Source organism: Aethalodelphis obliquidens, unplaced genomic scaffold (genome assembly GCF_003676395.1).
Source record: "Aethalodelphis obliquidens isolate GAN/ISIS:26980383/991018 unplaced genomic scaffold, ASM367639v1 scaffold41, whole genome shotgun sequence".
Classification (NCBI taxonomy): domain Eukaryota; kingdom Metazoa; phylum Chordata; class Mammalia; order Artiodactyla; family Delphinidae; genus Aethalodelphis; species Aethalodelphis obliquidens.
In genome coordinates, this window is record NW_020837985.1 from 9,227,653 (window position 1) to 9,804,368 (window position 576,716).

The following is a 576,716-nucleotide window of genomic DNA, read 5'->3' on the forward strand; positions in this document are numbered from 1 at the left end:
CCTTAAACTTCCTTAACCTTAGTTTCCACCTGTTAGATGAGTGCTAATAGTAACTTCCAAGGATCATTGTGAAGCTTTTTTTTTTTTTTATTTGGCGGTACGCGGGCCTCTCACTGCTGGGGCCTCTCCTGCTGCGGAGCACAGGCTCCGGACGCGCAGGCTCAGCGGCCATGGCTCACGGGCCCAGCCGCTCCGCGGCATGTAGGGATCTTCCCGGACCGGGGCAGGAACCCGTGTCCCCTGCATCGGCAGGCGGACTCCCAACCACTGCGCCACCAGGGAAGCCCCATTGTGAAGCTTTAATGAGATAATCTGAGTGAATGAAAGACACTTTTTTAAAACAGCAGACTCAGTATTTAGGGGATGGAGCAGGCTACCCAGGAAAGGTGCCCCATTCTTTTGGACATTGGACACTTCTTCATTTTGGGATCTTTTCACTAAAATCTAGGATAAGAGCTCCTTCTGGGAGCAGGGTCTTGACAGATTGTTTGACACTCTGGTGGAATAGAGAAGAGATGTGGGTGCTAAAACAGGGAAACCAGGAATATTTACTTCGTAACTTGTCATGAGCTAGGCTGGGCTGGTTATGCTGTGTCCTTCCTCAACTCAACCTCACAGACACCGTTTCTTAGAATCAGAGGACCCATGGGCCACAGAGGACAGGTGTACAGTGTCCTATGATTGTTACAGTCCACTGACAGGAAGGGAAACTGGGAAATAAATCACAATATGACAGCTCCTGGTAAAGTCAAGTTCATTTCATTCAAACTGAATGTGGTAGTTTAAAGAGCCATGGTGTGTGTCTGCTTATGCAAATCATTATTCAAAATAGACTTATTTCTTTGGCTCTTGGAAATGTAACAAGATGAGTGGGGCTTCCTGAGAAAACTGCTGCAACATATTCTATATATAAGTAGAAATAAATTTTAAAGACGGTTTTTAAAAATTCCAGGAACAGCAAAATAGGTCTCCTTCTTCTTTTGTGCTGGATAAATTCCAGGGACATTGACCTAGAAAGCTATTGGGTTCTTATTATTTTTACTATTATTATATAATTCAGTATTTTTATGATGTGTAACTAATACTGTGGTTACAATTTCGTTGTACTTTGCATTAATTTTCCTTCAGAAGAATTTCCTCATTGCAACTCTATAACAAGTAAACCAAGCTCCCAAGCTTACCAGCACTTCTACAGTTTCAAGTTCTTCCTTCCCTCCTTCTTTCATCCAGAATTTCCAGTGGTGGATGGAAAGATTTTAAACCTGCCTGGATACAAATTATTTTACATTCCTTCCATTGAAAGGCAGTGTCAATGCCCTTTACCTTGAATCTGGGCATGCTTCTGACCACTTGGACCAATAGGGTACAAAGAAAGAGATGCTCTGTAATTTGCAGAGTTAGTTCATAAAAATCTGCTTTGCTAAACACTGACTTGTGGAGTCCTGAGCTGCCTTATTAGAAGTCTGTCTACCTTAAAGCCACCATGCTGGAGAAGCCAAGTGTAGGTGGCCCCTCCAGCCAAGCCCCAGCCTTTCAGCCCTCCCTGTCCACATGGCAGATGTTGAGTGATGCTGTCTTGGACCCCGTAAACTAGACCATCCATCTCTGAATGTCAGTGTGTCAATGCCACATAGTACAGGAGAATCACCCAGCTGATCCCTGCCGGAATTCCTGACCCACAAAATCATGAGATAAGTTTGGGAGTAGTTTAATACAGCAGGAGAGAACCGAAACGGTGGACTTGACTGCTACGAGAAATGGTCAAGTCTTTTCCTTTGTAGTCTATTGGTTGAAGTGGCTGGAAGTACACCAGGATTCAAAGGGTGGACAAGTCCCTTCCACTGCATGTTTATGGGATGGTTTAATGCTGTTCAATTAAATACAGTTTGTTAGTTGCATTTACTTAATTAAAATGTGTTTGATCGGTGCAGGATTTTGTAGAAGGAGATGCCTCATTGAGGTAGGAATCTGGACTCAGTTGTTTCTAAGCATTGTGTGAGCAGTCTCAGTCCTCTGTTCAAATCCTAATACATAAGACACATAAAAGAGGCTCTTCTCTGGTTTGAAGCAGATGGCAGTGTTCCTGAGCACGAATCTGATATGAACTGAGACAATTCAATCGGCTATTTGTCTGTGTAGACCTAGGAAAAGAACAGTGTTTGATTTTGTTTGCTTTCAGAGGCCTTTAGAGGCTCATGGGAAATTCCTAGAAGTAGGGTTTGAAAAACGCAGAGATAAAGTCTCCCCCTGAATCCTCCAAGGCTACTGAGACCCAACTTCCAGGTGCCTAGATCAACCCACCAGCCCCACTTGGTGTTCTCCAGTGTCCTTCCTTGGTCTAAACTTTCATACCTATGGTTGCTCTTCTTGCTTAACTAGACCAATAATTCTCATCTGAAAAGGGAAACAGTATAAAATACTGGTGTGTGTATTAAAACCCATTAATTAAACTTAAGCCCTTTACTTCCAGAGCAAATGAATATACATCTGTTTGGGTAACCCTCCTCTTACATCCCTACGACATCCATGGGAAAGTGTTCAGACCCAGTTAGTCATTGCCGTGAAGAACACAGTCTTACCAGTGACAGGTCACAATTTCTCTCAGAGTCTAAAATATAGAATAAAGTATTTCCTTCATTTCCCATGAGGTCAGCCCCTCTCAGATGGGCACCGGCATGCCCTCTCCCTTTCTGGTTTCCTGAACTGTTTCCTTATTTGCCTCTCAGCCCACCCTTCCCCACTGCCTCCCAGCTCCATCCTGTCATGTCCCTTGGACATCTGTTGTTTCTGGACCTTCCCCAGCTTCAGTGGGAAGAGACTAAGTCTTCCAGATTCTTCTGAGTAAAGCAACTCTAACACAGAGTAGAATCTTGCTCGCACTGACTGTCTCTCATAACCTTAAGTTTGAAGTGGACATTTGTTTTGTCCCAGTATTTACTCCTCTGGGTCTTGTTGGAGGGCGATTCCAGGTACGAGTTTCCTGCTGTAGAAGACAAAGTTACCCCTACTACCCTTTTGGTTCTATTGCCAGGGTCCGTTTTCATTACTAGCAACAAAGAACCCTAAGTGATATGACTTGGATGCCTTATGGTGCTAAAAGATACCGTTCCCATTTGTTAGGACAATAAGCAGAAATCAAAAGGTAAAAGAGGTATAGAGTTCAGTCCTGCCTCGGTTACCATCCAAAAAGTCCAGCCCATCAGCACACATGTCCAGAGAAGGAAGATGCATTGATCTTAGAAGGCTGGTGACCAAGGTTTCCCCTTGATTAGTTTATTTATTTGCTTCAGGCTCAGGAGTTCTGTCATTTTCTAGTACTTCCTGGAAGACATGTGCTAGCAGGCGGTGAAGGCCTAAAAAAATTGCATAAAAGAGGAAACTAAAAAATCGTATCCACTCATTTAGTTTTCTCTGAGAATTGGGTAAACAAGAGCTTTGTTCAGTTTTGGAGTTACAACACCTGGGTCCAGCTCATAGAAAACCTGAGATCCACAAGACTATTATTTGAGAACCACTGAGCTCTACAGGGATATGAAAAAATGAAATCCACAGAAATTAAAGCTGTATCTCCAGAAACATTAATCCTGCCTTAATATAATCTACAAGGATAAACTTGATATGAGGCCCCTGGGGAAATTGCAAGTAACTGCCAATTTTGCTAATGATAATAAGTTTATTTTAATTGCTAATATATTCCTAATTACTCTAGTTCTAAAATGTTTACTTCACTGTCAGTCATCTTCTTTGATTTATGTTCTTTGTGAAAAGACTTTGTCATATCGATCAACCCTTTCCAAGTTGGGTGGCAGCTGCCGAACATGATCTCACCTTCCTTGTCACACAGCCCTGCTGTGCACCATTTGTCCAAAGGCAGAGAGTGGCCTTTTACCCACAAAATCTTCTAGAACTCATAGCTTCCCATTTCAGCTTAGAGAAAAGTAATGTTTTCAAGGTTTTGCTTACATGAACAGAGGACTGACGCTGTCTTTTCCAAACTCTGATTTTAATATAATCTTTTACTTCACCTGTCTCCTCTTACAAACCTGAATGTGTGTACGTGTTTGTGTGTGTGCACACATGTGCAAGTGCGTGTGTACCCAAATAATTGTTTCAAGAGCATGATGTAGTTGGTATAAAGATTCCTCATCTGGATGGGCATTAGAGGGTCCCATTAACTCATTATATTTTTGTTGCTGTTAACAAACATGTATTGAGCCCCTAGGGCTGGGCATAGAGTGATGACCGAGACTGAAAGGTTTTGACCATCCAGGAACTTATATACACATGGGGGGGATAGACAATAAACAAGTAAACAAATAAAGACTACATAAGACAATTGCAGGTGATGATACAGGTTATGAAAGAAAAATGGGAGATGGAGTAAATTCAGAGGAAGGCTACCTGGGTAGTCAAACAGGTCACATTTGGGATGAGCCCTGACCATGAGGAGGAGCCAGTTATGTGAAGAACTAAAGGGAAGATTTTCCCCGGGAGAGAGAAGAGTAAAAGCTCTCAGATGGAGGAAAACCTGCCCTGCTAAAGGCACGGAGAAAGGTGCCTGATATGAAGGGGCAGACGATCAAAGAACAAATGTTACGGGGTAGGTGGGAGGCTAATAATCAGTAAGACCTTGTAAGGAGACAGTGTTATTCCAAACATGACGGACACAGATGCATACAGAGGGAAGACCATGTGAAGACACAGGGAAGAGACAGACGTTTACAAGCCTGGACCAGATCCTTCCCTCATGGCCCTCAGAAGGAACCAAACCTGCTGACACCTTGATTTTGGACTTGTAGCTTCCAGAACAATGAGAAGATACATTTCTGTCATTTAAGCCACCCAGTTTGTGGCACTGTGTTATAGCAGTCCCAGCAAACTAATATAGGAATCAAGGAGGACCCCTGAATTTTTTATTAGGAAAACTGAAAAAATGGCATTTCCGTGAACTGACATGGTGAAGAAATGGAGGGGCAGATTTGGAGGAGGTGGGAATTAAGAGGTCTGTTTTGCACATGTTAAACTTGAGATGTGTTTTAGACATCCAGGTGGAAATCGTGAGAGGGCAATTGGGTACGTGCACGTGGAGCAGAGGTCCAGGCTGGGGATAGAATCGGAGAGGTCGTGGTTTGCAGAGGGGTTTACACTCACGTGTACGGATGAGACCACTCTTGGAGTGAATTTTGACAGAGAAGAGGTCCAAAGACAAAGCCAAGAATAACTAAAATTTGAAAGTTGGCCTATGTGGAAGAATTCGCAAATGAGACACAAAGCCAGTGAGGTAGGAGGTAAAGGCAAGTAAGAAAAGTGCTTCAAGAAGGCAGGAGTGACTATGTGAAATGCTGCTATAGGTCAAGTCAAATGAGACCCAAGAATGGACCATTGGATTTAGCAACATTGAAGGTCATTGTAGCTTTGACAGGGGCTGCTGTGATGAATGGGCAGAGTGAAATCCTGATTGGGGTGAGTTCAAGAAAGACTTGGAGGAGATGAACTGGAGATAAATAAGTACGGAAGACAAATCCACCAAGGAATTTTCTACTACTAGGAGCAGAGAAATGGAGGAAGAGAGTAGTTGTAAAGGGTGTGGAATCAAAAGAAGGCTTAATTAAGACAGGAGTTATGACAGCATAACAGAGGCTGCTGCTGCAGAAGAGAGAACGATTCCTGGAGCAATTTCTATGAATACATCAGAGGGGGTGGGTTTCAGTGCATGAGCAGTGAGATGGCCTTAAATAGCAACAAGGACTTTCCATCCATAGAACAGGAAGGAAGAGAGTAGGAACAGATGCTGGTAGGTGGATAGATATGGTTAGCTGTGTCTTCATACTTGTTTCTATTTTCTCCACAAAATAGGAAGCAACGATGTCAGCTAAGAATGAGACTCAGAGAGGATTTCTTGAAGGTTTGAGAAAAAAAGGACAAGGTATGAAATAGTCACCTGGGGAATAGGATAGTCAGTACACAGGGTGGGATAGGATGATTGCCAGACATGACCAAACACGCTTCGAGGGTTGTGATCATGAATTTAAAGAAGGGCCTGGTTGAGTGGTTTTTCTTGAGCCATGTTCAGTTTGTGAGCACACATGCATAACAGATGACTCACTGGCTGCAACCAGTGCTGTAGTTTTACCAGGAGAACACAATAAACAGAGGGAGGTGCAAAGGAATGACTTTAATGATAGCTCATGGAATCTCAAGTGGAGAAGAACAAAAATGAAGACATGGCAGAGGATGAGAGACAGTGAAACACTGTCAGGATCAATATAATTTGATCCTGTTAGCACCGCAAAAATTGTTGGAGGCGGAAAGATAGTGAGCTGGAAAGATGTTGATAGTTAAGAGTGGAATGTTCAAATTTGAGACTATGAGGGAGGTAATGACAAGGTCCAGGGTTTGACTGTGGAGGGTGTGACTGATTTAAGGTGAAAGATGAGACTGTGAGCACAGAGGCAGTAAAGAAAATGAGTGGTAAGACAAGAAGCACATGAAAGATGCTCAACATCATTGGCTACCACGGAATGCAAATCCACTTCATGGATTTCACTAGGGCATGCCTTTCACCTTCATGCCTTCACTAGGGATTGGCTATAATCAGAAAGACAGATATCACCAAGTGTCAGCGAGGCTGTGGAGAAACTCTCACCCTCACATGTGGCTAGTGGGGATAGAAAATGACGAAGCTACTTTGGAAATGATTTGTAGTTTCTTAAAATGTTAAACATAAATTTACCATATCACCTAGCAATTTCGTTCCTGGGTATCTACCGAGGAGAAATCAAAACACGTCTCCCCACAAAGGCTTGTATGTGAATTTCACGCAACCTTATTCATAATAGTTAGAGTGGAAATCACCCAAATGTCCATCAGTTGGTGAATAATAAACAAAATGCAGTATATCCATATAATAGAATATTATTCTCAAAGATGCCATTTTTGCTGATGAGAAACCTGAACTTCAGAGAGGTTAGGTGATTTGTCAGAAGCCACACAGCGCTGAAAGAGAACATAAGTGTGCTCTGCCTTCTCCCATTGTTCATTCTGCCTCCCCTTTGCAAAGTCACTTCTCAGGATCAACTCTCTTCTAGGGTTTTTATGCTGACTCTGAAACAGAAGTAATAGATAAGAATTCCATCCCCTCAGTAGTATGAAATAATCAAATCAGAGAAGTTCTAAAGCTAAAGTAGAATAAGGCTGGCATAAAGAGGCATCTTGGGAAATCTAGACACAGTCAATGTTTTTGCCACAATCCACGGACCTCTGGCTTGCTTTCTTTGCACCAGCCCCACCATATTCCTTGCCAGTTCTCCAGTGGGTCACGCCCAGCCAACTGCTCATTAAACAATTATTTATTGAGCACTTTCTATATGCCAGGCACTCTTCTATACACCGGGGATTCAATGAATCCCTGGCCCTCTTGGAGATTCTGTTTTGATGAAGGAAAAGAGCACAGAACAGGGGGAGACCAAAGACAAAAGCCAAAACCAAACCAAAAAACCAAAAACCACACACCACAAATGAACAAAAAAGTCGTTTGTCATTCTTCAGAAAATGAGAGAGTCGAGTGACCTGGGGTGGTGGGTGTGGATGAGGAGAACATTCCGGGGTGGCTGGGAAGTTCTCGCTGCAGAGGTGGTATCTGCACGATGAGGAGAAGCTGGCCTTAAGAAGTTCGGGGAGAAGGGCGTTTCTGCCGGTCTCGTGCAGGTGCAAAGGCCCTGAGGTGGAGCTGAGCTTGTGTGTTGTAGGAACAGACATGAGAGCAGTGTTGTGGCCACGGCAGAGCGAGCGGGAGGAAATGTAATATGGAATGGAGTGTTTTCGACAGGAAAGTGAGGCCATCTGATGTACATTTTGGAAAGATCCCTGTAGCTGCTGTGTGGAGACTCAACTGTAGCCTGAAAAAGCACAAAGAGGAGAGACCGTGTAGGAACATTTCTCTGCTCTGGAATTTGTTGTCCCCTTTTCTTTAAATTTCCTCTCCCGTTTTCTTCACCTGCCAAACTCATAGTCATTCTTCAAGAATATTTCAGAATTATTCACAATAACCGAAAGATGGAAACAAGCCAAATGTTCATTAGTGAATGAAGGGATAAACAAATGTGGTCCATCCAATAAGGTTCAATGGAATATTATTCAGCCATGAAAAGGAATGAAGTGCTGATACATGCTACAATGTGGGTGAACCTCAAAAACACTATGCTAAGTGAAAGCGGCCAGACCCAGAAGGTCACATATTGTGTGATTCCACTTATACAAAACCTCCAGGATAGGTAAAGCCATAGAGAGCGAAAGCAGATTAGTGGTTGCCAGGGGCTCAGGGAGGGGTCGTGGGGCGTGACTGCCTAATGGGTGCAGAGTTTTGTTTTGGGGGTAATGAAAATGCTTTTGAACTTGATAGAGGTGATGGTTGCACAACACTGTGACTGCGCTGAATGCCCTTGAATTGTACACTTTAACGTGGTTGATTTTCTGTTTGTGAATTTCATCTCAATTAAAACTTTTAAAGAAAGAAAAGAGCATGTTAGTTTCTTTTTTCTATCAAGCAAGATAAATGTATTCGGACCAACTTCAATTCAAAGGAAAGCTCTATTGGAAAGACACCAAGGTTCCTCTGAGATTCTAGGAAAGAACTGGGCAGCCAAGTTGGGGAGAGCCAGCAGCAGAATGAATTCAGTCCTCTTTCCGGGCTCAATCACATCCTTCCTCTAATCACGTCTGTCCCTGGGAGAAAGAGAATCTGATCGGCCAAGCTGTGTCCTGTGCCTCTGTGTCCTCCAGGGTTTGGGACCAGCAGCCCCACTAAACCTATGGATCGGGGAAGGGGTGATTGAGAAAGATGCTATGGGAACCAGACAAAGGGAAGAAGGGATACTGGACAGAACAAGACAGTTGGTATCCACCACAAACACCTCTCAACTCACACTTTCTTTCAACAGCATCTATCTGGTCAGTACTCACTGAGCATCTCCCCAGCTGGCACTGGCTAGGCACTGGGGATAGAAATGCCCTCCTCGAGCTTATACTCATGAGGAAAGATAGACACTGGATTTATGCCAGTGGGCTGAGAGCTGTGCAGGGGAGTACAGGGGACGCCTGGGAGGCTTTACAATCCAGACAGAGGTGGGAGCATCCCACGCTCGTTAGGGCTCCGTGGCACCTGGAGTCCCCTCTGTCCTACTGCCCATCTCACTGCCTCTTTGTCTACCTTGATCATTGAACCGTGAGCCCTGAGCTGTGTGGAGCTCAGAACTGACACCGGGGCTAAGACTTGAAAAAAGGAGGGAAGGAGAGACTGAGGACACAATGATGTACTGGATACACTAGATTTTAATTTATGTCCTGCTTCCCGTTTGATAAAGGGTCTTTAAAACTAACTTTTTTTGTGGCCACCTTGGCCCCCACGTTGGCGTACGGAGTAAGATAACTTTCTTGCAGGGTGACAGCTGATGACACTGCCCTTATACTAAATCATAGCAGGGGGCTGGGCCTGTCATCTGCCGGAGCCCTCTGCTTCCAACAGGGCAACGGCCGCACGATTGACCCCAGATGGTGGCTGCTTCCATGTCCAAAGTCCTTCTCTCTGGGAGGTCTGTTTTCATATCTTATCACCCTGGCCACCAAGACATTTTTCTTGGCTCAAAACCAAGATGTTGGCAGTGGCTGTCTTTGGGTTGAGGGATCCTGGGTAGCTTTTTCTCTTTTGCTTATTTGAATTTTCTCTTTTTTTATTTAAATGAAATGAGGGTGAAGCACTTACAGAATGAAGAAAAGTTAACTGGTTATTTTCAAAGTGAATCCTTTCTCATTCCTGTATATAAGCTCATCTTCTCTTCTTTGATCTCCTCTATGTCAGAAAAGTCATACCACCCCCACCTACCCCCAGACTGTGGAACCACAAGGCATGAACGTATCTGTTTTACAGATGGAGTTCAGAGAAGCTGAGTGACAGGCCCAACATCACAAGGTCATAAATGACAGAGCGGCCAAGTCCAACCTATGTCTGTCTGACTTCAAAACCCACATTGTCTTTATATCACTGCACTTTGTGTTAAACACGGGAAGAAGTATTTATTCAGCTAGATTGACGTGCCCTTGGCCAAGCCTCAGCCCACTTCTCGCCCCTTTCTTCTACCGTTTCACCTACCAACTGAAAAATTCACATGGTCCCATAAGTCAGGAAAACTCCTACCCCTACTACTAATGTTACTACTTCTGTTGGTAACAGCAGCTCCCACTTTGGAAGAGCTTAGTATGTATCTAACACTGTGTTAAGCCTTAAGTACTTTGCCTGCATGGACTCATTTAATTCTCGTAAAAATGCTATGAATTAGGTGATATTTTATCCCATTTTATAGATGAGGAAATTAAGGCTTAGAAAGATGAAATACCGGGCTCCCTTGGTGGCTCAGTGGTTAAGAATCCACCTTCCAATGCAGGGGACACAGTCTCGAGCCCTGGTCCGGGAAGATCCCACATGCCGCGGAGCAACTAAGCCCGTGCACTACAACTACTGAGCCTGCGCTCTAGAGCCCGCGAGCCACAACTACTGAGCCCGCGTGCCACAACTACTGAAGCCCACACGCCTAGAGCCCGTGCTCTGCAGCAAGAGAAGTCACCGCAATGAGAAGCCCGTGCACCGCAACGAAGAGTAGATCCAGGTCACTGCGACCAGAGAAAGCCCGCGTGCAGCAGCAAAGACCCAACGCGGCCAAAAATAAAATAAACAAATAAATTAAAAAAAAAAAGGCTCAAGGCCAGGGAAATTCCCTGGCTGCCCAGTGGTTAGAACTCTGAGGTTTCACTGCCAAGGGCACGAGTTCAATCCCTGTTCAGGGAACTAACAACAACAACAAGAAAAAAAAACAAAAAGAAAGGAAGAAATATGAAATACCTTGTGCAAATGTCCAAAGTGACAGAGCAGGTAAGTAGCCAGGTCAGAACTTAGCCCCGGGTCCAGTCTCACTCCAGGGCAGGAACATCGAGTTGTTAACTACAGTGCTAGTGTTCAAAGGATGTGATTCAGCAGAGGAAGAACCAAGTAAATGGGGAAGGTGGAAAGGTCTGGAATGTGGTCCTCGATTCTTCCTTTCACTGAAAAAAACAAGAAGAAAAATGGAGCTCCTGGCACTGAGCTTCTGCTACCTCCCCAGCAGATCAGTTGCAGCCTGAACTCAAGTTTCACCCACACAAGAGTATGCCGCTGCAATCTGGGTTAGGATGGAGGGTGGGTCGCCCTCCCTCTCCACCAGGCAAATATGAAATGATAGATTTGCATTGAAAATAAAAGTCCTGATATACAATACCAGCCTTTGTCCCCCACCTTGCCTTTCATTTTCTTTGTTTTTATTTCCTTTAAGGCTACAAAAGGATAAGAAAATTGTGGCCAAGTGGTTGCCAGCTTTTAGCATCCACCTGCTAAGTTGCCCCACACCCCCGAGGTACCTCGTCTGGTTCTCTAGCAGGTGTCACTTGCAGCTGTAGCAGATTTCGCCCAGCAAGGGACAGATGGAGGGGATACAGCCACCACAGCGGGATAGATAATTTTTTTAATACATGATCAGACCTTCCTCAAGGCTTGGTAGGGAAATGTGGCATTGGTGCAAAGTATGCCAACTTAGCAGGTGTCTGCTCTGCTGTATTGTATGCGCAATAGTGGGATTCCTTTTGGTGGGGAGGGGAATGGTTGGCATCCATCCAAGGGTAGCACAGGCAGATCATTTTGAGTCATTTTGAAGTAACTCCAGTAGAGTTTACTTGTGGGAAATGACATAGGAGCCTTAAGACCTGGGGTGCACAAGTCACATGTTCTCTCTGAGATTCACCTTCCTCGTCGTTAAAATGAGGGTCTGGTAGGGTCCACTAGAGCTCACCAAAGATTCACAGGCTTCCCTACATTTCCCAGCCACCCCCCACCCCACCCCATTGGTGGGGTCGTGTGACTACCTCTCACTCCTGGCACAAAAGGGAAGGCATGTGTCACTCTCTTGCCTGAGACAGGTAAGCAGACAAGGTTGGAGGCCATAAATGGCCAATGGCATCATTACAAGATCTGCCTGGACCACATCAGGTGTTACATGGGTTTGTCTGTTGTTACAGCAAAAACCAAACTATGGGCTACCGTAAGGATTACAGGTAAGGTAGAGAAAGCATCTAGCACATGCTCCATAACGAGCTGGCTGCAGCCATAGGAGCCTCTACAAGCAGAGGTCCTAAAGCAAGCCAGACAGCATTAGATGGTTTTTCTCTCCTACAGCATCGTATTCCAAATAAGATGGAATAAGCTTTTGGCATCTTAATGCCAAATCTTTCAGGAACTCGATTTGAGAATCTTGAGATACAAGATCCAAGGTAAAGGTCACAGCTGTCCCTGAAAAATGACTCTTTTCATTTAATCTTCTGCTTCATGGAAAGCTTTTTCCTGGGTTAGTATTTCCGGAGAGAGTGACTCAGGCAATATTTGATCTTCAAGGTGCCACGCTCCTCCCCTCTACCCCTTCTCAGCAGTGGGAAGAGTAAGGGCTGTTGGGTCACACAGACTTGGGTTTGAAACCTAGATCCCCTACGTGCCCCTTGTGTCCTTGGGAAAGTTTTCAAACTTTTCCAAGGTTATCTATCAAAAGGTGATTATAACACCTGCTGTATTAGGCAAGATTTTCCAGGGAAACAGAACCAATGGTATATTCCAAGAAGATAAGACATATATGATATACTTATGATAATTATAGATATATTTATAGGTATCTATATCAATCTACCTATGTAGAGAGATGTTAAGGAATTGTCTTATGAAATTGTGGGGACTGACATGTCCAAAATTTATGCGGCAAGCCAGCAAACTGGAGATTCAGGTAAGAGTTGATATCGTGGTCCTGAGTCCACAGCCTGGAAACTCACGCAGCATTTGGCTGTTGCGATCTGTAGACAGAATTCCTTTTTCCTCAGGAAACCGCAGTCTTTTCTCTTAAAGCCTTCAACTGATTGGATGAGGACCACCCACATCATGGAGGGTCATCTGCTTTACCTAAAGTCCATTGATTGTAGATGTTAATTACATCCAAAAAAATACCTTCACAGCAACATGTCGACTAGTATTTGACCAAACCAAGTCATTGATGACTCCATTTATTACTATAAAACTTTTTCAACCAAAAAGGCACTAAGTACAATTGATATAAAAAGTGATATTTTGACATTACCGTTTTAAGCAAAGACAATTTTCTCCACACAATTCTCCAGCCACAGAATATCATGCAAAACAAATTTGAACCGCAGGCCACATTTGGGAACATATACCAAGCAGGAGGGATGGAGAGGAACATCTCCTGTAATCCCTCAGTGCAACTGTGCAATTTTTGTGTATTTCAAAGCACTGCGGCGTTTTGCCTTTATTTTGCCCCTGAGGTATTTTTTGTGTGTTATAGCTTTATTTGAATTGAAGTTTGAGTGAAAGGTAATCATGAGTGCCAAGATGATTGAAAACTTGGTAAAGAAACTGGTTAGAAAGAAGAACTTTCTGAAAAATGGCTCTCTCCTGCCCGTTTTCCATCCACCATTATCTACTGTCACCACCTTCTATTAGGCCATCCCTTGGGAAGAACTGAAAACGTTTTCTACATTATATTTTATGTACAAACCACATTTATTTACTTTCAAGTTGGTGCTGATTATGTGAATTCCCTTTCTTTGTTCAACTGCAGCGGTTCAGCAAGGGATAGGTACAGGCAGGCCAGCCCAGGAATCTGCATTGTTATAAGCTCCTCATAGAATTCTCTAAAGAAAATTAATGTTTGAGAACCACTGCCTTAAGGTATAATAAGAGAACACGCATCCAGGTGGTTTGTTCTCTGTCACATTTCCCAGTCCTTTCCTTTTCAACTGCTTGTGTTTGCAGAGGAAAGACAAATTAATATTATTTTCATGAGCATATTATCATTGTGAGGCCAAAACTGAGATTTTTTTTTAAACCAAATAACCAAATTAAAAAATTTTTTTCTCAATTATCCACTTGTTTATTCTTTCCAATAAAACAGTTGATTCCAAGCAGACTACAAATGGGACAATTTCTGGATATTCAGATTGAAGACATTCATCAGAGGCTCTCCTGAATGGTTGTCAAATTTTGGCAAAACCTAGGTCAGAGAAAGGAGGAAAGAAATGCATAATCCATCCACATACCTGATAAAATGCAGTATCTGCTTGAATTACTGCATGACCACATGCACACACACACACAAGCACAACTATCTTGAATAATCAAAACTAGGACAGTGGTGCCCCAGCTCTTTTTCCTCCTACTAGTTCTCAGTTCTCTCCCCTTCCTGGGACAGCGTACAGAGGTTTTTGTCCCTAATCCCAGCTTTGTACTTAGTTAACTACTATTTTATATTGTCTTTCTTCTCTCCCCAGAAAACAAGTGTGTTTTCCCCGTATTTCTACTCTCTAAAGTTGATTCGTTCATTCACGAACTGTATAAATATATATTTCTTCATGGAGAAGTAGAGAAAAGAGATGTTGCCCATTTTGCTACTATGATGTCATGAATGTAAAATGGACACTTCTTATGCTAACACGTTATTGGCGACATGGGGTACCTCTGATGACATTCATTTGAAACGAACCTTCAAACCAATGGTGAGCAGTATAGACAGTCCCCAAACTTGAAGACTTTATATTTAACCAAGAAGGTGGTTGAGTAAGAATTGCACGATGGTATGAAAAGGGATGTGATTTGAGAACTATAAAGTGCTAAAGAGTAGGTATCTTATCTAATCTAACTATGTGCAGCACCGGACCAGTGTGGGAGGGCTGCTCCGTAATGTTTGTTGAACTGAATTCAGTGCTTGTCTGCAATTCCCGTGGTTTCCGCTCCTTGATTATTGGAGGAGACCTATGAGTTGTTCTTGTTAGTAACCATGTCTTTGGCTTATTGGTTTCTGGATATGTTTATATATGAGGAAGAGGGTTGCAAAATCTTTAATGTACAGGAGCAGAGCTCTTGGCTCTAAAGGAAGTACTTTAAGAAAAGAGACAGCAAATACATTCAATTCAATGAATATTTATGGAGTACCTACTATTTTCAAGGCATTGGATACAGAAATGAAGTCAATAGTCCTTGTTTTCACAGATCCTGAATGCAAGAGTGTGTGTATATGAGGTCGGTGGGCAGGAAATGGGAAAAAATGGAGAGGAAACGAGAGGAAAACAAGTTGAAGTATGTACACAAGTAATCAAAGAAGTAATCTTTTTCCATAAATGAGGCTGTAGCTGAGAGCGTTTAAGATGGAAATATCATCCTGGTCTTGATCTAATTTCTTTTAAGAGGAGTACAGAACAGTGGGAGATGCCCTTAAAGCAACAGGTGACACAACACCTGCAGGTCAGATACTGGCTTATCCAGACTGCCTTCCCTGCCCACCCTCCTTACCTCTCCTGGTCTAGCCAAACATCATTCCTGGTGATCCCATAGCCTCTGTGCTAACTCTGTACTTGCACTTGTCGCATTCAAAATGTAACTTCACCTTGCCCGTTACATGTCCCTCTAATTAGACTCTGAAATCTCGAGGCCTTGGCATTGTAACCCTGGCACTTAATGACAGTGTCTGACCTTTAGCAGAGACTCCATAAATGTCTGCTGAGCATTACTGGACACCCAGTGCAGCACAGAACACATCGTAAACTCTCAATAAAGATTTAGTAGGCTAAGCGATGCCACTTTAGAGATCAAGGGGTAAAGGCTCTACAAACCATCGTTCCAAGACTTTCATAGTTAATGTGCAAAGAATTTCCTGGGGAGGTTATTAATAATAAAGACCTCCTCAGAAATTTGGATTCAGAAGGTCTGGAATCAGGATCCATTCCTCTGCTTTTCAAACAAGCTCCCCAGTTGATTCTAGAGCAAATGTCCCCATGCCGTGCTTTGAGAAACTCCGCCCTCATTAAGCTTCCTAAAAAGATGATACTTGTCGCTCTGATTAATTGTACATATTCATCTTAAAACCCAAAGAAAACGGGTTTCTACTATTCTCACCATCTGACACTTCTGAAAGTTGGGTTACAAACTGACTCTTTGGATGAAAGTCTTTTGTTCAGACATTATAGGTTAGTCCAGTCCTGACCGGTGCAACATCTCAGCCCAAAAAGCTAAGCACACGTGCGAATCTGTGGTTAACCTCGTGTGAGATGCGCCTGTGCACAGCCCCGTAGCTAGAGGGAGAGAAGTGGGTATCTTAGAAAAGTTTTAGACAAATATCATTAATTTATAAGAACTAAAGAATAAGGATTTCTCGGGTGACCTCAGGACCCAATTTTCTAACTATCAGGTTAAATAAAACTTAGCTATACCAGATGCTCGCCCCTAGAAACCTGGAAGGCCAGGAAAGGAAGGGAAACATCGCTCAGCGTGACAGTAAATCAATGTTGGCTGGAGTCCAAAACAGAATAAGTCTTCACTAAGCCGCACTATGATTTCAGAATTAACAGAAAAATTTCATAAATAGGGCAACAGGGTGTCAAGAGAGAAGGCCAGTAAACTAATTTGAATTACAGACCTCAGCCTCCAAACTCTGGGAGTCGACCTCTGGCAGCCATATTAAAGTGAGGGTAATTAACACCATCCATCTTGCAAGGGGATGGAGATTTGCAGGCTGTTTGAGATTCTGTGAGCACCTCACCCAGACCCCAGTCACCCTTTGAAATATGCTGAACTATGGCAGTCAGCATATAGGGGGATCGTTAAGTGGGTGGGTGAGAGATGGTGGAGAAATCACAGTTTGTAACTGAGATCATTTCACGGGCAGTTTGCCAGCTCTTTCGGAAACTCTAAGATAAAAGCCTTTTAATATGGGCTATTTATGAAGTACAGTGCTATGAATCTATAAGAGCCCTTTAAAAACTACTTAAAAATTGAAAATTCATATTATTTCCTATGTCTTGCTGCCTTAAAAACTAATTCTATCTATTTTGGTGTAGGAATTTAGGAGACAGGTTAATACTACTAACAGATCTTAGCAGGAATAGAAAGTATTCTTCAGGACAAATAATCAGGACCTTTCTTGTACATAGTCACTGCCATCCATTACTCAGCAGAAAGCATTCTCAGATATCAGACTGTGGTCGTCTTTGTACAGATGATGCTAACACAGGCAACACTTACCAAGTGCAGGTGGTGGCTTTGAAAGAGTTGGCAAGGCTGAGAAGAAATGACTTGACGACATCTTGGAGGAAAAAGAGAAAGTATTTTTAAATGCCCAAAACTGGAATGAAATACAGGAATCAGAGCAGTAATTTGGGAAACGGTTACTTACAAGCAATGGTTATCACCAAGGAGCATGTGAAGACACTGGCTATGATTCCTCCCAGAAACCATCTGAAAGAGCAGGATTGCTCAGGCTTAGCAAACTAATTGTATATTTCCAACACATAAGATGTTCTTTTAGATTTACCATAGATGGATGATTTTAGGATTTACTATAAAACTACAGTAATAGAGATAGTGCAGTATTGGCAAAAGGATAGAGATATAGATCAACGGAAAAGAATAGAAGTTCCAGAAATAGACCCATACAGATACAAGTTAAGTGATTTTTTTAACAGAGGTGCAAAAGCAATGCAATGGAAAAAGGAGAGTCTTTTCAACAAATGGTGTCAAAATAATCGTTTAGACACATGCAGAAAAACGAACCTATACAAAGACTTCACACCTTAACACAAAATTTAACTCAAAATGAGTCATAGACTGAAATGTAAACCACAAAAGTACAAAACTTCTAGGAAAAAAAAAAGGAGAAACTTTGTATGCCTACTGCTTCATAACCTTGACAAAAGAGGGTGTTAAACTTTTGGGTTTTTGTCAATCTGATGGATGATTGTATCACACAGTGGATTTTCTTCTTTTTGAAGAATAATATTTTTATAGCTTTTGTGCTCAAAATATGAATATGGAAAGAGATTGCAAATAAATACAAAGACAAGAGGAAAATGTCACCAAAAAACTCCCACCGCCCTGAAGCATTCACTATTAAATTCTGACAAATATCTTCTCAGACATCTCTTCATAGGCATTTTAAAAACTTTTAAAAATTGAGCTTTAGCAAATGTACACTAAAGCATATAAAGTGCACATTTTGGGGTTTTTAAAAATATAAACCCTTGTAATCACCCAAAGCAGGAAATAAAATATTTCCAGCAACCCATAAGGTTTCCTTTGTTGATCTTTCCCACTTTATCCCCCCAAATTAACCACTATTCTTACATCTATAGAAACTGATTGGTCTTGCCTTTTCTTGACAATCATATAGACTCTGTTGTCATCTTTCACTTATATAATATCCGTGAGGTTCATCCATGCTGTTGCCCATAGGAATAGTTCTTTTTTAAAAAAACAGTTATTTACTTAACTACACTTTTTACTTTAGAACAACTTTAGATATACAGAGAAATTGCAAAAAAGAATACAAAGGGTTCTCACATACCCCACATCCACTTCCTCTGTTATTAGCATCTTACAGTACATGGTACCTTTGCTATAATTATAAGAAGCCAACATCGGCGCATCACTAATAACTCAACTCCACACTTCATTTGAACTTTACAGTTTTTCCCTAATTGATACATTTTCCAGCATCCCACATAGGATATCACATGACATTTAGTCATTATGTCTCCTTAGGTTCCTTTGGGCTGTGATGATCTCTCAGACTCTCCTTGGTTTTGATGACCTTGATGGTTTTGAGGAGTACTGGTCAGATAATGTGGAGAGTGTCCCTCAAGTTGGGTTTTTCTCATGGTTAGACTGGGGTTCAGAAGACCCTAGAGGTGGAGTGCCATTCTCATCATATGAAGGGTACATGCCATCAACACTACTCATACCTTTTGATGTTGACCTTCATCATCTGAGGTACCATGTGTCAGTTTTCTCAACTGAAAAGTTTCCTTTTCCCCCTCTTTCCAAACACTACTGCTTGGAAGCAAGTTTCCAAAGGTAGCTCAAACTCAAGTGATGGGGAGGCAATTTCTCCTCTTAAGGGAGGAGTTTCTACAGAAATTAACCTAAGAGGAACACTTTATTAATAGTCCTATGAAATAAAGAAAAGTTTCCATGATCAGCAAAGTCTGGGAAAAGCTAAGTTAAATAAAGCTAAACAGGTTTCTTCACCACATTATTTCACTGAGACTTTATTATGCTAATACACATTGTGATCCTCCAACTTGGGATATATAATGCAGAATTTTGCAAATGTATTTTTAACTACAGGACTCCCCCCAACCCCTTTGTGTTCTTCTGGTTCCATTATGATCTAAAAATACTTCTCAAACCTCATAATTATCTGGGAAGCTGTTTTAAAGTATGGATTCTCACTCGATCTAAATTGGTATCTCAAGGGATGGGATCCAGGGCTTCGTATTTAAAAATACAACTCCCCCAAGTGGACTGTGGGATGTGAGATACTTGATCATCAACAGGAGGGACTTGAGAGGAAGCAGCACTTAGTGACTGGAGTTCAAGGACCACAAAGACCCCAGGAGGTACCATTCATCCCTGTTTCATTGTTTCAACAAATATCGATGAGGCCCTAGCACAGTGTCTCTGTCCTCAAGGAGCTTGCAATCTTATAGGGAAAGACGGATCATTAGCATTTAAACAAGTGAACACATAATAGGTCAGGTGGTGATAAAGGCTCCGAAGAAAAGCCAAGTGAGATGTGTGTGATAGAGAATGGTATTCTATTTATACAGGGTTGTCAGGGAAGGGCTTTCTGACAATGTTTGTGACATTTGGACAGATTTCAGAAAGAATTAAGGGCACAAGTTATTGTTTCTCCAGAAGAAAAAGACTGTAGTAGGCAGAATAAATAGCAAGCACAAAGGCTCTGAGGCACAGGTGGGATTAGCTCAGATGGGACTTGACCACCGCCCTGGAGACTTGGGCAAGAAAAGAATAGGAAGGACACGCTGGACAGAGGGTAGAACAGAAACGTGCCTATAACCAGGCAAGAGCGTTATGTCCTCTGAGATGCTGAGGAGACATTTCATGTGAGGATATAAAAATATAATGGGAAAGATGGAGTCCCAATGGGACTCCATTGTGGGGACTTCACATGCCCTTGAACTCCAAGTAGGGTTACTTAGACTGTATCTGTAATAGGGAGTCACTGAGGATTTAAACGAAGGATAATGCATGGTAAAAATCCAATTTCTAGCAAGATCCACTGCCTTTGGTATGTCTTGTGAGATAATGGGAGGAGGGAGGTGATAGATAAAAGGGCAATGGACAGACAAATGAACAGATCTTAACCACAGAGCTACCTAAAATGCTTTGCGGAACAAGGTAAGGAAATCATCAATCAATTACAGCTTCATTAAGTATGAAACACAACCGCATAAACATAAAATCTGAATTACCTTGCACAGGCAGAGATAATTAAGCATGCAGCAAACAGAGTTGCTTGAAAGGAGACCTCTCCTAACAAACTGGTTTCTAATAGGAAAAATAAAAAGAAATGAATTAGAACTCAAAAACATGGTTTTCAAATGTATGTCAGCTCAAGTAATTTGTCATAAGTAATAAGATAAAATTATCAAATGTTGTACAGGGCCATTCATTACAAATTTCCTGAAAATGATCAGTTTTGTCCTATCACTAAAAAAATAAATGATTACATTACATAAACAGTTTGGGGCTTGCCTTTTACTTTAATGTTGGGGAAAGGCTTTTTAGAATGTATGCTAATGTCAGAAATCTAACTGGGATGATATTGATAATAATATTAATGCCTCAAATTTGTGGAGTGACTTATGATTCACAAAGAGCTTTCCTACATCAGTTCATTTCATCAACACGACAAAAGCGTGAGGCGGGAACCATTATCACAGTTCTGCAAATGAGAAGACCAAATTTCAAATGATGAAATTCGTCCAAGGTCACACAGCTATGAGGTGCTAGAGCCAAGACTGAAAAACCACATCTAGCCAGAACACCATGTTTTGCCTAAAATGGGGCGGGGAAAGAGAATGGCAACGTGGCATGCTGGGAGTCTCTAAAGGGCAAAAAAAGAGAATAAATATTCGGAACTATCTGTCCTTCTGAAACTCTTTGCTATCGTAAAATATTTCAGTGCTACTAAGCCACAGTGGAAATGACTGCAAATCCTCCAGAAGTTATAAATGGAAGAGTTAAACCAGTTGTGACCCTGAGTATTATTCTAATCACCTAAAAGAAATCAGAGCTAGTTTAAGGATCGCCACATAAAGATCTAAAGGAAAATAGAACAAACCTCAGCTTAATCTTTGCCAAATGCTTCAAAAGCTCAATTTTTGTTTAAATAGTTGTTTAAAACTTGGAATGACTTTGAGCTATGAACGCGTTTATTTTTGCCATTTGTGCTCTGAATGGAGGTCGAGTCAGCTAACAGAAACCTACTTAGTCCATAATGCAGGCAGAACACTGGAGACCGGCAATGCAAAATATAGCAGTTGTGAATGACATCACTGCAAATGTACAGTATTTCATGTATACTGTGATTTAGATAAGTTATTGTGGGTTCAGTTGAACACTCAACCATCCTTCTAAAGTATGTTTCTATTCTTAGCTTCCTCTGATTTCAAGCAGAATTTGAAACCCATTTTCTCACAGAAATAAGTCTAGCTTGACTGCAAAGGTCACTAGACTTGAATATTGAAGGAAAATTGGGTTTAAATTCAAGTTCTATAAAGATATGCATTGTGTGATTGTGGACAAGGTGTTCATTGATTCATTCCATCAGTAGCCGCTCACGTAGCATTGATTTTGGCTTAGTTCACGTGTAACCTCCTTGAAGAAGCCTTCCTGGATGCCTTCAACTCCCTCTTGGCCCTTAGCTTCTCCCTCTTTATAATCCCATTATACCTTATGCCTGTCTCCATCAACAACCTTTTCACACTGAATTAAAATTGCTGTTTTCTTTCTCTACGATTCCCCACCAGACTATTGAGAATAGCCAGCATCTATTGGCTGCTCTTTGGTGGCAGTGCCCATATTTTCCTTGGGAAGCCCCCTCTCCCCTTCTCCTAGTACATGGTGCCCATGGACAGACTGATTTCCCTCCCAGTCTTTGATCCACTCCAAGCCATTTGGAGCTTTACATATTTATTGACAAAGGGATTGGTTTTGCCATGTAAAGGGGACCCTTCCTGAACCAAGAAAGCCTGCCCTTTGGTCCTAACTTGAGAAGCCAATAATCTCCTTCTGCTGGCCTTGAACATGGAAAGTTGTAGGTACAGAGCCAGCAGGAACTACCATGGAGTAGTGAGTAGCATTTTAAAGAGTGAAGCTGACACAGAAGAAAAGAGACTTGTAGAGACTGACAGAAACCTGAAATGTTTGCCTGGAATTTTTAATAATATGAAGCAATACATTCAATGATTGATCAATCCATTTTGAGTTGGATTGCCATCTGCTGGAACTCAAAAAGCCCTGAGTGATAAAGATGATGCCATGCATGCCTATATCCCCAGCATATGAACCATCACCTGAAACAGCCTGCACACTCAAGACCTACATGTGAAGGAGATAAAATAGAATCAAACGGAGACCTTGTCCACTCAGGGCTTCATAGACGGGTGAGGCAAAGGAAGATGGCGTCAACAGAGAGATAGATACCCGGTGCTGGGTGCTATGGCGTCTCAGGGAAGCCAAGTGTTACCTCAAGGCCCCAGCAGGGGGCAGAGAAGGCCCCACAGAAGCGGTCTCCTCTGAACTGTACCTTGAAGAAAGAGCAGGGGTCTTCCAGGTATAGCCCGTGGGAGACATTCTAGATACAACACAGAACATGTACAGAGGCTTACTTGGCCTGTCAGAACTTGAGTATTCTTATCTGTAAAATGGAGATAGCACACTTAACTGGTCCACCACAGTCATGGAGCCCGTGCTCTGTGCCAAGCACTACCTGGGTAAGTTTAAAATCTACAAATGCCTAAGATATGGTGCCCATCCTGAAGGAGCTCACAGCATGATGGGTGAGATACAAAAGTAAACATGCAAGAGCAGTGCAGGAAATGGGTATGGAGGAACACAAAAAGGGGTCACTTAACACCTCTTCCTCAGAAAACAGGGTGGACTCCCTGGAGGAGGTGGCTGTGAAGCCTTAGTAGGTGTTGATCACCGAGGAACTGTCTAAAAAATAAACACTGCTTTCTCTGTCATCCCAACACCTTGAAAGGGAACTAAAAAACCCTCAACACTTATCTAATAGCTGCACTGGGACAAAATAAAGCAGAGCATATTGGTCTTTGGGAGTAGAAGTGGTCAGTGAAATAAATATTCATGACTTGGGGAAGGCAAACAAAGAGAAGATATTATTTTTCCACTTAACCTCAATCTTATGTAATCATAACGTCACATTTTTGAAGTGCTTAGTATACACGATGCTAAGTGCTCAACACGGATTATTTTAGTCATTTACAAGGTAAGCACTATGGTTATCTCCATTTACAGATGAAAACGTGAAATTTTGCAGGGTTGGGTAAACAGCTTCTGAGTTCCAGCCAACAAATGGGCACTGGGCTTTGAACCTTGGCAAGCTGAAGATAGAGCCTGGAGGCGACACTGTGTGCAAACATGATTAATCTGATATTAGCAAGCTAGAGATTAAGGGAGATGCCTGCTGAATTTATTTCAGATTTACTACTGACAGGAAATAACAATGCCTGGATATCTTTTGACTTTCCTTGCTGGGGGCATAGCATGAAAGGACGTTCTTTTCTTTCTTCCCTTCATTTTCTTCTTATAGTGTATGTCAAATGCACAGCTAAGTATAAAGATGATAACAGTGTACACCTGTGTACGCACGACTCCGCTTTAGCCAAGCTTAACATCTTGCCAAATGTCTTCAGGGTTTTTAAAAAATAAATAACACTGCAAATCCAGTCCTTCTGGTGCCTCAAAGATGACACCTCCAAATCAATCACCTTCTCTGCGAATGCATCACATGGGCACAGGCTGATACCAGCGCCTAAGGGGATATAGTCATCTCTGGGCCCTGAAAGGAAGAATTATTTGGGTGTGGCAAAGATTTAAAAAAAAAAAAAACTCACTTGGATGATCCAAAATGTTTTCCTGGAAAGGTTCAGAAGCTGTGAACTGGGACCGAGGAGGCAGGTTGTGGGAGTTTTCTCCGGGACTCCGAGAGGTGACATGGCTGGAAAAGGAGGTTTTCACAGACTCTGCATTTAGCTTCTCCGACTTCCAGTTATCCATCAGTGAACAGTCCAAACCACCTCCTGGAAGAGCAGAAGGGATCAGTGCTTGTGTGTGTTTGTGTGTGTGTGTGTTTTCGGTGACTAATGATCATAACAATAGTCTCAAGAAGGGCAGAGAATTGGAACTGAACGAGCAGAGATATTTTTTTCCTAACCTCTATTTTCATGGCATGTCTGGATCATAAAGTGACTAAGGCAGCCCACAGGTGACAGCCCCAGAGAAGATGCCAAGCCAGAGTTTCGGAAGGGGAGCCAGGGTAGAGGGGAAGGCAAAAGCTTCATGAGCCCCAGGGCGGGCGGATCTGTTGATTCATTCAATGCAGAATTATTGTATAACTGCACACAGGACACAGCTCAAGAGGCTGAGAGTCGGAAGCCAAAGTAGATACTGCTGTGCCCCACTCACAGTTGGAGAGGGACAGGCACACAAGCCCACAGCTAAGAGGCAACGAGGTCATTGCTATGTGGAAGCCTGGCAGAAGGTGTCCAGATGGAGCCTAGGAGGGAGTGTGTGAGTGCTGAAGTGGAAACTTGAAGGATGAGTAGGAGTGCTTCCAGAGAGACAGCAGGAGGAGGGCAGGCCAGGCAGAGAGGAGAAGGAGGGAGAGGGGGAGGGGAGAGGGGGAAGGGGGAGGGGGGGGGGGTGGGGGGGGGGGGGGGGGGAGGGGGGGGGGAGGGGGCGGGGGGTGGGAGGGAGAGGGAGGGGGAGGAGGAGGGGGAGAAGGAAAGACATCAGCCTGGGAGAGAACGTGGCAGGTTCCCAGAAGAGGGAGGCCTCCTATGTGGTCAGGCAGGAAGTCCTGGAAGATGGTTCTGGCTGGACTGCTAAGAGGGGGTCAAATCACGAAGGGCCTCATGGGTCACACTCACTCAGGAGCTAAGATTTATCCTGAGGGCAACTTGGAGCATGAGTGTAACAGGAGGTACCTGGTGTGTTGAAGTGCTCACTCAGCAGTGAGAGATGGGAGAGAGGCCCCTCCCCGTTTTGGAAGCTGGGAATGACTGTGGAACTCCAAGAGACACTTGGGGTCCTCATATAACAGTGCTTCTTAACCAGAAGTAATTTCTCTCCCCAGGGGACATTTCACAATGTCTGGAGTCATTTTGGGTTGTCACAACTTGAGCAGAGGAGAAGGGATGGGGTGTCACTGGTATCTAAGGAAATAAAACCCAGGGATGTTGTGAAACATCCTATAATGCACAAGACAGGCCTGGATACTGAGCTAATGAACTGATGCTTCTGGACACGGGAATTCCTGCCAACCCTGCAGGTTGCCTCCCACCCTCCCACCCACAACTTGCTGCCTCTTAACAAAGCAATCTGCAGAAGCATCCCTGCTGGTTGCCATAGAAAAAGGAAACAGTAGAAAGTGAAACATGCAGAGCGTCCAGTAATGATCAAGTTTCAGAGGAGGTCCTGGACCTTGTTCATTGCAGCGCTATTCACAACAGCCAAGTTATGGAAACAACCCGAGTATTCACCAATAGGCAAATGAGTAAAGAAAATCCTGTCATTTGTAACATTGTGGATGAACCAGGAGGATATTATGCTAAGTGAAATAAGCCAGTCATAGAGAGACAAATACCACGTGATTCCACTTACACACGTGGTATCTAAAATAGTCAAAATCAGAAAAGCAGAGAATAAAATGGTGGTTGCCAGGAGCTGGGGGGAGGGGGCTATGGGGAGTTGTTCAACAGTTATAAGGTTTCAGTGATGCTAGATGAATAAGTTCTAGAGATCTGCTGAACATAGTGGCTATAGGTGTCAATGAGGTATTTTATGCACTTCAAAATGTGTTGAGAAGGGTGATCTCGCTTTTTGTTCTTAGTACAAAAAACAGACTCCCCCCAAAACCCCCGCAGAAACAAAAGACTCCACAAAGGGACACAAGAAAACTCTGGGAGGTGTTGGATGTCTGTTGCCTTGACTCTGGTGATGGTATCAGGGGGTTTGCAACTGTCCAAACTCATCAAAGTGTACACATTAAATAAGTACATCTGCATGTATCAATTATACCTCAATAAAGCTGTTTTAAAAAAAGAGAGGAAGCTATGTGGTCAAATTAACATGGAAGTGAGAAGGAACTGGTAACTTTCATGGCTGATTATATATTCATGAATGGCACTGAACTAAGATCTGGGGAGATATGGTTGAGGATGTGAGAAGAGTAAAAATATTCCTGTGCTGTCGTCCAAGGCTGCTCTGTTGAACTTATGCTTTGCCACTGAGAGTGAGATGAAAGAAAAATGTATCTCGTGTAGCATACTGGAAATATTACACAGAATTTTCTGCAAGAAGAGCTGACATTAAAAAGAGAAACCACAAAAGAATCTTAACAAAAAATGATCAAGGAATTTTCATCTCTGAAAGGACAAGGTTTGCCCCCAATTCACGCTTCCCCTCACTGACATTTTTTTCCCTCTAACCTTAATAATAAATGAAAGAATCATAATGCAGAAAACATTTCAGTAAATAGTTCTTTGGTATTATATTTGAAGATATTAATTTCATTCTGTTCCTCCTGATTTATTTAAATGCAGGGTAGTTGACTCCTGTTTTAAAAGGAGGAATCCATTTCTCCCGAGCACATTCTCTATCCTTGCAATGTAGAATGGGCATTTGTTTGCTATAGAGGGAAACACAAAGTGACATACAGATGTTGCCATTAAAGATGTTTACGGAAAGGCGCTGGATCAAGAGAAAATCGCAGACCTCAGGCAAGGGTGCCTTGTCTGAGGTCATCTTGTCTTTCTTTCTTGGGACTGGCAGAAATAGACCGGGAAGTCCTGATTCGTCCTCCCTGCACAAATCCTAGATCCTCTATCAGTATGACTCACGGGCTCTGGGGATGCATCCCAAATTGCAGTATTGGGTCTGGGGAGCCACAGAATGCCATGGCTAAAGAATGAATTGCAGCTAATGAGGAAAGGTATCTCGACACAGCTGTGGAAGGGGTGAGCCAAGGATAAACAAAATAGGCAACAACAACAAGAAAAACATTTTTAGCCTGAAAAATGAAGCAAAAGGAAATCAGAGGAAGTAAGTTTTGATTGCATCCATGGCCCAGAGAGAAAACAGCAAAACAATTTAATTTTGAATTCTTCTCTAGTCTTCTAACTCGGCGATGTTTCCAGAGAAAAATAAATTGCTGATAAAAGTCACGGGGCTTTGGGTAAATCCGGAAAATAAGAAGTCTGGGGAAGATTTGATTACAATTGACAGCAGAAATGAGAGCTTTCAAAATCCTGTGTGTGCGCACCCGGGGTTGACTAATTACTGATTTGGAGGGGGGTGGTTTGATTTGTTATATTTAGAAGATATTTGGAAACCATGAGAATTTTAACAAGATACCTCATGCACGTGCGGTGCTGCTGTGGTCCAATTGCTTTAAGGTTGTTTGGACATATTTTGAAGAGGCAACTATGGGAAAACAAGATGTTGATTTACAAATATGTGAAACTCTGCCTTTAGAACAGTGATTCCCAAACTTCAGGCATCCAAGCATCATTTTCCTGATTTTTGCCACATCCCGGAGCCTTCTTAACTCCTAGCCATTTCATATTTTCTTAAATTGTTTCACTTTAGTCTTTTACTTTAAAGGAAACTTTATATCAATCATTTAAATGTCCTAAAGAAAAAGTAAATATAAAAACAAATACAGGGCTTCCCTGGTGGTGCAGCGGTTGAGAGTCCACCTGCCGATGCAGGGGACATGGGTTCGTGACCCGGTCCGGGAAGATCCCACATGCCGCAGAGCAGCTGGGCCCGTGAGCCGTGGCCGCTGAGCCTGCGCGTCCGGAGCCTGTGCTCCGCAACGGGAGAGGCCACAACAGTGAGAGGCCCGCGTACCGCAAAAAACAAAAAACAAAACCAAATACAGTGAAAATGAGACCTTATTTAATTTGCACTAAATACTTTTGTAGGGGAGAGCTCTGAGTCTGTTCTTTGTTAAAAGAGAGAGTAGTGAGTGTTCAAGAGTCTTAAAGCAACTGAGGCTCTCATCTGAGCCCTTCTCCTTGGTTTTATGAGAAAGATGGTGAGATCTGGAAGAGTCAGAGCTTCTGTCTCAGTGAGAGATTCAGCATTCACTACTGTCGTGTCCTAGAGGCGTCTGCTGCCTCACCCACACTTTGGGAAAACGTTGCTTTAGAACCAAGAAGAGACTTGCCCCATGTGTTCCAGAAAGTCAGCCTAGGACCAAGAGATGGATGGTCCAAGTGCATAAGATAGGTCAGCAGAAGCCAGCCACTACTGCAGCAGTGCTACCAATGAGAGGAAGATGCAGCCCACCCTTAAAAGTCAAGGGGGTTTTCATTGTGTTGTATACTAGTATAGAGGAAAGAATGGTGAAATTAGGAGAGTCATGAAGTACTGGATTTGGAAAAACCTGGTTTTTATAAAACAGAATGGAATGAAAGCCTAAGCCCCAATATTGCTGACTTTGCCCCCTGAAATAACAGAACTCTATTGAGACAATCCGTTGGCAACACGAAGGTCATGGAAGAAAAAGTAAGCAACTCAGGGCTGAGCTGTGATTCCTTTAGGGCAGAAGATGGGCAGGCCCCCAACCATTACCAAACACCACTTTTGTCAGGACTGTTGCAACACGCAGTGTTCCTGCCCCTGCTCTGGCACCTTACTGTTTTGCTTAGGACCTTGTTGTCTTTTTACCAACTTAATTACTTGAAATGCTAATATAGCCTGTCTCTTTGCTGTTTCAAGGCTGTGATATATTTTCCTAGTGTTTCTGGTTTTTAAAAATAAATAAGGTTTAATTTTTCCTCCAGAAAAAGAAAAAGTCATGAGTCCAAATTAGGCAAATCCATGCAGACAGGAAGTAGGCTAATGGTCTGCTAATGGGTAGGGGGACAGGAAATGGGGCATGCCTGATAACGAGTACGGTGTTTCTCTTTGGTGTGATGCAAATGTTCTGGAATTAGAAAGTGGTCATGGTTTCATAACCTACTTTGTGAATATACTAAAACAATCACTGAATTGTACATGTTAATATGGTAAACTTTATGGTATGAATTATATCTCAATTAAAAAGTAAGGAGGGCTCCTTCTCACTGTAGGTATCCGTGCCACAATCTGTCCGGGATGCCAAGAGTTGGCAGGATCACCTCTAGTTGCCTTCTTCTTTTTTTTAACATCTTCATTGGAATATGATTTCTTTACATTGTTGTGTTATTTTCTGCTGCATTCTAGTTGCCTTCTGATGGAAGATGCCGTGCATAACTTTTTTTACCAGAGACGTCTTTAAGGCTGCAGGACACTTGACCTCTTTCGCAAGCGGCACACCCTTAGTCATTTCTTTATATGCTCTTCTTTCATGGCATCATGCTGTTCTGGTCCTCTGCCTGAGAAACTTTCCCCACCGTGTCTGTCCTGGGTGTAGCATGGTGAGCACATACTCAAGATTCCTCGGTTTGAGGCCAGCCTATGCTACTTACTAGTTGCACGGCCCCATGAAAAGGATCTAATCTGCCTTAGCGTTCCCCTCGGTAAAATGGGGATAATCATAATACTCTCTCCATGTTGTTGCAAATGGCAGGATTTCCTTCTTTTATAAGGCTGAATAACATTCCACTGTATGTATATGCCACATTTTCTTTGCCCATTTATCTGCTGATGGACATTTAGATTGTTTCCATATCTTTGCTATTGTGAGTAACGCTGCAATGAATATGGAATGCTGATAACTCTTTGAGATCCTGATTTCAATTCCTGTGAATATATATCCAGAAGTGGGATTGCTGGATCACATGGCATGGTAGTTCTATTTTTAATTTTTTTAGGAGCCTCCCTACTGTTTTCCATAGCGACTGTACTAATTTACATTCCCTCCAGCAGTGCACAAGGGTTCCCTTTTTTCCACATCCTCACCAACATGGATGAACCTGAAGCACATTGTGCTATGTGAAATAAGCCAGACACAGCGGGAGAAATGCTGCATGATTTCCGTAGTCCAAATTTCAGTTCCACAAGATGAATGAATCCTAGAGGTCTGTACAGCACAGTGGCTATAGGTAACGATTCTGTGTTGTATACTTAGAACTTTGCTAAGAGGGTAAATCTTACATTATGTTCCTAACACACACACACGCACACAACTAATACTCGCGCATAGACTTTGGAGAGAAGTGATGACATAACATAATGGATTTGTTGCAATGATGCTGGTCCATAGCCCTCATTACTATCAGGGATAATTATTACTAGAGCTGCTGTTTAACCTCCTAAATCCCTTTCTTAACTCTCCTTTCTGCTCATCCACTTGTTTTCCTCCTTTATTCCAAAGACCTCTACTACTTCTCACACTGGCTTCCAAATCGATATCCAGATCCTTCCTCACTCCTGACCTCTTTTCTTACACTTCCAAACCCCTACTGGCTATCTGTCCACTTCCCATAAGTACAACAAATTAAACTCACAAGAAACAGAATTCAGGGTCTCTTTTCCTGACCCCAATCTGTTCCTTTTTGCCTTTTTATAGCTAATTCATATTGAGCAGGACACCAGACCCTGTACTAATATGTCCTTTCCATGAATTATTGCATCTCATCCTCACAGCAATTCCACGTTACTATTTTTCTTATTTTATATACATAGAAATAGAAGACCAGGATTGTTAACTAACTTCCCCGAGAACACTCAGGTTGGAGAAGGTGATTCAAGGACTTGCATTTAGGTCCGTTCAGCTCAAAAGCTCATCTTCCTCAAACTCGGCCCGACTGTCTTCCAGGCCTTGGTGACAGGCAGAACTTTTCATGCAGTTCCCCGAATTAAACACATCCGTTTTCTTTGATTCCTCCCACTTTCTCATCACTACATTCGATCTGTCACCAGCGTGTCAATTCTACCTTGAAAAAGATTCCTTCAATCTCTTCCCTCTATTTCCAGAGCCACGGTCCCTGGTGTGCCAGCTGGTTTTAATTGCCTCTGAGTTCCCACTAGGTACCTCCATCCAATCTTCACTTCATGGCGCTGTAAAGGCAATCTTTAAACATCTAAATCTGATTGTGTCATTGCCCTGCTTAAGAGCCTTCTACCAGCAGATGTAAGCTATTAGATATGGATAAACAACAAGGTCCTACTGTGTAGCACAGAGAACTATATTCAGTATCCTATGATAAACCACGATGGAAAAGAATATCAAAAAGAGTGTATATGCAAAGCAGAAATAGAGACACAGGTGTAGAGAACAAACTTAGGGACGTCAAGGGGGGAAGGGGGTGGGATGAACTGGGAGATTAGGATTGACATATATACACTACTATGTATAAAATAGATAACTAAGGAGAACTTACAGTGAACTCTACTCAGTGATCTATGGTGACCTAATTGGGAAGGAAATCTAAAAAAGAGGAGATATATAAGTATACGTATATATGATATATACGTATAAATGATTCACTTCGCTGTACAGCAGAAACTAACACTATATTGTAAAGCAACTATACTTCAATAAAAAATAATAAAATAAAATAGGCTTCTAAAATATCCTTGATTGATTAGACAAAACCCAAAGTCCTCAACACGGCACAGAAGTTTCTTCAGATATCTTCAGTCTATCATTCCAGGCTCACCCGCCACATCCCTGCCTCTTTCTTTTATCTTTGTCCTGTTTATCATCCTTGTTATTGTGGGGAACGAGGATACACTCAGTTTAATTACTAGTTTGTTAACATAAGGAATTGTTTCTTCATTTAACAAGCACTCTATTTTTTTAACTGAATCTAGTGTAACACACACACACACATTCACAGACAAAAACTGGTGGAATCTTCATGGTCTGGCATCAATGTCAATTTCCTGGTTTTGATAATGCACTACTGAGTAAGTTTTTCCAGCAGGGGAAGTTGGGTGAAGGGTACACAGGTGCTTTCTGTATTATTTATTTTTCAACTTCTTATGAATCTGTAATTACTACAAATCCAAAAGCTTTCACAAAAATAATATAGTATTTGAGCTGTCTGCCCAGGAAGCAGGTTGAGAAAAATAGTGGACACGTAAGGACCATATCTTTAAATACTTATGTGGTTGTGTTATGTGAGTCCTCTTGCTTTGCTCTTTGGGCCTGGGCTATGAGGTATATGCTGGAAAGGAGAGGAAAACCCTTACTGGCAACAGAGCAAAGGCTGGGCTTTCAAACTAGACAGACCTAGGTTGAATTCCAACTCTGCTGTTTATAAACTAAAGGAACATGGGCAAGTTACTTAACCCTGAACTTCAATTTTATCATAATGATAATAAATATGATAATATGACCTAATTCCTAGAGGACTTTGAGGTATTTAAACATGATAATGTATATAAACAAGGTAATATATAAATAATAATATAATACATAAATAACATAAACAAGACAGGATGTAAAGTGCTTAGCATATAATAAGCACCCTTGACTGCTCTCTTTCTTTCTCTCAGCCCACGACAGCAAAATCCTGTTGGCTCTACCGTCAAAGTGTATCCAGAATCCTTCCCATTCTCACCGCCACCCTGCTATCATCTTAGTTCAAGCTGCCATTCTCTCCCACCTGAGTCACTCTAACACCTCTTCACTGGTTTCTTTGTTTCTGCCCTCTATACCTACCTTACCTCTAACCTGAACACAGCAGCCAGAGCTATGTTGTCAAAATGTAAGGTGAATCACGTTATTCTTCTGCTCAAAATCCTCCAGCGGTTTCTCCTCTCACTCGGAGCAGAGAGCAAAGCCTTTGAAATAGTCTCACAGGTCTCATCGTCCTTCCGCAGCTGCTCCACCCATACACCTCTGAGATCCTGACCTCTCTTCTCCCCTTACTCACTCAGCCCCTCGCAGGCTTCTAGGCCAGAACCTTTGAACTTGCATTTCCTTTGCCCGATTGTTTCTCTCCAGATGCTTCACTCCCACGTTTAAGTCAGTGCTCAAAAGTCACTTTCAGGAAGGCCATGCCAGTCACCCCACCGAAACTTGAAATGCCCATCACTTCCTCCTTTGCTGCCCCACACTGCTTACCACTTTCCAGCATGCTTCGTAATTTACGTCATTGCATTCCTTGTCAGGAATGCAAGTTGCGTGCGAACAAATAGTTTTGTCTGTTTTGTTCACCGATACGTCCCAGTGTGTAGAACGATGCCTGATACCTAGTTGGCCCTCAATAAAATCTTCCAAGTGAACAAATGAATGAATGAACGAATCCCAGTATATGAACAACAGGAGCGAAGCGGCAGAACTGAGGAAGAGCACGGTGTTCAGGAAACAGCGCAGATCAGTGTGATCAGAGTCCAATGCGTGTATGTAAGGGACCTGGTCTCCCTCCTCCCCTTCCCGGAAGACATCCTGAAGAGCCCTCAATACCCCAGGCCTCCACTGCGTTGCCCCCATACTCTCCTCACCATTGGTCCAGGACCACATGATTGCTACTTCCCTTTTGGAAATTTCACCATGGAAAAAGAGGTTCAGACTCACCATTTTCATTGCAATGGTTTGTTTCCAGCCTCCTGACCCCCTCCAACCAGACGTCCTCATTGGGGGAAGAGTCAGCATTAACAAAGGTGTTTCCATGCAGCCAAGATTCAGAGGCACTGAGGTTGAAGAGAGAAGAAAAAGAACGGCGGATTCTCTTTTTCTTTCTAAATATTCTGGAGAGAAATGAAAGTACCAAGTGAATAATGAGTAGGAGTCAACTCAGGGTCAAAGCGGAGAATTTAGTGAAAATGGACGCACAGGGCACATCTCTAACACTCAGGTCCGTGAAGCTCATTTCATTTGTTTCCTCCATTAATTCCAGAGAAGTTTCTTAAATTTCTGTGTGTGCCAGGTGCTTGGATCAATGTCAAGTATATTGAGATAAAAGACAAAACCTTGGGTCAAAAAAGTTCATAATCTAGTATGGGAGAAAGGCAAAAATAATGCAGATACGGCTAATGCTTTCACTGACCTCATCATGTGCCTGGTGTCTTTCTTAGTGATTTACATATAGTAACTCACATTATCCTCAGAACAGCCCTGTGAGGTAGGTGCTACTGTTACCTCATTTCTCAGATCAGGAAACTGAGGCACAAAGAGTTAAAGAACTTGTCTGAGGTCATACAGCTAGTAAGTGACACAACAGGGGTGCAAACCCAGGCAGTCTGGCTCCATCCTCTCTGCCCTGGATTACTGTGCTCTGTGGATGTGTGTTCTAACCGCATTAACCGAGGCTGCTTTGAGAGTACCAGGAGGGGTATTGCTAATCTGGAGTCAAGGGAGCCTTTCTGGGGTATATGAACAAGAAGTCTCATATTGAGTCATGCTAGGAAATGAGTCAGGAAAGGTAAAAAGAAGGTGGATAATGAATAACCTTGACTGTTATGTGAAGGAGTTGGAATTTAACATAAGAGCACAGGGAGATCACTGAAGTATGTCAAGGGGAAGGGAGTGGGTGGTGATGTGATTTGGTAATTGCATTTCCAAAAGATTTTGATTCCCCACACATCCACACTCCCAACAATCCATCTTCTACCTTGTAATCAGTGTTATCTTGCTAAGGATCAGTCTGATAGTTTGTCAATAGCTCCTCTTTTATCTACAGAATAAAGCCCAACCTTCTTAGGCTGGAATGTAACCTCTTCAATCCAGCCCTGCTTCTGGGCTTGGTCTCCTCTCTTGGGAGAGCAGCCCTTTCCACCCTAAGTGGTAGCCCTCCCAAACTACGTGCCATTCCTCTCACTTTGTATCAGGGTATCTTAGAACTCCATGCCTGTTACCTCCTTTGGAAGTCCTCTTTCCTACATCTATCTTAACTAACAGCCTGTGCCTCTCAAGACTCAAATCAATCATCCTCATCTCTAAGAAGCTTGTATTAACCCGTCGCTCCAAATAAAATGGGCCTCCTTTCCTTCTCCCCTCTGCTAACCTCTATCAGGCTTCACTCCCAGCACCTGTATGGCTTCATTACTTTCTTTTTTTTAATTTAATTTAATTTTTTTTAATTTTTAATTTTTTTTTGGCTGCACTGGGTCTTCGTTGTGGTGCGTGGGCTTCTCATTGCGGTGGCTTCTCTTGTTGCGGAGCATGGGCTCTAGGCGCGTGGGCTTCAGTAGTGTGGCTCGCGGGCTCTAGAGTTCAGGCTCAGTAGTTATGGCGCGTGGGCTTAGTTGCTCTGCGGCATGTGGGATCTTCCTGGACCAGGGATCGAACCCGTGTCCCCTGCATTGGCAGGCAGATTCCTATCCACTGCGCCACCAGGGAAGCCCAGCTTCATTACTTTCCTTTGTTTTCATGTCGACCACCCCTGCCCCTTATGAGCCTGTGTGTTTCCACCAACTGGAGCAGTAATGGGCTCCTTATAAACGATGTTGAATGAACAAATGAATGAATGAATAATTAACGTTTGGGTTGGACTTCAGATCCTTGTACCTAACCTCCTCTACTTACTTGACTAAGTTCTCCTTGTACAGGACACTGGTCTGGGAGGGGCTCAGAGTTGTGTTGCCATCTTTGTCGCAGAGAAAACTGTCTTCGGTCCAGATGTAGTAGCCATTGGTGAGGAGTCTGGGACTTCGACGACAGGTAAGGTGGGAGCCTGTCAGGGGATCTATGGGGCAGCAGTCAAAGGGACTGTTGCCATCCAGGAAATCACAGACAAAACCAAGGAGGGGATGAGAGAAGACCTTTCAATCTCTGTCCGGTTCATCCAGGCGCACAAAAACCACATTTCTAGTCACTGTGAAGGAAAACCAGCTCTTTGCGTTCCCGGCTACCAACTACTCCTGCACCTCTGAGACTGCCTCTCTTAAACTTCTCACTTTCATCTCTTTACCTGCGAGACAACTGAGCTACAGCACATTTAGTGTTTCTTTCTGTTTCAAACACTTTGATGAAAACTTAGGGCTAATCAGTTTCTTCACCATATGATACCCCTCACCCTTGGAAGGAAAAAAATTGCAAAACAGCCTACCTGGGATGTTGGAAGCTCAGAGCCTGCTCCAGCCCACCCTTACTTCAAATAACCCTCTGAATGCTATATCCTTACTCTTGTCACTCTAATAGATAAATCACAGCTACACAACGACCAGATGTATATGAATTATAGGAGAACATGCAGTCAAAGAGATCTTTTTGGCTTTTGCCAATTTCCCTCAGGTCAACCACACAAATGATTGCATAGTTACCCTCCCTGATTTGCTATCCAGGGAAGTCTTCTACTTAGTTGGGTGAGTCTGTATATGTCTTAGGTTTGAAAAACAATCACATGTCTGTCTGGTTGAAAGGCAACCTCATGCCTCATGCTTCACTGAAATTCTGAAAAATTTTTTTAAGTTTAAAGCTTATTCATGCAGTATATAAAATAGATAACCAACAAGGACCTACTGTATAACACAGGGAGCAATATCAATATTTTGTAATAACCTATAAGGGAAAAGAATCTGCAAAAATATATATATTCTGAATACATACAACTGAATCACTTTCTGTACACCTGAAACTAACACAACATTGTAAATCAACGATACTTCAATAAAATATTTAAAAAATAAACTGGTGCTGTCAAAGAAAAAAGCCTATTCACAACTATTACATGCACTGAAGTTAGCAAAATACTATTTTAAATAGATATTATTTATGGAAAACTCACTACGAGCCTGGCCCATACTTCACACTTTATCTGCTTTTCACAAACCTCCCTAAAAGCTAAGTATTATTATCTTTATAGTACAGCAGGAAAAAAAAAATGAGATGCAGAAGGGCAGATAAATTGGGTATTTTATACAGCTAGTAAGTGGCAGAGTTAAGATTTGAACTCTGGTCTTTCTGACTCTAAAGCATGTGCTCTTTCCATGTGACCTGCCTGTTCATCTTTGACTGATGCATTTGCTAGTGGTAGGAGGCCTAGAATTTACAAAAGGGGACAGGTTCTAATATCAAAGCATGATCCCTTTATACCACTGGCATGTTTCACAAAATGCTAGAGGAAACATTGGCTGATGCCTGTGTGAGGAATAAAAGACAGACAGAGAAACAGAAAAAAAGAAAAGAAAAAAAAAGTAAGGAATGAAAAGAAAAGAGACTTCACTGCAGAACGTGAACAGAATGGTAGATTCTACAGGTTTTAGTGGAGCATGACATTTGGCTGGCTTGTGCACTGGTATAGGCCCTTGTGGCCCTTGTAAAGTGAGACAGTAAAAGCATATTTAAGAGAACATCAATTTGAGAAAAAGTAACCACGCATCGGTATTCGGTAGTTTCTCCACTCACCAAACAAACAAACCATTCACGTTTGCCCACACACTCACCTCCCTCCCTCCCAAACTCCATTTATTAGGTTAGGCAAGTTTGCAATTTGTATGTGCATGGGACTGGAAATATATCTCCATACCAAAGCTGGATGAAACCTAAAACTAATATATATACCCCGCACTACGTGGCTTGCGGGATCTTAGTTCCCTGACCAGGAACTGAATCTCAGGCCACAGCAGTGAAAGAGCCGAGTACTAACCACTGGACCGCCAAGGATTTTCCAATATTTTTAAGCCAAGAATACAACAAAATAACGCATACAGAAAGAATTTGATTGATTTTTCTTGCGAAAAGCGCCATGGAATACCTTGGGAAAATGCATGGGGGAGACAGCTCTACAGCGTATTCTTTCTCAGACGGGGAAGAATCTGCATAAGTAAATGAGAGAGAAGTACACATTTATCACACTGCATCAACATGCATGATTGCAAACTGTGGACGGTGTGAATAGCTGATGTTCCAGCCTCAGCAGAGATTCCAAATGGTGCAGCCATCCAATGAATCAGGACGAGCACAACTTGTCACCAGGTCTCTACAGGCAGCAAGACATAATCTAGGGGCTTCTATCTACTGTCTCTTCTCTCACTCAACTCTCCTTGAGAGGTTCCTTAGTTCGGATGAGGCAATGATATGCCATTAGCATCAAACTGACTCATGAAAAGGAAGAAGAAAACATCTTACGTGAAGCTGTCCCAAACCCGAATCAATTACCCAACGTTCTGGTTATTTTAGCTTACTCAGTCATTTGAGGAATTCAATCATCTGCCTAGATTCTCTCTCGTTAGTGCATTTGAAGGCATTTCTATTACAAAATAATGAGCAGAAGACGAGTGGTGGAAAAAAATAAAGTTTTGTTTTATATAAATGATTTTCCAATGTATGACGCCTGTGAGTATTCTTAATTAAAAAATAGATCATGCATTCATTCATGTTCCAATTTAACCAAAGGCATGACAACAGATTTCAACTGGGGAGAGTCGTAGTTGATTAATATTCTAAACTTTAAAGCAGCATTTTATATTGCATAGTAATGGTGTGAATACTTCTAATAGACAGGTTCAGTGAAACTTGGTTCCATTACTGACAATAAATATCTAAGACAAAGAAAGGAGTTTAGACTTTCAGATTGGGTTGGTGGATTTGAAGGAGAAAATTGTAGGAGTGTGAGGGAGGGTAGAAGCAGGGTTTGGGGAGAAAATAACAAGAGGAAGGAAGAAATTTGAAACCACTACCGTTTGAACAACGCCCACATTTTCTCCAAGTAGCTATCAAAATCATTCGGTATTTTTTTACAGACCAACCGTTTTGCATCTTAATAGTAACTGATAAACAATCCCCTTTCACATTTATGCACAGGCATCAAAAAATGGTGATTTTTTTTTTTCCTACTAAAAGGAAAAATACCACATTTCTCTCAAGGAAAGAAATGAAGTCAAAATCATTGCCAAAGTGAACACTGGCATTTAAGAAGCACGAGCTACTGACAGATGGTTAATGGTATGAGTATCAGCAAAATCAAAGCAAGGAAATTGCTAAAAGAAGTCTAATCGTTCAAAAGATAATTGCGTAGAGCAGTTCTACATTTACTTGCTACTGGTGTTGACATCAGTTGAGATATTCGGTTCATCTTGGGAAGGCTGCTTGTTCAAACTTCACAGATTTTCTGCAGAAGACATTAAAAAAAGGTGGATTACGTATTAAAAATAGAAAGATGAAGTCAAAACAGATGGCATCTACTAATTGCACTAGTCAGATTTGTTTACTGAAAGAGTACAGAGATCAATGGGATTGAAGGCAGGGTTGAAGGGCCACTGAGGTTGTGTCTGCCTCTATGATTTTAGATTACATTTTCCATTGTGTTGCTCAGTGCATCTAAATAATCTTTTTCTCTAAATAAGCACAACGTTTTATTCAGGAAGGCTAGACTTACAAAGGTTGACTTGTAATCAAAATAAAATAATAAAAATTAATTATTTGATTAAGAAATCAGAAAAAAAAGATTGGTTCTAGAACCCTCTAAATAGATGTATTTGTATTTTCATCATCCAACACACATCAACTTCATTATCAAGTTCAAACAATGCTAGGGGGTTGGTGTCCAACACCCAACACTTCAAACCATTGACAGGTAGTTACAGAGAGGGCTGGTGGTCTTTTCTAGTTACTACTACCCTGGACATTTCTAAGTAGCATTGCACTAAAAATAGTATGTCACTGGGCAGATTTCAAAACTCAGTGCTCCTGAACATATAATTTACTTTCTCAGTTACAAATTAAACACATATCCAAGTGTGTAGATTAGGTAAACTTTGATCACTTACCACTCATGACATAGATCTACTTTCCAATGACTATTAAACTTTGTGTATATCACTATCCTAGTAGCATAGTAAGGTAAGACTAAATTCTTTTCTGATTCATCACCTCTATCCACATTTTTCAAATGTGATAACTAGTAATAGGTTGTTTTCGTAGCTGTCGCACATTAAAACAAACCCAAATAATTCTATAAGTTCAAATTGATTCTTTCAATAAACTATACACAAAACCTGTTAGACAATATAGATCCTACCTTACAGAGACCTTAAGAGAAATCAGGAGAACTTTCTGGCATTCCTTGGAAGATCTCTAAGTCAAAGCAGACATTCATAGATTTTAATGGCTTGGAATATAAAATAATATTTTTTGCTCTATAACATAATAGTATGTCACTTGTCCTTTCACTTTTTGTCCAGCCCAAATTACCCTATGTTAGTTACTCCCAATCATCAAGTTTAATTTTAAGCCAACAAATTGCATAGCAGAAAGCAAGGTCTTACTGCTACATCTTACAAATAGTTATAACAGGCTACAGTCAACTAATAGTTAATCAAGTATTAGTAACACTGAAAAAGACTTCAGTTGCAGCTCTAAGACTTTTCAAGAAACAGATCGCATCTACCAGTTCCATCAAAACAACTCATCTGTACTGAAAAATAATCTGCCCATACATATTCCTTCCAAAGAAAGTTCCCAGTCCCTTCTTCCTATTGATAAATAACAAAAAAAATTACTGAAATATGAAGTTTCCTGTGGTTGAGAGAGGAGAAATCCAGGACTTAGCAGTTCTTCGGCTGAAAATAGCGTCAGCGTATCAACAGGTGCAGAAGTCTGTTAAGAAAGGAAAATCCCACCTTGTCCTCCTCCTAAAAGATGGCTGCACACATTGCCCTGTGCAGGCCGTTGCAGAGAAATTTTGTCTTCGGCAGCCTCTTGTTCTTTTGGCTGTTTCCTAGAATAGAAGAGCTCGTAGTTCTTGGGAAAGGCAGCCTACAACTGCTCTTGTTTTCTTTTAAAAAACAGCCTGAGTAACCGTTCTGCTGAGAGGCAGAATGAGGTCATACTTCCTGTGGGGCTCATGTCAGTGGCATTCATGCTGAGGAACATGGTGAAGATGAAAGCTGTCTCCTGGACCAGCAGTGGGGGGTGAATCAGACCCGCTGGATACATCACAGTCACTCGAGGGTTGCTCTTCTGAGCTAACTCGTCATCCCAGCTGTGAGAACATAAGGAAAACTTTCAGAGAAGCAGCACCTTGCTTATCATCTTCTGGCTATTTTCAGTATGAGTGTAGTACATAGTGCTTTGTCCAAATCATTACTGGTGACCATGCACTGATGCTATTAAACTGAGAATACTATCAAGTACCAGAGCTTGATCTTCTGAAAATGTCCACAGTGCCAGTAGGTTGATCCACCAAAGGTTGGACTTTCCAAGAAGCTCTGTGAGTGGCATTCAAAATTTTATATTTATATGTTTGTAGAGCTAAAGAGCTGGATGCTACTGTTGGGTCCCTACAAATCTCTGCTATTGTCAGTGATAAAAGAAATAGACATTCCAGCAACACTGAGATGCATTGGGTAATGGAGAGTCACACAGACTGAGATTCAAACCCTGTCTGCCATAGTAGCTGTGACCTCAGATTTATGACTTAATCTCTTTGAGTTGTAACTTTCTCAATTATAAATTTAATGGCTTGGCGCAATAATGAGATAAAAATAATGAGAATTGAGTCCTTAGCTCAGATGTGCAAGATGGATTCCTTGTTTTCTGTAAATCAACTTCCCTTCTGAGGCACCAGTCGTCAGGCTGGCAGAAAAGTTAATCTCATTCTTTCTTGGGGTTTCCTTTCCCCCTGAGGTTATGGCCAAAGGCAGGGAGGGTCCTCTGTAGAACACCCCCAGGCAAGGGAAGCTGTTAGGAGGCGAGCCCATCTAGTCTGTGGTAGGCAGTTTTTAAAGATGGCCCTCAAAGATCCTTACGGAATTCCCTCCCCTCGAGTGTGGGCTGAAGCTAATAATTTGCTTCTCCTAAACAGAATAAGACAAAAAGGTGATGGGTTGCCACTACTATGATTAGGTCACAAAAGATGGCAGCATCTGTCTTGCTGGGTTCTCTGTAACCTTCTGGGCTTACACACTTGGATGGAGCAAGCTGCCATGTTGGAGAAGCACATGTGGCAAGGATCTGAAAGTTGTCTCAAAATCCAGTGAGGAACTGTGGTCCTGAGTCCATAAGCCAAGAATGCAGCCAACAACCACTGTGAGCTTGAAAGTAGGTTGGTGGTTGCCAGGGGCTGGGAGGAGGGGGAAACCGGGGAGTGTTGGTCAAAGGATACAAGGTTTCAGTTATGAAAGATGAATAAGTCCTAGAGATCTACTGAACAGCATAATACCTGAGGTAGCAATAGAGACTGCATTTTTAACCAGCTCCAGGTGAAAACGCTGCTGGTTCATGGACTGTTTTTTGATGGGCAGGATGCTAGTGAATGCATTTTGGGCAATGCTAATATAACTTGGTGTGTGTGATGAATTAATTTAAAAATACTATAAACAATAAATAAACACACCTGCATCCTTATTTAAATCCTTCAAGTACTCATGATCTCCCTTCCTACCTAAGCTTCACCTGCCTCTGGTATTCTGTGTTCCATTAAATGACATCAACTTCCATTCTACTGCTCGGGTCAGGAAACTAGGAGGACTCAACACTATCCCCTCTGTAGCCTCTGAATAAGACACTCTCTCCATCTCCACTGTCAGCTCTGGAGCTCCAGAGGCCACCTTCTCTTGTCTGGACTTTGGTACCAACTTTCTGTCACCGGCGTCTCTCCAATATATTCTCCAAGCCACAGCCAGAATGATCTCTCTGTGTAAATATCTGATTATTTTGCTCCTCTGATTAAATCCTTCAGCGGCTTGCCTTCGCTCCTCTCTCAGATCAAGTTCAAAATCTCTTGTAATACTACAAGGTCCTGTGGGGTCCAGTCCTACCTATTTTCCAGCCTTTCCATTTCCTCACCACACCCCATCTTTGTAGAATTCAACCACTGTGACTGTTTTTTCAGGTTCTCGAGCTTGGTTCTACCTCAAGCTTTTTGAACACACTATTTCCTTTGCCCCTTGCCATCTCCTTCCCCAGCCTCTGTCTCTCCCGTTCATCTTTTAGGTGCAAATAGTTCTTTCTCTGAGCAGCCTCTCTGACCTCCCAGATCAGGTTCTAGGTCTCACAGCTGACTGTGCTTTTCCTTTGGAACGTGTATCACAATTGCGGCAACTGGACCAGGTTTTTACTGACATTTATCTCTCATGCTATACTGTGAGCTTTGGGAAAATAGGAACCATGATTTTCTACTTTGGTATTGTGGTTTCTATGTTTGGCATCATGTCTGGTGCACAGTAGGCACTTAATAATGAATGAATAGGATTTGACACCTTCTAAGTCTGGCTGGGCTCTTTGCCACATAGCACAGAACTTTATGGGGGCCAGAAGATGGGCCAACACCTGGAAAGACTAATGATCTTAGTCCTAGAAGGAGACAGAGGCCAGCCATTGTATCACAATTATGCTATAGTAAAAGTCAAAGCCCAAATCTTTGTGGCTTGTAGCAATAATCAGGTACCGTCCCACGTGGTGGCTTTATGTGTCAATGTGGGTAAGCCGACCATATGTCCCGGAATTCCCTGGTTAGGATGGGCCACAAGTGCAGTTAGTGCAAGAGTTGGAAAGTGAGAATGCATCAGGAGCCATGGTGGTCCTTGGAAGGTTCATGTGGCTCAGGCTTCGTTGCTACTCCTACAAATTTTCACAGGTCTGCTGGCTCACTGCATGGACTGGGCCCAAAGCTCCAGTCCCTGTGGGACTGCTTTGTTCAGCTTCCCAAATCCTGGTCCAGAAGTGAGTGTGTCTCCACAGCAGGGCATCCACGGCCATGAAGTTGGAGATTTAGAGATGGGAAGAGGCCAACGTGGGTTTCAGTGATAGACAGAGTCATGTTCCAGCTGGTTCTTCAGGGATTCCAGTGGTCCCTACTCACCCCGCTTCCCTTGATCCTGAGCAACAGTCCTACAATGTCAGGTTCAGCACCCCTGGAACAGCCAAATAGACTGAAACTCTCTTGCCAGTGTCTAAAATTGTCTAAGACTCTCCTCTCCCTCAAAAACCTAACACAGAGCAACTATAAAAAATACAATATGTATATCTAACATAATTTCAGAGGGCCTGGAACACTCTTGGTTCACAACGTGGCCCCCATACACAGAGGGCAAGGAGACACCAAAGGAAGAGGCAGAGAACTCCAGCTTGGTATGTGGCAGGTTAAACAAACAAGGGAACTTACCTGCGAGGCTTGTCTTGGGCGCTGCAAGATGAGTAGATCTCTGCACGCACCTGCCTGAATCTCCAAAGTTTATATAGAGGTTTTAAGGGGGTTCAGTCACGTATTCAGTCCAGATGGTCCCAACAACATCTTACTCTCTCAAGGCTTCATCCTTGAAAATGGCTCCCACTGCCTGCACAGCAGGCAGAACAAACATTCCCAAGACAGGGGAGAGGTTGAGGAGCCTCCCATTAGCCAGGTCCAGCCCACGGGTCACCCTTTGGTCACGTCCTCTCCATGACCTCCTCCAGCAACCACGCATTCCCTGTAGCATCTTTATAAGCAAACAGTAAGTTGCATGATTTTTCTTCCTATTGTGAGTATGATCAGTTGCGTATGTTTACACTGTTCATTTCGGTAACTCACATCCTTCTGCTAGCCAACGGCCGGATCAGTGGTAAACAACTGGCAATAGGGTTTCCTTTTTCAACATATATTCAATCACACTGCATTTTCACAGACTTTGTGTTGTCACCAAAAGAAGATTCTTTCCCTTCTAAGAGCAATTCTCTTAAATAGCAATAATAATTATATCTGAAAAAGTAAAATAAAGTCATCTAAGATTCAATGCTTACTTCGAACAGTTACGTATTCTACATCATTCCTGGTGGTTCTGCTTCTTTGCTTGAATCTGACCAACACATTTTGCCCTATGTTGCCTGCAAGTTGGCTATAGCTCTGTCCCTCATGACTTTATTCCAGAAGCCAGGCTGGAGGATCAGCCCCTACGAGGAACATGTTTTTCTCAACGCAGAGAGGGAACAAAAGAGCTGGCAGAAGTACGTAAAGCCTCTAAAAACTTCTCTTCAGGGCTGGCATCTGAAATTTCCACTCATACTTTATTGGTCAAAGCGGATCGTGTGGCCAAGCTCAAAGTCAGTGGGGTAAGTACACACCTCCATGGGGAGGCACTGCAAGTCACAGGGCAATGAGTGGAGACGGGAGCAGACGTATGTAGAGAGGCAAGGGAATAACTTGAAATAATTATGTGATTTGCAGTCCTCCATCTCTGTCCTAAATATTTACCTCCCTCTCTCACTTTCAAAAATGCTGAGAGGATGTATTTCCAAAGAGGATACCCCCCAGTGCCATTCAATCATGGCAACAGATTTCAAATCTAGAGTCTTCTAATATTTCTATATTGATTCCTTTTGATATGGAGATTTCTGAACCACCTTGCCCCCTACACCCAACATTCAATACTGGAAGAGGGACAGAATAATTTCCACCCAAACTTTCCTGTTTAGAAAGGGGCATAATGGCAGACACACAGCAGTGGCTGTTGCATGGAAATTCTGTAACTGAATGGTCAGACATTGCAAGAGTCCTACACACTGTGGATGGAAAATGCTCCTGATAAGGCCCTGATTCTGCTCCCCGGGTAGGGCAACCCAAGCAACTGTTTTGTGGCTCCTGCTTCACCCTCTGGAAAGTAAAATTCACTCCTTTTCCTTACTCTCCTTGGCTACCTCTGGAGATAAGAGAATATGCTTTCCTCGGCAGCTGAGCAACTTTCTCAGCCTACTTTCGTTCCTGGAAGTTGGAAGGTGGAAGAGGTCCTTTGAAGCTTTAAATTGTCATCATCTCTTTGATACCAAGCTAGTACCTCTTTGGCTGGACAGTCTATCAAAAACGTAGTCAACTGTTTCTTATTTACTTGATTCCTGTCAACTCCCTGTGCCAATATCCTTACCTATAATTCTTTTGAGACATATGCATCTCTCTTTTTAATTGCTGTCACCTTGAACTTGTCAGATTACCCGTTTCTTGGGTATTTGTCATGTGTTGTATGCATAATTTATGGACACTGTCTTGGAAGAACTTTCAAATTGTTTGGTTTTGTGAGTAATAGATGCTGTCATCAATATGAATTGTGATCAGATTGTAAGACCAGAATGCCAATAGGGGGTTATTTTGCCTGTAGGTACTATGTGGGTAGGGATGGGGATTTACATATAAATATTTGGAGAGCATGATAATTCAGTTGTGAGTGATACACTAAGAAAAGACAAAGAAATCAGAAAAATGGCCAGCCAGGATAGATCTGGATTTAATTAAACTGGTTCACTTTAATTCCCTTGTAATAATACTAGAGTATCACATGTTCAGATGGTGATAGAAGAATGAAATCTCTAATGATTTCTTCTGATTTTCAGAGCTTACAATTCAACACAGATTCATCACAATACTTTTATTATTTGCCTTTACATTCGTTCATTTCTTAAAAAGTTTTTATTGAAGTATATTTGGTTTATGATGTTGTGTTAGTTTCAGCTATACAGCAAAGTGAATCAGTTATACATATACATATAGCAACTCTTTTTTTAGATTCATTCTCCATATAGGTCATTACAGAGTATTGAGTAGGGTTCCCTGTGCTATATAGTAGGTCCTTATTAGTTATTTATTTTTTATATATAGTAGTGTGTATATGCCAATCCCAATCTCCCAATTTATCCCTCCCCCCTTCCCCCATGGTAACCATAAGTTTGTTTTCTGCATCTGTGACTCTATTTCTGTTTTGTAGATAAATTCACTTGTACCCTTTTTTTGGTTCTACATATAAGCGACATCATATGATATTTGTCTTTAACTGATGTTCTCAAACTTCCTTTGTTGTTACTGTGTCTTTTTAGGATTTGTACAATAATTCTTGCAAGTAGTCTCTTAAAAATGCTCTAGGTATGTCCTTACTGTGTGCTCAGAGTTCATATTCTAATTACAGTGGTAATACCTTTTTTAAAGAGAGAGAGAGATGGAGAGAGACAAGAGATAGACTGAGAAAGGGGGGGGGGGGGGGGCAGTTTTTAGAGGAGGAGGATCGAGAGAGACTGATTATTGAAAACCCAGTAATAAAGTCTTAATAAAAGCTTGCATTCTTGGCAGCAAGAACAGCGTCTTACTCATCTCTGTGAGCCCCAGCAGCAAACACAGGACTTGAAGCAAAGTAAGTCTTCAGAAAAATGTGTGTTTTCATGGAATCACAGTGAGTGAAACTGGGAGTACCCTCAGAGATTACAGCAACTAGATATAAGGGTCCCTGGGAAAGGTGAAAGAGGAACATTTGGAAACACCTGGCATTTGTACATCAATTATCATTTGCAAAACACATACAGCTGGTTCTTTCTAATTTAATCCTCATTACAGCTCTGTGAAGTAGATTTAAGATTCTCACTTACATGTGAGGAAAGGAAAATCAGAAAAGTGTCTAGACCTCAACCACTCTGGTGATGGTGTCAGGTCTAACATCCAATTCCTGGTCTTTTTCCAAATCCCTGGCTCTCGTACGCTTTCTATTTTAAGTTGTCATTAAAAAACAACAGCAAGAAATAAGGTAATGGATTTGATTTCCTTCAAATTTATAGCCTCCTATGATCTGCATGATACCCATAGTTCTGAAAATAAATAAATAAAAAGGAAAGAAAATAAAGAAAATCAAAGGATGTTTACCCTTGTCTTGGGGAAACTGGCTCTGTTGAATGTTTTGCAAACTACAAATGAGGAAGTAATCTAATACCTGACCACGAAGTTGGATTGCCTCAGTATTTTTTTACTAAGGCAGAACTGTGGCAATGCATGTGCTAACAAGTTCTCTGCCCCAGTCCAGCCCTCTCCCCTCCCCCATGGGGAGAACTCTCTTTCATCTCGAGTGTCTGGCAGTTACCTTGGAGATGTTGGTATTGTTTTCTGGTCCTGACCAAAAGGACAGACACTTAGTTAAATTGCAAGTGACCAGTTAGAGCGCATATCCTAACCCTGCATATTCCTGCATGCTTACACTGTATAAGGATGACCTATTAGTGTGTTGGTCTGCTTGACTACACTGTTAAGTGCCTTATGATCAGGAAATAAGATTTTTCCTCCTTATGCTCCTTGGGCCTAGCACTGAACTTGGCACATTGCAGATGCTCAATAAACGCTGTGGGAAAGAATTGGAAGTAGAATGCTGTTTTTTATTTGTCAGAGCTTCAATCAAAACTATAAAAAGTATGCATCAACAGATGAGTGGATAAAGAAGATGCGGTACATATGGAATGGAATATAATGGACTACCACTCAGCCATAAAAAAGAATGAAATGTTGCCATTTGCAGCAACGTGGATGGACTTGGCATTACGCTAAGTGAAATAAGTCAGACAGAGGTACACAAATACTGTATGATATCACTTATATGTGGAATCCAAAAAATACAAGAACTAGTGAATATAACAAAAAAGAAGCAGACTCAGAGGTGTAGAGAAAAAACCAGTGGTTACCAGTAGGGAGAGACAAAGGGGAGGAGCAATATAAGGGTAAGGATTAAGAGTTATAAACAGGTGTAAAATAAGCTACAAGACTATAATGTGCAACATGGGGAATATAGCCAATATTTTATGCTTACTATAAATGGAGTATAACCTTTAAAAATTGTGAATCACTATATTGTACCCCTGTAACTTAGTTAATATTGTACATCAACTATACGTCAATTAAAAAAAACTGTAAAGAACCATAGGGCAATAATAATTTTGGAGTCTGTATAGAATCTTATTTGAAGCTTACTCATCCTTCAAAGTGTATTTCAAATGTCACTTCCTCTATGCAGTCTTCCTTGATTTTCTGAGTCAGAATGAGCACAGTCCTACAGTATCTCTATTTCAAAATGATTCATATTTACCTTCATACTGTACTTTGTTGTTTCTGTATCCACCTCTCCATCACGGCAAGTTCCCTTAGCTTTGGATGCCTCATTTTGTTTTTCTTCCTGTTCTCTCACTCTGCATCACCCAGTTTCTAGTATTAAGCAGAAATCACTCAACATTTGTTGAGTGATTAAGCAAGTACCTGAAAGATAAAAGAATGAGTGCACGCAGGCATGCGGTCTGCCATGTTTGAGAATGCCACTGAATTGTGGCTAGCTCCATTCACAAGGAAAATAATGGTCACCAAGAGGTTAAAAGTGTTCACTATTTGGTTAACTGTCAATTTGTATGCTTGCTATGTTCTGTTGCCTACCTTCTCTTCCCCCAGTTTTAACAATCCCCAGCAGAGTGTTCTACATTGCAGAGATTTGCCTGTGAAAGCAAATACCTAAGTAATTAGGAATATGAATGTTAGGTCAAACTCTTACTAGATTTGCCTCTCATTCGGCTTGGTTTTCTATCTTTGCAAACCAAGAAGAGTAAACTCAATTTTGTTGAATAGCTATAAATTGTCATTTGGAGTTACAGTCAGTATAAGCCAGTTGCAATGAATATTAGTTGTTTTTGTTGTCTGGCTCCCATTTTCTTTCAAGTAACAGCACCTCAATTTTCTTTAAAAGACCCACTTATTCCCATCTCTCAGTCCCTGAGGTTGGGGCCAGTCTCCACTTCCACCTGCCTGATTGGGGATTGGACCCAGGTTCAAGAAAAATCAGTATAAGTCATTCCCACAGCCACCATGCTTGGTTCAGAATTGGGCACCTGACAATCTAGGCCAATGAGAGAATGACTTCTAGGACTTGTTTTTATGTTCATTAGGATGTTGCAGTGATGGGTCTGAAGTTGTTGGGGGCCTGGATGTGGATCCCAAGAATCAAGCCAACCCACAGGAAGCAGAGTGAAAGATGTTATCATTTGATCCCTGAATCAGAAGGCAAAACATACCGCATCCGTTTTTAATTCCACAAACATAAATTCCATTTATGCTTAAGCCTGTTTGCCTTGAATTTCAGTCCCATGCAACCACAAGACTCCTAACACACTGCAGGTCTGAAACTTCCGTGTACATAGGAATGATTTAGGATGGCTTTTAAAATACAGGTTTCCGGTCTCTAAGACCAAGATACAGGTTAGGGCCCATGAACTTGCATTTTAACAAACAGCCTGGGTGCATCTAATGCAGATGATTGATGGACCAATGTTGAGAAACACTGAGAGAGTTCATGGAAGTGATAACAGTAAACAACAATGACCAGAATCAGAGGAGTTTCGAAGTATCAACATAGTAGCTGAAAGTGAAGAGCCCATCCTTTGTTCCAGTATCACAAACGGGAAAATCCATTGAGGAATTAAGAGTTGATTTCATATTCAATGGGAAATATAATACTTTAGGAATGTGAGCAGAATGCTGTGTGTGAACATATGAGAGAGATGATATCTCTTTGTCATGTTCATACCTGGTCTAGGAGCTCAACTGCCAGAGATTAATTCTGGAACAACTATCACTTCTGGTCAGTTGGTAAAAGGATATGGTGCTAGAGAGACAAGACAACTAAGGTCTTTGGCAGGTGAAGGATGTGCTATTAGTGCCATTCTCAAAGATTTTACAATGGAATAGGTAGATATGCCAAAGGTGTCTGTTGCAGCAGGTTAGGTTTCTACTAAACTAGTCTATTTAAAAGAATCTTTAAATTGCTTTGATTTTCTTCACTGATTATACATATTAAAGCAAACACACAAAATAGATTTCTGTGTTTTGCATGTAATGAAGGAATATCTGGTATTTAGTAACGACTTCTCCCCTTAAAATAGGTATATACAGTTGTTAAATATTCCAGGGAGTATTATGGTTCCATATTCATATTTTTAATGTTGGAGAAATTTAGTTCAGTGATTTCTGCCCAAGGACCCTTGTTTCAAGATAATTTGCCCACTGCTTGTTTGGTTCCACTCAAACACAGCTGTAAGTTCTTTCTTTCTAAATTTGGAGATGAAGTGTCTGATGGCTAACATTTACCATCTGGACAAGGGGTGTGTTGGGTACTAGAGAAGAGGGGACATAGTGATGCATAGCTTCACTGTATGGCTGGGGAGTCATCTCCAGACTTTTCTATACAGTATGTTGTATCTCTTCCCTGGTTCTGACCGTTGACTTTGTAGGGTCAAAAGCAGCGATGATAGCCTATATGAGTTTTCTATCAGTCTTATCAGACGTAATGTCCCCTTTTTAGAGTTAATACTATGTCACATCTTCTGCACTCTTCTGAAATTAAATCCATAAATGAAATAATCAAGCTCCACATATTTAAAAAAATCAATACAATGCCATAACAATAATGTAAGAATACATTTATGAAAGTAATTCACAATAAAAATAATATCTATCTCAGTACGTAAGTGGTCAGCCATGACTCACGAAGAGTCACAATGAAGCAGTCAAGTGCTAATATGGAAATTTAGATTTATCCTGAATGTAACATAAAATGCAGAGTGATATAGGTGTGTTCTATCAGTGCCTCAAATAGTATGAGTAGCTTTGCCATTGGTGGCATGATTTTTAAAAATGCAATAAAATCTTGGTAATATTCATACAAAGAGGACAGCCTTCCCTCATGTTATATAGTGGCCTCATTCCTCGAAACTGAGTGCATATTAAAACCTTGCAAAAATACTTTGTGCTTATGCGTAAAACTGAGTTCTAGGCTCCAAAAATGATCAACAGTTCTTTTTTTAACCTACGTGAAAGTTCGGAGGGCCATTCAAAAGTCATGTACGACCTGCGGCAATTCTTCAAGGTATGGGGCTGCATTGTGCATTTCAGGATGTCTAGTAGCCCTGGTCCCTCCCCATTAAGTTGCAGCAATGCCTTCCTCCAATCATGTGACAACTAAAAATATGCCTCCTCCGCCCATTCCCAAGGTGCCTTCTAAAGGACGGTATTGACTGCATTGAGGACACTCACCTATACAATCCATTCAAGCCAAGAATCATTTATTGATACATTAGACCCAATTTCCATTTATTTTCTTTCAAGTTACATTATTGGAGGGATCTCTTGTTAAGTCCCAATTAAAATGGAAGAATCATCTGTTCAGGATAGATTGTCAGCAAACTGTGGAAATTGGATAGAATCTGTGCTAGCCTTTACATTATGTATTTTAATTAAATCGCAAACAACCTCAAATTTTCAGTGATGTAAAACAACAAATATTTATTTTTTTCTCACCTATTGGTTTGTGGGTCAGCAGGGGTTTTGCCAGGGTTCAGTTAGTTAGCTCTGGGCTGAAGGTTAGAAATTTGATAACTGGTATTCCCACTGCTGCTGGAGAAAATTTCCCTTATTTTGAACATCACCAGCAGCTTCTGATATATAGTTCTCAGTGAGAGAGTCTAATTGGTATAGCCAAGAATAGAACTTTAGCCGCAAGGGAAACAGGGAACATGAGTTTCTTATACTTTCATCTTATTTAGTGTGAGGTTGACTTTGCCCTAAGGCTCATAAGGTGGGTGTATATGTCAGTTTGCATTAGGTTATGCTGTTAACAAACAACCTCAACATTTCAATAGCTTAAACCAACAAATATTTATTTTTTTCCTTATACTACATATCACTTGTGGATTAGCATCATCATAATCTCTTTAGAATATGGGTTGTTAGAGCAGCCACCATCTCAAAAATTGCATTTTGCTGTGCCAGAGACAAAAAACTTGGTGAACTGGATTTTTTAAATTACCAACTGGCTGTGACAAAACTCAATTCCAATTTCCTTTTATTAGCCAAAGCAAATCAAATGGTCACATATAATTCTAAGGAGGGTGCAAAGTATAATCCTGTCATGTGGAATCTATAAATATATGGTATACTGTACTAATGACAACCATGATGGGAAATTTCCCAAACATTGAAAGGGATTTCGGATGCTGGTCAACTGAAAACCAAGAAGACAAATGTCCACTAGAGACTGTCTTATTTATATCTTTTCCGTCTATTGCCATTCTCAGTGTAATTCAGTAGTTATTAGTAACATAGTAAGTGCTGATGGAACGTCTGTTGAATAAGAGGATATGGATGTGGTTGTTTAAATTACTCAATCTCAGTATAATTGAAGCTTAAAGAGTGATATTTTGCTATTTTAACTGCACTCTGTAAAGCATGATAAATGTATTATTTGCATGCAGTGTTGCATTTAGAAAGCTTGAGAATCAGAGTAGCACACTGGAAAGAGAAAAAAGATGTTTATCTCAATATTGCTTTGAATGTGTTTACTTGTTGGTTTCCCCAAAGTTGGGACACTTTCTTCTGTGCGTAGTACAGAGTTTGGGATATGGTAAGTATTCAAGAAAAGTAGTTCTGCTGTCATTAGTTGTGTATTCTTAGGAAAGTCATGTCGATTTAGCCATAGGTTCTTGAGCTGCACACACACACACACACACACACACACACACACACACACATGCAACACACACAGAATGTCTTAGTAATATTTGCCTTTTGTGTGGTAAGGATCTCCTAGACTATAAAGGAATACAATTGTGCGATTGTGGTTGTCATGTGGTGTACTTACAGCACAGTTCCTGCCACTAGGCATTCATTCAATAGACGTTTATTTAGTTTATAACAGTAACCATTTGCTCTATTCTTAATGTGGAATGGGGTGGATATCTAAGAAAGCGTGTAGTGTGCCTTTACAAAAGTTTGCCCAGGGTGCTGGGATTGAGGAATTTTGAGAACCTGGTTCCCAACAAATCAAGAACAGTGACATTCAATGGGTTTCGTCCTCACCTCTCAAAGGTCAAACACTTCACAACTGCCAATGGGGTCCCGGGGCCCGCGTTCCTTTCTTCGGTAACCAGGGCCCCTCCCGCCAGCTGTCAGCCAACTGCCGCAAAGCCCCGCCTCCCAGGGCGGCCCTCCAATCGGCCGCACGGCCCGGGCCAAACCCTCTTGCGTCACGTGACGCGACCAGACCAGCTTCCGGTTCGTCGCGGGCGGCTGACGTCGTCTGGGCCGGCGTCGCGTCAGGGCTGGCCGGCGGCGGAGGAGGCGATGGCAGCGGACACTGAGCGGGCTTGAGGGCTCGGACCTGCTCCCTCCCGCGCGACCTCGAGCCCGACCCCGCGCTGCGGCCCCAGCTCTCTCCGCTCCGCTCCTGCTCCGTCCCCGACCGCTGCCTGGGAGGAGGCGGAGGCGGAGTCCCGGGCTGGCCGTCCTGTTCGCGCCCCGGCTCGGCCCCGGATAGCCCGGCAACTGTGCAAAGAGGAGGCCGAGTCGGTAAGAGGCGGCGGCGCCTGCAGGGCCTGGAGGCCGCCTGGCCCCCGCCTGGCCGCCCGGGACACCCCAGCGCTGGTGTCTGTCTCTGGCCCGCTCCCCTCCCGCGTCCCTCTCCGTAACTTGCCGCCCCTATTGTCTGGGCGCCGCCGCTCCCTCTACCCCTCCCTTCCTTCCCCCCCTGCCGAGGGCCGGACGGCTGTCAAACCTGGAGGCGTCTCCTGCACCCTGGCCGCCCGGTCTGAGCCTTTCCTGTTTGTCTCTGGTCAGCCCCCTCCCGCCCCGCATCCCCTCCCCCCCACCGTTTTTTTGGCCCCGCGGCCATTCTCTGACCATTGCTTCATTTTCCCAGGGTTGTATCTTCTAGTTGATTTACTCTTCCTTCCCGTTTGTCAGGTCCTCAGGTTTCACCACCCTTATATATTTTTGCTTTCTTGTTCGTTTTCCTTCCCGATTTTTATTCCTCTCCGTTCTCTCCATCCCCCTTTCTCTTTCTGCTTCAGGTTTTACCCCCCTCCCCCAATAGACTGTTTATTTGTCTTACTTTTCCTTAATTCAGATCCCTCCCCATCTGCCCCTCTCCGCCCAAGAAGAAGGAAATCTTTCCTTTTCTGGCACCTCATCCCGCAGTGTCACTGGGGGGGAATTATATGTATTAACTTTGTCACTTCTTGTGGATTCTAAGTTTGATCCTAGAGAATGTTAGTGTAACTTCTCAATTACCCCTTACTAAGTTCTCCCTGTGAAGAGCAGCAGAAAAGGTGAATTACGTTTCTACAAGTAACTGCCTTGTGTGTTGCACACTGACCAGACCGCTATTAAAAATATTCATACTACTGTTTCTTTTGCACCAAACGCCCTCTGGCTGAGCCTACTGTTAACTTTAATGCATTAATCTTTGCTGCTGCCCTGGCAGGCAGGAGGATATCCCCCCCCCCCGCCCACCCCCATGAGTAGTTAAGTTTGATTTTACGTATTTTTATGACATGTATTGCTGTCTTTGGCATATGTGGCATGTATTTTCCCTTAGCAGATTCTTTCTAAGACGAAAGGGCAGTTGGTTTTTATGCTTGCTGTTTTGTCCCTTTAGAATTGTGACAAAACCATTGAAAAAACATGAGACAGTTGTGTGTTTTCTTTTTTAAATTGGGAGGGAGCATAGTCATATTAGTAATTCTAAATTTCAAAACGGTTTTAGAGATTTCTCCTCTCCCCCAGTAGGTTTCCATTCCTGATTAAATATTATATTTTGATTGGGCTGTTGGAAAATGTATTCATATTCCTCTGGTGCTAGTTAGTGAAAAAGAGGCTACCTCAAGTGTGCTAGCTCGCCACTGGCCAAGAGGATTGTGAATATTCCACATGTTCGTGGTCTAGAGAGGAATAGGTATTCCTTTGTAGTTTTTTGTTTGAACGTACAACCATTTTTATTGTCAGTGTGGGTACTGTCTATGTTGAAATATAGTAGAAATAAATTCTCAGAGTTAAGAAATGTCTGTATCATTGTTGCTTGTTGAATGTGAAGAAAAAGAAAGAAATTTCCTCTGCAAGTTTATATGTTAAATTAAAATTATTGAATCATGTGCTACCAAGGTGGGAGATTATAGGTAATGAAAAATCCTAATCACAATAGGAATTACTAAATCTGCACTGGAAGAGTGTGTCTGCTGTTTCTTCCATAATTGTGTTCTTTAGTGTGTTATCAAGTGTTTTATGTTACAAGGCACTCAATAAATATCTGTTGAAAAACTTGGTTAATTTGTTCTCTTAAGAATTTCAACAGTCATATGCCAGAATACTCAATTGTCCTGAGTTTTCAAAGACAGAAAAACATTTTCAGCTGTTATCCTGAAGAATTTTCTTGGGTATTTTCGAGTTAAAATTTAAAGCATTTTAGCCATTAGTTAGTTTTAATCCCCATCTATTCATTTTTTTAAAGTAGTTAGCTTTTTAATCTCCCTTTTCTTAATTCATTGTTAAGATTGCCTGCAAGTTGTACGGTACTTTACCTAGAGATATTGGTAATCATCATTCAAATTTCTTAAAAATTTGGCAGTTATTTTAACTTCTCATGTAATGTTTAAAAAATTCTGTTTAATCCCTTGTGCCTTTTATGCATCAGAATCTAATTTTTTTTTTTTTCTCTTGAGGTAGTGAAAAGAGAATTCCGAAGAACAGGATCTCAAGATGAGTAAAAAGCCCCCAAATCGTCCTGGAATCACTTTTGAGATTGGTGCTCGTTTGGAGGCACTGGACTACTTACAAAAATGGTATGGAAAATATGGAGCCCTTGACCTAAAGCATGATATCTGTAGTTTTACATGGGCTGGTTAATTGCTCTTCTTCTGACAGTGGCAGAAACATTAACTTGTTCACATTGTGAATAAACATATACATTGTTCATTTAGTTTTCCTACTCTTCAGATTTTGCAGTTACCAGTACTCTTTTGTACTTAATATGAGCTCTGTGGGTGGTAGGAGGGAGAAGATTAACAGATAACCAGATTCCCAAGTTTCAGATAAAACTTGATGCAAATCTGCTTTTTTTGGCCTTTGTCAGAGGTGGTCTTTCAAACTGCAGAATATGTTGATGGTTAGCAGAGTTGTCATTCACTGTTCCACCTAAAACCAAAACCCAGTTTACCTCCTCCTTCCCCAGAGTGCACTGACCTAAAGGCAGGTTGTTACTGTTTCCAGTTTTAAATGAGTAATCCTTTCAGGCCTTCTCTTATTTCTTCTCCTATACCAGCCATCTGTGATAAGGGGTGAATTCAGACACCTCCAACATACCCCTACATACAATGGTGTAGGAGAAATTGGTTACCTAGGATAAAATCACCACCTGGAAAGGAGAGAAGGGGAAATAGCACACACCAGGATCACTGGACTGCTGTAGGAATGAGAATTCCCTCTTTCTCCTAGGGAATGCCTTCCTCATTCCTGTTAGCTGGCCTCCAGTTCTGTTCTCTGGGTGGCTGTCTCTTGGTTCAGCCTCAGTTCCTCTTGAAGCCCATTTATTTTGATGAGGGGTCTAGCAATTCAACAACTTTACCAGCCTTTTTGACATTTTCTTTTCACTACAACTCCCTTTAAAATGTAGTGGGCATTTTGTAGATTTGTCTTTGATGGATTTGTATTAAGTCAACTTCCTGAGTTGGCAATGGCAGGCAGAGAAATCTTGATTAGTCATGATACTTGACTTTAGACCAGGCTGGGGTTTTTTTCTCTTAGCAAAAACGAAGGTGTTGGAACTTTGCAAACGTCCGTGACCCCCAGCTTAATGGGCTCTGCTTGGGACAGTTTGAATCTATAGTTTGAGATGGGAAGGCACGGTTATTTGGCCTCATGCCTCCAAGCTGCATCTCAGTGAGTGCTTCTTTTTAGGGGGCTTAATTACTCTCATCAGCTGGAGAATGTACACAGCGTTCTCAGGAGGGGCTTGGAAAGCACCTGAGAACCAGGCAGTAGCATCTCTCCTAGTCACGATGGTAAACAGTGTCTCCAGATGTTGCCGAATGTTTTTTTGGGGGGGGGGGGGAGGGCTTATGTGCTCCTGATAGAGAGCCACTGCATTAGACCATACGCTGAAAGATGCTATTTTAGTCAGTAATTGGCTCTCTTTGGTTCTGATTTTGACCAAAAGAAGCTTTTTGCTCTGAAGGGACACACTATTGAACCTCTCTGTGATGCAAGAGTATGAGAAATGCTACTTCTTTGATGTTAATCTTAAATTATTTTTTTTCTTTTTTTAAAGTTACTGGCTTTTTGAATTATTAGTTAATTCATATTACTCTTTTCTTAGGCTTCCAAACTGACAAAGTTGCAATTAAACTAGCTTCCAGTTTTGGAAAAGCATATAGTTTATTAGTTCTCCCAATGGCCTTAAGGGATATTGACATAATTAACTGGTATTAGTAAGAAACTCACTTTTAGTGGTGAAATGTTTCCTAATTCATCAGCTGTTGAATCGGTGATTCAGTAGTTAAAAAGATTATGAAAAAGAACTACTTTAAAAATTAAGTCTGAGTTTGCTTTTAGAGTATTTGGAATGTCAGAAAACAAATAAAAGTTGTAGCTTAATTTTTTCATTATCTTATGCTTCTCATCAAAAAATTCCCAAGTGCTTAGATAGAGTGATATCATGCAGATGTACTCATTGATGAAGGTTAGATTTAATTTTAATGACCCCAGTAATAACGGTCTCTTTAAAGTGAGTAAACATTAGCCAGAATAATCACATACGATAATCACGGCAACTTGCTGTCAGTTTGATTTTTGTGAGCTCATTTATATGACGATTTTAGCATTCTGCTCTAGTGGGGCTTTAATTACAAAAGCATTAAGAGTATTGTATATACATATTCTAGGTAATTGAAAGAAATAATTTTCTCGTGACTTTGTTACTGTCAGTCTCAAGCAGTGTTTCGGCTTGGGTGGCCCTTTAATTTAGTATTAAAGTACTTTACTGTAGGACAAGTAATTAACTGCTAAGATTTATTGAATTTTATATGGGGCACAAAAGAAGTTCTGTGAGACGTGGTGCTCTTAACAGATTTTATTTTTAAATGAGATAAACTTTATTCTTTATATTGTTTCTTTTGTTATGGGCCATTCTGTATCCCCTATAAATTCCACACATTTTTGCTTTAATATCATGTAAAAATATAGAAGGATTATTTAAGTGTTGAGAAACTTTGATATCCTTATGAGGGCAAAACAGTTAATCACTGAAAATATACTGAACTAATTTCCTTCCGTCTTTCATCCCTCCCTCTCTACTTTCTTTCATATTCTCTTTGGGTTGCATCCATATTGAGTGCTTAGTCTTCCACATTTATTCATGCAGTTGGAATAGTATTGAGGCCCTACTCAATACTATTCCATAAATGTCTTTTGAATTATAGGCATTGGACAGGGAGGGACAGGCAGAAATGCAAGTATTACTTACTCTCTTTGTACGTAAGACATTTACAATAAGCAGTATAGCTATTACTAGGAAAATGACTTATATGTTGATACATTAGCTTTTAAAGAGAAGTACGGAGGGAAAGTTGTGATAGTAGGGCACCTGAATGCCCATTTGTCTTATATGTAGAAGGTTTGTCCTATGTTAAAAAAAGGAAAATATTTTTCAGTATGTACTCTAGAAATAAAAGGATAAACTCTAAATTTAGTGGGCAGAAATTAAAGTTAAGCTCCCACATTTAGGTTTGGGGTAGATTTGATTTAAGAGGAAGACTCAACCTATTTTTTGGGGGGAAAGTACATTATTATTCCTTGAGCAAACCATATCACATATTCTTTAAAGTTCAGAAAGATACTTCGTCCTCGAAAATACACTCCACATTTTAAGTAGCAGTTTATCACTTTTTGCTTTCAAAGTAATTTTCCAGTTACATCGGAAAACCCTGGTGGTTTGATTATTTACCAATACTAATGAATGCAGGCCCTGAGAAGCCAGTGAGAGGCCAGTCGCCTTCTGTTCCAGTGTGTGGTTTTTGATACCTGGATCTCTTCTCTTTTTTTAACATCTTTATTGGGGTATAATTGCTTTACAATGGTGTGTTAGTTTCTGCTTTATAAGAAAGTGAATCAGTTATACATATACATATGTTCCCATATCTCTTCCTGGATCTCTTCTATATGGACTAAATCTAACTCCTACTGATAAGTGTGGGTTGCTTTAATTTTTTAAAAATTTGTAGTTTTACTCAAAACATTTTAATGTCTTTCTCAACAGTCTTTTAATTTAAAAGTCTTTGAAAAGGCTTTTAATGTGTTAATGTTCACAGCTAACACAGTCAACCATTTTCTGTCTTATCTCCCTCATATATGCCACTGCAGCCTCTGTATATCCAAACCTGAACATATTAGCTTTATAATTTCTTTATAATTTCTTGAGTGCAGTCACATCATAAGAATGAAGATAAATACAGGTCGTTGATACAGGAGTGTGTTTGGGGAAAGAGAAAGTTCAGAGTTGAAGTTATATTTGAGACACTATCAGTGGATTCTAAAGAGGAAAGAGGCAGGTTCAAATTCAGACTGCCACTTTCTGATCCTGTAAATATGAGTTAAGTCCTTGAACTTGGTTGGCTTAGCAGTAAAATGCAAGCAGTGTTACTGACTTTTACTTACAGAATTATTTTACGGATCAAATAAAATAATGTATTTAAACTTGCTTCAGATTATATAAAATAATACATAATTATAAAGCACTGAGGTAAATGCAAGGGAAGCGGGAGAGTTGAAAAACTTATCTTTGGGGATCTGAAGACTCAATTTGTAAGTTTTTAAGTGTAGCCTTAGTGTTGACATGAGAATGGCCTGGAATACAGAAGGAATATCATGTCATTGCAACATGCTATAAAACCTTTTTGAGGTGATGATAAAATCTTTGTTTTTGCAGAGTTTTATAATTTAGAAAGCACCCTTAAAAATGTTAAAGTATCTAATCATTCTGAACGTTGTTCAGTAAAAAATGTGATAAACCAGTTTTGACTACTGATTTAACTTTTTGACTGAAATTAGAATACTCTATAGCAAGTTTTAGTTGTGAAAACAAAACAAAGTAATATGCTCTGGTGTTACTCTTCAACTTGAAATTATAAAGTCATTTTAAAATATTCAGATGAGTTACGCTCGTCCAACCTTTATTGGAATATTTCTATGTAATTCTCTTCTAGATCTAAAGGAAAGGAAAATGAAAGATAAAAAAAATGTGGAGATGTCTGCAAGTACAGAGTTTGATAGAACAGTATAAATTTGAATTGACAAATGCTGTTTCCACACATTTGGAGTTTTTTGAACTGTATGGAACATTTGCAAATGTGAGTTTTTAAACTGTTCATGAACAGAATTTTAGTAGAGTGGGAAAATCAAAGAAATTTAGATTGTAGGAAGTACAAATACTTTCTAATTTAAATAAAATTACGTATTGTCTGAATTAAAAGAGATTGTCTTTTACTGATTGGATTTGCTATTCAAAGGAAAACACTAGTAGAGATAAGTTGTGTGATCTATATTTGGAACAGAAGTGTGCTCCTGAAAAGTAGTATGTAGATGAAATTTAAAAACTGAAAACACATTTAAATTACATTAGGTGAGTTTGGAATTTGTAGAAACCATAGGTGAATACTTTTAAAATATTATTTTGCTAATATAAATAAAATTTGTCCTTTTGTATGTTGACCTTTCCTAAATCTCTTTGTACTTGGAAAGTATTGATTCTAATTTTGAGTCACCACCTTTGACAACCTAATTTCAGCTGTAGACTCAGAAAAATGTACAATCGTGTTTATATACCAAAATAACTGAGTAATATATATTATGGGTGGTGGTAGAAAACTTACCCGTGGACTCCAGATTAAGGACCCTGCCTGTAGAGAATTTCAAACTGAAATTCATAAGACTTGTTTTTAAATTCTGAGATTCTTTACATTCAGAAAGTCACAAGTTTTGAATCCTAAGATCTAAGTGAACCCTCAGTTTAATAATCATCAAACAGGTCTGCACCAGTGTACAAACATTTTAGTAGTTTAAGTTTTAAATTTTCCACAAAAGAAAACCCCATGAACTTTTAAAGATAAAGTTCTCCCTTCCCCTCCCCTTCCCCCCGCCACAAAAGAATGTTGAAAGCAAGATTAGAAATAGGAGTAGACATATTTATTTTGAAACACACCTGCTTTGTTCTTATTGTTCTTTCTCTAATAGTCTTCCTTTCATTATGTTGATTCATGTTTTTTTTTAATTGAGCTTTTTCTTTTCTGCTCAAATTTTTTGCTTATCCTAGATTTCTTGAAAGGCAAGAGAAAAGGAATATTGAAAAAAGTAAATTTAACTAAAGTCAGAAAATGTGGGTTCTAGGTGCTGTTCTGCCATGGACTGTGGGACTTTGGAGACTTACTTTTCTGCTTTAATGTCCTTAAAGTGAAGGTGTGACATATTCAGTGATCTCTCAGATTGCTTGAACTGGAAACTCAAGCTCTTTTATCTACTTTTCACCTATTCAGGGGTGACAGGTTTTTTAATCTCACTTTTAGATAGGTAAGTAATGGCTTGAGGCAGAAGTAAAGTAGGCAAGGACTATAAGTCCAATGTAGTTTGCCCAAAACTGCTGGTCTCTAGAAGAAGAGAAAATGTATTGAAAAAGGTGGAGAAAGGTGAATATAATTGGGAACAAAAATATAGAGGTTTGAAGTGTTTGTAGAATAGTGGTGTTGGGCCGGTAGTTACTCTTTCTACATCCTGCTCTCCCATCATTTAAATGCTTTCTCATTAACTGTTTAATTTTGAAATTACTTAGAATCATAACTCTTGGCTTTAGTACTTTAACTCACTAACTTTTTGTGTAGTACCCATTCACTAACACATTGGTTCTCTTACAAAGTTCGTTGATCCTACAGTTTTGAAAGTGATTCAGGTGAAGTCTGAAAGAGTAGTTCTTAAACATGAGCCTGCGTAAGAATCACCTGAAGGGTTTGTCAGGCACAGATTCGTGGGCCCAACAGCCACAAGCTTCTAATTTAGTAGATCTGAGGTGGGGGCGATAATGTGCATCCTCACAGGTCTCCACATGATGCCGATGCTGCTGGTCTAGGGACCACATACGAGAACCACCGGTCTAGACCATACAGAATTGTTAACCTGAAGATATAGTTTTTGAGGCGGACAGCCGTGGAAATATCCTGGATTATTTTTTGAATTTATAGTCTGTTTTAACTGTTTATGTTAGTTGGAGGAAGTTAAAATGTAAGTATGGACAAAGTGATGCATGATCCAGAAATCCTTTTTTGTTATTTTTCAGTACAACAGAATATATTGAGCTGCGCGTACTCTGGTGTGCGTCAGTTTTCTTGCTCCTCTTTCTGTGGTCCCAAGCGCTATCTGGCTGGATAGTTGTTAGGGTTTAGGCCCTTGTTGCTTTATTAAAAAAAAAAAAAAAAAAAGGCTCCCTGTGGTTACGGTTAATCATGGATTGACTTTTATTGTTCTGTGCCTTGTGTGCGTTCATGTAATGGCAAGGGTTGGATCACGAGAGAAGACAGTTTTATTTGCTTATCTGATATTTGGTTGAAGTTCGGTCATCATCTATCACACGCATCCAGTTCCCTATTTGTTACATTTTTCCTGCTGAATATTATTATTATGTGTTGCGAGATTTAACACTTGTCTTACCACATTATGTAATGCTTTGTTTTGTGGTGAGTAATTGATTAAAGTCAGTAATTAGGAAATAATTTATCTGTGGTGGTAATCAATTTTACAAAAAAGAATGTTTTGCAATTCTAGTTTCGCTAAGTAGACAGAACTGTATCTGCAGATGCTTAAGGGTTTTAAATTTTATTTTTAAATTATTTTTTTAACTGAGGGAGAGAATACTAGCTTTAAAAATTGGTAGTATAATTTCTTAAAAGAAATTAACATGGTATTGAAAAGGCAGCTTAGTTTTGTTATTCTTCATAAGGGTTTCAGTGTTTTAGTATTTTATATGACATTGTATTGAAGAACTATTGACTGTTCCTCCTACCATCTCCTACAGATCATTGATCAGCAGATAAATTTTTTCTTCTTATTAAATTAGAAACTAGTATGTAAATATTACGTTATTTCAGTCATTAAAGTTAACACAACTTGGAGAGAATTGTTGCAATAAAATTGAAGAAAGAATGTGGATATTTAATATTCATTGTGTCTTAAAAGTCTGTTTTCTCATTGCCAAAAAACCAACCCTCTTCAATTAAAAATGAATACGTTTCTACCACATCATGGGTAGGTAAAGTACTGAAGAATAAGCTACTGATGTGAAATGAATTATATACAAGGCCTAGCCCCTTTTACTCATAAAAGGTGCCCAGCAAAGTTCATTGAATTTTGGTGAGTTGGTAAAGAATGAGCCCAAAAGTTTCGGGGATATTCTGAAATCTGGTTACCATTGCAGAACACTACTGCAAATGGATTGTGACTTACTGGCTGAAAACTAAGCATAAAATGATATTTGTCAAACTATTATGAATTACACAAGGGAGGGGGGATGTTTATTTTGTACAGTATAATAAAAGCTGTTTTCCATACTCTCTGGGCTAACGAAAAGCTTTACACATTTTATTTTGTATCAGAAGCAGAAGAGTAAATTTGCAAGAAAAAATAAACAGATAACTTGATTTTATATTTTTTTTGTTTTCAGGACCTCTTGATAAAGAGCCCCCTATATTTGAAATACTGCAGTAAGTTTTACAAGAGCTGAAAATGATCAGTTGTAAGATGCAGAATATATAATGATCAAAAGCAAATTCTTTAAGAGATAGACAAACCTCCATTCAGGGATCCACCACTGTTTCGACTTGAGAAAATTACTTGACTTTCAGAGCCTCTATGACCTCCTTAAATAACTGGGAACAGTAGTAGTACCTAACTCAAATGGTTCTTTGAGGATAAGCAAGACAGTGCACATTTAGAGCACTTCATGTTTTCTGCCACATGGTAGGCACTTAATAAATGTTAGCTTTATTAATAATAATAGCATGAATATTAGTTATTCTAAGAAAGTAGAATCTAACAGGAGAGGAGTCAGTGTAAATTCTTAAAACTTTAACATAGGTGTGTAAGCATATATGATTATCTGTAGTATTATAATAATTTTTAAATGCTAAATATTAAGAAATAGAAATTGGGTGGACTGCAACCTGCTAGAGTTTGGAGTTTTGTAACAGAATTAAATAACAAAGAATGGTCATGTTGGCCTGAACAAATTATATGAAGTACATAAACTTTGAGTAGAATACCGGTGGCGTTTTTGGTGGAGTGGGAAAGGAATTTTTGATAGTCTAATTGATTCTTACAGCAGGAGACGGTCATGAGCATAAAGGCTATGGGGTGGGCACTTTGATTTGGTCAGCACGGTTGGTATGAACGAATGTAGGCATGGCAAGGAGGTAGAGAAGAACAGGAGTTTAAATAAATCCAGTGATTTGAAATGAAACCTTAATTTGAAAGGTGGCTGCTCCGAGTTACTGAAGCAAAATACCTGGCTAACTCTGATCTTACCCATTCTTTGCTGCAAAGATTATGGACAGGTAGGAAGCAGGGTGGTCTGGCTGCTTGTGTTGAACATGTGTCCTGGGGATGAATGAGTCTGAAAAGAGGGCCTGAGGGATAATGCACTGAGATCCTTAGAATTCAGTGTTGTAAAAGATGTGATTTTGACATATATAACCATCCTCTGAATGTTCTTGAAATTCTATTAATAGACTCTTTGGATTTATACTTTATTTTGGAATATCAGGTTTGAATTAATCAAAAGGGTTTTGTTTTCAGTCTGTTCCTCAAGTGTGAAACAAATTAACATGCAATACCTAGAAGCACATCATCTAAAAGTACTGTAATAATGGGTGACATTGTTGTAGAGAGTGAATGGTGAGAAAACACTAGAAAATTACAAAGCATAATGTAAATGTAAAGTATTTCCAGGAAGCTAAAATTTTAGAAGGTTAGCAGGTTATAGGAATATTATGTTTGCTTTGGACTTCATTCTACATTAATTTTTATTATTTGGCAAATAATCCTCTTCCTGACAATTGTATGTAAGGAAGGTCTCTATTTCTATCTCTTGCAATATGTTTTAGTCATTTTTTATGATGCCATGTTAGAGTTTCTTGCTTATGCAATTCTTATCAACAAGACTGTTCTGAATTGTGAATTCTAACTCCCAAAGATTCTGCTAACATTTAAATTATGTTTAAGTCGTATTTTAAGTGTATTTTATCCTTTAAAAATCGAAGAACTACTTTATCCAAGAGAACATCTAATTTAGGTACTCCTTCTATGTGCTATATTGTAATTGTATTAGCTTATTGATTCCCTTTTTCTCTCCCCTCCCTGCTGAATCTGAGTTTGTTGATTGTTATTTGTATTTGTAGCTTTATTCCTAGTTTAGTGTCTGACATACAGTGAATTAGAGACTCAGTGTTGAGTTAAATGAAATGAATGAGGAACTGTCAGTTTTTAAATTTATATAAATTAGAAATTTTATTGTCTTACCAATATAAACAAGAACAGGACTATTATTTAAAATACATAATTTGAATAATTTATTGGGTTAATTGCCGTTTTGATTTATACAGCACTTATTCAAATGATTAGTTAAATCTCAGAGTGAATTCTGATGGCTTTTGGGACGTTTGATAAAGTCTGGCCTTGCTCAGGGGGTTGTAACCTATCAATGAGTAGTTAACAGCCATGTCCTTTGGCTTAAGTGTAGGAGATTGTAGGCCATCAGTGTATCAAGGAATTTCCCTTATCATTTCCTCATGGTTGATGTTCTTTATCAATACAGGTAAAAATCTGGATGTATCAAACTAGGTGATAAATCAGATTGAGTTCTCTAAATTCAAATCATGTTTAATTGTTTTACTGTTACTGCATTGAATATAAAAGTATTTTTTTTAATCTATCAGACTGTAGTTCTGGCATAGCTGCATGCCCATCATTTCTTTCTTCCTTCCAAGGAGAGTGGGGCACCTATAGTTTTCAGTGTTAATAGATGATCTTGCCTTCCAGAGAATTATTTTTTTTATCATGGACCCCTTTGAAATCTGATTAAAGTTGGGAACCCCTCTCTCAAGAGAATACTCATACACATCTACACCAAAGTGTTTTTTTCATATAGCCTCAGGGGATCATGGTTTCCTGATCTAGCTGTCAGTCAGGATCTGCCCATGTAAAACAGTTAACACCATGAGCCAGTATAGTAATTCATCTGTAATGGTAATTCCCATTTTAGGTTTCTCACTTCTCTTTGTGTTTTGACAACACACAAGAGTTGATGTTACAGGAAACCAATACAGTATATTCAGTGTGTAGCTAACCTCTTTGGTCAGTATCTGGTTCTTATTGGGTTACAGGTTTAGTTCAGAATCCATAAGTCTTTTTTTTTTAATTAATTAATTTATTTTTGGTTGTGTTGGGTCTTTGTTGCTGTGCAAGGGCTTTCTCTAGTTGTGGCGAGCGGGAGCTACTTTTCATCGCAGCGCATGGGCCTCTCACTATCGCGGCCTCTCTTGTTGCGGAGCACGGACTCCAGACGCGCAGGCTCAGTAGTTGTGGCGCACGGGCTTAGTTGCTCCGCGGCATGTGGGATCTTCCCAGACCAGGGCTCGAACCCGTGTCCCCTGCATTGGCAGGCAGACTCTCAACCACTGCGCCACTAGGGAAGCCCCAGAATCCATAAATCTTGATTCTCTGAACGATCTTGTGTAAATGGGAGGCACCAGTGACAGTGTTAAAATGCTGGTATTAGATGAGGCAATAAAGAGTTACAAGAGTTCAGAGAAGGTGAAAATTATTTTCGTTTTTGTTAATGGTCTTGCTGTATTCTGTTGTTACAGTTGAACTTGACCATTGGAGGGTTTTGACCACACTGATTTAGAAAGAGTCCTAAGAAATCAATTGAGAGATTACAGTAGTAGAATTGCATGTATGAGAATTCTGTTAAATTCAGCAAGAATCATTGTAAAGACTTCTCAGTGTTTCTGAATGCTATTTGTTTCCATTAAACCTAATAAACAATTTAGGGTGGATTATATTTCTTGCTAAGTTTGCTCAGAGTAAACTGTTCTCTAAGATTCAAGTGCAAAAGATATATGAGGGCAAGGTAGGCCCAGAGCAATGGAGGCAGTCTCTTAATTTCTATACAAGTAAATATCATTTAAACAGTGCAAGCATTTCAAAGTGGGATTATAATAGGGAAGACAGTGGCAATTTTATGGTATTTTGCAGTGACACGATAAGGAGTAATAGAGCTCTATGTAGAATTTTGGCATTGAGGGATCATAGTCCTAGTGAGGTTGCCTTCTCTCCATCTCTTTCTTTGAGCCCTGGAGAGATGCCAACTATGTTTTTTTTTTTCTTTCTTTCTTCTTATCTCTAATTGTTTTAACTCTGAAACCCCAGTCTCCTACTTTTCAAATCTTTTCCCGCATCATTTATAAATGTTTGGGACTCAGTGTAATCACTATTCTTTACTCTTAACAGCTTTCCATGATTCATTCTTTAAAAAAAAAAGAAACAAAATATCATGATATCTACCAAATTCAGTAAGAAAAATCTTACATTCCATTCACACTCAGTTATGATAAAACATAAATTATGCATCAAAATAATATTGCTGTCGTTCAAGATCTAGAGGCATTTGTGAATGCATTTGTTTGGAAGTATTTTTTATTCACTGTGTGTATCAAGGCATTATTACTATGGGCCATCTTGAACAAGGAAATCATTTCACTGTATAGAACTATATGTTAAATCGCCATTTTGTGCATTTTACGTGTATAGCAAAGATGTTGATGTTAGGATTTTTTTCTAAGGTGTAACTGATAACCAAATTAAGTACAGACTTTATGGGATTCCCTATTTGAATGTAATGAATGAAGGGTCATTTCAGTAGTTCACTGTTTCAGAGCACTTTAGTTTGAACCTAGCTAACCAGTCCAGTCTGATGTCCCACTATTCTCCTTTACTCACCTTAACTGCTTACCATGTAGCCTAGCCAAAGGGAACTGTTTCCTTGAAGTGCCCCTCCAATCTCTGATCCTGAGGTCCATGAGGACAGAAACGACAGTCTACTTGTCTGAATCTTCCTTGTCTGGTCGATTGCTTAACTCTGAGTCACATGATGGTTTTAAGTAAATGAACATTGATTGAATAAATGAGCAATGCTTTATGTATAAACTTTACCTTCGTACCATGTTCATTAGGTCTAAATCCTTAAAGTTCCCCACCAAGACCAACATAATGTCTCCCAAGAACCTTCAGTGAATGCTCCAATTTTCTCTGAACAATTAATTATAGCATCTTATGTTGAATTTTTGAAAAGTCAACTATACATCAATGAAAAAAATAAAGTATATTCAAATTACAAAAAAAAATATAGTGGCAGAGAGAAATCATAGTCAAAATTAGCATGAAGTTAGTATCCCACTGCTCACTATCTTCAGGAAGAACTAACTAAATTTGTTAGGAAATCTGTTAATGAGAGAATCAACTCTGGCAAGAATTTTTGTTTTCTTTTTAGATACCTTTGCTGTAATGTTGTCATTAACCTCATGCTATGTCAAAAGCATAACATCTGGGCCCCTACCAAATAATTGTTATTATATGTCCACCTCAATATTCATGGTTTTTCAGAAATAAAAGCTTGATATACAAAGGAGAAAAAAAATGTTATATATACTTACCAGTTTACCATGTATGGTATAATTACTTTGATACAGGCCTTATCCCATTTATCCTGTAGGCTTTTTGTGCCAGTTAGCTTTGACTTTGAATACTCTTACCATGTGTATCCTTGGACAGTCTTCATCTGTTAAATGGTGACTGTGTTATCTGTACCTTGGATGGTTACCAGGATCTAATGAGATAAGGCATATAAAAATCAGCTGATGCTCAGTAAAGAAAGAACATAGGGCCTGACTGATTTATGACTCTGTCAATATTCTGCTGCTCTCTCTTCATCTAACACTAAGCTAAGTTCCTTGAAGAGAAGAGTTAATTATGTTTCCTTTTAACCTACCATTTAATTGTGTACATTTAGAATTTGAAGGAACTTATGGAATAAACCTTCAATTTTTTTTCAAAATCAGAAAGATGTGATAATAAACACATAAATTAGAAACTTAGAACTGATAGAACATCTGTTTATAGTAGTTAAGTGGCTAGTGAATGTTGAAAAATAAACTAAAGGGCAGCCGTATCTCTAAGCTTCCCTTAATGCTCCTGACATTTTTTATGTTTTAAAAACCAAAGCAGCAAAAACAAAGCAACACTGCAAAAGACAAGCATTACAGCACTGATTCTAAGTGAGTGGAATCGGCATATCCACCTCAGGGAGTATATTAATCCCCTAGGTTTTCTTGTTTTCATGCTTTTCTTGGACAGAACGTTTCCTTACCCACACCTATTCCCTCAAAAAGTCTTAAGATCTAACATAAGGTTATAATTGGGTCGACAGCCTTCTTAGTTCTGAAGAAATGTGCAGATTTTCTTTCTTTAACGTCACTTCTTATTCATGCCGAGCATTCCCTGAGTAGCCAGTGTGTGTCTGTCACTGTGAAGATGCTGGGGGTACAAAGGTGGCCATGACTCAGTCCCCGAAACTCACAGGCCAGAGTAGTTGCTAACATCATGTTCCTTAGACCTCTACTCTCTCAGGAAATGTTCATAAATACTTTGTGATGAAAGGGTGACATGGTTTGATAATAGTGCATGCTTTATTTCTGTCTTATTGGCAGGACCAAGAAGTCTTTCAGTAAAGAAAACGGTTTATTTAATCCAGTATTTTCCTAGCTTATTTGACCATGGGACCCTTTTTTTGTGTCACACGTATTAATGTCTCAAGGGCTGTAAATGCTCCGCAGCACACAGTTTAGGAACGTGCACAGAGATGATTATGATGAGACGGGTGCAAGTGAGAGCACCAGGGGGCGGGGAGCTGGGGAAATCTTCACACAAGTGACTACATGTTAAACCAAGTCTTGAATGATGAGCGTACAGAGGAAGGGAAGGGCAGCTTAGGTCCAGGCAGAAAGAACAGAAGGTACAAAAGCACAGACGTTTGACAGTGCATTGTTGTGTTTGAGGAAACTCCAAACAGTTCAGTTCCTTAGACTGAAGTAAGGAAAGAAGCTATACCAGGAACAATTCAGGGCTCTGGAGACGCATAAAAGGCCTTGAACAGCATGAGGGATATGTGAAGCAGGTAGTAGTCGGTGCCTAGATTTCAAAGTTATGTGAGGTCTGTTGTGCTTTATATTTAAATTTATGTTAACAATATAAATTTACATTTATTCCACAGGGAAAATAAAAAACTGAGATTTATCAAAACCCAGCAAAAGTATGAGATAAACTCTATGGCTGAATCACCTACCATGTGCTGCTGTTGAATTCTGATGAGTCACTGTGAACATTTAATACAGTACATTAGGAATGAATAGGCCTATATATATATTTTTTTTTTTGAAGAGGGCTTGTTTGTGTTAAAAGTTTCAAGTTAACTAATTTTTATTTTGGAATTCATCATAAGAGAATCAGCACACATGAAGACAGAACAATGTGATGTTATTTTTATATTTTTAAATTGAAGGTTTGAGCTTTCCCTACCGTCATTGATGCTCATTATAAAATATTGGAAAGTGTAGAAAAACAGAAAAGGGAAAGTACTTTTTTTTGCCGTATAGAGATAAATGTACATGTTGATATTTTTTGCTAGACAAATTTATTTTCTATACTTATAATTCTAGTGAACATAGTACTACTTTTTTACATTTTCCTACATTATAAATCGTTTGTAAGCATTACATTTAAAGTCTATATAATATTCCATTCAGTGGATATACCATTGTTTGTATAGTTATAGACAGTCTTCAGTTTTCTTAATCATATGATTTCTGCTTTCTGTTATTATAAATGTTTTGTGTATATAGTTCCAGAATTGGAATTATTTGGTCAAAAAGGAGGGATATGTTTAAGGCACTTGATACATGTTATCAAATTATTTCCCAAGACAGCACAATTTATATTCTAAATTATATAATTTATATTTCCACTGGGAGTGTATCAGACTATTTCATTAGGTCTTAAGAACAGTCATTAAAAAGAAAAGACAAAGAATAAAGCAAACTTTGTTGATCAGTAGTTTAAAAATATGGATCCATATTGTTTTGTTTATGGTTGTAATAGTAAGCAGTATTTCAGTTAATACTTTGTATAAACAAATGTAAGAATTTTCTTTTGATATGAAGGCTCTTTTTATTTTTGAGGTATCCATCACGAATTGAAAAAATCGACTATGAGGAGGGCAAGATGTTGGTCCATTTTGAGCGCTGGAGTCATCGTTATGATGAGTGGATTTACTGGGATAGCAATAGGTTGAGACCCCTTGAGAGACCTGCATTAAGAAAAGAAGGGCTAAAAGACGAGGAAGACTTCTTTGTAAGTAGCAAGCTTTTCTGTTTGCCAGATGTGTAATGATGTATTTTTAAAAGGAATTCTGTTAAATTTTACAAAAGCTTGTTTTTTATTAAGGAAGTGCTTATTTATTATACATGGTATTGATCTTGAAAGTTGTTTAAAATAGGATTTTAAAGCCGGAGAAGAAGTTCTGGCTCGTTGGACAGACTGTCGCTATTACCCTGCCAAGATTGAGGCGATTAACAAAGAAGGTATGTGTTTGGAATGATCTGAGAATTAAAATGGGATTTATAGTAAAATTTAACTATAGTTCTAATTTTAATTAATGTATGAAATTGTTACATATAGCTGTTGCTTCTCTTTGTTTTATACTTTACCTAATGAATCTTCTAATAATACTCTTTTTTAGGGGCATCCAGTATGTTATATATTGTATACAATAAGATGATACATAATATACTGCCTAAATAGACTGTTTAAATTAATAGAGGTAAATAGTTGCTTAAAATCTTTCAGCTTTCAGTTGACAGGCTTATATTATATGCATTTTATTTCTACTTCTCTGTTTCCAGTTTGTTGGCTAAGTTATTTTATGAAGATCTCAACCTGAGTGCTAAAGATATAGGAAAATTCAAATCAGTTCAACTTGGAAGTGAAACAGTACAGTTTTCTGAGGAAAGAGTATAGAACTTATCAATTGAGGATTTCCTTTATTGCATTTTTCTCCCTGCTCTTTTTTTCTTGATTTCTGTAGATAATTGAGAATTAAATAGCCTTTTGTGGTATCTAATATTACTACTGAGCAAAAGTTACTGAACTTATCAGAAATGTTGAAAGTACCACAGAAATCAGGTGTGTTAGTGTGGCATAAAATGAGAGAACCTGTTGGACAGGTAATGAATTTTAAAAATTGTAGATTAATTTAGAAAGGCATTAATTTAGAAAGGCATTAAATTATTATTGGAAATATACTTAAATATTTTATTTTTTAAATTGTTTAAAATCTCATTTAAAACAGTCGTGAAATACTTCTAAGCATATTTTCCAAAATACATTAGTTTTCTATTAGTTATTTCTTAAACTCGACCACTCATTCATTCTTTTTACTAAAGAAACACATTGAGGGAATTCCCAGGTAGTCCAGTGGTTAGGACTCAGCACTTTCACTGCCGAGGGCCTGGGTTCAATCCCTGGTCGGGGAACTAAGATCCCACAAGCCACATGGCATGGCCGAAAAAAAAAAAAAGAAAAAAACACATTGAGTGACAACTTCTTTGCAAGAAGGGCATTTAACCTAAGTAAGGGGATACGTACTTTAAACTGTATCTTGAAAGCCACACAAGTTATCTAGAAAAGGACGGATGAAAAGGTTTTTCTGTCAGAAGAAATGGTGTATGCAAAAGAATAGTAGAAAGGCATGCCATTTTTAAGGAACTGCAAATCTTTGATGTGACTGGAATGAAGGATTCCTTTAAAGGTTGTAGAATAGCAGAAGAGGTGGGAGAGAGAAGCAAGGATCGGCATGTGAAGTATCCTGTAGTCTTCCTAAAGAATTTGAATTTTACTTGGAGGTGATGGGAAGCATGGAAGGGATTTAAGCTGAGAATTTAAACTAACAAAAAATGAGAAAAATTGAGGTAAGAGAAGATAGAAGAGGAAAACATTTAAAAAGACATATATTTAAAAATGTTAGGTGTAAAAAAGTAAATCATAGTTGTCTAGCTAGAAATGATAATGTAACTTTACAAAAGCCAAGGTCCAATTTATTGGTTTACCTAATTGAAATAACAAATATGGCTATGAGTTTATTACTGGTCACCTGAGGGACATCTCAGTTATTAAGTTTGCAGGTTACTTCTTTTCTAGTGGGGCCTTTAAATCACTATTCACTTAATACTTCTGGAGAGCTGTGTTATGGAGCTCTTATTCCCGTGTCTTAACTCACACTGGCTCCCCAGGTGTCTAGTCCAGAGCCCAGCACAGAGTAGGCAGTCAGTAACAATTTTTGGAAGGAAAAGAAGTATTGAATCAGTTTCGTAGGTTAATAGGATCTACCCAAAATGGAACAAAGCGAAGCAAAATTAAACAATGCTCTCTCATCATTAGGAGAGATTTCTTTAAATGTGTGAGCTTTGGGACCTTTCTTCCATGCTTAAAGCTTCTTTTACCAGTATATGCATACACACATACAACATGCACAAAAACAAACCACCTTCATTTTTTATTCTATTCTGTTTGTTCATGGGCATGTTATATAGAAATTTAAGCTTACATCAGTGGAAGAGTGATGTTACTGATTGCAGCCTCTGCCATTTCAGCAGTAGTTTTGAGTAAGCCCTTAGTGAAATATTGGCAGATATAACTTGTTTTTAAAAAATTTCCATGGGAAGTATTAATTTGGTCATTTTTCTGTATGTCCCACATGGTGGATGAGCCTCCCCCGCCGCCTGCCACTATCCCCCCCCCCCCCCGAAAAAAAAAGAAAGAAAAAGGAAACCCTCAAAGAGTTTTCTGTTCACTACAAAAGCTAAACAAAACTAACAAATGTGAACATTTAGGTATATGTAGTATGTCTTAGAGAAGTTGAAGAGAAGGGGCAAATCAGTGTAGATTGGAGTGGTCAGGGAAGTTTTCATATTATGGGTGGGATTTGAAGAGCTGATCCTTGAAGAGTGGGCTGGAGTTAGGAAGGAGGACGGCATCACAGCAGCTGAAGCAGTGTGAGCAATGGCAGGGAGGGATGAATGCACGGTCTGCGTAGTGAAGAGCCTGCTGCTGTCGGCAGTGCCCTGTGAAGAAGGAGAGGAGGACAGGGGCAAGCATGTTGGGGTGTAAGGGGTTCGTGTGGTTTGGCATTCTCACAGTCTTCACAGATTCTTCACATTCTTGCTATTTAGTTCATCAGTTGTTTTCATAACTTGGGTTTAGATCTTTATATCTGTGATTTGTACATTATGCTAATTATAGAAAGATATGAAATCAATGGTGTTATTCAAATTACAAAGAAAAGAAAAATCCTTGTGCGTAGATTTATTGGCTTTGGCGCCAATTGTTTATACCTCTTTCGTAAAGGTCAAGTATCTGTTTACTTGAAGTGGCACTCTGCCCTCATTTGTATAGGAAATGATAGAAAAACATTGGAATTTCCATAAGTATAAAATCTACGTAACTGATATATTTTCTGATAGTACTGTAAAAGACTTGAAAGCATGGAGTCTGTAACAAAAAGTGAATATGCTTTGAAATAGCCATGTAAACAGAATATTGAGTCCTAAAAGCAGAATCGTTCAGTGGGAAAGACAGGGGAATCAGGGTTTTTAGTTAATGGCTGGGCTGCTGCTTAGCTGTCATTGGATGCAGCATTTCGCCTCCCTGGAAGTCAGTGTTCTTATCTGCACAGGAAGACTGGTATGCAGATGATATGTATATTTTCTAGCTGAAAAGCCTGTGAATCTATAATTCTTCTTTGCCAGTTAATTAATCTTGCAAAGGAATAATCCTTTCCTGAGAAAATGATTTTTTCCCTATAGCAGATCTTTCTCTCCATTATTTAGAAGCTTTCAAAGAGAACAAATGATGATTCTTAGAAATATTATACATTTTTATAATTAATGATTTTATTTTCTTCAGGTATAACATACCTGATATGTTATTTAAACATATACCTAAATTGTTATAAAATCCTCCAGTTTAAAATTGTTTAAAATCCTCCAGTAAAAATCAAAATTACATGCAACTAACTTATCAAGATTTAATTCGTGTACTTTATAAGGGAAGTCAAAGTTATTTTTACAGGGGAAGAGACAATAAACTCAGTAAACTTGGTGGGGTCCTTAGCAGGGGTGTGTCTTTGCAGTTACTGCAATCATAGGGTGTTTATTTCTGTCAGGGCATTACTTGTTCTATATCATGTGTTGCTGTAAGGTTGAATTGTATTTTCTAATGATGCTGACTCACTCCCATTTCAGGAACTTTCACAGTTCAGTTTTATGATGGAGTTATTCGTTGTTTAAAGAGAATGCACATTAAAGCCATGCCCGAGGATGCTAAGGGGCAGGTAAGAGTGTTCAGCATTCCTAGCTACCCACAGGGATGTTTTCTTGAATGGTGACTGATCAAAATATATATATACAGACATATATATATTTTAAAGTGAACTAATTGTAGGATTATGTGCTGATAGCCCCAAATAGCAGCAAGAAAGAGAAGCTTAGAATGTAAAATAAACTATACACTTGATTTTTGCTTCTTTGGTTTTAGACCTGCTAAAGTTATAGGTCACTAGTTTCTGTTCCAGGTGAAATCCCAGCATCCACTAAGCTGGTGTTGTCCTATCGACCCAGCTGGATCGTGTAACCAGTCTATGGGAAGTGAGGTAAGTGCCTTTTTTTAATTTTGTTTTGTTTTTCCTGGTATATAGTATCATTTAGAAAGTTAATTTTTAATATAAAATTTTATATTGAGTTTCTTATCTTCTTCTTTTCTTCTATAAATCATAGTCGTTAATCTTCTTTCAAAAGGCGCTTACCTGACACTCTGTAGGCTGTTTCAGGTAGGGCTTTCTGAGTTATATGTTGTAAGCAGTGTATTACATGCTTTGTCACTGCTCAAAGCAAGAATGAACGGTAAGCATTTGAAGGAGAATCTGGGATGAAGTTAAAACCATAATTCCATTATGGTTGATTATGTTTCCTGAAATACTGGAAAGAAAAGGTGCCGGTAGAAATTTAAAATATTTTCTTTTATGTTCTGCTGTTATTTGGGATTTTCAGCACCTGGACCTACAATTAATTTTAAGAAATTGAAAGTGATCTATAAAAATGTCTAATATGGAAATATGCTACATATTTATTGCATAACATGCAGTAAAAAATATCATCCTGAACTGTGTTGAAATCACATGGTCAGTTCCAGTCAAGTGTATATATTTAGTAGTCTAGAACGTAGACTATCACAGTTAAAAAAATTATTTTTGATGTTTTCTGAGAAGTGCGTGAGTGTTTTAAGTGATGTGGTTTTCAAAAATATAATTTTGAAATCATCAGCTAGCAGAGTTTTTTTTTCCCCCAATTAATGTGGAAATGCCATTTAAAATGGAAATGCTTTTGATTGTGAAATTGCTTTGTGTCTTCCTACTTGTATGTATAAATAAAATGTTCTCTTAAGCATTCAGTGGTGTGATTCCTTGGTTACTGCATGGAAAGATTGATTTAAACATTGGGAAGTTAGTACCTGTTTAATTAAAATTCTCATTTTTTTTTTTTTTTTTGCTTTAAAAATATTATTTTGTCATTCTAGTCATTCGAATGTTTATGAGATGGCACTAACCTTGAAACTTTATTTTTTCCAAAGAGACATTGAGCCAGTTTGGTTCATGGTAAAATAATAAGTTGTAAAAATTAATTTTTTGGATGTATTGGATGTTTATTTTTAATTAGTATTCTAGTCACACCATGATGTATTTAACATTAAAATCAATGTCAAGTACAAACTTGAGAAGAAAATAGTAGTAGTATATTTCCTTTAATTTTACATTTTCTTCATAATTTTTAATTACGAGCATATTCAAAACATTTGTAGAATTGTTTTTTATAAAATGTTCTTATTTTTTGAATGTCTTAATAAACCAGGTGTTTGGGCCGTGCTAAGAGAATCCCACTTTGCATATTATCATCTAAATTTTGAGTCCTTTGAGAATTCCTTTATAAAACTATACAGTAAAATTTCTTTTATTAAACCAGCAAAGGATAAGGAATCAAATAAATGCAGTGTGGAAATGTTCTTCTTTAAACTTTCTGTAGCTTCTTCTCACCTATTTTTCTTCTTGAGAGTGAGCTGATATAAAATTTACACTGTAACTCACTAGTGTTAAAGATTGGCTCATAAGATCCTTTACCATTTTTAGAACATTTTTTGTATGCATTGTTTTATTGGATTCTTATAGCAAATCCTTTGACATAGGTATAGCTGATATTTCTGTTTCACAGTTGAGGAATTCAGAATTTAGAGAATGACTTACCGAAAATTTCACTCAACCATAGTGTGCAGAGTGACTGAACTCATACCCGATTTCATTATAGTGTTCATTATAGTGCAGTGCTCTGTGTTATCTACAGGAAACTTTGAAACATCTTTAGTTCTCATTCATGGAAGGATCACACCAGTTATTTATTTATTTCAAAGATTTTTTTGGATGTGGACCATTTTAAAGTCTTTATTGAATTTGTTACAATAGTGCCTCTGTTTTATGTTTTGGTTTTTTGGCCCCGAGGCATGTGGGATCTTAGCTCCCGACCAGGAATCAAACCCACACCCCCTGCATTGGAAGGCAAAGGCTTAACCACTGGACCGCCAGAGTCCCTACACGAGTTCTTTTTGATAGTGAATCTTTCCAATTAAAAAATGGAAGAACAAAATAATGGGAGAATTCTTTAATCACGCAACTGCAGCAATTCCCATGATTAACAAGTCATGTGATCAAGAACTGTTTTATCTAATTTCACTTTCAAAGAGTACAGCATGAATCTCTTTCTTCTAGTTTTCTCTTTATTGGAGAGAGAAAACAACTGGGCATGGAATTTATCCCCGGCATCTTTTAGCATTTCTCTTAACAACTTAAAATTTTCCTTGCAATGTGGAACCCAGAATTAAATGCCCTGTTCTTAATAAGACTGCAAACATATGATCTCTGCTGAATTATCACTTGCCTTTGCTTGCCTGTTGTACTTACTCCTGTTTTTCTTTCTGCTTTGTTGATGGCACTCTATAAGTTGTTTTCATTGGTGTTGCTTTTTTCCTTGTACTTAAATGTTAGTCTCAAGGCTCAACTTAGCCATGATACTTAAGTCACCCAGATTGCTCCTTGACCTTAAACCCCTCTTTCCTATTAGCGTACACTTTGCCACCCCTTTGTTTAATGGTTTTCCTTTTGCTTGGAGTGTCCATTTCTTGTTCTTTGCCTTTTTCCCTAGCAAATTCCTACTTTAGGGTTCAAATCATTTATCATTTTCCCTGAAGCCTTCCACTAGTGTTTCTCTTCAGGCAAAATTTTGTTGTTCTCCTGTAATATTTTGTTTATTCTCTACTGTCTCTCCTGTCACATTGTCTTATAGTTAATTTTATTTGCCTGTCAGTTCGTTATGGGCAGGACTAAAAAAGGAGGTGGTTCTAAGTAAAACTTGGATTGGACAATACTGGTGCATCTGCTGTTCTTTGGTTTTACAAACTAGAGATATAAAATTTTATTTCACGGGGCTTCCCTGGTGGCGCAGTGGTTGAGAGTCCGCCTGCCGATGCAGGGGACACGGGTTCGTGCCCCAGTCCGGGAAGATTCCACATGCCCTGGAGCGGCTGGGCCTGTGAGCCATGGCTGCTGAGCCTGCGCGTCCAGAGCCTGTGCTCCGCGGCGGGAGAGGCCACAACAGTGAGAGGCCCGCGTACCTCAAAAAAAAAAAAAAAATTATTTCACAACTTTGTCATAATTCATTTTCTAATAAGACATGCATTGGGGATGTAGTTTAAAATACGGGGAAATCTGGATATTGAGTGTCTTCCAGGCAGGAGCAAAGATGTGGTCACTCCAGGCCAGTGGGTTCCTGGGGTTTTCATCTAGCATCTTTTATTAGCTTAGCATGTTTCCTGGTATATGTAATAGGGTATCCAATAGAAAATTGGTGAATGAATGTGTTAGGTAGAACATCGCATGATGTTTTCAGTTCATTTCAGTCATGGGGGAGAGAGAGACAGATTTTGTATGTTTGCTTTTAATGGCTTATTGTCTCTGCCATATATTTTCAAGACTGAGGAGTCATCAACTTGAATTGCTTAATGGCCTATGTTTGTTAATGTAACCCATGAATTAAATGCATTTGATGTTGTGAAATTGTTTTTAGTTGCTTGGACTAAGAATTTAACGTATTACACATTTTGGTTGAGTCTGAATCAATGGTCTGTTTGATAGCTTAGTGGCATCAGTCATCAGTTGAAGATTAACTCTGTAGAGATATTACAAATATTTGTTATAAAAGAGCCTTTGTGAAAATTTACATGTTAGTACCACTTCTTTACATCTTTCCATAATACAATAAGTGTTTTTAGTTAAAAGTAAAACAGTAAAAATTATTTAGCCACAAACTAAAAAAATTATCACAGGAAATATAAATATTTGCATCTCAGAAGAATGGTAACTAATACAGATTCAGGAAATTGTAGAGGGAGGGAAATTAAACTGGAGTCTGATAGTGTGTACTTTACCTTGGTCAAGTCAAGTAGCTCTTTTTTTTTTTTTTACTAGTAATATTAAGCTGTTGTGATAAATAGGTATCCAAACTTTAAAAGCTTTAAAAAATAATAAAATCATACTTTGATTTCTATGAAATTGACCTTACCTTGGGTGATACATTCTTCCTAATAAGCAATAGTAATTTGCTCAGTGGTAATACAGTCGTCCCTCATTATCTGCAGGAGATTGGTTCCAGGACCCTCATGGATACCAAAGTCTGTAGATGCTCAAGTCCGTTTTATAAAATGGCACAATATTGCATATAACCTATTCACATGCTCCCAAATCATCTCTAGATTACTTATAATACCTAATACAAGGTAAAAGCTATGTAAATTGTTGTAAATACAGTGTAAATGCTATGTAAATAGTTGCCAGAGCATGGCAAATTCAAGTTTTGCTTTTTGGAACTTTCTGGAATTCTTTTTCCCAACTATTTTTGATCCGCAGTTGGTTGAATACACGCCTGCAGAACCCAAGGATAGGGCGGGCTGACTATATGTTTCTTTTAATCTTTGCAGAATTACAACATAAGCTTTTTTTTCTTATTACTTTTATGATCTGTTGCATTATAGAGAAGAAACATAATTCAACGTTTAAACCCTAAGGTAGACTGTCATGTAATATTCCACATTTGTCATAGGTTTTCTTATATTTTAGATTTTATTCCATCAAAAGAGTATTTGATATTGAATATTTTCCCATTTTCTGTAAGATCATATAACCGATTAGATTGTTAAATTTGATAATCTACCATGTTGATGATCTACCTTGTAAATGTAGTTAATTTGATTTTTATATTTGTGTGCATGTGAGTGAAAATAGCTTTGAAAATGTGATACATGTTTTTATTCATTAGTATAATTAAATTTTAATTAATTTTTAATGCTTCACATGTTTTGTGTTTTTCCTTTGGAGGATTGGATAGCTTTAGTCAAAGCAGCTGCTGCAGCTGCAGCCAAGAATAAAACAGGGAACAAACCTCGGACTAGCGCTAACAGCAATAAAGATAAAGAGAAAGATGAGAGAAAATGGTTTAAAGTACCTTCAAAAAAGGAAGAAACTTCAGCTTCTCTAGCCACACCAGAAGTTGAGAAGAAGGAAGATCTGCCCACATCTAGTGAAACATTTGGTACAAAATATGTTCTTACATTCATTCCCTATGGCAGTGGTAAACTCACATAGTGAATAAGTCAAATCCTTTGGCTGCCTGTAATTTGAACATGTGTTGAAATTATTAGGATTTTTTTCCTAGCATAATATGATGGTTAAGTTTTTTAGCGTCTTACAGATCTGAAGATTAATGGCCTAATATGGGTGCTTGATAATGGTTACCCTCAGTATTCTTGAATAGAAATGCATTGAGAATTTGATTTGTAACTTCTACCAAGTAGGTTTTGGGATTTCTTTTGTGTGGGTTTTTTTGTTTGTTTGTTTTGTTTTCTTTAGCCTTTAAAATGTTTCTGCATGCATTTCAATATATAATACAGAAAAAGCAGTAAGTCACTCCTTTCCTAAAGCATAACTGCTTAGTAGTTTTTTTATTTCTAATATGTTGGTCTAGAGAGATTTGTGTTTTTTAAAGTTGTGTCAAGCACTAGATTGAAAAAATTAAGTGCAGATCTTTTGTATTTATTTTGCTATTTTAAAAATATTCATGTGTTTTAACTTTGGATTCTAGATAAACTCTCATATATATATTCTATTAAAAGTAGGACTTCATGTAGAGAACGTTCCAAAGATGGTCTTTCCACAGCCAGAGAGCACATTATCAAACAAGAGGAAAAATAATCAAGGCAACTCATTTCAGGCAAAGAGAGCTCGACTTAACAAGATTACTGGTAAACTACAATGATTCTTTTTGGGGGGAAATGGAGGGTTTGATTTTATAGTAGTTTGTTTTTAATAAAGGAAAATGTATCTATTGGTTTAGTGAAGCTAACTGGTTAATGAGAAAGACAGTTGCTTTGTTTCTTCAAGGTCATCCCTTTCAACACCAGGGGCTTTTTCTGTTGGAAATGTGAAAAGTATCACATATTTTCTACCTACCTCACAGGGATGTTGTGAGGATCCATAGGATCAAATGTTACAAAATTCCGTAGTTTTAAAATCACCTGGGTGGCAGGAGTAGTTTCTCTAAGAATTGAATTATATGCTTTTGTCAACTTGTGGTGACATAATGTCTGAGGTTCTAAATATTACACATTCTTACGCTTGACTGGTCTCATTAAAGATGGTACCATATATGGTTGGGAAGATGAATACTGAATTAAATTCAGCTCCCAAATTTGTTATGCCCAATGTAAAAGTACTTCTATACATTTTAAAAATTTCTATTCTTATCTTCAGGTTGGTCTCTAGAATTTGGACTTATTTCTCTATGCCTTGTTGTAATTAGGAAGTAGAATACTAGAATGATGAAAAGCACTGGAAATTCTAGCCTGGTTAGTGTTTACAGAAGAAGGGGCCAGTCATACTAAGACCCACAGTTCCATTCAGCCTAATGATTTTAATCTTTAAAAGAAGTTGTGAATATATTTAATTTTTCTGAGTATATGTTATAAAAGGGGAGGTAAAATATTTTAATTAATATTCAGTCATATGCTCTTATTTTAAGGACAAATGATTTTTTTGTGCCTTTGGCCTAATAAAGCTATGTAAATCTTTGTTGACATTCTTTTAAATAACTTGAAAAAGCTTGGTTTCATTGTCAGACCCAAGAATAAATGTAAATTAAACATTTTGACCATTTTCTAAAGAGTGTAAGTCCACTGAAAGATGACTTTGCAGCTGAGGGTTCTTTAGAGCCACTGTTTTATTACAGTATTCATCTAAGTAATTATAATTGGTTTCAACAAGTGAGAGTATTTAGTCTTTCCATTGTTAATATTATTTTTGTGCCTTTCTCTGATAAAGGATATATTTGGCCCCAGGACAGGAAATATTTCAAATCAATTTACCCATCCCCATTCCACCTTTTCCTTAGAAACTATTAGCTTTGGAGAAAGCCAAAATGTTATCTTAGTGATTATTATGATGGCAACTTGAGACTTCCGTTTTGACTTGGAATAATGGAACTCCGAGCTCTGTACTGTGGAATAGTACTTCTAGCTGCTGTGATACCAAGATTGAAACAGCCTTATTGGGGGAGCCAAGATCAAGGAAGATGGAAGTGACACTGACGCTACAACTGCCAGTTTCCCAGCATCATGGTTTTTCCTACAATCTGGATAATCTGATTTTAGTTTCAGTCAGTATACTCTTACATGTGTCTTACTGAGAAGTTCAAGCTCACCATTTAAAGAAGTAAGAAAACAGCTCAATCCACAATGATGCAGTATTTCCGCTTGGCTTTGAAAAGACAGTAGTGGGGGGAAAACCATTTTACCATGTACCTCAAGGAAGTTCTAATACTGGTTGCTTTAGTAACACCCTGTGCCTTCTGTGGAGGGACTTTGTCTTCACTTCCTCTTGGGAATCGCAAATCAACAAGTAATAGTTTGGGCAACAGTAGAAAGGCATAAGATTTTATGAATGTGAAACTGTTATGATCTTTTCCCTTTATTTACTCAGAAGATGTATGTTAGTTTTTTTAATAGTTCATCTCTGCATCTATTTCTGATTTCATGTCACAACTATACCATGCAAAAAGATAATAGATATTTTAAGATTGTCTTTTATGATTGAAACTCCGGCTTGCCTCTGTACAGTAAATTTCATCTGTGGACCATAAAAAGAGATGAGAACTAATATGAAATAGCAATTTTGTTATGGAATTATGGTATATTTTAAATTTCTCAAGCTCACTTATATCTGTCTTTTTGTCCCTTTACTACTGAGAGGAATAGACTGGTAACATGGCAGCATCTCAGCCTGCTCTGATGTATTACCCCCCCCCCACGCACACCATTTTATTTATTTTTTAAATAGTTCTAACAGGAAATAAGTGGACCAGCAGCTGGATAAATTTAATTCATGTATTTATTCACTCTCTTTCTGTTTCTTCCTCATATATACACCCTACAGAGATTCCAAACATGATTTCTCTACAGAGAATGGAATAGGATGGCTTTCTTCAAAATTTTCAAATAAGTAGACACTGAAATTATTGTTGCATAGTATATATATGTTCTTCCAGAATCTTATTTTTCATTGTCATGTACCTTATTGATAATTATTGATAACTTTATGCATACTGATTTAGAACAAACTATTTTACAAAGATAATAAAGTTTATACTTTGGGACAAAGTTGCAAGCAAACTGTAAGCAAATTTGAGTAGATTTTAAAGTACGGGTTGTCAGAGAGTAAAAGAAGAAACAGCAGTTAGTGCATGGTCTGTTTGTAATAGTTCTAGGAGTTCCTAGACATTCAGCCAGTTTAGATATGTTTGTACAGCTTAAGGAATTTAAAAAATAATTAAAAAACCCCAGAGATTTGAATTGGCCAGTAATAAGTTATTGATAATAATATCCAGGATATTTGGTTCTTAATCTAAGCAAGAATATTGTGTTTTGGAATCGCTGGATGAAAAGTAGACCATGAATTTAACCACTTTGCTCTTTCTGTCTTCCCCATTACCAGATGCTCTGGCCTCTGTTGTGTTTATTCCTATCAGCAGTGAGAGACTAACTCTACTTTATAGCTGAAGTAGAGTATTGAGAAATTATCACTTTGTGGGTGGGACTTACAAAAATTTATATTCTACTTCTACCTGATATTTAAATAATTTCTTAAAACTGCATAACACATTCTGTTAAAATGTTTGTAGATATCTTATTTGGATGAGGACTTGTTAGTAATATATTGATAAGTAATATATTGATAATTAATACATATTTGCAAATAACAAAAATTAATTTCATTTGTATTTATTTTCCTCCAATTAATTCTTGAAGGTTGTGATCTGTTTCATCTATTGATATGATTTAAAAGTATTTCCACCACCTATATGAAAGGAAACGAAAAACGTAAAGTGTATTTAGTAGATTGAATAGCAAATATTTGTCCTCTTTGAGTACCCCTTCGAAGTAGGGCCTCTACTCAGTTCCCTACAAAAGAAGAACCTAATTTCCTAATTATTTTTCTTTTTATTTTTAGTAGTATTTAACCTCAGAAATATTAGCTAGAGAAGAAAAACCTAGTGAATGCAGCTTTAAATGTTAAAGAAATATTCTGTGCTACATCTTTTTTAGTCATCTAAAAATGTGTTCAAAAGTTATATTATTATAGTTAGGATTGAATTTATGATTTATAAACTATTTTTGTAAAATTACTTATACATTGGGTCTTTTTTCCTCCATTTAAACCTACACTTAATACTGTGTGGGACTTGAGCAATATGAATTATGTCAAACTGCACCAAATAGCAGTTTTAATACCAATCATTGCTGTATCAAAATCATTGTTTTATTCTCAGCCTTTGCTGTTTTGAATTACAATTCTGAGTGATAGATATTCAACTTTATTATCTAATAATGGAAAGGTGCCTTTTGCCTGATTTAACACTTGGCTCTAGTACTATTTTGAGAATACAATTTTAATATTTGAATTTCCACTTAGATTACTTAACATCTTTGAGATTGTTACCTGAAAAAGTCAAGCGATGTTGCCACAGGGTAGCTCGAAGTTAGGTGGCATTTTGGGGCACCTTTTTTCTCCTATTAAATATGATGTAGAGAGCGTTAATAATATAATGGTACAATTGCTGAAGTAAGTTTACTGTTATTTTGTCAGTTATTAAACATGCTTCCTTTGAGGCCAAGGTTTTGTGTGCCTGACTTTGAAATGACACAAAAATGATTTTTGGTGACTTTTTATGTGCTTGGTGGCCATAAGAAGCAGCAAATAAATTTGATTCCATTGAGGGTACCTATCTGGTGCTTAGCAAAGAATCTTGACTAAGTAAATGCCTGTAATTTCTAAATTAAAGCAGAGTTTTAATGTCTTGTAAAGTTAATTATATATACTCCAGATAAAATATTCTGTCTTCTAAAATTCAGGATTAATGGTATATATTGGTGAAAACTGGAACTCCCAGTGTATTTCATTGATTGTAGAATGAGGCTATAATATTAAGTAAGTTCAAATGTTGTAGGAAGGATCTGTACTCTTTTACATTAACATAAAATGGATGCATCCATGTTTTCACCACTTTTGTAAGAAGGTAAGCTACAGCTGGGTATAGAAACAAACTTGTAAAGCTTAGGTTAAAGGATCCAGGTGAAATAAAAAATTGGAAGTATTTTTTTAACTAATAATCCAACAACAACAACAATCTTATTTTATATTCTGGTTGTTTGGAAGGATTCCTTATATCTTAATATTAATTCCATATTTTATTTCAGTTATAGACAAAGCCTAAGTATTAACAATTTAAGCCATCTTAGGTTTTGGGACATTAAACCATAGAAATTTAAATTTGTACAGAATAAATGTGTATATGTGTGATTTTTTTAAAAGGGTATTTTTAGTTAATTTTTTTATTTTAAAAACTAATTGTGTAAGCAACTCTCAAGTTCTAATTCAGCCCCTTGAGCCATTATTAAGGGTGTTTGTATTTTTGACAAGTAAATTTCTGAGAGTGTTGTATTTACTTTCTATAAAAAAGTATAGGGGATTTCAACTGCTAAAATTTTTGAGAAGTTAATTAGTGTGAAAGTCGATATTTTTTCTAATAAGCAATTTCTGTACAATTTTTCTCAAGGTTTGTTGGCATCCAAAGCTGTTGGGGTGGATGGTGCTGAAAAAAAGGAAGACAACAGTGAAACGGCTCCAATGCTGGAGCAGGTATGAAATGGTAGCATTTGATTTTTTTCAAGGTTCCCAACTGGAATGATCAAGGAGCTATAGTATCCACATAATTGAAATTGCCCTTTTGATCAGATATGGGAATAGGAAGGTAATTAATTGATGCTATATTTTTAACTCTGCCTTCTCCAAGGTATACAGATAAACTACAGACTTCATTAGTGTTTATTTTCAGTAGGCTGGCATTAAAGCCTTTGTCCCCCAACAGTTGAAGGCCTGGAGGCAGGCATCCCAGGGTATAGGCTTCCAGCTGGATCACATTTAACTAGCTTACAAAAAGACCCTTACACAAATACTTTTCATTTGTGAGTTAAAACAGGGTTTTTTGACATCTAATAAAGCTTCTTTTGTAAGAAGTTTCTTTTATATTGTAACAATTGGTGTTGTTAGACTGACTATGTGTTTTATGAATTGATCAATGAGCCATACATTTTTGCTAGGATGTATATTTTAATAACTACAAAAAAAATTTTTTTAAACTATTAAGGGTCTGTCTTTAAACCACCTAATAGAGGAATTTAAAAGTGAAGGTTGCAGTTGCTAGATTTTGCCTTGGCTACCTTCAGATTCCCACAATACCTGTATATAGTGGACTGTGCATGCTTTTCCATTTTCTAAGGGCTTACCTTCTTGGGCACTGTAAGACTATAAGAACACAGTAATAGCCATAACTGGATTTCCTTGGTTCTCCTGTTTTAAAATCTGAGCCTTAATGTAGTTTTAATATACCCTTTTTGTATTATTTTAATTTTCTTTATTAGTAGCCTAATAAAGAAGACTTTAAAATGAGTACCTGTTGCTCTTCTCTATATGCGTTTTAAAAAACAGTCCAAATTTAATTGATATTGTATTGAGTTTTTCAGGGTTATTTTAGGCCTGATATGATAACAGTGCATTGTTTTGGTGCCTCCATTAATGTTGTATTGAATCAGTGATCTTTTAAATTGATTAATATGTCAGCGAATCATACCTTCTGATTTTCTGTGGTCATCAAACGGTTAAGTCTTTGCCGTTATTGTCAGTATATCAACCAAATTTTAAGTGACTTTTTTACTGTGTATTACTATATTCAACGTCCCAGATATAACAATATTTTGTATTTTCACCACTGTTTATGGTATTCTCAGAATGCAATAAATCAGGGACTTGGGTAATAAAATGTTTCTGGAAAATTCATTACAATGTCAATCTTTTATTATGCACAATCCTGCTGAGATGAATGTGATTGTGAAAATTATTTATTATATGTGAAAGTTAGTGTAGAGGGCAGTGCCCATTTCAGAGAGAAGTACAACATTTTGAAACTGAGCTTAAAAAACAAAGAAAAAAATTGAGTAACTCGGCTGTTTTTATTTACATAATTAAAAAAATTTTGAGAGTCCTTCCCAGTTTTGTAACAAAGAGACCAATGATCATTAATGAAAACTTTGTAAATTATTTTATATTTTTAAGGAACAGGATGCTGTTCCCCCCCTTTTTTTCATTCAGGTTGATTTCAATGTGAAATGTTTTGTAACCATACTCTTAATTTTTGTGCTAAGTGTTTGCCCTTCTTCAAAGTTAAAAAGCCGAGTTATAAAATTCTTAATTACATCTCGGTATCAACAATAGACTTGAAGGAGAGAGATTGTCACTAACCTCTGTTGCCCTAATGAGTAAAATAATGCCACTCATGACGTAGATTTATAACAGGCCTAAGGCCAAAACTTACTGTCCTGAGGGATTTATTTATTTACATTAAAAAAAACCTCAAACTCTGTGGTCTTGAACCCCAGTTCTCAGATTATTAATTACAGATTATTTAATTGTATTAGGGAATTGTCATGTTATATTTACTTTTGGATAAAACCTGCATTAGATGCATAATTCAGTAAGTTTTAAAAAATGTTAATTTGTCCTTGTTTAGCGGTTAAGCACCTTATCCAGATATTAATTTAAGTATTAAAATCTTGTTTTATAACTTTGTAACTTGAGAGTAATGGATGCTGTAGTGATGTCTCTCACATATGTGAAGATGAACAATAAAATTGTTTATTTACAAGTAATGGCTCTAATTACTTTTCTGGCAACACCTTTTATGATAAGCTTAGGAATCCTTTCTGCATATGGAGTTTTTTTTTTCAAATGATTAATCTGCACTTATACACATGTGTAATGAGTAAATTCAAGAATAGAAATGACAACTCAATGAATGAGACACTTGACACCAGCCCTTTATGTGGTATGTCCAACATGCCATCTGTAGCACAAAGGTGCCATACTTAATACCAAATATTCACTTTTTTTCCACCAAAATTTGAGCGCTTTATAAATATTTTTAGTGGGAACAGAAAGCTGTTTGGTCCCCAGACAATGATCTTCCATATTCCAGAGAACTGCAGACTGCAGACCTGATGGTCATCCCTCACAAAAGATATGGAAGTAAAAAGGTATCTTGGGGACAAGCATGTTGTTCATAGAGCTAGTAGTTTGGTTCTTTATAAAAACCTATTCTAGTATAGGTTTTTTTTAAAAAAGTGTATCTCATACTTTGCTCTCAGATAACATATATCAAAAAGAGATACAGTATAGGCATTCCAACACCGTAGATTGCAAATCCATCTAATGTGGCTGTTCTCTGATGTCTTAGGACACATTCACATATAGTTTTACATATGTAGGACATTTTACTGCCAAATGAATGAAGATATTCTTTATGAAAGAACTGACAAAGTTCTAATTTTTTTTTAAAAGTATCAGTTGGCAGGAAGAAGGTAAAAACTCTCATCTAAGAATGCGACGTATTTTGTTTTTAAATCCAATGTTTTTAACTTACACTTGGTTTTACTCCTTGTTTTTTTTTTTTTGTTCTTGTTGTTGTTGCTTGTTTTGTATTGTTTTTTAGTCTTTTAACTCTGTATTGCTGGTGGCTTTGATTTCATGATGCATTATGCTTATGAAACTCTAGCTTTCAGCATTAAAATGAGTTAAAGATAATGTTTCGTTAATTTGATCATTGTTTTCCTGTTGAGATCTTTCTTTAAAGGGAAATTGTCTACTTAAACCTCTGCATTGAACTCGATAAAGGAAATTATTTTATAAAAAAAAATCTGAAAGTCAGAAGCTTAGATGTATTCCTCCAATGCTCTAAAACTTGAAAATGCTGTTTATTTACCTAATTATTATCAATGTCATTGGTAATTATGGTGTCAAAAGAGTTATATTTTAACTCAATACAGAACATATTTGTCCAGTAAGATAACATTTTATTTCTGAGAATATTATAAATAATACATTTTAAAAAACCTAAATTTAGACTACAAGTTGACAGCATCCCTTTAAAGACAGCCTATTCAACTTTTAGTTAATAATTTGTGGGGTTCTTTTTGGTTTTTCATTTGTAATAGAAATGTTATATGTTGCTTAACAATGTTTTTGGATACTAAAGATGCTTAACAGTCAAAATAGAAAACAACAAAAATGAAGAAACCAAAATAAAAATATCAATTTTTTATTATTTATTCAGGCGATTTCACCTAAACCTCAAAGTCAGAAAAAAAATGAAGCTGACATTAGCAGTTCTGCCAACACTCAGAAACCTGCACTGTTATCCTCAACTTTGTCTTCAGGGAAGGCTCGCAGCAAGAAATGCAAACATGAATCTGGAGATTCTTCTGGGTGTATAAAACCCCCTAAATCACCACTTTCCCCAGAATTAATACAAGTCGAGGATTTGACGCTTGTATCTCAGCTTTCTTCTTCAATGATAAATAAAACTAGTGAGCACAGATTTTTAAAAAATAGTTACTTATCCTATAAGATACATTAAAAACAGTTTGGTTGTAGTTATATTGTATTTTTATGAAGTTGCATTTTAAAAATTCAAACTTAAGTGGATATGATAGGGAAGACTTGAAACTATTTTAGGGGCAAAACCCATTTACATTTCTGACTGATGTATTGTACAGAGGTACAGTGACTATACTGCTGGTTAAGAAACCTTAGCATTTAATAACCAAATTCCACTGTAGTTTGACTCTCCTCAACTAATAATCCAAGCACAATGAGAGGCCTGATTCATTACAAAAAAACAGAACAAAACCATTATGAGATACAAAAAGACCCATAGTGGATGTTTTCCTGAACTCCTAAGACTATTCTTATGGATAGATTTAGTTACTGTCCCCAGTTGTCTGTACCCTCTTCGGCAATACATTTTATTCAGTTCTTATTGTAGGATTTAGAGTGCAAACTTCAGTTTAATCTTACTGATGAAAGAAGAAGATTGCTTCCTTGATCTTATATTTAAAGATTTTACTGTTTCAATACCACTAATTTTTCAAGAGTTAACTTGGTCTTTTTTAAATAGCCTATTGACATGGGTTTGGATATATATAAGACAAGATTTGTGTTGACTGTGTGTTTCTCATGTTTTAGTATTCTAAGTTAGAGACATATGAAAAATAATTACCTGAAAAGTCACCGGGTAAAAGATAATTTTGCTGTTTATACAGTGAATGAATTAGTAACCTGATTATTAAATGAATATGACACATTTCCTCATGAACTTCTCCATATCATATCTTCCACAACAATTAAAAATGGTGACATTGAGAAGACGTCTATCAATCAAATATATTAACTTCCTCTTGCATTCCATTGCTATATTCTTTTTGCCAAACCATGTTTTTCAATTTTTGATCAGGTTTTGGTACTTCTTTGTTTTGTTTTGGTTCTTTTTAATAAATGAGTAGAAATGATGGAAACAGAAAAACTCAACTGTTTCTTTATAAGCTTCATTTCATTATGGCATTTATCATGAAATAATATCATTAGTAGTCACTACAATGTCACATGACATTGATACGTATTTTATTTTGCAATTGTTTTGTATTTTGGTATTATGACCAGTGTTACAGCAATTGAATTTTATTCTTTTTTTTTTTTCAATTATCACCATGTCTTTTCCATTTTGACTTTTGTAAAATTATTTTTAAATACCCAAAGCATCAACCTTTTTAAACTACTCATTTCCTCCTGCTAAATTAACATGCATATATTGGCTTATGTAGTCCTGCCTGTTCTAAATCATCAAACATATTTACATGCCGTGTAGAAAGAAGAAAATGAAAGGTTAAAAAAAAAAATTTCCAAACTTCTGTTAATACATAGCTAGAAGATGCTCAAATGGCTCACCAAGTTAGTTTTTTAAAACAAAATAAAAAACACACGAGGGCAAGAACAGTGTCATATTCTTTAAAAATCCTCGGGTTTTGCCCATAATGAGTCCTTAAAGTTGTTTGTGTTCAATTTTTTTTAATGAATCAGGCCCAAATATATGTTTATAAAAATCCATTTGCGGGAATGAGGGTGGGATAAAATTACTTACATTAGTTTTACTTTGGCAAGTAAAGCACTAACTCTACAATGCATGTCAGATTTTTGTCACCTATGCCCCTGCCTTTTTTTTTCTTAGAGTTTCTAGATTTGTAATGTAGCAAAAGGGACATATATATATATATATATATATATACACACACATATATATATATATGTATTTTTTTTAATCTTTGGCTATACAGAGATTATTTTCCCAAAGGAAAAATGGCAACTAACAAGGATCTGCAATTAGAGAATTAACTGTAGTCTGTTACTTGGGAAACTACCTGAAATTAATGTTCCATGTTATTTTCTTTTGGTTCTAGTAGGCTTTAGATTTTAGAAGTTTTGATTAACCCTTGTGAATGGGGGCAGTTTTTGCCTTTGATTACTTTTGGAACATGCCGTTCCTTGTGGATACCTTACAACATCAGAGGGCAGAATTTGAATCATTTTTCCCATTTTTCTCCTTAAGTATTATAAGATGATCCTGGCATGTATCTGCTTCGTGAACATTGAAGATCTTTTTCTAGGTCCTCCACAGCCTGTGAACCCCCCTAGACCTTTCAAGCATAGTGAGCGGAGAAGAAGATCTCAGCGTTTAGCCACCTTGCCCATGCCTGATGATTCTGTAGAAAAGGTTTCTCCTCCCTCTCCAGCCACTGATGGGAAAGTATTCTCCATCAGTTCTCAAAATCAGCAAGAGTCTTCAGTACCAGAGGGTAATGTATATTGCTTTTCTATAGAACCAAACATAAAAGAAGACAAAACACTGAGATAAAGATTATTAAAATATTAAGAAATTTCTGCTTTTTCCTTAACAGCTTTTGGACTTATAAGCACTTCATTTAATTCTACAAGTATTTATTTAGTGCCTTCTTTATTTCCAGGCACTGTTTAATTTATATAACATTTTAATCCACATGGATATTAACCGAGACAGTGTATTTATATTAACATATTACATTCTTTATTTTGTGTAGTGCCTGATGTTGCACATTTGTCACTTGAGAAACTGGGACCCTGTCTCCCTCTTGACTTAAGTCGTGGTTCGGAAGTTACAGCACCGCTAGCCCCAGATCCCTCTTACCATAATGAATGCCCCAGGGCAGAAAAGGAAGATACACAGATGCTTACAAATCTTTCTTCCAAAGCAGTAACTGATGGAAGAGGCGCTCCAACAGCATCAGGTAAAAAAGATTCATTTTACAAGTTAGCTAGGCTTGCATTTATACAGTAAAAACAGTTTGATGTATAATTACATTATTTTAATATGTAGTTCCTCTTTATAAATACTTCTCCATAACATCTGTGGAAGATAGGGTTTCTCAGTCTGTTTAACGTCCTTTTGTGTGACCATTTACTATCATATTCTCTGGATATACTTCTTATTTTGTCACTTTAATCTACTTCCTTCTCCCTACTTCTTTCTTATATCCTGTTTCCACTAAATAGGAATTATTAGAGCTAAATATAATTACAGAAGTTTCTTGGTTTTGAAGCCAGAAAATAACTTAATGGGCTCAATACTTAGGTTTAAGGATTTAATAGAATTTAATATTTAAGAAACACTTAGCTTAAATTAATTTATATACCTGTATCTTACATATAATCCCATATTTTGGAGCAGAATCTCCAAAATTTAAATGTAATTTGTTGTAATGTTATTTTGGGAGTCTAATGTGTAAAATCAGCCCTACTCAGTAAGACATTTTTTGATGATTTTATGACACTTATTGTAATCTGAAATCGTGCGGAGGTATTTTATCAAGTTGATGTTTTAATCTAACAGAATATTAGATTTATATTTATTTATATTTCCCTTATATGGTTACATTGTTTTACTTGGAAGTTTTATAGAATTTTAACCTCAACCAAAGAGCCCCTAGAGTAAAAGAAAAAAAAAGGCAAATACTAATTTCAAATGCTTTTCCAGTAAATTACTAATTTGGAATTATCAGTAGATGGATAAATAAGGTGAATTGAGTCAGTTCAGAAGTAGGGAAAAACATAAAACTGTTTTTTGATTAGCAGCCAGAGAGTATTGGGATAATCGATTTTAGTAGTATCTTCTCTGAAACCACTTTATCAAATCCTTGGGTGAAGTATAAAATAGAGCTTGCTCTTTTCTGGTGGTGGTGTATATTAAAATAAAATGACTGAAGTAACTTAAGCATACTTCTTATATTACTGCTGTTACCTTCTTGTTCCTTCTTTCAAAGTGAAAGTGTAACTAATATTAAACATACAGTGTTCTACAATTCCATTAATCAATAAAAGATTGAAGTTATTTTGTACATGATAGTGTTTCCATATCTTGTTTTAAAAAAATCAGAGCCCAAATTTGAAGATTTGTAGGCTTTGAAACATTTCTTGTCATTTCCCAAAACTGCCCATTGTCTTTGGACAATTTCTAAGCCCCTTCTATCTGTAGGGTGATTAATTTTTCTTTTCCCAGTTTTCACAAGATTTCTGAATTACCTTTAACCCTTTGAGATACTTTTCCTGGTGAAGTTCTTACGAGTCCTTTAACAATCTGGAATTTGTTGCTGTACTGAATATATGAAAAATATGTTCAAGTTAAAATGATATATATTGGGCTTCCCTGGTGGTGCAGTGGTTGAGAGTCCGCCTGCTGATGCGGGGGACGCAGGTTTGTGCCCCGGTTCAGGAGGATCCCACATGCCGCGGAGCGGCTGGGCCCGTGAACCATGGCCGCTGAGCCTGCATGTCCGGAGACTGTGCTCCGCGACGGGAGAGGCCACAGCAGTGAGAGGCCCGCATACCGCAAAAAAAAAAAAAGATATATTCATTCGGGAATTTATTTTTATTTATTTATTTTTTTAAATGATAAAGTCATTAGTTTTTAAAATGTGTGTGTGTATATATATATATATATACGTATATATATTTTTTTAATGTATTTTTTGTTGTGTTGGGTCTTTGTTTCTGTGCGAGGGCTTTCTCTAGTTGCGGTGAGCGGGGGCCACTCTTCATTGCGGTGCGCGGGCCTCTCACTATCATGGCCTCTCGTTGCAGAGCACAGACTCCAGACGCGCAGGCTCAGTAGTTGTGGCTCACGGGCCCAGTTGCTCTATGGCATGTGGGATCTTCCCAGACCAGGGCTCGAACCCATGTCCCCTGCATTGGCAGGCAGATTCTCAACCACTGGGCCACCAAGGAAGCCCCCAATGTGTATATTTTTAATTTATGTATTTAATTTATTTATTTTTGGCTGCTTCGGGTCTTCCTTGCTGCAAGTGGGCTTCTCATCGCGGTGGCTTCTTTTGTTGCGGAGCATGGGCACTAGGCACGTGGGCTCAGTAGTTGTGGCTCATGGGCTCTAGAGTGCAGGCTCGGTAGTTGTGGCACACGGGCTTAGTTGCTCTGCGGCACGTGGGATCTTCCCAGACCAGGGCTTGAACCTGTGTACCCAGCATTGGCAGGCAGATACTTAACCACTGCACCACCAGGGAAGCCCGGGGAATTTATTTTTAGATGTGCATTTGAAAACGTTTGTATTTTCTTTTATATAGCAATAGTAACAAGCCTGAAAGATAGATGAATGTAAATAGCTGTATAATAACTAAGTTATCTTAGTTGAATGATGTATCCTAAAATGTCAAAGTAGTGATTATACATGGAAATCTTTAATTCCAGTGATTTTGTGTCTAATCAGAGTACTAGCCTAGTGGTTTTTCGTTTTTCCCCCAGAATTTCTAGTATATTTGTGGAGATGTAGCTAATTATCATTGGGGTGTGGTTCTTGTTTCTCATAATGGTTAAAAAATGTACTGAGGTAGAGGGAAGGCACGATATTTTTTTCCTTTTTAAGTATTCGAAAACTATTTGAGAAAGTCAAAGTTGTAAGATAGTTTGCTGGAAAAGTGAAAGGTAGAGAGGAGTTTGGATTTATAATGTGATGTATTTGTAAGTTTGTTGAAAAATGAGGATCATCTTAAGTATGGTGATAACTGGCAACTTTAATTGCTTAAATCAAGGAAATGCATGGATTTAAATGTTAATTACTGGAAGTCCATTTGTTAGAGGGTTGAACACAGTCACAGCATTTGAATGCGGGGTTTGGGGGGGATTCTGATTTATTTCTATTACCCCTTTTCATTTTTTGTTTTTTGAGGGAAGTAATGGAATTCAGGTCATGTTCTAATTGGACATCTTTTGATTAAAACCTTGTGAACCTGTCTGACTTGCACTGAAATTCTCAGTGGTCTGCGTGCTTTTTTCTCTCAACACTTTTGTTAGCTACCCTCTCGAAACTGTTTCGTAGTATTTGTTGGCCTTCTGTCTGCTTCCCAAGTTGTCTTCCATCTGCAGTCAAAGTACCAGGAGTTTTGTTTTTGTTTCTTCTTTCTTTTTAATTTTTTAATCTGTTTGCTTGGTTTGTTTCATGTTAATTATAAAAGTAAATTTTGTTACTGTTGAATTTTAAAACTTCTGTAGAAAGCATTATTTACCAGAACTTGTATCAAAGACATTTTCTGGGGGTATTTTTTTCAAATTGGAATTTTGGGGGTATTAAGAATGATGAGGATGTTAGTCATTAACTGTGAAATAGTTTAACAGACTTAGAGTTTTACTTTTTCGTGTGAGTGGTATGTGCATGCTCATATCACAGTCATGGTGAAGAATTAATGAGATTATGCAAATTATCCAATTATTATATACATGTGTTCTTAATAGGTTAACACTTGTTTTTCCAGTATAGATAATGAACTTGCCCTAATCCTCTGCATTCTTCCACTGGGAAGCATGCATAGAATATGACTAATCAAGGTTAAGAATACTACTGCCCTGCCGCCCTCATTACCAAAAACAGTCATTGGTGCCCTTGTAAAAATCGATGCCTTTGTTTTTATTTTATTATCAGAATACTTTCTCTAACAGAGCCAACCAGTTTTAGGTAAGGATAGAGTGTTAGTTCTGTTGCTAACTGGGATGTTAACTAGTTTTCTTATTTATCTACTGGATATATGTACTGATATAACAAATACTGAATTACTCTGAGCCCTTCAAGGAGTTAAAATATGGAAGCTTAGTGTATGGACGGGTGAGACAATAACAGTCACATTCTGACTTGTGGGGACACCAATTTCACATTTACTTTCTAAAAAGCCTTTTTGTTTTAAAGTGTTTTTCAGTTTTTTTCCAGAATTGTACAAAACAGAACTACAACCAGAGACTCCGTAATCTCCCTCCACCCCACAGCAGATGTTCATGGCTTGTACAGAGCCTGGGGTTTCCATGGAGAGTCTCAGGGATAGCCGCCTTTTTTGCCAGGAGAATCAGATATTTCGCACACTGCCAAAACCTCTCCACATTACTGCGCCTTGCAGGATGTGAAAGCAGGCGTGGCTCAGAGATCTGTCACTCTTGCTTTAATCTAAAGCGCTCCATTCGTTTTTTTATTGTGTTTTTCATTTGGCGGGGGGTGGTTGTATTATGTATTGGAATATTACATAACATTTTGTTTGACGAAAATGTTCTGTTGATAAAATTTAGTGTAAAAACCAGTATTCTGTAAACTAATATCCACGTACTTTGGTTCCCAAATTCTAGTGCCTGGTGAAATAAGGACAATGTAGAGAACTTCTCATAAAATGAAATTGATTCTTTTGTAGAATTCTTGAATAGATCTATTTTTTTTTCTATTTGGGCATGGGTGTTTTTTAAAGTCCTGCCATTATTGCATATAGGAATATTTAATATCCTTAATTGTGTAAAATGTTGACAAGCCTTTCTCAGTTCCCCAATTTTACTTGCAAAATTTTATCAGTTAAGAAATATAAAGGTTTGGGACCCACCAGAACATGTGAAAACAATCTAGAACTGGTCCTCCTGAAAGCACTCTGCTAGTTACTGAATCTGTTCTGCTGTGCTGACCTGTTTTCTGGAGCTGAGGTTCAGGACCATTTTTCTTGTCTTCCAAGTACCTGAGGGATCCCACACATTCTAGTCAGGAAAGGCAGCCCTGTAAGGCAGTTCCTTCCATTTGAATCACCCCAGGGGATTCTGGCCTTGCTCCACCTTTCACTCTGGAGATTCAGTGCTCCTGGGGATTAGGGAGGGACCTACAAGGCAATAATCATGATCAAGGGCTGCTTCTGGTATAGCTCTACTATCACAGAGGATTTAGAAAGCGAATCTCTTACTGTTTCCGTTGTAAATGCCTTGTCATTTTCAAGAAAATTGTGTCAAATTTGTGGAATTTTCATGGCATTAATTGTAGTAAACAGTAATTAGTAAATTAACAGTTTAAGTGTGGCATTTGTTCAACAGTTTTGATAATAAGGAAGTTTAATTGTATTTCTCTTTGCTCTGATGTCCTTTTCATTTTTTTGTCATAAGAAATCTTTTTGTCATGGAGATTATCAATATATTTACTTAATTTGAAACTTAATTATTAGAGCCTTATTAGCATTTAATTCAAGTTGAGTGGTATTTTTACATTTTTATTGTGTTTTATTTAAATTATGTAAATTATTTGCAGTAAGATGAATAAAGTGCTAGCTTTTTTGATACTGTAGTGCAGTGATTTAAAAATCAAAGAACTCATAACTGTGATATTAAAGCATAATTTAATAGACTGAAAGTGTATTTTAAATGCACTAGAGTGTTTTTCTTAGATTAACCCTATACACACATAAGATATTAGCATTGGCAGTGGTTGAATATGAGTTGAGAAGCTTGGTTAAGTGTGTCTGTGTCAGCAGCACAGTTCATGAGGTACACTATTGGTTTAAAAATGTATTTTGGACTATTAGGTAATAAAACCTAAGTGCCACTAAGGTTGAATATTTTGTATGTGATAATAAGCCTTTATATCTTACATTTGGATAAAGACCAAAATAATTTATAGAATAATTCTGTTTTGGCTTTTATCGTTGCCTAATAACACATTCATGATGAAGTTCAAAGGTACAAGTTTGTTCTAGGCAACAGAGGTTAAATATTAGTTTAAAAATTTTATGCAGATTGTTGAAAACCAGCATAATTTAATGTGAAATTTAATATTTCATTTGTATGACTGGAATAGCATTTTGTCATAATTGTCACAGGAGCAGAAATGTTACGTGGACCTACCACTGGAGTGCATTTCAACATGGACTGCCAAAGGCTGTGATGCCAGAGTTGATCTTAACTGATTGCCTAGTGCATTTATCCTAACATTTTTTTATGTTCAGACCCATATTTATGCTATTTCTAGAACTGATGTAGTCTCAAATTATTACCCCACCATAAAGGAGAAAGTGAGAAAAAAACACTTAGTAGTTATCAGACACTAAGCATTTCATCAATACACATTTTGACTCACCTTATACTGATAACAACAGGAGGTAGATGATGCTCTTAGTCCTATTTAGCAGATAAGGAAACTGAAGCACTGAGAGATTAAATGATTTACTCGAGGCTGTGAGCTAATAAATGGTGGAACTAGGAATCTAATCTGAGTAGTCTGAGGGAACAAAAATCATTCTTAATTTATTATTCCTTTGAAGTAAGAAATCCCACTTCTTTGTTACTAGTTCAGGCAATAAAATAATGTAGACCTTTAGGGGAAAAGAGTCTTAGGTAGAGTTTCGTGAGCAATTGTAATTTAAAACATTGTCCCATACTTTTAATCCTTTCTGACTAAACTTACATATTTTTCCCCTAAACCTGCAGGAATATCGAAAACAGAAAAAAAAGTGAAATTGGAAGAAAAAAGCTCAACTACATTTGGTATGAACAGAAAGTAATCTTTAAGCAAAAGGCTATAGATGGCTTGGCAGTGGGAGGACATAGTCTGTCCCTTACTTTTTACCTGTTAGTGCTCCTTTAGGTGTAAGTGATCATCTGTTTTAGTGTTTATTAGTATTATTCGGCTCCAAATATGTGATTTCTTAAATACATATCTTGCAGTAGTATGGGTATTTTTTGTCAAGGGAGCCTAAGGCTTTCTCTGAGAACTTGATGTTTTTGAACATCTTTAAAACTATGACTGTTTAAAAATAAGCTACCATTTAATATTATTGAAACTTAGAGAATGGATGGTAAATTAAAATAGCCTTTTTTTTCAGCCTTTTTTTTTTACTTTATAAAAAGTTACTAAGTTTTCTGCTGTATTTTCTGTCTTCTGTGCTATAATGACTGAAAGTTTTTCTGCTATCTTTTCTGTCTTCTGTGCTATAATGACTAAAAGTTTTGGAATAATGGATAATAGTCTTAAATATTCTACAGGTTAGCTACCTGGAGCTTGAGTTACTGAAAGTTGGTTTAATATGGTTGATAAGTTATGGGCTAAACCTTTCTGAGTTGGAACAATAGTTGAATATATGTGATGAATTAATTTTAAATAAAATACTCTAGGAAACTGTTTTAACATCTGCTCATTTTCTTTAAAGTGCATATGATTGGGAAAAAGGAATATTTTAAAATTTGGGGACAAAATTTAGTTTAATGAAATAAGTTTTTTTTCTTTGTGCTTTTTATTTTCATTCTTGTATACACTGGGAAAGTATTGAAAGACTGAAGGAATTATTTGTGGAAATGATCTAGTTTTTTTGTTTTTCCAAAGGAAAAAAATTCAAGTTTTTTTTTTTTATTTTTTAAGCTTCTAGTATATTTTCTCATTAAATTTTGTGTGGAAATGCTGAGTCTCCTCAGTCAGGTCTTTCTTAAGTTATGGAGTTTATTTCTTGCCACATCAGGAAACTGAGTTATATTACTCATTTAAAGATTTTAACTACTGTCTGTGTTAACTTTAAGGTGTCAGGAGTTGGGATTTCTCAACACTGCTAATGAAGATCCCCTCTTATAGCCCAATAAGCTAATCAGGAGTTCCAGACTCATGACAGGAACAGTTTAATTGAATCCATCCACTCTGGGCAGGTGACTGGAATAGCTGATTAAAACATAAATGCTGCTTTTAGGTTAACCACAGAGGAACAAATCAGGATCAGTCATGATTACTAACTTACTCACTTTGGTCATTTAGGTAAGAGAAAAGAAAAGGATAAAGAAAGAAAAGAGAAGAGGGACAAAGATCACTACAAACCAAAGCAGAAGAAGAAGAAGAAAAAGAAAAAGAAATCTAAGCAGCATGGTAAGTCCAGTCCTCCCTCAGTATCCGGTTGGTGGGGAGGGGGATTGGTTCCAGGACCCCCAGCGGATACCAAAATCCACTGATGCTCAAGTTTCTTATATCAAATGGCATGGTATATTCAGCCCTTCATACCTGTGGTTCCATATCCTTGGAAATTGAAAATTGATCCGCAGTTGGTTAAATCCCCAGTCGCAGAACTTGTGGATACAGAGGGCTGACTGTATGCTAAAATGGTGATTCCCGTTTTTTTTTTTTGTTTTTTTGCGGTATGCAGGCCTCTCACTGTTGTGGCCTCTCCCGTTGTGGAGCACAGGCTCCGGACGCACAGGCTCAGCGGCCATGGCTCACAGGCCTAGCCGCTCCGCGGCATGTGGGATCTTCCCAGACTGGGGCACGAACCCGTGTCCCCTGCATCGGCAGGCGGACTCTCTACCACTGCGCCACCAGGGAAGCCCGTTGATTCCCATTTTTAAAAATTCTAAGATGCTTTCAACTGTCCTTTTCTACCAAAATTGTGGTAGGACAATATTCCCATGTTCTTCAGAGCTGAGAAGTTCCTGTAGTAGCTTTCCCTTGTCTTGCTAATTTTGAAAATACGCAGCTCTGTTTTACTACAGTCTGTAAGTTAAGTGGTTTGTAAATTAATCACTGCAACTGTTAGAGTGTTTCATTGCCAGCGTTGTGGTGGACTGGATACCCTGACCAAGTACCCTTCTGTGTACTGAAGGAATTATTCTCAATCTGGAATCTTACAGTCCCTTGAATTAGCTTTCAAAAATGAGGGAAAATATTTTTAGAAAAACCTGGAAAAAACCAAATTATTTTTCTATCAATAGCCTGTCTCTAAAGGATGTCCTTTTAGATAGTCATTAAAGCAAAAATCATTCCTGGAGATAGGAGGTTACCATATAATGATAAAGGTTCAGTTCACTTTATATCTTTCTAGACATACAATTTCTGAATTTCATCACAAGAGTAACATCCTCATATCTTTCTTAGTAATTAATAAATTAACAAAACTCAAAAGTATCTGTAAGGATACTAAGAAAGATGGCAGCTGCACAGTTGATCTAATAGACCTGTCCAGGACACTGAACTCAGCAGCTGCAGAGTAGACAGTTTTATCAAACAGACACAAACATTTATTAAAATTGACCATGGGGGGCTTCCCTGGTGGCGCAGTGGTTGGGAGTCCGCCTGCCGATGCAGGGGACACGGGTTCGTGCCCCGGTCCGGGAAGATCCCACATGCTGCGGAGCGGCTGGGCCCGTGAGCCATGGCCGCTGAGCCTGTGCGTCCAGAGCCTGTGCTCCGCAACGGGAGAGGCCACAACAGTGAGAGAGGCCTGCTTACCGCAAAAAAAAAAAAAAAAAATTGACCATGGGATGCAGCTTCAAGCAAACCTCAACACATTTTAAAGATATTATAGTTAACTAAAATCAGTATTGAAAAGACAAAAAGTCCCATATGTTTAGAAATCAAGCAAAATATTTTTATATAATTTATGGATGAAAGCACAGTACCAAAGGGAAAGTAAGATGTTAAGAACCTGACAGGTGATGAAAATGTTATATATGTGTCAAAACTTGAGAATGTAGTTAAAATGGCACTTAGAAGAAGAATATATATTGGTGTACATGCTTATATTAGAAAAGAAGGCTGAAAGTCAGCTAAGTCTCGAGCTTAAGAAGTTAGAAAAGAATAAGTCCAAAAAAAGCAGAAGTGAATATGATTAATGAACATATGAGCAGAAATTAATAAGTTAAAAAGAAATGCTGGGAAGAAATGAACAATGCCAAAATTAATTTTTTTGTAAAAAACGAATAAGATCAACAAACCTCCGGGAAGGCTGTTAAGAAAGAAAAGACAAAATGTACAAATAAACTATATTAAGAATAAAGAGAACATAACTACAGATGCTCCAGACATAAAAATAAGATAATGTAAACAACTTTATGCCAGTGAACTTGAGAGGTTATTTGAAGGTATGGGCAATTGGCAGAAACCAAACTTATTCAGGAAGGTAGAAACCTGAATAGTCTTCAAACCTTGAAAGAAATTTAATCAGCATTTTAAAATCTTTTCACAAAGAAAGACATCCTGGTCCAACAAGTTTTGCTGTCAAGTTCTACCAAACATTAAAGAAGCAGATTATTCCAAACTTACATAAATCATTTTAGAATTTAGAAAAAGAGGGTGCACTCCTGTAGTGGGATGAATCATGTCCCCCACAAGTAGGTGTCCAGCTCCTGACCCCCATACCTGTGAATGTGACTGCATTTGGGAATAGGATCTTTGCTGATATAATTAGGATTGAGGTCATCTGGGTTTTGGAGTGAACCCTAAAGCCAATGACTGGTGTCTTATAAGAGAAAGGAGAGGGGGATTTGAGACACAGGGGAGAAGTCTGTGCAAACACATAGGAAGTGCTTGGAGTGATGCAGTTCCAAGCCAAGGAGCTTGAGCCACCAAAAGCTGCAAGAGGCAAGGAAGAATTTGCCCCTAGAGAAGTCAGAGGGAGGTGGCCCTGCTGAGACCTAATTTTGGACTTCTGGCCCCCAGAACTGAGAGAGAATAAATTTCTATTGTTTCAGTCCACCAAATTTGTGGTAATTTGTTGGGGCAGCCCTAGGAAACTAATACAACTCCAAATTCACTTTAGATGATTTAAATAACTTTGCTCTCAAAATCAGAAGAGAACGGTATGGGAAAGGACAATCACGGGCTGTTCTTATTTATGGACAAAGATGCGAAACACATAAATAAATGTTATGGAATTAAATCTAGCAGTATATTTAAAAGTATGACTGCATAGGTTTGGAATGCAGAGTTGGTTTGACATTAGAAAATCAATGAAATTCACTACAGTAACATTACAGTTTTGATAAATGTAGAAAAACCATTTGATACATGCATGTGTACTTATGTTTGAAAACTGTGACTAGCAGATTATAAAACTTTATTTAGAAATGTGAAGAAGGCCTAAACAAATGGGAAATAATTCATGTTCGTGGGGTTGTAGATTCGCTATTGATGTCACTTCAAATAAATCTATAGGTTCATTGCTGATTCTAAAACTTAATATGGAAGAGTAAAGAGCCAAAAATAATACAGTCACTCTTGAAGAAGAATAAGGAGAAGAATTACTGTTCAGTTATAGTTATTACAGCAGTGAGGTATTTTGAAAGAATAGATTTATTAAGAACAGGATAATCCAAAGCAGATTCATACATATTTCAAAACTTGATTTATTCAAAGCTGACATCTTAGTATAACAGGTAAGGGATGAAGTTTTCAGTAATTGGTATTAGAACAATTTATAATCCATATGGTGAAGAAGAATGAAAATGGACTCCACCTTACACCGTACACAAAAATCAATTCCAGGTTGATTAAAGACTTAGTATGTGAAAGACAATATTATAGAACTTTGAAAGTATAGGAAAACATCTTTATTATATTTGGGCAGAGATTTCGAAACAAAAAATGCTAACCCGAAACAAAAAGGTTGAAAATGTGACTAGACTGAAACGAACTTTGGTTCATCACAAGCATTATAAAGAGAGTGAAAATGCAGCACAAACCATAAGAAGATACTGGCAATGCAAATACCTGACAAAGCATTAGTATTCAAAATATATTTCAAACCCTTACAGATCAAAAAGGAAAAGAAAACCCGGTATGAAAATGGACAAAAGGTTTCAACAGGTATTTCACAGAAGTGGAAACCTGAAAATGATAAAAATGATTATATAATACAGTGCTCACTCTTATGAGCAGCTGCATAATGCAGTTTTCAGAACCTGGTGAAATCTATTTCCTATCTGCCACATGGGCGGAAATTACAAGGTGGATGATGTCAGACGTTGCTGAGGAGATGGAGACAGCTGTACGACTGCTATGGAAAAGCAGCGATGCTTTTCTGATGAGAGTAGAGTTGACGATGTGCTTACCACATGACCTCACATTCCTAACAAAACTCACACAGTAGGTACATCAGGAGACACATATAAGAATGTTCACAGCAGCACTGGCATCGGCCCAGGTGTCCACCTGTCCATTCAGTGGACTCCGTATCACTATGTAAATAAATGGATTATACCCACTGGAATCTCATCAACAAAATGGTTAAGCTACAAATCAAGTCACTGAATTGGTTCAAGATGGCAGAGTAGAAGGATGTGCTCACACTCCCTCTTGCGAGAGCACCAGAGTCACAACTAACTGCTGAACAGTCATTGACAGGAAGACACTGGAACTCACCAGAAAAGATGCCCCACATCCAAAGACAAAGGAGAAGCCACAATGAGACGGTAGGAGGGGCGCACTCACAATAAAATCAAATCCCATAACTGCTGGGTAGGTGACTCACAAACTGGAGAACACCTATACCACAGAAGTCCACCCACCAGAGTGAAGATTCTGAGCCCCACATCAGGCTTCCCGACCTGGGGGTCCGGCAACGGGAGGAGGAATTCCTAGAGAATCAGACTTTGAAAGCTAGTGGGATTTGATTGCAGGACTTCGACAGGACTGGGGGAAACAGAGACTCCACTCTTGGAGGGCACACACAAAGTAGCGTGCGCATCGGGACCCAGAGGAAGGAGCAGTGACCCCATAGGTGACTGAACCAGACTTACCTGCTGGTGTTGGAGGGTCTCCTGCAGAGGCGGGGGTGGGGTGGCTGTGTCTCACCGTGAGGACAAGGACAGTGGCAGCAGAAGTTCTGGGAAGTACTCCTTGGTGTGACTCCTCCCAGAGTCCGCCATTAGCCCCATCAAAGAGCCTGGGTAGGTTCCAGTGTTGGGTCACCTCAGGCCGAACAACCAACAGGGAGGGAACCCAGCCCCACCCATCAGTAGACAAGCAGATTAAAGTTTTACTGAGCTCTGCCCACCAGAGCAACAGCCAGCTCTACCCACCACCAGTCTCTCCCATCAGGAAACTTGCATAAGCCTCCTAGATAGCCTCATCCACCAGAGGGCAGACAGCAGAAGGAAGAAGAACTACAATCCTGCAGCCTGTGGCACAAAAACCACATTCACAGAAAGATAGACAAGATGAAAAGGCAGAGAGCTATGTACCAGATGAAGGAACAAGACAAAACAACTACATGAAGTGGAGATAGGCAACCTTCCAGGAAAAGAATTCAGAATAATGATAACGAAGATGATCCAGGACCTTGGAAAAAGAATAGAGGCAAAGAGTGAGAAGATGCAAGAAATGTTTAACAAAGACTTAGAAGAATTAAAGAACAAACAAACCGAGATGAACAATACAATAACTGAAATGAAAAATTCACTAGAAGGAGTCAATAGCAGAATAACTGAGGCAGAAGAATGGATAAACGACCTGGAAGACAGAATCACTGCTGCAGAACAGAATAAAGAAAAAAGAATGAAAAGAAATGAAGACAGCCTAAGAGACTCTGGGACAACAGTAAACACAACAACATTCGCATTATAGGGGTCCCAGAAGGAGAAGAGAGAGAGAAAGGACCAGAGAAAATATTTGAAGAGATTATAGTTGAAAACTTCCCAAACTTGGGAAAGGAAATAGCCACCCAAGTCCAGGAAGCACAGAGAGTCCCATACAGAATAAACCCAAGGAGAAACACACTGAGACACATAGTAATCAAATTGGCAAAAATTAAAGACAAAGAAAAATTATTGAAAGCAGCAAGAGAAAAACAACAAATAACATACAAGGGAACTCCCATAAGGTTAACAGCTGATTTCTCAGCAGAAACTCTACAAGCCAGAAGGGAGTGAGTGGCATGACATATTTAAAGTGATGAAAGGGAAGAACCCACAACCAAGATTACTCTAACTGGCAAGAATCTCATTCAGATTCGATGGAGAAATCAAAAGCTTTACAGACAACCAAAAGCTAAGAGAATTCAGCACTACCAAACCAGCTCTACAACAAATGCTAAAGGAACTTCTCTAAGTGGGAAACACAAGAGAAGAAAAGAACATACAAACACAAACCCAAAACAATTAAGAAAATGGTAATAGGAACATGCATATCGATAATTACCTTAAACGTGAATGGATTAAATGCTCCAACCAAAAGACACAGGCTCACTGAATGGATACAGAAACAAGACCCATATATATGCTGTCTAAAGAGACCCACTTCAGACCTAGGGAAACATACAGACTGAAAGTGAGGAAATGGAAAAAGATTCCATGCAAATGGAAATCAAAAGAAAGCTGGAGTAGCAATACTCCTATCAGATAAAATAGACTATAAAATAACGAATGTTACAAGAGACAAGGAAGGACACTACATCATGATCAAGGGATCAATCCAAGAAGATACAACAATTATAAATATATATGAACCCAACATAGGAGCACCTCAATACATAAGGCAACTGCTAACAGCTATAAAAGAGGAAATTGACAGTAACATAATAATAGTGGGGGACTTTAACACATCACTTACACCAATGGACAGATCATCCAAGCAGAAAATTAACAAGGAAACACAAGCTTTAAATGACACAATAGACCAGATAGATTTAATTGATATTTATAGGACATTCCATCCAAAAACAGCAGATTACACTTTCTTCTCGAGTGCACATGGAACATTCTCCAGGGTAGATCACATCTTGGGTCACAAATCAAGTTTTAGTAAATTTAAGAAAGTTGAAATCATATCAAGCATCTTTTCTGACCACAGCACTATGAGATTAGAAGTCAATTACAGGGAAAAAACCGTAAAAACCACAAACACGGAAGCTAAACAATACATTAGTAAATAACCAAGAGATCACTGAAGGAATCAAAGAGGAAATCAAAAAATATCTAGAGACAAATGACAATGAAAACACAACGATCCAAAACCTATGGGATGCAGCAAAAGCCATTCTAAGAGGGAAGTTTATAGCATTACAAGCCTACCTCAAGAAACAAGAAAAATCTCAAATAAACAATCTAACCTTACACCTAAAGGAACTAGAGAAAGAAGAGCAAACAAAACCCAAAGTTAGCAGAAGGGAAGAAATCATAAAGATCAGAGCAGAAATTAATGAAATAGAAACAAAGAAGACAGTAGCAAAGATCAATAAAATTAAAAGCTGGTTCTTCGAGAAGATAAACAACATTGATAAACCATTAGCCAGACTCATCAAGAAAGAGGGAGAAGACTCAAATCAATAAAATCAGAATGAAAAAGGAGAAGTTACAACAGACACCGCAAGAATACAAAGCATCCTAAGAGACTACTACAAGCAACTCTATGCCAATAAAATGGACACCCTGGAAGAAATGGACAAATTCTTAGAAAGTTATAACCTTCCAAGAGTGAACCAGGAAGAAATAGAAAATATGAACAGACCAGTCGCAAGTAATGAAGTTGAAACTGTGATTTAAAATCTTCCAACAAACAAAAGTCCAGGACCAGATGGCTTCACAGGCGAATTCTGTCAAACATTTAGAGAAGAGCTAACACCCATCCTTCTCAAACTGTTCCCAAAAAATGCAGAGGAAGGAACACTCCCAAACTCATTCTGTGAGGCCACCATCACCCTGATACCAAAACCAGACAAAGATACTACAAAAAAAAAAAGTACCAGTATCACTGATGAATACAGATGCAAAAATCCTCAACAAAATACTAGCAAACAGAATCCAACAACACATTAAAAGGATCATACACCATGATCAAGTGGGATTTATCCCAGGGATGCAAGGATTCTTCAATATATGCAAATCAATCAATGTGATACACCATATTAATGTATTAAAGAATTAAAAACCATATGATCATCTCAATAGATGGAGAAAAAGTTTTTGACAGAATTCAACACCCATTTATGATAAAACCTCTCCAGAAAGTGGGCATAGAGGGAACCTACCTCAACATAATAAAGGCCATATATGACAGACCCACAGCAAACATCGTTCTCAGTGGTGGAAAACTGAAAGCATTTCCTCTAAGATCAGGAACAAGACAAGGATGTCCAGTCTCACCACTATTATTCTACATAGTTTTGGAAGTCCTAGCCACGGCAGTCAGAGAAGAAAAAGAAAGAAAAGCAATACAAACTGGAAAAGAAGAAGTAAAACTGTCACTGTTTGCAAATGACATGATACTATACATAGAGAATCCTAAAGATGCCACCAGAAAACTACTAGAGGTAATCAATGAATTTGGTAAATTTGTGGATACAAAATTAATGCACAGAAATCTCTTGCATTCCTATACACTAATGATGAAAAATCTGAAAGAGAAATTAAGGAAACACTCCCATTTACCATTGCAACAAAAAGAATAAAACACCTAGGAATAAAGCTACCTATGGAGACAAAGATCTGTATGCAGAAAACTATAAGACACTGAAGAATGAAATTAAAGATGATACCAACAGATGGAGAGATATACCATGTTCTTGGATTGGAAGAATCAATATTGTGAAAATGACTATATTACCCAAAGCAATCTACAGATTTAATGCAATTCCTATCAAATTACCAATGGCATTTTTTACAGAACCAGAACAAGAACGTCTTAAAATTTGTATGGAGACACAGAAGATCCTGAATAGCCAAAGCAGTCTTGAGGGAAAAAACGGAACTGGAGGAATCAGACTCCCTGACTTCAGACTATACTACAAAGCTACAGTAATCAAGACAGTTTAGTACTGGCACAAGAACAGAAATATAGATCAATGGAACAGGATAGAAAGCCCAGAGATAAACCCACAAACATTTGGTCACCTTATCTTTGGTAGAGGAGGCAAGAATATACAATGGAGAAAAGACAGTCTCTTCAGTAAGTGGTGCTGGGAAGACTGGACAGCTCCATGTAAAAGAATGAAATTAGAACACTCCCTAACACCATACACAAAAGTAAACTCAAAATGGATTAGAGACCTAAATGTATGACTGGACACTATAAAACTCTTAGGGGAAAACATAGGAAGAAAACTCTTTGACATAAATCATAGTAAGATCTTTTTTGATCCACCTCCTAGAGTAATGGAAATAAACTAAAAAACAAACAAATGGGACCTAATGAAACTTAAAAGCTTTTGCAGAGCAAAGCACACTATAAACAAGATGAAAAGACAATCCTCAGAATGGGAGAAAATATTTGCAAACGAAGCAACAGACAAAGGATTAATCTCCAAAATGCACAAGTTGGTCATGCAGCTCAATATCAGAAAAACAAACAGCCCAATCCCAAAATGGGCAGAAGACCTAACTAGACGTTTCTCCAAAGAAGACATACAGATGGCCAAGAGGCACATGAAAAGCTGCTCAACATCACTAATCATTAGAGAAATGCAAATCAAAACTACAATGAGATATCACCTCAAGCCGGTCAGAATGGCCATCATCAAAAAATCTAGAAACAATAAATGCTGGAGAGGGTGTGGAGAAAAGGGAGCCCTCTTGCACTGTTGGTGGGAATGTAAGCTGATACAGCCACTATGGAGAACAGTATGGAGGTTCCTTATAAAACTAAAAATGGAATTACCATATGACCCAGTAATCCCACTACTGGGCATATACCCAGGGAAAACCATAATTCAAAAAGGCACACGCACCCCAATGTTCATTGCAGCACTGTTTACAATAGCCAGGTCGTGGAAGCAACCGAAATGCCCATCTCCAGACAAATGGATAAAGAAGATGTGGTACATATACACAATGGAGTGTTACTCAGCCATAAAAAGGAATGAAATTGGGTCATTTGTAGAGACATGGATGGATCTAGAGACTGTCATACAGAGTGAAGTAAGTCAGAAAGAGAAAAACAAATATCGTATATTAACGCATATATTTGGAACCTAGAAAAATGGTACAGACGAACCGGTTTGCAGGGCAGAAATTGAGACACAGATGTAGAGGACAAACGTATGGACACCAAGGGGGAAAGCAGCAGGGTGGTGGTGGTGGTGGGATTAATTGGGAGATTGGGATTGACGTGTATACACTAATATGTATAAAATGGATAACTAAGAAGAATAAATAAATAAAAAGTCACTGAAGAAAACATGTACAGTAATATAATTTCATTTATGTAAAGATCAAAAATTTGTAAAACTAAACAGTATATTTTTTAGAGATTCAAATGTATGTAGCAAAAGCATGAAAGCAAGAGAATGATGAATAGAAATTTAGGATAGTGATTACCTCTGAGGTGGACGAAGGAAATTTATTAGTTCAAATTGGAAAGTGGCACAAAGGAAGCTTCAAAACTGACAGTGACAGCCTCTTAAATTTTATGATGAGTACCTAAGTCTTTTGTAGTATTTATGTGCTTTATGTCATACCCATTTCTTTCCCGTATTCATCAAACACTTAAAAGAAAAAACAGTTTTAAAAACTGTAAAGCCAACGAGGTAATTTCGGAGTTGGTAGTCACTTTTGGTAAATTCTTCAGATTTTAACTCTATAGACCAAAAATAACATCTAATCTTTCCACAGGATATGAAATTTCTACATTTTCTAACTCTAAAGCTACCAAAGTAAATTTAAAGATATGGGATGAAAATGGGATTGAAAAACTTGAAACCACTTCCCAGAGATTGTCTTGAACATCTCTGGACACTTCTGTGTGTGCACTGGTCCTCAGCTTTTCTCCTCCACCCCACCCCTTCACAGATAGCTCTATGGAATCCATACTAGAGAGAACCTAACGTTAGGAGGCTCTGGAGCTCTGTAAATGGAAACCATGAACCACAGATTCCCTTGTTTAGTGACTGCCCTCCCGTGATTATGTATCGGAATGCAGAAATGACAAGCTTCACACTGCAGACCAGACTGCCAGATGTACTCGCAGCTGAGCAGAGGCTGAGGGGATTTGGCTGCCTTGGGTATTCCAACAGAGACACCAAGGCATGAGGAGAGGAAGGGCCAAGGTTTTTAAGTCACCTTACGTTGCATCGGCAAACAGCTCTCTTCCAATACTACAGCAGCAGATGCAGAATCCTGTGTACCAAAACACCTGTGAAAGTGGGGAAAAGATAACAGGGAGGGGCTGACAAAGAACAAAGTAAGAAGTGGGCCGTACCTGGTAGCAAAGTGAGGGGTAGTTATGAGAATGCAGGAAGTGGTAACTTGAAAGAAAGGAGAGAGGGATTAGGATTAATAAGTCTTAGAGAAAAAAGTACAGAGAAAATTTGCACCTCAGAATTGTAACCCACCATTACCTATGGTAACCCTATTTATAAAGAGCCATTAAAAAAATAAACCTTTAAAAAATGTTTTAAAATCAGATCTATAAGTGAAAATCTTAACTTTGAAAGTAGAGTCCTGGTAAATACTAAAGATGTACAGAAGCATTGCTCTTCATACACAGCAGGAGTTGGGTCGAGTAATTACCAACGTCTTTGCAATTAGTTATTACGTTTGAGGAGAATTTTTTCTGGGCTATTTACATTTATCTTGGCAGTGACACTTTTCCCCAGATGATTAAATCAGAAGAGTGTTCTTTAAACTGGAAATAGGGGGGTTTAAGTAACTTTGAAATTTCAAAGACATCTTAATTTTAAAGAATTCACATTATTACTACGTGAGGTTCCTAATAGAATATGTATTTTAGTCTGCAATTACTGCCATTAAGGAGTTTAAAAAAAATCTTTCTTTTCATCACTCAGTGTGATTTTGCATATCCTGCTGGTGCTTTTTATATGCCAAACACTAAGCATTTTACATATACTAGGTCATTTAATCCCCGCATTAACCTTTTACGGTGAGGCCTGTTATCCCCATTTTATAAACAGTTAACTAAAACAGAGAGATGAAGAGAGTTGTCCAAGCTCACATGGCTAGTGAGTGGAGAAAAGCAGATTGAAACCCTGGCAGTCTGGCTTCTGAGTCTTAATTTTAACTTCAACCATCATGCTGTGTTGTTAATCTTACCTCCTGTGTCTTAAAGATTGTTTACTAGGCTGTGTATCCTTCCCTCCTTGTGTTTGTTGGCATACTAAGTCAGTAGTTATCTGTTTAAATGAAGTTATGGAAAGTAGTAATTGAGTTAAGTAGTTCTTTATAACTATCCCATTCAAGAGTGGGTTGACATGTTTCAATTACCAGAATTAGTTTCCATAATATAAAGCTAACATTGTGTTCAATCTGTGTGTGTGAGAAATTGCTGTGTTGGATTCTATTTAAGAGTGACATCTTTGCCAGTCTTTAGCTTTGTTATTTTGAGCACATCTCACCATCTCTTTGTCTTTCATGTATCTGTAAATATGAGAAAACTGAAGGCATACAGAGGTTTAAAAGAACTAGAATGAGAAATGCAAAGAGAATCCAAAGTATTGTATAGTAAAAACCAAGATTCCCTTCCAGGCACTTGTAAGCAAGCGTATATGTTACGAGTGGTAAAAAGCATGCATAAATATCTACTAGGAAAGGTATGATGTATTTTGTGTGTGGTAAAAGCAGTACAAAATAAATTCTATTTAGAGAAGCTTTATGTAGAAGATTACATTGCTCTAACCCTGAAACATAGCAGTAGACTTTTATTCATAATAGCCTGAGGGCGTGGGAGCGGGGAATACAGGAGGGGTGTAGAATGCTAAGAAATTTTGTTCAGTTGCTAATATAACGTAAAGAGATTAAATGTCAGCTATGTTCTATTTTTAACACCAAATTTAGATTTTTACCATTTTTATACTCAGCCAGTACTTCTGCTTTCACTTTTGCTGAGAGGGCATCATTGTAGCATGTCATGGATGAAAGGGCAGCTTTTGAGAGCTGAGTGTGTGGGTTCAAATCCTGCTTGCAGCACTTAGAGCTTGGGTGACCTTTGGCAAGTTATTTAAATGCTGTAAACCTCAGTTTCCTCACTCGTAAAAGGGTAACGATAGTTTCTGCTATGTAGATTTATTGTGAGGATGCCTTAAGGTAATCGTGAAGTATCGATACTTAACCCAGTGCCTGGCTAGCGCTTAATCAGTGCCCTTCACATTTCCACGCCTGTGCTTGAGTAACACGGTGCTGGCAGCCCTGCAGTTTCTGGGAGGCTATGAGAGAAGGCTCTGTAGGGCTGACAGCACCAGCATCATCTGGGAGTGGCCCCACTGCTGAATGACGCAGGTGTGAGGCCCAGGAAGTGGTTTGAACAAGCCTTCCAGTGTGTGTACACGTTAAATGTTGAAATCCACTAGTGATGCTTTTTGTTGAAGAGTAAGGCTTCTGTAGTCAGGCTGTCTGGGCTCAAATGTTGGATTTGCCATTGATAGCTGTGTATTCTTGGGCAGCTTAACCTTTTCTGCCTCTGTTTTTTCATTTGTAAAACAGCACTAGCAGTTGTAGCTCCCTTATTGGATGGTTGTGAGGATTACGAGTTAGTACACATAAAGCACTTAGAGTCCAGTTTGGCACAGAGAGAGCTCTCGGTAAACGTGAGCTCTGCTGTGATATTTACGATGACCACTATATTCGTTTCCCATTGCTGCTGTCACAACTACGTAACAGTGACTTAAAAATACACATTGATTATCTTAAGGTTCTGAAGGTCAGAAGTCCAAAATGGGTCTCACTGGGCTAAAATCAGGGTGTCAGGACTGCACTCCTTTCAGGAGGCTCTAGGGGAGAATCCGTTTTCTTGCCTTTCCAGACTCCAGAGGATGCCAAGTGTCCTGGCCCTTGTCCCGCTCACATCTTCAAAGCCAGCAGTGGTGGCTCGAGTCTTTTCTTACTTTACATCACTCTGGCACTGACTCTTTTGCCCCCTCTTTTACTTTTAGGGACCCTTGTGTTGATATTAGGCCAACCCAGATAAGTCAGGATAATCTCTTATTTTAAGGTCAGCTGACTTCCAGCCTGATTCCATCAGCAACCTTAATTCCCCTTTGCCATGTAACCCAGCCTATTCACAAGTCTGGGGATTAGGCTTTGGACGTTTTAGGGGACCATTATTCTGCTTCCCACACTACCAGCTTCTGATGGATGATACTCAGTACACACCAGCATTGGACTGCTCTTCTCTTGTAAGCTTGCTTTTCCACTCTCTACCTTTCTTCAGCCTTTTCTACCTCTTATTTATTCCCTAATCTGCATCAGTTTACATCCTTTGCCTCATACTCAGTTGAGGAAATAGAAGCCATCGGATGAGCACTTGCGCATCTCTTATCCACCACATCCACATACTTACCTGAATATATCAGTCTTCTCCTTTGCCTCTACTACAGTGAAGAGACTGTCTATCTTTCTCTTCTTAAAATCCTGGCATTTCTCATTGCCTGCCTCCCCATCCCCGGATTTTTAGATTTATATGGACAGTGTGTAGGATCTCCCATCTTTAAAAAGCCCTCCTCTGAATCTGCATTTCTCCTCTGATTTCTCCATCTCCCATTTACACTTCAGCTCCATCTCAGAATGCCAGTTTCAACACCTAGTTGTTCAAGCAGAAACCTGGAAATCGTCCTGGAAGGTAGCATCTCAGCCTTCCATCTCCAGTCCACAGGTGACTGCGTCTGCCTCTCAAATGTCACCTCAGCTGCCTCCCAACCCAGGCCACTGCCTCTGAACTGTGTCCCCACCGCCTACTTGTGCTCCCTGGACTCCTTCCTCCATTCCACAAATGAAAAATGGAACTGGATGTGTGTCACATCTTGCTTCCCCTTACAAACTTTGACTTTCTGTTGCTTTCAGGATAAAACTTAAAAACAAAAAAAAACTTTAACCTCATCTGGCTGGTGTCACTCCAGCCTCATTGCTCATCTCCCTCACTCAGTGTGCTCCAACCACGGTCTTGTAGTTTGTCAGATGTGCCAGGTATTGTGCTTTGTGGCCTCCCCATGTGCCTAGACTCATACCCTCTCCTGTCTTTGCTTCCCCACCCCACTCTGCTTATCCATCTTCATGATTCATTCTAAGCTGAGGAAGACAGAACTAATTTTTTTCAGGACCATTTAATTTAGTTCAGAGGTTTTCTGCTGAAGAATTTATTGATCAAATTATCACTATAATAATTGACATGCTAGACATCATGAGAACCTCTTTAAAAAAAAAGATTAATTTCCATCTTGCACATCTTACTGCAGACATAGCTGTGATTATAATGAAGAGAAAATGTAGCTGTAATCCTTTTTCACTTCTGGACTACTTAATAAGAGTTTATGGGTACCAGTTAGAAAATGGTGCTCCCTGCTATGTATATACTGCCTGGGGTGTATGTCCCAGGTGTCCTTGCCAAACCTACTTCATCAGATGCATAATGATCTAGCTGTTCATGGATGAGAAGAGAAAGTGGTGGCATGATTATTTATGTATCATAAAACATGACTTTCTCATTATTTTTATAGTGACTCTTCTTGATTACTTGACACTTTATTAATATTTCTCTATGTATCTTATGTTGCAGACTATTCAGACTATGAAGACAGTTCCCTAGAATTTTTGGAAAGGTGCTCTTCTCCACTAACTCGATCTTCTGGGAGTTCTCTGGCTCTACGAAGCATGTTTACGGAGAAAAATACAACATATCAGTACCCAAGGGCAATTTTGTCAGTTGATCTTAGTGGTGAAAGTATGTGTAACCATGTAATGCTTAAAACAAGTCTTAAGATTCTTAAATGTGGAACTGAAAATAAAACATACTTTAATGAGGCCTATCTGAGCAGGGCACACAATTTAAAAAGTTATTCCATGAACTAATATGAAAATCTCAACATTAGAAATTTGAGCTACTTTTTAATTTATATAAAGTAAAATTGGCATTTATACTTAACTGTAGGACAGGTAGTAAGGAAACAATTAGTGTCTACTGTGTACTGGTCTTCTGCAGGTGTTTTTACATGTATTTTCATATTCTTCACTACCAGCTTATAAAGTAGATATTGTTACCCACACTACATAAACAAGCAGAGGCTTATGGGTTAAGTAACTTATGGGGCTAGTTAGCGTTAGAATTAAAACTCATACGAAGGTCTATCTTAACTCCTAAGGTAATGCTTTTTCTGCCAGATATTTATCACAGTCTTAAAAATGCACTTTGAATTCCTGATCACAGATATGTCTGTAACCAAAAGTCTGGAAATGTGATCAGATCAGTGATGTGAACACATTCAGGTATTAAGCACGTAGACAGAAGGCCATGTTAGGTGGTGACACGAGCCCTGGAGTTGGAATCTCTCAGGTTTTCCTGTAAGTCCAGTCCTGACAGTGGAAGGTGTTGAGGACTCTTACCTGCCAGTGTTCTAAGCAATGGGAAGAGGAACTCTCCCAACTGCAGATATTGATGGCTTGAGACCAGAGGTCTAGCACAGTAGGAACCAAAGTCAAGGAGTGAAGAGTAAGGGATGGGGGTTCGTCCTATGTAAAATCCCAGGGATATTTATGGGGAGTGCCCTGTCTTTTCCTTAAGTGCCCTACATGGCAGATGCCAGGTCATGTGTTTTCTCTGGCACTGTTACTGCCTATTCTCTTCCAGGCCTAACTCCCCTCTAGCTCACTGTGGAGAAAAGCATATTCTTCCCTTTCCCCTAAAATAAGCACATAGCACTTTTGAGATTTTAAAATCTCAAATCTAAAAAAAAAAAAATTGGGATTAAGAAAAAGTTCTGTTCCCTTTTCTAACAAATACAAGTCCCCTTTTCCCTTTTGGGCCAGTGGTTCTTAACCTCAGGTGTACATTAGATTCATTGGTGTGATGCTAAAATATATGATATCAGGTCCTTCAGCGGAGCACAAATCTGGGATTTCTCGGAGGGTGGGTCCTGGCAAGACAGCCCCAGTAGCCAGGGTTGAAAATCACATAACACCCATACTGTGAGCCATCAAGGTCTCAAAATTGCCTTTTTATACAGAGTGATGGAGAGTGGGAGATAATATCTGGATGACCGGTGTTGCTGGAACTAGAACACTTGAGAGAGGGCTGGGAAGAGTGTCATGAATGTGTACCCTCAGTCCCTCTGTCTTTCCCCTGCCCTTCACGTGTTCAAGCGTTGAGCTCTGAGAAGAAAACTGGAGAGGTTCTCAAATGTTACTGTGCATAAGAGCCACCTGGAGAGCTTCTTAAAACACAGTTCTGGGTCTTACCCATAGTATTTCTGATTTCTGACAAGCTCCCAGGTGATGCTGATGTGGAAACCACACTTTGAGAATACTGTCTGGGGAAACAGCAATGTCAGTTCAAGGGGCAGCAGTTATAAGAGAACAGTGTTCTGTGGCCACTCGGTTGGAGCTGTTGTCCAGGTGGCCATTTCAGTGTGAGAAAGAACTTGTACTTGCTTTTCTTATTTAACTTTCAACCCAGTGGCCCATTTACTTAGCCTCCAGAATTCAGCCAAACACTGCGTTGATGCTTGTGAGTTAGTCGAACTGGATTTTCTGGCCAGTTTTTTAAATTTGCCTTCTGGCACCGTAAAGCCTGGCTGTGTTGGCCATACAAGCCTATGTGAGATATACACTAATTCCTTTCAATGATAGTAGTTTTTAAATTAAATTCATTGCTAACCCTGTTATGATTGCCATTCATTGAATACCACATACGTGCTGCAGCGGTGTTTGAAACTGTTCATCCATGTTCTAGTCTGCCATTTTGAAACATGAACTTGTATTCAAGAAAGCCCAAGAGAAAATACAAATTTTGGATTTAAGTTAGCAAGATTATGAATAAATGAAATTTATTCTTCATGTTCTCAAAACTACCCATATTGTTAATATTAGAAAGATTTTATAATATCTAATTGATTTACTTTTGGTTCCTTGAATGTTTTTTTGTATTTCTGTACCATTGTCTCATTTCTACTGACCTTACTCTCTCCAAGATGTCCTACAATCCTGAAGAGAAGAAAACATTTATTTTTCTAGAAAACATTAACTTTTTATAAATCAGAAACGAAACATTCAAAAACATTGAGTTGGGGAAAAAAATAAGCACGATTAGAAGCTGATAAGGAAAACACTAAGTCATATGAAATATTTAAAATATAAATTGCATGAATTATTTAGTTTGAATTCAGGCAACTTCCACCTGGTCTGATTAAGTCTGAAAAATTTTTCTCTATATAACGACTCCCTCCTTCCCTCTTCAGAAACATTCTGGAGTGGCTATCATATGTATCAGGCTTCATCGTAAGCACTGACTACAGAGCATTCAGCAATGCAATGGACTCTTGATTGCCCTCATGGACTCTTGACATTCTAGAAAGGGGAGATGAAAGCAGCAGGTGAAGGAATGGTTGAGAACGTGACTGCAGGTTAGGGTGGTAAGGTAGGGAGGAGCCAGCTCTGCTCTCTGTTCTGAGGAGCAGCCTCCATTCCAGGAGCCTGTGAGCAGTGGTGAGGTCTTGTGTCACGTGCCACGTGATGACTCAGTTTCCCCAACATTTCTCCACCCACACTCCGGCAAACCTTTAGTGCCCTGTCATCATTTCTTTCCCTTTGTCATGATTAAACATTTCCTTATATTTGCCTTGATATTTTTTTTCCTCAATAGCCTGAGCTAAATGATAGTCTTTGACTCAACGCTGTTATAAGTACAACCTAAAGCCTAGGATGTAAATAGAGTTGTATATAGTGGTCATCAATATAACCTAACTTCTAGGGTATACTTATTTATTTTTCTAAAGATTTTTATCAAAATGAAATTTAAAACATTTTAAAATTCCTTAGGGAACTCATAATCCCAGTTTAAGAAATGCTGAAATCATTAAGAGCACAGGTTGTAGAGTCGGGCAGTCCTGGTGTGCAGTCGGCTTTACCACTAGCTGGCTGCATTACCGAGCAAGTCATGTCATATTTAAAGTGCTTCGGGTGGTACCTGGTGTGTATTAAGTGCAGTGGTAGTTGAAGATACTGTTACTGTTAAGATTCACAGTATTGCTGCTAGGACCCTAGGCAAGCTCCTTCACCTCTCTGAAGTGCTATGTAGCTGTATGGTGCAAATAATGAACCCTGTTCTTTTTACAAGCCGTTGTTGTGAGGATCAGAAGGAATAATGTTTGTGAAAGCATTTGAAAACTGCACATTTTAATTGTTAATATCAACCTTAGCCCTAACCTCTGTAAGCACCTGGACTAAGGGATACTTTCTGAGTTACTTGTAATGGTGTTAACATTAAGATGTAAAACAATCATAGTTGCCTAAGCTTCAAAAATCATTTGTTTCTTTGTCTAGAGACAAATGCTGTATTCCCATTCGTCTGCCCTCCCTTTCTAAATACTTAATAGCTTATAATCACTTCCCATAGTGCCTTTCTTTCTAGAAAATGACGTAAAAATGAAAAAAAAATGCTGAGTGTGCTTTTATGTATATTCTAGACTTATCGGATGTGGATTTCCTAGATGATTCTTCAACGGAGAGTTTGCTCCTAAGTGGGGATGAGTACAATCAGGACTTTGATTCAACCAATTTTGAGGAATCTCAAGATGAAGATGATGCGCTTAATGAAATTGTGCGATGCATTTGTGAAATGGACGAGGAGAATGGCTTCATGATTCAGGTGACCTGCCTTCCCTTCAGCACTGAATGAGTTAGTTCAGGTGCTCAGCACATTCGTCGGGGCATCTGTGTGTTCTCTTTTTCCTCACCGTCCTTTTGAAGATGGAGGCTTCTAGCTTAGCATCAAGTTTAAAGTACCAGTTGTAATGATTGGCAGATCGCTTCTTCAGATGAAGTAGACTGTTTTCTTATCTGAGGCTCTCTCTCCGGGGTGTTTCTTTTGAGGTCTTCTAGCTGAAATTCTTTTCAAGAGCCATTAAGGTGGCTTAGCATCCACACTGAAGGGTAGACCATAGCCATCCTTTTCCTGCTGGTCTGGATCCTGTTGTTTAATACTTCATGGTATATAGTCACCCTTCAAAGGGTAGAAAAGTTTCCACAGTACTGAAGACTAAAGGAAAGCTTTGTTGCAAGGATTACCATTACAAATACCCTCTCCCTGTAGAAAAGGTATCTTTAAGAAAAAAGGAAAGCATAACCCATATTTTGTGGTTACATTTTGAAGATTCGGAGATGTTAGTTATAGAAACGAAGAAAAAGTAATCCTCTTTTTTCCCCCTTTTCAGTGGTTTTCTCAATAAGGGAACTACAAATTTATAGGTTCACCACACAGGTAGTACTTTAAGAGGTTGTTGCCTAACGCACTGCTACAAAGTCACCTATTTTGTTTTTAAAATTTCTGCACTTCAATAAGCTATTTTTAAGAGTTCTAAGGATGTGTGAAATAGATGGGAGAAATAATCTTATGCCTTTTTTTATGATTAAGCCAGTTTATCAAAGCACATTTTAATGGGTGCAGCGAGAGGAAGTGCTTGAAATAGCTGACTGTTTCAGAAGTGAAATTTCTCGTAAGTCATCACTTGCTTTTGTTACGTGGATTAAGAATTGAACTGGTGGCAGCTGCCGCAGCCGCTGCCGCAGCAAGATTCAGCCAGCTAGTTGAAGAGAAGGGGGTCTGTCTTGATTTCTAGCGAGTAAAGCACGGTTGTTTCCCGGCAGTGTGAAGAGTGCCTGTGCTGGCAGCACAGCGTGTGCATGGGGCTGCTGGAGGAGAGCATCCCGGAGCAGTACCTCTGCTACATCTGCCGGGACCCTCCAGGTAAGCTTCGGTCCCTGTGCTCATCGCAAGGTGTCTGGATGTCTTGTTACGTACAGGTTCCATTGTACGTCAGCTGACTGAGACACCATGACCTCTGTGTCAGCTAGACTCCGCTTCCATGTTAAAATTTAAAATTCACTGTTCGTTATAGTTTCATTTTCTGTATTAATTATTTAGGCAAAAGCATTAGCATAAATTCCTCAGCATAAGTAACTACCTTACTGGAAGGAGAGGGTTGTGGCTTTTACCTGAAAAGAACTAGCTCCTTAATCTATTGATTTCTAAATAGGTTAACATATGGCTATTTGAACGGACTCAGAGTCTGAACTCACGCTCCTCCTGACGTGGTTTTGAACGAGTGTCTGATAGTGCAGCAAATGAACCTAACGTCAGAGCAGATGGGATGTCCAGTTATCACGCCCAAGTCCTTTAGTTTACTGACGAGGCAGCTAGGGCACAGAATGTCGCATGCCTCGTGCACAAGGATGGTGCTAGACTGGCTGCACCGAGAGGAAGACCTGTGCCTTTGGGCTCCCTGTCCACTAGGTGCCTTCTTCCACGCAGAGGCTCTCCGAGCAGCAGTGTTCTGCATGTCGTGTGCACTTCATCTCCGAGGCAGAACCCATCTAGACATCTCAAATGAAAGGCTGCTGCCTTGTTCTGTCTATCAGAAATAATAATAATAATAACATTAAGAAGCAGGAGAGTTATCCAGACCTACATGAAGGTAGGCATTTGTTCATTCATTCATCCAGCAGCATTTATCAGATGCCTTTTATTTGCCAAAATCTGTGGTGAGAGGTAAGGTGATTGATTCTAACCACACCTTCCTCTCTCTCACAGCATAGTAGGGGACACAGACATAGAAGCAACTAATTGTAATAGGAAATAATTACTATCGGTGGTGAAGATATAGGATTATATTGGATTCTGTGAGCTCTTAGATGTGAGGGAGGGGTCCTTAGTCAGTTAACTGGAACTCTTTGTTTCGCCCAGTTCAAAACAAATGTTAGTGAGAGAAACAGGTACCCCTGTCTAGTTTCTATCGAGCCCTTTTGGCCTTTTTAGAAAACAGATGACATAAAACAGAGACATAAAAAATGGAAAGCAACACACTCAAGGTTCCTCTGCAGGTGTGACCTGCCACTGACCACATCCTTCATGGAGTTTGTCCTGCTTACCGGGCAGGACATCTGAAGGTGGGAGGAGCTCTCACAGTGCCAACTCCTCGACGCACTGTCTGACTCGTCTTTCGAATTTGTTCTTAGTCCTAGAGCTCACCTTGTTCACTGAGTGATGTTAATCGGATAGCAGTTGAAGGGAAATCTGAATAAGTGGAATCCTTTGTCACTTTAATGTCAACTTTATCTACAGGTCAGAGATGGAGCGCAAAATACCGTTATGATAAGGATTGGTTGAATAATGGGAGAATGTGTGGGTTATCATTTTTAAAAGAAAACTACTCTCATCTCAATGCCAAGAAGATAGTTTCCACACACCACCTGCTTGCTGATGTCTATGGCGTTACGGAAGTCCTGCATGGGTTACAGCTGAAGATCGGAATCCTAAAGTAAGTGAAGGGCGGCGAAGGGAGGGGCATACTTTAGTGTGAATTTTAATTTAAACTAAATCAGTTGGCTTTTTGCAGGTTCAGATTAGCAGCTTGGAAGACAGAATAGATATTTGAACAAATTTTAACTTTAAAAAAAAGGAAAGGTTAGTAACTTTTTGGATGAATAGCTCCTTCATGCCTATTGTCCTGGAATAGAGAAGCGTGGGTGAATAACAACGGCGTCTAGTATTTCAGCAAATGTTAGTCCCGTCACACTGTTTTGTGGGCTCACCTTGTGCACAGAAGTACAGTTGCTGTGGTGAACCGTGTGGTGTGTGTCCTCCTTCAGGAATGCTGTCACGATGAAATAGATGCAAAGGTATATTTTTAAATTACCTTAAGATTGGCTTTGAAGGGAGCCAACAGGTCATGTAATCCATTCGTCTCCTGTGCACCAAATATGTTATAGTCATCCCGGGCAATTTCTCCTTAAAAACAAAGCAAAACAGAAAAAACACTGAGCCTCCATACATATCAGAATGTTCTTGAAGTCCTTGTTTTCAGTTCTTCCTAATACCTCCCTAGAATTTCTCTTTAAAAGTATACATATATTATATAAAACAGGGTGATTCACTGGTTCTTCACAAGATTTTCTTTATTTGGCTCACTTGCCTGGGCCAGAAACGTGCCCCTTCCCTTCCTTCCATCTCCGTCCCGCCCCTCCCGCAGTGGCGAGGCCCACTGAGTACTCTGTCCCTGTGGTTCCTTACCGTCCCGTCTCTCTCCTCACCAAGACTGTCTGAGCGGGCTGTTCTTCTCACGTGAACAGTTGCCATACCTTGTAAATTCCTGGTGGCTCCAGTCTTGTGCTCTTTCAGTTCATCCTTCATACTGTTGCCAATGTGATCTAGTAAAAGATAAGGAGGAGTTTGTCTCTTTGGAGCTTAATATACCATCGTGTCTTCCTGGTGCCCAATGCGAAGAGTGCAGGCTCGTTCAGCATGCACTCTGAATCCTTCCACGATGCGTATTCTCTCTGTCATTTTGTTGTCATGTCTTCCCTCTCCTGATTTTTCCCCCAAATGTGCCAGCTATACCAAACCATAATCGCTGAATGAAGCATGCTTTTACATAGCTCCAGGCCTTTACTCACAGCCAGAATAACCTTCTACCATTAGTCCTTCTAGCAAATGCTTTTTCATGATTACCTTCCCAACTAGAGCTGATCGCATCCTTGGCAGACTCCATGCGTACTGATTTCAGGCACTTTGGTGCACCTTGTTTATGTCTGCCTCCCCTTACTAAGCCATGGGTTCCTTGAAGGTAGGGCTTGTGTCTTATTTATCGTTTTATTCCTAGAGGTTAGTGGAGGGATAAGTACTCAGTAATTGTTGAATGGAATTTGCTTTGGTTGTATGTCATAAACCTGAATATGGATTTCTTTATAAAAAGGCCATGCAAATGCTAAAACTCAAAGGAGAAACTAAATTATTAAGCTAAGCTTTTTTTTTAAAACCTGGTTGTCCTTGACATCAATATGAATTTCTGTACATTCATAATTTCTCTAAGGATTTCAACTGGACAAATTTTGCCTCATGCCTATAGGCTCTTTTTATGTTAATATTTCTAATAATAATAGTTATTTTCACTAGCTACTATTTATTGGAAGTCTACTACAAAACCTGAAATTGGTGGTTTCATGTGCTATTTCATTTAATCCTTACAATAAAGTTCTTACTTTGTTTGATAGATGGGTAGTCAAAGATAGAGTTTCTGTAACTTGTCCAAACTCCTCCTCTAAGGCACAGCAGGATTCAACACATTGGACTATTGAATTACAAATCTAGCTTTCCTTCTACTATGCCCTTTACTGTTGAAGAATTGTTGTATTTTCTGGCTATTAAACTATTAGGAGTTCAAAAGATAAAATTTATAATTTCAGAAACAAGCCTTATTATTAGAAAGAAAACTAATTTGTCTCCTGGTATTTATCTAATTTGGAAATTATCAGTTCACAAACATTATTGAGCCTTCTCAAAGGTTTATGCCTCCAGAATATCCTCCTTTTACTTACTACAGAATATGATGAATGGATTCCTCTTTTGCTTACTACAGAATTTTAATTACTACAGAATTAACTATGCGATATCATGCTCACATGTTTAGTGAGGATGGGGGAAAAGGGATATTATCATGGACTGTTAGTGAGCATGTAATTAGTACAGCCTCTTCGGAGGCCACTTTGGCAGTACCTGTCAGAATTAAAATGTGCATACATTTTCTAGGAATTTCATATCTAGAAATTTATCTGACTGATAAATTCGCACTTGTGTGCAGAGGTGCAAACACACACACGTGTATTGGCAGGGAACTGGTTGGTGAGACTAAACTGCAGCACATTAATACTGTTCAGCTACTAGAGTGAAAGTAAGGGAAAATCTCTATGTACTGACAAGGCAAATGCCCTTATGTGTTATATATGAAGAAGGCAAATTGTATGAGAGCCCCATTTGTGTACAAAGAAAAAGTGTGTGCTTACCCACTTAAAAAATAATTTTATATGTACAGAAAAAGTGTGGAAGATTATACTTCAGTTATCTATGATTGCCATGGCAGGGAGGTTTTTACTTTGTACACATTTATAATCTGAATTTTTTGTCATGAGGAAGTATCGCTTTTTGATTGACTAAAGATGTTAAAATATGCTCATGTAAAAGTTTTTCATGTTGTACAGTTTTAAAAAATACAGTGAAAAATGAGTAAAAGAAGTGCATATATCAGATGATGATGTGAACTGTCACAAAAGTACATTCATTATTGCTTTTCCACCTGAGTTTTATTTCTGTAAAATTATGAAAATGTACATTTTGGATGAAATTCTGGGGCAGGTTAACCTAGAAAGTACCTTTACTTTTGTCTTGAGTTCCTGACCTCCTGCTAACCTTGTTTGCTTGGCGGTGCTCTAGGTCTTCAATAGAGAGGTGGGGATCGGTCCACCTAAGTCAGTACACTGAACATACAAAAGGCATGGATAACTGAGGGTTAACTATGTAATTGTACATTCTGAAATTTATTGTGGCATTATACTTGTTACTGGACTTTTTTTTTCTGAACTGCTGTTTCTCCAACTTTATTTTAAGGAATAAACATCATCCTGACCTTCGTCTCTGGGCTTGTTCTGGGAAGAGGAAAGATCAAGTAATTGCTGGGGTAGAAAAAAAACTAATGGTGCAAGACACAGTTAATGTGGAAGAAAAGAAGTATCATGTACAGAACCATAAGGAACCACCTCGTTTGCCCCTAAAAGTGGAGGGAACTTATATAACAAGTGAACACAGCTACCAAAAGCCACAAAGTTTTGGTCAAGACTGCAAAACTCTCGCAGACCCTGGGAGCTCAGATGATGATGATGTTAGTAGTTTTGAAGAAGAACAGGAATTTCACATGAGAGAGAAAAACCGTTTACAATACCCAGTAAAAGAAGATGGAAAGCCCAGAAAGGTATAACTAGTTCATTTGTCTTTGCTTAGAAATACGATAGAACAAAGGAAAATTTTGTGAAATAAAACATCCTGAGATTCCAGATTTTACTTACATTTCCAAGTTCACAAGTACCTTGTTAGGGTAAAGACATTTTTTGCTTTCGCTACAGGAAAACACTGGCCATTTGAACATTTAATTATCCCCTAATTCAGGAATGTAGTAATTCATTAAACTTTTGCCTTAACAAAAGTTTCAAGTTTATAAGTACACTTAGATGCCTCTAAAAACCATGAGCCAAATTTTTTTCCAAATGAGAATGTCTACGTGTGAAAACATGAAAGTGCATGTGGGTGTGTATATATTAATATAATTTGTGTTCCTTTTGTATGTGTTTTAGATAAAAAGTGGCACTTTTTATCTAAAAAATCATCTTTTTAAAAATTACAGCATATTTGTATATGCATATCAATCACATTATGCACTAAGTTGAATTCTTATAGCTCTGTGTACATTGAATATTTGTAAACTTATTTCTTGTTCACAACTTAGAGATGTCATGCCTTCATTTTTAATTGATTTTTCAATTAGCAATACTGCTTTAAAATTAGTTCTTTATTTTTCTGGCCTCTTTTATCAAGTAAGTTCTATAAATAAATACTTAACTGAATTTGAAAAGCTTATAGTACCCTAAATTTTGTGGTAAATTATTTTGTCAAATTAATATCCCTCTTATGAAATGAGTTATCGCTGGTGAAACTGAGGTCAGATTTTGTGTGTGTGTTAAGCAGTCTGCACTTTTTAAGTTTTTAAGGGATTTTTCTCTTCCCCTCACCTCATTGATTTAGCTGCAATAATAAAGTCCAGTCTGCAGTTAATTATGCTTTATACTAGCCTTTGCCAACTATCTTAATTTTTTTCCATCATTGCTTTTTGCCTTCACTCCACTTGTGACACGGCTTAGATTAACTGAGGAAGGGGTCAGTCTAAATTAGCTGGGCTTTCTAGTTACAGAATATAATTAGCTCCTTCATTTTTTCAGCAGGTTTTATTGAAGGCCTTCTACCCTGTGTAGCACTCTGCTAGGCATTGTGAAGAGACATAGCAGGCATGTCTGCTTTTCAGGACCATCAGATGTAATTTAGTTATGTGCTAGTACTTCCTTTACGAATATTCTGGGAGTCAGGTTGGATTTTACCTATCATTGTGGGTAGTGATGTTTTTAATGCATCTTTCCCTTTATGACATTACATTTCATCCAATTCTTTGTTTTTTCTGTTGGCTCTTTGGAGAAGAATTCAGCTGAAAGGAATACAGTATTTGTTTATAATGATAAAAAGGGCACTGAAGACCCGGGAGACTCACATCTTCAGTGGCAACTCAATCTCCTTACACACATAGAGAATGTGCAGAATGAAGTCACCAGCAGGATGGACCTGATAGAAAAAGAAGTTGATGGTAATTTAAGAAAGAATTGAAATACAATTGCTGTAGTCTGTAAAGTGTGTTTATTGTACTTTTGAATAATTTAATTGAAGTTATTTGAAGTTTTTAAAATTATGGGACAAAAACTACAGATGCTGTCCAGGCTGATGGAGCTTTGCTGCTCCCTTTACATTGTATTTAACACATCTGGCATTTAGGGTCTTTTAGTCTCAAGACAATATGACTGGATATTTTAGGGATTTTGTTTTTTAAGATGGATATTTATTAAATATTGCCTACCTGCCAGGCTCAGTATATACCATATGGAATATTTATTATTTAATGAAAAACAATAATATTATTCACTGAATAATATTATTCAATAAATTATTATTCAATAAATAATATTCAGTGAATATTTTCATTGAACTGTGTTTTTTTTTGGAAGTCAGCATAAGGACTTTAAGCATATTTGAAATGTGGGGGAAAACATTTTGTTTTCACTTTGGACAGTGTTTGTTAAGTGAAATTAATAACAAAGAAGTCCTGCAAGTTTAAGTAGATAAAGCTTAAGTTTGCATACACATTTTCAAATGTTTTCTTTTATATTTAAAAATTTTATTGCACCGGAGCCCTAAGGAGTGGACAGGAAAAATGTTATCCCCATTTTATAGTTGAGAAAATAGAGTACTTTAGATTACTCAATTCCTAATCTAGTGTTTTCCTGTGCTTTTTGACTGCATTTTTTTAACCTCATAGATTGTATCTCCTGCCCACCCCCACCCCTTTTTTTATTTGCGAAAGTATGTGCTACTTTCATCCCCCAGTAAGTTAGAGTTTCTACTGCTTCGTTTTTCCCTGTGAAAAGAAGAAATGGAAACCCATTTCAGAAGCATCTTCTGTTTGGTTATAAGCCAGTTGTAGAGTTAGTTTAGTTAGTTTTAAGTAGATTTTTTTAATATATAAATTTATTTTATTTATTTATTTTGGCTGCGTTGGGTCTTCATTGCTGTGCGCAGGCTTTCTCTAGTTGAGGGGAGTGGGGGCTGCTCTTTGTTGTGGTGCGCAGGCTTCTCATTGCGGTGGCTTCTCTTGTTGCGGAGCATGGGCTCTAGGCGCGCTTCAGTAGTTGTGGCTCGTGGGCTCAGTAGTTGTGGTGCATGGGCTTAGTTGCTCTGCGGCATGTGGGATCTTCCTGTACCAGGGCTTGAACCCGTGTCTCCTGTATTGGCAGGCGGATTCTTAACCACTGTGCCACCAGGGAAGCCCTTAAGTAGATTTTTGAAGAAGAAGAAAATGCAACTTGATGCTATCCCCTATTATTATTAATAAAAAGTATAGAATGTAATTAATTGCATTCTGCCTGAACTTCTAATATGCTTCTTTTTTTTTAAAGTACTGATAAAATAGTGGGAATGAAAGGACACTAAGAAATTTCTACCTCCTTTCCTTTGTTAAAAAGAACTTCTAGATTTAAAAAAATGGTTAGAGTAGCTAAGTTTCATTTAAAATGGAGATGATTTAAGCCTAAATTAATAGAAAGCTTGAGCAGGAACAGGGAATGTTGTTTTCCTGTTCCAGAAGAGAGTAAAGGAGACACTCAAAATGCAGTTACTTTTTATCTTTAAAAGGAAAAATTACCTAAAATGACGACAGGTAGAACAACAGATAAAGATTACTGAGAGGGGCTAGAACTCTTGTGGGATGAGGCGTAGAGGATGCTTAACTGCTCAGAAGTGACTTCTGTAGATTGGCTTTCTAGCGAAAGGGAAGTGAACTCTTTCTCCATCACTTTTTCAGCCTTCTAATTATACCATTTTTTGACTGTGTTTCCAGTTGCCGTTTAAATGTGTTTGTTCTTCTCTTCTCTCTTTTAGTTCTGGAAAGCTGGCTTGATTTCACAGGGGAGTTGGAGCCACCTGATCCTCTCACGAGGCTGCCCCAACTTAAACGCCACATCAAACAGCTCCTAATGGACATGGGCAAAGTACAACAAATAGCAACTCTCTGCTCTGTATGACAGCAGTGAACACCTAATGCAAAGAATGTGGCTCTGTTCAGTCGACTAATTTTTATTATCCACACGGCTGCTAAGTGGATAGTTAAAAAGCTTAGTGATGTTTGGTCATTTACTGATTTGTGACATCAATAGGATGGCACCTTGGAAAGGAAAATGAAGAACAACTTTATCAAGGAAGCTAATATTAAAAAAATTTATGAGCTAGATACAAATGATGATGTGTCATATGCCAAGGATCAGTGGAGGTAGAATATAATCTGTGCTGAGGGAATCAGATTGGCAGGATTTTTGAATAGTTGCTAACATGAAGCTCGAGATACCTGTAGAAAGAAATATGGTGTATTACATAGTTTTTAGTAGAAAGATCTATGTTTATAAACCAACATTTGGCCCAAACCAAAAGTGTAGAGGAAATTTAAATTCTGGAGAGTTCTATAAGCTTGTTGTAAGAACTGTCTTCTCTGCAGTTGATCTACCTGCACCGAAGTTTAGAGTATCGAAACTTTTATAGGATCATGAGCTGTTTCTTAGGTGATGAATGTCCTTAATCAGAAAACTGACAGTAGAAGTCTCACTTTTGAGGAAAACAGTTGTGGAATTCTTACTTCATTATGAATATATTGTAAAAACAAACAACAAAATAATTGGAGTTTATTGCTGGCATTAAGCTCACTGTAAAAAACAGAATGGCTCGCAGAAGGGTCAGTGTGCCAAATGATGATGATACTGCTGGAAAGAGAATTTTAAATCCTGTGGGAGTTCTCTCACCCAAGTCTTACATAATGCCATCAGCCCATCAGAAACGCATATATCACATATACTATATAGAGAATATATATGGTCAAATTTCAGTATTCAGGTTTCAACGTACAGTTTGATCCTGAGTATGCTTGGTATTTGCCTTCAGAAAAAAAGAAGTTGTAAATAACCTCAGCTGGGATGAGGAGTGACAAAAATATCAAAATAATTTGTGGCTGTGGATTTTTAACTGCTGGTAGTGGAATACTGGAAAAGCTTCATTTCTGAAGATGAATTTTATTTTTAAAAAATACATACGCACTCAAAACTCTTAGCTTTGATCACAAATGGACAGATTTCTGAAACCAAAGGCAACTCAGTTGCTGTGTCAGCTCTTGCTGGATTTCGAGCCCAGGCCCTCCTGTCTGCCAGTGCTCTTGTGAGTTGTGTGCTGCCCCCAGTGCTCTGCGTGCAGGTATGCGTTAAGTGTGTGTGCTTGTTTGAAACAAACACTCAACGTACATATGTACATAATCTACACATATTTATATCTACACATATCTAGTTTTATTACTATAGACTATAAGAACTGGTGGTTAACATGAAATGTTACCTTTTAACAGACTGTTTTTAAAAATTAAAAATGTATGTACAGGTTTTGAAACTTTTTTAAAAAGAGGAAAAAAGACTGTTAGGAGGCTATTTGATGACATATAACACTTGAATATTTTATGCCTCGTTCTGTTGATCAGTTCTAGCAATCTGTATAAATGCATTTTAGAACTGATGGACAGTAAACTTGAATTTATCTTTGATAAGAATACATGCCACTGTACATTCAGATATTATTTAAATTTGCAAACACACTGTTCTATATGTAAGGTACTGTATGTAAAACTCTTTATTAAAACAATTCCACATATCATAAAATTTCAGCTTGCCTTTTTGCAGCCTTATATTTTGATGTAAAGATGATTAAAAGAATGTGCAAAACAGTCATTAGACATTTTTATTGCCTTTTGACATTCTCCAACTTGACAAATGTGCCAAAGATCACAGACATAAAATACAGCCCTATGTATTACTTATGATACATTAACTTTGTCAAAAATCTTACTGAGAAATGAAAAGCTTTGGTAGAGGGATATGAGGTAGTTATTAAATTTGCATATTAAAGTAAAAATAATAGTGCCTATATTTCATGTGTGGAGTAAATTTGCTAATGTCTCTACTTCAAGTTTGATACTTTGCCTTTCATTTGTGTTTTAAAATAATGGCTCTAATCTTTTCCCTATTATGGTTAAATTCTAGACATTTAATTTATATCTTTTTTTTCAGAATGGAGCAAGTAGCATCCTTAACAGGCTGTGAATAGCGGTGTTGCCTAGATTCTTGTCACATGCACAGAGGACCCTTTGTACCCAGTGGCACTCATATTCTTAATCCCTGATGACCACAGTTAAGTTAATGTGCATTTGTTCTTGGAGTATCTTAAAATTAGATCACTTTATTTGTTAGCAGCCAGCAAACTAGAAGTTCAACTAATAATTAGAATATTGAATTTTTGCTCTGCTTTTATGCATATGAATTGGGAGTCTGAATTTTTACTTTATATTTTTAAAGTAAATCTGTATCAAATTACTTGTATGCACATACCCACTTAATATAGAGTATATCAACAATTGGTTGAAGCCTTTTAGCAACTAGCAGGCCGAGTCATTCCTTATTTAGGAAAGTGAATTCATTTTTGAGAAGTAAGTCCATTGTATGAGGTTTCAGATGAGTTTTCTTTCCAGTTAGTCTTACTTAAAAAATGTGAGTATATATATTTAAATATAAGCAATAAACTAGAGAGGGTGTTTCTTGAAAAGATAACTTTTCATTGCTACCCAGACAGAATAGACTGACATTGGTGGGGAAGGATCCTTCTTAGTATGGTACTGATAAGTATAATTTGTACTTCTTCATACTCCTGTGTGTTTCTACTGACTTATTATTTTCAAACTTAAGAGTAATGCACACTTTCCTTAAAGGAAATTGATTATTCTCATAATTTCAGGTAAAATCCTTTTTCCTGACACTCACCTTATTTCCACTGACGTCCTCTCAGATGTTCATATTCTGTGTGTTCAAAATGAAGGAGCCCATTTCCCCTCCAGCCAACTGGGTCTCCTGCCAGTTTCACTCTCTCTGCTTTAATATCACCACCCTCAGCCCCGGCTTGAAACTTGCAGTCCCTCCCCCTTATCCATTTCTTCACTAGATGTGCTGGTTCCTTAAAATGGATGGTGTCATCTTCCTCCTTCTCAATCCCACCAGTAGTACACCGTCTTTTACAAAATCATGTCATGGAGGTATTACTGTGGGCTTAAGAAATTTTAATTTTCTCTTCATTCTGATTCATCAAAATGGTCACTGTCAAGTTAGGGGATTAACATTGAGTGACTGCTCTGTGCCAGGTATTGTACATGTTACCTGCAGCATCTAATTTCGTTCTTTTGTGGAAAGGTAAGACAGGATCATTTTTAAGATGGGGAAGCTGAGGTTTAGAAACATTTAGAGACTTGTCACATATTAGTGACAGGTTCAAGACGCAAACCCCGTGCTGTTTAAACTCATGTTCTTTTCCTAGCAGGTGTGTTTCACCTATTCTTGTCATTTGTGTTTTCTGATATCATTAGTGACTCCCTATTTCAAACCAAGTCAGGTGTGTGTAATCTGGATCTTTTGTATTTTACCTAACCGATTCTCAAATCCATTTAAATATAGCCTCACTGTTTAGATAGACTATGCTTGTTTCCATCTCTTGCCTTCATATTATTTTCCTCTTCTGGACAATTCTTCTTTGTTTGTTGTGTCTCTATAAATGCAGACAGTTCTTCAGGTTTCAATTTCTCTTCCTAAGAGAAGCAGTCCATTGTTGAAGGCCTCTTATAGTATCCTGCGTTGTACTGACGTGCAGGAACCACGTCAGTGAATCATATATTTCCTGTAGTGGAGCAGGCGTGAGCTTTGCAATTCTCTCCTCAGATTTTCACTCTGGCGGTTTACCAGCAGTGATCTCTCTGAGCTTTGGTTTTCTTATGTATAAAATGGGAAGAATACTTAGGCTAGAACCTGGTTTTGCGAGTTAAATGAAGCAAATAAAGTATTTAAATTACAAAGTTGAAAATTAAATATAGGGGACACATTGAATGCCATCTGTGTGCCAGCCATTAAGTCATATGGTTGGTTATGGAGTTAATGTTAATGGAACCACAGTCTACAGGCTAACGGAAACATTAAAAAAATTTTTTTTCAACGAGATAGGTGATAGCAAAGAGTATAAGGAACCACAGAGGCAAAAGAAAGGAAAGATAACTAGACTTGTATGTAGGTGGAGAGGTTTGGGGGACATAGAATATATATGTTAATTAAAGTGGTGGTCTTTGAATGTTTTTTGACTGTGACCTCTCTGTAGGAGTTTTGAAAAATTGTAATTCATTTCTGGTACCTGGAGATCTGGAGACAAGACTTAAGTGTATTTTGTTTATTTAAGAGGAAGTTGGAGTGAGTCATCTAAGGAAGTTGGAGTGAGGAAGGGGGAAAAGTAGGGAAGGGGAGGAAAAAGCCAAGGTAAATATGCACAATTGAGAACAGTGCTATGGGCAGTGGGGCTTTGATTCTGCCATTTGAAATTGTTCATCATAAATGTAAACAGTTGCAAAGAGTGTGATTTCTAATTTATAAATATTGGCCTATTAAAATCAACCTGTTATCATTTTAAAATGTATACAATAGAATCAATACAATTTTGCTACTTACCAACATCTATTTTAAAAATACATGAGCAAGCTCTTCTTTAACATTTGAAAACTTTACAAATTTTATATTCTGTTTTCTGCCTTTCCAGTTTGCTTCCTAATAGAATGTTATCTTCTTTTATACTTACAGGCCTTTGTCATCCTCTTGTACTTTTGTCCACATACACACAGAAAAGTAAATTGCATTTTTAAAACGTATTTATAGGCTTCTTAATAGAGTATCAAAATACATGAAGCAAACACTAATATCGCTGAATAGAAAATAGAAAAATCTGCAATTATAGTTGAAGATTTTAGCCCTCCTTTAACACTAATTGATAGAACAAGTAGACAGAAAATCAGGATAGGACTTGAACAAAGATGAACACTCAACTTGACCTAATTGACATTGATAGAATGTTCCACCCAACAACGTGAGAATACAAATTTCCTCTTTAATACACATGGAACACTCAAAAAGATGGACTACATACTAGACTATAAAACAGCTCTCAACTCATTTAAAATTGAAATGCATAAAATGTTCTCCAACAATAATGGAATTAAACTGGAAATCAGTATTAGATAACTGGAAAAACCCCAAAGTGTTTGGAAATTATCACATACTTGTAAAACAATCCATGACTCAAAAAAGTTATAAGTAAAATTAGAAAATATTTTTAATTGAATGAAAATGAAAATACATCATGTTAAAATTTGTGGGATGCAGCTCAATATTAGAGGGAAATTTACAGTTTCAAATGCTTATAATAAAAAGCAAGGTACAGATTTTAACTAGACTTGTCATTTTGCAATATATACAAATATTGAATCTTATTGTACACCTGAAACTAATGTCAATTATACCTCAATTAAAAAAATAGACATTTTAAATACAAAAGGTACAAAATCACTGGTTTAAGATTAAAAAAAAACTAGAAAAACAAACAAATTAAAACCAAAATAAATGGAAAAAGAAAGAAATGTGCTGAAATCAATGAAATACTAAATGGACGAATAGTAGGGAAGCATCAATATAAATGAAAAAGCTGATTCTTTGCACAGAACGATAAAATTGGTTAACTCCTACATAGACTGATCAGAAATTAGAATGGAAGCGGGAACATTAAAACATACAGTTTTTTTTAAAGGGTATTATGAAAAACCAGTGCCAATAAGTTTAACAGCTTACATGAAACAGAGAAATTCCTCAAAAGATACAAGTTAGCAAAACTGACTCAAGAAATTAAATAAATTGAATTTGAAATTGAAAATGTTCCCTCAGAACTCCAGGCCTTGTGCTCTATAGCCTGCAAGCCACAACTACTGAGCCTGCTTGCCACAGCTACTGAAACCCATGTGCCTAGAGCCCATGCTCCGCAACAAGAGAAGCCACTGCAGTGAGAAGCCCACGCACTGCAATGAAGAGTAGCTCCTGCTCGCTGCAACTAGAAAAAGCCCGTGCCTAGCAACGAAGACCCAATGCAGCTAAAAATAAACAAATTAAAAAAAAAAAAGGACCCAATCCCTTCTTTAAAAAAAAACCCAAAAAACTCCAGGCTTAAATGTGACTTCTATCAAACATTTAAGGAAGAAAACTTGATTTTACACAAGCACTGACAGAAAATAGAGAAGAAAGGAACACTTGTTTCAAGACCAACTTTGACCTCATTCCAGAACCAGAAAAAAACACTGCAAGGAAAGGAAATTACAGACTAATACATATCCCTTTTGAACATAGACACAGTCCCCACAAAATATTAGCAATGTGAACCCAGTCATATACAATAAGGATAATATATCAAGATCAAGTTGGGTATTCCACAGGAATACCAATACAAGGAAACCAATACAAAGTTGGTTTAATGTCAGTAAAATAATGAAATTATGTTAATCTCACTAAATTAAGATAAAGGTTTTCATAAATTTCAGCATCCATTCAAGATTAAAAACTACCAGAAAAGGAATAGAAAAGAATTTGCATAACAATAGAGGGCATCTATCAAGAAACTTAAACCTCATAATGGTAAATGAATACTTTTCTCTAAAATAAGGAACAAGTCCAGAATATCCACTATCACCATTATTATCCAACATCAATCTGGAGGTCCTGCTAGTGCAATATGGCACTGGACAATAAAGGAGGAAAAATAAAAGGCATAGCACTTGGAAAGGAAGAAGAAACATTTGCAGGTGACATGCTGTGTACCTGGAGAAGTCTAAGGAGCCTATCAAAATGCCACTAGAACTAATGTTTCTGTACATTAGCAAGGAGATATTGGAAGTTAGAATTTTTTAAATGCCATTTTCAATAGCATAAAAAAAAATACTTAACAGTAAATCTGAAAACATGCAGAACCTGTACAGAGAAAACTACAAAACAATGCCTAGAATAAAGACGAGATAAATGAATAGAAAGATACACTAAGAACATGGATTGGAAGACACAGTACTGTTAACATTTGTCAGTTCTCCCAAAATGGATTGATATAATGCAATCCCGAGTAAAATCCCAGCAGACTTTTTGAAATAGAAATTAGTGAACTGATTCTAAATTTTATATGGAAATGTAAAGGACCTAGAATGCCCTGAACAATTTTGAAAAGGAAGAACTAAAGTTGAGGGACATATAATTTCTGATTTGGTGGCTTAATAAGCTATAGTAGCCAAGACAGTATAGAAGTAGCATAAAGATAGAGATGTAGATTGATAGTACAGAATAGGGAATCTAGAAATCAACCTAAAAAAATATGGTCAGTTGAATGAAGGAGAGTTCTTGTTGTTCCACATCCTTCCTTGCCAGTGTTTATTTGGTGTTTGCCAATGTTTTGGATGTTAACCATTTTAATAGGTGTTAAGTGATCATCCTTTTAATTTGCAAGTAGATATCCAATTGCTCCAGTGCCTTTTGTTAAAAATATTATTTTCCCTTTGAATTACCTAGGTCCCTTTGTCAAAAATCAATTGACCATAATTATGTAGGTTTATTTCCATACTCTTCCCATTGATCTATATGTCCTTATGCAAATGTCACACTATCTTGATTACTGTAGCTTAAGAGTAAGGTTTGGAATCAATTGGATGGTGTAATTCCTTTAATTATGTTCTTTCTTACCTGTTTTTGCCAACTTTGGTTTTTTTGCATTTCTATAAAAGTTTTAGGATCAGATTTGTTACCTTCTTTTAAAAACCTGCTGGAATTTTGACAGGAACTGCACAGAATCTACAGGTCAGTTACCATTCTAACACTATTGAGTCTTTTGATCCAAGAGCATGCTGTGTTTCTCCATTTGTTTAGGATTTCTGTATTTTTTTTCAGCAAAATTTTGTAGTTTTCAGTGTTCAGATTTTGCACTTGTTAAGTTTATTTCTAAGTATTTTCTTCTTTTTGATGATATTGTAAATGGAACTGTTTTCTCAATTTTGTTTTCAGATGTTTAATTACTAGAATATAAATAAAATTGATTTTTTTATATCTTGTATCCTATGACATTGTCAAACTGACTTATTAATCCTAGAATTTTTGCATATTTCCAAATATTTTCTAGGGAGGAAACTAAGGAGACCTTATAGGTAAATGAAATGTAAGGAGATCAGGAGACTATTGAGAAGCTCCAACTTAAAGCCACAAATGGAGGGCTCACAGTAAGAGTGAGGGGGAACCATCCCTTTATAGGGGAGCAAAATTTGCCACCCCCAGATGTCTCTTCGGCAATGTGGGTTATTTTGAGCTGAAAACAATCAAGGCCCAAAAGACTCAGGAAGAAACTTTGAGCTTCCTCGTAACTGCCTAAGAGAATTTAGATACAGGGCTTGTTCCAGAACAGAGCTATCACTGGAGATCTCTGCAAAGAATATGGGCTGAGTGGGGTGGGGGAGCTCAGCAGGGCCTGGAGATGAGAGTCCACTCTGGGTCTCATTGTCTCTGCTTGGCCCAGCAAGCATTTGTTTACCAAATATTTGCTTTTCCATCTCCATGCCAATTGCTTTCCTCCCCTTTGAAGTCCCAGATCGCTACCCCTAATATCCTTGTTAGTCTGTAGCTGAAGATAGTATTTAAGGTGAGGATTTAGGCCATTTGGGCACATTATTCAGTTCTTGTGGGTCTCTCCCATGTGTACGTTATTAAACTTTTGATTTTCCCCGTTAATTTGTCTCATGTTGACTTAATTCTTGGACTAGCGAGAAGAACCTAGAAGAGTAAAGGAAAATGTCTTCTCTAACACCTTGAATGGGCCATTGTGTGGGATGCTTACAGAAAATCTAGACAGATGTGAGAAGATTGGACCAGGAAGATCAGCACAGAATACTCCAAGTAATTTCAGTGAGTTTCAAGGTGAGGCAGCCACCTTCGTGCAGAGGTAGAAATACAGATAGTACTTATGCCCTGAGGAACATGCCTGAGAAATTTATCAAATGTTGACTCTGAAGTTAAGGCACACAGATAAGAAACCCATTGAAGGGAAGCCTGGCAGAACAAGACAGCATCCGTGTTTGGACGGCAGAATGCCTTGACTGTGACAGCAGAGGAAATGGCAGCAGACAAGATTGGGCTGAATAACTGATGCTCTGCCAGTCCCTGAGCTTCATGATTTTTATCTCTTCCAACTTGAGAGACCCAAAAGGACAAAACCTAGAGACATACATGAGACATAGATGTTAAATATATGTATTTTCCATAAGGAAAAGGGGAAAGAGAAACTCATATCCAGCGAACAATACCAGTCAAAATGAACCAGAGCAGAGAAGTGCGTGACTTAAGAAGCTATTTAAAGCGTTAGAAAATAGGCTGAGCTTTCCTGAAAGCAAAAGGAGAGCCACCATGGAAATTAAAATGTCAGCATCATATTCCTCTGTTGCAGAAAATAATACAGCAAAACACATATTGCTCAAGACCTGAAGAGTTGAAAGTGAGGAGGAGCAGTGATTCAGGAGCATCAGGCTTCTGGCTGCAAACAAAGAAGAACAAAGAGTGTTGCTCATCACCCAGTTCTACGAGGATTAAGTTGTCAGGCACTGCAGTCAATGACTCACTATGCACCCTGCGAGGAACTCAGGATGAAGAACAGAATGAGGCACTCTGTGCTTTGGGAAAACAGGCCCCTTAGATAAGGTAGTTAGATGTATATCTCAGGAAGAATTTTAATGAACCCAGATTCTTGCATCTTCCCGTACATAGAAAAGCACTAAATTATTAACTCAAGGTATCTGTTCTTTGTGACTAGCAGTAGTCTTTTATCAAGATGTATGCCTGCCTACATGTATTCCCTAGGCAAAAAGCATTTAGAAGCTGGTTTCTCCCCTACATCTTCAGAACTACTAAAAGGCCATCTCCCAGGCTACAGTCCTCAGCAAGATTCCTGAATAAAAAAAACTCACAACTCTTACATTGGGCATTTTTCTTTCAGTTGACATGGTCCCACCAGTTCCATGGTGCCATGGACTTCAAAAGCTTCAATGAACTGAGAATGAGTCTACAGCTGAAAAAAATGGTGATGAGGAGGAAACATTGCCAAGGCTAAGGTTTAAGAGGGTGGCAAAATTCCAGGACGGCAGTCAGCGTGGGACAAGGCTGTGAATGCCTGCCCACCCAAGCTAGTGGATGAGGTATTGCCAGATAAACACCTGCCTTCAGTGCAGCACATTGGGCTTAAAGAGGAGATAGAAGTTGAGATTTTAAGTATGTTGACTGATGTCTGGTGCTCCCACCACTGGAAATTTCTCAGTTTTACAAGAAAAAGAACATTGAGTGCTTATTGTGTGCCAGGCCCTGCACTGTGCATCTTATATTTATGTATTTAGTAATCACATCATCCTATGAGTTTGGGCACTAATAACATTACAACTTCGTAGATGGAAAAATTGGGGCATGGAGAGATCAAGTAGCTTGATGGCCATGCCATTGGTACTCTTGGTAGGATCTCATTGAGGTGGGAGTAGGACTACTCTGATGGATGATCTTTTCCTCTCCAAGACTTAACCATTCTGCTTTTAATGGTTAAGACTATTGGATTTATGGTTGGAGGAGTATGTTAGAGAATTGTTAGAAGGTAAATGCCCTGCCTTGTTCTTGGTTTTCAGTCCATGAGAAGGGATTTTCCCCTAAGTGCTCTTGGTCTCTTATTCCACCCCTTACTTTTCCATGGATGTTGTTAGTTACCAGTTTGGCAGGTAACTTTCCTTTTTTTCTGATGTAAACATTGTGCTATAAATTTCCCTCTCAGTACTGCTTTAACTGTGTCCCACAAATTTTGATATGTTGTGTTTACATTTTCATTCACTTCAATATATTTTTAAATTTCCCTTGAGACTTCTTCTTTGACCCATGGATTATTTACAAGTCTGATGTTTAGTTGTTTGAAAATTTTGTTCAAAGAACTGTTGTCTTTCTGGCATTGATTTCTAGTTCATTTCCATTGTAGTCAGAGTATGACATCAAATCTTTCATATTTGTTGAGATTTGTTTTATGACCCAGGATATGATCTTAGTATATGCCCCACGGGTGTTGCGAAGAATGTGTATTCTGCTCTCGTGGGGTGGAGTGTTCTGTGAATGTTGATTAGATCCTCTGGTTGATGGTGCTGTTGAGTTCTTCTGTGTCCTTGATACATTTCTGTCTAGTTGTTCAGGTTGGGTCATTTTTATTGTTCTGTCTTCAAGTTCATGAATTCTTTGCTCTGTTCCTTCTACTTTATTGTTTAACCCGTATATAAAGTTTTTAAATTTTGGTTATTTTATTTTTTAGCTCTAAAATTTCCATATGGTGCTTTTTTACATCTTCTGTTTCTTTGTTCGTGACTATGCCTTTACTGAAACTGTCTATAGTTTCACTTGTTTTGAGTATGTTCATGATTGTTCGTTGAAGCATTTTTATGATGACTGCTTTAAAATTCTTTTAAAATAATTTTAATATCTGTATCATCTTGGTATTGGCATTTGCTGACTGTCATTTCTCATTCTAGTTGATATTTTCCTGATTCTTGGTAGGATGAGTGATTTTTGGTTAAAACCTGGACAGTTCGGGTGTGTGTTAAGAAAATCTAGATCTTATTAAATCTTCTGTTTTAGTAGAACTCTTGATATCACTGAGGTGGGAGAAAAGGGACACCACCTCATTGCTGTTCGTAAGGATAGATGTCCAAATTCTTGCTCCATCTCCATTGCCCCCTGACAGATATCAGTTGGTTGGGTGTGGGAGTTTAGGCTCCCCTGTCGGTCAGTGCTGATGCAACCCTAGCAGGGAGGTTTGGCATCCTTACTGTTGCTGGCTGGGAGTGGGTGGAAGTTCAGGCTGCCCATGTGGTCTCTACTGACCCCACAGAGAGAGGGGGCTCATTCCAGCCCAACTGGGGTAAAAATTCTGGCTTCTCACATGGCCTTTCAGTCACCACCCTGGTGGGGGCTTGGAGAGCCTCCTTAACTTGGCAAGGGTGGAATTCCCAAGTCTCCCCCGCTGGCTTTTGCTGGCATGGGTTGGGGTGGAGCCACAGTGTTTTCCTGTGAGGGTTGCTGGAATAGAGCAATTATTGTCTAAAAGTTTTCTGTCTTGCCAGGCTCCCCTTTCCTGGACCTTTGGCTCGAAAAGCTTTTCTCGGGGCTTTTTTGGGGGTCTGTGCTTATTGGCATTTCTGGTTGCTGTCTTCTCTAACACCCAGTCTGAGATACATGAGGCAAAATAACATTCAGGGAACTTGCTACCATATTGTTCCTCTGGTCCTGAGGTTGCTTGATGGCTGTCTTCTTCTATCCATCTTTTAGTGTCTTCTTCTGTTTGTGTTACATATAATATCCAGGGGTTTTAGATGTACTTAGCAGGAGCAATAGGGAAAAAATGTGTCTATTCCATCTTCTGGAAGCAGAAGTCTAGTTCCAGGAATTTTGATTATTGCTCTGGCAACCAAGGAGAAAGAGGAATGTGGCTTTGAGTCACTGGTTATGTGGGAGATGAGAGTAGCTGTCCAAGGCAGTGGCAGGGGACCCAGCAGCATGGCATCAAGCGGAGCTCTAGGAGAGATGGCTGGTAAGCAGTTCTCTGTGGTGGGCCAGAAAGAGTGGCATCTGATGTTTGTTTTGAAGCAATTTCCTCCTCTGGATTCCAATTATTCTCCATTTCCCCCAAATCCCCAGTAGGTGCTTATTATACCTAGCACCCTAGTCTTCAAGAATGAAGGAGATGAACGAGAAGACTAAGTGATTGAATTAAGATCGAGGAGGGAGGGAGAGGTGACAGGACCAGTGGTGAAGAGCCTGCCAGAGTGATGGAGGCCTGAGCCAGGAGCAGACTAGGGGAGACCAGACCAGGGCACTGCCACTCAGTTACCACAAAAGCTTGTACGTCCTCCCAGCTCAGGGGGAATCAGGTGAGAGCAGTGACAAGGAGCTGAGTCATCATGAGAAAGGGGTTTTCATGGTGAGGAGGCAGCGTCTTGGTGTGGTTCTCTCCAAGCTTACCGCTCCATCGCTTGGGTGGAGAGAAGCACCTCTCCTTCCAGGTATGCGTCATGCTGACTCTGAAGGAAGCCCATGTGGCTCTGGCTCACTGGCTGCACGCTTTCACCCTCATTGACTCCACTCTGTTGCTTGCCAGAGGCCAGACCAGCGAGAATGACTCAGCACACAGGCTGACCTGTGCAAGGTCCGTGCATGCGTGTTGGGGATGGTAGGAAGCATGGTGAGTGGGGTTTCTGGTAGACCTCTAACCGTGATTTCAATGTTTTAGAAAACTCGTCTGCTTTAGAACACCTGGACCTGGAGAGATGGCAGGGGCTGCAGAAGGCTACGCTTATTATATTGTTATAGGGTCTCCATGGCATGTGTAGAACTACCCTGTGTAATGGGGATAGCAAGGGGCCACACAGGGGGAGTTCTAATTTTCCAGTAAATGCGAACACACCTTCTCAAATCACCTTTGCCTGAAATCTAAGTCTCGTTGTTAGTTATCTCCCTGACCCCACGGCCAAGTGCTCTTCAAGACCTGCCCACGCTTCCTTCTGAGCACCTGTGGAGGGAGCCTCCATCCCCTACCCCTTCCGGTGGAGAAGCAAACGGAGAAAACACACTGATGTGCAGGCTTCATGTGCAAGACACAGTTCCTGCTCTTTTTTGGTTGGCGACATCCGAAGTCCTGGGACAGAAGGGAGAGGAGGATAAATATGAATATGAATGTGTGTGTGCGTGTGTCTGGCTTCTCTCACTAAAATTCGTACAGTCTGTATTAATGGTTCTGCCTTTTTTGTCCTCTGCCATATCCTCATTGCCTAGAATACTGTCTGCTACACTTTTGGGCTCTAAAGAAACATTGTTGGAAGGAAAGAAGGAAGGGAGGGAGGGAGAGAGGAAGGAAGGAGGAAGGAAGGAGGGGGAAGGGAGGCGGGGTTGCCTTTCCTTCATGGTGGGCCTGAGCCCGTTGCCCAGAAAGCCGCAGAGCTTTGGCCTTTACCCCTGAAGATGAATTTTGAAGCCATGCCCCCCAGTTCTCCTCCCCGACAGCTGCACAAGATTCTCATCGCCCACTGGCCACATGAGTGTCCTCAGAGGGAGCAGACGCAGGTGGAGGACCTCCTCGTGGCCAGCAGAGAAAACAGGGCGGCGCTGCTTCACTGAGCGCCAGTGGCGGGTGGGCTGGGGGCACCCCCGTCAGCTCTATAAAGGCTCCCTGGCCAGAGCCCAAGGAGGCAGCGGCTTCTACCTCTTTGTGCCTGGAAGGGCCCAGGAAAATGGCCCTGGCCCTGGCGGTCTTCAGTTTGCTGGGCTCAGCCTGCTTGGTGTCAGCCAACAGCTTTGGTGAGTTCCGAGCCTGAGGCCATGGAGCGTTGGGTCAGGAGGGAGCTCTCAGGCCAGCCCCTTGTTAGCCAGGATTTGCCCCAGGGCCTTGGAACCTCTGTGATCTCATTTAATCCTCACAGTGTCCCGAGTTCAGTTACTTGCTCTTCCCTTTTCAGATGAAGAGACAGAGGGTCTTGAGAGGGAAACTGGATGGTCTGAGGTCACGGAGTCAGTGATTTGTGGAGAGGAGATGGGAAACCAGATATTCCTCGTCGGATTCTAGCTCTCCCCCACCCCACCCTGTTGGCAAATTTTGGCATTGCTGTTGTTTTTTTTTATTCTCTTAGAGATCTCAAGTACTAGGTTATCCGTGTGGGATATTTGAGAAATAGCAGGTAGTGAAAAACACAAATCTACTGGTGGCATGAAATAGACCTAAGTTCTAGCTGCGGCTCAGCCACTTAGCCTGTGACTTCGGATAAGTCTCAGCTTGCTTCCTCGCTGGGAAAGTAAGCAGTTGTGACTGATTTCTGCATAAGCTCCTGCATGTTACACACATTCTCCATGGAAAATAAGACACATGGGAGTTATTTTGTATTCCCATGCGGGACCAGGAAGGTGCTCTGTCCGCAGGGAGTGCCTTGGTAAATTCAAGAGCATCTCCTTTATGGTGTTCTGACCTGACCCAGCTGCTCGCTGGGGGAACGTGCAATCCAAGGGTTCACTTTGAATCCTTCTCCTGCCAGCTGTATGATCTTGAACAGAGGACATTCCCTGCCCAAGTCTTAGGGCCACATGGGTAAGGTGGAGATAATGCCTCCCAGGGGATTACGGGAGCCAATGTCATACTTGGAAAAAGTGTGAGTAGCTGCAAAATTGCAAGTTAGAACATACTTGATGATGGTGCTGGAAATAAAACCCGGAAGAGCATCTGTGCCTTTAGGGAGCCCGTCTCTCTTACTGGAATCCAGACCAGCAACTCCTCTCTGATGAATCACTTCCTTTGTGCAGAGTACCAGGTGGACGCCCAGCCTCTCCGTCCGTGTGAGCAGCAGAGGGAGGCGGCCTTTCTGAAGGGAGCAGACTACGTTCCCCAGTGCGCTGAGGATGGCAGCTTCCAGTAAGGCTACTCCAGCCATGTGGACTCAGGGGCCTTGGAGGCCTTAAAGCACATATCATCTCATTCCTGTCCCCCGTCCACCCTTCCCACCCTCCCTTTACTCTCCTCCTTGAATGTGAGATGTGGCTACTGTCACCTGGAGGGTGCCTGCCACTCAGATCCTCAGACTAATCAACACTGAGTCATCTGACCCAGAGTGCCCCAACCCATGCTCCATTCCAGCCAGAACCAAGGATGCCCCCTTCTTTCCTGCCAAAGCTTTACTTTAATAAGGGGCGCCGGGGTGGGGAGATCACATGACGGATGCTTTGGTGCCTCTTCTCCTCCCTGCATCCTCTTGATGAGTCAGAGGTGGAGGGAAGCAGGGGCCTCTGAACTCAGGTCAGTGGCTGCCTCCACGCTGTGCTGAGTTCGGCCCTCTGGGCTGCATGACGCTGTCTCCCCACTGGGCTCCTCTCTGAAAGGGGTTTTTGGCTGCCCTCACAAGAATTTGGGGCCCGGGACTCTCTCCCGGAAGAGTGGAGTGATAACACACAGGAACCCTTTGCATGTGTTTCACTTTCCCCACGCTGTTCCAGCCACGTTTGAACAAGGGGAACTCCGTCTCTAGGGCTGTGTTCTGGGAAACATCCCTGAGACATCCGTCACCCCCCACCCCAGCTCCATTTTATTCACAAGCTTGCTTTGTGTGCCTAACGAAGCGCTTACCTACTCTCGAGAGCGAAGGCCAGTGCAAAGGCCAGTCCCTGCTTGGAGCTCTGGGAATTCTGGAGCAGAGGGGTTAGGAGGATGGTTCACCTTTGCCGCCTTATTTAATCAGTATCTAGCTGTTCTCGTGTCTCTTTCCTGGCCACGTGCAGGTTCAAGCCAGCCCTGCTCCTCCTCAGAAGGTTTTGCATACGAAGTTCTCTTTACCTGGAACACCTTTTACCTTCTTAGGCCCCTGGTATAACACCTGTCCGCCCCTCCGCCTCAGTTTAGCCATCACTTCCCCTTGGAGACCCATGGAGCGCTTCCTGAGTAACCATAACCCAGGCCACTGTCTGCCCACTTCTGGTCCACGTAAGGGGCACCTTTACCCCCTGCAGCCTCCATGGGGCAGGAGCGTGGACACCAGGGTGGCCTTTGCTACAGGGCTGGCAGACTGGCCTGGTGGAGAATGAATGTGCGGGGCTGTCACAGGTGTCAGCGCTTTCCCTTTCTCTAGTCACCTGCCCTGCTCCACACCAATCTCTTCCCAGTTTAAATGAATTAAAGCTTGGAGGGATGGAAAGGAAGAAGAAAGGTACCTACCCGACTGTGTCTCCTGCCCCCAGGACTGTCCAGTGCGGGAAGGATGGAGGCTCCTGCTGGTGTGTGGACGCCGACGGCAGGGAAGTGCCCGGCAGCCGGCAGCCTGGGCGGCCTGCATCCTGTAAGTTGGCGGGGGGACCCGCTGGGGACAACTCACATCCTGGGTAGAGCACTAGGCTTGGGTGTGTCAAGGGTGAGTCTCCCCATGGGCTGCTGGATCTTCCCCTTTGAATTCGACCCTATCTCCTACAGGACTGCTGTGAAAATCAACTTGACAAGTCATTTGTTTAGCTATCGCCTCTGAATTCCCCCATGTGCCAGGCTCGGTGCCTGGTGCTAAGAAGGAAGCAACAGGGAGCAGACATCAAAGGTTTCTGAAACCAGAAAGCAGCCACGTGCACAGGAAGTGTTCTTTCACCTGGGGTATTTCTAAAATTTGAGACTGAGGTGAAAACTTTCCTGTTAAAATGGTTGTTACGATGAGTAGTCAGAGAAAGCCCAGTCCCCATTTAAAGCATGTCACAGTTCAGCCTAAAACAAAGGTCAGTTTACACTGGTCATCTTAAAATTGTGAAACTGAGCTTGGAACCACTTATCCTTTAATGGAGCAAAGCTCTGTTTTGGGCACTGGTTTTGGGGGCCAGCATGCTGCTGGGTCCCATGCTCTCACTGAGTTCTTGTTCCTTGTCTGTAACAAGAATATAGTATCTGCTATAGGATCAACTGTGATGGTTGAGAGGATTTAAAATGCACATAAGACACCCGGCCCACAGTAGGTATTCAGTAGGAGCAGTAATCACTAACGTCACTAGTCCTCATGCACCTGAAGAAGACAGTTGTATTTTAATTCTGTAGATAACGTGAGTGGGGCACAGAGAGGTGACAGACTTCCTCAAGGTCACACAGCAAGTGTGCGGGGAAAGTTGAATTCAGACAAGCTGTCAACAGCCAGCCTGTACTCCATTCACACTGCACCTCTGCAGTGGCAGGGCTGTGGGGTGTCCCGGGGACCCATGGGACACGATGAAATCTGCCCTTCCAAGCTCGGTCCACAGGATGTCAGGAGAAATCCTGGGATACAGAGTTGGGCAGTTGGAACGCTGGTCCTGAGGCTGTTGCCAGCTCATCAAGCACCCATGGGCTGTGGGAAGGACTGCCCTGCCTTCCCGCCTCTGGGGAGGGAGAAGGGTCCTCCTGGGTTACGACCCCTACGTCGTCCCTGCTGTCCTGCTCTGACGCCACTCTTTGTTGCCACAGGTCTGTCGTTCTGCCAGCTGCAGAAGCAGCAGATCTTACTGAGCAGCTACATCAACAGCACGGCCACATCCTACCTCCCTCAGTGTCAGGATTCGGGGGATTACGAGCCCGTGCAGTGCGACCTGCGACGGGAGCAGTGCTGGTGTGTGGACACGGAAGGGATGGAGGTGTACGGGACCCGCCAGCGAGGGAGGCCGACACGATGTAAGTCCCAGCGGCACCAGCACCCCATGAGGAGGTGGAGGCTGTGGGCGGCCTCCCATATCGGAACCAAAACGGGGTCAGGGCTCCCCGAGAAAAGGCAGAGGACCTGGCCCTCGACACAGAGAAGGAAGGGATTTTAGGAAGGTTTTATTCCTTCTGATAGTTCCATGTGGTGGACAGCAACATTCACCGGCTGATCATTAGAAGAGTAAGTAGGATTTCAAGGAGCATCTCCTGTCCCAGGCCTTAGTCCCTGTTTGGGATGCTGTCACGAGTGTAGTATGAACCCATGCACCTCCACTGCAGAAGCATACACACCTCCTTGTATGGGAGAATTAAAAATTGTTTTCTTGGAAATGTTTAGGTCCAGGGAGCTGTGAGATAAGAAATCGCCGTCTCCTCCATGGGGTGGGGGACAAGTCCCCGCCCCAGTGTTCTCCAGACGGAGCCTTCATGTCTGTGCAGTGCAAGTTCGTCAACACCACGGACATGATGATCTTCGACTTGGTCCACAGCTACAACAGGTAAGGGCTGCTGGGCCCCTGAGCGTGCTCGTCACAGGCCATCCCTTCCCATCTCCTGCCAAAGCTCCCGCTCGCTTTGGGACTGTATGCTGGGACGCGCGCGTGCTCACGCACGTGTGTGTGTGTGAGACACGCAGCCCGTGGGAACGGACAGAGGCCTCACGCTCCTTTGCTGTGACGGACTGAAGGGCTACAGCATTCCCCACAGAGCGGGCTGGCAATAGCCATTCAGATTAAAAACAGGCGAACCTTCTGGTCCGGCCAGCCCGTGGAGATGAAAACACCACAATGTGAAGATGTACGTTCTGGGATGTCTACTGCATTGTTGTTTATTGTAGCCAAAAACTGGGAACAAAGTGGCTGACAACCCAAGGTGGATGGCTGGATAAATGTGTACCTGCCATAAATATTTCTGCAGCCTTTTAAAAAAAATGCAAATCAACAATTCCAGTTGATTCGGAGAGGATTCTGCAGCCCATTAAGATAATACGATACACAAGGTACAGATCATGTAAGAGGATTTAATTTTTAGAAAACAAACATCAGACAGGTCCCTTCATGTGCATATATGATTCTATATTATGTTCATATTATGTGATCGTGCTTGTGTCCATATAGGATTAGGTGGGTGCAGAGAAAAACATGAATGAGCACATACTGTGTGGTTATCACAGCCGCCTTGAGGGTCAGGTTGCTGTGGAGAAGGGAACCAGCGGAAAAGGAAAAATGATGGCTCCGTAAAAAACGTGGACCGTTTTTATAAATTGCATGTATGTTTGCACTTATCAATGAGTTTAAAGATTTAAATAACAAATATGAAAAGGGAGGTGCATCATAGATCTTGGCCCAAATAACTGGATAGCTTCTGGTTATTCAAGATGGCTACTCTATTACTGTAAAGGGCTCGCACAGACTTCAGATATAATTGAAACATTCTGAGTGAAAATAAATAAGAATATTAGTCTGTGAATACTGATAGGAATTCTCTTGGAGAACCTGAGCCTTTATGTGGCTGGCTTTCAAAACAACAAGTTTCTTTCCCTATGAGAGAGAGGGATGTGCCGGGAGAGGTCACAGATAAAAGCCTGTGACCAAGAGCTGTCCCAGAGATAAGTCTCTTTTGAGCTGCATAGTGTTTTAAAAACTGGGGGATTTTAAGTAGAATCCTGTGAAATTTCCGTTTGTGTAGGTAAAAATAGTTGAACATCAGCAATTTTATATGTTCTACATAACACACAAAATTCTGAATTCCTGATTCTGAAGAACAAGGGTGAGGGCTACATGCATTGTCGCATGGCACCAAGAAGCTGGTTCTCTTTGGACTGAGCGCTGCCCCCCGCCGCTGCTCTGGGTCTCTCCGTGTCCTGCTGCCATATACCTCTGCTCCATCTGTTTGCATTACCCGCCTGGCCCCATAGCATTTGCCCTGTGACCCTCATTCTGACTCTGTCACTGCTGGCAAAGTGACCTGGTCACTTACTTCTCTGAGCCTCAGTGTCCCCATCTGTAAGGACAACACTGGCTCATTAGGTCACGGTGAAGATATGCTGAGCCCTTGTCTGTGAAACCATTGCGAAAATTGTAAATTATTATGCATCTGTGAGGAAGATCACCAGCTTCAGCAAATGTAGGTTACATTCAGCAAATGTAGGTTACATTCCCCTCCCCGCCCCACAAGGCCTGCCCGTGTGCACATAGGAATCTGCAAACAGCCTGATTTACTGATGCTCATTGATACAAACCAACGTGTGCTCAGTTCAAGTTCAACTGGATGTTCACTATATACAGGGAATTTGAGATCCTTTCATTTACTTCAATATTTACAAAAATAATTGGAACTGATGGTCTCTGGCATACAATGGGGAATCTGAAGCACAGAAGTTAAGGACCCTAGCCTAGGAATCACAGTTGGTGGGTCCCAGAGCTGTCTGTCTCCTTTTACCATCCCACAAAACCTCAGTTCATCTCTGTTCCCCACAGCATAGAGCACAGAGCCTTGCATACAGTAGGCCTACAGTCATCAAAGAACTTCTTGCAGGTGCCAGCTTGAGGCACAATTCATAGCTGCTTCCACCAGAGGGCAGTCGAGTTAAAGGCAAACATTCAGGACTAAGCATCCATTGTTAAGGAACAAAAAAAGTTTACCCTTGAAATGGGAGCCTTTCTTTTATGTAAGCAAGCATGTCTCTGAGCGAATTCTGATTTAAGAAGGTCATGGGAAGGGTCAGGTGGCTGGTTACTGGAAGCCCAGCCATATTCAGGAATTTTCTGATAAGCAGACCTGGGCAGTGCCAGCCCCAGTGACTCCACTGGGGCAAAGTGTCAGGAGCCACGGAGGCTACGTGGAGAGTCTAGATATAACACCTAGGGTCGCCAGTTGAAAAACTACCGGATGGCCAGTGATATTTGAATTTCACATAAACAAGGAGTAATTTTTAGTTTCAGTACGTCCCCAATACTGCATCAAGAATTTTAAGCCTGAGAGGGAGTTGGGTATATCTTATTAACTATCAGACTTGGATTTTGAAAAGAATGGACTGGGGTCAGGGAAGAGCAGAATGGGTGCCTGGGGGCGACTCTACAAGTTCGGAGGCTACCGTACTAGTCCAGGTGAGAGGTGCTGTCAACTTGGACCAGAGCAGGTGATGGAGAGGACCATGGTGAGATGGAGTGGGATTGGACAAATATTGACTTGGTAGACTCCATGGAACTTGGTGAAGGAACATATATGGGAGGCGAGGGAGAGAAAAAGTTAAGGAGGACTCCAAGGTCTGGTTTCTGGATGGATGGTACAGGAAGAGTCTGGAAAGGAAAAGTCACAAATTTGCTTTTGGCATATTGAATCTGAGGCGATTTCTATGGGAAATTCACATGGAGAAGTGGCGTAAGGCAGTTGACCTGTTTCCATGGGGCCACAGGGAGCCTGGAAGCCTCATTTGCCAACCTGTTTGTTGTGGGTTCTTGATGTGCTGGGTGATGATTTACACTTGAACTTGGCCACAGCATTTGCCCATTTAAGGCAGGTCCTTTTGCCTCTTGAAAAAGGCAGCTGTTAACTACACTTGTTTGGCCGGTGACCAAAAGAACATGTCATGATGGGGTGACATGATGGAGTGAGCTTTGCTAGTCCTTCTGGCCCCTCCCCCACCTTTCACATTGCCCTTACCTAACCACTAACTAGGGAAGCGTATTCTGGCGAAGCAGATTGTAGTAAAGGGCTTAAGAGCCGATGCCATTATCAAGGCTTTAGTGACCCGAATTAAATTCAGTTGGTTTCTTTATCAGTTCTCGTCCTTAGTGACTGAGCTCGTTCAAACTTCTTCAAATGCCTTGGCAACCCATGCGATACAGGTGATCCAGGGGGAAGGAGCAGATGCGTCATAACATGTGGTAAAGGGGCCTCGTTACCTGAACGTGTGAGCGACTGTGTGTGGAGACATCCTCGTGGACTCATCACCCGTTACCCTCACAGGACCCTCTGCAGTGTCTGCAGTGCCCCAGGCACTGTGGGAGTCACAGCGCTTGACTTTGAGGAGGGCTCTGCTAGTCTTCATCAATGGCAAGATGTCTGGAGGGGCTATCCGGGAGAGGGTTGGAGCATCTGACTGAGTAGGGGGTGTTGGCTCCCTGGGTCCAGGGGCACGAATCCTACCCTGCAGGTGAGCAGGACCGGACGCCTGGCAGGGCCTGACATTTTGTATCGCACGGAGCCTCATTTGTGATTTCTCTAACTCTGTGTTGGCCACAATCTGAACATAAAAGCAGAAACGCCATCATTTTCCCCTCCACTACAATTTTCCTTCTTGAGGACTCTTTTATTCTCATCCTGATAAAATCCAAAGAAAGGGAAGCATCCTCTTCCATTAGTTGAAGGTTGAGATGGGTCTCTGGGTTGAATTGGTGGAATGTGGGACTGGAGTGATTTAAACTTCCCGTGCCTCATGCTGGAATGGGCTTCAGAACCTCGGGCCAGCTGAGTGACCCATCACTGTCTATTAGATGCCAGGAAAAGCTCAGTGTCCAGCCTAGAAAGAAGAGTGTCAAAACAGAGGACTGCCTCTCAGGATATGGGGCAGGAACTGGGTACAGCCAAACACACTGCGTAACACCATTAGCAGAGATCACGTGGTGGTGAAGCCCTGGATTTGAACCCCCGTTCCCACCACTGGTTCAAGACCCATGGCCAATACACCTCACTTTTTTAACCTCTAAAATGGGCATGAAAAAAATACCACCTGCCTTTTAGGAGGGTTAAATGAATTAAATGAGTCAACATATAGTAAACATTTTGCAGGTTGTCTTCTACAGATTAGTGTTCAATAAATGGAAGTAATTATGCTACTATTATTAGCACTTTTGTAATTGAATTGTCCCATGTTCCAATGAATGAATTTCTGTCATATACCTCCTGTCAGTGGGAGCAACTGGGCCAAGTGAGTTTTTAGTTTCTTTTATTCAACTCACTTAGTGTAACATTCTTTTTAATTTAACTCACATACACATAGTCATAGACCAACAACATGGAAAAAATCCATAATTCTACAGTGCGTTCATAGGTCTTGTTTTGTGCATTCATTTACATTCAGATTAACTAATACTCGTGCACCCTGTGTTCAGGCTCTGAGCAGTTCCTGCAAATATATTCCCTTCCAATACTGGTTCATGTGCATAGGAGCAATTGTAGTATATGTACATGCCATTTTGTATTCTACGCTTTTTACATAATGTTATGCATGCATTTGTTTGGGGGGTTTACTATAATTCACTTTTAATTTTCATATCTTTGGACATTAAGGTTGTTTTCAACATTTTGCTAGAATATATTACACAGCAGTTGACCTATCTGTGCAGAGAGCTGCTTTTCTGCTAACTTATTGGTTGGGGATATATTTCCAGATGTAGGTAGAAACATACTATACTTGGTTTCATAGACTTGCTATATAGGGCATACAATAAATCTCTCAGTGTTGCATAAACATGAACAAATCCTCTCTGGTTGCTATGTCATTGCACGTGGGAAGAACTCCTGATACAGCTTTACGTCACTCACCTGGGCTTCATATTACTTCCAGGATGGGGAGCCCAGCCAATTAGCTCCCTTTAGCAATTGCCGGGTCAGGCAGGATTTAGGCATCCTTTTCCTCAATTTATGGCAAGGGATGTATAGTCCTTGTTAGTGATGTCACATTGATTTGGTGTTTTTTTCAACTGTGGGACTGGGAAATGGCCTACATAAGAATTTCCTATCCTGGAATCTGGCTTCCTTTCAAGCTCTTGAAAAGTTGTAACAGGATCTGAAGTCGTCTGATCTCCCCAAATGAGATCATCTACAATGTGTACCATATGTCTGTAAAGCACACTTGGCCCTTAGTCTCTAGGGTTATATTCTGGTAAAGGAACTTGTTAATGCAATGCTCATTAACTGTTTTCTGCCTGGTCCTATGAGACACACGCTTGGGCATAAATTGGTCAAATGCCACGAGTGAGAAAAATGCTAATTAGTGGATGACAGCCAAGCACAGCTTTATTTTCACAGGTCCAGCCTCGCTCTGGCCAAGGACAACCAATTTAGAAAAAAAAAAAATACATTTACTGCAGGAAGCATGGAGCAAATGGCATGAAATAAAGAAGCAGCCATTTCTTTTCCCCAGATGAAATGAGCCCACATTAATTTATTTCTACAGGAAGAGCTCATGATGACTTGCTTTTTATGAAACGGTGGTCATAAATCCCATTGTCTCTTAGGTTCCCAGATGCATTTGTGACCTTCAGTTCCTTTCGCAGAAGGTTTCCGGAGGTGTCTGGGTATTGTCACTGTGTGGACAGCCAAGGGCGGGAGCTGGCTGAGACAGGTAAGCGCATTCGCCAGACCTGAGAGCCTAAATGTCACTCCCTGTCAATCAGAAATAGCGGCTGGGCTGCCCTGGATATGGAGGAGGGCGTGGCCTTCGCAAACTTTCAGGGGCGGTCCTTTAAACACAGCTGCTGCTAGTCTACGTGGTGCCTTTGCACACACTGGAAAGAGGTGCCCAGCCCCTGCCCCCCCCACCCCTCCCCTGCGCAGATGCAGCTCCAAGCGTGGCAAGTAGGACCCAGGATGGACTGCAATCTCTCACTCTCTCAGCTGTGCTCCCTTGTGCTGTGAACAAACTGTGCAACCATACACAGCTGCCCTGACTTTGAAAACCATTAAAGCCTTGTTCAGACCCAAAGCACAATGATGCCGGTGGAGGCTCTGGCGTCTTCGTATCTGTTTACGCAGCGAGGTCAGGGCCTCCTGTCTGAATGAACCCATCCCTCCAAACGCTTGCTGTCTTGGCTCAGGTTTGGAGCTGCTACTCGATGAAATTTACGACACTGTTTTTGCTGGCCTGGACCTTGCTTCCACCTTCACTGAGACCACCCTGTACCGAATACTGCAGAGACGGTTCCTAGCGGTGCAGCTAGTCATCTCTGGCAGATTCCGATGTAAGTACTAAGCCGACGGCAGATGTGTGTGTTTCTGCTAGGAGAAAACCACTCGGGTTTCAAGTCGCTGCAGTCTCTGTGGCTGTCCCAGCAAAGTGGGTGCAGTGATTGAAACAGTCTTACCAGCGCCCAGAACGCACGCTGTAAACACACCAACTGTCCTTTCCTTTACCACGTGGATCTCTTGTAGGCCCCACGAAATGTGAAGTGGAGCGGTTTACAGCCACCAGCTTCGGTCACCCCTGCGCTCCGAGCTGCCGCCCAGATGGGGAGTACCAGGCGGTACAGTGCCAGAGGGATGGACCGTGCTGGTGTGTGGACGCCCAGGGACGGGAGATCCAGGGGACGCGGCGTCAAGGGGAGCCTCCGTCCTGTGGTGGGTGTCCTCTCCAGGCCTCCTCTCTTGTTCTCGTCAGGTTGTGTGACTTTAAGTGTCTCTCCAGATGGACCTCTTCATAAGCCATTAATTCCACTGCCTCCTGAGGGTGCCCCCACAGGCCTTTCAGGTTCAACATGATGCAAACCTGTTTATCATCATTAATTTCCAGCACATTTCTTGTCCTGCATCAGGCATGGTTGCTTCCTCAGGGAGCTCAGAGAATAGTAGAAGAATTAAGTGTACACGTGCCATGAGAGAAGTGTGTGCTGATAGCTGAAGGAGCACAGAGCAGAACCGGGTCAATCCTATCTCGCAGCATGTATGACAAGGAAATATCCAGGAAGGCTTCATGGAAGAGGTGACACTTGTTGAACATCTTCTAAAATAAAGATGTTTCCTGAAGGAGGAAAATAAAGAGAGGTGTTCTCTCTACAAAGAGCAGGAGAAACAAAATTATAAGGATATAAATACGAAAGGGTCCCAACTTATGATGGTTTGACTTACAATTTTTTGACTTTGCAATGGTGCGAAAATGATACACATTCAGTAGAAACAGTGCTTTGAATCTCGATCATTTCCTGGCCTAGAGATATGCGGTATGAAACTTTCTCGTGATGATGGGCAACGGCAGTGAGCCGCAGCTCCCCCCATTAGCCACTCGATTGTAACCCATACACTTATGACCATTCTGTACCCAGACAGCTATGCTGTCTTTCCCTTTCAGTACAGTATCCAATAAATTGCATGAGGGAATTCCCTGGCCATCTAGTGGTTAGGACTTGGCACTTTCACTGCCGGGGCCCATGTTCAAATCCTGGTCGGGGAACCAAGATCCTGCAAGCATCACGGTGAGGCCAAAAAAAAAAAAAATACTTACATGAGATATTCAGCACTTTATTATAAAATGGGCTTTGTGTTAAGATGATTTTACCCAACTGTACGCTAATGTAAGTGTTCTGAGTACATTTAAGGTAGGCGAGGCTAAGCTACAATGTTGGATATTCAATGCGTTTTCGACTTCATGATATTTTCTGCTTACGATGGGTTTATCAGGATGTCACCCTGCCACAGTGGAGGAAGATCTGTAATAGGCATTGGTGAGCTAATGAACAGTGAATCCGCGAGAAGGATAGAGAAAAAGCATGTTGGAGTATGTTTGGGGTGGGGAACTCTGAAAGGCAGGGGTAGTAAGGTCTTTCATAGCAAAGCAAAGGCTTGGGGGCTTCATCCTGGAGGGTCAGAGGAGCTGTTGAGGGTTTTTAAGCTGGAGAGTGCCGTGTGGGGTTGGTGTGTAGGAAAGACAGCCCAGGCATTTTGGAGGACAGATTGTACAGGAGCATCAAGCTGCAGGTAGTGGGGCGTTTGAAGGTCATTGCAGTGTCCTGAAGAGAGATAAGGGGCCTATGTTACTTTCCTGGCGTGGCTGTAACAGATGACCACAAACTGAGTGGCTTAGAACAACAGAAATCTATTCTTGCACAGTTCTAAAGGCTAGAAGTCTAAAATCAAGGTGTCAGCAGGGCCATGCTCGCTCTCAAGGCTTCAGGGGAGAATCCTTCCTTGCCTCTTCCTGGTTTGTGATAGTCGCCAACAATCTTTGTGTTTTTAGACAGAAACGTAATTGTTTTATTTTTTAATTTTTATTGGAGTATAGTTGATTTACAATGCTGTGTTAGTTTCAGGTGTACAGCAAAGTGAATCAGTTATACATATACATATACACTCTTTCTTAGATTCTTTTCCATATAGGCCATTACAGACTACTGAGTAGAGTTCCCTGTGCTATACAGTAGGTCCTTATTAATTATCTATTTTATACATAGTAGTGTGTATATGTCGATCCCAAACTCCCAATTTGTCCCTCCCCACCCTTACCCCCTGGTAACCATAAATTTGTTTTCTACATCTGTGACTCTATTTCTGTTTTGTAGGTAAGTTCATTTGTACCCTTGTTTTAGATTCCACATATAAGCAATATCATACGATATTTGTCTTTCTCTGTCTGACTTACTTCACTCAGTATGATAATCTCTAGGTCCATCCATGTTGCTGCAAATGGCATTGTTTCATTCTTTTGTACGCCAACAGTCTTTGGTGTTCCTTGGCTCGTGACTGCATAACTCCACACTCTGCCTCTGTTGTCACATGGCTGTCTCCCTGTGTGTCTACCTCTGTATCTCATCTCCTCTTCTTGTAACGACACTAGTTGTATAGGATTAAGAGCCCACTTAATCCTATAATTAAGAGCACTCTAGAGTAGTAGAGCCTACTCCAGTAGGACCCCATCTTAACTCATTACATCTACAATGATCCCGTTTCGAAAGAAGATCACATCTGAGGTTCCAGGAAGGACATGAGTTCTGGGGAGCCTATTCAGCCCAGGACAGGAAGCAATACTGAAGTAGAAGTAGCGGGCTGTGGAAGAGGGTGTGGACTTGAGACATGTCACCAGGCATCCCAGTAAGACTCCATTCCAGGGACTTCCCTGGCGGTCCACTGGTTAGGACTTCGCCTTCCAACGCAGGGGGTGTGAGTTCGATCCCTGGTCGGGGAGCTGAGATCCCACATGCCTCGTGGCCAAAAAACCAAAACGTAAAACAGAAGCAATATTGTAACAAATTCAATAAAGATGTTAAAAATGGTCCACATCAAAAAAAGAAAATCTTAAAAAAAAAGACTGTTCCACCTTGCAGTGAGACCCTGAAAGGTGTTAGCGGTGGAGTGGGAGGAATCCAGGAGCACTTGCAGGCTTCCAGTTTAGGTGAACTGGATGGCCTGGGCAAGATCTGAAACAGTGAAGGAGGAGTACAGTCTTTTTAGAGGCTCAAAATAGACATGTGTTAATGTTCTTTCAATACTTCCTGGTAAACCAGTTGATTTCTCCAACTTAACATTTTGAGTTCTTGGCACAGTATTGGGTACCATCCTATCTGCTAAGTGTGAGGATGTAGAAAAAGAACATTCTGAAGCTCTGCCTTGAAGATAGTTTTACAATTACACTTTGGTTCTATTAAAACCCAGAGAATATTGTGCCCTCCAATTTCCAGGTAAAAATGAAGAACTGTGGTCTTCCAAATTAAAACCAAAAGTACTTCCAAATGCATGGATCATATATATTTTTTTACTTTTTCTCTCTGGTGTATCAGTCCTGTTTCCATGGAAACAAATGCCACATGGAACGAATATCTGAATTTTCTTTTTTTTTTTTTTTGCCTTGGTAACTCTACATAACAAATGAATGGACACAATATGCTCTTAATTTGGAAAGAGAGTAAGCCGAGCCGTGAGCTTGATTTCTTCCATACCTTGCTGTAATATCCATTAGAGGAAGCTGTGGCCTCATGGACGGATGTGTTATGTGTTCAGATGTTGCCAGTCTTTCTCACTCTCTCTGACTGCAAGTTCCAGCTCTTTATTCCCTGGTTACAGAGGAAAATTGGCTGACTTCCTTTTTGGCACCCATGTGAATTGAGGGAAAAGAATTATTTGGAAAAGTTGCGGGTGGGTGGATCACAAAGGACTTCTAAGATTTATGGTTTTATGGAGAAAAATGGAGCTCTCTCCCTTCCACCTATGTGACTGAGACAATCGGAGTTTGAATTTAAAATCTTCTCTCTGAATGGGATGACAGTCAACTTAGGATATTCAGATAGAATGACCTGACCACACATATATTGAGTTAACTGAGTTAATACTATCTAATTAATAATTTCAAGGGAAGGTCAAGAAGCCTGGGAGAATGTGCTAAGTGTGTTTGCTGAGTGGGCATTATTGTATTATATTATGGGAAATATCATACTTCCTAAATACTGTATCAATATGTTGAAACATAGGAAAATATTTCTAATTATGGGAAATACCAATAGCACTTAAAGTATGGTTCTTATCCTCAAACAGACTACAAACGAGTTAGCCTAGATGAAATGACCCACAAGGAGGAATTGGAAGCCACATGAAGAGCATATGATGAAGCATTAAAGGCCATTAAGAATTCCAGTAGGAGAATACTGGAAAACAACATTTCATTAAAAACAAATAGGAATTTGTTGGTATAGTAGTTTCCTAGGGGGGCCGTAAGAAATGACCACAAACTGGGTGGCTTAAAATAACAGACGTTTATTCTCTCACAGTCCTGCAGGCCAAAAGTCTGAAATCAAGGTGTCAGCAGGGCCGCGCTCCCTCGGAAGGCTCCAGAGTAGACTCCTTCCGTGCCCCTTCCTAGCTTCTGATGTTTGCTGGCAATCATTGGCATTCATTGGCTTATAGCTGCCTCACTCTTGCCTCTGCATCCATCTTCCTGTGTTTTTCTTCCCCGTGTATCTTCTCTGTAACATGGCATTTTTTAAGGACATCAGTCATTGGATTTAGGGCCCACCCTAATCCAGTATGACCTCATCTTAACTAATGACATCTGCAGAGATGCTCATTCCAAGTGAGATCACATTCTGAGGTTCCAGGTGGACTTGAATATTGGGCGAGGCAGGACACCTGGTGAAGAGACACCATTCATGGTGGTGAATGTGTGGTCAACGTTCCAGAAAGTGAGCTGGTGTCTCTGAGTCCAGCCTGAGGGGGAGGTCACCCTGTAATGAAATCTAGGAGAGAAAGTCAAGTCACCTGGAGTCCTTACTCCCCAAGATGGGAGCCACGGGTTCTGCTCAGGGGGAAGGAAGAAAGTGTTAATACAAAGATACAGAGAAGCAAGAGGTGTGAATTCGGTCCCTGACTGACTTTTTTCATCTCACTACCAGAAAGATCTGAGGCCTTGTGTCAGGGTTACTGGTGATAGTAAAACCATTTCTCTGTTTGCATCTCTGTTTGCATTTCTCCTGCAGCTGAAGACCAGTCCTGTCCCTCTGAGAGGCGGCGGGCCATTTCCAGACTCCGCTTTGGGCCCTCGGGCTACTTCAGCCGGCATGACTTGTTCCTGGCTCCCGAGGAAGGACCGGGCTCTCAGAGAGTCACTGGATTTGCCTCATCCTGCCCCTCCTTGATCAAGGAGCTCTTTGTGGATTCTGGGATTCTCCACCCAATGGTACAAGGGCAGGATACACGGTTTGCTGCCCTAGAAAGTCTCCTCAAAGAAGCCATCAGAGGGATTCTTCCCTCCCAAGAGCTGGCCCGTCTTGCCCTGCAGTTCACCACCAACCCAAAGCGACTCCAGCAAAACCTCTTTGGAGGGAGATTTTTGGAGAATGTCATCCAGTTTAACTTGTCTGGAGCCCTGGGCCCAAGAGGTACGTTTAATTTCAGTCGCCTTTTCCAGCAACTTGGTCTCCCAGGCTTCCAAAATGGATGGGCACTTGCAGATCCAGCCAAGCCCTTCTCCGTGGGACTGGATTCAAATCCTGCCAGGGAAGCCCCTGAAGCCTTGAAGACGGGTGCTGCTATGAATAAGCCAGTTGTGGGCAGCTTTGGCTTTGAAATCAACTTACAAGAGAATCAAAATGCCATGAAATTCCTTTCTTCCCTCCTGGAGCTTCCAGAATTCCTTCTCTTCTTGCAGCATGCTATTTCTGTGCCAGAGGACAAAGCAAAGGATTTAGGTGACGTGATGGAAATGGTGCTTAGCTCCCAGGGCTGTGGGCAGACACCTGGCAGCCTTTTTGTCCCATCATGCACTGCAGAAGGGAGCTACAAGGAGGTCCAGTGCTTTGCTGGAGAGTGCTGGTGCGTGGATGCCCAGGGCCAAGAACTTGCTGGCTCCAGGGTCAGAGGTGGACAACCGAAGTGCCCCACAGAGTGTGAAAAGCAAAGGATGCGCATGCAAAGCCTCTTGGGTAGCCAGCCTGCAGGGTCCAGCCTGTTTGTCCCTTCTTGTACCAGTGAGGGGCACTTCCTCCCTGTCCAGTGCTTCAACTCAGAGTGTTACTGTGTGGACGCCGAGGGTCAGCCTATTCCCAGAACTCGAAGTGAACTTGGAGAACCCAAGCAATGTAAGTCTGTTGGGTATTCAATCTGCAGACTCTGATTCTCCCCTGGGCCCCTGACACAGTGCCTTACCGCTGTAGCTAAAGCCCCAAATTCTGTTATGGCAAAATATGCTGGCTGTTTTCTTTTTTTAACATTTAATTTTATATCGGAGTAAAGTTGATTAACAATGTTGTGATAGTTTCAGATGTTCAGCAAAGTGATTCAGTTATACATATATCTATTCTTTTTTTCAAATTCTTTTCCCATTTAGGTTGTTACTTAATATTGAGCAGAGTTCCCTGTGCTATACAGTAGGTCCTTGTTGTTTATCCATTTTAAGTATTATGCTGGCGGGCTTCCCTGGTGGCACAGTGGTTGAGAGTCCGCCTGCCAATGCAGGGGACACGGGTTTGTGCCCCGGTCCGGGAAGATCCCACATGCCGCGGAGCGGCTGGGCCCGTGAGCCATGGCTGCTGAGCCTGCGCGTCTGGAGCCTGTGCTCTGCAACGGGAGAGGCCACAACAATGAGAGGCCCGCGTACCACAAAAAAAAAAAAAAAAAAAATTATGCTGGCTGATTTAAAAATTGTCCAGAAAGGTCTTGATAATGTTTACCATTCTAAGGAGTGAATAGGGAGATTTATTTGGCCTTAAGGAACTGCCACGTACGTGTCTGCCGTGCTGACAACAGCTGGTCTCAACTGTGTTCATTTAGTGATGGGGATGTTCTCTTTCTGGATGATACTTACAAATTTAAGGTTGATGGCATCTCTGTGGTTGTATAAGGTGTTAGATAGAGTTTGGACAGTTAAGGTCTTCCATCTCGGTCTTCGGGGCTTATTAAACTTCTTAACCTGACGTACCTGTGCTTTGTTCCTCCCCAGGCCCCACACCCTGTCAGTTACAGGCTGAGCGCGCCTTCCTTGGGACGGTGCAGGCCCTGGTCTCTAATCCCAGCATGCCGCCCACCCTCTCCAGCATCTATATCCCTCAGTGCAGTGCCAGCGGGCAGTGGAGACGCGTGCAATGTGACGGGCCCCCCGAGCAGGCCTTTGAGTGGTATGAACAGTGGCGAGCTCAGAACCGTGGTGGCCAGGAGCTGAGCCCTGCAGAGCTGCTAATGAAGGTCAGGAGCTACAGAGAAGTGGCTTCCAGAAACTTCCGTCTCTTTATTCAAAGTCTGTATGAGACTGGCCAACAAGACATCTTCCCAGGGCTGGCAAGATACTCGTCAGTCCAAGATGTCCCGCTGGCAGTGTTGGAAGGGAACCTGACCCAGCCCGGAGGGAACATCCTTCTGGAGCCCTCCGTCTTCTGGCAGATCCTAAACGGCCAGCTCAGCCGATACCCAGGGCCCTACTCAGACTTTAGCACGCCACTGGCCCACTTCGACCTCCGGAGCTGCTGGTGTGTGGATGAGGCTGGTCAAAAGCTGGAAGGAACCCGAACCGAGCCCGGCAAGGTCCCAGCATGTGAGTTAAACCACGAAGAGCTGAATTTGTGGGTTTTAAAAATGGGTATCTGGTGGGAGTGTATTGTCAAAGCTGGAATGGAGTTTAGAGAAGGCCAGGTACATCCCTTCAACGTATGACTGAGAAAACTGAATGTATTAGTCAGCTCAGGAGGCTGTAACAGAGTAGCAGACTGAGGGGCTCAACCAACAGACATTTATTTCTCACAGTTCTGGAGGGTGGAAGGTCAAGGTGCCGGCAGACTCGGTTCCTGGTGAGAGCCGTCTTCCTGGCTTGCAGAAGGCAACCTTCTCACTGTGTATTCACATGGCAGAGAGAGAGGAAGAGCTTTGGTCTCTTCATTTTTTAAGACACTAATCCCATCCTGAGGGCCCCACCTTCATGACCTCACCTAAACCTAATCACCTCCCAGAGGTCCCACCTCCAAATACCATCCCATTGGGGATTAGGGCTTTAGCACATCCCTTTGAGGAGGACCCAAACATTCAGTCCGTAACACCGAGGCTCACAGAAGGGAAGTGAGTTCCCTACATCTACACAGTCAGGCATCGGCAAAGTTAATGTAATTCATTTTTAAATTTTCATATAATCGATTATTTAAATCAATGCCTCAAATTTTAACTGGATGTCTTCTGTGTGCAAAGCATTATCTTAGCCCAGTGAAGGCTATAAAGTGAATATGACCTGGCTCTTGCTCCGTATGGCGAGTGCTTTAGTAATCTGTCCTAAGTAGGTGCATCGTTTGGTTAACCAGCACATATTGTGATGGTTTTGTTACTTATAAGGACACTGCTAGGTGCTCTGGACCTCAGGAAGAGCTTCTGTCTTCAAAGTGCCTTTATTTATCTATACTTGAGGGGGGTTAATTCAAGGGCTAATTGAAGAGCTGCTGAAGGAGGCCTGTGAGTGCAGCTTTGTGGCAGAAGACTTACAACAAAGCTATGGTGTATGACATAAACAGAATGTAGCTGACTCTGTGTCTTAAACTAAAATGCCTTACCACCAAATAGCCATGCCATCAGTTTGAAAGAGCAGCCAGACAGATTCAACACTGGTATTACCAAAGCAGAAGCTCACTAACTAGCAGTTGTTAATTTTACAGGTAATATTATAGCTGTTCAAGTCCAATAAAATCTCTCCATTCATCCTTTGCAATGTTCAACATTGTCCAGACCTTTCTGGCTATTGTTAAAATTAATCAGACAATTTTTAAAATTTTATTATTTAAAAATTTTAAAAAATTTAAACGGTTTTTAAAGGTTACAGTCCATTTACAGTTACTACAGAATATTGGCTATATTCCCTATGTTGTACAATTCATCCTTGAGCCTATCTTATACTCAATAGTTTGCACCTCCCACTCTCCCATCCCTATATTGTCCCTCCACTCTCACTGGTAACCACTAGTTTGTTCTCTGTATCTGTTGAGTCTGCTTATTTTTTTGTTATATTCACTAGCTTGTTGTATTTTTTAGATTACACATATAAGTGATATCATACAGTATTTGTCTTTCTCAGTCTGACTTATTTCAGTTAGCATAATGCCCTCCAAGTCCATCCATGTTGCTGCAAATGGCAAAACTTTATTCTTTTTTATGGCTGAGTAGTATTCCAGTGTGTGTGTGTGTGTGTGTGTGTGTGTGTGTGTGTGTGTGTATACACCACATCTTCTTTATCCATTCATCTGTTTATGGGCACTTAGGTGGCTTCCATATCTTGGCAATTGTAAATAATGCTCCTATGAATACTGGAGTGCATGTATTTTTTTGAATTAGTGTCACTATTTTGACATTAGCCGAAGTTTAGGCTTTAGCAGAAGTGGGTTTTTGGTGATAGGAATATGTGATGAGAACGGTAATTCCCTGGGCATCTTGAACAGCCTGGAGACCCACTACTAGGATTCTCCTTTAACACGTCAAGTCCTAGCAATGGGCTGACCTTCAAAGTCAACACACAGATGTCAGCATGACTGTTATATAAGAAGTCTCATTTATTTTTTGAGATTCTCTGGACCAATGGTCAAGTCTCCTACACGGGGACATTCCTGTATTTTTAGATGATTTAAGACTGAATTTGGTCCTCTTTGGATCTAATTTTTGGGGCCTGAGTTGCTGATACCAAAAGCACCTAGTAAATTCAGTAGCTAGTCTTATTCACTTTGAGACCTTATTCACCAAAGCGTTGGAGCTGAACTTAGAATATACCATCTCTTTCATTGAGTAATGTGAGGTTGTGTAGAGTAGACCACCCGGGTTTATAGAATAATCCACTGGGAAGAAAGTATTAGAACTTCCATTTATATTTAGTATTTTATCTCTTCCTTTTACATTTCTGTTTTTGTTTTTGCCATTAATTGTTGACAGCTGAAACAGCTGAGAAAACTGTACCCAGCACCTTATTATACCGGTACATACATATGCTTTATAAATAAAGAAATGCACATGTTTTAGGGTGCATGTTCAAACTCTTTCGTTGATAGGGGTGTGTTATCAGAAGGGCTTGGTGGCCATTGGTTCAGAGCCCTGATGCTCATAGCATCAGACTCGAGCAGCATCAGCACCACTTTGGGAACTTGTCAGAAATTCAGAATCTCGGACTCCATCTGCTCAATCAAAATCTGCATTTCTGCAAGATCCTCATGTGGATCTAATGCTCCCTAAAGTTTGAGAAGGATGGACCTAGAAGACAGAGCCCTAGGCATCTTGAATCCGGGTTCTGTTACCTCCTACTCTGTGAGCTAGAGAAAGGTCGCCCGTCTTAGTCTTAGTTTCATCTGTAAAATCTGGGTTATGACAGATAACTACTTCAAAAGCGTTGGTGTGAGAATTATAGCAGATAATAGATGGAAAGTGCCAGGTCCAGTACATAGAAAGTCCTCAACTAACTGGATTAATACAACTGACAGTAAGTAAGGAGGTGACCAGTAACTTCCTGCACACATGCAGGGATGATGGCTCCTGCCCTTAGGGGTATGATGTCAGGTCCTGTCCGTATTGCCATCTCTGGCCTGTTTGCAGTTTGCTTTCTTCACTTCATATGCATTTATGGACCACCTGCTGTGTGCACTGTGCCGTGTGACGGGGAAACAATCATGAGAAAGTTATGGTGTCTGTCCTCCAGGGGCTCAGAGCCTAGTGTGAGAAACTGACTTGTCATCGGGTAATAAACTGAAATGATAGAACAGAAGTGTGAACACAGAAGACACGACGGAGGATGCCCAGAGAATGGGGCTACTCACCGAATGGGGAGTTGGGGAAAGATTTGCATGGCATGAGCTTCTGGATCGTGAGGGATGTTTGCCCAGCCCTTCCTGACAGAGGAAATAGATGTGCCGGGTCAGGGAGACTGTGAAAGGGTCTGCTTTGTTGGGGATGGGTGGAGAAAGGTGGTAGGAAGGGGGGCAGGGTACTTAGGAGGGAATTATAGAAGGAGAGACTAAAGGTAAATTGGGGCCAGATTTTCAAAGGTCTTAAGTGTCCAGTTATGGAATCTTCAGTCTATTCTGAAAGACATGAGCAGTAAGCATAGAGTTTTGAATGTGAACTTTTGCTTCAGGGATTCCAAATCCGTGGGATTAAGAGAATAGATTTTTTGATCAAGAACGTCCACAGAAATCAATGTCTTCAAATCCTAGATGTCAAGAGTTTCTGGTAATCCTGTGCTCTCAAAAGAATCTACTGAACACATTCACTGTTGAATTCAGTGTGATTGATTGAAATAAATATGGCTCGGTGGCTTTTTATAGTAGTAACAATTTCAAGGACAACATGTACCAGACATGTGCCAACCACTTCAGCTGCCACACTCATAGAATAATTACAAAAACCCTATGGCGTAGATTCCCTGATTATCCCCATTTCACAGATCACAAGACTGAAGCTCAGAAAAGTTAAGTACATTATTACACAGCTGATAAGAGATCATGCTGACATTTGAACCCAGAGGTCTCTGAGAGTCATGCTCTTTCCTTTTCACAAGAATAACTCTTTACTAAATTACAATGCCTTCTTTCAACTTTTGATATCCATCTATCCATCCACTCATCCATCCATTCATCCATTCCCTCATTTATCCATCCGTTCCCCCATCTATGGTCTATACATCCATCCGTCCATCCACTCATCCATCCATCTGTCCATTCCCGCATTTATCCATCTATTATCCATCAATCCATCCATCTGTCCATCCTTCCCTTTAAGGCAGCTGGTCAACATCACTGGTTCTAGAGTCATACTGACTAGACTGGAATTCTGAAGCAACTATTTGCCAGCTAGGAGCTTGTTTAAAGTTATATGACTTCACCATGACTCAGTTTGTCATCTGTAGCACACACATAATAATAACATCATATTGGGCTGTTTAATAAATTAAATTAAATTGTTTGTGTAAATGTTCATAGTACAATGCCTGGCATGAAATAAACATTAACTACTACTAATCTTCTTACAAAATAGATACTCCATAAATGTTGAGTGAATGCAATTGTGGAGACAAAACAGGAAGAACATTTCAGGTTGTGGAAAGAGCTGAGGTGAAGGAAACAGCAGAGGCAGAAATATGTGTGTGAGTGTGTGTGTGTGTGAGTGAGAGAGTGTGTGTGTGAGTGAGTGTGTGAGTGTGTGTGTGTGTGAGTGTGTGTCTACATGCTCACATACTTCAAAGGGGTCAAAGGGAGCAACACGAGGTGGATGAATCCGTCTGTGATGTCTTTACTCCCCTAGGTCCTGGCTCTTGTGAGCAAGTGAAGCTTCGTGTCCTGCAGTTCATTAAGGAAGCAGAAGAGATCGTCATGGATTCCAACAGTTCTCGGTTCCCTCTGGGAGAGAGTTTCCTAGCGGCCAAAGGAATCCAGCTGACGGACGAGGAGCTGGCCCTTCCTCGCCTCTCCCTGCCCCGGGAGACTTTCTTGGAGAAGTTTCTGAGCGGGAGTGATTATGCCATTCGATTGGCAGCTCTGTCCAGTGAGTGCCCGGTGCTTCTGGTTTCTTGTTCCTTCTTTGGAGGAAGCAAGAGCTTGAATTAGTTCCTCTTCAGTCATCTTCAGGACTGTGGTTTCCCTGGGCCCATGGATTCCGGAAAAGACAAAGGCTTTTTGTGATCCCAGCCAAAGCTGGAATTTTGCACACCTCTCCAAGATGTCCCCCGATCCTCTAGCAGAGCCCCTTGGGGGCAGGGCTTCACATTTTGTATTGCAGATGGTGCCTGCCGCCCACCAGGAAGCCAAGCGTTCTGGTTAGAAGGTTCAAATATGTGAGCCCCAAATGCTCCCATTCCCCCCATGGCATGTTCTGAGGCTTCCCCCCATTTCCAAGGATTCAGGAACACCCCTCCAAGGGGGAAAGGAGAGGAACCCTCCTGACTGAGGAGCTTCTGGGTTTAGCACCTTCCTCATGTGAGCGAATCTAATCCAGGTAGTAATTCCAAAAAGCACAACTTAGTACCTGCGTATAACAGAAGTATGCTCAGAGGACTGACACTGCTCTGGCCTAATAACAGCTCAACGTTTCAACTAATTGAAATGTACCTCTGGCCAGGCACTTCCTGTGCTAAGCAGATTACCGCATCTTTGCATTTGGTCCTCCAACAGCTCCATGAGAATGATGCTATAATCCCCATCTTTGATTCTTTTCAAATGTGGAAACAGAGGTTAAGTCGCACGCCCAAGTTCACCTAATTAATAACTAGCAGAGCCTGGATGCGATGCTGGTGGTTTGGCCGCCGGGCCTCCGTCCCATGCCCCTGCTGCCTGGTATGGCCAGGCTCGGAGCCTAGATTGGTCTCATCCCAGGGCCCCATCTCATCCTCCAGCACCTGCAGCCTGCTCTGGCAGCAGGGTCCCATGTCCCTGCAGTCCTCTCGCTGACCCCGCACCAACTTGGCAGGGAGGACCGATTCGTCCATCTCCAAGCAGACCCGAGTTCCCAGCCCCTTGTCAGCTTAGCTGATTCCTTGTCAGGGGTTCTCTGGGCTTGGGCCACAAAACAGCCAAGCAGTGTTCCCCTCACATCTGTACTGAGATGACGAGCGCCCACGCCCACAGGCTGGAGCCTCCCTGCTTTCATGTTCCTGGCATGTCTGCTGCCACCTTGACATTGGGTTTCGCATGTCTTTATTTCCTTAACCACATGTGAGAGTCTCCCAAGAGCCATCTTTGTTTCCTGCTTCTCTCGCTCACCAGCCGTCGCTTTGGGAGGACAAGGCACCTGTCTTATTCTTTATATCCTGGGGCCTAGAACAGCACTCAACAGATAGTGGGAACCTGGAGAATGTTGCTTAACCACCTTGATTCTTTCCTCCTCTTTTTTTCTCTTCTCCTTCCTTCCCTCCCCTCAGGCCCAGGTACTTTCTTTCTCTGCTCCTTAGAGACTTGGAGATTCTGCTTTGGGCAGGAAACCGGTTTTTTAAAATTTTGTGCATGGGCAGGGTATGATGTAATCAAAGAGAGGGGGAGGGACTGATGCCCCTTGAGTTGTGACCACATTGGTTAGAGAGGGAAATTTAGAGGAAGGGAAGAGAGAATGGTTGGCACCATAGGGATTTATTCGCTGAATGGTATGATGGCATATTCCTCAGAAGTCAGGCTAAGGAAGTTGCCCTCCACCAAGCCACTGGCTCTGATTTTGCATGTCTGACATCACTGGGAAAAAAGGAAGTGTCTATAGAGAAGGACCAGGGTTGGTCACTTTCCTTGGCATCCCTGCAAATGAGAAGAGGCACGTCTACTGTTGCAGAGGAGAGGGAGCTCTTGGTGTGCAAACCTCCATGTCCTGCAGAGTATGGGGATCGAAGGCCCAGCGCAGAAAAAGATTGAGGGCCGCAAAGTGTCTTTGACCATCAGAACCTGGTAGCAGTGTCCAAGGTCCTCGTGAGGGGGAGGGGTGGGCGCAGGAGGAAAGGTAGCTGCTACGCAGCTGTGCGTGGCACACAGTCAACGTGTGATAAGTGTCATCAGTGATCATTGCTATCTCATGTGCCTGAAGACACTGTGTTGACCTGATCAGCTCTAAATGAGAATTCCTGAAGAAGGAGTAACAGTGATTCCATTCCTTCAAACTTCAGCCGACACTTTTCTTTTCTTTTTTTTTTTTTGGCCGCGCCTTGCAGCTTGCGGGATCTTAGTTCCCCCACCAGGGATCAAATCCGTGCGCCCTGCAGTGGAGGTACAGAGTCCTAACCACTGGACCACCAGGGAATTCCCATCAGCTGACATTTTAGTTTTATGTTTTTTTACATTTTTATTTTTAATGGGCAATCTGGTGAGTGCCTACCCACTGCTCAGTGAGCCTATTTTGGGTGGAAGTGTTTGTCACATAAATAAAAAGGCTGCCTATGTTGAAACAGGGTCTGTGTGGCTGTTCTTAGGATGGAGCCTACGCGGCCCGGGCTTTGCCAGTCAGGCACTCACATCTCTGCTCCTCTCTCCTGACTCCAGCCTTTGACTTCTACCAGAGACTCCGTGTCCACCTGGGCAGATCCCCACGGGTATCCACCCCTCTGCGGTCCAGCACCTACGTGCCCCAGTGTGACGCATTCGGAAGTTGGGAGCCCGTGCAGTGCCACGCCGCAACTGGTGAGGGGGGCGGGCGCCCTGGGGAGGCCAAGTGACACCACTTAGAGGAAAGAGCCCGGCCCTGGGGGGCAAGTGAGCTGGACTCTAGGCCCCTGTTTGGCGGCTGGGGGCAAGTCCTTTAGTTTCTCTGGCCTCTGGTTGTCCCATCTGTACAATGGGAGCAGTGGCCTTCTACCAGCCCAAAGGTCACGTGAGTGGTTGCTGAGGTTTCTGGGTGTTAAGGCCTGTGATTGTGGACAATGTTGGGGAGGGCAGACAGATGGGAGGATGGGAGAGGGACCTTATTGGCACTGCTATGCATGCAAATAAGGAAAGTTTTTTAAAATTTTTAAAAGATTTTTATTGGAGTGCAGCTGATTTACAGTGTTGTGTTAGTTTCAGGTGTACAGCAAAGTGAATCAGTTATGCATATACATATAGCCACTCTTTTTTAGATTCTTTTCCCCTATAGGCCATTACAGAGTATTGAGTAGAGTTCCCTGTGCTGTACAGTAGGTCCTTATTCGTCATCTATTTTATATATAGTAGTGTGTATTGCGGGACACTCGGGGCAGGTCCCTCAGGGCGCTTCCTGAACTCTGGCTGTGGCTCTTTTCCAGGGCACTGCTGGTGTGTGGACGGGAAGGGAGAGTACGTCCCTACCTCGCTGGCTGCCCGCTCCCCTCAGATTCCACAGTGTAAGAGAAGCCCCCCTGACCCGGGCGGTGGGTGCTCTGGTGGGTGGTGCCCACTCCCAGCCTGGGGAGGCTCTGTGGGCCAGCCCTTCAGACGAGCCCCTGAGGGCAGCCAGACCACGCCTCCTCTAGTCCCCAGGCCTGGAAGACTCTCCCTGACCTTGGCCCTTCCTAATTGGTGCTCCTCGTTTCCCAGGTGGAGAGAGGCAGCTGCAGGGGGAGAGGGAGCCCCAGGTCTCCCCGCTGCACCTGCTCCCTGGGCAGTTTCTGCCACTTCTGTACTTTCAGCAGCCACGTTGCCTCTGGTCTATAGTCCAGCCTCTCTCCTGAGTTCAGACCCGTGCAATCAAGCGCTCACATTACACGTCAGAGATGATACGTCCCATGTGGGTCTTTGTCCCAGAATCTCAGCCTGCTTCTTCTCTGAGGTTCCAGCTCTATGTATAAGGCACCTCCATCCACCCAGATGCACGGCTCTGACACTTGGGCCAACATGGGCTCCCCACCCTTCCTTGGCACCCATGGCCAGTCTGTTAAGAGGTCCCCTCTCTCCCTGCCAGGCCCCACCAGCTGTGAGAAGTCTCGAGCCAGGGCGCTGCTTTCCAGTTGGAAACAGGCTGGTTCCCAAGGAAACCCATCTCCAAAAGACCTGTTCATCCCAACCTGCTTAGAGGTAAGCCTGTGAAGGCCCAGGAAGGGTTGAGAGGGAAGCTAGAACTTCCTGGATGGCAATTTTTCTAGTTTTCAATAAATTTGTTTTAGTCGAAAACTCACAGGAGTTCTAGACCTGGGTTTTTGTCCCAGCCCTGGCTGACCCTAGCTGTGTGAACTTGGGTAATTTACTTACCTTCTCTGTGCTTCTCCGTACTTTGTTTTATCCTAAGATCAGGCCACATTTTAATCTTCCCTAGCGCTAGGATTGTTTTGAGGCCCTAAGGAAATATCTTTAATGAAAACTCTTTGAAAAATAATCTACACATGTACAGTTTCTGAGGCCATTTGCCACATCGCCACGCTCATCACATTTTAGCTTCTCAACATAAATGGGGACGTAATATATTTCCCTCCGCAGCTCCGTGGAGGGTTGTCATGGTTTAGTGCAGTGACTGATGTGAAAGCTCTTAGAGAAAAGCTTCTTGCTGGAATCAACCACTTAGGTGCCAAATGATGGAAATCTCTGTGCCTCAGGCCCCTTTCCCTGAAGTAGGGGTGATAGGAACACCGCCACCCACTCTGCTAGGCTCCAAGGGGCTCCAAGAAAATCAGATGAAATCAGCAGTGTAGAGGTTAGTGAAACTGCAAATTACTGAGCAAAAGTTTCCTTATTATTATTCCTCATTATTATTATTGTTTGGTGCTGTAAACATGGACCCCAATTATGATGGAGTTTTATATAGAAATTTAATCTTTTATTTTGGCTGACAGCCCCCTACCACTGGAATGAGAGTCTGCTCCATCATCAGGGGTGGGGTGGCGAGTTCACCCATGGAGGAGGAGAGGCAGAAACCACAGCTCTGATGGAGGGAAAAGGGGTTCAGAGCAGGTCCCAGAGAACCTCTGATCGTGTGGTTTTCCAGCCTGTCTCCTGGAGCACCCAGGTGCCAGGAAACAGGACCCAAGACGTCCACTGCCCAAACTGGATGGCTATGCCTTGGACCCAACTCCCGAAGAAAAGTCACGTTAATGGCTAAAGTGTTCTCAATTTTAAGTCTTTATCCCATGTTTTCTCAAACCTTTGCTTGGCTTTGACTCTTACCTGTGTAGCTAAAAAGCCGTGCGCCCAGGGGTGCATCACCTGATTTCTCTGGGCCTCTCTGAGTAGAATGAGGACAGTGGGCTCCCTACCTCCCAGGGACTGAATGACACCCCCAGGGAGGGGGTGGCCTCCTGGTATGTTCTCTGTAAATGTCAGGTGTTGTTATGATGGTCATTTCTTGTCTGTGAACATGGCACAGCAGAGTATAAACGAACAAGTGCCCAAGAAAAGTCAAGGAAACCTCCAGTGACGACCAGGAAGTTTGGGGGAGCTGCCCTCTCCTGACACCTGCTGTTACACACGCTCAGGAGAGATGATGTTTTCTTCCATCAAGGGTTCTGAGAAGGAACGTGCTCAAGGGTCCATCTAGTCCCACCTCCTTCTTTTTTAGATGAGGAAACTCTCCCCAGTGAATCGAAGGAGCTTTCCCAGCATCCCCCAGCTGGCCCTGGGGCAGGCCGAGGAGACAGGGGCCCCGGTCAGGGTTTGGGTGGCTGCCTTTTACCTTTTCTTTATTCCCTGTTACAGGTGTTACAGACTCCCTTTCTCCGAGGGATGCTTGCTGAAAATCATTTCTGGAATAGGGGGCATTATTTCAAGAGAGTGGCTGGGCTTTGGGGCTGGATGGGTTTAGGCCCAGCCCAGGTCTGCCATTCCCCAACCTATGGGATGTTGTTCTGTCACTTTCCCTCTCTGAGTGAGCCTCAGTTTCGCCTGCCCTAAAATGGGTTAACTGTGGTTCTTGTCTCATGGGGTTGTTATAATCACCAACTCAAATAATGTATGTAGAGGGTCTGGAAGAGGACAGCACCTCCCCCCACCCCTTCCACTTGGAGAAACCATCCCCAGTGGTTCTGAAGGAACATTCTTGACATCTGGCTGCCGACCTATCAGCTACAAAATCACCTGCCCTTGGTGACACGACCTCGGCTTTGTCTCAGACAGGAGAGTTTGCCAGGCTGCAGGTGTCAGAGGCCAGCACCTGGTGTGTGGACCCGGCCTCAGGAGAGGGCACACCGCCTGGCACAAACGGCAGTGCCCAGTGTAAGTATGGCTCCTCCCCCGTTACCCCCTACCCCACCTATGAGCACCGGGTGTGGAGCCCCAAGAGCTGGGGCTTCACGTCCCAGCTCAGCCACTTCCAGAGCTGCGCAAGCCTCTATCCTCACTGTGCCTCAGTTTTCTCACCTATGAAATAGGGACAATATTCCTCCACTTCAGTGGGTTCTTGGGAGAAATACACACAGCAGGGATTGGGACTGTGCTTCGTAACTAGAGGCGCAAACCAGCGCTGGTCCCTATTAAAGTGGGCACTGGTGCTTTCATGGGGGACCAGCTGTGCAGCACGGATGCCACCACAGGCTCCAGCCTGGCTCCGCCGTCTGGTTTCCACGGTGAGGTCAAGACGATGTCTGTAAAGTGCAGACGTGTTTATGTCCCTCCTCTGCCTGGAACCCATCGACACTCCCCATGGTCCTTAGGGCCAGGCTCTTTGCTGTGGCTCATGGGCCCCTGTGTGTGTGGCTCCTGTAACTTCTTTTGCTTCTCTTGTTTCTCCATCTCAGCATCAAGATCCAGGTGTAATAGACTGTAGTCAGACGTTTCAAGCAGGCAGACACTCTCTTCCCCCGGGGCCTTAATGTGTTCTGGTTCAGCCTCTGCAAACCTCCCACCCCTCCCGCTACCAGCTGGCTAAGTCTTACTCAGCCCACCCATAGGTCCCTCCAGGAAGCCTTTGCGGGCCTCCCCCTTCCACAGCGGAGTTCACTACCTTCCTACGGACTCCTAAACTGCCCTGCACATCTCCTGTTGTCGCCCTTATCATCTGAACTGTGGTTGCTCACGTGTGTGTGTGTGTGTGTGTGTGTGTATGGAGCAGATAGGGGAGTACAGACCTGAGCGAGGCCCAGGCTTTGCCCTGTCCTAGTTCAACACCCCAGTGGGGAGGCACCCCAGACCCTGGGGCCCTGCAGGCAGGTGGCAGTCGGTGGTGGGTGGTGACAAGGGCTATGGCAGCTTCACGGGCAAAGAGCCCATAGGGCTTGTCTTTGCATCAAGGCCCGAGCCTCTGTGAAGTGCTCCAGAGTGGAGTTCCCTCCAGGAGAGCCAGCCCTGGCTACGCCCCAGCCTGCACGGCGGAGGATGGAGGCTTCTCCCCAGTGCAATGCGACCCGTCCCAGGGCAGCTGCTGGTGTGTCCTGGGCAGCGGAGAGGAGGTGCCTGGGACCCGCGTGGCTGGGAGCCAGCCGGCCTGTGAGAGTAAGTGGTGATGCTGCAGAGGGGCTCCCTGGGCTGGTGGGGTCCTGCTCATCTCTTCCTTTGTCCCGCCTGGGGTTGGGGGGACTCCAAAGGTGCCAGGACAGTGGGGACAGGAAGGGAGACAAGGGAACCGCAAGAGGGATGTGGTCACAGTTGATTCCCGTGATGCTGAAACTGCGTCTGCTTTGTACCAATGCCCAGCCCTGGGGCTCAAACCAAGGAGAGCCCGTGCAGGGACCTCCTGAGCCGGCGCCTCACAAAGCTCAGGCCTGCTGAGGGGTGCCGGGTCTTGGTCTCCCCATCCTCGAGTGGAGAGGAGGGTACACACAGCAGGATCTCAGTGTGGGCGGGTCCATCCCAGCCAGGGAGCTTTAGGAGTCCGTGGAGGTGTCGATCTGTTTATTTTTATTTCTAGTTTAAAAATCATTTGGATATCAGATATTGAAACATATCTCTTATGAATATATATTATACTATTGAAATACATTATTACTTATTAAAATATTATTTAATTATCAGTTACTTACCTTTCATTCCTCCTATATACTCAAGTCACAGGACATTGCAGTCACGCTAAAATTTATGGGCACAGGTAGGTTACATTATCTGTGACTTTCGTTTCAGAACAGTAAATGAAGACATTGCAAAATATTTATTACAAATTGGGATGTTGGGTCTGGCAGGGTCGAGGGATATTGTACTAAATACTAATTTTATTGCAATTGCCTTTCTTTTGCTGTCCTTATTGTTTTGTTGCCTTATTTTTAACTTTTGCAGTCTATAAGCAACATTTTGGAACTGCGGACACATTTAATTAGGTCTAGTGATTTCTATGCGTAAAGAGAATTTTTATATTTGTAAATTTATATTTATATTGTAAAGAGACAGGGGGTCTCTTCAAAGGAAGGGTGGGAAGGAAGAGTCACCTGCTCTCTTTGTGGGTCTCTGTCCCCTTCTGTCCATTTCCTCACCTGACCCTAACCTGTGGCGTGTGCCCACGGCTCTCACCACACGCCTTTTCTCCCAAGCCCCCAACTCCCCCTCTCTGTACGGGGCCTGCTTCAAGGGCCTCAGCAGCTTCCATCATGCAGGGAACATAGTAGGTGCTCAGTGGGTATTTATGAGTAGAGCTCCCTGCCAGATGCTGCCGAGAGAAGTGATGTGGCAGCCTTAGGGTCGGACGCCACGCACGTTGAACTTGCAGGGCATCTAAGAGTGGTCTGCACTGTTTGGGACCCAGGAAACAGCCTGATGTGTCTCCTGCAGGAACAGGTCCGGAAGCACAGCTCTTCTGGGGCCTGAGAAGACTCCATGCGGCTTGGCCTTGCAGGATTCCACGATAATAACTTACCTGTGCAGAGATTTACCTGTTAAAATGTGCTTTTCACATTACTTATCCCATTTTTGCCTCCCAGCGATGCAGGTAAATAGAACAGTCCTACTCCCCATTATACAGATGGCAAAACTGGGACTCACAGAAGCTCGTTAATATGTCGAAAGCCACACCTCTGGCAAATGGAACAGCCAGCGCTAACGAAGCCCCTTCCTGCTGACCTACTGCAGAGCGTGGTGGAGAAAGCTCAGATGTAGGGGCCAGACAGACAGACCTGAGTGTCAGCTCTGCCACCTCCCTTGCGGGTGACCTTGGGCTAGTCCCTTAACCTCTCTGGACCACAGGTTCCCAATCTGTGAAATGGGCATGGGAAATCATAGCTATTTCTTAGAGTCATCGTTAAGATTAATTCAAATAGTCTCTAAACAGCTTCACCTGGTGGCTCAGAGGGCAGCCTCCAGGGCCAGGCCTGGCTCCCCACTTGCTGCTATAGGACTTAGGGCAGAAATTTAAGGTCCCGCTTCTTCGGGGTCCTCACCTGTGGGATGAGGGTGACAACAGTCTTGCCTCACAGAGATGCTGTGAAGATGAAATCAGTTCTTGGGAGATGCTTGGGCGGCCCTGGCACGCAGTAAATGCGCCGTGTGCACGAGCTCCTGTATGAGGGGCTGGAAGCAGGATCCGGTTTCTAGTCCAGTCACCAGCACGTGCCCCAGGCAAGCCACTCAGCTGCTTTGAGGCTTCGCTCTCCTAGCCTCTAAAATGGCAATGATGCAGTTATCCTTTGGAAGGACTGCGTGAGATTAAGGAGGTAGAGTGCCCTCTCCATGCTGGCCCGCTGTGGGTGTTCAGTTCACGTCAGTTTCCATACTTCTTCCTTTTTCCCTCCTCCCCAACCACGGAGGCTGGATGAGTCATGCCATAGCCAGGGAGTCTGCATTTCAGTGAAACTTGGGAGGAAGGCCGTGGGAAAGCAGGTCGGCTGGGCAGGGTGAGACGCTGGCGAGAGGAACGTCTGTGTCTCAGACGACGCGGAGACCCCAGGAGGAGATGCCTTCCCAGCCAAGTCAAAGCACTCACTGACCCACTCCCAAAAAAGGCCATGGAGGGGAACCAGAAGAGCCCCAGGGTACAGAGCCATCCTGAGGACCTGGAGGGGAACCTGCATTTATTGAGGTTTACTCTGTGCACCAGGGGCTCACATGTGCACATTCCCTCACTGATACCTCGCTTTTCACACACACATGCACACACGCCTGGCACACTCGTGGAGAACATAGATTCTGGGGTCCGGTTGTGCCGTGTCCTAGCTCTCGGGTCACAGGCAAGATATTTACCCTCAGTGTGCCTCAGCATTGGCATCTGGGAAATGAGGATAGTGGGACCTACCCCTCAGCTTTGTGGGGAGAATTGAAGGAGTTGGTATTGGTGATGCTCTTAACAGTATCCCGGGCACATACCAAGGGCCGCACAGTGGTTTTTAAATAGAGGTGTGGTATTGGAGGTTCAGATGGTGAGGGGTTTTCCCTGGGGTCCCACGGGAAGGATGAGAGCCAGTTCTGGGCCCACATACGGGTCTAGCTGGGGATCCTGCGTGAGTCCTGAGAGGGGCCTGGCCGAGTAGTTGCAGGAAGCCTGGGAGGACAGAGGAAAGAGCGTGGGCTGGAGATGCGGGGGCACGCAGGTTCCAGTTCCGCTCTGCCTGGCGTGAGGAGGAGCTTGGCCTCGTCAGCCTCAGTGGCCTTGGCTGCCAATGGGGGCCTGGCTGCTGGTGTGGGAAGCCCCTCGCAGGTCCTCGGCCCGGGGCCCAGGCGCCCTCCCACGTGAGAGGTCACAACTCAGCGGTGCTCTGGCTTTCCAGGTGCCCCAAACCTTCCCTCCTGTACTTGGCCCGCCTTGGTGGTCAGAAGTGCCAGGGACCTTTATCGCCATCCTAGAGGTCGGACGCGGAGGCTCAGAGATGTGTGGGGCTGTGCACAATCCCGCGCTCAGCACGGAGGGGTGGAGTCCTCCCCCGGCCTGGCGAGCCCGCTGTCTAAGCCAGAGATAGGGCCGGGGCCTGGCAGACGTCCGCGAGCCATTATAACACCGAGTGTTGCGGGCTCTGGAAAGGGTATGCTGGAGCCGGGGAGCCGGGGAGCCCAGGGAGGAGCACCCTTCCATCCCTCAGCAGCGCCAGACTAAAGGGCCTTTCCCTGCTGGGATAGTGCTTCGGTTCAAAGAACCAGCACTCAAGCCCTGGCTCTGTCCCTCCAAATCCTCAAACCTCAGTTTCGTCATCTGTAAAAGGGGGATGATAAAACCGGGGATCCCTGCTTCCTAGGGCTATTTTGAGTGAGGTCCAGTTAAGTATTGATCATGACAGAGTTAAACAGCCTCTAAAATTCGTGGTAAATATCAGCTATTATTTCTCTCAGAAGTTTACCCTCATGGTGCATCAAATGCTATTTCATTGCTCTGAAAGGGTGAATTCACATCCTATAATTTCCAGTCAGGCAATAATGTATTACGCTTGTTGTTATTGTTAATAATAGCTAACATTAATGACCATCTATTAGCTGCCAGTAACTCCTCTGAGCTCTTTACATGCCTTAATTCATTTTGATTCACACCATCCCTAGGTGGTAGGCACTATTGCTATCCTCACCATTTGATGGGCAAGAAAACGGAGTCACAGAGACAGTAATTAACTTGCTCTAGGGGGCTCAACTAGTAAATGATTGAGCCAGGATTCAAAGCTTGCAGGCTGACCCCATAGCCCACAGGCTGGCCCACAGGCTGGCCCCACAGGCTGGTCCCATAGCCCACAGGCTGGCCCCATAGCCCACAGGCTTCCCATCCCCAGCGTATACATGGTACTTGGTAAGAGCCAACTCAATAAGCCCTCAAATTACAGTGCAAAATTTTGGCCAGAGGCCATCGTCTTTATTAGATAGAAGACCCAGGCTGCCCCCTGGAGATCAAAATGGGTCATTCTCCATCTGTGAGGCCCCCAAGTACTCCTGAGTCACATGTGGGTTGCAGATTTTAAAGCCAGACATATGCAGGCAGCAAGGCTATGCTTCGGTCAGATGATGAACTAAACCTCTAGCCAGGTGTGAAATTGTCGCACGGAGTATGTCTGTCCTTTAATTTACTTAGTTACCCACTATTTAACACATACTCATGGAGCTTGTGTTCTGGGTCAGCATTGTGCCATGGCCTGGGTGAACAGAGGAAAGGGGTCCTCTTTCCTCTCGGAGCTCAATCCAGTGGGGAGACCAGAATGCAGATAGAGTCTTGAATAATTGATAACACGGTGAGGGGGGGTTGGTGGTCTACTCCAAGTGGCCTGAGAGCTTAGAGAAAGGAGGCCTAAGTTGGCCTGGGAGAACCATGGAAGGGTTAGACAGTTTGAGGGGTTGAGCTGATAACTGAGGACCTGTAAAGAAAACTTCTAGGCAGACGAGCAGGCAGAGGGAAGGGCATGGGTGTGCAACCAGCCTACGGTCAGGGAACGACAACTATGGGGCAAAATGGGGCTGGAAGAGACCAGAGCAGAGAGAGGGAGTTGGGTCAGCAGGCGCTCGGGGGGTCTTGAGAGCCAAGTCCAGCTCCATTTCTTTGCCGGCGGTGGGGACTGGATTGGACACGGGAGCAGAAGGGCAGGGGATGAGGCCCAAATGCGGGGAGCTGGCGAGGAAGCTTCGATAGCCGTTCAGGAAGAAGATGACGAATGTCTAAATGAAGGAAGTGCGGTGGAAATGAAGAGAAGTCGAGGAGGTGTGAGCCACTGCTTCAGCTGATGGGCAGAGGAGGTGGGACCGTCTTGGCTGCCATGTTCCTGGCTGGAGGTGCCAGGCCTTGAGCTCGGGGTGCTGAAGCCAGAGCGGGTGTGGGCAGCAGACACTGAGCTCTGGACCCGTTGGCCTTGAGGTGGAGGAGACTGGCTGGGAATGGGACTTAGAGATGGAAGAGACGGGAAGAAGCTCGAGAGGGCCTGAGCTGGTGGTGGAGGAACGAGAGTCAGCCCTGCTCAGGCGTGTGATAAAACCGATAGAGGATGGGCTCGGCCAGGCGGAGGGCGGGGCAGGGTGGGGGCAGGCCCAGGCTGGCCTGAGGGAAGGGAGGACGGGGGCCCCCGTGCGAGTGAGCGGCAGTGAGGGGGGCAGTGCTCAGCCCCGGCGCTGGGCAGGTGCTCACAGCTGTCCCTTTCCTTCTCCTAGGCCCGCAGTGCCCACTGCCCTTCAACGTGTCGGATGTGGCCGGCGGGGCCCTCCTGTGCGCGCCAGCCTCAGGCCCAGGAGGGGCTGCCGTGCAGCGGTGCCAGCTGCTGTGCCGCCCGGGCTACCGGAGTGCCTTCCCGCCAGGGCCGCTGCTGTGTAGCCTGCAGAGGAGACGCTGGGAGTCGCAGCCCCCTCAGCCCCGTGCCTGCCAGCGTGAGTGCCCCCAGGAAGGGCTGCCCGGTGCCCCGCTCCCTCTCAGGACTCAGGGCCGAGGCCTTCATTTTCCCCACCCGAGTGTAGCGTGTCCACCGTAAGCCAGGTGGCATCAGAGCAGGAGAGAAGGCCCAATGGAGCATTTTCTTCTAGAAGGAGCAGATGTGCTTCCCAGACCCCTGGGGGGGAAGCGCTGTTTGTGGCTTCTCTGGAGCAATGTGCCCCTTGAGACACCTGCCATCATTCTGGGCTCTTGGATACAGGACTGCATTCAAGATACAGGTGATCCACTGGCCGTATTGGTTACTATGGTGTTGGCAAGCTTAGAGCTGCTGGTCCGGCCTCTGAGAGGGACAGTGACACTGCCACGCCAGCCCTGCCCCCAGGTCCAATCTGGAGCTCCGGGGTATGGCATCCTTTCTGATCACTGTGGGCCTGGGCCGTATTTAAATATGGGCAGAGCTCCTTCCTCCTGTTCTCATAGCAAACCCACTTTCACATGCACATGGCTGTGAGGCCACATCAGGCTCTGACTGCATCCGTCCTGGCAAAGGCTGGCCGTGGTTACTCACAGCCAGGCCGGGGGCGGACTCGGGGACCGGCGCTGGGTCCACCCAGGGCAGCGGGAGGGGTGTTCAGGAGGGAGACCCAGATCCTGGGACTGACTGTCACAAGGCTCTGGGTGGCTGGTAGAGCATCAAAGGACAGTATTTGCCGTAAAGCATTCTGAAAGAGAGAATACTATCCAGAAAAATTTCAAAATATGATTTGGACAAATACGTGGCCTATTTCCCTGGATGATGACAGAGTGGCCTGAGCCGAAATTAAGACCAGACTGGTCACGACTGAGCAAGGGACTTGGGAGAAGAGAGGCACAGGTCCTGAGCTCCTAAAGTGGAGTGCAGGGCTGCTGTGTACGACTGTGCAGGTTGTGCACTGAGCAGCCTTAGAGAAAGCCTTTCACATAGGCTGTGGTGAAACTCTTAACTGGCCAAACCAGGTGCAGTGGCCCTGTTTGAGTGCAAGTGGAAGATTTTCCAACAAGAATGTCCAGGTCCCATGTAAATGTAAAGCAGCCTGGTTTAGAGGCTGAGACAGGACTGAGTTTGCTGTGAGGGTGCGAAGTAATTTGAGACGAGCCGGCATGCTAGGAAGTAGTTAGACTCAGAGGGTGACAAGCAAGATGGCAGTGCTTGTGGGCTCCAAGCTAAATGAAGAAGGGTTATTTTTTAGAGGAAAAACCAAACAAGACAAAGAAAAGAATCCCACAGCTCTTCCGCCCCTGTCTGCTGACCTCTGGTGCTTGTCTGCAGGGCCCCAGCTGTGGCAGACTCTCTGGACCCAAGGGCAGCTCCAGCTCCAGCTCCCGCCGGGCAAGGTGTGCCACGCCGACTACACAGGCTTGCTGCCAGCTTTCCAGCATTTCCTATTAGATGAGCTCACAGCCCGCGGCTTCTGTCAGATCCAGGTATGTGCCTGGCCTTCCCCACAAGGGGGGCTTGGACTGAGCTGAGGGTCACCGGGCAGAGAACCTCAGATTTCAAATGAACTTACAGTTCAACCCACGGTCCTTTTACCAATGGGCAAACTGAGGCCCAGGATGAGAAAGTAACTCAGACAAGGCTAATGACATAGAGGCAGAGGCGGATCTGGTATCCATCTCATCATTGGCCATTCTTTCTGCATAAAGATAGCAAACCAAATGCGTGCTGAGTGCTTAGATTGTGCCAGGCACTGTGCATCCCTTAGCATGGGTTAGTTAATGCGATCCTCACTGGAGCCCTATTATTGTTACTGTGTTATTACTAGAGAGTAAAAATAATTGGCCAGAGTCACAGCTGGGAAATGGTAGAGCCAGGCCGGCTGACGTGAGGACAGAGCTGTGGTCACCATATGGTACTGTCCCCACCCATGAAGAAAGAGCCTGGGAATGGGGCAGGGAGGCTGCAGTGCTGCGACACGCTCTCTGAGCTGCTATGCCGGGCCGGTCCTTAAATCTGTGAGGAGGCATCATGGATCCTCCTTGGAAGGAAAATGTTACATGCCAACTGGAGAGACATGGTTACCAAAGAGTTTTTAGCTGTGTAATAGGCAAGGACTTGGTGATTTGAAGTCCCAAGCGTTCACAGAGGGAGTCTTTAAAAGTTACTCAGTTAAATAAGTCCTCGTTCTGCTCAAAGGCTGCTGTCTCATCAGAGCAACTCATTTCTAGCACCTCATGTTAAGAATTTCGGAGAACACACATTTTCACAAAACCAAATACAAAGAGTATTGATTTTAAAACAAAGAGAAACAAATCTTGCCCCCTTTTATCTAAAGAAAGGCACTTGACAGCAGTATCAGCAATATTTATGGGTTAGTGAGCACTGGTTGTATTCCTGGTGCCAGGCTGCAAGTTCTACTTTCCTTATCGCTAATGATTACAGCACCCTGCTCAGTGGGTATCATTAGCCCTTGACTGGTAAGTGAATTAACTAAAGCCCATGGAGAGTAAGTAAGTTGCCCGAGATTTCACATTACGGAGTAAGTCTAGACTCTCACTACACCAAATTTGTTCATTCTTTCACTCATTTTCTCCCTCCTTCATTCTTCCATTTAGCAAGTGTTTGGGTGCCTGTTACAGGCCAAGCATGGTTTTAGGCACTGAGGATTATCGGAGATAAACAAAGCCAGACACTAGTTACAGCGGCCAGGACAGATTTTCATCAGTAATACACTGGTGCTCAGCAGCCCCTCAGCCTCTCTGAAGCTAATTCAATCTGTAACGTGGGGTAATGACAGTTCTGACTCCACAGGCCTGTTTTGGAGACTAAACTAGCTAACATGTTTAAAGCGCTCCACGCAGGGCCTGAATAATGGAGGATGTTCAGAAAGTGTGTGCATTGCCTCGCGGGAATGCCAGGTACCTGGCACACAGCAGTTCTCCTCCAGTGACAGCGGCACGAACCCCACGTCCACTGGCGCACCTGCACCCTGGGCGTCATGGGGTGCACGGCACATAGTAGGTGCCTGGTACCAGTCTGTGGCTTGACCTGCCATTCATGTTGAATGACCTCCTGCAGCCCAAGCCTGTGTTGAGAGGGCATCGTCTGGACCCTGAATGAGGTGGTCAAGGTCTCTCGTGCAGCAGGCTGACAGCCAAGGCCCAGATCGACTCTGGATCGTAGGTTGGACAGATGTCCTTCACAGACCCTTCCTTTTACACAGAACCTTCTCATTCACCTCTAGATGCCCAAGCTTCTGATAAACTAACACCCCCTGGGGCTTGATATAGAAGCTCTTGGGATGTTGCTTTTGAAAGAGCACGATGGGAAGAGGGCCCAGTGGGGCTTGTGTTGAACCCCGGCCCCTGCCCAGCACTGTCCCCAGGCTAACCAGGCACCACCACTGCCCTGCCCTGCAGACGGTCAGGGGGCACTGAGGGCCGTGCTCAGGTTGGGAGGAGAAGCCAGGCCTTGTCACAATGGAGGAGCTGTTGCTTCCCGGGAGGGAGGGTCATGTCCTGCTGGATGTAGGTGTTGTGAGGACATTGGCCGAGTCGTCGGCAGAAGTTGTTTCTCCAATGAAGTACAGCCCCGTGAATTCGGAGTGTTTAGGCTTTCTTGTGTGTGTGTGTGTGTGTGTGTGTGTGTGTGTGTGTGTGTGTGTGTCTGTGCCCTTTTAATTTTTTGAGAATCTTTAAATCTTTATTTTTCTAAGTATATTTGTTTTCTTTGTAGTTTATTTTATTTTTACATATATGTGTATCTATTCTCTTTCAAATTCTTTTCCCATTTACATTGGCTTTTACTCTGCTTACACCTCTGCCTGCAGGCTGTGTGACCTGAGCAGCTGATTCAACCTCTCTGAACCTGGAACCTCATTTTCCAGCTCTCTCAAGGCTGTGTCCTCCCAAACAGCTCCCACTGGGGACAGGTGGTGGGTGTAGAGCAGACCTTCTGAGGACAGGGGAGGGCTCAGGAGCTCTGATTGCCTGGGGCCAGTTCCCGGGTCAAAGGGAGGTCACGACCTCTGCACGACCTCCTCTGACAGTAACATAAGCCAGTTTAAGTGCCTGGCGCGGGCTCGGCAATGCTGGCTCCCTGCTCCGTGTTCTTGAGCTCGTGTCTCCATGCAGGTGAAGACGGCTGGGACCCCTGTCTCCATCCCCGTCTGTGACGACTTCACGGTGCGGGTGGAGTGTCTGAGTGGGGAGCGGTTAGGAGCCAATGTCACGTGGAAATTGCGGCTGGAGGATGTCCCACCCGCCTCTCTCCCGGATCTGCGTGACGTTGGTATGTTTTCCCGCACTGCTGCCGTGAAGGTGCACAGACTCGCTGGGTCTCAATGCTCCTATCCATCAGATGGAGCTACTGCAGCCCCAGCGCCTTCCTGTGGGGCTCAGGGAGGGAACCATGGGAGGGTTCCCGTGGGAGGAAGGGGCTAGTGGGAGGGGCTAGTTCCTGAGAAGTTTATAAAGAGCAATAGAGTTCTGGTCCATAGCTGACTAGAGCTACATAATATCACCCGACTGCGCTTTTGTGAACCTTTTCTAATTCTCATCTTCGTTTTCTGGGCACAGAGAAGGAAGACAGGTGTGAAGTAGGGGAGGGTGGGGCGGGGTGAGGGCGTCTCCATTGGTTTATAATTTATGTCCTGCCTACTTCCAAACAGAGAATGTCTCAGACCACTGACACTGTTTAAACCCATTATTAACACTATTTAAAATGGAGTGGTAATGATATGGATGAATCGAGAGTAGAAAGATCTAAGGAGAAGCAGAGTGAATCTTACGATCGTTACTCTGAACCAGGGTGGGACATAACCCATGGGCTTCTGACCAGAGGGTGGAAGCTTCTCCACTTCCTCTTCCACTGTCTGGTGGCCAAATGCCGAGGGTCGGGGCTGGCCGGAGCTTGACCTCTGTTCTATGAGGGGGAACTTGTAGACAACGCCACAGTGTAACCCAGGAGGCAGACTGTATCTCAGACATTCTGCAGTGCCTGTGACCCTAATTACCATCTCCCCCCAGTAGCGTTATGAATTAAGGGTCACTTTTTTTTTCCTCTGGAAACAGCCGGCATAATTTGGGTATGTTTGAAGCTGCAAATGGATGAGATGTTTATTCCTGGCGTCCATGGCCTGGGGCTGCCTTTACAGTAGCCGTTGTGGCGTGAATGTTCGTTGCGTGCTGGGACGCTCCCCAGCTCCAGATGTAGTGCTCACGCATCTGCTTTCTTCCTGGGAAACACTTGGAGTTCGACAGCTGGAGGCCTTCTCAGCGTTTAGCTGAACCTGAGACGGAGGCTCTGCCTTCCCTTTGATCGGCCCCATCACGTTCTCTCTTGTAATCCTCACCAACTGCAAGAGGGGCATTCCTAGCCCCATTTTTCAGATGGGGAAACTGAGGCTCAGGGATGGTGGCTTGGCAAAGGTTGGGACAGTCGTGTATCTGGATAGTGTACCTTAGACGAGTGATTGAAGTCATGATATCCTATACCAGTGGGGGTCACATTGCTGCCACAGAAATGACAGGAGCTGGAGATCTGGTTTGGAGTCCTAGCTGTGCTTCTGATTCTGTGTATCTTTGGGTCAATCAATCCCCTTCTCTGGGTCTCAGTTTCTCCCTCTGTAAAATGAGACACTGGCAAAGGCCTATGTCTCCTTTCGCTGTGGATGTGCTGGGTGGCTCTGTTCCTGGATCCTCCCTGACCCTTGCAGGAGCAATGACACTCCTGCCTCATCTTGTGTCTTGCAGAGGAAGCCTTGGTGGGCAAGGATCTCGTTGGGCGCTTTGCAGATCTGATCCAAAGTGGAAAATTCCAGCTTCATCTGAATTCCAAGACGTTCCCAGCAGACACATTCATCCAATTCCTCCAAGGGGACCACTTTGGCACCTCTCCCAGGTCACAGTTTGGGTGCTTGGAAGGATTCCACCAAGTCTCGGCCACCAGCAACACCAGTCAGGACCCATTGGGGTGTGGTAGGTTCCCCCTCTCTCCCTGGACCGCTGTTACTGAGCCATGCGAGGTTGTGGGAAAGGCCACAGAGCTCTGATAGAGGTTATTCTGACATACAGAGTGGAGACTCATTCATTTATTATTCAATGAAAGCTTTTCAATTGTCCAAATATACTCACAGGCATATAGTTATCACCCACCAGGTAGTAGCTGAAACTAGAGGCAACATGACAGAGGAAGAGCCCCCATGTTTGAGATTATCCTTCCTCTTAGTCCTTGATGAGCTTGGACCCTGTGGCCTGGGCTGCGCTGTCTTGGTGGAGAAGGCCGATGTCTACCCCATGTGCTCCATGACTTTTCCCAGTCTGGTTATGGCAACACGTCACTCACCGCCATCCCCAAATGGCCAGCGATCATCCCAGGACGGACGTGATGGTTCAGGGGAAGTGATTCCTGGTGGAGGTTTACTGGGCTGTTCTTGGCCTGACACATCAGCAGATTGGAAGCCATTCTCACTAGACTGCAGCTGCCAGTTCCCTGAATAGAAGCTGTGTGATTTGCTGCCGTAACAAATCGCCACAAATGTAGCGGTTTAAAACAACACCCACTTATTGTGCTGTAGTTCTGTAGGCTTGAATTCTCACACAGGGTCTCACTGGGCTCACATCAAGGTGTCAGGAGGGCTGCATTCCTACCAGAGGCCCTGGGAGGGAATCAGTTTCCTGATTTTTCCAGCTTCTAGATGTTGCCCACATTTCTTGGCTTGTGGCTTCCTTTCTTCGTCTTCAAAACTGGCAGTGTTGTAGCTCTCGGGCCGTTCTTCCGTGGTCAGAGCTCCCTTGCATGCTGTCTGTCACTTCTAAGGACCTTATGATTGCACACAGCTGGGTAATCCAGGACACTCTCCCTATTTTAAGGTCAGTTGACTAGCGACCTTAATTCCATCTGCAACTTTAGTTTTCCTTTGCCATGTGACCTAACATATTTACAGTTTCCAGGGATTAGAAGATGGACCTCTTTGGGGGCCATTGTTCCATCCACTACTGAAACTTCCAGGGCCTCATGGTGAGAAGTCATCCTCCCACATGGCATGAGACAGAGGCATTTTTATTGAGCTGAAGAGAGAGACTATGTTTCTCAGTTATTTATTTTTCCAGTATTCATGTTGGTTGCAACACAAAGGCTATAAGGCCTTTCCTCTTATGAAATCCATGCCAAATTCTAAGCTCCACACTGGATTTCAGGCGCAGCTAACTCTTAACACAGAAACCAGAGACACAACCACTTCTTGCTAACATTTACAGAGGATTTTGCAGTTTACAAAGCACCTTCACAAACACTTAACTCTCACTATCGCCCCCAGTGGCAGGTCATCGCCCCATTTGACAGGTGAAGAGGCTGAGGCTCAGATGAAATGAGGTCATGGGTCTGTAGTGCCCAGAGCAGGGCTGACTCAAAGGAGGGACTCAGTTCTCTGTGGATGAGTTACCCCAGGTCCTCTGGGACCAGAGCTCACGATCCTTCCACCTCAACAGAGCTGCCCAAACAAAGAAGATAAGAAGTAGAAGCAGGCGTGGATGGTGCCACCTGCCAGGGTGGGAGAAACAGGGTCACAGCAACGGAGGTGATTGCAACACCTGCCACTGTGTTCTCAGACTTGCTGTGAAGAGCCTTGGGCTCCACTGCCAAAAGGTCACTGTGTGTGTGTGTGTGAGTGTGTGTGTGTGTGTGTGTGTGTGTGTGTGTGTGTGTCTTTGTGCACAAGCATGCGTGTATTGGGAGGAGGCTGCTTTTATAATCACCCCAGGCGGTGTTGATAAGGGGGTCTGGGAGCCCCACTTGAAGAGGCTCACCAACCTCGGGTGCCCCCTCTGGAGCTTGGAGCCAAGAGGCGGGACAGCAGGAGATGGAGAGAGGGACCAGTCAAGCGCCAGGTCCCCATTTCCTGTGTGTAAAATAAAGGGGGTGGACTGGGAATCTGGTCCTCGGTTCCCTCTAGGGAACTCGGTTGATGATTAGATGGCCATTTCCTGTCTACCAGGACAGATAGTGCGGCTCAGCTGGGAAGTGGGAGGGGAAGCTGAGCCAGGAGCACAGACAGACTTGCCTGACGGGTGTCAAGCAGTGGAGACCCAGGGAATCAGAACCCGGCCTCGGGGTGACCGGGCTTCAGAGAGAGTGGGAGTTATAGGGTGGGCCTGTGAATGAAAGGTTTGGCCAGGGCTGCACTTGCTGCAGAACAGGAGTGGCCACCTTTTTCTGTAAAGGGCCAAAGCAAGTCTTTTAGCCTTTGCAGACCATTCTGTTTCTGTCTCGTGGACTCAGCTTGTCCATTGTGGGGAGAGAAACGTGGCTGTGTCCTAATAAAACTTTGCTTGCCAAATGGAAGCTGAGCTGCATTTGGCCTGAGGGCTGTAGTCTACCCATCCTAGCTCTACACAAACCTACATTTTGTTCTTCAACTGCGGCAGCTTTTTACCAAGTTACAGAGCATTGTTGATCACACCTTTAAGCCCCACCCCTTACTCCAAATGGTTAGAAAGGTCCAGAATGGAATTCACAAAAGCTGTACCAAAAGCCCTGGATCTTCTCCAGTATCAATGATAACATCCATTCTCTATTGAATTTCTGCATTGCTCTGGTCCAGGATGTCAGGTATTTTTGATGCCATGGGGTGGACGAAGCAGCCGGGGGGCATACAGTTAAGAGCGTGAGGAAACTGCTCTTGGAAGTCAGGTAGCCCTGGGTTCAAGTCTTAGCTCCAGCACCTTCTCAGCGTGGGTTCTTGGGACACTGCCCACCTTCACTAGGCGTAATCTGGAAAACAGGGACAGTAGTACCTATTTCATGGGGACTGTGGTTTGCATAGCTGAATATAATGGATACAAAGCACATTGCTTTACACAAAGTGAAACTTCAGCACATTGTTTTGTTGTTAATTGTCCGTGTGAGATTTAAACTCAGCCCTGCTCTTTCCAAATTCTTTGTTCTGTCCGGTGATTCACAAGTCTCCCTTCTCAACAAGGGCTCTTGGTGAAATCACGCCCTCGGATTCTTGTATCTATTCTTACTGGCTCTTTTTCCTTCTGAAGCACATCTGGAATACAGCTGTGAGGCTACAAGCAGAGCATTGTCCTGTGGAGATAAGGCAGGGTTTCTGTATGTCATCGTGGGGGGCCAATCTGGATGGTCTCCGGGGGGACGTGACTCAGGGAGACTGGTGGGAATGTCCGCCTCCCGTGACTCAGGCAGGCGTAGCAGCCTTAGTCTAGGCAGTGCCTACTGCAAGGGGTGGAGGCTTTGCTTGCACCTCCCACGCGGTCAGTTGTGTTCACCCTCTTGCCTCACTGCCAGCCAGGTGGCTTCCCCTCAGAATTATCTGCTGGCAACCTTCATACCAGGTTGTTCCATTAAGGAGAATCCCAGAGAAATTGTCTGGATTTTCCATTTCCATTCTGAACACCATTCACTGTCACTCGTTCACTGCAAATTCTTATAATAGAGCTAGTTCTCTACGGATTTTTTCCTGAAGTAACATGTTATGTCTTGTTTCCTTCCTCCCTCCCTCCTTTCCTTCCTTCCTTCTTTCTATTCATGCATCTGTCCATGCAAGCATCTGTCCTTCCTTCCATCAGTCCTCCCATCCATCCTTCCATCCATCCATCCATCCATCCATTCCATCCAAACTTTCAAAATATAATTATGTGTCAAATACCACGTGACATTCTTAGGGAAGCAAAAGTCATAGCTCCACTTTCAAGGAGCCCACAGTCTAGCTGAAGCGAGGTTAAGTGAAAAGACAGCTAAAATACCATGTGAAAAGCCTTTTGCATCCCAGTCAGGGCAGTCAGGGATGGCTTGCTGGGGTAGTAAAGGCTGGCACGAAGTCTTAAAGGCTAGTTAAAATTGTCGCTTGGGCAAGAGCAGACAAGAAGTGGTGTGTGTGTGTGTGTGTGTGTGTGTGTACGTGTGTACGTGTGTGTGCCCCCGTGTCGAGTTCGCTAAAGTGATGAAGCACATTCCAGAAATGGAGATTAGCGCAAAAGCAGGGAGTTACGAGGTGCTGTGGCATTATGGGGACAGTGCACATGGTTTGCGTGACAGGAGAATGGGGCCTGAGAGATAGGAGAGGACCAGAGTGGGAGAGACCTGGGGGCACAGCAAGGGGCTGGGTTTGGTGGGGTCACCAGGGGCAAATTTTAAGTTGGAGAGTGACGGGGCCAGGGGTGGGGTTGAGCAAAGCAGGCTAAGGAGTGAAGGAAGGTTATGCTTCCTCAGATATTTTTCTTCAGCAGAAACACGACTGCTGTTGTTTGGGGACTTTGGGAATGGGTTGGCTAGACGGATGGCATAACCCCAAAGCTCTGTGCAACTTGCAAACTCAAATTGGCCAAATTGCCTCATTTTACGGAAGAGGGAACGGAGGCGCCAGGGATTTCCCAGTGATTTCCATGAAGGGATTTAACTGAGGGATAGACATCCAGTTGCTGCGGCGGACTCAGGGTCTCTAGGAGGACCCACCTGCTGGGGAAGGAGGCAACGGAGCCTCACCGTGATGTTCACAAAGGTGCCTTTGGGTGGAAAAGACTCTTGACGTCAGACATGGAAAGAAACAGAACACAGGTTCCTTGCGCGTGCTCGAGAGGCCTGAAATGTATGGCAGCAAAAATTCCCAGCTCTCTTTTTTCTGCCCCTTCACCTGCACCTTGGGTTCAGAGGCAGCAACTAAGGCTGGCTTAAAAGGTTTTGTTTTCCTTTAGCAATGAACTTGGAGACTACTTGAAAAAACAGCCACAGTACTGAGGTAAAAATACTAGAGAAGATCAACAATGTGACTCATAGAAGTAACGAAACCCTGCTCTCTGAGCGAGGATGTGCATGGCACAGGGCAGGCCGGAAAACACACCATTCAGTTTCCAGGGTGTGCCTGGAGTTTCTGATTTACTCAGAAACACCACACACATATGCATGCTCAAGAGAGTAGCTCTCAGATCCACGCTGGCTCCGTTCGAGCACATCCTACACGTTTGTGCTCACATCGTCGTCAAAGGAAGGTGGTTGAATTGGTGTGTGGAGAAAAGGCTTTGGTTTGGTGAGAATGGGGCTTGAATCCCACCCCTGTCATCTCGCTGCCTGGTTGACCTTGCCCTTGAACATCAGTTTTCTCCAGGCTAGAATGGCGCTGATAGCTTTCCCATAATGTGGTGACATTGTAATACCTGGCACTGTGCTTGGCGCGTTCTATAATTTTACTTCCTCCCTGCCCTTTTCAGAAGAGCATGCTGGGGGCGTCATGCATGAGTGTCCTGAGGCTCAGCTTTCTCATCTGTGAAGTGCAGGTAGAACGCTAACTCCTGGGTATGCTGTAGTGATGTACACGTGGCACATAGAGGAGTGCCAGGCACAAAGACAGCACCCCCAAGAGTGGGCACTCTTTTGGCTCCCACCCTTACTGGGTAGCAGCTCACTTCTTCTAGAAGTTATTTGGAGAAATCTCCAGAACACAACCCTGAATCAAGAAAAAAGACAAAATAGAACCTCCTTCCGCCATCCCCTTCTCTGAGCTGTCAGAATCTGTGTGGCCAAGTTCACGCACTCGCCTCAGAGCAGGGCTCTTGGACGCCAACTTAGAACCCTCATGCGGCATGCATCTGTCCAGTTTGGCTTTCTAGTTTCTCAGCTCGTATCATATTGGAGGAGCCAAATTAGGAAGGGTTGGGAGTGTTAGAATCAGAGGGACAGAAAGACTGCTGATTGACAGGGGAGCACAGGGAGGAGACGAATGAGGTGAATGAGGCATCCAGGCTGCAAGACGTGAGTAGGTCCTCACTCTCAGGGTCACACTTGGAGTTTCTGAGTAAATCAGACTCAACAAGCCAACTGTGAGGGCCTCTGTCAGTCCTGTGCCCTGGGCGTCTCACTCGCCTCCCGGTAGTCTCAGGTCTGAGCCATGCCATCACCGACTGACCAAGCGGGAGAGGCCACATTCAAGTGAGATGGTGCTGAATTGTTGAAATCACCCCACAGAGGGAGGGCACTCTGTTTGGACAGAGTAGGTGCTGAGGTTGGCTGCCAGGAATGGCTCCCTCAAGTCTAGAATGAATTACCATGTGTTGAGCACCTGTGAGTCTGGCATTATGATATGTGCTTTCTGTACATCATCACTGCACTCCAACGGGATAATATTATTAATCCTTTTTTTACAGAGGAGAAAATGGAGCCTCAGGGAAGTCCAGAGGCATTTAGGTAGAGTGGGGTGGGGAATTTTACCCGATCTGTTTGACCCCAAAGTTTGCACCCACCACTGTGCTCTCCCATATTCCCATGGCAACCTATGGAGGGACGCTCATGTTTCAAGATGTTCTCAACTTCATCCCATGACAACCTTCTCTTTGTCTAGTAAGCTCTAGCTCAGTAGCTGGCTTTAGTTGGCTTTTATCTTTCCGTTCCTTGAATAATCCAAACTCATTCCTGCCTCAGGATTTTCGCACTTGCTGTTCTCTCTGCTCAGAATTCTCTTCTGCATCTTGGCCTAGGGTATTCCTCACCCATCAGGTCTCATGTGTCGCCTCTCAGAGGGGCTTTCCTCACTTCCTCGTGCCCTCTGCTCCTGCTTCATTTCACTCAACTCTGACATTCTGGTTGGACACCCTCTCATCCTACCAGCCCATCAGCTCCTGGAGAGCAGGAACTTTGTCGACCCTCTTCACGGCTTATCCCCTACTCTTAGAGCCTGACGCACAGCAGATTCTCAGTGGGCAATTTGTTAAATGAATGAGCTCTTGTCTGACTTTGGAGTTTCAGAGACCCTGTGTGTTCTGAGGTTGTAACTATAAAGCTAGTATCTTGTTCTTTAACCTCATTGCTCTGTTTATCTTTTCTAGTTAAGTGTCCTGAAGGAAGCTATTTTCAGGATGAGCAGTGTATTCCCTGTCCTGCTGGATTCTACCAAGAACAGGCAGGCAGCCTGGCCTGCGTCCCTTGTCCTGTGGGCAGAACGACCATTTCCGTTGGAGCTTTCAGCCAGACTCACTGTAAGTTCTAAAGGGTCCCACTTCGAAAGAGAAACCCTACAATGTCATGGGGACCCTGCAGGACATCTCAACCTTGTTACTACTGAACTTTTGAGACAGATAATCCTTCGTTCTGGAGCGCCGTCCCTTGCATGACAGGATGCTTATTTAGCAGCACCACTGCTCCTTACCTATTAGATGCCAGTAGTACCACCCACGCACACCAAGTTGTGACAACCAAACTGTCTCCAGACAATGCCAGATGTCTCCTAGATGGGGGCAAAATTGTCCACCCTTGAGAACCATTGGATACAGATCGTAATCCAAAGGGCACCACCTTTGAATGCCTGTGCTCTGTCAAGAGCTAGGCCAGACCTTTTGCCCGTGTTGCTTCATTCAATCCTCCCAACTCCCCTTCTAGGTAAACATATTGAACCCAACTTTTACGTATAAAACGGCTAAGGCTCACGGAAGAAATTTAGCTAAAGTCACTCAGCTAGAAAGTGACATAGCTGGCCTTTGATCTTGGCATTGTCTGATTCTGAAACTTCTGATTTTTGTAAGTCAATGTTATCAGATTAAGAAGTGGAAGATGTTTTCCACCTACGATCATTACCACTGTGTAGCTCATATTCCCTTTCTGGCCCCATGAATCTGTCAGGACTGTGTGTACCGGTGGCCTTCCTGTATGTCATGTGATTTCACTTGGCCTATTTACTTAACAGTCAACTGGGGAGTGTTGGGTTTTCTCTAGCAGGGGCCCATAACTTGCCTTGTCGCAAATCTTTTCATGTTAGTCTGAAATGGTGTCAACATGAGGCATTGCTTAAAATCAGAGTAGTGTTTAGAATTGTAAAATAATCAAAAGAAGTCAAGTCACCTTCTGTGACAGAGGCAGTTTCCTTGGTCAGGAGAGCAGTGGAAATAGGGCGGTATTTCCAAGAAAGTAAATAGAGGAATTTCCTAGGCCAGATGTCTGACATTCCTTCCGGAGGAGAAACTCTTTCCCAGGAACTCAGAGTGTCCTTGACACTCGGGCATCCCGCTCAGTTTGCACACGTTGGCTCCAGACACTGTGGTTTGGGATGACATGAAGTGTTGTCACACGGCCCCGAGGAATCCTTTCTTGAAAGAAGGTCCCTGCAGAGCGCTGATCTTTGTGGAGCAGGTGCTGCCTACATGGCAGGGAGCAGAGGGGGAGGCGGAGGCTCACCACCCCCCAACCCCATTTCCATCCCCACGATCCCTCCTACTGGCACTGTGACCTCGGCCAAGTCACCTTCCTTCTCTGAATGTCAACTTCCAGAAATGGGGATAAAGACCAAGCACATATTTCTTATTATAAATCACAGTGTCAAAGCCTGGGACGTGTAGGAGGCTTGTATTATATGTCAGACACTGAGCAAGGTACTGGAATAAAGTAGGGAGCAAAGCCAGATGAGGTCCCTGCCTGCCTGGGAGGGAGTCAGACAGCTGCAAAACGTTCCTTCCTGCAGACCAATGGAAATGATAACTGTGCCGGCTCTGAGCAGAGGTAGGGGTCAAGAGGAGAGTGTGTAACACTCGGGCGTCAAGGGGTCTGGGGGCTTCCCTGAGGAAATGAGGACTGGCCGGTGAAGAGTTAACTCCTTGCAGACTGGGGAGAAGGATGCACCAGGAGAAGAACCGGGGGGCAGAACCTGAGTCCCAGCAAATGGTATCAGAGCAGGCGGTGCGTTCCAGGCTGACTGTGGACACACAGGGGCACATGCAGGGTCAGATGGGCGGGGCCAGGTCACAGCGGCCTTAGTGGCCCAAAGGCGAGCCCAGACTTTGTCTTTTGGTCGGGGTGGTGACACTGACAAGTTTTAAGCTGGGGGGTGTCTGGCTCCAACGTGTGACTTGGACGTCTGATCAAGGACTGAGAGCCTGGGGTCCGGCAGGGAGGGGACCCCAGAGGCACGGCACTGAGAGCTGTATCCATCTTTGGTTCCAGGTGTCACTGGCTGTCAGAAGAATGAGGCAGGCCTGCGGTGTGACCAGGACGGCCAGTACCGAGCCAGCCAGAGGGATGGGGCCAGCGGGAAGGCCTTCTGCGTGGACAGCGAGGGGCAGAGGCTGCCGTGGTCAGAGACGGAGGCCCTGCTGATGGATGCCCAGTGTCTGAGTACGTGCAGGCTGTTAAGTCAGCCACTCCTGGGGACAGGGCCTGTAATCCCAAGGGCTTTCTAGAAGGGGAGAGACATGTGAGATGCAGTTGTCCCCAACCTTTCATTTCAAAAACTTTTAACCTATGTAGGAGTTGAAAGAATAGTAGGAAGAACAAATACTCGTCACCCAGATCCAAAAATTGTTATTGTTTTGCTCTTTCTCTCTCTCTTTTAATCATTGGAAAGTATATTTCAGACATCATGAAACCTCACCCCTAAATACTTCAGCATCATGAGAAATGAATTCAAAAATCATTCGTCTGCTGAGGTTTCCTTTCTTGTGGGCAGCTTGCCTCCAAAAAGCTGGTCAGCATTTCTCCCTCAGTGGGATGTTGGGGGAAGACCCGAGTGCCAGTCCTTCTTCCATGTTACTTCCATGTTACTTGCTGGGTTACCCAGAGCAAATCGCTCAACTTCTCTGATGCTCATCACCCCAGAAGCCTCCTGCTTGCCTCCTGAGACACTGTGAGGGTCAATATTATCCTATGAAGATGCCAAACATTGAGCCCAGCTCTTCAATGAGATAATGGGTGCGAAAGAACTGACAGGAGTCCTATAATCCTAGGTGCATGGGAGTGGGACCAGAACTAATTTAATCCCAGTTGTGCCCTTTACTGGTCGTGCAGTGCTGGGCAAGTCACTTATATTCAACAGTTTCCCCATCTGTAAAATGGGATTGTTAATGCCTTAGCGAAGTGTTAATGAATAATGCCTTAGCGGGGTGTGTGTGTGTGTGTGTGTCTGTGTGTGTGTGTGTGTGTGTGTGTGTGTCTGTGTGTGTCTGTGTGTGTGTGTGTCTGTCCATGGATAAATTGCAAATCCAGTGAAAATCTTTATTATTATTTGTCAGTATCCCTCCTCTTGGGCAGAAATAGCAATTGGGGAGTTAGAGCTGGAAGTGCTTTAAGAGATCAGTTAGGCAGATCTTTGTTATCCTTTACAAATGAGGGAGAAGACGTCCTCAGAGGGAAAGCAACTTGCCCAAGGACCACGGTGATTACTGGCCATTCTGGGTGCTTGCATCTTAACTCTGGCCCTCTTTGCATCCGTACCGCTGGCTTGGCTGTGCGGATTGTAATGCGCACTTTGTGAAGCATTTCCTGGCTTGTTCTGCCCTGTGTTCATCTGGAGCAGACAGGCCAGTTTAATCAGTGGCACCAGAAATGTTTATGAGGAGCAGCTCAGCTTTGCCAACTTTGATGACGCCTCCCTGAAGTACAGGTTTATGAATAGCCTCCAGGTTCGTCCTCAGCATCTTGGCTTCTTATGCAAAGCTTGGAGCTTAGATTTCCCTTTCTGGATATGCAGGAGGATTTCCATGTTAAGAAGCTGGGCCCCCACTGGGATGGCAGCATGCTGTCTCAGAATCCTTTCAACTTGACTTTGAGATCTTTCTCTTTGGGCATGGGATTGAAGTCTCATTATTGAGGTTTTTGTCCCCTAGAAAAGGTGAAGCGCATAGAGGTCAGCTGTGTAATTCCCCGAAAAGGTATCCACCGGCGAGGACGGTGCCCCTTCCACATCCCTACACCACCTCCCTCTGTCCGACCTGGATCCTCAGACACGTCGATCACTGCTGTAGCCTCCTGATTCATCTCTCTGCTCCAGCCTTGCCTCCATCCAATGATTTGCCCACGGTGCTTCAGAGCAGTTAAGAGGCAATTCTACTTATACAATTCCCATTAAAACTCTTCAGTGAACCATAATTCAAAAAGAGTCATGTACCAAAATGTTCATTGCAGCTCTATTTACAATAGCCCGGAGATGGAAACAACCTAAGTGTCCATCATCAGATGAATGGATAAAGAAGATGTAGCACATATATACAATGCAATATTACTCAGCCATAAAAAGAAACAAAATTGAGCTATTTGTAATGAGGTGGATGGACCTAGAGTCTGTCATACAGAGTGAAGTAAGTCAGAAAGAGAAAGACAAATACCGTATGCTAACACATATATATGGAATTTAAGAAAAAAAATGACATGAAGAACCTAGGGGTAAGACAGGAATAAAGACACAGACCTACTAGAGAATGGACTTGAGGATATGGGGAGGGGGAAGGGTAAGCTGTGACAAAGCAAGAGAGTGGCATGGACATATAGACACTACCAAACGTAAGGTAGATAGCTAGTGGGAAGCAGCCGCATAGCACAGGGAGATCACCTCTAGGTGCTTTGTGACCACCTAGAGGGGTGGGATAGGGAGGGTGGGAGGGAGGGAGACGCAAGAGGGAAGAGATATGGGAACATATGTATATGTATAACTGATTCACTTTGTTATAAAGCAGAAACTAACACACCATTGTAAAGCAATTATACAGGATACAGTAGAATTGCACCGCCTCAGGGCCCTCTCTGGACTCTAGCCTCATTAGACAACATGTTCCTTTGCGGCTAGACCTGTATCTTTCTTTTTGTTCTATTCGAGAGTAGCTGGCGCTTGTCTTGTCCACACAATGAATGAATGGCTCTAATTATCTGGGCTTCTTTGGAACTATTTCCTAAAGGTCATCAGGGAAAGGGATTCTCCCACCACCTGAATTCCTGCAGCCAGTCTGACAAGCCCTGACACCGAGGCGGGGTGTCCCTGCAGGGGGCAGAGGGACCCAGCATTTCCTGAGTTGGTACCGGGTACTCCGAGCTGCTCTGTTTATTCCTCACACCAGGCAGCTGAGACTCTCAGAGGCTGAGACATGCCCGGGACACAGAACTGGTGAGGGCGGTGGCATCAGGACTGGCTGATTCCAGAGCTAGTGCCCCTTCCCCATTGCCAGCCGCCTCCACACCTTATCTCTCTCTGCTGCACCTTCAGCGTGGCCCCCTTGATCTTTCTGACATTGCCTGTGGTAAACCCTTTGTTTAGACCTTGGCCAGTGGAAATATTTCAAGCTCATCTTCCCTTTAACTCTAGATCCAGTTTTCTAGTTCTGCCCTTTGTTGGTCCACACCAAAGACCTCATATTCCATGTCAAGTGCTCAAACAGAGGAATACGCCTACCATTGGAATTACACCGTCTTCATAACGTTCTGCCTTGGTTTCCTGGTGTTGTAATGATTTTGGCAGTCATCCATCCATCCAATAAGTAGGAAACTAGTATATATCTGTCACTATCCTAGCTGGCGGGTGTTCACATTATCATCAGAACATTATCCTTGTCTTGGAAAGAGACAGGCACATAAATAGCCACAGTACACTGTGCGGAATCATGATAAAATAGAGCGATGTGCCCAGATGCTGACCCTTTATACTTTCCCCCAAACATTTGTAAATATCTGTTATGTATGTAAATTCGTAACTATCTGTAAGGCATGTGGCAGATTACACCAACAGAATGTATAAATCTGCACACTAACTCAATATTCCACGGAATCATTGGTAGCTCAGTTCATAAATTGTTTCTGTTCTGTTTGTCAATGAGCTTCTTCACAGAACTCTGAAATGTCAGGACCTCCATCACCAAGGTGTCCCTTGTGTGAAAACCAGCAGATTCTCTAACTGAAGTGCTAAACTTAACACCATTTATGGCTCCTGAGAAGATTTTAATTGGAAACTGAAAAATGTTTCAAATTTTATTTAGTCTCCTAGAATGCTGTAAGCTGCTGGTCCATAGCAACCAAGCCTCAGGGACACTGGCTGCCTATAACGTGGTGTTTGCTGGACTGCAGCTTCTGATCCCCATACATAGGATAACAAGGAGTATAAAAAATAAAAAAGAGAGGAGGAGATGAGAGCGGAGGGACTGAGTATGGGCTGAGCACATGAACTTGGCAACTTCAATGATCAATGAAGGACCACTTTGTAAAATTAGAATTTGTATTTTAGAATTTGTTTTTTAGCATCTTTATTGGAGTATAATTGCTTTACAATGTTGTGTTAGTTTCTGCTGTATCACAAAGTGAATCAGTTATACGTATACATATATCCCCATAGCCCCTCCCTTTTGTGTCTCCCTCCCACCCTCCCTATCCCACCCCTCTAGATGGTCACAAAGCACTGAGCTGATCTCCCTGTGCTATGCGGCTGCTTCCCACTAGCTATCTATTTTACATTTGGTAGTGTATATGTCTATGCCACTCTCTCACTACGTGCCAGCTTACCCTTCCCCCTTCCTCATGTCCTCAAGTCCATTCTCTATGTCTGCGTCTTTATTCCTGTCCTTCCCCTAAGTTCTCCAGCACCTTTCCTTTTTTTTTTTTTTTAGACTCCATATATATGTGTTAGCATATGGTATTTGTTTTTCTATTTCTGACTTACTTCACTCTGTATGACAGACTCTAGGTCCATCCACCTCACTACAAATTACTCAATTTCGTTTCTTTTTATGGCTGAGTAATATTCCATTGTATATATGTGCCACATCTTCTTTATCCATTCATCTGTCAATGGACACTTAGGTTGCTTCCACATCCTGGCTATTGTAAATAGTGCTGCAATGAACATTGTGTTACATGACTCTTTTTGATTTATGGTTTTCTCAGGGTATATGCCCAGTACTGGGATTTCTGGGTCATATGGTAATTCTGTTTTTAGTTTTTTAAGGAACCTCCATACTGTTCTCCATACTGGCTGTACCAATTTACATTCCCACCAACAGTGCAAGAGGGTTCCTTTTCTCCACACCCTCTCCAGCATTTATTGTTTATAGAATTTTTGATGATGGCCATTCTGACTGGTGTGAGGTGATACCTCACTGTAGTTTTGACTTGCATTTCTCTAACGATTAGTGATGTTGAGCATCCTTTCATGTATTTGTTGGCAATCTGTATATCTTCTTTGGAGAAACATCTATTTAGGCCTTCTGCCCATTTTTGGATTGGGTTGTTTGTTTTTTTGATATTGAGCTGCATGAGCTGCTTGTATATTTTGGAGATGAATCCTTTGTCAGTTGCTTTGTTTGCAAACATTTTCTCCCATTCTGAGTACTGTCTTTTCATCTTGTTTATGGTTTCTTTTGCTGTGCAAAAGGTTTTACATTTCATTAGGTCCCATTTGTTTATTTTTGTTTTTATTTCCATTTCTGTAGGAGGTGGGCCAAAAAGGATCTTGCTGTGATTTATGTCATAGAGTGTTCTGCCTATGTTTTCCTCTAAGAGTTTTATTGTGTCTGGCCTTACATTTAGGTCTTTGATCCATTTTGAGTTTATTTTTGTGTATGGGGTTAGGGACTGTTCTAATTTCATTCTTTTACATGTAGCTGTCCAGTTTTCCCAGCACCACTTATGGAAGAGGCTGTCTTTTCTCCACTGTATATCCTTACCTCCTTTATCAAAGATAAGGTGGCCATATGTTTGTGGGTTTATCTCTGGGCTTTCTATCCTGTTCCATTGATCTATATTTCTGTTTTTGTGCCAGTACCATTACTGTCTTGATTACTGTAGCTTTGTAGTATAGTCTGAAGTCAGGGAGCCTGATTCCTCCCGCTCCATTTTTCTTTCTCAAGATTGATTTGGCTGTTTGGGGTCTTTTGTGTTTCCATACAAATTGTGAAATGTTTTGTTCTAGTTCTGTGAAAAATGCTATTGGTAGTTTGATAGGGATTGCATTGAATCTGTAGATTGCTTTGGATAGTATAGTCATTTTCACAATGTTGATTCTTCCAATCCAAGAACATGATATATATCTCCATCTGTTTCTATCATCTTTAATTTCTTTCATCAGTGTCTTATAGTTTTCTACAAACAGGTCTTTTGTCTCCTTAGGTAGGTTTATTCTTAGGTATTTTATTCCTTTTGTTGTAATGGTAAATGGGAGTCTTTTCTTGATTTCAATTTCAGAGTTTTCATCATTAGTATATAGGAATGCCAGAGATTTCTGTGCATTAATTTTGTATCTTGCTACTTTACTAAATTCAATGATTAGCTCTAGTAGTTTTCTGGTAGCATCTTTAGGGTTCTCTATGTATAGTATCATGTCATCTGCAAACAGTGACAGTTTTACTTCTTCTTTTCTGATTTGTATTCCTTTTATTTCTTTTTCTTCTCTGATTGCTGTGGCTAAAACTTCCAAAACTATGTTGAATAATAACAGTGAGAGTGGGCAACCTTGTCTTATTCCTGATCTTTGTGGAAGTGGTTTCAGTTTTTCACCATTGAGAATGATGTTGGCTGTGGATTTGCCATATATGGCCTTTATTATGTTGAGGTAAGCTCCCTCTATGCCTACTTTCTGGATGGGTTTTATCATAAATGGGTGTTGAATTTTATCAAAAGCTTTCTCTGCATCGATTGAGATGATCATATGGTTTTTCTCCTTCAATTTGTTAATATGGTTTATCACATTGATTGATTTGCATATATTGAAGAATCCTTGCATTCCTGGGATAAACCCCACTTGATCATGGTGTATGATCCTTTTAATGTGCTGTTGGATTCTGTTTGCTAGTATCTTCTTGAGGATTTTTGCATCTATGTTCATCAGTGATATTGGCCTGTAGTTTTCTTTTTTTGTGACATCTTTCTCTGGTTTTGGTATCAGGGTGATGGTGGCCTCATAGAATGAGTTTGGGAGTGTTCTTCCCTCTGCTATATTTTGGAAGAGTTTGAGAAGGATAGGTGTTAGCTCTTCTCTAAATGTTTGATGGATTCGCCTGTGAAGCCATCTGGTCCTGGGCTTTTGTTTGTTGGAACATTTTTAATCACAGTTTCATTTTAAGTGCTTGTGATTGGTTGGTTCATATTTTCTATTTCTTCCTGGTTCAGTCTTGGAAGGTTATGCTTTTATAATAATTTGTCCATTTTATTGGCATATAGTTGCTTGTAGTAATCTCTCATGATTCTTTGTATTTCTGCAGTGTCAGTTGTTACTTCTCTTTTTTCATTTCTAATTCTGTTGATTTGAGTTCTTGTCTCTTTTTTTCTTCATGAGTCTGGCTAATGGTTTATCAATTTTGTTTATCTTCTCAAAGAACCAGCTTTTAGTTTTATTGATCTTTACAATCGTTTCCTTCATTTCTTTTTCATTTATTTCTGATCTCATCTTTATGATTTCTTTCCTTCTGCTAACTTGGGGTTTTTTTTTGTTCTTCTTTCTGTAATTGCTTTAGGTTTAAAGTTAGGTTGTTTGAGATTTTTCTTGTTTCTTGAGGTAGGATTGTATTGCTGTAAACTTCCCTCTTAGAACTACTTTTGCTGCATCCCATAGGTTTTGGGTTGTTGTGTTTTCATTGTCATTTGTTTCTAGGTATTTTTTGAAATCCTCTTTGATTTCTTTAGTGATCTCTTGGTTATTTAGTAGTGTATTGTTTAGCCTCCATGTGTTTGTATTTTTTACAGTTTTCTTCCTGTAATTGATGTCTAGTCTCATAGAGTTGTGGTTGGAAAAGATACTTGATATGATTTCAATTTTCTTAAATTTACCAAGGCTTGATTTGTGACCCAAGATATGATCTATCCTGGTGAATGTTCCCTGAGCACTTGAGAAGAAAGTGTATTCTGTTGTTTTTGGATGGAATGTCCTATAAATATCCGTTACGTCCATCTTATTTAATGTGTCATTTAAAGCTTGTGTTTCCTTATTTATTTTCATTTTGGATGATCTGTCCATTGGTGAAAGTGGGGTGTTAAAGTCCTTTACTATTATTCTGTTACTGTCGATTTCCCCCTTTATGGCTGTTAGCATTTGCCTTATGTATTGAGGTGCTCCTATGTTGGGTGCATAAATATTTACAATTGTTATATCTTCTTCTTGGATTGATCCCTTGATCATTATGTAGTGTCCTTCTTTGTCTCTTGTAACAGTCTTTATTTTAAAGTCTATTTTATCTGATATGAGTATTGCTACTCCAGCTTTCTTTTGATTTCCGTTTCCATGGAATATCTTTTTCCATCCCCTCACTTTTAGTCCATATGCGTCCCTAGGTCTGAAGTGGGTCTCTTGTAGACAGCATATATATGGGTCTTGTTTTTGTATTCATTCAGACAGTCTATGACTTTTGGTTGGAGCATTTTATCCATTTACATATAAGGTAATTATCGATATGTATATTCCTATTACCATTTTCTTAATTGTTTTGGGTTTGTTTTTGTACATCTTTTCCTTCTCTTGTGTTTCCTGCCTAGAGAAGTTCCTTTCGCATTTGTTGTAAAGCTGGCATGGTGGTGCTGACTTTTCTTAGCTTTTGCTTGTCTGTAAATGTTTTAATTTGTCTATCGAATCTGAATGAGATCCTTACTGGGTAGAGTCATCTTGGTGGTACGTTTTTCCCTTTCATCAGTTTAAATATGTCCTGCCACTCCCTTCTGACTTGCAGAGTTTCTGCTGAAAGATCAGCTGTTAACCTTATGGGGATTCCCTTGTATGTTATTTGTTGTTTTTCCCTTGCTGCTTTTAATATTTTTTCTTTGTATTTATTTTTTGATAGGTTGATTAATATGTGTCTTGGCATGTTTCTCCTTGGATTTATCCCGTATGGGACTTTGTGTGCTTCCTCGACTTGATTGACTATTTCCTTTCCCATATTAAGGAAGTTTTCAACTATAATCTCTTCAAATATTTCTCAGTCCCTTTCTTTTTCTCTTCTTCTTCTGGGACCCCTATAATTTGAATGTTTGTGTGTTTAATGTTGTCCCAGGGGTCTCTGAGGCTGTCCTCAATTCTTTTCATTCTTTTTTCTTTATTCTGCTCTGCAGTAGTTATTTCCACCATTTTATCTTCCAGGTCACTTATCCGTTCTTCTGCCTCAGTTATCCTGCCATTGATTCCTTCTAGAGAATTTTCAATTTCATTTATTGTTTTTTTCATCATTGTTTGCTCTATAGTTCTAGGTCCTTGTTAAACATTTCTTGTATTTTCTCCATTCTATTTCCAAGATTTTGCATCATGTTTACTATCATTACTCTGAATTGTTTTTCAGGTAGACTGCCTATTTCCTCTTCATTTGTTTGGTCTGGTAGGTTTTTACCTTGCTCTCTCATCTGCTGTGTATTTCTCTGTCTTCTCATTTTGCTAAACTTACTGTGTTTGGGGTCTTCTTTTCGCAGGCTGCAGGTTCATAGTTCCCGTTGTTTTTGGTGTCTGTCCCCCAGTGGGTGAGGTTGGTTCAGTGGGTTGTGTAGGCTTCCTGGTGGAGGGGACTGGTGCCTGTGTTCTGGTGGATGAGGCTGGATCTTGTCTTTCTGGTGGACAGGACTGCCCCTGGTGGTGTGTTTTGGGGTGTCTTTGAACTTATTATGATTTTAGGCAACCTCTCTGCTAATGGGTGGGGTTGTGTTCCTATATTGCTAGCTGTTTGGCATGGGATGTCCAGCAGTGGAGCTTGCTGGTCGTTGAGTGGAGCTGGGTCTTAGCTTTGAGATGGAGATCTCTGGGAGAGCTCTCGCTGACTGATATTACGTGGGGCCAGGAGGTTTCTGGTGGAGCAATGTCCTGAACTTGGCTCTCCCACCTCAGAGGCTCAGGACTGACACCCAGCCGGAACACCAAGACCCTGTCAGCCACACCGCTCAGAAAAAAAGGGAGAAAAAAAGACAGAAAAATAAAATAAAATAAAGTTACTGAAATAAAAATATATATATATATAATAAAAAATTTAAAAAGTAATAAAAAAAGAGAGCAAGGAAACCAAGAAACAAATCCACAATGATAACAAGCACTAAGAACTATACTGAGATAAACATAAAAATCAGAAACTAATCAGTTGCATACAGCAAACCCCAAGTCTACAGTTGTTCTCAAAGTCCACCGCCTCAATTTTGGGCTGATTCCTTGTCTATTCAGGTATTCCACAGATGCAGGGTACATGGAGTTGACTGTTGAGATTTAATCTGCTGCTTCTGAGGCTGCTGGGAGAGATTTCCCTTTCTCTTCTTTGTTAGCACAACTCCCAGGGGCTCAGCTTTGGATTTGTCCCCGCCTCTGCATGTAGGTCGCTGGAGGGCGTCTGTTCTTCGCTCAGACAGGACGGGGTTAAAGGAGCCGCTGATTCGGGGTCTCTGGCTCACTCAGGCCGGGAGGAGGGAGGGGCACGGAGTGCGGGGCGAGCCTGCGGTGGCAGAGGCCAGCATGACATTGCAGCAGCCTGGGTTGCGCCGTGCATTCTCCTGGGGAAGTTGTCCCTGAGTCATGGGACCCTGGCAGTGGTGGGCTGCACAGGCTCCTGGGAGGGGAGGTGTGGAGAGTGACCTGCTCTCACACACAGGCTTCTTGGTGGCTGCAGCAGCAGCCTTAGCATCTCATGCCTGTCTCTGGTGTCTGTGCTGATAGCTGCAGCTCACACCCATCTCTGGAGCTCGTTTAGGCCGTGCTCTGAATCCCCTCTCCTCGCACACCAAGAAACAATGGTGTCTTGCCTCTTAGGCAGGTCCAGAGTTTTTCCCGGACTCCCTCTTGGCTAGCTGTGGTGCACTAGCCTGTTCAGGCTGTGTTAACGCAGCCAACCCCAGTCCTCTTCCTGGGATCCGACCTCCGAAGCCCGAGCCTCAGCTCCCAGCCCCCGCCTGCCCTGGAGTGTGAGCAGACAAGCCTCTCTGGCTGGTGAGTGCCGGTCGGCACCGATCCTCTGTGCAGGAATCTCTCTGCTTTGCCCTCCGCACCCCTGTGGCTGCACTCTCCTGCATGGCTCTGAAGCTTCCCCCCTGCTCACCCCCGTCTCCACCAGTGAAGGGGCTTCCTAGTGCGTGGAAACCTTTCCTCCTTCACAGCTCCCTCCCAGAGGGGCAGGTCCCATCCCTATTCTTTTTTCTCTGTTTTTGCTTTTTTCTTTTGCCCTACCCCAGGTACGTGGGGAGTTTCTTGCCTTTTGGGAAGTCTGAGGTCTTCTGCCAGCGTTCAGTAGGTGTTCTGTAGGAGTTGTTCCACGTGTAGATGTATTTTTGATGTATTTGTGGGGAGGAAGGTGATCTCCACGTCTTACTCCTCTGCCATCTTGAAGGTCCTCTCAAAATTAGAGATATCAAGATTTTTAGAGGCTTAATACATGCCATTTCTATTATATTAATGCTGCCCTCTCCCATTCCCACTCCAAAGGTAATAAACTTTTTTCTGCACTTATTATGAAAACTGAGAATATATTGCTTTGGATGGCTTTGAATTTATTGACATGATGAAAACCAACTCAGACATGGTCTCTTTTATAAAGCAGTGGATATGTGTGAGAATGAGGACTTACATACATGTTTATAATCATGTCTACAAAAAACTAGTACTCATGCACTTCAGGGTTTGTTTTTGATAGTTACCTGCAAAATATTGACAGTCTTGGGCATTTTGGCTTGTCAGATAAGTCTCATTCCTTGAGAGTTACATGCAGTGCTTTTTGCTTGGTGAAAAGTGAGTTCCAAGTCTCATAGCCTGGAGAAATTTTATTTCTTTCTCCTCTCTTATCTAGTTCCATGAGCATGTGACTCTGTCATTCCTACAGATAGGAGCTCAGGTGTGTTGATGGTACCTGGGAAAACAGATGCTAACATATTTAAACAAATACTATCATAAACATATCTGAGCCTCATGACACATTTTCAGACTTACGTGAACCCATGTGCACATGTTTTATTTGTCTTTTAAAAATAACTAACTTCTTTCCAGAAAGTGGACAAGTTGTTTTAAAATAAATATGAGATATCATTATAAATAAAATATTTTATTTATAGAATTATACATAAAATAATTATGAGATATCATTAGCATTCAAAGATAAGGACAATGGGCTTCCCTGGTGGTGCGGTGGTTGAGAGTCCGCCTGCTGATGCAGGGGACACGGGTTCGTGCCCCAGTCCGGGAAGATCCCACATGCCGCGGAGCGGCTGGCCCCGTGAGCCATGGCCGCTGAGCCTGTGCGTCCGGAGCCTGTGCTCCGCAATGGGAGAGGCCACAGCGGTGATAGGCCCGCGTACTGCAAAAAAAAAAAAAAGATAAGGACAAGGAAATATAAATTTAGATAGAAAATCAATATCAATGTGAAAAAGGGAGTTGTGAGGACTAATACAATATTAAATTATTCTTCTTACTTCCTGACAATGAGGTGGAAAAAGGAGACATGGCAAGTTACAGCTGTCAGTATTAGCCATGAGGCAGCATTCTGGAACTACGCTTAAAAGGGAATTTCTCTTTTTGGAACACCTGTGTGACCAAGGGCTGTGAGTGGGAAGTGATTTCTTGACCTAAAACTCTTTTTGGCTTCTCTGCAGCGGCCCCAGACCCCTCAGAGTCAAATCTCATAGATTTGCTTTCCTTTCAGTGATGAGGAAATTTGAGAAGCTCCCAGAATCTAAGGTGATCTTCGATGCAGATGTCGCTGTGCTGGTCAAGTCCGAAGTTCCCAGTTCTGAGTCCTCACTGACGCAGTGCTTGGCAGGTGAGGGGCCGGGCACCTGGGTGGTGCCGTACGAATATGCTGTGCTGATCTTGCAAGACACATCAAGTACAACCCTTGAAATGATCATCAAATATACGGTATAAAAAATACTTTGTAAATCACTTGATTCTCAAAATGTGCATCCAACTCATAATTTCAGTTAGAAGTTTATAGTGCATCCACCACCTGCCAAGAACGAGGCTCTGCCAGATGTTAGGGAGCAGAACTGAAGGACATTCGTTCCTTGTAGAGCATTTTGTCCAGATCAGGAGATGTATCTGTTTATTTCAGCGGTCGGGCCAGGGGTGGGTAATAACAGCTACCACTTATTGAGTATTCATCTTTACGAGCATTGTCTCATAATCCTCCAGTCCTCCATGAATAGTCATTGTAACCCATGTTACTGTGTGTGTGTGTGTGTGTGTGTGTGTGTGTGTGTGTGTGTTTGGGGGGGCAGGGAGTAGGGGGTATGTGTCCGTCTGTCCTCAGCATCTCCTGAGGGACTGGTGGGTGACTGTCCCATGGTGCTTGCAGACTGTGCTCTAGATGAAACCTGCAGCTTCCTCACGGTGTCCACGGTGGGATCAGAAGTCTCCTGCGATTTCTATGCTTGGGCAAGTGACAACTTCGCCTGCACAACTTCTGGTCGGGTGAGTCGTGGCAGCTGCATGGTGGGCCTGTCTCTTGTCCTACATCAGACATGCCCTGATTGAATTGACACCACTTTGATCAGGTGATGGAATGAGATTGTCAATAGCTGATACCACGTTACCTCCATTTCTTCAAAACGATGGGACTTTGGGAAATTAAAACTGCAGAGGACCAGTGATGGCTCAGGATGAAGTTAACTTAGGGACTGTTTATCTGAGCAGCACCATTTCCAGACAGATCCATCAGAAGAGGATTTCAGTGATGAGCCCCCTCCTTCTGTCCCCCACCTGCTTATCTCATTGGGTAGCTTGGGCCACTGGACGCACCAGGACATTGTCCAGAGACCAAAATACCATCTGTCTCTCTGAGCCCCAGACCCCAGCATTCCTTCCCATTGTAGAAGTAAAACATGATTATGGCTTAAAACGGAAAAGAAAGTTAAATATTAGTTAGAACCACATGAAATTGCTGTTTCAGTAAGTGAAAGCTGGTCGGGTATCAGCAATTTCATTGTTACCATGAATTAGGACAGAAAGGTATGCAGTGAAAAGCAATTCTCCTAACTTCCTAACTCTTAGCCACATGCAAATCTCCATTTTCCCTCCTCCATTCCTTATGGATCCTTCCAGAACATTTCTATGTGTTTATAAGTGTTTATTACATAAAAACATTTTGTTTACATGCTAATATTTTACAATGCATATTCTTTTCTACCTTGATTTTCTTACATAATATTTATCTTTCTGTATCTAAAAAATGACCCTTGTTCTTTTTAATGGCAACATACCAATCCATTCTTTGCATGGACCTCATTTATCTCACATTTAAGGGCATATAGATTTGTTAGCAGTTTTTTTTTAAATACATTTATTTATTTTATTTATTTATTTTTGGCTGCGTTGGGTCTTCATTGCTGCATGTGGGCTTTCTCTAGTTGTGGCGAGTGGGGGCCACTCTTAGTTGCGGTGTGTGGGCTTCTCATTGCGGTGACTTCTCTTGTTGTGGAGCACGGGCTCTAGGCACGCGGGTTTCAGTAGTTGTAGCACACGGGCTCAGTAGCTGTGGCTCATGGGGTCTAGAGCGCAGGCTTAGTAGTTGTGGCGCATAGGCTTAGTTGCTCCTCGGCATGTGGGATCTTCCCAGACTAGGGCTCGAACCCGTGTCCCCTGCATTGGCAGGTGGATTCTTAACCACTGTATCACCAGGGAAGTCCCCTGTTAGCAGTTTTGCATCAGCACCAGGTACCAGTGCTTGTGTGCAAGTGCATATTCATAAGTGACAGCCCAGAAACCGCATGGAAGGTGGACCCCTGAATTTTAGGACTCAAGCTGGGGCCTGGAGCTGTAGGATCTTGAGAAAAGTAGGGAGCTGTCTTGGATTGAATCTCAACCCTGTCATTTTGGGGCTGTTTACCATGTGCAGGTTCCTTAACCTCTGTCTCGTCATCGGTAAGATGGAGTCTGGTGAGGATCTGAGAGACTAACTCCATACACACAGTAGATTGCTGAGGACACGTTCACTTCTTTGAGTTTAAAGCATTTTGAGGAGGATGACGGCGCCTTTGTTTGTTTTTGCGATCATGATTCAGACCTGCCTTAAGATATATCAGGGGGAAAAGGGGGTGGGGTCGGGGAGGGAGGATGGGCTAGTAGACGGGTGACACTCAGCAAGAACTCACCACCTTAACCCATTAAGGTCAGTACTGAGCCGTGCTCTCAGTGTCACCTCTCCTGCCCTGGGACAGTGCAGACAGGCTGGGCTTATTTGTTATCAGGGTCCAGGTGGTGCTCCCGCATCTTGGCTGGTCCATGGTGAGTGATTCTGCTAATAATGAGACACCTCTGTCCAGACTTCTGTCAGGTCCTTTGTGGTCTGAGGGTCACAGCTGTCAGTGACAGTGGTTCCCTAGGCAACTGTCACATCCTTGGGAATCCCTGATCTAAAGAACGTCTGCTACTTGTGTTTCCCTAAGGGATCAGAACCAGCTTATAGAATTAAAAATAACAGAAAGAGCTGACATTTGTTGAGCGCTTACTAAGCACCTGGCATTTCTGTGAGTAAATATCTTAGATTATTGATCATCTGATCTTCTGCTGACAGGTGCTTGCTCAGTAAGTGTGGATTTTAGTCTACAAGATATACAACATTTCATTTTATTAAAAAAGACAAAAGAAGAACTAACTCTAACTTCAACCCCTCACCACGAGAGATACTGTCTTACAGGGAGAGCAGTTAGAAGGCGACTCTGGAGCCAGGTTGCCTGGGTTCAAGTCCCAGTCCCACTACTTGCTTGTTGCTCTTTTGCACCTTGGTTCCTCAGAGCCCTCATAAATATGGGGTAATAACGGCACCCGCGTCACAGGACTGTTGTGAAGTCATACGTGGGAAAACTCACAGGACAGTTTCTGCTACAAAGGAAATGCTCAGTGACCTTTGTCCTAGTCGTCACCATTGTTGTTAGTGTCTTATCCACACATCAGGTCGACGGGGATTCCATCTCAACCATTAGTAAGGCTCCTCTCTGGGGCCAGGGCCCTGCAGTGCCTTTGACCGTGAGGGATCGGTCCACTCAGTCCAGAGCCGAGGCCACGGTTCCAGGAGCCGACTTCAGGCCCCTTGGCACCACTGGGTCTGGGCCAGGCTCGGGGTGGGGAAGGGACTCTTGCTGAGGCAGGGGCCCCGTGCTTTGGGTTCCCTCCGCCCCCTCCCTCAGTGCCCGCCGCCACCCAGCAGAGCCTGACTGCAGACGGGGCCAGGGCTCCTGTAATCTGGGACCCAAGACTCAGGTCCTTGTCAGTCTGCAGGAATCCCGCCTCCTCAAAGGCCCTTCTTCCCTCCTCAGACCATCATCCGTTCAGTGAGTTTGGGTTTTTTTCAAAAAGCAAGGAGAGCTGTTGCCTTCAAATCGCCTTTGTTTTAGCCTCTGCCCTCCCCAAATTCCCAAAATTGAACTGGGAAACTCAAAGTTGGGCAACTTTGCAGGGGGTGGGGGCAGGGAGGGGGCAAAATACTAGAAACAAGACAGAAATTGATACAGATTTAGCCTACCACGCCCACACGCAAGAGCTCTGGACCTAGGGGTCAGAGGCACTGGAAAACAGCAAGACCTTTAGAAGCCTGACCGCCCCATTTCCAGGCTAAAGAACCTTCCCCTGATCCTCCCTGTGTACAAGCGGTGTGCCAATCCCTGAGAACAACTAGACCTAGTTAATGAAAACACCCACAGGATCCCAGGTCTCCATCTCTGCCGTTTCTTCTGCTTACAATCCCCCGTCTCTTGTTTCCACCTGACAAACTCTTATTTATACGTCAGAACCCCACCCAGATTCACTTTTTCTGGGAAAATTTTCTAGCTCTCCTTTCTCAATAGAGTTAACCACTCCTTCTTCAGGGGTAATTATCTCCTCTTTTATTACACATGTCTTTGCAGCTAACACTCTGGGCTGGAATTTACTGCTTACATGTCTGTGTGCTTCAATAGATGGGGAGAAACTAAGGAGCAGGAATCTTCTATTTATCTTTGTAAGCCCCGTGCCTAGCTTTGGTTAGAATTTAATAAATGTTTGTTGAATTTAATTGTTAAGTGTCACCGGACAATAATTCAGCCTCTTTCCACGTTTAGGAGGAAGATGCACTGGGGACCTCGGAGGCCACCAGCTTTGGAAGTCTGATGTGCCGGGTGAAAGCGAGGAGCAGGGGTGGAGACTCTCCAGCTGTGTATCTGAAAAAGGGTAGGTTGATGAGCTGGGTAGCTCGGGGCCCCAGTGGCTTAGCCTGTTCAGTGTCTGGGGCTGCTTTCCCGCAGGACACATTTAGAGAGGAGCCACGCTGCCCCCAGCGCAAGGGACAGGGAGGCCCATCCTGCAGGTGAGCGATTCAGTTGCAGAGCAGACACGAAGGCTGCGGGCAGAGGCCAGCTGAGTCCACACTGTGTGCCCTGTGCAAGCTCATGTGGCTGCCTGTGATACGGGGGTGTCCCCAGCAGGGCCATAGGCCCTGGGCTCCCTGCAGCTGCCCACCTTGGCCCTCCATCTCACGGAGCTTCACTCCCCTCTCCCTTTCCTGTCCACCCTCCCCGGAAGCTGTCAGACCTTCTCATAAGCAGCCAGACCTCCAAGCTCTTGTCTCTCCCTGCCCTGCACTCAGGACCTCCCCGGCTGCAGTGTGTATGCACGTTACCTGGGGGCTGGTAACACTGCAGATGCCGAGTCAGTAAGTCAGGGTAAGGCCAAGATTTTGCCTATCGAATAACCTCTCAGGGACGCCAAAGCAGCTGGTCCCTGGACTGCACTTTGAGTAGCGAAGCCGTCTCGTGTTTTACAGTTTACAGCTCACTTCCCCAGACACCTTTCATTCCACCCTCACAGAGATTCTTGAAGGAAGGTGAAAATGGGATCATAATCCCTGTTTTACAGATGAGAAAACTGAGGCTCAGAGAGATTAAGAGTGTTGCACAAGGTCATATTGCTAGTAAACTGGGGATCTGGGTTTGAATCTAAGTGCGTCTGATTCCCCTACACGGCCTCACAGAGGGGGTCAGGGAGATACTTTTGGTCGCTGTAACGAAGCAGTGGGTCTTTCCCAAGAATCCTACAGCCTGCACGACTCTGCCCTACCCATCAGGGCCAAGAGAGGGGACAGCAGTGCAGGGTCCTGAGCCCTGGCCCACGACTACACTCTGCCCGTGAGCTATGATGCCCTTTCTAGTCACCGCTCTCCCGGCCTTGCTTCCTGCGGTTAAGGGTGAGGGGGCTGGAGCCCACCTGGGGGGTTGACCCCAGCTCTGCCACCACGAGCTGTGTGTGACGGTGGACAAGTTCCTTGCCATTGTAGGCTGCTGTGATTCCGTTAGTCAAATAGGAGTCGCAGGTGAACTGAGGTTGTTGGGGGGTGGGAATGAGGATGCTTTCAGAATGATGCAATGCTTTTAAAACAGTGTGCGGCGTGTGGTAAAGAGCCAGAGGAGGGCTTCTACGATCCTTGTCACTCTTGCTAACAGTTTCCCGATGACCCGAGGCAATGGCTGTGGACCGGAAGATAGTCCAGGGGACCTGAGCGAGGACTGGGGCGGGGGGCGGCATTGGAATGAAGGTGGCAGGCATGTCACTTCCTTAGGTCTGAAGCTCCGGGCAGGCAGCCTGCTCCCAGCAGCTTCAGAATTGCGCTGTGAGCAGCTGGCGATGGAGAGGATGCCTTGGACCAGGCCCAGGGCCTCGGCCGACCTCGGTAGCAGGCTCAGCCCACGGCGGGGACAAGCGTCTGTGTACTTTTGTCTCTGGTCCTTCTTTCACCTAATACCTCCATCCTGTCTGAAATGAGAGCTCCCCTGGGAGAATGGAGTCCAGCAGAGCTGGGTTTTCTCTGATCTCTGGCCAGGTTTTAGAATTTCTGCCCCAGTGTTTATTCCAATTATTTTTACTACCCATTTTGAAAAATGACAGAGCACAGAAATTATTTTCTGAAAAGGAAAACCAAAATAAAACAAGTAACCCCTCTCAAAAATGTTCTTTAAAACCCTACTTTGGCCTTTTATCATATTTTTTAAAAAAGGCAATTGTATTTCTTTTTAAGTGTTTGTTATTTTTTTCTCCTCCTTGTCTCCTGAAAGTTTATACTTTGGGGGAAAATTGCAAGGGAAATTGTGAAGCTTCTTTGCTGCCAAGCTAAATCAAGGGCAGAAATGTTTTTTGCCTTTTTTTGGTTTTGTTTTGTTTTGCCTTTTATATTTTCAAGCAGAAAATGCACAGACCCAGCCATTCTGGGTTCTGTTGTAATGAAAAGAGAAGGGATGTAAACTGGATCTGGCTTTAGATTCCCCCACTCCCAACGTACTAGTTCTATCTTTGATCAGGAACAACTTCTTTATTTTACTTTCTGTAAAGTGGGAATAAAGTGGCACAGCTGAGCAGAAAAGGACACAGTTCCTGAAAGTCTCCTGCACAGTCCATGGCACCCAGTAGGTAGTCAGCATGTCCCTCCACAGGCCTGCGCTTAAGTGACCTGGAAGATGGGACAGCTGGGTCCATCCTCCAGGGCCGTCCTCTGTCCATACCCACTTAAGGTCCGTGGCCTTGACTGTGGAGGAGGAGCCATGTGATTTTTCAGTATCAAAGGAAGTCAGGGCCTGAAGGTTCCTTGGAGATTATCTAGCCCTCATGTCACAGGTGAAGCCTAGAAACAGGAAGCATCTTGTCCCACTGCATCCGGGTGGACCAAGGACTGTAGGCCCGACCTCCCCCAACTAGGGAGCATCTCCCAGACCTGCTCCATTGTCTAGGACTCCACCACCGTGTGGGTGAGCCCAGCACTGCACGCCCCATACATGTTTACTGAGTGCCTGTGGAAGGATACACACTTCGCGGGTGCTGTGGATGCCACTGTGATCGAAACAGACAGCATCCCTGATTGATAGAGGAATTGGTCCAGCAATAAAAGCACTTCAAGAGGGTGATAAGTGCTTTGATGAAAATGAAACAGGACTTTAGGGTAAAGATGGACGTGGGCTACCTAGAAGAGCCAAATTCCTGGAGAAGAAAGTGGAACAGTAGTTACTCAGGGCTGGGGGCGGGGGGAGTGGGGAGTTAGTATTTGATGGGGACAGAGTTTGAGTTGGGAGGATGAAAAGTTCTGGAAGTGGATGGGGTGATGGTGCGCAATATCATGAATGTTCTTAACGCCACTGAACTATACACTTAAAAACGGTTAAAGTGGTAAATTGTTTGTTATGTATATTTTATGACAATTTAGAAAGGAAAAGAAAAATGAACATGAGCTGCTTTGGGTGCTCAGGGAAGGAACTTCAGAGAAGGGAATGTCGGAACTAAGGATGAGAAGGAGCCCACCGTGCCCAGATCTCAGGGCAGGCGGTCCTCTGTGCAGGCTGTGGGAGGATGCCCAGTGAGCTGAGACGCGGCCCTACCATCCAGGGCAGCACTGTGCAGTAGAACTTTCCGCAGGGATGGAAATGCTCAATAAATCTCTGCTGTCCAAAATGACAGCCAGTAGCCACAGGTAGCGGCTGAGCACTTGGAATGTGGCTACTGCAGCATGAACTCTGACGAACTGAAATTGGTCTTCGAGTAGTCACACGTGGCTTGTGACTCCTGCTGTGAGAGCGGGGACTGTGTCCGGGGAATCACAGCTGGTGGGGCAGCAGTAGCTGTCTCAAGTGGCTTAACTGTAGCGTGAAGGATGACAGAGCCTTAGTAGAGGCACAGACAGAATGTAAGAGAGATCAAGGGAGGGAGATGAATTCTAACCGTATAAAGCTGGGAGATGGGCCCTTTAAGTCAAGCTGGGCTTTGGCGAAGGGTGGGCGGGGGCTTGGCCTGGCACAGTTAGAGGACAGTCAGGCAGAGGGGGGCTGCGTGAGCGAAGGCTTGGAGGAAGAAGATGCTGGCTTTTTGGAGACCTGTAATGTATCTGCTGAGCGTCAGCTAAGGGCCAAGCTCATGGTTCAGCCTTTTAATGTCCAGTCTATCGTTTCATCCGCTCAGCATCTGTGAGGATTGTATACCATCCTCGCCGGTTACAGAAGGGAAAGCTGAGGCTCGGAGGACCTAAGAACTCACTTGCCAGGGGTGCTGCGGGGATTCGCACTCGGGTCCGCCTGGTTCTGAAGCTTGCACTCTTGCTCCCACGCTGTAAGGTCTCCACCACCTTTAGGTGCATGTGTTGGTTAAGACCTGGTGACCTGTCAGGCCACTGGGAGGTCAGGGCGGCCAAGCGCACAGGCTGTGGTGTTCTTTCTGCCGCCAGCAGCTGTGTGAACCTAGGCCAGACTGTTCACTCGTTAAGGTTCTTTCCTCAAGTGCAAAATGGGTATAATAATAGCACAGACATGTTGGCTATAGTGAAATATATATATCTGAAAAAGCCTCATATTTGCAAAAAGATGCTCTAAAAATAACTGGGCTTTTATGGGAAAACGAGACTTAGGGACAGGCAAAACTCAAACCATGCCACTTCTAGCCAGAGGACTGACAAAAACAGTAACAATCCGATTTAAAATGCTAGCAAAACTTTAAAAGGAGACATATTGAATCCATCACAAAGAAATGCTACTGTAAGTGTGAAGGGCAACGTAGCTTGATGGGGGAGGGGAAGGCCTGAAGAGGTTGAGGCACACAGATGCACGAAGGGAAGGGAAAACGGCCGTCCTCACTCTGAAGACAGAGCTGCTGGCTGGTCTGAGGCAGAGGAAATCCGTGGGCTGACGGGCATCATGGAGTCCTGTGTTTCTGCAGCTTGCTGCCTTCAGCTGCACGTGTATGTGCTGCACTCACCTGTAGTTGGATGACACAGGCAGCGACAAGCTGGGAACACTGCAGATCAGCCAGTGCAACCTCAGCATTGCAGCGGCCGAGCTGCCTGGGCACCACGTGTTCAAACCACTTTGCCTTACAGAAACACACGTGACAGCAGAGCGGTCCGAACCGAACTCAAGGGCAGTGAACATTAAATGAGGCCGTCTAGGTAAAGCACGTGGCCTGGTGTCTGTGTGTATAGTTAGAGCTCAGTAAATATTTGCTGGTAATAATAAAAACCATAATAAATGCCAGTCCTCCACACCTCCCCTTCAGACCCTCAAAGGTGTGGTGGGTGTTTGTCTAGGTCTGCTGCTTTGGGGCCATGGCTTTGGTGGGCTCCATTGCTCTGCACACACGGGAGGCCCAGGATTTTCATGGCACAGAGAGCATCTCGGTGGACCGCACCCTGTACCTGGTGTGGTCAGAGGGCCCACTGTCATGTGACCAGCACGCTCTGCTCAACTCTGCATTGTTTTGAGATCTTAAAAAAATTTTTTTTCTACCTTTTCCCCAGGCCAAGAATTCACCATGACAGGTCAGAAAAGCTTTGAACAGACTGGTTTCCAAAATGTGCTCTCCGGAATGTACAGCCCTGTCACCTTCTCAGCGTCAGGAGCCAGTCTGACCGAAGTCCATCTCTTCTGTCTTCTTGCCTGTGACCGTGATTCCTGTTGCGATGGCTTCATCCTCACGCAGGTCCAAGGAGGTAATATGACAGTGAGGGCTGGGGCTTCCCTCTTCCACGACCTGTGGTCTACAAAGTTTGGGGAAGGCGCGGGATTGCAGAAGACAGGATCCACAACACGGAGAATGCCTGGAGAAGCGGCCACACTCACTTAGAAAGTGATATGCACAAAATTAGGGACTATCACGACCCTTCCAACAGGTCACATACTATGTTGGCCACTTTGCGTTTGAATACCATGTTTTTCCTTAGTTCTGCCTTCAGAGGAGATATTTCGAGCTCCATTTTCACAAACCAAGAAACTGAGGCTCAGAGAATTCAACTAGCTGCTCCTAATCACCCTGCTCCTGACACAGTCACGAGTGATGGGGCTAAGATTTGAGCCCAGGTGTATCTTCAACAGCATCTCACTGCCGCCTCTGAAGCTTGGACCCACCACATTTGGTTGAAAAATGTTAGTTCATTCCCATCACCCATGATCGTTCATTCAGTGATTGATTATTTATTGAGTGCCTACTGTATACCAGGTCATGTGACCCATAGGGCTGGAATTTTCAGTTGTCTCTCAACAGTGGGACTAGACTTCTGTTTACAGAAATAAATCCGTGTCCTTGGCTACGTAGCCTCGTGGTTGTTGAGAAGGGGCTTAGGTCAGACGGACCTGGGTTCTAGTCATCACTCTGTAACTGTCTCACTTTTCTTGAACAAATTGCTTAAACTAAGTTGTAGGTCCCTTATCCATGAAAGAGAGATAATGATAATTCCTATTTGACTATTCGTTATAAAGATACTGGGTGCAAAATGCTGGACTTGAGCTTGGCTCCTGGTATGCTATTCATTTAGTGACAGAGGGACTTCCCTGTGACCAACTGCATGATTGGCAGCTTCAGCTAATGGAGAATTCTGAAGATTAAAAAATATATGAAGTAGTCTTATATATCTTTTTATGACCCTCACTTCCAGTCAGCTATAAACCTTAAGTGATCACCATACCTGTGAAATCCAATGTTCCAGGTATTGGGAATCTATAAAAGGAGCTTAGAATGTGGTCGGGGAGGCGAAGGTACCATGAAGGACCATAACCTTCACTCCCTCATCTGTGCTGTCATCCAGGCACGTATGGAGCTCCGCTGTGCACCAGGCTCGATACACAAGGCGACACAAGTGTCTGAGGCCGTAGGAGGCTTGAGTGTAGAGGAGGGAGATGTCAAGGGGGCTTGGTGGTCAGGGAGAGCCCTCTGGAAGAGGAGAGACTTGATCCAGGCTTTGCGGGATGGGTAATGTTTAGATGGTAAGAGAGGAGAGAGAGTCTGGTCGGAGTGGGTATTCCTGGGAGCTGAGCTCAGTCGGGGAGACCGCGTATTCTGGAGAACATGATCTATGACACTGGACTTATCAGTCTACAGACCCAAGGCTATGATCAATTCCAGCATCTGTACATCATTCCCTCCAGACTCAGAGGTAGATACTGTTGGCTGTCTAGCTTGGTCACCTGGTGGGACAGTTGTATGGTGAGTGATGGAAGATATCGGGTGTCAGATTTGGTGATGGGAAAGGGATATTTGGGAAGGTCCATATGGAGTGGGTATATGCTAAGTATGAAGTGGCTTTAAGACATTCACAAAATGTGGACTGAGCTTTTGGATACAAAGATGCAGAGCTCAGAGAGGGAGTCTGGGTGGGAGATGGAAATGTGTGAACAGCCAGCGTTGAGGTAGTAGCAGAGGTGTGGGTACGGATGGATTTCCTAGGAAGGGGGTGCTGGGTGAGAAGATGGAGGAGAGTGGGACTGATCCCTGGGGAATATCTACATAACTGATGGAGAATCTGCATAGAAGACAGAGAGGAGGAGACCCAGGAGAGCAGCAGGTCATAGAAACCAGACTGGAGACGGTTGAAAGATGAAGGAAGTTGTCAACAGTTTTGAATGCTGCTGGGTGTTCAGACAAGGTGATTCCTGAAAAATGCTGAGGTCAGCTCGCAGTGGTCAGCAGAGGCTACAGTGAGAATGTTTTGTTGGAGGTCAAAGGAGCCCAGGCAGGAATGTGGATTGAAGTAAGTTGAATCCTAAAATTCCTTCTAGGTTTAATGCTTTGTGGTTATGTGATGCGCATTCATGTCAGTGTTTAGATAAGCAAAAAAATAGACATTGTACACACACATATACACGGACACACGCACACAGGCACACCTCATTTTATTGTACTTCATCGTGCTTCGTAGATGCTGCGTTTTTTTACAAATTGAAGGTTTGTGGCAACTCTACACCGAGCAAGTCTATCGCGCCATTTTTCCAGGAGCATTTGCTCGCTTTGTGTCTCTGTGTCACATTTTGGTAATTCTCAAAATTTGTCAAACTCTTTCATTATTATTACATTTGTCATGGTGATCTATGATCAATGATCTTTGATGTTACTGTTGTAAAAAAGATTACGACTCGCTGAAGGCTCAGATGCTGGTTAGCATATTTTAGCGACAAGGCACTTTTAAAGTAAGGTATGTGCTTTGTTTTTTTAGACGTAATGCTATTGCCCCCTTAGTAGACTACAGTATAGTGTGAACATAACTTTTATAGGTACTAGGAAACCAAAAATTCCACGTGACTCACTTTCTTGCAACTTGTGCTTTATTGTGGTGGCCTGGAACCAGACCTGCGACTGCTCTGAGGTGTGTCTGTATATGTCTTCTTGATGTGTGCCTATATTTAGAAACACTGCAATTCAAATCCAGGGTGCTTTCTGCCTTCTTTAATCTTAATGTCTTTTCTGAGGATACCACAATTTCCCCAGATGTTCGATTACTCACCAGACCACAAGATTTTTCAAATTGGAAAGGTTGACTTCATTTTCCTTAGGATCATCTATGGAGTAATTACTTTGTTCTGGGGAGCAGTAAAGCCCACACAATCCTTTTTTCCATGACATTTCTGGCTAGCAGTTTGCCTGTCTTTCCCTCCCAGTGTAACCCGTGATCCGTGAATTATGTTGATCTGAACAACCACCTCGCAATGCTGCAAGTTAAGCTTTTCTTTGAGACACACATCAAACATCAGGCAGATGTTTTTCCCAGTCTCGTCTGATGGGCAGTCCTGGAATTTTAACTTGTGAAGCTTTGGCTGGATCTGCTGATGACCAGGAACAGAATCCCGCTACATGCTTTTACTGCAGTCTGGAAGGGCATTTAATTTCTGGTAGAGTCCCCCTTGTCCCCGCCCCCTTCTCCCCTGCAGGACTCCAGCCCCTCCAACCTCCAACCCTGAAATGGCTTTGTTTCCACTGATAATTATTAGTGAAAATTCATGAGGCTTCTGGACCTACATTTCATGAGCCTACTTGTAACACAACAAGGAGTTGAGGCAACTTGGAAATGGGGTTCAGTGGCACTTGTGTGGCCTGAGGCTCCCGGGAGCGTAATTGAAGCCGGCTCACGTGATCAGCAAAGTGATTTCAAATCTCCAGCTGGCGCCCACCTCTCAGACACCCGGAGTTCTCATCGACACTTGAGCATTAGTTAAAGAAGAAAGCTGCCTGCGTTTCTCTTCCCAGGTCTGAGAGCCGGAGGAAAAACGTGCCCCACCTCTTGTTTAAGTCCATGATTCTTCCTTTGGCTTCGGAGGGGGCAGCCGCAGAGCTCAGGCTTCCTCTGGGCTCTCGGCAGGCGCTTACGCACCCCTGCTGCCCTGTGCTCGGCTCCGGCTCTGGGTCCGGCCAGGCCGGGCGAGGCACTCACTGCCCTCTGGTCCTTCCTCTAGTTCTGTGCAGTCACTCAAACAGCCCCATCTGTGAAGTGAAGTGGCCTCACCAGCTCAGGGATTCTGGGACCCGGCTGTGCGCTAGGATCACCTGTGGTGCTGTTCACAGGACTAATTCCCAAATGCCACCCTTGCGACCTGTCAAGTCGGAACCTCTGTAGTTGGTGCCCAGGAACAAGCACTTTCAAAGCTCTCTCTGTGGTTTTGATATAATCGGTCTAAACACCCTGGTTTGAGAACCACCGAGTTAGTGGGTCTCTCAGGTAACTTTTTACCACAAAGATGCTGCTGATGATAATGATGACGATTAGTTTTAACTACTCAGGTTAAAAGCGGGACAGGAGAGAACAACACGTCAGATTCATAAGCCAGGCATCCGTGAGTCCCCTACGTTGGGGAGATTTTGGTGCAAGAAGTTTGAAACTTATCTGGATTTGGACATAAGTTAGGATAAAGAAGGGAATAGGAGCTGCGGGGTGGTATATTTCCTTTTTCTTTTCTTTTCTTTTTTTCCCCCAGGAGAATCTGAACAACTATACTACCTAGCAGGGTTATGTATCCAAATAATACATAAAGTATGTAATTTCTAGATCTCAATAAATTCGGGCAATGTACTTAACTTATATGAAGCTCAGTTTCCTCATCCGTGAGATGGAGAAAATAATGTCAATAAGAATTAAGGAGATTAATATACTTAAAGTGCTTATCATAGCGCATATCATTCCTTGAAGCCTCAAAAAGATGGAAAATGGAGACAGAGGATTCTGGCAGTAAGACCCCTGGTGGTATCAGAGGTGTCACTGCTGCTGTCCCCATGAAGAAGGACTCTCATGGAGGAGGAGGTAGTGTCCCTCCTCTCAGGAATTTTCCAGTAAGACAACTGCAGGACGATTGGGGAAGGATAGCCCAAATTAAAACCAGGCTCCTGAGTTCCGGTGTCCACTCCCGAGGAGTTGTTGCCCGCCCACAGCCTACAAGCCTCTCAGGGCACAGACGCGTGTCTCTAAAGGGGCTCTGCTTGGTCCCCATCACACTGACCTCTCTCCCATCTCATGACTCTGTAGGTTCCATCATCTGTGGGTTGCTGAGCTCTCCCGATGTCCTGCTTTGCCATGTCAGAGACTGGAGGGACCCTTCGGAAGCTCAGGCTAAAGCTGCGTGTCCTGGGGTGACGTATGAGCAAGACAGCCGCCAGGCGACGCTGCGTCTGGGAGGCCAGGAGTTCAAGAGTAAGCCTCTGCCTTCTGCACGTGTGCGTTCCTTCACAATGAGCTGTCCTCACCAGCAAGGTCTGCTCCTTTGCTGTGAGCCCTCTCCATACCCTGAGGTGTTTATCCTTCTGAAAAGAAACTGTACCCAAGAGGGGCAGAAAAAACAACCAGAGCATCTCAGCAGCGCTCCACGGGAAGCGTGACACAGCTCTGGGGCCGCAGGTTGGCTGGGGGGAGGCTGGCTCAGCAGGGCAGCTGCACTGACCTTGACCGGGCTCTTTCATGTGTCTCGGGGGTCACTTGGTGGTTGACCGCTCTTGTCTGGATTTGGCCAGGGTGGCCTGGCCCTACTTCATGTGCCTCTTCTTCTGGATGAGCACGTTCTCCTATGGGCAGAATCAGGAAAGAACAAGGGAAACAAGCCAGGCCGTTGAAGGTTGAGGCTTGGGTCTGTCCCTGTCACCACTGCCTCACTGCACTGGCCCGGCCCGACTGGAAGTCAGGAGTGGGGAAACATACTCCATCCTTTAGTGGCAGGAACTGCAAAGTCCAGTGTAAAATGTGTGACTACAAGGTAGGGGGAAGAACTGGGGCCAAAGATGCGGTATGTCCCCCAGGGCTATCTCCCTGGGTGTATTTCCCCTCTGTCAGTCAAGGAATTCCAGGAGATAACCACAGCACTGCCCATCCTAGATACAGGGGCCCAAGGAACTGTTGGCCCCCCGACAGGGGCTCCACTGACAGAAATAACCATTGAGCTTGCTCCTTGCCCTTTTTTCTTTCAGAAGCTCTTCCAACATTTTCCATAAACGTATAAGCACTGGATCTAGAGATCCCCCCTGAGATCATCCGCCCCACTCCTCATTTTACAGGGAGGGGCCTTAGCACCCGAGGCCCCGGCGGCCAGTCAGCTCTCTCTCTGCCTTCCCCAGCCCCGGCCTCTGCTGCCTCTCAGCAGACCTCCACCAGGGAGGAGTGGAGACTGCTCTGTCCTGAGCCAGGGACCACCACGCCAGGGCTACTCAGTGTGGTCGGGACCAGCAGGCTTAGCATCACCAGATGATCATGAGAAATACAGATTCTCAGGCCTCTCCCCGGACCCCAGGGAGGCCCCATGAATCTGTTCTAACAGGCTGTCTGGATAATGCCATGCCCGCTAAGTTTGAGAAGCACTGAGTTAGGTGACCTGGAAGTTTCCTTCCGACCTGGACAGTCTGAGTTTTCAGCGTAAACGGGGCCCAGCTGCTCACTTCCCTCTTCCGGACCCAGTGTGCGGTTGGCGGCAGCCTGGTCCATCTTGTCTCCTCTCTGCTCTATTTATCTGCCAGCCTGTGAACTCAGAACTTGACCCCATGGTTCCAGTCCACCCTCTGAGTTGAGAAGGGTGAAAGCATGAGCTGGTGTCAGCCAGATAGAGGAGAGGAGGGGACTGGGCAGAGGTCAAAGGAGCCGTGAGATGCCCTGGAAGGTGGTCCTCTAAGGGCTGGCAGAGACCATGTCCTTTCTCCCGGAGAAGTTTCCATGCTTCTCAGTGTACTGCAGCCCTTGGGGTTCTAATGGCAGAGAGCTCAATGTCACCTCCTCCAAAAGCCCTCCCTGACTACCCCTGCAGGTCTTATTGCTTCCTCCTCTGCAGAGCTTCGTGCATGCTGCATGCATTGCTCTGTTAGACAGTGCAGTGGGCAGTGCATCTAAACCCAGCCTTTGCCTGGCTGCTTCCCTCCCTGGCCCGGCTTAGAGTTTGCCCCCTGGTGTTGAATCCCACCTTTGGACACCAGCTGTGTGACCTTGAGCAAGCCAGTAAATACCTTCAGGCCTGATTGCTAATGGAGTAATGACAGTTTCCCTCTCACTGGGTTGTGAAGATGAAAGGAGAGGGTAAACAATGGCAATGGTGATAGAAACATCTTCCGTGGTGCTCACTAGGAGCCAGGTCCTGCTCCAAGGTCCTGGCCTGTTCTAACTCGTGAATCCTCAGCACAGTGCTTTAAGGGAGGTACTACTGGGACTCTCCTGGTGGTCCAGTGGGGAAGACTCCGCGCTTCTACTGCAGGGGGCATGAGTTCCATCCCTGGTCGGGAAACTACAATCCCGCATGCCGCATGGTGCAACCAAAAAGGAAAGAAAGTTTAATTTAAAAAAGGGAGGTACTATTATCATTATCCCCATTTTACAGCTGAAGACACTGAGGCACACAGAAGTGGGGCTTTCCTAAGGTCTCAGAGCTTGCACGTAGAAGGGAGCTGAAACCAGGCATTCTGGCTCCACAGTGACGTTCATAACTGCTTCCCTATATCGGCACTTACAGATGATACACGTGTAGAACTTAGTATGGTCTCTGACACATACTATTACTATTAGGTGATTTTAGTATCATTTAAAAATCTGTCATTTTTTGTTATATTTAAGAACTGGACTTACTATATAATATATAATAAGAACTGTGTCTTATTAATTTCTGGATTCACACCATGGAGCATAAAACCTGGCATAGAGAATATACACAGTATCTGTGGAATGCCTATTTACCAAAGCCTGGAAAAAATATTGCAGAATCTGTGGAATTCCATGAGGTTTAGTTTCTTTTGGGGTAAGTAAAATCCAATAGCTTATTTCTATGATGGGTAGTAAACACATGGTATCCATTACTCTGAGAGGTAGCCCAGTGTGGAAACAAGCACTTGAAGAAAGACATATGATCCATTCATGGGCAATAAATCCAGAGTGAAATGCTTAACACAGAGTGTGTGCTTGGTACGTGCCCAAGAAGTGAAGACTATGCCCTTGTCTGGCCTCCCTGAGGAGGAGTGATTACCGAAGACTTTTGAAGTTCTTTATTTTTTTCAGTGCCCTCTGTGTATGTATATATTTTGGGGTGCTGGCAGAGCTTTAAGAAGGGAACCCTCTGATGGGGATTTCAGGCAGCCTGAGGCATATTCATGATGTTCCAGATTGAAGGTTGACTTGCACACAGACTGATCTGGAGGCCACCTCCGATTGGGAACAATAGGGCCAAATCCTTCCTTCCCACAGTAAGACGTCAGCCTTCAGTACAATTAACCCTTGAGAAAATAAACATAGGGATCTAAATTCTTACTAAAGGGTGAAGAGCTGATAAGTACCTTTTCCTAATGGCAGATATTGATGGAGGGATACTGATGGAGGGAAAGAGGAGTGAGGATTCCAGGTATCCGAACAACTGAAGGAGACACTGTGGAGTGGATTGGTAGCACGTGGGAAGGGGATAGGGATAACAAAGAGGATTTCTAGCCCTCCCACGGTTGGTTGAGGGCCAGCCTCTTCCTTCCATTTTGCAAATGGTTAGATGGTTTTTAAAATACAGACTCTGGAATCAGACCCCAGGATTCAAATCCCAGTGTGAATGCTTACTAGTTATATGAGCTCTCTGTGTCTTGGTCTTTCCAATTATAAAATGAGGATAATGGTGACTTCTGACGCCTGGGGAGATTGGGAGGATTATAGGAGGAAAACATGTGAAGCACTTGGAATAGTGCTTGGAGCGAGGCGGGCACTCAGTAGATACTGGAGACCCTGGAGCAATGGTTGGCATTTAATGGTTGGCAGCTGAATCCTGCTTCCCCACCCATCCCCCAGTTCCGTGACCTTGTTCAGAGCACCTAACCACCCTGAGCCTCAGGGTCTTCATCTGTAAAATGGGGGCACACTTTTAAAATATATTACATAAGGCAGTGCTAACGTGCTCTACAGGCTGTAGTTTAAGGTATCGTTTTCCGAACCCCAAGTCCCTGGTCCCCCAGTCGCACATGCAGCAGAGGCGCTCTGTAGGATGTCCGGTCTGGACATCCGTTCTCACTGTTCAGCTCACCGGTACGGCAAGGGTCTGCTTCAGCAGGTGGTTCATGGAGAATGAGTATTTTCTTATAAAATGTAAGTGAATTGATTGCCAGTTGTAGGAAATCACAACCCAACGGAACACACTAAATTCAAATAGTAAGGGCGTCAGCATCCGTGCCGCATTTTACAAAGCATTTTCACATCCATCAACTCAACTGATCCTTTTTTTTTTTTTTTTTTTTTTTTTGTTCCTTCAACTGATCCTTTTGACAGTCTGGTGAGGCAGAGGCAATCTGAGGCAGAAGTGTGAGGTTATATCACACTTTTGCTCATGGGGGTGAATTTTATAGCCGTGACGTGTCACACTTCAAGAAACTATCTTTACATTAAGTGCCATGGCTGGGGCTTCAACTCAAGCTGTGGAGACCGGAGCTGTCAGGGGCATCTCTCACTGTCTGCTGCAATGGCCCTGCATCTAATTTACTGGAAGCAGAAAAGTGCTTCAGAGGTACCCTTGTATCATACCAGCAAATTAAGGAGTCTGGTAATTGAGAATTTTGCTCCCTGGACATCTCTCTGGGGCTGCTGTACTCCAGATATTGGGGAATGAAGGTCATCTACCAGCATATTCTATTTCAAGATTTTAAAGGGCTGTGGGGAGAAGGGAACAAAAGGTGCAGGAAAGGCAGCGGGTCAAGTGTGCACTGCAGAGATGAGCTGGGAGGGGCACGACAGCCGTGGCGAGGGGAGTTGCTGAGCAAGCCCAGCTATCGCTCGTCCTGACAAGCAGCTGGGTGTGAGGTGCCAGGCCAGGTAGCAGACGAGAGACAGGTGGAGTGGTTTCTGCTCTCAAGGAGCTCACAGGCTAGTTGGGGTGACAGATATGGACATTATTAAAGTAGAGTGGGCCTCCTATTTGCTCATCTTATGGACTGATGAAGGATTGTGGGACGCAGAACCCCCTTTAGCACTTCTCTCCTCTTTTGTTAAGCCAGCCAACTCCATGGGAGTAGGGTAGACTTCTAATATTACCCAGAACAAACAAATACACCCCAAAACAAACAACCCCACAAATCACCCGGAAGCAGTCTTATCAGCAGGTTTCACTGGCTGTGAGGTTTCTCTTTCCTGTCGCCGATTTCTGTTTAACCTGGTGCCAGGTTGGCGTGTGTCTCCGTAGAAGAGTCCACTCGGGGTCTGTCTCTCCCCAATTCCCAGTGGACGCGTCAGGTGTTCTCAGCTGTTTGGTGTTGTCTGGATCATCTTCTTATTTCTAAGAAAAACGACTTGGGAAGCTCTGGGGCTGCACATGCCCCATTTCTGACAACACCTTGCAGTGCAGATGAATTAAAAAATAGGCAGACTGAACATCCCCTAGTGCCCACAGGGATTTAAAATTGGACAGGAAAGACAGGCCTTGGAAGAAATACTCCTGTTTTTTTTCTACATCCCAAAGGCTTCATGTTGTTGATTAATGGTGAGGCTCAGCCCGATGGCTGGCGTTCTCTTTGTGGGAGTCTGTTTTGTATCAATGATTGTCACTACCTTGGGGTGCTGGGAGCTGAGTGGAGGAACTTACATGCATCTATAATGTTCATGGTCACCCAGGGCATCTGGAGTAGATGTATGATGGACACCTAGACACAGGATGCCTCTCTTAGTTCTTTACGGTAGCTGTCATTAGGAGTAAGCTAATGACAGAGCCTGAGACAAGGATTCAGGAGTGTAGTTTATGTAGGAAGGGCAAGGAATATAAGTAGAGACGTAGTAGAAGTGATGATACAGAGAAGAGAAAACGGCCTGTAAAAGATGGACTCTGAAACCTAGGTTTTCCAGTTTAGGATCGTGCCCACTCCCACGTCGTAGATTCAAACTACTCATACCACGTGCCCCCCAACCCCCACCCCAGATGTAGCACGTGATCTCTGCAGAAGTGTCCTAAAGTCAATTAAGACCACACAATACCCATCAACCCTCGAGAGTCAGGCTCCCTGCCAAAGCCCCACAGTTCTAAATGTGTGTGTGTTCCTGCAGCCTTGATTACAGAGAGAGCAGATCACATAAGGCAGAGTCTGCAGGCCTGTTTGTGCAGCAGGGGTATTTTAACTCAGTTACTGTGGAAGGTATGGGACGATGTCTGGAAAGTCTAAACCATGAGCCAGGAAGAGGAGGGATGAGGTTTCCTTCTGTTCTATGTGTCTTCTCACCATCAACAATATTGAACTGGGGGAGTTTGGGGGAATGGAGTGCAGGATCAGAAGCCTGCATTAGGAAAACTAATTTGCTGGCCAGCCTTCTTGTGCTTGGGCAGATGAGGCTCTGCACTTACTTGGTGGACTCTGAAAACCATTGATTGCTTTGTTTTCCCTATTCGTTTGTCTTTGCATTCGTTACGGTGCTGAACACTGGTTCTATGGCAGGGATAATAATAGGTGTGGTGATATAAAGAGGAATAAGGCCCATTCTCAGCCCCTGGAAGCTCACAGTACATTCAAGGAGCTGGAAAATTATGGTCAAGCATAAGGTTGAAGACAGTCATTCCCAGCCTCACAAATACCATCCCCATTTGCCAATGGGGCAAGACTCTCAGAGGATGTAAGTGACAAGGAAAATTAACACAGCTGTTGAGGCTTCTATGAATTTGGCTCACTTTAAACCAATCCATAGTTCCTTAAGTGATTCTCAGTGTCGCAGGATCCTGACCCCTCCCTACAATAGTCCTTTTGGTACTCTAAGAAAGACACGTGGGCTCTGGTTTTGGAGGATGGAGGGAACGAAAAGTGCCCACTGAACTGAGACGGTATCTTGACACCGTAAAATGAGGCAGGCAGCTCGAAATAATCAGTGGGTCTATTTATTATAGGGTAACTTGCTCACAGGGCGGGTTGGGGATTGAGCATCAATGCTCTGGAAGCATTAGTAGCTGCACTCTGCACTGCTGAGGAGCCACTAGGACAATTTTATAATTAACCTAGCATATGGGGGTACGTACTTGGAAACAGGACGTGCATTCCTAAGTGAAGATTTATGAATGGGTAACTACTCTCGTATGCTGGAAATACATCAGCCAAGGTCTTCATCATTGTTTGGAGGCCACCAGAGCATAGAGGCCACCTGGGCCTAACGGTCAGTAAACAATGTCTATTAACTACCAAGCCCTTGATGACAGAGAAGTGATTTATGGCACAGTACGGCCCCAGGCAGGGTCAGTGGAAGGACAGAAAGGATTGTAGGGGCCCAAGATGGCATCAGTTATGCTAACATCCATAATTCTGGCCAGCTCTGGTTTTGTACCAGCAGCTGGAGGAAAGCTTCGAGAAGATTTTGGGATGTGCCTTGTGTGGGAAACAGAGTCTCAGGCCCAGGAGGGGCCAGTGTTGGGGAGGTAAGGCAGTTACGATCACGGTGGGTCCCCAGTAGGAGCAAGCACACTCAAGCTCGTACAAATAAACATCTTCTTTGCAGGTCTGACACCCCTGAAAGGAAACCGGAGCACCTTTACCAGTTCCCGGCAGGTTTATCTCTGGAAAGGTAAGCTCTGTGGTGGGAGGGGGTGAGCAGACACTGATCACAGGAGACGGTCTGGACCCACTTCTCACTCACAAGGCACTCTGCTCCCCAGAGAAACAATGTAGAGATTTACTTTCCAAGTGAGTGCTCTGTGTGGATAGAGGGGCCCCAACTCTCATCAGATAAGATACCACAGTGTAAAACAAAAATGAAAAGTGTGGAAACCTAAGGAAGGATGAAGGAAGTAAGCACTGGTTCCTGTGAGATCAAGTTCATTGACCACAAGCTGCCCTTGTTAGTAGGATGGGAGCTCTGAGGCCACCGCAAACTACAGGAGGCATTTCTCCAGGGAGCCTCGGCCGCAGACCCCTCCTTCCCCGAGGCTCGGTGAGGGACAGGACCCCAGGGGGGTGTGCCATGGGCTCCTGCTTAGAGCTGATGCTACCGTGGGTTCATGGGACAGGTTGGGCTCAGATGAAATGCATATTTGGCATCTCTTTTCTGCTTTCTTTGTTCTCCTTTGAATTTAATGAACCTTGACCTAGTGCCTACTCAGAGCCAGGGACTGTGGAAGGCATGTACAATGAGTCTAACATGGTGAGAGAGATGAGTGAGGCACAGCCTTGACCTGGAAAGGGCCCCAGCCTCAGGAGGGAGCAGACAGGCGGGGGTCCTAGGTGTCATGGTCCTAGGTGCCGGGTGAGAGACATGGGGAAAGATCCCGGCCACTGTACCACTTCCCTCCTCTTCCCATGATCCCTCCTGACTGATCTCCAGTCCTCTGAGAGATAGGACTGGTGACCTGATTCTATGCCTGTGAAATAGTGTGAGAGAGCACAAAGGGTGGGCTTAGAGTGACTGGGTAAGAATTCTGGTTCCTTTACTTCCCACCCGTGTGAGCTTGAACACATGGGTGACAAGGCAATAAAAATGGTCCTGGCCTCATAGAGTTGTGTGAGCATTGGCTCAGTAATTCCTGTAACGTACTTAGTACAGTACCTCGTGCATCATCCATGCTAATTAATGTGAGTGATGGTGGTGGTGATGATGGTGGATGATGAGCAGGAGAAGGAAGAAGGAAGAAGAAGGAGAAAAGGAGAGGAGAGGGGAGGAAGATGAAAGGAAGGTGCCCATCATGGTTTTCATTTTAAGGTGATATAATGAGATGATACACTTCTTTTCTCCTTTAGTAATACCCATATGGTACATGCGGGGTTGATATTCTGTTCACTTTTCAGACAAAAAAAAAAAAAGAGACTTGGAGAGGTTAAGTGAGATGCTCACAGGAGCATCTCAGGAGGTGGTCCTGGGGTGGGACCCAGACACTGGTTCCAAGTCCAGTGCTTTCTATTTATTAGAAATTTCTGTGTTGTACAATATAGCCTTGTAGCTTAATGACTATAAATGGAGTATACCCATTAAAAATTGTGAATCACTATATTGTACAACCTTAACATATAATATTGTACGTCAGTGATGCTGCAATTAAAAAAAATTAAAATTCTGGTAAATGATTTGCTAGCTGGTGAAAAATTAAGGACTTGCTTCTCCCCAGGACATTTGCCCCACTAAACAGAAGCACCCGAAGACCTGCCTAAAACCTGGTTCCCCCGTCACGGAAGACCTGTTCCTGACTTGGGAATTTCATTTAATTTTTTCAACTTCCAGTTCATCTACTTTCCACCTGCATGTTCTGGGATAAGTTATTTCAAGTCTGTGAGTCTCAGTTTTCTCAAGAGTAAAATGGAGGTCTTACTCCTTCCCTTCACAGGGGGTCGTAAAGACCAATATTTATAAGCATATCCTGTTAACTCTAAAAGACTTTACCAATGCTAGCAATCTCAATATCAAGGACAATAATAGTTCTCTTACGGAGAGGGTGGCTGATGTTCCACAAAAGGCCGAAGAATGCAGACCTATGCCGCTGGATTTGTTCCAGATTGTATTGGGGCACCTGGCTGTGGACCATGAGTGTTTCCTACATTGTCATTACCATTTTGTTGACCAGAGGAATATCTCCCCTTTTCCTCCCCAATATTAGAACAGCGATCCTTTTCTTTTTTTCTCCTAGATTCTGACATGGGGTCTCGGTCTGAGTCTATGGGGTGCAGACGAGCTGTGGAACCAAGGCCAGCGTCTCCAGCAGAAACAGGTACCCACCCAAAACCTCTTAATATACTTGGTGTCTGGCTGGGGAGACAGATGGTGATGCCAAGGGTCTGGTCGATGAGTGGACCCATGAACACCACTCCATTCTGCAGCCATGGACCCCGTCTAAGCTTCTAATCCACTATCCATTTCGTTAATACGGACCACTCCTCGGAGGGGCAATTGGCACAAAAAGTAAGGTGAAATGACTGCAAAGTCACCACTGCTGCTGAGAAAGAAAACAACCATAATAACAAATCCAGCAAAAGACTATTAAAGAGCAAAGTTCATCTGAAGGTGATCAGTGCCTTTGATTATGTACACGCTGAAGAATGTAAGCAAAATGTTCATGTTCTGGAATTGTTTATGGATGAGATGTCTGTGAGGGTCTCTTGAGAGAGAGTCATTTTATGCAGTGGAAGATGTAAATCCACAGCTTCCTAGGGGCAGCGTGTGTGTGGTGTCTGAGGCTTCTCCAATGCCCGAGGCTACAGTTGTTTTTCCTTAGGTGGAGCTGAAAGTCCGGGTTGGGGGCAGAGGGAGAGGGAAAGAGAGCCACATAGAGAGAGAGAGAGAGAGGGGAGGGGAGGAGGGGATAGGGAGAGGGGAGGCAGTCAGCCTGCAGCACGGTGGTGGGGGACAGCACACCAGAGGGGAGAAACACCACATTGCACAGCAGAGAGACTAGGGCTGGAGCGGCTTTTGGCAACTCATTACGAACTGCATGGCCATGGGTACTTTGCTCACCTCCTGTGAGCCTCGATTCCTGCTGTGTAGAACGTACCTTGCTTTCCACTTATCCTCTTATAAAGAACATACCTGGAAGACATCTGGCACATTGCCTGGTACATAATATCCCCAGATGCCCACACAATGGTAGTTTCTTCCCTTTCCCATGGCTTTGGTGCAGATAAAAATGAGATCATGTACATAAATCATTACAACTGGGGCTCATCCCATACTAGCTGTTCAGCAGTTATGAGTTTGCTCTGCGTCCATAGAGCTGAGGGCTCGAGGGCTGTGTCCTGATTCCGAGTGTGGCCCTCAGGTCAGTAGAGCAGGGTTCGAATCCCAGCCCTGTCTCCATCTGCCTGTGCAACCCTGAGTCATCTTCTCTGAGCCTCAGTTTCTCCTTCTTTAAATGAGAGTAATAGCAGTCCCCATGAGACGGGATTAGAGGATGTAATTCTATAAGTTGCCGTGACACAGAGCAGGTGCTCAAAAACCGGTAGCTGTTATTATGTGGTAGTTGGGATTATGATCCTAGCACCGAGCCTGGCTCGTAGCAAGCCTTCCTGAAGGTTCTGTCCCCAGTCCACCTCTCTTCCTGTGTTGCCTGTCGGACAGCAGATCCCAGCTGGGGATCGTGCTAGGGTCACGGTGCATATTCCCGTCCAAATGCCTTAACAGCTATGCCCTTCTGCACCTTCGGAGGTTTGTAGTGGCAGCTTCAGTCTTGCCAGCGACCTGGGGGGAGTGGGGGACTGGGCACCATCACAGGAGCCTTCCCCTTCTTGTTCTCAGGTGCAAGCCTTTAGCTGGGTCCCTCCTGCACAGAGACCTGGCCCCTCTCCTGTCCAATCTTTGCCTGCACTGGCAATCGGCATATTGGTTGTGTCCTGGGAGCCTCCCAAGCCCATGGCTGCTGTTCAGGTTTCTCTGCTGCCACAGGGGCAGGGGGAGTGAGCTCACCAGGCAGGGGAGCAGCAGTGAGCCCACTCCCCCTTGAGACTCCTGGGTGCCGGCCCTGCCTCTGGTGCTTTAAATCCATCGCCGCACAAACGTTGACAGCCCTGCTCATCGCTGTCATTCTTCCCATTTTACCAATGAGCAATGCGGAGCTCAGAGTGCCTGGTAGCCCTCGCTTCAGCTGGTCCAGTGCTAAGAAAGCAGCCACGCTGGGATTCAAACCCTGGTCAGCTGACTCTAAGGCCCAGGTTCTTCTAGAACACAAGCTGCTCCCAGGTGCAGACAGCATGGACTTGAGAGCTGAGTCTTGGTGGCCCCTGGCGGACAGGGCAGACGGGTTCTGTTTGATTTGCAGAGTAGACTCTGATTTTATTTAACGGAGCCAATATTTTTAAATTGGAAGATTTTATATAAAAATTCAGATTTCCAGCTTCTGTAGAGAAAAACAGAGGAAAAGCTCTAGCAGCGCAGGCTTCAAATTTCTGCCTGGCGACCACCCTCGAGCTGAGCTGAGCTGCCCCCTCCATGGGGTGTGGCTCTCCTGTTTGCCCCTACCCCCCAGAACCCTACACTCCTGCAGGCCAGCCTGCCCTGGGGACATTTACGTTCGTGATCCCCAACCTTAGCAGCGCCTCTGAGCGGTAGCCAGACCGCTCATGGCCATGTAAATGTGAATGTTTTCCTGGTACTTGAGAATGTTCTGTAAAATCCGTCATTATCCACTGTGCCGGGTGCATCTACAAAGCTATCACATGATTCCCACAGGAAGGCCTGCCTCTCCTCCCCCACCGGGAGACCCTGGAGGGCTTCAGGGTGAATAGACAAAGCCCAGCTTGGGTTTCCCCTTCCCAGCTGATTACATTCCTGGACTTGAGGAGATAACGCCCCTGCAGGAGAAGCCCCGTTGATGGGCTCCCCTGCAGTGGGTCACTTCCCTGGCCGGTGCTCCTCCGTGCTCCCCAGAAGGGCCTTTCCCAGTCACAGCACAGCGAGGAATGTTCCCCTTTCTGCTTCCAGTTACTGCAGTTACTCCGAGTGTCTCAGACACACACAGAAAAGCAGAGAACAACCTCCCAGCTGGCAGCCCCCTATTGGCCTCCTGGCCTTCAAGAGGATTGCAAAGTTTTGAGAGAACAAGTCGAAAATGGATTCTTCCTAATGCAGCATCAGGGATAAACTGAGAGGCTACAGTAGCCATTCTTTCACCCAGCAGACATTTTTGGTGCACATACTCGGTGCCCTCAGAAGTTCCCAGGCTGGTGAGAATTCCCATGTGCCAGCCACGGCGGGCCAGGGTCGTGAGGGCTGCGATGGGGTGTCAGTGCAGAGGGATTGCAGGGAGGGAGGATGCTTGGCAGCCTCCAACAGGTAATAGGGGCTTCTCAGAGGAGCCTGGAAGATCTGCCAGGCATTTCCAGAGAACACCTGGGTGAAGGAGTTCCAGGCAAGGGGGACAGCCTGTGCAGAGGCTCTGAGGACAAAGTGTGACTCCAGGATCTACAAGTGAGCCTCTAGGCTGGCTATGTTGTTTTTCCTTTCTTCCTCTGCTGTCTTAAGGGGTGGTGTGTGCGCTCCTACCTATGCCAGGTATGGTTCAGCAGGGAGACAGGCATGCAACCAGCCATGGTACAGTAGCATGGGAAGCAATAACCCAAAGGGCGGTGGCTGCACAGAGGAGGGACTGGCGACACGGTTCCTGGGGTCTCTGTTTGCACTAAACTTCTGGCCCTGCCAGACCTCATACACTTTTATCCCCTTTGGTGGTAGTTGTTGGTGAGGGAACCCAGCCTTTGTGAGCCTGCTTTAAGTGGCCTGAAGAGTGGGCTTCTGAGAAGATGCTGCAGTCCAAGGCAACGTGGGGTATGCGTGGGCTGTAGAGCCCCTCATTCCAGAGCCCCAAGCTAAGGGATGCTGTAAACCTGCCCCAGCTCATTCCATGATCCGCTTTATGCCCCCAGTGAAAGCCCCTCTGGGAAGTCAGAGCCCTCATGAGGTGCAGAAATGTGCCCCTACTCCTGGGCTGGGGTGCTAGGTCCCTCAACGCTGGAGACCCTCTTTATAGAGCCACTGAACATCAGAGCAGGAGGGAGCAATGTTGGTCCTTGAAGCCCAGGAGGACTAGGCAGGTGACGAGGAAGGGGGTAAAGGGCAAGTGAGCACGGACAGTAGTCCTGGGGCAGCAAGCAGTGAGGTGATGAGCTGGAATTACCAGTGTTCTGGGAGCAGAATAGCGATTAACTACATGATTAATGTAGTGTAATGTACATGCTTCTTGAGTGTGAGTTGAAGCAATCAGAGATGAAGCTCCAAATGCAGGTAGAGTCCGGACCAAGAAGAAAGCTTGGACTGCCGTCCCGTGGGCAGTGGTGTACCCAAGAAGAGCCTTCAGCCAGAATCATGGCGTATGAAGACACAAAGAAAGATGGGGGTGGGGTGAGGTGGGAGATATGAAAGCTGGAACTTTCAAGTCTGGGGCTGAGCGGAGCTGAGAGCTGTCTTCACAGATGAAGGCTGCCATTGGGAGGAAGTTAGAACTTCCATGTGGCTTCGGAAGACAGAAGGAGCATCAGTGGTTCACATTTACAAAGGGGCAGATTTGGTTCCTCAACGTCCTAATGATGGAGTGGGTGGCTGCGGTGGGCACAGACATGTCACGCAGGGCTGCAGGGACCTCGGCCAGAAATATCGTGGGGAAGAGTTCTGCATTAGGTGAAAAGTTAAACCAGATGGCTCCCAAGTTTTCTCCCCAACCAAGATTCTAAGGTGTTGCAACTCCATAATTTTTAGGGCTTTCTGGGACCTTCTGAATCTGTCCTGCCTGACAAGGCTCCCAACCCTATTGACTCCAGACATGCTGTGGCCTCACACAGCCTGCAAGTGTGTGTGTGTGTGTGAGACAGACAGAGATTTTCACCATGGAGATAAAGGCAAAGGAAGTTGACTTGCCCCTTCTTTTTCAGATTTGACAACAGAGCTTTTCTCCCCTGTGGACCTTAACCAAGTCATTGTCAATGGAAACCGATCCCTGCCCAGCCAGCAGCACTGGCTTTTCAAACACCTATTTTCACTGCAGCAGGCAAATCTGTGGTGTCTTTCTCGTAAGTATCCTTAGACCTCCTCCTCCTTCTTCTCCACCCTGTGGTCAGGCATCTCAGGCCTAGTTTAAAAACTCTTGAGACACAGATATGATCAAATTCAATAGCATAACTCAGGGGTCCCTTCAGTGTTAGTGTCATGGGTGATACAGAAGACAGGACATAACCCATATCTTCAAGAAGCTAATCGTGTAGTTAGTCTCTACTCTGCTCTCAGAACCTATCATCCATCCATCCACCCATCCATCCATCCATCCATCCATCCATCCATCCATTCATCCATCCATCCTTTACCTAACAGGCACATGCTGTGTTGCACAGGTGCTGTGATCTAGGCCTTGTGTTTCACCTTGGGAATAAGAAAATAAAAATCAGCCATATGCCTCCCCATGAGGGAGCTCACGTGTGCCAGTGGCAAAGTCTGACATGGGAACAGGGGAGATTGTTCACAGCGCCACCAAATTTTACATCCTGTGGCCTGTGGTCTGAGGTCCTGACTGCCTCTGAGATGGTCCTGGGCAGATCCAATGGAGTTTTACCCTCTCTGCTCCCATATTGCTGAGTTTCCAGCTGACCCCTCACCCTCTTGGACTTTGCCTTTTTTTGGAGCCACCTGGATGCCCTGTTTCGTGCATGGCCCTCTCCCCAGCTAGGAGAACCCTAGTGTTTTTCTTGGGCCTTCCAGACTGGACAGCCTTGACTGACCTGGGCCTCTTCCCTGCCTGGGAAGAGTCCCCACGGGGCATTTCTCCCAGAAGGTCCTGTAGAGGTAACCCTCCACTGCTGGCCTCCCTAGGACTAACACCCAACTGTTCTCTTGCCTGTAGGCTGTGTCCAGGAGCCCTCTTTCTGTCAGCTGGCAGAGGTAACAGACAGTGCACCCTTGTACTTCACCTGCACCCTCTACCCAGAGGCCCAGGTGTGTGATGATGTCATGGAGTCCAGTCCCAAAGGCTGCAGACTGATCCTGCCCCACAGGCCAAGTGCCCTCTTCCAGAAGAAAGGTGAGTGCTTGTTGGATCAACCCAAACTGCGTTTTTAGTGGGCTGCTGCCTCTGTGGCTTTACAAATATCCAGATCAGTTCTTCTTCCTTGAAAAATGGACTTCCCTGGCGGTCTAGCTGTTAAGACTCTGCGCTTCCACTGCAGGGGGTACGGGTTTGATCCCTGGTCGGGGAGGTAAGATCCCACAGGCTGTGTGGAGAGGCCAAAAAAAAAAAAATGTCTAAAAGTAAAGTTACCCAGGCTTCTTGTAGAGGTGCAAAGGCATTTAGAAATGCATCAAATTGACTAGAGAGAATAATCTCACTCTGGAATCCCACTGCTCATAGAAATCATGTTTTTTGCACATAGCAGGTGGAATTCCAATTGGCTATTTATTATAGAAGATCCCAACAAGTGTGGCTTCAACAAGATAGAAGTTGATTTTACCCCTTTGAGAACATTAATGTTTATTAATGTTTAACATTAATACTATTTGGGTGGAGGGGGGTTCACCTTGCCCAGTCTTCATTTCTTCCATCATGCTGAGATCTTTCATTTACTCTTCTATCTTCCTTGCTGGAGGCCTTTCTCAGGTGTCTGGTGACCCTTGATTTTTCCACTTAAATGTAAGACAGGGGCCCAGAAGCTAACTGGGAAGCTCTGAGTGTGTTGTGGGAGCTTGTTGACTTGGGCTTTCTTGGTAGGATAATCTAGTTGGGCCACCCTTTGGGGACTCCCTCACGTCCGTATGTCTAGGCCCTTCCTCCAGAGGAATCTTGTAATATCTGGCCTGGGGGTGTGAGCCTGGATGCTTGTGGTTTAGATGCCAAATAAGATTGGAAAATTAGGGGATCTCAATATTCACCATGTGGACTGACTGGAAAAAATCCCCCGGCTTCGGTGTGGTACCCCCTCCATTACAACTCAACCTGGCACCCCCTAGAGACCCCATCCTTCCATGGTAGGAAGGGGCAGTTGTTGGCTGTGGAAAAAAGAGGAGGGCCTCTGGAGACCTAACTCTTCTGCAGAAGCTTTCCAGCCCATTCTGTTTTAGCTCACTTTCATCCCACTGCTGCTGATACTGAAACTTTGGGGGATTCCAGAAGGTGTGTGGGGTTGCTTCTCAGTTCTTCCCACAGAAAAGTCGAGAATTCAGCGTTCTTAGATTTATTAGGTCAACTTTTACTCCTCTGTGTTTTTCTAGCTTCCAAAATTTCTCTCTCTCTCCCCTCTCCTATCCTCTTTTGCCTTGGGGGTATATGCCTTTACTATGATTTTAGTGAGATTTGGGGTGGGAGTAGACTGTAAGTACATGGGTTTAATATGCCATCTTAATCGGAAGCTTTCAGTACGGTTTGTATACCTTTGTCCCCCTACAAAAGTATCTTTATGGCTGCAGCACATCTCTCCTTACATAATACGTCTTTCTTCCCTCTGTGTAGTTGTACTGCAAGATAAAGTGAAGAATTTTTACACTCGCCTGCCGTTCCAAAAGCTGACGGGGATTTCCATTAGAAACAAAGTGCCCATGTTTAACAAATCCATTTCCAATGGGTAAGCTGTTTCCATTCACTCCCGCCCCACTGCAATACTTAATAACGACCCTTCTGTTTTCATAAAGATGGTGATATAATATCAGTTAAAGGCACAAGCATAAAAGACTGAAAAACCCAAAGCAAAGGGTGAAAAAGTAATAAGGAGGTAACGATCTAAAAACCATGGCTAAGGTCAGTTACTAATAGTCAGCACAACATTTAGCCCTGAATATCTGGTCAGCTGACGCAAAAGGGAAACACTGACCCGTGTTTTATCAGTTAATACAAGTTATCAAGCATTGTAATAAAGTTGACCAGCCAAGTCTTCCTGTGTTGCACTCAGAACCCAGAGAGCAAGCAGAACTTTCAGCGGGACCATAGGCATATCACGGCTTTTAATTTATTTAATTTTTTATTTAAAAAATGTATTCTATTATTGATTTAATTAGTCAGCTGTAATTTAGTTGTTTTCATTAAAGGTGATGTTTCTCTCCACCAGTCTGTCGATCTCACCCACTTTTTACAAACTGCATTCCTGGGTCCTACCCTGGACCTACCGAATCAGCATTTACAGGGGGCTCAGGAATCTGAGTTTTAACTAAGCTCCCCCTGTTGAAGTTACAATTCGAGAGTCCTTGATCTATGAATTGTTGATCTACGAAGTGTTGTTGGTTTATGAAACTACGCCATGCTGCTGGCATTTAAGATCTGCTTTTGAAAATGCAGATTAAAAGATGATACAGGATGGTCTGCCTTGAGCTCTGGCTGGGCACCACCCATGCCGACAGGAAGGGGGACGAGAAGGAGGGTGGGAAACGGAGATCAGTCTGACCCCGGTGCTGGGACGGGCGCTGCGGGAGCAGAGCTTGTGTGTCTGGACTCAGGAAAGGGTCGTCATAGAGGGCAGGCCCCCAGAAGGCAGTGGTAGCGATTCAGCCTGCCCCATAGGTCCTGCCCAGCACAAACCTTCAGGCCTGCTCTTTTCCCCTTCCTCCAGCTTCTTCGAATGTGAACGACTGTGTGACGTGGACCCGTGCTGCACGGGCTTTGGCTTTCTGAACGTTTCCCAGTTAAAAGGTAATAATGGTAACTCCCTCTGGTCTGCATACAACACTTTACAGTCTAGAAAACCCATTCACGTCTACAGTCTGATCTAATCCTCAGCATCTCCTCGTGTGGGTGGAGAAGAGTGCCTTTCATTCACAGATGGGAGGTGGGGGCTTGGAGAGGAGAGGTGGCTAATAAACACGGTAGCTGGGACGTGGCTCCTGGCCCAGTGCCCAGTCAGCGTTACACGACTCTTCTCCCTGACCCAAGTAGCCTTCCTGCCATGGCTCACTCAGCTGTCTTCTGCTCAGCTTTCAAGACCTGGGTCAGGCAGCTTGGTAGTGTGAACTTTGGATCCATCCATATGATCTGCATTTAAATCTTGATTCTGGACAAGCGACTTAATCTCTCTGAGCCTTGGTTTTCTTATCTGTAAATAGGGATAGAAATGTTACCCTCCTCCTAGGGCTGAGTGAGGACCAAGGAGTACGATGCAAACACAGCCCCAGCATAGCCCTAGGCACACGACAGGTCTGTGCTGTCTCCATGATGTCCTCTCTGATCAGAAGCTCATTAAGGTAGCGGGTTTTTCATCAGTGACTAAGATCGTCACTGGAATAGTGTGCTGCACCTCAAAAGTCTGCTGAAGAATGAGTTTGCAGAATTTCTCTCATTCCGTTAGAATCTTCCATCATGATCATTTCCCTGGTCCTCGATATTTTTTGCTCCAGGAGGAGAGGTGACATGCCTAACTCTGAACAGCTTGGGAATTCAGACGTGCAGTGAGGAAAATGGAGGAGCCTGGCGCATTCTGGACTGTGGCTCTCCCGACACTGAGGTCCGCACTTATCCCTTCGGGTGGTACCAGAAGCCTGGTAAGTGATATTCTCCGAACAGCTACATGGACATCTTTAGTTGACTGCTTCTCAACTGTCTGTTAGGATGATGTCCTTGGCCCCGGGAGGAGATTAGTCAGGATTCACTGGGTGCAAGCAACAGAGACAGATTCTATTTAACGTAAGCAGAAAAGGAACATATTGGAAGTCTGCTTGTAGAGTCAAAGGAAAGATGTCCAACTAGGTCTCAGCTCCATGGATGTATTCAGCAGGAGTGAATGGACAACCTCTTCAGTGTGACACTGTCTTCCTCAGTCTGCCCCAGAGGGTTTTGGTGGTTGTGTTCAAGCTTTAAATTTAAGGGAGAGAGTCTGGCCCTGGCCTGGTCCTTGCCCTAGAAATGAGAGTAACAGGATGTCTGACCTGGAGGAACCTTAGAGGTCTGTAACTTTGATTTCACATTCTGCATATCACCCAACACAATGCTTTGCCCAAAGTAGGAAAGGAGAGGAGAACTGACATTCCTCATGTGCCCACTGTGTGTCTACATGTGTGCTGCGGCTTCTACACGGGTTATACAATATATTACTCAATGCCTCCATGGAGTAGACATTATTTCCTCCATTTTAAGATGAGGAGAGTATGGTGTAGACAGTGGAAGTTATTTGACCCAAACCACATAGCCATCAAGAAGCATAGTCAGGTCGCAAACCCAGCTCTCAAGACTCCAGACTTCACTCTTCCCCTTTACCTGCTGCCTCCTGGCAGATCTCCCATATGGCATGAGTGACTGTATGTGAAACTGTCTGGACACATTGCCTGAATGGTTTTCCCCCAGCTCAACTCAAACAACCATTTGACCAATAAACTGAAAAAATAAAACTAATAAACGAAACCAGCAGTAGGTTGACCTCTTGTTCCAGAGCTACGTCCAACCCGAGAGGCTTGGGATGGGACTTTCTGGTGGAATCTGGTCCTTGACATTTGTTTATGAGCCTACGAACCCCCGAGACATTCTGTGGCTTCAAAGCAGAGTCTTTTGGGGTTGATTGTTACCAGGCTGAAAAGAATCTTCCTTGCTGATGTCTACTTTGAGCATCCTGTGACTTGATCTGAGTTCACTCTATTTATTCCTTTTATTTTATTTTAACATCTTGAATTGTTTTAAGAAAAACATCAGGAGTGTATGATGAAACATCCTCAGTGGGTTTCTATTTAGGGGGGAGGGGTGTGCCATATAGAGGACGGGGAGTGAACGCCTGCCTAGGATGGTGGCCCCGCAGGAGCTCCAGTGCCGGCTCTGGGTATTTAGGGCCTTTAGAACTGAACTCTCAGCCCACAGTGCCTCCTTGCCCAGCTGTCCTCCCACACCTCTTCCCATCTCCTCACCCCACCCAAAGCTGGAAAATGTCATTTTTCATCTTTCTATTGCTCAGGGAAGAATTGGATAAAAAGAGGCTAAGAAATAATTCATTTGTTCAGAAATATGGGAATCATATCACAGGGTTACAACATCTGGCAGGAGTTAGCAAGGAAAAGAACCCAAGGTGCTTATTGCCCCCACTTTTTCCATCTGTTCTGTTTCTTTTTATCTGACTGCACAGACCACTGACTTTTTCCAACGTATATTCTGTGGGGTCAGGCTGGGGACTCGGGAGTTCTGACCAGGAACTGCAGGGCAGGGAATTACAAATTCATTCGACAGACACTGACCGAATGTCAGCCACGCCCGGGGGCCTCTGGTTTTACAAATCCAGCCTCTAATCCCTGGGCTCTTACTGTGTGCCTGGCTGGATGCCAAGCACTTTATAAGTGTTATCTCACCGAATCCTCATAACCACTGTTAGCTGAGGTTCAGGGAGATTAAGTCACTTGCCCAAAGTCACACATAGCAGGTAAATGACAGAATTTGGACCCAGAATTTGTGGACCTAGTCAGAAAGAACTGGGTCCAAATAACCAACCATATAACCATATTATATGGCTCTCCTCAGCCATATGACGTATTCACTGTGTTATATGGCTGAGTTGGAATAAGAAATGATTCCTGTCCTCCAGGCGCTCACAACTTAAGGAGGAGTTACAGCCTGTAGGTAAATAAGCCGTTCTAGCTCTGGATTGCTCATGTCGTAAGTCTAGAAGTTTTCAAACTTTATCGAGTGTCCATACTGGGTCATGCACTGTGCTGGGCACTAGGAAGTGTGGGGTTAATAAGATGTAGTCATTTTTTTCTTAGGTGCTCACATCCTAGTGAAGAAGATGCGGGCACGTATGATTAATTGTAGCATCATAGGCTCAGTTCTAGAACAGTCATATGCATGAAGTGCTGTGGGAACATGGGAGCAAGAAATTAATTCTGCTTCAGACTGGTGGAAATCCATTACTGAAAGCCTCCTACACCCTCCTTTATGCTTCAGGGACCACCTCCTGCAGGCTCTGGCCCGCTGGCCTGGAGCTGCCCAAGCAGGCAGCTTTTCACCCTGCAGGCCGCCTGCTTTCTGTGTCTGGGTGAGTGGGGAGAAAAATCGAAAAATGCCAAAATGGCGTCAGTCTCTCAGGACCCCTGGGTGAGAAACACCTCGGGGTGCACATGGCTTACGGCCATTCTGGTGTGAGTGGCTCTGAATTTTCCATTTCAGAAGAGGGCCAGCTGCAGGGGTTCTGGTGGCCTGGTGTGACCCATGACTCTCCATCGGAGCAGAACTAGGTCCTCACTGGTCAGTCTTTTTCCCTTAAGTCGTCTTCACCACCCATTGCGGGTGGTGGGCTAAGTCTCAAGACGTGATGGATTATCTCCTCCTAATACCCAGGCAGAGAGAAGGAACCTTACTCAGGGAAACTGGTTCGATAAATTAGACCATTCTCTCCGCTGGGTCACATTGACCTAGTGCAAAGCCACCTTCTGATTTGTGATATATTTTGAGCCAAAACACACTCATCTTCTGGATTCTGAACCTTAGATGGTGGTGTATTCTGTTTTCTGTAGTAGACAAAACTTCCCTAGTGTAACGTTGGAAAGTCCCAACAGGCAAGCTGACATTGTCGTTACTTTCCCCACATCCTTATCTTTGTATTATTATTTTTTTAATTGAGTGGTTAGATTTTTTTTTTTACATCTTTATTAGAGTATAATTGCTTTACAATGGTGTGTTAGTTTCTGCTTTATAACAAAGTGAATCAGTTATACATCACACACAATAGTAGGAAGTAGGGCCCCTGCAGGGCCAGGGAAGCCTGCACAGGGGGACCTGAGCCTTGAAGGATGACCTCTCTGTCAGCACAGGAGACACGGATTTTTTACAAAGGAATTCTTGCAAAGAATTTCCGTTAATAGGCTTTGCCCTCACTTCAAATCCATGGTTTGGTCATTTAGTGTACTGGCATCTCTGTTGAGTGATGAGCACAGACCCCTGATTTGACTGCAGGCTGAGAGCCAGACACAAAGAAGGTAACACAGGTTCTGTTTCTGAAGAATGACACTGAGGAAGGGGAAAGGAAGGGCTATTTGTTGAGCTCCTACTATGTGTCAAACACCATGGAAGCATCAGGGGTAGAAGGTCCTCCCCAAAAGCGTTTAGCCTGGCTGGGGAGGCAGAAGTGAGAGACATGAACATCTCTCAAACACTTACTAATGTCAGAAACAACTCTCCAGCACTCTCCCTGCATTCACTTACAACGCCTGTGGGGCTGGTACTCTCCTATCCCCTCACCGGGAGGTAATTATTTCCTCTGTATCAGAGAACTACTCAGCCCTGTGGCTTGCGTTACGGTGGGGGGGACCCACGGGGGCTTCTGAAGCACAAAAGGGGAGCAAGAAATTTTGTTCTATAAGAGATTATGCAAAAGCCACTCTGGGGGAAAATCTGGGCGTAGATAAAGGAAAGCTGGGTGAAGGGCGCAGTGGCCGCTGCATAGGGATAGTGGGTGGTCCTGCCCTGCAGCCCCCGGGGCCGCAGAGACCTGCACACGGGCAACATAACCCTGGTACTGGGCTGTGTTCTCAAAACAGAAGTGGGAGTTGAGTCTCCTAGGATCCAGGAGAGAGGCACAAACCTAGAGCAGGGAGCGCCCAGAGGGGCCCCCAGAGAGCCTGCAGCCGTGTGCTTTCTGACTGCTGTCCACAGAGAACAGAAATTTGCATGGGTCTGAGCACCAAACTGAGAGGCTCAGGCCAAGCAATTATGATGCAAATGAGGCTGTTGGCAGCCACTTTCCAACAGCAGGACCCAACGCGGAAGCATCTTAGCAACCAAGGTGGGAGTACAGGGTAAGAAGGCTGCTCTGCAGTCCAGCTGCCCCAGAGCTCAGGGCTGCCTGGAGGGGGCGGCCTCTGGGGCACTGGTACCTGCTGCTCTCGGAGAACTGGGCTGCCATTCGCTCCGCAGCTGTGCGTGACTTGCAAGTGGGGCAGGATCTTTGGTTTGTTTACAAAGTCACATGCAGCATCTAAAAAAAACAACCGAAGCCTCACACTTCCTTTGTTCTTCTGTTAAGCAAATGTACTTGGACCCTGTAGCTATTCTAGATATGGGAAATGGAAAGGAAATGACCAGCTCTTCTAATTATGCTTCTCTGCAGCCCATGTAGAAACCACCACACGTAGGAGAATTCACTGTGCAGTCCGCTCTTCACATCATCACTCACATCCCCTCAAGAGTGTCTGCCATTTACTTAGCACGGAGTGGGCTCCAGGGCTAGGCTAGTGTTTCACAGGCAACATGTTATTTGGTCCCCAAAGAATGTGATGAGGTTGGGTCTATCCTTACCCGCATTCTCTGCTGTGCTGGCAAATGTGTTACAACTGGGGAGGGTGGCAGGGGCCCTGATTTGTTGTTTTGTAGCGGTTGCCACTTTCCGTGGTGTAAATACTCCAGCCACAGCCCATTTCAAGCCACCAGCTTGATGTCACTGAAAGCAGAGCTGGGAAGAAGCAGAAGGGTTACCATCCATCTGTTTAACAAGCATGAATTAGCTGAGCAACTTGCTCAAGGTTGCACGGTATGATGCATGCTCTGTAGGGGCGTCCCCAGGGACGGAGTCCCTCGCAGGGGCTGAGGCTCAGTGCCCCGCGGCCCAGGGAAGCTGAGAACTTTCAGGGCTCAGCTATTCCTGTACAGTGAAGAAGGTCCCACCCAAAGGGCCGACAGCCCCCCGTCAGGAAACACTGATGGAGGATGAGGAAGGGTAAGTAGAGCAGCAGCAGCCCCAGAACTAGGTGATGAATGCCTGGCTGAGACGCGCGCATAGTAATTCTCCCCGCGGATGTGCGGCAGCTCGCCTCACTGTTCTCACAGCATTAGACGTATACGGCTTCCAGTGTTTCATTAGTGCTGTATAAATGTTTCCTTTGCAAACCGAGCTTGCTTTGAATTTCCAGATAAATTTCCAGAAGCAGAATTACTAGGTCCAAGGGTGTGGGCATCGGAATGCCCTCGATGTAGGTTCATCAGATTGTTTTGTGAAGATTGCACTGACTCTCAGGGTCTTTGCTCTGAGAAAGCAAAGATGGACATTTAAATAAACAAGCTGGGCCCCTGGGCGCTGTAGAGCATGGTGGGTGGTTCTGAGTCATTCTGAGTTTTGTGGGAGGAGCTCACAGAATGTTGGGTGACAGGAGCCTTAGCTCAGCAACCCTCAGCGTGAGTCCCTGGACCAGCAGTGTCAGCCTCACCTGGGAACTTGTTAGAAATGCCGGATCTCAGGCCCCAGCCCACACCTGCTGAACCAGACAGTCTGGGGATGGGGCCAACGTGGTGTGTGTCATCAAGCCCTCCAGGGGATTCCAATGTCTGCCGAAGGCTGGGAACCAGGGCCATAGAATGATGACCAGGAGCAGGTGCTTCTAGGCAGATGGAGTCAAGCAGGAGAGACACACGACAGCTGGGGGCTCGAGAACTCAGGGAGGCTGGGTCGTGGCATGTCTGACCAAAGTGAGGAAGGCGGCGGAGGGGACGGGATGGGAGGGAACCCAAACCGGGACTTCGGGGACCAGAATAGAGCATGACTCTGACTCGAGGCTTTTCATGGAGGCAGACAAGACCAAGAGTCAAGGACAAGGGTGTGTCACTGTGAAAGGGCGATATTAAGAGTGAATAGTGGGGCTTTCCTGGTAGTGCAGTGGTTGAGAGTCCGCCTGCCGATGCAGGGGACGCACGTTCGTGCCCCGGTCTGGGAAGATCCCACATGCCATGGAGTGGCTGGGCCCATGAGCCATGGCCACTGAGCCTGCGCGTCCGGAGCCTGTGCTCTGCAGCGGGAGAGGCCGCGGCAGTGAGAGGCCCGCGTACCACAAAAAAAAAAAAAAAAAGAGTGAATAGTGGCCGGTGTTTATTGAGTGCTTACTGTATGCCCAAAGGTTTACATACAACAACTCATCCAAGCCTCACAACCCTGAGAGAGGTACTGTCATTACCCCCATTTTACAGACAAGGAAACTGAGGACAGGGAGGTGAAGCAACTTGCTCAAGGTCACACAATCTCACCCTGGGTTGCTGACCCTTGACTGTGGGCCCCACCCATGACCCTTGACCCCTGACCATGCTACACCATAGCTCAGAGAGGGAGAAGATCTGACAGCACTCCTAGTTTGGGCCACTGGAAGAAAAGGATGCTGAGGCTTTGAAGATTTTGATTTGTTCAGTAAAGGAAGAGGAAGGGGAAGGGGATAATGGGCTCTCACGGTCACCTGCTGGGTCTGCACAGTTTCTCATTTAATTCTGACATCATCCTCATGTGCCAACGCCAAAGCTGGGCACAGAAGAAGCCAGGTAACTTGTCCATCTGCCCTGCTTCTAAGAGGCATATGGAGGTTCGAGCCCAGTCTGTCTGCCCTCCTACTCCAGGCTCCGTCCACCTGCCACGCAGCCTGCGGTGAATAGCTGCCGTCTAGTGAACTCCCACCCTGTGTCTGGCCCTACACTACCTCCTGTCATGCCCACAGCCATTCTCAGCATATGTTGTGTCATCCTCAGTGTACAGATGTGGAAACTGAGGCCCAGACAGGCTAAGTGCCCTCCCTGAGTGAGTCCGTTAAGCCATGGTGGTGGGCGTTTCACTCGTTCCCTGTGTGTCCCTGGGTGCTCACTCTCTGGAACACGGTAGGTCTGCACTTCCTCACCGCTGGCTTTGGAAAACGCTGTGAAGATGGCGAGTGCTGTGTGTCACTCGTCGGCGAAGCTGTGAGAGCAGGAGTGAGGTCCCCTGCCGCAGTGTCTGTGAGGCAGGGGCTTGATGGCGTCTCCCCGGCCTGGGCCTCGAGGGAGGGTGACACAGAGGAGAGAAAGCAGCCCAGCTGCAGTGAGCACGTGGTGCCAGGTTGGTTTAAGCCCCTGAGGTGTCAGGACGTCCCTTCAGCACAGCCTAGCCCGTTCTGACCACGCGGGAGTGGTGCTGGGCACTGTGGGCCCACCGTCTGCCTTCCAAGTTTGACTTTTCTGTCACCAGGTTGGACCTCTAGTCCTGCCTTTCAGGACTCAATGATTGAAAGGGTGAAAAAGAGCTAAAGGGCTGCCGTTGTCTTCTTTTGCAGTTGCTCAAAACGACGCTTCCGGTTTTTGCCCTTCGGTGGCTTTGCCTCCCCTCACAGAGAGCGGTAAGTTCATTGTCTTCCTAATTTCTCCGATGTGATGCGGCCTCATCTTTCTCCTTGCTTTTGTCCCGTAGTTTATAGCTCCCACGACCCTCTCACATCCATGAACTCAAGCCCCTCTCAGTTCACACATGCATAGAGAGGGCAAACGCCAGCAGCACATCGCAGCAGTTTACATGCCAGCCAAAGAGTGCGTCCAACTGGCCGCAGAGCGTGGCGGGAGCCCAGTCCTCCTGCTTTTCATTCTAAGGTTTGTTGCACCCTGTTGTGTAGTGACTAGGCCTGCACAAGCCCGGGGCCGTGTCAGGAAGAGTAGCGTTTGGGAACTACGTGCAGAGGAGTCGGGGCTCCGAGCCGTCGGTGCCCCACGCAGCACAGTGACATCTGAGGCCGGGCGCTGGCCCTGATCCCAGGAGCACCACCTGGGCTGGGGCTGCCATCTCCTTCTGCACATGGCACCGTCCCCACCGCACACACCCTGTCTGGCAGCAGGAAGCGCGGGGCGGTGGTCGCCGTGGGACCGGGCAGGGCAGTGTGGGCTTCGCTGCATGTCCCTTTTCTGCTTCCCCTTAGTCAGGAAATGAGAGGCTCTCATCATTCCTGTCCTGTGACATGATGTCTGAGGGGCACTAGATGTCTGTCATTATGGTCCTGGCTGAAGGGACAACATGTAGCTCGTGTAGGAGAGAATCATTTGTCATCAAGGCTGGGCTGAGAGTATGAATGTCCTCAAGCATGTTGTCACTTCCTTCCCTCAGTTACAAGAGCTGACTTTGTGTGTATTTTTTTCCCTGAGCATTCTGTACAGAATATCGATGTCTAAGCACTTAAAGATTTCACATCTAAGACATTTGATCTTCACACCAACCTCAAGGGGCAGGTCCTATTTTCCTATTTGCTAATTACAGAAAATTCAAACAATGCTGAAATACAGAAGGAAAAAAATCACAGAATTATTTAGAAGTTACTCCATGTCAGTTCATATATCGGTTTATTTCCTAATCTCCTTAGACTTTTCTGTATGGAAAAGTAGTTGTAATCTTGCTACAATGTTATGTGTCTTGTTTTTACCTAATATTGCATCATGTGTATATTTCCAAACAGTTATATATGTCTAAACCATTCATGTATGCATGTGTATATTCATTCATTCATTCATCTGTCTATGTTCTTCCCCTTAAAATGCTCCCAATCTGGTGATGAAGAAACAAAGACAGTACAGTGATCAACCATGGTTGTCACATTATCCTACTAGGTCGACGCACTGTCGTTCACTAACTCATTCCTCTATTTCTGGGCATTTGATTGTTTTTGACTCCTCACTATTACGAAAATACCACAAGAATACCTTGGTACATAAAGCTCTTTCCAATGTTGAGATTATTTCCTGGGGGCAGACTCTCCAAAGCAGAATTACTGGGTTTGAAAACTCTAGATTTTTTGACTCTAGATCTATATCGCCAAATTAGTCCCAAACACTTGTTTGTTGTTGCAGACTTACTAGCAGTGAATCAAAGTGGTTCCTTTTTTGTTGTTGTTTTTTTAATAAATTTATTTATTTTATTTATTTATTTTTGGCTGTGTTGGGTCTTCGTTGCTACGCGTGGGCTTTCTCCAGTGGCAACAAGCGGGGGCTACTCTTCATTGCGGTGCACGGGCTTCTCATTGCGGTGGCTTCTCTTGCTGCAGAACACAGACTCTAGGTGCTTGGGCTTCTGTAGTTGTGGCTCGCGGGCTTTAGAGCACAGGCTCAGTAGTTGTGACACACGGGCTTAGTTGCTCCGCATGTGGGATCTTCCCAGACTAGGGATCGAACCCGTGTCCCCTGCATTAGCAGGCGGATTCTTAGCCACTGCGCCACCAAGGAAGTCCCTCAAAGTGGTTTTTTTTCCATCATGTGCTTAGAATCCTTAAGTATTATCACTAAAAATATCATTTATTAAATTTACGGATAAAGAAAACTTCCGTACCTGATGTCAAATGCATATGTTAGACAGGAATCGATCAACACATAAACCTCTTCAGGTGATTTTACAATGCTTCCAGTCTGTTTTTGCTAAAATTTGTATTACTGAGACTTGAGTTACTAACAAAAGAAAGAAAAGGTGTGGAATTCCACATCTCCCTTCACACACACACGAAGTCTATGGAGCTGAGTAGATGTTTTGAAGGCGGAATGAGATGTCACGGTATTTTCAAGTGTGCCTTTGACGAGTGTGATCTGAAAGCAGGAGAGATGGGGGGCCGACATTCCATGTGTGCTTAGAGCTTCCAAGTTGGAATTAAGAGGTTGAGCGTGTTCCTTTGATGCGAGTCCGAGGGAGGACATCATTCTGCCTTCGGGGTGTTGGTATGTCTGTGTGATTGTGACATGGATTGGTGAGTGTGCACGTGTGTGTGTGCTCACACTTGCATGTATATACCAAGCATACGTAAAACCCTCATGTTTATGCACTTTTTATTCGGGGAGAAAAGGAAATATTTATTAAATACCAAGCAGTTCAGAAATCATTGAATGCTCAGAAGAAAGTTAGATGGTAACAAGGTTAATTTTTCAAATAAGGAGACTGAAGCTCTGTTAGGTTAAATGATCAGGCTGGGATTGGAGCCCACATGTGCCTGCCTGGCCCCCCTCAGGGTTAGATGAAAAGATTTGGTTTGAGCTTCTGGAAAGGGTGACAGAGATGGACTTCCCAGCCCCAGACTTGTCGGGAGACCTAAAGTCTCGGCCTTGCTTCTTTTATGAGATTGTGTGTATAAGCTGCCCGTTCAAAGCCTCTTTGAAGATGGGATTCTGATGAGCTGATTGGTCGATGGGGATGGTGAAGCCAAAGGTGGCTTGTGAAATCTCAGGGGCCTGTCTTGGGTACATACACTCTAAACGCTTGGTCTATGTTGCTCCCGAGAAGACTTCAGACACATTAACGGGTGGGGGGCGGGGTTTGAAGACAGCAGGAGTTTATCAAATGGGTGTGTTTCAGAAAGTCTTTCCAAAGAGAGTGCACGTGCAAAGGCCCAGGACCACAAAACAGCCTGAGGCATTCAGACATTGGAAACGGTCCAGGGTGGTGGGCCTAGGGCTGTCAGTGGGAGAGGCAGAAGATGATCAGTAGAGAAATGCTGTAGCTTGAACATGGAGCCGGTGTGGGACTTCGTACTGGGTTTGGAACTAGACCTTGGCAAGGTGTCTTGGGAGCGCTAGGGTAGGCACAAACAGAGAAGCATGTTATGGCAAAACAGATTCCTCTTTCACTTCAATTTAGTTCAATCTGGTGAATATCTATTTTGGAAAATGGATTCTGAATTGTCACTTACGTTCCAGGAAAGGTGTGCTCTGTTGAAGGTCTTGTTTGCAAAGAGAGTATCCCACCTACTAATTAGGAGAAAGGCACAGGAAGAAAGAATTTAAGGAGATGAGCCACTTACCAAAGTGAAGCCACTTCCAGTGGCAGTGGGAGCCTGGAGAAGGCTCCCCCAAAATTCACCACAGACAGTGAAAGCACCCAGGCACATCAGGGCCAGTCTGTGCCATAAAGGCCAGTGTGCATTTGTCAGATGGCCAGGAGGGGGCAGGGGGCATCCTGGGCAGAGGGCAGTGCATGGACAGAATCCCGGGGCCTGCATTAGCACCGCACATGCAGGGAAGTACAGGTAGCTCAGGACTGCAGGGCCAGGAGGGAGGCTGGACAGGGGACTGGGGCCAAACATTCGAGTGCCTTGGGTACCATGAATCCTTGAAGGGTTTTAGGCAGTTCCATAATGAGCTTTAAAATGACTCAGACGCTCTCCCTTTGGGCTGTGTGGGAGACGCACTGGTGCCTGACAAGCTAGGCTTTGAAAGAACGAGGACAGTTGCGTCATCTGTATGTAGAGTGCCGTTTTACGCTCTTTAGGGAAATGTTGTATGCTTTTTGAAACGGGCAACACAGTAAAGGTGATATTTCTTCATAAGAGAAAATGTCCATTGCTTCTTAAAAGACCCATGACAGCCCAGCTCAGGGTTAGCATGAGATGTCTTTTCAGATGTTGGACCCTGTCTGTAGGATGACCACTGTCTGCCCCCTCCTGCAGGCCAAATGGGGGGCGGGGAGGTCTTCCAAGGGCTAATTCCCAGGAGAATTGATGTTTTGCTTGTCATCCACTATCTCAGAAGCTCTTCTCTTAGAGGTGCCATTGAAACAAATTTAGATTATTTAGAGTATTTAGATTGCAAGCGAGGGGAAAACACAGATGTGAGTCTTTAAAAAGTTATACCTGTACTCTAGGTTCCTTTCACCTGAGGAACTTCAAAATACCCTTTAAAAAATGCCCCAGCCCTTGACTGTGATCACAGGTTGCTACCAGCAGATCGAGGCTGTGGGTGAGGCTGCAGTTGAGAGGGTGTGACGCACGGCTGAGAGGGATGCCTGGTGAAAGTTTGCCCTGCTCAGCTTCACCAGCCTGGAGCCCGGTGACAGCAACAAAGCTGTCCCTGGGTATATGGAGATAGAAGTGGCCACACCAGCAGTCTTTTTGGGACCTGCGATTTGTAGTCAATCACTTTTGTCTGCTTTGCCTCTGGCTTTTCACAGCTGTGCCAAAGGGTTGATAGAATTCAGTTGATCTTTTCTGCAAATGTTTTCCACTAAGCTGGAGACAGAGTCGTGTGATCCTAAAAAATGTCAGCACTGGCAGGAGTGTGTGCATCATCTAATTGAGGGAAACATCGGCGCATTCTGGTGTGGAGATGAGATTTGAAGTCCGTCTGCCCAGCTTCCAATCCCGTTCCATCACTTAACACATGGGTACTCTGGGGTCAAATTCCTCAGCCTCCTGATGCCTTTGTTGGCCTCTGTAAAATGAGGATGATGGTGAAAAGTAAGAAATATCAACCTAGTAGGCTTGTGTTGTGGAATAAAGTACAAGGCTCGGCACAAAAACTGGTAAGAGTGGGTGTTTAAGAAATGTCAGTAATAGTGCCCAAGTCCAAACCATCTTTTTATAGAGGAGGAAACTGAGGCAGAGAGAGAGAAAGTGACTCTCCCAAGTCACAGCCAGTTAAGGGCAGAGCTATAAAATCATTTTTAATATTCCTAGGTATTGAGTGACTAAATATGTCAATCACTATGCTAAATGCTTTCCATATTTTAATCCCCACAACTGCCCTAGGCAGTGTGCACCATTATGTCCATTTTACAGATTTGGAAACTGAGGGTCAGAAAGGCGCAAGGTCACATAACTAATGAGTGGTAGAGCTGGGGTTCAAACCCAATCTGAATCCAAATCCAGAGTCTCCCCACTGAAGATGCTGACTGTTGCTGGTTGGGTTCCTCAGGAATCAGACTCTGAGTTCAGTATGCAGGTCATTTTTTAAGGGAATGGAATCCAGAGGGGTGGGAGAGGGAAAGAGAAGGGCAGAGGGAGAACTTGAGCTTCAATGCAGCCTTAAAGGAGGCCTCAGCTGACCTCTAGGGATGCTGGGACGATCTTCAAAATTGTTATGCCCTCATGTTGGTCACTCACTGATACGGGCTGCCCTTCTAGGGGTCACTCTCCCTGCAGGGGCTGACAGTGGGGTCTATCTGCCAGCAGCCCTCCTAGCAGCTGGGGAAGAGCCCTTCATTAATGAAGGGGGATCTGGAGGACATCACAGCCTGCAGCCTAGTGGTGTTATACTTTAATAATCTCATCTGGGGCACATTTGAGGGTGGAATGAGTGCTGTTAAAACTGTGCAGGCTGCCCTGCACCAACCCTGGGGCATTGTCACCTGCCTGCTGTAGCCATGAGTCTGGTGGTGCATTAGCCCACACAAGCTAATTCTTAATCCCTTTGGTCCTTGGGCTGAAAGGGCCATGTGAGCAGGCACTGACTCCAAAATTGCCTAATGTTTGTATAAAACTTAAATCTCCTTTCCAAATATGCACAGAGCTGATGTGTGCTCACGCACACACACACACACACACACACACACAAACACACACTTTCTCTCTGGACCTCACGGTGTACACTCTGTCCCTACTTCACGGGAAGTGCTGTCCAGGGGAAGATCCCGTATCCCAGGGCCCATCAAGGTGAGGCTGGCAGGCACGCACTCTTTCCTACCTTCAGTCTGTCGAGAGTGCTGGGACTAGTTAGTAGCTGCGTGCCCAGACTAACACATGTGGCCAGGATGCACATCTGCCACGGCCCCGAGGCGCCTGGGTAGCTGTAACTGGCAGGGCTGAGTGTGCTCTGGGCACAGCCTTACATGTGGCAGCTCCCCTGGACCACTTCTCTGCTTCTCTGAGACCCAGGGGCTGTGATGGAAGAACAGCTGGCAAACTGGGATCACAGCCACGGCAGACTGAAGGAAAGTGGGACACGTGGGGAAACTGGGCCCCAGCTTGGAAGGCTTCACTTCTCTCCACGAAGCAGGAGGGAGCCTCTGGCCAGCTGGTGAGGTGCTGGATTTGGGACACAGTTATAGTTTCTTCTGCCTCGGCTGCCATTCCCCTGTTCATTCGCTTATTCATTCAACAGGTGTTTAGTGAGCACTTACTCTGTGCCTGGCACTGGGTGCTGGGGCTACAGCAGTGAACAGAGCCTCAGAAAGCCCTGCCCCATGGAGCCTTCATCCTAGTACGTCTTCAGGGCTGGCTCCTCCTCTGCTCTGAGCTAACATCACCGCCTCAAAGAGAACCCCCTGACCACCCCATCAAAGCAGCCCCTTCGGCACTCTCTACCCCTTCACCTTGCTTTATTGTCTTCTTATCTTTTTGCTATGAAATCTTCTCACTTGTTTACTTCTTAAGTATTTGTTTGCCCTCCTCTAAAAAGGAAGCCGCAGAGGGCAGGGACTTTATCTGGCTTGTTCACTGCTATTTTAGCTCTTAGAAGAATGACTGGTACCTAGTCAGTTCTCAAGAAATAGTTACCAAATGAATGAATATATTTTGCTTGCTTGCTTGCTTGCTAGATTTCGTGCTCCAAAGGGCAGTTATTTTGTAATTCATGGTTTGATCCTAAACACTTAGCCAAGTGTCTAGTAGACTCTCAGTCTTATTTTATTTATAATTGTTTGGTTTTTTAAAAAAGAAAAAAATATATAAATGTTCACTTTGCTCTAGGTTAATATTTAAAACCAACAGTGATTCAATTAATGCTTGTTGAAAGAATGAATACATGAATGAATGGTAACCACATGAATGGATTGGAACACACATGGGATACAGGAATCCTATCTTTGCCACTCCTTAGGTATGGGAACTTGACTAATTTAAAAGATATTTGTGAATCTCAGTTGTCTCACCTATAAAATGGAGATGATGATGTTTTCAAAGAGGCTGTTATTAAGCTGGAAAGATATATTATATGTAAAATTGCTGCACCCAATGTCTGGTGAAGGCTGACTGTGTTGGAATAGCTAGATTAAGTCAAGCACTGCCAGTGCTAAGGGATCCTTTTCACAGGTCATCTTTGTGAATGCTGCCCCTGCAATTGTACAGTATACAACCTGTGCATATGTGCATAGTGGGCCTGGGAGGCATTTGATCAATGTTTGCTGAATAGTTGTGTCTTAAACCTTTGTTAGATCTTTGAGGCTGGAGAAAACAGAGGATTTACCTTGATAACTCCCTCCCCAGACAACAACAGTTTTGTTCCTGGTCCATCAAGGGTTTATTTGCTCGACTGAGTTGAAGGGAGTAGAACCAAGAACAAAATATGCCAACCTAGGACCTACCTTCTTTTTAATATAATATTTTCTCCAAGAGTGGTAACATTTTAACAAGTGGGTAAACCAGAAAGATTTCGTTTTTAAGAGTGGGAATTCAGACCATTTGCTAAACATTTGGGGGAAAATATTTTAGACGGTTTTTTACCCTTCCTAGGAGCCCTGTAACCATTCTGAGTAGCTGACTATGGAGTAGACCATTCCTGAATGCAACCATCAACAGTGGTAGATTTCCTTTAGTTTTATAGATTATAACAATTTTAGCTGTTGATTTAAAAAGGTAATACTATGTTACCAATGGCTACACAGTTTTTTTTTAATTAAAAAAAATTTTTTAATGATCCTTTGGTCATTCTTCATTGATTCTTTTCCCCCCACTGTTGAGTCTGTGCTGAATTCTCTGGCCTCCTTGGTGGAACTGAATTCAATTTACCAAGGAAGCAATCACCTTCCCTCCCTCATGAGTAAAGTCCAGGAGGGGAGAGGAGCCTAGCACGGGAGAGACCGAGGGAGGGGCTTCAGTATAGACAGAGCATCTGGCGTCATGGGAGGGGCAGTGGGGGATGAGGTGAGAGGCGATGGGGTCAGAGGACGGTGGAAGAAGTCGTGGTGTGTCCTGCTGGGATGGAGCAAGGTGGAGAGGATGAGCTCCCCGTTAGTGGGGTATTCAAGCATGTTGGAGATTCCCTCACTGTGCGGGGTGGGGGGTGGTTTACGTGCCCTCTAAGTTTCTCTTTAAGTTTTCTATTTTGGTCATTCTGATGATTGGCTCAGTTATGCTTTAAGGTGTTTTGGTTTTTTTTCTTCTGTTTTGTGATAACTTTTACCCGCAGACAAGCAGATGGCTCTTGGCGGGTGTTCTGAGAAGCAGAAGCAATGAAGCAGAGGGACCTTGGCACGGGGCGAATCTGGGTTTCAATTCCAGTTCTATTCCTACTCTGTGTCATGGGGGCCAGTCACGTCACTGCTCTGAGCCTTGGGCTCCTTGAGGCAGAGTTTTCATAATATCACCTCCATCCACAAGTTGCTGTGAGATCTGGATGAAGTCGTGTAGGGCAGGTGCTTAGCACAGTGCCTAGCGTGCTAGTGGATGCATGCTGAGTGGCGACAGCAGCAGGGGCCCTACCCTCACACTGACTGGAGAGGCAGAGGGCAGGAGTGCAGTGTTGGGAGTTTGCCCGCCCGGGTTCAAACCAGCTGTCAGACCTTGTGCAAGTTACCTACAGTCCACTCAGAGGCAGGATGGCCTCCGTCCCACGCTCTTGTTCAATGTCTCTAGGGAAGCCTCCGCATCATTGGAATTACTTTACTCAGCTCACGTTGGTTCTCATATGCATCTGTGCCTCCACATTTCTGCAGTTTTCCCCAGCTCCCTGGGATCACTCACAATGACCCCAAGAAAGAGGAATTCAGATGCTCTCAGTAACCCATTTATCATGCCACCTCCCAGGTAGCCTTTGCATGTGGGTGGAATTTGGGGGGTTCTACTTGACAGGAGTCAAACTTCCTAGAGAGAAATCAGATTCAATCTGAGCCTTTGAATTTCCACTAGGAATTTTGCTTGCAATGCATTTAGCGATTTGTCATGAGGACATGGACAGAGTATAGCTCCAAGTCTGGTTTCATGTGTATGCTTTTTTCTTAGACATTTCTCTAGAAGTGTCTTTGAAGTTAGCCGTGTAGAAGATGATTACTCACCAACCACAAGCTCATAATCTCAACAGATGCTGGACCATTTCCGATGTCTTTGAAAACCCCTGCCTGAGATGTACACGCCACTAAAGGGAACCAATTTATGAGTCTGGAGTTGAGCCACAGGGAGAAAGGGGCAGCTGTGGCGGGGCGGGGACTGGGAGGGGGCAGCCTGGGTCAAGCCCTTGGCTTGCCCATCATGAGCTGTGACTTTAGCCAAGTTATTCCCCACCTCTGATCTTCAGTTTAGTCCCTTGCAAAATAGTAATAGTGATACAGCGAATGCACAGGTTGATGTCATTATTAAATATCACAGTGTAAGTGAAGATGTTTCACAAACTAGAATGCATCACATAAACGTGAGATATTATGAAATCAAATGCCCATTACTTGCTTCCTATGTGATTAATTGATCAGCTAATTGATTTATTCAATAATTATTTACTGAGGTCTTGTGGTATGAGAATAATTCTAGCGTTAATCTTTATAGAGATGAAAAAAGAATGAGTATCTCATTTCTCCTTTATTAATTAGAGAGCTGTGTTCATTCACTCATTCATTACATATTTATGGACTGGGCGGCTCATGCGAAATTGTGATGACGTTATTCCTGTTTAGCATGTAGATCCCTTAATAAATGCTAGCTACAGCTATATTACTATTTCTATTGTTAATATTTTTATATGCTCTCATGATAGGTCTTGGAGAATTAATGAAAACTAAGGCAGAGCCTTTGATCTCAAGATGCTCATAATTTTAACTGAGAAAAGAACATAAGTAAGTTTCGATGCAGCATATTAGTGGAACACTAGACATATTTAGAAGATACTTAGAGCAGAAGAAAAACTATGGCGGCGTGGTGGAGGAAGGAGTCTTTCAGAGGGGTTTCCAAGGGAAGTGACATCTGAGTTGGGTTTTGAAGGATGATACAAGCTCATCATATGCATAAACTGACTTCACTTTGTAAGTGTAAACAAGGGGAATAGTGAACAAAGTCAGACAACACAGAGTGTGTTGCTAGATGGCCAGATGTGAGTTTGGGGTGGTAGGAAGTGGACAGATGAGAGAAGTGTCTGGAGAAGCAGGCAAGGGAGGCAGCAGACAGAACGTGAGGAAACTTGGGGGCCGTGCATTTTGCTAGCAAATCAGATAAATGCATTTACCCCATCCACTTACAATGGTAGAATCTGAAATTTAGAGTTGAAACTAATATTCATTTTGACTTTCCTTCTATAATGACCTTTCTAGATGGACGTTCAGTCTACTGAAACACCAGGTGAGGATAACGTTGAACGTTTCAGGTCAGGTAGTCCTGTGGGTGGAGTGCCACTTCTCAAGATAGAGAATATAAGGAGGGGACCAGTTAAAGAGTGTGGGTGAGGATGGAAGTAAGATGTAAGTGTTCAGCTTTCAACATGCTGAGTTTGGGATGCTTCAGGGACATCTGCTTGGAGGTGTCTAGTGAGCACTGAGTATCTCAGCGTGAGGCTTGGGCGAAGGTCTGGCCTGGAGATACATTTGATAATCACTGGCATGTCGGTAGTATTTTAAGTCATGGGGATCATGAGATCACCCATGGAGAGTGTGTAGGGTGCAAATAGTAAAGGTCAGGGACAGATCTCTGAGGAATCGCAGTTTTTAAGGGAAGAGCAGAAGAGAAGCCAGAAGAGCGGCTAGAAAGCTAGAAGGAGCACGTGGTGTCGTGGAAACCAGGGGTGGGTCAAGTGGTCAGTAGCTTCAAGGAAGCTGGGGACTGCAAGCATTCACTGGGTTAGTCATGAAGAGTCCTTTGCAGATTTCACAAGGTGATGAGTGAAGAAACTACATAGTAGTGATTTGAGAAAATGGAAACTACAAACTTTCCCAAAAATCTTGGCTCTGAAGAAAAAGAAAGAGATTGACAGCTAAAAAAAGAACTGTAGAACATTTGTTAGTAACTATCAACGTTTAGGTCATGAATCACCCACGAGAATGTATTGAAAACAACATACTCCTCCATACGTACCAAATTTTGCATGTATTTTCAGGGAAACGGACCCCCTTAAACCCAGACCCTAAGTTAAGAAACCTTGGGCTAGAGTAAAGGGTTGTTTTAATAATGGAGAAATGTGTGTACGTTTTTATGCAAAGAGTGAAGTGTCAGTGTTCAGGGGTAGACTGGGCATATAGGAGGGATGGGAGTGGGCCTGGATGGGGGGATAGTCGGTAGATGGATGTCCCTGAGGGGGTGAGGTCAAGCTGTCGAGCACCGATGGGGGAATTGTCTTCAAACAGCCACCCTTTCTCCGTTCAGGAGAAACAAAGAGGGAAAGATGGGATGGTTCATAGAGAGTAGCTGGAGGGTGGGGAGTTGAAGCTGCTGCTGATAACGGTCCCTCTTTCTCTGGGCTGCAAGAAGTCAGGCACCTGCTGAGAGTGCAGGGGTCATGGTGATACCCAGGCCTGGGGAGAACACAAGAGAGAGACGACTGCATTGTCAGGCTGCGTTGAGACTTCAATGGAGGCTGAAGATCCCATAGTTGTAAAGGCGCCAATCTGTTTGTCTGTGGGTATTTCTTTAGCCGTACTCAGGCCAAGACAAGTTGCAGAGGCAGCAGGCCCATCGGATTAACCCAACGGGGAGGAAAGGGGGCTGAGGGCAGTGGCAGAAGGGAAGTTGAAATGATGGACCCCAACCGATCGGAGGCCTTGGTTTATGAGCCAGTGAAGATGGATAACATGGTGTGGAGGGTAAGAGAGTAGAAATCACAGTGAAGTTAAAGAGCTGGTTTTGATGGAATAAAGTACAAAAATGCTAGAAGGAAGGAGGATTGTGGGACATAACGGCAAGTGTCCCTTAGACAAGTGGGATTTACAGGGTGACGAAGCTCAGTGCTGTGCCAGGGGTTGGGATGCGATTGTGGAGGTACTTGGCTGGAATGAATGCAAATACAGTTTTCTGGGATTAAAGAGGCCAGGAAACTGAGACCAGACTATGAAATAGGCCATCTACTTTCTCCATAGATGACAAAGTCCCCCAAGGTTTTAGCAGGATTTGGGGTGAAGATGAAAATTACCAGCTGGCTGGCAAAGAATTTGAAGAATGTGGGAGAATGACCAGGCACCCCTAGTTGAGGATGAGAAGTACTAGAAGGTGTCATAGCTGGAAGATTGTGACTCAGAATGAGGGCAGGGGACGTTATGGTAAGAACCCTTGTTTCCAGGACACAGCGGATAGGGAAGGATGAGAAAGGGTCGGGGATTCGCCGTGACAGCAGGCGGATGATTTCAGAGAGCTGGCAGCTGCAGGAGGCTGGGTCAGGAGTCGGGGGAGACCACCTCCATGTCGAGAAGACAGGCAGGGCTTGGATTCTATCCTCGGGCTGGAGGGCAGCTCATGTCTGCCACCTTTTCATTCTACCAAATAAGAACCCTTTAAAAAAAAACAAAACAAACGAATCATTTTGTAAACGGACATTAACATTCCAGGCTAGGAAGGAGAACTATCAACATGTCATAAAATTACGATACTTTACCTTCCAGATGGCATTTCCCAGATGGCTCCTCATTCCCGGAAAAAGTACAAAACTCCCTGTCGAGTTTCCTATTGGATTTTTGGTTCCCAGAATGTAGACCCTCCACCCGTCATGGTACATAGTGACTGAACCCCTGTCCCTTCTGGCTCTGCCTTCTGGCCTGGGGGTCGCAAACCACAGCCTGTAGTCTGTTTCTGTGCAAGACCTGTAAGCTCAGAATGTGACATATAGAGATAACGTGCAGCAGAGAATGAACGTGGCCAACAGTGCTTAAAATATTGACATTTACTATTCGTCTTCTAACAGAAACTTCTTGCTCACCCCTGTCCTAGCCTGAAGATGTGCTGTCTTCTCCATCCTTCCTCCCAAGCCCCTGAATCATCAGAGTGGGTCTTTTCTGGTCCTCCTGGGCCATATAACCAGACCTAACCCCCCACTGTGCAACATTCTTGACCAGGAAAGTGTGGGGGTGGCAGCATTCCTATCAGTACTATTAATGCTCGTGTTTTGGTTGAAAATGCCCTGTTTTACAAGTAACAGCGTGTACGCCCTTGTGCATTCAGCAACACGGCAGAGCTAGAAGCTCTGGTTTTGGGGGTCAACACACAGGGGGCAAATCTTTAATAAGTGTTACTGAGTGCTTGTTATGCTCCAAGCAGTTTGTAGGCATCAATCCATTCAGCCCTCACCCTCACCGTGTGTCCAAGGCCCACTGACTTTTTATGCCACGACACACAATGGGGACAATGATATGGTGTTGGGAAAACCAGATGGGAGGACAGCACAGCTGCTTCCACCTCTCCCCTCAGGGAGGCTAGAAGGATCAGTAGCAAGCTGTAACCCTTAGCATATGGGAAACCCTCTCTGTGACTCAGGTGACCTCAGGTGACACGACTATTCCAGTTTACAGAGTACGATTTACCCCATGTCGGAGCTGGCAGTGGGCAGAGCTGGGATTTGGGCAGGCAGGGTGCTCCCAGAGTGGTCCCTCCTTAAAATGTGCACACAGTGGTGGCCAGGACAGCCATGCACATGGCTGTGTGTGGATTAAATGAAACAACACACATAGCACATCGCAGCGCATCTGGCAAATAGGAAATGGTTGGTAAACATTAGCCATGGTAATATGTGTTATTTGACATGATAAGAATTATCATTACAATCAGCATTTCTATGCAACACAGGGGTATAGCTCTCTGTGAATCAAGGAATGTTTGTTTTTACTGGATAGTCACTCACTGTATTAGTTCGGGCTATGTAACAAAATACCACAATCTGGGGGTTTAAACAACAGAAATTTATTCTCTCCCAATTCTGGAGGCTGGTAGTCCAAGATCAAGGTACTGGCAGGGTGGGTTCCTTCTGAGGGCTGTGAGTGAAGGATCTGTTCTGGAACCCTCTCCTTGGCTTGTAGATGGTAGTTTTCTCCCTGTGTCTGCATGTCATCTTCCTTTAATGTCTGTTTCTATGTCTAAATTTTCTCTTTTTATGAGGACACCAGTCCTTTTGGATTAGGGACCATTCTGATGATCTCATTTTCACTCGATTACCTCTGTGAAGGCCCTGTGTCCAAATAAGGTCACGTTCGGAGGTGCTAGGGGTTAGGATGAATTTGAAGTGTGAATGTTGGGATTGAGGGGGCACAATTCAACCCACAGTACTCACTGCCATCCCTCTGCTAACCTCTGGAGGTGCAAAGTTAAAGGTGAAAGCATGCTTCCTGGGTAGCTCAAAAATAAGTATTTGGAGGCTGAACAGAGGTAAATACGCCTCTGGGTATTTTTCTAGTGTTATAAATGTTAAAACGGGTCCAGTGGGGTCTGCTATGTCAGGCATTTCTCTCTGAAGGTATGCTAGACCAACAGCTAGCTCTGGTCACATTTTCATCTCTCAAATAATTGCAAAATAACAAGGGACATCTTTTTTCTTCTTTCTGTTATCAAAGGAACATCTAGGGTTTTTGGGGTGTTTTTTTTTTTTTTTTTTTTTGAGTGTTAATGAGGGTAAAAATAGACCAGTGTGACGTGGTTCTCACTTGAAAGACGGTGTCTGGTGAGAAATCAGGTTGTCTGAGTCTTGGTCCCATCCAATAATGACAGCACACAAGTGTCTTCTACCAGCGAGAGCTTGTGGCCATAAAGCTGAGAAAGCAGCATTAGCGAGCCTGTTACACTCTGCTGACTCCAAGGTCACGGAGGCTTGCGGGTGCCTGAAATGTTTTCCTGTGTGAAAGACCTTTCCTGCTGAAAGGCTTCAAAGCGTTGATGTTTTCTCCCCCCGGCCGGCCTGGGCATGGAAACCACCTCCAGTATTTCCTCAAGCTTTTTCGACGTTCAGCACCTATCCCTTCGATAAGCCTTGAGGAGCAGAAAGGAATTCTTCTTGGTTCTGATTGCAAGAAGAACAGTAAGAATCCTGGATTCTTTTCAGTGCTTTAGAGTGTCTGCTTGTTATCTTCATTCTTGGTGATTCTTAAGAAAATCACATTGATCTTTTCATTTAAAAAATGGCTCTGTGATTATTTGAATGTTGGAGAGAAGGTCAGGCATTTGCGACTGGCTTGACATTTCTGCACTTTGATCTGATTAAAAAGCTTTGAAAGGCTCTTCCCTGCCCCCCGGCCCCAACGTTTTTCAAATGAGAGAGAGGAGGGCCAGAGTGGGAACTTACCCTTGGTTACTTACCCAGCCAGCAAGCGGGAGACCTGTTCCTCCTGTCTTAACACAGGTCTGTAGTTCCGTGGGTGTTTGTTTTTTGTTTTGTTTTGTTTTAGCTATTTTTAACGGCTGGAATTACTCTCTCTGGGCCTTGAAATCAAAATCAAACATTTCTTTCTTTAACTGATATCCGTGTGGAAAGGAGCAAAGGAAGGCAAGAAGACAGGAAGGCAAGAAAAGAGGAAGAAAGGAAGGGAGGGAGGAAGGAAAGGGAATTAAACACAATTTTCCATATATTGGTGGAAATTTTCAAACATATTTTAGTCTAGTGATTTTTTTTTAAGCTGAGTCTACACTAAAAGGGAATGCTGCTGCCTGGAAGGGAATGGAAGTACCTTGATATCACCCCAAGGCCTGCCTGTACCAAGGTTGCAGGCCATGCTGCCCCTCTCGTTCCCTCCCCTCAGCCCTGCCCACCCTCAGCAATGCTTAGGTGTACAGGGCAACCTAATGGCACAAGGCTGTCCCGGGTTCAAATGCTGGCTCACTACCTTTTAGCTGTGTGGCCTTGGGCAAGTCATTGGCCCTCTCTGGCCCTCATTCACTTTTCTCCTCTGTAAAATAGGGATAATGTTGTCTATCTCAGCATTGTACTGTAAGACAGAATCAGATCATCTTGAATTTGCCAGCCCACTAGATGGTAGCCTGTCTGTCCCCATCACAGAGGTAAGGGCTGTGTGACATGGGTGAGTCTCTCTTCCCTTCAGGGTCACCCTTTCCTCTCTGCTAATGGACAGGCAGGGCCACGTTCTTCTGAAGGCGTGTTTCCTCCAAGGTCTTCAGACCTGTTGGTGAACTATTTCATATGTAGGTTGTTTACAGTATGAAAGAGTCATCAAGATTCCACACCATAACACAGGTTTGTGTCAAGGGCTGAGAGGGAGTGCATTTGCTGCTGGGAAGGAGGTCCCAGGCTACAGCCAGGCAGATGGAAACCATGCTGGCAGGGTCTGAGACCAGGCTCTACCCTGTGACCTTGGGGGTGCCCGGTGACCTTGGGGAGTGCCCTGTGACTATTCCTCCCGGTGGCTCATTGCCTCATCTGCTATGACTAGGATGGATCTGAGTTAACATAAGTAATTCAAATTATGTAGTAAAGCAACATCTCTTTCTCCTTATGATTGTACAGTGTGTTTGGTGTATGGGTGACCATGGCAAGCACCCAGGCCCACCATGTGAAAGTGAGAGGGGTGTGATATAGCTGAAGACCTCAGCAGACTCGCCCTGTTACCCCGAGGACGTCGGGCAGTGGGTGTCGTAATCAGATTTGGAGGTGACCCTGGTCGCAGTATGTCGATGGCCTGAGAAGGGATGAGGGGGCCGGTGACAGGGAGGCCCGTTTGGGTCTCAGTAACTGGAGCATCTGAAGTGAAATTGATGAGGCCAGAATCTAGGTGGAAGAGAAAGGACAGTTCCCAGAGGGGCTGAGGAGGCAGAATTGCCAGGACAAAGTGAGGGAGAAGGTGATGAAGATGGTGGGATTTCTGGGTTGGGCAACAGGGTGGGTGGTGGATGCAGTCCCTGAGGAAAGAAAGAGCACGGTGTGGGGCAAAGAGCAGGATGGAGAGAGGGGGCGGCGATGGGTTCATCTGGGGTGTGCTGGGCTCACAAAACCTTGAAATGCTGCTGTTTCCGAAAGTTGCTGTATTCAGCAGCAGGCCTCCTGGTCGGGCACGCGTCCTGCGTCCACTGTGCTAATGGCCTGACCAGGAGTCCCAGGGCCGGAGGCGGGAAGGGAGATGCTGACAGAGGCCCTCCTGGGCAGGGACAAGACTGGGGTGAGGGGATGAGGCGAATTCAGGAGGAAGGTTTTGAAATCACCAACAGTGATTTGTGCTCCCTTACCCCTTAGAGAACTTCCCCCAGCACCTCAGTCAGGCTCCTACCTCTATAGTTTCAAAAAGACAGTGACCCAAACACAGCAAGAACTGAGCAACTCGGCCCAGAGAGAATGGGAGCAGCTGATTTCACTAATCCTACCCCGAGCGGGCTCTGTGCAGCTCACACACAGTAGCTCATTCATTCCCAATGACCATCTTAGAAGAGAGCATCTGGTAATATACCCATTTTACTGATGAGGAAACTGAAGCTCAGAGAGGGTGAGTGGTTTGCCCAGAGTCACAGAGCTGTTAAGTGGAGGAGCTGAGATAAACTCCTGGAACCTGACTTCTTAAGCAAGTACGTGTCATTTATGCCATCATGAGTTACAGCTGCTGGATGGCATGTATTCCCTAAGACTGGAATCTACTGTGGACCTGTTTCCAAAGTAGCCACAGAGATATGAGCCTGAGCTTCAACTACGTCTGTGAGTTACATTCAGAGTAGGTTCAGGTCCTGTTAGAAAATAAATACACACAAATACATAGCTTTCCTTTTGGTCAACTGTAACCATTTAAAAAATATAATGGGAAACAATCCCATTCCATTCTTAATGACACCGAAAATTAAACAGAATAAAATTAAAAATCTTTTTCTCAAATCAATTTTTCCAAATAACATCCACAAAATGTTTTCTTGAAACTTGACAAAGTGATTTTCAATTTCATCTGGTAAATAAACAACCAAAAAATATTTTTAAAGGAAAAATAATGTGGGAAAACTTTTACCATTTGACGATAGAATATAGTATAAAGTGACTCTAGTTTAAGCAGTTGGGGAATAGAGCCAGAATTAGCAGAGATGAATGAAAAAGAATTGGTACTCACCAAAGAAAACTCATTTACATATAAGAACTTAATATATGATAAACGTGGCATTTCAAATTCAAGGGGTAGTGATTTTCTTATTTATTTATTTAGCTAGTTATTGGCCACGCTGGGCGGCTTGTGGCATCTTACTTCCCTGACCAGGGATTGAACCCAGACCACGCAGTGAAAGTGTTGAGTCCTAACCACTGGACTGCCAGGGAACACCAATGATTTTCTTTTTTAAATAAGTGATGTGGACAATGCAGTCTGTAAAATATATTTTAAACAAAGGAAGAAAAAACTAATTAACAAACGACAGATGGTGCATTTCGGAGCAGACTATCCCTTTGGGTGAGTCTGAAAGCTGTCACCATCTCATTCACCCGGAGAGGAGGTCTGCCTTGGAGTAAACCGTGGATTCTGAAGCTGAAGGAGCGGGGCTCAAGCCCAAGCACTGCCGCTTATCAGCTAAGCACTTTGGGTGTGTTTACTGGATCTGTTTCCTCATCTGTAAAATGCGCACAGTAGTGATGCCCACAGCATGGGTTATCGTGAACTTTAAACAGCAATGGTATTGCGAGGTTCTTGGCAAATTAGTAAACTCCTGTGAAATGCTACCGAGATCGCCCAGCTTTCGTGCTTCACTATGCTTTTGCATTCACAAAGCACTTGTCCTCAGAATTTTCATGAGATGCGTGTGGAAGCCCAGATGTTAGATTCTGCATGGCAGCAATGGCTCATCCGGGGGTCCTGCCAGCAGGGGAGGGGGACAGTTGTGGGGTGTGGCAGAGAGCTGACTCCAGGCCCTGGGATGGCGACAGATGAGCTGACTCTCACTTTGGAGGGGAAATTCACCCTTTAATTAGAACGCTTTCCCCTAGACATCAACCTAAATAAAGGTGGAGGGCAGCCAAGGCTTCCATTTTAAGACCATAATTGGCAAGTTCCGTCCTGAAATCCCATCATAACTCTTCTCTGAAATTGCAGTGTGCTCACCATCTAAAAATATGCACCTCGGTTTGGCCATGTTGCAAAAATGCCACTTGTAATGACCATGAAAATAGCAACACGTGGAGGATGCTTAAGGAAATGAAAGCCCAGGGTCTCTTACAGGGAAGCCAGGTCCCAAGTTCAGAAATACACGGCTCCAGATTCTGAGGGTGGCCCTGCAGCTCTAGGACAGGTGTGGGGCTTTCACTTCCTCTTGCTGAGTCCACGCGAAATCTGGTTGCATTATTTGGCCACTTCTCTGGATAAACCTTTTTTCTCGCTCTCTTTTTCTTTACTTTCTTCCTTCCTTTTTTTTTTTTTTTTGTCTATAAACAATGTTAAATTTATTAACAAAAGTCCCCTCACGGAGCAAACTTCAGATCTAGGTAGTTTCACTGATGAATCTTATCAAAGAATTCCATTCTTTCTCTTTCTTTGTTTCTTTCTTTCTTTGTTTCTTTCTTTCTTTCATTGAAAAGAAGGGTGGTGGTGCTAGATCCTTTTGCTACTTTATTTACCATTCTAATTTTAGTGATGCTCAGTGCTCTGGTGTCAAAGACAAGTTCAAGATAAAAATGACAGTCTTCCCCGTATAGCTAAGAGCATGATGCTGTCAAAGACAACGACCTTTTCCTACCTGGGGATAATTTTCTGGAGAGGATGCTCAGCTCTGTAGGAAGCTCAGAGGGATGGAAGGAGCCCTGGTTTAGAGCCAGGAGGCCTGGGTCTGTCTCTGGCTTGGTCACTGTCCAGCTCAGCATTCTTGGTCCTGCAGGCAGCCGGGCAGCACATCACAAAGTACCACATAAGGAACACTGACGAGCCTGTTATTATCATGGTTACTAGCGTTATTCTGACTTTTGCATTATAACAACTGTACTACAGTGTTTGTCTTGTCATTTCACATTCTCTCCCTTCTGCTGTGAGCTGCTCAGTAGAAACGCCCAAGCTTTGGTTGCTTTGTTCTTCACCTCTGTATCCCTAGACTTGAGCACGGGACCTTGGCTCATATAAAAAAAAAACTCTTAAAAATCATAGTAGAATGGAGAGATGGATAAAGAAATGGGGTCACGGGGCTTCCCTGGTGGCGCAGTTGTTGAGAGTCTGCCTGCCGATGCAGGGGACACGGGTTCGTGCCCCGGTCCGGGAGGATCCCACGTGCCGCGGAGCGGCTGGGCCCGTGAGCCATGGCCGCTGAGCCTGGCGCGTCCGGAGCCTGTGCTCCGCAACAGGAGAGGCCACAACAGGGAGAGGCCCGCGTACCGCAAAAAAAAAAAAAGAAATGGGGACGGAGACCACCAGGAGAGAGCCCTTGGGCACCCTTTGGGGGCATCGGATGGCACTCCACTAACTGTCCCTGCTTTCCCTCCTAGTCTCTCTGGACTCGTGGCAGTCCCTGGCCCTCTCTTCAGTAGTTGTTGATCCATCCATCCGGAACTTTGACGTTGCCCACATCAGCACCGCTGCCATGGGTGACTTCTCTGCTGCCCGAGACCGCTGTTTGTGGGGTAAGGGGAGTTTCCACCTCCAGGTAGGGGGTTGATTGGGACAGGACCCCTCTCACACAAGTGCTCCTCAAGATTCTGACCTCAAAAACACATAGGAGACCCCGAGATCACCTGGGGTGCCTGGCCGGAAGGACCTCACCTCAGGGAGAAGACCCTGGTGGGGGGACTCTGCTCTGTAGTCTCCTCATCCTCCTGCAGGGTTGGCCATGGTCACGGTCTCCAAGGGGCTAAGCCAGCCAGAAAATGTGCAACGTTGAACCCGGTCAGAGGAAGGTCAGAGGGAGGACCTAGGGGGTTAGTCTGAGATGGAGATGCATGGAAGCTGTGATGGCTGTCCTCAGATTACAAGTGGGCCGTTGTGGCCAGGAGGAAGGATATTGTTCTGGCCAAGCTCATGGGGCAAGCAAAGGCCTATGGGTAAAACTCAAATTTCAAGAGACATTTTTCAGTGCAATATGAAGAACTTCCTAATAGGCAAAGCTGTCCACGGATGCATACTTCCTTTACAGGGTTTCAGTCACTGGTATTTAAACAAAAGCTAGGTGACCATATGATCAGAATGTTCTGCAAAGACTTCACCTTGTGAAAGAGGCCAAGATTGGGTAACATTTACACTTTTCAATTCTGAGATTACATGGATCCTCTCTCCTACAAGGTTGGATAACAATATGTGCATATTATAGCCAGGGACACCATGTACGGTTGTATAGGTTGTACATCACGCAATTCTGGGTGGTGCCACAGCACAGAGACTGGGCTATGAATAAGGCCTTTAGGCAATGCACAACTTGCTCAATCAAATGAAGCAGCACTACTTTCAGAGCTGTTTTTAGGACTGAATACCCTAATGCCATGAATCTTTTAAACAGTCTAGTGCATGACCTGGTACACATGGAAAAGGACATAACCCCTGACGGAAGGTGGTGGGTGTGATGGGGTTGGGGAGGCAGAGGGAGACGAGGCTGAAGAGGAAGGCAAGGGCTGGAGCGTGAAGAGCCTTGTCTGCTACGACTTCAATCGGAGAATGACAAGAGCACATTTGTGAATAAATAAACAACCAACATCCGGACTGTTGTGTGGAAAATAGATTGATGGGAGGGTTGGGTCCTCCACCACCACTATTTTATTCCCAGCCCCTAGCACTGGGCCTGGTGTTTAAATGAAGAAGTGAGTGTTTGTATAGATGGATGCAGGCACGCATCATTGGATGGGTGAATGGATGGTGCATGGGTGGATGTACAGATTCATGAGGCACGATTGGATGGAAGGATGGCTAGCTGGCTTACCCCCTTGGAAACTTTGACTTTGGGCTGACCCTGAAGGGGGATGAGGAGACTGCAGCGGAGAGCCCACCCAGGGTCTTCTCTCCCAGGTTAATTATTTCCTGCTGGGCATCCCAGGTTATCTTGGGATGAATGGAAGCGGGGTTGGGTGGATGATACACAGATTTATGGATATAAAATTGCATGGATGGATGGAGGGATGATGCTTGGATAGATGGAGGGTTGCATGCATGGATTCATGGATGCATGATTAGATGGTAGCATAGGTGGAGGGATGGATGGATGGATGGAGGGATGGATGATGAATTCATGGATGCAGGATTGGATACATGACTGAGGTGATCTCTCAGGCCAGCCCCACTCATCTCCTCCTCCACAGAATGCTCCCATCACCAGGCCTGCCTTGTCACCACTCTGCAAACCCAACCTGGCGTTGTGAGGTGTATGTTCTATGCTGATACCCAGAGCTGCACACACAGCCTGCAGGCCCAAAACTGCCAACTTCTGCTCCATGAAGAGGCCACCCACATCTACCAGAAGCCAAGTAAGTGCTGGCCTGTGTCTTTGCAGCCATTCCTGAGGGCCTGGGTGTGGCTGGGAGGGACTGTCCGAGCACCTGGTGACTCATGGGCAGTGGCTTTTGACGTTCTTAAGGGAAAGTCAGTCAGAGTCATCCTAGGCTCTGTGGCACTCACATGAGATGGACTGAAGGAAGGTGAAAAACCCTACTTCTGACCTAGAACTTCTCTGCACTGCCTTTATTCATTACTTCCTTTGAGTTATAGAAGCCATTTTGGCCTTTGCATTTCTGAGTAAAATAATTAAATAGACCACTTTTTAACTACTATTTTAGAATTTAGAAAGTTGTTTCACATGCCTTATCCCATTTGATACTCACACTATCCTGTGAGGTGGCAAGATAAGGGTTTTATCCCCGTCTGAGAGATCAGGAGACTCTGGTCCAGGGAAGTTAAGTTATTTCTCTGATTTCACACAGCTAGTGATGACAGAACGGGGACTTAGAGCCAGATCTCCTGTCTCTAGAGGCAGTCCTCTCCCATAAAACCGCATCGCCTAAAGACCACACCACAGTGCCCGGAGAGAGCAGCTGCTTCCGGCTCGGTTTAGTTTAGAAACATCGAATAACGTGCTATTATGTGTCAGCCCTTGTGTTAGGTGCTGGGGGTACAGGGGTGAAGCAGGCAAGGAGAGAGCAGCATGTAAGTGCATCCCTAAGTGAGCTAACGAGCTGTGGAACAGGAAACACGGGCATCGAGGGCCTGGGGGACACACCTCCCCCATTAAACATGCTTATGGGATGAAATGAATAACTTTTTAGAAATGTTGGCCATGTCTGCCATCTTATCTTCAAGAGCAGATGTCAGCAAACTCCCTCTGTAAAGGGCCAGATAAGAAATATTTTAGGCTTTACAGCCACAAGTCTCTGTTCCAGCTACTCAGCTCTACTGTTGTAGCAGGAAAGCGTCCACAGACAACAACAAATCCACAGGCATGGCTGTGTGCTAATAAAACTTTATTTACAAAACCAAGTAGCAGTGGGATTTGGGCCCACCCTGTGCTTGAGCATTAACGGTCCTTCAGGCCTGTCTGGATCCAGTGACGTCTCCTCTGCCCCCTCCTGCACCTCAGCCTTTAGATCCGGAGAGGGCCCCCAGGGCTGGGAGTGCTTTGATTCCTGTAAACTGAGGTCTTGGGCCCTTAATCTCTAGGCTTGTCTTCTCTCAGGACGTTTATGTCATTCAGTAAGTTAGACAGATTTCACCCATAGTGTAGCTAATCTGCATGGTAGTCCTGCTGAGAAATGCCTTCACTTCGAGGTCTGAGTTCTGTAAAACAAATCCGGCTGCTTCTCTCCTAATGCTGTGTGTCTCAAATTCAATGTGAAATGCTCACTTTCCAGCAGAAGATGCACGCCCACATTTATCTACGTAGATGTTATTTGTCTGCACCTAATGCATATGTAGAGCTACAGATAACTTTCTTAATCCAGAGAGTCACAGGGCCTAAATATGTGGGTATTCTGAAAGAATCCACATTTCTGCAGAAGATTCCAAAGGGAGAAATGCACATCAAATGTTTTCCCCACGTTGGATCTCTTTTAGTCTGGGATTCTCTGGGCAGCCTCTGGAGGGAGGCTTAAATACCACCATCTGTGGGGAAGCAGGCTTGCCTTCCCTCGAAATGCTTTAGCTTTTACATTTTCTGTCTTCGCTCCCTGCTTCAGATGCTGCCACATTGGTGAAATGGGGCTGTTTCCTGCAGAGCTGACCTCAGATGGTTTGCTACTTTAGCGCCCACAGTCCTGAATGCTGGCCGGAGAGCCTGTGATTTGCAATTGAAACAGGAAATCTTGTGAGAAGGAAAGAACCGTGGGAGTGAGAGCAGTCATGATTTGTGATCAAGGCCAGATTACAAATCGGCAACTGTTTCTTTCCATCCTGAGTTTCCATTTTGAGTTCTAACTCACATGCCAGTGTTTATGCAACAGAGAAGTTTTCACTCACTGTTTCCTTCCTTCCTTCCTTCCTTCCTTCCTTCCTTCCTTCTTCCTTCCTTCCTTCCTCCCTCCCTCCCTCCCTCCCTCCCTCCCTCTTTCCCATTCACTCATTCATGTGTTGATCTCCTGTCATTTGCCAGGCACTGGGCTTGGGACATTACAGGCATTGTGTTATTTATTCCTAACATCTTTGCATTGTAGGAACTGCTACTGTTCCTATTTTGCAGATGGGAAAATTGAGGATGAGAAGAATTATAGAGGTTTTCTAAAGTAGCTGGTCCATAACACAAAACACGGACCTGCTGGACTCCTCAGACCATCCGTTGTTTCCTTCTCACCACATTGACCCTCAGTGGCCTGGAAGTCATGAATGCACATCACGCCAGGGAGTCTCGGCCTCGGCACCATTGACAACTGGGAGCAGAAGGCTCATTGTGGGGGCCTATCTTCTCTATTGCAGGATGTTTAGCAGCTTCTCTGGCCTCTGCCCTATGAGATACCAGTAGCTAGTATCTCTCCCCAACCCTTATGACAACGAAAAGCGTCTCCAGACATTGTCAAATGCTTCCTGGGGTCAAAACCACCTCTAATTGAACCACTGCATGGTACCAAGCTTTTGAGGAATGGATAGACTTCCGCCTGCCTGTCTGTCTGTCTGTCTGCCTCCTCTCCCAGGCTCAACATGTTGGAAATAATGAGAGACCCCCCCGCTTGACACACACACACAGACACACACACACACACACACACACTCTCTTCACCAGTGTTGGTTTCCTCCGTGCAAGGCCCTAAGGCCTGTGGGGAACCAGGCACAGGCCTGTCTTAAGTCCCTGAAAATGGCATCTGGCCCTGAGCCGGGGCCCAACAGAAGTTTATTGAACCAATGAATGAATGTGAGAAATATAGTGGAGGGGGTAAGACAGGGCTGAAGAAAGGCTGATAAGCATCTGGAGGTTAGCACTACAGGGTGGGGACGGAAGGCCTGTGGAGCACAGTGCAGGGTTCGGCAGCACCAGTGTGAACTCACAGACCGGGTGGGATCCGGACCTGCGCAAAGGGGGATGCACGTTGCAGACCTGGGCCGAGGCCTGGCCTTGACCCTTTGTGAACCTCTGACCCTGTGGTCAGAGCTGTGGCTCAGAAAAGTATAGCTTTGAATCCTACATCACTTTGAAGTCCTGACAGCTGCCCACCCCCAGACTCTAAACCTATTTCCTCACCAGTGAAATACAAGTACCGGGTCTGCAGTGCCTTAGCTGCAATTCTGAAATCCAAACACTCTAAAAGTCAGAAAAAAAAATTTTTTTTGTAAGTTTGTGGCAAACTCGTTTGGTGGCAATATCTGACCTGAAGTGACCGAAGAAAAGATATTATGTGTTCATCCCTCTTAGTAGGAATAACCTATACATTTCATCCCAGAAGTAACTGGTGTGTCTGTTGATGGGTCTCAACTCCACACCCCCCTGGAGGATTGGACCTTGCCCGTTCTGTGCCCCTCTGTTCTTTTTAAAATCCAAATAATTCAGAATTGTGGTAACATCTGGCCCCAGGGCGCTGAGGCAGGGGCTGTGGGCCTGGGCTGCCTCTCTGGGAAGAGCTGAGGTGGCACACCTGGGGGAGGAATTGCTCAGTGCCCGGGGAAGATCAGGTGTCTTTGCTGGGTTTCTTTTCTTTTCTTTTCTTTTTTTTTTCCACATTGAATACTAACATGACTAGACTTAAGCTATTGGGGCCTGAATGAATAACTAACTTTCTTTTTTTTTTAATGCAGAAAGCAGTGTTTGGGCTTTTAGATTTGTTTCTTAAAGTATATTCGGAATACCTGTGAATAGAGCACCAGCTGCTCTCTCTCTCTCTCTCCCCGCTCCCAGACATCCCTCTGCTCGGCGTTGGGACATCTGCACCTTCTGTGACCATCACCACCCACGGCCGGCTGCTGGGCAGGTCCCAGGCCATCCAGGTGGGCACTTCGTGGAAGCAAGTGGACCAGTTCCTGGGAGTTCCATATGCCACCCCGCCCCTGGCGGGAAGCCGCTTCCGGGCCCCGGAGCCCTTGAACTGGACAGGGTCCTGGGATGCCACCAAGCCACGGTAAGGGTGGAGTGGAGTACATTTCGGGGGATGCCCAGGGAAGCCTTCTCCCATTCTAAGCCTTCAAAATGAGACTTGATAACAGAGCAGTGCGTTCGAATTTGAGCCATGCGTGGAGCAGGGGTTATATTTGTTAAGATGGTGTTGAGTGCTTTAACACATAAACTCCCACTTGTCGGTGACTTAACATTGTCTTGGTCCTGCACAATCCCTTTGGTGATGGAGGGGCAGGTGGGCTTTGCTCCATGCAGTAATGCGGGCACCCAGGCTGATGTGCCTTCTTCAGCACAGACCTTCTAAGGTTCCTTCTAGGAGCCTTCCTTGACTTCGCATCCAGGAAAGAGAGGCTGTGGAAGAGTCTGCAGGGGAGGTCTCCACGGCCACAGCTGCAGGTGGGGCGTGCATTCGTCATGTGCCCCAGTGTGGCGGTGACCAGGACTCAGCCTCCCGGCCACTTCTGACTTCAGTGGGGCTGAGAAGTAAGCAGAGAAGGAAAAACACATGAGCTAGTGAAAATATAATTTAAAAGGACTTTGATTCCCCCAACAGGAACAATATTAAAAGGAATTTTCCAAAAAGGGGAAAAAAATGGAATATCTTATTTTCCTTCGTCATCAACTGCTTTCAGTTTTGCCCATTCCCTCCCATGCATATACCACTGTAAAGAGTTGACAGATTGGATACGATTTTGTGATTTTTCTAAATTAAAGCGTGTTCAGAGCGTCTATGGAAAGAGCACCCATGTCTCCCTCTCCCATCCCCATGGCCTTTCCCCTTCCCACAGGGGTCCACAGCTCTGTCTCAAGGCAGCCGTATTCTCTCTGTCCATCACTCCCACGGCTGGCTGCTGGGCAGGTCTACAGGCCCAGGGCCAGATAGAGGGATGGGCAGGAGGCTCTGGACTGCTCCAGGCAAGCAACAGTGGAGGCTTAAACTAGGACAGTGGCAGAAAGATGCAGAAAGTCATGAATAAGTCTCCACCATTGGGCAACCAGAGAAACAAATATGGACTAATTAGAACACTTTAGCGTGTTAGGATACACCCATTTGACAGATGAGGTGGTTGAGGCTTTTGAGTGGAGAGTAGTTGGAGAGCTAGGTTCATCAGAGCCCAGTGCTAACAAGGCCTGGGCGGGTAACCATCATGCCTCCATTAGATGTGTCCCAGATGCAGTCTCAGCTCTTATGCCAGGAGATGTTCCACTGGCATACTTGGACTCTGTACTGACGTAGAAAACCGGTTGGGACACCTCATCCCAGCAGGTCTGCTCCCTTGGAGCCAGGAAGGGCCCAGGTTGCAGGTGACACACACTTTCCTCTTTATCCAGGCATCCTTCTCTCTGGACCAGCCCTTTGTCCCTGTGGGATGTTCCTCAGGCCCGTGGTAGAGAGAGGGATGGGCATGCTGCTCTTTCCACCATTTACTCACCAATCCCATTAACCATTTCCTGAAGCTGCCTAAATGCTGGTGGGCCGCTGGGCTTTTGGAATGGGGCAGTGGGCTCTGCCGCCGCTGATGGGAAGGGGGCTGGGACTTGTCGCTTTGGTTGTTTTCCCTGCAAGTCATGCCTTCTGTCTGTCTGTACTTGCAGGGCCAGTTGCTGGCAACCAGGCGCCAGGACGCCTTCGTCCCCCGGGGTCAGCGAGGACTGCCTGTATCTCAACGTGTTTGTCCCTCAGAACATGGTGAGTGCTGCAGCCCTGAAAACTATGTTTGCCCTGAAAACGGCCCCATTAGAAATCCCCAGCCCCAGAGCGGCCAGCACAGTCCGCCCTGCACTCTCCTGGTGGGTTCTTGGCTTCCTGAGGCCTGAGTGGCTGAGAGCAAGCCTGGGTCCCCCACGGCCTCACCTGATCTCCCGCACGGGAGCACGTGCGTGGCTATCCGGCTCCGGCCCTCTAAGAAGTATTCATAAAGCGCCCGTCACAGGAGGGGCTGTTCTCAGTGGGAGGAGCAGAAATAAACAGATAAGCAGATAAATATTGGACAACTGTGGTATTAATATGGTTGTGAAGAAAAACACAGCAGGGGAGGAGACGGAGTGGCAGGAGGAGTGAGGTAGGTGGTGATCAGGAGGGCGCGCCTGAGCAGGGGTGCGGACGAGGCGGGGTGAAAGCCACACCGGCGGGTGAGGGCCAGCCGCTGACGCAGGGCCCCCTGGAGGGCCGCGGGCTGGGGGAGTGTGGAGCTGGATCAAACTAATCTGCAAATGAGGAAACCAGTGGCTCTTCTTGGAGAGACCCTTGGAGAGACCCCCCTAGCGGGTATTTCTTTCCATGTGGTCTCTCATTTGAGGCAGTTCTAGAGGGTGAGGTTTGGGAGGTGACCCTGACTTTGGTTAGGTCCTGCTTTGAAGGCTGTATCTGCCTAGGTAGCAGCTATGATCCTGATGTTGAGTGTTTGAGTTTCCTGTTTGGGGGGAAGGGTCGGAGCTCATGAGAGAAAACAGAACTGATGAGCCTTAGGAAACATGAGTTTCTGGTGACGCCAGCCCTGTACTGACAGATCCCATGGTACATGTGACTGGGCCACCGCTTCCTGGTCCCCAGTTTACCAGCAGTGAGAGGCGGTGTACTTTGGAGGCTGGGTCACAGCAGGCTGGCCTGAGTAAGCTTGGAACAAGGGCACCTAAATGTGCAGGCCCTCCTGGGCTGCATGAATGGAAGTATTCTCTCTTGCTCGCCTGCTACTCAATAAAAATAACTCAGGGTACTTTGAGGAGGGGAGACAGGGCCTGTCCCTGACCTCTCTGGTGGCCCACAGCAAATGAAACCAAGGCCACCTGAGCTGGCCTTTTTCTATGGCATTTAAAAGGCCTCCTGTTGGAAGAATCAACAAGCCTACCAGGTGGTGACATCTACGAGAAGGGGTGTCCCAGAGGGAGGAGGGGGCTGGGGTCAGAATTCTGCTCGGTCCCTTCCTTTCTGTAGATGTTTCAAGAAGCCACTTCACTGCTCTGAGCCTCTGTTTTCACACCTGTAGAATGGGGGTGCTTAGAGTCATCTACCTTGTGAGGCGGAAGCTCTAATCAGACGTTCTAGGTGAGCACACTTAGCACGGCACCCACCCAGGCAGGTCCTTGGTCAGTGTTTGCTGTTGGTGTCGGAGCCCAGGGCACATGGAGTAGAGAAGTCACAGCCCAGGGATTCAGGGCCTGAGTGAGCGAGAGCCACCTGGGGCCTTGCATTCACCATGGCCTGGGGCGGGGTGTCAGATCCCCTAGACGGAACGCAATATTCTGATAGGAAGGGGTCAACCTGGGTTCAGATCCCAGCTCTGCTACTCATAGCCATGTGACCTGAGGCAGGCTATTTAACGCCAGCAAGCCTCTGCTTCCTCATCGGTAAGATGGGAGTAACGACAACATGCCACCCTCACGGAGCTGTTTGAGGACTGAGTAAGTGACACATGCCAATAGTCAGCATGGTGCCTGGCGCTCAGTCGGGCTAAACAAAGGTGGCTCTGTGTTAACAAGATGGGATTCCAGGGATGGTGACCAAACTCAAGGACTCCCCAAGGAGGACACAGAACCGTCTTCCAGAGTAAACGCGGGCCAGGAGCTGGGCTGCTGGGAGACCACGTGGCTGCATGGGACAGGTCCCCGGCTCACTCGGCAGCGTGGGCAACGTGTCTTCACTTTTTATGGCGCTCTGGGTCCTCATCCGGGAGGTGGGTTTTGCTCCTTTGCTCAGTCTGCTCTATCAAAGTACCACAGACTGGAAGGCTGAAACCACAGAAGGGTATTTTCTCATGATTTTGAAAGCCAGAAGTCCAAGATCAAAATGTCTACAGGGTCGTTTCCTTCCGAGGCCACTCTCCTTGGCTTGTAGATGGTCATCTTCTCCTCCCTGTGTCTCCGCAGGCCTCTCCTTTGTGTGCATCTGTGTCTAAATTTCTTCTCTGTATGAGGACGCCAGTCCTATTGGATTAGGGCCATCTCGTTACAGGACTTGTCTCCAAACACAGTCACAGTCTGAGGCAGCCAGGGTTAGGGCTTCAAGATGTGAATTTGGGGGGCACACAATTCAGCCCCTAACTGAGACTGAATATGCCTACAGGGCAGAGGTGAAGGAAGAGTCGTGCGTCGCCTCACAGTTGGGCACCTGCATGGGGAAGGTACCCTCACCAAGCTCTGGGGGGTGAGGGTGGCCGCCTGGAGCTCCCGCATTTCTCCAATCCCTACAGGCCCCCAACGTGTCTGTGCTGGTGTTCCTCCACAACGCCGCAGAGGGCGGGGCCAGTGGGGGCCAGCCGGCCGTGGATGGCTCCTTCTTGGCTGCTGTTGGCAACCTCATCGTGGTCACTGCCAGCTACCGAGTGGGCGTCTTTGGCTTCCTGAGTTCCGGTGAGTTGCTGGCGTTGGTGGGGACCGCTGACCTCCTGAGCCGGGTGTGTTCTTTGTGTGCGTTTAGTCCTTTCTTCCCCAAGCCCCATTCTTCCCAGCCCGCAGCCCTCCTCCAGCCCGCTGAGCAGGGAGTGGTATGACCAGTGCGTTCACGAGACCCTCCAGCCATGCTGATGCCCGTAGATGAGAGTCACAGTTACTACTGATTACACTTATCATGTGTCTGAAGCTGTTCCAAGTACGTTTTATCTTGTGATGTATCTGTGTGTGCGCGTGTGTGTACCGAGACCCCAGAGGGCTAGACCCTTGCTGAAGCTCACGTGGTCAGGAAGGAGCAGAGCCAGGATTCATCACCAGGGTCGACCTGCCCTGGAGACTCTAAGGCGTGGATTAGAGCTCTTGGGCCCTCAGGAAGCCATTTACTGGAGTGAGGGCTGCATAGACAATGATTTCTGATTCACCTCGAATTCCAGATCGCTTGTGAACATCCGGCCTGTCCCCTTTCCAGTCACAGATGCCTTTGTCACTCTGGTTATGCCCTCCACCTTCCCCACCAGCCCACAGGGCAGAATTGAGGCTTGGACCAATCCCAGCGTCATCCACCCATGTCTCTTCCTCCATCTCCCCACCCCCCCACCGCAACCCCCAGTGGTAGGGCAGTTGTTTGACAGGCAGACGTGGCAGAGGGCAGACACGCTGGTCTGGGAATCTGAAGAGCCAAGGGTTGTCGGTGTGACCTTGGATAAAACCCTTCCTTTCTCCAAGTCTCAGTTTTCTCCTCTGTAAAATGGGAATAATTTTACCCAACTTCCAAAGTCACTGTGAGGCTCCAGTGATATGCTACATGTGAAGGGACTTTAGAGGCTGTGATGGGCTTTCGGAGTCCTCAGGGACAGGCACCTAGCAGCATCTCTGTTCTCTGGGGATCTCATTTAAGACCTGGAATGTCTTGCCTGCTGAGTATGGCTGGGTGGGTGGGAGGTAGTCTGGTGGGAATGACGGACTCCTCCAGAATGTGGCCGAGTGGAGCAGGCATCCTGCGTGAGCAGAAGCCAGGCAGTGTTGGGGAATGAGGGCTGGGTGGACCACGTGGCAGGAGGCCTTGAGTGTCATAAAGAAGATTCTTCGTCTGCACGACAAACATGAAACAGGCAACAGTTAAGGCAACATGCGACCAGGTGCCAATGAGGGGAATGTGGATGATGACCAGATTCCAGACTTTCCTTCAGTGGTGCAGGGGCAGCTGCTGGAGCACTGAATGCCCTGCCCAGGTTTTCTTTCCTCTTTTCAAACACACGACTGACAATCTGTTAAATCAGGAGCTCCTTTCTCTAAAGAGATGGTGAAACTCAGAACCCAGCCTGTGGGACCCGCTCAGGTGGAGCATTTCACAGACACGGCTGACTCTGGCTCAGAGTGTTTCCAGACACAAGAGAGCGAATTTCCATATGCCATCCCTCCGTGAGGGGGCAGGGATTATGATTTCATGGGCTGTGATCTTATGGAGAATTCTGTGGGCTTCCTGGAAGGGAAACTCATTTCTGCTGCCGGCGAGGCAGAGTCTGGGGTCGGAACTCTTCCAGAACACCCACACCTTCTCACTCCTGACTGGCAACACTGCCTGTTCCTTGTGCTTAAAGCAAAGCTGTCAGCAAGAGAGAAGGAGAGTTACCCTCACCCAGCACCCATCTCTACCAGACATCTTTTCTGGGTGACGTCATTTCAGTCTCCAGGCACCTTTGCGAGGTCAGCCCTGTGCGGTCATGTCATAGAGGAAACGACGAGGCTCAGAGAGGTTAAGGGACTTTATGCCCCGTAGCCGTGAGTTAAATTTAATGTCACACTGGGCGTTGAATCCCGTGGATGAAGCACTAAGAAGAAATGGTAGCTTGCTCCCTCGATGTTTTCGGTTTTATTGTTGTTGTTGTTGTTTTCGCAACTTTCACAATCTCTTTTAATTCAGGACAGTTTTAAAATATCTTTAACATATAACTTGAGTGTTCAAGGAAATAGGGAAAGGAGAAAAATGTTAACTTAGTTGTTTCACAAATATAATCTCTTTTAAAACTGAAAAAAACCCCAGCTATCTAAAGTTGACATGTCTGGAAAAGTTATGTGTGCCACTCCCTCTCCCCCCCAAAGAAAAGAAAACTCCTCAAAGAGAATTGCTTCCCCTTAAAGTTGCACATTTAAAACTGGGGTTCCAGGAGTTTCCATGGTGTTTGCCTTCCTGTTTACGTGTGTTGTCTGTGTAAGGGTCCTCTCAAGAATTTGTGGTGTTTGTTCTGTTTCTTAAGCTGGGTGGTGGGTTAACATGTTTGCTTTTTTCTCATGCTTTATATATAGTGCTTATATAACATATATGATATATGATTCATGTAAGGGTAAGCTATTTTTTAAAAAGTGGGGAGATATATATACGTATAACTGATTCACTTTGCTGTACAGCAGAAACTAATGTGATACCGTAAAGCAACTATACTCCAATAAAAATTAATTAAAAAAATAAATGTAGGAGACAGGGGATACAGAGGAAGAAAGAAGAAAGAACAATACTTAGCAGTTAATGTTAAAGATTGAGAATAGGTATCATTTTAAAAAATAGTTTACTCTCCCTTGGTATTTAGAAATGCCCTACAGATTCCTCATTCTTCTGTGTACAGAGAGGATCAGTGTTTTTTGGGGATTTTTTTTTTTTGTTTGTTTGTTTTTTGCGGTATGCGGGTCTCTCACTGCTGTGGCCTCTCCCGTTGTGGAGCACAGGCTCCGGACGCGCAGGCTCAGCAGCCATGGCTCACAGGCCCAGCCGTTCCGCGGCATGTGGGATCTTCCCGGACCGGGGCACGAACCCGTGTCCCCTGCATCGGCAGGTGGACTCTCAACCACTGCGCCACCAGGGAAGCCCAGGATCAGTGTTTTAATTCATTTAGGCTCAGGCAGCTTTTCTTTGCTTTATTCTGGAGACCTCCTGGTACTTCCCACATTCCAGAGCTTTAGCATCTCTTACCTGGAGCTCCTTGCAGTTCAGCCCCTAGGGGAGCCATCAGTCAATCAAGAAACTAAGACCCAGATAGTGGCCGCCAGGGCCGGTGGGTGGAAGGGCAGCAGCTCTAGGACACACACACAGGCTCCTGGCTGCAGACGACCACCTCCCGCCAGACACTGGGCGTCCCACGGCAAGATTCCAGGCGGAGAAGGTGCGCACTCACAGCAGAGGGAGAAAAGAGCAGGTGTGAGATTCAGCTAAGCCCCCAATAAACTTCCAACACAAATACATCATCCCTTTCCCATGAAAAAAAATATATAGGGAATTCCCTGGCGGTCCAGTGGTTAGGACTCGGCGCTTACACTGCCGAGGGCGCAGGTTCAGTCCCTGGTCAGGGAACTAAGATCTCACAAGATGAGTGGCGCAGCCGAAAAAAAAAAGAAAAAAAGAAAAGAAAAAAATACATATATGTAATGGATTTCATTATCTAGATGATCTTAAGTTTACAGAATAATTTGAGCATAAATTACAGAGTTCCCATATGCTGCATCCTCCCCTGCCTCAGTTTCCCCTGTTAAGGTCCCGCATTGGTGCCACACACTTGTTACACTCCATGAGCCCATAGTGGTATGTTAGTATTGACTAAAGTCCATACTCTACAGCAGGGCTCACTCTTTGTGTTGTACATTCTGTGGGTTTTGACAAACATCATGACGCGTGTCCACCAATCATACAGAATAGTTTCACCGCCCGCCCTGAGACTTGCCTGAGCTCCACCGACTCATCCCTCCTCCTTTCCATTTTAAATAGTTGGAAACTGTGGTTCAGGACAGGTCTGGAAAGAGCTGGGCGACTTCAAGTGCCAGCCCCAGACTGGTGTCCTGCACAGTGTACAGGATTCGCACCCGAGAAGAGCAAGGTCCAGGGGCAGCTCCTCGCTCCATGGGGCTCAGGGGCTCTGGGGGGGGTCCCTCGGTCCCTCCCTCAGCGTCCCATCCCATCCCAGGCTGCCCGTCTCTCAGGAGATCAAGCATGTGAAGGCAAACACCGGGAACCTTGCTGGTACCTTGCAGGGGCTCCCGGGGGCTAATGCCCCTTTCCTTTCCCTGGCAGGGCCTCTCCAAGCCAGGGCTCTGCTGCAGCCATGTCCCGGCCCTGCATCTGGCCACCAGCAACTGCAGCCCATGGCATTTACTGAGTTAGGCCAAGCTGCTGCTTCATGTACATCGTCTCATGTGATAAATGTGTGCAGCATCTGCTATTGTAGCCCAGAGTGAAGATAATCCCCCAAGAGCTCCAGACTCCAGAGGCACATTAAGAAAAGGATGGGAGGAAGCTGAAAACAGCAGCTCACGCCAGGCCTGCGGCCGACCAGACAAACTCGTGTTCTCTGCGAGAAACCCAGCAGTACTTAAAAGGAGCACGATTCCTGATGAAGAGCAATTGGGAAGGAAGTGAGGGGGTTGATGATGGGCCAGGGAGGCCCTCTCCCAGCCTGGACCCTGCCGGTGGGACAGACCCCAGGGCCGTGGGGCACAGTGATTATCCTTCTCTCTCTGGTAAAGCAATGCAGCAAGGGCAACCCAGGCCAGTGGCGTGCAGGATCAGAGGAGTGGGTCGGCCGTGGCTCGCGGGCGCCCTGCAGGGTGTGGGAGCAGAGGAAGTGGGCTTTGGCCAGGGAGACAGACCGAAGGCCAGACACGTAACACACCCATCACCCCGTCCTCCCTGGGGCGCTTGGAGCCTCCCCTCTGAGGGGGTCTGCTCACCATCCTAACCAGAAAAACAGGCACAGGGTCCTGCCCCCGTCACAGATGTAATTTTTGCTACTAAAGACAAGGCAGACCGTGCAAAGGGCACCTGTGAGATAATGCTGGGACCTAAACCTGTTTCATTTTGTTTAAGAAAAACCAAACAAATTCCAGAGTGCTTTATGCCAGGCATTGCACTGTTCTGTTCCTTTTACGGATATTAACAAATTCAATCATCATAACAACCTATTGAGGTTGGTACTATTATTATTCCATTTTACAGACAGGGAAAGTCAAGTCACATTAAGTAACTTGTCCAGGGCCCCGCACAGCTAGTAGGTGTTGGGACCTGTGCCCAGCTCGTCTGGCTCCATAACCTGCCTGCTAAGCCCACACACCATGATGCCTTCTATTGATGGCCATCAACAAGAGCTGGGGGAGAACCCACTGTGAGCCCAGCTAAGGAGCTTTAGAGGGACAGATGAAGAAATCAGATGAGCTAGCAAGAGCCGGTTAGACAGTGAGGGAACAGTCGAATGTTTGCTGGTGTGTTCTGACCAGAGAGGTGGGAGCGTGGAGCTGGGGGGGCCCATCAGGGCGGCGTGAGGCAGATGGGGAGGAGCGCCATCACGCTGTCCGGACACCTTCCTCTCACACCCGTCTCCCTCCTGGACTGTACACGCCTGGCGAGCAGAGAGCAGCCCTGTCCAGTTTCACACCCCCAGCAGCACTGCACGCTATGTGTTTGTGGCGGGGCTGAGCCAGGTGAGACGGAGTCCCAGAGGATAAAGAGAATGGAGCTCAACCAAGGCCAGACTGCAGGGCAATGAACACAGGTGATGAGCAGATGCCGATGGCTGGACAAGGGCAGGTGTTAGAAAGTGAAGGGACCCAGACTGTTCAGATGGGCTGAAGTCAATCTTAGAGGAGCTGAAAAGCCAGGAAGGAGTTAGACTTGATGCGGCAGGAATGAGGGAGTTATGAAGGCTTCTGAGCAGAGAAAGTTCCATAAATAGAGTACTTAAATTTTTTAATGAAAATAACACAGTGCCTTGCACACCATAGATTTTTTGGACAAACGTTTGTTGAATTGGATTGAATGTTAGGACGAAGAGCTCTGAGTGTGCATTGGATTTAAGTGCCAACTTGATCTCGAATTTGCTTCTTGCACCTCAACAGACTCTTTCCCTCTCAAGTCTCAGGTTCCACCAGGGGAGGAAAGGGTTGAATTAGACCATCTCAGAGCAGCGAGGTGGCTGCTTCGTGTGCACGTCCTGGAGGGCGTCTGCTTCGAGGGCCAGGATCTTGTCTATCTTGCTCTCTGCACTACCCAGCACAGCACCTGGCGTGAGGTGAAGCCCAGTTCGGACTTGCCTCCTGAATGCACCCTCATCTCTGACATCCTAGGGGTCTGTAGACCCCAGAATGTCAGCATCGTAAGTGGGAAGCTGGTACATGGGGAGTGAGAGTCAGGGACAGTGGCGTCCCTCCCTGTTGTCACTAGAAATGCAGGCCGTGGGCGTCACTTCCCAGACTGGGTCCTGCTCAGCTGGTGCCCGGCTTTCCTGCCCTCCCTCAGACCTTGGAAACAAAAGCACTCATCCTAACCAATGGAATGTGCATGTAATCCAGAAAAGTCCGCAGAGAGGATGGTGCCAATGGCTTCACTAAACCCAGAACATGAAATGCATTTGAAGAAATTCTGAGTGTCTCCCCAGCTGGAAGAGTAATTCGTACCGTTATGTCCACTGAGCTGGTGTTCTCGTCAGCTTTGTGAACACCATTTTGGGGAATCGGATGCAAGGTCTTTCTGGTTTTCTATTTGGGAATATGGGTTCTTTCTGATAGTTTTTCACTTGACGTTGAATCGTGTTCATAATAACTGTAGTCATTTCATTTACCTAACATTTCATAAGGACCTACTCCGTGCTTCTGGTTTTCATGGGGGGTAGAGTCTAGCAGGGGAGCCAGTGGTGACAAATGCTTTGAAAGGGGCCCCTCACTTCCCCTGAGGGCTGCCTATGAGCTGATGGTGTAGCTAAGACTTGGAGGATGACTGGGCCAGAGGAGGGAGTTAGAGAAGGTCAAGGGGAGAGGGCACAGCTCTGGGTGGAGGAAATCACATGTGCAAGCACAGGCATGGGGGAGGGTGGGGCTGGTGTGTTTGAGCCTCTGAGGGGAAGCCTGGCTGGTTGCAGCACAGAACAGTGGGGAGACAAAGGGAGATGTGGCCTGAGAGATGGATGGCCCGGTCCCGGGGGGCTTTGAATGTGATAGAAGAACTGAAATGGTGTCCTAAGGACCATGGGATGAGAGGGGACATTTTACATAGGATGGGGCAGGGTGTGTGTGTGTGTGTGTGTGTGTCAGAGAGAGAGATAATCAAGATTCTAAGTTTAGAAGACCACTCTGCATGCGCCATGGAGAATTCACTGTAGGGAGGAATGTGTGGATACAGGAGGCCAAGGAGAAGCGTGGAGGAAAGGGGGTGGCAGTCAGTGGCGGGAGAGCCTGCAGCGGCTGGGGAGGAGGGGGTCACGGTCGAAGGAGGAGTCGGGGAGACTCCCGCGAGGCCGTGCAGGAGCAGGGTGGGCGGTGCCGCGCTTGAAGGAGAAGGTAAGAAACTCTGCCGAGGCCGCCGGTGGGAGCGCTCAGGAGACTTAGAATCAATTCCCTTTGGGGCTGAATGGACTTGAGGTGCCTGTGAGACAGCCTCCTGGGGGAACTCGAGGGGCCCAGGCCTGGGAGAGTGCCCTGGGCTGCGGACACAGTCCCGAGAGTCTTTGCACATAGGCGGTGGTTGGAGCCACGGGTTCTGCTGGGGTTTCCTGGAAAGAAGCCAGAGACGAAGGGCATGAACCTCGGCTCAAACCAGAGCAGGCTTGGTGTTTCAGGGCAGTTAGCAGTGTAGACTAAGAGGGGCCGTTGAATTCAGAGGACGCCCGAAGGGCCTGGGCACGGCGTGTCCCAAATGCCAAGGGGAAGAGCACGTGTTGGCTGTATGGTTCCTTTGTATCTGAATCATTCGACTTAAAACAACATGCTGAGCTTTTGATACATATTTACTGAATTCTATGAATAAAAGAGAGATGGACTCAACTGAGTGCTGCATATGTGGTCATATACATGACTGTAGTCAAAAGGTGTGTGCTTTGGAAACAAGCAACAGGATCAAATGACAATCAACAACAAACAAACAATGTAAGAAACTTGAATCGCAGCTCTGCCGCTGCTGCGAAGGTCATGGAAGGTAGTGGGAAGAGGTGGGACCGAGAGTCTCAGCCGGGCCTGGCCATCATCGGGGGGCAGGAGACACGGAGAGTCACGGGCAGTGGGGGGAGATGGGGGGCCGGAAATTCAGCTCCTTCTCGTCGGATGCGCCAAGCCTGGGGTCTGAACGTGCAATGCCTCTCATCTGAGAAGCCGCCCTCCTCACGGGCAGTGGGACGAGATGGGGTGGCCGTGGCCCACAGAGGTGGAGGGACACGTCTGCAGTCTCCTAGCTGAAGCGAGAATCCGGGCCGGATGGGCCTGGTTCCGGAGCCCAGGCTCTTCCCACTGCCCCACTATATTGGGAAACCACAGTCCAGACCTATGCGGGCAGGAGCCCAGGCCCCCCACCGGCACCCCGTGCCTGGCTCACACAACACGAGGATGGTTACATCCCAGGTTGCAGAATCGCAGAGTGCTGAAGGCTTTCCTCTTTCTGAAGGGTCCGGCGAGTTGAGCGGCAACTGGGGGCTGCTGGACCAGGTGGTGGCTCTGACCTGGGTGCAGACCCACATCGGAGCGTTTGGTGGGGACCCTCAGCGCGTGACACTGGCAGCAGACCGTGGCGGAGCCGACGTGGCCAGCGTCCACCTTCTAACCACTAGGGCCACAGACTCCAGACTCTTCCGGAGAGCCATGCTGATGGTGAGTCGCCTGCTCTGCCTTCAGTCTTGCTGAAGGTGGTCCCTCCTTGCCCCAGTTGGCTTCAATTGCTTGGACTTGCTTTATCCTTTGTTCTGAGTGGGTGTCCTGCCCATGGCCATCTTTCCGTGTTCACGTGAGCCCGGATGCTGCAGGGCTCCCCTGACTGCTGTCCACTCACATCTAAAATGTTAATAATTCTAGACGGGGAAGAGTTTCTATTTCCTGGGAGTGCCTCATTAGGGTTTAATAGCAATTAAAGCAGTGGAGGGCAGCTGGATCTGTCACAGAGCAACAAAGGTTTGGCCAACTTTGTTGCTGACTGGTGAGTGAAGGCAAAGAATAGAACATAACACTCAGGATTCCACTGGATGGTCTGAAGTACCTGCTGAGTGATGATGATGATGATTATGATGATGATGATGGTGATGATGGTGATGATGGTGGTGTTGATGGTGATGATGGTGATGATGGTGATGATGATGGTGTTGATGATGGTGATGTTGGTGATGGTGATGTTGATGATGGTGATGTTGATGGTGATGATGATGGCATGAGAATGTTGATAGTGATGAAATAATTATGATGGAGGAAACAACCTGTTGACCACAGCATATGCTCTGATGGCTATTGTGTCACTGATGAGCTTCTAATGTTATTGAATGTCCAACTGGTGCCAGGTACTATGCTCCTTTTTGGAAGTGCCATGCTAAATAATACACGACCTAGTTCTCAGGAAGCTTGTAGTTTACTGGAGAAAGAGGTGACAAACATTTAAAGCAGATATTTAAAAGAGCGTCTTAGAGCAGCTCAGAGAGACGCTCCCAACCAAACTCAGGGGAAAGAGAGAATGTCCCAGAATGCCTCCTGAGAGAGAGACTGTGCCAGCTGATGTTGAAGGCTGTGTAGGCACGTAACCAGAGTCCTAGCACCAAGGGAAAGTTTGGCTCTTTGCTGGGGTCTGCCCATCATGCAGTGCAGCTGGAGGACCGGGTCTGCGTGGACAGTGGTGTGGAGGCAGAGAGCAGCCAGCCTGCAGTAAACGCCTCGGGTGTTATCCTGAGTGCATGGGAGCCTTCAGCGTCTTTTGTGTGTTTGCTGGTTTGGTTTTCCGTTTTAACCAGTACTAAGTGTACAATTCACTGGCATTGAGTACATTTCAATGTAGTGCAACCATCAGCATGAACTGTCACCAGTACTTGTTCATCATCCTAAACAGAGACTCTGTACCTGTCAAACGCTAACTCCCCATTCTCCTTTCCTCCCAGCCCCTGGGAACTGCTACTCTACTTTCTGTGTCTGTGAATTTGCCCACTCTAATATGAATTTACCTCATGTTAGTGGAATCCCAGAAGATCTGTCCTTTTGTAACTGGCTTACTTCACTTAGCATAGTGTCCTCAAGCTTCGTCCACGTTGTAGCATGCGTCGGAATTTCATTCCTTTTTAGGGCTGAATGATATTCCGTTGTATGTGTACAGCACATTTTGTTTATCCATTCATCTATTGATTGATGTTTGGGTTGCTTCCCCCTTTTGGCTACTGGAAATAGTGCTGCTATGAACACTCTCATGCCATCAGAGGGTTTTAGGCAGGTGGGAAACTTGCTTAGACTCGCCTTCAGGAAGACTTCTAGAGCTCGGCGGAGGATGCGTGTAAGAGGGGCAGTGCTGGAGGAAGAGAAAGCAATGAGGAGACTACTGAGTGACCCAAAGGAAGGTACGAAGGAGAACCACTGAGGCCAGTGCCATGGACCTGCTGGCGATTCTAAGGCCATCAAACCACATCTAGCTCTCTCCAGCCTTCCCAGGATCCAAACCTGTGATCATAAGCAGGGTGGAGAAGTGTCACTGTTTGGGCACAACGGAGGCGGGATCAGCATCATTGCTGTCCCTGCCAAGGAGCAGGGCCTCCTGCCACTTCATCTCTCCCCTTCAGCCACGGGAGCCTTCTAGTACTCCTTGAAGGGTCCCTGCACTAGTTCCTGCCTCTTACTGGTAGTTTCCTGTGCGTGGATTCCTTTTCTCCCGTCTTCCTCTTTGCCCTCCCTACTCGTCTTTCAGGGGCTACTTCCAGACTTTCCAGCCTCGAACCAGGCCCTCTTCCTATGGCTGATGCCATCCGTAAATCTCGTACGGCATCTCTCCTGCTTCCCCACCGGTACATAATTGCTCCTACTGCCATGTATGTCTCTCTTACAAGACTGTCATCTCCAGGACAGCCGGGGATGCCTGGCTCTCCACAGAGCCCGGGGCACCCAGCACTGCTGTCTTAGGGTCGATGCTCCGTGATTAACATCCGGGCAGTAAAGGAGCTCATGAGCCTGGGAGGGGGGGTGTCAAGGGACCCACAGGCTAGTCCACTTCTTGCCTTCCCACCTCTTCCTTGTGTTTCTCGTCCTTTGCATCAGGTTTTCTTCAATCTGTCCCTTCATGCTTGGTGCATCTGAGTGTCAGGAGGCCTGAGCACAAACATCTTTCAGTTCCTGGTATTGAAAGCAGACCTTCCTGACTTTGAGTTGATCCTGAAGGGCTGCGTTGATGCCCCCAAGGCCTGCTCAGAAGCCAGACACTGAGTGGGACCCAGAGGACACCAAAAATACCTTCCAGTGCGCCCAGAAGGCAGAATTTTCCTTTTGAAAGTTCTGGAGGGTTTCGATGTTTAGGGAATTTCAAAAACTAATCTGTTTTAGCAAATGGTAGTGTATTTAAGAATAATCCCTCCATCTGCTTTAGTCATGTGGAGGTAGCCTTTACAACTGCTCCCTGCAGTTTGGGGGGATGCCTGTGAAATTATTTGGGAATGAGAGAATTAAAATACTTCAAGATATTAGCAGTTCTTCAGTGTGCTCTCTACCAACAGATGTTTGGGGGAATGAATGTGAGTTGGTGCTATATTCTTGGATAAAATCTTCAGTCTTTCTACAAATCTTGGGACCAGAACTGTTGAAATTTGGACGAAACAGACTCCTGTGATAATTAATAACTTATATTTATTTGTTTAGCATGTTTGGGACCATAAGTCACTTCGAATATATTACCTCATAGATTCCTCACATTAATTTGCCAGGGACATTTATTTTATTTCTAATCTAGACAAAATAAAGCCAAGGCTCAGAGATGTTTAGTGACCCGCTAAAGAACACACAGTAAAGAAGGAGCTGCATTAGGGGTTGGAAGCTGAAGCCAAACCCTGTTTTCTTCTACACTGTGAGGCTCCTCCAAGAGCCTGTGACTCATTCGGGGTCTCAATGTGTCAGAGAAAGAGTGCAGGCCTAGGGTCAGACAAGCCTGAGTTAAGATGCTGGCCTTGGGTGAAACACTTTACCACTGCCTTCTTCATGGATAAAATAGGTGTGATTAATTCTGTCTCCTACGGGCTCACGCAGTCATGATACAAGGTCTGTAAAGTGCCCTGCACACTGTGGGAACTCAAGGAACCCGAGCTCCCCCATGTCCCATGCCAAGCGAAGGCAACTCCAGGCAAAAGCAGATCCTGAGTGTTTCACCTGCCCTGGGGGCCAGCTTGAAAAAGGAAGAGGGGAGCCATATTGCAAGCCTGAATTCTGTGGCGCTGACCCCTTGGCCAGTTTTAAGAGAAGGCAGAGGAGGTCATGTCCTCTGTGCTGTGAGTCTCAGGACCCAGAAGAAATTTCCATTGCTTTCCTTTGACATTGCCCCAATTCTGCATTCCTCTGAGTGAACTCCAGGCCTCAGAAACTGGCCTCAAGCTAAATTTTCCGGTCTCCTTTCCCACATGAGCGCTACAGTCAAGGCTCAGCAGCTCTGCCACCATTCCTAGAAAATGCGGTGCCTTCCTCTAGATCTTTCCAGGCTCTTCTGTGGTCAGCACATCCTGTTTTCCACCTGGACAATCACTCCACCCTTCAGGGCTCAGCAGAATTGGGCCTCTAAGGCTTCCTCCAGCTCTAAAACAGAAAGCATCTCACGGCGGGGAAGAGACTTCTACGTAGCGATTTTTAGGAATTCCGACTTGTTTTCCATTTGTTAACTTTTCTAACACATCTTATTCCATTTCTACTGTGACTCGGTGCTTGATTGGGTACGTGATTTATGCTCTTAGTAGCTCTTAGTACGGCCTTAGCACTTAGCTCAGCTCCTGGTTCAAAGAGGGCACCTGAGACCATGCTGAGTCCATTAAACCAGCAGTGGTGGAGAGCAGGGGATGCTGGCTTGGTCCCAGAGCACTGATTTTTCCTGTTTTCATACAGACCTCCCAGTGGGAGCCCTCGCCCCATTGCTTCCCTTAATCAAAACTGGCCTAGCTATTCACAGGCTTTGATGCTTCCATATATATTCTAGAATAAGTTTACGGATTTTTAAAAATATTCCGGATGGGAATTGGATTGTAGTTTCATGTAATTTTTCAAATCATTTCAGAAAAATATCTATGTTTTTAGGATGTTAGTTCTTATATCCATGGATCAGTTTAACCCCATAACCAGGAACATAGTATTTTTGTCTCCTTACGTCTTCTCATAGAGTTTTGAACTTTTCTCCATAAAAGTTTTGCGAAGTTATTTTGAGGCGAGACCCTACATAAATGGTTTCGTGTTTTCTATTTTACTTTCCAGTTGGTAAATATGGGTGTAGCGGAAGAAGTTGGTTCCGCATTTGGCGAGCTTTCTTACCGCCTCTAATACTTTGTCTGTTGTTTCCATTGGATTTTCTATGAAGTTATCTCATTATCTGCAAATCATGGCGGGTTTATTTCTGTGCGCTTTGGAGCAAATACTCACCTGCTCTAACAAGGAGACCCATCACAAAAGTAGCTTAAATAACAAATGCGTTTCTTTTTTTTCCTCTTTCCCATAATGTTTCCCCAAGTGTGGAGTACAGGTATCTCGTGATCTCTCGGGGGCCGGCTTCCTTCTAGGTGTTTGTCTGTCATCCCAGGGCCTTGCTGTCATCTGCAGGGCTGAGCCTGGGCTGCCAGGGATTGCAGACTGCGGGGAGGGGACGAAGGAGGGGAGAGCCACCCCTGCTGACGTGGGGAAGGAAGGGCACATCTCCCGGCTCCGCCCCGCGGGGACCTCCTCTGGTTTTACTGCAATGACCCCAGCACCCAGGACAGTGTCTGGTATTTAATAGGTGTCCAAAAACATATTTGTAGAAAGAAACTCTTGGAAGAACAAATAGCAGAGGTATCAAAAGTAATTTGCAGGGATGTGTAGGTGAGACAAAATTTTCATAACAATTGCTAAGAAATTGTTCTCTCCCTCGATCCCTGGACATCCACCTTCAAGTTGGATGAGGCACCCTCAAAAGTCATAAAACCCTGGTTTCTTAAGGCTGCACCTCAAGAAGAAACCAAGATACTAACCAATGCGGGTTCGTCTCGTGTTCCCTGGTCTCCTCTCTCTCCAGCTGCAAGTTTATTTGAAAATTCGAAACCCACAGAGCTTCTAGACGAACCACCCACCAGCCTCACCCAGGAAGCTCTCCCCACTTTCCAAGAATTAAATATTCATTAGGTTTATTTTAATCGGGAATACATACATGATTTAGCAAAGCGTAATGCTTCCCACATAGAAATCCCTCCGCCTATTCCCCAAATGTTCCAACCACGTGAATCACAACAGAAAACAATACAGAAGACGCTGTATACACAGGTGTTCACCAGGTCACCCTGCCTTATGGCGGAAGCCGAGGTCCCCAGAGCTACATTCATTTCCCATACATTGGCTGGCTCTATAGAAACAGCCTTTGGGGAATGTTGAGGAAACCACAAGTGTCTTCTTGGATAAACACACTGGAATCTGATGATACAGAAAATCATGTAAGCGCGTGTGCACACACCACCAGCGCAGTGATCTCAGATGGACAGAATGCATATATACTGGACAGACAAACCTTTCCTGTTGGCAGTGCCCCTCCTCCCCCTGAATCCCTTTGCAACTGGGAAAATGCGTCACGGCGACATCTGCAGCCCCCTTCCTAACAGGATCTGGAGATAAAGGCTTCTTCTGCTCTAGAACTTTGCTATGTTTTCTCTTTCGTCTCTTAGAATTATGTTTGACAGAACTAAGCCACTCCAATTCCCATCTTTTCTAGAGCTGAGCATTTTTATTCCTGTGGCTGCCAGACTCGTTTTAGAATAAGATACTGGATGCGTTATTCCTTTAGAACTTATCAGTTTCCTTTTTTCAAAAAATCCAACCATTCTCACTTACCCAGTCCAACCAACCGTTCCACTGTTTAAAGATCCAGCTGAAACATGAGCTCCTGGGTCACCCTCACCTGACCCCACTCCCACCCAAAGCTGTGAGCTGATTTCTGCTTCTACAGCCCCCTTTCACAATATTTGTTTATACACTTTTCTCCCTGTCTACACTGCTGGGGCCCCTCCCGCTCGCTCGCTCTCTCTCTCTCTCTCTCTCTCTCTCTCTCTCTATATATATATATATATATATACACACACACACACACACACACATATACATATTTTTGACCTGACACCTTACACAGAACTTAACACAGTGCCGCTTCTGGCAGTCACTGTCATGAATGAGTAATTGATGCATTAATATAGACAAGAATCTCAGCACCCCAGGGAAGCTCTTCCTGTGCTGTGAGCTGTGGTCGGCGACCTCATGAAATCTTGCGCAGTGCCAGGCCTGCCCTTGCGCTTTCACTGTCAGCAGCCGCCCCCCTCCCCCATTACTCGTGGTCTCAGCAGAAGTAGGGAGGCCATCTGACTTCTGCACACGTAGCTTTGGAACGAGAAGCCCAAAGGGATCTCCCCATTCAGGGCTCGTAAGGAAGGTTAGCATTTAGTGTCACTGAACTCCCTTAAAAAGAGAGGAGCCATATCCCAGAGGTCTCTTTACAGATTGGTTACAAAAGTTCAATGCAGGAGATCAATTTGCAAACCCAGACTTTCTGCCAGGCCACAGTTTCTGGCTCATCTTCTTCTCAGGCTTATCTCATTCAGAGGTTTTCTTCAGGGACCTCAGAGTGAGTCCACCTGGGCGGTGTGTTGGAGAGCGGTCCTTGGTTGGGCACGTTCCTGTGAGAGAGCATCTTTGTCTTTCCCACAAATGTGGCGTGCACATGCACACACGCAGGGCTCTTCTGAACCCTCGCCTGAAGATGCCAGGAGTCCACATTTTGCAATGTGCCTGATCAAATGCCAGAGAGGGGTTCCCTTTGTCATGACGCAGATAGAGAAGATGAGAGTTCAATTCTCCATGTGGCTTCTCTTGGCTTCTGGAAGATGTGGGGTTCCCCAGGGACCAGGAAACCGTGCCTTTCTGCAAGATCCCAGGTGACAGTTTGAACCTCTGTTACTTTGTGCAAACACCATGGTGTCTGTTCTCGGGCTAATCTTCAAAGTACGGCGTTGACGAGAAGAAAGAGCTCTTTCTTTTGCTTCCACTGTACATCAAAGAGACGCTTTTCTTCTTTCGATCGAAGGAGGTGCTGTCATCCCCGGTCAGGGACAGGTAGGAGGCGATGCTTTCCCGAAGGCCGTAGCTGAAAAGGGACTCATCCACACTGAGTGGGTTCTCAGCCCCCTCCGGGTCATCTTGCCGTCTGCGAGTGGGCAGAAAGTGGACAGAGAAAGGGGCAAAAGAGAGGGACATAGTGGGATGGAGGACAAAAGAATGAGAAAAGGTAGAAAAACAAATGAAGAGCCTGGTTAATATATATCTAACATTCTAATTCTGCTTCTTGCATTTGTGGCTGTGTAATCTTGGAGAAATCACTCAACCTCTCTGAACTGCCATTTCCTTGGATGGCTAAAACTTCCAACTATAAATTTTAATGAATATTCTTCATGATATTTACAAGGAGGAGCTGTTTTATTCATTTCCCAGGCAATTCTGATGACTGATTTTCTTTGAATTTGCCAATGGGATGTCTGGATCGGTGTTTAATTAATACGATAACCCCAACTACAGATAATTCCAACTACAGATACCCCTAAAAATGCAATAGCTGACAATCAAATAGAACAAATAAGGGAAGATTTTTTTTTCCCTTAAAAAAATGAAGTTGCCTTAGGATTTTGCTTGTATGTTTACCTTCAAGATTAAGTTTACAGTAATATTAAATTTGTACAAGATTGATTTGTGTGTTATTCTCTAATTGTTAGGATACTAACAATTAGAAAAAAGCAAGATGGTATCGTTCAGCTAGAAAATATTCAGCTAACACCAAAGGAGGGCTCAATAAATGTTTGCACAACTGCGGGGACTGAGGCCATGGCGGGGAGTTGCTAGGGCCATGCCACCCGGGGCATGAGGCCTGAGGCTGGGTCTGCCTCCCAGGGGACAGTGGGATTCCTGGGGTCTGCATCTGCTCAGAGCGAGGGTTTAGCAGGGCCAGCGGTAACTGGCCATGGTGTTCATGTGCCAGGCTCACGTGCTGGTTTGGGGCTTACACGTTCGTTCATGGAGGACACACACACACACACACACACTCACACACACTCAGACACACACCTGGACGCCCTCTTCCAGTCGAAGGTCTTCTGGCGCAAGGTGACAGGTGCGTCGGGGGCCCTCACTGCTGGGGCAGCCGTGGTCTGAGTGAGGCAGGGCGTGGTCAGCACACAGCAGAGGCCGTCGGCCACCTCTGAGGAGGGAAGCAGAGAACCAGTCAGCGACTGTGGGATGCCCCGGCCAGTGTGAGGTGCGGGGCCCTGGATATTCACAAGGGGGAATGGAGGCTGAGATCTGAGAGGGGCTGAGAGTCACGTGCCCACCTGTTGAAGAAATATTAACGTGTCCTGGGTACACACCGTGCTTGGCTTGACACAAGTAAAGAGAAGGGTTTAGGATCCAGAATCCACCAAACTTGGGTTTGAGTTTCAGCTCCGCCCAGATAGTGAATCACCTTGACCCTCTCTGAACCTGTTTCCTCAATTGTTGGATGAGGGGACTGTGCTACCAAGAGAGAACAGCTGGCAGAGCACTCGCATGAGGGCCCAGACTCAGTGGTTTCACAGCAAGGTGCAGGGCCATCCGCTTCAGGTGAGCCTCCTGTGTGCGCGGCGGTGGGGGAGATGTGTGCAATGTGTGTTCCCCCACAGCACACAGAAGGGGCTCAGTACAGCATGGGTGGGGCTAATGCATCTTTAGGAAGAAAGGGAGATAAAGGAAACAAGGAAAGAAGACAGAAAGGAAGGGGGAGAGAGAGGGAGGAGGGAGGGAGGGAGGAAGGAAGGAAGGAAGGAAGGGAGGAAGGAAGGGAGGGGGGAAGATGGAGAGAGAAGGAGGGAGTGAGGTAGAGAGAGGGAGGGAGGGGAAGAAGCAAAGACAGACAAAAAGGATAAAAGATACAGAAATAGGAGGAGAAAAAAGATAAAAGGCAAATGGAGAAAATGGACGAAGAAAAAAAGGAAGAAACATCTCTCTTCTCTACCCTAGATACAAAGAGGATGAAAATTAAATAAATCCTTTCCTCTTATCCCTCTGCTAGTAGGACATAGCTGAGTTTCCATGGTCCCTCATCTTTCCAGGAGCTTTAAGGTAGAGCCTCCGTCTCTTCGAAGCCTTCCCGTAGCCCACGACATCATGAGAAGGACTCGAGCCTGCTGGGCTCAGGTGTTCTTACAGACAGAGGAGATTCTATGTGGCCCTATTGAGGCCAAAGAGCGCAGTGGGTCTTACGTCCTGGGGGAGAAGAGGTGGCCAAGGATGTGAGCTGCCACTGGCCTCTCAGGACAACGCCACCCCAGCCCCGAGCACATAAATCACCAGGGTTTAGGAAGCTCATCGCCCCTAAGGCAGGCTTCACCTCCCAGCTTATTGATGCAGCTCTTGGGGTGTCCTTGCCGAAGAACAAAAGGTAATGGTAGCTGAAGAAGCAAGCCCAGGCTGTCAGAGGGTGGCAGTCAACAATGCTGCGTCTCCATGTGATTTTCCCCGTGAACTCAACTGTCCGCCCACACTGGCTCACACTGAGAAATGTGAGATTGGACCCTGAGGTTACAGGGAGCTTAACTGGATGTGAATCTGCAATAATTACCTGTCACAGGTTGGAAATTGAAACGCCCTCCCAGATTAGGAGGCAAAGGAGACTGAGTCAGACACAAAGACAAAAGAAACCAGCTGCAGGAGATAGCACAGGCGGGGGAGCCTCCTTCCTTAGCAAGGTTAACACTTAGGCTGAGAAATACATTCTGGCAAAGAAGAAGAGGACGAACGCTTCTGAGCACGTAGGCTGAGCCCGGTGCTGGGCGAGCGTGGCATGTGCCAGCTCAGGGAACCCCGAGCTACTCTGGGCCATCAGTACTGTTACATCCATTTGGGGAATGAAGAAAACAAGGCCCCTGGGGTCAGGATCACAGCCAGTTCACAGGCATTATTTTTTTTGGTCCTAACAATAATCCTATGAGGCATTTTAATCCCCATTTTATAGATGCAGAAACTGAGGCTCTGAGATATTAAATAATTTTCCCAAGAGCACAGGATAATAAATATAAGTAACTCATAAAACAAAATTGTCTGTTCACGTCACTTAGCGCACATCTTCTCTGATTCTGCGCCTTTAGGAAGAACCTGGTGGGACGTAAATTGGCCACATTATTCCCACCTTGAGGTCCTGAAGGCACTGGAAGCCTTTCAGGCCTCCATCCAGACCCTTTTCAGTCATTCGCAGAGGTGACTGCTGACTGCAATCCCTGTGCTGATGCGATGGCCAGGGGTGCATTTTTGGAAGGCGCTGCTTCTGCGCTGGCGTGAGATCCTCGAGCGTCTGCGGCCTGGAAGCCGTGTGGACCTCCTGGTCCATAAAAATCTTTGCTGGGCCAGCATCCTTTTCATGTTTGCTTTTGTCTATGCAAAACTTATGGTCACCACACCTCTCAGAAGATTCTTATTAAAAGCCAAATACCACAACCAAGTTTGACTCATGATCAGTAAAAGCTGACTGTTTCCAGGACTCCCTTCCTCTTTCATTTTTAGCTAAGCTGCTAGATGTTGGGGTATCATGGGAGTAATATTTGTTATCATTTATTTTGCATCCGCCACGTGCCAGGCTGTGATAAACATGTTACGTTCACCTTCGTGTTCAATAATCATGACAACCACCTGCAGGGGGCGCTGCTCTCATCCACCTTCCGTGAATGGGGATCCGGGGCTCTGAGAAGTGAAGGTATTTGCCCACGGTCTCACGGAGCCCATACCGGAGCCTGGGCCTGGGTTTCCATAGCGGCCATTCCTCCTTCCAGACCTGCACTTCTCCCAGGCCAGGTGTGATAACCCAGCCCCGTGGACTCCTCCTTTCACCTTGAAATGCCCTTCAAGATCCCACATCCTAAAGAAGCCAGGGTGTGGGGTCAGACATCCTGAGCCCAGAAGGGGGAAGATGCTTACAAAGGGAAAGCAGCTTCTGTCTTCCTCCCTTTCACAAGGCAGAAGCAGGGAGGAGGGAGCCCTCCTGGCCGGGGAACAGTGGCTCACATAGCAGGAGCCCACGTCTGAGTGGCCGGTGCTCTCGTCAGCACTTTCCGTGCTCTAACTTAGCGGACCTCACAGCATCCGCGCGGTAGGAACAGTCAGCACCTGCCTTATCTGGAGAAATGTGGGCACAAAGGTGGACCGCCAGCCCAAGGTTGCCCAGATCTGGGATATGAACACAAGAAGGTTCCAGAGCCAACTCTTAGAAATGCAGCCACCTTTTTACTATTTCTCCCTTTTCCATAGGATAAAACTCTAACTCCTGACCTGGCATTCAGGCCTTTCCCAATCTAACACGAAGGTCCTCTTCCAACTCTGCACACTGTATCATCGCCTCCATCAAACCCCACTCTGCTTCCGCCATCCTGGAGGATGCGCCCCATCCTGGTCAGCATGAAACATTTGGACTTCTCTCCTGGGCCCAGGGAGGACATATGGATGAACAAAGTATAATCCCTGGTGTCTAAGAGCTTGTTGGGAAACACAGACCAGTACACAGTTAACTAGGTCACTGGGCAGGACGCCCAGAGTTCTAGGGAGAAAAACACCTGACATGCTAGGAGAGCAGAGAAAACAGACCATTCGTTTTCTGACTCTTAGGGCTTCATCAAGGAAGTGGCTTCCTGTTGGCCTTGAAGGTTGACGAGGATTTTGACATGCAGAAAAGGGGAAATGAGCGGCATTTCAGAGCAAAGCCCCGGAGGCCCAAGCGTACAGTCCACTTAAGGAAGTGCAGACTGTCTGTGGTTGTGAATGTAGGGGCATCCTAATTCGTTGCACTTACAGGTAGAGAGGGGGTGAAGTTGAGGTTGGCTGCATTTTACTTCCTTAGGCAGCCTTCACATTCAGTCTGTTTTAGCCTGAAATTTACAGTCTGAATTAAAAAGAAAAGAGCATATGAAGAAGCCAGGATGGGCAAGAGAGCAAAGTAAACCACCTGGCATGTCTTGGTGACCCGTGTGCAGCCTAGCCTGAGTGCCCGGGGTAGGGGCAGTTAGAAAAGAGGGGCGTCATGTATTGGTCCCAATGGAGTGTTTCTTACCAGAATAGTGGTTCACCAGGTCCTCCAGGCACTGGAAGGTGAGTCTTGGGGAAATGTAATACCAGTTGTTTGGCAGACGGAAGATGCGGTAATGCTTCACCTGCCGGTGTCTAACCGAGAGCGAATAAAAACCTGCAGGAAGTGAAGGACGAGTCAGTGGCATTCCATGTGTCCCCACCCAAGGGCCGCCAGCTAAGGAGCCCACCACCGCTGAGGCAGAGAGACCTTCTCAGCCTTGTGATATGATGGTGGTACCCAGACACATGCTTTTGTGTTTTGAGCAACGGCTGCTCAAACCCTGTCTGCTTGGTTGTAGCTCACTCTTTAGAGACCCCAGGAGCATAGTATTTGAGCAGCCCAGTTGCATTAACCTTGTTGCAATGCTGGTGTTCAAATGCAAGGAATAAGTCTTTGCTTTGTGAGTTACCATTCTGGGGGCTTCCACATCCTTTTGTGGGTCCTTAGACCAAATGAAATGACTAGAGTTGGATTGCATCCTGTACATCCCGGATCTGCGGTCATTCTTGAGTCTTTCCCAAGTTCACACTCCAAGGTATTTGTGCTGTCGTTTTCCTCCATCACACAGTTGAGGGGCCCTTACAGTTATGCCCCCTTTTCCTGGTCCGTTTTGCCTCTGACTTATACTTGGTGTTCTCAGAAATTTAGGAACTGCGGCAGTTAAGACATTTTTCTGAGTATTCCTAGGCAACATGAAATGTGTTTTGTCTCCTTCAGCACCATGAGAGTAATGACCCAAGATGGGTTAATCAGAGTAGAACTTTGGGTGAGCACCCGCCACTACCTCTCTTAGCCTCGACTTCCCCAAATGGAAAGTGAGAAAATTGAGCTTAGGTCATGTTTAAGAGTCCTTCCTGCTCTGTCTTCTGAGGTTCGAGGAGTGAAAAGGCTGGCGAAGCAGTGAGATGGAGGGGCACTTGTACTTGCTGAGTTTTTGCTGCATGTGCTGGGCTGGGTACTGAGCTATTCCATAGCAACGTCTCTGATGATTCTCAGAAAGACTCTGGGAGGTATTGTTCTCAAATACTATATAGACGGAGAGACTGAGGCTCGAGCACTGCGTGAAATAGCCTGAGGCACACAGCTTGGAAGTGGCAGCCCCACTTTGTCCCCCTAGAGCAGGCCTGCGAGCATTCTGCCGGGCGTCCCTCGCCGCTCTGTCCCAGGCCCGCCCTGTGAGTCAGTTCAGCCTGTGTCTTCCGGTAATGTCAGCAGGGACTGGAAGTATGGTGAGTAGGTCAAGGGTAGCAGGTGGAAACTTAAGAGAACTTTGCATACCCAAGGGAGCAGGGCCTGGGCCCCCCACCTGGGCCCCAGCTCGGCCACAGCTCGGCCTGATTATTTTTAGATCAGCTCTGGCAACTCACACTGGGTCCGTCCCCGCCGCGCCCCGGCCATGCCGGCGTCTGGTCTCCTGCCTCAGGAGAGCCCTGGGACCTGCACAGGAGGTTTTGCCTGTGCTTTGCTTTTGCTCTTACCCGGCTTATTCAGGTTTTGGAGAGAAAAGCTGTTCCTGGCTTTTTTTAAAATTTTAATCCACATATATGTGGTCCCTGCTTCCCCAAAGGAAAGCTGGTGCCCATTTTGGTGGAGGGCTCCATCCCACCAGGTAGCTCTGGTGCTTAATAAGTGCACGGGAAATAGTCTCACATACCACATTTTCTCTTCTTTGATAGCGAACGTACAGGAAGCAGGCTAAGACCTTGAAAGTATTTTCTATATTTAAGAAGTTAATATCAATTCTCAGTTAGCCTGAGTAAGCCCAGGCTATTAATGTTTTGCTTCTGCGAGCTTAAGTGTATACGCCATTCCAGACACCTGCCAAGTATTTTCCTATTATTAATCCCATGTTATAAAGCAGGTAACTTAGGCTTAGAGAGAAGAGGTGACTTCTTAGTAATTCACGCAGGCCAAACTAGAGTTCGGGACCCTTGCTTCGAACCATGACGAAGCCCGGCTATTTCTTTTTCACTGAATTATTTAGTGCGTAGGATGTATGAAAATTAAAACAGTGAAGGTCATGGTGAATCTGCTGGTCCCGATTCTCTAAGCTGCCTGATTTCATTGTAGGGCACAGCCAGGACTAAGAATGAAGGTCTGCTGTGTAGTAAGAACACAACAGGTCTGCCAGGCCTGCTGTGGGTCAGAGCCTGCGCCAGCGACGCCCCCCCCCCCCCCGCCCCGCCCCAGGTCACTGCCCCCGGCTTCGGTGCTGGCCGCACTGATGGTGTGTGGGCTGTTGGGAGCTCACCGCGCCGGAGTGATTTGCATGCCTCATAGGAGGAGGGAACCTGAGCCAGGTAGTGAATGAGTCAGCCCGGAGCAAAGCCTGCATGTCTGACCCACGTACGGAAAGATGAATTGGAGGCTGCTCACCTCTCTTGGTCTCACTCTCCCTGATCATGAAGGAGCCGATCTTCGTGTCTGGCAGCTGCAGCAGCTCCTCAGCTTTGTCTCTGCCCAGCCCCTCAAACAGCCAGCTGGGGAGAAGAAAGACAGCCATGAGTATCCTGAATACACCCTCCCCCAAGAAAGACAGGAGGGATGCAGAAATGATCCAGGTCCAGCTAATATAAAACCCTCTGTTGGAATTAAAAAAAAAAAAGAGCAAGGCAATCAACAGTGCATTCATTCATTTAATCTTTCAAATAAAATTCCCAAGTACACACTGCAAGCCAGGTGTTACATTGGATAATTAGGACACAGAGATGCACAAAGCACCTTTCTTATCCTGTTTCTCAAATGCCAGCTGCATTGTGCCCATTCCGTATTATATAAAAGCATCCTAAAATGTGATAAGGGACCTATTTGGTAGTTTATTTAATGTCTATGTCCCTGATACTCTGACTACCCGGCTCCTCCACCCATGGGGGCAGGGACTGTGTCTGTCGTTTGAGGTTTTGCCTTTGTGTCCAGGTTATCAAGCTTGGTATATATCTGTGAGTGAATGAATGAATGAACATGAGAAAGGAAGGAAAGAAGGAAGGGAGGGAGGGAGGAAGGAAGGAAGGAAGGAAGGGAGGGGGAAGGAGAGAGGGAGGAAAGAAAAAAGAAAAAAATGGTGGTGCCTAATTTCACCACGTGATGCCCCACCTTGCATTCATTCTATTTCCTCCTTGTCTTCTCTTTTCAAGATATTTTAAACTCAGTTGTCATTGCATGATGCATTTCCATACGTTTCTTGCTTTTTTTTCACTTAACAATTAAAAAAAGCAGTTGTAATACTGTAGTCCAGCTTTTCAATGTAATGTTCACCTTCCAGAGGAGAGTGGGCACTTTGAATACGCTTTAGAAAGCAGCTCGGGACACAAAGGAATCTGTGTTCTAAAGGGAAGGGCCCTTCTCGTTTTTCAGACCAGGCTGGGCCAGATCTCAGCGTGGAAGGAAATGCTGTTAGCAGCTGGCTGGTGTGTACTCGGAAGCAATTGTACATCCTTTTTTAACTGACTCTGTTTCAATGAACGTGCCCTGGCTTTCAATCACACGTCTGGATGAGTGCATGCTGTGACCAATATTAACACTCTGCTGTTTCTCACTCTTTAACATTCCCTGTGGCATGAAAGCGGGCCATTGACGGGGCTGGCTGAGGGCTCCTGAAGCACCGTGTGTGAGAAGACATGCAGGCATAACATCCCATACCGTTTATTTATGTACTGGTCTCCAAGAAAGATTTTGTTACTAAGATCATGATGACACCATATTCGGCCAAATACTTCAACTATTCCCTTAGGTCTCCATAGTATATGGCATATTAATTATTGCAGCATACATGACATTCATCCTTTCAAGTCCTTACATGAAATTCCACTTATAAATATGAAGACAATAAAACAATGACAGTAACAACAGGCATGCATGAATACTAGTTATCGGCCACATACCATATTAAGCACTTGAAATCTAAGCCTCATGTCAACCCCCTAAGACAGGTAGTATTATCTCTCTTTCACCGATGAGGATACTGCGGGTCAGAGCGATTAAGTAATTTATCCAAGTTACCCACGTTGCAACTTACAGAGCTAGAATTGAGATGCATTTTTCGAATTCCATAACCGCTATGCTGCAACGCCTCTCTTCCTGTTATATATTTTAAGAACATTTATTGCATCTGCTAGATTGGAAGTGCTATAGTGTCAGGATTACATCTTATTCTTCTGGGTTCCTCACTCCCTGCCCCTGCCAGCATTCAGCACCACATCTTCAACATGAAGGTATCCATGCACGATTGCTAAGTGAATGGATGGATCAATGACACACAGCTGATGAGAAGAGTTCCATGACTCACTTCTCTTTCAGAACATAACTCTCATAGTAGCTACTGCCCCACCTCCGCTCAGCTTCGTCATCCTAAGCACAGAGACAATTTTGGGTATTCATCATCAAAATCAGTAACACTGCAATGAATTGCACTGAATTCTATGCTTCAAATATTCAGGCAGTTTGCTCTGCTTCCCCAGGTGAGCAGGTGGCATGCAGAGTCCTTCTCTGACTGTAAGGAAGTTATTTCTGGGTCCCTCAAATGGAAAGTGGAGTTCCCGTCTCCCTTCCTATATGCCAAGGTCTGGCCTTGGTAGCTCAACAGATGAGGAGACTGTGGCTCAAGGAGGTTAAGGAAGTTTTGTGAGGCCCCACCAAGGAAGCAGGGCTGAGACACACCTGTCCTGGCCTGGATGTGCTGGCCACCAGGGCCACCCGTCATGTCACAACTGCAGGGGAAAGCAACGTCCTTGCTTTCTCATCTGCTGTGCCCGATTATTTAAAGGGTCTCCTTTTCTGCTTGACTTCTCCCTTTGTCAGGTTGGGTACGTAAGCATTTTTGTCAGAGCCTGTTCTCTGTGTTCTGGATATGATTTGGTAAGAATGTAGCTAATACGTATTGAGTGCTGATGGTAATGCCAGGCATGGTTTCAAGAGATCTCCATGTATTATCCTATCTCATTTTCCTAACACCCCTAGACTTTGGTCCCATTACTATATATTATTATTCCTATCATTCTATACTATGATCTCTATTTGACACGTGAGGAAAGGAAACTGATTCTTAGAATGTTGAACAACTTGCCCACTGTCACACAGTGACTTGCCCACTGTCACACAGTGACAGAGGCAGGGTTTGAACTTAGACTGACTTTTGGCTGCTGCATCCTGTGGTCACAGTTCCTGAATCCTTATTGCTACAGGAACACCGCATTAGAGCTGCAAGGTCCATCATTTGTCTTACTATTGAGAAAATCGAGTCTCAGAGAGGGGAAGGTTAGCCCAAGGTCGCACCATTCCCTAGGGACTGAGCTGAGAGTAGAAGTGACCCTCTCGAACCAATACTTTCCTTTCCACTGTCCCAGGCTGGGATCTCTCTATGCAGATGTCTGAGTCACTTGCATAAAGATTATGCTTTATTGATGCTATTTTGGAAATGTACTCACCCATGGTAAACTCTGGCCACACATATTCCAGGAATGTAGCTCTCTCGACCAGTGCTAAGGGAAATGGCTTTCCACCAGCCCCCTTCACTAGAAGGACAAGAACAAATAGAAAAGAGTGAATAGGGGAGTGTCAAAGTGAATGAACGAATGAAGAGAGTAATCAGATTTAACCTGGGATACATTGGGATGTTCCTTTTTTAAGGTCTGTCAATGGCCATGTTAACTGGAATTTCTCCCTATGAAAATTTAGTTTTTAAGTGTATCTCCCCCATTCTGAGCTAACAGGAAATCTTCCCACAAGTTGGTAATAGCCACCTTTCAGGGATGAGCAGATGATGTTTCCAGCTGATCTTCCACAGTTGGAGGCTTTTTAAAATAAATGTTTGCTATGCTGAAATAGACCCTGAGATTTAACCAAGATAGTTTCACATGTCTACATCAATGAGGATCTAAATAAAAGGTGCTCAGAGCCCCTATTTCTTTTATAGCCTATTTTAAATCATGGAGAGACAACAGGCTAGAAGGCAATACCTTTCTGTTTATCATCAGAAGTTTTTTTCAGACCTCTGTGTCCTCTTTCTGAGTCTGCACTAATATATAATATCAACCCTGTCTGTGTCTGGGAGATGAGGCCAACATAATAAGAAGACGTTGGATCATAAAGCACCTCAAAAGCCAAGTTAAGGAATTAAATTTTATCCATCAGGCAATGGGGAGCCATGGAAGGCTCTAGAGTACTGGCAGCACTAAGGAGGATTAAGCATTAAGGCCTGCTGTATGGGCCAAATTTCTCACCTCACAACAGGACCAGGGCCCATGTGGAAATGGACAGCTATAGCTAAAATCTAATGATCCCCACCAAAATCGAGTTCTTCTTTTGGGGGCTTTGTAGAAGTTTTGGAAAGCTCACTCACTCAGAAATCACACGCAGTTTCTCCCCACGGCGGAATATCGGAGGGCTGATGTCAGGAGACGGGTAGTCACTCAGCACAGCCAGGAAGTCGCTGTCCAGTCCTGGGGAAACAAAGGCAAAGGGGATGTAGAGGCAGAGGTAAGATCTTCCTCGGGACTTTTCAGCTAAAGACACTTGATTGTTTTGAAACAGCAATTTTCAGCTGGTCCTCCTCTTCAGGGGTGGTGAGACAGGATGCTTGAAGGAACCCAGAGGGCCAGGTGACCTACTCTCATGATCAAGCCTGCCCTGGCCCTGACGTTCTCATCTGAGAAATGGGAATCCAGAGGTCCTTGAGCTGAGGTCACAAGATCTGACTCCGTGGTCCGCCCCTGTGTCTACTGATCCATATAATCTTGGGCAAGTCCTAGAATGCCTCCTAGCCTTGATTTTCCCATCGTTAAAATGGGGCTAATAATACCTCTTTCCAGGATTATTTTTATGAGATAAGATGAAAGTATGTAGCAGCACCCATGAATAATGAGATGCTGTGAAAACATCCCATCATATTACCATCACCTCAGGTACCCTCCTTGGGGCTTGTGGGCCCCATGTCTGCAACGTACCAGGGTTGGGGTGTCGGGCTTAAGCTCTGTGAGTTCTGAGGACCCACCAGGGTCAGGAGATATTAACTCTGAATCTCAACAAAGCCCTTCTTCCTTGTAGAATGGAAGGTACCGTGTCGGGAATCTACTTAATAGGGAGTTTTGCTGGGGAGGGAAGGTGAAAGAAATATTAAGTACTCATCATACACATGTTGAAAGTAATTCTGGTGAAGTTTTGAAAAGGAAAGCATGCTCTCTCGTTCATTCTGGTTCAGGTGACTACAGCTTACTGTAGACCACAGATAAAGAGATAGCATGAGAGTTCACGTTCTGACACTAAACAAAGCCTGGTTTCACAGCCTTAGTGATTTGCCGTAATTCAGATCCCTTAGCTGCAGGGGAATATCGGGGTATGTCTTTGGGGAAATAGCATATCCTACAAATTGGCAAATTCAGTCATTGTTCGCTGGGATGTTGCGTTGATCAGTCTGTCTGCTGGCTGGGCATCTGAACTCAAAATTCTGGGTAACATACCATTTATTCATTCATTCGCCCATTATTTATTGAGCACCTACTGTGGGACAAGCATGGCGAACAAAGCAAGCCAAGTCTCCCTGCTGTCACGGAGCTCACATTCTAGAGAATACGCCAATAATGGGGGGAAGGGTCGTTCCCCGCCCCCTTCACCCCAAGAAAATCTGGAGAAATCCCAGCCAGCACTTGGGCACCTCAGGCTTGGTGGCCACTTTCTAGGATCCAGACACCCTCATGCGGGACCTCTAGCCCCTGCCCCTTAGAGCCCACATGTCCTGTAGTCTCCAACTCACATGTCCCCTATCAGACTAAGTCGAAAGAGAGCTGAAGTATGAGGATGAATAAGAATAAATGAGAAACGAGTGATCACCATGGAAGAGCGCACTCAGACAGATTGTTCACTTGGGGAAGCTGAGTCACAGGCAGTGAGATGGAAATCAAGTGATTCACGGTGGCTACAGTCAGTGAAAGCAGGGAGGGCTCGTGAGAAGGAGTGGAGTCGCCGGGGAAGGGCTGACAGTGAGGCCTCTGACCTTCCCTGAGCCTGTGCGGAGGCCTCCCCACACTCTGCTTTGCTATAAAAAGAGTTCTTCCCTTGTGTAGCTCTGGCCCAGTCCAATAATTAGAGGTGGCACTGCAGTTGGGCTTGAAGCCCAGAGTCCTGAGTTTTAATAAGGGATGGGTCCAGACTTGATGGGACACGAAGCCTATACACATTTGGAGGTCCTCTTTAAGAAAAAGAGCACGAAATTGCAGATACGGTGTTAGGTAGGGGCCCTAGGAAGGTGCTGGGCAGTGAGTGGGGCCTGGTACATAGGGTTTGACCAGCTGCCCGGTAAATCGGCCCCGGTTCTGAGGCTGATTTGCCACTCTGAGAGTGGACCCATTTTCTCCTCTGAGGTGTGGGTTAGTCTGGGAAATGAGGGGTTGGAAAATGCTTTCATGATGGAAATCTGTCCTTCCTGGACTAATTGCTCCCAAATATGAAAGGACCAGTTAGTAACATGGTCTCCACTGCCTCTGAAGCTGTGAGATAGGCCATTGTATGCTTTTCTCAGCCAGCCAGGTTCCCTCATCCTCAGAGCCTGTGAACAGTCTGTTCCCTCTGCCTGAACTACACTCTGCTGTCCCCTTTCTCATCCTTCCCACCTCTATCAACTCAGAAGTCACCTCCCAGAGGGGAGGCTGGTCTGATGCTCGGGAGAGGCCCAGCCCTCCTCTTGTACCCCCTCTTGGGCCCTGGGCTTTTCCTTAGAGGCAATTAGCCAGGGTTGTGTGTGTTTTTGCATTTGTGTGGCTATCAGGGAATGGCTGTGAACCTCAGGAGGAGCTGTCTTGTGGCCCCTAGCCCAGCACCGGTCCTGTCCCACCCAGAATGCCCAAGGCAGGTTTACCAAATGAAGAGGTCCCCATGCTACTAGGACCTTGGAAAGTGCTACTGGGCTAAGGTTTTAAAGGGTCCAGGAGAAGGGAACCTGATCTGCAGCAAGCAGCATGGGGTGGGGAGGTCATCACAGAACCAGCCCCTTTTGAAAAACAAGTGTGGAAATGAGAGGCACAGCATTTATCTGTGCCGATAATGGAAACTTGAAACACGTTGTGTGTCTACAAGAGGGGCTGGGCCTTTGATCTCTGATTCAAGAGTAAGGCTGTGAAACAGAACAACCGTCTTTTCGTAATGCTAAAAACAGAAACAAAAACAAAATCCCATTATAAAAAAATTGTTTCAATCGGGGAAAACAGGCTTAAGGGGCTGGAGAGTTTCAATTTTACAATAACAGAGTTGAGTTTCCTGTGGAATTTTCGTAATAATGATTTTTTTTATAGCTATGACACAAACATTGCTGAGAAAATCTTGCAATGGAGCTTCCGCTTCAAGGTTATGGCCTTTGCGTGGTCATTTGCCAGGGATTTCAGGTCCATCCCTATCACCTTTTTCCCCAGCATTGGAAAAACAGAAGGCAAAGTCAGTGGAAGATAGAAAGTTCAGTTTGTACTTTTGTGGGAAGGGCGGCCATTCTAAGCAAGGTCAGGGGCCAGGATCCCAGCTAAGTCTTCCCTGACCTTAGGTCCCTACGGTGAAATAAACGCAAGATAGGAAATTTAAGTTCGCTCATAAAGTTCAAACACATTATTATGGACTTCTGGAGCCCCTGGCTTTGTGGAGAGCAGAGCATTTGAATTAAGTCAGATAAATGAGTGATACAGGGAAGCGGAGCTCAGAGGAAGCAGATGGGATTATGGCAGACTCAAGGAAACAGATTAAGTGAAGAATAGTGTGCAGGGCAGACAAAAGAGAATCCAGGGAGAATTTTCGGGAGAGAGAACCGGCTTTGAAATAAATCAGGCCTGGCTTGAATTCCACCTCCTCAACTTAATTGTTCTGAGAGTTGGAGAAAGATTTATTTTTAACCAATCTGAGCTTGATTTCTTGATGTATAAAACTGGGAAATATCAAAATGGGCTTCATCTGATTGGGTTAGGATTCATGAGGAAGTGTCTGTATAGAGCCTGCCTCAGTCAGTGGCAGCTGGTATCATGTTTATGGCACGGGGTAGGGTTATCATGCCGTAATCCAGGCCAGTCTCAGCCAGTAGTGTTCTAAATTCTGAAAAGCCTCTAGTCCCATAAATTTGAAAATATTCTTATCTTCTAAAAACAAACTCCGTTTGCTGAGAACAGAAGATGAAATTCAAGAGACCAAATATTGGTGATAGCTCAACTCAGAAATGAATCAGATTGAACACTGCACGAAAGTGTAAAATAGGAAATGAATCCAAAAAAGGAAGGAGACTGAGGCAGAGCTTACTAGCCACAAATATTAGTGGTCAAAAGAGGACAGGCCCTTTTTCTGCATTATTATTCCTTAGAGTAGTATTATCATTTCTTTTAAAATGCTGAAAACCTTTTAGTAGATCCCATTTATAACCATCTTGCAAAAGCAGCCATTCTTTACTTCCTTTGCTCCAATACAATGCTGTGGAACATATATTCTTATTTAAAGGGTGAAGGAACCAAGGCTTGGGGGCATGTTAGGAAAACGTCTGGGGGAGAGCATGAGGGTTTCCAAGCTCACAGTCGGGTGCCTAAGCCACTCAGGCCTTTTTGAGACGTAGTTACCAGGCTCTTCCCAGTTGATCTTGACCCCTGACAGGCTGAGACAAAGGCTGATGTGAGGGAGCCTTCAGAGCTGGCACAAGGAGCTCAGTGCCGCCGGCAGGAGAGGAGTAACCAACCCAGTGAGTTCAGCTTCTGCTTTTGCATTTCCTTGAGTCATGCTCAAACTCACGGCCTCGGGAGGGGTGAAAGCAGACCTTACTTTTAGTATCTTCTACTGGAAATACACCCCCCACCCCCCAAACACACACCGAAACAATAAGACAGGGCTAGGCAGACTGGCCTGATAGAAGATCTACTGAGTTCTCTTGGTTACCACGAAGCATTTGTACCTGTGGGTCCTGTATTACGGGCTGGAAAGTGAAACCCAGTGGCCCAGAAAGCTCTTGGCTTCTCCATCACTCAGATGGGGCAGAATGGGACTGAGCAGACCTCTCAGACAGTACAGCCAGGTGGAGAGTCTTGCCAAGAACACACAACCAGTAAGTTGAGGGCCTCGTTTTGGAACCAGGTAACCTATCAGCAGAGGACGCAGACTCCGTTCTTGATGACCTGGTCTTCTCCTGGTCACAACTGAGTACCACCTACACTACCACTTACTTAATAGCATTTCTCTTCATGTTAAATTCAGTTTCAAAAAACCTTTAGTCCCCTCCTAAGCAATGTGAAATCAGGGGTTTGATGGACTAATCATAATTTGTATGGTATCCGTTAAGTATACGAACGTTGTACATTCAATATAAACGTTGAATTATCATGTTGCACCTAAAGCCATAGTATGTACCAGCAGTGGGGTAAGTGAGACCGGATGGGAAACCTGCATCTAGTCAAAGATCTGACGCGGTTCCCGTCTTGTGTCCCTCACAAGGGCGCTTGAGTGTCTGTGTCATTAAATCTGGTGACCACGCTCTCTCTCACTCCAGAAAACACATGTGCTTCTTGCAAGTCTGTCCCCTCCAGGCACGTGATGCGTGGGTGAAGAGCGGGGACTAGATTCAGGCCACTGACTTCCAATCCCAGCCGTATGGCCTCGGGCAAGTAACTAACCCTGTTCGTCCCTCAGTTTCCTCAACTGCCAAGTTGAAACGATAATCGGGATCACCCCCGCACTGTGTGAGAATCCAGGGTGTCTAAAGCACGTGGCATGCGCAGGCGCATCCGAGCACCAAGTCACTCGAATTACCCCCATGTTACCCATGAGGACAGAGAGACACTAGGGAGACAGCTGGCTTCTCTCTCTCTTTCTCTCTCTCCTTGTGTGCTGGTGTAGGGGTAGCTCTGTGGTCTGCAAGTTTTAGGGGACTTAAGATGCACCGGGGGCTTGTACGAAATCAGGTGTGCGGCTCCCTCCCGCCACCCCTGGATTCCCACAAGCAGGTCCAGGGTGGGGCTCAGGAATCTGCAGTTTTGATGATTACCCAGGGGATTGAGGCAGGTGGTCTGAGCACCACTCTCTGAGAAGTATTCTGCTGTCTCTGAGGTTCCCTGCCCCCTCTTCCTCCCCCAGAGCCCCACCCGCCCCTCTTTCCACCCACCCTGGCAGCACCCTTGATGCTATGTAAATGCACAGTTTAGCATTATTTCCATCCTTGCACAGAAGGGGGTCTGGGTTTGTGTTACCACCTCTGCCAGTGAGATCTCACTTTAGGCCAGGGCAATAAGAAGATAAGGAACAGGGAGGGGAAAAGATCACAGCAATGTGACTGAATGCTCTTTTTAAGGTGGAAATATGCTATTTCCCTACTCCTTGGGAGTTCCCTGGCTCTCATTCAACTTTGTACCGCCTATGTCGGGCCCAAAACAGGAGTCTGAACCATGTGTAGAATTTGCAGAGAAAATGAGCTGTTTGGGATGATTTGGAAACAAGTCACGGAATCCCCAATTCTATCACTTTAAAACTTTTTTGGGGGGAAGGCCATTTAGACACAGCCTAGTACAATCAGATAGCCTTAAATGGAGTTAAATAAAAAAAAAGTTCTTCTACCCACACGTATCAGGTAGCTGCTTTGTGCTGCCATTACTGCTGGGGGGGATCGCTCTGATCTCCATGTGAGAGCCTCCCTCGTGGGAGGCTGTGTGACTTACCTGTGGTCAGGTAGCTCCCAGGGGACAATACGAGAAGCCCAACAAGGCCATTTGACTTCCAGACCTGCCCTATTTCCATCAAGCCCTGCTACCTCTCTGGGTTTGTGATATTCATCTCTGGGAACCAGACTAATCAGGAATGTTCTTGAAAGCTTAGTTTAGGAGAAAACCGATGGGCAAACCCGTATTCCAAAGCATTCACAATCCTGCTCAGGACACTTGTTGGTCTAGAAGTCCACAGGTTGGCCTCCTGCTGACCCCTGTGTGGGGCCTAGGGCCTCAGGCCCACCACTCAGGCTGATGTCAGAGGAAGCACTAATTGTTTGTTGGCCCAAAGCAATGCACTCCCGCATGACCTCCTAGGTATTTGAGACCAGTCAAATGAGTAAGCAGGAGTGTTACCTGAGAGGTGCTTGTTCCATGAAAACCCACATTCTCTACATCATTTGAATCAAGACTAATTAATGTAGCATCAACTGTACCACCTGTCCCTTATTCAACTAGGTGTCAGAGAAAAGAGGAAATCAAGTCAGGACCGATCGCAAAGGAAACTTCTCAGGGGCGGGGGGTGGAAAAGCCGCCCCCCGCCAGCGCTTGATGTGGTTGTGCCTGGGTCACACACTGGGTGCGACCTGGGGAATTCTCCGAACCAGGGGGCGGAGGGGCGGGGAGACCCCTCTCCCTCCTCTCTAGAGGTGACCTCCCACCCACACAGTGGAAAAAGAGAAATTTATTTCATGATGATTTGCATTGAGAAAATAAAGGCAAATGGGCAAGTCCTTGGAGGCCCGTGTTTTCATGGGGTTTGCTCAAGCATGCCGCCCCTGCCAGCCCCGCCAGCCCCGTGGGAGGGGCGACCACACACGATGGGCTCGTGGGCGGTGCCTCCCCTGCCCTGGAGCCGGCGCCCTGGCCTGGCAGTGTCGGTCCTCCAGAAGTGGCCATGACCAGAGGAGGAGACTGAGACTTGAGCTGGGTTGGAGGAGGTGAGGGAAGGGGCCCAGGTCCTCCCCCACGGCAGCAGGAGGACTGCACACAGCTCTGAGCTTTGCATCGGAGGGAAAAGCTTCCCCCGCTCGCTCAGGGGGCCCACGGTGCAGCTCCAGCTAATCACGTGGTCCCACCTCCGGGAACATTCTTCCTGTCTTCCCCCACTTCTGTCTGGGAGGGGTATCGAGGAGCTGGAAAGGAGGGTTGCTAGAATCGCCCCGCATTTTACTGGAGCCGGGGACAGAGCAGGAAGGTCTGTGCATGGTCACTTGGGGACATCTGAGGAGTCATGAGACTGTGCATAAGTTGGGGGTCTCCACTTTGGAAAAAGTGAGAAGGCGGCTCCTTTTTGAAGGGCCCCGGAAGTCACGGAGTGAGTGGCAGGTAGCGTCATGGCACCTGGCTCCGTCCCCGCTCCGCTCATGGGGAGCTGTGCTCGGCACGCACCATGCTGGGCGTCTGTGCCTGTGAACGTGACCCAGTTCAGTGCTGCAGGGGATATGGTGGAACCAGGTGGGGTCACCCCCATTAGGAGGGAGGGACCAGGCCCCAAGTACTGTGATGTAAGGCGGGAGGCCCAAGTGTCCCAAATCCCCCATGACTCACCCTGGGGACACTGATGGGTCACACATCCTCCTGACCATCCCCTTCCTAACTCCTCAAGGACCCACAGGTGCACCCACACTGTCCTGCTAGGAAATAAAGGAGAGGGTGTTGGTGGCCACCAGCACCCCTGAACCTGGAGCTCGATGGCTTTGCTCTCAGCCTTACATGAGCTACAAGGAAATTTTAATAATTAAATTCCTATTTTTTAATTTGTATTGTTTGAGTTTCAAATTATAATCTCTAATATCATAAATGCTTGCATTATGTTACATGCCTAGATCATCATTGCGGATGTCCCCTCCCAGCTCTCGGGCCATCCCTGAACGAGACTCTGTAGCTTCGGGGGAATGGCTCACTGGCATCTCTGGGAAAAGCTGATTCTTGTCATCCTCAATTAACCCATCACATTGTGCCTTCCCCCTAGAACGCCTGTCCCCTGTGATCCTACCAATGGACACAAGGATTCCTTTACTTTCAGGAAGATTTCCTAGGGCTAGTGGCTGGCTTCGTAAAGTTACACTGAAAACACTCCAGCAGAGCTTTGATAACATTATATACCCATGATAATATCATATACCCATGATAGTATCATATACTCATGATAGTATTATATACCCATCATAATATTATATCACAGCTGGCAGGCTATGGTACGAAAGAGCCTAGGTTTCAGAACCAGACCCACCTGGGTTGGAAATCTGACTCTACCAATAGCTAATATACAAATTACATTTGCTTTGTGGGCCTCAGTTTCACCACCTATAAAATAAAAGGATCAGGGCTTCCCTGGTAGCACAGTGGTTAAGAATCTGCCTGCCAACCCCGGGGAACACAGGTTCGATCCCTTGTCCAGGAGGATCCCACATGCCGCGGAGCAGCTGGGCCTGTGCGCCACGGCTGCCGAGCCTGTGCTCTGGAGCCTGTGAGCCACAGCTGCTGAGGCCCATGTGCCTGGGGCCCATGCTCCACAACAGGAGAGGCCACCACAATGAGAAGCCCACGCACAGCAACGAGGACCCAATGCAGCCAAAAATAAATAAATAAATTTATTTAAAAAAATAAAAGGATCGAACCAGCTGCTTCGAAGGTCCATCGCAAAGTGCCAGTGATTCGGCATCCTTCCAGGACACCATTGTGGATCTTTTTTTAACATTTAACTACAAACATGTTAACGCAAGCAAAGCGAGAGAGACAACTATAAGGAAGCCCAACGTACCCACTGCCCTGTTTTAACAGCTGTCAGCACCCGCATTGCCCCGTCTTCGCCAAAGAAGCCAGACTTACCCTCTGGGCTAGGCAGAGGCCTCTCGGGAGGCGCCGGGGTAGATCGCATGCTGTTTCCCATTTTTCTCTCTCCCCGGGCTGTCGAAGCCACTCGAAGCCAATGGCTCAGGGGATCCACACGGAGAGTGAGCCACGAGCCCTCTGGGTGGAGAATGACCCAGTTTAGAGTACATCCTGCATCATTCTTTCAGGCAGCTCACTTCTTGAAAGGCGGGTGTTTTTATGTGAAGATGAGATTCGTGAAAGTTGGTTACATTTGTGCAGCTCTACTTCTTTTATCAAGGGAATGACAGAGAAAAACCGCAGAGAGGGAAGTTGCTAGCAAGTGCTGTCGGTGGAGAAAGCTTCCATTCCTCCGCACGGCTGACAGCAAGCAGCCGGCAGTGTTTGTGTGACAGACTGAGTGCCTTTCAGATCCCCCCACCCTGGCTCTCCTGAGCCCTGACCCTCAACTCTCAGGGTCCTGGCATTCGGAGCTCTTAAAACTCAGGAGTTATGTGGCTCCACAACCAAAAGGGGGTGAGAAGAGGGTACTTTCTGTTTCCACTTTCTCTCTTCTGTTGGAGTTTCTCAACATGCTCTAAGCAACGGTGACGAGTGAAAAACCCTGACCATACAGTTTGTTGGCTGCCTGCTTCCCGTGCTGCTACAGCACTCTGACTTTTGATTATCTTTTGATTATTATACTTTTGATTTATATTTTATGTATATATATTATATGTATATATATTAATAATATATGTATATATATTATATATATACATATATAATAATATATATATACATATATAATACATATATAATAATACATATATAATAATATATGTATATATATTAATATACATATTATACTTTTGATTATCGTAGAATCTCTGCATCCCTAACCCCATTTTGCAGAAAGGAAAACTGAGTCTCAGAGAAGGTAAGGATTTTGCCCAAGGTCACACAGCATGTAACCGGAGAGCTGGGATTTGAATGGCTGATGCTAAGTCTCCGGTTTGTTCCATAATGTTCAAATTCTGGCTCTGCACGTGCAAGCTAGGTGACCTCGGGCAAGTTCTCGACCTTTTCCTGACTGTTTCAGGGAATAATAATAAAACAACATTGGGTTGTGGCTGCAACGTTAATAGATAAAGCCTGTGAAACACTTAGAACACGACCCGGCATAAAATCCTTGTAGGTTATTGCCATTTACTGTGTGTTTTCTGTTAGTCCATAGTGAGAAAAGCTTGAATTCTGGGGCTTTGTATAAGTATTTTGGAAAAGGACTTAAATGATTCCAGCATAGACGTGTCCTCCCAGGCTGCTTGAGGCACAGAGAAGAAGGCCACATCCTTAGACAGAACTATTCCTGTCTCCTGGGGACAAAGACAGTTGATGGGGCAGAATCCCCCAGCCGGTGTCCAGCCCACTGGGAAACTTGCATTCCACCCCATTGTTTGTCTCCAGTTTAAGAGCAATGCCTCATGAGTTTGAAAGGGTCCCAAAGTCAGCTAGTCCAACCCCCAGCTTGGCCTTACATCCTTCCTTTATGCATTACAGTTTCAGATACTGGAAAGATGGATGCTCTCAGAGCAAGGCCTTTCAGAGGCTGAGGGAGGTCTGCAGCGCTTCCTAACTGAGGGGAGGGGATACCTGGTATATTATGAAACAAGGAAAACCAGAGTGAGTGTTCTTTGAAAGTTAATCTATTTTAACTACTTACATGGACAGTTTATCACTTACAACTCAAGCCAAGAGATTGTAGTATCATTGTGCTGTTCCCAAGATAATGGCAAGACTTGCAAAAACTGTAAACTCATAATGCACTGCAGAACATGTGGCTGGAATGGGCCACATGCTCAAATGAGGAGGCCTGTCTTCTGAGCCTGTTGGTCTTTGTGACTGGACACAATGGGCATAGTTTAAGGGTAAGGCCCCTCCCGATGCAAGGTCAGGGCCCTTCCTGCAGGTGGGGCATGTTTTAACAGCAGCACCCTGGCTCCAGGGGGCAAGGACGAGTTTTCTTTGTCCCTGGCCGGTCCCTGGTCTGGTGTAGGCACTCCCAGAAATGTGCTCCCCAAAAAGTGCTGGGAAACCACACCAGTGGAGGGACTGGCAACCTCATTCCCTGCAGTTCAGCGTCTCCTGTGCAGGACCCTGAGCCAGTGCCCGGAGGAAGGCGGCCCACGGGGTCCCACCCGGAGGACAGGGAAGGCCACCGCCTCTGGGGCCCCACCTGAGGTTGGTCCAGGGAAGGAGCGAAGCAAGCAGACTGCCTGGGGGGCCAGCGCCCCACATGAGATGCACAGATGTTCGAGAGGCACCTGCTGCCTCCGTCCTGCTCCCAGTGCCTTTCTAGAGCCCACAGTCTCCCCAGTCCCTCAGCCTCCCTCTCTGTTATCACCAAGGCCTTCAGGCCTCTAGAGAAAGCTCTCAGGACAGGTGGAGGAGAGGCCCTGGCAGCCCTCTCGTGCGGAGATGACTCTGAAATGTGTGCTGGCCTCACCCCTCACTCTCCCGAGGGTCCTCACCGCCCGCCCCGTCACCTGACTCCTAGAACAATGCCACTCTGCTCCCTGCAGCCTGATGCTTGGCCTCCACGATCGGCTAGACCCCAGGACTTGCGCCTTTCACCCCCGACCAGAGCACCAATAGGCAGGTGAGCTCCCACCCCTGCAGGCATCCCAGGCCCCTTCTCTGCAGCTTGTCTTAGCCGTCCACCTACTCCGTCTTCTCCCCGAGCCACTTCCAAGCGACAGCCTCTAGCCATCATGTCCAACACTGGTCTCTACACCAACAACTCCAGAAAAGTCGTGGGGAGAGACTTTGTTATCTATCCAAGTGAATTCTCTCTGTCTAACAACTTTATAATTCTTCTCTGGCATTTGTGTGCTATTTGGAGGAGTTCAGGGAATCCAATATAGAAAAACAAAACAAAACAAAAGATTGAAAATTGCATTTTACAGATGGGAAAACTGAGGTCCATCCGAGGAAAGAAACATACCCACGGTCTCGAGATGAGAAAGTGGAGTGGAGGCTGGGAGCCCGGGTTCTCGGTCCTCTCCTTGTTTCTGTCTGGCAGGTGGGCGCAAGCTGTGAGCAGGGGCTGGGCTGGGCTGCAAGCACCGTATCCTGCCCGCGCTTTTCAGAAAAGCTCATCGGTCCAGCTGCCCCTTAGAGGTCTGCTCGCTGGCTTCCTACCGACTCCAAGTAGGAGTGAACTCATCTGAAAGAGGCTTTGATTTGAGAAGAGCGGAAGTGCCTCCAGGGACTGAGAGCTGGGGTCTCCCCAATGAAATGACTGAACAATCTGATTTAATCTGTGACAGTTTTATGCAGTGGCTGGAGGTGGGAGCGAGGGTATGAGAGACAAATGCTTCTAGAAACAATAAGGAGAGAGCCACAGAGAAATGAGTTAATTAACATTGGCTGTGAACAGTCTTGCTTTCCTTCTCCCTTTTCTTTGTGATGTCAGAGGATTGAAACTGGCCTCCGCCTCTTCGTTTTCCCCCAGTCTTTGGACCAACGCTTCTTTTTCTCTGCATGACCTTGGGCCCCAGTTTACTCTTCTTAAAAATGAGATGAGTGGAAAAGGCGATCTCCAAAGAGAGAGCCACTGAATCCCTTTCAATTCTAGCAATCAAGACGCAGTGACCTTTGGAAAATTATTACTAAGAGAAAAGACCCACTGTCACTTTCTTATGAAGTCCCATTAGACAGAACCCAAGCCTTGTCTTTACATCCCTCGGGATCCAGGCCAGGCAGTTCAGGTGTGCTATATGCCCACCTCCTGGTGGGCAATTAGCAGATGCCACTGCCTTTTATTTTCCCAGCATCCCAGGAGGCAGAGTTTCCCAGCTCACCTTCTCTGTGTAGGGGTCAGCCAGTTAGCTCCCCTGCCCACACACCTGGGGCTGGAGCCCCGGAGACCAGGGATGCAGGGGCCTACCTTCCCCTCCTGGCTTCAGAGCCCACGTCCTTTTCCCAGGGCCATGCTGCCGTCTCCACTGGAAGCCAGGTCCCCGAGGGACTCTGTTCAGCAAATGGCTGGCCACCCTTTGAGCGGACACCTGGCGTGGAGAGGTCACAGGAATGTGGGCTGTGCCGTCTCCAGCTGGTTTCTGTTTGACCAGATCAGGGATCCTTTTGTCACGTGCTCTGCGTTATCGTGTGGACACAGGGGCTCAGACTTCTCAGAGCCTTCCACTCCCAGGGCAGCATCCCAGGACAGCTCTGTGCATCTTATCCACTTGGTGCTTCTAAAAGCCAGGCCTCGCTGTGGGAAAGGAAGTAACCTGAACCCCTTCATCGTATGGCAAGGGGGCGACAGCTCGAGGAGCCCCAACCAAGGGAAGGCAGGTCTGGGACAGTTGGGAAACCTTGGCGACAGTTGGAATGTGAACACCTACTTAGGGATGGAACCCTCCCTTTGGCCCTAGGTATTTCTTCCACAGAGTGTGACAGCGGGAAGCCCACCCACGTGACCTGCTTCTAAGGTGTGGGAGCAGATGGCCCGGGTGGGGACCCTCTTCACCCGTCACATCCAACCCCCCACAGCAGCACCACCTTAGGTGCTCAGCCCTTCCTCTGCCAGGCACCTGGCTCAGCATTGTACAGCCTTCATCCCCTGGGTGGCTCACAGCAGCCCTGCTCTGCAGGCGACATAAATTAAGTAACGTGTCCAAGGTTATACGATCAGTAAGAGGACCAATGGGTTTTAAACCAGGTCTGCCTGACCCCAAAACCCCTGCTCTCAACTGACCATGAAATGCTGTCCTGCTTCTCTGCCCTCTGGTCCAGCCCAAGAACTCAATGGAAAGTGATTTTGAAAGGTCATCAAAGCAAGCTTCGGGGACCATAAACTTTAGGGCGAAACTTCAGTCCAGGGGGCTCAGAGGTCCCGAGGGGTCTCTTGGATGTCAGGTGGCAATGTTTGGAAGCCCAGGGCTGGGGATCTGGCTGGGAAGGGCGGGCGGGGCAGGAGGGACAGGAGAGAGAAGCCAGTTAGGGCCTGCTCAGGTTCAGCTATCATGGCCACTGTTAGGTCGCCTGGCATGGTCAGAAGGGCAGGAGTGAATCGTGTGGGATGTTTTCCAGCCTTTCAAAGCATTGTTTTAAAGAACTATTAATGCTATGGGGGAAAAAAAGAACCCAAAACAAACAAACAAAACTCGTCATGTTCATACTATCTCAATTTTATAAAACTTTAACATATATATGTAGAAAAATATTAAAGGAAATTATTGCCAAGATGTTTCCAAGGGCTCTCTCTGAGTAGTGATTTTATAGGTGAATTTCTCGATTTCGTATTTACTCCTTTCTAAAATGCCCCGATTTTTCTCCCATGTGCCTGAATTGCTTTTATAATCAGAAGCAGAACTAGAGAAGAATGAGGGTGCCTTGCAAAGAGGGTTTTCAAAGCAAGCAAGCCTGAGTTCAGATTCCAGCTCCCTGGCCTACTGGCTGCGTGTCCTTTAGCGAGTTATTGCACGTCTCTGATCCTCGATTTCCAAATGCAGACATTTGAGATATTAATACATGCCCTGAGGGGTTATTCTGAGGATTAAATTAAGGTCATATTTAAGCAGAGATAAGTTTGGTAAGATGGGATAGCTACGGATTTACCCACGCTGGATCCCTTGGGGGTACTGGGTGGCCAGCTAGGTCACCAAGCTTGACCTAGCTTGAGCAGTCCTTCCCCTCCTTGGGCCTCGTGCAAGCTTGAGCAGTCCTTCCCCTCCTTGGGCCTCGGCTTCTCAAATATGATGGGGAAAGAGTTGGGCCAGACAATGGCTCACAGCCCTTTTGCCTCAACTACCGTGCCCCCCACCCCCTGCCCCGTGCCCCGTGAGTGGTCCCAGGTATCCGCCCAACTGCCTTGGTACTTGCTCAGGGCTGCCTGTGGTCTGCCCTCCGCACCAGGGGCAATAAGAGCTGGGACAGGGCCTTAGCATCGGTTGGCTCCCCTGCCAAGGATCTCGCAGGATTTCCGGGGGGCACCCCACCACATCCTGACCTCGCTTGGCAGGTGCACCACCCCTGTGACCCACATCGTTCCCTGCTCTCCTCTCCGGGCGGGTGCAGCCACAGGCGTGTCCTCCCTGCCCCCCAGGCCCACCTTCTCCTCCTGACGCTCCATGGAGAAGGAGGCTGTGATACGGTCTGCTGGTTGAAACCTGTTTTAACAAAATTGCCCCAGAAGCTCCACATGAAAAATAGATCAAAGCAAGCTGCCGGTTGGAGGCTGGGGACTCAGCACTCTTGCCCCTTTGTTTCTCCTGATAGGACTCCCTGATCCTAGGATATCATAAAGCACCAACTGAAACAGAGCAGTTCAGTGCCCTCACATTACAAAGAAAAGGCTCAGAGAGGGCAAGCCATCTGCTCAGTGTCGCTCAGTAAGTTTGGATAAGTGCTATGATCCCCTGTCCAGCACCCTGTCCACCACAGAGAGCCATTGCCCATTTGCCAGCACTGACCCACATGTCCACGAGCCCCTTGCACCCTCGGGTGTCTGGAAGGGGATCTCATATGCCCTCAGGATAAAAGGGAGGCTTGGCTTTACCCTAAGACCAGGGTGGATGCATCCTAGAAAACAGTTTATGGTCATTTTAGGGTGTCGTAGGAAGAAGCCAGATTTGGGACCTCTTGGTGCTGGGGCAAATCTCAGTTTCACCTCTTAGGAAGTCACTAAACTTCTTTCCACTGTTTTTTGTTTGTTTTTATTTTAAAAAACGAGCATAACCATATCTGCCTTGCTGGATTTTTCACGAGTAAGGATTAGAGCGTAGGTGTTACAAAACGAGCACATTGCGGGGCAGGGGCGGGGGGCTCTCTGTGGCTCAACTCTCTGCTGACAATAACTGTGCTACAAGCAAGTGCCTTCTCCCCAAACCTACGGATCCGTGTGAGCACATGTATCCATCCATCTGCCCGCCCGTGCATCCATCTCTCCTTCCCTTCATGGCTTTTAACACGTCATTGAAGCAAAATTTCAAATGTCCCCATTTCTTTTTTTTCTAGATCAGCTTTTCATACTCAGAGTCCCCCCGCCACAACCAATACCCAGGGCTGGTGGGATATGGTACCTCCAGTCTGTGAGGCTGCTGGACACTGAACACATCTGACAAAAAATGGTCCAAATGAGGTTCAGGCCCCAGGCCGGGTCCTGGATACCCTCATAACCTATAAGCTAACAATGAGAATCCTGGGCAATGAGAATAATCCTTGGCAATGAGAAAACAGTCGTAAAGACAATTATTTTGATGTTAGGTCACACAGATACACAATTGGACAGAATGGGACAACAGTGAATATGAAATAGGCTTTTCCTTTCATTTCAAATCTGGATGCTTGGGAAATGCAGGACTCCTTAGAAAGAGGAGGGCATCTGGACATGTGGGCCCAGGGATCATGAAGTTAGTGATTCCTCTATTACATCGCTTTTCCCAGCAAGACTTAGTTTTGCTTTTGGGTCATACACACGAACCACCAGCAAGGCTCATAAGCTTATGGAGCGAGATGAAAATTCATATCTTGCCTCCTAACGGCATTTGCATGTGCTGAGCCCCGCGTGAATCACTTGTCGAAACACACAGGTGCCCGGGGTGAGGATCCCCGAGCTACTCCTTTTCAGCTCACCATTCCATCCTTATCTCTTCGGCGTCACCTGAAGTAGATTATGATTCTGACACTCACTTCTGTGATTGTTTGATGAATGACTGTAAGTGCCGTGAAGACAGAAGTCTGTTTTCACTCAGAGCTGGAACACGGTAGATGTTCCATAAGGAAATAAAAGGAATAGATGGAAACTGAGGAGACACTGTGCCTGCAAGAGACACGCCACCGTCATTATGCCTCTTGTATGATTGAGGAAACCCAGGCCAGAGAGTGTACATCACTTGTCCGAGTTTATCACCAAGCTGGTAAAAGAGAAGGCAGGGTTTGAACCCAGGCGTCTGGCTCCAGAGCCTGACTCTTAAATACTCTGCTCTGAGGCATAAGGAAATGGACAGATGGTTCCATAAAGCTGAATCGACCCCTTTTTATGACAAGATCACGGCACTTGTGTGCTAGAGGGTCAGGTACATCACAGGTGTTCAGTAGATGGACCAATAGGCATATTGATAAAGTGGTATGTTGGGAAGTGGGTCCTGAACACTGGGTGCTTAGAAGTTCTGTTCAGAGGATGTATTTTTTAGCTGACTGTCCATGTGACTTGGAAGGTCTGGAGTCTGGAAGAGTAGGGGAGATAGCACATCTGTACTTTGAGAAGGAGCGCGGCCGCCTGCCAGGGTTCACGTGAGAACTAAACTTAAAGACTTCAGTGACAACTGGTTCCCCTCTGCTCTCTGTCCTGGGCTCGGTCCCCTTCGTGGCTCACGCCACTGTTCGTCATTATGTATTTGTTTCTTTAACAACCCCAGGTTATAAACTCCCTGAGAACACGATCCCATGTCTATTATATTGCTCAATGAAAAATCATTACCTAGCAGGTGCCTGGCACATAGTAAGCGCTCACTGAATTCAGTCGAGTGGATAAAATTACCATCTACAAGTACCCAGCACAGTGCAGGCAGGCGGGGCTGTGCTTTCAGGGGCAGCCTGACCCTCTCAAGGTGGCCCTCTGCCCCTGAGCACAGTTGGGAGGACGACTCCCACTTTCTTCTGAAGCTCCTTGAGTCTCCCCACCTTCCCTCCCCCCTCCCCAACCCTGAGCCCCCCGGCCATGGTCCCAGCTGCCTGGATGGTGCCAAGGAGGGAAGTGTGACTTTGCAAAGCTGTTTGACAAAAATAGTGAGCCACTTTGAGGCCACACAGTTTCTGTCTGTAGCTCAAGTTACCGTAATGAAATGAGACCCCTCCCTTCGTGGTTCTCAGATAGGAGGAAGTGGTTCAGACCCAGTGTACTTATTTCCTTTGGAACTCTTGGGGAGGAAGGAGAGGGAGGAAGTCAGTCACACAGTACAGCCTCAACGCATATTCATTAAGGGAAGGAGAGATGGATGCACGGGTGGGCAGATGGATGGATACATGTGCTTACAGGGCCCTCACGTTGGCTGACAAGAACCAAATGCTCTAGCCTCACATGCTGGAAAATTTTAATGAGAATTTTAAGCTCCAGCTTCTTTCAGAGCTGGGGGAAATAAATTCTTGCTGAATGTCAAATGAAAAATTAAAACCCAGCAGCATCTATTAATGCAGGAAGCTGATTGGGGTTTATTGAAATGAATCATTTCTAAGTCTTTAAGAAAGATCCACTCCCCTTGGAAATACATCGCCCGCACTCGAAGCTCAGCGTGGGGAAATTTTTTCTGTAATAGGAAAATGATTTCAGTGCAATACAAACCTACCCATCCCATGTCTGTTTCACTTATATGAGATGGAAGAACACTTAGAAATAAGCGTTCAGAAAAATCATGAAGGAATGTCCAGGTCATCGGCTGTGCAGTTTGACCCATCATATTTAACACAGTCTGCTACTGTTTACTGCCTAGGGGTATACAAGTAACTTGGGGTACTTTAATTGTCTGGGTTAGGAATAATATTAATAGCTGCTATTTAGTATTTAGCGTCTCCTACATACTGTATATAATTTAAACTTCTTACTAACACACACGGAAGCTGGTCTTCTTTTTACGAGGAAAAAACTAACCCTCAGAGAAGCAAAGTAACTTGCCCAGAGTCACTCAGTTAGTTCACTGGCGGCTGACCCAGAACGTTGGCCCAGGTGTAGCTGATTAAAACAATGGGTTTCCCTGGTCTTACTTCCCTGATTCTAGATCCGTTTAAGATGCAGGAGTCTAAATAGCTTTCAGTCTGTCTGTTCCATCGTTTGTTTTTTTTTAATTACTACTTTTCTTGAAGTTTATTTAATTTATTTTTTATACAGCAGGTTCTCCTTAGTTATCTATTTTATACACATCAGTGTATCCGTGTCAATCCCAACCTCCCAGTTCATCCCACCACCATCCCCGCCCCGCTTTGCCCCCTTGGTGTCCATACATTTATTCTCTACATCTGTGTCTCTAGTTCTGCCCTGCAATCGTTTTTTAATATTATTACTGTTATATTTGTCAGAGCATGTTAAGCACTCTTGAATAGCATTTTTCCAACTGGAGACTATAGATTGCACCAGATTTTGCCAGAACTTTGATTTGGCCTTACCTCCCCAGTTTTAAAAGGACCACAGCCCCAGTTTGCGGCACCTTATAGCAAACTACAGAAAGACGATTTGCAACTATGGGGTGTTATTTCTCCTAAGACAGAAGCACTGCTTTAAAGACACACTTTCGTCCTTCCCACATCTGCGCTCGCTGAGGTAAGGCTCCCGCTTCCCCACCTCAGCCGTTGGAGCCCTCAGAGGCTCTCACCAGCTGTGTGACTTGCATGAATCACCAAGATTCATAACCTCTCTGAGCCTCATTTTCTCATTTGTCAAAAGCAAATAATCATCGTAATCTTACAGGGTTGTGCCGAGGAGTGCAGGAGAAGAACCTTTCATGCAACACCCCTCCCCTGCCACTCAGCTTGGCAGACTCTTTCCCTTCACTCTGCGTGCATAACCCTGATTCAGGACAGTCTGAGGCCAAAACCCAGGTCGCTTCCCTGACACCAGGCTCTCTGGACATCTAAGAACCTAAAAAGATGTGGAGTGTGCCGCACTCCCAAGGGGATTCTGGTTCTCCCAGATCTCTTCTACTCCTCACATCTTGTTTTCAGGTTTTATGTGCCTGGTGTGTTTGCCCTTCCTTTAATACTGCTCCTGCCCTGTACACAGCCCACCTGCTTGGATCCTTGTTGCTTATTATCATCCGCCCTTGTTGGCATCTTCCCACAGAAGATCCACACTCCCAAACTCCTAGAAGCACTATTGTGATGTCCACCTGCCTGGGCTCCACGTACCTTTAGACATCATGACTCCACACTGATAGCATTTATTGAGCACCTACTATGTGTCTGAAACTGGCTTGGGCACTTTGCATATGTCAGCTCATTTCATCTGCTCGATACCTGTGTGAGTTGGGTACCATTATTCCTGCCTCACAGAGGAGAGAATGAAGGCCTGGAGAGGTTTAAATGTCTCGCCCAAGGTCACGCTGCTAAAAAGTCTAATAGCGAGCAGGAGAGCCCTCGGTAAGAAGCCTGCTATGTGCTAGGCTTTTTTCTGCGGCTGGAAAAAACCTTCTCTGGCAGGAGCGTGCCCGTCCCAGCTCTCCCAGCCCTTCCTGCCGTGCGGTTCCCCATCACTGAGCAGCCACGACGTGCCAGCCGCCGTGTTAGGTGCTGAGCCTCGCTTGGGACCAGGCTCTGCCTGTCCTCCCAGAGCACATCTGTCTCCAGAAAGTCCACCTGCTACCAGCTGTGTGTCTCTGGGGTCCTGAAGCCTCCCCCGCCCCAGCCCCCCCATGCCCCCCCAGATACCTTCAGCAGCTGGGCATGGTCTCCCCTGGGAGTAGCTGAAGCAGGGCCGCCAGGAGCACCATCACCGCCTCTCCATCAGCTGCTGCTTCTGCGGCAGGGTGAGCCTTGTGCGGTGCTGAGGAACCCATGCTGTCAAGAAGCGCAGTTGCTAAACCAGTTACAACTTCCTCTGCTAGAAACAAGAGAGGCTTGCAGAAGGCAGGTTCCTGTTTTCAGCAACGGCACCGAGCAGACTTCTCTCTGTAAGGACAGGGCAGATAGCAGCATTGTTCATTTTTTTTTGACAAAGCACTTGGGAATATGGGCAGCTTGGTTCTAAATGTCTAGGCCACGCTTGGCTTTCAGACACTGGAACTTTTTGTCTCTAATTAAAAGGCAGAGGAGGCCAAGAGGCTGCTCTCACAGTCCCCAAAGCTCCCTGGGTCCAGGGAGGCTGTAGTTCAGAGCTGCAGCTTCTCTTTTCTCAGTTTATTGATGTCACTGCCCAGTGGACCCTGGAGCAGAGCTTCTGGCCCTGGCTCCGCTGTAGATGAGTTTTTAATTGGCAGAGGCTTGAAATAGTGGGCATCAAAGACCCTTTACAGAAAGGAGCAACCCACCAGCCTTCCCAGGGAGGCGCACCACCCCTCGGCTGTGCTACAACCAGAAGAAACTAGAAGGGTTATGAAAAATAATCAGCTTCTCCAGGTTTCTGCTTCAAGTTGACTAAGAAAACGGGGTAACTGAATGTGTGATGCTGGATCCTGGATCAAGGGAGAAGGACTAGAAAAACATTGGGATGGAGGTGGGGGATATTCAAATATATACGGTATGTTAGGTCACTTGCGTCGATGGTAATTGTCCTGGGCGTGAGAATGACATTATAGTTATGTGAAGAAAGTGTTAACTTCTGAGTATTTAGAGGTCAAGAGGCATGGTGTCTTTAACTTTCAAATGGTTCATTAAAAAAAAAAATGGGGGCTTCCCTGGTGGTGCAGTGGTTGAGAGTCCGCCTGCCGAAGCAGGGGACATGGGTTTGTGCCCCAGTCTGGGAGGATCCCACATGCCGCGGAGCGGCTGGGCCCGTGAGCCATGGCCGCTGAGCCTGCGCGTCCGGAGCCTGTGCTCCGCAACGGGAGAGGCCACAACAGTGAGAGGCCCGCGTACCGCAAAAAAAAAAAAAAAAGAAAAAAAAAAAAGAAAACACACACGCATACAAAGAGAAAGAGAATGAGAAATGTATTTGAGAAATGAGAAAGCAAATGTGGCAAAATGTCATACTTTGTCAATCTAGGTGAAAGGCATAGGTGCACTGTACTATTTCAACTTTTTTGATGGGTCTAATAATTTTTAAATGATAGTGTACAGCTCCCTGTTCATAGCATGTGAGTCTCAAGCAGGAAAGCCCAGGCACATGGGGCGCAAGGGCTTGTTGGTGGCAGAGATGGAAGCTGCCGGGATGCCGACTCCAGGCGGCCCGCCCGGAGTCACCTGCGTGAGCTGGGAACACCAGATGAGTTCCCTCTGAGAGCCCTGGCCCAACCCGTGCTTCACAGAGAAGACAGAGCATCCAGGGACTTGCCCAGAATCACACAGCTGGTCCCCAAGCAGAGCCAAGGCCAGTGTCACGGCCCCAACCCAGCAGGGCCAATACGGCCGGCGGGAACAGTCATTTAGAAACCTCTCTCGGTGTTGTTCTCGAAGATGAATTAAAAACACCAGGGCTGCTTCTAGATTTAGCAAGAACTCTGCACTAGAGAGAGGATTCCTTAGACAACTCGTAAAAGCCCCTGCTCTGCACAGGGCACCCTGGGAAGGTGCAGAGGAGATGGTGCAAAGACTGAATGGATGATTCGCCTCGTTGGGGAAGAGCGGGTGCGCAGGGAGAGGCAGAAGTGGAGTTTTTTTCCCCCAGAATTCACACAGAGGAGGAAAAAAGGTTTAGATTGATAGTCAAAAGTCATGCGCTTTCGGCAACTTTTCAAAAAATATTTACTGAGAATCTATTGTGAGTTAGACTCTGAATCCATTCCCTCATTCAATCATTTATTCAATGAAGTTTTCCAGGCACTGGAGTTCAGCCGTGCATGAAAGCCCCGCCCTCACTGAGCTGATTACCTCCTCCAAGGAGCCAGGGGATAAGGACTGGACTATAGTGACTGTCAATTCCGGTGACTCTACAAGGAAATGACATGGCCAGCGTGATAGAGGGGACCGGGGTGGGGGGTGGGCCCTCTGTGCCATTGGCTGAGACCCGCGGGGGTGGAAAAGGAGCCGGCCTTGGCACAAGCTAGGGGGTTAGAGGCCCATGCAGACTCTGGAGGGTAGGGGAAAGGCACAGCGGGCCTTAAGGAAGCTTCGAGTCTGGTGGCGGAGGCCGACAGCAGGCAGGCAGGGACCAGAGAGCGGTCTCCACTGAAGGCAGCAGTCCACACCCAGGAGAAGCTGCTGCGAAGGAGAAGCCCAGAATTTGGAGCCGCGGGAGCCCGGGTGGCGGGAACCACTGTGCCCATGTCCAGGGGGTGACTGGGTAGCCTGGGACTGTTGCTGACTTGCCCTGGCCCTGGTGTTTCACTACCTCCCTGGCACCCCCGCGGTGACCGCGCCGAAACAGAACGTGTGTGAGAAGATGTTCTTGAAGCTGTCAGCCGCGCTGCCAAGAATGCTGGGCTGCAGGCCGAGCAGGGGGTCCGGAGGTCGGAGCCCACCCTTAGCAGGGGCTGCCCCCGCCAAGGTCCTTGAGGATAAGTCTGGGGTCGGCCCTGGCTGGGTGACCATGTCGTGTCCGGCGGCCACACTTTAGAGCACATGGAGACACCCAGGTCCATAGGTGTAAAAGCATCCGATTTCTGGAGGGCTTTGCGAGTTAATTCGCTGTTAGGACCCAGGCTAGTGGCCACAGGCAGGTTAGCAAGATGCCCCCGTGAGTTGAGATTTGCTCGATTAGTTTCCTCGTACTTATGTGCAGTCATCACCTTATTGCAATGACATGTTCCACTTTGTAAACAGCCAGATTTACACACTTAATATTGTCGGGAGTCGGGTGTAACCTCCCCACCTGGGGGTCCTCAGGTCTCCTAACCCAAGCAGGACCAAGCCCACTTCCCCAGCGTCAGGTCTCAGAGGGGCTCCAGGCTCCAGGAGGTAAAGGTGACTCAGCGTCACACGGCAGGGGATGCAATGCTTAAGCCCCACAGTTTACAGCTTGGTCCAGTGTTAGCAGCTTACCAGTTCTACTCGAAAGCACTTTTCCTTCTTTCTACATAAATGTTGGAAAGGATAGAGGGTGAAAAAGGTGACCTCAGTACTAGTAAACCCCCTGTCAACGGGGAGAGTCAAGTGTCAGCTCGTCCACTCAGTAGGGAAGTTCAATAAGCAGGTACCGAACATGAGACTTGTACTTGGTGCCGTAAAACTGTCGATGGGCTTCTCCTTTTCAAAGGGGTTAAACCATACGAGCTTCAAGATCCCATGCAAGCTACTGGGTTCTCTGAGAGCCAAGTTCATGCACCTCCTATGGCTGGATAAGCACTTATTCACTCATTCAGTCATTTATTCAACAACCATTTGTTGAACACCTGCTATGTGCTAGGTGCTGCCTTTGGTGCTGAGTTAGAGAAACGAACAGGTAATGGCATAGAAGGTGGCTGAGAGAGTGGGGACAGCAAGGAAGAGGCTCATCTTGGAAGAGAATTCTGAAAAGACCCCAGAGTGCCACCAGCATGAAGATCAAGGGGAGGAGTCGTCAGGCAAAGCCAAGGGCATGTGCAAAGGTTTGGGGTTACAAGTTCTCGCAGTGTTCAAGGAGCAGAAAGCAGGGAAAGGGATCTCATATTGGGGGGGCGGTGCCAGGAAAGGAACTCGGCTCTTGCTGTGGCCCCCCTTTCTTCTTTCCAGTGGCTCTCTATGTCTAGACTTCACCCGAAGAAACCGAGGCTCCTCAGGTTTAACTTACTTGCTCTGGGTCCCCCATCTGATGAGGTCTAGCCCCGGGAGGTGAGCTTGCTGTCACTGTTTTTGCTGCCTCCCACCTGGTCCTCTCATGTCCCAGCACTTCTGTCGTTCCGTCCCAGCCCTGTATGCCTGAATGAGACTTAGCGCCTGTCTCCATCCTCCTCAAGTGCCTACTGAAGACTTCTGCATCCTACAGGACCAACTCCATCTGTTTTCAACGTTCATCATAGTTTGTCCTCCCATGAGTCCCCACTCAAGGCCTCCACGCCCCGTTCCTTGCAGTGACCTCCTGCGCCCCTCTGCGCTGCAGCCAGGGCTCCTACCCCTTCACCATGCACTTTGCTGCTGCCCTGCCCTTCCTTTCCCTGGGTGAGAGGTCCTCCCTCCTGCCAGGCCCAGCCCAGAGCTCACCTTGTCCTTACGAGTTCCCAGACCTCCCCCAACCAAAAGGGATTGCTCCCTCCTCGCAACACCCCTTGGAGTTTTACCTGCCCCTGCAGAAATAGGGCACATGCATATTGGAGTCAAGAGAAGAGAGTGGTTCAAGGTATTTCGGAGCTGCGTGACCTTGCCAAGGTTTCTGAATCTCTCTGTGAGCCAAAATGGTGTTACTATAATCCTCCTTCTTTCCTAGATTGTGAGAGTCCATAGGAGGATGTGTGTAAATTACCTAGCATAGGGCAAGGCACGAGGTGGGGCACAGAATATGCACGCCCCCCCCTTTCCTTTCAAAGTGGAGTATAAGCTGGGGAGGGCAGGGACAGGTCTAACACATGACCGTGAGCCCAGCACGCCGCCTGCCCCCACACATGACCCACACCCGTCCATCAAGTGTACAGATACATGAAGGTGGTGGACCTGCTTTCAGAACGAAAGCATGTACACTGTGAACACTGGCTCTTCACCTTTGGGGAGCACAGTGAGCTAACCTTGAAAATCACCTGGGAGACGTCAGACCCTATTGTTTCTCTAGAAGTGGGAGTTGTTCATGTTTCTGGAACCATCTCCAAAGCAGGGTAAGTGGTCCATCTGGATGAGCTGAATTCTCCAGCTAGAGTGGGACCTGAACGTACATCATCAGAATCTTTGCGCTTATCTGGGAGACCTCTTGGAGCTGACAGTGTTCTTGGGAAAAAGAGAAGCAGAGGCTCCGTTTGCACTGGGGTTTTCTGCTGTGAGGAGTTGCATAAATGCTGCTGATTCACCAGAGCTGTTCTCTTCTATTCTTGCTCAACCTGACCCCATTGTGTCCCCCTCAGGGACAATGCATTCCCAGAGCCGGGGAGGCTCTCTGAGCAGGGAGCCGGTTTCAGCCTTCGCAACGTTGCAACTTTGCTTTCCTTATTAACTTCCTCTAGACGCACTAAGATGCAAACTCTTTTGTTTTCCAGACCTAACAGGTGTTTATTTATTTAAACGAATATTGTATTACGTAAATATTAGCCTCACGCCAGTCATGAGGCTAAGCTCTGGGGGCACAAGGATGACTGGGACACATGCCCTGTCACCCAGGAGGTCAGGGACGGACCACAGTGACAGGGCAGCACTGTGGGAAGCCAAAGGAAATGGTTCCGAATGTTGCAGTGGGCCCGAGGCTCAATGGACGGGTGGTGTTCGGCTCACCCGTGAACACGAGCAGAGTCCACTGAGGCTACACACTTGCTGGTGCGGGCCGGGACGTTCCGTTTGTGCCTTCTCGTTTTTTCTCGTTACGGGATGACGAGTTGCATCTGGTCTGGAGGTGGAAGTGTCTCCAGTGAGGAGGGGCATCTGCCACTCGCCGGCCATGCTGCCCCCTGTGATCTCCTCTTCCCTCTCAAATGCACCTGGGACAGGCTGATGAGGTGACCCTCCTCAGATCAGTTGAGTCTCAGCCCAGACCCGCCCCAGCCTTCCACCCACCCTCCCCGCATCGTGCTTGGCGTCTGTGTGGATTCCTCCCCGGTCCTCACGGCTCCAACCTGCCGTCTCAGTGACCTTCCCCTTTCTCCTACTGCCTGGCAGGCTCTGCTGGCTTTGCGTCTGAATTTACTTCTATTGTTCCCCTCATTTTAGGATCTGCCAGAATCAGGGATGAGTCTCCAGTCCAGGCCAGCCAGGGCTTGATCCTTTCCTCTTAGGGACTCAGAGCCTGGCGGAAGGGCTCATGTTCCCTTTACCCCCTGCAAAAGGTGGGCTCAAGCCCTGTGCCCCCAGCTCATGTCCTCTGTCCTAAGGTGATGTTCTTCAGCTGTCCCAGTGGCCTATTCCCCAGGCTGGCTCCTGCCCCGTGACATTGGTGGGGAGGAGGGATGGAAGATGTGGTACCATCTGTCTGCAGGATCTTAGTTCCCCAACCAGGGATCCAACCCATGTCCCCTGCAGTGGAAGCGCGGAGCCCTAACCACTGGACCGCCAGGGAAGTCCCTAAAAAAATGTTTTAAAAGGTTAAGGCTACTTAAGTGATATTTATAAGTAACTATTTTAGAATTTTCTTCCTGTGCTCCAATGGATTGTCTCGTGCACCCTATTTAGGAGACCAAGACTCTAGTAGAAGCATAAAGGAGGAGACAAGGCATCATTTCTAAACGAAGAGCGTTCTTAACAAGGAATTGGGAAACATTGTGGGTTATCTTCCCTTGAGGCAAATATATAGTCAGTCTTAGGGGACGGGCACAGAGATCCTTGTGAATTCCACTTAGAACAAAGACAAGAGGCAGTCTCCCCAAGAGAAAGAAGAGGGGGTGCATAGTGGCATCTGGTGGTATCAGGCCCCATGAAGGGAATTTCTTCAAGGGTATCCCTAACATCTCCCTTTCCCATCTCCATGTTGGTCTGACTTCCAGAACCGTTAAGTTCCATGAAGGCAAGGAACCTACCTGTTTTGCCAGTGCTTGATACCTAGCACTAGTACCTTGCATGGCCAAAGTGGCCGTCAAGAATTTACTAGGAAGCAGGAAGGGGAGGGAGGGAGAATTGCAGGGTGGGAGAGAGGGAGTAAAAAAACAAAAAAACTCCCGTCCCTGTAGATGACAAACTTTCTGAGGGTTTTAATCATCTTCAGATTCCCTGCAGCATCTGGCATATAAGAGGGGCTCAAAAATGCCCCTGGAATTATCCTGATAAAGGACTAGCTTCTAGCAGCAGAGCAGGCTGTGTCCCTGGGCTGGTAGAAACAGCTGGACAGACATTTAGAGATCAGGCCTCTGTGATTAGCTTCCCAGCATGACCAGAGTCAGACCTCTTAACTGCTTTGCCCCTGTATTTTCATCTCATAAACAATAATAGCAATTAAACTCACCCAAACACCTCAAAATGTGCTTTAATGGCACGAAAGGAGGTTACGATCTATCACAGGATGGTTGTGGCTTTTATTAAAGTCCCCTTTCTAACTTCTAACTTGCTCATTCTCTGATGCCTTAACACTTCTGTGAGATAGGCTTTTCACGCGTGACGAGATTCTGTGGTTCTCCTCTCAAGAACAAGCTCAAAGCTGGCCTTGATGTAATTTAGAACGGTGTCATCCATTTATAAGCCACTGGATGGGTGTGAAATTGTCAGCCAGCCTTTACTGAGCCACAGCTAATTATACCCAGCATCATCAGGCCGCCAAGGAGGGATAGGAAAGGACAGACAAGCTCAGCTGCTTAAAATATCCTCGGCCAAAACAGAATTTCAACCCCAAAGGCTTCTTTAGACTGGAGAAAATTTCACTATTTTTTTAAATTTTAGTTTGAGTAGCAATAATGTTATAAATAATAATAACCGATCTCTGACAGTGCTCTACAGGTTATAAAGTATTTTTCAAACCTGTTATTTCATTTAAGTTTTGCAAGAACTCTTTGAAATATCAATTCTGAGTTTAATGACAGCTACTGTTTATTAGAAACCTAACACATGTAAGCACATTACCTTTTATGTCACCAGCTCATCTCAACAAGCAAGTGAGGTAAATATCCTTCTTACCCCCATCTTACATTTGAGGAAACTGAGACACGGGGGGTGTAAATAGCTTTCCTGAGGACACACAGCTGGTAGGCAGGGGATGCTGGACTTGAACCTGGGCTAATAATTGACATACGGCCCATGCTCTCGATGCCGTACCTTGAGACACTATTATATACCCATTTTACAGGTGGGGAAACTGAGACCCAGGGAGTAAAGCCACTTACCGAGTTGTCAGCTCAGGACTCAGGAAGATTTCTCTAATCCCAAAGCCCATTCTTTTTTCTACACTGTATAATAATTTATACTTCTTTTCCCTGACAAATTTGAAGGGGATGGAGTTGCAAATGATGTGACATGGACTCCGGGAGCTCAGCTGGGGCAAGGATTCAGGAGGGTACCTATTTAGTTCCTAGCAATGCATCAGCACCTTAGCCAGAGTCCCCTGGGATTATCCACACGGGAAAGTTTGGGGAGCGGGTCTGCCGGAATGATGGGCCCCGGGGCTACCCTCGTTTACAGGGCGGGCGCTGGGCTCAGACTTCACACCCAGCTAGAGCTAATACAAGATAAGGAAGTGGGCAGTGGAAAATGCCAGGCCCAACTGAACACACAAGGCCAAGTGCGGGAGGGTTGGGGTGTGAGGCTCAGGCCCGAAGGCACAGCCGCCAGGACAGGCCCGGGTCGCGGGTTTCACTTCAGCTGGTTGTCCAGACAGTTCGCCCTCTGCAACCTCAAAGAGCAAGTCCACAGTGGCCTCTGTGGCCCGGACGTTACAGGAACCCTGGACAGTCCACTTCCGGTGCGACCCTTCCTTCCAGGCCTCCTCCCCACCCTCTGTGGCCAGCACAGGGACTCCCATCCTGGAACCTGAGCCCAGCACCCTATAACTGAGCTCCCTGGGGCAGCCCCCTCCCCACGCTTTCGCTCGTGGCACCCAGGAAGGCCCTCTTGGGCCAGTGCCCTTCCTCCCAGCACAGGCTCTTGCCGAGGTGCCCCTCCTCAGCTGACCTCTCCAGGGATGTCACACCCACACCGGCCACACCCCTCCTCTCTGCTCTGCTCGCTCCACCCAGAGTCACCACCAGTCATGTCCACGCAGCCCAGGTCACCCCTCCTGCTGCTACTGTCCCCTGAGGGGACACCCTATCCCCCAGCCAGTTCCCCTCCTGCACACACAAGACCATCCACACCTGCCAGAGTCTCAGAACTTCCACACACACTGTGCTTCTCCAGGGCAGGCACAGGGAGCCCTTTCTATGGGTCAGGAGCTGATCGGGGCCATTTACTCCAGGGGGGAAGGGAGAAGGAAGAAAGCAAAGGAGGGGGAGATGGAGAGAGGGAGGCAGTCGGGGGTGACGGGGAGGAAACTAGTAATCAGACGTGGCTTTTGCACTCCTGGATGTCTGGGCTGGGCTCTGCTGTCTTCTAGCTGCTCACGTTTGGTGGGGAAGTTCACGTACCACAGCTGAGTGTGGAGTCAAACTTACAGGGAAAACAGGCAGCTCAGTCTCTCCCGTGGGGCAGAGTGGCCAGGCTTCGGTTCTAGGCCAGCTTCCTCTGGGCTGGGAATCCAGGCTGTGCCTCTCGCCCCTCCATCTTTCCACCTTGAAATTAGATGTGCAAGTGCAGCCCTGGGCAAGGGCTGGCTACCCCCAGAGCTGCCGTCAGTACCATTTATTCATGTAACCTGATGTCACCAACCCACACAACAAAACTAAGAGGGATGAGTAAAATCCCGACTTTACAAAATGGATTTGGTGAAGTTCACTGATTTGGTGAAGTTCACTGATGCATCACTATGAACACGACAAGGCCACTAAGGGACAGAGCAGAGGCTCAAACGCAAATCTCTCTGATTTCTAAGCCCGTGTTCTTACCACTTCTCTACACTGGTTTTGCTTTTCAAAATTTTTAAGAGCACGACAGTGTAGAATTAGTCAGCAAAGGGCTACCATTCCTACTGGGGGGACCCACAGAACTAAGAGGAAGAGAAGGAACGGAAGCCAGTGAAGCGTTTGCTCTGCCCCAGGCCCCGTGCTGAGCTCCTCACACTGTGCTTCCCACACCTCTTGCAATAAGGCTGTGAGGTACGTGCTGTATCGTTGAGGGGACTGAGGCTTAAAGGGGTGACTGATTTGTTCGAAGCCAAAGGATAAGAATGTGGGAAAGCCTAGGCTGACATCCTCCGAGGCCAAGACTTGCCCTGTCTTCCACACAGTCCCAGCTGCCCTAGGCACTATTCTGGGCCAGCTGGTCCCTGAAACAAAGCCACAGGAACACATGACTAGGAAGAAACATCTAGGCACTTTTACAAGTTATAATTTTGATATTATTTTTAAAAAGCGACACCTGCCCACCGTGTATGTATGAATTGCTTGTTGAGAACAGGGAGAAATGCTCAGGAGCCTGCCTTTTCAATTCCCTTTGAAATAAGGGGGCAGCCATTGCCTTGGCCATCACTCAGGGTGTCACTTTTAAAGGGTGATACCTTTGCCTAGGAAAGCAGTACTTTTCAAGTGCCAAGAGTTTAAATGGTTTCTTACAGCCAGAAGGTGACTGAGGCCGTTGGATGTAATGTTTGTGACAGATGGAGAAAGGCATTTTGTCAAGTCTCCAAGAGCCTGGAGGAGAAACATGACAGGAGAGCAAGCTCTGTTCTAAAGGGGCCAAGCCAAGGCTGAGCAAGTGCCCAGGAGGCTCCCCGACCCGGGAGGGCTCCCCACAGCGGATACCTGGGCAAGGCCTCCACACAGCGCATCCAGGTACAGGGGACGATCTGTAGCCAGGTCCCGTGGAGAGTACCATTTGCCAAAGGTGTCAGGAGAAGGGAGGCTGAGAGCAGATAGTTGCCTGGTCCCTATTCCCTTTGGCATAGGGAGGCCGGACGGTGCAGCTGCTTTGGAGACAAACAGACTGAATCCAACTCGGAAGCAGTGGGTGATTTGGGGCAAGTCATTTATCCTGTCTGAGGCTTTGTGCCTCTTTCACAAAAGGGACACAGCCTTCTCTCCCCAGTTCCGAGGTTTAGAAGATGATGTAAAGGGCGTGCAACGCAGCAGCCACCCACTACCTGCTGGCATCTCCTCCTCTTTCTTCCACGTGTAGACACGGTTGGTTGGTGGGTTAAGTTTGCAAATAATAATGCCTTTTTGTAAGGCATTTTGGCAGCACGTTATAAAAAATGTTTTAAAAATATGTATAGTTAGAATGCTAGGCAGGGCTCCTGAACCTTGGGTTAAGCAAAAACAGCAAAGAAAAAAATAAATGCATTGGGTCTCACCAAAACTAAAAACTTTTGTGTTGCAAAAAATACCATCAAGAAAGTGAAAAGACAACCCACAGAATGGGAGAAGATGCTTACAAATCATATATCTGATAAGGGACTTGTATCCAGAATATACAACGAACACTAATAACTCAGTAACAAAAACACAAATTATCCCAATTTAAAAATGGGCAAAGGATCTGAATAGATGTTTCCCCAAAGAAGATACACAAATGGCCCATAAGCACATGAAAATATACTCAACATCATAGACATTAGGGAAATGCAAATTAAAACCATGATGAGATACCACTTCATACCCACTAAAATTTCCATAATAATAATAAAAAAGACAAAGCATTGGTGACGGTGTGGAGAGATCGGAACATTCGTACATTGCTTGTGGGAATATAAAGTGGTGCAGCTGCTTCAGAAAACATGTTGGCACCTTCTCAAAGGGTTAAATATAGAGTTACTATATGACCCAGCATACACACATACATACTCCTAGGAATACAACCAAGAGAAATGAAGACATATAACCACAGACGCAAAATTAAACACGGATATTCACAGCAGCATTGCTTATAATCACCAAAAAGTAGAAACAACCGAATGTCCATCCGCTGATAAATAGGTACACAAAATAATCGTATATCTAGGCAGTGGAGAATTACTCAGCAACCAAAAGGAATGAAGTACTGACGCTTCCATGCTATAACATGGATGAAGTGAAAGCAGCCAGACACAGAAGGCCACGGTGTTGTGTGATTCCATTTATATGACATGTTCAGAATGAGAAAGTACGTTAGTGGTTTCCAGGGGCAGGGAGTGAGGGTGGGGGATGGGGACTGACTCCTAGTGGGTACAGGATTTCTTTGTGGGATGATGAAAATATTCTAAAATTAGATTATGGTGATGGTTGCACGACTCTGTGAATATAACTAAAAACCATTGAATTGTATGCATTAAGTGAGTGAACTGTCTGGTATGTGAGTTATAGCTCATTAAAACCATTTTTTTTTTTTTTTTTTGCGGTACGCGGGCCTCTCATTGTTTTGGCCTCTCCCGTTGCGGAGCACAGGCTCCGGACGCGCAGGCTCAGCGGCCATGGCTCACGGGCCCAGTCACTCCGTGGCATGTGAGATCCTCCCAGACGGGGGCACGAACCCATGTCCCCTGCATCGGCAGGCAGTCTCTCAACCACTGCGCCACCAGGGAAGCCCTAAAACCATTTTTAAAAAGTTAGCTATAGGGACCGAGAAACATGGTTTAAAATACTATCTAAATGTTTATCATACATATACAATACAAAAATATTTCCATTTAATAAATGTTTTCACATGGTATCTATTGGGAAACGATTAAAATATTATGTAAACTGCTCATTCAATACATTTTCATTATCTCGCAGAAAAAACATATGTATACCTCTCGACCTAGTAATTCTTTTGTATATGAAAATCATGATGGCTATGTGAATAGATTTAGCTACAAGGATGTGCATTTCAGTGTTGTCTAAAACATCATAAAACTAGAAACAATAAAGCTATCGTTTACTGAATACTCACATGTGTAATGCACCCTGTTGTTATAGGAAAATCATCTTATTTTTCACTACAACAGTCCTCTAGGGAAACTCTCAGCATCATTACACTCCTTCTTACAGATGAAGGAAGAGTCCAAATCAAAAAGTACAAAGCAGAGCAGGGCTTTGCATCCAAGTGTGACCTGCAGCTGCTCCTAACCTCTCCATGACTCTCTCCCTAACAGCCTAAATACCTGATGCACGATGGCTTTAGAAAATCTCCTAAATGGCTAGGTATCAGCACAGACTGGTATTCACAATGGACTGTGAGATAAAAAAAGACAAGTTCAAAATCAATATGATTTAACCTGTTTCCTACTTATAACACACACACACACACGGAAGATACATGCTAGGAGGATAACAGTATTTAGCAGTCACGATTGAGAGGACAGTAAGTAATTTTAAATTTCTTTGTTTTGTTCGCCTGTATTTTCTACCATAGACTTTTGTGCCGCTGTTTTTGCTTTAAAGATTGCAAAGGTTGTCATTCTGCCTTTAACTAAACAGGTGACACCGATGGCTGTAGGACAATGCACGTTAGCTTTTTTCCAGGGTGTGAAGAAGATTGCCATTTAGGCAGACCTGTGATGCGATGACGCAAGGCTTGTTCTTGGGACCACTCCTCTCGGTCAGGACGGCCTCTCCCGCCCTCGGGGGTCTTCCTCTTATTTCCCCTGCCAAGTGTTCTTCCATGGTCTTGGCCTTGCCACTCATCCACTGATCAGTGACTATGGCTGCTTTCCTCTTGACAAGAGTCAGGTTATGTTTTAGTATGGAACTGATCTTTTAAATGTAATTAAAATTCTTTCTAATTAAAAGTAATATAAATTCATTGGAGAAAAGTTAGAATATTCTGAAAAGTGTAAAAAGCCCATAAAACTCACCCATCATTCCCTCTCCTGGAATTAATAGGGGACTCTGGGAATTGGCAAAGTTGGGCTATGCAGAGAGCCTGGTGGAGTGATAGGCAGTGGGGAGATGGCGTGAATTTCACAGGACCCCTGCCCTCCATCAAGGCAGCATGGCATCATGGGAAAGCCACAGCATTTTGGGGTTCAGGAAATCTGGCTTCTTAACCTCCTTCACTTGGTACCAGTAGCTTGCTAAACTTCTCTGACACCCTTTCCTGAGTATACCCCAATATCTTTTTGGAATGAAGTAGGGAACGTACAAAAGAGTGGTTAAACAAGTAATGTATTTTCTTTTTAAATACTATTGGTTCTTCCTACTTCATCAGTGGGTGAGCGTACTGAAATGAGATGGAGTGAGCGCTCTGTATAAAGCAGGGTGTGGGACAGTTGTAAATGCACATCAAAGTGACCGAGGGTGGGTTCTGGTCTGTGTGGCTTTTCCAGGCTGCAGACATAACGAGGGCATGACAAGGGACCTTTGCAAGCCGTCCTGTGTGACTCTTCCCCATTCGGCACTCCGGACACAGGAGAAGCCAGACTCTCCCCGCCTTTCCTCTCTCTGTCCTGGCCACCCTCGCAAAGATTTTGCTTACGGGTCATCACCCATAAGCCACCCCGAGTGGCGTGGAAAATAAGGGTGTGATGGGCTGAGTTCTCGTTGTTTCCAGCCATAGGTAGGACAGTGTAGGGGAGAGACAGTGCAAGCTTTAAACCCTGGCTCTGCTGCTTTTAGTCCCAAGACCTTGAACAAAGTGCGTGCCCACTCTGAGCCTCCATCTATAAGGTGGGGATGATGGTCCACACGGGGCTGTTGCTGGGACCACATGAGAAAATGTGCGTGAGTGACTGGCTCTTAGAAGGTACGTTGTAAACATTTAACTCCCTTCCACTTCCCTTTAAAAGTTATATAAAGATGGAGCAGGAGTTCCCTGGTGGTCCAGTGGTTAAGACTCCGTGCTTCCAATGCAGGGGGCTCAGGCCCTGGCTGGGGAACTAAGATCCCACATGCTGCGTGGTGTGGCCAGAAGCTTTTTAAAAAATGTTTTAACGCAAGTTATGTAAAGATGGAGAGACGGAGGTGGAGAGAGGCTGCGGAGGGCTTAGCAGGCGTCCCAGGGCCAGGAGGAAGCAGACCTGGCCGTGAAGCCGTACCTCCTGCTCTGTTCCCTGCGCCTCAGAGGGACCAGGCTGTTTGTCTTTCCTGCAGGTTCTGACTCCTGCCATCAGCTGCAATTTATGAAGCGCTACCCCACTTTTCCACACTGGAAGTTGCTTTCAAAGGTTTAAAGAGAATGACAAGGTAGAATTAGTCACCAAAGGGCTGGCGAGCTGTTGTCCTATTGGGAGGACCCACAGAACTAAGGGGAAGAGAAGGAACGGAAGCCAGGGGTGAGCGTGTGCTCTGCACCAGGCCCCGTGCTGAGTTCCTCACACAGCGCGCTTTGTACACCTCTTGCAACAAGGCTGTGAGGCTGGATAGTGGAGAGCACTGAGGCTTAGAGAGGTGATGTATTTCGTACACACACACTTCTGTAAGACGGGAAGTACTCACGGAGCCTCTTTCCAGCCTTGCCTTTCACGCGCTCCCCTAGGCTACGATTCATCCCTGTACTTGGTGTTAAGGTGCTTCGAGGCAAGGGCAACACCTCGTCTGATATTCGAAGGACATTAACAAGGGCTAAGATACAGCTTTTTTTCCTCATCCCAATTCCCTGGGCTTTCACCAACTGAAAACAAGAACTGCTGATTCCTAAGAAGAAGAGGAAGGGGGAAGCGTGCTCTTATGCCCTCGGACTAGGGTTTCAAGATGAAAGTTGTGTTAATTATCATCCCTTTGACTGAAATTTTGCCAAACTCGAAGTGTTACAAATTAGACTAAAACTCATGCTTTTAGGGATCAAGAAAATAAGACGATTTCGGTGTAGAAAAGATTCAAGAGAATACTAATATTAACTTGGCTGTACAGAAGGTTTTTTAAAAAGTCTATCTCTTGCTTTAGTTTGCAGAATTCTCTCTGAGTTGTCCGCCTCGATGGTGTCCCCCAGTCTGGCTAGTCTCCAACATTCTGGTCTCAACCTTCCAGGTTTGGGCCCGTTCCTAGGAGAGGGTCCTATGCAGGGCAGTGGCAGTGATGCTCTGGATCACGCCTCACCCCTTTCTCCTCTGGCCACACGAGCCTCTGCTGAACTTCCTGCCTCAGACAGCACCTCTCCCATTCGTCCCACTTGGCGGTCAATCCACCATCCAGCCATTCCTTTGAGTTCCTGCTCACCAATGTTTAGCGAAGGTCTGCCGTATGCCAAGCTTTGTGCTAGGCTCCTGGGGTAAAGGAATAACCATCCCAACCTCTGCCATCAGAAGTTCATCTTCAGGAAGCTTCGAGTCTCATTGGCGGAGAGGCTATTGAAAGCTATGACTACTTTCAGCATCGAGATGCAAAGACAAATGACTCAAGGACATTCCTAAAATACCTTCTCTAACACCTGTTCAGAAGCCTTTACTGACTCCTCACCGCCTGTGAGATACCTGTCCTGTATCTTGGGGTTTACTACCTTCTAATTGCACCTCTTGCTTAGGCTGGATTTAAAGCCCTCTCCCTTTTGTTCCTCACTACCTCTATATGCCCATGCCTCTCTTCACCCAGGAGAATTAATTGGTCCATCCATCCACCCATCCATCCATCTACCCATCCACTTACACAGCCACTGGCTCATTCATTCAGTACATATTTTTCTGAGTTCTAAGTCCTGTTCTGGGGATGCTGGGTTACTTGCAACGAGCTGCTACCCCCTACGGCTCCCTTGGGTAATCAGACCCCTGAGTTCACCTGCCATCCCCGCCTATTCCCCCCCAAGAGTGGCCACCTGGCCTCTTTCCTTTTCTCTAATCATTTCCTCCCATCAAAGCCCACTCAAGTCCTACTTCTGTGCAGTTTCCTCTGGACCCCCCTCATGCTCAGAAAGCTCTCCCCGCTCTGAACTTTGAAAGCATGAGAATTCCTGGCTCTCTCTTGACGCTGATGATAGACAGACTCATCTTGAGGCCACTAACATGTGTGTCCTATGGATATAGTCCGTATTTTCAAAAAGTAGGAAGTGCATGTGAGCAGAAATCCAAGACAGAGGTTACAGGGGACTCGCTACCTGTCACTAGGTTTGTAACCACACGTTTAAGTAAGTGACTTTGATAATGATAATATCAAATGATAGTACGTCAACTTGTAGGAGTAAAATACCTGGGTAACAGCATTCATCACGATGATCATAACTAACTTCATCGAGTGATGATTCCACGTTAGGTAGTTTGCATCCATCATCTCGCTCACTCTGCGTACCAGCCCCATGAGTGTTCACCAAAATATCCCCATTTTTCAGATCAGGAGCTGGAAGCTCAGAATGACAAAGGGACTTGGCAAGATGGCAATGGGTGGAGCTGGGGTCGAAACCCTGGTCTGCCCGGGCCCGGAGCCATGACCTTCCACTTTGCTTTGGCCTCACATTCACAAGGGACAGAAAGGGACCGGTGACCAGAGGCATAAGACTGAGGGCTCACAAGGTTAGAACATGCTGCTAAGGAGCCAACTGCCTGGGTTCAAATCCCGGTGCCCTCGCTCCCCAGCTGTGAGACTCAGGGCAAGGAGCCTGATCTCTGCCCTGAGTTTCATCACCTGTAAGGCTGCGATAACCCTGTCCCCACCTCGTAGGGTTGTTCTTGGGTGTAAACCAGCCTCTATGTGCACAGCCTCCTAGCGTGTGTGGCACATGGTGAGTGCTATTTAAATGAGAATTATTGCCATCATTGTTACATCTACATGCAGGGCACCTTCGCAAGGGCTCGGCGTGAATTAACTCCTTGATTCCACACTGTGCCCCCGGCGGGCGCCCAGCTTCCCACCCACCCCCTCTTTCCCCATTAGGTAACATCACTGGCCCCCTCACGGGTGAGGGATCCATTGCGGGGGGGACGGGTGGCAGAAGGTGACGGACTCGAGGAAGGAGATGAGAAGGAACGGGCACCTCCTGGAGGGCTCACCTGCCACCCAGAGCCACTTCCTTGGACTCACCTATCCCCCTAAGAGAGGGCCACCAGGCCCTCCTGGGACGGCGTGTTTGTTACAGAAACTCCCCCCTCCTTGGTGCTTTCTGGGGAAGACCTGTGAATGGCTCATGGAGGTGTCCATTTCAAGAAAAGTCTGGTGTGTCTGTGTGTGGCTGAGTGTATCTGTGTGTGTCTTTCTATCTGTGTCTCTGTGTGAGAGTGTGTGTTTTTGAGTGTGAGTCTGTGTGTGTCTGCAATGTGTGTGTCTGTGCGTGACTGTATGTGTGCATGGCTGTACTGTGAGTGTGTCTTTCTGTCTATGAGCATGTGCTCTGTGCCCGTGGTTGGCCAGGGGCATGCCCTGACTCTCAGGTGACCGTAGTGGTTGGCTGAGGTCAAGACACCTTCCTGTGTTCAGAGGTTCCAGAAAGAAAAAGCAGTGGTCAGCAATTGTGGTTTTGCCCTGCACTATTTTTAAAGTTAAAAAAAACAGCAAGCGGAAATTCATTGCCACTCGATAGCTAGATCAGATTTAGATAAAGCGCGGGCCCAGGGCTGGGGATGGATGGCTGGCGTGACAGGCAGGCTGGAGAGACCCTGCTGCCGGTCCCCGGTCCCCTGAGCCCCGTGGCGCTCACAGCAGTAGGGACCTCACCTCCCGCCGTGGGGAAGACGCAGCCACCTCCTCTGGGCATCTTCACCATGACCTGTGGAGTAGGTTCGTCGTCCCCATTCACAGATGAGGAAACCGAGGCCCCAGGTGTCACTCACTTGCCCAAGGTCACTACATCAGCGAGCATCAGGGTCGGGGTTTGAACCTGGTCCTTCTGCCCCCAAAGGCCCCGCTCTTTGCACGACTCTGCGCACCACACCCTCCTGCCGCCCCCAGTTCTCCGTCTTCAACCAAGTGCTTCAAAGTGAGGGCTGAGCCGGCCGTTGGCTTGTTTAACCACTGATTTTCCATGAAGAATGTGGTTTCCTTCAGAAAGATCGATTAAAACAAAGTCCTTGAAGACAGGAAAGTTCCCTGAGTTCTCTCTTGCAATGTCAGTGTAACCCACGCCTTTAACCACTTCCTCACCATATCAGGGACTCTGGCTTTTGACATCTGTAGAAAACGTAGAACGCATTAGAGGGCCCCATCCTGAAGTCCGCACCTCCTCGCAGCCTCTCTGTGGGCAGAGCAGGCTCAGAGGCCCACCTCATCCTTCTGCACTTCGTCAGCTCAAAGCGCCCTTTAGAACATGGGGCTTTAACCTTGAATATCGTGAGTGTGTATTAGTGTGTGTGTGTGTGTGTGTGTGTGTGTGTGTGTGTGTGTGTGTGTGTTTTCCCTTCAGACTGAACACATCCAGTGGTTCTCAGAAAGGCTGACATTCTCAGTGTTGGAAGGATAATCCCATGGGCACAGGGACTCCACGTCAGGGTTCAACCATCATGACCTTCACTTGCTGACACCATTGCTGAGCTCCAGGCTGGCTGGCATTGGCTGGCATATTACTTTTATCACTGCTTAGGACTCGCCCTGGTTTGTAGACGCTGAAGCTCAGAGCAAGAGCCCTTGGCTGGAGGTCCACAGAGCCTCTCTGTGCCTGAAACCCCCTCCTCTACAAAATAGGGTGCTAATTCCCCCTGCCCCATGGGATGGTAGTGAGGCTTAAGTAAATTAATATCTGTTGGATACTGAGGACACACAGAAACGCTCCATCGAGGTTGGCTCTTGTGATTCTTGGGCATCTCAGCCGCCCCAGAGGGACCACGTGGATCGATACTTCTGTGTCAAGGTGCCCAGGAGGAAAGGTGCTGAGGAACGTGTGAAGTCAGCCTGCAGACTTGGGGCCGGGTCTGGAGCACAGAGCTTCTACTTTCACTGCATTTAGCTTCTGGGATTTGGACCCTCGACGTTCCGTGTGGGCAGGCCCAGCCCCAGGCCTCAGGCCCCAGTCAGAGGGCTGCCTGCCCTCTGGGCAGCTGCCTGGCCCAGTACTGCCCTCAGCTCTCTGTCTACCCTCAGGGCGGCCTATTGTCATTGCGGTGCCCGTGCTTTGCCCGTGACCCTCAGTCCTGACCTGAAGCATGAAGACCCCTGGGACCTCCTGGGGGCAGCGCTGGAATGTACTCCCTATTTCAGGAAACTCGTCCAGCAGGCTTTCAGGAGGGTCGGTGTCCCCCCCCTCTAGACCTCTGTCTGTTGTCTGTTTTACACAGTGGGTAGGAACACAACGACCCAGGGGAGCATGGGCACCGCACTTTACAGTTTCCAGAGTGCTTCCTCTGCATTACCTCAACGACCCTCTCAAAGACCCAGAGAGAGCCGCACCTGCTGGTAAACCCATTTCACGTATGAGGAAACCGAGCTCTGTGTTGCTGGTATTTTTAGCTCAGGGTAGGGCCTAAAATGGAAACATATACCATAGAGTCAGCCAGCTCAGTGTTCTCTTTACATTGGAGCAAGGGGGGCACTTCAGCTCCTGGACACACCTTCTTGTTCTGGATGTGCAAACACACATGGCATCACGTGGGGCTGAGAGCAGAGCCCAGGGGTGGGCTGCTGAGACTGGGGTCCTGGCCCTGCCACTCACCAGCTGTATGGTGTTGGACAGGATACTGAACCTCTCTGTGCTTTACTTTCCTCCTCTCTAAGATAAGGGCATAAATAATATTTACCTCCCAGGGCTGTGGAGAGGATTTACTGAGTTAATACATGTGAAGTACTTGTAAACTGTGGTTGCCAAGCTCCCAGCTCCTGGTATATGTTAGGGACTTGATAAGTGAGGATTCTCCGTTTCCTCTTGGAGTCTTAGTTTGCTTGTCGACAGGGCGGGGATGACAGCTGTACCTACCTTGTATTCTGGTTGTGACGATTACATGAGACAAAGCAGAAAAGGTTCTTGGGAGGGGGACCACCTGGCAGGTAGCAGTAAGTGCCCCATGACCAATACTCTCCAGCCCAGCTGCCCCTCATTACAGAGGCTGGTCATAGATCTAGAGCTTTCCACGTTCTGCCCAAGGCCCTGGAGCACAGCAGACTCTGGAGCCCAGCTGTCTGAAGCCACAGGCTGTTTCCACCTCTGATAAGATTTTTGGCCAAGCTACTTAATTTCCCTATTTCTTTCTTTCTGTATTTATAAAATGGAGACAGGAACAGCCGCTAATGTACACATCTCTAATGAGGATCCAATGAGATAAAAAGGCGGAAGCTCTCGAGATAGTCTAAGTCCCCAGTCGATGGCCGTTCTGTTACTATTATTAGTGGCAGCATCACGAGTAATGGTAGCGGTACCAGCAGTCCAGTCCCAGACTGTCCCTGATTCCATGGTGGGCAGTAGCCCGTGTCTGAGCTGGAGGGAAGGGGTGACCCACAGAGGATGGGCCCCGGGGTCCTACCCTGGTCAAGACCCCACTCAGCTCACCTCTTCCACCCCTGGCAGAAGACCCAGTTCCACCAACAGTCCAGGCCCGGAGAGCCATGTCCTAGAACCCAGTAACCATCACCTGCATTCTTAGAGAGGAAATGCTCCCAGAGACCTGAAATTTGTACGGAGACTTACAATGACTTTGCTGATACAATTTACTTTCACAATGACTGTGTTTCCATCACCTTTGAGTGGGCATCTATTTTAAAGTCCAACTCTAGCTTAACTGAGCCAGGAAATCTTGCTCTTTAAGGAGCCCCCAGGAGGTGCTGGTGGGATGTATCCACTTTTGCAGAGTCCTCTTCTCAGGGGACAGTTCTAATATTTGTCCCTGTTCAACCACCATCAACTCTTTGCCTCAATATACAACTTTAGTTTATAGCCAAGACTGAAGGTCACTCGGTCCACTGCTCTCACTTTACAGGTGAGAAACTGAGGCCTAGGGAGACTCACTCAAGAGCTCACAACATGTTGATATAATATTGATCAGCTCTGACTTCCTAGATGCCTGTGGGTATCCCGGGAAGGGTACTGGGACTCCCGTACCTAGAAGGATGCAGAGCCCTGATGAGGCCCTGAGGTCTCTGGGCTGAGCAAAGGATGGGAGATGATCTAGACTTTGGGCCCTGAGTCTGCTTTGTCTTCCAGGGCGGCTCCGTGCTCTCCCCCGCCGCTGTCATCAGTCCGGAGAAGGCTCGGCAGCAGGCAGCTGCTTTGGCGAAGGAGGTTGGCTGCCCCACCTCGTCCATCCAAGAAATGGTGTCCTGCCTCCGCTGGGAGCCTGCCCGTGTCCTCAATGACGCCCAGACCAAGGTGGGCACTTGTGCGCGAGTTGGGAGGGACACCCTCTGATCTTTTACAAATGGAAACCAGGCCAGAAAGGAGACAAGACCCACCCAAGGCCACGCAGTAGGCTGGTGACCAGCTGGAACTGAGTGCATATTTCCAGAGCCCCCGTGCCGTGCATAGGCCACAGGATGTGATGGACCAAGCACAGGTCCTGAGGGTCGGCAGATCTCTCTGCTCATCAGATTTTATCTGTACGATGGGGATAATGATGGGAACCTTATAGAGGAGGAAAAGAAAATGAAGTGACGTAGGTAAAGGGTCTTGCTGGTACCCTGGTGGCACCCCGTCAAGCCACAGCGACATGCACTGAGCACTATGGTCACGGCTGCAGTGGAGCGAGGCCAACATGCCCCCTTAGGCAGGACAGTTGTGTGCTTCCTTCTCCAGCCTATAAAGACCCTGCTCACAGCCCCCAGTCTCTCTGGCTGGCCCTGATATTAACAAAGGGGACTCTAGCAGGAATAACTTGTCATCTGAGCTGACACTTTAATCCCTTCAGCAATGAGCCTGGACTTGCAGACGCGGCGCAGGTCTTATCCTCAGCTCCTCCAAATGTGGGCTAATTGGATGGTGGCTACAGCTGATGAATTCCCCTGTCATATCCTGCCTTTGGCCAGCACCTCCTCCTCGATCAATATCTCTTGCTTCACTCACTCAACCACAGGCTCAGGCTTACCCGTTCCTCCCTGTGGATCTGTTGTCACTTTGGCGGGAGGCTCTGGGATGCTCCCCTAGGGACCGACCACTGGTCAGAGCAAGACCCCCCTTCCCGGCGCTGCCGCCTGGTGTCCCGCCTGGCTGTTGTCTGGCCACGTTACTCTTATTTCCCAGTAGAGCTGTGGGTAAATAAGCAGCGCTGGTGTTCATTATGGTTCAGGCCCGATTAAGTGAAGCAATGCAACGATTATTTCGGTACCATTTTTATAAAGGACAAAGTCCATATAAATCATGACACCCCTTTGCACCTGATGCAGCTTCTGGCCGTGAGTGGCCCTTTCCACTACTGGGGCCCTGTGGTCAGTGGCCAGTACCTCCAAGAAGCTCCAGCCAGAGCACTGCAGAGAGCTCCACGGGTCAAGGTGGATCTGCTCATGGGGAGTTCTCAGGACGACGGGATCATCAGCAGAGCCAAGGCCGTGAAGGTAGGTGGGAGGAGGCCTCAGGGGCCCCTGCGGGGTGCGGCCCAGTGACTCTGGACCTAAGTCTGACCTTGGTCAAGAGTCATCGACTTACTTGCTTATTTTCAAAACAGTCACTGAAAAACTACATGTGGAAAGGCTCTATAAGAAGTTTGGGAGGTGGTAGTGGTGGGTGGGATTCAGAAATAAGACACCTGCCGAGTTGTGAGCAACACAGACACATCCACAGATTATAGCTGCGAAGGAATCACCGTGGGAAACTGCCAGCAGGGCTGCCCCAGGAGCTCTGCAGCTTCAGGGCTCCAGGCCGTGGGTACCGCTGCTCCATGAAAGATGCTTGTCCCACGGAGGCTGGGAGAAGGAGAGGCGTGGGGATGAAGAGAGTCCCGGCAGGGAAACCCAAACACTAGCCTTCCAAGCTCCCGAGCTTCCCAGCCGTCCCAGGAAAGTGTGGACCAGGCCCAGGGCAAGAGCAGCTTCGTGTGGAGACGCAGCAAAGTGCGAGGGACTTGTGAGGTCATTTATCTGCCTGAGCAGACACTTCCTCTCAGACCAGAGAGGCCATCACTCCTCACAGGATGCAGCCACCCAGGAAGAGGTCGAGCACGCTCCCCCCTGGCCCGCCCACCCCTCCTTGTCAAGCTGCTCCTGATGGGTCCTCTAGGTCATCAGCCTGGGATGGTGGCCCCAGCACATGACACAAGGTGAGGACCCAACTCAGCCTAGGGCTCTGTCTGGCTCTATTGAATATAAGGCAGTTTCGTTGGAATGAATAACAACAAAAAAAGAATCATTAATGCAACCAAATGGGGTCTGGCATCCTTTGGATTATGCTATTCCCTTGGGTAATCTACCTCACTTAGGGGAATCTATCTCACAGCGATAAAAGCACAACTTTGACATGAGATATATATACAAGGGTATTAATCACAGCATTGATTACTGTGGCAAAAACATTGAAAGCAACTCAGATGTCTATGAACAGGGAAATGGTTGACTAGATGAAGATACACACTATTGAATATGATGAACTATTGAATATGATGCAGACGGTGAAAAGAATGAACCAGATACATCTCTCCTGGCTTGAGGATGCCTGTGATATGTTGTTAAATGGAAAACAAAAAAATCAGAATGCAGAGGCGTGTGAAATTAAAGTAGCATTCATAGATTTAAAAAACAACCAACCTGTGTATATCTGTAAAATATAAATGTGTATAATTGTATGTATTTCTGTGTGAAAGGATAGTGCTGCAGAAAGATACACAGCAAGCAATTAACATGGGCTGTCCCAGGAGGTGTGGCAATGTGAAAAAGAATACTATGAATTTAATATGACTAACATTACTAATATACGTAAGAATACATCACATAGGCATATACGTGTGCATGTATATGTATATGTATAAATAGAGAGCATTGTGTTGCGTTGTGTGTGTGTGTATTGGGGGGTGGCGTAGAGCAGAGCTTAGGTCACTAACAGCTTCCATCCCGTTGACTCACAGCCATGGAGAAGGAACTTTTGCCCCTGATCCGTCTCTACATTTTTCTGCCGAGCGCCCATATGTGACTCAGCCCTTTACTTCAAGGGGCTGCAACTTGATTATTGAACCAGACTAACGCTCAGGAAACACTGAAGCAAGGCCACTCTCCACCACTAGCCCTGGGCTTTTCTTCTCTAAAGTAGTGGGTCTTCAAATTCCCACTACTTTGATCAAGCCCGTCATCAGTTAAAAAATAGTAAGCACAGTCATTTGAGTATAAATTATATACATGAGTACTCTTATACTAAGCGTTAAAAAGATTCACAAAAACAAAGAATTATAAAGCAAGAGAAAGAAACGAACGTCCTTACATTTGTGCTGCACTCTCTGAGTGCTGCCCGAGAGAGACGACGCCCTACAGCATGGGCAGCGTGGAAAGACATGGCCATCGGCCCTGGACCCTCTTCCATGCAACACCTCATTCCACACTGCCCGTCAGGGGAGGATGTGGAAATCTTGGTGCAGAAGATGCTATATCCTCACAGCTCTGGTTCTTTGGACCATGCGCTGGAAATGCATCCCAGCCATCTCCGACCTTAGAGAGAGAGAACTCCATTCCCGGGAGCCTGGGGAATCATCCTAGAAGCAGGCCCCAGCAGCACATTCCTATACTCCTCCCACCCCCAGTGGAAGAGCCATCCGTCGGGGCTGGGGGGGAGGGGAGCTGTTACTGGCAGTCTTGGTGCTGGGGTTGACCGTAGGGCAGCTCAAGTTTATATTTTCGGGTGATGCCAACCCATTGTAAGAGGATTGTCTGCGGCTGCCTTGGTGTTTCCTGGTCCTCTCCCAGCAGCATCTTGGGAGTTTCCCACCTCTGCCCTGAATTTCTGAACCCCCTCCAGCAGGGAACCTACATCCAGAGGACTGGAAGCCCTCCTCAACAATGCATTGAGTTTCCCTCTGAGGCTTTCAAGGAGATGTTTCCTTGGTCCGCTTGCAAAGAAAGATCGTGTCTGCTGACAGAGCTCACCGCCTGCACCAGGAAGGAGATGGGTGGGCGAGCGTGCCCTCAAGTCCAGGCACCAGAATAGGGAACAGGCTGACTATTCCTGTCTGGCTTCCCTTCTCCATTTATTCTCCTTTGAACAGGCGCTAGTGCAGTCGTTGGGTGGTTCTTGTGAGCCTGCATCCCACTGGGAACCCACCTAGGTGCTGACTGCTGTGGACAGTTGGGAGAAGCAGGGGTGCAGTAACAGTCGGGTTTGAGGCCAAGTCCACACTTGCAGTGCCATTACATGCCGGCATCTCCTGAACGTGTACCTCCAGCCCCACTCTGTACCTCCCACCTGGGCTTTTCCCTTGAACTCTAGACTGGGTTAGCGCAGGGTCTAATTGACGTCTTCACTTAGATGTCTCATCACTTCTCAGTCTTAACACAGCCAAAATGAACTGCTGATTCCACTTATGTCCCCACCCCCAACCAGCTTATGCCCCCGCTGTCTTCACCATCTCAATAAACAGCAACCCAGACTCCAAACCTCTCTCTCTGCCTACCAGCATTCCATCAGCATGTCTACCTTCAACATGTTTCCAACCCCCTCTCCCCACCTCTTCTGCCACCACCCTGATGCTTGCCATCATCTTTCTCCGGGAGCTTTGCAATGGCCTCCAACCATCTCCCTGCTTCTGGCTTTGCCCCCTTTGCTCTATGAGAGCCACAGGGGCTGGAGTAATCCCTTTACGGTGTAAGTCAGATCACGTCACTCCTCTTCTTAAAGCCGTCCAGTGACCTCAGCTCATGCAGAGGAAAAGCCACAGTCCTTAACGCCCACTATCTGACGTGGCCACTGTTTGTCCTCTGACCTTGTTCCTGCTGCCCGCCTCCTCCCGCTGACCGTGCTTCAGCCTAACCGGTCCCTGTGGTGCTCCTCAAATCTGCCGCACACACTCCCACCTTAGGGTCTTGGCGCTTTCTGTTCCCCCTTCTAGAATGTTCTTCCCAAGGTACCTCATTCCCTCACTTCCTTCATCCTGGACCACTCTGGTGGAAAAGGCATCCACACCCCCAGCACCCTCTCTCCCCTTTATCCTGCCCCCCGTCCTCAGAACCTGTTCCCCTTGACATGTTCTATATTCGTCTACTCTGTTTCTTCCTCCTCTGGAATGTGAGCCCCAGGAGCTCTGAGACTTTATCTATTTTGCTTTCTGCTATATCTGTGGTGCCTACAAAAGTGGCTGGCACACAGTAAGTGCTCAATGAATCTTTATTCAGTGGAAAGAATGAAATTATGCATCTGACCTAGGAGTCTTCAAGGAGATCATTTATTCCCAAACGACCCTATGGATCAGGGATTCTTATCACTAACGCTCAGATGGGAAACCAGTTCAGAGAGAAGTCAGAATTCAACGCCAAAGGCATCCTTTTGCCATCCCAGCCTTCTGGGAAAAGCCAGGCCTTCCCTCCACGAGCTTGTCGTCCAGCAATGACAGCATATGCTGGGTGAGCACAAACCCAGCTAGAATCAGGGCCCCTCGGTGCAAAGGGCTTTGCAGTTGCACCCACATTCTTCTTTTCTCTCAGCCATAATGCTATGAGCTCCACACCCACGAACCAACATTTAACACCATTGTATGGAGGGAGAAATAAGTTTCGAGAGGTTTAATGATTGTCCCAAGGTCTACTAGCTAGTCATTTGCAAAGCCAAGTCTCCACTGAAGGTCCTCTGGCTCCAACTGGGGGCGCTTTGTGTGCTAAACTTAGGACAGGGATGGAAATGCACTAGCACCACCTACACCACCCTACAGCCAGATCATAGCCCAGAGGAATAATCCTCAGAATCATGCCCAACACAGAAATGCCCTGGAGTAACGTGGACACCCAAGTGGGAACCAAGCTACCAGCTGCCCTCTGGAGGTGGTATTGAAGTTCCTCTTTTATTTCCAAACATTCTGCTCACTCGTGCCCTTCGGGTTCCTTCCCTTCCTCAGCCTGCTCGTGACCTATTCAGCGTTGGGTTGTGGGTTTCTCCATTTCCACCTGGAAGGCTCCATAGCCCCTGAGTCCAGCTGCCATTAGCCGAGGAGAAACCCAGGATGGCACGTTCCTGAGGGCCTCCATCCCAGCGATTCCTTTCCCGAATCCTCTGTCCATCCACATAGGCCAAGCCCTTCCCACCCTGTCTGTGCTGAGAAGCAGAACATACCTGCAACTGTAGAAAATGTCCACATCCGCCTAGAACCGGGTCTCAAGTAGGTTTTCCCAACACAGAGACCGATTCATTTGTCATGGGGATACTTCACAAGGTCACTTACTACGTGCCAGATGCCGTGCTAGGTGTCTGGGGGCATCAATACAAATTAAACCCTGCCCTCAGGGAGCTCAGTCAAGTAACGAAATAGAAAATGGGCAGAAGTAAGTAACTAAAATGCAGTTTGATACACACTATTTGGAGAGATGGTCGTCCTACTGTAGGACCTCAGGGCAGTTAGGGAAGGGGGGTGTCACTGGACCCGCAGTGGCACTGCCAGCAGTAGTGACCCAGTGACGAAGGAACTGACCAGGACCCTGTTCCCCCAGCTGTCTGTCAACGGAGCGGGGAGAGTGCCCTGGGTGTCCATGGATTGTAATCAGGGGTATTTGAGTTCTCCAGAGCCTGAGCCTCAGTTTCCCTATCTGTAAAATCGGGAGATTATTAGTACATATCCTCATAAAGATATTGAAGGAAATCATACATGCAGCAATGTCTGGAAAATACCATGTGCTCGATAAATATTAGTTTTTCCTTTAATTCTTTAACTGTACTACTATGGTCAGTATCCAAAGCTATTGTCCCCAATCCAGAGAAGAATCCCGAGAAAGCAGGAATACAGAGGACGCACAATCACTAAATCACCTCGCCTGACCTGAGCCAATTTTCCAAATCCTGGCAGATGCACACACACGCTTTCTCCTCATGCCACCCTGCATCAGTACCATCCAGAGCCCAGCCCACAAACACACACCACCCAGCTCCCTGGGGGAAGCCACAGGAGGGGCAGATGTCCCTCCCACCCCAAGTGAGCCCCCGGACTCACGCGTCCATCACATCAGCGGAGACCCACTAAATTCCCGCAGCCCAAAGAGGTTGGGTAGGGCTTCCAGAGATTCCACGTGAACACCCTCACCCACTTACCACCCCAAGCCATCTATGGCCCACCCAAGGAGTCTTAATGATACCAGCAAAGTTAACCACATACCCGCGGAACATCAGCGCTGCCTGAGACGCCTGGAAAGGCTCTGTTCACAGAGGACGATCTTATTTTCTGAAGTAGCAGCTTTCTGTTGAAATTCTTCATCAGTTGCCATGGTGGGGATTTTTCCCTCTCTTCTCTCTCTCTCTTTCTCTCTCTCTCTCTCTCTCTCCCGCTAACTGGTGAAACTGACAGTCTGCCTACATTAACCGGGCATTAATTTGCATGATCAAAAGCAGATTTGTTCCAAGAGGCGATGCTCTGCCTTCTCCTCCAAAGCACAGGCATCTCCAAGGAAGGCGAGAAAAATCAGAATCGCTGCCGCTGAGGTGCCCCTGAGCTTGGCCAGGAGTTGGCCTCATCCAGGAGCAGGTGGGATGGGGGCCCTGCGGAGAGTAGGGAGGGGGAGGGCAGCCCGCCTGAGAGTTGGAAAGTGGCACCTGGCAGCCCCAGGCGCTGGCACGAGCTCCAGCCTGGGAAAATCAAGCCTTTGGTGACAGATTATAGCAGAGGACGGTACAGGAGTCCCAGGGAAGTACATGGATTTCCTGCGGAGAGGGGCTACTGCACCGAATTCCCCAGCCCTTTGGGGTGGGGTGGTTCGAGGATCCCAACCCCAGGCATCGTGAGGCTCTCTGGAGAGCCCAGGACCTGGAATTAGAAAAGTGGGTCACAATTCCTTGCGTTAGCCACGCAGTTCAGGCAGGTTGCCTAACCAGCTGGGGCTGCCTTCTCTTTAGGCTTTGAGTGGGCACAGGGTGACCAGCCCTTCAGTTATGAGAGGACTTCTAGGTGAAGGAGACAGTACCCAACCCCTGGGAACCACGCTGGGACCCCTCCACGCCAGCGCTGTAGCCACCTGGCCCTCAGAGTGGTCACGCACACACGGCGCCTTGTCTAAGTGTCCCCCGGCCCTGATGCGTGGGGTTATCATTCTCAGTGCAGAGGAAGCCAGGGATTGGCGGGGTTGACTTGTCCCCCCAGAACAGTAAAAGTATTTTCTGACCGTGCAGGTAAAAGATGAATGTAGACTGGATTCATTCTTATACATCCATTATTATCATATTTATTTTTTCTTCTGATTTTAAATTAAAAGGAACGTTTTATCGTGTGCCCCTGCAATGATGGTGGGGTCTGGACACCGGACCTGCTGGATGGTGGAGAGATTGGCCCCTTGTCCCGTCACATCCACACCCAGTGGTCGGGGCAGGAGCGGTCCCGAGTTGATTCGTGCAGGCAGGCAACACATGCTCATTGAGGGCTCTCCTCCAGGCTGGGGGAAAGTTGTAACCCGAACAGATAAGGCTCCTGGCTCATGGAGTTTCTCTTCTCGGGAGAGGACGCAGACAGGGATGCGTAAGCAGAGAAAGTAAGAGTTTCAGATCTTGAAGAGTGCTCTGAAGAAAGTGTAACGGGACAGGAAGTGATGCAATGGGGGAAAGCACTTTTGTACGGAGTTCAGGGAGGTGGTTTCCGGTTCTCAGTGATGCGAAGGGCCAGCTGTGGGGCGAGTGAGGCGAGGGGCCAGTGCAAAGGGCTGAGGCAGTGCTGGTTTGGGGGACACAGAAGGCCAGTTGCTGGGAAACCCAGTGGATGATGGAGGAAGCAGTAGGGAGGAAGGCAGATGTGTTGCAGGGACCTGTTAGGTCATCAGAAGAGTGACTTATTCTACTTGCAGGGGGCAGTTATCAGAAAGTTTTAAGTTAGAGAATGATCGTACTGATTCATCTTTTGTTTTCTTTCTTTTTTAGTAATCAGGAAAATTCACTTTATTATTATTTTTTAAAATAGTTTTACCATACAGATACGACATTGCAAATCAACTAGGCTGATTCATCTCTTTAAAGAGCATTCTGGCAGCTCTATGGAAAATTGACTATGGAAGGGTAACAAAGGAGGTAGAGACCAGACTGAGGTCCATTGCGAGGTCCGGGGAGCAAGCTGCCATGTTAAATGAAGGTTAAAGACATGGTAATGGTGAGAAATGCCCAGATTTGGGATATATCTTAGATTGGCAGCTGAGTAGATGAGTTGGGAGTTCAAGAGAGAGTTCAGAGCTATATATATGGATTTGGAGGAAAACCAGGAAACTATGATGTCACAGAAAGCCAAGAAAAGAATGTTTTTCTGAAAGGAAGCCGAGGTCAAGTGTACAATGTCATTGGAAGTGGTGTGAGTTGAGTGCAGAGATCTGACCCCTGGACCTGACAGGATGTAGGTCCTGGGCGCCCTTGGTAAGGGCCATTTCAGTGGGGTTAGTGGAAGGCCGGACTGATCAGAGTAGGCTGAGGGGAGAGTGAGGAAGTGGTCACGTGCTTCCCAAACTCACCCTCTTTCCACTGTACCTCCATCTCCACTGGACACCAACCCTCAGCCAGGTTTCATGACCACTTCATTCATTGCCACATTACCTCTGCGACCTTACCAGGCTGTCCCATGGCAAGATCTGTGTCATGTTCATTTCAAATCCTCAGTTGCTGGCCAGCAGTATGTCTTTCATTTATGCCCATTAAATGAAAGAGTATTTGTGTCTCTACCTACCTCAGAGCTCTAGAGAATTCTGGGGGCATTTGTTCATTCATTCATCCTTTCAGAGTTCACCCAATTGCCTTTGGAGATGCTGCCCCAGGTCTCCCTCTTCTCAAACTTACGAAGTCATAACCATTTTGCATAACATCAAGAGTAATCGATGTACGAAAGTTAATTAACTATCTTCCGTGTACAAAGCACTCCTCCTGCGGTCCCCACTCCCCAGAGAACATTGTCAGTGCTTCTGTCCCAGGGTGGGAAGGAGAGGAGGAGGGAAGGAGCCCCGATGGGGCAGTAGGAGTGGACAGGAGGAGTGTGTTGAGACGTCCTCAGGAGGAGACTCAACAGGACCGTGGTACAGCAGAGCCCTGGGGAAGATGAGGAAGTGGGAGGAGTCGGGAAACATCTCTTTTCTAATCAGGTTGCTGGGTACTGGTCTTCATCCCTGAGGTTGGGAAAATAGGAGGGGAAGAAGGTTCTGGAGGTGAGGAAGTACACATAGGCTGGAGAGAGATTTAGGAATCGTCAACTTACGGATCACTGTCGAAACAAAGGGAGGAAATGGTACCACCTCATGAGCGTGTGTGGACAGAAGGGGATGCGAAAGGGCAGGGGTGGCAACTGTGGGGGGGGCGACATCAGCATTTAAAGTGGGCAAGACAGCCAGGTGGCAGGGAGGTTCAGAAATGAGCCCGAGATGGAGAATTTTATGGAAAAGGAGATGGGGAGGGTCACCAAGTCCAGGCAAGAAAGAGCCCCAGGCTGGGATGGTGAGCTGCGCCAACATTGGCGCTGACCATCAGCGACCTTGGCAAGCATGGAGGTGGGGGAGTGGAGGGGCCAGGTAGCTGTGGGGTGAGGGGTGAATTCCCTGCGCTGGGAACGCCGAGGTGGGCAGACAGACACCTTGGCTGGCGTTTCCTTCTGGGTGGCGGTAGGAGTCACGGAGAGTTGCATATCGCATGTTCTAAGAGGGGGGAGATTTACCCAGTGACGTCGCTGAACAAGCAGAGGGGAGGGTCCCTAGAGCGCCGGGCAGTGAGGCATCAGCCTCAGAGGGAAGGAGTGTCCCTTGGTCCAAGAAGAGGGAGGGGATTCGGGAAGAGTCCCTGAGAGTAGAGGATGGTGCGGGTGTATGGAGAGCTCTGAGGATCACCTTGGGGTTCCGAGCAGCCTCATGGGACCCACATGGCAGAGGAGAAGCAGTAAGAAGCAGCAGCTCCCGGGCTCCCTCCTGGGGCCCTGCAGAGCCCACACCCAACACCCGCTTCCCTCCAGTCTCAGCTCCGCTGTCCTCCACAAGGTCCGAGGCCCATCTCACGAGCCCATTTACGATTTCAACCCTCACCAGCCAGCACCCTGCGCCCTCCCCAGCCCTGCTTGTTCGCTTGTGCCATAGTGATCACCACCGAACCTCCTCTGTTACAAAGACTTGTCCTGTGCCATCCCTCCCCCAAACTCAACTAAAAGCCCCCAAAGGGCCAGGAACGTGGGCTGTACGGTTCCCCGATGTACCCAGATGCCTGGAGCTGCTCCCGGCACATACAGGCGCTGCACAGAAACTTGTTGACTGAACAGTGACTTGAAGATAAAGACCCTGCAGCAACGTGGCTGTCATCCTGTTTCTCAAACTTGGGGTGAACACAAGGACACCTACTTTTAATAATTTACCAACCAGAGGGGAGAGAGAAGTAATATCTACTGTCACCCATTTGATAATAATTTTCTTTTGATTCTAACATCAGCCCCAGGCACAGAGAGGGGTATTCAGTGAACGAACTCACTGACCAGCAATGAGTCTTCTGAGGTTGCCTGCAGAGCCAGGTCCGAACCCCACACTCAGTCGCCTAGGTCACAGGCATCCAAGGTGACTGTGGACCCCCCCACAGTCGCTAAATGTTCCCCAGGGCTCTGACTTTTCTATGGGAGGTGTTAAGGGCGGTCCTTTAAAACTGCGCACCGCACCTGTGCCAATTCTTGATGGCCCTTAATGAGCGCAGGCCCAGCAAACCCGCCTCTGAGGCATGTCTTGCCTGTCATTACAGCTTGTGGCTTCGGCCCTGGCTTGGCAGTCACGTGGTAGCCACATCCCTCCTGCTGCCTCTCTAATTAAACCAGCAACAGCATCTGTGCTTCTGTCCTCGCCAAGAAGGAAGAGACCTGGGTCTTCCTGAGAACGGGCCCCTTCGCATCCCCACGCGCCCCCAGGGGGCTCAGATCCGCACTCCAACCGTCTCTTCAAAATGCTGACTGTGGATGCAGCCACGGCCCAGCTTGTCTCAGAGGCTCAGATCCGCTCAGAATGGGAAACGAATCACAAGCTTGTGGAAGCAGAACCTGGGCCCCTCCCTTTAGCATTCTAGCCATGGAATTGTTCAGATGGTTGGAGGTACTTCTGGCAGGGCCCAGGGCTTGGTGCCCTGCTGCTCCTAAAAGGTGCATCTTATGGAAAGAGTTTCCGCAGCACCCGTGAAGGAGGCTCTGTCCTTTGGGTGAGGTCAGTCGTTTTCTAGCAGTGATCCGGAAGAGGAGTTCCCAAGGATCTGGACCCACAGCCAGCGGGACCAGCCTGGATCAGGCCTGGCTCTAAAGCATGGGCTCCCCTGGGCCAGCTGAGCTGCAGACACCCAGCCGCCGACATCATGCTAAGAGTGTGTAGGTGTCATCTCAATTAACCTCAGGACAGGTTTATGAAGAGGGTAATATTATTGTGCCCATTGTACAGAGGAGAAAACAAAGGCAGAGAGGGATTCAGCAAGTTGCCCAAGGTCACATAACTAATACGTAGCAAAGCTGACATCCAAGCCCAGGTCTTTCCAGCTCTGGGATTTGAATCTAGGAGGTTTTACTTTGGACTTGCAGCCTCACCTGTGTTATCTCTGTGAAGGTCAGTGTCTCTTCCATTCATTTGTCCAACACTTATTTCCTGGGCACCCGCTAGAGCCCTGCGTGCCCCTCTGCTGCTTGGTAGTTCTGGAACACTAGGCATTAAACTGACAATAACAGCACCTGGGGATTCAGCGCAGCATCTTGAAGACCCCCAGGGGCCCCTGCCTGCACCTGGGACAGGGCAATAGTAATCGCTCGCCGCTACTGACCATGTGTGCCCAGAGCTGTGCTAAGCCCCTTATGTGCAGGTTTCACTGGAATTTGGCAATGATTCTATGCAACTGCCCAACTCATATGGTGATCTTGATACTCCAGTGAAATACACATGCTAAATGTTTGGCAATGATTGGAGTTATGCGAATGGTGACTAATATAATTTTTGTGATAAAATATCCCCAAAACTCAGAAAATAACAGGGAATAACATAATGCAGGCTTCCCCCTAAACTATTAGTAGGCTGTGAAGTCAATTAAGTAGATTTCAGGCAGGCATTTTTGAATAGACTAGATTAGACTAGAATAGAATAGAATGGAAACTATCAGATATATCACGTATGTTAACAGCAATGAGTATGAATGTTGTTCGTGAACGTTACTACAGGCATTGAGGGTGAGTGTGTGTGTGTGAATTCTGCATGTATAAAATGTCTTTTCTATTATAGATCATGGTCAGAAATATTTGATATAAAAAACCACTGATATAAGAAACATCACTATTCAGATTTAACAGATATTAATATTTTGCCACATTTGCTGCAGATCTTTTTCCAAGAAATAACCCGTTATAGATAGATAACAAAGATAGATAGATAGAATATGATAGAATTCAAATGAAGCCCTTTTTCACACCTCTCCCTGTCTCCTTTCCTCATCTCTCCTGAAGCTGGTGTGTGGCCACCAGCAGACGTGCCTCTGATCAGTGATTCCAGCCACTGGTCCAGCCTCTTGGTGAGCCAGGCTGAAGGCAGTCCAACCCAGAACCCCAGGATGTGCTGAAAGAGTGTCTCGGACGGAAGGGGTCACTTACTGATCATACCCACTCCTTGAATTCTAATCACAGTTCCTGTGTGCTTGGTAATGTTTAGAAAAAGAATTTAAACATGTCAGGATATCCTGATAAGCACATGTCCGTGTTGAAATAAGAGCCTAGAAATATGTAAACACACATCCTGGGACCGTACAAGGGCCGAGGGGTCTGGATCTCCGACACCAGAGCTGCGTCACTGATACTCCCTCCCCACCCCTTGTCTTCAGAAATGAGGAAACTGAGTCCTGAGGGGATGACATGGCCTCCCCAGACTCTCCCAGGCAGACAGGATAAGAAAGGAAGGAAGGGGGAGGAGGAAGACAAATACCACATGATTTCACTCATATGGGAAACAAACAAATGAACAAAACAAACCGAGCAAAAATCAACACGTAGCTACAGATAGTGGTGACCAGGGCAGGAGGGTTGGGGCGAGGGCAAAATGGGTAAAAGGGATTAACTTCAGTTTCATTTACTGACTCAAGTGTGCGTGACCAGATGGAAACTGAACCTGTGGTGGTGAGTGTGCTGTAGGGTACACAGAAGTAGGAACGGAATGTTGGACACATCAAACTTATATAATGTCATAAGCCAATGTTACCTCGATTTAAAAATAAATCTTAAAAAGAAGAGAGAAAAAAGAGACTGAGGAAGAAAGAAAAAGGAGGAAAGAAGGAAGGAAGGAAAGGAGGGAGGGAGGGAGGGAGGGAGAAAGAGTTATCTCCATCTGGACACACATCCCACAGAGCTCCCTGCCTTCCCTGCCCAGCCTATATAAAACAGCCCTGCCCCATCCCTTCACCCTGCTCCGTTTCTCTTCATAGCACCTGTCCCGGATGAACTGCACAACTCTTTGCTTATTTTCCGTCTCCACCCACTAGAACACAAGGCCCTTGAGAGCAGGGACCTTGATTAGCGTGTTCAGGGCTGTTTCCCAGGCCTAGCAAGCCGCTGGCCCTGGACCAAGAGTGTGTCTATCAGTAGAAAAGGGTACAGGCAGTGTCCCTACGTTGAATGCTTGAGTCAGTGAATGCGACTGAAGTTAGCTCTCCTAACAAAACCAGGTGACAAGCTGGCTGAGAACCAAGTGCACGAGCACGCGTGAGACCTGTGATCAGCCTGCGACAAAGACTTGTGTTCAGTGAGCACTTATTAGGCACCAGGCGCCATTTTCAGGGTTTCACGTGTATGAACCCTTTTAATCCTCACCGCCACCCTGCTTGGGGGCTCCACTGTGTCCACCTTCAGGTAGGCACAGAGGGGTACAGGTGCTTGTTTAAGGCCACACAGCTGGAAAAAGGCAGAGCTGGGATTTCCACCAGGCAGTCCGGCTCCAGCTCCCACGCACTTCTCGCCGTCTTCCACTGCCTCCGAGAGAGAAAATTCTAGACCAAGGGCTTGAGCTATGCTCAGTCGGGCCTTTCAGAATCTGACTGGGGATTTTCCATATATTTTCTTTTAAGCAATTTGAGGAAAGTCAAGGCCGGACCAGTAGCAAAACAGCCTTTTACCAGGCGCTGCAGAATTCTCTGGGCGGCGAGGCGGCGGACGAGCGCGTGCAGGCTGCGGCGACGTGGTACTACTCCCTGGAGCACCACGCGGATGACTACGCCGCCTTCTCCCGCGCCCTGGAGGCGGCCGCGAGGTGAGCCACCTGGGCGCGCCGTCCTGCCTCCGCCTCCCCGAGGCCGTGGGGATGCTCAGATCCCCCGGGAGGACCGGGCCCTGGTGCTGCTGCTTCATCTGTGTCGGTCATTCAGTCCACAGCGCGGGCTGCCTGCCCGCCAGTGGGAGACACGAGGGTGACCCACCCCTCCCCTCCGTGGTGCTCGCGCGCCGTCAGAGGGTGCCTGCTTGGATATGCCCCGAACCGAGAAGCTGCGCTCAGCTTGTGTGGATGGAGAGTGGGCGGGGGGAAGTCCAGCAGAGAGGACCCCACCTCCAGCCCAGTACCTGGACCCCTGCTGCCCTTGAGAACAGCGCGAGGAGAGCTCCAAGGGTGGCTAGAGCCCAGGCCTCGTAAGCATCGGTAGTTTTCAAGGCTCCCCCAGGTGACTCTGCTGGGCGGCCAGAGTTCACCTTCCACAGGAAATGGAGGCCTAGACAGGGGAAGGCTTGTGCCTGATGTCACACCCAGAGCAGAAGACCCAGGGCTCCTGACGCCGTACATCCCCTTGCCGGGGGTGGGGAGTGCTGTTTCTGCACTCACTGCTTATGCGTCTTGTTGCTCAAGTCCCCTGCTTCAAGCTTCCTTCCCTGGGAAAGTCCGCCCAGGTCCCCCACCCCCAGAGGGGTTAGTGGGTGCCTGCACCCATCACAGGCTCTGCCGTCCCCAGAATGTCCCTCTCAGCACCATCAAGAGATGGCCAGGATTCCAGTTCTCTCTGCCTGCAGAGCCCCCTGGGATGAGACCACAGTGGGGACTCCAGCTCTCGTGTCACCTTTGAGTTCCTCACGGGCCGCTTGACATGTTCTGTTTCCCTGAGAGGCCCCCCTCCAAGCCGGGAGAGTGTGGTCAGGTGGTTTCCGCATCCTGTAACTTCTTTCCCGTCCTCGGGGAGGGAGGTCCACGCTGGCCCTTGCTCATTGTCCCCGGGGACAGAGCCACTGTCAAGGCTCAGAGGCCTCTGCTGAACTTGACTCGGATATTGAGGCCCACTGTCCTGCTTGGTCATTCCTCCCAGGAGCCTGTGGTTTCCAATCAGAGGTTCACTAGCTCAGAATAAAACTTTGTACCACCCCCTGGCATCTTGGGGACAGGAAGGCTCTAATTTTCCTTCTAGTAGAGAGCTCAGCTTTGAACAAAATAGCCAACACCTATTCCTGGAGGCCCAGCCCCAGACTGGACCTGAAGAACTCACAGATGTCCAAATCCTAGACCCTGAGAGGCTCACAGCCAAGTCGGGACTGGCTTAGATCAATGTTGTAGAAAGAGCTCAGGGCTAGAGTTCAGAAACCTATGTTCATTCTTGCCCCAACTTTGCCTGTAACCGTCTTTGAGGACAATCTGTGAACAAGGGCAAGAGCAGAGGCCTGAAGGAGGGCAGGTAACCAAAAAAGTCTTCACTGAGGAGGTGGACTCCGTTCCTCCCTTAGGCCAGGTCCTCATTCTCTCCTGGCCAGACTGAGGCAGCAGCCTCCATGGGCCTCCCTGCCTCCAGTCTCCTTGGCAAGGTCCATCCACAGCACTGCCAGGGTGGAACCTTCCACTCCCAGCTGTGACAACCAAAAGTGTCCCCCAGACATTGCCAAACGTCTTCTGGAGCGTGGAGGCATCCCAGCTGAGAGCCACTGGTCTAAAGGTGTCATAACCTGAAACGTCCCTGAGGTCTCCATCTTCCTTCAGAATGCACAATTATTTTATGTTCAGCTTCATAGTATATTATATTTATTTTAATATAAAATGTTTTGCTCCCAAGTCTTTGAGTAAAATTGATGTCCTGGGAAGATGTTTGTCCCATGGGACTCTTGACCTTGCGATGCATCGTATGGACATAGTGTGTGACCGTGGCCCTCCGTGAAGCAGGCTGGACCATGCGCCAGCAGGGGGGCCAGCAGGGGCGAGAGGAAAGCTGGAGGGTGTGAGGAGGGGCGGGGGGTGTTCTCTGCAGGCCTATGCAGAGGGGCTGGCTGGTGGCCGAGGTCCCTTGCCTGGGAGAAGCCTTTACCGGCACTGTTGTCCATAGAGCTGTGCATAGCTAGACCCCATCCTCTGTCCTCCTCTCACCAGGGACTACTTTATCATCTGTCCTGTGATCGACATGGCCAGACACTGGGCAAGGAGAGCCCAAGGAAACGTCTTCATGTATCACGCTCCTGAAAGCTACGGCCACAGCAGGTAAGGTGGCTGCGTGGCCACAGCGGGTGTTGGCACACAAAGAGAATCTGGCCGAGGGTCCCTGTCACTTCTGTGATCCACAGGGCAGCAGAGAAAAGAAGGCAGGACCATCATACAAGTCCTGGTTCAATGACATGGGACGCGTCACTTAACTTTTCTGAGTCTCAGTTTTATCATCTGAAAAATGGGTAGAATAGTAATCACCACTTTATCTCACAGCCTTGTAGGAAGAGCAAGTAAAATAAAAGATACAGGAAGCAGTTTGGAATTGCAACATCAGGCATTCGTTGACTGACCTGGCTTGGGGGGAGGAGCCATCTTTATTAATCCTACCTGTTTATGTCTCTAAAAACTGAACACTCAGCTTAATTTAAGAAAATGACTTTCCAAAGTATAAAAAGATTTCTTTTGCAACAAAAGGAGTTTTATTTACCCCTAATTTATATACCCTTCTAACTTCCAGAATAAGTTCAATGTATCTTATAATAAAAGTCTCAAGTGCAATAAAATTATCAAAATGGAAAAGAAAAATAGGAGATACAAGCAAAAGAAAACCAGTGATAAAGGAAGCGGCGACCAGTGGGCCCAGGATGTGACCCAAGTTTCCCGGAAGCCAAAGAAAAGATTGAAAAGTAAAGAAGAAAAGAACAAAGGTTCGGTTTTCATAGCGCCATCAGCTAAACAAAGGAACAGAGAGGAGTGGTGTCATAAGGCATATTTGGTCTCGGCCAGTGGGAGGCAAAGCAACGTGCGTCGCTGGGGCACAAGGTTTCCAGGGCATTGGAGGGAGGACTGTGAGGCCGCGTGTTCTACTTCTTCATGACCTTACAGTCCTGAGCTCTTCACCTGTGCTGGAAAACCCCAGATCCCTCCAGTGCTGGGCCAGTAACTTCCCACATAATCTGATGTGATTCCCACAAATTACATCAGATTAACCACTTCACATTGGAGCTCCTTTGGTAACAGAATGTCAGGGGGTCAGGTGTCACAAGAGGCCAGAGTGTGTTGCTTCATCTCATACGAGAGTATGAAGCAAGGACATATGGAGCAAGGACGTCCATCGCCCATGTCCATGGTCTGTTACTGAGTGTAAGAAAGTCAACTTTTTTGGGGGGGCTGCGTTGGGTCTTCGTTGCTGCGTGTGGGCTTTCTCTAGTTCAGGTGAGCAGGGGCCACTCTTCGTTGCAGTGCGCAGGCTTCTCATTGCGGTGGCTCCTCTTATTGCAGAGCACGGGCTCTAGGCCTGCAGGGTTCAGTAGTTGCAGCGCACGGGCTCAGTAGTTGCAGCACGCAGGCCCTAGAGCGCACGGGCTTCAGTAGTTGCAGCACATGGGCCCAGTAGTTGTGGCTCATGGGTTCTAGAGCGCAGGCTCAGTAGCTGTGGTGCACGGGCTTAGTTGCTCTGCGGCATGTGGGATCTTCGCAGACCAGGGATCGAACCCGTGTCTCCTGCATTGGCAGGTGGATTCCTAACCACAGCGCCACCAGGGAAGTCCCGAAAGTGAACTTTAGAGCTGAAGGATGAGCTCCACTACTAGCCAGCTGTGCAGCCTTAGGCAGGCTCCTTTGCCTCTCTGATCCTGTTTCCTCATCTACAAAATGAGACTAATGGTTTCCTCTCACTGAGTTGGTGTGAATAATATCTGGATTATAAATTATTCCTCTCTAACCTGTGTTGCTTTGCACCAGCATCAAGGGACGTCTTACAACCATACACGATTTCTTATTATAATTGGCAACATCCCTATAGTAGGTTCAACAATGGTCACCTGAAGATACCAGGTCCTAACCTCTGAAATCTGTAAATGTTCCCTTATAAGGAAAAGGGGTCCTGCAGATGTGATTAGGTTAGGGATCTTGACGTGGGAAAACTATCCTGAATTATCCCTGTGGGTCCTAAGTGCATTCACAAGTGTCCTTATAAGAGAGAGCAGAGAGAGATTTGGTACACATAGAAGAGGAGGCAACGTGACCACAGAGGCAGAGATTGGAGGGATGTACCCACAAGCAAGAAATGCTAGCACCCACCAGAGCTGGAGGGAAGAGGAGCGGCTTCTTCCCTAGAGCCTCCAGAGGGGGCCTGGCCCTGCCCACACCTGGAGTTTGGCTCAGTGAAACCGGTTTTGGACTCCTGGTCTCCAGAACTGTGAGACAGTAAATTTCTGTTGCTATAAAGTCATGAAAGTTTGTGGTAATTTGTTACAGGAGCCATGAGAAACTAATACAGGCCCCCAGACATTCTAATTTTCCTAAACAAGCACTCGTTACCTGGTTTCCCCCAACGGATTATTCAATTTATAACACTTCACGGAACATCCATCTTTGTGAGGCCAGCGGTGTTGGAAAGAGCATCTCTGTGTTACGGATAAAGAGTCTGAGGTCCAAGAAGTTCCACGTGATTTCCCCAAGGACAAGCAGCCGTTAGTTATAGAGCAGTGACCTACTCATAGCTTCTCTGAGTCCCAGAATTCTCTTTCCACTAAAACACGCAGTCTCTCTGCTTAGAACTGTTTATAATTCCAACTTGATTTACTTCCTAGATTCAAGCAACTGCCTCCAGGTTGTGGGAAGGGAAGTAAATGCCAGGCTAGGGTTTTGGTGAGAAGGCATTTGGGAGAGAAGGAACGGTGAGAAGAGCTGAGGGTTTGGACAGAGATGAAAGGAGGTCTCAGAATCCCGTGGCCACCACGTCCAGGAGGCCAGACCACATCCAGGGAGGCCAGGCGTGGGAAGCCATTCGTGGAGTGCTCTGGCAGCGCCTCCCCAATGCCAGGGCTCTCAGGAGTTCACACCCAGAGCGCGAGTTCTTCCATCTGCTTCTCCACCTTCCCCTCTTTGAAGGCAGAGATGGTAGCAGAAGCCGCGATACTCCTGCAGCAAGTCCATCAAAAGCCTTCAACGTGTGCATACAGTTTGGAACTCCAAAAGTTCCAAGCGGCAAAAAAATAAGAACTGCTCCTGTTATATGAGGACAAAAACGATCAAAACATAACGTAGCAAAAGGATCCATGTGATTCCAGCCAGCATCAGTAATGCTTTGAGCCCCCCTGTATTTGGTTCCTAGGGCTGCCGTAACAGAGTACCACACCCGGGCGGGTTTAGAACAACAGGTAGCGTCTCACCGTTATGGAGGCCGGGAGTCTGAAATCAAGGTGTCGGCACAGCCGCGCTCCCTCTGGAGGCTCTAGAGGACGATCTGCTCCAGGCACCCCCCGCCCCAGCTTCTGGAGGCCTCAGGCATTCCGTGGCTTGTAGACAACACCTTTCCACTGTGTGTCTGTGTGCAAATTTCTCCTTTTTATAAGGACACCAGTCAGACTGGATTAAGGCAATGACCTCATTTTAACTTGGTTATCTCTGCAAATACACTATTCCCAAAGAAGGTCATATTCTGAGGTCCTAGAGGTCAGGGCTCCGACATATCTTTTAAGGGGGACAGAGTTCAACGCAAAGCACCACCCTTCTCTCTAACATGACAGCCCTGCTGGGGAGGCTCCCGAGGGGCAAGGGTGCAAAGCAGGCTGTCTGGACCTGGGATCAGGGTGGTTCCCGGAGGAGCAGCCCTTGAACAGAATCCAAACCACATCCTCAGTCTCCTGTGGCCAGTTTGGGTTTCTCTGTTGCTGAAAAGCATCCTCACGCCCCTCTGGGGACCCACAGACAGGACGCCACTGCGCTGATCCACAGAACCCTCCTTGAAAGGAAGCCACGCCCGTGCGTCAGAACCACACAAAGTGCCTCCCGGGTCACCTCAGGGCCTAGAGACCCTCCTGGCACAGAGGAGGCACAGGAGGTGCTCAGGAAATCATGCTGAAGGACAGAAGCCGATCCAACTACCTCAGCTGACAGGTGGGAAAGGGTCTCTTCCACTCGAGTTTACAGGCTCCTTGGGCTCGGTTTTGCTATCTGCAAAATGGGAGTAAGGAGGCGGGACAGGTCAGGGGTAGCGATTCTTCACTGGGCTCTGTGGACCCGGGGGAGAAGGAGAGCGAGATGGAGAGTCCAAGCTTCCCAGCCCCTTTCTCTCTACTTCATAACTGAGCTTCAATTAAAATGTCAAGGTCATTCAGTTTACAGAGATATGAAAAATGTCTGGGCTCAGTCACCTCTCAGACACCTTCTGACTCTGACATTTTATCAGTTTGGGAGGAAAGAGACACTCAGAGCCACTGAAACATCTTACAGGCAGAGATGTTGCCAACTGTACAAAGGCAGAAAGTGTCCTGGGTAGAGCAGCGACTCTGGGCCAACTGCCTCGTTAGAAACCCATCTTGACGCTTATTAGCTCAGGGACCTAAGGCGAGTCACTTAACCTCCTTGGTGACAGTTTCTTCGACTGAAAATGGGAAGAAGAATAATCGTACCTACTTCAGAGGGTTATTGTGATGATTTGTGTATAGAACAGGACCTGGCAAACAGAAAATGGTAAGAGTGTCTCATTATTCTTGTCCATCAGAACACGTGCTTGATATCGTTCTGGGCATATATCATCTCTCCCCACCACGACCATAGTATGGTGCCGTCTATGTAGTAGGTACTTGAGTCAATGAATGAATCATAGAAACTAACCCATTTAATTGTTGGCAAGTTTATCTTTTCTGCTCGAAAAGACATCTCTCTCACTCTGCCCTGGAGCTGTCACACTCTCATTTATTTCTGGCTGAAATCTATAGACTTAAAATATATGCGCGTGCCTTATGGTTTCAGCCATCTGTCTGTGAGCATATATTAGCCTTCCTGGCATAGCTAGTGAACAAAACACAATAAATTACCACTTTCTTGCAGACTCTTGTTAATTGATCACAGCATTGCATGCTCACCTGGATTATGTAGATGAGATTTGCATCTCTGAAATTGAGGGCCAACTTTTGTGTGGAAAGAATAAGTGTAATGGATGGGGGAGGAGACAAAAAAAGGAAAATCTACAGTGTGAGAAGAAGGTGCAATTTTAAGATCCAGATTCAAAGAATCATAGACTATGTAAGATGATTTCATCCAACTCATTTTACAGATAAAGAAACAAACGCCCAGAGAAGACTGGAATTATGTCCCAGTCACAGAGTCAGTAAGCGGCAGTCTGGACTCAAACCCTGCCTCCTGCCCTTTCTCCAGTTTTCTTTCAATTGCACCCACTTCAACCCAAAGCCTCTGAGTGCCTGCCATGGCTAGGTCCACCTGCTAGCTGTGCGACTTTGGACAAGTTGCTTAACCTCTCTGAGCCTCCATGCATCTTTATCTATCCAAGGGGAGAGTAATAGTGCATGTCCCACAGGGCTGCTGGAAGGGTTCAGGGGTGCAGTGTCTGCATCTAGGGTGTGTTTGTGGGTGTGTGTATGTGTTTGTACACACCACAATGCCTGGCAGCTTTGCTCACCAAGACTATTGACACGAGGACAAAACTTAGCAGTTTTCTTTTGCTCAGTTCTGCTCACTGGGGAGATTTTGAGCCAGTTTCCTCCATGGCTCCCATCTATAGCCCGCTGTTTCACGAAGAGGGATTTTCAGTGATGACTGTAATCCAGGGTTTCTCAACTTGGACGCTGTTGACGTTTCAGGCTGGATAACTCTTTGCCACGGAGGGCTGTCCTGTGCATTCTGTGCTGTTTAGCAGCAACCCTGGCCTCCGCCCACTCAATACCAGAAACACCTTCCCAGTTGTGACCACTGAAAATGTCTCCAGACAAGGCCACTGTCCCTTGGGGCCCAAAATGGTCCTCTGTTGGTAAGCACTGCTGGCATCCCTTAAAACGGGAGTTATCACTAAGACCACCTGGAGAGAGGGTGTGACCCCTTTCCCAGATCTTATCCCTGAATCAACACAAGATCCCTCCACCGCCAGGTACTGTCCCTGGTCCCACGGACCCTCGGGCAGACCACAGTGCACCACAAACCGGAGCATCTGGCTCTTCTGTTACAAAGCTCACCTGGAAGCTGGCAGGCTCTCTCCCGTGGTCACACCAGGCAGGACCCTGGCCTGCTATCCACTCCTAGGTCTGAGGCCGTGGCTGTTCTCTCTCTTGCCCGGCTGTGTCTAGGCGCCACCTCCCACACTCTGCTGGGACTCTTCCCTCCCTGCCAGTCCCGGCATCGCCATCTTGTTGATGACAGTTGATGTCTTTCTCTCTAACCAGCTCCTCCCATAGGACACTCTCGCCCAAGTGTCTTCCTAGGCGGGACCCACATTGTGTACTCTGCCACTCACGAGCCACGGACTCCAAGACCCTGTGGCTAGCCTAGGTTTGGGGGATCCCTCCAGGAGCCAGGCCCCAGCGAGTGTAGAAGGGAGCACTGATGTATTCTCTGACGTTGCCTGTCCTTAGGGGGCTTATCCTGGCTCTGCCTCTCACTTCGAGCCTCTGGCAAGTGACGACCTCTCTGAGCTTTGGTTTCCTCATCCGTAGATGGAGCTAATAATAGTACACTTATAGGAGTGTGTCGGGATCAAATAAGACAAAACACGCAAACGGCCTAGCTAGCTGGCTGGCATAAAGTTGGCACTCAGTAAGTGCTACCAATACTGCTTAATGTCTGATGCTGGGAGAACCCACGTTGGAGTGAACAAGATCCAGGAAGAAAGCAACCACAGAAGAAGTGGTTTTTGTGTAGCAGCTCCTGAAAGATCTGCTGTGGCCGCTTCAGAGGGGAGATGGGGACCCATCATCTTAAGATTCCTGGGGGTGGTACCAGTTCATCGTTTCCCATGGAAATTCACCTCGGGGCTGTGTGCGAGCCATCATGCTTGAATTATGTGCTGTGTTCAGGTCCTTATTCCAAAGTCCTTCGCCCCCGGAGTCCTGAGATGTCATTGCCACATCTCAGCGGTGCAGAGGCATTTTAGAGAGATGAGACTTGACTTTGAATGGGCAGTGGGGTAGGGCTCTTGGGATTAAACGCCTACCCAGGCTCCGTGTAGGATGTTGGACCAGTCTTTAATTTTGGGAAAAGCAGTTCAGTGTAGTGAAAGAACACATCCTTGGAGGTTAAACCAACTAGGGTGTTAATCCCATTTCTTCCATTTGTCAGCTGTCTGCGTTTGAGCAAGTTCCTTCACCATAGTTTCCTCACCTAGAAAATAGGTGTAGTTACATCTGCTTCATAGTGTGAAGATTCAAATCAATGTACATTAAATACTTGGCGTGTTGTAGATGGCCAATATTTGGGTTATTTTCCTTTTAGGAAAAACAAAGTTCTGAGAAGAAAAATTATCAGAATGACTAAAGAGGCAGTAATGTTCCTCCTTCACAAGTTGTCCCAACCCTGGAAAAACAAAGACATCAATTCCAGGCTCAAGATATTTTGTACACCACTGCATTGGCATTCTAGATGTTTCTGTGCATTCCAGGGGCCTTTAACATTCCAGATTCCAAATATTATGTTTTTACTTGACTGTCTTGGTGAATTAGTTGGAATTAGCAAACCAAAGCAACTATTAAGTGGTTGAATTCTTGAACTGGGTCCATTGGCCTGGCTACATCCTGTGTGATTAACAAGATTATTTCCCAGTAAAGATGGAAGTAAATCATTTTCTGAGACTGAAGTCAAATTCATGATGTATAAGGGCTTGTGCTATATATCCTCTTCAACACTGATTCGACAAATAATTACTGTCTTCTCTGCCCCAGATTCTCTGAGATGGAGATCCTAGAGGTGGAGCAGCTGGTAAGACAGAGAAGGGCTACCATCTTGGGACTAACACTGTAGTCAGGGGGGTGGGCTGATGAGGGTCTAGGGCTAGGGTGCAAAGAACAGACAATACACAAATAAATATGTAGAGTAAATTCAGATAACTGCCCTAGGAAGGAGAAAGGGAAAGGGATTGACATGTTTGAGGATAAAGACAGACAGAGAGCTGGAGTTTATTGAAGAGGAGGAGAGTAGCTGGAGATATGGGGAAAAAAGACAGGGTCTTGCAGTTCACATAAGAGTTTGTAAGCTGTGGCAAGCAAAGAGATAGTATTTTATCTGAGTATGATGGAAAGTTATTGGGGATTTTTAAGACAGGTTATATAGAATGCACCTTGGTCTTTACTCTCACACTCAGAACACAACTCACTAAAAACCAGATTTTTAATTGAATATAGAATAGAAACCCTGTTATCCAATATGATGGTCATTTAGTTAATCAAAAAAATCAATTAAAGTGGGAACTTATGACTAATGAATATGCCTGAAACATTTAATTTTCACTCTAAACGTACAAACGTGCATTTACTTGCCATTCTTCTCATGCAGGGTCAAAAGTTTGAGTAGGAAAATGTGGTTTGGAGTTCTCCCTTTGAAATTTGTGCAAACCCATAACCAAAATGCAAGTGGATGTCCACTTCTGGTTTCTTGAAAGTGGGGCATCCACGTGATATGTAATGCATTTAATTCAGCTCTATACTTACAAGAAGAACTATTACTGGCACAGATGGGTCAGTGATGAACAAAGTTGGTTCTTGGTAAACATCTAACTTCCTGGTGAGAGTAGATGTGTTGGACCAGGAAAGTTCAGCCTTTTCTGAGCAACAGTTGTTGCATCTCATATAGAGAATAAAATGTCCAGGTTAATCCAACAAGTCCTCTGAAAGCTTCGCCTGATTTGCCAAACCATATATCATCCAGCTGTGCTGGGCTTTAGGGAGTTACGGAAATATTGCAAGTATTTCATCTGGGGCCGGGGATGGGGTTGAATTATTTAAAGTATTGCTTAGCGAATCTCTTTGTAAAACGCGAACCAAAGCATATAATTACTTCTTGATTAATTCCTAGGCAGAATCTGAACTTTTGCATATTAGATTTGCCCAAAGAGAAGTACACTGGTAAGCTCCTATTTGTAAGTTATTTAACAATCCCTCAAAAAAAAAGAAAAGAAAAAATCCTGGGAAGCAGAAGGGCTTTTATTCCTCCATGTTCCCTAATTTCTTTTGGAGGAAGTTATCTAGAGATGCTGGCCAAAGATTAAAGAAAGGAGTATATTTTATGGGGATGAGGTCAACAAGCCTCCTCTTTCAGACAGAACAACAAGGATAGAAGTCTCTGGAACAGCAGACTCTCAAATCAATCCAGTGAGATGGGCTGGAGCAACGGGCCCCAGCCAAAAGCCTCTTCAAGCCCTGGAAGGTAAACGTGTGGCCTGTTTATGTCAAGAAAGATCCTACCCAGTCCCTCTCCACACCCTGATCCCCAGCTTGGGTCACTGTGTCAGCAGGGCCCAGTGTCAAGTGCGTTCCTCTGGGGACACCATCTCAGTCGTGCTCCCTAACGAGCCCCAGTGTCCACACGTGATGCCTATCATACTGGAAGCAGAGCTCAGGTCAGGAGCTTGTACATGAATAGTCTCTGAAAGGTGGCTTTGGCTTTTGACTCGCTGGAATGCAGGATGACTGACAGGTAAGGTCGGGGGACAATCTGTAAAAAGAAGCAAACTTCTATCTCTCCTGGATGACTGCAGCCACCCTGTGATTTCTCAGTTCTAAGCTTTCTTCCCAGCCCCCTCCGGCAATCATTCCGAAAGAGATGCAGCCTGTGACTGGCTTGTGTAGAAACCACCAATGTCCTCTATCCCTTAAGATGTGGCCCTCAGTTCCTTCTGGCCTCAGTTCTCATGCCTTGCACAGGACCGGAGCCTAAAGACCTTAGCGAGCATGTGCTTGAGTGGTTCCCAAACTTTTGATTTTCCTGGATCAGGAAAAACTCCAATTTCATTTTTCAGCGTGATGCACTTCTCACAATACATGAGGCCCAGAGCGCTGGAGAATCCATCACCTGCCGCCGCAGCTCCCCGTCCTGCCTCCACCCCTCTGTGCCAGGCCACACCTCCCACCCCGTCATCCGTACAAAGCGCAGAACCCAGTCTGTGATTCACACACCCCGAGTCTCTGCCCGGACACCCGTCCACACTTCACCCACTCCTAGAGACCTCCACTCACGTTTCAAGGCGCAAATCAACCATAATTTCTCCTTTCTGACTTTCTACGAACTCCTCGCCATTCCCTTGCCTGAAACAAGTAGTATTGCTTTTCTCTCTCTTTTTATGAAATTTGTAAGCAATTCTATCATTGGATATCTATGTATCCATCATGCAACCCACAGAATTTTATTTTTTTTAATGTTGGCTTCTTTGCATTTCCTGTCAGACTGTGAGCTCCCTGATGGATGGCAGGCTTATGCCTCTTTTCCCCCAGCACCTATTCAGAGCATGGTGCACAGTAGGCATTTGGCAAATATGACTCAAGTGCAGTCCTGCCACGATAGGCAGTGTCTTGCCACTGTCCTCACTGAACTGTATTCACATCCTGAAACCGAAGCGCACACTCAGGTGTCCCCCGGGCTGTGTGACCGCTCAGTTTCCCCACCCTCTGGCTAAATGTACCGTCACCAACACCAGCAACAGTAGCTCTTGCTTGGATGGTAATTTGTAGCTTTTAGAGAGATTTCCACCCACCATCAGTCTGTGAGCATCTGGTAATGCCACAGGGGAGGCTGAACAGGGATGATCAGACCCATTTCACGGGTAGAGTAGCTGAGAGTCAGTGGGGTTTGAGCCAAGCTCACCCAGCCTGGGCAGGGAGCTTTCCTAGACCCCATGTCCACATGGGACGATGGGAAGATCCAGACCTGGTCTGAGATAGGATGCGTGACTATCAGGTTAGGGAAGGATGATGGGAAGATTATTATCAAAGACAGCAGATGACACCGAAAAGCTAAATAAAAGCAGTGTGGCCATATACCCACATGAGTGCCACAAGTCTGGGTATATGACGTACCAGTGATCACATCCAGCACAGAACCTAGAAACCACATCAACAGGCATGAACTGCCTGCCTCAGCCTGCAGCACTGCAGCCATTCAGCTAGCGAGTTCCTCCTTTTACCTCGTCAGTCCCTGGAGTGTCCTTCCATGTCCCCCTCTGCCGACGCTGACTCCAAATCCCTCTTCTTCCTCCAGAGGGTCAGGGACTCAGCCCAGACTCCCTGAGGCCTTGGTGCTCCGATCCCATAAGCCCTCTTCCAAGGCTCCCACTGCCTGCCCCTCCTCCAGATGTCTGTCTTCAGCAGCTTGAAATAACTCCAGCATCCTGCTCAGGAGCAAGCAAAGCAGCCATCCTCATGCGCAGCGAGCCCTCAGATGAAACAGATCAGATGCGCTGGAAGGCCAGGCCTTTCCCCAAGGCAGTGTTCTGTCAACTCTGGGTGGCGGGCTGGAGCCAGCTCGCGTGTGGTCCCAGGAGCCGCTGTGCACATCTTTCCCCAGCTTCATGTTCTATGACATCACTTTGGGAGTTTGGCATCGTCTATGGTGGGAGACCGTGGAAACTGGCAAAAGCCAATCATTAAGCGTTTACTGTCACACCATCGGCACAGATCTTCTGGAGAACGTGATGGAAACTATGAAGCTTCTCCCAAGGAATATGCACATCCACAGCGTCACGGCATATGTTATACTAATTTCAGGGAACTTGTGGTCCTCTGGAACCCTGTGCTGGACCCTCACGTTAGAGACCCTTATTCCTAAGCTTTCTGACGGTTCTCATGGGGAAATGAAAATAGCAGTGAACACTGGAGCCAGACACTGAGCAAGGGATTTGAAAAATGTTGTTGCTAAACCTCATTCAATGTTTGGAAGCGTGATTGTGTCACCATTTTACAACCTCAGAGAGGTTGTGTACCTTCCCCAGGATTTCATAGCTTTAAGTGGTGGAGCCAGGATTTGAACGCTGTTCGCTGCACCATTGGGAATGCAGCTTTCTTTGGAAGAAACAGTGGAAAAGGCCACTGTGGAAGGCAGGATATGGCCCCTCCAAACATCCACATGCGAACCCCACCCTACCTGTGAATATGTCACCTTACGTAGCAAAGGGTCTTGGCCGATGGGATAAGATTCAGGACCTGGACGTAGGAGATGATTCAGGATTACCCAGGTGGGCCTGATCTAACGACACGAGTTCCCCAAAGCAGGAGAGGGGCCAGAGGAGCGGGTCAGAGAGATGGGACGAGAGAAGGACTCCACTGACTGTTGATGGCTCTGAGGGTAGAGAAGAAGGACGGTGAACTGTGGCCTCTGGGAACGGCCTTCAGTTTACAGCCCGCGACAGAACGGGAACTTGGGTCCCTCCCCTCAGGGATCTGAATTCTGTCACACCCCCGATGAGTAGGAAACAGATTGTCCCGCAGCCACTCCCAAAGGAATGAAGCCCGCTGACCGCTTGATTTTGGCCCAGTGAGACCCGTGCTGGACCTCTGAACTCCAGAGCCTGTGAGATAGTACATGTGTGTTGTTTTAAGCCCCTTAGTTTGTGGCATTTCTTAGGGGGCAGCAGTAGGAAAGGAATAAAGTCACTTTCTCTTCAGGGCCTCCCGAGACGTTTCCCTTCCATACGCTGTAGGGGAGGAGCGGGTTCGGGGGGTCGGGGCAGCGGGGGGAGGGGGACCCCTGCGACTCTGGGCTCCCCCGGTTCCTATGCAGCCACTGAGATGCACAGACCTCAGCCAGCCCAGTGGTGGTAGTGGTGCCGGTGGACGACCCTGTGCAACAAGACCAAGAGGACAGCGGGCCTTGGAGTCCAGACCTGGTCCTGGCATCGCCGCTGAGTTTCAGGGCCTTGGGAGGAAAATGGCCTCTGGGAGCCTCAGTTTCCTCCAGTGTAAAACTCCATGAATCATTCCAATACCACCTACTCACGGGGCCCTTGAGACAAGCAAGGTGACAGTGATTTGCGAACTACCAAGCATGGGTATTAGTGAGAGATTTTTTATCGCCCTTCTTACGATGTCTATCTTCCTGGCATGTTTTTGTCCTGTGTTCCTTTTCCTTTTATGGCTCTTAAAACACCACTGAGAATTTGGGGCATTGATACCCAAATTAATGGGTATTGATTTGGTCCTCAGCGCTGCACCCCCAGAGGTAGAGTAGAGACAGACAGGGTTTGGGGTCTGGGAAACAGCTTCCGATCCTGGCTCTCCTGTGTCACTTCACCTTTCTGAGCCTTGGGTCATTGCCTGGAAACGATGCAAATGATACACTTTACTTCCTGGCTGGTCCTGAAAGTTGCTGATCAAAAACCAACCACAGCCCCTGGCACATCTCGGGTGCTCAGGAAACAGTAGCTCCGAACAGGTGCTCAGCAGGGCTGGCCGCAGACTCTGGGCTCTCGTCTGAGCTTGACCAGAGCTGGACAAAGGACTTGGCTCTTCGGGTGCCAGGACCTATAAATTCTGATGCCACTGCCTCTTTCTGTTTCCTGCTCAGGAATGAAGTAAAGCTTACAGCTGCTCTAAGAGGGTCGGGGTCCCTGACAACAGTTGCAAAGAGACATCACCCTTTGGGGCTGTTATTCTCTCCATCCTGACCGAGTGCTGTCCATCCTGTGTGGCTCACACTGTCTCGTGTTCCTTCTATGATGCCTTCCAGTGGAGGTGGCCGATATTCACACATAATAACCATAATCACAGTCGTCCCTGGCATTTGTGAAACACTTGTTTTAGTAGCTTCCACATGCGATGGCTGCTCTGGTCTGTATCTCACAATGTAGAAACTAAGCCTCAGAGAAGTCAAATGACTCATCCAAAGTTCCACGGGTGACAAGTGACAGAGCGGGGTCTCTGCTGAGTGACTCAGTGGCGTGTCGTTTCTTCTGCGCCGTGCTACTAGTCACATGTACACCTGCTGATAATTCTTATGATGAAAGGAGGAGTTCCAGCTCTCGAGCCCCTCAGAAGTCCCCAGGCTGGGCCAGGTGCCTGGCTTCCAGCTCCAGCCCTGCGCTGGTGGGTCACCTCAGTTCCTGACATGAGCAGGCAAGGGATAGCAGAGAAGGCCCCCTCTTGGCTTGAAATGTTCCCCTTCACATCCCTAATCTTGAGGGTCCCCTTTCCCGTCTCTGGGGGTCATCACAGTGAGTCACCCTGAGCCAGCGTCACACTGTCTATTCACACAACTTTGCATCGAAAGCAGTGGGCCAGGCCTTTAAGTACCTACTGCATACACACCATCTTATCTCCAGCTTCACAACAACCCTGTGCAGTAGGTATTTTATACCCATTCCGTAGATGACGAAGCAGGGAATCAGGGAGGTCAAATAATTTTCGAGAAGTCACACACCTTGAAATTGGAGGAGCCACGACCCGGGGATGGCGCCCCTGGGCCCCTCCAGGCCTTTGGTTAGCATCATGCTCCCTAGCAATGTTCCCGGCCCGACTCTGCTGCTCAAGTTACAGCGTGTCTCTGCGTCAGTCAGGAAACCTCTCTGAACTTCGTCTGTAAGATTAGAGATTAGCTCTTGTGATAAATTAGGCCAATTACAAGGTCAGAGAACACAGTCTCCACCCAAGATCGTGCTCATTTCTAACGCCAAGTGCAATTCGGGGGGGTTCCCCAAATCAGACCTCCGGTCTGATAATTCATTAGAAAGACTCACAGACCTCACAGGAAGCTGCTGTATGCGTGGTTGAGGTCGTCACAGGGAAAGGATGCAGATTAAGATCAGACAAAGGAAGAGCGACATAGCGGCGGGCCTGGGGGGTTTCCAAACACGAGCTCTGCTGTCCCCTCCCCATGGAACCAGGAGGGCTCACCCTCCGGGCACTGATGTACGACGATGCACACAGAGCGGTGCCGACCAGGGAGGCTCCCCCAGACTTGGTGTTCAGAGGTTTGATTGGGACCCCGTTACACAGGCATGATTGACTGCCTGTGTGGTTGGTGTCAGCCTCCAGGGTGACTGTTACCATGGGACCCAAAGCCCCCCACCCTAAGTCACGTGGTCGGTCTTTGGCATGGACGGCCCCTGCGCTGAGACTGCTGAGTGAGGCCACATTTACAGAAGGTCCAGCGTGGCCAGCCACTGCCCTAAACAAAGACACTCGTGTCAGGTATGACATGGATTACCTCCCAGACACCAGAGGGCAAAGGCCAGCCTTCTCCTTGGGAAAAGCCAGTTTCTCTACTACACAGCTTTAAAGTCCCTCCAGCTTTTCTCCCACTGCTCACTCCCATGGCCCCCTGTACCAGTGCCAGCTCAGTCCATTTAAACCACTCCTCTGGCTTCCGAATCTTTATTCCCCCCGTCTGCTGCATATTAGATATCCAGTTCAGCACAGCACATATATTACTGACCAGCTATGTGCCAGGCACTGTGTTAGGGTTGGTTCCATGGATGAATAGCAACCTTGAAGAGCCGGAAAGTATAAGCCATCTATGAACAAGGACTAGCACAGAGAAGGGCTTGAAAATGCAGGCTGTTTCGAACAAACAAATGTTCAATTGATACTCTAAGTATCATGGTTGGAATGTGGTCAAGAGAACATTCTCTTGGAAAATTGCTTACAAACTTACAGAGGTTGTTTCCAGGGAGTTAAGTGCTCAGCACTGAGTACACTTTAACCTGTAGACTTGCCATGGATCTGCCCCAGTGGGGCCATTGGACTAAGGGCCAAGCAGAATCTCTACTAAACTAAGCACCAAACAGTAATCCTAAACATAAAGAGAGAAAAATCTTTGCTGGGCAAAGAACATTGGATTTTGGCTCCTTTGGTTCTTCCAGCAGTTTATTATTCCTTTAACTTTTGATCCTTCTTCTTTCTGTGTGTTTTCCCAGCTTGGAATTGCTGGCAGATGTTCGATATGCCTTTGGGCTTCCCTTCTACCCTGCCTACGAGGGGCAGTTTACTCTGGAGGAGAAAAGCCTTTCCCTGAAAATCATGCAGTATTTTTCCAACTTCATCCGATCTGGGTGAGTGGACCACGTGTGCCTGGAGCCTGCCCCGCACATTCCCTCCCCTCATTCTGAACTCAAAGGCCACACTTTGCGTTGATGGACTCACCCTTTCCTCCCTACCACTGGTCTCCCCGGCTCAGCCTCCCCTTCTAGCCAAAATGACCTTTGCATAGATTAGTCTTAACAAAGAAACATCCCAATCATACACTCCCTTGTTCAGCCACGTTTGATGGCTCTAGATCAGACTTTCTCACCCTCGGCACTGTTGACACAGGGCTGGATAAGTCTTTGCGTGGGACCGTCCTGTGCATTGTAGGCAGTTTAGCAGCATCTCTGGCCTCCACCCATGAGATGCTGGGAGCAGCTCACCCCTGTACCAGTTGTGAGAACAAAAATATTTCGGATATTGCCAAATGGCCCCTGGAAAGCAAAATCACCCCAAGTTGAGAACCACTGTCTTAGATGATCAAATGAAGTTACGACACGCGAGATCCTTCCCTGTCTGCCTCTGGCCTCCCCACAAACCTCTATTCTAGCCCAGCTATATCATACTCACCATTCCCACTTCCAGAACTGGTTCCTGCTCTCCTTTCCACCCTGTGGTTTACCTGTCTCCCTTTACACCAGACAAGCAGTGCTCACCTAGCACGGTGCTCAGCCCCCTGGAAACTTGAAAGGGAAGTTGACCTTCAAAAAGAAGGTGGCCAACAGGTTTGCCCAGCTCCTGGCCCACCTTCCTGCACAGGCCTTGGGCAAAGAAAGGCATTCCAGACACTGTCTGTGGTGTCCAGATAAAGGACACCAGGACTGAAAGAGACACGGTGACGTCTTGAGCATTCAGAGAGTCAGAGGGCAGCACTAGGTCCTGAGGGACACTGCTGGGTCGTGAGCTCACACCTTTCCTCTTCCAGAAATGGCCCAAGAGCGATGAGTTCGGGCATCTGCAACTTCTGTTGTGTGTAATGCAGCTGTTAAGAGCACAGCCCTGGAATCACATAGGGCGGGTTCAACTCCTGCTGTGACACCTGAAGATGTGTGTCGTGGTCCTCAGAGACCACGTGCAAGTGGGAAGTGATCCCAGGTGATGAAAGGAGAGAGGAGTTTCCCTCATGGGGAACTTTCTTGCCTCCTGGGGAACTTTCTTTCTTTCTTCTCATTCCCCCAGAAATCCCAACTACCCACACGAGTTCTCCAGGAAAGCGCCTGGATTTGCACCCCCCTGGCCTAACTTCGTGCCCCGTGACGGCGCAGAGAGCTACAAGGAGCTCAGCGTCCTGCTGCCCAATCGACAGGGCCTGAAAAAGGCCGACTGTTCCTTCTGGTCCAAGTACATCCGGTCTCTAAAGGCCTCAGCAGGTAGGGATCCAGGGCCACTGGGTTACTGGGATGCCATTGGCATTGCCCCTTCCTGTGAGGAACTCACAGTCTTTGGGGGGGCGGCTTCTCTTTGTCAAGGGCCTCCTGTTCTGATGGGGGATGGGAGGGGCACAGGGAGAATATACTGGGAGGCCCGGGCTGGGGAGGGCTGGGCGGGTTCAGTAGGGGACCGATGGCAGCATTGGTGTGGGGAAGGAAGGCAGGGTCTTGAACCTCACGCCCGCTGCCCTTGGTGGCTCGGACGAAACATCTTGGAGAGGGCTTCCTAGCCGGGGGAGAAATGGGTATTTCACTGCTTCCTGTTGAAGAGAACTTCCTGTTGCAAAGGTGCTGAGAAGAAGTGAATCATAATGACGGCACGGGGAATATAGAGATCAATGCAGTGCCCTAAGAAGCTTCCAGAAGAGTGGGGGAGTGAGTGACAGAACCCAGCGAATGTCCTTCAGCTTTTTGGGTGCCACGATGGAAGTCTACCCCCAAGCTAGTGAGACCCCCAAAGGAGGGAGGACTCACATCTCCCCGGAAGCCTTCCTGGGGCAGGCGGTGCAGAGCTGAGGTTTTCAGTGTGACAGGAGCTCTTCACGTGGGGAGGGGCAGAGTGTAGCATTCAGCAGGGAAGCGACCTTTTGCCCAATATACAGTTTAGACTCTCAACTCTGCTTTTATCTTCTCAGTTGATGAACCCAAGTCCCTTGTACCCTTAGCATGTCCCTAGAGCCGGGAGGTAAGTCTGGTGCCCCACCCCAGAAATGTCCCTCTGTAGGGCATTAGTAGGGAACTCCCATCAGAGGCTGGGGTCTCTTTGGGCCAAAGGGAAAGAGACGAGGGAGGATGAGTCCTGAGCCAGGTTAGACCAGCCTTGCCTCTCCTGTTCCAGATGCAGCTGAGGATGGGCCGTCAGCAGGGACTGAAGAGGAAGGCCACCCGTTTGCCCCTGGGCTGACAGAAGACCTCCTAGGTCTCCCAGAGTTTGGCTCCAAGACCTACAGCAAGTGACCAGCCCCCGAGATCCACCCCCCCACCCTGCCAGCCTCACCCCAGCTGCCACCCTGGACACCTTATTCTCCAACTTAGCCACTCACTTTCAATAAAGTGTCTACATGCAGAGAAGCAGTGGTGACTCAGCTTTGTTCATTCGAGAACATCCCTGGGAGACGCCAAACTATGTCTTAATAACCCTCCCGAGGTTTGAATCCCAGGCTGCTGTTTCCTCCCAGTAGATGATGAGGGAGCATCGTCTGTGCATCAGGCCCTGCTGGCTGCTGGGACGCACGGACCAGGGAATGGGGATTCATCAAGGGCAGGCCCCAGAGTGACACAGCCTCACCTGCGTGTTAGGAAGAGCTCTCTGGTGAAGGTTCCAGAATGGAGGTAGGAGACCAACTTGGGCTGGGACAAATCTCTGAGTGAGAAACAGTATGGTCTGGAAGGAGGCCGTGAGGGCGGAGATGGAGGGGAGGTCCAGATCCATGGACTCTTCAGGAAGTAGAATTGGCCTGACTGAGTGTGAGAGGGCAGAGGTGCAAGGATGCAGAATCATCACCCCAGCTATTGGTTGATTTGCATTTCCAGATAAGCACCTGAGTTTACCATTCATCTCCTGAGGGACACATTTATGAAGGCAAATCTTCTGTTTAAAACTTCTTCCTTCCCCACCCCATCCCCATTATACATACACGCAATTAACCCAAAGTCAAAGCAGGTGGAGCCGGTTAACAGTCTGTCATTTACACGGCATGTCATAAAATGCGTTCACACGTCATTTCATTTGAACTCAGACCAAAGTCAGTGAATATTCATATGTTGGGACTATCACCCCCATTTTGCAGATATGGAAGGCGGAGCTCAGAAAGCCTTATGTTACGCCTAAATTCACACAGGGGCAAAGTGCAGGATCAGAGTTGAACTCAGGTCTCCTGACTTCTCTGTTTCCTCACTCTTCCTGGACTTCACATAAATCTATAGCCACATCATGTGTCCTGTAAAACCTATTTATATCACTGAAAACCCCAGGTAACCTCTAACCTTCATTATAGGCATTTTTTTGTTCCATTTAAGTAAACAAAGACCCAACTACAATGCCTTAACTAAAGAAGACTCCCAGAGGCAAATGGTCCCAAGATTGATCAGTGGCTCAGTGATGCCATCAAGGACCCAGACACTTTGTAACCTTCCTCTTTGCTATCGTCAGCACGTGGATGATGGCTCACTTCACTAACACAATATAGCTGCCACAGCTCCAGACGTCACATCCCCTCCTGACAGCATCCCATGCTGGAAGCAAGCAGAGCAGGGTACCAAGGGACTTGCCTTCAAGTGCCTCTTTCTTTTCTTGGAGGAAAATCTTTCCCAGTAATTTCTAGCCAATTTCCCTTTGCATCTCATTGGCCAGAATAGAATTGTATCCCCACTTTTAGACCAATTACTGACAGTGGGGAATGGGCTTACCATGATCTGATGAGACCAAGCATGACTTATTCCCTAGAGTAGGAGATATTGCTGACCCAACAAAGCTGGGTGAAGTTAGCAGAGATGAATGGAGACAGTTGTTGGGTAGGTAGCTGTCATTCTGCCGCATAAACAATCTTTGCTCCCAAGACCAGAAGAGTTGGTCCCGCCCACCCGTCCTTGGGGCCATTCTTGTTTGACCTGGAGTTGGAGTTGGCCTGCAGCACCTCTACCTCTTCAGTCCAGAGTGGGCTGTAAAATCAGGTGAGCATGAGTGCCCCCGTGCCAGAGGTCATGGCCCTGGTGCTTCCTGGTACCTTTCATATAGGATCAGGCTCCAGGGCCTGGGGACTCAGACGGGGGGCAGGGGACACAGCGCCGAGAGGCAGTGCTCTGCCTTCCCAGGCCTGTTTGGCTCTTTTCGGGGATCCAGAGGTGGAGGTGGGTGAGCTCTCTCTTTGTTTCCTGTGGCTGCCATAAGACGTTACCATAAAGGGTGAGGAGGGTGGTCTTAAGACAACAGTAATGAATGGTCTCAGTTCTGGAAGCCAGAATCCAACAGGAAGATGTTGGCAGAGCCAGTGTCTCTAAGGCTCTGAGGGCCCCTCAGGGAGGGGTTTCATGCCCCTCCCTCAGCTTCTGGGGGCTGCTGGTGACCCATGGAGTCACACCAATCTCTCCTCCGTCTTCGCACGGACTTCTCTGTATGTGTCAGATCTGCCTCTCCTGTCTCTTACAAGGACACCCTTCATCCAAAATGATCTCATCATGAAATCCATAATTACAACTGCAAAGACCATATTTCCAAATAAATTTATATCCACAGGTACTTGGATGAAGACTTGGACCTGTCTTTTGGGGGGACACAATTCAACTCACTGCAGGATTCAAGACCTGGGGGGTCTGGCACTGTGTCAGGGAGGGATGGGAGGGAGGCTGATGCCAAGGTGGCCCACGCAGGACTGCTCTGGGAGAGCCTTGAGCTCAGATTCCCGCCGGGGGAGAGAGAGGAAGCGGCCAGCGTGAACTTTGGGGTGAGGCTTCACGCACCCAGAAGGCCCTGCTGGCCTTGCTCTCTCCACAGCCCGGCCCTAACAAAACCAATAGCAGCGTCACCATTTTCTGAGGTCTCACACCCTATGCCAAGTGTTGTCCTATGAGCACTGTCTCATTTTTCTCCCCCAAATGAAGTCCTGTTCTTGTGTTGCCATCAGGAAATGGGTGCTTGAAATTCTACCCCTGAACCTTCGTTCCCTTGGTTTCAACTACAGTCTGTCTCCAGTTAAAGTACCAATTCCCTGCGGAAGAAATGAAGGTTTCTCCTCTACCAGCACCTAGTGGGGGCTTTGAAATAAGACAGGCCTGAGTGCAGTGCCTGCTTTTTCAGGAGCTCACAGTAGGGCGGTGACTTGGAGTAATTCCTTTAGCCCAGCGGCTGCAGGCCTTGGTTAGAATCATCTGAGTGCTTGTAGCAAATCCCAGCGCCCAGGCCATACCCCAGATGGATTAGATCAGAATCCCAGAAGGGTTGGGGGGGCATCAGGGGATTTCAAGAACGAGCCCCAGGCTTCCCCGGTGGTGCAGTGGTTGAGAGTCTGCCTGCTGATGCAGGGGACACGGGTTCGTGCCCCGGTCCGGGAAGATCCCACATGCCGCGGAGCGGCTGGGCCCGTGAGCCATGGCCGCTGAGCCTGCGCGTCCGGAGCCTGTGCTCCGCAACGGGAGAGGCCACAACAGTGAGAGGCCCGCGTACCGCCAAAAAAAAAAAAAAAAAAAGAATGAGCCCCACTCATAAGCTCTCTAATCTTTAATTTCATCACCTGCAGAATGAATTCAGCTGAGTTTACTGGATGAGCAACACTCAGCAATGTGTAAGCGGGAAGTATTTGTATTTTCTCCTACCATTTCCCATTAGTGGTCGGCAGAATGAGGGCTCCCCAAAGATGAACGCAGCCTAATTCCCATAACCTGTGAATAAGTAGGGTTACAGGGCAAGGGGACATTAGGGTCGAAGATGGAGTTAAGGTTACCAAGCAGCTGACCCTAAAATAGGGGGAAAACAGCTGGGATTACCTGGGTGGGTCCATTGTAATCGCAAGGGTCCCGAAAAACAGGAGGGGGGCAAGGGAGAGGACCAGAGAGATGCCAGTGTGAGAAGGACCTGGCCTGACACTGCTGATTTTGAAGATGGAGGAAGGGGTTATGAGTCCAGGAATGTGAGTGGCCTCTAGAAAGAAGATGGAAAAGGCAAGGAAGTGGATTCTTCCCTAGAACCTCTAGAAAGAAATGCAGCCTGCGGACACCTCGATGTTAATCCACTGCGAGTCACGTCAGTTTCTCATCTACGGAGCTGTAAGATAATAAATTTGAGCTGTTTTCAGCCCATAAATGTGTGGTAATTTGTTACAGCAGCCATAGAAAACTAATACATTGCTGTACTTGTTCAGAGGTATATTGTATCCTGTGCTTGGACCAAAGATCAGGCATAGCTTATTAATTTCCTATTAATAAAAAGTTCACTCCTGTCCAATATCAAAACCCCAAGTTCACCATCGATAGCCTGGAAAATGGGGCATTCACATTCTTTAACCTGGTTGGGGTAGGTGATGGACTGATGCTCACAGAGCCCGTATGGCCCACCGACTTTGTAGACCCTGCACATAGGGCCTAGCACCAGATGCCACAGGCTACTTGTTTGCAGCCTTTGCAAACTGAGATAGAAAACATCCCATTTGAACATCCAGTCATCATCATCATGCCTGCTCTTCAGATTCACCCTCTGCTGATGTGCTGTGTACAGGAACAGAACACAAGAAAGTACTGTCCACAAAGCCTGGACAGTTAGCCATTGATTCAGGCTACCTACTACATACGAGGCAGTCCGTGACAGAGGCAGGGATGGGGAGCCAGAGGGTCCAGGGGCCAGGCCGTCTTGGCTCTGCACTGGAGCAGCTCTCAGAAAAGCCTGGCCAAAGAAACACATACAGTAGTTAGACTGTCCAAGCTGGAGGAGGCCTGAACCCACATCACGAGGAAGGAGCTGAGCGGGGCTCGCCCAGGTCCCACCGCCAAACCTGCTGGGACTGCTTTCAGAGCTTGGGCCCAGCTCCCATTCTAGCACTTTCTCCTGCACTGCAGACATGCCTCTGCAAGTCCCTGTCTCTTCCCAGATGATCTGGGCCAGCCTGACGTGTGGCAGGGCAAGCATGAAGACGTCAAAAACTTTCCCCGCCTCTGCTAAGGGCAGGAAGGCCCCAGAACACCTGGCATCAAGGCGAGGGTCACCCAAGAGCCAGGAGGTGAGACCCATGGTGACCCTGGGGATCAGTAAGCCAGGAATCAGGAAAGGAAGTGATGATATTCACCGTGAGTCCAGCGTCGTTCTGAGTCAGCTTCCTCCTGAGCCGGAAGCCAGACAGACAAGGGGATGAGGTGAGGAACTTTCTCAAAGGGAAGTTGTAACACAGCTGCAAGTCCCCCAGCTCCAGGCCCCGGCACAGAGGCCCCGGGGTGTCGGGAACTTGGGGAATCCAGGGTCCTCCGTGGAGCTGGGAAGACAAGGGCATCTCCTCCCGGACCATCCAAGGCTGTCAGGCCATCGGTCCAAGAAAGGTCTGAGCGTGTGAAAATCACCCGAGGTTCCTGTTCTCAAACTTTTGAGGATACGTAGGTCTCAGGTAGGGCTCTGAAATCTACATCTTCAAATAAACAATACCCTACCTAAGGAATTCCTCCCTTGTGTGTCTGCCATAATCCCATTTTCGCGACTTCTCACAGTTTTCATTTTAGTTCAGCCTCCCCGCCGTGACTCTAGACCGTGAATTTGTTTCTATTTGTCATCTATCAGCTTCATTCTAGGGCTATTGATTTCCTGCTGAGAAAGCTGAAGGCTTAGCTCACTTCACCTCGCCCAGCCTCTCCTCCAAACCTCCAAAGGCTCAGGAACGGTATAATTCTTATTTCTCCTTTTGGATACTTCTGTAATTCTGAACAAGATATTTTTTTCTTACGCCACCAATTTTCTAGCAACCCCTATCTTGCTAGTTAAGTGATGAGTGTGTTTGTATCCTGATATCTCTTCTTCTTCTTTTCTTCTTTTTTGCTATCCAGGCTCTTAGAATCATTCTGTCCTGTAGCCTCCCCTAAGCCTTCCACGCTTTGTCCTCTTGGTGATTTCTACAGTTAAAAACCAGTTAACTTCATTTACCAGGTTAAGATGTTATATATATTGCTCACAGGCCAAGCTGTGAGCTAGAATTACACATTCTGTTCTCTTGGTCTGTGATGCAGCCTCTGGGCATTTCCAGAGGCCTATTCGTAGCCTCTAGATCAAATAGCTTCTCTTTTACTAGACTCCATCAGTTCCTTAAAATCATGCTATGTGTTAGAGCGATTTCTGTTTAGACTATAGTATTATGGTACAGCTTCTTGTTTTATCTAACATTTATAATTGCTTTCTTTCCTCTTCTTTTCTCTTCCCTCCCTCCCTCCCTCCCTTCCTTCTTCCTTCCTTCCTTCTTTCCTTCCTTCCTTCCTCCCTCCCTCCCTCCCTCCCTCCCTTCCTTCCTTCCCTCCTCATTTTCCTCTGTACTTTTTTCACATCTTCCAGGAATGTGTATGTTCTCACATCCCCCTTAGTGAGTCTCAGCCAGGTTTGGGTACCACTACCTTAAGGATGATATATGGCTTTCAGATTCAGATAGGAGTCTGAGCTCTGACTCAGCAGCTCTCCTACTGAATGACCCACCAAACCCCTCCACCAATTGGGGCATCAGCTCCACCTGGAAAATGTGGACACGTCATCACTCTCCTGGCCCTGCTGTGAGGCTCCTATAAGGCAAGAGAAATCAATGTCCTGCATAATTAGAAATTGATGGACCATCATTGGAAGATGTTTTCATTATGAATATATGTTTCTGTGCAGCTCATTCCCCACTTTGGGCTGAGCCCTCTACTCGGTGCTGAAAATACAAAGGTAAATAGTGCCAATGCTTGAGGAGCTCCGGGTCTAGAAAGAGGCTCAGACAAGTAAGCAGCGGGTCTCAATTCAGGGCAACGAGTGTGCTGATAGAGACAAAGCTGAGGTTTCAGGAGCCCCAGGGGGCACCTAAGTCCGATGGGAGAATGTTCTCCAGAAAGGTGGCCCCAGGCGGAATACAAAGGATGAATAAAAATAAGCCTGGCGTAGACAGCTTGGGCAGGTGGGGATGGTGTTCTAGGCACCCCCCGTCCCCTGCAGGAACAGAAGCACAGCTGTCTCCCAGCAAGCATACAGGAGCCCTAAGGCATGACAGCATCTAGTAAGCTCACACGTTCAGGAGCTGCCTCCCTCCGGCCCGGGTCCCAACCCGCCACTTGCCAGGGGAGCCCTTGAGTTTCTTTCCCATCAGCTCTCCATCCTCCCAGGGCTCCTGGGGTTGCCCCCGCTCCCCTCCCTCGATGGTCCTGCTTCCACCCTCCGCCTAAGCAGGCGCTCAGCTTCCGGTACCTGGAGCAAGTCTGCTCGAATGCCGTGCCAGCGCCCCCGTCCCAGTGGTGCCTGTGTGAGCCAACCTTCTGGGCCTTTCCGAGGTCAGAAAGTGAGTCACAGCGGGGAAACAGACAAGTGAGGGAACTTTACCAACGAACCTGGGGGCAGTGACCAACGTCTGGGGCTCTGCCGAAGTGCTGCCTGGCCTGGGACGTGGGCTGCCTTGAAAGGAGAGGTAGGACCAGAGTTGGTCCCAGGCCTTTGCTGGCTGACCCTTCTCTAAGATAGCCCTGGCATCGTCTCATCCTCTTTGTTTCTTTATATTCAAACTGGAATTCACTGGGCCTCCCCTCTCTCTGAATGAACCCTCCGCCTCCCTCCCTTGCCCTCGTCCCGCTGTCTCCAAGCATCCTTGAGTCCAGCTGTGTGCCTGGTCAGCGGTGGGGTAATGAGAGAGAAGGGGAACATAAACCCCCTCATGAGGACATGGCATTTGTGTGTATCTCACTGAAGGACTAGAACCAGTCATGGAAGAGCTGGGGGAAGGGTGTTCTGGAAAGAAAAAATAGCAAACCAGGACAAAGCCCCACCCCAACAGCAGAGAGAAGACCCAGGAGTCCTGGGCCTGTCCCGTTAGGTGGAGAAGTCAGTGTGACCTCAGACACCAGCCCAGGTGTCTGGACCAACACGGTCCCAGAGAAGGACAATGCAGCATAGAAATGCCAAAGCTTGGCTTCCAGATCCACACCACCATTCTTTTTTCCTTCTGGTGGTCCTTCTAGCCCTGGGCTCCCGGCTTTTCTGAAGCTCGGTTTGTTTCACTGTAAAAGCGGGGAAGGAGATGACCAACAGCACAGAGTTGTGTGACTACAATATAAGTCAGGGACCCAAAGGGCTCGCTGGTCTCCACGTGGTCTGGTTGGCTGTGAGTTGGCAGAGGGCACGCCTGCCCCTTTGAATCCAGCCTCTGCACCTTGCCGGCTCTGTGTCCTAGAGCAGGTTACTTAACATCTCTGAGCACCTCCAGACTTAGTGATGAAATCCCATACCTACGCTTCTCAGGAGCCATAAGGAGTAAATAAATTCACATCTATCAACGGCACCTAAAAGCATTTACATGCAGCAACTGTTCAAGAGGTGATTGTCATAAATAAAAACAATATTAGTAACTGGAGGTGAATTGCTCTTATGATGCAGTGCTTTTTATTTGGATATTTCTGGCTTTTGGCCACCGCCCTTCTCACTTAGTTCAACAGCATGCATTAACACCTAATTTGTTCCCAGTTGTCTACAAGACTGTAGTCTGAAGCCAACTGCTGGTTACCCTTTGAAGGCTGAGCTATAAATACATCAGGTCATCAGAAAGAGGAAGGAGCACACCTGGGCAGCCAAGAACATGTAAATTTGGCCAAAGGAGATTTCAGGGCCCGGAGCCCACCCAGTACCCTCTGGCATCTGCAGAGCAACTCTGGGCATCCATGTCAGGGACTGCAGGCCAGCTGGCTCCCCCTCCAGCTTCCTTGGGAAACCCCCTGGGGTCCCTCAGGAAGGCCACAAAGGCAGACAGCCTCATGCTCTAGGGAAGAGGGAAATGGCCCCCGGTGCAGAGGGTCCAGGGTTTGGTCCCAGCAGGTGTGGTGTTTCCCTCTGTGGACTGGAGGTGTCCGGAAGGTCTAGAACCTGGACGGCCCAGGAGGAACGAGCAGGTGAGTCCTGACGATCTTGGGTGCATTGTTGAACCCCTGAACCCCAGTTTTCTCATCTGTACAATGGGATGTTCTTGACCATTATAGAAAATGCATGAAGTCACCTGCCACATCGTAGGTGTTCAAGAGGACCCAGTTTCTTTTTCTCTCTCCTCTTAGTAGTATATTATCATTTCCATGTTGTATCCCAAACACTTAGAAATTTCCTGGCACAGGGAATGCTCAGTGAGTGCTTTTCAGAAGGATGAAGGAAAACTCAGAGACCCCAGATCAGACAGAATTCTCAAGGTGGGACAGAATTCACTGCAGGGTGCGACAGACTGAATACTGGCCCTGCAAACATGGCCATGCCCTGATACCTAGAACGCATAAATAGGTTGTTATATGCCAAAGGGGGCTTTGCAGACGTGACTAAGTTTAGGGGCCTTAATATAGGAAGATATCTGGAGTATCTAGTTGGGGTGGGGGCCAATCTGGTCACCTGACCCCTTAAAAGCAGGGAACTTTCTCTGTCTGGGGGCAGAAGAGATGCTGCAGAAGGGGAAGGCATGGAGATTCCAAGCATGAGAAGGATTCAACTTGCTGTTGCTGCCTCTGAGATACAGGGGCCTGCATCCAAGGACCAGACAGAAGCTCTGGAGCTAAGAGTGGCCCCCAGCTGATAGCCAGCAAGGACCTCAGTCCTACAACCACAAGGAGCTAGATTCTGCCAACAACCTGAAGAAGCCTGGAAGTAAATTCTTCCTCAGAGTCTCCAGTGAGAAATGCAGCCCTGATGACACCTTGATTTTAGCCTGGGGTGGCTGTGGCAGACTCCTGACCTACAGAAACTGTGATAGAAAAAATGCTGTATTGTTTTAAGCCAATTTTCTATGCTAGTAATAAAAACCAATACCCAGAACCTCCAGGTTATGAAGAAGTCAGAACCTCTAAGCTCCTTGGCTACTGTATACTTCTACCAAGCATACTGCAAGTATAACCGTCACCACTCTTTGTGGTGTCTGCTGAGAGCAAGGCTCCCATAACCCTCTCTTCCTTAATCATATACCGTCCTTCAAGACATCTTACCAAGACCCATGGACCGTTAGACTTTGGGCCCCTAGGGTACCAGGCAGGGTCGATTAAGACCAAGACTTTTTGGCTGGGAGAATATTGGGGGAATTTCACTGGAACTAAACATATCCCATACAATAGAATTCGAGTAATGTTCCAGACAAAGTCAAGATTTTCCCCAAAGATTTCACAAGTGCCGTGGTGAACTAATGTCCTGAATCCCTTCCCATTGATGGTACCCCTCCCAATTGTGTAACGGCTCACGATCATTTGATGGGTCATGCAGACAGGTGGGGATTCATGGGGGTGGAGGGGATGGGAACAGGGAGGGGGTGGGGGAAACTTTGCTGGGAGCACAGCTTGTTGCTACTTCCACCTTGAACTCTGATGTCACGTTGGGGGGGGGGGGAAATCCTTTAGTTGTGGTTTCACAGGCCATTAAGGTAAACGTCACCATTCGCCTCTCTTCTCACCCCTTTTCTTATTCGCAGAGGCTGCAGCTGGGTCAAGGATTTGGATGCGTGATGGTTCAGAACAAGATGTGGCAAACGCGATCAGCTGGGCCAAAAAGAACCAAAACTGTGGCCTGGTCTTCCAGCGACCTTCCCTTTAAAGATCTCCAGGGTGCCTGGGAGAGAAGGGAGACCAGCTGACCATCTCTTTCTGAGTTCATTTCCAATTTTAATATCAGATATCTGTCCTGATTTAATAATTATTTCCATCCCCCTTTTTACTGATGAGAAAGTAATTCGGGTGGGTTTATGTAAGGTGCCGCAGTGTCCAGAAATGTCCAGGAGAAGCTAGCACGAGACACAAAGGAAGGTTGTTTGCCATGAGCAGCAGCAAACAGTAACCCGGACCCAGGCTGAGCTCTGCCAGGATCATACATGAAATTCCTCGTTTCGTTCTCAAGTGAAGGGAGGGGTGAAAAATCCATTTCCCCGAAATCCAGAGGAGTGAGAAATCCTGCCCAAGACCACACCCTGTAAGAGGGATTTGGCCCCAGAAGGCTGGCACGAGGGCTCAAGCCGTGAATATCCATACCATGCTGCCTCTGTGTGACCACAGAGGAGGGGACTTGGAAACAGGCTCTTTGAAGGATGGGCTGAGGTTAACCGTGCAGGGGTCGGGGGCAGGGGCTGCTGCTGGGTAGAGGGCCTATCATGAGGCGAAGTTCAGGGTCAGCCGGGGATGCTAAAGAATCATCAGAATTGACCTTGAGAGCCTCCTGCAAGGTACAGTAGACACAGTCATGATATGGGCCCTCTCGGTGGTGGAGCAGCAGGAAGCAGGCAGGCTGGGAGGACTGCGGAGGGCCCGGGCATGCCAGCCCCCCGAGGGCAGAGGCTTAAGGCCAAACCCGCCAGTCCTAGCCAGCTCCTCCTTTTCAGCCCTGGAGCTTCTTGGGCTGTCGTGGTGGATTCCTATAGACCAAGTCCAGGGGAGGCAGCTTCCCGTGCAGGGAACAAAGGGGCCGCCTCCAGGGTATGCCCCACCCCAGTGACTTCACTGGCCACAGAGCCACACATGCAGACAGCAGATGACATCATAACCACAGCCGTGGACCGGCCCGCCGGGTGACATCACAGGCCCCGAATAGCTCCGACGTATGTTAGCAGTTGAGAGAGAGGGAGCAAGGTCACCGGGGCCCTCTACGGCCAGCCTCTGCCGTTCCTCTGGGGCCCTCTGGGGATTCTTCCCCAGCTGCTCCTTAGATCAATCGGCGACTTACGACTTGGATTGCAGAGGCATAAGAATCATTACTGAAAGCAGACCAGACAAAGGAGAGAAACGAAATCACCCCAAACCCCAGTACCCAGAGAGATACACTCACGTCGTTCAGAGTGTTATATCTTTCTACTTTGAGCATTTATGAACATACTCCTGTAGCATATAATTATTTACACACTTAAATAACAAAAAGGCACATATACTATATACCATTTTGTGCCCTTGCTTTAAAAGAAACTTTTTTAATCAAATGTGGGCACTCACTGCATCATTAATTATTCTTCTAAGTAAATTTTAATCACGGTGTGTTACTTTAGTACTGAATTTAGTACTAGTACGAGTATTACTCTGAATCTTGCAGTGTTGGAGGGAGGTTAGGCTCTGATATCTTGAGTAAAAATCATATACAGCCAAAATTAACCTTGAAAATCTCCTGTAAATGTCCAATAGGTAGAGTTGTGGTACAGAGTACGCCCCTTTTAAATCTATGACAGCTTCTTCTCTGATGTTGGAGCAGATCTCTGTCTTTTTGGTTCATCACAAAAAAGCAATAGGTAGCTTGTATTTATAGGCATTTGAGTTTTTAAATTTCCATATTTTCATCATACCATTATTATTCCTATTGACTTAGTGCATAGAGCTGACTCTTCACAAGGCAACGCAAACACGATGCAGTTTCACCACGTTCTGCTTTACTGGACCTTCTTCAGCTTCACTTCGACCTCCTCACTGAGGACCAAGGAGGAGATCTGAAGGTCCAAACAGTCCCACCACAGAGACCACATTGTATAGCACTGTAGTCGCATAGAAGGTCAGAGCTTGCAGGGACATCTGGGATCGTCTTGTCCCCATCTGCCATTTTCTAAATGGAAACTGAAGCTTGGAGAAAGGAAGGGACCCACAACAGGTCAACAGCAGCTGGACCACATGTTATCAGGGCCCCCAGGCGAGGCTGGCGGGGACACTGGGGATGATGTATCCTGGCCTCACCTTGACTGGCCAGGTGGGGTCACCAAACTCCCACTCCTGGACTCTTTTATATAAACATGACACCTTGGGGTGTCCACAGGGCATGGATGTTTATAACTCGTCTGTTCTCCACACCAACTCGGGCAAGTAGGCCAGAGAGAGAGCACTTATCATCTGCATTTTACAGATGGGAAACTCAGGCTCAGACGGGGTGAGTGACTTGCCCACCATCACAGAGCTGTTCCCTTGGGTCTCCTTGGGTCATTCATCTGACACACTCCAGGGCATTTTTTCATCACGGTGCACTTCCTCTCACCCACTGTGTCACGCTGTGTTTTGTAAGATGGTGGGGAAATAGAGCCCCTTCTAGTACCTTCCGAGTAGCCACAGTGGGATTAGAGCACAGGGCTCCTAACTGCAGGCCAGTGTTCTTGGAACTCTGCTTTCCATATTTATGTTGTTGGCATCTATGTCGTTCAGAACAAGTTGCGCCCCTCTGGGGAGGCCCCTGTAGCTTCGTGGCCTGGTGACAGGCAAGAGGTGGATTTCAGCCACTGCCCTTAGCCCACTGGTGGGGACTAAGCCGATGCCGCTGTGCGGAACGGGACGTCCTCCGTCAGACACAAGGGCGTGTCTGCATCGCCTAACCAATTTCTCTGCAGTTGACTACAGAGCTCTATCCCTCTGGCTGGACATCTATTTGGAATAGTCATATTTTTCCTCCTCAATTCTTTGTTCAAGTTCTTAAAGGTGCAGAATTTCTTCCAGCTAGGCCACCCCCTCCTCAACCCTGCTGGGAAAATGGGAGGTGATGGTAGACCTACCTTCATGTTACAGGCTGCTGAACACCCAAAGCTAGAAGCTTCTGCCTGAGATGTTACTCTTTTCCTCTGTAGACAGTGAGCTCTGGGGAGGTCAAGAAAGCATAGAGCTTCAGACCTGCTCCCTGCAGAGGCCAGGCCGAGCCTCGGGGTCAGGCGGCGTCACACCCTCCAGCCGTCTCCTCTGCCCAGCCTCCCACTTGCTTACCCATGGAACTCTTCCTATATTGTCCTCTTCTCTTCTTTCCAGGCTCTGGCCTCTCTCTCCCTGCCCATCAGAAGAGATCGGGAATCCCTATTATGGTATCAGGTGAGTCATCTTCACCTACGGCCAATCTGGGTCCACGTCCCGAGGAGGGTGGCGGAGAGAAGTGTGCTTGTCCGGACGCAGAAGGCCCTCTATGGCATTTTTCTAAACCAGAGAGTCACCCAGCATCATCAGTGACACCATCCCTTCCAGCGTATTCTATCTCTAGCTACATCAGGACAGTTCAGAGGCTTTGCAGGCGTCCCTCAGCACACCCCTCGATGGGTTCCACCCTGCCCCTCCCCAACTACTGCACCCAGGCAAGGCCCCAGTTCCAGTGGCGTTGCCCATTGGGCACGGGTTGTGTCACTTCTTCCCTTCACGCTAGCTCAGCAGGAATGAGTGAGTAAACACTGCTCCTTTCTGTGTGGCAGGGAGGGTGTACGCATAGGTCGGGGCCGGCGGTGGTGTGAGTGCGTGTTGCGCGTGTGACAAGCTGGAGATTGTGTGTAGGCACGTGCTCCCTCGTGCTGGTCCTGGCGGTGGCGTGTGTCCTCACGTATGCCCGAGCTGGAGGTCAGGGGGCTGAAGGGCAGGAGGACATCGGTATATGACTTGAGGGTTCCCAGGCCGCCTCTCGCCAAGTGGTTTCCTCTGAAGCTCAGAATCAGCCCACACGGCCTGGGACGGAAAATACCAGCGTCAGCAGCCGGTCCCTGACTCATTCCGAAAGCCCGCAGTCCTGCCGCCGACAGATGGCCCAGAGCCTCCGGCCTGCGCCCCTCAGCTTCCAGGTGGTGCCTCTGAAGACCCGTTTCCTTGCCCACAGCTCGGAGGCCCGTGGAAACCCTTTACCACCGCCATCCCCTGACTCCCTCCGTCTGGCTTGTTCTTCTGCCCAGAACACAGCTCAGCCTTCCACCTTTGCCCTCGGTGTTCAAAATCTCCCCAACCAGAGCCTTCCCAACTCGCCCCAGGAGGTCCTGGAGTGTCGCCGAAGTCCCACAGGTCCCAGCGGCCATGTCTGCCCTGCTGTCCCTTTCTTTCTCTCCTACTCACGCTCCCTGTGGGGACCTGTCACCCCAGAGCCAGGGGCATGTGACGCAGCATCAGCTCTGCTGAGACAGGGCACTGGGACCGTGTCCAGCCGAGGAACCACCAAAAAGTGCACATTTTCATACCCCAGAATGCGCACCCCAGACGCCTCACCCCGTCCAAGACCCTTCCCCTACCCTGTGGTGAGAGCCCGGGGGTGGGGGCTGGCACGTGGGGCAAGACAGGGGAATATTTGCAAGCATGTCAGTCAGCAGGACAGGTGTCCATCATACAGTCAGACCAGGGCATCCTGGTGCATCGAAAGGCAGCTTCCAAATGGCCACATCGAAGGGCCCCAGGGTGCTGCCTCCTTCTGTGCTGGACGTTGTATCCCATAGGCTGGGGCTGCCCTGAGGCCACGCTGTAATTTCACGGGTGGACCTTCTGCTGCCACGGAGAGAATCAGTGCTGGTGCTTGGCTGGAAGGCACTGGAACCACCACGCTGGTGATTTACAGGCAGCAAGCAGGCTGGAAAGCTGATTCACTTGCCCTGCCTGTTGTGAAATATTCGCCCCTTGGGGTCGGGGAGGGAATCCCTCCCACCCACTCCCCATCCAGCACCCCCTACACTCACTCATGCATTTGGAACCTCACTGCCATTAAGACACCTCAAAAGCCCCCTTGCCTCTCAGGTTAGCAATTTCTTCTGAGTGAACTACATCGTCTATTTCTGCCTCTAGCCCCCTCTTCCTTGGTGTCAATAGATGGTGAGCAGAGCCAAAGGGAAATTTCACACAGCCTTGTCTTCCCAAATCCCCTCTCCTAGCTGCTTCACTATCTAATCCCTCCCTCCTGTATCTGTCCTTGATTTCTGCATAAAGCCCCAATTGCTGCTGGGTTCCAGGATGCTCTCTGGAACGACCAGGGCACCAGCAGGACTTCCACACAGCCCAGGAGGACACTGCCTCGCAGAAACAAGGCTGGGCCCAGGGAAAATAGATGCTCTGCTTACAGGCTGTGTTATCGTTGCTTGAAAAGCCGTCAGAGAGGAAGTTCATGACCTACCACCTGAGGAACCTTCTGATCATTATTGCAGTAGATTCTGAATTTTACTGTCACCAAAACAGGTAACAAAAATTCAACTTAAAGTCTATTTTGAGGACCCATTTTTGCCAGGTAACAGAAAACACAATGTAGTCATTTCTTGACAAATTGAGTCACTGCGAGTACATGTGGGGACTCTTTGGGGTGACCAGGCAGGAACAGACATTCCCCTGCCTCTTCTCTCACCAGGAGACGTCTGAATCCTGGATCTCAGGGCATTGACAGGGACTGAATGTCTGGTTCATGTCCCCATATGTCCCTTAATGATGTCCACCGGATGTAAATATTCTCTGCCAAGATTTGATCTTTGCAAGTTGGGATCTCAGGAAAACAGCGGTGGGGCAGGCTTAGCTCAAGGTGGGAGAGGCACAGCTGGACCACAGCCTGGCACCCTGGCCCCAATCTGCTATTCTTGTTTCAAGAAATGATGCATTGATCATGTTGGTCAATCTTTGACCCATTGATTAGAAGTACATACTGCATATTATTTTTAGTAGCTCTACATTTTAATCCCCAGTGGTGCTACAGGTGAGGTAAAGGAAGTTGCTGGAGTAGACTTGGCCTCGATATATAGAAGCTACTACTTGGTATGTAGTAGGAAAATGGGCTTTGGAGAAGACAGATGTGGGTTTGTAATAAGAGTGTGAACTCCTGGGCTTCCCTGGTGGCGCAGTGGTTGAGAGTCCGCCTGCCGATGCAGGGGACACGGGTTCGTGCCCTGGTCCGGGAAGATCCCACATGCCACGGAGTGGCTGGGCCTGTGAGCCATGGCCGCTAAGCCTGCGCGTCCGGAGCCTGTGCTCCGCAACGGGAGAGGCCACAACAGTGAGAGGCCCGTGTACCTCAAAAAAAAAAAAAAAGAGTGTGAACTCCTGACACACAAGAATTAAAATGTGTTCTGAAAACATTGTGGACTATAGGATGAGGACTTGGGCTTGAAGGGTCTTCCTGAGGAAAGAGACACACATTTCTTACAAGGTCTCTATTTTTTTCTTTTAAGATTGTCCATTGCTTTTTTTTTTTTTTTTTTTGTCCATTGCTTTTTAATTGTAAAAGTCACACAAATTTGTTATGGGAAATTTCGTAAAAATGATATGAATAAAAAAATTTAGTCACCCATAATCCCCCCAGAAATGCCGGAAATAATTGTCATAAATATTTTGACAAAGCTTCTTCTGGCCTTTTGTCTCTGTGTGTGAGTATGCGTAGATTTACATAATTATGCTAATCTTTTGCATACACTTTGCATCATGTTTTGTTGTGTTTTTGTTCGTTTTCTTGTATCTACTATTATACCATGAGTTCTTTGAATTTTCCACTAAGATATCTGTGAAGCCACCAAAGTACAAGGTGAAAGAGAAACTTAAATTTTTTTTTTTTTTTTTTTACCTTTTTAGCATATTATGTTCTGGTCGCTGAGTGTTTAATATATCACATATCACCTCTCTTCGCAACAGCCATAGAAGGGAGGTACTACTTTTCCCCCCATTTTACAGATCAGGAAACTAAGATTTAGATGGGTAAGTAATGTGTACGAGATAACAGATACTAAGCTGTGGAAATAAAATTGAGTTGATCCCACACCATACCATTCATTCATTTATCCATTCACTCTACAAATGACTGAGTGCTTCCATTGCCAGGCATTGCTCTGGAATACATCAGTGATCAGAACAGGCAAAAAGAAATGCCCTCATGAAGTTACTGTCTATTGGGGGTCAGTGGGTTGAAAATAGACAATGAATAAAATAAACACAAACATCTTATAGTATAATAAATGGTTATGAATGCTATGAAGAATTAACAGGGAAAGAAGAGGAAGTGAGATGGGATAGTATCGCAATCTGAAATAGGATGCTTAGGGCAGACCTCAAGGAGACAGTGATATTTGAGCAAAATCTTGAAGGAGGTGAAGGAGGACATCGGAAAGAATGTCCCCCAGAGCCGGCAGCACATGCAAAGTCCCTGAGGCCGAGGGTACTTGGACCGTGGGCAGGAGAGAGGGGTGGAGAAGATAAGACTTGAGATTTGAGTCAAAGGGTCCAGTCAGTCTTGTAAACCAATGTCGAGACCCTGGCTTTTCCTTTAGATGAGACGGGATGGCATTAGAAGACTCTGAATAGAGTGACATGGTCCAGCTTGTATTGAAGAAGAATCCCTCTGGCTTTCGTGTGGAGAAAAGGCTGTAAAGGGAACAGGAATTAAAAAGAGCAGAGTTAAAACTGTACTTAGCATTTTGTAATAACCTATAAAGGAAAAGAATCTGAAGTGTAATAGATATATACACATATATGTATAACTGAATCACTGTGCTGTGCACCTGAAACTAACACGACGTTGTAAATCAACTATACGTCAATTTAAAAAAAAATTTTGTTTAAAGCATTAAGAAGCTATTGCAATGATCCAAGACAAAGATAAAGGGGGAGGGGTTGGACCTGGGTGATAGAAGGCAATGTGAGAAGTGGTCAGATTCCAGATCTACTTTGAAGGAGGCAGAGAGGACACAGGAGTGTGGGCGCCCTGAGAGTTACTCCAGATGATACTCGAAGCTTTCAGGTTAGATGACGTCACCTGAGAGGTGTGTTCTAGAGAAGACAGACGTCTGAGAACTGAGCCCAGGGCCATTTAACAAGCAGAGGCTGAAGAGGAACCAAGAAAGTTGAGGTGGTGAGACGGAAAATGAGTCTCTTTTGAGAGTCTGAGTTGATCCTCAAGCAAGTTGAGTGAAGTGAGTCAATGCCTGAGGTGCGTTAGTTTATCACATCCCCACCCTTCATCCTCTCCCCAGTTTATAGATGAGGGAACTTGAAGTTCAGAGGCAAGAAGGGAATTATTGAAGGTATCAAATAAGGATGTAACGGAACTGGGATTGAAGCCTTTTTCTGGGTGATGTGGTGATGGGCAGCTTTCTTGGACTGGCTGTGTCCTACACCCACGCGTCAGACAGGTTCGTGTGAAAGTGTGCATTTCTACACCAGCCTTCCACCAGGACAGAAAGGGAGTTGATCTATACACACTCCAGCATCCTCCCTCCATGGGTGGGATAATTCTGAGCCACATTCTGCACTCCCTCCCAGAGCTCCCCATGGGGTTGGGCCCCCGTTGCCCTGGTCACCGCTGTGCGTTGATGATGTTCCTTGCATTCCCTGTGTCCCTTGACCATTCTCTTAGTGGGAGTCCCCAAGTCACCTCCCAATAACTCCCTTGCACTTGAATTCTCATCTCAGGACCTTCCTCTGAAGAAACTCAAACATAGACTCGTCCACATTCTGGACAAAGAATGTCGCCTGTCATTTCAGTAAACAAAGGATGTTGCGGCCATAAAGCCACCAGCCATTGCAGCTGCCCCTGCCGCCCTCCCTCAGCTGTGCACCTTGAGGGGATTCAGGATGGAGAAAACCAGGATGCTCGCCCTAGATAGTTAAGATGCACATCAAAGGAATAATTTCATTTAGCCCAGACTCTTGCATCTCCTCATACATAGAAAAGTGTTAAATTCATTAACTTGAGATGTCTGTTTTTTCTTTAATTAGATTACTATCTTTTGATGTTTGACCATCTGTTTTTGTTTTTGGACAAAACACCTATATATCCCGGCTGCTCCCTTACCTCTTCGGAACAGTCCCCCAGAGCAATCCAAGAGACTGTATCCTGGGCTATAGTCCTCAGTAAGACTGCTGAGTAAAACATAATTTTCAGCTTTTAGATTGTGCATTTTTATTCAATCGACAGTATGACGAACAAAGACACAGAGCCTGGGGAGGAGAATAGACACGTCCCAGAGGCCCTGCTGTGTCCGTAATCCAGGAGGGGGTGAGGGAAGGCTTGCCATGCACATCGAGCCTGCGTGTGTGAGACACGTAGATCTGGGCACGCATCCTCGTGTGCATGTGGGTGGGTATCCATGTCTGTGGGCCAGCTCATAAGCTAAATATAGGAAAGGAAAATGTAAGCAGCTTCTTATGTAAATATTGAGCAACCGAATAATTTTCTTTTCTTTCTAGTCATTTCAGTTTCTGAAACTTTGCTGCCCTTCCCCTTGGATGGAGGGTAGGAGTGGAAGTGGTGGAAAATGAGGTTATTTTTGTCCTGGGGATTTCAGGGTTCCTCCCTTTATGCATGTCTCGCCTCTCTCTCACCCACCTGAGCCTCCAAAGGGAAGATCTACTGAAGAGAGGAGGTTCTTGTAACCTTGGCAAAGAAGACAGTGCCTCTGCTCATCTGGATCGCAGATAATCCACTGAAAGACACAGACCCACCCAATGGCTCCCCGCTGCCATCCCGCCCCTGGTATCCCAGCCCGAGAGAAAAGGGGTGGGCAGGCACCAGAGCTGAAACAGTTCTAGATCTGATGATGGAACTGTAGGTTTGCACTTCACCTACATTTGTGACAAATGTAAGTCGTTCAACCTTTCTGAGTCTAAGAAAGGGGGTGATGGAGGCTGCCTTGCAGTCCTCAGGGTGGCTGTGAGCTTCAGATGTGCTTAGAAGCCAGTGGAGAACATTTGAAAGAACAGGTTTTAGAACGAGACAGACAGAGATTCAAATCTTGACTCTGCCCTTGAGAAGTAAATTAATCTCTCTAACTCTGTTTTCACGTGTGCAAACATACCGTTCAATGAATGTTTAGATAAGTATAGTTGACCCTTGAACAGCATGGGTTTGAACTGCATAAGGTCCATTTACACACAGATTTGTTTCCAATAAATATTTTAGAAATTCCTTTGGAGATTTGTGATCATTTGAAAAACACACAAACAAACCATGTGGCCTAGAAATGTTGAAAAAATTCAGAAAAAGTTAGGCATGTCATCAATGCCTAAAGGTAGGTCCTAGTCTATTCTCACATAGGCAGAAGGTGGGTGATATTTAATATAACATTAATAATGTGTTAGTTTTCCTACTGTTTCATAACTTTGCTTTCAAAGAATTACATTACTGCACAGTATGCCCCTCTAATAACTGGAGAACCTGCCTGTCAGCCTATTACCACAAGTAAGTGGTTTTTCTGAAAAAAAGCAACACTGTTTCCAATACTGTATAATGACTGTGACTCCAATACTGTACGGCATAAACATTTTACAACAATGTATTCACTGGTGTACAGGCCAAGCTACAGTGACGCAATCGTATTGATCGCCCTAGGCTACCATAAAGCGATCACGTGGCTGCTTCTCTGTTATCAATGCATGAATTGTTACACTTGTAAATAAATGTGAATTTCTTTTTCACATTATCTTTTCTTTTTTGATGTCTAGTGTTAGTAAATACCTACAGTGTTTTGTGTCATATAAGAAAAAATTGATGTAGATACTGATAGAAAATTCATCTTGTTAAACAGACATCATAAACTTACAGTATCAACAGAAGTAATATTCTAAATGTATTTTCTCTTCCTTATGATTTTCTTGTTAACATTTTCTTTCCTTTAGCTTACTTTATTGTAAGAATACAGTATATAGTACATATAACGTACAAAACATGTGCTTTACAAGTGTTCCTGTTACTGGTAAGGCTTCCAGCCAACGATAGCTTATTAGTAGTTAAGTTTTGGGGGAGTAAAAAGTTATTTATGGATTTTTGACTCCATGGGAGTTCTGTGCCCCTAACCCCTGCATTGTTCAGGGGTCAGCTGTAATGCTACATTACACCAGGGAATATTATGGGATTATTTAAAAACCATATTTACATTACATCAGTTTGATTTATAGAACATATTTTTGAGTGATAAAAGTGAGATGCAAAGAGGTGTGTTTACATTATATTATGTCATTCTGGTAAAGCAAACAATGATCGAAAAACTCTATCCATGTATGTACACATATGTGGAGAGCAGAGCAGATGGGGAATGTGCACATCAGGTTGGGAGCACTGATTATCAGGGTGGGGTCCAGGGGTGGGGGAGGCTTATGACGTGAAAGGAAGAGGGTGAAGGAAGCAGAAAGGCAAAAGAAGAGAAAAGCAGGTCAGCGAGACCAAAAGCACATACAATATAATCTCATTTTGATGTGTGTGTCTACATGCATTTAAAAATTCAGGAAAAACAAAAGATTCCATTAGGTGTACAGCATATGACTCAGTGGAAGGACATGGCACGTTGTTGGGTAACATGAAACTAATAACTATAGTGAAAATGCTAATGAGTAGGACTTGAACTTTGAGTGACGTAGGGAAAGGACAGTCCCAGCAAAGGAAGGAGCAGGTGCAAAGACTCAGACCTGAAAAGCGGGGGTGCCCTCCTGGCCTGGAGAGGCACGTCCCAGGGTAGTGGGAGAACAGATACAGGAGAAGTGGCAGCAGGAGTGTAATTCAGATCACAGAAGTTTTCCTCCTTTCGTTGGCAGTGGAATGGCCAATAGAAGTTGTGAGAAGGTGGAGAAAGGAGAGGAAAACGTAGGGAGTTTAAGGGTCCTGATGTTCTCATCGTAAACAGCAGAAAATGAATTGGCCCCATGCAAACCTGACGAATTAGAAGTAATTAAAAATTAAGAGGAGTGAGAGAGATCTTCTAAGAGATGATACATGTCATACCTCTTAATTAACCAGCATCTTCAGATGACTAGAATATTCCATTTCCCAAATATTCTGGAACTGCAAAGTTCATCACTCAAATGATGTATATTTACAGACTCTTTTACAAGGAAGAGGCATAGAAATCTCACACGTGTAAGCGTATCCTGAGTCAAAAGAAACTTCAGAAAAGGTTTATATCCCTTATCCCATGTCTTAGCAAAATCTCCGGTGCTGATGCAACTCCATGGCCTCTCTCTGATGGATCAGTTAGCAGGGCCATCCAGGGAGGAAGCTGGGATCGGAATGGTAAGAATGAGGAAGGAAAGGAATCACTAGGCTCAAGACCCACCTAAGAGGTGAAAAGAGGATTTGTTAAGACGGTAGATGAGGAAATGCAGAAACATCCCCATTTTTCTGGCATCAGCCAGTGAGTGGATGGTTGTAGCTTTGTTAACACGGAGAGGCTGTGGGAGGGCCATTTTGGAAGTTCTACCAAGAGCTGAGTTGAACATGTCGTCCTTGGGATGTCTACGACAGATCCGTTGGACATATGAGTCTCAGGTTCCCAGGAGAAGACTTGCCCGGAAGTGTCCATCCGGCAGTTGCTGGCATACTGTTGTCATTTCAGAGCACTGGAATGTACGAGGTCACAGGTGAAGCAGAGAAGAGACCCTGACAAAGTTCAAAAACCAACTCAGTTATTTCCAAACAAAATGCCCAGATCCTCGAGGACTTTTGAGATAAAGGATTTGGAAGGATCTCCTCGGAGGAGCTTGGTTCCACTAATCATCTTTGGCTGCAGGAGTGACGTTGCAGCCCCGGACCTTGGCTGGCCCATGCGGTGCAAAACTGTCTTGAAAACCGCGTCTCCTCCAGCGGTCCCCGTGCCAGACCCTGTGATCCCACTTCCTCCTGTTCCCCTCCCTCCACTCCACCTCTGCCCCATGAGATAATGGGACTTTGGTCTTAGAGTTCTGGAAGGAGGGATTTAACAAGGGTTAAACAAGGATTTAACAAGATTTTGCCTTCTTTTTCATAGACTACAACTTCAATTAATATTAGTCACAAATGTCCAGAAAGGAAATGAGAAAGCCAGGTCTGTGGGATTTTGTTTTGGAGATGCCTCAGTTCCAGAATGAACAGATACTGGGGGGGCGTCCAGCAGGGTAGCCACAGAATGAAAGGGAGGGCTCTGGTGTCTGCGCAGGTAGAGGTCACCGCAGAGGGAGGAAGGGGTGTGAGCACCTTTCTCAGGTAGAGCGTGGCTGCGGATTTCACCATCCCTCTCCTTCCACAGCCCATCCTCCACACAACAGCCAGGGTCTTCTTGCTAAAGAGTAAGATGACTATGCCACCCCTATGCCGCGGGTCCTTATTCTTAGAGCTAAACCCAAACTCTGTGGCCAGCACTGCGGTCCAGCTCCTGGCTAATTCTCTGTTTGCATCTCCCGCCGTGCTTCCTCCTATTACTGTGCTTCTCCACACTCACCTCCCTTTTGTCCTTAACCGTATCACCCTCATCTTGCTTCAGGGCTTTGCAATTCTCTGTTCCCTCTGCCTGGACCACCCTTGCCCCAGATCATCCTGTTTCTCTGCCTCTTTCTAATCATTCAGGTGCCACTTGCTCTCTGGTCTTCCCTGAACTTGGCTAAGGAATTGGCTGCCTGAGTCTCCATCTACCAATATTACCTTATTTTTTGTCTCCATCACAGCACCTACTGGTACCTGCCAGTTTCTTGTTTATGTAGGTAGACATTTGTTATCTGACTTTCTTCTCAGAAGGTCGGGACTCTGTCTGTCTCTGACACTTCTATATCCTCCGTGTGAAGAAGAGTGTCTAGCGCACATACGGCACTTAATAAATCTTTGTCGATTAAGAGCTAACGTTTAATAACCCCTCACCTTCTCCTGGGAAAGATGTTCCATGAATAAACTTCAGATTTTAGTTCATAAGAACTATGTGGTTTCTCCAGCCTACTTAACCTCCCCGAGTAAATGGGGAGATAATAAATGTTTGTTGTTGTGTTTTTTAAAAAAAGAAGAAGAACCCTTCCTTCAAGGAGGTGAAGATGCAAAGGTCACTGGAGTTGAAAAGATCACCTGTTTTTTGAACACTGCCTCTTCTCCCATTTAATCTTTCCAACGGCTAATCTGGAATGAATGTTTTTGTTCCACTTGACAGATGAGAAGACTGACACTCAGAGCAGCTAAAGGATCCACTGGCAGTCACACATGCAAAGTGGCAGAGCAGGACCTGTACCATCCACACCGACAGCAGCGCTCAGGCCTTCTTCACGTCACCTCGAGCTTACACTGGGCCTGTGGGCACCTATCCAGCTCTCCTCCTTAGTTTGCTGTTAGCTTCTCTTGGCCTCCATCTTCCTGTCTGTAAAATAAGCAGATGGTCCTGATACCACACCCTCCCACCTCTCAGCTAGCTCCCATCTGTGACCCACAGCCGGGCTGTGAGGACGCGTGGGGCTGAGGCCGGCCCTCACTCCATTCCTGGAGTGTCTTGTTATTCTCCAAGAGTTACTCGTGGCAGAGAGACAAAACCCACAGCTCAAGTCCATGAGGTTTAGGGGATTTAACTCTGAGGTCAAATGCTGGCTCTGGGTACCCCTCGCCAACCACAGATCTGCCCCAAGCCCAGGGCAGGCTTGTCTCACCCAACCCCCAGGGCGGCTCGCCTGGCTCCTGAGTGAGTGCACGGTGGGCGAGCAGTGGGGGGCCCACGGGGTCGGCTCAGATTGGTCCAGCACATGGTCCAGCCATGAGAGACAGCTTCCTTCCAGATGTGTGGAATGGCCTGAGACCAGGCGTTTGCAGACGCCTGGAAAATGTTAGCTCTGGAGCATTTATCAGCCAAACCTCAGCTCTGGCCGTGGTTAGACCGAGAACAAGGAAGACAGCAGGAGAGAAGGGGCAAAGGGCATCTCCTCATGGAGGTGGGACAGTGATGGGAAAGGGGACGATGCGAGCGGGCGGCGGCACGGCCTCCCCTGCTCCATCCGTGAGTTCTTCACGCCTGACCTTGCTCAATCCAACTGCTCTTTTAGATGCAGTCTTTCTTTTTTCTTTTCTTTTTTTAAATTTAACTTAATTTTATTTTTTATTGAATGAAAGATCCTTTAAATTCTATAATGCTTTACAATTTTTTAAAGTTTCATGCACGTGATTTCATGTAATCCCATAATAACCCTTTTATCCCCTACCGTTAGATTGCCCCTCCCCCTTCCCTCCTCCCACAGGTAACCGCTACTTAGTTCTCCATATCTGTGAGTCTGCTTCTTTTTTGTTTTACTCACTAGTTTGTTATATGTTTTAGATTCCACATATAAGTGATATCAAGCAGTATTTGTCTTTCTCAGTCTGACTTATTTCACTTAGCATAATGCCCTCCAAGTCCATGCATGTTACTGCAAATGGCAAAATCTCATTCTTTCTTATGGCTGAGTTGTATTCCATTGTGTGTGTGTGTGTGTGTGTGTGTGTGTGTGTGTGTGTATCACATCTTCTTTATCCATTCATCTGTTAATGGACACTTAGGTTGCTTCCATACCTTGGCAATTATAAATAATGCTGCTATGAATTTTGGGGTACATGTATCTTTTCAAATTAGTGTTTTTGTTATTTTCAGATATATACCCAGGAGTGGAACTCCTGGGTCATAGGGTAGTTTTAGTTTTTTGAGGAACCTCCATACTGTTTCCATAGTGGCTGTACCAATTTACATTCCCACCAACAGCGTACGAGGGTTCCCTTGTCTTGTGGACATCTGATTTCTAATGGTAATTAGGCTCCAGGCCATTTATTATGTAGCAGAATAAATTTTTTAAAGGTACTACTAACTGGCACCAGAGTCCCTTCAATTCATTCATTTATTCATCCTTGCAAAAATATGTGTTCAGGCCCTGTGATATGCCTACACTCATGTGGACTTTATGGATTTAATAGTAAAGATAACGAAGTCCCTGCCCTCCTCAAGTTTACATTCTGATGGGAAGAGAAACAATAATAAACATGGAAACTATGTATAGTACAGTCGTCCCTTGGTATCTGCTAGGTATTTGTTCCAGGACCCTTGACAAATACCAATATCCAAGGGTCTCAGTTTCTTTGTACAAAATGCTGTAGTATAATCAGCTATTATATCCACCAGCTCTGCATCCGCAGGTTCAACCAACTATCTGTGGTTGATACAGTGAGCTGACTGTATTGGGTAGGAATCAGTGCTTTGCATAAAATAAAGATGGGTAAAGGGGTAAAGAGAAGGGGTAGTCATTTTTTATATGATTATCTGAGAAGCTTCTCTTAGAAGGTGACATTTTCACACGGATGATTGTTTAGAAAGCACCTGTGATCAGCAGCTTGTGGTTGTACTGGAATTAGTAAGAGACAAGGACTCAAGGAGTGTTAGAAATAAAGATGGATTTGGGGTCAAGGGATGGGGAGAAAAGAGAAGAGAGAGGCCCAGCCACATGGCAGAGAGGCTGGTGACCCGGTAAGATGAGAGACGGGTATAATTCTTTTTTTGAGCTGGTGACCCGGTAAGATGAGAGACAGGTATAATTCTTTTGAAGTCGTTTGTATTACTGTGAATAAATTTTCCTCCATTTCCTCAAAGCTTTATGGTAAGCTTTGCTACATACAGAGGCCCTGTGTGTGTGTGTTTGTGTGTGTGCATTTGTGTTTGTGTGTGTGTGTGTGTGAAGTAGAGGGCTGAGCCCCAAGTTTGCATCCATCCCAGGACAAGTTGCAGAGTCAGAACAAAAATGCAGAGGCGGCAGAAGGATGTGACAGCTGGAGGTGACTATCTATGGTAGAATTGCAGTCTTTCTGAAGCCCAAATTTTTCTCCTAGGCAGAGGGAGTTCCGTGAGTGTATCATCCTCCACGCTTTCTATCCCGTCACACACCCGGCCCCAGGAAAGAATAACTGGGCAGCTTAATGCAGCTCTTGCCCTGTCCTCTGGGGAGCAGGCATCCTTCTCTGCTCTTCTAAGCCCAAGTCTTACCTGGACAGGTTCTCCACGTGGATTCCATGGATAATTCCACCCCCAGAATCAGGTTGAAAGATCCACTCATCCAAATTTAGTTATCATTATCATAAGGGCTACTGTAAGATATAGACTGAGTCTTATATAAGCAAGCAGACTCGGCACACAGAGAAGGCACAGATCCAAGAGTTGGAAAATCCAGGCAGCTTCCTGGAGGAGGCGTTTCAGTTATCTATTGCTGCATGACAGACTACCCCAAGCTCAGTGTCTTAAAGCAATCATTCTGTTTTGCTCACAGTGTGAAGCATTGGTAAGGGCTCCCCTAGGTGGTTCATCTTTGATGCACATGGCATTAGTTAGGACGGCTGGGGCTGGAGCCCTCACTTCCAAGATGGCTGCTTTACCTTGGCACTTTGGCAGGGGTGCCTGGGAGGCTGGGCACCTCTGCCTTTCCACATAGTCTTGGGACCTTTCCAGTACGCTACAAACAACCAACGAAGAGGCTTCCCATCCTTTTAAAGGCAAGACCCCAGTGATTTCTGCCACACTCCGTTGGGCGAAATAGTGATGGGACCAGTCCAGATTCAGGGGCAGTAGAAATAGACTCTACCTTTTGCTAGAAGATTATCAAAGAATTTCCTATCATCTGTAATCTTCCAAAGGAGGTGGTGCCTGAGCTCAAGGATCCAACATTTATTGAACACGTACTATGTGGCAAGCATTGGTCTGAGCACTTCATCTTTATATGTAATAGCTCCCTTAATCTTCATCACATCCCTCCAAGATAGGTATGATCATTAGCCCCATTTTAATTTGCAATAAATGAGGCTCAGAGAGGTTGAGTAACTTGCCAAATACCACACAGATTTAAAGTGACAGAACCAAGATTAAAACTCAGACTGCGTGACCCAGAGCTCACCCTGTCTAGCCCCACTCTTAGGAGGTGGCCAGGTGAAGGGGCTTGTGAAAAAACCTAAAATCAGGGATGTGTCTTCCTGGCCAAGAGAACAGGATGAGCAGGGTCCAGAGGAAGAGAAATGAAGAGTCTGAAAGAGGCTGGGGGTCGACGGGTCAGGAGAGACTGTATCCCAGAGGGGTTTGGGTTCCAGGTTTAGGAGTGGATCTTACCTTGAGAGCAAAAGGAAAATTTTTATAGATTTTAAGAAAGGGAATGTAACAGGTTTCTCTTGTAGGCCAATCACTGCAGCAGCCGGGAGAGGAGGAGCTGGAAGCAGAGGGCTGCAGGGAGATCAGAGAAGGATTTGCTGCGAAGTGAGAAGATGGACGCTGAGACTCGTCGTAGGAAGACGTCCACACGCAACAGGAAGAAGGGGCTTCATCCGGCACTTATCAGTGTTTAGGCCTTGTATCTGTCCCAGCCCCTAGCAAGGTTTTCTTACATGTGGAGTAAGTAGAACGAGAAACACATGGTTCTGGGTTTCTCACACTTAGGAAAACAAAAACAGCTCTACAAGAGAAACTTCTGAACTCGTGCTTTGAAGCTCTGGGCCAAGCCCCGAAAGATAGGGGAAAAAAAAAAAAAAAAAGATTGTCAGCAAATATCACGCTTTTTACCCATGTTTATATGGCATCTCCCCTCACTCCACTTCTTTCTAAATCCCTTAATCTTCGCCCCTCTCACCAGGCAGGCCATGTGGGGAGGGGGTGGGTGCAGGTCCTAAAGAGGGTGTATCTGTATCTCCTTAGTGAGACGTGAGTGGAGACCAGGCTCCTGGGTTTCTGGAGGGAGGCCCAGGGAGGAGCAGTGGGGAGTGCAAGTCGGGCAGAGATGGAGTTTGAGAAACTCAGAGAGATTGGCAGGTATTGAAGCCTCAGCCCCATAGGAGGCTCTTGTGGGTAATACAATCATCCAGGGCTTTGGTCCCAGACAGACCTGGGTTCACATCCCAGCTGCGTGTCCAATGACAGGGGATTGTTCTCCCAAATCACAATGGGTCCACACACGGGATATCATGCAGCTAATTCACCCCAGGCTCTCCCAGGAAACCGAAGGCACAAAATGTTTAGCTTAAAATATCAAGTAAACAGTAAATAAATAAAAGTAGCAAGACCTCAGTTTCTAAATATACATGTAATTTGTACATATAGAGAAAAAAATGACTGAATGTCACTCAGTGGTAACAGGGCTCATCTCTGGGAGTCAATCTTGGTGTATCTTTTGATTTGCTTCCTTAAAAAGATTCCTTTATAAGCATATGTTGTTTTTAAAAAATATAAATTATATATACACATGTACACACACACATATTGGTATTAAATAGACAGCATTTCTCCATGTATCAGACATTTGGCTAGACTCTGTATAAATGTTCTATTCTAATTCTCACAAAAGCCCTTTCTGGTCAATTATTAGTAATTCTTCTTTACAGATGAAGAAACTGTTAAAGATATTCAGCAAGTGAGCAAAAATTAAATTTCACACCCGCGGCTTCTCCCCCTGGGCCCGGAATGCCCAGCCGTGGGCCCCAGTGCCCTTCCAGCCCCCCAGGAATCAGCTACCTCTGTCGAGTGTGGACATTGGGGTGAGTTGCTTTGGAAACCAGTCTGGGCTGTTTTGCCTTGGAAGATCACACTGGTTCAGTTTGTTGACAAATGCCAGTTTCCCACTGACCTGGCAGCTTTCTCCAGAGCAGAATTTGCTGAATCTCATAGAAAATAGGGGGAAAGAAAAAAGTAGACAGATTATCTAAACCAGATCTGGAAGAGAGAAGAGAGGCAGCATTGTGTCTGGGTGAAGCATGCAGGCCGGGCACAGTGGGGACGAGGCACCACACACGCAACCCCCCCTCACCCCCCCCACCCCCCGGCAAGGCTGCCCACGCAGAGCCAAAGATGCCCTGGAATCTGCAAGGCAGACGGACCAGGCGCCATCCCGCTGGCCCGTGGGGCAAGGGGCTCTCCTGATTCCCTCATCCAAGGACGGAGCTGAGGTTTCCCAGGCAAGTCAAGGACAGTCGGAGGTGAAGTTTCAGATGGTCAGTCCAGCCCCTCACCTTACAGAACAGGAAACTGAGGCACGGAGAGGGGAAAGACCAGCCCAAGGACTCACAGTGTGGTAGTGCCCAAATGTACTGCAGAAGCCAACACCCCTTGCCCTAGACTCAAAGGGAAGCATGCTAACTGCACCAGGCCGGGGTACAGCTGTGGGCAAAGTGCACAAGCTCATTGCTGTCTGGACGCCACACGTCCATGTGATAAGCGCTGTATCCTAATTTAACAGAAAGGGAAACTGAGAGCTGAGGGATTAAGCAACTTGCTCCAAGATCACTTAAGCAGGGATACTTGAGGTCTGCCCTACTGTCTTTGCACGCACAGATTCGTGAGTAGAAATAGCCCTGAGTTCAGGGCCAGGAGTCAGGTCTTTAGGCCCAGTTCTGCCCCACAGCCAGCCAAGTGACCCTGTCGTTCTCTGAGGCCACCAGACCGCAGATCGCAGGGCTAGCGCTGCCGTCCCAATGGCTTGCAAAAACTCTAACGTTGCTCTTCGGTTCCCCCACATTCCTGTTTCTTCATCCATTTAATCACTATCTATCCATTCATCTGCCTGTCTATCCATCCATCCACCTATACGTCCATTCATCTTTCTAACCATCAAACCACCCACCTATATATTCATTTTCCCAATTCTGTCATCTTTTTCTTTATTATTTTTGCTCTTTATGCTTCTTTTCCTTTTTTTCTTTCCTCTTTTCTCCCTCTCTTCCTCTTTCCGTTCCCCCCTTCCTTCCTGTAAACACTTAACCTGAACAAGGTCAGACGTTATTAGCACAGGTGTACCCAGCTAAACAAACTCCCACTTCTGACCCCAAGTAGCTCACAGTCTGTTGAGAGAGTTGAAAGTATATCCACATGATTATAATACACGTAATATACGTGTATATTTTATGTGTAACATCTGTAACTGTCTTTTGAACCGAACAGGGAAAAACAAAATGCTGTAGGAATGAGAGATGGAGTGAGACCTCTGGCTGACACCTGCATGGAGGAGAAACGATGGATGTGGAACATCTGAAAGCATTCAGAGGAGCAGGGATGGGAGACAGAGTCGCGCTCTGGTCTGCAAGCCTGCTCTTGATTTCAGTGTCCAGTCTCTGTCTCCGTTACTCCTCCAAGGGCCGTGCACTCTGTGGGGATCCTAGTCAGCTAGTTCCCCAGCACTACCCAGTGCCGAGCGCAAGGCTGGAACTCTGATGAGCTCCTCACCTTTGTTCTCACCTTCACTCACACTGCTTTCCCCCAGTGATGGAGTTTAACCCGTGTCTCTGGAATGCCCAGATTCTAAAGTCAATCAGGCTGGCAGCTGTCACAGGTGTGTTTCCACCTCATCAGGTGTCCCTTCTCCAGCCTGGGACCCCAGCCTTCACACTTGTCTCCCCTTGTATCTGCTTTCTCCCCACCACTGCCAATCCATCCATCCATGCGTCATTTATTGACCTCTCATCATGTCACCTCCTTCTCAGAAGCCCGAGGAGCTGCCATCACCTGGAGACCGAAGTCAACTGTCTCCTGACATGCTCTCCTTTCCCCATTGAGCCTTTCCCTCTACTACACCCCGGGTGTCCCCTGAGCCCCAGTCTCCCCGCCACTGTACCCTAACCGGCTTCCAGCTGGACCCCCACCTCCAGCTCTCTCCTCACCATGCCTTTTCCTGGTGGCTGCCACCAAGAACATTCTAGAAGATCTGACCACAGCACTGTTCTGTCGACACCTTTTCAGTGGTTCCCACAGCCCTCAGAGGGACCCCACACTCCTTAGCAGGACCGCAAGGGTTTTCTAGTTCTGGCAGCTTTCCCAGCCACTCGCCTCTCAGAGTGCCCTCCCCGGACAGGCTGGACTCTTCCCGGCTTGCAGACGTGCAGTGCCCTACGTCCTCCACCTGCAAACTCCCAACCACCTCCGGCCCCGTAGACCATGCCTCCCCCAGGCTGAGTGTATCCCCATAATTCCCTGAGTTTGCCTCAATGGCAACTCTATTGCTTAGTATTGAACTTGACTATTTCTTTATATGTTAATGTTTTGGAGACCAGGGCTGTAACTGGCCACCCTAATCCCAGCCCCTTCCAGTGTCTGGCACACAGTAGGTGCTCAGAAAACACAGAACAGCAAAGGGGAACATCCCCATCAGGCCTATAGGGAACTAGATGGGAATCATGTTAAGGAGGTAGACTTGGGGCCAAGCTCTATGGGTTTGAATCCCACCTCTGCCACTTACGAGCCATGAAATTTGAGGCATGTGGTTGAATTTATCTGCACATATAAAATGGAGACGAAAGGACTGCTGTGTTTTGCAGTGAAGATTATTGAATGAATATGTGTAAAGTGCTCTACAAGACACCTGGTAAAAACAAAGAGCTCAGTAAACACAGGATTGCATGGTGAATCTGTGCATTCTTTCCTCTGCCTGGAATTTGACTCCCTCTCCACACCCTACCTAGCAACCAAACTCTTATTCATCCTTACGTGCCCTTTAGGTCCTGCCCATGGCCTTCCCAGGTTTGCTCACCTTGATGCATGCCTGGATGACCTCCATCTGCCATGTGGGGAAGTTGCATGTGGACCTGCTACGATCCCCATGGCTCTGCAGTGACCAGGACCTCAGCTTATCCCCTTGGTCACCTTGGGGTCACCTCTGTAAGTGAGGGCCTAGCTCACAGTTGGGTCTGTAGACAGTGTGGAGTTAAATTAACTCACTTTACACAGATGTTAGAGATTTGAGAGTGCGGAGGACGTCTGAGTTGGTGCAGAGCGAAGGGCAAGGGTCAGGAGGCTGTCATGTTGCTTCCCCACAGTGACATCTATGTCTCCATCTGTTCACACACACTGGACACAGAACTGGGGGAGAGTATGAGACATCTGGCACTCAAGGACCGTGATGCCCAGAGACCAACATCGCTGCTCAGAGGTACCGGGAAGAAATCGTAGCCGTCTCCAAAAGTCCCAGACGGGCTTGGCGGGAAAAGATGCCAAACCGGGGCTGCTGTCTGACTTTTGGGACCTCCCATGCGCTCAGAGCTCCAGGGAATCGTGTGGGACTCCAGCCGGCTGGCCTCTATGTTGAAGCAAGCTGAGCGCTGTGGCCAGGGGAGAGAGGTCATCCCAGCCCTGCTGCAGACTGGCCGTTCATCCAGAAGAAGCTCTGCAGCTCAGAGGACTGCACACAAACCCAGTAGCCACCTGGCTTCCCCAAGCCCCGGCCCATGGTCTGCTCAGCTGTCAAGGCCCTGCCACTCACCACGTCTGCTTGCCTGTCCCCGGAGAATCTGCCCTGATGATTGAGTCAAGGGAATTTGGCAAAGATGTGCGCAGAGAACCAGGGCCAGACCGGTCGCTAAGACACGGTCAAAACAGGCTCATGAGGATGTTAGGGCAAGTGAAGCATCCCGCTGTGTGTGCTTTAGACCTGGGTCACCTGTGGGTGGGCAAAGGACCGAACGGCCCCGAAGGTTTGGGGTCAAGTCCTGCTCTGTTGATTACGAGCCATTTGTTATGCGCTGGGTTGGATCCCTCCCTAAAATTGATGTGTTGAAGTCCTAGCCCCCAGGATCTCAGAACGTGACTGTATTTGGAGACAGGGTCTTCAAAGGTGTGATTACGTTAAAATGAGATCGCTAGGGTGGACCCTAATCTGTTGTGACTGGTGTCCTTATAAGAGGAGATTGGGAAACAGACACCCACAGAGGGGAGACCTTGTGAAGACACAGGGAGACATCTTCTACAAGCCAAGGACGAGGCCTCATAGACACCAGCCCTGCTGACATCCTGATCTTGGACATCCAGCCTCCAGAAATGGGAGAAAATAAATCCATTTCTGTTATTCAAGCCATGAAGTCTGTGGCACTTTTTTTTTTTTTTTGCGGTACGCGGGCCTCTCACTGCTGTGGCCTCTCCCGCCGCGGAGCACAGGCTCCGGACGCGCAGGCTCACTGGCCATGGCTTACACGGCCCAACTGCTCCATGGCATGATGGGATCCTCCCAGATCGGGGCACGAACCCGTGTCCTCTTCATCGGCAGGCGGACTATCAACCACTGCGCCACCAGGGAAGCCCCTCTGTTTAAGTCTTTCATTCATCTTTGGATTCACAGGTCTCGCCTGTTGCTCTGGGCACAACTGTACGTTGTTTCTCCGTGGTTTGCATTGTCCACCGGGTTTACTTCCCCGTTTTCCCCACGTGGACACCAGGCTCCCTCCAGTTTCTCATCACCTCAAGCTAAACCCAGATTAACATCTTCCCACGTATCCCTTTATAGTCCCTGGAAAAAGTCTCGGGGCATATACACAAGAGTGGGACTGCTGGGCCATAGGACACACGCCTGTTTTATTTTATTGATCTTATTAAACAGTGCCAGATTGCTCTGCGGAGTGGCTTCCCAGCTCACGCAGGGAAGGGAGCTTGGCCATGCAAGCTTCACCTTCAGCGGATCATCTCCAGGGAGGGGGGGAGGGGGTAGGTGTGGCTTTAAGGAGGCAGTGACTCCCAGCCCTTGGCCCCAAAAAGCCTCCAACAGTTGACAGACAGGACCACCCATGGCAGACACCTGCATTCCCCATCCAGAGCTTGGGAGAACTGAGGATATAGCAGAATGTCATGTGTCTAGAATGTTTTTCTCCCTAGAACAAGGATGCAAACCAGTAGATGTGTGTGTGTGTGTGTGTGTGTGTGTGTGTGTGCGCCAAACCCGACACCAAATCCTGGGGCAGCTGGATTACAATGCAAATGGAATTCACAGCCTTGCAAAGAAGGAGGAATTGGGAAAATGAGACCATCGATATCAGAATGAGGGCGTGTGGGAAGATTCCAATGAAGATTCCAAGGACCACAGAGTCCCTAATTCTATAAGCTTCCTTTTCAAGTAGAAAACGGCCCTTCCTCCCCGTCTGAGAGGCTCATCTTCCCTTGTCTGCAGAACCTATGAAGAATGTCCTGAGGGGGCTGCAGGTGGGGCAGTGTCAATCCTCCCCGAGGTCTACCTCCACCAGCTCACGTTGCTCCTAGATTTTCAGCCAGATGCGTCTTCCAGCAGCACTAAGGGATGCGATGTATCACCTGTAAAATTTTGGTAATTGGGCTTCCCTGGTGGCGCAGTGGTTGAGAGTCCGCCTGCCAATGCAGGGCACGCGTGTTCGTGCCCCGGTCCGGGAAGATCCCACATGCCGCTGAGCGGCTGGGCCCGTGAGCCATGGCCGCTGAGCCTGCGTTTCCGGAGCCTGTGCTCCGCAACGGGAGAGGCCACGGCAGTGAGAGGCCCGCGTACCACAAAAAAAAAAAAAAATTTTGCTAATTTATATGAACAGGCACTTAGGTCATCTGTGTGTAAGTCATTCATAAGGATGTCGAATCAGGGTGCAAGGAACATGATACTGAATCAGGTCTTATTTGTTAACATGATCTAACTAACCAGAGAGTCTGGATTCAACATGCCAGCTTAAGTGGCTGTGAGCAGTTTTAACAGTTTGTTTGGTAAATTCACTGAAACTGGCTCAAAGGTGGTCAAAATAGAACAAGGTTGAAATGCCAGAATTTCCTTGGACTTAGGGAGACTGGATTACTGGAATGGGTGTGAGGGAGGGAGACGCAAGAGGGAAGAGATATGGGAACATATGTATATGTATAACTGATTCACTTTTTTATAAAGCAGAAACTAACACACCATTGTAAAGCAATTATATCCCAATAAAGATGTTAAAAAAAATTTTAAAAATTAAAAAAAAAAGGGAATGGGTTTTTTAATTCAATGTGCTCACCCACCCCCGAGTTAGTTTCCCCAGGAGGTTCAGTGGACATTCCTTCTTCAAGCCTTTGGGATACACACTGGGGAGGGGGCTCCAGCATCCTTGAAAGCCTCTGACGGCAATCTATCCTGCAGGGCGGTACTGACAGTGGGAGGTGTTCCCATCAAATGTGCGCCCTGCGTCCCGTGGGGATACCAGAGTCTCAGAGCAGTAACTGCCGGAGACCCAGTGGGCATGGCGGTCATGACGGGTAGCAGGGTCAAAATCAAACTCTGGTGGACTGATTGGGGACTGTTCCCTGACCTCACTTCTCCCCATTCCTCCCTGTTCAATACTCATTTGTGTGAGCACTAATGCCGAAATTCCCATACAGAATAAATTCCATAAATTCCTTTGTGCAATGCAGGGAATCTGTATTCCCATTATGCTTACGGCAATTCCTTTCCCCCTCTGAATCGAGAGTGACACAGAAGCTTGCTGGGGGCCGTAAACCCTGAGCAGATGCTTGAAGGACAAGTAAGAGTTTGCAGCAAAGAAGCTGCTGAAAGCCTCGGTGGGAAGAGCAGAGACCAGGGTGCAAACTGGCCCTGTGGGACATCAGTCTGGCCTGGGCGGAGGAAAGTGAGGGGTGTATGGTGGGACATGAGGCTGGAGGTCATCAGGGACAGTGTTGGGTACACGGTTAAGGACATTGGTCCCTCATGTCTAGAAAACCCCATTTTCCGCTGGAGCCCTTGATAATCTCTCTTTCCTCTGCGCCAAAGCTGCCTACACAGTAGAGATGTCATTCAAATGCAGAGCCCAGGGCCTCAAGGCTGCAGAGTGGAGGCCTCCTCTTCATCACGTGGATGGGGAACTGAGTCCCGGAAGGGACGCTGATCTGCTCCACACCCTCAGGAAATATTGAGCAGCTGGGCTGATTCTCAAAGCCCCGACACCCCCGAGGGCCTGCCAGACTCCACCCCTGTATCTGGTGAGGCCCCGAGTTCCACCACGGCCACTGCGCTGCACCTACGGGTCCAGCCTCGGCTGCATACCCAGCCATTGCAGTGGCTACCAGACCTTCTCAGGACTCTCCCGGGGCTGACACTGTCCCTGGTGAGCCCAGGTCACAGGACCTGAATGGTAGCAGTGGAAGTGGGAAGAAGTGGTCAGGTTGTACATTTATTTGAAGGTAGAAAGAGCAGAATTTACCAACAGAGAAGCAAGAAAGGGCAGGAGTAGAAGAATACTATTTATTGAGCCCCTGTGTTGCCCCAGGCTTTGTACTGAGAGTTTTCAAATATAGGGGGTTGAATGGTAACTGCCCAAAAGATATTGGGTTGGCCAAAAAGTTCGTTTGGGTTTTTCCATAAGGTGTTATGTGAATGTGACCGTATTTAGGAAAGGGGGCTTTACAGATGCCGTTAAGTTAAACATCTCAAGGTGAGGTCAGCCTGGATTACTTGAGTGGCCCCAGGTCTAATGACAAGTGTCCCTTATAAGAGACACACAGTGGACAGACACACAAATAGGAGAGGAGAGGCCATGTGAAGACAAGCAGGAACCAGAGTGATGCGGCCACAAGCCAAGGAGTGATGGGGCCCCCCGGGCCTGGAAGAGCTGAGGAACAGTCTCCCCCAGAACTAGAAGAAAGTCCAGCCTGGCCGTCACCTCGATTTCTGATTTCTGGCCTCCAGAACTGTGAGAGAATACATTTCTGTTGTTTTAAGTACCAAGTTTATGGTCATCTGTTACAACAGCACTGGAAAACTAACACAGTTTTTCATTTCATCCTCATACCCGCAATGGAACGTATCTTATTACCCCATTTTACAGATAAAAGGTCAGAGGCTCAGAGAATGTCCACAGCTCCTCCAAGATGAAACACTGACAGGAGCCGGGATCAGATCCAGGCCAGTTTGTATCACGGCACAGGCTTGATGACTCTGACCAGTTTTTCAAGTCAGGCTCCAAGGAAGGCCTTCTTCAGACTAACCAGGAAGTGTTTGTTTAAAAGCAAATTTGCGGCCTTTTCCAGACACACTGACTCACAACCTCTCAGTTGCAGTCCTGGGAATGTGTACATTTTAAAAGCTTCCAGGTGAATCCCATGCACAGTTCCTTTCAAGAACACCCAGTCAACACTGGGCTGCATCTGAGGCTGGTCAGACACCCAGGGGCTCAAGAATGAAGACACAGTGGCTCCCCCAGCCTGGTTCAGATGCTGGGGTGTCTCCTGGCACAGGCTGGTATGGGACCTTTTTCTTGAATGTTCTTTTCCCGAGTGCTTTGGAAAGCCTCAGAGCCAAGGACAAGGGTAACATGATGCTCCTTTCCACAGCAGGGCTGCTCTCTGCTTCCCAGCCTGGAACCCAGCTTCCTTCCCGCCGGCTGCCGACCCAAACCCAGTGCAACCCGCACAGTCCAGCATGCACGTAGCTTTTTCACCAAACCTGCCCAGGACCCCAGACCATGCTCTTCCTCGTCTGAGCACTCAAGAGCCCTGGAGCCCCAAGAGCCCCTCCTCCCTCAGAGAGTCATAAACCTGGGCAAGGGCACCAGCATCCTGGGGTCCAAACCCCACCTCCACCCTTCATGGGACTTTGGGTCATCACTTACTTCTGTGAACACACATTTCCGCCTGAGTAAAATGGGGATGACGTTAGCGACTGCCTGTCCGGTGGCTCTGAGGTGACGAATTAAAACAACAGTGAGATGCTACTCTACACCTACTAGAATGGCCCAAATCCAGGACACTGACAATAGCAAATGCCCATGAGGATGTGTATCAACAGGAACTCTCAGGCGCTGGTGGTGGGGATGCAGAATGGTAGAGACACTTCGGAAGACATTTTGATAGTTTCTTACGACACTACACATGGTCTTACATACGATCCAGCAGTTGTGCTCCTTGGTATATACCCAGATGAGTTGAAAAGTTATAGCCACACAGAAACCTGCCCACGGATGTGTATTCCAGCTTTATTCATAATTGCCTGCGCTCAGAAGCAACCGAGATGTCCTTCGGAAGGTGAATGGATAAATAATAGACGAGTGCATCCAGACAATGGAATATTATTCAGCACTGAAAAGACATCAACTATCAAGTCATAAAAGACAAGGAAGAAACTCAAGTGCATATTGCTAAGTGAAAGAAGCCAATCTGAAAAGGCTACATGCTATAAGATTGCAACTGTATGACATTGTGGAAAAGGAAAAACTACAAAGACAGTAAAAGACCAGGGGTCTCCAGGGGCTAGGGAGGCAAGGGGATGAATGACAGAGCTCAGAGGATTTTTCGGGCAGTGAAACTACTCTGTGCGATACTGGGATGGTGGACATATGTCACCGTATATTTGTCTAAAACCATTGAATGTACAACACCAAGAGCGAACCTAACTGTGGACTCTGGGTGATAATGACGCATGAATGTCAGTTCATCCTTGGTAAGAAACGTACCATTCTAGTGAGTGATCTTTATAATGGGGGCGGCTATACGTTTGTGGGGTCCGTGGGTGTAGAGGAAATTTCTGTGCCTTCCTCTCGATTTTGTTTTAACCCTAAAACTGCTCTAAAAACTAAAGTCTTTAAAAAAAAATGGGAGAGCTTGGGCGAGAACCTAACACATAGAAGCAACCTGTGTCAGCTCCTATCCCAGGGATCGGAGACACTTTCTTTGATTTAATGCTCATGGAAATCCCATGCAATAGATGGCATTATCCATCTCTAAGAGGGTGAGGGAGCTTTGTTTTTGTAACTAACGTCTATTGAGTGACTCTGCATGCCTAGCAAAGGGCCAGTTCCCAGGGGGCGTAGAGATGACAAGGGTGTCCTGTGACCCTGTGTCCCTGCTACCACCCACAGCAGCACCTTGCTTTTGCCCGGGAATCCTTGTAGCTGGAGCCCAGGTCCGGGGCTGGAGGGGGTCTCTGGGTGCGAGAGTTCAGGACGCATTTACATGTGGTTCTGAAGGGGTCTTCAGTGAGGTGACCCCACCTCCCCTTTAGGGGAGAATTCCCAGGGTGTTGTCAGGGCCCGGCAGGGAGTGAGTCAGACCAGCCGGCACTGCTGCCTCTGTCTCACCGGTTTCATTTCTCTTTCCTCACCTGCGCACACCCCCAGTCAATTTCATCAAAGAGACCAGCAGAAACACTCGCCCTGAGGACTGGGAGATTTTACTGAAGGAGGCGGGGTGAAGAACAGGGGACGCTGTGTCCCAACCTCAGCCCTGCTGAGGACAGAAGACTCATAGCTGGAGGGGAGGGATCAAGGTGACCCAGGCGGAGGGCACTGGAAGAGTGTCTGTGATGAAGAGCAAAGAGGAATATTAATAACAGCCATATATTCAGCAACTACCACATGCTGAGCACTAACTTCATCTCCATCACAACCCCGGGAGGTAGCCATCATCATCACCCCCATTTTACTGATAGGAAAACTGAGGCTCAGAGACGTGAAGTGGCTTCCCAACATCTCCCAGCTTGTACATAACAAAGCGAGAGTTTGCCGCCGGCCCCCCAACCCCAAAGCCCTTGCTCTTCTCTTCCACCTTCCCTGGGGGCCCCTACCTGTAGCCAAGGCTGGCGCTAGAGGTGAGCTTCTGCCCAAGTCAGTTGTGGCTCAAGAAATGAGTAGCAGCTGTGGAGCCGGCCAGGGGCTGCCCAGTGACCCTCCCAGAGCCGCCCTAGCTGTTTAGGCTGGGGCAGGAGGGACAGTTACCTTGATCTTGACCTCCAAGCAGACCTGGAGCCCAGGGCCACCCTTTATCAGTGCCTCCATTCTCGCTTAGGCCCCAGGAGGAGAGGTAGAGCCCCACCTGTGCCACCGCGCCAGCATCACAGGGAGGTGGAGGGCAGAGCAGACCAGGCCCAAATCCTCTGCTTTCTAAAGCAGCCATGTTGGTTCAGCGGAAGTGGCCTCTGCTGCCCCGGCCGGGGTGTGGGGCGTGCATCTGAGTAGCCCCAGGAGCTGGCATCGTGCCGCCATACTGTGTGGGCTCCGTGCACATTCGTGGGACAAATAAATGACAAACAAATAGGATGTGAGCAGATCCGGGGCCTCTGGACGCCTGGTCCCAAGCGTCTCTGGAATTCTCTGTGCATCTGGCTCTGGTCAAGGAGGCCTTATTGTTTGGCGTCGCAATGCTTTCAACAGGCCTCTGTTCTTAAACCCCCTCCACCAGCCGCTCTTTGGAATTTATTTACAGCTGCTCTGGGAGGTCTGTTAGAGAAACCGCTGAGAGGTTGGGCTCAGACTGAAGGAGAGCTTACGAACAGCTGGACGCGGGGACCCTCGGCCGGGAGAGGCGGAAGTGGAGCCGTGGCCTCCTCGGGGAATGAGGCCAGAGCCCTGACACTGTCCCCACCCCAGCCTCTGTTCTCCCCGCCACATACATCCCGAGTGCCTGCTGTGTGTCAGGTCAGGTTGCAGGGCCCAGACCTTGACACCCTTGTCCAGACCCTGCCCTTGAAGCACTCCCGGCCCAGAGTCCCAAGAAGAATATTCATCACGGACCAGGAGCTTTATTGAGCATCTACTATGAGCTAAGCGTGTCTAATACATCCTCCCACAGCACTTACTCTGTGCCAGGAGCAATTCAGAGTGATCAATACCTCTCTCATCCCTGTTTTAGGGATGAGGAAGCCAGTACACAGAGAGATTATGTGACTTCCCCAAGGTCACACTGCAGGAGAGTGGCAGGGGGCAGGAGACTGACCCAGGCTTGTGCAGGCAGCCCTGAACCATGGGCTTGATGCCACGTGGGAACGGCATCAACAACGGGAACAGCTAAGGGTGAGGCCTAAATCCCAGAGAAATTCTCCAGCAGGCCTGGCAGGTGGGGAGTCGGAGGTCACGGGAGGGCCCCTCACTAGGGGGATGGGATGAAACAGGACCCAAAGTTCGCACACTGGGGAAACCAGGGCGACGGTCAGAAGTCACACACTGGAAAGAGGTAGCCAGAGAGGTCGGAACACTGGAACAGACGGGGGAAAAGGAGAAATGACGGGGCTGGAGCATCCCGCCGTTTACCTAGAGTACAAACTCACACGTGTCCACTCTCTGCCATGAGTCTGCTCTCTGCTGCGTGCCTGCTGTGTCACCTCCTGCACGGTCCTTTAGCTCCTCGTGCCTCAATTTCCCCAAATGTAAAGAGGGGATGAAATGAGCAGCGACCTGAGAGATTCTCAGAGCAGAGCTTAGCACATCATTAGCGCTTTACACGCGATTGTTAAATTGACAACCATTCCATACTTTATAAGGCCATATACATGCACATTGCTCAGGGATGTGGATCGAGTGTGGGGAGGGGTGTGGGAAATGGGGATGAGGGGAGCAGCAAGTGCTGGACTCAGAGGGGCCCTGTGTGGCCTAGGCAGCGCACCGTGAACCCTCTGCAGCGCAGACAGAAATGAATTACAGACAAGGAGACAAATAACCCTGTGCAATGGCCCTGGGCCCCCCGCCTGGGTGATGTAGTCTGTCACCCAGCCCCACCACACGTTCCTGCTGTCAACTAGACACAGCTCAGCCCCGTCTTTCCTGTGCTCCTGAGCTTCCTCTTTCCACAAATGGACTCTGAAGACCTACTATGTGCTACGCAGTCTTCCAGGCACTTTGAGAAGCAGAGACACGTGGTTTGGCTGGTCTCTTCCTCTAGGCCTGCCCGCCTTCCTCCTTTTCTTCCTTCCTTCCTTTTATTTCCTCCCTCCCTCCTTCTTTCTTCCCTTCCTTCCTCAAGCCATCCCTCCCATCACCACGTCATTCGTCTGCTTCCTTCATTCATCTGGCCCTTCATTTGAAGTCTGCCTCTAACACGTGCTGTGCCGGGTTCTCCGTGTTGCTGGGCTTCAGCCCAGAGAGGCAGACAGGTGTAGGCCTGGCTTTGCCTGTGGATCTCATAGCCCAGGAGGGAGACAGTCAACAGCTGAACAAACAAGCAGTGGCGCTTGGGCCAGGGCTGTGAAGGAAGCCAGTGGGTGATGGAGCTGAAGAGTTAGGCAGAGTGGTCAGAGAAGGGGCACACGGATGCGGAAAACTAAAAATGAGGAGCCCATCCTGGGGATACTTGGGGAATGGAATATTCCTAACAGTGGAATCACCTACTCACACATTCAGTCATTTGTCCATCTGCCCATCTGTCTGTCCAGCTACTGTATTCATTCATTCCTGCATTTATTCCCTTATTGGTTCCACTCATGAGACAGATTCGTCTACTTGGGAAAAAAATTGTTTTGGAGTCACACAGGTCTAAGTCCTGATGACAATTTTGCCATGCGTGAGCCAAATGGCTGGGGAAATTTATTTCATCTCTCCATGCCTCAGTTTCCTCATCTGTAGAATGGGCATGAGATGACTTGAGATGAGGATTCAGTGAAATGGCAAGTGTCTCCAGGGGCGCAATAGATGCTCCATAAATGCAGCTACTGTTCCGGTCACCACCAGCCAGTCACTTAGAGATTGTCCAGCTCGTGAGCAGGAAGTGCCAGGTCCTGGGCCCACACTCACCAAGGCCGACCCCAGACACACACCCAGGCTGCAACACGAGGTCTGCCAAGACGCCTAAGCCCTGACGTAGGATGGGCACAAGGCCACCCAATCAGACCAGCCTGGGCTGCGACCCATCCTGGCTCCTCCACTCGCAAATGCTGGGACACGCCAAATTGTCTGCTTAGGGGGCCTCCCGACAATCACACAGGGTAGGCACTAATATGCTCCTGTTTCTTCAAGCAAACAAAACTGAACACAGAGACGGCTTCCCTGGTGGCGCAGTGGTTGAGAGTCCGCCTGCCGATGCAGGGGACGCGGGTTCGTGCCCCGGTCTGGGAAGATCCCACATGCCGCGGAGCGGCTGGGCCCGTGAGCCATGGCCGCTGAGCCTGCGCGTCCGGAGCCTGTGCTCCAAAACGGGAGAGGCCACAACAGTGAGAGGCCCGCGTACCGCAAAAAAAAAGAAAGAAAAAACTGAGCACAGAGAGACTGCTGGTTGTCCAAGGCCCACAGGTGAGCAGCAGGGCTGCGGTGGCGCCCCAGGCGCTTTCCCTCCTAACCCACTGCCCTGCCTGGCTCACTGTGTCAGCCTGCTGCAGGTTTCCTTGGCAATGAAGAATGGCAGCTGAGCCATCTGAGGTTCACCGGCAGGCACAAGGGGCCAGCATTTCGATCGTGATTTGGGGGATCTGTTGCAAGTGCGTCTTGCAATCAGACTTCCTAAAAGCGATCCTGGCATTCTCTGGGCTCAGCTTTACTCTTATTACAGAACATTAGGGACTTTAGTGGGTGAAGCCCGCTTGGAAGGGCTCAGTCGCTGTCAGGGTTCAAAGACTTTGGTTCCAGCCCCCCTCCTGCCCCTACTTTAGTACATGTCCTGACATCACCTGGCATCTCTGAGTTCCCGCTTCCCCTCCCCCATAACATGGGGCAGTAATACCGTCCACCTTGTGGTCATGAGCTATCTCTTAGTACAGGGCCTCTACATACCTGGTGCTCATCAAAGGGTCACTGAACCTGGATTAGCACCTAACACTGGGTGATTCCTTTAATGACACTTTTCCGCAGTGCTTGCCTCATGGAATTTGTTTTAAGAACATCAAGGGAGTTCATGAGAAGAAAATGAGGACTGATGTTTACTGGGCAGTTGCTCTGTGACAGATACCCCACTGCCACTTTACATACATGATTTCTACAAATCCCGTATATTCATTAGGATTATAGGAGCAAGTTACTCTTAATCTATGGCTTAAGCAATAAGTCATCAAATTAATTCATGCAGTGGGAAGTCTGAAGGTCCAGGTTTAATTCAGTAACACCTTAAGTTCCAAGGACCCAGGTTCTTTCCCTCCTTCTGCTCTACCATTCTCAGCATGTTGGCTTTTCATCCTCCAGCTTGTGCCTTATATGCACAAGATGACTGCTGCAGCTCCAGCCGTCAACTTTGAACTCAAGGAAGAAAGAGAATGCATAGAGAAGTTTATTCTCCTCCTGAGGAATGGAGTCCTTTCTAGGAGCCCCCAGCAGAGTCCTCTTTCTGTCTCATTGGCCAGAATTGGGTGAGAGGCCCACCCCTAAGTCAATGAATGGAGAGATCATCAGAGTCACCTCTTATGGGGGTCGTGTCTATGGTCATAATCTCCCTCCACAGGCACAAGTCTGCTACCACCTCCGAGCAGCCACACATGGTTCAGCATCTGCTTGTATATGTTACAGTAAAAGGGAAGAGATGGCGTAATTGTTATGAAAACCACAGGGAAGAGAGTTCCCACTGAGGTCCAGAGATGAGAATTTGCTGGGGTGTGAGAGGAACAGCAAGGAGTCCACCGAGGCCGAGTGTAGTGCAGGGGAGGGAGAATGGAAGCAGAAGAGATGAGGGAGGCTGCTGGCCTGGAGGCCACGCAAGGGCTGGGAATGCCATGCTAAGTCAATGGGCAGGCTTTGGGAGGCTGGAGCCAGGAGACCGCCATCACCTTGGTTCCATTTGCCAAGGATTGTTCTGGTGGCTCTAAGAAGTGTGGACGGTAATGAACCAGTCAGGAGGCTGTGGCTGAGGTCCACGTGGGGATGAGGGGGCTGGACGAGGGCAAACCAGGCTCCAAAGGAGACCCTTCACCAGTGTGGCAAGTGTCCAGCAAGGGGTGAAGGCCAGGCACCCCAACCCACCAGGGGTAACAGGCACCCAGACATGGGGAGACAGCTCCAGTACCCAAGGGCTTCAGGCTAAAAGCAGGGGCGGGAACGCCTGTAAATTGGAAACCAGAGCTTTAATTTGTAGAGGAGGTGATGATGCTAACCAGGGCCCCAGCCCTGAGCTCATTTGTGAATTCATACCATTTCATGATCAGTGGACTAAAGCCACCCTCCTTTGCTTGCAGCCAGGGAGAGAGGAGCGAAAGATGACAAATGCAAACCAGAAGTAGGAGCAGCCGGGAGGGAATGGAAGGGAGTTGATTTTCTCCACTGGGAGTGCTTTCAAAGCCCGTGCCAGCGCTGGTCCCTGTAACTGTATCTCCACCTCCGCCTGGTACCCTCCCACCATCTCCCCTGCCCCACCTTTGAGAAACGCCTAGGCAGGATGACCCCAGCTCCTTCTGTGAGAATTTACCACCCTGATGTGAAATCATAGCCCTGTAACTTTCCCTTTAAGAGCTGTCAGAGCCGGGGAGGCTGGCCAAGCTTGGGCTGGAGGTGGGGACAGAGGGAAGAAAGAAAAAAAAAAAAAAGAGAGAGAGCGAGAGGCAGGAAAAGTTTTTTCAGAGGAAAATGCAGGGCTTGTCCTTAACCCTGACGTCAGATCTTGCTTTAATAAAACCCCCTCAGGGCTGCGGGAAGAGGCATATCTGGCACTCCTGATGGGCCAGGTCAGTCTCGGCCCAGCTCCCCCGAGAGGTGGCCGGATCCTCTGGGCTGCTCCGTAGATGCCTTGGCCACTGACCTCCAGGCATGAGGTGGTTCCTGCCGTGGGCGCTGGTGGCAGTGACAGCAGTAGGAGCAGTGGGCAGCACCCCGGCCATGGTGAGTCCTGCCCGGAGGGGCACGGAGAGGGGTCCCAGCTCCCATCTCCACTGGTCCTGCTGCATGGGTGGGCAGGATGAGAAGGACTGGAATGTTAGGGGGCAGGGAGGTGTCCACTGAGGAGCAAGGGCGAGGCCCAGGGTGAGGAGTAGGGCTGCTGGGGACAGCTGATCCCGGCAAGGGGAGGAGCAGAGCCAGCACCTGGGGAAACAAAACGAACAGGACTTCCACGCCTTTTATTCCCACCTGAAATGCAGCAGAAAGGGACACTCGAAGGAACAGAGTCAGGGAGCCTGGACTCCAGACGTAGGAATGCCCAGACTGGCTGTGTGACCTTGGGCTAGTCACTCACCCTCTCTGAGCAGCATAAAGTAAGGAAAACTATTGTTAGACTTCTAGTCTTTGAGTTTGGAAAATGAGTTTCCAAGTGTCGGAGATGCTACAAGGCAGGGGGTGGGGGGTGGGGGAGTTAGTAAAGGCCAAGAAAAGTTGGAAGGGGTAATATCAGCTCTCAACAAAAGCACTAACTTGCACAAACAGTGCTTGTGCTGATTCTCTAACCCAAATGCGGCCGCCTTGGGCTTGCACAGCCCTCTACAGTTTATGAAGCATGTACATTCGGGTCTGCAGAGGAAGCCCGCTGTTTCAGGGGAACCCTAAGGGTTCTCTCTCTCCCACCTCCATCCCAAGGCACACGGAGGGGAAGGGAGGAAGGTCTGCACCTCCGAGAAGCCAGGGAGTAAGACACGTGGCAGCACAGAGCCAGGCGGCTGGCTCGAGGCTTGGAGCAGGCACGGGGCGGGCAGGAGGTGGGCAGCTGTGAAGAGCTTCTGAATCCAAGATCCCACAGCCCGGGCCAGGGCCTGCTGCCAGTAGTAAGGCCAAGAGAACGAGGGAGGATGGCAAGAGGGAGTTTATTACCCATGGACGGCTTTCTTGGGGACTGATGTGCCCCATTCCTAGATGAGGAAGCTGAGGCTTGGGGGTAAGCTACTTGCCCGTGGGCTCAAAGACGCTGGTTCTGAATCAACCAGATCTGAGGCTGAGAGCTGACGGCTGACCACAGGCCAGTTGCTCATAGGCGCTGGGTGACGGATATTCCTCCAAGCACGGTCGTGTGCATTGATGAGATCAGGGAGGGCGTCTGGGTGACTTGCTGTTAAATCCTCCATAACTTGTGCGGCTTCTGAATGTACTTGATGCTGAACCATCCTACCAAAAAAAAAAAAAAAAAAGAAGAAGGGACTTCCCTGGCAGTCCATTGGTTAAGACTCTGCCCTCCCAATTCAGCGGGCATGGGTTCCATCCCTGGTCAGGGAACTTTTAGGGAGTTTGGAGTTTGGGGTTGACATGTACACTCTGCTGTATGTAAAATGGACGACCAACAAGGACCTACTGTATAGCACAGGGAACTCTGCTCAATCTTCTGTAACAAGCTAACTGGGAAAAGGATTTGAAAAAGAATAGATGCATTATACGTATAACCGAATCACTTTGTTGTACACCTGAAACTGACACAACATTGTTAATCAAGTATGCTCCAATATAAAATAAAAAGTTTTTTAAAAAAGGATATTAATTCCATTTTACAAATGAAAGAAATGGAGACAGGGCAAATCAGGGACTTGCCCAGGGTCTCACAATTAATAAGTGGGAGGGCTCAAACTCAGATCGTTTCCTGCCAAATCCCACTCTCTCTTCCATAGCTTTCCTGAAAACTGGAGCACCCAGAAGACGCCATATCAGCCTTTATTTCAGGGTTGCAATGTCTGGGAGGACAGGGGGTGGATGGTGAAGAGGTGAGAGGGGTAGGGTAGTGAGGTCTGAGTGAGGAGAAGGAGAGAAGTATGTGGGGGGTCCAAGTACACGGGAACCCCAGGTACCTCCTCAGAGCAATCTGCACTAGGGAAGAGGGGGTACAGGCCCACAGGCTCAGCGGAGGGGACGCACAGCACAGGAGCTGGGAGTCCAGACAGACCCAGGCAGCAGGATGGAGGGAAGGTTTCTGGGAGGAGACAAGTTACCTCTCTTCTGTGCCCCTGTCCAGGGACCTTCTGTGGGGACCCATACTTCCCCCCTACAACACTGTTATCTGATTCAGGAGCTCTCCGGATAGAGCCTTAACCCCCCCCGTGAGGGCTGGGAGACAAAGGTCAACCTGTACTTTCCTTCAGAGCCAAGTTCCATATGTGGTCATCTTCCCCAAACTCATACATAAAGGGAATGTGAGTCCATTCAAGGTCCCACTGAGGTTTTAATGGGAAAAAATGATGATAGATGTGTCCATATGGAAGAAAAGTTTCATGAGAATTGCCAAGAAAACTTCTAGGAAGTCGAATTGTGAGGGGGGACTTGCCCTGTCGGATAGTAAAACATTATCGAAAAGTTCCGTAATTGAAGGAGGAAGAGGCCAACCCAGGAAGAGATAAATCCAGGAGCGGGACAGGGCAGTGAGCTCAGAAACGTAGCCAAGTGTACTCAGGAATGTAACATATGATAAAGGTGAGCTACAGACAGACCTTGTTTTTCCATCTCTTTGTTCTTTTCTTCATTCTACATGTAGTGAGTACCTCCCTTGTGCTAAGAGAGAGGGTCTACATTTGGGGGGGGGGGCGGTTGCCAAGCACTGCGCCAAAGCCTATATATTTATATACGTAAGACCTTCCTCAGTTCATCCACATGACATTTATGATTATTTATTAAGCATCTCCTAAATTCTCATAGCAATACTATTAAGCAGATGTAATCATCTTCCTTTGTAGATAAAAACTAAAGCTCAGAGAGGTTAAGTAATTTGCCCAAGGTCACACAGCTAGTAATCTGTGGAGCTGACCTTTGAACCTAGGTCAGCTCTCAACAATACAGCCTCTTGCCTCCCTGGTCCATGTACGTGTGCAAATATGAGAAGCACAAAGTCCGTGACCCTACTGAGCTTACAGGCTGGCGAGGCAGGTGACAGCCACTCATACGTTGGAATGAGAGGAGGCAGGGGTGACGTCATCCAGGAAAGAGAGGCCGGGTGCAAGCTCTGCCACTGGCTGAGGCAGCTCCAGCAGGCCCCCTAACCACTCGGACCTTCCCGTCCTCTCTTGTTAATCGGGGCTGACGACCGAGCCCCATCAGGTTCCCCGTTGCCGAGGAGTGAACACAGGGCTGCTTGAGGGAAGCCTCTCAGAAGCACATGACCAGGTACATGAACGCTGTGTGGATAAATTCCGGGCACACAGTAGGTCTCTGGTTGTCTGTGTACAGCTGAGACCCATATACCTTCTCCCACAGAAATGTGTGTTGGTGTGCACAGGGGTGAAAGCATGCATGTGTAAGTGACTGTAGCTCGTCTGAAGGTATAAAGCCCCATGGTGTGTGTGTGTGTGTGTGTGTGTGCGCTTGAGGATACGTGGGCTGAGTGTGAAATGCAAACCCACTTTCAGCCCCTCAGACCAACTACAGAATCGCGTGGCCCCGGGTAAGCGGCACACCCCTTTTAAAAGATTGCAGGAGCATGAGCGACATGGCTTCTTTACACTTCCTGTGTATAGCTGGGAACTGAGCTAGCATTTCAAACCCCACACCCACCAGCTCCCTGCTCAGAGCCTCTTCCGTCAGATTGGACACTCTGCTCCCAGCTCTGGGCCCCTCCCGCCCACTGCTTGTCCAGGATGCTGGCGAGAGCGCGGCTCGCACTGGCATTTTCCACCTGGGCACGGCCCTTGGTGAGGGCTCACCCTCTGGAATGGGCACGGGAAGGGTGCTCCTTGGGAGACCCGATCCTGACCTTGGGCTGGGCAGTACGTCCAGGCTGTCAGCGGCATCACCTCCCCAGGCTTCAGGAAAGGCCCCTGCCCCACACCTGCAAAGCAGCCAAACGCCAGGAGGCTGTCTTTGTACAAACAGAAACCCTGGAGTTCCTCCCAGGAAGCTTTGCCATCTCTCTGAGCGGTGGGAAGGGGCTGCTCCACACACTGTAGGTTACATATGGGAGCAGGGAGGTGAGCCAGCAGTGGTCCAGGGTGGGATCGTGGGAGGAGCTGGGAGGGATGCCAACCACAGCCCAGGAAGTAAAGCCGGGTAGGAAGGCCCACAAGAGAACCGTATAACACTGCAGACGTCTGCGGGCGAGGCTTCAGCACACTGTCCATTCATTCAGCAACTCCCGTGGAGCACACTCTGTCCCAGTAACACAGATGACGATGAGGGCTAACACTGATCCAGCGCTCACCGTGTCCTGGGCACTGTATCCGCGGCATCTGCGTACATCAGCTCCCTTGAAAACCACACACCTACAAGGCAGGCTTATTATAGTCCAGACCTGCACTGCCCAACCAGTAGCCACTTGTTACATGAGGCCGCTGGGCAGCTGAGATGTGGCTGTGTCCCAGCTGAGCCGAAAGGCTAAAATACACACTGGATTTCAAAGACTTAGTGTGAATACAAGACCGTGAAATTCTCAGGATAATTTTTTTCTGTTGACTCCATGTTGAAATGAGAATACTTTCAAGATATTGGGCTAAACAAAATATATCATGAAAATAAATTTCACCTTTACGTTTTAGTGTGGCTGCTAGAAAATGTAAAATTCCATTCAGAACTCACATTATGTTTTACTAGACAGTGTTGTCCTGGAAAGACACAAGTGTACATAGAACGGTCGTAATAGGTGGGGAAGGGAAAATACTGAGCTCCTCTCCTTGCAAGCTGTGCACCCTCAGACAAGTAACCCAGCCTCTCTGAGCCAGTTTCTTCATCTGTAAAATGGCATAATGTTAGTACTCACTTCTTGGGTGCTAATCCTCTTGGGAGGCTTAAAGAATAAAGGGTAAAGACCCCAGGCTCAGTACCAGCTGGGCAAGAGGGGGGGGCAGAGTAATTGGTGGGCTGTGCTGGGCTCAGTGCTGAGTTGGTCTTCAGAAGATCTCGAGGTTTCCACATCCTGGCCAGCTTCCCAGAACATGTAGAGGGAGTCAGTGAACGCTTCTGGATTATCACGTAGGAGAAAGAAATACTGATGATGATGATGGTGGTAATGTTGACGATGATGGTGGTGATGGTGATGGTGGTGATGATGATGCTTGAAGGGGAGACTTGTGTCTTACAACCCTGAGTCAGGTTGACGATGACAGTGATTTTCACGCCCATCCACTCACTTGTTCCATGGATGTTAACAGTGCGGCTATGTGCCCAGCCCCTTCCTATTTCTAGAGATGTGGCAATAGATGGTTAACTCAGTCCCTACCGACAAGGACGGCTCACGTGCTGGAGGTAGATTTTTTCCCTAGCACAGACGAATGTGTTGAAAATCTGACAGGGAAGCTTAGAGGGCTTGCAGAAGAAAAAAACCTAACGTTGGGGCCCTGAGCCTGAATTCCTGGGGAGACCTCCCACCCCCACCCCCAGGCACCTGTACATTAACTGGCACCTTGAAGATTCTTACACACACATGGTTTCCAAAACCATCGAATTAGAGAGACTCTGGTATCTCCTCCAGCCGTGACGTCCTGATAATCTACCAGCTCTCCTACCCTTCTTCCTTCCATCATGGCGGGGGCGGGGGGTGGGGGGAAGAGAGACAGAATCAGAGGAGGAGCTGGGCCTCTCAAATGTGGATAATGGGCATTCCAGGGGATGTGATAAAATCTTCCCATCTCATCCCCCTCATCTGGAAGCAAGTCCAGGCTTGGGGCATGGGCCTGGGCTCTGCTCGGCCTTGGTGGTGGTATAAGGGGGAAGACGGAGGAAACGAGCGCCCAGGCCCAAAGGACAGGAAGGGAGGGGTCCTCCCCTGCCCCTCCCATAATCCCGCATCGAGTCTCAGAGTGGAGAGAAGGGCCATGTGCCCTGAGCCCGCCCAGGGCTGGAAGGGGCAGGAGGAAGGAAGTGGTCTAAGGGCGGAGGAATGTTCTGAGAGAGCTGGGACTCACATCCTGCTCCTGGGGCAGAATAACGTTGCGGAGAGAGCTAGTCATCACCGTGACATCAGACAAGCCACTTGCCTTCATAGCGCTCATCTGTTAATCTTGAAAATGAGGAGGTTGGACTTGACCCCAAACTTGCTTCCAGCTGGAGGCGTGAGCCACTCCTAGGGGCCACAACTCATTCATCAGGTGGGCCAGTCACAGGGCTCAGGTGCCATGATTCTTGTAAGGGAACGCATACTGCTGCCTCTTCATTAAGAGTACGGTTGGCCTGACACCCCAAAAGCCCATGCTCTGGAATGTTCCTCTAGATATGCTTCTGCCCTTCAAGGTGTCCCCAGATATTCTCCCTTTTTCCCACGTCTCCTCTTTCAACTCTCAGAGCGTACCCCTGGTCTCATAAAACTGGAAAGCATACCACCAGCTTCATCTCCAAGGGTCCCGCCATCTCAGTGGTACCCGGTCAGGCCTGATCCTTAGGATGCCCGGACGCTGCTGCAAAGACCAGTGGCGGCTCCCCTGGGCCTACTGAGCTGGTTGAGCCGCCATCCAGGACTCCAGAGTTTTGACACTTCCGACCACAGTCAATCCCTGAGGCCTCGCACGTTCGAGAAGCATCCTTGTAAATACCATTAAGAGCTCAGTCCCACCTGCCTCCCCATCTCCGTGAATAATGCCTCCATCTGCCCCGTGAGAAACCTGCACCATTATCCACCCTTTTCTCCCTGCCCAGGGCCTCCAGCTCCCCGCTCGGACCCGGTCACTAAGAGGACTGATCAGCGAGCCATAGCCACGGGCGTGGTTCCTGAGCACAGAGCGAGGAGTCACAGACCCCATTCTAGGCTAGGCTTTGGTTTCATCTCTGAGCCTGGATTTCTTCATCTGAAAGTGGAGACGAGAAACCCACTCTGCCCGTGCTCTCGGCAGGATGGAGTGGTGGCCGAGGGGAGATGGCGGTACAGCACCTGGGGCTGAGAGCCAGCCCCCCACCTCCGGGCTGGGCCTCAGCTTTTCATCCATACAAGGGACCTAAAAGCCCAACTCACAGAGCCCCAGCGACAGAGGCAGAGAATGCAGGTTGGATGCTGAGCGCGCGTCGAGAAGGAGCTTGGGGGCCGCGATGAGAGAGTGATGATCAGGGTGCTTTGGGGTTGGGGTGCTGTCTTCTAGGCTTTTCTGAGAGCTCCTGGGCAGCAGAAGCTGGTGGGTGGGTGCTATGTGGACTGGGGACTGCAGCCGTCTACCCGTCCTCCCTACTGCTGCCCTTGGTGTTCAGATCTGCCCCCCATACACACACACACTCACTCCAGCTGTCTCTGGCTCTATACCCCAAGTAGCCACGTCCTGACAACTGCAAACTTCAGCTCTTAAAGGATCAAAAGCATCAACCCTTGCTGGGACCTCGCTGGGGGCTGAGGACCACACGGAGCTCACTGAGTCTCACTGAGTCTCACCCCCACTTTACAGGCTTGGACACTGAGGCACATATTTTGATGACCTCCCTGCAATCCACGCTTCAAGAACACCCCCAAACTCCCCACACAGGGCTGGCAGGACCCCTTCCCAGGGTGTCCAGTGCCCCAGCCTCTTGTCCACGTTCTGCCCTCCCCACCCGAGACAGGGCCCCATCCAGGAGGCGGGAAGAGGGGGGGCGGTCGGGGTGCAGGCGGTGGATGGAGGGGAGGCCTTATCGGAGGCCCAGCTCAGTGAGCTGATGGTCAGAGTCAGACAGCGCCAGAGGGATTGCCTCAGCCCACTTGCCCCTGCCCTGTCAGGGGGGCAAGCAACTCGTCCAAGGCCACAGTCTCAGCATCAGGGCTGCAGCCCAGGGCCTCCCACCTACAGGTCCACCCGTAGGGGCTGAAGACGATTCCCTCTGTCCTACTGGACGGCTGCTAGCTCTTCCCTTGTATGCAGAACAGGCTTAAGCTCAGAGGGTAGTTTCTTCCCCCTGTGTCTGTACTGGCTCTTGCTCCAGGGCTGGTCCCCTCCCTGGTCAGCCGTGGCCACCACCACAGCCAGGCCTGGGATGTGGAAGGCTCTCTGCTCCTTTTCGTGAGTTGAATGAACTGGAAATCAGGCAAGAACAGAGTCTCTTAGAGGTTGCTGGGGGAATACGAGACCCAGAGTCAGAACAGAGTGTATAATTGTCTTGCTGTGTCTCTAACCTCCGTGGGCCTCAGTTTTCCCATCTGTCAAATGGGGACCCTCAGCACTGCCCTTACAGGGGTGGTCTGGTCATTGCCTGGCACAATGGGTTGGCTGACTCAGGAGAGATCCCCGTTTTCCCCCCAGCAGGCGCACACGTCCCAGGCATGGCCCTTAGGTCCTCTGGCCATGAGGCCTGCTTGCCTTCCCCGTGTCCTCGAGCCCTAAGCCCCAGCAACGGTGACCACTGGTCATTCCTGCTCCATGCCACTTTGCAGCACCTGCACGCCCCTGCTCATGCCGTTCCTCAGCTTGGATGTTCTCTTTGCCATTCTGGTCAATTCTCACTCATCCTTTAAAGATGCAGACCAAATGGCTCCTCCTCCAGGAAGCCCTCCCTGCTTCCACGGCCCCATCCCTTCCCTTCTCACCTTGCTCTCATAGCCCCTAGACTCTGCTGAGACACCCCGCCGTGCGGCCCTTGGGTGTGATGCCTTAAGAGACTGATACTGGTTCAGATCCCAACTCTGCCACTAGTGAACGGTCTTGGGCAAATGATCTGACCTTTCTGTGGCTCAGTTTACTTATCTGTAAACAGGGGGAGATGATTATAAAAGCAGCCTGCCTCTTAGGGTTCTCACAACGACTAGATGACTTAGCGTGGAAACCAATAAAAGAGGCATAAAAGGCAAAACGCAGACAATGTAGACCATTGACCTCATTTTGATCTTGATTCGTAGAAACCATCTGATTTTTTTTTAAAGCTTTGAGATAATCAGTGAAGTCTGAATACGGACCAAGTATTTGCTATAGGGAAAATTACAAAATTGTAACCAAACTAAGTTAATTGGTGTGAAAATTGTTTGTTTGTTTGTTTTTACTTCTCCACACTTTAGAGACACTCTCTGAAGAATTTCAGGTAAAATCATATGATGTCTGAGATTTGCTTTGAAATCCTCAAGAATGAAAAAGTATGTGTGTAGGCGGGAGAAATAGAGGAGAGGAGATGGACAGAGGTTGGTTGATAATTATTGAAGCGGGAATAGGTATGTGAGATTCACTATATTATTCTCCCAACAGTGTGAATATTTGAACACGTCCCCAAAAAAGAATGAACACGTTTTAAGTCTGATTATACGTAACCCTGGTAGAAACGCCCACCACTGGCTATGCACTGCATCAGGGTTAGCTCTTATTAATAGCGCTGTCACTCTATAACAGAAGTTAGCGATCATTTACTAAAAAAAGACCAGAGAGTAAATATTCTAAGCTTTGTGGACTATAGGCTTTCCATGGAATCTTCTTTTTTGTTTTTTTTACAGCCTTTTAAAAGTGTAGAAATAGTTCTAGTCTGTTACAAAAAATGCTGTGGGCGGGATGTCCCTGGGGGCTGGTTTCTGATCCTTGCTCTATAATGTAATTGCCTTTTTCATACTCCTGTCTCCTGGGGAGGCTGGGTGCTCCCTGAGACTTTATACGGGGAACTTTGTAGATGCTTTATATTCAGTTGATGAATGAACAAATTCATGAGGGCTCGTTATTTGGAAAGAAATCTGGCTTCCTGCCCTTTCTACCTTCTCCATATAAAGTCGACTTTTCCAAACAGACGCTCATAAGACTGCATGTTTGCAAAACTAATTAGCAGAAAAGCTCTACAAACCTTCCACCTCCCAAGACGTGCAGCCTGGCCAGCGCTGGGCCTCACGTCCCTAGAGATCCTGCCATCGGAACCGGAGTGAACATGGAAGGCTCTGGGCAGTGCTGGGTCCTCCAAACACTCAGGCCAGGTGCCTTGGTGGGGTTTGAGCTAAGAGTTTTCCAAGACGGTGATCCCACCTGCAGGGCATTCCTACCAAGCCCTGGGTACAGACCCCTAGGGGTATCCTCGGAGGAGGAGATGCTCAGAAAATGTGTCCACCAGGTCACATGGTGGCCGCCTGTTAGTTACACCAGAAAAGTGAGAGCAAACGGTCGGAGAGGGCTGACCACAGGGCATCCCCAGCTCTGGACCCAGGTCTGTGTCCACATTCTCCCACTGCCCACCGAGGCCTCTTTTCAGGGAAGGAGCAAACAGAAACTGCTTCCAGACAAGGCAGCCCTTTCCTAAAACCCCCAGGGCCCAGCTGAGGCTGGCTCAGGCCATTCCTGTCTCAACCCTGCCCCCTGGTGGAGCATCTGGGGGTGGCCGCCCAAACGTGGGCAAGCCCAAGCTCTCTACCATCCCTTCCATTCACGAAGCACTAGCCCACGGTGTGCCAGGCTCAGTGTTGAGCACCTAGGAGTCAAGAAAGGGCAATCTGCCCCTGAAAAGCCCCGCGAGAGGCTCCCATCTCCTCTTCCGGGGACCCCGGAAGCTTGGGCTCAAATGAATTACAATTGTCACCACCCCGTGTTGTAATCTTGTGTGTGTGTCCATACTGTGACTGCCTTCGGGTAAGAACCACACGCCTTGTTCATCTGAGCACCAACCGCGCAGGAGATGCTTAGTACATGTGTGTGATGGGAGGATGGAGGAATGAATGTACGGATATGAATGTGAAGGAATGAAGGAGTAGGGCAGCATGGTGATAAGTCCCTCTGGAGGGACACTCTGGGGACACTCAGAGACCCCTTCTCAGCTGCGAGACTGTGAGCAAGTTACTTAAGCTCTCTGAGCTTCAGTTTCCTCATCCGTAAAATGGAGGTAAGACTATAACTGCTCATTAGGGCTGCTGGAGGATGCTGTCATCATTACTATTTTACAAATGAGGAAACTGAAGCTCAGAGAGGGTGAGCACGGCCCCAGGTCACAGAGCCTTGGGAAATGGGTTCCACTCACTGCAGATGCCCTGCCCTTTCCTCCTGGTCCCAGGGCCCTGCTCATAGATGAACCACACACACTCTCAGAGGATGGTGGGGTCTGGCTCCATCATCGATCAGGATGATTAAGGTCTCAGGGTGGCACCCCACCACTGCCAGCTCCTACTCTCTGCTCCCATGCCTACCACCATTTATTGTTGCAAAAATGTTTTCCTTCTTAATTTTCATCTGCTTAAGTTTGTCCAATAAATATGATTAAATGGATTGATTCTCGGCTTTCAACCTGCCGACTGATTACCCTCCCTGCCCAGAGGGTTAAGTAGCAGACATGGTCTTAGCCCCTTTGGGCTTCTTTAGGAAACCACACACCGGGTGGCCACAAACACCAATTTATTGCTTATAGTTCTGGAGGCTGGAAGTCCACGGTCAAGGCCAGCATGGTCACATTCTACATGAGGACCCTTTTCATAACTGGCATCTTCTCATTGTGTCTTCACATGGTGGAAGGAGCCAGGGAGCTCTCTGCAATCCTTTTTATAAGGGTACTAATCCCTGCCATAAGGGCTCCACCCTTATGACCTCATCACCCCTCCCCAAAGACCTCACCTCCTAATACCATGACCTTTAGAGAGGTTAGAACGTCAACATATAAATTTGAGGGGACACATTCATTCAGTACCCAGCTGACACTTAGGGGCCTTATCATGGGGAGCTGCTCCTTTTCTATTTCTTTCATTTTTCAGTCTTTCTCACAAAACAGTAAAAGCAAAGTACATCATTTTCAATTAACTACATGAGGCCTGCTTACTGAAAACGGTGTGTGTTCTGCAGTCTGGCCTGGACTGCTTTGTGGAAGGTTGATCAAGCTGCCGACAGGTTAGGCGTGTAAGTGATGTTCTAGAAAAGTCATGTTAAGAAAGGAAAATGGCCTAGAATCTCCCCATTCTACCCTCCCCTGGCCCAGTTCTCTAAGACAACGGTTCCCATTCTCACAAGAATCACCAGGGGTGCAGGTCAACATATGCATTCTGGGCCCAGCATAGAAGAGCTGAAGCTGAATATTCCAAGTGGGCTTCAGGCATCTGTATCTTAACCAGGTCCTTAGGCAAGTGGACCCTTGTCACCCTCGGCTGCGTTCAGTGCCCAGGATTCTTCCCAGACCACTTCAGTCAGGCTGTCTGCGGACAGTGGCCAGGCATCAGAGTTTATCAAAGCTTCTGGGTGGTTCTAACATGCGGCAAAGTTTGGGAGCCACGGTAGGAAGTGACTGCGTGAGGCACTGCCCTGGGGGCTCTGAGGATGGAGGTGGGCCGTGGGCTCAGCCCGGGAGCTGAGGGGCTGCGCGGGCAGAACCAGGCAGGAGCCTGAGCCCTGGGTGCCCAGCCTGGGAAGCATCAGAGCACAGCCCCACCCTCCTGTCTTTCCTGTAAACACAGTGGTGTCCGTGGGGAGTCCGCATGCAGAAGCACATTGTAAAAGAGGCTCTTATGTGAACAGCTGCAATTTGCAAGTACCCAAGGCTCTTCTTGATTCTCTTTGGCTTTTTCTCCAGACGATAGATATTCTCCTTGCTTTCTGACTGCTTTCCTTCCCTTTGTTCACCCTTAGCTTCTGCTGTTATAAAAAATGATGTAGGCCCAGTGAGTTTGCAATAGTCCCTGTACCGTGACCAAGGGCAGGCGGACGTGCAGTGCCGTCTTGGGTATTCAAGGTGGCTGATGCGTGTGTGTGTGTGTGTGTGTGTGTGTGTGTGTGTGTGTGCAGTCACTTTCCCTGGGGCGTGGGTGCTGGACAAGGCAGTCGGGATTCAGAGGGTCATGCACCAAAATGAGGAGTCCTCAGGCCCTGGGGTCTAAAGGTCTTCCAACCCACAGCTCTCATCCAGGACCTTCTAGGGATGGCAGATTTCTACCACTAGATGGCGCCAGCAGCAAGGGCTTGGCTCAGCGGACCCGGGGCCCCTCCCTCCACTGCCCCACGGCGCCATCACCTGCTTCCCTCATCCAAGGCGGGGGCCTTCTCTGCAGCTCCCCTTGAGGAGCTGAGTGCCCTGGGGCTCCCGGCATGCACTTGGAAAGGAGGCTTCCTTCTGGGGAGGTTTAACTTGGTATGGAGACAGCAGGATGGATAGTAACCACGTGGAAGTGGTTACTATCCAGATTCCAGACCATCCCAGCTCAGTTCAAAGTGTCCAGACCCCCAAGTCTTGTGCTGGGCTGTGTGGGTGCGAGGCAGGGCGCACAAGCACGGGAGCGCAAGGGCAAAGTCGTGCTTTCGAGCGTCTGCCCTTTGCCAGGCCTGCATACACAGTGCTTCTGCATACACAGTGCCTCCACCCTCCCAACAGTTCCCGAGGGGGCATTACTGTGGCCATTTCACAGATGGGGATGTGGAGGCTCAGAAAGTTTGTCCAAGGACACAGAGAACCCACTTCTGACTGTCTCGGGTCCCATGCTGTTTTCTTGACCCTCAAACTTAGAGCAGAGAAAAAAGCTTCCAAGATGGTAGACCCTGAAAAATCAAGAGACACCAAAGCCCCTTAGAGTCAACAATTCCCCATCCATCCATTCCACCAGGCGACACTGACACAGCCCTGCTGTGGGCCGTGAGCCATGTTCCAGGCCCACAGAGAGAAGTAAGGCACAGACTCTGTCCTTTACAAGTTCACATTTTAGTGGGGGAGGCAGCACCTCTAATACAACCTGGGAAAGGCATGGAAGGCTTCCTGGAGGAGAGGGGTTTTTTTTAATTTCCTCTGCCAGGAGTAGGTCTTGAGGGTCTAGAGACTGTCAGAGGTGGTCTGGGGGCTTCATAAAGCTCCAGGCCTCCACTGTCACAGACTGACAAGGAAAAGTCTCTCTGCATAGAGTCAGAAAGATGAGGGTGTGTGAGTGTGTGTGTGTGTGTGTGTGTGTGTGTGTGTGAGTGTGTGGTTTCATTGATTTGGGGGTTTGGGGTTTTGTGTGTCACGTTGTACTTTTCGAGGAAAAGCGAACAAGGGAAGGTAACTAAATGCTTTCCCGATGAACACAGACCAGCCCTGCCAACCTGCAGAGAAGTCTGCTCCCCACCAGCAAACCTGCCTGAAACCAAGCCTAGAGGTGACGAAAGCCTCAAATCAAGGTTTGTAGTTTTGACTTTCAAAGGCCCTTAATGTGTCAAATCAATATTTACTGCACTTGTTATGTGCCGGGCACAGAACCAAGAGCCCAGCTAATCCAACACTTCAACCTGGACCATCTCTCCTGGCTTCTGGTTCTCACAGCCAGGCACTCAAGGATGCCCACCACTCACCTCGGCAGAGAGCTTCCTGCCCTGGTAGTCAGAGAGCTCCCGGGGCTGCCCCGGTGCCCAGCACTCACACACGGCCTCACATTGTGATAAATCACCTCGAATAACTGTCTCTCCTATGAGCTGCGGCGCCACAAGCACAGGACATTTTTAACGTCATCTTCAAATGCCTAAAACTTAAGAGAGACGGTGAGCTAGCTCAGCACACGTTTGTGGAGTGACTGAAAGAGCCCAGAGGGGGCAGAGGTAAAGGTCCCAGAAATGAGAGCTTGGAGAGTCATTTGTGCCTACGCCCTGACATGGCCCGTGTCATCCTGGAGGTGTCCCTCTGCCTTTTGGATCTCGCTTTCCTCCTCAGGAAAAGAAGGAATCTGTCGGAATATCTCAGCATCTATTGTTCAAAGAATGAAGCGCAGATCTGTAAGCCCACAGAGCAGGCTCTGGTTCAAGACGGAGGAGCTGGCCCGTGGGGCAGCCCGCACAAGCCCTGGTTCCACCTCCGCTAACCTCAGAATTCAGGAGCCCCAGACAGGAGGCTCCCCAGCAGGGACCACCGCCTGGGGGTGGGAAAATGCAGCCTCCACTCTCCATCCTCAGGCAATTCCCTTCCTCCCTGGGCCTAGGTTTCCTCCAGTATAGAGTGAGGGGCCAGGAGGGCCGTTCAGGAAGGCAGCCGGAGGGGCCGGGCGGGGGACTGGATCCCTGAGATACAGGCAGTTGGAAGCTCCTAATACTGGCCGGCATCCCACAGCAGCCTCCCGTTCTATCTGCCTGATCTTCAGCGCAGGGGGGGCCCTTTGGGACTTACGTCTCCTTCCCCGCTGGCCTGTTGTCTTGTCCATCATATTTGCCAGCATAAAGATGAATATATGGGCTCGGGGATGGGAATGGGGTTCTGGGGAGGAGTGCAGGTTGGGGAAGCGGAGTGGTGGTCCGTTACCCTTAGCGCAAAATAAGACCCCTCTCTGCATGGTTTGCACCAGCAACAAGACCATGACTCCCTTCCCTACGGAGGCAGAGCAAGCCAGCTGCAGGAGCCACCCATGCAGCCCTTTCCTGGGGCTCAGAGGGGAAATAAGAAGGAGAAGAAAATTCATAAAAATACCTGCCTGAAACCCGATGTTAAATATGCATATCACTTACATGTGGAATCTGAAAATAAAAAGATACAAATGAACTTATTTACAAAACAGAAGTAGACCTACAGCCATAGAAAACAAATGTATGGCTACCAAAGGGAAAGGGGGGTAGAGGGATAAATTAGGAGTTTAGGATTAACAGATACACACTACTATATCTAAAATAGGTAACTAACAAGGACCTACTGTATAGCACAGGGAACTATACTCAATATCTCCTAATAACCTATAAGGGGATATAATCTGAAAAAGAATGTATATATATGTGCATGTGTCTATGTATGTATGTATAACTGAATCACTGTGCTGTACACCTGAAACCTCAGTGGAGAGGGTAGATCTTTAGGACGCAGAGAAAAGAGCAACCGGTGGATGGGGTGTGGGCCATGCCACACAGGTGACTCATCAGAAGGCATTTCCTCAAAGCTGTAGCTTCATCACCTTCAATCGAGGCCAACTCAAGGACCTCCCAGGTTTCGGGATGATCAGAAGGGAAGGAAACACCCATGGGGCTCAGAGATCTGACCTAGGGTCTGCCCCCTGCCCCCGGCCTACCAGCTGGGGAATTCGGGCAACTGGCTTAAGTCTCTGAACTCCGGCTCCTCCTGTGGTTGCACTGAGGAGAAAGGAGACGTCTGGCTAGTAAAAGCATGGTGGAGAAACATAATTTCGCGTAAACCTTTTGAACACCATGAAGATGGGAAGGTGACTGCAGACCTTTGGCCTCTGAACCCCTTACCTGGCAGCTCCCTTTATGTCTGCCCTTCCCCTGCAGGCCCTCTCTCCAGCTCCCACGGCCACGGTCTTCACCCCGGCTCCCCTGGAGGACACCTCTGCACACCCCCAGTTCTGCAAGTGGCCGTGCGAGTGCCCGTCATCCCCGCCCCGCTGCCCGCTGGGGGTCAGCCTCATCACAGACGGCTGCGAATGCTGTAAGATGTGTGCTCAGCAGCTCGGGGACAACTGCACGGAGGCTGCTGTCTGTGACCCCCACCGGGGCCTCTACTGTGACTACAGTGGGGACAGCCCGAGGTACGCAGTAGGAGTATGTGCACGTAAGTGACACCCCACACACACCATCCGGCCAGCCCCCAGCATCCCCAGCTCTGGCCCAGGGACCCCCACCCATTGCCCTTCCTCTGGCCTGGCTCCAGTTCTGCAGGAAATACCCCCCGCCCCCTACCCCAGGCCATGATTAGAGGCCAGAGGCTGGGCTCTTCCTGAGGAGGGAGGGATGCTGCATTCCTCTGGCACCCAGAACCTGGCTGTCTTCTCTGTTCTCCATCCATGCATGAGTCCAGGGAAGAGGCATCCACCAGTCAAGACCTAAGCCTGGTTCTGTTTTCTTAGTGGTAGAACTCTTTGCTGCTTGCCCATGACCTCCCAGGGGCACCAGGACCCTGCAGAGCTCCAGATATTTCAGTAATATTGTAAATTAAAACAACATGGCTTTAAAACATTTAGTAGCCTTGAAAGAATAAAACCCAGCAGCCTGAAACCATCCCTTCCTACCACCCACCCATGTTCCTCTGGTTGCTACAGTCACTTTTAGCTTCCAGCCCTTTCTTCTGATAGTTGCAAATCCTCAATACATGTCTTCAGTTACACATTGATCAGCTTTAAATATCAATTGTGGATAATCTATGAATGATCCCTATATGATAGCTAATGTCTGAGTTCCTTACTACCACCTGACGTCTCCCCCATCTTCCAATATCATTGTCATATTTTTGGTTATAAACCACTATTTACAGTATTAGGATTATGTAAATGTTTTTCACTGTGACATGAGACAGTGCACTTGTTTGAATTTCCTTTATTATGAAGGCTTTTGTTTTTCCTGGGGTTTCTATTTGCCTTTGCTTTTTCTTTACTCTTTGCCCTTGTAGTAGCCCCATGCCAGGGGAGAGGCTGTTTGTTGTTTGTTTGCTTTTCACAGGGTTCTACCATTTCCTTTGTTGTTCTCAGAGACCTCCTTTCTGGGACTTTCTGGTCTCCTGCTTCTATCTGGACTGTTATTCACTTAGCTTGAATCATCTAAGCATTTATTCAAGATACCTGATCCAGCATGATGAAAAGACGTCACTAGGCATCATGACGCAGCAGCCTAACTTCTGAAAAGTTACGCAAAGCCTCATAAACCCAAGAACTCCCTTCTTCCCTTAATGCTGAATCCAGCTTTCCCCCTAACTATGATTCTAACACACACCACTGCATATTCACACACAGCAGACTCTCTCACCCTCAGTTAACCCATTATATTTCCTGAAGTGGGTTGTTGACGAGGGTTATGCACAAAATTCCAAGTCAAAACAATCATGGTTAACTTATGAGCACTTTCTGCTCTCTTGACCTCAGTTCATGCCTCAGCTTTCACACCAAGTCATCTGTCTTTCGCGGTCCAAGTAACTACCATTGATTCTGCCATCTTTCCATCTTCCCCCCTTTTACTGAGACTCATTATTAACCCCACAAAACTCTGTTCAGTGAAAACTTGCAGATTCCATCCGCATAGAATCATCTGACGTGTTGGTTAAAAATGTTATTCCTGAGCCCCACCCCAGACTTACTCATTCCAGTTCTCTGGAAGTGGAGATGGGAATCTACAACTTTAACAAGCTCCTTGGACCACTCCCATACTCAGGTTTGAGACTGACTGCTGATGTATATAGTCACTCATATACTCTCTCCCCCTACCCAGGTAAGGAAACCAGGCTGAGCCCTCCCGCAGTAGAATCCCCTCCACGTCTCTGAGACTGTCTCATCATTTCTTTCCCCTTTTACAGCTGTTCTTTAAGGTCATTAAAAGGAAATTCATTGTGACTATATGATTCCCTAAAGTTGCAATGACATCTCACCACGTGCCAGGCACCACAACTTTATAGACATTCTCTCATGGACCCATAGACTGTACAGACCCCGGGACTGCCTATCCTGCCTGCCTTTACCACCAGGGGCCTGGAAAGCCAGCTTCCCAATCTAGCACCAGCCCTCTGTCTTTAAATGTCAGCTCCTGTCTTCACCTGGCTCCCTCTCGTCATGAGTCTCTATTTCCATTCCTTGTATTTGAAGAGAAGACTGGTTTTCAGGAGACTGTAATGAGTACTACACTTGCCAAGGGTTCTCTGGTCATATAGGTCTACAGACTTCGGAATAAATAAGGTTCAATAAGTGAAACAGAAATTTTCAGAGGTTTTAAACGTTCACGTCCATTGTCAAATTCCAAAAAGAGAGCTGTCATGAGAGGACTTTTCTTTTTGAACTTATTTGCACAGTGAACACGTTTTTCCAGGCAGAATTTTACCCAATGACCCACCTACCCCACCACACACACTCAGATACACACACAGCATGCATACATGTGCGCGCACGCACACACACACAATTCACCAGTGTGCTACTGAACATCTTCCTGGAAATGCTGCCATAGTGTCTGAATTCATGAGACCCTAATGCGAGAAACAAGAGAGTCCAGGGTCTGAGACGTTAGAGAGGAAGAGGCTTTGGGGCGAGAGGGGAAAGAGAAAGAAGTGTTCCTCTACACACACAATCTGTCAGCAAATGGCCAACAACCAATGGACGATCCCCAGGCCAGGCTAAATCTGTCCTCAGAGATATGCGTGTCATTAAGCCAGGACAAGGAAATAAAAATGAGCAGTTGCAACACTGGCACAAATAACTCAAAGAGAGGATCACAGGGATTATGGCAAACTAGTGAATGCAAGCTTTGGCCACTGAGGCCAGGCGGAAAAGCGAGCTTGGTCTGATCCAGTCTGCTCCGTTTTCAAGTGAATCCAGAAAGAAATCCAGATTTGTGTATGATTTGTAAATGTTGGCAACACATTGAAAACTTTTTTTAAAAACACTCCACGGGCCAAACTAAACACCTCTGTGGGCAGCGAGTGACCTCTGGATTAAACTGTTTGGCTATTTTCGTGGACAAACATGACTGCATTCAGTGCAGCTGGGTCAGGATTGAGGGCAGTGTGGTTTGCTGGAAGGATCATGAAATTTACAGGCAGACAGACTTGGGTTTTGCCTCCTGGTTCTGCCACTTACTGGCTACGTGACCTTGGGCACGTCACTTAAGGAGCTTGATCCAACCATTTTCGCGTGGTGGTTGAGGCTGCTCTTGGTGAGTGTCTCATGTGCTTCAACTTTCCTTTGTAGAAGTTCCCTTAGCCTTGTCCACGGTCATCCTCAGAGTTTGGGGGCAGGGCTGGTTCCAAGCGCAGACTCTCCCATCTGAAGAGTGAGGGAGTAGAAAACCCATGCATGGGGTTTGGAGCTAGACAACCTGAGTTCGAAGCCCAGCGCCGTAACTAACTAGTACAATGGTCTTAGGAAAGCTGCTTAACCTTTTTAAGTGTCAGTTTCCTCATCAAGGAAAAATGCAATGAATGAATAACGCCTACCTCTCTGGGTGGTTAGGATGTCGAGTGCCTGATACACAGTAGAAGCCCAATACGGAGTAGGTTTCACCCCATCTGACATCCATCCATCCGTCCACTGATTCATTCACGCGGTGAACACAGGTTAGTGATAATACAGCAATGGGGTTACAAGGCATGGCCCACTGTCCCTGCTCCCAGGCAGGTGACAGTCCAGCAGGGGTGGGGCAAGGGGAGTAGAGGTCCAGACGGCACAGCAAGGTGACTTGAGTTCCTTGAAGTCCGTCAATAAAATGAAAGCCCACCCGTTCATGCCTGGACTTGCACATCTGAATGGGGAAGGAAACTCAGCCAGCTTCCCCATCTAGCCAGGAGCTGGTCCTTCAATTGTCAGAAAGAAATCGAATAAGGAAGGGGTGCCAGAGTCCGCTGACGAGAGAACCCACAGCCATCACACGTACCAGCCATCGCTTGTCCCTACCCCCTAAACCTCCCAGGAGACTGCGAACAACTTCTAGAGGCAACGGCTCCCAAGCCTGGCTGCAAACTGGATTCACCTGGGAGCTACCAAGGGCAAAACAATAACAAATACTGAAACCCAGGTCCACCCTCATATACTGGAGCATGGTGTGGGCATCAAAATTTTAAAGAGCTCCCCCGGTGGTGCTATCGTGCAGCTGGTGTTGAGAACCACTGTGCTAAGGGCTCCCAGCACAGCGCTGCCCTCTCCACCAGAAGTTCCCACACACGGGCAGAGACGGGCTTCAGCACTCCTTTCTCCCCCTCCACCAATACACACGCGCACGCGCACACGCTCCCTGGAGCAAAAGCGCGCCGCCAGGGGTGACTCAGAGGCAAAGATCAGTGATTCACCCAGCGCTTCCTCTGCTTTGTTTTGTTTTCCTATTTCCCCTCCTTTACTGGTGTCTGGTGGAAGGAAATGGATGGTGGAGTCAGAGCCCCCAGGCTTTGGGAGCAGCTCCATCAGTCACCTGTTGGGTGACCTCGAGCACTCACCCCACACCCCCAGTTCCCGTCTCTGCCAAAGGAAGAAAACAAAGCTCTCCTAGGGCAGCCCCTGCGAGGACTGCGTGAGATACCAGATGGTGCCTGGCTCCAGATCAGAGGGGCAGTAAGTGTTAGCGCCTTTCCTTTCTGTACCTTCTCCGGCACAATCACCTCCCAAGGAAACCGGCAGTCACCCCAGTATTCCCACAGGCTGCCCTCACTGCTCCGCTGAGCCGAGCTCTGTGACCTTAGGTGCATGATGCAACATCGCTGAGACTCAGGTTTGCTGTAGGTGAAAATGCAGGTGGTGATGTGGTATCGTTTCCTTATGGGATGAAATCAGCAAAGCAAGGAAGGCTAACACAAAGCAGGTCAGGCAACCAAGAACCCTCGCTCCTGTTAGATACAGGGATGATGATGATGATGATGATGACGATGATGACGATGATGATGATGATGACGATGATGACGATGGTGACGATAATGATGACAATGATGGTGATGATGATGATAATGATGACAATGATGATGGTGATGATGACGATGACGATAATGATGATGACGATGATGATGATGACGATGACGATGATGATGACGATGACGATGATGACGATGACGATGATGACGATGATGATGATAATGATGACGATGATGATGATTCACCTTTGGGTGAATCCAGGAGATAAGCTGGAACTCTTGGCAGACCAGCCCTCCTCGGGTGAACGCCCTTGCCACCCTGGGCTCTCTGCTTGCACTTCCAGACACTGTCCTTAGGGTGGGACCCGGCATCAAGGGTGGGAATGCTGGTGGGGGCCCAGCAGCCCCAGATCTCTCCTGGAACTCCAGGCTTGCAGAACAAGCTCCACACGGCCACTCTGATGTCAACCAGGCATCTCGTGTCTAGTGAGGAACTTGAGTCCACCCACCCCAACCTTGCTCCTCTGAGGACAGAGCATCCCTCTCCTTCCAGGGCTCAGGACCTAGAACTAGGAGTCCTTCTTGATGCTTCTCCTCTCATCCTTGCATCCTATCTGTCAGCGGGTCCTTCCAAATATACCCAGAAGCTGAGCCCTTCTCCTCCTGGCTGTCCCTCACTGGTCCAATCACCATCACCTCTTATCTGGATTCCTAGTGTGGTCTCCTGACACCACCCATACCCATCAGTCTGTTCTCAACTCAGCACTACGAGTGTTTTTGTGAAACATAATTCATATCATTGATTCAACAGTTACTCATTGAGCACCTACTGTGTGCCAGCCTCAGTTCTAAGCTCTAAGAGCTTTGTATTTTCCACTGAGCCTCCAGGGAAGCCCCCTCTCACCTCATCTCCTGCCTCCTGACTTTCTCTCACCCTTCCCTGCCCTCTCCCACATCCCAGGCTGCTCCCACCTCAGGCCTTCCCGCCTACAGCCCCTCCCGGCCTGGGCAGCTCACCTCCTTCCCATCTTTGCTGAATCATCCTCACGACCGTGAGGCTTTGCTGGCCCACCTTGTTTAAATCTGCAAACCATCCCCCCCCTCCCCCGCACTCCCATCAACTGCTTTACTGGCCCCATCAACATTCTAGACGGTCCATTGTCTTTCCTCTGTCGCCCACTACAATGTAATCTTTTCAAGGGCGTGGGCACCTAGACTACTCTATAAATTTGCATTGAATGAACTGAGTCTTTGTTTCAAAGTGTTCGAATTGGCTTTACTGCCGGGCTCAGAACCGTGACCCTGGAGGCAGAAAATTGTCAGGACCAGGTTTTGTGCCCCTTGATGGGACAGGACCAGGGGCTAGCCACCTGGCTCCCCGTCCCGGCCTCCCACCCCGCTCCAGGGTGGCACTGCGTATTTCTCCGCGGGTTAAATGAACTGGCGCTGCCTCTGCTCAGGTGCCACCGAACTCCCCCCACGCCGCCGGCTGGGCCCAGTGGCTTCTCACTGCTCTGCCTTCGCCCCTCCCCTACGACGTGAACGTGGGGGGGGCGTGGTCCAGCGGGGGCGGGGCTGCCCTGCGGGGGACGCCGGAGCCCATCTGCCTGACCTTCAGCGCCTGTGTCCGCAGAGGTGGTCGGCGTGGGCTGCGTGCTGGACGGCGTGCGCTACGACAACGGCCAGTCCTTCCAGCCCAACTGCAAGTACAACTGCACGTGCGTGGGCGGCGCGGTGGGCTGCACGCCGCTCTGCCTCCGCGCGCGCCCTCCGCGCGTCTGGTGCCGCCACGCCCGGCGGGTGAGCGTGCCCGGGCGCTGCTGCGAGCAGTGGGTGTGCGACGACGACGCCAGGAGGCCACGCAAGACCGCGCCGCGCCACACGGGCGCCTTAGGTGGGTGCTGCGCGCGGGGCGCGGGGCGCAGGGCGCTGGGGGGGGGAGGGCAGGCCCTGGGGTCCGGGAGTGTGGGGGCGGACACTCCCGAAGCTCTGACTGCCCACCTGTGATTGACAGGAGCCCCCGGCCCCCAGTCCACCACTCAGGAGCGGTGTGACCTTGGGAAAGTCACATTTCCTCCGGGACCCTATTTCTCCACTGGTAAAATGGAAATAAGACCACCTGTCCACCTGTCTTATGGGATCCTTCATGCGTCAAAGGAGGAAGTGCTTTGTAAAGAAGGAAGCAGAGGCCTGCGGTTCCTTATTCTCCTACTAAGGAGTTTAGGAGGGGAGGGGTGGAGGCTGAGGAAGGACCGGTGTGAGGGGACCCCGGGAGGAGAGGCTTGAGCAGCAGGTGGAAGGGCAGAGAGGGAGTGGATGGCTTCCCGCTCACTCTGGGGGATGGGTGGACAGGTGAGACTTCAGCCAGGTAGGCCAGGCCAGAGGAAGCTCCGGAAACAGAGGACAGGGACAGACCTATTTGTTTCAGCCACAGCTTACATGAGCCTAGCCAATGCCAGACACTTAGCTGGTACCAAATCAGTGTTCGTCTTATGGATGGATGAATGGATGGAGGGACGCAGGGATGGGTATGTGGGCCGAGGAGACCTGAATTGGGGCAGTGGGAGCAGAGGTATCAAGGCAGGGACAGATGCAAGAGGAATTGAACAAGTAAGACTGAAGGGCTCAGCGTCAATACAACGGGTGGGGGGAAGGAGAGAGAGAGAGGGTAACAGAGACTCCCGGGGCTCGTCATTACTTAGGACAGAAAGCAGGGAGTACTTCTGGGGAGGAGAGCGCCCTTGCTGGAGACAGGCTGAGGCTGAGGCTGGGTGCCCTGCCCATGAGATCACCCAGAGGAGCGTCCTGTGGGGAAAGCACTGGAGGAGGGAGGTGGGGCGGAGAGAGAGCTGCGGAAGTCTCCGGCCCAGAACTGCTGAGGGCCTAGGGGTAATGTGTTGGGGGGGCCTGGGGCAGAGGTCTGGGGGGCTGATGTTTGAGGGAGGACAGAAGAGGAGACCGAGGGGGAGACAGAGAAGGAGAGCCAAGCATGTAATGGGAAAACCAGGAGCGTCTGATGACGTGGGAGACAGCAGATGAGGACACTTCTAGAAGGAAAGTGTCCACCAGGCAAGTGGACATGAGGGAGTGAAGAAATGGCAATGGAGTTTCAGCGTTCTGAGGGTACTGGTTGTTTTTTTAAAGTTATAAGTGCATGAGAGATTGTGCTCAGAGAGAAGTGCTCAGAGAGACTGCGTAGAGCAGGGTTTCTCGACCTCAGTTCTGACCTCATTTTGGACAGGATCATTCTTTATAGAGGGGACAGTCCTGGGCTTTGTAGGAGGAGGTTTACACCTGGCCCCCACCTACTAGGCGCCAGTAGCACCTTCCAGCCAAGTAGCGACAACCAAAAATAACCCCAGACTTTGCTAGTTGTGACCTGGGGGGCAAAATTGCCTCTATGGAGGACCAGTGATGTGGCCCTGCGACACCACCATGTAAGGTGAGAGAGGGAATGAAGCTGAGGAAGACGAATCCAAGAGGCAGGACGGATACAGGAGAAAGAGGGTTTCAGAAGCCAAGTGAGGGAGGATTTCAGAGAAGAACAAACTGGACAGGAGAGGGGAGGAGAAGGGAGGGGAGGGGAGGGGAGGGGAGGGGGGAGTGTAAAGGCCAGAATAGAGACCTGTCCCCAGGCTGCCTGCCCCCAGGGGTCTGACTGGACCAGGAAGGAGGGTGGTACTGCCACCCCTACAGTTCAGGGATGCACAGCCTTTCTGGGTGGGGCCTGGGGTGCCCCATCCGGGGCTGAGCAGCTCCCGGAAGCAGCAATCCCCTGCCCATGGAGGAGGTGGCAGGGGAAGTTCTGTCCCCAGCAGGCCTCCCAGGGCAGAGCACAGGAGGGTCACGGGGTGAGGGTGCAGGGCAGCAGCTGTCTGCCCATCATGTCATTGTGTGTGGCCCAGTGACCCCGTTCTGACCGAGCACAAGCAGAGCCCCTGCTGAGTGGCTGACCCAGAAACCAAAGCCCTTTCATCCTTCCAAGCAGATCCCCCCCCACTGCCCTCTCCATCCGTGCTCGCAGCCCCAGCTCATCCCAGCCCGGACCCTCCTCCCTTCTGTCCTCAGAGGCCTCTTTTTCCTCTCTTCTGTCTTGTCCGTCCTCTTCTCTTACTCATGTATTCCCGCGTTCATTCACCCGTCTCCCCTGCACGCCTGCTGTCCCTGCCCGTTCCTGTCTCTGGTTGCCATGCGTGTGTGTGCCAGGTTGGACCAGCTTCCTCTTCCAGTCTTTCTCTCGGGTACCGTGTTCCATCTCTCTGTGAGATCTCTTCTTGGTCTTCCTGGCTTTTTACCTGCCTCCATCTCTAGCTCACTCCAGTTACACATGCATCTGGATGCCAGGATATACGCGTTGATAGAACCAGCCAAGAGTTGGGGTTCAGTCCACCTTGACTGAGGGCTCACTAAGGGCCAGGGACAGCCTGAACGCTGTCACGTGTCTGAACCCATCTTTTCTGTCCCCAGCCTGGGACAGGAGGGAGAGAGGTGCTACTGTCAGCCTCTCTTACAGGTGGGGACACGGAGGTGGGAGCTAGTTTATTGGAAGCTATCCAGCTACTAAGTGGTGGTGCTCAGAGCTGAACCCAGGCCATTTGCCTCTGAAGCCTGTGTGTCCCCTTAACCACGATGCCCGCAGCATCGCCCAGATGAAATGCTGGTACTACAGTGCGGGCGCTTCCCTTTGACCTTCCCCACACAGCATAATCTCTGCAGGGGCAGGGACAGTGTCTTTTAACCTTTTATTCCCAGCCCCTTGCAGATGCCTGATGTGTACTCAGTCAGTATCTGGACCCTTTTATTGCCGTACTAGCCCTGCAGGGCAGATGTTATTATTCTAGTGAAGAGCCTAAGGCCCAGAGGGGCACAGCCTCTAGGTGCTCAAGCGGGAATTGAACTTAGGTCCACCTGTCTCTAAAGATGGTCCTCCCTCCGGAGAGGCGCAAGGAGCTCAGAACAGCCCTCCTCTCCCTGGGAAACTGTGCTGAAGCCAACTTGCCCTCTGTGCTGAGGGACAGCCCACCTCTGTCCTGCCTGAGGTTCAGGAACCCCAGCCCTTAGGGCGGTGGCGACAGGAATTGGGGGCTGACAGAGACTGGAAACTCACAGGGCATCTGGTTCCCATCCGCAGCAGCCACGGATGAGGTAGAGCCGTGGCACAGGAACTGCATAGCCTACAGCAGCCCCTGGAGCCCCTGCTCCGCCAGCTGCGGCCTGGGGGTCTCCACCCGCATCTCCAACGTCAATGCCCGGTGCTGGCCTGAGCAGGAGAGTCGCCTCTGCAACCTGCGGCCGTGTGACGTGGACCTCTGGCCACACGTTAAGGTGGGTCCGCCTCCCAGGGTGGGGCAGGTGTCTCGGGCGTAACAGACAAGCCTGGCTTTGAGCCCGGCTCCCGAGCTTGCTTGTGGGGGGTCCGTTTGTATAATAATTAAGCCCACGTTGTAGCAGTTTCTTGGGATAACGTGTCACTGGGTTGGTGGGTTGTGAATTTCACTCAGTGGAAGTGGTGACCATGTTATTACAATCAAGGTGACTCTGGAGAGATCCCAGGGTCCCTCAGAAGTGCTCTCCTGTGGTGATTCCAAGGACCCCTCACCGACTGCTCCTGGGCCAGCCCCCACTCACGTGACAGCCACACGGGGCGGTAGGGGACAACGGGCCTCAGGACTGCTGGAGTCAAATGCCCATCTGCTGCTGACTCTGTGTGACCATGGCCAATCTCCCTGCATCTCTGAGCCCCAGTCCCCTCATTGGTAAAACACCAGAAATGATCTCGGACATCCCTTCCAGCTTTGAGAGTCAAAGATAATTAAAATAAAGGATCGAGGGTGTAGTGGCCACAGGAGACTAAGACCCAGTCCTTGGAGTTAGAAACGGATCTGATTTGCTTAACCCAGGACCTCCTTGCTAACGCCTTAGGACTGGTCATCTGCCTTGGTGTCACATGAAAAATAAAGAGAAAGAAAAACTCAGCACTGATTCCATTTGGGGAGCACTGCTGGTTTCTTGGGGATGCTGAGGAGAGGGTTGTCCAGCAGGCGAGATAGCCTAGCTTCCCACAGTTCCTCCCCTTGTCTCTTTTCCCTCTCTGAATTTCCCCTGCCCTACTAGCCTTTGTATTCTTGGTGCTTGGTACTCAGCAAACATCTCTTAACCGAAAGCATGGGAGGGAAATTTACCAGCCACAGGACAGAGAGTCCTAAGCTGGGTGAATGCACGGTGCGTGCGAGGTAGGGGTGGGCTTACCACCAAACGAATTCACGTCCCGTGCTGTTGCCTCATGCTTTCCACCCAAGTTCATTTCCATAATTATGTGCCTGAGAGAGCTCTCAGATCAATCATACAAGCCTCAGACCCACCCCACATCGCCTGGATCTGCTCTGCCTCCGTTTCTGGCATGGTGCCGGTACATAGTAGAGCCCGACGACCATTCATTCAGTGAGTTTAGTGAGTGCCTACTATGCACCAGGCACAGAATTAGACTGCAGGGACACAGAAAGAGCCCACTCTCGAGTGGCCCACAGCCCTGTGGAGAGACAGAGCTCCCTTTTGATAATGGCAATCCAGTTGCATGGATTGTGAATGAATACATTGCATGGAAAGGGTGTGTGGGAGAGTCTGTCAGAGGCAGAGGAGGAGGAGAGTTTAGGGTAAAATGCATCCCCCAGTCAGGGAGGCCATGATGGTTCTGCCCCTAACCAGCGAGGGGTACTTGATTGGCTAAAGCGGCCGCAAAGGCATTCCGTGTTAGTGAAACTGACCAGGGGCTGGGCATTGGCAAGGCAGGAACACAGGAGAGAAAGGAAATTGCAGCTTGAGAGGTACCACCACCGCAAGGCAGCCCCCTCCTGTGCTCTTGTTTCCTCCTGAGTAATATGACTGGGTCTTGCTGTATTTGGGGTGGTCCTTCCCAGTTGGAAGATGCCGCAAATCTGAAAGGGAGGCGGAGTGCGTGGAGAGTGAAAAGGGAAGAATTGAGGGCTTGGAGGGAAGAAAGTGGCTGTTGATCCTCTGAGCATCTCAACTGAAACCTCCTTTCCTGCAGGAAGGGAAGAAGTGTCTGGCCGTGTACCAGCCAGAAGCGCCCGTGAACTTTACACTGGCCGGCTGCACCAGCACACGTTCGTACCGGCCCAAGTACTGTGGGGTCTGCACGGACAACAGGTGCTGCATCCCCTACAAGTCCAAAACCATCAACATCTCCTTCCAGTGTCCCGATGGGCCTGGCTTCTCCCGCCAGGCCCTGTGGATTAATGCTTGCTTCTGCAACCTGAGCTGTCGGAATCCCAACGATATTTTTGCCGACTTGGATTCCTACCCTGACTTCTCAGAAATTGCCAATTAGACAGGCACAAAACACGAGCTCGAGGCCTGGCCCCATGCTTGTAAAGCAGGCAGCCTTCTGAGGCCCACACTGAGCCTTCTTTTGTCCACCTTAACCCTGATCCGGACCCGTGGCCCCCTTTCCTGTCTCCGACCGCCCAAAGCACCCATCGTGGTGCCGCTGAAGCCCAGACAATGGGTGCTCTCCTGGACAATTCCACGCACACTCCAAGCAAAGTGCCTGTCTCCAGCCATTCTGGTCAGTACCCGAGGCTGGTCCGGCCTGTCCAAGTCACTGGACGTCGGGCTGGATCTTGCCCAAGTCTCAAGGAACAGAATCAGCTAGGCATTCAGTGTCACTAATTCCTTCTTTAAATACCAAATCGAAAGACTCTCTGGGTCCATTCAGAAGGATAGATGGGATTTAGAGCTACTCTGATCGACGGTTGTGACCACCGCACACCAAAGTATCTCTCATTCCAAAGATTTGTGCCTCCCAAGGTCACCCAGCATTTGCCAAGTGAGGTGAATTGCTGTTTGGGTTTGGATTTTTAATGAACAGTTGTATCCATTATTCCGGGCATTGTTGAGGTCAGGTTTCTCTTCACCCCTGCCCTGTGAGGGGTGTACATTGGGTTCATCCCAGTCAGAAATGCAAGACGCTAAACCTCCTTCTTGTTCCTGCGAGAAGTCCCCAGTCAATACTCCAGGGGCAGAGCAAGGTCCGCCAACTGTCAGAAGGAGCGATTGACTCCAGCACTGAATCTGCTGCTCGTGGACAGGGCAGGGCGCTGGGCAATCGGCCGGGCTCCTCACTTCTGGATCCTCTCCCTGCACGGGGGCTCATGGGAGTTGGTGGAGTCCCCTGGGGTGATGTCTCTGACCCCTGAGAATGGTGCCCTGTGACATTCCTGTGCTCTTAGGGAGCCTTGGGTCCAGCGTGAGTGTGGGTCAAACCAAGAAGTGGTTTCAGAAACCAAGAAGTGGGTCCAGCCTGCACCAGCCTAGGGTGGCAAGGGTCCCTGGGCCCAGGACATGTCTCTTTCTGCCTCAGTGACCCATTTCACAGACTGGGGGTTTACTGACCCGTAAAACCCGGTTCTGGTACAAAGACAGAGGTTAACCAGTTGTTTCAAAACAGAAGTATATTTAACAGGGATGAAAAGCTGAAAGGGCTTGAAGCTATTCAACAAAAGGAAGAGAAAGTTGCTATTAATGGAAATGAGGCTATTATTTATTTTATTAGTAAAATATAAATATTTACTGCTATAATTCTTTTATATAGTACCTTCTATGTGTCAGACATTGTTCTCAGTGCTGTACGTAACCGTTAACACTAGCTCATGGAAACTTCGAGGCCGTGTTGAAAAGTGCCCGTTACTATTTCTGTTCTTACAAATGTGAAACAGAAGCTCAGAAAGGGAAGGGAGCTTGACTGAAGTCACCCAGATGGCCAGTGGAGGAGTCGGAATGCAAATCCAAGTTGAAGTGACTCTATAACCCATCTTTTCCCTCTACTTTTAGAGCTTCCAAATGTGTCAGAGCAGGAAAACATGTCAGGACAGGCGATTCTTGCATCATTTTTGCTTTTTATTGGTGTCTCTGTAGCTCTTTTCACAAGAGAAGAGAGTGTCTGACTTTCAGATTATTTACGTGCCTAAGCGTCAAACAAAATCTGGGCTAAACCAAAATCCATGAATCCTCTACAGATCGTTCCCTCCTTCAGATCTGAACCAGCTCTCATATGTGTTTGAAGATGATTTTGTTACCCAGTGCTGCAGACTGAGTGACGGGGCGGTTATTCATGAGGGAATTCTGGGTGGCGAATTGTGGGTGGGATTCCTAGACAGGGAAGAAGGGTTGAGAATGTGCCCTCCTTAACGGTGACCTCCGGAATGCCCGATGCAAGGCATACAGTGGTGCTCAATGTGTATTTGATGAATAAAGGAAATTGTGTACATGTTCCTACTTGTATTCAGAAGATCTCTTTCTTCCAAAGGTACATGACAATCCGATTTTTATCAGCCAAGTCTTAAATGCCGTAGAAAGACATTTACTATTGAAAGAAGTGTACATTTTTATTGGAAAAAAAACAAAACAAAAGAAGAATTCCTGTGTGAAGAGAATTTACCCCATGAATAATCTCTTCTCTGAGTCTTCATGGAACATGTTGGATTTTCGTAGAGTGAAATCACCTGCCACCTACAAGCTACAAGGACTAGATGAACACTCACCCCATTTGAAATTCAGCAGACACCCGAGAGCTAGGTTCTTACTGAATTTGCTTCCAAGATCCTAGGAAGCCTGCTTGGTGGAATTGGGGGTTTTATCCTGGGAATGGGTGGGATGGCGTGGCCGGAATGCTCCGGTTTGAGAAATGGATCTGTCCTATGCAGGCCCCAGAGGGAACGTCTCAGCCCCGTGTTTTGAAGTCATGGGGAAGGAGCTATGGGCCCAGCCATGGTGTGCCCTGAGTCAGTAAAAGTTACAAGTAATAATCATAACGAAAAGCTGTCCCTTTACTTAGAGTGCTTGCTTGGTACCAAGCGCTCTTAAGTTTTGAATTATAGTACTAATCATCACAGCGATTTTGAGGAAGCATCTCTTGCCCGTTTTATAAATGGAAAGTGGGACTCAAAGAGGCTGGGAAATCTGCCTCCCAAAGTAGCAACCAAATCCCAGCTTATTCCACTCTTCCTTGCTCTTGGGGAGGCCTCCGGGGAGAGCCTGAATGAGCCCTATCGGAGTGTCACGTTGGCGGGGGGCTCAAATAGAGCAGGAAGCTTGCCACTCTAGTCCTTTGTGACCCCATGTTCTGGGGGAAGGGAAAGGTATGCTAAAGATTTGTCAACTTTTGGTGAAGAAATTCATGTAGGTGCTTGGAGTGAACATCACTCATGTGTGTGTAGGTGTGTAGGGAAAAGAGGAAACCTGAATTTACTGAACCACCGATGCTTGCTAAACCTTATCATTAGCATCTGTTGAGCACTTACCAGGCCTTATACTGGGTGCTTTACTGCAGTGTCTTATTTAATCCTCAGAGCAAACCTATGAGATATGGCATTCTTATCATTTACCCATTTTAGAAATAAGATAGCTGCGGCTATTAGAGGTTAAGTTATTTGCTCAATGTCTTACCAGCTAATGAATTACAGACCAGGATTGCACACCAAGGTTAGTCTGACGTCCGAATCAAAAGGCACAAGACGTGCTTTACTGACAATAGCTGCAATTTTAACTTTGAAAGGGATTCAGAGAGTGATCAAAGAAGGTCGATTCAAGTGATATGATTGTCTAGACTCTCACTGACATTGTAAGTACTGTGTATACCTAGAGATCGTGGGGAGGTAATGTAGCCTGTGACTATTATACTGAATCAGGTCACTGATTTTTAAAGACTTACCTTGATCCAAAGTAACCGCAATGATAACCCTGCACAGCTGGGAATCATGAATGGTCAGAATGGCCAGCTGTGTATTTCTGCACATACACATACGTGTTGTATGTATGTGTAAATATATATATATGTGTGTGTGTGTGTCTGTTTTCAGACTATGACTTAATATTTAAGTATTCCTACTGCCATTTTGGTGACTACAAAATACATATGAAGAAACGTCTTGGAATTTCCCAATAGAGGAGAAGTAGCACTTGGGCAATCTGTCATGTTTTACAACAGACCTCATTCTCATGATTTGTGTAGCATGGAACGTGTTTATTTAATGTGAAGGGTTTTCATTGCTCAAATTCCCTGTTTATAGCTTTTCGCCTTAAAGCAATATATCATCAGCAAAGTGACTTACTGGATTGGGTGAATTTTCTTGTGTATTCAGTTATTATGAGGCAATGATGGAACATTGAACACATTCAATAAATGTGCAGATGGTGGAAATTAGGTCCCAGATATTTTATACATGACAATAAAAATAGCTAAAAGTTTGGAAATGCACTGAGAAATGTGAATTCTGGCATGTAGAAAACACCAGGAGTACAAATGTGTCCAGGCCGGAAGACATCTCATGTAAATATAAAATGAACATTTGGCATTCATTCACTTACTCATTTATTCCATGCCTTTTTATATCCCCAACCGCCCTGTGGGTACCTGGAGGTCAGAGACCATGACTGCATCCTCTGAGCCTCGTACGTGTCAGGGACTGGGTAGCAGGGGTTGGATGGATGGAGGGATGGGTGGATAGAGATCCATTGCCAGCTGCCTTGGGAACCAAGGGGAGTGAAATGAAGTATAAGGAGGGTTGCAGGATGCAATGGGACCAGTTCTGACTTCGGGAGGCCGGTGGACCTTTCTATCTTTTATTCTTTACTGGAATTCCTCACTTAACCGATCTGTGCTTCAGCGTCCTCAGCTGTGAAATGCAAAATAGGACAGTACCTTCCTCGTGGGGGTGATGATGTGATAACCAAAATGCACGACCAGCTTTAGAATAGCGCTTGGTACGTGGCAAGCACTTAACAAACGCATCTATTATTTAGCTGAGTCGGTTTCCTTATGAACTGGGAAGAACCCGCAAGGCGATGGCAAGAATTGAAGTCAGAGTTTGTGTCTGCATATTTTCAGTCCTATCGCAAAGGTAAAGGAAACGTGTCACCGATATTCAGTTGAATGCTTTAATATTTCCATCCTATGCTTCTCGATCCCTTAACTTTTTATGTTTTCATTTTATGCTGTAATTTGATTAAGCCCCCGGCTTCTTGAAGGCAGGAAGGGTGCCGTACTTTTCTGTGTCTCCCAAACCCAGTGCTGTGCATAGCACATGCTCAGCTCTTTGAACAGGTGTGCAGATGGCTGAGTAAATGAAGGGAATGGTGCCCTTGATACCTTCCAGCTAAATCCCCCTCATCAACCCCAAACACGTTATGTTATTATAATAAAGTCTAGGGGAGAATCCATTCCAGTACAAAAATAATTGCCCCATGAATCATTTCCAAGTACACTTCTATCCTGAAACATACTTTTTTCAAAATTGGAATTCAGATCGTGGAGTCCAATGGATGCCTCCAATTAAGGTGCATGTGTGGACTCTGGGAAAGATTTCAGATGATATCAGGTGGATGAAGGTTTGGGAAAATGGGATTCAGGGAAAATGGCCAGAGCATTTTATTATGAAGGTTAAAAAGCATATAGCAGAGAAGCCACTGTTCTCTCTCACCCTCCACCGATGAAATGAAGATGCAGAAGCATCCTATGTATTCAGAGGTCCCAGTTCCAGCTGAACCTGGGTTCTTTCCAATGTAGAACTGAGCAAAAATGATTCTAAGGAGATGAAAAGGCGGGCACCAAACCCAGGTATGGTTTCGTATATTATATGCTGTAAAGAATGTTTCCAGATCTCCATGCTAAATCTTGTTTTTCACACACCACTAGCGAAAGTGGGTTTCTTAGTCCATCCCATAAAGAGGAAAAGGAAGCTGCTAAACCTGGCTTATTGATGGCCATGAGAAAAATGTCAGCCTGCCAGCGAAGGAGGAGACAGAAGAATTAAGAACCAGATGAAAGATACGGTAAAGGCTGGTCACCGCCTGGGTGGGACTACTGAATGGAGGGACAGATGTCCCCATGGGCAGTAAAAGCCACAAGGTCCTCCAGTTTCTTAGTCCCAGGAACTAACCAATGTTCTACAGTCCCAAGACGTCAGTAGGTGGCTGCATTAGTCACGTTCTCAGCCAACTGTTTTCCAGACAAGAGGGACGTAATCCATTTTAGAAATGGTTGCACAAGCCATTTTGTCTCTGTGAGCCTTGGCTTTCTTATCTGTGAAGCAGATAAAGATAAACAGGGAAAAGAAACTATAATAAACGCTACATATTACTATTATTAGTGATGCATTCTCGTCACGAGGTCATATGGTCAGTGCTTCCTGGGGAGGGCGGGGTGTTCAGGAAATTTCTCGGAGCAGGAATGAGGAAGGGCCTTTCCTGCAACAGTGAGTTTGGCTGTCAGTGGGTTTAATGGCAAAGCACATAGCAATTCACCGGCTACAGCTACATCAGCTACTCGGAATCCTGCCGTGTGTATGTGAGGGAGGGGATGGGAGTAGTGTGAACTAACCTCTGATTGCAATGTAGCGTCTCCTCCGACCTAAAGGTGGGCCACAAACCCTAACATCACCAGTTGAAATCACATATATTATCACAATGGTGGCAGTTATCTCGAGATGCTCTTATGCTCATAGTTGATTGGACAGCGGCTGGACACTTGAATCAAGCTGGTCCCATTCAATTCTTACCCTTGAAAGACACAAAGACCCGTTTAGTTCCAGGTCCAAGAGCCAGAAGGTCAAGGATCCCATCGTTTTATGCTTTAGAGATGCAGGGAAATCTGTTCTTAGAAAGAAGGAGGCTCATCTGCTCACTAGGCCCCCTCCCTAACCCCATCTCCAAACCCATAAGGCCAAGCTTCCCTTCTGCCCTTGGATTCCATGTGGAACACAGTTGAAGGGTTTGCATGCAGCCTGAGAAGCCCAAGATGGATTTAAGCTATATCTAGGGACCCATCCAGTGACCGATAGTGAGGTGGTGTCTGAGAAGCGGAATGAGGAAGGTGGCAGATGGGCCTCTGTTGCCCCTATAGAGCCTGCACGTGGTTGGTCTTGGTGCACACTTGTCTCCCAGCTGCTGCTGACACCCAAGGGTCTGGGGATCGAAACCAAAATAAGCAGCTAGGAAAACAGAAATAGATCCCCAGCTGGCAAAACAGCCTCTGGGCAAACCATCTCTAAATAGCATCTGATACATGCAAACACCTGCAACAGTTCATTTCTCTCGACGGAAGCCTGAGCTCCAGGGAGCTGATCGTGGCAGGTCCAGGGGGTCTCTGCGCCACACGTGCACCCACTGCCATGGTGATTCCCTGCTGGCTCTTCTATGCCTGCCTTTCCTTTGCTCCTGACTCTCACACAGGATCCGTCACGGAAAAGGCCCTTATTGTGAATGTAGAATAAGGATGAGCCTACACGCTCCTCCTCCTGCATCTACAGCAGGGCTCCTTAACCTCGGGTCCTTGGACCAGGGATCCCTGGGTTAAATTCAGGGGTCGTGTGCTTGGATGGGGGGAAACGAATCTTTGTTTTTACTAATCTCTAATTGCAGTGTGGCATTGTGGGCCACAAACCCTAATGTCACCAGCTGAAATCACATGTATTTTTCTTACCACAGTTGTGGCAGTTTTCTCGAACTGCTATGATGCTCATCACTACCTTGAAATTATATTGAGACCTGCCTCCACATCACTATTTAACTTACTAATAAAGAAACGTCACACAATCGGAACATTTGGAGAACTACACTTCACCATCAGTGGTTTCTTTTGCACTGTTATGTGCTGTATTTCATGCGTTAAAACCCTTCCTGACGGGCACACCACACACGGTCACCTCATCCTTCCCTGCCCAGGCACTTGCTGCATGATGGTGCAGGCTGCAACAGTGTTTATAGCTAATTATGCTAAGAAACTCTTCAAGGTACGCGAAGAAAAAAACCCAATATAATACACAGTAAGATAGTTGTTTAAAAAGGAGGGGGATGTTAAGTGTGGGCTGCATTTTGGGACTTGCTTCCAAAGAACAAGTATGGGGCTTCCCTGGTGGCGCAGTGGTTGGGAGTCCGCCTGCCGATGCAGGGGACACGGGTTCGTGCCCCGGTCCGGGAGGATTCCACATGCCATGGGGCCGCTGAGCCTGCGCATCCGGAGCCTATGCTCCGCGGCGGGAGAGGCCACAGCAGTGAGAGGCCCGCATACCGCAAAAAAAACACCACCACCAACAACAAAAAGAACAAGTATGGAAAAGCAGAAAAAGTAACTTAACAGTTGAGACACCTGGCAAACACGACCTCAGCCAGGCGATCAAAGTCAACCTCATCCGTGTTCAATCACGTTGGCCCATCATGCTGACAGCACGAGGTGATGAGAATGGCACTGAGCCTCCAGGGTCTTCATTCCAAAAACTCAGAACCCCAACTGGACCATGAGAAAACCATATACGCAAACCTCAATGGAAGGCCATTCTACAAAATGCCCCACCAGGGCTTCTCAAAACCGTCAAGGTCATCAAAAGCAAGGATAGTCTGAGAATCTCTTACAGGCCAGAGGAAGCAAAGCAGGCATGATGACGAAATGTAACCTGGTATCTGGACGGGATCCTGGGACAGAAAAAGGACAACAGGGAAAAACTAGTGAAATCCCAAGAAAGTAGGGAGCTTAGTTAATAGTAATCTATCAATGTTGATTTCTCAGCTGTGACCAATGCACTGTAGTATCATGAGATGATAACAATAATAGGGGAAACTGGAGGTGGGGTATATGGAAACTCTCTGTACTATCTTTGCAACTGTTTTGAAAATTTTAAACTAATTTTAAATAGAAATGGGAGGTGGTACTGAAACCTGTTGTGTCTACATTTTTTTTTAAAATACAAGGGGCAGAAGCATTACAGGGATTGTCACTGGGTGGTCTTTCCACACGCTTTTCTATAATAAAAATAAAATGTGAAAAAGATGTTTCCTTCTAATTACAGGTTGAAAAGCTTGATCCCCTTGTCACTGTATTATTCAGCTATTGAGCGCTTGAAACAGGGCTGGTCCGAATTGAGATGTGCTGTGATGTAAAACACACCCTGGATTTCTTAGTAGGAAGGAAAGAATGCATGATACCTTAATAATTACATTGATCCTATGTTGAAGTGATAATACTTTGGATATGTTCGGTTAAATTATTAAAGTTAATTTCACTTGTGTCTACCTTTTTTAATGTGGCTACTTGAAAATTTGAAGTTACATCTGTGGTTCGTATTATATTTTTACTGGACAGGGATGCTGTAAAGCAAAGAATTCCAAAGGTGAGGGGCACGTGGTAGGAAGCCCCAGGTAAGAAAGACCCATCCCAATGCACGACCTCTCAGGCGGAGGAAAAGGACACAAGCCACTGCAAAGTTACAAATTTATTGGTCTGGAAATAAATACAAATATCTCATTAAGAAACTCCTCTGGAAAGACTTGTACATACAACAGTTTCTTGTTCTGATTCAGCCATTTCTGCCTCCCAGGGGGTAGGTCGCAGGTAAACTGAGTCATTATTCCCCCCAAGCTACCTAGAAGGCTTGACTATTCCTCCCAGTAACCACTAGGCCCCGGCGGCTGACTCACAATGTTCCCTTCACTCTGATCAAACTTCCTATAAGATCCACGGTTAGCCAAAGTAAAAATCAAAAGGCAGTAAGTAGTACAGGAACTCGACAGCTACGCTGACGTTGCCCAGAAATGTCAGTGATGCCACCCGGTTCAGCGAGAGGGTAGAGGGGCAGGAAGGCGGGAGAGGGAAGGAAATCCCATGGAATACACATTCCAGAATCCTTGCATCTTCTGGGCCACCACTCCCCAAGGGAATCCCCACCCCCTACAAGAGCGAACAGTTCTATCTGAAGATCCCGGAAGGTCACCAGGTCAGAAATATTTGGCAGTCAAGTTCAGATTCAACCCAGGTTGTCCAAGATTGGAAGCTAGATTTAACTCAATCACACATGGTTCCTGGGAACCAGATGGGATCAACTGAAATCACAACTGCACTGGACTCCATCACAACCACGAGGAATCCTTTACATCTAATAACCAAAAATACCAGCCCACCTCAATGCCCCTGCCCCCCTCCCCCGGCCGCTGCCTGGAGACGCAGCACAGCCAGGCACGGCCCTCCATTTCAAAGCAGCAGCTACAAATCTACACGATCTTCCCCATGAATGAAATGATCACTCGTCCATGTATTTGGGGTAGGAAGTAGGCGACGTGGAGGAAGAGGCAGGCAGCAGAACCAAAGCCTCAAACCCCCGGTACCAAACGTTTGCCAAGACCGTCTCTTTGAAAAACTGGGAGATTTTGTCACCTGCTTCTGTTGTCCATTAAAAAAATGCCAGAAAAACAGGCTTCTGGCATCGGCACTGAAAAGTGTATATATGCGCAGACGTTAAAAATCTACTTCAAGTTCACGACAGAGACTTGCTCTTCCAAACACTTCGGAGCCGCTGCATAAATTCCACCTCTTTCCCCGCTTCCTGTTTGGCTTTGCTAAAAGAGCTCGCCACCATTCCCCCCTCTCCCCCTCTCCAAATCAGAAGGGGTTTGGTTTCCAGAAACTGGGTCTGTTTTTTCTTTAGTTGGAAAGGAAACAGGAAGTAGGTGGGCTGGGCTTCCAACAAAACGTCCCTTCGCGCCAGGATGCTCAGGTCAGCCTAGCCTTGGATTGATCAAGTGTTTGCTCTGTGTTTCTTGTTTTTGGCAGTTTGGTGTCTCTGAGGGAGGGTAAGACAGTGGCCTCTAGGCCGCTCGCTAGTGGAAACAGGACACTGAGATGCTTCTTTCCCTTTGGTCCACTCCACCCCGCCCTCGCCGGAAGGGGAGCCCTCCACAAACCCAATCTCACTTTGTCCTCACCAGAGCTCACTCGTACAAAATAAGCTTTGGATTAATACCGAGCTACATGTGGTTGGCAGGCAGGGGCGGGGAGGGGCCGGAGGAGGGGCAGCTACAGCGATTGATCCCAGAGTCCAGGGGCGGCCGTCCCCAAGGCCACCTAGCAGGACACCTCCGTGGAGTTGGGCCCTGCGCTGCTCCCGGGGCCGCCGGAGTTGGGGACGATGTCCAGCCGGGCGCCCTCGCTGGTGTGGGAGCGGCTGCGGGCGCCCTCCAGGGACGTGACGCTGGAGCCTGAGGCTGTGCGGGACCTCATCAGGCGCGTCATGCTGGCGGAGGGCACTGCGAGAGAGGAGAGAGACCCGTGAGGGGATGGGCCAGCGCTGGAAGCACCTGCACACCGGGGATGCTGCCTGCTGTGCGCCCCACCCGCCTGGGCACCTTTGCTCCTGTCCATCCTCGCAGCCATCCGGCTGCTGGGCTCCGCATCGTTTCTGTCTCTGCCCACAGAGGTGGAGCGCAAGACCCAGGTGGAGTAAGGACTGGCTGCGATCCCACAGTGGCGTGAACCCACAGCTGGTCTGAATCCCAGCTCTGTCTGCTACCTGCTACTTGAATCCCAGCTCTGGGGCTTTGGGAGTGTCCCTCTCTGAGCCCCCGGCCCCCCCTATAAAATGGGAATACTACCACTGACGCCCTGGTAGCAGCGCCGGGGTGTGTGCCCACCACCCCGTAAGGCCAACAATGACCAGAGCGGGGAGGACGTTCAAGGTTGGCCAGGCTAATCCCCGCACGCCACAGACTGGAAACCAAGGCCACACAGAGTGGTCAGCTGTCGTCTCTCCCTCCAGGAAACCTGCGAGCTCCCAGGTGCTATCAACGGCACTGTCCCTTCCAAAGGATTTAAAATGCCCTTGAACACAGCAGGTGGCTTACAAGGTGGAATGAAGACAAAAAATCGCCCCGCCTGTACTGGGTGGAATGGCATCCCCCCAAACTCACGTCCACCGGCACCTCAGACTGTAACCTTCTTTGGAAATAAGGTCTTTTCAGATCTATTTAGATACGATGAGGTCACCCTGGGTTGGGGTGAACTCTGATGCCATGGCTGGTTTCCTCTTAAGAGGAGGAGACACAGGTGCACACGGGGAGAAGCCATGTGAAGACCGGGCAGAGGTCAGAGTGATGCAGCTAAAAGCCAAGGACTGCTGGCAACCACCAGCAGCTGGGACAAGGCAAGGAAGGATTCTTCTTAGAATCTCTGGAGGGAGCGTGACCCTGCCCACATCTTGATTTTGGACTTCTAGCCTCTAGAACTGTAGCACCGTGAGAGAATAAATTTCTGTTGTTCCAGGCCACCCAGTTTGTGGGGATTTGTTATGGCAGCCCTGGGAAACTACTACACCACCCGACTGAAGCGTCATTGCCAAGGCCATACTGAATAATGGATATCACACACTGAGGCAGCTGATAAATACAGAGGAATGTAAGGGCTACACTGTTCACTCAGTGGGCACAGGTGTTGGCTTTCTGTGGCAGACACCCACAGACAGAATTCATTCTTGCTGTACCGAATCCTCTTCTTACAGAGCTAGTTGCTGAATCTGGAGAAAAATTGGGATCAGTCCTATATCTGTTGCTCACATATTCTCTCTGAGCCCCTGTTTCTTGACCCCAGATCTGGGGGCTTACTGACCTTGCGGGGCTCTGGTGACCCTAGCATGGTGTCATGGGTGCTGGGGGCTCATCATTCTGCCCACTGCTGTGAGCAGACACTCAGTAAATGAATGACTACTCTGTCTTTAGTTGATGCCTCCAGCTCGCTCTGCTGTCTTTCCCTACGACCTGCAGGATGCTTCAGCTTTCTGGAAATAGAAGCTTATGTGGGGGGGAAAACAAGGCCTGCCTTTCACTTCCTTTCTCCCCAGAATGCACTTTCAAAGCAGAAATCTAAACCCAGGGCAGGTCCAAGACAAACGAGTTGCAATTCATGGCTGCAAGGTAAATGAAGGCCTTCTCCAGTTACTGCCTTTGCCTGCACATTTCCTCGGAGGGAGAGAGGCTGGAAAGGCAGGAGACCCACGAGCAGATGTTTTCTGTTGGAAGAGGGCACGTTGGGACAGGGATCCTGTCCGAAGCATGTAAATCAGGCTCGTCCACTCTCAGCCACTCCAGAAACTAAGGACGGCTGAGGCCAACCTTAGACTGCATTGCAGTCAGTTGACCAAACATAACATTACTATTTTAAAGGAGCAAACGGTTTAAGCCTCAGCAAAAAAAAGGTGGCGGGGGGGAGTGATGAGACGCTCAGACTTCCTTGTGAAGGTGGGCACATGAATTATAATTCCAGGCAGCAGACAGAAAGAACCCAAAGAACCACACCGGGGCCGGAACCGTGGCCGACACACCAACATATACCAACGGCGGCTGCTGCCCAGCAGTGTGCTTACACTTGGTATTGTCTGTCCTGGTCATGGGACCGCATTTCTGAAAATGTGTCTGTGAATAAATGTCTGTAAATAAACGATAATCATAACGCGAGAAGCTCCAAGTTCTTTAATTGTGCTTCTATTTATCCTTCAATTCCCAAATCTAATGATTTAGCAAAGACATGCTCTGTCTTGAATGTAAGTGGCTTTATCACCCACTTGTTCAGAGCTTTACAGTTTTCAAAGAACTTTCACAGATCCCCACTCTGCTCCTTAATCTCTCAAAGCCTCAGTTTCGTCATTTGTAAATGAGGATAAGAGTATCTCCTAGGATTATTGTGACGATTAAATAAGAAAAAAATAAAGGATTTATTAATCTTTCATCATCACCATCACCACCATCACCACCATCATCATCATCATCATCGTTGCCATTTTACCAGCATCGCCATCATTACTACAAGTCTCTTAGAAAGTATGTAACCAAAATTTAAAAGATTTTCATGGTCTCATTGTTTGTTGTCTTCTTGGTGCTCAGGGGGATAATCCTCACCTAAACCTTAACACATTCCCTGGTGTGAAACAGCTTCTGTTCAACAATGGAGGGAGAATGAGGCACTGTGGTATGAGGAGACACTGGAACCCCTGCCCTGCGGCCCATCCTCCACACACCTAAATACTTCTTCCCTGACCTGCCCAGTTTGCAAAAAGGCTGAAGCTGGCCAAGGTGATACAGAATACTGTACTCATCCCAACCTGGTTCCAGTTCCCACACCTGCCCTTCAACCCACCGCCTGCCAGGAAAGGCCATACTCACTGTATCCCATGCCCTGCACGAAGTACTTGAAGGCCTCGGCAAGCTTGGCCGGCTGCAAGAGAAAAAAGGGGAAGTGCTGTCAGTCACCAGAGGTCCAGATCATGCAGCCGTGCCTGTGGTCACCTTCGTTAAAGAGCTTGGCCCAAGACAGAAGGCCACCTCGGGTGGATAGGACAAAACACGAAAGGAAAGGAAAGACTATGGGATAATTATGGAGACCAAAATTAGCTTTGACCAGAAGTTACATGACCTGTCTGAGCCAGTTTTCTCACCTCTAAAATATGGGCGGAGTGCCACACCTACTCCTGAGGGCTTCTCTAAAGAAGACATCATTGGATAAAGTGATGTGTCCAACTCAGGGTCTAGAATGTAATAGCCACTCACTGTGCTAAGGGCTTTGCAGCATTATCTCATCTTCCCGACAACGGCCTTATGAGGTTAGTACCATCTTCATATATGTTTCACAGCTGAGCAGACTTGGAGAGATAAATAATCCGTCCAAGGTCTTATGATTAATCAGTGGTCTTGTATATTAACCCAGGGCTTTCCAAACCCCATAACAGTTTACTCTCAGCCTCAGTAGCAGGCTGGCTGGCTGGCTGGCTGGATGAAAGGATGGTGGATAAATGGATAGATGAAAACGAAAAAAGATCGATGGAAAGAAGGAAGGAAGGAAGGGAAAAAGGAAGGAAGGATGATGGATAGATTAATGAAAAGAGAGGCTGTATGGATGGAAGGAAAGAAAAAGATGGTCAAAGAAGGAAGAATAGATGAATGGATGAATGGATGGATGGATAGATGGATAGGTGGACAGACAAATCAATCGACTGGGCTACTTTAAGTAAAATGAATTGGGAATGCTGAGAACACACCCAGTTCTACCAATTACACTCAAAAATTTAATCTAAACGGGAGGTGAAGGCCATATTCGCAGGCTAATTAATTCCAACTCTTTTTTTTTTTTTTTTTTTGTGGTACATGGGCCTCTCACCGCTGTGGCCTCTCCCGTTGCGGAGCACAGGCTCCGGACGCACAGTCTCAGCAGCTATGGCTCACGGGCCCAGCCGCTCCGCGGCATGTGGGATCTTCCTGGACCAGGGCACGAACCGGTGTCCCCTGCATCGGCAGGCGGACTCTCAACCACTGCGCCACCAGGGAAGCCCTAATTCCAACTCTTAAATGCAATGTCCTGGGTCTATTCTCACACCCTCTCATTTCACTGGTGAGCAGTCATCGGGGAGGGAGTGTCCCTGCCCACCTCCACCAGCTCCTGCCTCTGTTCTCAAAGAGCCAAATGACATTTAAAGAAGAGCCTGTGCTGCAATTGGCCTCTGGGGGTCACGTGATGATTGTAAGAAGGGGACGAGAGTTGCAGGGACATCTGTGTTCAACATGGCGGACAGAAACAAGAGGACAGGCTTGGAAAGGAGAATATCTGGGCCCAAACTCGGCTCCCCTGGGTAACCAAGGGCAATCTCTCCCATCTGTTAGCCTCAGTTTCCCTTCTGTGACTGTGATAGAATGCATGCTCTTCCTTCCTCTAAAGACTGTTGCAAGGATTGAATGGAATGAAGGATGGGAACGCCCTTTGTAAAAACACACCCAACTTGCAAGGGCAGGAGGAGGAGGGATTACACAGTTACTGGTCCTCATTGGGCTGCTCTCCTGGGAGCCTGGGCTAGCTCAGCTCCTGCCATGACATATAAAACGTGTTTTCACTAAGGATAGAGTTAGATTTCTCTCATTTCAAGTAGAGAAAGGAATAAAGGGAGGAAGGAAGTATAGGTGGAAAGAAAAATGGCGCCCCTTCTCTGCAGCCAACTTATGCTGCACTGTCTCAGTAGCAGTGTCAAGCGGGCTGGGTGGATGAACTAGTCACTAGTGTGCAGGTATTAATCCTGTTTACATCCAGGCAGGGCTCTACTGGAAAGCCATCTGTTCCCTCTAGAAACTGAGACATCCCATCCTTCTCTGGCTACTCCAGCTATCAACTGGGCAAAACACAACAGCAGATAAAAAGCTGAAAATATTTTGTTCTTTGCCAGTGGGAGCAGAGAGAGACACTGGAAACGGAAGTTAAGAGAGCCACCCGAGGCCACTTGTGCCGCTCACTCTGCAAGGGAGGCTCCCAGGGAGCTCAGCGGGACTTGTCAGGACTGGGGGGGCACCTAGAGCTGGAAAAAGGCACACATCCGATTGAGAAATCGCTGGATTACCGAAGCTCTGAAGTCCCTTTCAGGACTGGAGGGAGAAAGAAGGTTAGGGGACAGTTTGGTGGAAAAGACAACCCAAAATGCACAAAATATTTCATAGTAAGATAGAGTGCAAAACTGTACTGATAGAAAATTATAAGAAGAGATAAAAAACTCATTCACTTGTTAGGTTGGGGGGTGGTATTTACGGGTGGAGACTTGGAGGGGACAGTTATTGTGCTGCAAACACAGTACAATGATTTATATGTTTATACGTGCATACACACATGTGCATACATGTATACACACTCACATACACACATATACACATGTGCATGCACACACACACACACACACACACACACACACACACACACACACAAACACACCCTTTGGTCCATCTCCTCTCTGCGCTCCCTGCTTTGCCCCTGGGCTCCAGGAGCCTGTGGCTCCAGCGGAAGCCTGTGGTCTTTGGGGTCAGGCACACCTAGATTCTGATGCACGACCGCCAAGCCGTGTCCACTTGGCAAACCCCTTCACCCCTGTGAACGCCAGCATCAACTACTCCACAGGGGCTTCTGGGGGACGACCAAGCAAGTCCTGACATGCAAGCACCTTTTATAAACGGTAGCAGGTCCAAATGTGTCATCAGATGTAGCAGCAAGGTGGGCGGCCAGCAGGCAGTGAGGGAAAGGGGGGTAACGGGTCCCAGAGGCACATGCCCTCCACCTGGGGAGCGAGGACAGGTGTAACTCACCTGGGAGATCTGTGGGAGGCCGCCACAATCCGCCATCTGGGACAAAGAAAGCTGGTTAGTGCCAAAGGCCTCACGTGGAGGGGATGCCGGCTCTGTGGACCAGCTCCAAACGGGCACCCACTCTGCCCGCTGCCCTGCCCCGGGCCTGCCTTGCTGAGGGGGGCCTGGACATGTTACAGGTGGGGAAACACCCACCTCACCTGGCGTGCCTGCTTTGGTTACCGTCCGTCTCGGCGTTAACCATTACTTGCAGCTTACAACAGGCCGGGCGCTGTGCTAGGCCCCGTAGATGATTTCTCTGCTCCCCCAAAACCCTGGAAGGGACGACTGTCCCACTTTAGAGGCAGAAACTGGGCCAGAGAGAACTTGAGGAACTTGCAAAGTTCTGGCCAGGGTCTGTCTGACCGGAAAGCATTCACTGCACGAGGCCCTGGACACACAATCTCTTTAAAGACCCCTCAGAAGGAAACTGCAGGATTCAAGGCTTCAGGCCTGATGGGGCTCCTGGTTGGCCACGCTTGGTAAATGCTATAATTTCCAGAGTTGCTAGTAAATCACCAAACCCAAAGCCATCATCACTGCTTAAAGCCATTCCAGGCATGTGTGAATACTTATCCAAAGCCCAGGGTTCTGGAGCACTTGGGCAGGGAGGTGAGGATGGGGAAATAGGACTGGAAGGTCTCGGTGAGACTGAGTGGGGCTGTGGCCAGCCTACAGCCCAGAGTCTCAAGACTAAATCCCAAGGGCTAGCCTCAAGGTCAGCTAACTTGGGGCAGCCTTCAGCCCAACGGGAATGCAGCGACAGAACTCCAGGGGCCCATTCAGCAGGGCAGGGTGGTGCAGTGGGGACAGTCTGTCTAGAATCAGGCCCCACCCACACAATTCCTATCCATCCCTCTTCAGAGCACCACGGCCGGCAGCCCGTAAACTCCTGGGGTACCAGAGAGGGATCCCCTCATCTTTGCAGCCTTGGGTTACCAGCCAGCACCCAATAGATGTTTGTGAACAGACACATTAATTCACCATTTCTGTGATTTCTGACCACCAGCTTTGCCATAATCAGGCACAACTCAAGTTTGCAGGAAACTTAGGGATTTCTGAGAGAACAAATGTAACCCTCCATCATTTTCCCTGTACCTTGAGAAGAGTGGTCTTCGTTGGGTCCAGTTTCGAGTTGCACTCCACCTAGACAAGAAGAGGGAGAAGAAATTTGCAAATTGTCTACCTGGAGCCAAAGTCATAAATTTTCCCCCTCTCCCTGCCACCCTGCCACCATCACCAGGAGCTCCAGTATTCCTACGGTCATGGAAGAAAGAATGTGGGCTTTGGGATTCAACAGATGTGGCTTTAAATTCCAGCCCTACCATCACTAGCTATGTGACCTTGGACAAGTTACTTAACTTCTTTGAGCCTCAGTTTCCTCATCAATAAAATGGGGATAATATCTTTTTCAAAGGGCTGTTGTGAAGATTAGCTAAAATGTAGAAGGTGCTCCAGAAACAGCCACTAAACGAACGGGCTTGTTTCACCAGCTGCTGCCAGTAATTCTTCAGATTCAACAACCCCAGTCCCAACAACCATTCTTCAAATGAAATCATACCCACCAGGATGGTTTCTTTCTTCAGTTTGTCAATGACCCTCTTAAAAGTGCATCTAGAAGTGGGCAGAATACCCGCCCGTAACGTGTGATGTTCAACATGCCTATGGTAGAATTATCACCTCCCCTAATGTAAAGAATATATCTTTATTGATGCATCTTATGATTATGTCCAGTGGACCAGATAGCAAGTAATTCATGGTTCATTTGGATTCCCCAGGTCTCTACTAAATGAACATTTGCTGACCCTGCTCTAGCCTGCTGCACAAGGCATGTCACTACTCTAGGACTCTGCCCACTAGCCCCCAAGTCTCCCATGTCTTCGGCTATGGGGGCGTTGGAAAGATGGAGTCCTGTTTTGCCTCCACCACATCACAGGTGGGAATTAAGGGGTGAAATAAGCCAGAAAACCTTTCCTAAGCCCCGCCCCCCAGATGCCTGTCTGCCCCACCAGACGGATCAGGCTCCAACCAGGTCTGAAAGCTCCACCTGATTCCCAAACACGCAGACAGTCTCCTAGCCAGGAAGCCAAGCGGAAACACGCCCGTATAAACAAGCCAATGGGAGGCAGGTGAGGGGGCCTGGGAGAGGAGACAGAGGCCCCACTGCCAAGCAACTAGGGCTGGCAGTCACCAGGGAAGGAGGCTGGTGGCTGGACCCTCTGACCAAAGGCCAATATGGCATCTAGAAGATGTCACTTGCCCTGATGGGGAGCAGAGGAGGGGAAGAGGGTGGGCAGGGAGACTTCATACCAAGGTAACTAAAATTGGACCGTTGAGTTAAGCACAGAAACCAGTGGTTGATTTCTACATACCACAGCGTCCACAGCAGGAGAACTGTCCCCAACCACCAACAAAGCAGGACACCTGGGGGCAGGGAGACAAGGGGGAGTTAACACAAGGTTCACTGAGAGATTCTCATGCTCCCAGCCCTGCCAGGCTGGGGCCAGAATTCTAAAAAAAAAAAAAGATTGACTTTGTTTTCCCCAGTACCTTTGGCTCTTTTTACTACCTTCATTCTCTATCCTCTGCTTTATTCTTAGGAAAAAACGGGTTAGTAGTCATTTACACCTTAGTATGAATTTCAGCCAGAGAATTTCTATGCCCTGATGTTTTATTTTCAAGCACCCTCTCCGCAGGGAAGGATGAGTAGGACTTTGCCAGCAATCAAAAACAGAGATGCAAACGACATGCCTGACAGAGAAAATGGCATGTGCGAAGTTCAGGTGTCAAATAATATGGTTCACTTAAGGAACTATAAAAAGACATAGTTGTTACTATTGGAATCCAGGTGGCTGTACCCACAACTGTCTTTTCCTTCTAGCTCTATAGGGCACTTCAGGGTGGGTCCTATGTCTTATTCATCTCCAGGCTCTGTGAAGCAAAGCCTCACACAGCATTGGGCATAGCGTAGGTGCTTCATAAATTCTGTCCCGCTGTGGTTATTAGCATTCCTTGTTGGAGGTCCAAGGCTCCCCCCACAGCTCTCAGGGACACCCTACAAACCAAATTCCTGCACAAGGGGAAGACCAGTGAGGCTGGGCTGTGCTCAAGCCCTGGGCAGGATCCAAGCAGTTCTCGCTGACTGGGCTGTCCTAGCACAAGGGGGGCAGTCCTGCCAAACTCAGAACTGAGGTGCTGCTGGCAACGGTAAGCACAGCTAAAGAGACGGTGCAGGAGAGAAGGGCAACTCACTGCAGGGTGACCGTGTGGGTTCCGGGCATCGGCCGCTCAATCTCCAGGTCCCGCCGGCTACGGACAGACAACAAACAAACATACCTGTACATCAGCAGACCCTCCCCTGGAGGAAGCCCCTCCCACCGAGCCAATCCCAGGAGCTCCTGCACTGGCCGCTCTGGCAAACACCCACCTACATCCCAAGCTGTGTCAGGTCCCACCCCAGCCTCTCTGGGTCCACAGAGGTGGCTTCAGAGACAGCGGGACTCATGGATCCCACCTCATTGTCCCCCAGGTGCTTTTTTCCTTTTATGTACAAATCGCACCCTCCTCTACAGAAGGTCCCTGCTTCCCGTCCCCCCTCGTAGGAGCCTCTACCTCCCAAATGGTGTCCAGGTTCTTCTCTTAGCCTCACTCTCACTCTCGCTCCCGACTCTGAGTCCTCTACATAGTAACCAAACCAACTCTTTAGAACTCAGACCTGATCCTTTCACTCCCTCGTTTTAAACCCTCCCATGGTCTCCCACTGTACCCAGTGTGGCTCCATTACTCTCCCCTGCAGACGGACACCAGCCTCTCCCTGCCTGGCAGCTCCCACCATGAGAGCCCGGAGCCAGCCCGGCTGCATTCAAGTCACGCTCCTCTGCTTCCTAGCTGTGTGACCTTGGGCAGGATGCCGAACCTCTCTGTGCCTTCACTTCCTCAGCAGGAAATGACGGTGAGAGCACCCTCATCATAGGGTTTTTCAGAGGCACCAGTTCGTCCCTGCAGCATGTGGGGCAGCGAGGGGTTGTTGCTCGTCTCCTCTGGGTGCCCACTACCCAGCTGAAAGCCTGCCCTCTCCAGTCCTCACTTAGCGCTTGCTGAATAAATGAGCACTCAGCCTCCGTGTCTTTGGTTACACGCTGGGGCCATTACCAGTCACCCCTGCACTGAGAGGCTGGGTGGAGGGTAAGAGGAAAGGGACACGAATGCCCTTCGTGAAGCCAACTTATTAACATGTGAGAGACACAGAGCCCAGGAGGCTTATTCCTGCCCCCTCTGTGGGAGCTGCAGGCTGAGTTCCCTGGAGATTCCAGAACCCCTGGCTGCTCCCAGGGGCCCCGAGCTGTCCCCTCCCCTAGCTGAGCCCCAGACCAGCACTCAGGTATCCTTAAGAGGGCTGCGCCCTCGCCAAAGACCATGCTCGTGTGTCCTTATCCTTGGAGTGACTCCTTCGCCTCCCAGCAGCCTCCCTGGATTCTTCCCGTCCTCCCCCAGGGCTTTGCTGCCTCCCTCTCGGCTCTCCCCACACCCGGACCTTCCTTAGGGTCAGCGTTGGCACAGGCGTGGACGCAAACCCTTTGCGATGTGACTGTTCCCACTCGTACGTGCGCCCCTGGTGGTCTGGAGTAGAAGTTCAGTTTGCTCCTTGCAAAGCACTCAAAACTCCAGGAGGCACCTGACTTCCCAGGGGCCCTTATTGGGCACCCTTGTTCTGTTCATCTATTTGCTCAGGGGCTGCATCTTATATTAATTTTATAATCCCTCCTCTCTTGCCCCATGTTCGTTCCGGAACTACAAAAGGAGCCTGACAAGTGGCCATCGTGTGGCCCAGCGGCATCCTGGTACCTGTTGTAGACGTTGATGAACAGGTGCAGGTTGCCGGGGTTCATGTCGTTCACGATGTGCTGGCGGCAGGTGTGGACCACCTCCACGTTATTCTGCATTTCCTCCTGCATTGACAGAGGGGAGAACATCGTTTGTGGGAACTGCGGCCACGGGCCGGTCACTACCCTCACCATTCTTCAGGTTATCCAGCTACGTCGTGAAGGCAGTAATGCCTATTCCACGAGCCTGCTGTGGAGCCTGAGGGAACCTTCAGGAAAGCGGGAGCCGCACCCAGATGCAGACTGATGTCTGGACATCAGCTGGGAGCAGAGGGAACGCAAAGCTGGGGGGCTAGCACGCCCTGCTGGGCTCAGACTTCAGGACTTTTGATCTGAAGTCGGTCCTCTCGGCTCCGTCACTGCCCCTTAATTGGGCGAGTGCTTCACCTCTCTGAGCCTCAGCTCCCTTTTAAAAAAAAGAGTGGGGATGACATTACCCGCCTTCATCAAATTGTAGGATTTATCAGAGGTTGGCCACTCTGGAAAGCCCACTGTCAAGAGTAAGCATGGAGGCGACTGTTAGCAATTACTATTATTTTCTTTTTAATGAGGAGAGGTGAAAAGAAGTTTTTCATGTTTGCAAAACAAAACCAACTCATGCAACAGGAAGTTGCCGGAATGAAGGGCAATGTTGATTTCCAGGAGGGCCAACCAGACCCTTGCAGAAGGCTGGCCTCAGCCTTCCCTCTCCCTGGTTCCTTTCTGAATGTGAGTTGGGACAAACAAACAAGTTATGAGCTTGCTCTGTTTCTCTTTTGTGCAACAGCGGATGCTACAGTTTTCACGAAAGGGCCTGATGTGATTGACAACAACCAGATCAGGAGCGAGAGGGAGAAAAGGGGGCCCAGTGTCTCCCTGAGCTGTGTCAAGACAGTCCACGGTCACTGAAGCAACAAAGAGACCAGCTTTTCCCCAAAAAACATCAGGAAAAAAATAGTCCGAGGAATTGTGCTGGGGTTACAGATGGAAACACAGCTGCAGCAACTCGGGGGTACCAACATATACCCCAGGTAATTTGGGGTACAGTCAGGCAAAGTTCTTACTCTATACTTGACACCCCTCTTCCAGGAAAACACAGATGCTGGCTCTGATCTTTCCCATATTGCTGTCAGATTCAGATTATACACTCAGGGTGGAGAAAATGTATTGCAAACCGTGAAAGGAAGCATGAGAAAGGAAAGGGGACTCTAGTAGGCTACAAGGTGGCCCCAAGGACATGTTTCACATCAAATTCCTGGACTCTGCGAACGTTATTTGGAAAAACGGTCTTTGCAGACGTAATTTAAGTTAAGGATCCAGAGATGAGGTCATCCTGCCTTATGCCGGTAGGTTCTAAATCCAGTGACAAGTGTCCTTGTAAGACAGAAGGAGATTTGAAACAGACACAGAGAAAGCCGCGCAAAGATGGAGGCGGAGACTGGAGTGAGGAACCACAAGCCAAGGAAGGCTGAGGCTACCAGAAGCCGGAAGAAGCAAGGAAGGTCCTCCCCTAGGACCACGGGAGGAGTGCGGCCCGGCCAACACTCGGTTTCAGATTTCTGGCCCCCAGAACTGAGAGAGGATATATTGCGGTTGTTTTAAGCCACCCAGTTTGTGGTCCTTTGTTAGAAAGCCACAGGAAACTAATACAAGGACCAAACACAGTGCACACTTCAGCAGCCCAGCAAAACCTCTGCTTCCCTGGGTGTCATATGGTCACACGCCAGACGGTCACTCTTCAGCTAAGGAGCAAACAGTGGTGTGTAGGCCACACACAGTGAACAGACAAGTCACCTCAAGCTGGGCAACTTGAAGGCCACGTCACACCCCTGCATCAGAGCAGTACATCCTCCAGCCCAGCAGGAGGTACAAAGCCAGAGTCAGGGGCCACGCTGGCCGGGTGGCAGGGCAGAACCACACACCACTCGCGTGCTGCCAGGGGCTTGGTTCAGCCCATGCTCAGTGGGGATAAGTGCACCACAACCCGCCTGAGAGCCAGGCACCAGCAGAGGCACAGGTGGTTACCGGAACCCACACTGGAGCGATACTCATAGGTTCCAATCCCAGCCCCTCTCGCTGGCTGTGAGACCTCACACAGCTCACTCAACCTCTCTGGTCTCAGCTTCCCCATGTACAACTGGGGAAAAAAACAGATCCATAACTAGGAATAAAAGGTCCTCCTCATACGGGTCATAGAGTCCTTAGGACCAAGGCCGACGCACAGCAAATTCCATGGATGTGTTTGCTGTAGGCTTTGTTATAGCCCAGAACTGGAAAGAACCCAAATGTCCATCAACAGGTGAACGGAGAAGCAGCCTCTGGTACACCCATACCATAGAACACCACTCAGCACTGAAAAGGGACGCACTCTAGATTCGCCCAATGACATGGATGGATCGCAAAATACTTTAACGCTGAGTGAAAGAAGTCAGATTTAAAAATAAAAGAGCACGTACTGATACTGTTTACATAGAAATCTAGGAAATGCAGATGAATCTACAGTGACCCAAAGCAGATCAGAGGTTACCTGAGGAGGAGAGAAGGATTACCAAGCGTCACAGGGCAAGTTCTGGGGGTTATGGTATTTCGTTAGTCATCTGTGATGGCTTCAGTGATGGTTTTAAGAATGTCAAAATTTGTCAAATTTGTCAAATTTCAATATGTGCAGTGTACTGTACTTCAACAAAGCTGTTAAAAAAAGACTTCTGTTAAAGGGAGAGCAAGAGAGAAGGAATGGCGTGACGATTGTGAATGAGTAACGATGGGCTATTTCAGGAGGGTCAGACGGAGCGGCCCCTCGCTGTGCCTGGGCTGTCTCTGCGCTCTACATGCCTGGCAGTACACGACTGAACAACACAACGACAGGCCACGCTGCTCACCTTTCCGAAGAGGTGAGACATCACCATGTCTGGAAGGGCTTGGGTCCATCCGGAGATCTGGGAGGACAGAAACAGGGATTAGAAAGCCGGCGTTCACAGTAGCCGGACAAGGTCAGGCCAATCCCACTGCCCTGGGGGTGGAGCAGCAGTGTGGGCTCCCTGGCACTCAGGTCTGAGGACGCCCCTTTGATGGGAAGGCGGTTACCTGTCTCCAGTTACTTACTGAACCTGGGGCCCCGGAAGGCAGGGTCATCGATTCCTTACTCTCAGAGCCCGGGGCACAGGAGATGCGGAGAAAATGCATCTGAACAAAGACCCCACGTACTCCCAGCTTTTGTCAGGCCTCAGTTCACCAAGTCCTCGGTAAAGGACTCCTAAACACACACTGAGCTCCCAGTCTACATGCCAGCATCTGCTTACCTCAAACTATATCACCCTCTAGATTTTCCCTCTTAAGCCAGTTTCCTCTCTCTGAATATACTGACCTTCTCTTCTCTACCTGCTCCTACCGACAATGCTAGGTATACAGCAGGAGCTCCATAAATGCTAGGCATACAGCAGGAGCTCCATAAATGCTAGCTGTGCAGGAGAAGCTCCATAAATGCTAGGTACACAGTGAGAGCACTGTAAATGCTAGGCATACAGCAGGAGCTCCATAAATGTGTGTTGGCCAACTTCAGTGTCAGGCAGGAACCCATAGGGGAGAGAAGCTCTAGACCTGGGGGACCTAGGCTGACCCATCTGCCACCTCCCAGCTGTGTGGCCCTGGGAGGGTAGCAGAGCCACTGGACCTCAGACCTCTCATCTGTAACCAGGATGCCAGGAGCTTCAGAGTCACAAGGCCAAGGTGAGGGTTACACACGGCAACTACACATGTCACAGGATAAGACCCCAGTGCCTGACACACACTAGACCCCCAAGAGAGGTCTTCCTCTTCCAGGGCTGGGGCTGGAAAGGAAGGATACGGTGCAAATACTAAAAACCCCCAAACAGCCCTCGGGCTCCACTTTAGCCAGTGGTCAACGTTCCAGCCCCCACGTCTGGCTCAGAACAGCTACCAAGAAGCCAAACTGGCCAACTGCAGTGCCATTCCCTTTGCTGGAAAAAAAAAAAAAACAGGGAGTGTGTTCCGCTTCTGAATATCACGCCGGTGGGAGGAAAGGGCTCCCTCATCCTGGCGGAATGTTCCAGGAAGGAATGAAATATCACAGTGGCCAGGATGGGGTGGGAAGCAGGGGGAGGGAGACCCCTTCAAACCCCCTGTCCCCAAGAGCCGTCCCAAACTTGGCAAAAACACACTTTCAAAATGAGAAGCCAGGATCACCCCGGCTTGAAAGTCTGTCCTGTTAGAGTTGGAATGGTTTCCCCCTCTCCTTGGCAAATACTGGGGCCTTTATGAAAAAAAACAATCATCTTTTTAAAAGATAAACAAGGAACCCAGCCAGAGCACAGCTTCCTGAGACAGCTCGGGCCCTTTCCCCAGCCAGGGATGTGTCCTGCTAGCTCTGCATTCCCAGACCTGCAGTGCTGGGGTCTCGGCGGGCATCTGACACCTGCTGATGGAGAGACGGGGCCGGTGGTGAGCCCAGCTCAGAGGTGATTCCAAGCACCACAGAGTCCAAGGGATCTTGTTTGGCCCCAGTTCTCCCACTGCCTGGCTCTGTGTGGCCCTAGACAGCTTCCTAACCCCTGCGACCCTCAGTCTCCTCCTCTGTAAAATGGTTTTAACAATCCCCACTCCTGAAGTGACTGAGGATTGAATGAGGTCATGAAGGTATAGCCACGGAGAGTAGAAAGAGAACTCGATAAACATTCAACACTTGTCAGCTAATTATTATTATCGTAAAGTTAAGTGGCATAGAATCAGTACCAGATACGTTATTTCTTTTTCATTAATAATATGTAGGTGACTGGGGTGACAGGCATCTGTCTTGTTCATCTTTTTATTCTCAGCATCTTGATCTAAGCCCAACATATGCTAAGTCCCCAGGCTGTCCTTATTAAAGCTGGCTCGGGACCCATGTCCCACTGGTATTGCTGGCTTGGACAGCAGCGTCCTATTGAAATCTGAACGGCACATGGCTGAGGTCATGTTCACTACTCAAAGCCAAGCGGAGGAAAGCTGCCTTCTTTGCTGGGGGTGGTGAAGGGGTGGGGCTAGGAGAGGTCTCTTGCATTTTGTGCTCCAGGCAGAGTCAGGCACACCTGCCCCTCTGCAGACTGGGACACCCCTTGCCCGACCCAGGCCCCCAGCCTCACCTTGGAGGCGGCCCAGTCCATCCAGCCTTCCGCACAAGGGTTCACGTTAATGAGGACGAGGCCCTCCACCATCTCAGGGTTGTTCAGCTGCAATTGGAGACACGAAGTGAGAGAGACAACCTAGCCATCTGAGAGACTGTGAACTTTAAAGTCAAACCAAAGACTGAGAAAAGTACCAGAAGAGGACCCGTGTAGAACCCCAGAGCAGGCTGCTGCTCTCGACACTGCCCCCCTTCCAAAACTGAGGTTCCAGCTTAGTAGACACTAAATGGGGTTCCTGAGAGAAGGGAAAGAGGAAACCATAGGAGAAGTAGGAGCACATGTGCTTGGCAGACCTACGTGGGACAAGTCACTTCACGCTGCTGCCCCTCAGCTTCCCTAGCTGTGAAATGGGTACAACATACCATGGCCCTCATAAATCAGACAAGCTAATCAGCTCTTCAGTAATCAGTAAGAATTCTATTACTTCTCAGAGATATGGAGACAGAGACCTAAGATACAGTTGAGACCTTATTTTATCTGCTCAGAGCCTAGACAGCCAGACCATTTTGTATTCGTGCCAGCATGCCTAACCTCTAGCAAAGTCCAGCAAATAATAGCCCATCAGATTACATACGGTTGAACAAAATGAGCATAACTGCATTTTGAAACAACCGTTTGGTAAGGCTCCAAAGGACCCAGCAGCACCTGACCGGGACCCCTAGTAACGTAAGTGACATCTGTCATGTTAGCACATATATCTCTGATTAGCTTAGAGTGAGTCAGGGTCCAAGAGTTCCCTGACTACAAAACCTGTGCAGCTGTCACAGAAGTAGCCCAGTAGAGTACTCAGTGACATGAGGACCCGGCCACAATCACCGCGAACCGAGCGAAGATGATGATAAAAGCACATGTCTCGTGTGGCATTTCAGCGAAGGGAAAGAGCTGCTGGTGTGTACATGAGTGCACACCCACACACCCCATGTGCATATGTAACTCTGGACCACACACCCCGAAGTGCACTGTGGCTCTCCTTTGGGAAATGGAATTATGGCTCATTTCTTTTTCCCTTTGGGGAGTTTTTTTTGGTGCTTTTCTAATTTTCTTCCTTAATCTTGAATTAATTTTCTTTAAAACATATATATATATTGTGCATATATATATATAAAGAGAGAGTTGTTTTTTTTTTTAATGAAAGAACTCACAGCAAATCGAGTGAGGATGTAGGCACCCGCTCCGGTTCCCATGCCAATGATGCTTTTCAGTCTGGAAGGAGAAATAAAAGTTCATGTCCCAGAAGGAGTGAGCGATGGGAAGCGCCCTTTGAAAACCTTCCCCGCCCCTTGCCCTGAGGAACCTCATCTCCCCAAGGGTGTGTCGTGGGCATCGCTGAGGGTGGCTGGCAGGCTAGACAAAGTGGGACCACGCTGCCATACGTGCCCTGCAGGACCTGCAATGCGTCATGCTTTATGTCTGGACAGAAGACCATGACCTTGGAAAGACTCATGCCTTTCCCTCACTCCTCGCCCGACTGGCCAGGCTCTGACAGCCCCGCTGTCATTTCCGGGAAGGCCTATTTACCAAACTGCTTCTTCCCGCTCTCCAGCTTTATTTTGGATTCTAAAACTTGGAATGAAAATGAATTGGGCAAGAACATGGAGGTGTTCTCATCGTACAAAAGGCTCCGCTAAGAGGTTTCCTTGAGCCCTGAAGAAATAAAGGCCTGGAGGGAGACGTTAAGGGTTCAGGCAACCCTATTCCAGAATGTTCCATGGGAAAGAGAAAGCAATAAAAGAAGAGAGGCTAGGAAAGGATGGGTGGAGTGGCTGTCATCGGGTGATGGATTTTGACTCAAGGAGAAAAGCCCAACTTGCAAGAGGCAGATGGGAGTAAAGAGACTGCACGAAAAAACAGTGTCTGCAGAGTATAACAAGCTGATTTCTTCCCTGATCTTTAAGCATTAACCTAGATTTCAGTGCTGGGGCCAGATCAAGACCCCAGGAGAGGCAGAAGCTAGAGATCACCCTTCTCTGCAAGCTGGTGGGGGAGTGGATCCCTCACTCTTACCCAAACTGGTGAAGGACTCCGGGCAGCATTTCCGCCAGCTGGTCCATGGAGGGGTACACGTACCTTGGGAGAGGCCATGCAGAGGCAGTTAACAAAAGCCGGGACCTCAGCGGAAATGAACAGTGCAAACGAAAACACACTTGATAGGCGGAGACCGTGCAACAAACCGCCCCGTGCGCCCAGACTCCCCAGTCTAGTCCCCTCCCGTGGCCCCCATCCCGAGCACCCCACCGTGTACACAGCCTGCTCCTCTGAGCAAGGATGCTCTCCAGGCCAATTCCCCCGCCTTTTACTTTGTAAAGTGACCCTTTACAAACCACTTCCTATGTTCCAGGTCCCACAACAAGCGTTTGATGAGCACTGTAAGCTCATTTAATCTTTACAACTAGTCTATGAGGTTGCTATGATTTCCCTCATATAAAGATTGTAAATATCATTAAGGCTAAGAGATAAGTGACTTGGCTTCACAGACAAGCAGGGATTTGGAGCTCTCAGGATTTCAAGGCCCATGTACTCACTTACCTTCCCAAAGGAGGCCTCCTGGCAGCCCTCCCATGAAGCCCTCCTGACCTTGGGGAAGCCCCTCCCTCTCATCTCCTCTCCCCAAGAGATGCTTGAGAAGAAGCCTGGGAGACAAGGCAGAGAAGGCAAGCCACCCTGATTGGCTGGACACAGTGGCTTCGGGAAACGGATACCCAGGGCGATTTTAAGGCACAGGGATGCCTCGACTCGCACACCTTCCGGGACCCCTCCTCCTGTTAACAGAGGGCTGGGGGAGCTCCTCTCTGTTCAAAACTGGCCCATGACAGCAGGTAGGGAGGAGGGTGCCAGTGGGGAGGACTCACACTGGGTGACCAGGGAGCCTGCAGGCTGCCTGGGTCTGTACATGAAGGCGAGGGCTTCCCCTTGGCAGGAAACAAGTTTCCCATCATCCCCTCCTTAGCAGGGCCTGGAAAGGGTCTCCTGTTCCCACTGTGCCCACCTTTCCAATGGGGACAGCAGAGGCCGCCTCCCAGGCTGGATCCTTCTCGGCCAGCAGGTTCTCCTTCCAGATTACCTACCATTTCTAGACTGGCTCTCCTCTTAGCCTTTGCACATGCTGTGCCCTCTGCCTCCCCAGAAGCAAGTGTATGCTCACCTCCCTCGAATTTCCAGAAGGAAGCCCTAGAGCCTTTGCCCGGCCAGGTGCCTACAACCCTCGCCAGAGTTCCCACACATTTTCTTTCCCATCTTCCTGGAAGGACCTCAAAGATTTGTCCTTGTCACCAAGGTCTTGGCTGTCATCAGGGAGTCTGGCCCGTTTTATGGAAAGTGAGTCCACACGGCACGCTGTGTTAGGAGCCAGCTCCTCCGAATGCCCCGTGATCCTGGAGGCAGGTCCCTGGGGGAGCCGTCAAGATGCCTCACGAGACCCACTCGGTCTAGGTGCTGGGGGGAGGGGGGGTGACGCCCACTAGAAGGCATTCCACAACGCCGACTTCGGGGCTCAGGCAGGCAGGAGGGAGTCCCTTCAACAGAGGAGCTGTTGGGCCTTTCTCATGCCAGGCTCCTGGCGAGGCAACGGGAACCCACGTGAGCAGAGCAGACACGGTCCCGTGCAGGAGCCGGGGGGCAAGTCAGCAGAAACAAATACGCGTAACTCATGACAGTGGGGACCACCGGGGAGGGGAAGGTGCTGAGAGCGGGAGGCTGAAGCAGCGAGATCTGTTCTGACCAAGCGGAGGGCTTCGTGGAAGACGTGCCATTGAAGGGGACGTGGGTTGGGAGGAGCTTGAGGACTGAAGGGTGTAGGAAACATTCTAGGCTGGGGGACCAGCATGTGCAAAAGGGAGAGAGCCAGGAAGGCCCCGGTTGGCGGGGCTACACATCGACGAAGCCGTTGTCTTTCTGAAATGGCCACGGCTTGGTTTGGAGCCAGCAGCCCCCAAACGGTGAGAGTTGGGGAGACACCTAACTCCACAGCTTCTTTCCTCACTGCTCTTGGGGGGTGGGTACACAGCCAGCAGGCGACAGGATTCTACCCACGAGGCCCCATGTGTAGAAAGCTGACTCCAGAGCCGGGAGTGACCCGGCCAGGGGCCCCTATCCCTGCTTTGCCGTCTTAGCCTCAGGATGAGGGGCGTGCACCCCGGAGGGCCTAGGAGACCCCTGACCACGCCGGGCCCCGCCCAGACAGTGGGTCCCACCAGCCACACGCTGGAATCGCCTGGTAACTTAGGGGAACAAATACCCTGCACCTTGGCCTCCAGGTCAAGTGAATGAAAATTCCTGCGAGCAGGGCCCAGGTTTCAGAATAGTTTTAAAATCTCCCCGTGGGGAGCTGAGAGTCACTGGGTCACCCCAAGTCTTTCAAACAATTTGTCCAAACAAAGATGGATATGCTGACAGACGCTTAATCTGCTGCTGTATTAAGAAGCTTTGAACTCTTTTAACGTACGTCTGGGCATCCCTTCCCTTCCTCTCTGATAAAGATTAATGATTAAGGATGATTCAGAACACTAACAAAAAAGACCTCTTTGTGCTGCCGAGAAGGCCTCTTCGACAGACTTTAAACCCAAGAACCTGGTCCCACCTTCGCTGAACCGCAGCACGGTGAGGGGCCTCCGAGAGGTCTGCCACCCCCATGTGACCCTGACTGTCCAGTGCCCTCGGTAAGCTTGCCCCCAGCCTCACAACGAGAGCTGAAAGTCCACATCAGCCACGCACTGGGGAGGAGCAGGCAGTGTAGACACCCGGGACCAAGGCAGTCTGATGTTCCAAAGAGAGTTGGAGTCTTAGAGCCAGCAGACTGGGCTCAAACCCGACACCCGCCCCCGCAATTAAACCAGCTGCGCAAGCTTGAGCCAAGCAGTTAACCCCTCCATGCCTCAGTTTTTCCATCTAGAGAATGGAGCTACCAGCACCAGCCATGTAAGGATTAAATACAAATGACATTTGTAAATAAAGATGATTAAGTCTGGCCCACAGGACGTACTTCATCAATATCATTTCCAATTATGGTCTCTATTTTTCTTCCCAACCTTCTAGATCTTTCTCCTAACTATTTCTTCTTGTCAAGACCCTCTTCCACTTTAGTCCTGTCTGGGCCATGTACCCCTAGTAAAAAGCCCATCTAGCTGGGCTGCTGTGGTGGGGTGGGGACAGGGTGTCTGGAGGGGTGAAGGTCGGGGAGCTATTGATTGATGGTTATGGGGGTTCAGTTTAGGCTAATTAAAAGGTCCTGGAGATAATGGTGGTGATGGCTACAACACAATGTGAATGTATTTAATGTCAGTGAACCATACACTTACAAATGGTTAAAAACAGTAAAATTTAGCTTATATATATTGTATTACAATTAAAAAAGAAACCTTAAAAGCCTGACTAATGCCTGACTCCTCCCACCACCTGTTCCCACCCTGCAGGGCTTTCCTTTCCCTGTCCTGGGGCCCGAGGCTCCCTCCTCTTACCCCGTGGGGAAGGATGCCGCACTGTCCTGCTGGCCGGGGGCGTCCACGTGGCAGACAGCAAAGTGCTGGGTGATCTCCTGCATGTCCTCGGAGTTGAAGAGGGGGTTATAGCAGGTTTTGTCTGGAGAACAGGCACGGGAGAGAGAAGAGGAAGAAGTTAGGAGAGAATAAAGTCTGTATTCATTCTGTTGGTTTCATGCCTACACAGCAGGGGGAAGGAACTTTCAAGAAAGAATGGCTACATTTTCTTTCCCACTTTCCTCTGGTGATAAAAGGCAAGAATAAGTCATGAGGCAAGGGAGTGGGTGTGGAAGTGGAGACGGTCAGTAAACTCTCCTGCCTATGCTGGTGGATGACATAACCTTCCAGGCAGCGCTGGGAGGGGATCCCATTCCAGCTCCTGCTTCTTCCCCCAACAGTCGTGGCCGTGATGGTCCTCGTATGAGGTGGGGTTGCCCCACTGACACTCTCTTTCTCTCTAGGTGTCCTAAACCCTCACCTCAGGGATACTGGCCAGGGCACACAGGATGTTCAAACAAGGAGGACCACTCTTACGTGGGCTTGGACGACCCTCCTAATCGCTGAGGCAAAGACGGCCAGCTGCTCACCGAAACACTTCCCTTTTCTTCCAGGACACACTTCTGGACTACGTTTCCCAGCCTCCCTTGCAATCAGAGGCAGTCGTGTGATCAGATTCTAGCCAATAGCATGTGAGGCTCCCCATTTCCTCATAACACCTGCCACCCAATCCTCTAGGTTTCTCTCCTCTTTCTTTCGTGACTGCCAGGTGTGGAGGAGCCAACAGGAGCCTCAGAGGCTCCAGGGGACGGTGGAGTCACAGCTAGAAAGAGCCTGGGTCCCTGAATCACCACATGGAAGGTGTCCCACAGAATGTCCACTGAGTTGTTACATGAGTGAGAACTAAACATATATCACGTTAAGCCACAGAGGCCTTGGGTCTGTTGTTACAGCGCTCACTGTACTCTAACAATGGAGGAGTAACACCGCCGAATGCAATTCCGTATCCTCATCAGAGTCGGTGGAATAAGGTGGTATATATCAAAGTACCCAGCATCGGATCTGGTACATGATGGTTACAAGGGGGCATATGGGGGGAAAAGAGAGAGAAAAGAGAAGTGAGAGTGAAGGAGAAAAATGGTTTTCAGTGACTGACATCCTTCGTAGCCTCGAGGTATTAATAAGCTGTTGGAAAAACAATGTCATTCAGTCCATCTGTTAATCAAAAATCGAGCAAGCATCCAGCTCGTAATACGCGCTGGACCAGGAAGGGCCACAAGCGCCTCTGAATCATCACAGAAGCGTTTCTGTTCTGTGTAACTGCCATACTAAGTAGATCTTGTTCCAGCCCCATTTGTGAAAAACCCACATTTGGGAACACTTCCTGGTCATCTTAAGAATTCGCGATCTAAACATCCATAGCAGCGGTATTCAGAAGAGTCGAGAGGTGGGAAATCCAAATGCCCATTAAACGAGGACAGACACACAGAACGCGGTGTATCCGTACAATGGAATATCATTCAGCAAAAGAGGATAAAGTACTGATACGTGGCACAATGCGGACGTACCTTGCAAACATGACGAAAGAAGCCAGTCACGAAAGACCACACGTTGTGTGATTCCATTCACAAAATATGCCCAGAATGGGCAGATCTTAGAGACAGAAAGTAGACTAGTGGTGGCCCGGGGCTGGGGGGTATGGGAGACTGGGGGGCGATAGATAAGAGGACAGAACTTCTTTTCAGAATAATAAAAATGTTCTAAAATGGATCGTGCTGAAGCTTGCACAATCCTGTGAAAACACTAAAAACCACCGTAGACCTTCATTAAAGGCAGTCACTGTCACACAGACTGATGGTGGAGGCCTCCTGAGTCCCCAGCATCTCCCAGCGCCCAGGCAGTGCATTCCGGGCTCGTCCAGTCTGTGGCAAGAGTTCTCCCCAGAACAGCTCCAGGAAGTCCCGGCAAAAGAGGATGAGGCAGACTCCCTGCCAGCCGCCCTTCCTAGCTGTCCTCTCCTCCAACCCTGGCAGACACCCGCTCGCCCAGGACACGCGGCTCCTCGGAACTTACGGTTCATGCCAATGTCGTGGTAGGTGAGGATGACGGGTCGGTTCCCCTTGGGGGTCCCACACAGTGTGACGTGAATGGAGCCATGCAAAGTCTCGATGTCCTGCTCCTGGGGAGAGACAGACAGACGAGCCTGTCATGTGGGACCCGCAGTCACGGTGTGGCTGGAATTACAGCCTGCAGACACCCAGCGCGCGTCTCACTGCGGTTGGGGGAAAGCTCCTAGTTTGGTCGTGGGAGCACTGGGCTTCGGGTGGCAGCTCTCTCTGGCCAGAGAAGCCACTCTGAGAAGCAGAGACAAAAGGGGAAAGGGGGACCAAGGAAGCACCCCGCCATCCGTTGAGGTCAATGGTTGCCAATCTGAAGAACTCGGCTCAAAAATAAATACACCCCAATTCTCAGGTTCCGCCTTGAGAGCAGGAAAACTCAGTATCTGAGCTTTGAACAAAACCCCTCTCCCTTCTCCATCCCAGCTGAGAGATGCTGGGGCTTCCAGGCATCCGCTCTGAAGACCCCTGAAGCATCTCCCAGGTGGCCGTCGTGCTTCTGCGAAATGGGAAGAACAATGGAACCTCAGGGGGAAGGGTGAGTGCTCAGTGCCCAGGCCCATCCCCAGCACAGGGGTCCTCCTGGGCTACCTGCCTTATCCCCCCAACCAAAGCACAGAGGCCCCCGTCTCCCCAGCCCTCTCTCTCTTCCTCCGAGTGCCTGCTCACTCCTGCCTATACAAACGCTGGAAAAATCCGCAAACGGTGGGGCAATGGTCCAGCCCCCAGGGGGGACGACAGATCATCTGCTGGGCGGAGCCCTGGCCCCGAAGCCACCGTGGGAACAATGGTTCACTGTGGGGACCGCATTCTCTATTGTCTCCTCAGCTGACCCACAAGGCGCCCTCTAAAAATAGGCCAGGATGGGCAATGTCCCCACCAGCCTGGGGCATCAGGGTTCAAATCCAGGCTCTGCCTTCCCCAAGCCCTCTGAGCCCCCGGAGCCCCATCTGTAAGACGGGAGGGAGCTGACCACCCCGGGTTCCTCAGCAGAGGAGATAAGCCTGGTGAGGGATGCAGTCGCCGGCGAGACGGGGCTGCTCGGGACATGGGGGCAGGGGGGTAATGATGCGCCTGAGCCCCACCTTGGGGGCAAGTGTGGGGCGTCCGGCCCTGGCTGGCACCCAGGATGTGTCTAGCAGCCCCCAGGGGTGGGAATGGGTAACAGATGCTGATTGATCTCTTTGAAGGCCTTAAAATGATAAAGCCGTGGGACCAGAGCTAATGTGTCCAAGAAGGAAGAGGCTGCCTCTGTCCTGTTTACTATGACATCCTCGGGCCCTGGCACAGCTCAGGATCTGCTGGATAAAGACCTGACACTCGCATGATCATGGTAAACAGAGCTTCTCTAGGGAGTCGATTAATCTATTTTGGGTTCAGGCTCCACTCTGTCCCCTAATTGGCTGTGAGGGTGTCGGCAAGTTCTCTCCCCACAGAATTCCCAGGACTGGTGTGAAGTCTCCCAGGATTGGCACAAGCCCCACGGAGCACTAACGCCTCACCCCCACGAGGCACCACAGAAGTGCTGTGACCGTGGCCCACGGCCTCACACCACTGCAGACTTCAGCCTGTGCCTCGGAAGAGGCATCAGCTGTGGTTATCCTTATCTGGAAGGATAAAGAACCCAGTCTCAGAAGCTGGAAGTGGCCTGGTGTAGGTGTACAGGTGTGGCAAGGTCGCCGAGATACAGGGATAATATTCGCTAAGTGCCCACCAAGAGTCAGGTGAGCTGAGCGAACCCATTTTCCAGATGAAGAAATCGAGGTGACCCAGCCCCCGGCCAAGAGCACACAGCTTGTAGTGTGAACCAGGATTACAACCCACGTCTGCTGGGCCCTCATGCGGGTGTTGGCCCCCATCAGCCCTCCTCTGAGTTCTGTGTCCACCTGCCCACGTGGGGAAGAGGAGGGAAGGCAAGTGTGACCTTCCCCATGCCTGAGACCCACTCCTTAAGTCACCCGCGCACACGCACAAGGTCCTCAGCTGGCCCTGGGCCTCTCTCTCCACTGGCCCAAACCAAGAAGGCTGGGTCTGAGACTGGATGGAGGAATTAAAACTCTCACAGACACGTCCCTTTGTCCTCTGCAGTCCCAAAGGAACATTCTGCCCTTCTGTCTCCGTGGGGATGAATCACCCAGTGTCCTGGAGGGAGGAACCCACCCGTGTCCCCCACGTTCTCCCAAAGAGAGGGCACCGAGGGACCCAGAGCTGCGTGGTCCACTCCCTGTGCTGATAGGGGAAAGCCTGTCTCAGGGCTCCTCAGGGGTACCCTGTCTGGCTAGAACAGTGGCTGGAAACACTCACAGAACCCGTCCACCACCCAGACCGCCATCCTCAGCTCTTCCAAGTTCAGAGCCAGATCTCAGGAGTCCGGGCTCACAGGGGTCTGATCCAGCCAGGGGCATGCAAGAAAGGGAAGGCCAGGCGGCCTGGAGTTTCCTCTCACCTCCTCTGGAAGGGTCTAGAAAGCCACTCTCTCAGGGTGCAGAGGGGAGGGCAGTGTGACGGCAATTATCATTGTATCCGGCCCTGCTCTGAGGATTTCACATCCACTCTCCCGTTGAACCCACACAACAACCCCACTGAGTAACACCTGTCCGCACTTCAGATGAGGAAACTGAGGGGAATTTGCTCAAGGTCACACAGCTGGAGCAGTGCGGCAGGATCTGAACCCGAGGCCGTCCAAGTCCAAAGCCTGTGCTCTTTGCTGTCTCCGTTTTAACACTCTGTGCCAGGTGCCCCGTGAAGAAAGAAAACTTTTAACATGCAACGTGCACAGTGACTCTCTAAAGAGGGACGCAGGAAGTCAGGTCCCCATTGACGTGCTATAGATTGTTTTTTATCTCCCCAGCATCTCCAAAACCCAGTAATCCACGGGGCAGGTGCTGGGATACGCTGGTACATAGAACAGAGAAATAACACCTGCTCCTCCCACACTCGCCAAATACACATCTGCCCCCAAACTGCAGGCATGTACAGTAGGCGTGTCTGACTTGGAACAGCCTCGGCACAAACGTCACTTCCTCGGGGTGGCCCCTCCTGCCACCCACTGTACACAGGACACATGGTTCTTGTCCTCTTCCTTGTAGCATTTACCACAATGGCACGTATCTGGTTCTTAGCCATCTCCCCAGCCTGACTGCAGATTCCCAGGGAGAAAGGCTTGCTCTGCCCTGGAGAAGGTGCTTAGAGATTTACACAGTCTACGCCACCTGTAAGCTGGTAAGCTGTGAAATGGCACCGATGCCTACTGTCTACACTGCCTGTAAGCTGGCAGGTGGTGAAAACAGAACCTACCACCAAGTGGTCCTCAAAGATTTCAGCTCTTTGGCTGCCAATTCTGGCTTGAGAGCTTCGTGAGCTATGGCAGACTATGTCGCTGGGCCTCCCAGACATTCGTTGTCCTCTTCTTTACGACAAAATTCCCAGCAATGTGCCTGATGAAATTCTCTCCTTCCACATCTCCCTTGTAGCCAAGGATGGTCAGAAGATTCAGTTCGGGCCAATGAGATGTCAGCAGAATTTGCTGCAGCTCTGAGGAGAATTCTTTTAAAGACTCAAACTTGGCCTTTTAATTTTTCTTTTTCACCCTTCCACCTGCTTACTACCTGGAACATGGATGAGATGCCCAGGGATTCAGCAGCCATCTTATGAGCATGAGGACAAAGCTACACGCCCAGGGTGGCAGAGCAGGAAGCTGAAAGGAGTCTGAGACTGGGTGATATTCACAGCCTGCTGTACCAGGCCTTCTGGGTCAGCGAAAATATCAACCATTTCCTTGTTTAGGGCACTGTTTGTTGGGTGATATTAATTCTAACGATACACCCACCATGGGACCTTGGCCAAGTTACCAGACTTCTCTGAGAATTCCTCCCCTCAGCTGTAAACTGAGGTCAGTAACAAAGCCTTCTGCTTGTGGAGATGCTCCCAAGACTTTTAGTAGGGACCGGAAAGTGTTTTGGAAATCGCAGCGTTTCCCTCCATGCTGGCTGTTACAGATGCCGACCCCAGAGACGATTACTGTGAAGCCACAGGGACTAGTCCCCAGGGTTTAAGGCAACTGGTTGGATGATCTAGGAGAGCTCTGAGACCAGCTGCTGCACCTCCCTCCATAATCCGCCTGCCCAGCAGGCCCTAGGGAGACGCTGAACGCTTTGGACTCTAAGAGGATGACACACTTACCCAGGCTCTAAGTCAGCTGGCGCGCTGGGCCGCCCCTCCCCTCGGTCTAGCAAGCCACAACCTGAGGGCAGAGGGCGCCCTTTGCAACAGCAGGCAAAGAAAGCTAATTTAGGCTCATCAGACGTAGCATTAAGGCAAGGCTTGCTGAGGCAAGCAAGGCAAAGCATGAGAACAGAGGCTCCAGAGAAAAGGCCAGGGGCTTGCCCCATCACCAGCTTTATGTGCAATAACCCCTCCCCCCATCTTCCTGGTCCATCTCCTGTGCCCGCAGTGGGGGAGGGGAGGCCTGGCTGAGCCACTGGTCTCGTCCTGACCATTCAGTAAGGAGCACATGGATTATGAAGACTGACAGGGGACGGTACGTGTGTGGCAGGCGCACAATCGTATTTGCACAGAAGGGCAGCCGTCCCCTTACCGGACAAACACCATAAAGCCAGGTCTGGCCCCGGTGCTCTCAGGACAGACATTTCACAGATGGCAAAAGCCAGCCTCCGGGGCTGAAGCCTAGCCCCCAAAGCTACACAGCTGCAGGTAACAGAGTTAAGATTCTGGACAGGCCCTCGGGCCTCTGAGTCCTGATACCTGGCCCCCTGGGACACCTAGAAGAGAAGAAGATCTCAAAGGGGCCAAGCTCCCTCCGTTTCTCAGCTTTCTTTAATGCTGCCATCACATGGAGAAACAGAAGAGTTAGAGTCAGGAAATGATCTGTAGCGGGGGAAAGGGTACCAGCCTGGGAGTACAGCGGGAAGCTGGAACCCACGTGACGACGGCGATTCTCCAAGCAAGAAAGAATCAGGAGGAAAGTCTCTCCTGGATTAGGGAAAAGCGGAAGAGTGGAAGCAGGGCCATCCCCGGAGCAGAGGGAGGCAAAGGACGCCTGTGTGCTGAGTCTGATGCTGTGTTTACGTCACAATCGTGACACCCTGGGGACAGTGCTACTACCCCCATTTTTACAGGGTAGAAGACTAAGCCCCCAGGAAGTCAGGTGACTACCCAAGAACGCAGGGCTAGCAGAGGGAAAGCTGACCTGAACCCGCTTCTGTCCACTGTATCTATTTTGCAACACCAGGAAATGCGCGTCTATACTAGGTCAGCCTGGTGGCCTGGGCTGGACCGACCTGGGAAGCCCATCGGAGCCCCATCATGGGGACGCTGTCGGGCGAGGTGCTCTGTCCCTTCCACCAGGAGGGCATTCCCAGGAAGCCCACAGAGGAGGGCAGAAGAGGCAAAGCCTCCCTTGGCACTGACCCAGATGCGTGCCGCTGCCATCTGTCACTCGGAGTTCGCTCTAAGTCCCAACGGCTTTCCCAGAAGTGAGGCTGGGGGCAGGCGGGGATGGGAAATGGGTTGAGGATTTCCAAGACTCCGAGGTCTTCCCACCTTCAGTCAGGGGGCAGGAGGACAAGAAGCAATCGTGTGCCGAGAAAGAAATGCGCAGAAGGTCACCATTTCCATTTTCCCTGTGAGCTGATCTGCTTCCAAGAGACGGGAAAAAAAAGTCAGCACCCACACGATGGGGATCAGACGTCCCCTCCGGCCCAGCTCCACCAGACTGGGAGCTCCAGAGCAGGAGCCAGACCCCAGGAGACCCTCCGGCCCACTGCCCCTCCTGCCCCGGCCCCCTCTGTCCCCTCCACCCAGAGGGCCTGTGGGTAACATCAGCTCATTGCCCGGAGATCCCTGGTGAGCACACAAACACAGATTCCCATGGAAACTGAATCAAATCAAACCATCCAAATAACTAAAGATCCAGGTGGAAGGAATTAGAAATAGCACCAGGAGAGGAGATTTGGGGCCAAAGGAAGTTACCCAGCCCTGAGCGGGGAGTGACGAGCAGTGGACTCTGCTGTTCCCACGCTGCCCTCCCCCCCCCACCCCAGTTATATGGCCTTTGGCTCCGCACTGAGTCAAGCGTTGCCATCTATCTCATCATCGTGTGACACTGGGCAAGTCCCTTAAACCCCCGTCTCTTCAGCGCGGTTGGCAACAAAACCTTTTAAAGGGTTGTTTTGAGAATTAAATGAGATGATGCAGGAAAAGAGGGCAGCACAGTTTCTGACAAACAGCTGACGCTCAAGATACACCAGCTCTTACGACTCCCACGGTTTAGTATGTATCTAACAGTCAGATGGACCAAACTTAGGACTATCTCAATAGTACCCTTTGACGAGTTTCTTAACATCTCCAAACTGGTCTCTCATCTGCTAAGGAGAGTATCATTTCCCACCTTGGCAGGGAAGCCCTGAGACAACGGGTGGGCACGCAAATACCCATTTGTTCCCTTCCCACCTCTTCCCTCCCCTCAGTGGCCTTCCACCAAGTGGCTCCCCACCTGGAGCAGAAGGGGTAGGGGTGGATAATAAAGCATCTGCCAGCTCTGATATTCTTGGATTCTAGAATTCTAGCCAAAGAAAATAAACCAGAACCCAAAATACTCTCACTTTCCCCACTCATCAGATTTGCAAACACAACTGCCTAGTCTGATGCCAGAACCTTCTCTGCAGAGTCAGATCAAACCACTTCCTTCCTGCAGCCCCAGCACCTCAGGCCAACCGCCCACCCAGCTCTGTGCTCTGAGGGCTCCAGAGCCTCTCCAAGGGGGGACAAAGTAGGGTCTCAGGAGCTGCCCATCCTAAGGTGACGTCAGGCCAGAAGAGATAAGGCCGAGACGCCATCTGCTCTGGCAGCTAAGCTGTCTCCTAAAACAGCAGATCTGGAGCTGCTTCTCACTGAGGACCTCTGGGCTAACAATGTGTATTTTGATTCATGCAAAAAAAAAAAAAAAAAAAAAAAAAATTCTCGACCACTTTGGGAAAGGAAACGAGTCTGCCCGATTTAGTCAAAATGCTGAAGTACCAAATACTCCTCGAAAAATAACATTGGCTGCTTTTGGACACACACGGTGAGGCAGCTCAGCCTCCTTAAACTCAACTCCCAAAGCACTGCCCGGACAGGGCCCTGATTCCATGAGCCGTAAGGACCAACTAAATGAACAGATGAAAGTGGGCGGCCGTTGAGGATGTCAGTTCTCGGGTCCTTACAGCAGCTCCCCCTCAAGGGCTTGAACATAAACCCACCATAGCACGGTTCAGATTATCTGCCTGGCCAGATCCTTTCTGACAGAAATTGCAAAGGTGACCTACTAGCACTGCAGTACACGTCGTGGTTGAGAGAGCTGATCTGGGGCAGAGTTGGGTTCGATGCGGCCCCTGCACAGTCGCTGGCCATGGGAAAGCCTCAGTTTCCTCATCTGTCAAGAAGGCATGAGGGTACAAAGTCCCAAAAGATTCAACAAAAGCCCCTGGGAAAGCCTGGGCCCCCGCCTGGCTCATCAGAGAAGCTGAAGCCCACAGCAGGCAGGAGACTGTCGTTTTGCAGGAGCTCCCGCGTGAATCCAAGGTTAGGGTGGGTGGGAGAGTCTCCGTGCTGGTACGCTCTGCAGCCACCGCTGACCAAGGTGCTGTCAGTCTCTGCTCCCGGCCCCGTGACCCAGAGAACGTCAGCCAGCACGGTGCACGGCATCCTCTGAAGGACATCCTTCAGCGACCCACGCCCACGATTTTAGAGACTGCTGGAAATCTGGGAAACCTTCACAGATATCATGAGTCAACAAGATCTAGTAGCCAAACCTAAATGAATATAGTTTTATCCAAAGATCTTTTTGGAAACGACCTTGACAAAGTGTCGCTCGGCACGCGGATGCAGCTCAAATATTGTGATTCATTTGTAAGATAACAGCTTCCAGGAAGAATACACTTCGCCCTTCGAGGACTCAGAATCCAAGCCAGAGGGACCTCTCCATGTGCCAATGCCTCTGCATGGGTGATCGGTCCCTAATCTTCTCCTGTCATATGACTTCACAAATCACTCAGGTCTCAGTCCAATGTCACCTCCTCCAAAAGCCTTTCCCGACCCCTTAACCTGCCCCATCTCATCAACCTGCACCATCGTCTTCCAAGCCCCTACAGTAGCTGGGGTTGTCATTTTGCTGAATCCTTCATGTGTGTTGCCTCCCCCTTCTAGGGAGTCAGGAGGCTGGGTGCAATCCTAGCCCTACCCCTCTCCCACCCCGTGACCTCAGGCAAGCGACTGAACCTCTCTGCGCTCAGGCTCTCCATCTGTCAGATGAAGACAGTTCGTTGTGAGCAGTGGGAAAGCAAAACCGGGCAACACACGGGGAATGGTGCTGAGCTATTCGCTTAGAACTGAAGCCCCTAGAAAGAGGGCTCACTGCCTGTCAGGCTCACTCCAGTGTTCCCAGCACCTAAGACAATGCCAGACACAGAGCAGGCATTTGTTCTAGGAACAAAGGAATGCACAATTGGGAAAATGCATCCACCTCCCAGGACAGCTCTGGGACTCACTGGCTCAGCCCAGGCTGGGGCACGATGTTGATGAGCCGTCTCCTGCCTCCCCAGCCCCTCGCCGAGGCTAACCTCTGTGGTCTTCAGGTTGCCACTCTGCTGACGTTGAGGACGTGGCAGCCCGCCCACTCCAGCCTTAGCCACCTTCAAGTTCGCCTGCGCAGGGCCCAAACTCCTGTCCCCTGCTCTTGCTACTACCTGTGCCCGGAGAAGGGAGCACATAACAGTGCTTGGCAAGCCGTCAAGAGTGACACAGAAGCGAGGAATTATCTTCACAGAGAAGAGATAAACTACGTTTTCCAGGTTTCTTGAATGACCAAAATTTTAGCAATCTACAATAACCATAGGACCCAACAATTCCACTTTGGGTACACACCCAAAAGGACTAAAAGCAGAGTCTTGGACAGGTGTTGCACACCCATGATCACAGCAGTGCTATTCATAGCAGCAGAAGGGTGGAAGCAACCCAAGTGTCCACTGGTAGATGAAAGGATAATTAAAATTCGGTCTAGACATATAGAGGAGTATTATTCAGCCTTCAAAAGGAAAGACATTCTGACACAGGCTACAGCCTGGATGAAACTTCTCTCACGTGACATTAGGTGAAAGAAGCCAATCACAAAAGGACGAACACTGTGTGATGCCACTTACGTGAGCTACTTAGAGTAATTAAATTCTTAGAAACGGAAAGTAGAATGATGGTTGCCAGAGGCTGGGTGGAGGGGAATGGGGAATTAGTGTTTCATGGGGACAGAGTTACAGTTTTGCCAGATGGAAAGAGTTCTGGAGGTTGCCAATGGGAAGGGGGTGGGGGAGGGATGGACTGGGAGTTTGGGGTTAGTAGATATAAACTATTACATATAGAATGGATAAACACCAAGGTCCTACTGTAGGGCACAGGGAACTCTATTCAATATCCCGGGATAAACCATAATGGAAAAGAATATAATAAAGGAGTGTATAAACTTGTGTAACTGAGTCTCTTTGCTGTGCAGCAGAAATTAATGCAATTTTGTAAATCAACTATACTTCAATAAAAAAATTAATTTAAAAAATTTTTTTAGAAAAGAAAGAGTGCTGAGATGGATGGAAGGAATGGTTGCACTGTATTATGAATGTACTTCATGCCACTGGAGTGTGGACACTTAAAAATGGTTAGGATGGTCAACTTTATGTTGTATGTGTTTCACCACACACACAAAAATAAAAATTGGAAGAACTTCATGATACAGTTGGTAGAGCAGGTGTGTTATTGGACCAATACTGATTGGGAAACATCACATCAGGGCTCCCCTCTGTCACTGTCCTCTCTACACAAGGCTGGAGCGAATTTCCCCATTTCACAGATGAGGAAACTGAGGCTGAAGGGAGGTGAAGCATCTTGCTCTGGGTCAAACAGCCAAGAAAGGGCAAACCCGGCTCTCGAGTCTGGTTGAATCTGTGGCCTTGACCTTGGGGAGGAGGGACATCAAAAGGCTGCTGCAGGAAGACGAAACCACAGAGGGGATGGCTGCTTCGGTGGCGGGAGCGGGACCGAGAGCTGACATTTCAGTGACAGAGAAAGTACGTTAGTCTCCCTGCCCGGAGCCCCGCCCAGCCCAGCCCCGAATGATCAGCCAGCCCCTGGGGCTGCCACTCAAGCTTCACAGCCCCCAGAGCCCATCGAACAGCCAGGGCCGCGGCTGCCACAGCTGCTGCATCTTTGTAGCTCTACTGCCCTGTCACTCGTCTCTCCCTGTTCTCAGGAGGGTGGGAAACGACCAGACAGAGGATCAGATGTCATCACCCTCAGCTGCCCGCACCTCACAAGCCTGGACAAACGATTCCCCTCTTTCTCTGTCCTTCAGTTTCCCCAGGTGTAAACTGAGGGGCTGGGTGAGCCAAACCTGGGACCCCTGGAGACAACCTATTCACCTCCCACTTTCCCAGAGCACCCCTATGTACCCAGTGTCCTGTGAGACAAGAGACCAGCGGGGGGAGCTCTGGCCCGGGGACGGGAGAGGCAGAGACCTCGGCCCGTGAACGGCACAGTAAGAGCACGGGCTTCCTTCCCGCTCCGACAGACCTGGGTGGGATACCCAGTCCCAGCCTCCGGCCTCAGTTTCCCCATATGAACGATGAAGATAACGGTATCTCTGCTTATGCTGTTGTTGAGGAGTTAAATGAGATATTGGCCGGGAAGCCCTTAGCACACGGCCTGGCTCGCAGGAAGCACCATTAAACCAGCCTCATCAGGCGTGGGCAGAACGAGAAGCTCTCAGGGCTGGAAGAGGCAAGGCCCGGGGTCTGGTGCCACCTTCCTGTCACTGCAGGGGACCTCAGGCAAGTGGCTTCCGAACCCTGACTCTCTTCTTCTTAAACAAGTATAACAGAGTAGAACCAGAGGCCATGTCCCATGAGACCAAGCGCTCCTTGAAGACTGAGGTCTGTATTCTGGGTGCCGATACAGCCAGTGAAGTGGTGGGTTCGGGTCCCCCAACCTTTGATGGCCTAGAAGGTGCAGGGAGTTGACAGTCTGAGTCACAGTGGGATGAACAAACCAGACATGGTCGGTCGGCGATGGGTGGGGCTGAGTGACTAGCCATTGTCCTGGGCCTGAGCTACTCATAGCCCTGCCTCCTCTCAGTCTTGGACCCAGGGAGCTGCCCTAGTCCTACCCATCCCAGGTCCCTCTCTGTTCCTCTGCACAAAGCTCTAGTAGGGCTGCAGGCTCAGTCAACACCACCCCGCTGAGCCCCCACCAGCAGTGACCCCAGAGGAGAAAGTGTGCCTGGAGGTCTGACCACGTTTCCTCCCACCCCCGGGGACATGTGCAGGGGGGAGCTGGTGGCTCAGGGGGTTCCCAGACCTGGAGTCTAAGGGTCGCTTCCACATGTCCATCCATGCCTATGACCTGCATTCTTGCAGAGAGTGTGGCCTCTGCTTTCTAAGCAGTAAGCGCCGCTGTGAACGGCACTGGTGTCTGAGTTACAGCCGGGAGAGATGGGGAGGGGCCTGGAAGTCGGGAGGGCCAAGTCTGCATGACCTGGGGTACCACTCACCTGCAATAAGGCGATACCAGAACCCACACCCAGGGCTCTTGCAAAGAGTAAATGCGCGCACTTAATTAAATTAAATTAAAGTAAAGGCGGCCTGCCTAGAACAGTGCCTGGCACACAGTAAGGGCTCAAAATCAGTCATTCTTACTGTTTCATTAAATTTACAGATGGAGGGTAAGGGAGGCTCAGAAGAGCTGAGTAACTTGTTCAAGGGCACACACCTTGAAAGGGTCAGCTAGAATTAAATCCCGTTGGCCTGACTCAAAAAAGGGGGAAAAAAAGATGCTTTTGTCCAAGATGCCATGACATCTCAGCTGTGGCCTGACTGTGGCAAGTTTCACTGTCTGGGTGGCTCAGTTTCTTCATTCATAAAATGGGGAGATGCCAGCCCTGATCTGAGTTCATCCACTGCAGATGCACCGAGAGGCTGGGACAGCAGTGATGCTATAAACCCAGGGCTGATGAGTCAGAGAGCTGCTCCCGGGGGGTGAGAGGGCATCTCCAGGCTCAGCTGCATTTAATCACAAACCCCTGGGGTGGAAATGACCTGTCCCAGCCCGAGCTGTCCCTGCAGACTGCCCCAGACGCCCACTGACAGCGAGGGAGGCGAGAGGGAAGGCTGGAAGGACCTCCCTCGGGCAGGCGGCATCCCTGCCAGCTCACGGAGTCGCCTTCAAGCCAAGCCAGCACCGCTCTTAAGTAAAGGGCACGTGACGGCTGCTAACCCTTGCTCAGGCTGCCTGCTCTGGCCCTGACACAGACGCTGCTAGGAGGCTGTAAAAGCAGGTTTCATGGTCAAATCACACCGGGCACTGTCTAGCCGCGCAACTGAGGGCCAGGCACGCTTAACCTCTGAGCCTGTTTCCCCAGCTTTAAGAATGGAGACAGCAATCTCGACTGCACAGCGCTGCTGGGGTTCAGTGGGGCGTCCCCTGCAGAGTTCAGGTGTCACAGGTCTGGATGTCCAGGGCCTGGTGCACAGTGGTGGTGTAATAAGTGTGCTCTGAACAAGTCAGTGTTACACAGTAGGATGTGTTGGCCTCAGAGAACAAACGGCCGGACAGAAACCAACACCTCGGACACACCCCGTGGGTTCCACGGGCACGGGTCAGGGGGGTCTCCAGGTATAGCCAGGATGACGCATAAGTGCACTAAGGCCCACACACCTTGAGTGTGATCTTCGCACATTCACCTCCCTGATTTCACCCCAGCCGACGTTTCCAACCCCTTTCCCTCTTTCCCCTTCCTTCCAAAGACAATGCCAAGATTCCCAGCCTCTGGTGGATGGTGGGCCGATCGTTGAAATACGAGGTTCAGGAGGATGAGTGAGCTATTTGGGGGGGAAGGGGGTGAAAGGTATGATGGAGACTCAGGGCTCAGAATGGGCCGGAAGCCCGGGCACCTGTGTGATGTACAGGCAGAGGTCCAGGTGAGCGTGACGGCCTGCATCTGGTCTCTCTTCGGTCCTGTCTTTTCCGGGAAGCCCACAGGACCCGGATGTGCTCAGGCTTCCGGCTCCACCCCCAGCACCTGGCACGGCATGGGGCCCATGCAGCTTTGGGATAATGAGTCCAGGATTTACAGTTCCTGAGGTTCTGACCTGCCCCTGGGCCATGAGAGGCCAACCCACTCTCCCCAAAACTTGTTCTTGGACAGACCTTCAGATGCACCTCCCACCTAGCTCTCATGTCAACCTGGAGCAGAGATGGAGCCAGAAAACCACAGAGAAGGCTGGTTTCACTTTCCCAGGCACAGCCAAGAACGTCAAGCCTCTGCTTCCTCCATTCCCTCCCATCGCAGGGTCCCAAGCCCACTCAGTGTCTTGCCATTCCCTCCACACACGCCCCACAGCTCTGCCCAGCTCTGCAGGGTTGAAGGGGGCTGGATATCTGTCCTGCTTTCACAGGGGGTAACTGGCTCCTACGCCCTTGGCCAGAACTCAAATGCGCTTCTCTCCGGGGAGAGAAGCTGAGTGTGGGGAATCAGCTGAGGCCACTTCCTTCTCTCCCCTTACCCCTAACATCTGAACACTGATCTAACCAACGGAAGAAAGAGGAAAAGAGAGAAGACAGAGTAGGAAAGGGGGAAGGGAAGCCACGTCTTCTACTTGCCTGAACATCAAACTCTTGCAGGAGGCCAGTGATGGTCTGTGGAAAGACAAGAGACATGGTCAGTTTCATCAGTTTCCCGGAGCAGAGAAATAATGTCAGAACACACGGACCTCTCCATGCCCTGAGTCTGTTATATCTACCCTATGTCCTCTGTGGGGCCTCTCTAATGCCTTACAGAGAGAGACTTTTCATCTCAAAGAATAGCAGTCCAGCAGAAAAGTAGACACAGTAGATGGATTCCTTTTTGACTGCAGTCTTAGTGAAAAAAGATCTGAAGGTCTAAGCTGACCACAAGCTTGAGAGATACAGGACTGTAATTGCCTATTAACTGATCTCTCTGTCTCCACCTATGTGCTATACTTTTAAATCTCAAACCTGACCATGTTACTGCCTTTAAATTTCTTCCACGACAGCCTATCATCTAGATTAAAGTCCAATCTCTCATGGGTGGAAGAGGAGAACAGAGCATTTCCCTCAATCCAACAATTCTGAGTGTCCAGCCCAAATTCCATCTTTCACCAGAGCTGACACTGGCAGGCCAAGCCCAGGAAGACAGGAAAGGGGCCCTTGTCCCCTGGGTAGCAGTGAAAGTACAGCTCAGAGTTGAAGCTGGAGCCACCCTGGGCCAAAGTTTCCAAGAGATGTTACTGGCATGCTTTCCTCTCAGCTCAGAGGTGGAGTTCAAACACCCCCTGAAAGCGGAGGCCCAGCTAGACCCACCACTACCCACCATGAAAGAAAACAGCTCAGCAGAGCAAAAGGCAAAAGAGGTGACGGAAGGGGAAGGAGGACCCCTTGGGACAGCCAGGGGTTGGAAGATAAGATTGTAACAGCCGCCTGCTGAGAGAGATTAAAATAGCTTCACACCCCCTGGGGCTGGGGTTCAGAACATTAGGGAGTTTGATAAATTCAGGTGGAAGCAAATGTGGCCAAAAATACTTCGTGTGTGTGTGTGTGTGTGTGTGTGTGTGTGTGTGTGTGTTGCTAGGAGGGAGTAGAAAAGCTATTCTGAACAACTCTAACCTTCAATATGTTAACAAGAGTGCAGAGGTCATCGAGATTGAGGACAGACATCAGGAAGAACTTCCCAACAGCAAACCTAATTAAAAACGCTTTGCTGAGTCAATCTAAGGAATTGGAAGGTTTACTTCCATCTAAACCTTGAAAGAAAGGGTCAATATCTACTTAGAGACAGGCTGACATGTAACCTGGAGTTGATAATCTTTTAGACGTTTGTTTGAGAAGTAAAATTTTCCAAGGGTAGCACTGTGCTGCCTAAAATATATAAATGCTGTGTTTAAAAATGCATTTACCCTTGCACTCAGCGATGCCACTTGGGGAGTTTACCTTAGAGCTGCACCTGCATGTGTATGAAATGATGTACATGTAAGATCCAACGAGTGTATGAACATCCTGCAGCACTGTTGGTAATGGCAATGTGGACCCCAGTGTCCACATACAGGGCACTGGTCAAATAAATGTGGTGGAACACTGTGACACTGGAAAGAGAGAAGCAAGTGCTCTATGGACTGACGTTGGAAAGCTCTCCATCGTAAGTGGTTAAATAAATAAAGCAAAGCATGGTATACTATTTCATATGGTTTTTCAAAAGGGATAAGAATATGTTGATATGTATCTGTATCACCTAGGGGTTGTTTTTTTTCTTGTATGTTTGCTTTTCAATACGGTGTCAAAGATTCAGACAGAAGAGGAAATGGATTTGCAGCATGAATAGTGAATAGTATTATAGTTGGCAAACTATGGCCCTCCCCATTCCTCCACCTTTTTTTTTGTAAATAAAGTTTTATTGGAACACAGCAAGCCCATTTGCTTACATATTGTCTAGGGCTGCTTTCATGCCGTAACTCTAAAACTGAGTAGTTACAACAGAGACCATGTGGTCCTCAAAGCCTAAGATATTACCATCTGGCCCTTTATAGCAGATGTTTGCAGACCCCTAGCATGGGAATGATCTCAAGCATTCTGCAGCTTCGCCTGGCCTGGCTTCTAATACTAGCTGTGTCACCTATCCAAATGAACTTGGGCAATTCCCTTCCCAACAAGACCAGTTTCCTCATCTATATAATGGGAAATAGAAAGTTGCCTCCCACTTTCATAATGAAAAGTCCATGAACTAATGGACCTAAAACAGAGCAGCCACTAGCAGAGTCATAAGCCCATTCCAGCGGCAGCTGGCCTGAGCTTGGCTCCAAGCCCCACATTTTGTAACCATGTGACCGACCCAAGAGGACAAATTAACCTCCTGGAGACTCAGCTTCCTCTTCTGTAAAATGGGAACAATCAATGAACCTAGTTTCTTATCAACCACAGCCTTATCCTTCCGTTTAGCAGGAGAAAATCCATGAAGTGTGACTGGCCCAGAGACAGGCACCCAGGACGTGCCTCATGCGTGCTAATTATTACTTTCAAAAGCATTGAGTTGACCTCAGAGTAACTGCACTTTTGAACCTGAGCTTTACATTCTAAAAAAAGGTGTCTCATCACCGGCCGCTAAGAGGCTCCGTGAGAACCGGGACATGAACATAGTTTAAAAATACAGCGTCAACTATGTAAATGAAAAGCCTTTTCACATCCATCCACAGCCGGTCCAGGATGGATCATGCCAGGCTGGGCTGTAGGGCAGGGGCTTCTGTTTCCAACAGGGAGGCCTTGTCGACCTGAAAGGTTTGCCCAAAAAGATGGTAATGATTGTAGCAACAAAAGCTCATGAGCAAAGCTGGTCCCCTTCAGGGCGGACAGGGTTCTAACGGCTCCACATGAATTAACCCACTCTATCCTCACCCTGGCCCCATGACATAAGTCCTAGTGTCACTGTTTTTTAAAGTCGGGGGCCTGGAGCACAAAGAGGTTGAAGGATTTGCCGGTGGTCACAAAGCTGCAGGGTGTCACAGGCAGGATCTGAACATAGAGAGTCCGGTCCCAGTGTATGTGGCCTTAACCTCTAAGCTATGGGGCAGACAGAGTCGATGGACAACCGGCTTCATGCTGCAGGTTTTAGAACCACAGGATGCCAGAGGTGGAGGTGATTAGAGGAACTCTGGTTCAATGTCCTTACTTCACAAATGAGATCAGTGAGGAGAGGGCAGAAAAGCCAGTGGTGGGTGAGAGGCCTGGCCACAGTGCCTTAGCACTCGGGAGCCAAGCTGGGACTTGAACTGGTACTTCTTGTCCCTTTGCATCCCTGAACAAGGTGACCTGTGGAAACCAGGAAGCAGTGGGCATGTGCGTGTGTGTGCATGTATACACACGTGGCAGTGTACATGCATGCGTGTTCCCATTGTGCACACACGTATGCCTGTGTACGAGTGGGCACGGGATGGGGTTAGCCAGGGGCATCTCCACTCACCTCTCCTTTCTCCACCAAAGGCTTCACCTCAGCGAGGTCCACGTCCTGCAGCTCCCGAGACATGTCCCTGCTGTCACCTGCCTACAAAGGGACAGAGACCAGGAGGTTAGCGCTTCCTGCTGGGACATGTTTTCAGAAAGGAGCAAATCTGAGGCCAGGGAGCAAGCCTTCACTTGCACAGCCCAGCAGCTCCTACGTCCTACCCACCGCCCCATCCCATCCCACTCTTGGGGACCCAGGGGAGTAGATTTCCTAGGATGGGAAACTGAGGCTTACGGACGCATCTACACTCAAAACCAGGCCCTCACACCCAGTCCAAGACCACCCACCACACCGAGGACGTTTCTCCCTGCATTTTAGAAGGAGACCCACATCGCCGAGCCCAAAGTCAGGCAGCCCCAGCTTGACGACCGAAAGGGGGCAGAAGGTCGCGGAGGCCTGCCACAGGCAGGCATGGCACTAGCTTCCTCCTTCTTCCTCCTCAAACGAGAGGGGCCCCAACAGAGGGGCGGCCACGCAGACGCCCCCGTGTCCAGCTCTGTCCAGGGCACTCTGCTCCATGCTGGGGGGAAGAGGGGCAGGGGGCAGGGAACACCTCACGCCAAGGTGACACTGACCACTCAGGAGGATTTTGAAAGAAAAAGGACTTTCGAGGCAAAAAGCACTGCATGAGCCAGAGCAGGGGTGGGAGAGCAGGGGTGGGGAGGGCCGGAGTGGGGGCAGAGATCGGGGTGCGGCAGAAGAGGTCCTCCTTGGCTCTGACGCCCAAGCAAGTGCAGAAGAACCCAAAGAGCTAAGCTGAGCAGAGCTCGGGCGGCGGAAATGCCACCATAATCGACTCCCTGGGGAGCGAGGCTTGGGCAGTGACAGTTACTGAGCGCACACCTGGGTGCCTAATCAAGGACCTGGTGGCATAAACGTTTCTTGTTACGGATGAATAATCAAACTGGGAGAACGAAGCGCCCACCAGTACCGGGGTGAGGCACAGAGAGTCCAGAATGAGGGTTCCGTGCTGCAGGCAGAGGCCGACGAGACAGGGTGAAGAAGTAAGTGACAGGAGGAGGCCAGGGACCCTCAGGTCACAGACCCAGACCTTCCGCGCCGGGTACTTGGTGAAAAGCCGCCTGACCTCGGCCCTCACGCTGCTCCTTTCCAGGATGGGGACCTCGCCCCAAGCTCCCCGCAGATGTTAACAGCCACAGAGAGAATGCAAGTCTCTGAACTTCCAGCCCAGGGCTCCTCTGAAGATCCAGCTCCCCGAACCCAGAAGAGCTCTCTTTGTGACACACCTCTCAGAGGTCAGCGGGCGACAGAGCAGGGGCCACCCGGCCCCCAGCCCTGCGCCGCCGTACATGGCATTCCGTGGGCAGATCCCCTGGGACGCTCGGGTCTGGGGCCCCGGCACGATTTTCCCCAGCAGATAACCAGCCCCACAAGAATGCCTTTATGCAGCCTTTGGAGTCCAGGCTCCAGAACATTCTGAAAACAAAGTCGGTTTTATATTTGTGAACATTGCTGGGCAGCTGCCAGCTTGGAAGCAGGAGGCATGAAAAGCCAAGGTCTGTCGGCCTTGCTAACTCAGCGTGTTCGTGGTCCCGAGACCCTGGCCGTGGGACACCTCGCCTACACAGCGCAGGGAGACTTCCAGAAGCCCGGGGCTCTGGCAACGCCACCGTTCGTGCTCAGAGGGAAAAGACTTTACATTTCACAGGGGCTCCTTCAGAAGCCAGGGATGAAGTCGGGGTCTCCCGCTACCCCCTGCGCGGGCCCGGGCAGGCCTCCTTCAGCCCCCTGTGTGAGTTCCTTAGGACAGGTAGCCTACCCGGCCCCTTCCCTTCCCTACCTGTAGCTCCTAGCATCACAGCCAGGTGCAAAGTCAGGCCTCAACTCGCTTGTTGAATAGACAGATGAACGGCTTTCGTGCAGCTTCAGAGCAATGTTTGTACGTAAATTCACTCTTACATGATCACCAGACCACAAGAGTGAAACACTGTGAAAACAGGTCTACATTTATAAGGGCTCATCCCAGACTGCAGTTCAGCCCGGTGTGCTCAGGTCTCCTTGGCTGCCAGGTGCCATGATCCCACTACACTGTTGGCCTCTACCTGCCCCCTCATCCTCTTTCAGAACAAGAAATAGTTCAAGTCCAACCTTCCTGGCTTCCCAAACATGCTCCCAGAGAAATCTCTTTACTCCACACCTTCTTTTCCTTCCGACAACCCAGCTTCCCAGACCCCAAGAGACAGTGGGTTGAAAACTGGCACGAATCCCTTGAACATCAGCATTTGAGAATCGCTGCTTTGGGCGGGTTGGGTGAGGGCGCCTCCCGGAGCCCCGTCCTCCATGTGCTCAGGGCCTTGGGGAGGCTCAGGGCGGAGCCCACGGAGAGCTCTCCCGGTGTTTGTCTAAGCGAGGGTGATTCTCCGCCCCCCCCCCCCCTTTGGCCCTGTCTGGGGACATTCTTTTTTTTTTTTTTTTTTTATGGAGACATTCTTGATCATCGTGACTGGGCGATGCTACTGGCATCTAGTGGGTGGAGGCCAGGGCAGCTGTTAATCATCCCACAGCCCACAAGATGCTCCCTCAGCAGAATTATCTGGTCTCAGGAGGGAAGAGGCTGAGACACCCTGGCCTAGACCAAGCAGCAGCTAGTGAGGTCCCCAGGACGCTGAGGTCTGCAGGGAGACCAGATAAAGCAGAGGGACGCTCCAGTTCTCCTTGTCCGTGGCAGGGGGGTGCCTGCAGGCCCGGGGCAGCCTGTAGCCGATAACTGTAACTGCAAATGTCCCAACAGGAAGAGTTGGCCGGGACCTCCATCTAGGTCACTGCCCACAATAACCGAGGCTGCCCAAATGGGCTGCAGAAGGTGCACCTTGAACCTTCCCCCTCCCCATGCCCCCCACCGCCCTCCCTGCGCTACTGGAGGAGCAAGAAGACAGCCTGCTTGGCACCCAGCTCTGCCGACTTAGGCCACTTGAGGCCAGCCCTCACCCTGTCTCTGTCGCCTCAATCCAAAAACTTCGCAAACTTTTGGTTCAGAAGCTGTTTGCCTAAAGGAAACCTTACAAGGAAGTTCAGTACATAAAAACTGACTGTCTTTAAGAAGAAAGCTGACGTGCTTTGGGTGAAGCCAGGGACATCTCCCAGCAGCCCCTCGGGCCCCCCCTTCCTATCATCTGCCACTGCCCCCCGGCAAGACTAGCCCTCAAAGACCATCTGAGTTCCAACAAGCGTGGACTGTACGGCGATTTACTCGGAGGTGGCTTTCCCGTACAGTAGGTTCTCATGCAGGCACTGAGCAGAGAGAGAAAGGACCCCTGATAGCTCCGTTGACAACTCTATGTGACAAGTCAGGGACCGATGGGAGGGGACCTGATTTGGGTGCTCTGGCTGATGCCCCCGCCCCCACCAGGTGCCACTCAGAGGGTCACACCAGGGTCACTCCCCACAGCCGACCTGAGGCCCAACTTGGCTCAGCAAGCTCTCTCCCTGCACTTGAGGCCGGGCGTTGGATGCCCGTCCCCGCCCTTCTCCACGGATGCCCGTCCCTGCCCTTCTCCACGGCCTCCTGAAAAGTCCCAGTGCAGTGTCGGACTGAAAAGGGCTGAGGCAATCATGCAATGGACAGGGGGGTGACAGGGCCAGGTCGCGCAGGGCACAGGGGTGGGAGCCCAGGAGTCCGACTCCCAGCCACCCTGCAGCATGGGGTTGGGGCCGTACCTGCCAACTGTGTCTCAGCACAGAAGGAAGCGGCTCCAGACAGGAAATGAGGTTGGGACAGGCCTCCTTCTGCTAAAACCCCACTCCGTGCCCAAAACGGGGCTCCAGGTCACAAGGCCAGCTGCCAGACTGGTTTATACCACATTTTCCTCTCCCACCTACTTGCCCAGAAGGAATTCTGAGAAAACCAACATCGCAGAAGTGAAAGGTAGCCACGAGCTAGGCAGGGAGACTTGAGGGTCAGACCTGGGCATCACCATTGATTGGCTCTGTGATCTAAACTCTGAGCCTCAGTCTGCTCATCTATAAAATGGGCACAACAACTCCTGTTCCCAGTGAGTAGCAGCAGGGCTTAAATGAAACTATGGCACACAGAATGTGGCAAATAGCTGCTTAATTAATCAGTGCACTTTTCTGGTTGCCTCAGAGACCGCGGACATCTGTGGGGACACAAGTCTATGTTTTATACATTCTTAGTCCCCGAGTGGCCCAGCAAGCAGGGGACACAGAGAAGAGCTTCAGCAGGTGCCACATGGGTTTCCAGCAATCAGACCCAATGCACCATCACACAGGTCAATGAGTAACAAAGGCCCAAGGGGTGCGGGCAAATACCTTTCCAGTTCAACAGACCCAGGAGTCAGTCAGCAATTAGCTGGACTTCATGGGTTCCAGGGAAGCCAAGACTGAGATTTGTCCAGAGGAGGGACATAGGTGACCTCGGGGACTGGGAAGGCAGCGGGCAGAGGCATTTTAGGCAATGAGGTCACGTGAGAGCTGTTAACCAGTCACCAGGAGAGTGAGGGGACACAGAGCCTGGGATTCTCAAACACCCTGGTAGAGCAGCAGGAACACTGCTTAGGAGTCGGGGCATGGAAATCCCGCCACATGACTTTCCCCAAGTCATTCATCACCTCCCTGGGCCTTGGCTTCCCATCTACTAAATACGTGGCGTGTGTTCTATGGACAGCACCTGGTCCCCAAAGCTCAGGATGGATGGGAGCCTAGGGGAGGGTGCTGCACGCAGACAAAAGGGCCGTGCACCCTGGGGTCCTACCAGGGCCCCATGCAGCTTGGCTCTGCCTGGATCCATCTGCCCTGGGAACCTGGAAGAACCTCTCCTCCCGGCCTCGACCCCTCCCTGTCCATTAAACAGGGTCTCCCTCCAGCTCTGGCACTCTTCTAGCAAGCCACACAGGGGGACCTATCTGCAAGCTCTGCTGGGCCCCTAGAACTTCCCCGAGGCAGGGCGGGGGTGTCCAGCAGACAAACATCCAGGATGTGCTCTGGGAGCCCCAAGATGCGCCCATCTCAGCAGGAGTGGCCAAAAGCCTGCACGCGCACAGCAGGATCGCAGCAGCAAGAACTTCTATGCACCTCCTGGGCTCCAAACTCTGTCCCTCCTTTGAGCTTTCCAGCAACCCTAGAAGGTGGACCTTATCGTGAACAATCTGACAGGGAAACGGAGGCACAGAGAGATTATGAAATGTACCCCAAGCCACCAAGCATCAAGATGACACAGCTTAAAGCAACCTTAAAGGGGACAGTTGACCACGACACCAGCTTGCTCTAAATAGACATACATACCGTGCACCCAGCCCCAGGGTGAGGATGTGCTGAGGATGGGCTATATGTGTGCCCAGGAGGCTTCCCCTGTGTGGATCAGCTGGGGGAGTCATGTGTTTCTCCCTCTACCATGGGCAGCCCCCCAGAGCCACCACGAGAGGCCCCCTTCCCTGCAATACCACCCGGGATCTTCCTGTAGGTTCTCAGCCCCCCTGAGCCACCATGAGAGGCCCAGCCCACGTCTTAGACTTTTCTGTTCTCCCTTCACAATACCCAGAAGGACTTCTGTGTTTAGCTTTTCCCCAGAGTGCCTTCCTGACATGGCAAATCCAATACTTTGAAAAAGGGTTCACTGCATTGTTCTATCTGTTCCTCAAGGAGGTCCCTGGAAGAATGTGGATCTGATCATCCCAGCTTACAGATGGGTCACCTGAGGCTCAAACGCCAAGGCCCACGTGACTCCCTTAAGGCCTAGACTCCATCCTTCGACGTGGGTGCAGGTGTGCAGGGCAGGCGCAGGCAGACCACAGCCTCCTGGAGTCTTCAGTGAAGCAGAGAGAGAGGGCCCAGGAGCGATTGTTGATAAGTTTGCATTGATTGTGACGGTCAGCCAGTGGTCCAGGTCTTGTCTGCTCCAGAACACGCCTGGTTTCCAAGCCACATGAAAGCGGTGTTTTTTCCAGCACACTGGGCTCTTTATAGAACAGAATTTAAAAGGGGGGCGGGGGGATCAATGGGTGCTGCTGTCGCCACATCTTCCCCGAATACAGGAACCCCCGGAAGGTTCCAGAGAACAGACCCCTGTCTGCGTTAACCTCAAGGAAAGTAGCCTTGGGGTATGCCTTGCCTCTTTCTGCCTTGCCTCTTTCTGCCTTGCTGTGAATGCGTTCTTTGGTCCTTTCTTTGCCAAAGAGATTTTGATGCCAAGCTACCAGGCAGTTGGTGGGTTCTCTTGATGTTTTCTGGACCTTTCGAAACCCAAGGCTCTGGGGAGGGTGAGGAACTTGGTGGCCTTAACTCTCAATGTTTTTCTTAAGTAATAAACCTAGGAAAAAATATGGCTGGACTCACTGGACCTTCAAGAAAGTTCCCCAGTTGAGGGGAAGGGAAGTCAAAAATAGGGCTTTCAAAAGTCAATAAAACAGTGACAACGCAATTGCGGAAAAGCAGATCAGACGATCAGAATTCCTCGAGGCCCCTGCTGCTCTGCATGGAGGTTAAACCTCGGCAGCATTCAAGGAACTGACTGATATTGAAAGAATGAAAAAAAAAAAAAAGAAAAAGGAATCGCTAAAGAGAAGACACACCCAGCTGCATGCATTCCCCAGGTACGAGTCTAGAGCTGAAACGGAACTTGTCTGTGTTCGGCCAGCACAGAACCAGCAAGAAGGTCAGGGAGTGTGTCTGGGACACAATAGCAGGAAGAGGCAGGGGCCAGCACTTGGTCCTCGCCCACCCCCTTCCCTGCAACACCACCCAGGATCTTCCTGTAGGTTCTCAGCGGAGTTTTGGCAGCCCAGCTACGTGTTTGGCAGAGAGAAGATCAGACCGTCTGCAGGGACGAGCAGAATGATGGAAGGCCAAAGGAGGATGCTGGGGGGGTCAGAGGATTTTTCTGAGAATCTGCGGGACAAGCATAGGCGGCACTGGATGGTCTGTGGGATAATTTGTGGAAAGCACACAGACGGAGCCAGTGTTCGCATTGGATGTGGATGTAGTTTCTTCCTACAAAACCCTTTGTCCCCGAGATGGGATGAGTGCCACGCTGACGGGATCTTTCCCCGAAACGGTCTTGCTGCTTCTACCCTCTGGATGGCCTTCCGACCTTTCCTACACAAGAGGGCCCAAGTTATTTCCTTAATAAGTGGAGGTTTCCTTTGGACCAACGTTAATTGAGCGCCTACTAAGTGCCAGGCTCTCAGGTCTACGGGGAAAAGGGTGACTAAGGAGACAGCCCAGAATGATCCAAGAAGGGTACCTAACCCAGCCTGCCTTCCCAGAGGGGAAGGCCAGGGAGGGCTTTCTGGAGAAAAGAGACAAGTTCAATGATTAATAAGAGAGGGGAAAGGAGGTGAAGGCTTCCAGCTAAGACAGTCCTCAGAATTACCTGCCTCGTAAGAATGCCTCTCACACCCACATTCAGAGAGGGCTGCCCAGAACCTTCTCAAAGCCAACAGGGTGGAGTCGGGGGTCAAGATGGGGGAACAGGATGGAACCCCGGTCCCCATCCACCTCTTTAAGCAGAGCTGCCCATGGGGGTAAAATTTATACGTACAGAGGTTTCCACAGGTTTAAGGAGGAAAAAAATCTATAAAAGATAAGGCCCCCAGACTGCTAACGAGCCCCATTTCCTACCACCTGTTGGAGGGACAGCCCTGCCGGAATGGAAACGCCTGGAGATGGAGCCCGGGTGAGCAGGGGTTGGCAGGTCTTCAGTAAATGGAGTCAAAGATTGGGTCAAAGAGAGACCTCTGTGTGGACCCGAATTCTGTAATCTGGTCTGTCCTGTGGTGCCAAGTCAGATTCCCAGGATTACCCAGGTCTCTTCTCGCAAGGCGCCCACCCTGGAGAGCTGGGCTCCATGCACACCTGATAAGAGTCCCCCACCCCCCCTGCCCACCCTGCTCCAACAAGCCTGGGCTGGCACAGCAGGGGGCCAAGTGAGTGTCCAGGGAATTTAACCTCCTCAGGTTCTGCAGCAGAAATGGCCAACCCGCCTGTCTGTCTCCAAACATAAAGAGAGAGAGCAAGCAGAAGGGCAGGGCTGGAACCAGACTGAGATCAGGGAGGCAGGAAGGGCTGCCCGAAATGAATCCAAGAAACAAAGTTCAAGTTCTAAAGACAGGTCCAGAAGGATGTGGGCGGGGAAAGGTCCAGGGCAGCTCACGTGGAACAGAACCCCATCACTTGATTCTGGACAAGCAAGTGACCTGTGCAAGCCTCAGTTCTCTGACCTGAGAAATGGCAAGGATGTCTCCTATCTCAACTGAACCAGGCCATGCCCTGAAATCACAAGTCACGTTAGCCAGATAAGAGCTACGTACTGAGTACTGTGTCCCCAGACCCTGGAGGCATGAGAGATGTGGCCACCCCTTTCTTTTCCTCTCCCCCTACCCATTATTCTGGAGCAGGTATCCTCAACTCTGGCCGCCTTCAGTACACCCTACCCCCAGCCCAGCCCAGGGAGCTTTGAAACAATGCAGATTCCTGGCATATCCCAGACCTACAAGGCCTGGAAATCTGCATTTCAGACCAGGTTCCCATTACATTTTTATGCATTCAGCATAAGCCTAGCTTTTTTTTTTTAAATAAGTGTATTTATTTTATTTATTTATTTTTGGCTGCGTTGGGTCTTTGTTGCTGTGTGCGGGCTTTCTCTAGCTGCAACGAGCAGTGGTCACTCTTTGTTGCGGTGCACGGGCTTCTCACTGCAGTGGCTTCTCTTGTTGCGGAGCATGGGCTCTAGGTGCGCAGGCTTCAGTAGTTGTGGCACGCGGGCTCCAGAGCTCAGGCTCAATAGTTGTGGCGCACGGGCTTAGTTGCTCCGCGGCAATGTGGGATCTTCCCGGACCAGAGCTTGAACCCGTGTCGCCTGCATTGGCAGGTGGATTCTTAACCACTGCGCCGCCAGGGAAGCCCAAGCCTAGCTTTTTGGAAAAACTTCAAGAAGCAAGACATGAGTCCAGCATTGCAGGTGCTCCCACTGGTCTGGGTAAGTTTAGAACAAAGGTTCCTGCCGCTGATTGCCAAGGAAATGCCTTGTCATTTGTGGAACTGATTGACAGCAAAGTCCCTCACGGTGTCCTCACAGGCGAGTACTGTTCTCAGTTCCTTCCACGGATTAACTCAATTAATACTTACACGTCCCACTGAGACAGTGCTGTCTGTTATTCCCATTTTTCAGGGGAGGAAACTGAGGCCCAGAGCTCCTGATTGCCTCTCTGTACTTTTCATTCAAGCCCTTATGCAATCACCCCAACACGCTATCATGAAAAAGAACAAAGGCTTTCAAGTCTGACTCCCTGGGTTCTAAGTCTGGCTCTCCCACGTTCAGTCACGTGGCCCACAAGCAAGTCCCTTCAACATTCTTGGCCTTGGTTTTCTCATCCATTCAATGGAGCCACAGCCCAAGCAGAGCTCTTGCAAAGATGAGAGGGGATACGAGGATACAGCCACTGATCTGAAGAGAGAGAGGACTTGTCCCTCCCCGGCCCCCTCCGCCTGAGTCAGGCCCCCTCCTTGCTAGAATCTCAGATGCTGAGTCATCACCTTGGCTTCCTTTCTGAAGCACAGGGCCTTCTGAGTCACGCCTTGGATGGGATTCTCTGGAGTTGGGTCCCAAGGAAGAACTGCAGCTTCAGGCCATCAGAAAAACACAATGCGATCTTTCTTCCCCTTCCTTGCTGAGGCAGCTCAGGCCAGATTTCAATGCACTGAGGGGAGGGAAAGGGGGGTCCAGCTCTGTTTAGATCTGGGGTCCAAGCTGGAGGAGGCAGCCCAAATCCCATCAACCACCGCTTAGCGGGGCTGCAGCCCTTTCTCACTAGACTGAGTCTGCTAATCTCTCAAGAACACACAATTCACACTGAAAATCAATCAATCACCCACATTCCGTCTGGAAAGTTTCCTCACCAGAAACTCAGTGAAGATCCAATTTATTTTTGCCCCTCTGACAGCAGAAAATAAATCTCTCAAGACTGAGACCCCCTTTCACCACCTTCAATCCCAGCCAGGAGACCCCTGGAAAGGGTCATGGAGAGCCGATTCCCAGTTTCGGCTCATCCTTGGTAAGTCGTTCCCTGTCTCAGTTTCCATCTGTAAAATGGGTAGAAGTTGGACCAGTAAGTTGTGTGAGTTTTCAATTCCAGTCCAAATTATCAAACCAATGGATAGTAATCCTGGATTTGATTCTCAGGAGAGGAGACCCTAAGAGCTGCTCCAAGGTCTGCTTGGAAAGCCCAGGCACATGCTACCACCGAAAGGTCTACTGCCTCCTCGGGATGCTGGCTACCTGCGGGATCATCGGGGAGTGGGCCAGAAGGGAAGGAGCCATTCAATTCATTCAGCGTCTGTATTTGATCCCTGCCCAAGGACCTGGCCCTGGGCCAGGTGCCAAGTGATGGGGTGAGGCAGGCAACACCTTCCTTCTCACTCTCTAATGAGAGACAAGGTCCCGCAAAGCTAAGAAGGGACATCGCAGGCTTCGATCCTTACACCAGAGCACTGTCCCTTTGGAGGTTTCCCAGCACTTCCAGACCACCTCTACCTCCCCTCCTCCCCTGACTCCCACCCTGTGCCGCTCCATTCCAGCAGTTACCACCACAGAGGGCTGGGGGCTGCACCCGCACCTGCATTCCTCCCCTACTTGGTGAGCCCCTTGAAGGCAGGTGCCGGGGCCGGCACTCTCTGTACCTTGCTTATTTCAGTTCACGTTTGTGAAACTCAGTAACGATTCCAGAATTTCTATAAAGGAGGAGGCTGTGCTGGAAGGTTTGCCTTGAAACTGCATTTTTCATAGCAAGAACACGGTTTGTGTTTATTTTGTTCTTTAGGAGAAGGTGAAGTATGGCTAATGGCCATTAGGAGGAGGCTAAAGCCCTCCTGCGTGGCCACTGGCTGAACTCTCTTCGAATCTTTAATCTTTCCCAGTAGCTCAAAGGAACCAAACAAACTTCAAACTGAAGCGCCCAGGACATCTGCGAAGAAGAGTTGGTCTCGGGCACAAGACAACCGGGCCCTCCGCCACCAGATTTCCCTCCCCCACCAGCTGCCAGGCACCTTCCCCTTCCAAGCCACAAATCGGTGCTGCCCCAGACCCACAGGGACGTCTGACAGCAGAGGCGACAGACGGGCGAGTGGGACTGGTGGGCTGGGGTGGGGGGGAGGGGTAAGGAAAAGAGCCACTAAATCCCAGCGTCAGCCACTAACGTGACCCAAGCGGTGACCGCGCGTTTGCCCCGGAGCGCACCGCTTTGCACCACACGCCCTGCCCACGGCTGAACCAGAGACCGCGGCGGATGGCCCAGGAACGTCCGAGCAACTCCAGCGGCTCTCCTCCTGCAGGGCAGGAGAGGCGGGCCCGGGAGGCAGGGGAGAGAGGCGAAGCGGGGGAGGCTGGGCGGAGGCGAAAGTGACGCCACTCGAAGCCCCCTCCGGCCCAGGCCACCTCTTCCGCGACGCCACAGTGCCCACCCCAGGCCACCTTGGGGGCCGCACCCTGCCACCCTCGCTCCCGCGCGTGTCACACGCGCTGTGACACACCTCGGACCCACCCCACCACGCACACACACACACACACACAAGCGCGCCCCACCCCTGCTTCCAGGCTGAATGGGCCCCCGCCCCTCGGACGCACCCTGACTCTGGGCACAGTCTGGGAAGCAGGCACACCCACGCCCCCTTCTCCCGCCTCATCCCCATCGCCGCTCACCCCTACCCACCGCCTTTCTACACACGCGCACTCAACCCCTCCTTCCCCAGACACCCCACTGCAGGGACAAACGCCACCCCGCCCCCGACACACGCACTCTTGGTCCCTCCCCCTGCTCCCAGCTCCAGCTCGCCCCCCGGCCCGCGGCGCCAGCTGTGATCTGGGAGGGCCCCGGGAGCGCGGTCAAGGTGTGCCCCGAGCCTCTCCACCCCCGACCCCGACCCCCAGGATCCCACTTCCTCAGCTAGGGGAGAGGTGAACGTGGACCTTTTTTTCCTCTTGTAGCCGAATCGAAACCCCTCACTCCGGCAGTGCCCGCGCCCCCAAAGCCCCTGCTCGCTCTCGCCCTCGCGCCACGGGGAAGCCGAGCACTTGCAGCTCCGCGGGGCCACAAAGGGCGGTCCAGGAGCTGCAGCAGCACCCACGGGCGACCGATCCTTCCCCGCCCGGCGGGAAGAGGGCGTCAGGCTTACCTGAGGTTGAGAGAGAAAAGCAAAAAGAGCCGGAGCTAGGTTGGCGGCGCCCAGAGGGAGCAAGGAGAGCGGCGAAGAGAGGCGTGCGCTCGCGAGCCTGAGCTGGGAGCCGGGGGAGGTTTGTTTATGCCCCGGAGGAGGGCGACTTTATAGGCGCTGTGGCCCCGCCCCCCGTGCCTCGTCCCGCCCCCGCCCTCCCGGGCCCGGCTCGCAGCGGGGACACACCCCTCGCCGCTCCCTCCTCGCGGGCGCTCCTCCCGCTCCCTTGGGCGCCACTGGCCGTGCTGGGGCAGCGCGCGGCGGGCGCCCGCCAGAGCCGCCGCCTGTTGCGCAAGCCCGAGGAGGGGCGCGGCGGGGAGGGGCCTCCGGTCCCGGCGGCCGTTAGGCTCTGCTGTCCCTTCCTTCGCCCGGAAGGCCGGGGCCTCGGCGTGTGCAGCGGGCGTGTGTGCACCGGGGATGCGTTTGTGCGCGGGTGCGTGTGCCTGTGCGCGCTCGTGCGTGTGCATGGGGACTTCCGTGTGTCTCTGTGTGACCATCTCCATCTCAGAGTTTCTTCTTCCGAGTCCCGTCGCGCCACGCCCTGACATCCCTTACGGGCGACTCCCCACTTCCTCCAGGTTTTAGCTCCCGAGCCCCATTTAGCTGCCTCCTTTGCTTCCCGGAGACCCGCTCCCTGCGACTCTCACCCCATGCCCCTGCCTTGTTGCATCAGCTCTCCGCTGAAATGCACGCTCCCATTTAATCACGTCCGTCTTGCTCAGCCCATCCTACAGCCTGGACACCGCCCCGCCCCCACCCCCCGCACCGCTTCCTACCCGCTTCCAGAGTTCTGAGCCCACCCGCCCTTTCCCGCCCTGGAGTCCTTCTCCCCGCCCCCAGGACCCTGGCTGGAAGGGAAGATTCTCACTCTTTCCTCTCCCGGATCCCAGAACTTGTACTGAGCACCCTTTCCACGCTTAGCTGCCTTGTCTGCTGTCTGGTTTTTGACTCCGTGTTCTTAAGCCGCTCTGCAGGTCAGAATGCCCGGCGGAACTCTTTTTTATAAGGTACATGCCAGGGCTCCACCCCAGGACAGTTTGGTTAGAATCTCGAGGATGGCAGACCAGACGTCTTTTAAGAGCTTCCCAGATGGTTCTAATGTGCAGCCCCGGTGAGAATCACTGCACTGCGAGAGCATCATTTTATGGGTGAAGAAAAGACCCTGTCGTTGTCCCCAGGCCCCTTGCCCAGATTTGCGTTTGCAGGGACCTGCGCCCCTCCCCCTCCGTCTGCCTGCCAGTGGTAAACCTCTTCCCTCCACCATCCCAGGCTTTGCTCAAGGCAGTGGCCTGCCTCTCCTCTGTGTGTCCCATTTGCCTGCATGGGCTCTGATATTTACCTATTCTGTCATTCCACAAATATTTATTGAGCCACTGCTGTGAGCCAGGTCCTGTGCTCAGCTTCTGGGAAAAGGAGTGAAAAGGCAAGGTCCTTTCCCTGGGGTTCATAGCACAGGAGCCCCAAGGCTCATTTTCTCCATCTGCACAAGAAGGTTAAGCTGAGCTCATTCACTGGGTAACTGGATTGAGCACCTTTTCTGTCCAGGCTCTGTTCTAGACTCTGGGGACATGGTAATGAACAAAAAGTCTACCTTTTCCAGATCCACCCTGTTGTAGGAACACCCTCCCCGGTCTAGCAGTCTGCAGGCCAGCTTGCTTTTACCCCACTCACATACATCCATTTTCCCTTACCTCCCCCATTTTGACTTTGAACACACATTTCTTGAGCCCCTATGGTTTATTACCTGGCAAAAATATAGAAGGTCCAGTTCGAAAGTGGAGTAGGCTGCCTACTCCTTCATTAACAAGTGGAAGCTTTGAGGAAGACTTGGGGGTGGGGCACACAGAGGAGCCCAGACCTGCAGCCAGATTTGGCCAATGGGAGGCTAGGCTTGTGCTTAGAAGCCCCAGCCTTGTGGAACACAACGAGCAGAGAACAGGTGAGAGGGCAGAGGAGACAAGGCACCAGAGGCAAAGAGAGGAGAGAAGAAGAATTCTACAGGGGAGGAGAACGTTCTGAGAGGAGTGGCGTTCTTCAACCAGGGTGAAAGGAGATCGTTGCAGAGTCCACGTCAGCTTGGAAGAGTTCTGATGAACATGTCGTTTGGGTCCCAGACTCCCTCTCATGGGTCCAACACAGCCACGTTATCCTTCAGTGCTGCAATGCATTGTTGTTTCTGCGGTGCACTGAGTACCAGATGAAGCAGTTTTCTTGCGTTTCGCTGTAGGAAGGACTGACTTGGGGGCAGCCCCGGCTGCACACACACGGGTAGAAAATGCTCATCCCGTGGAGCGGCCCCAGGGAACTGAGAGCTTCCTGCACCTCCGCATCCCCCAGCCCAGGCCAGCTGAGACAGCAGAAGCTCTCCGAGCCAAACGTGGGTGCAATTGTACTGAACTGTTTAAATTATTTCTCTTTCTCGCTGGTCAGCAGTAGAATTAGGTTTGCTTAGTCAATGCACGTGTGCTGCAAAGCCATCACAGAATGGGACTGGATTTTCTGGACTAATGTCCCTGGAAATTTCTAGTTAGCAACACCAAAATTTTTTTCATAGGCTGTTCTAACTAAAACGACCATAGGCATCATTCTCCCCGGCCTTCTTTCTTGGAGTTCATGGGTACTCAGGCTTGAGAGAGACCCAAGAGAAAGCTGGAGTTCAGGGGAAGAATGCCTGATTTCAACACCCAGGAGCTGTGGTACCTTGGGCAGTTACCCTGCCTCTCTCTGCGTCTCCTCGGGGCAAGAGGAGCCGTCAGACCTAATGACCACATTTTATGAGCCCACTACTGCAGTTCCTATTTTCCCCTCCCGTTAAGATGAGAAAGTGTCCCTGAAAACCCAGCATCCCACACTCTACTATTGGGCTCCGCCCCCCATCTTCGAGCTTCTCCAGAATCCACCTCTCCCTCTCTTGTGGGTTGTTCTAATCAACAAGTACATGTTCACGGCAGTCACTGACCCATTCTAACAACCTCCCCTTCCTTTAACTTTTCAGTGTTTAATTTATCAAGTTGCTCACAGGTCAGTCCTGGCTTAATAATTCTACAAAGCTTGTTAGGAAAAACAATAGCCTTCGCTGCCTCCACACCCCACCCCCCAACTTTCTTACTTCCCGCTCCTCCTTGGAAGCCAATTACTTTCATCTCTTTGCAGATCATCTGTATCTCATCTCTGCCACTCACCGGCTTTCTACCCCTGGGCAAGTTCTGTAATTTCCTGCCTCAGCCTCCTCGTGGAGAAGATGTACTCATAATGACTGAGTTAACTTCTAGGGTTGTGGTAAGAAATATGAGTTACTACATGTAAAGGACCTGTGAAAAGTCCTAGAACGGTGCCTGGCACGTAGAAAGCCCTTGAGAGAATGTTAGTCACCACCATCATCATCATCATCACCATCATCATCTCATCCCACCTCTCCTGACATCTTGCAAAGTACCTGATTCATACAGAAATCCAGTAAATACTGGTCGAATAAGTGAGTGAATGCAAACGTTTATTCCTGAACTCTCCTTACTTTATGCAGCCTTGCTTGGAAACTTTGTTGGGAGGGGAAGGGATCTTTCTACTTGCTTCAGGAGCCCAAGTGGAAGGATCTCTCTCTGTGGACCTATGTACATTCTCCCAGTCCTCTGAGGGCATCCTTGACATATAATGTCCAGTTGTGAGTGATGGGGAAAATCTGCAAAAGCAAAACAATTCCAGAGGAGGGTAGGTGTTAGCGTATGTTCAGGGTCTGTAATGAATCTTTTACTTTGAACAGAAATGAAGAGGTATACAACGTTTGGCCCATAAAAATCAGGGTCTCTTTGCTCCTGGTTTGTAATAGTTTGTCAAGGATGCTGTAACAAACTACCACAAACTGGGCGGCTCAAAATAAGAGAAATGTATTGTTTCACAGTTTTGGAAGCCAGAGGTCCAAAGTCACAGCGTCAGCGGGGCCGTTGCTCCCTCTGCAGCCCGCAGGGTAGAATCCTTCCCCGCCTCTTCCAGCTCCCGGTGCTTGCAGGCAATCTTTGGTGTTCCCTGGCCCGTAGCTGCATCTCTCTGATCTCTGCCTCTGTCATCACATGGGCTTCTTCCCTTGTGTCTCTGTCTCTGTATCTCTCCTCTTCTTATGAGGACAGTCATATTGGCTGAAGGGCCCACCCTAATGCAATATGACCTCATCTGAACCTAACTGATTACCTCTGCAAAGACCGTATTTCCAAATGAGGTCACATTCTGAGGGGTGAAAATGAATTTGTTGGGGGGAAGGGGGGCAGTGGTGACAGGATTCAACCCAGTACATAGTTAATATGTATTTAACAAATATTTGCAGAGAGACCTACTTACCTGCCGGCTCAGGGCAGCCCTGATGAAGCTTCTCTGGGATATGATCCCGCAGTAGTTCTTGACGAGCTTCCCACCGGCCGCCCCACTTCTGTCATCTACCCTCTCCATTCCCTTCATCCCATGCTTGGCTGGCATCTTGAATAACCTAAATCATAGGTCCTGCCTAATTAAACCTTCTATTGCTCTCGCTGCCTGCCAAGTTCACCACCCCTCCCCCATGTGTCAACGGAGATGTCCCTCGACATGTCCGCATTTTTCTCTCCGTCCTTCAGTCACTGGGTTACTCACCACTTTCCCTTGAGTAGACCCTCACGTCTTCACCTCTGAACCTTTGGCCAAGCTTTTTTCTCCTTCTAGAAAGCCCTCCTACATCCCCTTCTCTGGAGTTGTCACTCATCTGGGGAAAACACTGATTTAATCTAGAAAGGACCTGCCTGAGAACAAAGCTGGTGTGGAGCACACTGATCTAGGAGATGCTGAGAGCTGAGATGCCACCAGATTGGTCACCCCCATTTCAGCTCTTCCACCGTCCCTGAAATCAGGCACATGCGTATGATTTTCACTGCTGGTGAACGGGGAGTGGAAGTGATTTGTGTCCCTTCCAGATGGGGACTTTAACAGCCAGCCTATAATTCACCTCCTGTCCTGATCGTTCTTAGCCCAGCCACACTGACGACTCCAGATGGTAGAAACTCCATCCCCTGGGCCCTGGAAGGAGGAAACTCAGAGCAGAGTCCCCAGCTGACCAAAGTGGACACGTGACAAGGAGAAGAAATAAACCCTGTTGCCACGTGCCACTAGCATTCTGAGGGTGTGTGTCACTGCAGCCCAACACAGCCCATCCTGACTGGGTCACCATCTTCCAAGGCTACGGCAACTGTCAGCTCCTCCAGTAAGCCTCTCTTGTTCTTCTCCAACTAGATTCACTTTTATAAAAAATTCAATACGTAGTTGGTCTAGCATTTAAAATCCATCAGGCACCATGTGAAGTGCTAGCAATAAAGAGATGAAAACGGCATGATTCTATAATTGGAATTGTTACACATGTTGTTAAGAACACAGAGTCTTAGAAGACTGTATGACCCGAGATCTCACCTACTCTCAAGGTTTTAGAAAAACCCTCCTGAAAAGGGGGTATTTGAAGCCGGCAGCCATTAGACCAAGCACGGATAAGCATGCTCTCACCACCTTCTGCCCCCAGAGCATTGTGCGTTCTCCTTTCTTGTCATTAGTTAGAACTCATTAGTGTGTAGGTGGCATAAACATAATTTCAAATGGCTTAAGCAATAAAAGGGGGACATACTTAGGGGCTCATGTAGCAGTAATAGCCAGAAAAGTGCTAGCTTCAGGCATGGCTGGATCCAGGGCCTGGTGTCACCAGATCTCTGCCTCTCTAGCTCTCAGTATCTCCCAGATCAGTTTTACTCCATGTTGGCTTTGTTCTCGGATGGGTCCTTTCTAGAGTAAATCAGAAGGCTGTCAGTTAATTTTAGGTCAGTTCTTTAGAGAACTCCTAAACTCTGAGGAGGACAGAACCCTGGGAAACTTCCCCTGTTTTCTCTGAGAGGTCATGGGAGCTTTGAGGAGCCTGAATGTATGTTTGGCAGCCGCTCATCCTGAAGTTGCTGACCCTTCACTCTCCACCCGCCTTCCTGGCTTGACCTCCTGTCTCCACCACCACCTGCAACTGCACTTTCCGGCCTAACCTGCCTGCCTGCCTGGCCCAGCCGTTCTAGCTCCTTCATCCTCTCTGCTTTGCTTGTACCTCTGTAGGCAGAGCTCCCTGCAAAAAGGAGTAGCAGCTTCTCTGTCTTGGGACCACACTACTTTGCACAGGACAGGCAAAACTTAAATAATATTTGCTAATTGAACAGAAGGAAGGAGGAGAGGAGGAAGAAGATGTGAACTTATGTACGGACAGTCGACTTAAAACTACTGTAACCAAGCAGGACACCGTGGGGCCTTCCCAGGACAGACACCTGCCACCCATGTCCTCCACCTGCCTCTTGTCTGTAGGAAAACTTTAGCCAAAGAATAAATTTAATCAGAGAAACAAGAAAAAGCCAAGGAAAGCAATCAAACAACACCCAATAGTAATAGTTTACCCATTAAACAAAGTCAAGGACTTTTAGTTCCTCCTCAAGGGCTATAGATAATATTCTGAGCCATATCCTTTGAGCTGTTTTGCAGATACTGAAACCCCCGCCAGGTGGGAGAAGTTAACCGTATGCTGCCCACAAGCACATAGACCCACACAGTTCGGAACCAGAAGGTTGGTGATGCTGACTCCCACTTACCTCCCCACCAACCCATCAGAAGAGTGTCCCCGAGCTGATCGCATACCCTACAACCTCTCCTTAGCATGTAGCCCTTTTACTCTTTTCCCTGTATAATTTCTGAGCAAAACCTGGGAAGCGGGGAGTTGGTTTTAGGGGGACATGAGTCCACCTTCTCCCCAGAATTGCAGGCTTCCTCAATAAAGCAATCTTTTCTTTTACTCAACACTTACCTCTCAGTTTTGGATTCCTGAGCCACGAGCAGCTGAACCTGAGTACAGTAACACAAGCACTAATCCTCCAGCTTTAGGAGATAGGATGGTTCTTCGGCATTTCCTAAACTTTAATCTGCTCTTTTTGCCTCCGAGTCTGCATTTACCTTATCTCTGCAGGTGCTCGCTGATGTTCTGGGCACAACTTTAGATTGTCTTAGTTGGTAGGAAGTTAGACCAGAGTCTGATAGGTGTCCCTGGGGGCTCCTGGCTGACAGCTCCCCATCCACCATCACCTGGGACCGGGTCAAGAAATGCAAAAGGATTTTTTTGGTAGCAACCATGAATTTTACTTCCCAGCCAGATTAGAGAAGGAGTATCACGTGACTTTGCATTCCTTGTGTTAAACCTCAGCCGCCACCACCCCTTTCCTGGACCTAGCGGCAAATTCCATCTTGGTCAATAAATTATCCTGCCAGGCCCAGTGTTATTACAATTAGGAAAGGGAGCTTACTGCCTTCTTGCCCCCTCACAATGCTTTCTGAAGTTAAACCTGAGTGATTCTTAGCCTCACCGCTTGCTGGGAGCATCCAAAAGCACAGCTCAGCGCAGCCCTGATTCTGCAGGGGCCTGTGGCTCCCTCTTTCTGGACAGAGACCGAAATTTCCACCCCACCCAAGCATTCAAGCAACGTGTGCCCTTGGCCACCATCGGGATCACGTGCAAGAGGAGGGGGCTCTGCAGTGCACCCGAAGGAACAAGGTGCAAACATGCCCCCCGCAAGCTGCAAGGAGCCAGACGACAGACGTGGGCATGGACAGGGCAGAGCGGGCTGGAGCAGAAGTTAGGTCATTTTCAAGGTACAAGGCAGACGAGGCATAGCTGCCCTGTTCCTAAGCAAAGAACAGAGGGATGTGGCGGGAAGACAAACAAGTCTTTACTTAAAACCCAACCAGGTTCGGGGCTTCCCTGGTGGCGCAGTGGTTAAGAATCCGCCTGCTAATGCAGGGGACACGGGTTCGAGCCCTGCTCCGGGAAGATCCCACATGCTGCGGAGCAACTAAGCCCGTGCGCCACAACTACTGAGCCTGCGCTCTAGAGCCCACGAGCCACAACTACTGAGCCTGCGGAAACACAGCTACTGAAGCCCGCGTGCCTAGAGCCCATGCTCCCCAGCAAGAGAAGCCACCGCAATGAGAAGCCCGTGCACCTCAACAAAGAGTAGCCCCCGCTCGCCGCAACTAGAGAAAGCCCGTGCACAGCAACAAAGATCCAACACAGCCAAAATTAATTAATTAATTAATTAATTAATTTTAAAAAACCCAACCAGGTTCACCTGAGCAGGTGGACAGGTTTGTACCTAGTATTCTTTCTACAAGTGCAGAGCACAGACTTATCAGAGGGAAGTGCCACTTGTTCTGTGGGCAGTGTGGGCACTTTTAGCCCCATTTCACAGATGAGGAAGTTGAGTCCCAGACTGGGCTGATAGCACAAAGCAATCCAACTCTTGGCCTAGGCCTGGGAAGGTGGCCCTGGTGACCCACAGGCTGCATGGTTGCTGGACAGGGAGCTGGTGACCTGAGCAGTTTGTCTCCGAGGAGGAAGCCAGCCGGGGAGTGTACGGAGAGGAGAAAAAGTGGCTGCCACAGTGCCCCAGGCTTCCCCGGGAAGCAGGGGACAGAGCCCCCAGAGCCATGTCGGGGCGGGGGCGGGGAATGCAGCCTGAGTGGCCCAGTGCACCCACAACAGACAAACAAGCCCTTGTTTATATCAAGTCCAAATGCATGTTTGTCCAGGCAGATGCTGACTTAACCTTCGGCATGTGAACACCAGCGGCAGTGGACCGTGGCTTAATCCTGAGCCTGTTATGAACCAGGGAATGCTATAGAATGGGTGTTACTCCATAATAAGAAACAAAAAAAGTTTCAGAAACTAACGCCCCCTGTAGAACTATTAGAAAATTCAGAGGAGGGTTAAATACATATATATACATACAACCAAAAAAAAGTATAGAAAATTCAGTAAAGAAACCACCCCCCAGAAATAATCTCTCTGAATATTTTAGTGCTTTCGTCCTTCCAGATATTTTCCTATGGGTATGTGTGGGTAAAGGTATATTTACAGTCGTATGATAACATTTAATTGCAAATAGATATTTTGATGACAGCATTTAAAAATGCTATCATACTATATTTTTATATGTTTTATATATAAAGATACATATACGTTTATAACCTGCTTTTTTCTAACAAAGCCATACATGATAGACACTTTGCATTTTAAAAAAATCTGTCCCTACATTTTTTACTTTCTTCTTATAAAATGCAACAGCATAAAACAGAAAGTGCATCAAATGTAAATGTACAGTAGACTAGAATAATTATAAAGTGAACGCCCGTGAGAATGACAGCCGCCTGGCGTAAGACAGGGACCGTGGCCACCCCCTGGATGGTTTCCCCACTACCACCACCGCCATCCACGAGGCTATAAAATCCTCCCTAGTGACACATAGTATTTATTCCATTACATGGATGGACCACACTTCATTAAACATGTCCCAGATTGATGGATATTTTGGGTGTTTCCAGTTTTCTGCGGGGATGACTATCCCTGTATATGCTTCCCCAAACCCATCATTGTATAAAACTATAGAGTAAAATCTCTGGGCCAACGGGTATATATATACATATATATGTGTGTGTGTGTGTGTATAATTATAATAATATATATTTATATATTATATAAATAATTATAATATATATAAAATATGTATTTTATATATTTTTTCAAGGCTTTTGATACAGTGTTGCAAACCACCTTCCGATAGGCAGCGTGAGGTGGGGTCCCAGCAGGTGTGCGTGGGCACGTCTCCGCCCCTGGGACTGTTTGCCCATCTGATAGGTGAAAGCTGGCACCTGGCACCTCATTTTCTCAATGCATTTGCACACCTTTGTTTGCTGATGAGGCTGAATGATGTCATTTATTTTATGTATTTATACTTGGCCTCCCAGGATTAGAAGTGAGAGGTCCTATTATTAAGACGTCATCTCAAGAGTTTGTCCCATCTCTGTGTTCATCCCTAAGAAATAAAAATCCCATCTCACCCCTCCTCTCTCTTACCCCACGTCCGGAGCCAGTTTTCAGCTCCCAGGCTTGAAGCCAAACTCTGTATGATTACTTTAGACAAAGTCCTTGGCTCTAACAAAGAGCTTTGGGAACAGGGCTGCCACCCGCCTCTCTGAGCCTCACGATCCTGGGCAGACAGGAGGAGAGAGCAATCAAAGTGGAAAAGAATTTGAACTTTTTTTTTTTTAGAGACTACTTATTGAACACCTATTATACACCAGGCACTGCATTAGACAGTACGCATTTTATTTCTAGTTTTTACAGCAACCTGCAAAGCAAGTATTATAGTCCCCATTTTACACTCGAGGAAATTGAGGCTCAGAGAGGGGAAGTGACTTGCCCAAGGACACACAGCTAGGAAGACTAACCAGTGTGGCTGATTCCCAAGAACCTGCTGTCTCTGGAGGGCCTGGCACCATCAGCAACTCTTTCCAGTATACGGAATGACCATCACTATTAAATGGCATCTGGGAAATATTATGTCTCAATCTGGGAATTTTCTTGGAGGATGTCACTCTTCTCCTGCGGTGGTACCATTGCTGCTTGCTGTCACATCCAGACTGATGGAGAGACTGCTTCATACCTGTCCAGAAGGCTCTCCCTGATGGAAACTCAGAAGGTCTAACCTGATGATTCTTAGAAGGAAAAAAATGAGGGGGAGGGGCTTTCAGTGACTAAATGTCAATTCTAAACCAGGGTCTTTGCATACGTCATCTCCTACAATTAGCAGTCTAACCTCAAAGTAGGGGTTGTCTCCATTTTGCAGATGGGGAAGTTGGGCCTCAAACAGATAAAATCCTGGGCCAAGGATTCATGGCTAAGGTGAATAGCTGATACCTATTAAGCACAAGGTACTGGGGACTGTTATAAATCATCTGTATGTGATAATCATAATCTTCGCCACATCTCTAAGATGTAGGGTACCATTTTTGTCATCTCTACTTCATAAATGGAAACACCAAGGCAGAGAAAATTAAGTAATTTGCCGAAGACGGCCCAGCTAGTACATAGTAGAGCTGGGATTCAAACCCAGGCAGTCTGGCTCCCAAATTTGTCCCTAACCACTGTGTCTGGAGGGTCCCCGAACCCACATTCTTTCTCCTAAACCACCGAGTGCCTTCTAAATGCAAGAGGCTCTACAAACACTCTCGTATGTAATGTTGGTGGGGAGATGCTTGGAGCCAACGCTTTCTCTCTGCAGGTGGAGGACCTGACAATCAGAGAGAGTACCTCGGGCCCCAGGCCCCCAGCCCTGTGACTCTGGATCCAGTCTTCCCACAATCCCAGCCAGCACCATCTCTTCTCAAAGGGAGGGAGGGTTTTCCGGTGATGTCATTCCTGCCTGCTCCAGGGCAGTAGGGCTGCACTCTGGGGAGGGGTGACAGTGTGTTTAATCATTAAGTGCATAACCGTGGGTGGCTTCCTGTGGCTGATTATTAATAGAAGTTGGGGAAGGTGGACACACTCACCGACGGGCCAGCGGTTTCTGGCATCACCTGGGTGATTCAGATTTTAGGCCGTCTCCCTTGACACGCCCCCTGGCTGCGGGCTGGGCCTCTCACCCCTGGGACACCGCATTCCCAAGGCAAGCTGCTGTCTCACCTTCCTCCTTGTTCCTCGCCTACATCATCTGTTCCCAGGCTGGCTGCAGGAACTGAAGCTTCTAGTCCATGAGACCTGGGTTTAGATCCTGGGAGACCTTGGCTAAATCGTCTGACCTCTTGAAACTTCAGTTTCCTCATCTTTGAAATGGGCAGGACGACATCTAAGTCGCGAGGATTGGTGGGAATAATCACATGGCAGACATTCAGTGAGCCACCACCATTCAGATGAACTACCTGAGGCTGCCCCACTGGAATCCGGTTGCTGTGGAGCTTAATGGCCTCTGTCCCTTTGCACGTGCTATTCCCTGTTCTGTGAACGTCTTTTCCTGGCCTCTCGCTTTCTTCTCCTTGTGGGGCATCACAGTTTTATGAAGAAGTGTAATTAATCGCAATATTAAACAGTGGGGTCCTTTTAAAGTTTTTTCAGTAGGGTTCTAGGGGAAAAAACCTGGCCATTTTGAGCCTTTTTTTTTTTTTTTTTGCGGTACGCGGGCCTCTCACTATAGTGGCCTCTCCCGTTGCGGAGCACCGGCTCCGGACGCGCAGGCTCAGTGGCCATGGCTCGCGGGCCCAGCCGCTCCGGGGCATGTGGGATCTTCCTGGACCGGGGCACGAACCCGCGTCCTCTGCATCGGGAAGCGTACTCCCAACCACTGCACCACCAGGGAAGCCTCCATTTTGAGCCTTCTTGACCCTTCTTGACCCAGAGTTGGGCTTACTGGGCTCAAAGCAAGACACAGCCCCTGCTGGGTTTTGTTTTGGGAAAGGCTGAAGCAAGTAAAATTTTGATTCTGGCCAAGAATACCAGAAGGGAAGGAGAGAAGCTAGAAGGCAGAGGGGGAAGATCTCTCTGTCTGGGGTGCGGGCAGAGTCTAGGGTTCTATTAGCAGCCGGGACCTTTGACCCCATGTCTTAAGGAGGGGGAGGGGCGGCAGTATCCTCAGCCCACCCTCTCCAGAGGGTCCTGGTGCCCAGGAGGCATCAGCTTGGGTTACCCAGTGTTTGGCTGCTCCGTAACCCAGCCCTGGAACCTTGCTGTGACACCGGTGTGGGAGAGCTGGGTGCCCGCTCAGGACTGAGACTGAACTTCCCCCAGAGCTGGCAAAAAGGGAAGTGCCAGTCAGGTTTTATCTGACTTAAAGAAAATAAGGAAATGGACGTTTCCTGTGCGCCTGAGCGTGCGGCCAGAGGTGTCAACACCACACCTGCAGCAGGGTGCCCGCATCCCTGCAGGAGACAGAGCGCCAGGGCATGAAGCGCTCCTGGAGAGAGGCTGCCTTAGGAAACAGGGTGGATGCAGGTCTGATGAGGCAGCTTACTTGATGCCCAGCCCTGCGCTTTCTAATATAATAGCCAGTAGCCACGTGTGGCTATTTTAAAATTAATTCCAATGAAATGAAGTGAAAGATTAGCTACATTTCAAGGGCTTATGATAGACCCACGTGACCCAGTGGCTACTGCACCAGACAGCAAGTACTTCCATCATAACAGGAGGTTCTACTGGGCGCCGCTGATCTGGACAATTCTCTGGGAAACAACTTTCTCTACTCTGCCTGACAGCAAGTGAAGACCTCCGCCCTTTCCAGGGACAGTTTTAATAATTTCCAACTATCAACATGGAAGAAGAGGCTTAGAAGAAGCATGGGAGACAATTAAAATTTACTCGGAGGAAGTGTTCATACAAACAGTGTCTACCTGGCCTGCGAAGGTATTTGTGGTCATTTTGTTCTCTGAGACACATCTGTGGGTTCCTCCTCCTCAGACCTTCCAGGATGCCATCCGGAAGGTCGCCATTGCCGTTTCCCCCCATGGCGCCCCTAAAGGAGGTTTTCTGTGATGGCAACATTGCAATGAAGCCTGAATGTTTTGTTTGCAGGGCTGTCTCTTCTTTTGTGGGGCTAGCTCTTTGAGAAAACTCTCCTGGTGACCAGTGTGTCTCCACCATCCAGAGCCTGGCTGGCACAGAGAAGACGCTTAATAAACGTTGATGAAAGGATGCATACGTTGCCGGATGGCAGGCTGGCTTTAATGTCTGATATAATTGTATTTAAACCTTATTATCTCCAGGAAATTTCTGCCAACTACAGCCTCCAACTCTGGGCAGAATCATAGGTATTTAAGGGCCAGAATTGCTCTCTGCAGGGATCCAAGATTTCCCCATTGCTTTCTTAGGTTCACAGAACTGGCTTTGGGATTACAGGTAAAAGGGCAGAGAGATCAGTGACCAGAAAATGGGGAGGGCCGGGGGGTGGGGGTGTGGCATCGAAACTCAATATGCAAAAAAGGAGAAAGATGGATGTAGGCGGGGCATTTGGAGTGGACAGGCCCTTGTGTCTGCCCAGGGCAGGTGCCGGCCGCTATGCTAACAGGCAGCCCAGCTGGAAGGGCGTGTCGCCTGTTTCTCTGACACCCTCACCCTGCTTGCGTGCTTGGTCATGTCCTGCTCGTCGGCCACATCCCCCACGCACGCTGCGTCAGCCTCACAAGATGCAGGTAAGCCTCTGGCCCAGGCCCAGGTATGTCTGGTAAAGGTCACCTGCTGGGCAGTGGTGACTGAGTGTCACTGCCTCTCCTTTCCCCCAAATACAGAAATCCCCCATTTTGACACTTGGGCACTGACTTTGTTTTTAAGCATTTCCATCTAGATATTAGAGAGAGAACAACTGAAAACAATTTTAGTCCTGCCTTCTTCCAGGAAGCATTTGAAAGGGCATTCATTCATTCACCCATTTGTCCAACGCTATTCCCTTCTAGGAGCAGTGTTCTATATTCCACTGAGGGCTAGACATTGGGAAATGGGTTGGGAATCTCTGCCCTTGAAATCTGGTGGGGCAGGGGGACAGGTAATCATCGTCATAATTATTCATTTACTGACTGAGGCCCTGTTCTAAATATATGCTGTGTTTAAAGCCTCAAAACATTCTTATGAGGGAGATCCTATTGTAACCCCAATTTTATAAATGAGGGAAATGGACAGAGAACTTATGTGAAAAGATGTCACACAGCTTGTATTTGTTTGCTAGGGCTGCCATGGCAAAGGAACACAGACTGGGCCGCCTAAGCAGCAGAAGTGTATTTCCTCAGTCCTGGAGGTTGAAAGTCCAAGATCAAGGTGTGGCGGGATCGATTTCTTAAGTCTTCTCTCCTTGGCTTAGAGATGGTGGTCTTCTCCCTGTGTCCTCACATGGTCTTCCATTTGTGTATCTTCTTGTCCTAATCTCCTCTTCTTTTTCTTTTTTTTATCTTATTCATTTTTATTTTTATTTTTTTATTTTGCATTGAAGTGTAGCCAATAGACAATGTTGTGACAGTTTCAAGTGCACAGCAAAGGGACTCAGCCGTACATATACGTGTCTCTTCTTTTAAGGACAACGGTCGTATTGGATTAGGATCCACCCTAATAACCTCATTTGAATTTAATTACCTCTTTAAAGACCCTGTCTCCAAATACAGTCCCATGTTGAAGTCCTGGAGGCTAGGACTTCACCACATGAATTTTGGGGGCCACAGTGGCAGAGTCAGGATTTGAACCTAGGCCGGCAGTTCCAGAATCCATGTACTTGGGCCAAGTACTGCCCCTTACAGAGAATTGCCACTGTGGATGACAGAGCCACAGAGGTCCCGTAACCTGAGGTTGGAGGAGTCCCAGAGTAGGGGGCACCAGGAGGCAGTGAGAGGGACTGATGGCTGGTGTCCTGCAAGCCCCCTCACCACAGCTCTCCAAACCCTGGTACCCCACGTTCCCTGGGAGTTCTCAGGCTCCCAAAGGACCTCCTTACAAGGGCAGGGAATCTCTCTTCCCCTGCAGCAGAGCGACAGACATGTAAACAGAAGAAAAGTCCCTGCTCTCCACCAGGCACCCTGCTGGGTGCTTCCCCTCAGGACTCATTCAGCTCAAACAATAACCCTGCAAGTGGGTGATTGGTATCCCGGAGAGGAGAAGATGGAAGCCGGGTTCTTTGTGGTCCTACCTTTTCCCACATCTCAGAGACATCACGTCAGAAAATATTCTAACTGGGAGGTTTATATGAGCTACAGGATTCAAGAATTCTATAGCTGAGGATCCACTGAGGATCAGAGAAGGCATGTGGTTTACTGAAGCCATAACACTCGCTCAAAAGTCATAGCTAGGACACCCAACTGGACTTTGAGCCTATAAAGGCAGGGATGGGGTCTGCCTTAGTCACCCTGAATCCCCTGCATGGAAAACCAAATGAGAAGAAAGTAAGCCTTTTGTACATATTAGTGCATATTTGTTTGAAGAATGAATGAACAGTGAATAAATTAATTCCTAGACCAAGCTTGTTTGCTTGTTTTTGCCCCATTCCACTCCAGAAAGAATGGGTTCTATTAGTTCTCTTCATCTTTCTCCATCATAGAACACCAGTTTTTAACACAAAACCAGCCAAAATAAATATGATATTTCCATCTCTCTTGTATGTGACTAAGTTTGGAGCAATACTAAGTTTTAAGTAGAAGTAGTTGAAATCTAAGAAATATGTTTAAAGGGAGAAAGCATGCACAAATTAGTTTGCTTCCTCCTTAATGATGGCAAGAATGAAATGCAATGGCTGGAGCTCCAGCAGCCATGGTGGACCGTAAAGTAACCTTAGGAATGAGATGTAGCATAGAACATGAGAGAAGGAACCTGGGTTATTGATATCATGGGGCACCATACCAGCCCTGAACAGCTCCTCTGGACACCTTGGACATGAGAGAGAATTAAATTTCTATATTGCTTAAACTACTGTTATTTGGGTTTCTTTTTTCTATTACTTAGAATTAGACAAAACTATTTCAAGTCTCTAGTAGAGAAACCTGTTTAGCAGAGAGGAATTAGTCAAAAGCTAAGGCTATAGATATAGATGTACTTTCTAAAGGATCACCTTGTACAAGTTACTCTACCTTCTAGAATCTCAGCTCAGGGTTAGCAATAACTTCTACCCTGTAAGGTGGGTGTGCAGATTAAGTGAGATATATCATATAAAGTACTTAGCACACAGCTCACTGTGAGGTCCAGGCAGTGGAATATTCCCGTAGAGATCCTGCCCTGAGCGCCAGGGTCCCAGCATGGACACAGGGTCCGCTTTTGTCAGATCATGATGGTAATGACGATGCTTTCCTTTCTGTCACAGGTGACCGTGAGTCAGCCTGGACTTGACCATGGGGCAGCCCAGGACTCTTGACGGAGCCTTCGTCAAAGGGGGCAGAGGGCTGCCAGGCAGGAAAAGGCACCTGGGGAACTCCCTTGACTTTGCAGCTTTTTCCAGCTCAGAGAATTCTCTGGAAATGTGGGTGGGCCTAGGGGGAACTGGGCTGACTGTTCCACCACACCGCAGGAATCAGAACACCACAGCCTCTAACCATGAAACCATGTGCCTTCAAATCAAAAATTTTGACCACTCTATGCCCCCAGACTGTCCAATACTTTAAGTTATAGGGACAGAAAGAAGTCTGGCTCAGACAGTTTTGGTTTGGAAGGGTTTGTCCTGTCTCGTGTCTGTTATTTAAACAGGCAGGAAATTCGCTCACTTGGTTTACCTGCCCTGAAACCTTGGGGAAGAAGCCATTTTAACTCGTTGAGCCTTAATCTTGTCACGTGTACGATGGGGATAGTAATACCAACCTCAAAATGTTGCTAAGATATAAAATACAATTTTCTGACAAACAGTAGGTACTTAATAAATATTCTCTGTTCCTTCCCTTACCCACCCCAGCCCCCAGGGCCACAACAGCGGGCCCCTAGAGGACACAGAATTTATTTCAAGAGCGCAAGTGGAGAAGGATGTGTATTTGTCCTACGTGATCTCCTGATCACAGGTGAGCCAGACAGGGGCAGAGCCCAGGCCAAGTGACACATGTCCAGGTGCAGCAGTGCCTTGCAGGAAAGCTCTGCTCCCTGGCCTGGTCCACATCACACCAAAGAGAAGTGTTTTAATGTGAATTAAATATTAAGTAATTTGGAAGTGGCAATATCTTTTAATTTTTAATTAAATATTTAAATTATTTTATATTTTAATTTTTGATAGAATCTGAGATATCAGAGATAGCAAGATTGTAATGGGACTTTGGAGATCTGTCTAGAATGGATAAATGGATTTCACCTCTCCTGCATGGCGGTGGATGAGAAACGGCTGCCTGGAGTGCACTGCGTTAAGAATTCTCTCGTCATAGCAACTAGTGATGTCTGCCCTTCATGTCAACTAGTGATGTCTGCTCTGGGCACAGGGCAGAAGTGTGACCATATACACATGTCGGGGTCTTTTCCATCCCTGGGTTAGTCCCTTCCTATCATCTGGTTAAACCTCATGAAGCTAGGTAATAGCTAGGTAGTAGCTCAGAGACCTTCCCTTGGTGAAGGTCTTCTCCAGGCAGAGCTGGAAGTGAAAGATACATGGATCCTGTGTTCAGTTATCTATCCAGAACTGAGCACAGAAGACCAAAAATTTCACACACATTGCTTCTGATCCCCCCAACAGCTGTGCAGCGAGACAAGAGGATACCCATTTTACAAATTAGGAAATTGAGTTTCTGAGAGTTTAAGTGACTTGCCAGAAGTGTAATGAACTGTTAAGTGGCAGAGCTAGAATCTTCCATTCAGCCACACCGTGTTCCCATGGGGCAAAGGAGTGGACCCTCCAACTAGCCCATTACAGAAGCTCTCTTTTCCTTGGGCCTCACAGAGTTACCCAGGCAACCTCTTTGGTCTCCATTTGGCTTTGACTCTGGGACACAGCCTTGGCTTTCACCAGACAGTGGGGTGGTTCTTCCAGGGGTTGGGAAATGCCTGTGTTTTGTCCCAGACAGTTCCGCTTGTGCCAGAAGCACGTTCTCCATGGACTCACCTTTGAAAGTCATTTTCTCTGCATGCAGAGGCAGAGCCAGGTGCTGACTCAGGGCTGCCCGGATGGTGCGGGTTGCTTATTCCAGCAGAACTGGGAGTGTTAATACCTATGTTCTCTCCACCAACTTCTCGCCTGTGGGCCAAGGATCTGGGGGGCCAAAGCAAGCTCTTCGTGGGAGCCTAGGAGACTTCGCTCCCCCTCACCTGCACCCCTTCTTTGTATTGCCTTTGCGCTAATTTTGCAAATGTTTTCATGTTAAGTAACTTTGAATAGGGAATACATTTTAATAGCTTAACAAAATAAGCAACATAAAAAGGTACAGATGAAAATGTCTTATTCCCGCTCCTGTCCCAACCATTGAGTTCCCTCCCCTCCACCGTAACAACCAGTTTTGTTACCTTTGTGCAAGTCTTTCCTAGTTTCCTAGAGAAAACACTCTCATATCTGAACATATATGTCTATCACCCCACTTCTACTGGGCAGAAGTTAGCATAGTGTATATATCACCTTAGACCTTGTTTATTTCAAGTAACAATATATCCTGAAGCTCTTTCCTTATAAAACATAAAAAAAAGTCCTTATTCTTTCTGACATTGCATAAATTCTATCGAATGGATAACTAGAGTATTTGATTAGTCTTCACTTGGTAGATATCAGGTACATTTCCAAATTTTTACTGTAAATAATGCTGCAGTAATACATGTCACATAGTAACTGAGTGAGTTTATCAGTTGGATGAATTCTCGGAAGTGGGATCGTTGGTTCAAAGGGTACATGCTTTTATAACTTTGCTAGTATTGCCAAATTGCCCTTCATAAAGTTTGTGCCAATTTACACACTCACCAGCAATGAACCAGTTTCCATCCAATCCAATCTCATTAATAGAATGTACTATAAATATTTAAATTTTTAAGTAAATCTGATAGGTGAAAATGGTGTCTCAGTTATTTTACTTTAATTATCTCTTGTGTCAAGCTCTACATCTTTTTAATATTTTTAAAAGCCATTTAGGGGGCTTCCCTGGTGGCGCAGTGGTTGAGAGTCCACCTGCCGATGCAGGGGACACGGGTTCGTGCCCCGGTCCGGGAAGATCCCACATGCCGCGGAGCGGCTGGGCCCGTGAGCCATGGCCGCTGAGCCTGCGCGTCCGGAGCCTGTGCTCCGCAAAGGGAGAGGCCACAATAGTGAGAGGCCCGCGTACCACAAAAAATAAAAATAAAAAAAAAAGTTTTGCATTGACATCTATTAGTGAGACTTGTCTCTTTGTGTGCACCTGTGCCTTCAGGAGCACGTGGACAGCAAGCTTGCCATGGCAGGAAGAAAGGGAGGAGGTGTGATGACCTGCAACTGACACAAGTCACTTTTGCTCATCGTCCGTTGACCAGAAACAGGTATAGGGTCCCAAAGTAAGTAGAAAGGATCAGGTAGATATGGGGTGAGCATTAACGTCTTCTGCCACAGGTGTCATCATTAGTGTCTGTGTGTTATAATGGTATCACTAATAACAGTGGGAATGTAAAATGCTTTCTGCTTTGGGGGCGGATAACAAGAATTGTTTTGTGAAACACGTGTGTTAACTTTCCTACTCCTCGCTGAAGCCCTGTGAGGTGGGTCAGAGCATGGTCCCCATGTACAGCTGACTCAACCAGGGAGAATGAAGTTAAATAACTTTCTCTCCATGGCTGGCTAGGAGAGGAACAGGCAGCCTGCCGTTAGCGCTCACTGGACCACTTCATCTGACAGCTCATGGGAATGGAAGCGTGTTAACTGCAGGTGAGTTGGTAATAAGACGTTATTCTACTGCACACCTGCATCTTGGAAGAAGAGAAAGGGGTATAGTGACAGCTTCTTTGATAAGACTTGGGCAGAACTGAGATTCCCTCTCAGGAGCAAATCACGGTTGTCGTCACCTCTCTGGTGGGTTTCAGCGGAGAAACATGAACGATCTAAACCGTCCATCATTCAAGGAAGAGAACAGTGTTGGAAGACAGCTGCTTCATACAGAACGCTGAGTATGTGCCAGGCTCAGACATCTGTGTCATTTAATTGTCACAACCCGCCTGTGAGTAGGCATTTTCACCCCATTCTCCGGATGGGAGCTGAGGCTCATGGAGGTGAAGTGGCTGGACCAAGGTCATAAATGGAGCAGGGTCCGGACTCAAATCAAGTCCTGTATTGTCAAAACCCACGCTCTTGGCTACACCCATAGTCCCTCCCCAGCTAAGATGCCAAATGGTCTTGGAACATGCTTGGAGCAGGAGGCAACAGCCTGGAACTGGAATCAGAAGACCTGGATTGGATTCCTGATAACTGTGTCCTGGAGCAAGTGACCTAAACCCTCTGTGCCTCTGTGTCTTTAAGCACATAGTAGACTTACTGTAAGGTACAGAATGTGAAAGCACTTTGCAAACAGTAAAATCTGGGAAAAATATACAAGCCGCTGCTTCCTCCCCTGTCCTCCCTCTCCTGTGCCTGCTTCCCAGTCTTAACCTCTAGGGAATATTTAAGTCCCCTTCCTGAGCCCTGGACCAATAGGCTGCCCTCCTAAGATGAGGCAGAACAAGGTTCAAGCTCGCTCCTTCGGTGAATAAGAAACAATCCCATTTGTGCTTATAAATGTTCCCATTTTAGGAGGAAATTCCAGGGTCTCAAAATGTAGGAAAGACTTAGCATAGGGAGGGGTGGCTGCTTCATGCCATCCTGTCTTCTAATTGCACAGCAATCCAGGGGTGTGACAGTGATGGGCACACCCTGGCCACTGCATTTCCCAGTGAGGTACACCGAGGTCAGAGGAGCCCGCACTTTCCGGAAGGGCTCGCGGCAGAGAGGTGATGGGAGCTGGGCTGTCTGATTCCACACTCCCTCCTGCCTCACCTGTCCTGTCTCCCCATTCCCTTTCCCAGCTGATGACTTCACTCTCCACTCTGGGCTTGTGGGTGTTGCCCTCTGGCTGAAATTAGGCAAATCCCAGATCTTAGCTAAAGAAATAATGGGCCCCCAAGAAGTCAGAATTAGGTTAACGAAACATCACGGGGATTACCCAGGGGGGGTTATTAAGTCGGAAAGCTAAGCTAGAAAGCATCTCTTCTTGCAGGGCTGCTTCTCACAGGCACAGATAAAGCAGGCCCGCTCTGCTGCTCAAGGACGTGGTAGAGTCTGCAGAGCTTTTCTGAAAGCGGTTCCTCAACTTTCATGGGAAGAAGATGAGTCAAGCTTGGGGAATCTACTTTGAGAAGGGGTCCAGGTGGCACCCCCAGGGGCCTCCCCGCCTGGCTGCCATCATCGTGCACATGTGGGTGCCCCCCTGCTCCTACGAAAGTCCCTTCGCACCACCCAGGGCTGGGGAAGGGAAGCAGGAGGACCACTCCAGAAAGCTGGGTTGGTTCAGAATCCAATCCCAGTGGAGTTGATCTGCGGCAGCCACGGGCACCCATCTTTAAAAGGCCCTTGCAGGGCTTGTACAGAGATTAAATGCATGGATTCATTTATTTTTCAATTATTACTTCATCCATTTTGCCCATTGCCTTGAGGCCGACCATTTGTCAGGCACGAAGACTCCAACGGAGCCTCGGAAAACGTGTGCTCGCCCTGGTGGAGCTTACCAGCGGGAGGAGACGGGTGGTATCACGAGATGACCTGGAGAGCCAGGTGAGCTAAAAGGTAACCAGAGTGAGAGGGGGTGGTTGGGAGCACCATCCAGGAGATGCTGAGAAGACCTGAAAGACAAGAAACGTCCCCTGCAGATGGGGTGGAGCAAAGGAAGGTTCTGGTAAAGGAGAGAAAGGAAGGCAGTGGGCAGGCTGGAGTGCAGGAAGGCGGGGCTGAGTGGATTGAGAGGGAGGTTCCCCAAACTGGTGGGTGTGCCCAGGAGCTCAGGTTCCCTTCCAGGGTGATGGGAGGCCTGAGGTCCTCAGCAGGGGAGCCAGGAGATGATTTGACTGCTGGGTGCAGGTGTGGGGCAAGGTTGGAAATGCAGCGATCAGGAGGAAACTACTGCAGCTGTCCTGGTGAGAGGTGACAGTGCCAGGTCCCAGCCTAGGGGGGGCAGGTCACGTGGAGGGAAGGGACAGAGCCGAGATGCGTTTTGGAGGTGTTACTGGTATGCTATCCAGCCCAGACCCTGGCGCATAACAGGTGCTCAGTAAACATTAGCTCCCTCTGCTGTGGGCTCTGAGCGTGATTAATTTCCACACTCTCCCTGCCTAGCTTGGCCCTGGTAAACAGTATATGCTCATGGGCATTTGTTGTGCTGAACTAAACACCTTTTACCTGTGTGACCTCAAGGAAGTTCAGTAACACCTCCATGTCTCAGATTGCGCATCTGTAAAATGGGCGTGATACCGGGACCAACCTCACAGAGTTGTTGTGAGGTTTCAGTGAGTTTAGAACAGGCCCCGACACCTAATAAAAATTATCAAGTGGTCATGATTAGTTTTATTATTATTATTTACGTCTCCCCTTCACTCTCACTCCGGCATACATCATGATCTGGCTAATGCGGATCACCTAGAAATGCTATCATCCCCTGCGCGGTTTATTGTACAACAAAGATTACCCCACTTAAAACTCTCCCACTAGACATCCACACAAGTAAAACAGCCTTTCATAATGGTCTGAGCCCGGAACCCATTTCTCTTTTGCACAGACACTTGAAGGGGTTTTTGCACGGAGTTAATATTCCCTGAATTTTCTAGGATGTAGCTACCATGTAAATTGAGGGAAATTTGTGCTTTGTTGGCTCTGGGGTCTTTTCAAGAGTTGTTCACTGTTTTGGAAAATCACATCACTCCCAGAAGTGCTTTTCGTCACCAACAGAGCACACCCAGGTTGGTCTGTATCTGTAACTATTCATGGTGATTTTTTTATTTATAGGTGTAGGCAATCTGACTGCTTTGTTATGTGTTCCAGTACAGTCTTGCCCGAGTGTTTACATATCAAAATACGTATCAGTGTATTGCAAAACAGTTTCCTCTTATTCCTCCTTTGTATTAAAGTTAGATCATCATATATATTTTCTTAAAATCATACATCAACTATGCTCCAATATAAAAGAAAAATTTTTTAAAAGAAAAAATATCATACGTGAAAGCAGCTTATACTACGATTTTCATTTCGAGATAGCACGGGATTACTTTTAAAGGGGGCCACGGAGTCGCTGATTTTTGCTAGGAGATAAGTAGGTCAGGAAGAGGAAGCGCCTTGGTAGAGGGTCATGGTGGAATTTGAGGCATGTAAACATCACTTAGGGAAGTTACTTGATGCTCCTCCAGTAATTCCTCCCCGGCCTCTAGGCCGCACTTTCTTCTGGTCTTTAAGACACCAGCAATATCCATGTGTCTTTGCCCTTAACTGGCTTTAGAAATAATTAAGGGTTTTTGCTCTTCGGGATATGGGTTGCATGTATTTGTCTTTTACAGGGCAAGGGGCCCGGCTGGAAGGCAGAAGTCTTCAGTTTGAGTTCCCTTGTGCGGCTAACCTGGGGACCCTGTACTTCTCTGAGCTTCTGTTTCCCCAACTGTAAAAGCGAGAATGATAGTCCCATCTCCGAGGGGGCAGTGTTTGGGGATCTGTAAAGGGTCCCATGAGCACAAGGCAGCTTGCCCTGGAGGCTGGGGCCCCAGGCACTGAGGGGAGTAAGTCAGGACGCCCTGGAGAGTGAGGCATGCTGAGAAGGCCTCCAGATCCGCTCTGTCCATCCCTCCCCCTCCCCCTCCCGCCCCCGTCGGCACTGCCACCCCAGGTCTGCAAGGCTTACCTTCAGTCTCCCCATCCGCAAAGCAGGCACAGAACCCACTCACCAGACGTGTCCTAAGGCCCATTTGCCCACGAAAGTCCCATGAGATTAATTTAAGTTTAAACTTCTTCACGGAAAGGGGACATACATTTACTCAGAAAAAATAGTCTCTATTCTAATAATGCAAAGAAGCTAAACCCCAAACGTTCCACATGTCTGGAAATAGCCTCAGGAGGAAAAATGACTCCCAGGGAGGAGGGTGATGACGGTCACGTCAACGTGCTGTGCCAGCTCCCAGGCAGGGCTCCGGTGTCTGAGCTGTGAGCAGAAGGCTTTCCCTCCTCGGACACTGGGTCAGCCTAGGACCATCGATCTTTCATTTGATGAGCACCTTCCCCCAGCCAGGCCCCTCGGGTTGCTCCAGGGCAGTGAGGAGATGGGTACAGAGAAAACCAAGCACAGGCTTGTGTGCCCACCGGACGACTGAGGTAGGCTAAAAAGTGACGTGAGCACGGGGCGGGCAGGTGTTAGGGAAGGTGCTCGAGAAGCACCACAGGAGATGACATTTTTAGACAAAGAGAAGGATTAGAAGGCATGGCAGTTCCAGGCAGTGGGAACAGCAAAGGCATGGAGGCATGAAAAAATGTGGCGTGTTTAAGACCGATTAGTAATAGATGTATTGGGCATAATATGGGGTTTGGAAAATCTAGAATCGAGTTTAAGTGGGTAGATGGGGGCCAGCCAGGAAGGCCCTTGTAGACTCTCATAAGGATTTATTTATTTTTTTTTTTTGGCCACGCCTGGCAGCATACGGAATCTTAGTTCCCGACCAGGGATCGAACCTGCTCCCCCTGCCCTGGGAGCACAGAATCTTAACCACTAGACCGCCAGGGAAGTTCCTCACAAGGAATTTTGACTGCCCTTTGGGCACTTGGGAACCATTGAAGTTCTGCAAGCAGGAGAGGACATAGATTTGTGTTTTCAAAAGGGCTTGATGGGGCTCCCCTGGTGGCGCAGTGGTTGAGAGTCCGCCTGCCGATGCAGGGGACACGGGTTCGTGCCCCGGTCCGGGAGGATCCCACATGCCGCGGAGCGGCTGGGCCCGTGAGCCATGGCCGCTGAGCCTGCATGTCCGGAGCCTGTGCTGCACAACGGGAGAGGCCACAATAGTGAGAGGCCTGCGTACCACAAAAAAAAAAAAAAAAAAGAGCTTGATGTCTTCCATTGTGTAGTGGAAGCACAGAGCAGGGAGAGAGTGGATGATGGTTATAAAGGGAGAGACCATGGAAACTGAACTGAGGCTGTGGCCATGGGAATCATTAAGAGGAGGTGGGGCTGAAAGATGCTGAAGAGAACAGAGCGATCAGAGTGCAGCCTGAGTGGCTATCACCAGCAGGTCCCCGGGCAGAGAAAATTTGCCCAGAGGTGTAAAGGATATAGCTAAGGATCTGAGATACAAGATGATGAGCAGTTTTATATGGGTTGCACCTGACGTGGGACAACGTCACACGAATCTTTGGACCAATCCTGAGAGTTGGTTGGTCCTGGGATATTTATTCTTCAGAGAGAGAAAGTGACTTGCTCAAGGTCACACCTCCAGGAACCAAGCCACGATTACATCTGCTTATTAACTGGGATCCTGAAGGACAGAATTTTGAAAGGCCCTCCCGGAACCCTTGGTTGTCTGCCGCTGTGACACTGAAATGTGTTTCAGCATCTGAGGAAGGGTGTGGGCTGTCCTCATGGGAACGCTGCCTGGATGTCATGGCATTGTGAGCCTCACGAGCTATCCTGGGAGAGAAGATACAAAGCCATCACTCTGAGCAGAAGGGTCTTTGGTTACCATGGTGACCGGGGGTGGTGAGAGAAGCTTCTTGTTCTCGTTGTTAAAAACAAACAAAAACAAAACAAAACAAAGTGAGGCGTGGTTCCTTCTGTGATAAGTTATAAAATGCCTGACATGTTCTCCCAATCTGGATGCCTCTCCTCTCTTCTCTCTTCCCTTTGACTTGTGAATTTCTCATTACTGCTAAATAGGTCAGTTGAACTGGAAACATTAATAGTTTGTGCTCTTGGATGCCAAGGTTCCTGCCTGGCCTTCCTCACCCGGCTCATACTTCAGAGCCCGACTCAGATGTCCCCTTCTCCTTGAAGCGCCCCACCCCCTGCTTGCCGGCTCCATGGCCCCTACAACATGCCCTTGGCTGATTGAGGAGGTCACTGTCTCTGGAGCCCTCCTGCAGCACCGATGTGACCCCTCCTGGCACCCATTCCTGAGGCGTCTCCCCTACCTAGACTCTGAGTGTTCTCTCCTTTGTATCTTCCCACCTGGGATGTGACTGCCACCAAATTGTTGAATGAATCAATGAACAAAGGGATCAAACCATGCGTGAATTTAAAGGACAATAGTAAGATACTGTAATGAAAACACTGTCTTTGATACATTTTACATATTTTGTTACAATATTTTTATAAAACACACATACTGAATCCAAAAAAATCCCGTAGTGCCTGTTTCAGTTCGTTCAGGCTACTGGAACAAAAATACCATAGACAACAACAAACACCTGTTTCTTACACTTCTGGAGGCTGTGGAGTCCAAGATCAAGGCCCTGGCAGGTTAAAGCTCACTTCCTTGTTGGTAGACGGCCAACTTCTCACTGTGTCTTCTGTGGTGGAAGAGGGTGAGGAAGCCCTCTGGGGTCTTTTTTTTTTTTTTTTTTTGCGGTACGCAGGCCTCTCACTGCTGTGGCCTCTCCCGTTGCGGAGCACAGGCTCTGGACCCGCAGGCTCAGCGGCCATGGCTCACGGGCCCAGCCGCTCCGCGGCATGTGGGATCTTCCCGGATCGGGGCACGAACCCGTGTCCCCTGCATCGGCAGGCGGACTCCCAACCACTGCGCCACCAGGGAAGCCCTGGGGTCTTTTTTATACCGGGCACTAATCTCATTCACCAGGGCTTCACCTCATGACCTAATCATCTCCCAAAGACCCCACTTCCTAATACCATCACTTTGAGGGTTAGGATTTCAATACATGAATTTGCGGGAGGACACAAACGTTCAGTCCATACAGTGCCCAAGGGTGTCAAATGAAAAGTGAGTCTTTTTTCCACCTCCTAAGACCACTCCCCAGGTGTTCCAACCCACAAAACGGTTTTTTATATTTTTAGAAATTTCCCTTTTATATGTGTTACATAACTGAGGACATGTTATACAAGTTGTTCAATTAGAAGAAATAAATAAAACAAAACAAAATAAAATCTTTTTTATTTCTTATAACAATATTATGGACATACGTCAATCTTTATTAGATTTTATTTTAGATTTTATTAGATTTTATTCATCTTTATTATATAGAGTTCCATTGGACAGATACGTAATAATTTATTTAACCGAGTTTCTCTCAGAAGATGAGGGTGATATGCCAATTCACGTGCTCACGACTGGGGCCTGTTTTCCTTCATCTTCAGTAGCACTAGGTACTATTTAACTCATCTTCGGACCTCACTGGTCAACTTCTGGATGAAAGAGGTGGGGTCGTCGATGTATACTTACCCATGCAATTTACACTGTGTTATGCTTAACAATTAATATGTCTGTGCGTTTTCCCCGAAGACTGTGAAACTGCTTTGAAGGCAGGGGCTGTATCTTGCGTAACTGCTCTTCCCCATGTTCACTCAATAGGTTTGTGGAATGAATGAGTAATCGAATGTCTGAATGGTCAGGTCTGGAGGACGTGAGGTAGGAAAGGTTGGCAAATATTTTCTGACGCCAGGTCAGTGGCATAAACACCAAATTCGTTAAGATGTTTACTGCATTGTGTTCCACTAAATCAATGCAACTATTTATTTGGTCCGTGATTAATGGATAGTCAACTTCCTTTCAATCTTTTACTATCTAAACAACACTGTATGCTTTTCTGAGTACTTCCTTACCAAAAAGTTCTAGGAAATCCTAAATGTGGAACTGCTGAATCAAAAGTTTCATTATTTTTAGATTTTTGTTCCATCTTATCAAAATTTCCCACCGGGAAATTTACAGAAGATTTTTATTCCAACAATGGTCTATGAGTCTTGGCAACACTCTCTTCCATTCTTGGGTGGGGAAAAATTAGGTGAAGTTTAAATGTATATTTCTTCAATGATGTTGGGTTGAATATATTTTTATACATGTGTTGGCAATTGGTATTTCTTATATGAATTATTTGTTCTCATCCATTGTCAGTTTTTCTGTTGGGATTTTGTTTAATTTCTCATTGTGGACGAAGGTTTCTTTGGTGTTTCCAATAAGCCACGTCTCCTGGTATTCATGCCTTTGCTCCCTTCCCCCTTGAACCTGGGCTCCTCTGGTGACCTGCTTCCACTGATAGAATGAGGCAGAAGTAACACTGGGACAGTTTCAGGACTCAGCCTTCACAGACCGTAGCAGCTTCTGCTTTGGCTCTCTCGGAAGCCAGTTGCCAACCATCTAATCCTACCACCATGATGCCACCGTACTGTCAGAGGGCCGGTCTAGCCATATGGACAAGCCCCGAGGTAGAAAACTGAGGCTCCAGCCAACAGCTCTGGCTTGGCTCCTGGCAGCCAGCCACGTGAGTGGCCACCTTGGGAGTGGGTCCTGCAGCCCATTCCACCCACTGCTCGCTGATGAGCAGACATGCAGAGCTGAGAGGAATCGGCCGTACCAAGCCCTGTCCAGTTGCAGGATCAATAGGAAAATTGATCAAACAAATCAAATTGGTGTTTCAAGCCACTAGTTTGCAGTCATTCGTTATACCCCAGTAGCTAACCAAAACGTCTACTATTTATACAAATGCTACAGATTAGAGTTTGTATGTGGACAAGATTAAATGTCCGAAGTTAACCATCAGTGGTTCATTTTATTCTCTCCAGGATTTATCTGGGTCTTCATTACAGCTGATTGATTTAATCAGATCGATTCCTTGTTCTCTGCATGGCTCCAGCTTTTGAGGTCATGCTTGAAGCTCCCACTCGACTCAGTAAAGTAGCTAATACTCCCCTATATTTCTGCTATTGTATTATTTATTTGTCTGTTTATGTTTATTTATTTACTTTTATATGTTATATTGAATGTTTTCATTAATCTAGAATTCACACCGAACCAGGGCAGAGGTAGAGGAGAAGTCGGTGGGTGCCCAGGGCTTTCTCTGGACCTGAGGTGAGAAGATAGAGGAGGTGGGGTGGGAAGGGGCCAGCTATCTGAGACAGCACAGTCGGCTGGAGGAGGGCTGGCAGGTGACATGGGGGGCGAGGGTCAGGAATAATCCAGGTGCCCTCACCAGCCCGGGGCCTCTGGGCTCCCTCTGATGTGACCGTGGTGCCTCGTCCCCAGAGCCCGTCTTCTGTTCAGGCCCCCCTGGGTCCCCATGGCATGTGCCACCCCTTTATTGCTGAGAAGGTCACCAAGAGTCCCTTTCCTAACACCACCAGTTCTGAAAATAGCCACGTTCAAGCCCATCTGGGAACGAGTTGTAGGTGGAAGAGGGGAGGGTGAACAATACCAGGGTGTGGGGCGTCCTTCACGATGTCTGGCCTGCCCTTGACCAGCAGCCAATGTCAGGGAAAAAAGACTGAACAAAAAAGGGGCAGGCAGGAGGCACACATCTAGGTTAAAAGAGACTTAACATACGTCATACATGATGCACTGTGCGGACGTTGATCAAATCCTGATTTGAAAGAAAGAAAAGAAACAGAAAAGTTATTTGGGAGCCAGTTCTGTGCATTTGACTATGGGCTGGGTATTAAATGATATTAGGAATTTATCATAATGATCTCAGGTGAGGTGATGGAGTGTGGTTATATGAGACAAGGCCCTTAGTTTTAGAAGACATTTGTTGAAGTGTTTAGGGATAAGTGATCGTGATGCCTGCATCTTATTTTCCAACGTTCCAGCAAATAAAAAACAAAATAAAAATAAGATGCGAATCCTGTTGAATCTTAAGAAGTAGTTGTAAGAATGATCATTGTGTTGTTTTCAAAAAGGAAAGATAAAAGGCAGGCACGGTGCCAGGGAAAATGAGACACAATCTCTTTGGGTCCTCTCTCAGTATTTTATCAAGACCCTCAAGAAAATGCCGGTCTGCCTCAGTGGTACTCCAGGGCTCAGGCCCCTCCCTCCCGGGGCTGACTCTCTAAGTGCCCATCATCAGGGTCTGGGCATGGCAGAGGGAGTGTCCTCCCTCATGGAGCTGAACTTTAGGTCTTACGGATCCTAGAAACTCATCCAGGGCAGCCCTCAGCAATTTAAGGAAACTCTCTGAGGACTGGACCCAGCCTGGGAGGGGGGCCCAGCAAGCCCACCACCGGGATGAGCTGAATGAAAGGGTATAGATGTGTGTGATATTCCTTCGCCCACCATAGGAGGCGTGTTGAGATCCAGGGCCTGGCCCACACGACCTCTCTGGCCTCCTTCCTCTGCCCCGCCAGGCTGTGCAGTCCGCCGATCCCTGTGTCATGCATTTGAGCCTGGCGATCGTTCTCTAGGGCATAACTTAGAAAGTGGGACACAGATCACTATTGATTGCTGGATACCACGAGCATTTCCCCACGGGGCTGGAAAGGTCATTGGCAGTTCATTTATTCACTCATTCAAGAACCTGGCTCTGCTCAAGTGCTGTTGACCTAGGGACTGGCGGATAAATGAGGCCCAAACGGTGATTAAGTCCATCACGGGCTATGCCTTTAGAGTCAGCATGGCACAGCGGAATAAAAAGGAGGGGCTTACCAGCCCAGGGTGAGGAAGGGAAGGGGTGGGGCAGGGAGAACAGTGAGTGGGGCCAAGGGGCTTAGGCTGGTCTCATGAACAGTGATGTTGATCTTTACTGAGGTCCTTGCTCATGTCAATGCGGCAGGCATCGTCGTCTTCCACCCTCCCAACGATCCTAAGAAGACCTGATTCTCATCCCCCGTCTCATCCCCAGACGGGACATCACGGTTGAGAGAGGTTAGGTAAGTTTCCCTAAAGGCTAGCGATGCGGATGAGACCTGAGCCCACCCATGAGGCTGCCCACTCAGCTGTGCTGCTACCGTCGGGCATCGCTGCTTCTGCAAGGAACGGGCAGGAACACAAAAGCCTAGAAGGGGAGAGCTGCCCATAAGAAGGGCAATGAGTTTGGCAGGGCAGGACAAAGGGTGTAAGGGGAAGGGTTGAGACCTCACGGGGCTCAAACCACAAACCCTTTATTAGCTCATCTTGCCGGAGTGGAGCCTATGCTCAGGGAGGTTAAGGGAATTGCCCAAGATGCACAGCCCCAGTGGCTGAGCAATAATTCAGACCCATACTCTCCGCATGAGGACCTGTGGCTCTGAGCACTACGGGGCTGGCCTGACAAGCACTGGTTGACCTTAGTCTTGAGCGGAGCCAAGGGCAGCTGGGTCTTGGAGTTGGGGTGGGAGATGTGAGCAGGTGGCAGGGAGCAGGGAGCTATTTTTTTTCTTTTCTAGTTAAATAAAAAACTGTGTAGCAAAAATGCTGCCTCAGCACTCAGCCCACATGCACGAGGACATGGACAAATGCGTTGACTGGGCTGACTGACTGAACTCCTCTGAGATGGGGCCAGAGAAGGCAAATATTTAACCAGGGAAGGGATAGGTATGTCCTGTGCTTCCCAGAGCCTACAGGACTCAGCCCCAGCGCTGACCCCGTGAGGGCCCTGCCTGGGGATGCCTTCCCCTCCCCCCTCTCGCCTCCCCTGGGGGTGCTTCCCGGCAGCTCCAAGCCTATAGGGTGCAGGCTCCATCCTTTTCTGGGTCCTCAGTGCTGGTCAGCTAAGGTGCAGGCATCTCCTATAATCAGGTCAGAAACCCTTAGCTATAGAGGTTTCGGGGGATTAGGACTTCCGCTTTACAGACGGGGAAACTGAGGCCCAGAGAAGGGAACCCCTTGCCTAGAGTCGCACTAGCAGACGAGGGATACAAACTCAGTCTCCTGACACCCATCCTTCTTGTCTTTGTCTGCTCAGGCTGCTGTAACAAAAGACCATAGACCAGGCGGCTTAAACAACAAATACTGATTTCTCACACTTCTGCAGGCTGAGAAGTCCAGGATCAAGGCAGATGTGGCTCCTGGCGAGAGCTCTCTTCCTGGTTTGCAGATGGCCACCTTCCTGCTGTGTCCTCACAAGGTGGAGAGAGAGCTCTCCTGTCTCTTGTACTTTTCATGAGGGCGTTAATCCATCATGAGAGCTCTACCCTCAAGGCCTCACTAACTCCATTCAACATATGAAAACAGTGAGCTTCAGAATGAGAAAAATAATCACATAGCAGGCAAGTAGGAACAGAATTCTGCTGGGTCCCAAACCCATGAGACTGACTGAGATCAATCTCTGTGGGCAGGTTCCTACACCTGGGAGAACAGGGATGGGCAGAGAGGCCAGAACAGGAAGTCCAGGGAAGGTAAGAAAGGAATCGGGGAAGCTGGGGCCTCCCCGCTAAGTCTGACCTACTTCTCCACTTTGCTGAGGGCAGCGCTCAACATGGGCACCATCCGGCCTGGACGGGTCCTCCCCCAGCTGGCTCTGAGCCCTGGGGTCCTGCCCCTCTGAGAGGCAGCAGTGGGTCAGGCCGGAGCTGTGCCAAGTCCCCCCACCAACCTGCCCTGGCAAAGGTGGTGCTGATATGGGGAGTGGGGAAGAGGGGAGGGGTCGGAAAGCATCTATGGGGTCCCAGGCTCCCTCTGCACCAGACCTTGGGGCAAGGCCATGCCCACAGGGCAGTGGTATACCAAGGGTCTCTCTCTACTCCTTTTCTCCACTTGATACCAGAAAATGTTTCAAGAGGCTGACAACGTCTGCCCTGGGATCCTGGGATCTGGGATGGCTCACCTGAGCGGAGCAGCTCATGAAGAATAAAGGGACGCTACGTCTGTTTGTCATTGCAAGGGTCAAGTACAGCCATCAGAGGAAATTCACAACAGCCAGAAAAGGTGAAAAGGAAAATAAGTTGCCTACGATCCCACTGGCCAGAGACCACCACTGTTAACAGGTTGATGCATTTTCCTCCCACACCTTTTCTTGGTCCAGCAAGGGACCAATTCACTCACTCACTCATTCATTCATTAATTTTGCTGGGTGCCAGGGTCTATGCTAGGCTCGGGGAATGTATAGTCTCAAGGTCTCTTCCCTGGCAAATTTGGATTCAACTTTTGCTCAGCCTCCCAGGGGCCCAGTGACTTTGGGCGGTGACTGCATGTTTCTGGAGTCTGTTGCAGAGTCTGTTAAATCAGAATCAGGAGGCACAGCTCAGTGCATTGCCAGCGGCCTGGGAGGCAAGCGTCTTGCAGATTGCTCTCAGGGTAATGGCGGCGATCATCAGTACACTGTCCCCAGGCTGCGCATCGGTCCCGGCACCCGTGATGGGGATGGTCCAGCCCCTGTGGGTGGCTGGCCATTGTGCCTCACAGAGCGGGTCCATTCCAGCCGACACCCAGAGGCTCCATTACACCCCGGGCTGCTCCCTGGAAAATGTCCGGCCTTATGCCTCAGTCTTACGTCTTTGGGTCACAAGAGCCAGTCCGCACCTGTTCCAATCCGTGGCAGGACCCCATGGAGTTGGAGTTTGATTGAACCCAGCCCCGGCTCCTGGAGACGCTGATCCTGGCTGACACATCACCCTCTCTGCGTCTTGCTTTCCTCAGACCTAAAATAACGACAATAATGATTACCTGCCGTGAAGGGTAACTGAGACAACACCTACAAAATGGTTAGCACGGTTGCCCGGCACGTGGTAAACACCCCATAAAGGTTAGAGACTTTATTACCTCAATTCCATGTGTGAGAGCAAGATGTAAGTTACCAAAAGTCTGCCTGGGAGGCTTCTCATAAGCTTCAGGGTGGGGAAAGTGGATTTAGTGGATCTCACGGTTTTCTTTTATGGTCGCCTCCAGTTAAAGCCCTGGATGGCTGTATAATGGGCTGTGGTCATTATCATTATTAAGTCACTGGTCTCTTCTCCAGACTGAGTACACTCTTCACGTGACCAGTGTCCCAGGGGGCCGTGCCACAGTCTGTTACTAAAGGCCCCTCCCAGGACCCCTCCCCAGGGTTTGAGGACTCTATGGTCCCTCCCACAGCCGTCAGAACTACTTCCTCCCGACAAGAGCACTTCCTGCCGCCAGGACAGACTTGCTGGGAACAGGCTCTGCTCAGCCCACAGGGCTCTGCTCATGGAGATGGGGTTGGGGGCTGCCAACATCATTTTCTGAGGCACAGTTTCAAGGCATTAAATAAAATCACAGAGGACGAAAATTATTCCCAAGTTAATTCCTTAAATCCTCCCTGTTACACCCAGAGCAAGTCTCAGTTTGCTACTGGCATTGACGTTTCTCTAACACTTATTCTCCTTTCCTCGTAACAAGGAGAAAAGCAGTCTCTGTGCTCAGAAGCTCCCCGGGCAGCTGTACGTAGCTCGAATTTAATACCTCTTTTGCCTTTGATGGTGTTTATTTCTACCAGTGATTTCAATTTATGACCAGCAAAAGGGCTTCTCCACTTAGAACAGTGATGCAATGTTTTCCTTAATTTTTTATGTTTCAGTTTATATAAGGGAATCCATTAAATTTTTTAAATGTGAAGTAATAAATTTTACCAAATGTGCTTGGGTGATGGCAAAAATCATAAACGTAATATTCCAAAGACTGCCGTTTGGGAAACATTACTCAGACACAAACCTGAATCCAGGCAGGGAAAATGAGGCCCCAGAAGGGGACGCCAGGCAACCAGTATGTGGAGGAGATGGGACCACCCAGGGAGTCACATTTATTATGTACCTGCTTTCCCTAGGTTACTCTTGCCACCAGCCTGCAAGATGCCATTTTCCCTGTTGCGGTTGTGAAAACTGGATTTCAGAGATGTTCAGTGACTTTCCCGAAGTCACACAGCCCATTGAGGTGGAGACAGGACCAGAAGTCTTGTCCCCTGGGTCAGTGCCCTTTCTACCCTGGCGTGAAGCTTCCCTGCTCAAGGTCCCTTCTCCCCTCCACTGCACATTTAGGGAGCTGAGTTTGCAAGCTCTGAGCTGTCTTTTCTGAGCACACCTCTGTCCTCAGTACTAACTTTAGTCCTGGTTATACTGGCTCCATATAGGGGGTGGGATTCCTCATTGTGCTGACCCTCCATGAAGCTCTGATCCTTCTCCTAAAACTGCACCAGACCCTCTCTATTTTCTCTTGCAAGAAGCCATGCCCGGCCATCTAGAATTCTTGCACCAAGGAGCACCCTCTCGGACCTGGGGCCTTATTTATATTAACTTGACCTTGCGCACAGCCTTGTGTGTTACCCCACTTTCAACCTGAGTACACTGAGGACCAGAGTGGTTCCGTCACTTACCCACTCACCCAGCAGAGAAGGAGAAACACCGGCATTCCAGCTTGGTCCCCCTGCCCTTGACCTCTAATTTCAGAGAAGCCTCCATCTCCCTGGCCCTAGTATCTCTGTAATAGCCTGAGTCTCTTACCTCTTGTCTCTCTCCTGCAGCTGGAAGCATCGGCCACTTGATTCTAGGCCATCAGTTGTCACAACAGGTTCCTGGGAAGAGGTGGTACTGGGGGATGGAGGGGAGGCAGGAGCACCTGTTTCCTCTCCTGGAGACTCCGCCCCTGGGTATGCAGACCCTTGGTTGCAAGGGCAGAACGGAGAGAAGAGTCTGGGCTGGGAAATCGGAAACCTCCGTCCCCGATCACTCACTCACTCGTAGGGACGGACCTTGGGCAACTGTAGCCCCTCAGTTTATTCATCTGTAAAATGGGCAGGAGCTTCAGGAATTGTGAACTCAAGGGCCTTATGTGGCCCACAAACACTCTTTTGTTCCTTTCTTTCTTTGTGTTCCCACTCTCCCGCCAACAGCAATTTAAAAAATCAAAACATTTCAAATAAAAATCCAACTGTCCAGATTTTTACTTGAAAAGGACAAAACTGGCATCACTGGCCTCATTTCCTGCAGGACAGAGGTGGCTGGAGTACAGTTCTGGCCACCCTGGGGTATGGGACACCAGCTCTCCAGACCTCCCCATCCCTCCTAAGCCCTAGGGTGTCCCCAGGTCAAGGGTCAGCTGCCTTTAGCAGTGTGTTTCTTCTGGTGGTTTATTACAGGGAGGAATAATTCTCAGTATCTGTGTCTTTATGAAGTGAGAGAGGAAAAAAGCTGAATAGAGAGTTTATCTAGGAAAGGAAAATTTTCCCTTTCTTTCTTTCTTTTAGAATTTTTTGGCTTTTTGTTTGGTTTGGGGCGTGTGCACACACACGCACGCGAACACGCTCACTTACGCACATATACACGCACACGTGGAAACGACAGATCTTCTTATTTAATATGCAAAGTGGGTCTCTCATTTCCGTGGTCGGCTGTCTGCCCCTGGAGGCCCTGGAGAAGGCTGTGGCCCAGGGCTGGGAGAGCTGGAGCCTCCTTCCGGGAGACAGGCTCTGCAGCAGCTGGCTGACCACACGGCAGCCCAGAGGGTCAGCCGCCCGGAGGTTGAGTCCAGAAAGCACTGTTTTGCTGTGTAATTAACACACAGTGTTCATTTTTCGGGCCTGACTTGGGAACGAGAGCCAAGAGCATTCCGAAGGGGTCAGGAGGGAGCGTGTTTACCGTCAGGCTGGAGAAGCCACTTCCTCCAACGAGCCCTTGGGGCCATGCTTTCAAGATCCCGGACTCAGCAGATTGTCATCAGGCACCTACTGCATGCAGGCTGTGGACCAGGCCTGGAGAGGAGTTCCATCAGTTAGATGCCGTCCCTGTCCTTAGGGAGCTCCAGGGCTCTGCGAGAGGCAGCCCTGTAAAGGGAAACCCCAGGGGCGTAAGAACAGTGACAGTGATAAGCCCAGGGAACTGTGGGGAGGAGGGTAGTGGGCAGGGAGGCTGGCAGCCTGGGGCGATGAATCCAGGGAAGGCAGTGGAAGGATGAGTTTACCTCTCCTAGAAGGCCATTCGCAAGTGTCTTCTTTTGGAATCAATGATTTCTTTTCCTGACTGCAAGTGTGTCATTTGTTCTTTTTCCCCAAAATGTTAAATGCTATGAAATGTGTGATTTCAACCATACATGTTCATCGGAGATAATCTATGACCAATGTCGGCTGTGTACGTTTCTCCAGGATTTTCTTCCCGGCTTCAGCATAACCAAGACCCCTGGGGTCTCACTTTGCTCCAGGCCTGAAAGCATCACATGGTTTCACTTATCTAATCTTCACAACAGCTCCATGAGGAAAGTACTATCTGCACACCCGTTCCTACATGGGGTAACTGAGGCACAGTGAGAGTGAGTCACCCGGTTGGGTAACACACAGGAAGGAAGGGGCAGAACCAGGACACCTGGCTCCAGGTCTGAGCCCTTAACCCTGAGACACAGGAAGTCAAGATCCTCACCCACACTCTCCCAGCTGGTCTTATTCTAGAACACTGGGACTTAACCCCGTTTTCTGCTGCCTTCAACATAATGGTTAAATATATACACCTACATGAAAATGTTATTTGTCCCAATGGTCTCCTGGTGTACTAAGTATCCTGCATTTCAGGTAGATCTTGTGCTCCTTTCACTGTGACTACAAGCAAATCTACCTCCTTCATTTCAAAATCTGGTACTCCAAATTCGAACATACCGTCATCGATCTGACCCATCTCTTCTTTACGGTTTTTTGGGTGGTTTCCAGTTTTCTGCTCTTACACACAATGCTCCCACGGGAACCGTGGCAAAGGCTGGTGAGCATTTCAGCTGGACTGGTTCCTAGAAGAGGGGCTGCCAGGTCAGTGGTGTGGACATGCAGCCCAGACGGGCTTGCCAGGCCGCCCAGGAAAAGCTGCTCAAGGGCTCTCTTCCGTTTGCTGGAGCAGGAACGTCTGAGCTGGGTGGTGTTTAAACGCCTTTTCCCAGCCTCCATGCACTTTGTGTTTTCATCTGTGCTCTTAGATGGCTTTGAGAAGGTCATTTAAAAAACAAACAATCGTGCAATTAACAAAAGCCAGATGTGGTCAGCAGCTACAGTTCCCAGGGGGACAGGTTGGTTTGGTGGTCCTGGTGAGTAAGTCACATGGAGATGCCCCTTCCTCCCGGCAGTGGCAGCCCCCAGCCAGCATACACAGCCCAGAGAGCAGAATTCAAGCTGGACTTCAGCCTCCACGTGTGCCCTCGCGCAGGGTACAGCCTGACCAACCTCGCGTGTCATTCTAGTTGGGGCAGTGAGCTGGATCCCGGCTGCCTGGATTCAAATCCCACCTTTAAGTACTATGAATCCTGTGCTCTTGGACAAGCCACTTAAACTCCACGTGTCAATTTCCTGGTGAGAAATCGATGCGGTTATAATACTGTCTCTCTGCCTAGGCAGCAGCTGTGACAATTAAGTTGAAGTATCGAAAGCCTTTAGAGGTGTACACGGTAAAGATTAAATAGATGATTTCTACCAGGCAGTTAATCATCCCGCTGGGCAGTTATTAAGGCCTGACCATCCCTCCCGGAGGCTTTGTTTTTCTCCAGCAAAAAGGCTTCCTTTGGCCTTCAAGGCTGCGTGTTTTAATGGAAAGATGCTCAATTTGGGAACCAGAGAGAAAGGAGCTGGGATCCCGACTCTCCCCTCCAATCCATGTGACTTCAAGCGACTCCCTTTTCTGGTCTGATCTTTATATCACAGACTTTTGTGTATATATTCGAGACCTATCAGCGTACCTAGCCAAGAGGGGCCCCATGAATGCTGGCTTCTCTATCAATTCAAAGAAACCAGTAGAGGGTGGGACGTGGGGAGGTGGGGACCAGGGGGGAGGAGAGGTGTGTGGAAGGATCCAGAAAGGAGCCCATATTTTTGGCTTCCAGGGCAACCTTCCCAAAGCCATCCATGGTGGCCAGGTCCTGCCTTGCCAGCCTCCCCAGGCCCACACAGAGCCATCCGAGGCCAAGGCACCATCAGGCTCAACACCTCAGGGCCCAGCACACTCCCTCCTCCAACCCCACTCATCCTTCAAGACCCAACCTCGTGCCACCTCCTCCTGGAACTTGGACATTTTCTCCAAACTGGAACTGTCCCCTCGTGGGATCTCCCCCGGCTCTCCTCTTGTACCTTTTTGCAGGGGCTTTGATTCCACCTGGATTTCAGTCCCTGTGAGCTGCTCTGTTCTCCCTGGGAGATGGAAGATTCCAGAGGGCAGAAGCTGGTGTACAGCAAGGCAGGTGGGGGGCTGGGGGCTCGTAGTCATGAGGTTACCATCAGGCGGTTCCTGGGGCGAGGCACTTAACCTCTCTGCCTTAGCATGAGTCGGGGCGACACTGGTCACCCTTTGCGAGCACCCACTCCACCCTGCTCTGTAGCTGGAGGGCTGCGTGCATTCTGCGGATTCTTAGAGAAGATGGGTTCTTCTCCCTCTTCCGCTTTTGTAGGGAAGGAAGGAGTGGAGACTCAGGAGATAGCAAGAGATTTGCCCAAGGACACGCAGGCTGTAAGGGGCAGAGCTAGGATTTGAACTCAAGTTTGCGAGTACATGCTCCCAAGTGCCACCTCCTTCACAGCCCTGCAGGTGGGAGAATCAGGGGAGAAGTTGACGGGGGAGAGTTCTGTATCCTATAAAACACGGCACATGGATTTCCGATAAGGAATTTGACCCGGCGACAGCACGCAGATGTTGATTGCCTCGAGCCATCATGATTCGGGTTTTCGAGTCCAGGTGGAGCAAATGATACCAAACCCCCAACTAATCCCTTGCCAAGCCGGGAGACCCACCCTGCAAGAGAAAAAGAGCTGCGGCCCCAAGTCAGGAGATGGGTGTTTACCTCCCAGCTCTACCCTGACACTGCCGTTCTCCCCTGAGCCTTGGGAACCTGTTTTGCTGCGAGGATTTGGAAGCAGCATGTGTGAAAGCCCTGGCACCGTCATGACCATCTTCACAGATGAGGAAACTGAAGTTTAGAAAAGTGAAAGAGCCCCCGGCCTTCTAACTCAGGTGAGCCAGCGGCATATTTAAACACCAGACTTGACTGTGTACGTTCATCTGCCCTGCAAGATGCCTGCACGTGGGGTGTTTATATGAGACCTGCAGACCCGGGGGCTGACATGGCCTGGGTCTATGTCTTTCTCCACGCTGCCTGCCCCCAGCTGTTTATAACGCTACTGGAGTTTATTTCTGCGAGGCAGGCAGCAGCCTGCCCACTCGCACTTCACTTGTTTTACGACTTGCACGTATAAAAGGAGCTGAAACCCAGCCAGATAAGGCCTGACCCAGTAAAGAGCCTGTGGAATGACAAACGTTTCAGCTTGTCCCTGCAGTGGCCAAACCCAGTGCCTCCTGTTGGCTGAAACTGCTGGAGATGTGGTGTCCCCGCCCCCAAAGAGGTGGCACCTTTTATTTTTTTTTGAAAATTGTGCGAAGATGGGTGGAAGAGGTCTATTCCTGCAAAACGCTGGTTTCTCACCCCACTGGCTCCTGCCTCTATGTGGACTGGTGTAAGGGAAGAGCATTCTAATCACAGGTTCCTGGGCCAATATTAAAGCACCGGCTGTGTGACCTTAGAGCAAGTTACTAAACATCTCTGAGCACTGCTGTCTTCAGCTGGGACAATTCCACATATCTACCGCCCGGGCAGGGAGAAATAATAAGATAGAAAAAGCAAAAACAGTGCCGGCAGATGGATGATGCTTGGTTTATGTTAATTTTTTTTCTTTGCCTTACCGTTAGAAAGAGATAATTTTATCAATTCTTTTTTCAGAAATGCGTTTTGGTCTGCAGAGACGTGTTCGTAAGATGTCGCTCCTGGGAACGTGATAAAAATCACTCGGCCGCATTGCTTGCTGGTTTGTGAGTCTGTATCTAGGAGCTGACTAGATGGCGGCCTGTTGCATTCGTTAAGCTACCAGCATTTATTGTGCACCACTGTAGACCCAGACTGGAGCAAGGAGCCTGGGGGTTGAAGAAACCCAGGTCCAGTCTGCAGGAGCTCGCAATCCAGTGGAAGAGGAGAGACAGCTCCAGCCAGAATGGACAAGCACGCCGGGGGACACCGCCAGGGAGTTATTGCTTCAGACTGTGGGGCTCTGGGGGTGCATCCTGGAAGGGCTGGCATTTTAAGTGCCTTAGAATATGAGCAAGCCTGCTGTAGGCAGAGCTGGGAAGAAAAGTTATCCAGGCGTAGGGAACAGTCATGGAATGACTACGGTGTCAAATTTGTTAAACTATAGTGTAGATAAGGGCTTCTGGAATGCTAGTTGGCACCAGAATCACCTGGAGGGTGTGTGAAAAAACAGATCACACAACCGAGGTGTCCTGCAGTAGGTGAGTGGGTAAACTGTGGTCCATCCAGATAGTGGAATACTATTCAGCCCTGAAAAGAAGTGAGCTATCAAGTTGTGAAAAGCATGGAGGAAACTTGAATGCATACGACTAAGTGGAAAAAGTCAAACTGTACCGTTTACATACTGTGTGATTCCAATTCTATGACACTGTGGAAAAGGAAAAGCTATGGAGACAATAAAAAGATCAGGGGTTGCCGGGAGCTAGGGAGGGGCGGGGGATGAAGAGACAGAGCACAGAGGGTCTTCAGGGCCGTGGAAGCTACTCTGTACGATATTATACTGATGGATACACATCATATACATTTGTCAAAGAGAATGTCCAACACCAAGAGTGAACTGTAATGTACACTATGGGCTTTGGGTGATTATAATGTATCAATGCAGGTTCATCAGTTGTAACCAATGTATCACCCTGGTGGGAGACGTTGATAATGCGGGAGACTATGAAAGGCTCAGATTCTGTGTCCCCTACTCCTCATTCACACACCGTCAATCTGTCCTCAAACATTTAATGAGTGCCCCGTGCCTAGGCCTAGGTCTGGATCTGAATCCTGGCTCTGTCTCTCACTAGCTGTGCAACCTGGGGCACCCAGCTTGTCTCTGTGCCTCAGTTTTCTCATCTATAAAGGGGGGATGGTAACCTCTATTTGCAGAGTTACTGGAAAGTGCCCAGCCTACTGCAAGCACTCCATAAATGGTAGCTGTCATCAGTCCTTAAGACGTGAAGAGTTCTGCAGGCTCTGGGAAGTCCTGAAGACGCCAGGGTGTCCCTGCTGCTGTCCCAGCAACCTTGGACACCCTGCCAGTGGGACTTGCTCTTGTGCAAGGAGACAGCAAGTCCCAGTGGAAATGCAGGTTCCCTGAGAGCAGTGGAGCTCCCGGAAGCAGCAAACCTGCAGGAGTGCATGCCCCACCTCCCCCAAACTCCAGCATCAACCTTGAGCATAGCTAATGTTCTCCCCGATTTTCCAAACACGCAGAGAGATAAAGTAGCATGTCCAAGTCAACCGGTTAGTCTGGAGCCGCGCAGACCATGAGTCCAAGCACCCCTGTTCCACAAGCACGTCTGTCCACTCCATGCTCCTGGGATACACATGACACCCAAGTCACCTCTGCCCTGCTGCTCCCTGAGCCGGGAACACCCCTCCTGCCTTCCAGGCTCTTCCAGTTCCAGAATCTTCTGCAAACCCTAGTTCACAAAGCCCCTCCTCCTGGAAGCTTCTCTGTGGGCTCTGGACAAAGGTTTTGGTTTCTCCTCACCTCCCACAGTCCTTTGCCCAAGGCTCTATTACAGCCTTATCTCCACCACCTTAATTACCTGTTTGTCTCCTTCCCAGTGAACTGGAGCCACCCAAGGACCAAGACCTTAACTGAGAAGTAGGTCTATTATCTCCAGGACCTTATCACTCCCCTCCCTGGATTATAGTTATTTAGGTTCCTACCTCCTCTCCCCACCGTGGCTGGCTGAGCTCTGGAATGATTTTAAAACCATGTCACTGTTTGTTAGCCAGTGCTTTCCCAGCAACAACTAGGCTGAGGCCCCTGACAGTTTTCAAATCACAGGTTGGGGACACATGTAGGAGGGAGAGGCTCTGGGAGAGGTGGGGAGAGAGAGAGAGAAAGAGAAGAGAGAAAGAGAGAGAGAGAGAGAGAGAGAGAGCTTGAAATGCTTAAAACGCCCAATGAAGGGACTTCCTGGCAGTCCAGTGGTTAAGACTCAGTGCTTCCGCTGCAGGTGGCAGAGGTTCGAGCCCTGGTCAGGGAACTAAGATCCCACATGCCTCGCGGTGCTGCCAAAAATAAACTCATTAATTAAATAAAACAAAATGCCCAGTGAAGACAGAGTTTACCCTGGTTCAGATGCGTCCCCCAGGGCAGCACCTTTCTCCAGCTCAGCCCTGGACCTGGTCCTGGCTTCCAGCCACCCATGCGGCTGCTGCAGAAGCTGCTTCCTGGTGGAGACCCCTGGACCTCGCCCGCCAGTGTCTGGCTCCGTACTGCAGAGGGCGAGCCCAGCCACGAGGCCAGACCGGATCCTGAAGCCGGCTTCGGCACCAACAAGCTGTGTAACTGTGAGCACGTTACTAGGTCCATCTGAGTCTCAGTTTCCTCCACCTTGAAATGGGACTAGGACACCTAAGGCACAGGGACCCTGGGAGGGTTCAGTGAGATGATGGAGCCAGAGCCTGGGGCACAAGGTGGGAACTCTCTGCTGAAACTGAGCGGGACACTGTGGGGCTCCTGCGCACTGGAGCCTTTCAAACATCTGCTGATCAGGGAAGGAAGGGGATGCAGAGACAAGGGAGGAACAGTCAAGAAACAATAGTACAGCCTTGAGGCAGGTCCTGGTGCTACCTTGAGGGATACACATAAGAATATCTCTGAGCTCTTCTGCAGAACTAAAACCCGCACCAAATGGAAGATGTTCCAGAGAGAAGGTCACAGTTTGATAGCCTTGAGAAGCTCATCAAAAGATTACCTGAGACCAGATTAAAGGAGTGCAGGCCCTGAACACACCCTGATCCTTATCGAGAGCCCTGCCCTTGAACCATAGCTATAAAACTCCTCACCAAATCCTCCAGGTTGGGACACAGTTTTTCAGGGCACCATCCCACTGTGTCTCCTTTTGCCTGGCAAAGTAATAAAGCTCTTCTTTTCTACTTCATCCAAAACTCTGTCTCCAAGATTTGATTTGGCATTGGTGCACAGAGGCTGAGCTTTTGGCATCAGAACCAGAGACTAAATAAATGAAGTCCAGGACCTCCTGCTGCTCCCACTGTGACTTGTGTAACTGATGGGGTAGCATCATCGCACATACACTTGGGATGAGTGCACTCTGCTCACTTTTCTCTAGTTAAGTAAGTTCTCAATTAAACAACAACAGCAAACATTCATGGCAGCAAAAATCCACTGTTTGGGCCCAACCAGCTGTCTTCTCTATTAGATAATAACACTCATTCAACTGACTACTTGTTGCATCTTCAACTACCCATTGTACAGATGAGGAAACTGAGGTCCACGTGGTCAGGCACGGAGCAAGGGTTGAGCAGTTGGGCCAGATCCAAGCCGGTCTGCCCACCAACTGCTCTGGAATCACCAGGGTTCGTGGGGCAACAGGCACCTCCTCTCAGCAGGCCCTCTGCCATTCACTGCCTTTTGTTCATTCAACAAACATTTCTGAGGGCTTATTAAGCACAGGATTTGAGGACACTGTGGAAAGCAAAGCCAGGAAGGCTCCTGCACACACGGGGCTGAGTCTAGAGGGCAAGACACACAAAAACCAAGTAAACAAGGTGACTCTGACTGACAGTGACAAGCATCGTGCCAAGTAAAACCAAGTAAAAAAGAGCCAATGAGGCCCCCTGGGTGGTCAGGAAACACCCACCCACCTCTCACTCAAAGCGTTCCTCTCGAGGACACACTTTGCTGTAGGAAGAAGATGGAATGTGCCCATTCGACAGAGAGGCAAACTAAGGGAAGTGGGGTGTATAGGTAAGACCCCAAGCCCTCCACCCTCCAAAAGCTTCCAAAAGGCCAATCTGGGCATAGCTGCCCAGCAAGAATCTGGGTCCCTTCTTTCCTGAGGCTCCCCTGTAGCACCCCTGGCTCTACCAGCCTCTCCATCTGACTTCAGGGAGGCCTTCGGGCAGTCTGTGCTCCACTTGTTTTTAGCAGCTTAGAAGACAGGGCGGAGCAGTGTTATTTATGGCCATTTTGCAGATGTGCCAACTTGCAGCTCAGAAAGCAAAGAGCTGGGCCCAGGGTCACTGCCACTGGATGGCCAGGCCTGGCACCTAAAGTTCCTGTGCCTTGGGATAAAATTATAGGTCTGTCTCGCGCGGAGCCGTGGGCTCCAGGAGCAGTAGGCAAGGTCTGGGTGCCTGAACCCCAAGAGGGCTTTTAGCTGGTGCCCAGACAGCCGGGTCTTTTTCTGGTTGGGCCTGCCCATCAGCAGAGAGGAGCTGGTGCCGAAAGCCACCCTCCATCTCCCCCTCCTGCCCGCCCCGATCCGGGATCCGGGACGGGACGTGCTGTGCCTCATGCTCCTCCCAGGAATCCTCAAGGCTGAGAGGTGACTCAGCGCCCGTGGGTGTGGGCCGGTAGGCGGGGCGACCCCTCCCCCGCCCACCAGCACCTGCCCTGCCAGCCTGCGCTTTTTTCATCCCCCGCCGCTCCCTCCAGTTTCCTTCCACTTTCCTAGGAGAGACCTCACACATCTGTCATGTCCTCCATATTACCGTCCTCACTCCCTGGGCGCAGTGCTGAGGGCTCCAGGGACGTTCCCTCCTGCCATCCTGTCTGCAATCCTGCCAGGCCGGCATGGGGAAACTGAGCCTCAGAGAGGGACGGTGACTTGGGTAAGGAGCTGAGATTCAAAGCTAGCTCAGCCTGACCCCAAGACCAGGAGCTTTCCCCATGGCAGTCACGCTGAGTGGGGATGGTGGGTCCTTTGGGGGCTATTGACAGCCAACCCCCTTTTGCCCATTTTACAGAGAGGAAGACTGAGGTACAAGGAAGGGAAGTGGCTGGTGGGGGAGAGGCAGGTCACCATGATATTGTCCTAGGACAGGACAATAATTCCCTCTCTGTTCCTTTTCGGGGTGGGCTCTGTGGCTGACAGGAGCAGGGGTCCACCCAGAGGAGGGGTGGTGAATGAATGAATGAGTGAGTGAATGAATGAGGTGTTGGGACTGTACTGCCCATGTGACAGTTTACATGTGGTTTTAGAGCACTTGAGTTGTGACCAGAGCAACCAAAGAACTGAGTTTTTCATTGGATTTCATTTTAATTTGTTAAAATAAAAAGTTAAAAACTGATAGTCAATGCAGATATTGGAAAAGTTTGAAGTGTGTTTGGAATGGGTTGAGTACGTGAACCTACTTTTTCCAACTGCAAATTTTATGAAATCTAAATACAGATCAAGTACTTCAGATGAAAATTTAGCATCTGAATAAAGATGTACTCTGTAGTGTGAAATACACACCAGATGTCAAAGACTTGAGAAACAGAATATAAAATATCTCATTTTTTTTTTATCGATTACATGTTGAAATCATGTTGGGGATATTGGGTTAAATAAAAATATAAAATTTGAGTTCAGTTCATTTGCTTCTTTTAACTTTTGAAAACATGGTTACTAGAATGTTTTATGTATTAAATTACATATGTGGCTGGCATTATAGTTTTATTGGATAGCATTGTATTGGGCAGTGGCTCGGTCAGGATAATTTCACACCTTTTCCAAAGAACTTTGCATCCTTAAGTTCAGAGGGGCCAAGAGACTTGCCCAAGTTCACACAGCCAGGAAGTGGCAGAACCAGGAGAAGAGAATATGCCTATCCTGACTGTCTGCCAGTTTCCTTCCCGCTTTGGGCTTTAATCATAGCTTACCGGCAGGCCCACCTCTAAGTGCTGCACCTGCGTTATCTCACTTAATCCATCCACCTCCCTAAGAGGGACTTGCATTACTCCAGTTCTAAGACAAGCAAACAGAAAAGTTTCATTCCTTGCCCAATACTATATGGTTAAAATCTGCAGAGCTGGGATTTGAACCCCAGGCACTCTGGATTCTGAGGCCTAAATACTATGTGAACAACGTGGAAGTGAATGGTGCATGGGGCCTGTGGATTGGGCAGCACTCCTGTCACTGAGGCCTTTGGGTGATACCTTGGCCTCTGGGCACTAGGAAGCCCTGGACGGGGGAAGGGGGCGGTGGTGAGCTTGGGGCATGCATGTCAGACAGGAGCTTCAGGAGACGGCTCTCGCTAAGACATGGGGAGGGACTTCAGGGAATGAGTTTGGGTTCCAGATTCCAGGTGCGAGATTGCTAAAGAGCCAGGTGAGAGATGACTCAGGCTCTGAAGGTGATGCAGAGAAGAAAGGACACGGAAGCAGATACGGAGCTTGGTTGCAAAGCCAGCTTTTCAGACGCGCACTGGGCAAAAGCCTGGGAAGCGGCTGATCCAAGAATCTCAGGTGGCAGCCTCACCTGCACAGAGTGTGGCTGGTGGCAAAGACAGCCTGGCGGAGAGCTGCGCAGGGAGCCCACCCACCGCCCAGTAGGGCCCTCCTAGGGCCTGGGCCCTACTGGGGACAGCTGGACAGAAACTCGAGGGCATGGGGTTTACCTTCAGACAAATCAGGATTTCAACAGGACCTTGCTGCTCCGTGGCTTCAGGACCTTGTGCTCACGGTTTAACTCTTCAAAGTTGCAGTTGCAGCCTCCCGACCAACCCAGGACGCCAAACACACCAAGTCATGGCATTTCAACCAGACACGGTGCCAGGAAGATGCCTTCACCCAGCGTCTTCCAAGGGCTCCCTAAACACTAGCCTTAAGATGGGGACAGAAATCCTGGAGGGGAGTGAGCAGGGAGTAAGATGATTGCGTTTGTAAAAGATAGACATATGATTAACTTGGACGAATGCTTAAAAATAGGTTTATTGAGTAGTAATAAAATGTTTGCTTACTTAAAGGAACTACATATTTAAAATTGCAAACCACCCACACTCCTCATGCCCAGTTCTTCTTTCCCAATTGTTTCTTTCTTTGTAATACTGATCATTGTTTAATATTCAGCTCTGTGTCATCTATGAATTTATTTTGCTGAAAACCTATCTCCCCCCAATGGAATGTCAGTTCCACTAGAGGAGGGAAGTTTGGGACTGCTTTGTCCATGGAACTCACAGTGCCTAGAACCGCACCAAGCACTTAGTAGGTGCTCAATAATCATCTTTCCAGTGAATGAATGAAAGCATGGTGACGATAAAACAATGACTGAGCCTATAATGCGGTGCCCCTGGCAGGAGTGGAGGATGAGGCTAGGAGGTTGGCCCATCACAAGGGCCATGCCTCTGACACGCATTAGAGGCTCACTATGGACCAGGCCCTGGCCCAGGAGCCTTAGAGAAGGAGTCTCACCTAGGAGACCTGTCAGGAAAGGAGAACATGGTCCCCTAAGTCCAAGTGTCTGGCTAGTGCAGCCCAGGTCTCAGGGAAGTCACCTTAAGCTCAGCTCAATGCCAGGTGCAAGGTGATGAGGGTGATTGTCTGCTGTAGGCCAAGCCGGCCTGGCTGTCAGCAAGGAAAGAGGGGTGGTGTAGGGGAGGGGCGTTGTCCCCAGTGGGGCTGGGGAGCGCCTTCTGGCTTATCTTGTACCCTGGGTGTGTCCGCTTCTGCTTCTCCTCGCCCCACCCTGCTCCCCTCTTTGCCCTGGATATAGTCATTGTTGCTTTGAAGCTGACTGGTCACTCTGGGGAATCTGGAAGCTCTTCTAGGAGTTCAATGCAAGGGGGACTCGCTGAGATGGAAAGAGGCAGGCAGTGCCAGGCTGATCTTGGTGGATGCAGAGCCCTGGAAGGAGCAGCTCAGGACCACCCAGGGGCCAGCGGAGCCAATCTCCTCTGTTAGCGCTCCTTGGTGTGGACTGTAATGGCGGGGATCCCCTGGGTTCTAGAACTGCCAGGGCCCTGTTCAGATGCACCAGCAAAACCTCTGAGCTGTGTGACCTTGAGCTAGGTACTTCCTCTCTCCAGGCTTTGGTTTTCTGCACACGAGCACACACACACACACACACACACACACACACACACACACAGTCATTAATTTTTTGCCTTACAGAGTTAATGTGACTATTAAGTGGCATATATGTAAGTGCTCCTTTTCCTCCTTTATACATGACTTGGAAATCTTTTTAAAGATGATCCACACTCGAGTCATACATGCTTATTCCAAAAAGATTTGAAAATACAGGAACTCAGAAAGAAAAAATTTAAAAATCACCCGTCATCAAGAGAATGAGAAGACAAGCCACAGACCGGGAGAAAATATTTCCAAAAGGTGTATCTGATAAAGGACTGTTAATCCAAAATATACAAAGAAACCTTAAAACTCAACGATAGAAAATAAACAATCCAATTAAAAAATGGGAAAAAGACCTGGACAGACAACTTTACCAAAGAAGATATACAGATGACAAATAAGCATATGAAAAACAATGCTTGATATCATATCATTAGGGAAATGCATATTAAAACAACAGCAAGATATCACTACGCACCTGTCAGAATGGCAAAAAGCCAAAACTTTGACAACACCGAATACCAGTGAGGTTCAGGAGCAACAGGAACCCTCTTTCATTGCTGGTGGGAGTACAAAAGGGTGGAGACACCTTGGAAGACAGTTTGGTGGTTTATTACGAAAGTAAATATGCTCTTACCGGGGCTTCCCTGGTGGCGCAGTGGTTGAGAGTCCGCCTGCCGATGCAGGGGACACGGGTTCATGCCCCGGTCCGGGAAGATCCCACATGCCGCGGAGCAGCTGGGCCCGTGAGCCATGGCCGCTGAGCCTGCGCGTCCGGAGCCTGTGCTCTGCAACGGGAGAGGCCACAGCAGTGAGAGGCCCGCGTACCGCAAAAAAAAAAAAAAAAAAAAAATGCTCTTACCATACAATTCAGCCATCTCCCTTCTTGGTATTTACACAGATGAGTTGAAAACGTATGTCCACGCAAACACCTGAACACGAATGTTTATAGCACCTTTATTCATAATTGCCAAAATGGAAGCATCTAAGATGTCCTTCAGCAGATGGATGGATAAATAAACTGTGGTGCATCCAGACAATGGAATATTATTCAGCAATAAAAAGACATGTGTTGGGCTTCCCTGGTGGTGCAGTGGTTAAGAACCCTCCCGCCAGTACAGGGGACACAGGCTCGAGCCCTGGTCTGGGAAGATACCACATGTCGTGGAGCAACTAAACCTGTGAGCCACAACTACCGAGCCCCTGTGCCACAACTACTGAAGCCCACGCACCTAGAGCCCGTGCTCCACAACAAGAGAAGCCACCACAATGAGAAGCCCGCGCACAGCAACAAAGACCCAGCGCAGCCATAAATAAATAAACAAATTTATTAAGAAAAAAAAAGAAATGTTCTATCAAACCATGAAGAGACATGGAGGAGATTTAAGTGTATATTTTTAAAATTTAATTAATTTATTTCTGGCTGCGTTGGGTCTTCGTTGCTGTGTGTGGGCTTTCTCTAGTTGCGGCGAGCAGGGGCTACTCTTCGTAGCAGTGCGCGGGCTTCTCATTGTGGTGGCTTCTCTTTGTTGCGGAGCAAGAGCTCTAGGTGCGCGGGCTTCAGTAGTTGGGGTGCACAGTCTTAGTTGCAGGACTGATTTTAAAGTGATCCGGACAGAACAAAGAGGGAGGGTGGTAAGAATGTCACCTGAGTTTCTTGTGACAGAAAGATAAGTCTTTCCCTTAGCTCAAAGGGCATTTCAGTGATGGAGTTCTCTGTATCCACCTTCTCTGAGAAATTTCCCTATGAATACACCAGAAACGCATTACTCTTTGTCAGTTCCATGGTCAGGGTGACTGTATTACCAAGCCCAACATCTGGCCTGGGGGTCTAACAGGGCAGGGGGCACTTGTCATGTCACCACTGACCATCCAGCAATAAAGCCACTCGGGCCTGGGTTTGAGGCCTGAGGTTGCCACTTTTTAGCTGTGTGTCTTTGGTGAAGTGAATTAACCTCTCTGAGTTTTAATCTCCTTGTCTGTAAAATGGACACAATAACAGCACTCACCTTCTGGGGCTGAGGATTAATGGAATAATGCAGTGATGCCCATGGGGCACTGTGTAAAGCTCCCAGCATGGGCTGAGGGTTCATCCAGAGGGAGCAAGGTGTTATTATCACAAATCCACACACAGCACTTACTGTGTGCCTTTCCCACAGTTCTAAACATCTCCCTATTCTAACTCATAGCATTTTAGCCTGAGTAGGTGAATTGTTCTTGGAATTTTGTCTACCTGGGACAACAGACCCTGGGTCTGGAGCTTATTTTGGAAAGAAATGCCATCTGTCCTATGGTGGGACCTGTGTCCTCAGGGAGGGAGGAGACTTTAGGCCTGAAGACCCGAGATGGAGCCGCAGCCCCCAGGAGTTCAGGGTCCTGCAGTCACTTCATGCTCTGAGGCTCATCGTCTCCATCTGTAAACCAAGGGAGGACGGCCTTGATCCCTAGGCCCCCCCAGCTGTAACAGTCTAAAATCGCTTCCCAGAAACATTCAACACAGTTATCTATCCCAAAGGCTTGCAAACTACAACACACAGGCCAAATCTGGCCCAATGCCTGTTTTCATGGGGCCCACCGGCTAAGAATGGTTTTTACATTTTTAAGTGGTAGAAAAAAAATCAAAAGAAGAATAACTTTTTCATGACAGGGGGAAAATGATGTAAAATTCAAATTTTAGTATCTATAAATAAAGTTTTATTGGAACACAGCCATGCTCATTCATTTACATACTGTCTATGGCAGCTTCAAGTTACTGAGGCAAAGTTGAGTGGTTGCCATGGAGACGGTGTGACAGGCCAAGCCCAAGATATTTACTATCTGACTCTTTACAGACAAAGCTTGCTGCCCCCTGGTCTAGAGTTGACTTTTCAGATTACTCACTGTCTTTGGAATATTTCACATTTTTCTTTCTTTCTTCAAAGGTCACTGCCTCCAAAGACCAAGCTGATTTAGAGAACAAAACAGCATGCATAGACAGTTCCTTTAGCGGGACCCAGCTGCAGGGGCAGAGGTCAGAGGAACAGAAAGCCCACTGCCCAGGTTCTGCAGGTTCGGCTCAGGTTAAGGGTATGTGAGTGAACGGGCTTAGTGCCACCTCCCTCCCCATGACACACTTACTTGCGGAGATGAAGTTTAAAAATGCATTTTTGAAAAGCCCAAAAAAGTATCAAAGAAGAAAAACCTGTCCAGTGCAGTGTGCCTGAGCACATGGGCTTGGAGTCAGATAGATACGCGTTCCGACCC

The 576,716-nt window shown here is 47.0% G+C and overlaps 6 protein-coding genes and 2 long non-coding RNA genes across 33 annotated transcripts; 5 read left to right on the top strand and 3 right to left on the bottom strand.

The window, feature by feature from the left end:
• Positions 1-13,109: 13,109 nt before the first annotated feature.
• On the bottom strand, positions 13,110-49,029 carry TMEM71 (transmembrane protein 71). Of its 8 annotated transcripts, XM_027132492.1 has the most exons (13): positions 48,863-49,029; positions 44,167-44,739; positions 40,682-41,043; positions 40,081-40,136; positions 39,096-39,171; positions 37,816-37,876; positions 35,646-35,828; positions 33,696-33,868; positions 24,073-24,258; positions 20,404-20,479; positions 17,307-17,368; positions 17,156-17,216; positions 13,110-14,132 (listed from the first exon to the last, which is right to left on the bottom strand). In XM_027132492.1, exons 5-13 carry the CDS (start codon positions 39,133-39,135, stop codon positions 14,093-14,095), a joined length of 882 nt encoding a protein of 293 aa, XP_026988293.1. In that variant the 5' UTR covers positions 39,136-39,171; positions 40,081-40,136; positions 40,682-41,043; positions 44,167-44,739; positions 48,863-49,029; the 3' UTR covers positions 13,110-14,092. The 8 variants fall into 8 exon arrangements, with proteins under 8 accessions (XP_026988293.1, XP_026988292.1, XP_026988295.1 ...); XM_027132491.1 differs by lacking the exon at positions 40,081-40,136; XM_027132494.1 differs by lacking the exons at positions 40,081-40,136; positions 40,682-41,043.
• A 4,855-nt stretch (positions 49,030-53,884) lies between these two features.
• PHF20L1 (PHD finger protein 20 like 1) lies at positions 53,885-132,401 on the top strand. Of its 15 annotated transcripts, XM_027132511.1 has the most exons (22): positions 56,314-56,426; positions 60,843-60,986; positions 62,023-62,202; positions 71,970-72,141; positions 72,287-72,371; positions 76,089-76,177; positions 76,406-76,495; positions 81,320-81,533; positions 82,114-82,242; positions 87,108-87,190; positions 90,717-90,969; positions 93,103-93,291; positions 93,553-93,759; positions 100,253-100,309; positions 101,565-101,672; positions 117,009-117,173; positions 120,910-121,091; positions 122,090-122,189; positions 123,564-123,759; positions 126,882-127,242; positions 128,514-128,679; positions 130,524-132,401. In XM_027132511.1, exons 4-22 carry the CDS (start codon positions 72,013-72,015, stop codon positions 130,664-130,666), a joined length of 2,946 nt encoding a protein of 981 aa, XP_026988312.1. In that variant the 5' UTR covers positions 56,314-56,426; positions 60,843-60,986; positions 62,023-62,202; positions 71,970-72,012; the 3' UTR covers positions 130,667-132,401. The 15 variants fall into 15 exon arrangements, 14 of the variants coding, with proteins under 14 accessions (XP_026988306.1, XP_026988310.1, XP_026988311.1 ...); XM_027132505.1 differs by lacking the exons at positions 60,843-60,986; positions 62,023-62,202 and adding an exon at positions 53,885-54,159 and having other exon boundaries at positions 56,307-56,426; positions 76,418-76,495; positions 82,117-82,242; positions 128,517-128,679; XR_003438382.1 differs by lacking the exons at positions 60,843-60,986; positions 62,023-62,202 and adding an exon at positions 53,907-54,159 and having other exon boundaries at positions 56,307-56,426; positions 128,503-128,679; positions 130,524-130,639.
• A 12,232-nt stretch (positions 132,402-144,633) lies between these two features.
• On the top strand, positions 144,634-387,005 carry TG (thyroglobulin). Its single transcript, XM_027132515.1, has 48 exons — positions 144,634-144,970; positions 145,964-146,072; positions 147,389-147,486; positions 148,623-148,826; positions 149,191-149,350; positions 155,096-155,202; positions 155,675-155,818; positions 156,009-156,194; positions 161,033-162,133; positions 162,994-163,581; positions 168,303-168,542; positions 171,014-171,151; positions 171,751-171,828; positions 172,386-172,498; positions 174,523-174,625; positions 175,640-175,840; positions 181,379-181,591; positions 182,905-183,059; positions 185,709-185,865; positions 187,329-187,553; positions 194,415-194,564; positions 196,519-196,689; positions 208,908-209,024; positions 209,559-209,674; positions 213,298-213,406; positions 218,499-218,690; positions 223,485-223,649; positions 230,913-230,978; positions 233,029-233,109; positions 237,755-237,892; positions 238,717-238,893; positions 240,316-240,427; positions 241,406-241,485; positions 242,187-242,330; positions 249,819-249,881; positions 270,544-270,678; positions 272,341-272,505; positions 276,351-276,570; positions 278,163-278,256; positions 280,757-280,916; positions 289,366-289,568; positions 350,724-350,888; positions 351,899-352,066; positions 365,685-365,866; positions 367,952-368,059; positions 383,637-383,771; positions 384,922-385,112; positions 386,011-387,005. The coding sequence occupies exons 1-48, from the start codon at positions 144,904-144,906 to the stop codon at positions 386,127-386,129; spliced, it is 8,313 nt and encodes a 2,770-aa protein (XP_026988316.1). The 5' UTR covers positions 144,634-144,903; the 3' UTR covers positions 386,130-387,005.
• On the bottom strand, positions 295,034-329,213 carry SLA (Src like adaptor). 2 transcript variants are annotated; one of them, XM_027132516.1, is made up of 8 exons: positions 328,995-329,213; positions 317,589-317,729; positions 308,390-308,489; positions 307,476-307,562; positions 304,429-304,532; positions 302,035-302,166; positions 298,032-298,164; positions 295,034-297,120 (listed from the first exon to the last, which is right to left on the bottom strand). In XM_027132516.1, the coding sequence occupies exons 2-8, from the start codon at positions 317,647-317,649 to the stop codon at positions 296,907-296,909; spliced, it is 831 nt and encodes a 276-aa protein (XP_026988317.1). In that variant the 5' UTR covers positions 317,650-317,729; positions 328,995-329,213; the 3' UTR covers positions 295,034-296,906. The 2 variants fall into 2 exon arrangements, with proteins under 2 accessions (XP_026988317.1, XP_026988318.1); XM_027132517.1 differs by lacking the exon at positions 328,995-329,213 and adding an exon at positions 320,575-321,429.
• A 9,623-nt stretch (positions 387,006-396,628) lies between the features above and the next one.
• Positions 396,629-401,225, top strand: LOC113633794 (uncharacterized). Its single transcript, XR_003438339.1, has 3 exons — positions 396,629-397,045; positions 399,582-399,641; positions 399,808-401,225. It is a non-coding gene; the product is annotated as an uncharacterized LOC113633794 (long non-coding RNA).
• Positions 401,226-432,243: 31,018 nt separating this feature from the next.
• CCN4 (cellular communication network factor 4) lies at positions 432,244-462,870 on the top strand. 4 transcript variants are annotated; one of them, XM_027132520.1, is made up of 5 exons: positions 432,244-432,474; positions 448,539-448,818; positions 455,213-455,473; positions 458,711-458,904; positions 459,112-459,566. In XM_027132520.1, exons 1-5 carry the CDS (start codon positions 432,403-432,405, stop codon positions 459,337-459,339), a joined length of 1,035 nt encoding a protein of 344 aa, XP_026988321.1. In that variant the 5' UTR covers positions 432,244-432,402; the 3' UTR covers positions 459,340-459,566. The 4 variants fall into 4 exon arrangements, with proteins under 4 accessions (XP_026988321.1, XP_026988320.1, XP_026988319.1 ...); XM_027132519.1 differs by lacking the exon at positions 459,112-459,566 and adding an exon at positions 460,628-462,870 and having other exon boundaries at positions 432,246-432,474; positions 458,714-458,904; XM_027132518.1 differs by lacking the exon at positions 459,112-459,566 and adding an exon at positions 460,628-462,870 and having other exon boundaries at positions 432,247-432,474.
• On the top strand, positions 448,828-451,703 carry LOC113633853 (uncharacterized). Its single transcript, XR_003438383.1, has 2 exons — positions 448,828-450,464; positions 450,550-451,703. It is a non-coding gene; the product is annotated as an uncharacterized LOC113633853 (long non-coding RNA).
• A 6,974-nt stretch (positions 462,871-469,844) lies between the features above and the next one.
• On the bottom strand, positions 469,845-524,568 carry NDRG1 (N-myc downstream regulated 1). Its single transcript, XM_027132522.1, has 16 exons — positions 524,440-524,568; positions 512,254-512,334; positions 508,887-508,922; positions 495,148-495,253; positions 493,057-493,177; positions 489,608-489,670; positions 488,746-488,806; positions 487,562-487,648; positions 485,303-485,359; positions 482,407-482,510; positions 480,814-480,870; positions 479,934-479,985; positions 478,660-478,707; positions 477,523-477,558; positions 474,574-474,625; positions 469,845-471,669 (listed from the first exon to the last, which is right to left on the bottom strand). The coding sequence occupies exons 2-16, from the start codon at positions 512,314-512,316 to the stop codon at positions 471,488-471,490; spliced, it is 1,125 nt and encodes a 374-aa protein (XP_026988323.1). The 5' UTR covers positions 512,317-512,334; positions 524,440-524,568; the 3' UTR covers positions 469,845-471,487.
• Between the last annotated feature and the right edge of the window lie 52,148 nt (positions 524,569-576,716).

Coding starts and splice junctions, on each gene's coding strand:
- TMEM71 (XM_027132494.1), bottom strand. CDS start 39,135: ATGAACCGAATATCTCAACTGATGTCAACACCAGTAGCAA. Junction 35,829..37,815: donor CCCCCATGCATTTTCCCAAG/GTATTCCATGGC, acceptor GGATGGCAACAG/TCCCTTTGACTGCTGCCCCA. Junction 17,217..17,306: donor CTTGGTGATAACCATTGCTT/GTAAGTAACCGT, acceptor TTTTCCTCCAAG/ATGTCGTCAAGTCATTTCTT.
- PHF20L1 (XM_027132498.1), top strand. CDS start 56,344: ATGAGTAAAAAGCCCCCAAATCGTCCTGGAATCACTTTTGAGATTGGT. Junction 72,372..76,088: donor TGAGGCGATTAACAAAGAAG/GTATGTGTTTGG, acceptor CTCCCATTTCAG/GAACTTTCACAGTTCAGTTT. Junction 121,092..122,089: donor AGAATGGCTTCATGATTCAG/GTGACCTGCCTT, acceptor GTTTCCCGGCAG/TGTGAAGAGTGCCTGTGCTG.
- TG (XM_027132515.1), top strand. CDS start 144,904: ATGGCCCTGGCCCTGGCGGTCTTCAGTTTGCTGGGCTCAGCCTGCTTG. Junction 218,691..223,484: donor CCTCACGCAGGTCCAAGGAG/GTAATATGACAG, acceptor ATGACTCTGTAG/GTTCCATCATCTGTGGGTTG. Junction 383,772..384,921: donor TCCAACTTCATCCGATCTGG/GTGAGTGGACCA, acceptor TCATTCCCCCAG/AAATCCCAACTACCCACACG.
- SLA (XM_027132516.1), bottom strand. CDS start 317,649: ATGGGAAACAGCATGCGATCTACCCCGGCGCCTCCCGAGAGGCCTCTG. Junction 307,563..308,389: donor AAACTGCGTGTGATTTCTGA/GTGAGTGAGCTT, acceptor TTGTCCTTCTAG/TGAAGGGGGCTGGTGGAAAG. Junction 297,121..298,031: donor GACTGGAAGAGGGCGTCCAG/GTGTGTGTCTGA, acceptor GCCCACTCGCAG/ACGGCAAGATGACCCGGAGG.
- CCN4 (XM_027132518.1), top strand. CDS start 432,403: ATGAGGTGGTTCCTGCCGTGGGCGCTGGTGGCAGTGACAGCAGTAGGA. Junction 448,819..455,212: donor CGCAGTAGGAGTATGTGCAC/GTAAGTGACACC, acceptor CTGTGTCCGCAG/AGGTGGTCGGCGTGGGCTGC. Junction 458,905..460,627: donor ACCTCTGGCCACACGTTAAG/GTGGGTCCGCCT, acceptor CCTTTCCTGCAG/GAAGGGAAGAAGTGTCTGGC.
- NDRG1 (XM_027132522.1), bottom strand. CDS start 512,316: ATGTCTCGGGAGCTGCAGGACGTGGACCTCGCTGAGGTGAAGCCTTTG. Junction 495,254..508,886: donor TGCAAGAGTTTGATGTTCAG/GCAAGTAGAAGA, acceptor GTCTCTCCCCAG/GAGCAGGACATCGAGACTTT. Junction 480,871..482,406: donor TTCATCAACGTCTACAACAG/GTACCAGGATGC, acceptor GTCTGTCCGTAG/CCGGCGGGACCTGGAGATTG.